This window comes from Mangifera indica, chromosome 11, assembly GCF_011075055.1.
Source record: "Mangifera indica cultivar Alphonso chromosome 11, CATAS_Mindica_2.1, whole genome shotgun sequence".
Classification (NCBI taxonomy): Eukaryota; Viridiplantae; Streptophyta; class Magnoliopsida; order Sapindales; family Anacardiaceae; genus Mangifera; species Mangifera indica.
In genome coordinates this window covers 93,098-580,023 of record NC_058147.1, presented here as the reverse complement: position 1 = coordinate 580,023, position 486,926 = coordinate 93,098, and the positions used below count along the sequence as shown (strand labels likewise).

Here is a 486,926-nt window from a genome sequence, read left to right as displayed (position 1 = left end):
TCTTGAAGTTTCATAGGATACTTGAATTGCGACAAGTCGAGCCTTGTCATTTTCGACGAAGCGCATCATGGCCTGACCCATCCTCGATTCTAATTGCCATGGACTAATTGAGCAAATCATATTAATTCTGATGTAATTATTATATTCGAATATAATTTAATTTAAGATATTTTAAGCGCCAAACGAATATTTTTCATCCAAACTATGATGGATTCTTAAAGTTTTCTTTATGAACTATAAAAATATTGTTTATGCACCTATAATTGGTTAAATTTAATAGAACCCTAACGTTTAAAATTTTTGTCTCTTTTTGGCCCTATAAACTTTAAAACTAAAAGTTTCCTCCAACCTAAGTTTTAAAAAATAGTAGTTTCACTATAGGGTTTTGTTTTGAAATCTTTGGAGACATCTTCGACTCCATTGCCGACGACCTCTCTCTCTCAAAGCATCCTCTCCTTCCAACGATCTCTTTCCTCCAATTTGGATATCTGATCGACATCGGAGAAGCCTTGGGAGACGAAGACGAAGCTGTCGTCTTCGTCTGGGAAAATGATCGTCTTCCCAAAAAAAGGTCCAAATAGGAGGAAAGAGATCGTCAGAAGGAGAGGATGCTTCGGGAGGGAGAAGTCATCGACAATGGAGCCGGAGATGTCGTCGAAGATTTCAAAATGAAACCCTAGGGTGAAACTGCCATTTTTTAAAACTTAGGCTGGGGGAAACTTTTAGTTTTTAAAGTTTAGGGGGGAAAAAATAAATTATATTTTAGTTCATTTTTAATATTATAGATAAAATAACGATTTTACCCTTATCATTGTTAATTTTAACTGCTTATGGGTGAGTAAACGATATTTCCATAGTTAATTGGGGAAACTTTCAGAATTCAGCATAGTTTGGGTGGGAAATAGTCGTTTGGCCTATTTCAAACTGAAAAATTATAATAAATACCTATTTTATCCTTTTATTAAACAAAAATATCCGTTTCTTTTATTTTTAAGTAAAAATACCTTAATTTTTTTTTAAATACCAAAATTACTCTTCACCATATCTATATAAATAATCTCATTGTCACTCTCATTATATACACTTTTTATATTACTTAAGTACTCACTCTCACTCTTATTTTTACTTAATATCAATTACTACGGATTCGTTCAGAAGGAAGAAGTTCGTATTTTTAAATTGGAATAAAAAAAATTAATTCGTGAAATAAAGTATTTATATGAATCTTAACTCAAAACTTAATTTTATTTGTTAAATCTAGTTTGTATGTCATATAAAGAGGACATTTGAATATTTGATAATAATTTATGGGTTAAATAAAATGTTAGAAAAATATGGAGGACATTTTGATATTACATAATATATAAATAATTTAAATAATATGTTAAGAATAAATAAATATATTGAAATACTCTAGAATGTTAATAACAAAAAAATCACTCGAAAATCTGAAAAAATATATCTGAATTTTAAAAACTATACGTTTGAATAATTTAGGAACAAGAAAACCAAAAAATCGATTTGAAATTTCATAATTACATTGTAAAACGTGTCTCAAAAAAGCACAAAACTAAAGAGATAGATGTCAAATTTGAAAACTACATATAAAAAAAGTCTAACCCGGTCACAAACAAGCTCAAAATCATAAAAACTGAAAATCCTAAATTTGATAAAACAAAAAAACTGCATAATACACACTGAAACAGTTTTATTTGGGCCTCCAAATTGGGTGCAACGACAAAACCGATTTTTGTTATAGAGCTCGAAACAAACTTTGCATTGATATATTACAGGCCCCGTAACGCCTTCCGAATCAAAAGTTATGACCGTTTAAGGTCTATCTCGTACCAACCTTATAGTTTTAAAAAAGTCAATTTCCACCTAACTCACGATTTTCTAGGTTTAGTGTAAAATTTCGAACAAAACCCCGTGGATCTCTCCCTCTTCTCCCTCCCCCTAAAATTTTGAAAACGCTAAATTCGCCCCTCACCCCACCGGCGTCCGTGGGAGATTAACATAGTGTCGATAGATCTAACCCATTTTTCGGCCAAAACTTGTTATTTCACCCTCTAATTTCAACACAAATTAGATTTACACATTCAATAACACAAAACCCCTAAAGAAATTTAAGCAAAACAACCAATAATTAAAACATTTTATGTATTGTTCAAAATGGAAACCCTAAACATTCAAATATCAAAATCACCCTCAAATTTTAATATTTCTAACAATAAATTGATTCAAACAAGAAGTGAGATGATGTATTATCTTTATTTGTTATTTTCGGTTATCAAAAAACACGAAAAATTGACGAAAAAGACTAAAACCTGTTGCACTCATGGGAGATCCGAATTTTTCTCTAAATTTGAATAGTAAATCCGTGGAAAATGTGGAGTTTATATATAAGGGCAGTTCACTCATTTCCTAAATTGAGGGTATTTTTGCTTAATCCTTAGAGTTTTAGGTAATTTCGCTTAACCCCCTTTAGTTTTAGGCATTTAATATAATTTCCCTTTTAAACTTTGATTTAACTTTGTTAAAATTTACACATTGGCCGAAGAATTTATACTCACTCAAAATATTTTTTTATCTCAAATTCTTGTTCTTTAATTTTAAAAATTTTATTTATTCATTCATAGAGGGTTAAAATTAATAAAAATCTAATATCTGAAATTTTATCTTATCTCCTTCCTTAAACCCTAAAAAATAATCATTTCCCCCTAAAGCCAAGTTAAAAGAAATGACATTTACCCCTTAGGGTGCGTTTGGTTAAGAGTTTTTAAGATTATCTTGGTAATCTATCTTTTATTCCCTTGTTTGTTTTGTCAGTAGTAAAAGATTACAGTAATCTTCTATTACCAATGCTGACGTGACAGGTAATATAAGTGGTAATCTGATTACCACCTTCACCTTAGGGATTTAAAGATTACTGGGGTAATCTTGAGTTTATTATAATTATATTATTATTTATTAATTTTTTGAGATAAAAATAAATTTATTTTTAATTAATATGACAAATAATATAAAAAATATTTAAAAATAATTATATTCAAAGACATTTAAGTAAAATAACTTTCTAGTAATCTTTTATTACCTTTAACCAAACACAATAATTATTTATACCTATCAAATTTTATCAAACATAGTAATCATTTATACCTAGTAATCTTCTCAGTACTCTATCTTCAAGGTAATCTTTCTATTTTAGTAATTAAACATTACCCAAACCAAACGCCCCCTTAAAGTTTAGTTTTCAAACTTTGACACCATTACATACGACCTCTCTCTTCTGATGTTTTCTCCCCTTTTGACGATCTGTCTTCTCTCACTTAGACATTTGATTAGCGTCTAATAAAGCTGAAGAGATAAAGAGCTTTGTTAGAAAGACGAAACTCTTCGTTTTCTCAAACAAAAATAAGATTTTCGTTTATGTTTGAGAAGATGATTGTCTTCTCAAAATAAGATGAGAAAAATGCTTGTCTTCGCCTTCCCAGCTTTATTCAATACTGATTGGATATCCAGATTAAATAAGAAAGATCGCTAGAGGAAAAAAAAAACATCAGGAGAGAGATATCATCGACGATGATATCAAAATTTGAAAACTAAATTTTAAGAGATAAAATATTTTAGTCTGAAAAAATTATTAGTTTTTAAAATTTAAAATAAAAAGAAAATAAAATTTTAATTTATTTATAATATTATATATAAAAGAATTATTTTATCTTCAAAAAATTAATAAAGTTTATTATTTATTGGTAGGTAACTAGGAGTTTTAAAATTAGGGAGTGCGGGCCCACGGCAAAATGGTGCTTTGGGTGGGAAAAGGCCTTTGGCCTGACACATTCTCCGTACATATGTCAAACAAATTTTCTTTAATGTTTGACCTTTTGACCTTTTTATATATCATTACTATATTAATTAAACACTTTCAATCCAATCAAATGAAACTTTCAACATAAAATATTGAACCAGATCATCTTTATTAAAAGGCAAATTAATTTGAAACGAGGATAGAACTAGGCATTTTAAGTTATTCCCACTATAGGTTCAACATGTCAATTTTAGTCTTCTATATTAATGAGATTTCTTATTCCATGTCTTTACTTTACGGCATAACAATTATTCCCAACCAATCCGGAATTTCTCCTTACCATAGAACCTAAATTAAAATAAATGACTAGATATATTATCAAAATTTTGGGATAAATATAGTTTTTTAAAATATTATAGGTATTGATAACAATTTTCAAGGTTTTTTTATATCTGAAAGTTGTTTTTTAATTTTTAATATTTTCTTGATAAATAAAAAAATAACGTTTATTTAAAAAAATTAAATATAATATAATAAATTAAAATATAAATATTATTTTACACATGATTAAGAGTATCATGATATTTTCAAAATATATACCGTAAGAATCATAAATTTTTTAAAATGCGGATATATGGCTGTGGATTTTAAAAAATTTCATGTGATTTTAAAGTTTGGGTCTATCTATAAAAACAATTTTTTTATTTTTTTATTAATTACCTATTATTTTGATGGCTTTAAAAAAGAGTTGATTCTGGATGAAAAATATTAATTATACATAAAAAATAATTTTCTAAGGCAACAATTGATCACAACATCTAACCCGCATCCGCATGGACATGGTGGGAAAATTAACAATCTGTCATGATTTGCACGTGAACAAATAGACTTGTTTGACAGACAGTAAAAAAAGTCATTTTCATTGTCCGATTATGACTTATGAGTCACAACTCGCATATCATGGAAGTATCGAACGGCTATGATTAACCAGTGAAAAGTCTATTTCCACAAAACACCGGCAAATGTGCGCACGCCAATGAAGGCCAAAACTAAGCAGTCAAAGCCTTCTGGCTACATATATGTCTATCTGATACAGTCCGGCGTTCAAAACAGACTGAAGCTCAGAGTTCAGAAAGGCAGAAATCGATCAAATGGCTCAAGTCAGCAATATTAATGTTGATCCAAGAAGCGGATTCTGCAAAGCGAACTCCATTTTCTACAGCAAACGCAAGACAATCCCTCTCCCGAAGAACCATTCACTTGACGTTACAACATTCATCTCTTCCAGGCCTCACCATGGCAACATCGCCTTCATCGACGCCAGCACAGGCCGCCAGATCACCTTCTCCGACCTCTGGAGAGCAGTTGATTCTGTCTCCACGTGTCTCGCCGACATGGGTATTCGAAAAGGTCACGTCATCCTCCTCCTCTCTCCGAACTCGATTTTCTTTCCCATCATCTGTCTCGCTGTGATGTCCCTCGGTGCCATTATCACCACCACAAACCCTCTCAACACTGGTGGAGAAATCGCCAAGCAGATCGCCGATTCAAAACCTGTAGTTGCTTTCACTATCAAAGAACTCATCCCCAAACTCGCAGGGTCCTCGCTTCCAGTCGTACTACTCGACGACCCAGAAAGCATCACTCCTGAAGCAAAGATTTTGACTACTTTACAGGAAATGATGACAAAGGAACCGAATGGGAGTCGAGTTAGAGACCGAGTCAGCCAAGATGACACGGCGACTCTCCTGTATTCGTCTGGTACAACCGGCGCTAGCAAGGGTGTGGTGTCGTCCCATCGTAATCTCATAGCAATGATAGAAACCATTGTTGGGCGCTTCAATTCAGACGGAGCACAAGAGACGTTCATATGTACTGTTCCTATGTTTCACATCTATGGTCTAGCAGTGTTTGCTATGGCCCTACTCGCATCAGGAACGACGATCGTAGTTCTCTCCAAATTCGATATGCACGAGATGCTATCAGCGATTTCAAAATACCGCGTCACGACCTTGCCTCTCGTGCCGCCAATACTGGTAGCAATGATAAACGCCGCCGATCAGTTAAAGTCAAAGTACGACTTGAGTTCGTTGCAGTCTTGTTTGTGTGGTGGGGCACCGCTGAGTAAAGAAGTGGTAGAAGGGTTCGTGCAGAAGTATCCAACTGTGAAAATTCTTCAGGGGTATGGCTTGACCGAGTCGACTGGAATAGGGTCGTCAACGGACACGTTAGAGGAGAGTAGGAGGTATGGAACGGCCGGGATGTTGTCATCAAGCATGGAGGCGAAGATTGTGAACCCGGATAGTGGTGAGGCTTTATCGGTGAACCAAACGGGTGAGCTTTGGCTTAGGGGGCCCCCTATCATGAAGGGTATAACAATGACTTACTTGTGATCCTTGCCAATTTATTCTTTTTCGCTTGTTGGTTTGTGGTGTAATGGCAATATTCTTCGTCCATAAGACATTATGCTAACGCATACGAGTCTCGCTCCTCGGCAAGTGGGTGGGAGTGTCAGGGTAGTGCCCTCGAGGCCTGTTTAACGGATAGGGTGTCACCTGTTAGATGCTATTCACATTTTTGTCTAAGTACATTGAACGTATAGAGTGGAGATCAAATCCTATATCATACAAAATTAGTTCGGTTGATGTTTAATTCATATATTTATATATTATTTATTTTATTTAATTTTATTAGATATAAGACTCTCTTTCTTTTTTATTTGAATCTTCAACACTCTTATATAAGTGTAACCATTATAGACTATTAAACTCGTTATTTAACTCAGTTGTTCAAGTACAATCATTATAGGTTATTAAATATGTTGTTTGACTCAATGTTTTTTAATTGAGTATATTGTTACTTGTATCTAAAAACACTTTCGATTATTAGGTCTGTCATTTGACTTGTGTTATGATATTATATTGAAATATATTAGATTTACAAGTATGAAAACTGAAACTCATAGTATACAAAACTAATTAACTTGTGTTAAGATTCAATCCACACACTTATATACCACTTATTTTACTTAATTTTATTAAATGCGAGATTTTTTTTATTTTTTATTTGAGCATCTTAAGTAGAGTAGTATTAGAATTTCTCTAAGAAATGATAATCATTTGATTTAATGATAAGAGTCTTAAAATAGTTTAGGGTTTAGGGATAATCTTATTATAATTAAACATATTATTCTTTTATATGAATGCGGTAATAAATTTATAGCATTCATTATGAAGAAACGTAAGGAAATATTAAATAATGTTAACTCTGTAAAACGTAACTCGATTTTGGGTGAACTAAGAGAAATTATGCGTATTCTTTCTCTCGTGTGACTATTTATTTTATCAGTTTCTAGATAATCTTTGATCCATTTTCTGCGCAATGTAAGTACTTGCCCATCATTTTTCTGGTAAATGTTGGTGTGCAATTGCTAGCATTGATATTTAATTATTTTTTTAGTTTGAACAATGTTTTGTACATAGTTTTAAGTATACAATTAGTACACATATAATTTATTATCATATGATTGAGTAATTGAGTGTATAGACGAGGATAAAATATCTCTTAAACATATGATGGCATGTCATATATATATATATATATATATATATATATATATATATATATATATATATATATATATAATTATGTATTCAATACTGTGTGCATATATTTTTATTGTATCTAATATGTCTATTTGTCCAAGTAGCAACATGATCATTGAACCGTACATTTTGCTGAATGATCATGTTTTTAGAATCATGTCAAACAATCCATTGCTGGGTGCTTATTCCAGGCTAGCTGTGCAATCCATGGCTATAGAAATGGTGTAATTCTGTCTATTTAATACATTTCTTCTGATGAATATTACTTTTTGTGCGATTGTTGCAGGTTATTTTAGTAATGAAGAAGCTACTGCATCGACACTTGATTCGGAAGGATGGTTGAGAACTGGTGATCTCTGCTACATTGATGAGGATGGCTTCATTTTTGTTGTCGATCGACTGAAGGAGCTGATTAAATATAAGGGATATCAGGTGAACAGAACACCGATTATTTTACTTTACTTCTTTCACTTTCATTTTAGTGGCTATTGACTCTGAAATCTCAATGTGGCAGGTTCCTCCTGCAGAATTAGAAGCCTTGTTACTTACTCATCCAGAGATCTCTGATGCTGCAGTTATACCGTACGTTTCTTGCATAATAAGAGCTCTTTTGTAACTGAACTTCATTCCTACGAAGCCTTTTGTGTCTATTCTGAATGAAACTGAAGAGTTTGGTTGTTGTATGTTGAATTTCAGATTTCCTGACAAGGAGGTTGGGCAATATCCCATGGCATACATTGTAAGAAAAGCTGGAAGAGATTTATCAGAGGCTGCAGTCATGGATTTTGTTGCTAGACAGGTTTGTCTGATGTGCAAGTGTTTGTAGATCAGTAGTGAAATGTCATAACAAGCAATTTTATTTGTAGGTTGCTCCATACAAGCGAGTCCGAAGAGTAGCATTTGTGGCTGCGATCCCTAAGAATCCTTCTGGCAAGATTCTCAGAAAGGATCTAATCAAGCTTGCAACCTCCAAACTATGAATAATTTATGTTTTTACCAGAAAACTTATCTTTGGAAGTACTAGTTAGTTCTATTTGTGAGTCCTGCAAGCTATTTAGACTTAACCCATAACGATCCTTTTTTAATTTTCATTGTAAAAAGAGATTTGAAATAAAACTGACTTTGCTGGATGTAGTCAATCAGGATAAATCCTGCATACTTTCTCTTTATTGTGTAATTGCCGGCTCGTTCATGTTCTTTGGGCCCTGGAAACCTATTAATCTAGCAAATCGTGGACACCCTTTTTTGGAATTTTTCCATGAGACAATGAAAAATGAAGGAGAATTTCGCAGACTAGACAAATACAATATTTAAACCAGGAACTACACTTGAATTCATTCCTGAAGCCTCAATATCTTATGAATGGAACTACATTTTGATGATGATGTTGATTATGAGCATGAAAGATTGAAAAGAAAGATGCTATTGAAGCTGCCCTGCAAGTTTTCATGGACATCGGAGGCATTTCTTCTTCTTAGCAAAGAGAGAATGTTGCCCATCAATTCTTCCTCACAAGGAACTTGGAGTGGTCTGTTAGCCATTATGCCAAATTCTTCCTCGGCCATCTCTAATAGTACTCTGAAGATGGGGTGATTCAAGTAGTATAGAGGCACGACAAACCTTTTGCCTTCCTTTGTATACACAGCAAAATGACCTTTCTTTCTCTTCCTCCATCTCTTCACAATCTCATTCAGTTTCATTCTTCGCCACTTTTTTTAGGTAGTATTTTATTTTTTGTAAGGGGATTTTGGCTAGTCAGTTTGCCATTGAAGAGCACCACTGAAAGCCGAAGAGATAAAATTGAAGATTGGCAATGTGTGGAGGGCACAGGGCGCCATGTAACTTAAATCTTGTGTGTTGGGGACCCTTCCCTTTCCTCTGCGCTGCAAATATAAATCTCTTCACATGCCAAAGGCCTCTTGTAACTTGTTCCTTAATTATAGAAGTGGGATCCTTGTCCCAGACATGTGAGCATAATCAAGTCATTTGCAATTTGCATTTGTAGTGTGTTCATGATAGTGCTCTCAAAATCCAGATTATATCTTCAATTTGTTCTAAAGGACATCTTCATAAATTAGTCAGGATTAATCGGGATGTGAAAGTTAAGAGTCAAATATTTGGTTTTATTTTTTGTATCTTATAACTCTAAAATTGATAAGAAACGTTATACATTCATAGATAAAAATATTATTAATTGATTCAGTTGATCTAATTTGATCTTGATATACAACCAACAAAATTTGAGTTCAGACCCTCATTGTTACTTAAATGCTCTCAATTTTTATTATTCAAGTTATCTCTAGTGGCAAGGATCAACAAATTTCCTTCTTATCTTCTTCATACATACATGATTCAACCTCAAACCCCTTTTTCTTAATACATTTTACTTTTATTTTATATCCAAGTTGACTCTTTAATATGGATATATGCTTCAAGATTAAAGCCTGAATCATGAATTTTAATGGGATTAATCTCTTTAACTCTTTTTCTTTTTTTATTATTGAATACAAGAAAAGACTTCTGATTTAGCATTACTATTAAAATTTAGACTTCTTTATGATTTGTCTTTTGAAGATGCTTCCATCAACTCCACTCCTTTACCATATAAAATTCGTGGCTTGTGTCATTTAGCTAGACATCTCAGATAACACCCAATTCACTATGATGTTTATGATATCATTTTCCATTATCTTGAATAAGGTTGTCCCATCTGCTCGGATTTAATACTCATTTTTATAAAATAAAATTGATTTAGTTTGAATCAAATCTAAAATAAAATATTTTTGAGTCAAATTTGAGTTTTAACTTGTCAATCTTGAATTAATTTTTTCGGATTGAACCATATTTGAGATCAGGATTCAACTTATTTTCATAAAATGAACTAGGTTTAAGTTAGCTCAAACAAATCTAAAGCAATATTATATTCGAACTGAGTTAGAAATCCAATTCATTGATCTTGAATTAATTTTTCTGAATTCAAACCTATTTCAGATTAGATCTTACTTTGGTCTGATCTACAGCAAATGAACCCTGATCTTGAACAAACTTTATAGCCCCTGAAAGTTGGAATAAAATTTTATTAAAATTACGAAGAATCTTTATTTTCATTAAAAATAACATTCTTTGTCAAAGTTCAGACTTGATTGGCGCTGGGGGAGCGTAATTATCTTTCTTTATCTTTTCAATACAATAATTTAAGTATAATTGAAAAATAAACAACAAAAAGAATAGACGAAGAGTGATAAGAGGATCAACCGCACGTTGCATAAAATTTAGTTGATGCTTTCAAATCATGAAAAAAGATTCATGAGGCTGCCTCTGGATCCACATACCAATAATTGAGAGTTGGCCAAACGACTATTTCCCATCCAAGGTATGCTGTAATCTCAAATTTTTACTATTTAATTATGAAAATACCAAACACCCATCTATAAGTAGTTAAAATTAACGGTGATAAAGGTAAAATTGTCATTTTTTCTATAATATTAAAAATAAACTAAAATAGAATTCACTTTTGCCCCCCTAAACTTTAAAAACTAAAATTTTTCCTTAGCCTAAGTTTTAAAAAATAAAAGTTTCACCCTAGGGTTTCGTTTTGAAATCTCCGGCGACATAAAAATATGTCCGTTTATACATTTTTAGGCCAACATAAAAAAGTTTCATCAAACTAAGCGAACACTAATTTTTTTACCCTTTTTACCCTTATGTTGAAAAACCAAGTAAAATATTTTTTCTGAGAATATGTGTCGGTTTATGGTGGTTACGATGGGGGTTAGGGATTTTACAGTGAAACCCTAAATATGTCAAATTATGTATATGGATGTTTTTGAATATTTTAAATTGTATAAAATGATGTAGTTTCGATGTTAATGGATGTCTAGAAGTGTAGCCGTTGAGAGACAAAAGCGCGCAAATTTGCAGTGTCGCGCAAACACTGTTCAAACCGCTTGCAAAATCGCGCAAAAATCTTGTTCACAAACAATGATATCTGCTTTTGCGCTGTTTGAACAGTATTTGCGCGATGTGAACAGTGTTTACGCTGTCTGAACAGTATTTACGAGATTTGCACGACACTGTAAATTTGCGTGCTTTTGTCTCTCAACGGCTATACTTCCAGACATCCATTAACATCGAAATTACATCATTTTATACCATTCGAAACATTTAAGAACATCCATATACATAATTCGACATATTTAAGGTTTCCCTGTAAAATCTCTACCACCATTGTAACCACCATAAACCGATGCACATTTTTAGAAAAAATATTTTTACTTGGTTTTTCAACATAAAGGTAAAAAGGGTAAAAAAATTAGTGTTTGCTTAATTTGGTGAAACTTTTTTATGTTGGCCTAAAAACGTATAAACAGATAAATTTTTGCTTATTTTAATTAATTACCCTAATTTAAGTATAATTGAAAAATAAACAACAAAAAGAATAGACGAAGAGTGATAAGAGGATCAACCGCACGTTGCATAAAATTTAGTTGATGCTTTCAAATCATGAAAAAAGATTCATGGGGCTGCCTCTGGATCCACATACCAATAATTGAGAGTTGGCCAAACGACTATTTCCCACCCAAGGTATGTTGCAATCTCAAGTTTCCACTATTTAATTATGGAAATATCAAACACCCACCTATGAGTAGTTAAAATTAATGGTGGTAAAGGTAAAATCGTCATTTTTTCTATAATATTAAAAATAAACTAAAATAAAATCCATTTTTGCCCCCCTAAACTTTAAAAACTAAAATTTTTTCCTAGCCTAAGTTTTAAAAAATAGCAGTTTCACGCTAGGGTTTCGTTTTGAAATCTCCGATGACATCTCCGGCTCCATTGCCGACGACCTCTCCCTCCCGAAGCATCCTCTCCTTCCGGTGATCTCTTTCCTCTCATTTGGACCCCCGATCGGCGTTGGAGAAGCCTTGGAAGACGAAGAACTTCGTTAAATTCTTCGTCTTCCCAATCGTCGTCGTCATCTAGGAAGACGATTGTCTTCCCAGAGGAAGACGAGACGACTCGTCGTCCTCTGGGAAGACGAGTCGTCTTCATCTAAGAAGATGATCGTCTTCCCAGACGACGAAGATGAGATCGATCGATTGATCTCGCCTTCATCGTCTAAAAAGACGATTTCTCTTTCCAATTGATCTCGTCTTTGTCATCTGGGAAGACGATTTCTCTTCCTAGACGACGTCTCTCTGCGTCGAATGGGTTGGGGTGGAGTTGAGGGGGGCCGTCAGTGGAAGAAAAACCGTCGGGAGGGGGAGATGGCCGGCAATGGCATCAGAGAAAGTGAAAGGGTTTGGAAACTAAACCCTAGGGAGGGAAAATGAGATCTTTTCAAACTTAGCTTAGGAAAAAATGTTAGTTTTTAAACTTTTAGGAGGAGAAATGAGATTAAATTTTCAGGGGTTAGGGTTTCGTTAAATTTATCCGATCATGGGTGGATATTTGATATTTTCATAGTTAAAGGGTGGAAACTTGAGATTGCAGCATACCTTGGGTGGGAAATAGTCGTTTGGCCTTGAGAGTTTAATTATTCGAACTTGGAACCCTGATCGGAGCCACCACTTGCATATGGCTAGTTTCCCTTTCCCTTCTTTTTGTGCACATTTTCCGCCCTCCCGTCATCAAACACAATGGGGTAGATCAAATTCAAGTCTAATTAGTCTCAAATTTAAATTTTAATTTGATTCGAGATTTATTTGTTAATTTATCTCTTTAATAATATTATTTATTTTATTTATAATATTTTAAAATATTATATATGAATTTAAATTTAAACTCAAATTATATACTATATTTTATCTGATTTTGAATTAGTTTTAGATTCAATTCAAATAAGATAAGGTCAAATCCATCCATGCACATAGACATAAAATACTGTTAACATCAATGTCATTCGCAGATACCAACATAGATTATGAACCTTTATAGATTATATAATTAGAATAATTGTTTCTTCTTATCCATGCTTTATGTGGCCCAATCAGGGATGAATTTGATAAAGGCCCAAAGGACTATATCCCACCCAAGGTATGCTGCATTTTCAAATTTTCCCTTATTAACTTTGATAATATCAAATACTTATCTATGAACAGTTAAAATTAATAAAATCCTAATCTCTTGAAATTTTATCTCTTTTTTCCCTCCTAAATTTTAAAAACTAAAGTTTCCCCCTAACCAAAGTTTTCAAAAATTATATTTTCCCCTTAGGATTTTCAAACTTTCAGATCCAATTTTTTTAGTGACGACCGATGATCTTTAAGCATCTACTCTCCCTCTCTGATGACCTCTCCTTCTGGTTGTGCACTTCCGATGTTGTATAATGTCATCATCGACGAAAACGATACCTAGGAGGGGAAGACGTCGCACGATTGAAAATAGGAGACGCCGGGGAGGAAGAGACGTCGCCTGGAGATCGTCGGTCTTTATTGAAAAATTCAACATGACAAATTTAGTCTTCTATATTAATGAGATTCCATATTCCATGTCTTTACTTTATGGCATAACAATTATTCCCAACCAATCTAGAATTTCTACTTACCATAGAAACTAAATTAAAATAAATGTCTAGATATATTATCAAAATTTTGGGATAAATATAATTTTTCAAAATATTATAAGTATTAATAACAAATTTTAAGGTTTTTTTTTTAATATAAAGGTGTTTTTTTTTCATTTTTAATTTCTAATATTCTTTCAATAGTTTAAAAGATAATATTTACTTAAAAAATTTAAATATAATATAATAAATTAAAGGTATGAATGTTATTTTACACATGATTAAGAGTATCATGATACTTTTAAAATATATGCTGTAACAATCATAATTTTTTAAAATACGGATATATGGCTATGGATTTTAAAAAATTTCATGCGTTTTTAAGTATTAAATTACCATATTTAAAAAGTTCTGGGTCTATTTATAAAAAAAATGATTTTTTATCTATTATTTTGGTGGTCTTAAAAAAGAGTTGATTCTGGATGAAAAATATTAATCATACATAAAAAATAATTTTTTAAAGCTACAATTGATCACAACATCTAAGGGAAAAGGACTATTTCCCACCCATTTTTTTGGTTATTTTCAAACTTATACTTACAGGAGATGAAAAACCTCTTTTCTCATTCGTAGATAAACTTCAATTAATTTTTTTTGTTAAAAGGAGAGGTAAAATAGTCATTTAACTGTTTATGTTAAAAAATTATAAAATTTATTACTTTTCACCCCCCTTAGGTTTTAGAAACTAATATTTTACTGTTATCTAAAGTTTTTAAACTTTGAAAAGTAACATTTTTACCCTCAAACCTAGAGTTTTCATATTTTTCAAAACGTAGTCGCCTCCATAACTTTCAAAAATAGCAGCTTCACCCCCATTCTTCAATTTTATCTTCTAACGTCATCTCTGGCATCGTCACCTGCCTCCTCCTTCTCCTGGTGCGACTACGATGGTGCGATGAAGAGACAGAGATATATTCGTCACTCTAAACAAAGGACGATGCTTCGTAGTCCAGATCTAAAAGGCGAAGGGTAGTTTTTTGTCATCCTTTATAGTCAGATATGAGAGATCGATGAAATACATCGGTTGTCGGTGGTGGCCGAAGAAGAAAACAAATCTTAGAGGTAAAATCTAAACTTTTCAAACTTTGAAGATGAGTTGAAATGTTAATTTTTAAAACTTAAAGAAAAAAATGATAAAATTTTAAAGTTTTAAAATTTATAATTAAAATAATAATTTTACCTATTATCTTTAACCGAAAATTTTGATGTTTGTTTGATAATAAGTGAGAAAATTTTTTTTTTTTTTCTTATGTAAGAATAGGTTTAAGAATGACTTAAAAAATAGTGGGCTATGGTACTTTTCCCCGACATCTAACACTCATCCACATGGGCATGTTAGAAAATTAACAATCTGTCATGATTTGCACGTGAACAAATGGACTTGTTTCACAGACAGTCCTTGTCTGATTATGACTTATGAGTCACAATTCGCACTGTCAGCCCATGAATGGAAGTATCGAACGGCTACGATTAATCAGTGAAAATTCTATTTCCACAAAACACGGGCAAATGTGCGCACGCCAACGAAGGCCAAAACTAAGCAGTCAAAGCCTTCTCGCCCATCTATGTCTATCTGATACAGGACGGCGTTCAAAACAAACTGAAGCTCAGAGTTCAGAAAGGCAGAAATCGATCAAATGGCTCAAGTCAGCAATATTAATGTTGATCCAAAAAGCGGATTCTGCAAATCGAACTCCATTTTCTACAGCAAACGCAAGCCAACCCCTCTCCCGAAGAACCATTCACTTGACGTTACAACATTCATCTCTTCCAGGCCTCACCATGGCAACGTCGCCTTCATCGACGCCAGCACAGGCCGCCAGATCACCTTCTCCGACCTCTGGAGAGCGGTTGATTCTGTCGCCACGTGTCTCTCCGACATGGGTATTCGAAAAGGTCACGTCATCCTCCTCCTCTCCCCTAACTCGATTTTCTTTCCCATCGTCTGTCTCGCTGTGATGTCTCTCGGTGCCATTATCACCACCACAAACCCTCTCAACACTCGTGGAGAAATCGCCAAGCAAATCACCGATTCAAAACCTGTAGTTGCTTTCACTATCAAAGAACTCATCCCCAAACTCGCCGGGTCCTCGCTTCCAGTCGTACTCCTCGAAGACCCAGAAAGCATCACTCCTGAAGCAAAGATTTTGACTACTTTACAGGAAATGATGACAAAGGAACCGACTGGAAGTCGAGTTAGAGACCGAGTCAGCCAAGATGATACAGCGACTCTCCTGTATTCGTCTGGTACAACCGGCGCTAGCAAGGGTGTGGTGTCGTCTCATCGTAATCTCATAGCAATGATAGAAACCATTGTTAGGCGCTTCACTTCAGACGGAGCACAAGAGACGTTCATATGTACTGTTCCTATGTTTCACATCTATGGTCTAGCAGCGTTTGCTATGGGCCTAATCGCATCCGGAACGACGATCGTAGTGCTCTCCAAATTCGATATGCACGAGATGCTATCAGCGATTTCAAAATACCGCGTCACGAACTTGCCTCTTGTGCCGCCAATACTGGTAGCAATGATAAACTCCGCCGATCAGTTAAAGTCAAAGTATGACTTGAGTTCGTTGCAGTCTTGTTTGTGTGGTGGGGCACCGCTGAGTAAAGAAGTGATAGAAGGGTTCGTGCAGAAGTATCCGACTGTGAAAATTCTTCAGGGGTATGGCTTGACCGAGTCAACTGGAATAGGGTCGTCAACGGACACGTTAGAGGAGAGTAGGAGGTATGGAACGGCCGGGATGTTGTCAGCAAGCATGGAGGCGAAGATTGTGAACCCGGATAGTGGTGAGGCTTTATCGGTGAACCAAACGGGTGAGCTTTGGCTTAGGGGGCCCCCTATCATGAAGGGTATAACAATGACTTACTTGTGATCCTTGCCAATTTATTGTTTTTCGCTTGTTGGTTTGTGGTGTAATAGCAATATTCTTCGTCCATAAGACATTATGCTAACGCATGCGAGTCTCGCTCATCGGCGCAAGTGGGTGGGAGTGTCAGGATAGTGCCCTCGAAGCCTGTTTAACGGATAGGGTGTCACCTGTCAGATGCTATTCACATTTTGTCTAAATATATTATGCGTATGGGGTAGAGATTAAAATCTTTACCATATAAAATCAATTAGTTGGTGTTTTAGTTTACTTCGTATATTTATATATCATTTATTTTATTTTATTTTATTAGATGTGAGATTCTTTTTTTTTTTCATTTGAGTCTTTAATACCTCTATATAAGTGCAACCATTATAGTCTATTAAACTCTTTGGCTCAGTCGTTCAAGTGCAACTATCATAGGGTATTAAATATGTTGTTCAACTAAATTTTTTTTTGTTGGTATATTGTCACTTGTATCTAGGAACACTTTAGAGTGTTAGATCTGTCATTTGACTTGTGTTCTAATACTATGTCAAAATATATTGAACTTACAATTATAAAGATTAAAAATTATATTACACAAAACCAATTCACTTGTGTTAAGATCCAATCCACACACTTATCTATCACTCATTTTACTTAATTTTATTAGATGTAAGACTTTTTTTATTTTTTATTCGAGTATCTTTGGTAGAGCAGTATTATAATTTCTCTAAGAAATAATAATCATTTGATTTAATAATAAGAGTCTTAAAACAGTTTAGGGTTTAGGGATAATCTTATTATAAATAAACATATTATTCTCTTGTATGAATGTGATAATAAATTTATAGCATTCATTATGAAGAAACGTGAGGAAATATTAAATAATGTTAACTTTGTAAAACGTAACTCGTTTTGGGTGAACTAAGAGAAATTATGCGTATTCTTTCTTTCGTGTGAGTATTTGTTTTATCAGTTTCTAAACAATCTTTGATCCATTTTTTGCGCAATGTAAGTACTTGCCCATCGTTATTCTGGTAAATGTTGGTGAGCAATTGCAAGCATTGATATTTAATTATTTTTTTAGTTTGAACAATGTTTTGTACATAGTTTTAAGTACATAATTAGTACATATATAATTTTTTATCATATAATTGAGTAATTGAGTGCATAGACGAGGACAAAATATCTCTTAAAATTTATGATGATATGTCATATATATATTTAATTGTGTATTCAAGACTGTGTGCACATATTTTTATTCTATCTAATATGTTTATTTGTCCAAGTAGCAACATGATCATTGAACCGTACATTTTGCCGAATGATCATGTTTTTAGAATCATGTCAAACAATCCATTGCTGGGTGCTTATTCCAGGCTAGCTGTGCAATCCATGGCTATAGAAATGGTATAATTCTGTCTATTTAATACATTTCTTCTGATGAATATTACTTTTTGTGCGATTGTTGCAGGTTATTTTAGTAATGAAGAAGCTACTGCATCGACACTTGATTCGGAAGGATGGTTGAGAACTGGTGATCTCTGCTACATTGATAAGGATGGCTTCATTTTTGTTGTCGATCGACTGAAGGAGCTGATTAAATATAAGGGATATCAGGTGAACAGAACACTGATTATTTTACTTCACTTCTTTCACTATCATTTTAGTGGCTATTGACTCTGAAATCTCAATGTGGCAGGTTCCTCCTGCAGAATTAGAAGCCTTGTTACTTACTCATCCAGAGATCTCTGATGCTGCAGTTATACCGTACGTTTCTTGCATTATAAGAGCTCTTTTGTAATTGAACTTCATTCCTACGAAACCGTTTGTGTCTATTCTGAATGAAACTGAAGAGTTTGGTTGTTGTATGTTGAATTTCAGATTTCCTGACAAGGAGGTTGGGCAATATCCCATGGCATACATTGTAAGAAAAGCTGGAAGCGATTTATCAGAGGCTGCAGTCATGGATTTTGTTGCTAGACAGGTTTGTCTGATGTGCAAGTGTTTGTAGATCAGTAGTGAAATGTCATAACAAGCAATTTATTTGTAGGTTGCTCCATACAAGCGAGTCCGAAGAGTAGCATTTGTGGCTGCGATCCCTAAGAATCCTTCTGGCAAGATTCTCAGAAAGGATCTAATCAAGCTTGCAACCTCCAAACTATGAATAATTTATGTTTTTACCAGAAAACTTATCCTTGGAAGTACTAGTTAGTTCTATTTGTGAGTCCTGCAAGCTATTTAGACTTAACCCATAACGATCCTTTTTAAATTTTCATTGTAAAAAGAGATTTGAAATAAAATTGACTTTGCTGGATGTAGTCAATCAGGATAAATCCTGCATACTTTCTCTTTATTGTGTAATTGCCGGCTCGTTCATGTTCTTTGGGCCCTGGAAACCTATTAGTCAAGCAAATCGTGGATACGCTTTTTTGGAATTTTGCCATGAGACAATGAAAAATGAAGGAGAATTTCGCAGACTAGACAAATACAATATTTAACCCGGGAACTACACTTGAATTCATTCCTGAAGCCTCAATATCTTATGAATGGAACTACATTTTGATGATGATGATGTTGATTATGAGCATGAAAGATTGAAAAGAAAGATGCTATTGAAGCTACCCTGCAAGTTTTCATGGACATCGGAGGCATTTCTTCTTAGCAAAGAGAGGATGTTGCCCATCAATTCTTCCTCACAAGGAACTTGGAGTGGTCTGTTAGCCATTATGCCAAATTCTTCCTCAGCCATCTCTAATAGTACTCTGAAGATGGGGTGATTCAAGTAGTATAGAGGCACGACAAACCTTTTGCCTTCCTTTGTATACACAGCAAAATGACCTTTCTTTCTCTTCCTCCATCTCTCCACAATCTCACTCAGTTTCATTCTTCGCCACTTTTTTAGGTAGTATTTTATTTTTTGTAAGGGGATTTTGGCTAGTCAGTTTGCCATTGAAGAGCACCACTGAAAGCCGAAGAGATAAAATTGAAGATTGGCAATGTGTGGAGGGCACAGGGCGCCATGTAACTTAAATCTTGTGTGTTGGGGACCCTTCCCTTTCCTCTGCGCTGCAAATATAAATCTCTTCACATGCCAAAGGCCTCTTGTAACTTGTTCCTTAATTATAGAAGTGGGATCCTTGTCCCAGACGTGAGCATAATCAAGTCATTTGCAATTTGCATTTGTAGTGTGTTCATGATAGTGCTCTCAAAATCCAGATTATATCTTCAATTTGTTCTAAAAGACATCTTCGTAGATTAGTCAGGATTAGTCGGGACGTGAAAGTTAAGAGTCAAATATTTGATTATATCTTTTATATCTTATAACTCTAAAATTGATAAGAAATGTTGTACATTCATAGACAAAGACAATATTAACTGATTCAGTTGATCTAATTTGATCTTGATATACGGCTAACAAGATTTGAGTTCATACCCTCATTGTTACTTAAATGCTCACAATTTTTATTATTCAAGTTATCTCTAGTGGCAAGGATCAACAAATTTCCTTCTTATCTTCTTCATACATGCATGATTAAACCTCAAACCCCTTTTTCTTAGTACATTTTACTTTTATTTTATATCCAAGTTGACTTTTAATATGGATATATGCTTCAAGATTAAAGCCTGAATCATGAATTTTAATGGGATTAATCTCTTTAACTCTTTTTCTTTTTTATTATTGAATACAAGAAAAGACTTCTGATTTAGCATTACTATTAAAATTTAGACTTCTTTATGATTTGTCCTTTGAAGATGCTTCCATCAACTCCACTCCTTTACCATATAAAATTCGTGGCTTGTGTCATTTAGCTAGACATCTCAGATAACCCTCAATTCACTATGATGTTTATAATATCATTTTCCATTCTCTTGAATAAGGTTGTCCCATCTGCTCGGATTTAATACTCATTTTTATAAAATAAAATAGATTTAGTTCGAACCAAATCTAAAATAAAATATTTTCGAGCCAAATTTGAATTTTAACTTATCAGTTTTGAATTAACTTTTTTGGGTTGAACCACATTTGAGATAATGATTCGACTTGTTTTCATAAAATAAATTAGATTTAAGTTAGCTCAAACAAATCTAAAATAATATTATATTCGAACTGAGTTCAAAATCCAATTCATTGATCTTGAATTAATTTTTTTTGAATTCAAACCTATTTCAAATTAGATCTTACTTTGGTCTGATCTAAAGCAAATGAACCCTGATCTTGAACAAACTTTATAGCCCCTGAAAGTTGGAATAAAATTGTATTAAAATTACGAAGAATCTTTATTTTCATTAAAAATAACATTCTTTGTCAAAGTTCAGACTTGATTGACGCTGGGGGAGCGTAATTATCTTTCTTTATCTTTTCAATACAATAATTTAAGTATAATTGAAAAATAAACAACAAAAAGAATAGCGAAGAGTGATAAAAGGATCAACTGCACGTTGCATAAAATTTAGTTGATGCTTTCAAATCATGAAAAAAGATTCATGAGGCTGCCTCTGGATCCACATACTAATAATTGAGAGTTTAATTATTCGAACCTGGAACCCCGATCGGAGCCACCACTTGCATATGGCTGGTTTCCCTTTCTCTTCTTTTTGTGCACATTTTCTGACCCTCCAGTCATCAAACACAATGGGGTAGATCTAATTCAAATATAATTAATCTAAGAGAAAAGGACTATTTTCTATCCAATTTTTAGGTCATTTTCAAACGTATACCCACGAGAGATGAAAAACTTTTTTTTCCACCGTGCAACGAAGAGGTCTCTCTTTGTCGCTCCACTCGTCGCTCGTTGCGTCATCTAGACGTGACAACGAAGGACGACGAAGCGTTGTCCTTCGTCTGTTTTTTCAGATCTAGGCGACAAAGGATCATTCTTCGTCGTCCTTTATAGTCGGAGATGAGATATCAGTGGAATGCGTCCATCGTCAGTAGTGACCGGAGAAGGAAGCAAACCCTAGAGGTGAGGTGTTGTTTTTAAAACCTGAAGGGGGAAATGGTGAAATTTTAAAATTTTAAAGTTTATAGGTAAAATGACGATTTTACTCTTGTCTCTAACTGAAAATTTGGACGGTAATTTAGTCATAGGTGGGAAAAGGATTTTTCATCTCCCATGGATATAAGTTTGAAAATAACCTAAAAATTGGGTGAAAAATAGTCCTTTCCCCTAAATCTCAAATTGAAATTTTAATTTGATTGGAGATTTATTTGTTTATTTATCTCTTTAATAATATTATTTATTTTATTCATAACATTTAAAGATATTATATATGAATTCAAATTCAAACTCAAATTATATACTATATTTTATCTGAGTTTGAATTAGCTTTAGATTCAATTCAATTCAGATTAGATCAAATCCACCCTTACACAAAGACAAAATACTGTTAACATCAATGTCATTCGCAGATACCAACATAGATTATGAACCTTTATAGATTATATAATTAGAATAATTGTTTCTTCTTATCCATGCTTTATGTGGCCCAATCAGGGATGAATTTGATATACATCCAACCTTTAACAAACATGGGATCGATTCAAGATCATGAACTGAGGCCCAACGAATTTAAAAAATAATTTAATTATAAATGTGATTTTAATAAGATCGAACTCGTGCATTCGAATTAACTAGATTTATGAATTCTCATGGCTCACATCACATCAGAGCCCCACTAATTGAAACAAGATTCTTGATTCAAACAGCAGAGCCATCTCGATACGACTAGAAAAGTTAGAGAGGTTTTCTTTTTGCTCAACGTTTAATTGCAAATGATTGAATCTAGACGATATACAGCAATATGTGGTGGTTGTTAATTAGTATTTTTCTGCAGCTCTCATACATATATATGTTTCACGTTTATGCTTTTGCTAGCCGTCAAGCAAATACTAAAGTGTTAACGGGTACCTTTAGACCAGCTTTTTTGCCTTCGAATTTTAGTAATTTATAAAATATAGTAAAAATTTATACTTAATAATTTTTAAATTTTAATAATAAAATATTCTTTAAACAAAACGTCCTCTAAATGGTTTGGATTTAATAATTTATATTCGTCTTGCACAAAGACTAAATCCTCTCCCAAATCCAATTAGAGACAAGACATGCACACCTGGATTAGAGAATTAATGAGAAAAAGCCTCACCAGTTTATTTCTCTCTATTATTCATATTCTCTTATTCATTTATCACATATCGGCTCTCTAATCAGATAAAAAACAAACAAGTCATCCAGGAGAATTTACGAGAAAAATCCTCAGGATCTTACCTCAAGTTCTTACGCGAATTTTTCTCTTGGGAACAGGCGACGATATTGACCATTGACCATAAAAAGATAAGGAAACAAAAGCCTTGGCTTTGGGAAACTAAGAAAAGAGAAAACTACAAATCAGCTTTCACAAAAAGGAAGCCATAAACAAAAGCGTGGCTCTCTTTATGCCACTACATGCATGCATGTAATGCAAAGAAACCTGAATCTGAATTTTTCTGTGGTTGTGTTTGCTTTTCCTAATCCCTCTGATTCTCTTTCACTTGGCCAATCATGTTGATCGGATTTCACGTACGCATGATGCTAGAACTGATGAATCAACATGACATAATTATATGAACAAAGGCTCTCGTATGTGTTAGCATAACACCCTTTAGACGAAATACTTGTCAATTCTAGCATTTTCATTATAGGTATTCTTTTTCTTTAGCAACTTTTAAAAGTAAAATCATCACATCAATAATGGTTCCATCACTACATTTCTATGACTCCATGCATGCAAATCTGCATCAATGCGCTTCCCTTCTATATATTAAGTCGTGATACTGAAGACAAGGATCTGAAATCTCAACCGACGATGCATAAAATTTGTTGGATTAGTTTTCCGTAATGTTTTTAGACTCGGATTGATCGTTACCCATTAAAAGAATCAATATGCAATGGTTGAAATAATGACAAAATAAATAAAATAATTATAAAATAATTTGGTCTACATCAACTCGATGGATTGACCTAAACCAATTGATCACTAAATCTTAATTAAACCAGTTCTACGACTGTAATTTGGTCTATCTATTTAAACCCTGATTTTGAGTAAAAGTTGATATGATTGTTAAATGGCCAAAAGACTTAAAGGTAGGTTCAAGTGTTCATTTAGTATTCTACATTATCTTCTTGCAATATTGGATTAAATCTTAGAATACGTAGATAATTAGTGCAGCAGTGAGAGACGCTGACGATATCAAAATGCCATACCCAACACACAGTCGCTATACGTCGGCTACCCTTAATTTTGGACCTTCTATATTATGTAGAGTAGGGTCGGGCCAATATATAATGCTGCATGCATGTTTCGCTTTATCATCGTCCCCACCGTTGCCCTTGCTAGCTTCCATCTTCACCTACTCAGCACCCACATATATATTTGTATTTCAAGACAACATTCAACAGAGCTAGCTCAGCATTCCTTGTATTGTCTTTGTGATGGATCGTGACTTGGAAGAAGTTGGCAACTTCACCAAACCAGAGTCCCAGCATGGCCAGGATGCTTGGCTTCCTATCACCGAGTCTAGGAATGGCAACGCTTACTACTCAGCGTTTCACACACTGAGTTCAGGCATCGGAGTTCAAGCTCTTGTTCTTCCTGTATCTTTTGTTACTCTTGGTTGGTAAGTTGGGTTTTTTGACTGATAATTTTATTGGGGTTTTGTATAACTTTCTGCATGCACCCAACAGAGTTCAACTTAATTGATTTCAGGAGTTGGGGAATAGCATGTCTATCTTTAATGTTCATTTGGCAGTGGTACACTTCCTGGTTACTGATTCAGATGCATGAATCGGAGTCTGGGATACGCTACAGCAGATATATACGTCTTTCAATAGCAGCTTTTGGTAATTTTCAGTGGGTTTATTCTGGTTCATCCAAACTCCGGATATATCTCATACAAAACGTCGTTTTAAGGGTTAAGCCCAAATCTTTCAGTTAGGGTGGATCCAATTCAAACTAGTTTTATTCAAATCCATGATTCAATTTCTAGTTGAAGCACCAATTTACTATTATTCAGCTGGCAACTCGATTCACCCTGCTGACAATAATATTTATTCCACCGGCAATGCTTTCATAACACTGTAAACCAGTTTGAACTAGGCATAATAGATTTGATTTGAATTCCAATTGGTTTCAAACTCAACTCAATTTGAAGCGAATCAAACCTGTGTGTGTCATAACTTATAAATAAAGTGATCGTCAGCTCCAGTAAAAGACTATAGGATTTCCCAAATGAAAATGACCACAATCGATGAAATCAGGCATTCAGAATATTTAACTGATATAGATTGACAATGTTAAAATTTACTTCAAATTTTCTTACGAACCAACTATTTTCCCTTGTATTTTTTTAACGAAGAAACTCCGAAATTTTTCAGGTGAAAAGCAGGGGAAGCTGCTGGCTCTCTTTCCGACTATGTATCTCTCAGGTGGCACATGTACGACCCTGATCATGATAGGAGGTGGGACCATGAAAACAATTTTCGAAATCATGTGTGGGGATGCATGCCACGTAACTCCTCCAACAGTTGCAGAGTGGTACTGGGTGTTTGCTTGCGCAGCCATGGTTTTGTCTCAGCTTCCCAACTTAAATTCAATGGCCAGAGTTTCCCTGATTGGGGCGATCACAGCCATCAGTTACTGTACAGTGATATGGGTTGTGTCCGTCGTCCAAGGTAAGCCGGCTGGCGTGTCCTATGAGCCAGTGGAGGCAAATTCTGAAGTGGCCAAGCTCTGCAATATTTTCAACGCTCTTGGGATAATCGCCTTTGCTTTCAGAGGCCACAACGTTATTCTCGAAATACAGGTAAAGCCACCTTATTCGTGTATCCATTTGACGCTGAAGATGATTGTTCCTCGCGATAGATGCGATCATAGCTCTAACTCGAACCAGTTTTAACTCGCATCGGATCGAATTCAACTTTAATTAATCAACTTATTTAATCTTCTATTATTGAGTTTGGTCATCAACTACCGATTTCAATCGTCTAAAATATGATTATTATTATTATTATTATTATTATTATTATTATTATTATTGCAGGGAACCATGCCTTCTAGTTCAAAGCATCCATCCCGACTGCCGATGTGGCGAGGAGTAAATTTTGCATATATAATTATTGCAGCGTGTTTGCTTCCGCTTGCGATAGGTGGCTATTGGGCTTACGGAAACCTGGTGAGTTTTTTATTTCAGCCCACAAGAACACTTTGAAACCCAACTACCTTTTTTTAATATTTTCCTGCGTTTCCTTTTTTTAGTTCGGATCAAACTATTCAAGTTTGAATGAATAAATTTATTTTCATAAACAAAATATTTTTAAATTTGAATTAAATTATTTAAATTTATTTCAGTTTAAATAATTTATCTAAATATTTCAGCTTAAATTTATTTAAATTAAATTATTTTTAAACCGAATTTACATATTAACTAATCCATACATTTTTAAGTTTAATCCGAGTTAGATCCAGTGCTATTTACCAACCATGATTTTAGTGCAAATTGATTTTTTTAACCTTTTCACACTATTGCTTTCTCTAGACCAGAGCAAAAATAATAAAACTCGAGTGAAATGGGATAATGGAGAAACTACATGACTTGAGTCCGGGGATATGAGACTTTTAATGCAAAAGTCGCAACCCAAAATGAAGGGCCTTGTGGGTTGATAAATTAGGGGTGGATTCACACTAAGTTGTAGTTGGTTCAAGTTTAACTCCAATTCACGGTTTTAAAGTCAAGCTCTCAAACAGTTGAGTTCGTTCAAATATGTCTACAGTATCATTGAAAATTTAATAACGGGACGAACAATAACATCAATAAGATAATTAAACAATACATTTAGAAAAATAAATAGTATTATCGATAAGATAAATAATATCACTGAAAAGATAAATGAGTCTAACTCTTGAATTAAAACTCTAACTAGAGTTTGATTCATTCAAGTCAAACTATTTTGGCTCGAATCCACCTTTTGGCGTTATAACTTTTAACATATTATCATTATTAGCCAGATGAAAGGTAATATTTTAAGCACTGTTTGCTGTGGTTGTTGCTGGCAGATACCTGCGAATGGAATGTTGGATGCCATATTCGAATACCACGGAAATGACACATCCAAATTGCTGAAGGGGTTAACAAGCTTATTTGTATTGATCAGCACGCTAAGCTCATATCTGATTTATGCCATGCCAACATTTGACAATATGGAATTCAAATACACTAGCAGATTCAATAGACCGTGTCCGTGGTGGCTCCGCTTGGGATTCAGAGTCTTCTTTGGAAGCTTGACGTTCTTTTTAGCAGTAGGACTGCCGTTCTTGCGCGACTTGGCAGGACTTCTCGGAGGAGTCGCATTGCCCATCACATTAGCATATCCATGTTTCATGTGGATACAGATGAAGAAGCTCCCGAAATATGGTGCAATTTGGTGGCTTAACTGGATGTTAGGAGTACTGGGAATGATTCTGAGTGTCTTCGTGGTGATAGGAGCAACATGGAATTTAGTTACAATGGGCTTAGAAATTCACTTCTTCAGGCCCCAATAAGCAGCAGAATTTCCTTGTAGAATTTATGGAACATAGTGACAATAGGTGAAAAGCACGCTTATGAAACCTGTCTCAATCCCCTCCCATAATTTCATGAGTACTCATCAAATGCAATTGTCTAAATCAAATCAATAAGCATCCTGAGCTTTTCGAAGTAGGGCTGGATCTGGATTTCATCCAAATCGAATCTAAATAAGATCTAATTCAAAATCAATTCAAATCCAAATAACTAGTTTAAAATTGAAAAGTTAAGACCCATACCAAAACTCTAGATTCTATCCAAACCAGCTCGTTTTACAAAAAGTGAACCCAATTTTTTACTTAAACTCAACTCATTCAATCTGAACCCAAATTCAAGCTCAAATTACCAAATGAATTCTCTAAGCCTCAACTCAAACCACATAGCCCAGTAGCTGCCCAACTAGAACAGCATAGATTCATAAATTTATCATTTATCAGAGCAAATATTTTCGCCATCTTGATCCTTGAAATTTTCAACCTATATTTTCTAAATTAATGTCAGTGGTTATATTAGCTTTCCAATCTGCACATAAATTTGTAAGGATTATTTTTGACAAGTTTGACGACATTTCGAGGTTTGGCTAAATAATATACCCATATTTTTTAGCTCAATAATATTTTATGTATTAATAATTGGAACTGATGTCCCGTTATATAATTAAATAATTTTAAATTAAAATTAAATAACACTTAATCATTCGAGAATACATCAACATTTTTACCCGTGTTTGTAGCCATTGTTTGTTTAACTCTTTGTAGCTTCACCGTTCCACAGCCACCTGTACTTCATTTTAGGAACTAATATATTTTCTCAGGGACTGAAATAACCACAAACACAACTTATTTTTCAAAACTCTGATCCATCTACTAGCAATTTATGCAAGTAAATCTTCTTAGGATATTGATTTCTTAAAGAAAATGTTTATACAGCAAGCAAGTAGCAAATTACCTTACCCTGAACTACCTGATCCTCATTCAATTGCAAGTTGAAACAACCCAACTTAGCATCTTGAGAGGTAACAAGACACCACTTTCATCGGTAATTGTCAAAAAAAATTCACATCAATCATATTCTTTTAATCAACTTACTCTAGTTGCAATTACAGGCTCCAATAAACCAAAGAGAGCTCAGACCAAATGCAACGGCCAACAATTCTCATGATTTACACAACAAAGTTGGATTGTTTAAAAAAGTTCTCAACTTGTGGTTTCACATTGACAATGGAAGTAGCATCCTTCGTTTCTTTTTCCTAGCCAATCTCACTTGCTTTGTAATTTTCATGCATAAAAGCAATAGCATTGTGATGCATACCAAGATAAAAGCAAGTTGCAAATGCCTAAAATATAACGATACTGCTGAAAAAACCAGGAAAGCTAGAATGATAAGTTCCCATATTACGAAGATCACAACATCAACCCTGCATCCACAAAAGGTAATCACTAATAACCACAAGCCAAAACACAAATTCAGAGTGTTAAGTGGAAAGCCGTCTATATCAAAAGAATAATAATTTTCATTAAGATCACAATGGCAATCAAGCTACTCCATTACAATCAATAACTTACTTAAACTAGCTTCAAAATTATTCTTAAGTTTACTACAATTCATCCTTGCACAGTTTTAATCTTAAAAGTGAGGTTAAAACTCATTAGATTAGTCCTGGCCACGGTTTATGAAGCGACGGTTTCGGTAACCGTCGGTTCACAGTTCAAAAAAATAAGAACCCTGAACCGAAACCGTAATAGGACGATTTGTAACCGGTTTGAAACCGACAGTTCCGGTTTATGACTCCGGTTAGAAACCGACATTGAACCGTCAATTCTAAAATCTTAAATTAAAATTGAAAATTTTAATTTTTTAATTACAATAATTGAAAATTAAAAGAAAGGCTTGGAATTGGAAAGAATTTAATAAAATTTAAGAGAATTTGGAATTAGAAATAGAAATTGGAATTAATAAAAAATAAAGAAAGAATTTAATTAAATTTGAGAGAATTTGATTGAAAGATTAAGAGAGTATTAAGAATTGAAAGAATGAGAATAAGAGTAAATAAGAGAGTTTAAAGGATTGAGTGGGAGAGTTGAGAGATTAAATAGATATATATAGGAAAAATTTAAAAAACAAAATTTAAAAAAGAGGGGGGGGGGGGAAGGGAAAACTACATTTAGAATTTTGGCAGGGGACTGCAAAAATTCTGCACTTTGCAGGGGATAAAATCTGAAATATGTGCGGGAACCGTTGGTTTTTTTTTTTTTTTAATTTAAAAAAATTCAAAAATAAATTAAATTTTCCAGTTCAGATTATGTAAACCGTTGGTTTACCTGTCGGTTCATAAATCACATGTGAACCGACAGTTTCACAGTTTAAAATTAGGTGAACCGGAACTGAACCGATAAAATCTAGTTTTGGTTTCGGTTCAATCCGGGCTGGTTTCGGTCCGGTTCATGGGCCAAACCGGATTAGATATCACAAGAATTCTAAAGACTAAAACTTTGGATGGGACTGTTGAAAGGCTTTTGTAGTTGACAGTTGACACTTGACAGAATGTATCAATCTTATCTATCATCGAAAATCACCATATCAAGTTTCTACAACTGGATGAGTTACTGACCCCAAGCCCCCCCCCCAAAAAAAAAAGAGGAAAAAAAACACCAGACCTTATAGATCGAAAAGAATAATTTTACATTTCCAAAACCCACATAGAACAGAATGGCTACAAACCTCACATCAAGAACTTATCATGGTAAATGGCACACACCTATCACTTTCAACTTATTTTTTATTTATATACCACCAACTAAATAATTTAGTAACCCAAACGCCAATGAAAGCATGGCCAATTAGATTCTGAAGAAACACATAAAGCATTCAAGCATACTAGTAAAATCTCTGTTACATCCAAAATTTTAACTCTGAACTGCACATGATTCTCCTGCTCGTTAAGTGAACATATCTATCATCTCAAGCATGATGTTAGTTATTGTTTTTATTTCAAACAGTTCATGTACAAGTGGTTGAGTATTAACAAGTACAAGCAAATTAACGAGTCATCATATGATTGATTAATTTTAAATTAGAGATAAATAAAACAATTTGACCACCCAATCACATAATGACATATTAGTCTGTTTGTATTTATTTTCAATTAGAGATAAACTGACTTTTGTTTGTATTTTGAATAAGTTATTTTAGTATTTATATACTACCAACTAAATTATTTAGTAACCCAATTGCCGATGAAAGCATGGCCAATTAGTTTATGAAGAAACACATAGAGCATTCAAGCATACTGGTAAATTTTCTGTTACATCCAAAATTTAACTCTTAACTGCACATGATTCTCCTAATTGTTTAATGAACATATCTATCATCTCCAACACGATGTTAGCTATAGATTTTTTTCAATAATAATTAATGTACAAGCAGTTAGCATTAATGGGTATAAGCAAACTAACTTGTCATCATATAATTGATTGATTTTGAATTAAAGATAAATTACACAATTAGATTGTCCAATCAATGATGAAACATCAATTTGTTTGTACCTGTTATGTACCACCATTTGTACGTGTAGTTTTACTCACTCTTTTTTAAACTCTCTGAATTTCTCATAACCCCAGGTCCCCAACCTCTTTCTCTAATAGATGAATCATAACTATATTGTATGCCTCCCAAGCTACAATTCTCTGAAAAGATATTAATAAACATATATATATATATATATATATATATATATATATATATATATATATATATTGATGAATTAAAACTAAATATAAAGCAAAACCAAGCATCAACGGTCTCACTAATCGGTTTCAAAAACAATTAAAAGTCCTTAAAAGCACCAAAAACCCAATCATTCAAGCTAAAATCAATAGAGCCGTAAATTATAACCGCTTTCTAAATTACAACAACAATATTAAAGATCTCACAAACAAACAATCAGCAAAGAAATAATACAGAAACTGTAACATTGTGGCGATAAACGAAAACTTAAGATGCAATTAAATGTTACCTGGAAGAATGTAAATTAGAAGTAGAAGAAAAAAATGAGACAGAAGCCCAATCGTGCTTAGATCGATTCTGATATTCTCGCAACTGCTCCGCCAGATTCGATCGCGTTATCATTGCTGCCTTGGCTTTTGTTTCAATCTCCAGACAGAATTGCTTTATGCCTCGTTTATGGATGGAGATTTCAGCGAGGAATTGAACGATGAAATGGCAGAAAAGCAGCAAGCGAAAAGGGCTTCGACGTTCAAATTGGTCTTGGCCTTTTACCTGGACCTTCTCTCAGAATATTTTTTCCCCTTTCTTTCTTTGATTCAGGGTTATTAGTTATGAACGTATAACTATGGATTATTATTACGGTTGATAAAAGAGTAAATTACAGTTTGCCATCTAAGGATTGGCCTAAGCACCCTAATGGTCCGAGGGTTCAAAAAATAATTTTATTATACATATTCTTTGATAAAATTCAAAATAAACTCTTTTATCGTTTTTAGTATAAACTCAAAAGTTTTAAACACGATGTTTTATCTTTTTAATATATTTAAAAATTTTTATTTTTACCCCTAAAATTTTAACCACTATTAAATCTCATTATTATTGTTATCAACGATCGAACTAAAAATCTAAAGTTATTGAAAAAGATAAGACATATGACAAATATCAAAATTAGATTTATTCACATCATGGAAGGAGATGAACATTGGTTTTCTAATTAAGTAATTTGTGGTTTTGTGGATGAACGGGAATTGACAAAATCATTGAGTAAATGAACTATAATTAGAGACATTGGTGCTTTGAATTTATTGGAAAGTCAAATCATCATTGAATATGGTTTCTGAAAGTGATAACAACGGCTAAGGTTTATTTGGCTCAAGAAAAATGGGTGTTACTGAAAAAAAAAAAAATAAGGGGGTTGTTGGTGATTTAGATATTTAAAAGTTTTAACTTTTATTTTATGTTATTTTGAGATTATATTTAAAAAGTATGTTTAATTCGATTCAAATAATAAAATTAGATCAATCTTTTTAAAAATTATAATTTAATTTAATATGATTTATAAAATAATTTGATTTGATTAATTATTATTAAATAACCCAATCAAAAGAATTTATTATTAAATATATTTTAACTATTTCATCAAACATTGACCTGATTAAAATTAATAGTTCAAGTTTGGTTGTCAAATGACATCTTAAATAAACATTATAATTTTATTTAACCAAACATAATTGATTTGATGGTATGTGACAATATTTTTAGACTCATAATAAGTATTGTCACAATCAAGGGGTGGATTGATCTTACTGACAGTTAAATTAGGACATTAATATCAGTAAATTATATAATATATGATTGAAATTAAATATTCTTTTTTTATCACTAGAATAATATATGACTGAACAAAAAATGTAACATGATGGTGGTATATAACCGAACAAAGTGTATTTGGGAGTTGCAACAACTGGGCAAAAATTCAAAATTTTATATTTAGACTTCAACACAAAGTATTGATCTATAGTAATTAATTTGGGATCGATTATTTTTAATTACTATTTAATCTTTGAATATCGATCTAAATCAAATGGATCATCAAATTTTAGTTGAATCAATTTGATTGGTTAGTCCAATTTAGAGTCGTAAAACACTAGATCCAAGCAGTCCAAATAAAATCATATCTAACTAATATCTCATAATTTTGTGCGGTCTAGTTTAGATATTATTGGTGATGTAATGAATATTATTCTAATTTTAATTTGAATTAATCGTCCTTGTTAAAAACCAAATTCCTATTAATTATAATTTCCAAACCATGGTAATACTATCCAAAGCTACAGAAAGTTACACGATTAACGCACAATGGATTCAGGCACCGAGCCGCAGCAAGAGGCGTCGGATAACCCCAACGACGACGTCGTTTCCGAAGAGTCTTCACCGGAATCCGATGCCACACTGTCACCAATTCCACCCGAAATCCATCACGAAACTGAAGATGCCTTAAACACACCGGAAACCAACAACTCTCAGTCCCCACCCAACAATACGACACTCGAGGCTCCCGTTTCGGACTCTCAAGATGATTCGTCTGATCCCACTCCCGAAGAACAACAACCCAGAAACCCTAACCCCGCTGAACCGGGCCCGCCTCCTAGAAAAAGGCGCCGTAGAAAGCGTTTCTTCACCGAACTCAACGGCAATCCATCGTTTGCCAAGAACCGCCGCCCTAGATTCTCGTGCCTGGCCAAAGAAGTTGACACTGAAGCTCTTATCGCGATATCGGTTGGATTCCCTGTTGACTCCCTGACCGAAGAAGAAATCGAAGCCAATGTAGTATCTAGAATTGGAGGAATCGAACAAGCCAACTATATTGTTGTGAGAAACCACATTCTAGCTCGCTGGAGATCAAATGTTTCTGTTTGGTTGACGCGTGAACATGCGCTTGAGTCAATTAGGTCCGAGCACAAAGCCCTAGTCGATTCTGCATATAATTTTTTACTAGAGCATGGTTACATTAATTTTGGACTGGCACCGCCTATTAAAGAAGCAAAATTGAGGTCACTCGACGGTGTGGAGAGGGCTCATGTGGTGGTTGTGGGTGCAGGACTTGCAGGTTTAGTTGCTGCTAGGCAGTTGATTTCAATGGGGTTTAGGGTTGTCGTTCTGGAAGGTAGGGCCCGGCCTGGGGGACGTGTTAAGACTTGTAAGATGAAAGGCGATAGCGTGGTCGCTGCAGTGGATTTAGGAGGTAGTGTCCTCACCGGAATAAATGGGAATCCGCTTGGAGTTCTTGCTAGGCAGTTAGGGCTGCCACTACATAAGGTGAGAGATATTTGTCCTTTGTATCTACCTAATGGTAAAGGAATTGATGCTGATATTGATTCTAGAGTAGAGGTTGCTTTTAATAAGTTGTTGGATAGAGTTTGCAAACTTAGACATGCTATGATTGAGGAATTTAAATCTGTAGATGTTCCATTAGGAAGTGCTCTTGAAGCCTTCAGAAATGTTTATAAAGTTGCCGAGGATCCACAAGAGCGAATGCTCTTGAATTGGCATTTAGCAAATTTGGAGTATGCAAATGCTTCATTGATGTCTAATTTGTCGATGGCTTTTTGGGATCAAGATGATCCATATGAGATGGGTGGTGATCATTGTTTTATTCCTGGTGGCAATGAAAGGTTTGTTAGAGCACTTGCTGAGGATCTTCCGATATTTTATAAAAGGACTGTGGAGACTATCAGATATGGAGTTGATGGGATTATGGTGTACGCAGGTGGTCAGGAGTTCCGTGGAGATATGGTTCTTTGTACAGTGCCATTAGGTGTACTCAAGCAAGGAAGGATTCAGTTTGTACCCGAGCTTCCACAAAGAAAGAAAGATGCAATACAGAGATTAGGTTATGGATTGCTGAATAAGGTTGCAATGTTGTTTCCTCATAATTTTTGGGGTGGAGAGATTGATACCTTTGGGCATTTGACAGAAGATTCAAGCATGCGAGGTGAATTTTTTTTGTTTTATAGCTATTCTTCTGTGTCTGGAGGACCACTACTTGTTGCTCTTGTTGCAGGGGATGCTGCAATTCAATTTGAGACTATGTCTCCTGTGGAATCTGTGAAAAGAGTATTGGAAATATTGAGGGGTATTTATCATCCAAAAGGGATTGTTGTTCCAGATCCAGTGCAGGCAATCTGTACCCGCTGGGGGAAGGATTGCTTCTCCCATGGGTCTTACTCTTATGTTGCAGTTGGTTCTTCAGGCGATGATTATGATATCCTTGCGGAGAGTGTAGGAGAGGGGAGAGTTTTCTTTGCTGGAGAGGCAACTAATAAACAGTATCCAGCAACAATGCATGGAGCCTTTTTAAGTGGGATGAGGGAGGCTGCTAACATACTAAGAGTGGCCAAGAGAAGGTCAATGGCTTTAACTTTTATAGAAAATAATAATGATTCTAAGGAAAGTGGTATTTTGGAAAAATTATTTGAGACCCCTGACCTAAAATTTGGGACTTTTGATGCTTTGTTTGACCCAATGTCTAATGATCCTGAATCCCATGCTTTGATAAGGGTAAAATTTCAAGGAGAAAAGTTGGACTGTGGTTATCTTTGTCTATATTGCTTGATATCACGGAAGCAGGCCGTTCACCTTAGTGAGTTAGATGGAGACAAGAACAGGATGAAAATGTTACATCACAATTTTGGAGTGAGATTGGTTGCAAGGAGAGGCTTGTGTAATGCTGGAGAGTCTCTTATCACTGGCATTAAAGCAGCTAAACTAAACCTAGATGAAGGTGTTTAAGATTATATTCTGGTCTCAGAGAAATAAGTTTATTCATTAGTTTGAGAAATAGTTGGATTTGGTTGACTTATTAGATTGTCAAAATTTTCAATTTATTTCTGTTCGACTCTGGATAGATATGTTTGGAGATAGCCTTAAGTCAATTACATGGTTTACGTCATGTCAGAAACTTTCACATTCACAGGACTAGATCCTTTTATTTTAATTTAGAACATGATTGATTTCATCATACAATTAGCATTGATTTCTAGTTAAATTCTTTCCAGAGAAGTGACATTTTCTTTATCAACTTTCTGCTGTGCTTTTGTCTTTTCATTTTATTGTATTGTTGTGGTTGACTACTGGAACTGAATTTGTTTCATTGTGCTGAACACCTCTGTAACTTATTTTTTGTTTTTTGGTAATGCCATAAATTATATAGGCCAGAACCAGAAGCAATGTCTTTTGCTTGTAATGCTTGATATATGCCCAGATTTGAGAAATTGTCAGTCATCCGAAATGTTATGAAAACTGCAAGTTTGTTTAACTAGGGAGGTTGCTGTTAATTGTTGTTGGGGATGAGATGATTTAGAAGCATTCATATTGTTTCATCAGGGGAAACTCTTTCAGTATCTTTTTATGGGCTGCAGCAGTTGGGAACAATATCGAGATCTTTTCTCTTAATACTAGCATTCCAGATTAGGGGTGGATTTTGAATTCGGCAGCTTGGCACATGTACAAGGGTTCGCCAATGATTTATCTCTCCGGTGTTATTGTTTATCTTTCTAATGATATTGTTTACGAATTCGAATAAGCTCGAGCCAATATTTATTCAAGCTCTGCTTGTCTCGGATCCAACCATATTCTAGGTTCAGATATAAACGTTAAAGATTTGTTTCTATGTTGTTGGCATTTCTCATCATTTAGGTAGATTTACAAATGTGTTCAGTTCCCTCGTATACAAATATTGATTTGTCAGGTGTGAAAGGGAAGCATAATCTGATCAGAGTGAGTTGGTCTGGGCTTTGATCGCTACCATGGGCACAATGTCGAGCTCTGTTCCATTAATATACGGTCTATCTGATGAAAAAGAGAAGGGCCTCAAAATGTAGTCACCTTTAATTGGCTTCAATGCGCCCAACCATTTTTGGTGGTGAATTGGGATTAGTATTTCAAGTGGGCTTGTATAAGGGGTGGAAGTCATCTGAGCTGGACCGGGCTCATGTTATGGTTCTGTTTGAATTAAATTAAGTTAAAAGAAAGTAAATTTTAGTTTTAGTCGAACTCTTGTCAATAATTCGGCATTATTATAGAAAGCTAATTTTTTCTCTTCTTCCTTTTTTTTTTTTTTTTCTCTAGGGATTCCTGACATTTATCTGACTACCATATTAGTTTTAGTCGGGCTCAAGATCAAACTCTTGTCAACAATTCAGCATTGCTATAGCAAAGCTAATTCTTTCTCTTTTTTTTTTTTTTTTTCCCCTGAGGATTCCTAGCATTTATCTGTCTACCAATCCAGCTCACTCGTATTTTATCTTTTCATTTGTCGGACGGGAGTTGAACTTTCCCTGGGGAAAACTCAATGTAATGAGGAGGATAATAGGTGTGGAATTGATTCAAGCCTAGTCTAAAGTTAATTTGAGTTTAGATTGAATTCATAATATTTAGTTTGAATTCATTTAAATCAGTATTTAGTATAATTAAAATGTTATCAATAAGATAAACAGTTTTGTTAAATGAATGAACAAATTATTGATAAAATAAATAATATCATCAAGTGAATGAACGAGAATTTCAATTTAAACAAATTAGTTTAAGTTTAAAATTGATTCATTTGAATTGAATGATAGATTTAAACGAAACAAACCAACTTGGATTGGACACAACCCTAAAAGATAGTGAGTACTTTTTTAAACTATTATTTTATCTCATTCTGAGTTGATGAATGATAAATTATTAAGAGGCCCTATTTATAACAAGTTTTAACTACTCTTTTTTATATTTCAATTACATGTATTATTGGATAGACATTAACAAATATTAATAAAGTGATATATTATTATACAATTAAGTAATAGTATATAATTTTAAATTACAAATAAAATAAATCATTAAATTATTAAATCTTATAATGATTGGTCGTTTGTTAGTATATATTCATTAATTTATATAATATTATTCATAAAATATAAGTATTATATGTGAGGTTTCCATTAAAAACAAAAGTATTATACAGTTAAAACTTTTTTTCAATCAAATTCGTGGATACGGTGCTAAAAAAATGACTAACGATTAGTAAATAGACAATTTTAATTATGTTTGCATAATAATTTTAATAAAAAATATTAAAAATTTGGTTTGTTATATTAAAAAATTGGAAAATTAAATTCTTTTAATTGTAAAATTTGAATGTTTAGTTTATTTAATATTACAAATAAAATTTGACAATTTCAATAAAAAAATTTGATAATATAATATGTTTGATGGAGGTGTTTAAAACCTTTTTTTCAGTTAATTTTCGATTAAAAAATTGATTCTGTTTGTTTATTGAAAAATTGTAAACGTCGGTAATCTCTGACTTGCGTATCTCAAATGTAGCATAAAATTATTAATTGCAGACAATTAGAACATGTCACGTGTGATGTCACGTGCAAACAAGCGAGTACAAGTGGCCGTCCACCAAAAGCGGCATTGGGTAAGGGAATTTAGCAGCACCAAACCGACCATCTGTCCACCCACAGACTCCTGATGCAAATGACGTCTCTTTAATATCAACCAAGCCCACGGCCCACCAATAGTCGCAAATCTCGAAGCGTCCATCTGCTGGATTACGCAACTCCCGCGTGGTCCCACTTAGGCTCCTCTCTGGGCCCCAACCCTACGCCGACCTCCCTTCTCATTTTAAAAACGGACAATTCGAGGCCCCACTAAGACAACCATTCACGCTCTCTTTACGCGTGTCGTTTATTCATTCGGTCGTATTCTTTACCGACACTATCACAGCGCGTTTCTCTCGCGCCTTTTCCACTTTCCACTTTCTTCTTTTTAGTTTGACTGTTACTCCGCACCAAACTGGCGATCTCTTGTGACACCTATTAAGAAAATAAACGTGTTCGTCATGTAAAGCGAGTACGTTATCTGTATATCTAGCAAGCGAGTGTTCTTTACCCTTTTTTGTTCTCAGTTTAAGGCTTACGTCGGTTACAGAACCGCTTTTGGCTTTATAATTTCTTAGTCGCGTCGCACTATAAAGGCCACTGAGTCTTGATGTATCTTCAAGATAGCATCTGATAGTGTTGAATACAAGTTTTTCTTCACTCATAACAAGTTTTTCTCTTTGCGTTGTGTTTTGATTGCTGATCATAAGACTATGGCCGAAGAGCACCGCAGCAAGAGCCATGAGTTTGAGCCCACTGCAGTGGAGGAGATCAAGGATCGTGGGGTGTTTGATTTCTTGGGGAAGAAAGAAGAGGAGAAGCCTGAAGAGGAGGTGATCGTTACAGAGTTTGAGAAGGTTCAGGTATCTGAATCGGAGTCAAAGGTTGAAGTGGAGGAAAAGCCATGTCTGTTAGAGAAGCTTAACCGATCTGGAAGCAGCAGTTCAAGCTCTGTAAGTATTACCGTATTGTATTTAATTTCCTTTGTTAGTTGGTTTGCAGTATGATAATTTTTGTGGGTGTGTTGTTATGCATGTAGTCAAGCGATGAGGAGGAAGGCGAAGGAGAAGAAAAGAAGAAGAAGAAGAAGAAGGAAAAGAAGGGATTGAAGGAGAAGTTGAAGGAGAAGATATCTGGAGAAAAGGAAGAGCAAAAGCACGAGGACGTTGACACGGTGGTTCCTGTTGAAGTGGTTGAGCAAGAGACACCTCATCCTGATGAAAAAAAGGGTTTTCTTGATAAAATAAAAGAGAAACTACCAGGACATCATAAGAAAACTGAGGAAGTTCAGTCTCCTCCTCCTCCTCCTCCTCCGCCTGCAGTGGAGGTTGCCACCACAGAGGCACCATCTCATGAAGGAGAGACAAAGGAAAAGAAAGGCCTTCTGGAGAAAATCAAGGAGAAGCTTCCTGGGTACCACCCCAAGACTGAAGAGGACAAGGAGAAAGAGAAAGAGAAAGATAGTGCTTGCCATTAAGAAATATGATCATTGCGTGGTTTGATTGAATTGTTATGATTTTGTTTATGTTTCTTTTATTTGTTATTTTGGTTCAGTATACCTAATAATATGAGTGCTGTATATGTAAGCTTTGAATGTGAAGAGTTTTATGTTTAATGTTGACATGTATTGGCTTTTGTTTTGGGCTTGAAGTAATGCTCGCAGCCCCACAGGGTGTTCCTTTTTTCATTATTGAATTTCTACTTGAGTATTTCGGATCACTCTGGTTGTCGAATAAAATTTTATTATAATTTTATGTATAAATAATAATAATAATATATTATTATAAAATTAAATAATTAAAAATAAAATAATATTTAATTATATAATAATATATATTTTTATTACAAAATTATGTATCAGAGAAATTATATATATATATATATATGGTATATGGTATTATTAAAATTTTGTTTTAGGGCATGTAGACAGTCCACTCTCCAAGACTATGATCAATTATTGGCTCAAGTGGTTTAGAAATTTCTTAAGCTTTCCGGAAGCACGCAGGTTTTGCATGATCATAGTTTTGAGACCCACAAGAAAGCTGGTGATGAATGTCATTAGATCATGTATATCTTCAACCCCAGTCCAATCTGTAGGGTGGGACATATATCCCTATCCGTATTACATGATACATGAAGAACGACACATTTCCATCCTAATATTTAATATCTGATACATGAAGAAGTAAGAATTTCTACCCTTTCCTTATTTTAGTGAATCTAGAGAGGACAGCAGGTCGTGTTAGATTAATTACTTACGATACAGATTTTTAACATATCAATCCATTAATTAGGCCGGATCATGAGCCAATTGGTAAAATTACCCTGCCCATCATAGTTAAATTACCCTGCCCATCATAGTTGGTCAAACAAGACCGAACTGATCCTATTGGCTCATGATCCATCCGGCCTAATTCTAAAAAGATTGGGCATGATTTGAAGTTTAGCATGCTTTGAAAACAAGTTTCATTTTACTTTTTTCCTTTTGCTTTTGACTCTTGCCACAGGTTTTGAAGCTTTATTTATTTGGATCATGATACAATATGGAGACCCAAACGTCAGACTGAAAATATTAGTGTTATTACGTACCTGGCCCTTCTCTCAGCCGCTGAAGCAGAACATAATACGCTTCCTACCAGACAAGAGACCGCCTTGTCAATCTCCGTATGCGGATCCATCTAAGAAATAAATCATCTTCAGCCAACTCAGCCTTTGGCGCATCACAAAATACTAAGGAACATTCTGTCCATAATTCTAAGAATGTCAAAGCCTGGGAGTTTATATATATATGGGCAATCAAGTTTTACAATGGACATATTATTGGATAGCAAAATGAAGCCACATTTACCTCTTGTATCTCTTCTTCTAGTTCTAGGTTTTGTTTTTGCAGAAATTACAGCAGCTGATGGGCAATACTTGATCGGAGTGGGAAGCTATGACATGACAGGTCCAGCTGCTGGGGTGAATATGATGGGCTATGCGAACCTGGAGCAAAATTCTGCAGGAATTCATTTCAGATTAAGAGCTAGGACTTTTATTGTGGCGGAAAGTTCCCAGGGAAGAAGATTTGCTTTTGTGAATCTTGACGCTGGCATGGCTTCACAACTTGTCACCATTAAAGTGCTTGAGAAACTCAAGTCAAGGTATAATAGTGCTACACCATGCCAAAATAACCTTTAAAATTGATGTTGGTGTTTTCAAATTCTAAACGGACACCAATCTAGCGAAGAGGTTCGTCCAAGTCAACCTGCAGATACTAATTATATTTATTTATAAATATATTTGACCTAATGACACAAAGACTATATCTTTGTCCTTTAATAAGCTGTTAGGTTCGACTCAAGTGTCAAATTTTTACAGTGCTAACACAGATAATTGAACCATGAACAAACAAATTTAATCGGTTTGACTATCGTTCATCCCATTTAAAAGCTCCTCATGGTTGAATTCCAATATCAGTGATCGAACTGTGAAAAAATATATTTGAATTAGTTTGATTACAGTTTATCTCAGTTCAAAGCCTTTATAGATTGTGAACGATCTTGACCGGAATAGTTTTCAAACCATCTCTAGATTGGATAGGCTCTCAATTCTAGGTCAAATTGTTCAATTCAATCGCGGTATACCATGATATTTGACAATTAGATGTCTTTTCTAAGGTATGGAAACTTGTACACCGAAGAGAACGTAGCAATTAGTGGCATCCATACACATGCCGGGCCTGGGGGTTATTTGCAGTACTTGATTTACTCAATAACTTCTCTCGGGTTCGTCCAGCAATCTTTTGACGCCATCGTCACAGCAATTGAACAGAGCATTGTAATGGCTCATAACAGCCTCAAACCTGGTTCAATTTTGATGAATACAGGTGATTATTATTCAACAAGTCTTGAATCCATTAATGTAAATAGGAAGTACGTTGACCATGCATTTGACTTTAATGTCGTTTCGCTCTGCTCTGTACTGCAGGGGAGGTAGAAAATGCTGGAATAAACAGGAGTCCAAGTGCGTATCTGCTTAACCCCGCGGAGGAAAGGGCTCGGTACTCAGCCAACGTCGATAAAGAAATGACCCTTTTGAAGTTCGTCGATGATGCCAGTGGGAAAAGCATAGGAGCCTTTAGTTGGTATGCAACGCATGGGACCTCCATGTCCAGAGACAACAAGCTCATTAGTGGAGACAACAAAGGTGCTGCAGCTAGGTTCTTTGAAGACTGGTTCACTTCCAGTTCCACCAACAAATCTTCAGCCACATCAACCAAATCTTCCACCACATCAGGTATTACATGCAATATATTTGTGATATATCTTGACTCGAATAAGAAATCCAAATGTCATGAAACACCAAGAAAAGTAAACAGCAAAAAGACACAAATAGTTAACACATGAACACAAATATCTACTTGGAAAGTTCAATATGGAAAACCATGACTATAAGATGGAGAAAATTTCACCCTATAGGAAGAAAATTACAAGACAAAGAAGTGATCTCTAATTACATTCACTTTTAACACGATTTTTATATACTTGGCATTCACTTTAACCTTAGTTGACAAATACTGGACTCTTTTCTTCATTAGTCATATATCTGCAAGCTATACCCACACACCAATCCGTAGATCGGATCTGTTGCATTTACTACGGGGTAAAACCCTCATAAATATACAGAGAAACCATTGCTCCCTATTTGAGATCAGTGGTGGTCTATGGGATAAAGTCTGTTAAGTCTAATCTCTTAATAATATCATAGATTTTTTTAAAAATTCATTTTTCGAATCCGTACTTTCTGAATTTAGATAATCTTTTACAAAATTTGGATCACCACTGCAGAGCGCCAAATTTACTAAACCCTTTCATGTTCTAATTTGTTTGAAATAGAAATTAGGACGCTGATAAAGAAAGCGCAAACAATCAAAGCCACTGGAGGAACAACATGTGGTAAAACAACCAGCCAAGGCTTCAAGGTAAGGAAGAACGATGGGTCTTTATTTGTAGGAGCATTTTGCCAATCAAATGTTGGAGACGTGACGCCAAATGTGCTAGGAGCATTTTGTACTGATAGTGGAAAGCCTTGTGACTTCAATCACTCTTCATGCCATGGCAATGACATGCTTTGCATAGGACGCGGCCCCGGGTAATAACAAAATTACAGCTCTCTTTGAACAAACTCCAGCCAAATTCAGATTTGAATTGAGCTCAAATGAAAATTTTTAACAGGTACCCAGATGAAATATTAAGCACAAAGATCATAGGAGAAAGACAATTCCAGAAGGCTTCAGATTTATTCAAGTCTGCAACAGAGCGACTGAGTGGAAAGCTTGATTATCGACATGCGTATGTAAATTTTACGAATATTGAGGTGGAATTAGATGGAAACAACAGAGTCAGAACTTGCCCTGCAGCTCTTGGCCCTGGTTTTGCTGCTGGAACTACAGATGGCCCTGGGGTTTTTGGTTTTCAACAAGGTGACACAAAGGTAAGGAAATTATGATGGACCTTCAATATCTTAACATTTCTACTCCAGTAATTAAGAAATCAAGGCAGCGAATGAGATTTCTTTTTATTGGTTGTTTTCAGATCAATGAGTTGTGGAAAAATTTAAGGGATTTCCTGCAAAAGCCAAGCCAATATCAGGAAGAATGCCAAAAGCCCAAAGCTGTTCTGCTTTCTTCAGGCGAAATGTTTAAGCCTTATGCATGGGCGGTAGGAACTGAACTCTAAATTTTCTAACAAAACATTACTAAACCCGACAAAATATCGCTTCTAAAATTGAGAGGTGGGAACCCATCATTCAAACAAAAATCAAGTGGAAAGTAGTCCTTCATTTTGCAGGAGAGGAGATTATGCAAAGGGCTGAATCCCAACCCAGCCAACTCGGCTCAGTCCAATATTCAGTTCCATATTCACTAAAATTTCCCTCTTGTTATACCATTCATCCTACTAACGACAGTATTTATTTCACCAGTAACACTATTCATCATTTTTGTGACATTATTCATTCATTTAGTAATCTTGGATGACATTACTGACTGATTCCAACAAACTCAGGTTCAAACCAGTTATTTAAGATTCGAATGGAGTTTGAATAAATCTAGTGCTACTTATGCAAGAATGTTCAGAGCTACTATTGCATATATTTGTACAAGACGAATGAATGCTTTCTAGTTTTGACATGATCAATATTCTTCTTTCATAGCTTTGACATTTTTATGATATAAATGCAGCCAGCAATTCTTCCTATCCAAATCTTGAGGTTGGGGAGATTGATCATACTTTCTGTACCCGGAGGTTCGTTCGTTCAATATATCTCTTTCACAAAGAGTTTACAAACTTCCCTTTTCCATTTTTTTCTTTATTAAATTTTTTACTGTACTGGACAAGCTTTAAACCTATGGAAATTGCAGAGTTCACAACCATGGCCGGTCGACGCCTGAGAGAGGCGGTTAAGAACACATTGATAACTAACGGAAATGGCGAATTCGATATTAACACCCACGTCGTAATAGCAGGCCTTACAAACACTTATTCGCAGTACATCACCACCTTCGAAGAGTACGCACATCAACGATATGAGGTACATCACCGGCTAACAATTCACATCTCAATTAATCTTATTTCTTTTTTCCAGCTGTGGATTCAATCTTTAATGGCTCCAGCTTGAATGTCAGCTGGATTCAATCAATTTGAAACAGGTATGACTGAATGAGCTGATATTGAGCCTAAGAAGTGATGTATTGTCAGTTAAAACTCTAATTTGAACTTAGAGCATGTTCAACTAATCAAGTTAATGAGTTTTGTAAAACTCAATTATTGTCTGAGTTGAAACTCTAACTTGAACTTAGAGTGTGTTCAACTAGTCAAGTTAGCTAATTTTGAAAAACACAATTTGAATCGTTCAAGATGATATTATTTTAATCAATACATATCAAAATAATATTGTTTTAGTTTTATTATAATATCAAGCCAAATCTAACTTGAACTCAATTTAGTATTGTAATCAAACTCAAATTAAATTCAAATTCAACTCTCCTCAAACCAAGCAAAACTTGAAACTTGAGCTTTACATTTTCAAGCTTAGCTTAATTCAATTTAACCCAAATTTCAATTTGATTCTACTCAAATCCCCCTATTTATCAAGGATGAATTCCATCAGAGCTGTATTCATTTCGAATGAATCAAGTTTGAACACCCCACATTTAAGCTTGTTGAACTCAAGATTGACACTTTGCTAATGTTGATACACTTAAACTCACTTGTCTAATAATTCTTTTTCTTTTCCAATATTATTATCCAAGTTTAATCTCGAATTGACTATCTTAAATTTGAACCAAATTTGAGATAGCCTTTGTACAAACCTGGTCCATTTGGAATCCCACTATAATTTATATCTTCACATGTAGGATTTAAGTTAAACTTTGTTATTTCATGTTGGCAATGAGATGTGTAGGCTGCTTCAACGCTCTATGGCCCCTATACATTAACAGCATACATGCAAGAATTCAATGAATTAGCAATAGCAATGGCGAAAGGAGAACCAAACACAAAGGGCCCGTCGCCACCAGATCTTTCATCCGTACAAATCAGCTACTTAATTAACCCTATTGGAGACTCCCCTCCTCTTGGCGTAAAGTTTGGCGACATAAAGCAAGACATTGTTCAACCAAAGACTGGCTCCTTTCAGAAGGGCGACAAACCAAGTGCCACATTCTGGAGCGCCGACCCCAGATACGATCTGTTAACTGAAGGCACGTACGCTGTGGTAGAGATGCTTCAAGGGAAGAGGTGGGTTCCGGTTTATGATGATGATGATTTCAGCTTGTTTTTCAAGTGGTCTTTGGACAATGTTACTTTCAATGGCTTGGCGACCATTGAATGGGAAGTGCCACCAGAGGCTAGCTCTGGGGTTTTCCGGCTAAGGCATTTCGGGTCATCTAAGAAAACGAAAGACTCTCCAAATGTATACTTCACTGGTGCGTGTAGTGCATTTACTGTGTCATAGATGAGTTTATGTGCTATTTCAAGCTTGTAATGAAAAACAGTGAGTCCGGTAGACTCATTAATTGAAGAATGAAATCTAATCCAGGACTTATATGAGTGATGATGTCGATGCATATGCATATTTAAAAGCGTAACTCATTTTATTTGTCATTCATTATATATATATATGTGTGTGTGTGTGTGTGTGTGTGTGTGTGTGTGTGTGTGTTACATGTACTAACAAAATAATACTAATTTTAACATGTTATCATGTAATTGAGTTATCTCTATTTCAAAATTGTTCAATCAGGTGATGACATATCAGCTATTAATATCCATTAATATCTGAATTGTTTGATAAATGAGGTAAACTCGTTGCTCAAGATAAGACTAGTAGTTCAAGAAACATGGAACACAACCAACCACAAGGAAACAAAAGAGAAAAACTAACCAATTATCTCATCCATATTACACATAGGAGACACTTTCCTTTGACAAGTAAATCTAAAGGCTTCATCGATGTCTTCAGACCTCATCTCATGTGAGACAAACTCATCCAGTTGTAATTCCTGAAAAGTAGTACAAATATAGACATGTACATCTCTGTCAACTCCTCAGATTTGAGATATAAAAACACAATATGGATCGTTACTAAAGTAGGCATAGAAAACAATATTGGGTTTCCAATTAATCTAGGATAAGGAATAAAGAAATTTGAAAAGGAAAGAAAGTTATAGTCGACGAAAAGTTACCTTGTTCATATAACGTTTGAGCAAAATAGGAATATCAGATTTAGCTTTGAGACCTCCGAACAAAAATGTATGGATAAGAACCAATTATTCTTGATTATGAATTTAAGGAAGGTTGCAGTAGTTAGTCCATTACTACAATGGTATGAGCACCAATTATATGATTGAAACAAGAATTTGAAAGAAAATTAGCTGAGTGCAAAAGATAGTCATTTATTACATTGTCAAGCAATTTGAAGAAAAATACCAAGTCGAGAAGATAGTAATTTATTCAAACATTGATTTTATATAAATTACTTTATGACTGATAATTGTGCATCTGTCGAAATAAGAGCAGAGGGATTCAAAGAAAATAGAGGAGAAACTCTCTTATTTGTCCATCCATATCACACATCGGAGACACTCTCCTTTCATTAGCAAATCAAAGGCTTTATTGATGTCTTCAAACCCCATCTCATGTGTCACAAACTCATCCAGTTGTAGCTCCTGAAAATAGACACATATTACCTACATTCACATACTTGAACCCCATCTTAGATTTAACATATAAAACAAATTAAAACTAGCACAATGGTCGTTGACAAAGATTCTCTAGTTTTTTCCTTTTCCTTAATGACTATTAGACCTGTCTTTGGAAGAATGGAAGTGCACTACAAGCAAGCCAGGCAGGAATATTCCCAAAAAAGATATTTTAAAATTGTTGAATTACCTTGTCAATGTAACGTTTCAGCAGAAGTGGAATATCGGATTTAGCTTTCAGTCCTCCAAATGGTGATGCCATCAGAGTTTTTCCACTATGAAGGAAATCCACAGAGTTGAGGATCAACTGTGAATCCGGCTTGTCCACTCCCAAAACAATTGTCTTTCCCCAACCCTAAAGTTTTAAACCAGAAACACAATATAAATCATAACCAATCAGAAGTCTTAGAAGGGTAAGCCTGATGGTATCTCTATGACATTAAGAATCCAACATACTTCTGTTGGATGTCTTTCTCTAAATCATCTTTGTGCATGTGTGATAGTATGTGTGAGTGAGTGAGAGAACAAAAAGACCTTTCGACAGCAAGCGTAAGCTTCATGCACCACAGATGCAAAACCAACGCATTCAAAGCAGTAATCTGCACCTCCATCTGTCATCTCATTAATTATCTGCTCAAATTGATATAGAGAAAGATCTAAGAGCCAGTGAAAGAGAGGAAAAACTGAAATATTATGCAGTAGGCTCGGAAGAGCAACACTTGAGGTATGAGACCAAATCACCAAAAGAATAAAAACTGTCATGGGAATGACTGCATTAACTCATGATTAGAAAGGACAAAGACAGTTCATGGATTGAGAGGAAGACCTGGCTTGCTGATTTTTCCCCACAACTTTTAGAATGAACGAAATCTGTGACTCCAAACTTTTTCCCTACATGGATGAGAGAAGACAGTCAACTAGAAATCGCCAAAATCATGGTTGTCAATACTGATTAGCCTATAAAATTAGTATTGTTTAGACTAGATAAGAAGTAAAACTTTTAATTGATCTCACAATAATCTGCAAACACTAGCAGCTAATTGTCATTTAACGACACAGTTCAGATTATATGTAAGCATATCCTATTCAAATAAGAAACTATTTCGTATATCATATAGGATATCCTTGTTTCATCAAAATTATAACAAAACTCTAAATATAACACCTATTAATTTCACTCACCAATTTCAAATTTTTCGGGAATCACATCCACACCAATAATTCTACTAGCACCACATAGTCTTGCTCCCTCTGCAACCTGCATATCAGAAGATAACTCCAAGCTATTGCAGTAGTGAGATAATTTTGAAGCAGAACAATATTAACACTAAATCATACCGCTAATCCGATTGCACCTAGCCCAAATATGGCAACAGTTGATCCTGCCTCCACATTTGCTGTTCTCCATGCAGCTCCAAACCCTACATAACCCAAAGTAGAGTATATGTTGGAACTGTGTGTCTCAGAATTGCTAAAATAAGTTATAATATTACAACAAGATCAATGGTTAGCACCTGTTGAAACTCCACAACTTAGGAGGCATGCCCTATTTGGAGGGATTTCACGGTCAACTTTTACTAGATTAACAATGTCTACCACAGTATACTCACTAAAACTTGAAACAAATAGAAAATGATGAATAGTTTCTCCATTGAGATCTTTAAATCTGCTTGTCTCAGATCGAACCATCCAAGGAGAAAGCTTAAAGGGAAAAGTTGAGCATAGGTTGCTTTTCTTTGATCTGCAATCTACGCACTCCCTACAATCTGGCATCAAACATGGGATCACAATATCTCCTTCAGCCACCTCATTCACACTCTCACCAACACTCTCCACCATCCTGTACAACAGACGTCAATTGGCAAAAAAAACATGTCAGCTGATCCTGATCCCTGGTACGATTAAGTTTAACAATCAAAAGTCTAACAGTAATTCACGTGTTATCAATTTGTTGAAATGCATACCAATTTGAGTAACAATCACCAGGTGATTAATAATTACTTTATCCTTAATTAAAAAAACATTCAGTTACACGGTACCCATCATTTTTCGGACTCAAATTGTTACTCATTATAACTGCAAGTAGTGTTATTCTTAAAAGATATTGTTTTTGTCAGTAAATTGCAGTGAATTTTGTAAACAACTGAAAGTTTCAAATCCCGTTGTCTCAAAGCATCTTTGTTGGCTTGTGTAATCAACTTAAAGAGAAAAAAAATCTTACCCGATAGCCTCGTGGCCGAGAATTCTTGGGAAAACGCCAGGAAAATCCTATAAGGCAAAAAAGAATATACATATAAAGAAATGTAAAAACCTAAGAAAAATCAAGAATGTTAAGAGTTTAAATGGAAGACCTTCATTTTCCACACGGTGAGATCGCTGTGACAGAGACTTGCGCAAATTATCCGAATTCGAACTTCGTGGGAACACGGGGGGTCCACCAGAATCTCTTCTATTACTAGAGGCTCCCCTGGAAGTCGAGCAATCGCAGCTGCAATTTTTAAAAAAAGAGAGAACTCAGAGAAGATAAAATTCAACACGAATTTCAAATCCATTTCATGCTTTCACTGAGACAGGTAGAAGAAACAAGATTTAACGATTGATGATAGAGAAGTACCTCTACATTGAATGGGCTTTCCTGCGGTTTTACTTGAAAACTTGACGTTGTTGTTGTTGTTGTCCATGGCGAAGAGTAAAGTGGGATGGAGATCTTGTAGCAGTGAAGGAGCGAAGAATGTTGCCGCCATGAAAATGTTTAAACTATTATAGCGTTGAAATTACCATCTTAACCTCATATCATTAATTCGAATTGATTGCCCTCTAAATTCTAATTGATTGTTCATTTGCCTGCCAACTATTTTTTAAAATGCCGTCAATATCTTAAACTTTTTTTTTCGGCTGTCGAGGTTATTGGGTTTTACCGGGTTTAAAAGTGCAGGCTTACTATTTATCAACGGACTGATCTCTTGAGATTATGACTGCCAACCAATGTTTTTAGGTTTAGGTCAAGATTGCCCGGTTAAAGCATCGGTCATTGATTTGAACGTTTAGGCTGATAGATCAGATTGATAATATGATACAATTAAATTTATATATAAATATAAAAAATTATATTCAATAATAAATGTTTTTAATAAATAATATATGTGTTCAATCACATATAAAAAAATTTATATTCAAATCAATTCATCCTTAATGGTTGGTTGGTATTAGTCAGTTGTCAGATTATTTCAATTGATCGTTCCACTTGTGGTATGGGCTTCATGGCCTTTACTTCTGAATTGCATGTGTGGTTTACATTGAATGAAAAGAGCTAATCATCCAAATTATTGATGTGATGAAGTCAGTTTAATAAGATGCATGAAGAATGGAACTTGATGAATTGGGTTATTACGGCGATATTGCTCACCAGCAATTTTACTTCTGAGATTATTCAATCAAATTGAGTTTTATCTTAAACTAACCATTTTGAATTTGACTCTGGCTCAAATTGATTTTTGTTCAAAATCGGAAGACTTTGAATGAGAGTAATGACTGTAACAGAGACAATGACTATTGATTGCCCATTTATATGAATTATTTAGGCTTTCTTCTGGCATTTATTCAAAGACAATTGAGAAGCTTACATACACGAGCACGAGAAACTGGGAAGGATATTATTGAAATAAAAGCAGTAAATTTTGGAGGCAGGGTAAAAAGTGAAGTTAAAAAAAAGCAAGCTCCCTTTATTTGTCCATCCAAATGACACACCGTAGACACTTTCCTTGAATAAGTAAATCAAAGGCTTTATTGATCTCTTCAAACTTCATCTCATGTGTCACAAATTCATCTAATTGTAATTCCTGAAAAAAAAAAAAAATTAAAATGACTTGTTAGGCTTCTCAATCAAGACAGTCAGGCAAGAAACTCAAACCAACCGTATATTACCTTGTCCATGTAACGTTTCAGCAGAATTGGAATGTCAGTTTTAGCTTTGAGTCCTCCAAACAATGATCCCTTCAGAATTTTTCCACTCTCAAGGACATCAAGAGAGCTTAAGCTCACCTGTGCTCCTGGCTTGTCCACTCCCAACACAACTGTCTTTCCCCATCCCTAAATTTTGATGAAAAAGCAAGGTAAAGATCCTCAAAGTAACCTATCTCAAGTGAGTAACCTATCTCAAGTGAGGGTGGTTTCAAACTCTAATTTGGCTCAAATCTATAATATCAAGTTTAAGCTCATTCAAATTAATTACAGTATTCTTAGAAGGTTGTTAATGAGATAAACAATGTTACCAATAAGATAAACAATATTATCAAAAAAACAATTAAATTAAGTCGTTGAACTAGAGTTCTAACTCAAATTCAACTCATTCAAACTGAATGATTCGGTTTTTAATCCACCACTATTTCTCAAGTCTTTGGAATGGCCAGTCAAACTGTATCTATATGATGTAAACAACCCAATATTCTTCTTTTGGGTGTCTTTTTCTTTACATCATCTTAATTGTGAGCAAGAGTGAAGAAGCAGACCTTTCGACAGCAAGCATACGCTTCTTGCACCAAGGATGAAGAACCAACACACTCAAAGCAGTAATCTGCACCTCCATCAGTCATCTCATTGATTACCTGTTCAAATTGAAAAAATAAAAAATCTAAATTAGAGTAATCCTAATGAAAATTAATATTTGCTTTACAAGGAAGTTTTTTTTTTTCCCATGCTGACTCCCCTCCCTCTCTTTGTCCCCAGTCACACCCAATCTAGAAAGGAATAAATCTTTGTTATTAGTTTTAAAATATAATAATACTCACTATTGATGCAAAAAATCTCACATTGAATTAGAGTTGAGAGTCTTAAATCAATATAAACTAATTATCTCATTTTCTTTTATGAGTCGTCTTTTGATGGTAAAATCAAAAGACCAACAAAGATTAAAACGTATAATACTTCATTACTTTAAGTGGCATGTTAGGCAATATCATTTGTAGGGACTGAAGCCACAAGGTCTCCTCAAACCCTTCAGATTTAGAAAATATCACAACATTTATGTGAAACTCAAGATTGACTTCATAATCCCACTTATGATAATATCTTTGGAAATCATAACATGTACCCTTGATAAAAATTTTTACCAGCCAGTTGAAGCACAAGATCTAATCAACAAAGGCAGATAAATTGTCATGCCAATAAAAGATCCAACTAAAGATCAGAAGTACAAAGAGAGATCATGGATTGAGAGGTAGACCTGGCTTACTGATTTATCCCCACAACTTTTAGCATTAACAAATTCTGTGACTCCAAACTTTTTTCCTACATCCATGAGAAAAGACAGTCAACCAGAAATCAGTAAAATCATAGTTTTCATTAGCCTGCACAATAGTAAACATTAGACTTCTTATCAATCAAAACTTGCAATTGATTCATAATATGCATGCACAAGCAACTAATTGTCAAGAACTATAATAGTTTATATAGTTAGGTGTTATTAGACCTCTCCCATCCTAAAAGCTAGTTGAAGAGATGAGGTTTTTTCTCACACTTTACACTTCATTGGTTCAACACTCCTCACAACAACTAGTCATATGAAGGAGAAATGAGTTAGTTGTTATTAGCTCTCTATCTCCCCCAGAAGCTAGCTTAAGGGGTGAGAATTTCTCTCAAACTTATACACTCTATTGGTCCAACACTCCACACAACCAGTCATTCGAATGAGCAACAAGGTTATTGGTTAAAGCTTCACATTGATCAATCATTTTAATATACTCTTAGGTGGAGTTATTGCAACCAGATTTTGATACTATTATTAAATGTTATTGGGTCTCTTCTACCCAAAAGGTAACTTAATGGTGAGACTCTCCTTCATATTTATGCACTAACACCTAACCACTCTCTCAACCAATGTGAGACAATCCAACACAGATGATATGCAAGCATTGTCAAAATCATTCATCATTCAAAATACACTCATTTCTCCAAAAATGAAGTCGGAAATCCATATGCTTACATTTCACTCACCTATTTCAAATTTCTCTGGAATCACATCGACACCTATAATTCTAGTAGCACCACAAAGTCTTGCTCCCTCTGCGACCTACGTACCGAAATATATATCAATCAGCTTTTTTTTCCAACAGGGTGTCAGGTTTGAAATTCCAGATATAAGGGATAATATAACAGAAAAATCTCTAAATCATACAGCTAATCCAATTGATCCTAGCCCAAATATGACAACAGTTGATCCAGCCTCCACGTTTGCTGTTCTCCAAGCAGCTCCAACCCCTACAAAACTCAAATTGCAGTAAATACTGGAAGTAAATGCTTTTTCCACAGAGCATAGGTATTATCATATTCAGAACAACCAGTAATACTTATAAAGATGCATATAAAAACCAAAAGTAAAATGTCTTTTCCAACTGGAATTAAACATTTTAATGTTCAAGAGAGCATTGGGGAATTTTACAAGAACTCCAATAAAGCAGCTGAGGCAGGAATGGACCAAGGCAATTCTAAATTTGATTGAACCATGGAATGCCGGAGTTGAGAAAGCGCCCTCAGACCCATAAGTGGTTTGGGCTTAATAATCCTAATAGGTTCCTCTCAAGGATAAAAATCATAGTATATAAATACATTATTTTATTGTATGAGTAATATAACAACTCAATAGTAAAATATATTCATTGTAATGAAAAAAGTAAAAATAATATAAATTTTACTAGACCTAACTGTTCTGAATGATCCAAGGTAAATAACACGTTATTTCTTTAATTTATTGGCTTCACACACTTTTTAGTTCGCTCAAGGAAGAATTGGACACAAAAAATAGACAGAAATCTCACGACAATCAAATTGATGAGAGTCAGTGGCTAGTACCTGTTGATACCCCACAACTTAGGAGGCATGCCTTACTTGGAGGGACGTCGGGGTCAATCTTTACTATATTAGCAATGTCTACCACAGTATACTCACTAAAACTTGAAACAAATAAAAAATGATGCAAAGTTTGTCCCTTGAGATCTCTGAATCTGCTTGTCTCAGATCTAGCCATCCAAGGAGAGACCTTGAAGGGGAATTTTGAACATAGGTTGCTCTTCTTTGACTTGCAATCGACACATTCACTACAATCTGCCAGAAAATATGGTATCACAATATCTCCTTCTGCTACATCTTTTACATTCTCCCCCACACTTTCCACCTTCCTGCAAAACAAACATTGATCCCTTATAAGTTCATTTTGTAACAAAAAAACTCAATAATTAACTCTTTCATGATTGATCGAACTAAAAGTGTCTGGAATCAATAAAACAAGTACATTCAAACAATAAAGAGAAAGAATACACATGATACGGGCTATGTTCTATAGAGTCAATGTTAATTCAATATCTTCTCAACCATCTTGTGAATAAGAATGTATTTACTACATCACTCATATAAGATAATAATGTGTTTATATAATGGAATTTTTATCCCTAATATAAACCATTAGATTCAAATTAAATTAGTTTGAGCTAGATTGTTAGATCAACAAATTTCCTTTAGACAATATTGAGCTTGAGCTCTAGTAAGTATGTTTTAAAGTCAAGCTCAAGTCTGAGGAGTTCGACTCATCAAAATTGTAAGGTTGAGGAAGTTTGACTCGCATTAATCAAAATAAAAGATTTTGATCAGTATATATTAAAATGATTTCACTTTAAACCCTACTAAAATAGTTCTTCATGGGTTAAGCTCATATATCTTGCCCACCAAGAGTGCCTTGTAATGGAAGTGGTTGCCAATTCTTAACAACCATTGTACAGTATGTATAATTGTGATACTAAGAATTCCTCAAAAGAAAACAAAATTGAAACAATATTTTGAAAAGCCACTGGAAATGCTAATAAATCAAAAGTCAACTCTATTCTCAACTCGAAGTTGCAACTTTATGTGACTCCTTAAATGAAAAGGCTTCCACGAAAACAGCTCTGTTCTATTGAATTCTGTCAGAAAGTAACTGGAAGATATCAATCTTACCCAATAGCCTCATGACCCAGAATTCTTGGGAAAACAGCAGGAAAATCCTTCAAGCCAAAACAATGAATAAATACAAATAAATAGTAAGAAAATTAAAAAGAAAAAAGTGAAGAGAAGGTGAAGTGTTCAACGAGATAGACCTTCATTTTCCAGAAAGTGATATCGCTGTGACAGAGACCTGTACAGATGATTCGAATCCGAACTTCATGGGAACTCGGAGGGTCCACTAGAATCTCCTCTATTACCAGAGACTCCCCTGGCACTCGAGCTATGGCAGCTGCATTTTTTTTTTTTTTCTCATAATAAGGAGAAGATGAAACCAAAATGCATGCCCATGAAAATCACTATTGTAAAATTGATATAAGGTATGAAAACTACCTCTGCATCGAATCGGCTTCCCTGCGGTTTCCCTTAACAAATTGTCGCTATCCATGCCGTGAAACGGAGCTCTCTTAGCTTCCTCTTTTGGCAACTGACAATGATGATGATTTATGGAGGGAGAGACGAGACAGGTGAGAGCTTTTTTGATTCAATACGTGAATCTGACCACCAAGCTAATACAACTATTTCAATATTTTTTCCATTGACTTCAATGCCTCGCCAGCTCCACCTATTGGTTACCAGGTCACGTCTAATCTCTTTCAACGACCTTATTGATTATAATTATTAAAGTGTAGATATGTCTTCCATGGCTGCCAACGCTGGGTGAATTTCTATGGTTATCTCTTTCATAATTGTTTACGCACTTGGGCAAGACAAGCTTTCAATTGGCTAACGTCCAACTTGGGCTACCGTAAGTTTCTGTCTTGTGTGTGTGCGTCTGGTTGAATCATCTGCCTGCCTATTTGGTGAAGTTGAATTGAAATGGTCAAGGTCAAGCTTTCGCCTTATTCAAGTATGGCTTCTGAGCAACGAGTAGATTAAATAAATATTGCATCAATATTCAATCAAAATTCTTCGGACTCAAACCCGATCACAGAATTTTCACTATCCCATTGTAAGAGGGGCAGTCAATAAATAATAATTTTTAATTAATAATTATTTAATTATATAATAATACATATTTATTTATTTATATATTTAAATTAAAAATATATAATTTTATTACAAATTGATGATACTGTGCATGCTCCTAGCTATTGTTAACTTCAAAACCCATCAATAGTAAGATTTTAGGAATCAACATATTGACTTCAATACAAAGGTTTGATTGGATTGGTAATTTAATTGGTTCACTGGCTAATGTAAATTTAAACCTCAACTCGATTTATCAGTTGTGAAATTTTATAAAACAATATGTTGACATTAGTTTGACAATTTAACGGAATTAACCGGATAGAATTTATTTGATTTAATTGCGAATCTATTTGATTTAATAATTAACAAAAATTTAAACATTATTTGAGACCTGACTGAAATGTTCGCTTGACGACCCGTTCGATCAAATGATGAGTGAGGCCTTATCATGGTTTTATTGGAGCAATGAGGTCGGCCGAGCTTATTAATACTACAAGGGTCTACCTGTTGGTGGAGGCATTGATGATTTGTTGACGCAAATTTGTCAGTTAGAGCATTAGTTATGATTGCTAATCCCGGCTAAGATGGAATCTGGACTTCACCACTCTGGTTATCTCCCCTGCCTAAATTTACTCTTGTACTGACTATACGTAATTCAGTACCTTTTCAAGTGCAATTTTAACATAAATCGGTATAGAGAGGTGTGATCCGACAAGTGCAATTCCAATCAGTTCGCTCATTTTTCAGTGTAATTTGACCATTTCCAGTCACGGTTTTTATTTTTTATTTTGTTATTTTTTGTATTATTCAAATTTTGGTAAGAAAAATGATGATCATGTCTTTTATGAATGGTAAATGACAAACTCTCACACAAATTCTGATTGTTCAAGGAAAATGGCTATGAGATAATGCCAAATTACTATTTTATTTTTGTGAAATAACCGTATTACTTTTAAGGCCAAATGACTATTTCCCACCCAAGGTTTGATGTTTTCTCAAGTTTTAACTATTTAATTATGGAAACACTAAACACCCACTCATAGTCGGTTAAATTTAACGAAACTCTAATCCCCGAAAATTTAATCTCATTTTCCCCCCTAAAAGTTTAAAAACTAACATTTTTTTTTTAAGCTAAGTTTGAAAATATCGCATTTCTCCCCCTAGGGTTTATTTCCAAACCCTTTCACTTTCTCCGGCGCCATCGCCGGCCGTCTTCCCCTCCCGACGGTTTCTCTTCCACCGATGGCCCCCCTCAACTCCACCCCAACCTATCCGACGCAGAGAGAAATCGTCTTCCCAGACGACGAAGACGAGATCGATCGATCTCATCTTCGTCGTCTGGGAAGACGATCGTCTTCCCAGATGAAGACGACTCATCTTCCCAGAGGACGACGAGTCGTCTCGTCTTCGTCTGGGAATACGATCGTCTTCTTAGACGACGACGTTCTTCGTTTTTCACGACAAAGTGCTTCGTCTTTTATGGCTTCTCCAACTTCGATTGGAAGTCCAAATGGGAGGAAAGAGATCGCCGGAATGAGAGGATGCTTTGGGAGGGAGAGGCTGTCGACAATGGAGCTAGAGATGTCGTCGGAGATTTCAAAACGAAACCCTAGGGTGAAACTGTGACTTTTTAAAACTTAGGCTGGAGAAAAATTTTAGTTTTTAAAGTTTAGGGGGGCAAAATAGATTCTATTTTAGTTTATTTTTAATATTATAGAGAAAGTGACGATTTTACTCTTACCACTGTTAAAGTTTTGTTAAATTTAACCGGTCATGGGTGGGTGTTTGGTGTTTCCATAATTAAAATATAGAAACTTGAGAAAACATCAAACCTTGGGTGGGAAATAGTCATTTGGCCTACTTTTAATTGTAGTTATTGACAATTTAGCAGCATTTGCACTAGTCAATTTGTAATATTGTCAAATCTACCCTCGATCGTTGTGGGAGTTGGCAGCTAGAATAGCATAAAAAATGTGTGATCGTATTGGATAAGTGTACACAAATTATGCTCTTCTATTGTTATTATTATAATTTGTTATCATAATTGAGTTTTGGATGAGTGTTTAAAGTTTCAATAAAACTATATATATATATATATTTTAAACATAATTTATGTACATAAATGACGTGTTATTATATAATTAAATAATTTTAAATTAAATTTAAATAAATATTCAATCACATGATAACGTATTGTTTATACACTTAAAATATATATTAAAAATATGTATATATAACATTGCTTGTAGGGGTCATTTGGTTCCAGAGGTTTAAAAATTATCTTGATAATCTATATTTTATTACTTATATTATTTTATTTGGTTTATCAGTAATAAAATATTACAGTAATCTTCTATTACCAATACTAACGTGACAGGTAATATAAATGGTAACCTGATTATCATATTCACTTTAGGTATGAAAAGATTATTAAGAGAATCTTGATTTTATTATAATTATATTATTTTTTATTAATTTTTTGAGATAAAAATAAATTTATTTTTAATTAATATAATAAATAATATAAAAATATCTAAATTTAATTGTATACAAAAGCATTTAAGTAAAATAATTTATTAGCATTCTTTTATTATATTTAATCAAACACAATAATTATTTACACTTATCAAATTTTATCAAACATAGTAATTATTTATATTCAATAATCTACTAAATAGGTTATCATTAAAATAATTTCTTTATTTTAGTAATAAAATATTACTCAAACTAAATGCCCCTTATAGTTTAGGGATCCTCTTGGAACATGATTTTGCAAAACTTTGGGTGTGAAAAGGTAATTTTATCCTTTCGATATAAAGGGGTTCATACAGAAATTATGTGGGTGTATTGGGAGAACTGATTATGTTATTTTCCTACGTTAGATGGGCCAATGGGTCCATGCCCATCTATGAATAAAACGCAACCCTCAAAACAAAATATAGTGTGAACGGCGTCGTTTTTTATGCCCTTTATATATCCATGCGAACAACTCATTGCCTGCTATTTCTAGATTCTTCGGCTCAAAAATGGTACATTTGGACAGGTCATAAGAGCTAAATTGGCCTGACCCGGCTCAGCTTGTACGACCCTTGTTTTTGAAACCAAAAAAGCACACCCTTACTTACCCTCAAAGGCATTCCTCGAAACCTAAGCCGATCCATCGACGCTTTGAAAACTTTATTAAACTTCCTCCGGTCGCTTCTTCAACTTTCGAATTTCAGGCTTCCTACACTTGTAAGGTTTGTTGATTGAATAAGTTTGCAGTCTGTTCATGCAAGACCTAAGCACAACTGTTTTGATGTTTGGAGTCTGCTTTATCATCTTGACTGGATAGTTTGGATGAATGGATATTGATTTTATCTGATTTTTATTTTATCTGATCAAATTTAATCGGCGATATTAATAAGTGTATGTTATATCTGTGAGAGTTGTCATTGTTTGTGATCTACCTTGTTCTGCATCGACAATACAGTTAAAGAATTATTATGCTGTGAGATTCGAGCAATGTTAGGAGTGTGTTGAATAAGTTAAACAAGAGGAATTAAAGCACAGTTCTATGTATTCACCTATTCCTTTGAGTAATTTTTTTGGTGAAAGAGGAACAAATGCTGAGGCTTGAGATTGGATAAGATTTTAACTTTTTTGTATTTGTCTCTGGAAATATAATTACAGAATGTAGGATGTTGGGATATAGAATATTCTTCATGATGTTTATCCTCAGGGTGAGGTGATGGCTTCAACCTTGTCTTGGCTGATGAATGCAAATGCCTTTGGCCAGAATAAGTACATCGGTTGTAAACTGTCCATTTAAAGAAAATGTGAAATGGACTTTTGTTTTGTTGCAATTTAAGATGAGAAAGAATAACCATTTGCTAATGTGGAAGTTTTATCATTGCATTTTAAAACCTTTTGTGCTGCTTTGTATCCTCTTTTCCTTATAAGGTTAGTTGTCTGTTGTCGTCTTCTATGATTCTATAATCACGTGCCATGGCTTATTCGGCTTACAGTCAGAATGAGATACTTAAATATGGTGTATAATTAAGAAAGTTAACTCTGGTTGTCACCCATATAGTAAGAAATGAAGAGTACTAATATACTTTCTGGATTTAATAGTTGTGTTGGTGCTTGTCTCATGGACTGCCACATAATTGCTACTGAATCTACGGGTTAATAGTATTTCTTTCCATGACACATTTTGTTGTGCTGAGTTACTAAAGATGATTAAGTGCGTACTGAGTGTGGGCTGCATTGATCTTTCTATTATTTAGTATGTCATCTAGTGTCAACAACTTTCTACTCACAGATGGATGAACTGGTTGGCTCACATAAATTGGGACACACAAGTAGCTCTTGAGTGCAAGTGTTTGAGCAGTTTAATATAGAGAGCTTCATGCATCTTACATAAATAAATTCTTTTACCTATAAATTATGGCTTTGGACTTGCACAGGTATTTGTGTTCGATCTTTATTGGCTGAAATATTATGGCAAATCAGCATCTTAATGAGACTCCTAGTGCAAGCAATGTTTCTGGGGAAAGTTCAGATTCGATGGTGGAGATCAATATCAAGACATTAGAATCTCAGATCTATAGTTTTCAGGTGGACAAAAATGTAAGCAAAGCCTTCCTTGTTCTTGTATTGGTTTCATGTCATATTACTATGGTTTCTAATATAATGGTCCCCTTAAGTTTTGAAATTTACTAGCACATTATGCTTATCTATATTTTTTAAAGAAAATTTGTGTTGCCTTGAGCTCTGATCCTAGTTTTGTCATTATGAATAATTTCAGATGCTAGTTTCATCATTCAAGGAGAAAATAGCTAATGATATTGGTGTCCCAGTTGGTCAGCAACGACTGATTTTCAGGGGGAAAGTATTAAAGGATGATCACCCCCTTTCTGAATATCGTATCCTATAATATGTGTGATTCTAATATTTATGCTTTAAAGAATTTTGAAGTTGACATTATATTTACCATGTTTTCTATTGTCACTATGCTTTTTTAATTTTATTTTCTTCCTTTTCTTTCTTTTGATCATTCTCAATTTTTATATAATTATATACTCATCTAAAGCCCATGTATCTGGTAATTCTGTACTGTGGACCCCTTGACTGTTCTTAGACGTGGAGAATGGGCATACATTGCATTTGGTTGTAAGGCAGCCAACTCAGTCACAGCCGTCCTCCGATACAAGCTCTGGGGAGACAAATGGAAATATTGGTAATCGAGGTATTTATTCCCTGGGTTGCTTCTGCAGTTTCCAGACCAACAATGATTATTATAAATTGAATGTCATTATTTTTTTTTTCTAAATTGGCAGGCAATGATGTGAATGCTGGTGTCCCTCGTAACCGGGTTGGGCAAATCTCACACAGTGTACTTCTTGGTACTTTCAATGTTGGGGATCAAGGTGAAGGCATTGTACCAGACTTAACTCGGGTTTGTCCTCTTTTTTCTTTATTGTGATTTATTTTGTGGGTTTTAATCTGTATTTGAAATTTTAGTTTTTTAACTGGATAGCTGCCACAAGGAGAAAAATGAAGGATTATTTGGTTGCTATTGCTACAAGCAGTTACTCATTTGTTATTTGACTTGTAGGTTATTGGGGCTGTTATGAATTCTCTTGGAGTAGGCGGCCAGTCCTCAAATAATGGAAATAATAATGGCTTACAATTCTCTGGTTTGGTGAGTCATGCTTGTTTTGTGGAAATTTCTATCATCATACTCAGTATATATTTTATCAACTCAGTTTATTAATGAGGTATAGGTACAATTTTTCTTATCTTCTTTATTGGGGGTAGCTGTTGGAGATGCATATATTCTTTTCTTCTTTTTATTTTTATGTTAAGTATTCTGGAAATGTAAAGACGTGCATAAGAAACTTCTTTATGGATTTTCAGTAATCCCATGTCTTCAGATTTATTTTTCTATGTTTTGCTCTAGTGTAAAGTCCAATAGTGACTTTGTACTTAAACCAAGAACACTTAATTTAGCTGTGTTTGTGGTTCAGCGAGTGATCTTATTTGCAAATCACTTGTGGCGTTCATTTTTGGCTACATTGACTCCTTCCGAAGTGACCCTGCTTATCATCTGTGTCGTATCTCTTTAATTCTAAATTATATCTTTCATGTTTCTGATTTTTTCCAATTCACAAGTTTTTCCAAGTAAAGAAATTTCCTTCAGAAATGAGGGACATGATCAGTGAATGAATATAACTGGGCATACAGCTTGTATGAATAGGATTGCTTGAAAGAAACACATCAATTCTTTTATATAAACATGATTTAACTGCAGCTAAATGATTGTTTTTGATATTTGCAGTCAAATGCACCAGCCTCACAAGGAAATGAAACTGATGAGATAAGGGGTAATGTTGGTAATCAAAGCCAGCCTGGATCACAATCTGGACAAGCATCTGGTCAACCAATTCTATCATCACCTCAGGTTGTTCAAATTCCTCTGACTGCAGCAGCTGTGCCAATTCCTGCACTTCATGCGGTAGGAAAATTATTTGCATGTTCTTATTTTACTCGAAATCGGCACTCATTATTTTCTAATATGCTTTATGTTATGGGTTTCAGCCAATTCCTGAATCTTTAAATACTCTCTCTGAGTTTATGAACTGCATGGAGCAGACACTATCTCAAAATGGTAATGATACAGAATTTATTATTTTTTACTTTTGGGCAGAAAATAACTGGCATTTATAACCAGCTGCACAATATGTAGGTTATCAGCCAAACATATCTTCAACAAGCAATGAAGGCATACCCAGAGTAGAACTTCCTTCCACTGGACGAGGGATGCCAACACCTGAAGCATTGAGCATTGTTTTGCGGCATGCTCAGAGGCTTCTGAGCGGTCAAACTACTGCTGCACTATCTGTAAATACTTTTTCTAGAACACTTCCATTGTCTTGTTCTTTTTCTTCCCCTCTTAGTTGTGGGTGAATTTTATCTGTTCGAATTAGTTTTGTTTGTTTCTATGCTTTTCTGTTAGTTTAGCCAATAGACTATGTTTCTTACATTCATTTGAATGAAGTTTGTTTCTGTCTCTAACATTTCACTTGTGATTGTATTTTTTACTTGTTGCATTCTGTGTTCAAATCTATTAATTTGGTGCCACCATCTTGGTAGTGTATTTCTTCATACATTAGTTGTATCAACTTTCTTTTTACTTTCTCTCATTGTAATCATTATATATATTTAACTACTTGTAGTGTAAATGGTTCGGATTAGGGGAAATTAATGCCTTGCTAATGAACTGTTGTTAGGAGATCTGTCTGGCTGTACTTAGGATCAAGATTCAATGCAATAGCATAGAGTTGAATGTGAAGTTCCTAAAATATGAATTTTTTTTTTCTTTTTTCGGGTTAACTTTACTATCTGATTAAGTGTTATTTGTAATCTGCTGCAACTTTGTAGCATATCGCAGGACGCTTGGAGCAAGAGGGAGCTTCTTTGGATCCTACTATTAGGGGGCAAATTCAGGCTGAATCTGCACAAGTAGGCTATGCAATGCTACATTTAGGTTCTCTTCTTTTAGAGCTTGGTCGCGTAATTCTGACTCTGCGTATGGGGCAATCTCCTGTATGTTATAATCCTCTCTCCACCTCTAATTCAGTTTATGAATAAAAACTCTTGACTCTTGTTTTATGCAACTTGCAGGCTGAATCTTCTGTCAATGCTGGACCTGCAGTTTATATATCTCCGTCAGGGCCTAATCCTATAATGGTTCAGGTTTGTCAATAAGTTTCTGGTATTATATACTTTGTTATTTCATATTAAGCATTTGAGGCTAATTGTTGAGGGCATATGTGGGTCTCACACCATCATGATTCTTAGTGTTTACATTTAGTAATCACGTCTTTCTTTTAGGAGGGCATTGATTTTCCATTTTTCTTAACAATGCATGTTTTAAATGTTGGAATTCTAAGTTCTCCTGTGTTGTTGTCACTCTATTTTGTCATTTTCAAGTCATTGATCTAACTTTGATGTTCTCCTAACCATGCATGGGTTTCTGTTTGAGTTGCAGCCTTTGCCTCTTCAAACCAGTTCTCTCTTTGCTGGTTCTGCTCCATCTAATACTCCGAGTGTTGGCCCTGTTGGTGTAGGAAATGCCCCAAGACACATAAATATTCATATACATGCTGGTAGGTTAAGGTTTCACTTAACTAGTCTTATTTACTTTTAATGAATCTGATAGTGTCTGTTATCAGGCACTGCATTAGCACCTGTTGTTCCAGCTGTTGGTAACAGGGGAAGTAACGGGGATGGACTGCAGGGTGAACGCAACAATAATACTGGTTCTTCTGATTCATCTGGTCCAGTTCCATTGAGGATGTTACCTGTCAGAAATGTCATTGCAGCAGCTGTCCCATCACGTCCTACTGGCATTGCAATTTCCACTGGAGCACAACCTGGTTTAGGATTTTCTGTATCTTCACAACCTGCAAACTCTCTTTTGCTATCCTCAGTTATTAATGAAGTCAATTCTCAAATTAGAAACTTGGTAGGTAACATGCAAGGAGAAAACCAGGTTTCATCGGGTAGGTAAACATGAAGTGCTTTAATTAATGTTAAAACGGTAAGTGTTGTAATGATGTATGGTTCTCAATGATGGCCTTTCTGTTTGTAGGTGAAGTGCAGTCAAATGTGCAGAACGTATCTGGTGGAAACAATGCAAGTAATGATATCAGAAATGAGCAGCCTCATAGCATGCCAGTAAATAGAGTTGGTGAACTTAGTGCTTCCCAGCCTGTGGTCATGCCTGAAAGTGAAGGCCAGAAGGTATGCTTAGTATACAATGTAGGATTCTAATGGAAGTAACTTTGAGTTTACTTCTGACTAATGCTAATAATGATAACAGTCTCAACCTGAATGCCATCAAACAAGGAATAATGAAGATGCAGGGAGTGTCTTGATCACTAAAGATGGACCAACTTGCTCAGCAGGGGGCTCTTCGAGTTCTCTAAATGAAGTGAAGTTGAAAGACACTTCAGAAAATGCTTCTGAAGTTAGTGAAAAGCAATTCCTTCCAGAGGATGCTAAAGCTGTTCCACTTGGATTGGGGCTGGGTGGTCTAGAGCACAAGGTGGTATGACATTTTGTTGCTTGTCTTTATTGGAATATACACTTTGAAAATGCACTTAGATCCTTATGCAGGATTATCCAGATCCGAGAAAATCCTTATACATTTGCAAGCAAGTACAGATATTACTCAAATATGTATTTGATATTTTCTTTTAGGCTGGATATTCTTTATTGTGCTAGATGAGTGTTTGATTTGTTTTCCCGTTCTTTAGGAGACAATTTTTTTATCTGTACACTCCCATATTATGTTGTTTATATCTGTAATTCTCTCATGTTTATAAATGTTCTCCTTCCTAATGTCTTTTCTTGGGTGTCCTCTATGAACTGGTTGTTCAAAATTCTGTATTTTTGCTGTGATCAGAGGCGAATCAGGCATTCAAAGACCCCAGTCAAGAGTGGTGATGGAGGAACGAGCAGTGCTCCTCACGATCAGAATAATTCTAGAGCTCTTGGCCAACAGCTTTTGCTATCTCTTGCACCTTCTAGCTCTGGAATGAGTAGGACAGATGCGAATGACCCATCCTCTGGTCAATTACCCCTAGTTGGTTGTGTCAAGGAGAGTAGACAATCAGAAGGGCAAGATACTGGTGGCCAACTTGACACAGCCAATGCTGTGTCTCAGGTTCTAAGTAGCCCTGAGATCAATGGTTTATTGTCTGGTTTTTCAGAGCAAACTGGGGTTGGTTCTCCGGATGTCTTGAGAAATATGTTGCAACAGCTCACTCAGAGTCCCCAAATAATGAATACTGTTAATCAAATTGCTCAGCAGATTGAAGGCCAGGATCTTGGAAACATTTTTTCAGGATTTGGAGGGCAGGCTGGTGGAATTGATTTGTCAAGGATGGTCCAACAGATGATGCCTGTTGTTTCTCAAGCTCTAGGTCATGGCTCTGCTGTACAGCCAATTTCTACTGTTCAGCATGCTGAGAGAATGACAAGTGGAGCGGACAGCTCAGATAATCAAAATTTTGAGGTTTGTATACCCTACTAAAGTATTAAATAATGGAAACTCTGCTACATAGGATTTTGTAGCATTTCCGATATTCTTGCACATATTCTATGTATGAGTTTGGCCTCAATCATTGATCTTTTGGCCCATTTTTTCTATTGTTTTTATTTTCTCTAGTACTTTTGCACTTTGTTGTTAGACCTGGTCAAAGGGTCAGTTCATGGGTTGACTGGTCAGTTCTAAAACTGTGGTTTTGCAATGAAAGCTGTTTTCCCAAATATTGTGATCCTTGTAACTTTTGAGTTGAATGTAATAAGTGTATCCTGATGAAGAATCAAGCATTTTCAATTACTAATTTTGTGTTTCATCTGCTTCTGTTTCTAGATTGGAATTCAACAAGTGGCTCAGATGATTGAACACTGTGATCCTCCTGGGGAAGTTTTCCGCGGTGTAGTTGAGAATGCTAGTCGGTTGCAGCAAAATGGAATTATACCTGGCGACCTTGTGGATGAGTTGTGCAGCGATGAAGCTCTTGCACATGTAAGTATCACACACAATGATTCACTTTCAATTACCAATAATACTTTACATACGAACGGATATAAACGGATAGGTATTAATAGGTACAATAAATTGATATGTCATTATGTAATTCAATAATTCTATTTATAAATATAGTATTATTCTTAAATTTCATCGGCGCTGTGATGTTCTGTAGCTTAGTAATTTTTTTTAATGAAAACTTGGGCCTCATGCAGGAGTATATTGAGATCCTCCGGCAAGATATACATCGACGGTTTGAGGGCGACTCTGGCAGGGACAAATACTAATTTTTTGTCTTGTTTAAAAGGATATAGTGGCTTCATTCTAAGTGTTCTGGACTGTACCTCTTCTGGTTCACTGGGAAATATGTTGAACAATCTTGTACAAAATCAGGTGTGGGGCTTGATTGACCCATATAATATAGTTCATTTGGATGTTGAGGAGAATGTAACTTTTCACATACTTGTGCAGAAATTTAGTTTTATTTATTATTAGTACATTCTACAACATTTTGAGTTTGCTTCAAGCAAAATCAAATTTGTTTTGGCAGACATAATCTCTTGTTTAATAGAATCGGATTTGAGTTTGTTGAATTTGCACAACAATTTCCTTGTCCCTTGTGGTAGCTGTGATTAAATAAACTTCAGTAAATTACTATTTTATATATATATATAAGCATTTGCGTTAGGTTAAATTCGAATTGAACTAAGTTTGGAACAATTTGAGTTTGACGAGTTTTTTTTCAATCAAACTTGAGTTTGGCTTAGATGGAGGGAAGATGAGCTCAAGCTTATTATAGCAATTTTATTTTTAACCATTTTAAATGAGTTTTGTTAGAATTCTGAGTTTGAGGACTCAAAGGTCTTCTAGGATTGAACCGATCAGCTCATTTTGAGGTTAATTGAACCGAGCTAATAATTGGTTTTGAGTCAACTAGGATTGAATACAGCCACAATATTTAATTTCTGAGTCCAATTAAAATGGGTATTTAGCACAGCTCTATAGCCTGTAGGCTCTGTTATCTCTTGGCCGCACACTCATTCATCATGGCGTTTGCCTCCGCAAGCCCCGAAAACACCTCCAAAAGATTTATTGAAAATGCAATTAAAAACAAACACAGCTTCATCCAGTTGTTTGCAATGACCGGAATATTTTTGTTGAGCGCCAAATCATTGGCTCAGAAGTACCGCCTCCGTGACCTTGAAGAGGACACTTCAGCTCTTAAGGAAGAACAAGAATCCCTAACAAATCGCATGAACAACATTAAGCGCAGTCTCCTCCACGAAGCCGCTCTTGAACCCACCGGCGGCTTCGCTTCTCGTCTCCGCCTACTCTTCGGCGAGGAAGCTTGACTCAAACGGAGCGATTTGTGAGTCATTTTGTGATTTCATGTATTTCATATTAAGGATATATTGATTTTAGAGTTACTGTTATTATTTGAGGCAATAAGAAACGAAGATGTGGACTAAAACGGATCAAATTTGTATGAACTGATTGACTACTTTGATGATTTCGTTTGTGTTTCGTGTTCCCTTTTCGCATTTCAATATTACCCAGTTCCTGGTTCTGTTTTAGGGTTAGGGTTCTTGGTGGGTGAAAATTAGTAGGAAACGCTTAAAGATTAGTTATGATTTTTATGTATGGAGAGATTTGCATTCAATCATGGGCGGATAATAAAGTATTGAGATTCTGGGAAAAAGGGTGTTTTGTTGTTCTCTGGGTACATTTTTTGATGCTATTTCTTTCCCTACCAAACATGTATTTTCTGTGTTAAATTTTGCTGTAAAACTTATCTCCAATACAGTTGGTAATTCTCTGAAATGTCTGGTGTAACCTTTCTCTAAAATATCTATTGTGAATAAAAATCCTGACTGCTATATTTCTTAGTCTGTCTTGAGCATGTAAAACTCTCTGACTGTCATCTTACGATCCAATTAATCTCCCTTGCATATTGTTATTTTCTCCCAATTTGTAACCTTCCTTAATGGTCACAATGAGCATGTCTGACTACATTTAACGCAAAATGTCCTGGTCGACCTAGACCATTTTTCTTTGTGAAAATAACTTCTCTGTTGTTTCAATGATGACTATTAGCTAAATAAGTACAAACTGAGGCGCCAATACCAACTGTCACAGGCTTGATGTTTTACCAACGACCATGTGACACTAGTTCATCAAAACTAAGACCTAGACCTAGCACTGTCAATCAGCCTTATTGAATCGGTGTTGATGAGTTTAAATTTGGACAGGAAACTTTTTGTGACCAATTTTTTCTGTCTAAGCTTTGGGTATGCCCATTCAAATTTTTAATTTTTTGTTCAGGTCTGATTTATTAATGTTTTTGGGGCTTTTGGCCTACCCAATAATTGATTTTTCTTTTTTTTGTGAAATGAAAAAAGGTAGTTATTCTTCTCATTTCCATCCAAATTGCTATTCCCTTATCGGTGGCATTTTTTCTGAACGTGAAGACCAATTATATAAAATTTCACATGCTTTATTTTCGTTTATTTGATGATGTTCCACGCAGCAATGGAGATGTCAGCTCAAACAGCCATTTATATTTGGAAATCTCATGTCTTTGTCCACTTTTGCATCTTTTTTGTCTTTGGGGTACAGTCTGTGTCTGCACTGTTTCACACTGCTATTTTTTCTCTACTCTTACTTTGCTCAACAAAGAACTCCATGTAGCCCTTGACATTCTAGCTTTGAGTAAGCAATTTCAAGGCAACGTTGTCGTAAACATATCGTATACATGATCTGATACTGCGATTCGATAAACTCGTGCCCATAATATTTAAAGAGACAGCAGAAACGATCTCCTCATCAGCCTCTGTTTAGGCCTGAATTTTCAGGCCCAATCAGATCTCGGGTCCGAACAGGCTCTGTTCAGGTTCGATCCCAAAATACTTACTGAGCAGAAATTCTGTTTATGCCCGCTTAATAATCGGATTTTGTTCAGTTTGATATTTTTTTTATTTTTAAGTGGAACAATTGAGTCTTGAGTATACTCAATTCAATTGATGGACTTGCCTAGACCTAAACTTGCAATCGAAGATAGCTGTAAGGAGATTGAGGAAAAGCACAAGTTTGGAAAACAACACCTACTCTTGACAAGTTGCTCAATTAGTCAACTGGGTTGGTTTGGCCTTCTAAGGTCTCCCTTATTCATAGTGTTTCACCTGTTCTACGGACAGTGGGGATTGAATTAACCTTACGGCTACAATTCATTTGTCTACAATGTTTTACAAAAATATTTACATATTGCATTCGACCTGTGCGGCAATTTATGATTCAGTTTATTTGTCAGTTTCAGGCTGCACTGCATTCGAAAATTCAATTTGAAGGCGCATGGAGACCAAATTATTTTAGGGCCAAAAGACTTACTCTCCCCCAAGGCTAGGGGTACATACAAACTTTTATTCGTTAACTTTTAAAAACTCAAATATTTACTCATTTATTAAAATTTTTTATTAGAGTTAAAGATAAAATCGTTATTTATCAAAAAATATTTAATAAACTAAAATTTTATCTTATTTTCACTCTCTATTTTAAGAAATAACAATTTCCTCAAAAACTTAAATTTTAAAAAGTTATAGTTTTCCCCGTAAAATCCTAAACTCAAAAACCAACTATTTTCCTATGACGAAATCCACTCCAGCTAGAAATCCTACCATCTTCTTCTTCGACCAATGCACAAAGATCGATGGCCACTTTGTTAGAAGAAGACGATTTGTCTTCAATTGACGAAGAGATACGATAATTTGTTATCTTCGTCCGACAAAGAGACGAAAACAATTTGTTTGACCAGATATCAACATCAAGAGAATCATCTTTGTCTGATATTTTGTTAAAATGAACAAAATTTGTTGAGATTCAACCGATTTCACCAGTCTTTTCGTCATTGAGAGTGACAAAGAGTGTCAGAGACAGTTCATCGATGTTAGAGAAAGCGACCAGAGTGGATTTCATTATAAAAAAATGGATTGGTTTTTGAGTTTAAGGTTTTAAAAGAAAATTAATAACTTTTTAAAATTTTAGTTTTGAGAGAAATTATTATTTTTAAAACTAAAGGGTGAAAATGAAATAAAATTTTAATTTTGAATATCGTTTTATAAATAATGATTTTATTTTTAATTTTAATAAAAATTTATAACATAAAAATAGATATTTACATATCAAAAAATTAGTTGATAAAAATTTGAATTTACACCAAATCTTGGATGGTAATAAGTCTTTTAGCCTTATTTTTCCGCGTTGCAGGTAATGTGGCTCCAAACTTACAATGATTTTGATTTAAACTTCAAATCTTCCAATATGATGGCACATGCTGTAATGACTCAACGTGGGGACGCTTCCCGGCAACCCATGACATCTCATGGATAGCACCAGCAAGTTACATTCGTTGGATTTTTGTTCACACCTTGGCTCCTTTTATTTTTTAATGATATTCAATAATAATTCATCCGAATAATAATGTTATTTTTTTTTATTAATAATCTTTATACCATATAATATATATTAATTTTAATTTAATTTTAAATCGATCATAAATTTGAATCTACTCCAATTTGAGACATTCACCTTACATTACCGTATTGGGATCAGTAGTAAAAGTCAATTCCCTTTGACCACTTGAACATTTTTTGAAATGCTGTTTTGTCCAATTTCCTCCTGTCTCAGTGCTAAATTCTAACCTTTTGTTATAATGATTGGATTTAGTTGGATTCAATCAAAATTATTTGAATTTCAATTTAAATTTAGATTGAATAAGTCAATTTATATTAAGGATTTGATTTGTTTTTATTATATATTCAAGTTTTAGCTTAGCTGATTAAATCAAATCTCCAATAAAATTATTTTTAAATGAAATTCAAAATTTTACTCATTGACTTTGAGTCATATAGCGCATTATTCGTATTGAGCCTTTTGTCCAGCCCAGCTCCAGCTGGATTCCGCTTATAACGACAAGATTTATCACTTTTGACTGGAAGGGTTAAATAAAGGATTATATGATGTGTCTTGTTCATCAAAGCTCGCAAAAGAAAGTTCCTTGGTTCAAAGTTGACTGACAAAACAAAAAAGGAGATAGCTGATGATTTCATTTGGGGCTAATCTTCTTTTAAATTAAAGGTAATAGTTTCATCAATTAGATCAAAGTACAAGCTCTTAATATAAAATAATGAAAGAATGATATTTGAACTCCCGGACATAGGCGAGTAGCAATAATATATATTAAGCTAGCATTTTATCCAAATTACTCATGTTCAGATTGGATAGATAAATTGAGTTTGATCTGATTTGAAGATCATCAACAGTTAGAAATATAACCAATATATGATCTAATTCAAAATTATCAGAGAATTTTGAAAAGGGAAATGGCTTGTATGCTCTTCTATTCTCAGGTTGTTTTTTTAAAAGGAGTAGTTTAGTTTTGAGTGGGTTTGTTTGTAGTTTAGGATGAGAGCTTGTGATTTGCCCGAATCTCTGAATAAAAAATAGTGATCTTCTCTAATTTGAAAGATGAAGAAGCATTCTATTTGGCCTCTATATATATATATATATATATATATATATATATATATATATATATATATATATATGAATGTTATAGTAGTGTCTGTAGTGAGCAATAGAGTGTACTTTATTGTGATTGCACTTTGCAAATATCAGTTTAAATTTACAATAGGCCAAATTTTCAATGTTGTCACCGACCAAAAGATAAATTGTCACTGATTTGTCCTTTGTGTAGGGCTGAATTTGACCCATAAAAAATAATTTAAGATTGATAAATTTAACTCAAACTGTAATAAAAGCTAGGTTAACTTTGGATTTTATCCATTTCTCAGACTCATTTAAATCCCATTTATTTTATAAAAATAAGTTTATTTTTTAATTTACACTCGGTTAATTTAATTGGGATTCGAATTTAAGCACATAAGCTCGGGATTGTAGCCAGTGTGCGAGATCTTATGTTGCACATTCAAGTGGCATCTTGCACCTTATGGATTAGAGCCAAAAAAGTCGCAAAACCAACGAAACCACGCATGTGATTTTCGCTACGTTGTAAAGCGTGAGGATGGCTCTGCATCTCCTTTTCCTAATTTTCCATTCACACGGAACCGAATAATCTTTTCTGTAAATATCCAAAAATATGAAGAAACCTCTGTCTTCAGAATCTGCACCTTTCAATACAACCTTTCAGAAGAAAAGGTTTAACCCAGAAACTCCATTACCAAAAGAGCTAGATCCTGCGCCTTGTTGAAATGCTCCCCAATCCAAGGAGATAGACATTTCTGAAATCAATGGTATTTATAGTGACAAATAATACAAATTTTGATAACTCCCCCTTCCATAAGGTGCTGATCTCAAAGTAAACCTAATTGGAATAATGAGTAACTCAAATTTGATTCAAACTAAAAAAAAAAGTGAGTTTGAATTAAAAATTGAATCAGTTTGAATAATAATTAAATAATAATATTTGAAAAGAAAATCGTTAAAAAAAATCTAATAAAAAATTGTTAACAAACCCTTAAATTTGAACAGAATTAAAATTTTAGTTTGAGTTTTATTAATTTAAGTTAAACACAGATTCAAACTCAAATTAACTGATTTCAAATTTTATCGTTTTTATGATAAGTCAAACGTAAACCCACTTAGTTTCAATGGAAAAACTCTAATGCCATATCCATAAAATTGATTTATACTCCCTGAGAGCTTATAACAAATTCAATATATGAACAAGTTTGTTGCAAGAATTCATGTATGAGCATGACCCACATAGCTATATGCAAGTAACAATTTACATTCTTACCAACAAACAACTTCATAGCCATTTACAGCCAAACCTAACTGAGTTGCTGCTTGTAGGCAGTGCATAACTCCCGGAGCAAGAGTTGCATTTGTACCTGTATAGCTCAATCAAATTCATTTATTGCGATAGGAGCTTCACGAATTCCTTATGCAACATGGGCAGATGCAAACTAGTCTGAATTCAACTTTATTGTATTGAAATTCATCTTATTAGTGGTTCTTTATTTTTAATTTCTAACTATATTTTTAGAATAAAGAATTATTTTTATTTTTTATAATTTTTTATTCAATGATAATATTATTTATTAATGAAGTGAATCGAATTTAATTTTTAATTAATTATTTTAAATTTAAATATTTAAAACTAATGGTTAACTTGGAGAGATTCATTAGAAAATTATTGTTTCATTCGGTGGGAGGGAGATAGTGATTTGGCCAGTGCCAGTCGAAAGCAACAAACAATGTTCTGGATTGCTCAATACTGCGATAGTGAAAGTGGGAAAGGGATTGTCAGTCGAGTAGGGGCCTACGTGTTAAAATTCGTCACATGCAGTCTCTCTCTCTCTCTCTTCTTTGTGTCACAAGAAAAATAAAAAAATAAAACTGCCTTACCTCAGCCACGAGTCACAGGCCGCAGCTGCCACAGCGACTGCAAACCCATGTCATGTGGGAGACGAAACTCACACCAAAAAAATACCCACCGACACTCATTCTCTTTCTTTTTCAAATTTTCGCTCCATTTTCCTTCTAATTTTATAATAATTTATCTTATTTAATTTAAAAAAAATAAAAAGTTTTAGTAACATTTGTGTTAACGAAGTGACAAACATATTATATAGAATATAATTTAATTAATATCTTCATTTTAAATATTAAAAAATTAATATAATCTTAATTTTATTACAAATATATTTTTATTGAGTTTTTATTATAAAAATAAATATCCTCCTATTTAATTAAAATAACAAATGACATGCAATATGTATTAGAAAAAAAATATATGTTGACAAATTGACATGAATTTGAAAAAAAATTAATTAATTAATTAATTTCATAATTTGATGTAATAAAAAAAATCTTAATATGTTACTCAACATGAAAAATATTTCATAAATTATAAAATATAAATATTTTAACATAAAATGTATTATTTTAATCAAACACAATATTAATTTATAATAAATATATTTTAAAAATATTTAATTAAAGTAATATTTTATTATATTTTTATTATCATCCACAAAAAATAATAATTATATATATATATGTATCATTTTTACCGGACATTATAAATAATCAATCTTAATTTGTAAGATACGAATCCCCATTCTAAATTATGCCCATGGCTCATCATTCACATTAGTTACATACTTATTTACCAACTTCTCCCTTCTTTCTCTTATAAAAAAGTCTCTCTCCGGTCTCTTCCTGTCATCTCTACTAAGCAGCACCGTTTTCTCAAAATGCCGCTTAACTTGGCGGTGAAAAGTTCTGTTCGAGCCTTGTTGTGTGTCACCGTTTCTCTTTTCGCTATCGTCAAGGCTGACGATCCGTACAGGTTCTTCGACTGGAATGTCACGTACGGAGACATCTATCCTCTTGGTGTTCGTCAACAGGTTCGTCCATTTAATCCGACTATTATTAACCAGGGTTTTTACAGTTTTTTTTTTTTTGTTTTTTTAATGAATTTGAGGGTCTGGATTGGCATCGTTGCTCGATCTAATGGCCGGCGGGCGGCAATGGTACACTTGTGTGTTGTAGGGTATACTCATAAACGGGCAATTCCCAGGCCCAGATGTTCACTCTGTTACAAATGACAATCTTATTATCAATGTCTTCAACAGCCTCGACGAGCCTTTTCTTATTTCCTGGTAATAACAGATTCTCTCTTTTTGCCTTGTTTCTCCCGTGATTAAAAATCGCGTTCTTTGTGTGATAGGGCTGCAATCTGAACCAATCTCGAGTTCGAACTGATCAAATTCGGCTCTCTATCTTGAGTTTGAGCTTAAGATTGTTGGTTTGGTGAGCTTAACATACCATATATTTAAAAACTACATCAATACGAACTTCAGCTGAACTGAATTCAAGCATGTTATATTTGTCTCAAGCCAAGATTTTTATATATAAATATGTGTTAAATTCGATGTGTTCAAATCTATGAAAATGAGTTTGATAATTTATTTGAATTTGAGTGTTCAAATCTAGTATTAAGTAGTGTTGCATCTAGTTCATTGGGTTCATGTGCTCAATTAAATTGGCCCCTATAAAAAGTGTTCAAAATTTTCGGATAATTAAACTAAAAAATAAGTTATCTAAAAGTTTCTTTGCATAGTAGTTCAAAAATATAACAAAATTGATTTTCAGTTTGATTATCGATTCGTCTATTTTTTAAAACGGGTTTTTACAGGAGTGGAATTCAGCAGAGGAGGAATTCTTTCGTAGATGGTGTAAATGGAACAACTTGTCCTATTCCTCCTGGGAAGAACTTCACATACATTCTTCAAGTGAAAGATCAAATTGGGAGCTTTTACTACTTCCCTTCACTTGCATTTCACAAGGCTGCTGGCGGGTTCGGAGGGATTCGGATCCTTAGCCGTCCCAGAATTCCAGTACCGTTCCCAGATCCTGCCGGCGATTATACTGTACTTATAGGAGATTGGTACAAGAAAAATCACACGGTAATGTATTACCAATAACCAATTGTTTTTCTTCTTGCTTTGTGCTCTAAGAATAAATTCATAGCCCCTTTAACGCAATATGACTATTTCCTAATCAAGGTAGATAAAGAGACATGTTTTTACTATTTAAGTTTGAAAAACTATTTTTTTTATTCATTTGTCGAGGTCAGGTCAGTCCTCAATGTTAATAATAAAAGTTATTTATATTATTTTTATTATAATAGGGTTAATATCTTTTACCTAAATAATATAAATAAATTGTATTTTAATCTTATATGTTTTACTTTTTTTTATTATCCTTTCTATTTTTGTTTTATCTTAAATAAATTTAAAGATTAATTATTGTTAACATTGATGTGATTCTCAACATTGTCTACTATGCATATCGTTATGACAATTAATTTTATGTTTATTTTTTATTATTTTTAATTTAAAATAATATAAATTAAAGATATAAAAATTGTTTAATAACACCTAGAAGGCAAAATGTTATTATGGTTTGAAGGTTTTTTTATTGTCTTTTTAATTATTTTATTAAAAAATTATCTTATTTTTTAACAAATATAATAAAGGGATGGGCAAATGAATTTTTTAAATTAAAAAAAAAAAAAGTGAAAAAACATCTTATTCAAATCTGGGTGGGAAACAGTTTTTATGATATGATATGGGCCTTAGGGTTGGTAATTTTGATGAACATCGCGTGAGTGTAGGCAAGGAAAGGCGAATTGGAGTAATTATGGGTTACAACTGTCTGTCAGGGAGAAATTGATCGGAAGCTCACTTATTGTGGGACAATTATTAAGTGATTTGGAGACGTAAAGAAGGCGCCTTCTAAAATCTTCTTGCTGCAAAATTAATTGGGTTTGAGTCTTTTTGACTTTTGCTTTCCACCATATTTATTTTTATAATGTGATTTCTTAGATTGCACGCACATTGTTCAATTATAAAAAAATAAAGTGTTTCGGAGTAAAGATTTCTGAAGTCGCTGGAGCATAATTAAGCACATGGGAAAGTCATTTGCTTTGGGGCCAGCGTCTGCTGGTTGATGGAAATTAATAAAACCGAACATCTGTTTAAACAACTTTCATGATTTTCTGACCCCTTCTGCGATCTAAGTTAAAAAAATGGATTTCTTCCTGTTTATTTGAATCACGCTTTATTGTCTCATCAAAGCCAAATTGTGCAGGACTTGAAAGGCATTCTAGACCGTGGTAAAAAGCTTCCTTTCCCTGATGGAATTCTTATAAATGGACGTGGCCCGAAGGGTTACTACTTAACTGTTGAACAAGGTAAATGTCAAATGGTTAAACCTAAACTAATCTTCTAGTATTTGTTACTGTACATAGTTAACTGTATTATTATTATTCACTACAGGGAAAACTTACAGGCTCAGAATATCAAATGTTGGCCTGCAAAATTCACTCAACTTCCGCATTCAAAACCATAAAATGAAGTTGGTAGAAGTTGAGGGAACTCACACACTGCAGACTACTTACTCCTCGCTTGATGTTCATGTGGGTCAATCATACTCAGTATTGTTTACAGCCGATCAGCCTGGACAGGACTATTATATTGTTGTTTCTAGTCGGTTCACTTCTCAAGTCCTCACCACCACTGGCGTTCTTCACTACAGTAACTCTGCTGGCCCTGTTTCAGGCCCTCCTCCAGGTGGACCAACCATCCAAATTGACTGGTCTCTCAACCAAGCCCGTTCTATAAGGTATTTCCTGCTCCAATATATCTTGCTGTGATAGCAAAATGTTGACGTTTATCAACCTATTTCTTTATTGCTTCATTTCAGGACTAATCTGACAGCAAGTGGACCAAGGCCTAACCCACAAGGCTCATACCACTATGGTCTCATAAACACTACCAAAACTATCAGGATTGCAAGCTCTGCCGGACAAGTTAATGGCAAGCAGAGATACGCAATTAATAGTGTCTCCTACGTTTCACCAGACACTCCCCTGAAGCTTGCTGACTACTTCAAAATCGACGGAGTCTTCCGTGTTGGAAGCGTTTCTGAAAATCCTACTGGTGGAGGAATTTATCTAGACACAGCTGTTATGCAAGTTGACTATAGAGCTTTTATTGAAATTGTCTTCCAAAATTATGAGGACATTATCCAGAGCTATCACCTTGATGGCTACTCTTTCTGGGTTGTTGGGTAAGCACATAAATTGTATAGATCACAGGCTTACTTTCTGATTCAATTCTTGATATCAAAACTTCGTAAATTGTTATGCAGTATGGATGGAGGGCAGTGGACATCGAATAGTAGAAACCAATACAATCTCCGAGATGCAGTTTCACGCAGCACTGTTCAGGTAACACCGATTTTCTTCTTTGCTTTGTAACATAACGATGTTAGATGAAGGAATAATGTAACTTTCAATGTGTAATAATAAAATGCAGGTGTATCCCAAGTCATGGACTGCTATTTACATAGCTATGGATAATGTAGGAATGTGGAACTTGAGGTCAGAGTTCTGGGCTCGACAGTACCTTGGACAACAATTTTACTTGCGAGTTTACACATCATCAACTTCACTCAGAGATGAATACCCAATTCCAAAGAATGCACTTCTGTGTGGAAGAGCAGCCGGTCGACACACAAGGCCTCTCTAAATTAGCATAAAATAATGGATCCAATGGTGGGTTGGCAAAACTTGACCAGCTTAAGTTGGATTAGAGTAGAGTTTTCCTTCTGATTATATACTTAATTTGTTATTTATGCTTATTTGAAGTGAGAAGCATGTATGACTAGAACTCTAAATGACCCCAGCTCGAGGTCATATTCTTTTTCCATTGTTGTTGAAGCCTGTATACCAATCTTATTAATATATGAATCCAGACTCCTCCTGTCTATCAAGTTGGCTCAGACTTTTCAATTATATCATGAAATTATAGTGCTATGAGTCTATCCATTTGCTAGTAATCTCTGATCTTAATGCATTTTCTCATCACTGATACTATGACTGTTCTGAGACGAAGTCAATGGCTGCTCTTTGCCTCGTTGATATGTGTCACAGGCTTGGTCTTTTATTTACAAGTTGCAGACTCACTCAAACCATTTTTCTAGTTGCCATGTATAAAGACTTTAGTCCTGTTTATAAAGATTTGTCCATCAAACCCAAAGTATAGCTTACATTAATCCATCAAGAACAAAATGTGGTTTACATTAATTCACCTGGAAATCTCTGAGCATGCCTCAAACATATTCTATCTTCTTAGCCTTGTATACATTATTGGAAACTACTCGATAAGAATGGGAATTGGTATATACCTTGTGGTGGGACATGACATATTTCTGTTAGAATTGAAGGGGTAGAATTATAATTTTAATAAAATTATAATTACATATCTTTAATTATATAATTTATATATCATATGATTCGATAATTTTGAATTAAAGATAAAATAACAATTAATCACTTAATGATATGACATACCGAATTATATATTAAAAAAATATGAGCACACAATATTTCTTATACAAAAAAACACGATCAATATAACAATAAATCTCATGTTACATTATACAATGCAGTGGCTTGTTATGATCAAAATAGAGAAAATGAAAAAAAAAAAAAAAATAGAAGCCTCCAAGTCATTAAGTTTTAGAACACTAATTTATTGATATAAACAATATTATGTGTATATATTTTAAATATATAAATAATATATACTTATATATGTTATCATATAATAAAATATAAAATTATATTTAATTCTAAATATTTATATATGTTTTCATATAATAAAATATAAAATTATATTTAATTCTAAATATATATATAAATATATATTAATTTTTCTATTTAATATAAATATGTATAATTTTATTATATTTTATTGTATTGATATTAATGAGATTGTACTATCTAATTTTTATTTATATTTAATTTAAAATTTATTTACTATTTTATACATATTTGATAGGCTGGTTCTGGCTGATCAAATCCTACGTTTGTTTCTCTAAAAAGGTCAATATATCAAGTGAAAATGAAAACTCAAATCAAACTTGTCAATGGGCCGAGGCACAGTAAGGGGCCTTCAGACAAGGGTTGACCTATAAATTTTTTTTAACCTAAGACTCAACCTTATATATAGGCCTAAACCTTAAATGGTGAGCCACAAGTTTTAATCGGATCGATCTATTTAAATAATTTTTAAGAAATTTTAATTAAAATTTTTAAATATAAATTATTTTTTAATTATTAAAATCAAAAATAATATCTTAAATATTTTATTTATAATTTCTTATTTGTAATGAAAGAATATCGTAGTTATACGATAAAAAATATTATAAATTTATAATATAATATAAATTAATTAATTTTTATACTATATAATTATAAATATCAATAAAATATATGTATCATACTATTTATCTATTCATTTTTAACATTCAAATTTCTAAATTCATTTGATATTGGATTTATTGCTTATAGGAGAAGCAATGAAGCGAAAACTTTCATTTCTATTTTTTTTTTAATTTTGTACATAATATCAAACCAGAACCTAATATTAAAGCTTCCAATCTGATCTAAAAAGCCTATAAGATAGATTTGGCATGTTACAATGTTACAATGTCAAACTCAGTATTTTCAGACCAGACTTCAAATTAGTGTTTTAGACCGGGTCAATTGACATTTCTAGCTCAAATCTCATGAACTACTATAAGCACTACAACGCCGTTTCATAGCGCTTATAGAGAACAAAACCTAATAACAGTCACGCTGTTCACTCTTTAACTTATATTTTTGGTGGGAAGGGATTTAAGTAGTAAAACCTAGCAGTCGATCGTCTCCATCTCCTAGCTCGGGTAACAACTTAACCCATCTCTGGCTTTTTAATGGTTTCATCATATATTTGAGTTTCAGTTCATATCTGACACCCGAGGTTTCTTTGGGTTGTTTTTAAATAAAAAAAATGAGGGAAAATAAAGGAAAATGGTGAACCCATCACTACTTATTAGAAAAATTTCCGTGCATTTATGCTTTACATCAGTATTTAAGATCCGGGTAGTTGTGTTTCATGTCTTACGATGTTTTGTTCTCGTGATTTGTTTGTTTCAGGGTTTTTTTGAGCATCTTGGTTTCAGTTTATTTTAGATGGCGGTATGTTGGTTGCTGAGAAATTTTCAGTTTACGTTTATTTACATTTGTTTATAATATTATACTTTGTGAATTTCTAATTAGCTCGAGAGGATTTTTAAAGATGAAGCCAGTGAAGAGAAAGGACAGCGTGCTAGAATGGTGAGTGAGTCTTCGGATTGTAGAGTTTAATGAATGAATATTTTCACTTGTTTAGACTTTTCTAATGGCACTGCTGCTGAGTTTAACAACTCTGATATTGCATTTTGGTTGGTGTGGGTACTGCTGTTTAGTTGCAAAGAGTCAAATCTATCTAAAATGATGATCGAATTTATGTTTTCTCCAGGCATCATTTGTTGGTGCTATGGCTATTGCTGACTTGGTGAAGACAACCTTAGGACCGAAAGGAATGGTAAGCACCTTGTTGTGCTGCAAACTAGAAGGCTTCAGTAGTTCTCTTTTCCTTTACTTCATATTATTTACCTTCTTGCTGGCAAATTATCTTTGCAGGATAAAATTCTACAATCAACAGGCAGAGGGCGTGAAGTCACTGTTACAAATGATGGGGCCACTATTCTTAAGTCTTTGCATATTGACAACCCAGCTGCTAAAGTCCTTGTTGGTATCCTAACTATAGTTTTTTTTTCTCGTATGGCAGCTTAGGTTTCTTTATTTTCTTTTAGAAAGAATTTTGTATACCGTATAGGCATATATAGCCACCATTTTTTTTTTTTTTTTTGCAATTCACTATACCTGCATAATTGTTCCTTGTGAGATCTTCTTCCCTTGTTTGGACAATAATCCTTAATTCGAGAGTCAGACATTTCGAAAGTCCAAGATGATGAAGTTGGTGATGGTACAACTTCCGTTGCCGTTTTGGCTGGGGAGCTTTTGAGGGAGGCTGAAAAGCTGGTGGCTGCTAAGATTCACCCAATGACTATTATAGCAGGTTTTCAATAAGCTTTTCTTGTAAACTGCTTATTTTTGTTGTTCTTCTGATAAATTTTATTGTACATGTTAATATAAGGTCAAATAATGGTATGTGTTAGCTGTATGTTATGTTTTCTCTTTCAAAAATTCATCCCTCATTTAATACCGGTGCATCTTGCTTTTTGTATTGTGAATAATTGGTGATTGTTTTTCCGGGTATTCTGTGTTGATGACTTTTTATTACATAGGCTTCCGAATGGCAGCTGAATGTGCTCGTAACGCTTTGTTGGAGAAGGTCATGGATAATAAAGAGGATGCAGGTGATGATTGTTTGCTTGCTCCATGCTGCATGTACATATGCATTAATGAATTGCTTATTTACTGCAAAAGTCCTTTTTTTCACACTGGTTCACCTTTTTCTTTTTCTGATTACTTGTCAGTGTCACTGTTCTAGACATTGTCTGTTGTGCATGAAATTAGATACATAGGTGTATTTTTATTTCAAAATATTATGAAAGCACTCATGAGCTGATGGTGGCTAGAAATTTTTGTGTATTGTATGCGTAATGCTTGATGTGATTGGATAATGCAGAAAAATTCAAGTCAGACTTGATGAAGATTGCAATGACTACTTTGAGTTCCAAAATTCTCTCACAGGACAAGGAACATTTTGCACAACTGGCTGTTGATGCTGTTATGAGGCTCAAGGTACTTTTAATTATGCATTAATAAGACTCAATAGAGATGTTTTGCTGGTGTGCTTTTGTTTGCTTCCACCCCTTGAATGTTCCTTTTCCCACTTTTTTAATAATGCACTTTGTATGTACTATTTTATTAGAAGAAATATTGATGTTTCATATATTTATCTTTATTATATCGGTCTGACAATGATGTTGTAAATTTCAGGGCAGTACTAACTTAGAGGCCATCCAAATTATCAAGAAGCCAGGCGGTTCACTAAAGGATTCCTTTCTAGATGAAGGGTGGGGTACATAAACTTACAATTACATTTTTGCCGCTGGTATAAGGCTTGGATCCAATTGAACAAAAACTAGAAAAGCTTTTGACGTTGTTGTTGTATGGTTAGAAATTGAATGTCATCTGTATGCTGCAAATCTCATGAAACTTGCTTTGGTCCTGTTTTATTTATTTATTTTTATTATTATAGTTTAAAGTTTGAATTGCTTTACTAAATAGAAAAATGTCAATAAGGATAGCTAGTTTAGATCATTTAAATGTGCATGTCTAGGTCTACTTTCAAGCATTGCATGAATTTCTATGTAACACCTAGTATATCTGTTATTGTTTTTAATATGGAAGTTTTTGCTCTTTCAGATTCATTCTTGACAAGAAAATAGGCATTGGACAACCAAAACGCATAGAGAATGCAAAGATATTGGTGGCAAATACTGCAATGGATACAGATAAAGTGAAGATATATGGGGCACGTGTTCGTGTTGATTCAATGGCTAGGGCAGCAGAAATAGAAGGAGCTGAGAAACAAAAGATGAGAGAAAAGGTGCAGAAGATAATAGGTCATGGAATAAACTGCTTTGTGAATAGGCAGTTGATTTACAATTTCCCAGAGGAACTATTTGCAGACGCTGGTATACTTGCAATTGAGCATGCCGATTTTGATGGTATAGAGCGTTTGGCTCTAGTAACTGGTGGTGAAATTGCATCAACTTTTGACAATCCCGAGTCTGTTAAGCTTGGGCACTGCAAGCTCATCGAGGAAATCATGATCGGTGAGGACAAGTTGATCCACTTTTCTGGTGTTGAAATGGGTCAGGCTTGTACCATAGTATTGAGAGGTGCAAGGTACATTATCTCAACATATATTTTTGTAGTTCTTCCATGTTTATGAGTTTTTTTTAAAGCTTTTTTCTTCAACAACCTATGGTATGTGTCAGCACACAGAATTTGTGTCATTAGATAAATTTGCACCTAGTTTCACTTGTTTTGTTGCTGGGTCTTTCTATTGTATCATGTGTTGCGGAACTCCTAATTGGCTTCTTTCTTCAATATATGTTTTACTTAAGTACTCATATATAAGGTGTCCTCTCCTGGTACACCGCTCTTGAAAACCTTTTTCTTGGATGGCACTCTTTATGTTGCACAAAATAATAGAAAACCTTCCTTTTCCATTGTAGCAGACCTAATAGTTTTTCTCATATGTGTTATGGCAAATGGCTGTACTTTTGAAAACATCATGTTTTTCCTGCTATTTTACTGTGAAGCTTGTAAAATTGTGTAAAAACATTCTTTTGTGCACATTCATGATTGCTTTCAATGGATTCATCAACCATTTACAAAATCTGATGGGTTGGATGGTTTGCTTGTGTCAATTTTTTGGTAATGTGCCACTTACCTAGTGGCACTTCATTTTATCTTTTTTTTTTTTTTTTTCCAATTAAATTATCTGATCTTGGTATGTCTATATTCCTTTTAATATTCTGCAATCTTAATGTGTACTATCATTTTTTTTCGTAATATTTCATGTCGGAACTGGGAACTTGAGTTGTTATTTGTTTGGCAGCCATCATGTGCTCGATGAGGCTGAGAGATCTCTGCACGATGCTTTATGTGTGCTATCACAGACAGTCAATGACAGCAGGGTTTTGCTTGGGGGTGGATGGCCTGAGATGGTTATGGCAAAGGAAGTGGATGAGCTTGCAAGGAAGACTCCTGGGAAGAAGTCTCATGCCATCGATGCTTTTTCTCGGGCACTTATTGCTATTCCAACAATCATTGCTGACAATGCTGGTCTTGATAGTGCTGAGTTGATAGCTCAGCTCCGTGCAGAGCACCAGAAGGAGGGATGCGCTGCAGGGATAGATGTCATATCTGGATCTGTAAGTCCTGAAATCAAAGTATTTTAAACTAAAGTATCTTTGGGCTGGGAATGCAATTCATTTGCACTTTTTCTATGGACAGTGCACCTGTTTTGTGTGTTAATTATGCAAATTTGATGGATAATAGCACACCTTTTGAGACATTTTCTAGCGGGACCATGACATCCAAAAATTTGAGACATTCTCTTTCCTTGTTAATCAATATCATCCAAAAATTTAAGTGTGATTTTGGGTTGACTATGACATCTAACAGAAAGTGAGTTTGGAGCTCATAATTTAGGAAAAAAGATTATTTATAAAAATATTACTAATAAAGAAGTTTATGTCTACCATGATATGGAAATATCAGCTTGGTTAGTGGGGATGCTGACTGAAACAAGAGTTATGATACAAAGTTGTTTTATTATTGCTGACTCACTTATGTCCATGTGTTTAGTTTCTACTTTGTGTTATGGATTTTGCCTACCTTTTGATACTAAAAAATATATCATAAGTTCAACTGTTCTTGTTTATTAGTCTTTAATTGAATCCTTACATTTGGTTTGTATCTGTTTACTAAAATATGACAGGTAGGAGATATGGCTGCCTTGGGGATCTCCGAAGCGTTCAAAGTCAAGCAGGCTGTACTGCTATCAGCAACTGAGGCCGCTGAGATGATTCTTAGAGTTGATGAAATCATCACTTGTGCCCCAAGGAAGAGAGAAGATAGAATGTGAAAATGACTCATTATTTAGGGGTCAAAGGACTTCAGTTGTAATGTTCACCAACTTTTGGTTTCTTGACATGTTATGACTATATTGTACTTCCAGGTTGGATTAAGTTGCAGAATTGAAAAAACCTTTTGTTTGAAAAGTGATTTGAAATTTTCTTTCTCAAGTTTAAAGTTGAGTAGATATGCAATTTCAGATTTGGAATTGGCACATTTTAAAATTCCATAGTTAAATCATTATATTGTCAACAAATGCAAATCTGTTACTTCATTACCCTCTTTCTGGTCTTGGTTGCGTCTTTATACTAGTAGGTTTTTTACTAAATTCGTTCAATAAACTATCGTTTTTGGTTTTGATTCATATTTTTAGGATTGGATTTGAGTCAAGTGAAACCCAAGCAAAACTAGTTTGAAGTTGGCTCGATTACATCATTTGAAAAGAAATTCTTATCATCAAAGAAGAATTGTGAGAAAAGGAGATCCTAATTTTAATCACTGGTTTTACTTCAAGTAATAAGATCCTTCTGGACTATAAATTTAATATTGAAATATTTGATTGAGATGGTGCGTATGAAGAATAGAAAATAAAAATGTGAGTCATGTAACATGGTTATTTAGGAAAGGTTCATGTACTGCATGAACTCACTACTCTGATTTATAGCTCAAAGAAATTTTACAGTACCTCAACTAAATTCTGTGGTTAGGGTATCTTCTGGCCAACTTTAATGTTCTGAGACTCTTTCTGTTCGGTCGGAGACAAATCATTCATGTGAAAACTAGAATTGAAAGACCATTCACACCGGGACTAAAGAGATTCATTAGGAAAATCCTCACAACTTAACCTTTAGAGCAGCTTTACTTTTAATATTATTGTGCAATTAGATTGTCTTTTAATCAAATATATGGTTAAAATACTAAAAATATGATCAATCACTATATAATAACTAACTATATAAATTATATAAAACTTTTAACCACATCGTTTATATGTAAATTCATACTAGAATACAAATAAAACATTTTTTATTTGGAGGGTAAAAAAAAAAAATTTTACCAATTAAAATCTTTTTTTAATCTCTTTGTTAACGTATCTTTTTTATCCCATCCCATAACAGGATAAATATTGCTTTAGACCAAATTGAAACCATACAATCATCCAAATTCCTTATTAAATGGATTTATCCAAATTCACCTTGTAAAAGTAATAGTATTCAAACATATCACTACACTTATATCCCAACAACGTACTATCAATTAAGTATTATATAGAAACATCCTAACAATAATTTAACATTTTATACTGTTTAATGTCAAATTATGTCTGCACATTTTTAACAAATAAATATCTTCTTATTTGTCTACTAAAAATATCTTCTTGTTATACACGAAAGATTTTTCCACCACATGAATTTGACTTTAGCCAAAATATAATGTGAATGCATTAATAGTCTTGAAAATTTTGTTTTGAAAATGACCATATGCTTGTCTGGAGGGACAACCAAGATTTATATAAATAGCCCCCCTCTTTACTTCATTTGATATACATATTTTCTCTTCATCAGAAAATCATATTTCCCTCAATTGTTTTTGCTCTCTTCTTCTCATTTCTTCTTAATTTCTTTTTAATCTATTTATTTTTTTTATATTTATGTATTATATTTATAACACTTCTTATAATTTTATTAAAATTGTTTTATTGTTTCCAATCGGTTGCACAGAAAATGATTATACATGGTAAAATTGATAAAACCAAACGCCAGTTTTTGCAGCATTATGTGATATATTGACTTTCAAGTCAGACACACACACGACTAAACGAATAAAAAAGTAGGCGCCTTAAAATAGAGATCTTCTGACTTGCTTGCAGTACCAAAAAACTCTCATCGGCAGCCCATTCCTTGAATCATTATCGCTTTTCAAACTTATCCCAATTCATTCTATCACCTTTGGGTGATTCCCAATAATTTGCAGAGGTAAATCTTTGATTCTCCTTCTTTGAATTTCTATATCGAGAATCCAAACTAGTTTCACAGTGTCTCTTCTGCAGGAATCAATCTTCAATAACTTTGATGGCGAATAGTTCAGAGTTCGATCCACAACTCTTCGTTTCTCATAAATTTCCCCAGGTTTCTTTCGCTTTTGTTTTGTTTTGTTTTTTTAATTCGTACATAATTCATCTTGGTATGATCATTTCTGGAAGCTGACTGAGGAGAAAACACAAGATTGAATATATACCCATTTAGTAGAGTTTATGATTATTAGATTATGATGACGAATTATGATTATATGAATAATTTATTCTGACACAATTTACGATCATTGTGATCGTTTGAGAAATAATCTAAACAGAATTTTTTTGTGTTAAAATAATAATTTGCCCAATATATTAATTTTTGGATTAGAAATGTAAAAAGAACTCATTAAATCCACTAATTCAAAAGAAGCATTTTTTATTATGAGTTAAATAATCTAAAAATGTGATTATAATCCACAATTATGATATTTGCATTAAGTTATGCGAAACATGTTATAATTGATTATTTAATCCAATAATCTGGATTAAATAAGCTATACTAAACAGACAATATATAAATTCTGTTTTTATGGAGTATGTCTCCCAAATGTTTGTTATTATTTGTTGCATGTACATGGATGGAATGGATTGCAGACTACTCACACTTACACTGAAAGGTACAAGTCCCCCAGAAAGCTGAATCTTTCCTTTGACATATTTATACCACTACTTGTATTCAGTATTGCAATAATTTTTCTGGTTATATAGGTGTTTGAAGCCTAGTTTGTAACTAGTCACGTAAGTGATATCTCTTTTTGTGAACAGAGATGCAGTGATCTATGCCTTGGGTGTTGGTGCCTGTGGAAAGGATGCTGTGGATGCTGATGAGCTCAAATATGTTTACCATGAGAACGGACAGCAGTTCATCCAAGTATACTTTATTATTATTTTTTTTAGCTTTCTTGGATTACGTAGTGGGTTTATTTTTGCTTTTCGTTTTCTGTTTTGAGCATTGAGTCATCAGTCCCAAATCTAAAATTAAATTTGGCCTCAGTGTATAAATTTTGTGGAAGCTAAAATGAAGTTTCCTATTTCGTCAATTCTTTGTGCTTGTGTTCAATTCTAGAAGCCTGTAAAATTTGTTGTCTGATCGAGAGTTATTGATCTACTATTGCATCTCCCACTTTTTAGGTCTTGCCAACATTTTCTGCACTGTTTTCAATTAGAATGAGCTCCACAGGTGGTCTGGATCTTCCTGGATTGGAGTAAGTGTATTTAGTTTTCATAAGTCATCTGTCTCTTCTATGTTATTTCTCATTATCAATTAATGTACCATAAGAACAAAATCATACTATTTTTGCTGGTGTGTTGATAATTGTTGACTATATGTTGCAATATACCAGATATGATCCACGTCTTCTGCTGCACGGACAACAATACATAGAAATATACAAGCCATTGCCTTCTAGTGCTTCTGTAAGCTTCTCACCAGAAGCACTTTTAGATTGTTTATCATTTTTATTCTTCTCTTTTTTGTGTGACATAAATTTTCTGAGTAATTAAATTATTGATGCAGGTACGTACTGAACCTTGTATTGCAGGATTGCATGATAAGGGTACTACGACTTAACAACTGGTGTTGTCAAGTTTATATACTTAGATAAAGGGAGTATATTGTGAATGTCAGAGTGGTCTTTTAGTAAAACTATGTGTACGGTTAGTACTGATAAGTTTGTTGTATTGCTATCTTGTTTTACTGACACATTTTCTTTTCATTTCACTTTTTAAAAATCCCAACCAGAAGTGTGCTTTTTTTTTATTAAATTAAAATACCACATCCCCTTCTTGGACATTTTGGTTTCAATGCAGTTGTCTTCTTACAAAATTAATATATAGGTAAAGCTTTAAAAAAGCTGACTTTCAAGGGATTTTAAATTTTCCTCAATTTCTTTTAATCTCTGTGTGTGTATTCGAAGAAGGGAAAGGGAAGAGGTAGATAATGATGTATTATGGGAATGATTTTGATGTTTTTCTATTTCCCGTGTTGGTTTTTTTTTTCAGGTAAAGCCGCTATTGTTGAGATTGAAACCAAATGTTTTCATTCAGAATCTGGTGAACTATTATTCATGAATCGGTAAGTTCTTTTTGAAACTGTCTGATCTAATCCTGTCCATGCTAGTTGGCTAAGGTATTTCTCTGCAGGATGACAGCCTTTTTGCGGGGTGCTGGTGGCTTCTCAAAATCTTCTCAACCTTTTTCCTACTCAAACTATCCGACCAACCAGGCTTCAGCTGTGAAAATCCCAAAAAGTCAACCTTTTGCAGTATTTGAGGATTATGCCCAACCGTCTCAGGCATGTTGTACTGAATTCATGATTTGTGGATTAGAAAGTTATAATGGTATAATATGACTTTGAGAAGGTGAAGAGGGATGCTAAAGCTCATCAGTTTTCAAAATTTTGACAGAGTTACTGTATTTTATTGTCCCTTTAAATCAAGCGTTGGACCACTTGTCTTAAGCCTTAATCTTTTAAACAGTGTTCTCTTATTTATTTATTATATAGGAAGGCTGATCACTTAGCACTGGTCTTAAATTCTTGTTCTTGACAACATATGTTTAATGTTTTGATATTATGGGAGATTCTCTGGAGGTGCATGAGTAGCTTAGACGATAGATAAATTGTAGTAAAATTACTTGAGTTTTCGGGTGTATGTGGGATGCTTTTGCATTTGGAGTTCTTTAAAAATTGAACCTTTGCTACTGTTTCTGCAGGCACTGCTATATAGACTATCTGGTGATTATAATCCTCTGCATTCAGATCCTGAAATTGCAAAAGTTGCAGGGTTAGTATTCGTAGAAAACTGATTTATCTCATTGTTGGACTGGCTAGTCATGCTAATTTTATTCTGTTTCTGTCTTTTGGGCTAAGCACCATGTAATATTTTGTTTGAGTAAAACTACATGCACTACTAATTGGTGCATGAAGTATTATTGATTTTGTTTTAATAAAAACAAGATGATTATAATCTTCATTGTTTAATTTCTATTTTCTGTTGTTCACTGGTGGCATGATTATACTGCTATGATTTGAAACTTTTCAATATCATATAAAAATAATCGAATTTGGCACATAATTTTTTCCATTATCTTGGTAATATAAAGTCTCCATTTCTTCAAAAAATTATGTTTCCTCTATCATAGAGCATTCAATTACTTCCTATGCCTAATGTTGATCTGGCTCTTTTTTATCTCATGTGATGAAGATTCTCTCAGCCGATATTGCATGGGCTGTGCGCACTCGGCTTTGCAGTTAGAGCAATCATCAAATGTATTTGTAGAGGGGATCCGAACATGGTGAAAAGTATATCAGGCCGATTCCTTTTGCATGTTTACCCTGGTGAAACTTTGATTACAGAGATGTGGCTTGAGGACTCAAGGTAGGATTTCTTTTCCTGTGATTGTTGAGACTTGAAAGCATTAACTCAGTAGATAGCTGAGATTGATTTTGTAATCTACAGGGTCATTTATCAAGTAAAGGTCAAAGAACGTAATCGAAGTGTGCTTTCTGGCTATGTGGATCTCCACCAAATAGCTTCATCAATATAATTTATATTGTCTTCATGGACTCTCGTTGTTGTTAACAGAGAAACAACCTGTTTACTTGGGCATTTCAGCAGTCCTTATTGTATAAATTTTATGACTATTTATGGAGGTTTGATAAAAGTAATTTCTTTTCAATGAACGCTTTCACTGTTACAGTTGCATTGTCAGTCAGGGCTGCATTTGATCTTAGCTAAGCTTAAACAAGTCTCAATTTGAGATCTGTTCAATATTGATGAGTTAATGTTTGAATTCAATTAAAAAAAAATTATTTTAGATTCGATCTGAATTGGTTTAAATTTAAATGTGTAGATCAATATGAATTCAATTTATTTTATGAAAATGAGTCTAATCCATGATTCATACTGGACATGTTCGATTTGAGTTTTAGTTCAAGGAGCTTGGATTGAATTGAATTGGTTCGAGTTTGATTGTCAACTTAGTTTGATCAAATTTGAAACAAACAATCGTGCCACGGGTTCAAACTTGAGCTATAGAAATGTAACGAGCTTGGCCTTAAGCTTGAGCAATGAGATGTTTGGCTCTACAAGGTTACAAACGATATTGTTACAAGCTCAACCCTAAGGTATCGAGGCCAATCAACCCTAACTCGAGTTTCACTTACAATACCAAACTCAAACTTTACTCTTTTAAAACTTTTCGAGTTTAAACTTAATTTTATTAATGTTGAATTCAAATTTAATTCAATTCATTATTTACTTACTTTGAGAATTATATAACATAATCAACACAATAATTGCACCCGAATCAAAAAAATCTATTTTGAGCGCAAATTTGGAGGCCATTTGCTGGGAAATGTAATCACACATAAAATAAAATAAGTATTTTAATTTTTTCAGTTTTAACCATAAATTTCACTGGATAGCAGGCGTGAAGGTAAGGCTACAGTGTTCTATATACACCTAATAGTTTTTTCCGCCTACGCTAGACCAAAGAGAGCGAAAGACTGCCGCCATCACTGAAGTGCGGATTAGTTTTGAAATGTCGAACGCGCAAAAAGTTACCGACGGCCAGGAGGCATCACCAGTTATCTCCATCGACGCGGAGCGCCACCTCTCTGGCGAAAATGAAGAAATTAAGCTTCTCAACGACGCCGCTCAGTCCTTACCGGCTGACGCCGTAACGGACTTGCTGTCCAATGAGGTCCGTGTGAACTAATTATCTAGATTCTCTTTTTTTCTCTGTTATATTCAATTGAGTTGGTATGTCCTTGCTCTATGTTGTAATTTGACAAGACTGAACTTTTTTTTTTTTTAAATCAAGTGTTGAAAATATTTGGTTATGTTATAGGTGTGTATGAGATGTATTTTTCGGCTATTTGGAATACTCTTGCCTGCTTATTCATCAAATTCACTACGAACAGTCTTGTGTAATATTCTTGGAGTATTAGCTGAATCAGAAAAATCTACCGTGCACGTTGAGCCAAAATTCTGCCGAATTTGTTTAGGCATCCTGCAGTTCACTCATTGCGATATCAAAGCAATGTTTGTGAAAATGGAGAATGCTAAAGATTTGGCTGTAACAATTTCTGACTTAGTAAAGAAGGAAGGTTATCAGATTGATAGCTTTTCTCTTGAGGTGTCCATACCTCCGGTTATTTTGGAGAATGAGAACAGGGTCTGGTAAGGATTGATTTCTTTGTTATTTACATGTCTTTATAAATTTTTTGTTTGTGTGCATTTGATGAATTAATATTATAAAGAGTTCTTAAATGCATTATCTTAGTTACAAGAGTTGTGCTCTTGTATGGTCTGTTATAGATTTCTTTCTGAAATATACAAATATTCGTCTGCCAACAAAATGTGAATAAATCTTTTCTTTTTGTAATTTTTTAGGTTATATATGAAGAAGAAGTATGGATCTGAACTTTGGTTCCAAGAAAGGTCATTATCTGAGCACATTTCTGTAAAGGATGCCTTAAAATTTGCTTTATCAGATCCTCTTCAAACATTTTTGGTAATTAGATATTTTCTGTCCGTTGATTTGCAGCATTTAATATCATCACCTGTTCAAAATCATTACCTCTATGTTCTAACTATGACAAGTTATTATATTATGTAAATTGTTCATGCATTCTTGTTTTCAGATAAGTTACTGATGTCTACTTTGAAAAGTTGAGGACTTGTTATACTATAGACAAAAATGTCTATTGTATACAAAAGTGTAGAAATAAAATAGATCTTCCCCATTAATCCTTCATTAAATTGAAGTCTTGCAGGATGTTAAATGCTGTCAAAGCTCTTTCCGAATCCGTTTGACGTACATTCATGCAAAAGCATCAAAAACGGTTCAGAGTTCTGTTGAGAAAAATGAGGGCTGCAAAAGAAGGAAAACAGGCAAGTCAAGTTGTTTATACAGAAACCAAAATCTGTTATTATCTTTTTGAAGGCTGTAGTTACTACATTGCTTCTTGCTGCCTTTGATCCTGTTTTATTAGCGATTATCTACCCTTGCCTTTTGAGGTCTTTGTCATTATATGATTCTAGACTTTTTGATTTGCTAGTCCAGACCCATAGATATTTTGCACTGTATTTCTAAGTCAATAATTTCTTACATATCAGAAAACAGAAAGATGCTAGTGCAAATTGTGCATAATTTGAAAAACCAGCACTTCACGTTTTTCCTTTTTATGGGAGTTACAGTAAATATTTTATGAATAATATGATGGGAGCTAGGTTGAAAAGTTGGCTGCTTAGATTTCCCCCCTCCCAATCTCATGCATGCATATGTATGATATGTCTTATTTTGCTCTCCTATATAAGTAGTTCTACAGAATCTATAGTGTGTGATGGTGGTAGTGGTTGTTAACTGACTAATAAAAGGAGTGGCAAGGTGGTTTTGCTTTAGATTCTTCCTTAATTTTAGCAGAAGTGGTTGTCCCTGTGAGACTATAAGGTGCTAAGTGAAAGAAAGTTCCTGGTCATTTTTCTTTAAGGTTTTACTTTATAAAATTTTTTACCATGTGAACCTAATACCTGTCATAGATCATTACATATTACTAATCGGTTTTGAATTGGATTTTGCTTATTACTATTATGTCTTCCCAAAAACTAAATGTTTATACATTAATTTATTATTGACACTTGGCATAAAAAGAAAAATTAACTGGTTATGGTTAACATTCAATTTAAGTTAATGATGAAGGAAATTTTAAATAAGAAAGCAGAACAATGTGATGATCCTGCCTCTTCATGTAAAGAGAGTCAATTGACTTCAGAGTTGTGATGCTGACATGCTTTCATTTGGTTGATTCAGGTACTAAGAATGGCTTTGACTATGTCAAACATGAGTCAGTGGTTGATGGTGTCGAAAGTTCTGTTTGTACTACTATTGAAGCAAATGCAGCCTCTGAAAGATCTTCTAATGGCTTGCAAGATAATGAATCTTTTAACATGTGTGATTTCCTGCCAGAAATGGTAAATCTTCACGTCTCAGCCTACAGTTTCTCTACTTGAATAAGATTTGTCTGATTGCCAATGCTTCACCAGTTGGACTTTTCTTGAAATTTGAACATTATCATTATTGTAATTAATGGTTGCTGAGCTCTTTAGTATTACTATTCTGGTATGATTTTTGGAAGGAAATTTCAAAATGCTGCTTTTTCGAGTTTATGTGCAAATAAGTACATGTGGTAGTGGGTGTTCAGATTAATGGATGAATGAAAGTTTGATTGCAACTATTGATGTTATTTTTATTGATTAAAAATTGTTGTGTTCTAGATGACTCCTGTTTATTTGGCTGTTCATTGGGTTTGATATCACGGAGTATTTAAGTTTTTGGTCCTCCTACCTCTCTAGGTCAAGGAACCTTGCTGCTTGGAGTGTCTTTGCAGCAGGACTCCTATCTTCTTTGGTGGAAGATACCTAAAGGTATTCAGTTGTTCATCTATAAGATTTGAATTGATGTTTTCCTCCTTTAGTTCAATTCAATATATCTTTGTGAATTTAGTACAAATGGGACTACTTGCCTCTCTTTTGTTAACAACATTTGAGGTCCCTATATCTGAAAGTAAAAAAGTCATGTTTACATTGGGTTGTTCTTTTCAAGATTTTTTCTTTAAAATGAAGTTAAAATAATTGGATTTACAGTGCTTGGAGGGGCCATGACCTCCTCATGCTTGTTCCTAGCACTATGCATGTAATATGAATAAGGAATACTGTTCTCACAGTTGTACATCTCACATATACAACATCACAGTATAGTATGTTTGGAACCTTATTTAACATGCAAAGAAGATTTCCAATGCCAAACTTGAAATTAAGACTATGCAAACACATTTTCTCTTTCTTTAGATCTACTTTTGTTCTTTGGTATTACAGTACTCAAGAAATGTGAGTCAAACACGCTGGATCATTGATGAGGAAAGAATGGGAGAAGCATCTATTGAGGTAAATCTACTACTGCTAATGGTCAATAACATGTTTAATAGGGTTGATAGGCTAATGTTTTTAGCACTTATTCCACAGGAGATAATAGGTGGTAGCATTCTTCCAATGTGTCAGGGTGACAATTACAAGTTTCATGCAGCTGGTAGAGAAGATATAGATGTACTGAAGTTCTACTTCACATATGGTTGTTTGAAATCAGTAAATTATGTTCTGATCATTGGACTTACCGTTCCAGGTTCGAATGTTAGGATCAGGTAGGCCTTTCCTGGTTGAGGTACAAAATGCACGCCAAGTCCCATCTGAGTTGTTAGTGAAAGAAATAGAAGAGAAGATAAATAACATGGAAAATAAATTAGTAAGTTCAATTCCAGGTTTGTGATGATTTTTCTTTCACTTCTGGTTATCTGTGAGCAGGATTCACTGGATAAGTTACTTTTTGGTGCAGGTGAAGGTAAAAAATCTTAAAGTGGTAGGCAGTCAGGGTTGGGACCTGATGCATGAAGGTGAAGCAGAAAAGCAGGTTATTTTTCCTTTGTAATTGAATGTAGTAGTTCATCTTTTCATTGTTGCTCCGAATTCTGAATTTATTGAGTAAATCTGACCTAGATTAGGTCCATTGTTTTGCAGAAGCAATATGCTGCATTAGTTTGGATATCCCACCCTCTTCAGGATGAAGACTTGCAGACTGTATCTTCTCTCAAGGAGATGGTGAGTAGTTACACAAGTTTTGTTTGCTGCTTTCCTATGATAATATAGTGTGCCTGCAGTATCTAATATGATTCCTATTTTGATATTTTATCGTGCTTTCTGAATAACAATTTTTAATTGGTGGGTGCCAACCTTTTTCTGTACAGTAAAGAGAAGTATATATAAAATTTTTGACTAAATTCAATTGTCAAAGATCCTAAGGGGGCTCTATACCGAAATTTAGGCTATTTACATGGGATTCCATAAGTAATTTTTATACATATAAAATAAAAAACATTAGGCTTCTTTGGCAAGGTTTTATTTTTTTTAATTTTTCAACTCAAACCATATTCCGGTTATTCTGCAGCAAATTTTGCAGAGGACCCCAATAAGAGTGCTACACCGTCGCAGTCCATTAGAACGCGAAAAGATTATACATTGGTTTGAGCCTCTTAAATTTTGAAGAATTGCAAATCATAGCTCCGTAACTGTTTACCAATTTAGAATACCTTATCGGAAATAATTTTAGCTTATATGTTTAATTGTAGGATGAAAATTGAGAAGATTGCTGGAAGTTCTCAGTATTTTCTTTTGCATCTTTGTACCCAGGTAATATATTTTATTTCAATTTTTTTACCATTATATCTAGTTACTAGATTTATATACGCAAAGCTAGTTGTTGAATTAATGATTATGACATTTGTTTTCAATCAATGGCGCTTGATAGAAACAATGTTGATAACCTTGTAACTGGAAAAGATATTTATATGGTTTTGTGATAACTAGTAGGAACTTTCGTTAAAGAGAAAAACAGATACAAGGCCCTCAAGTATTTTATACCTTCTGTGCTAAAAACTGATTAAAGTCTATTATCTGGTGAAATACTAATGATGATATTTTCAATGGCAGGCTGGAACATATATTAAGGAATTTGTTCATGGAGATCTTGGGCGCACCACTCCGAGGTACCGAAAAAACTAATCATCAGTCAAAAAAATGTTTGCAATGGCAACTACATGAGCATCAAATTTGTCGCTGATTGTAGAAATTTCTAATTATTTGCAACTTTTTCCTTGTCTTTCAGCATTGGATCAATTTTGGGATGCAGAGCAGAGATTCTGCAACTTGATGTTACAGAAGTGAAAATGGATTGTTTCCTGCCTGAATGAAGTGAACATGGACCCTAAAATCAGTAAGAGGTTCTTATCCTTCTCATGACGCTATAGGGATAATTTATATATCAGAAAAGGGATAATTTTAAGTTATCGTCTGCCTCTTCTGCTGTGACCTATTTTTGTCGTACTTTAGGCTAGGTTTATTTTTTGGTTGGAAGCAATAATACACTTGGATGGCTTTTGTTCAAGTTAATACCTGATATTATTTAGGACATCTTGCTAGAATAGTTGGTATATTCCATTGGCCTCATCTAACTTACATTACGATAGATTATCGGCTTCGCCGTCTTGATTCCAACTATTAGTGGCCAGTGCACCTGCAAACATGCTGGTGGCGGCGAACCTGATTGTAGTCTAAAAGTAAAAAGTAAAGCTTAATATCGAGAAATGTGACTAGTAGTAATCTAAGTTTTTAATGGGTAACAGTTGAATCTGTTAATTATCGTAAATGTAAAGAATGCCATTCTTTAAATTTTTCGATGGGTTTAGATTAGCTTTCAACTACCATCCAATCAGGTAAAACTGCGAAACTCAAACCTGAACCTCAACAATGTGGTAATGAAGGTACACGATTGGTAAAATTATACAATGAAATTAGTATTGATTCTCTAGCTTTTAGATTTAGACAGGAAAAAAACCCATACCAGACCAGGTCAAAAGTCAAAAGCCGTTCCAATAACTAAAACATTGAGCATAGGTTTAATTTTCAAATAAAATTGTCTTCAAATGCTAAATTTAATTATCGGAAGTTTAAAATTATGTCACATGTTATGACTATATTTGAATGCTCAACAATCACTAAGATATAGCCAAAAATAAATTTTGACAAAAAAAGTGGTTATTAGTTACATTTAATGATTTTACCAACAAGAAGAAATTCGTTTTTGGCTACTCAGTCCAAGAAGCATCTAACATCTTTGCCATGAAGCCATAGCGATCTGCTGCTTCATCAATCTGCAGTAGGAAGCGTCAAGGTAAATACTTGAAATAAAGGAAAAATAATATATACATGATACAGAACTCAAGTAATCATAAAAGGGATGGTTACAATTTTCTGTGTTGGACGTCCTGCTCCATGTCCAGCTTTACACTCAATGCGACCAATAATCGGGTTGGTCTGAGGGCTATTCTCCAAGCTTGTGCACAGAACATATTGCAGAGTCTGTTGGAAGCATGAGAGAGGAGTAAACATGTTGACGTCCAAATTCACAATAATGGCAACACATGGGTAATTTTTTGTAATGGCACATACACAGACAGAACTCGACTCCTATAGTGCTAACAGAAATGTGAAATGTTGAAAGGTATATCCAATGCTATAATTACCAGACTGGGCCTTGACCCAGTCAAATGCCCGGTCTGGGTTTTATATCAGACTTGTTGACCTGACGATTAGACTGGAAAAATAATACTGTATAAATAGATATTTATTTATAAAAAATCACAAATGAAACTTGTGGTGTATAGCCTATACACAGCAAATGCTGGGAATTAGACATACGCATTCACACATCATGACAAATATTAATAATGGACAAGGACACTCACCGCCAAATATTTCAATGTGTGCAAAGGCACTACGCGGTCATCATGATCAGCAGTCAAGAGCATGGTAGGCGGATACTGGCAAGGTCGATCAGGATGCAGTTCCCATGGTCTTCTGACATTATGCAATGGCGAATACCTTGAGAGCGGGAAATAAACATAGAAAAATGAGATTCCCAATCTAAATATCTATTGCCTTTCTGCCTTAAGAAGAGTCAAAAAACAATAATTTGTAGGAGGCAAACAAGCTGTGTGAGTAGTTTTAGCTCAACCTCATCTCAATTAAATATACAGACCTTGTCAAGCAAGTAAGACGTTGGCTCAAGTTTGACTAAAATTTTTAATCATTTAATATTAAAAAATTTCATTGAAACCCCATAATTTTTAAGAGTTTATTTAAGCCGAGTCATGAGGTCGTAAGTTCATTCGTGTGTTCTTATAAAGTTTTTTTCTTTTAAATCTCTATATTAGGTAGAGTGTTTTGGGAAGAGTGTTTTGGGACATTCATAAAAGATTCAAAGAGTTTAAAGGTTTCAAAAAGTGGTAGAAGATACTAGAAAATGTTGGCAGAATGTGAAAAGTTCAAGAAGCTTATTGTCTCTCTAAACCCATGTTAGAGCTTTATCTCTCTAAAATCTTGTAGTAAGAGTAGATATTTTTACAAAGAGAATACTCCTTAAGATATGCTAGAATATTTCTAAGTCAACTAATTTAAGTGACATCATATACTTGATGATCAAAGAATCAATTATAGTTAAGAAGTGAAGAGGTGGAATTTTCCTGCAAATACGAGTAGGGTCATTTGTACATAGTGAGAAAACAAGCTCTTTCAAAACAACTGTAAAGCTTTTGTATCTAACACGTTTTTATTAATGCTCTCTTTAATCACTCCTCTTGTTCAATTGTTCTCATTTTAAATTTTGAGAACACAGACTTATGCTTCAAGGGTGAAGACAAACCATCCAAAGTTGCATGGTTGCAAAAGATTCAAATCAAACCACGACGGTTGGTATCGAAGCCAAGGTAGTAGAGTTTTCTGGAAGCGTATTGTCTCTATAAGGTTCCACACCATTCTATAGCTCTCTAGATCCATTTAGAGTTTTATCTCTCTAGAAGCTTGTAGTTAGGGTAGATATTTTCTAGACAGAATACTTCTTAGGATATTTCTGGGTCAACTAATTTGAACCACATCTTGTACTTAGTGGCAAAGGAATCAAATTTAGTCACATCTTGAAGAGGTGGTATTTACCTATAAATAAGAGTCAAATCATTTATACATGGATAGTGAGGAACACAAGCTCCCTCAAAGCAAGTATGAAGCTTTTGTATCTAACCTTTTTTGTATTTCTAATAAGTCTCTTCAATCACTCTATTTCTTGTTCACTTCTTCTTATTTGGGGTTTTGAGAACTCAAAGGCTTACTAAGGTGTATTTTGCAAGCATCTAAGTCGAACAGATGCAAGCGGTTCAAATTAGGTCGTGAACTAGGTAGTTCAAATTCACATACACCAAAAAATAGTGCAGTTGTAGTTTCATTCAAAAATGTATGTTAGACACTAATCACTAGGGGCCTAATATCATGAGGATAAGAGGTAAGTTGCAATGCTTAGTTTCTGATTAAATAATTTTTAACATAAAATTCATATTAAACACATAAAATCAAGTTTTAGTATCTAGTACTCACTTGATTAGCCATTGGAATTCTTCCTCCTTTTCTGAACAACCATATTCAGAAGTCCATGCATGACCTAGTAAGCAAGTCTTCATCAATTTATGTGATGCTAAAATTTGAAAAAAAAAAAAAGCATTGCAGAAGCCAAATAATTAAACTAACCTATGGTAAATTTGTGAAACCGCAGCATGTCCATCACCCCAACAAGGGGCAGAGCACAACCAAAAAGATCAGGTCTCTGCAATTGTCAAAGTTAATTTTGCAATTTATAAATTCACTTTTATAATGACAAAAGATACAAGCATAATATACAACCAAACAACTAAAACATTTACCTGATTTATACAAGCACCAATAAGAAGCCCCCCATTGCTGCCCCCTTCAATACACAACTTTTTGGGTTGCGTGTAGCCAGCAGATATGAGGTACTCAGCAGCAGAAATGAAGTCATCAAAGCAATTCTGTTTTTTTGAAAGCTGGGCAGCTTTGTGCCATTCTTCCCCATATTCTCCACCACCACGAATGTTGGCAAGGCAGAATACAACACCAAGATGTCTTGTGAGCACAGTACGACTGATACTAAATGAGGGTGTGAGACTAATGTTAAATCCACCATATCCATATAACAAACAGGGGTGTGATCCATCTAAAGTAATATTTTTTCTGGATACAATGAACATTGGTATCTTTGTACCATCCTTGCTTGGATAGAAAACCTGAATCCAAGTTTAGCAAGAAAGTAATAGATGCTTAGACAACTATTTAAGGAAATGCTATCTTTAACAAAGGTTCATGAACAAAAGTGAAGAATGTAGCACAAAACAACATTATGCTAAAAGCACAACAACCAAATTAAAGATGAGGCAAGACAAAAAGTAAAAGATCAACAATCACTTACCTGATCAACTTGGAAGTCAGTGCGATCAAATCCATGAACGATAATTTCACGAAATATCTTCATTTTTGGAGACTCTTCAGCCAAGTCACATTGATATATGATGCTAGGTGTGAGGAAGCCACTAAAATGAATGAAAATTATATTGTCTTCACGACGAGCAGATACATCATAAACGGAGCCGATATCAATTGGTAATGGATGCAGGAAGGAACCAGTTTTCAAGTCCCTTATCTGCAGAACATGTTTCACATCACTCATGTAACTAAGAATCATTTGATTTCCATTAGCAGCACAAGCTGATGCAAGCACATCTTTCTCAGCTTCTGGGACAACATCAGACCAAGTACTTGGTTCCTTGAGATCTACTCTAACTAATTTGTATTTTGGAGCATCTTTATTTGTGAGAAAAGTAAAGACACTTTCATCATTTGCAATTGCCGTATACTCTGCATCAAATCCATCAATAAGCTTAACAAATGGAAGAAGGCCAGATTTTTTCTTGTAACCCTCAAGGCCTTCTGGCAGAGTAGAGAAGTCACAGTAATATAGCTTGTTGACTGGGTCACAACTCTCACTTATATACAGGAGAAGAAACTACCAAAAAAAGAGAGCATAAAATTAGAGTCAACTTGCAAGAATTCCATACACAACTTACAATTTTCATAAAACCTATCTATTTAGACCTATTTCAGACATGCAAACAATTAACTTTTATAGACCTTCTTATGGAAAAGAAACCACCCAGAAAATTACTCAAAATAAAGAAATAAATTTTACACAGGCAACAGGTCGTTAAAAGATGATTACCTTCCCATCTTCTGTAACACTGCCTGAAAATGTATACTTGGGGTTTTCTGAATCTCTCCAGCATAAGATATCTTCGGACTGTTCAGTACCCAAGAAATGATAGTAAAGCTCATGGTAGAGGTTAGCATCAGTCTCGGTCCCAGCATCTACTTCTCCCTCTCTACAGAATAGAATTACCATTACATAATCATATCTTCAAAATTTAAAAAAAAAAAAACATATGAAATTTGTCTGATGAATTAACAGATGAAAATAACACCCTAGCTTTTCCAATGATATAAAACTTTCCCAAAATTATCCTTCAGAACTATTATGATTATAACAACACCAATTAAAATTCTCTAAGTTGTTCCAAATTATACCCTTAAGGATGGATCGAATGACATCCCACTCATTTCCTTACTACTCATACATCATACTTAGATGATAAACACTTACTTTGGAGCTGGGTAGCGGGAGTAGAAAAACCCTTTACTATCATGAGTCCAGCTTATACCCGAAAATTTAACCTGTAACAAGAAGTAATACAATTCATAAGCCATAAATCATCGTTGCTTATCAATTTAAAAATCTAGAAAACATAATGCAACAAACTGAACTGACCCAAGACAAAGTATCAGGCTCTTCTTTTTGATCCTCAATTCTCATTACTTTGATAGTGGTCCAATCACTTCCACTCGAACTAAGCGAGTATGCCAAATATTTAGCATCCTCGCTAATCCCAATCTGGGACAATGCAATGGTTCCATCCTCACTAAGCGTATTTGGATCAAGCAAAACCTTCGGTTCTCCATCTAAACTATCCTGAACATAAAGAACATTTTGCTCTTGAAGTCCACTATTATGGAAATAAAAATACTTATTCGCTCGCTTAGCCGGTGCATCATAGCGTGGATGATCAAGTAACTTCGACATCTTCTCATGAAACTTTCCCCTTAATTCACATTTCTCAAGCACCGAGTCTGTCAATTTCACATGCTTTTGCACAAAATCTTTCACTTCTTCGGCATCTGGATCTTCAAGCCTATCCATAACAAAACAAGAAAGTAACATCAAACAAGAAGAAATGGCCAGAAAAACAATTTCGCTCAAGTTAAATTCATTCGGAAATTGAATTTTTGCAGTCAATTACCATCGATAAGGATCGGCAATCTTAACGCCATGGTAATCATCGACCACAGACTCGTCTCTACGAACGGTCGGATACTGCAAGCGTTCGCCAATGGCGGAAAGCGAGCCCATAATTGCACGACTTGACGAGAAAAATTTAAAATTAGGTCTTTGCTTGCTATGTTCGAGGGGCAAATATAGAGGGGCGTGTGTTTCGAGCATTTGCCAGCGGTCAAATCGTGGTATGAAATTACAAAAACGCCACGTGTGGCGAGAGTATGAGTACATGGTCACAACGGCGTTTCTTCAACGATTCGATTGGGGGCTGTGCTTGGGTTAAGCTTGTGGATACTGTAGCCTTTAGATGTCGTCATTTTGGGGTCATCTGTAACCACGTTATCATTGGAATTGGAATGTCTTTTCTATGCTGCACCACCGAAATTTCAAGGTTACAGTTTACGAAGATACTTCATTTAGTTGTCCCAATTGTCACGCTATTGAGTCAGCAAGTGTGGATTCCATCCTGTCAAGTCCGAAGAAAGATCACCTCAAAACTTTGTTTTAAATTCGAATTTAACTTGTCCGGATTAATTGATGATATAGTAAAAAAAAAGCTATTAAAAAGTCAGTATGGAAAATAAATATCATATGAAATAAAAAAGATAAAAAATTGTTAAATAAAATGAACTTTTAGATGACTCAATTAATTTAAATTGATTTAATTTAAGTTTGAATTAAAATTTTTTAATTTGAAATCAATTTATTTGAGACAAATTTGAATTCTCTAAAATTGAATTTAATATGAGTAAAGTCAAATAAAACTTAATTTAAAATCAATTTGAATTTAAAATAGATAATTCAAATTATATTTCAAATTAATGAATTATAATTCCATTTAACTTTAAAATAATTTAATTTTAAATTTTATCTTAATCATCAACTCATTTTATTTTATAAAAATAAATCTAATCTATAGTTAAAACTTAATTCATCCTATTCAAATTTAAGTAATTTAAATTGGATTTGACGCTCATTCTCTCCTAGTCACCAATTGGGTAAAGCTAATTGTTTTTTTCATCCACGTTTCATCGTCATTGCTTCTTCGAAAGCCCATAGGCACTGAAAGACGACAACTTGAAAGTGACACTACTTAATTTCAAAATGTTTAGTCAAAAAAGATACACATGGCAAATTCCCATTAACCCAATGTCAATTGTGTGAGAGACTAGCAAATTTGTTCTGTTTGGACGGCTGGACCCATATATATAGGTATATATATATATTGATGTTTATTAATAGTCGCCATATACCGGTCCAACTGAAAAACCGGACCGAAGCCATCACCGAGGCAAGAGCAAGTTCTAATTTGAAAACATTATCTTTTCTTCTAGTTTATTGTCTTTCAATGTTCTCTGTTGGGTGAAGAACAATTTGGATTCATCACATATTACAATTTAGTTGATTGGAGTTGTTTCGGTATAATCCTACTTAAAATTTTCTTTACAGTTAAAAAAAAAGGAACAACTCTCTTTTATACTTGTATCATCATTAATGAAGTGCTCATTGTTCCCAGAGCCCATGGGCTTGGGCCATTAAAGATTTTAATTATACACTATTTCCTATTTCCCTTCAATTTATTAACAATAAAATTTGTTGTTTATAATCAGTTGTTGCATGGTATTTTATATAATTAAAACTCAGACAGCGCTATTTCAGAAACTTCTAGTCTCACGATGTTGCATTATGTTGTATAGATGCTGGGACTCTAAACATTTCGTAGGTTGAGGCCATTAGACTGGCCTCCAAGTTCTGAACAAATCCGACCAGTTGCTCTAGTTTGGTTGCAAATCATTGGTGCTAATTGTGAAGATTTTCCTGGAGGAACCCATGATAATAATTTTAAGTGGTCATTTGAGCTAGCCAGATGCCTAGAAGATTATAACATGAGTGAACCTTATATACCCGATCTCCCACCTCATCATATAATATTAGGTGCTCAAATAAGAATTCGAACTCATCTACCAAACATCAAACTTGTTTTTGTTGGGTTTTTAAGTCTCTTCTTACACGAAAAAATTTAAATTTATTTAATAAAAAAATCTGATCATTATATTCATAAATTATGTAAAAATAAGAATTCAATATATACTTATAAATAACGTATTAAAATTGGAATAAAGAAAATAAATTAAAAAAACAAAAATGTCGGCTTGGATTTTCGTATACATTTGTGGGAGTTCTGATTTTTAAACTACTGTAGAAGATTGATCGTTGACGATGGAGATCATCTTTTGATTTTCAGATAAACAGTTATCTATATTAAAATGTAATTGATTGTGCTTTCCAGTTTTATTTAAACAACTATTAGAAAAACTCTATTTTTTTTTATCTAGATTGCTCTTAGTATTTTAAAAACATATGGTATCATATTTTAGACTATGAAAGTTTATTTTTTATGTATGTAATGTAAAATATATATTTTCAAGTATACTATTATATTCATTATTTTGTTGTTTTAATTAGAGTGCTTTATTTAAATAAAGATAATGTGATTTTACTTTTTACATTGAAAAATTTTCTATGTTAAATTATAATATTTTTTTCCACCATATTTGCTTTAATTGTTTAGTATAATAAAATCATAATTCAGTTAATTATTTTGATATCATATAAGTCAATCAAGTAAGAGAGAATTTGATTTTTCGAATTTCCAGTTTAATTGTTTTCTTCCTAAGAGTTTTCACACATTCAATCTGCTTCAAAGGATAAAACTCAACCCTAATTCCATATGCTCATCTTCCTCATAACCCTAACATGAAAAATCAAAGAGATATAGCAAATTGGAGAACATGTTCGTTTCTTAACTAGGTATCTGAACACAATATCTTAAAATTCTTGAACAATCACAACATGATAAGAATTTGAGTTTTGGCGTAATGTGTATAACTAATGTGAACATTAACTACTGTTTAATCTCGACTGTGAGCACAATTGGAATTCTATGTTAACACGATAAGAGACCAAAACTATACTGGAAAATAGTACAGGGAATTACAAGGCATTCCTTTATTCTTCTTCCAGTTGTAGATGAATCGTACACTTGACGAAGTTTAAAATGCTTTGACTATTTGACTCCGACGAAATAATAGCAACCACAACTAACCAGGGACCCCCCAGTGGGCTAGCGCTCAGCGCCTCAGCCCCGCCTTAAAGGAGCCTAACCTAACTTCATCCACCCGCTTCAAGCCTTCGTGAAACTCACGACCCAACAACCTCTCGATGCTGCCAAATGTCCAGAGATGTGAGAGTGGGACAAGGTTAGTTTGAACATATTAAATAGCGTTGTCAGTCTTCAATCATGAGGCTACGTAGATGAGTTCGGACTGTATAAAAACGTATACAGGACTAGGGCTGCCTATACAGAAGTTTGATGATTAATTTTAATAAGTACTAATAATAATTAACTAAAATGACTGACATGGTAAAAATGGTGGCAGTCATGCATGAAGCCATGAATCCAAAAATCTATTTCTCTAATTGTAATCAACACAATTTACAAAGATTTGAAGATATAGATGCAGTAAGACAAAATCTGGTTTCAGATTTCTTCAATGGAAGATATCATTTAGGCCTCATGAGTTCTGACAAAAGTTTATATGTAGTATGAATTGTAGGATAAAAATTGATCTCAAAAGAAACAGATCTTTCGGAGTAAAGCGCTAGATATGAGAAATATAATGGTTTTCCAGACGAGACTGATGAAACCCTAGATCGGAAAATTGTAAAAAAAAAAAAAAAGAGGTAATCTCAAGTACCGGGTCGGTGGAAACATAAAACTAGGGTTTCAAAGTAGCTTGCCCGAGTAATAAAAAGTCATTCACAAAGTTGTAGTTACCTCTTAACCCTGAAAAAAAAAATAGCGATCAGGTGAAAAAGATGAAGGTACTGATAAAAGTGATGATTTTGGAAGCTTTTTTTTTTCCTTTTTTTCCTCCGGAAAACAAATAGTAAAGTTGAGGTTATCAAATAGATATCCAGGATCGCCAGAAACAGTCACTGCATGATCATTCATCACAAAGAAAATAAGACAGATTATTAAGGAAGAAAAGATGAAGACAATCATGGGATATGCGTGGTCTTTACCTTGCTCTTTATCGCAGAACATGAGATAAAAGCTGGAGGGATAAATCACGAGGGCTTTACAAAGAGAAACCAACAGAGCTCAGTTGGCAGTATGCCCACCTCCAACTCGAAGAAAGAGAATAATGATTTCAATTGATGGGAGGTGGACAGAATGCCAATAACCTCTGTAAGAAGCCCTTTGTTAAACCCGCATGAAATCAACAACTGTCCTTGTGAAACACACCATAAACAAACTCACACGAACAAGATGAGAGGTAGGGAGCCACAACAAATAAGAAGACTGTAAAGACGACAGATGGGTTCTATTTAAGATGTGAAGAACAGTAAATAAGTGAGTGAGAGAAGAGAGAGTTGAGATGATGGAGGCCGATGGGGGTAATTAATTACGGAGGAAGAGTGACGGTTTGTTTCAGAGTGGAAAAGACGGACAAATAAAATCAGATAAGATAGATCATATCATTCTTATTGGGAACGGAGGCTGCATATATAGCAAATAGCATATATATTCAGAAGGAAGATCAAAGAATCATCATAGTTATTCTTCACTTCTCCCTCGTTTCTGATGCAAACCCACCATCTCCCTCAGTCTTTTCTTGCGTTCCTCGCACTAAAATCCCCTTTTCACTCCCTCGTTTCTCACAAAACACACTCACTCATGCACACCACGCTCTCTTTCTCTCTGCATATCAAGAAAAGCAAGAAAGGGGACTGATTAATTTGGCATAATTAAGTTAGAGATTATTCTTGTTTAAGTTTTGTTTTGGCTTTACCTACCACTTTCATTGTTGATGCTGTTGTGAGACAAATAGATGACTAGGGTCAAGCTATCATCAATTCATTTTTTATCTTGATCGTTCAATTGGGTGGGTGAGTCATGGTATCCGTCGGATTTTGAAACAGGAAATTAGCTGTAACAACCCACTTATAGTTGGTTCACTGACCTTCAAATTTCAGAATAATTGCTTGCCACTCTAGTCAAACTCATTTAAGCGACGATAAAATCAATGGGACGTTAACGCTTATCTTTTCTTTCAGAGGATAAGAATAGTGGTCTCCGTCTCTCTCATTCAGTCGATGTGGCTCGCATGAAAAAGCATTAACCTTTTATCCCCTCGCGTTCTTAACGTGACAAACTTTTAACACTCCCGGGTATTGAAATTAGGATTACAACTGAATTCGCTCTACTATTATTAAGTTCCAATTTGAATTTATCGAGTTTACATGGGATTCGAATTCAAGAGAGGTTGTTGAATTAAATTTGATTGAAACTCATACAAAAATACAGTTAAATCCTATGTTTTATATATATAATTTATTATATAAGATACAAAAATATTAGAGCTGAACGGAGCTTTTAACTCGAGCTAGATTCAAGCCGAGTTAAGCTCAAGCTTGCTTGAGTTTAATTCGGTTCACATATAACTAAGTTTGAGTTTATGAAAGTTAAGTTTAAACTTGATCTGAATTCAATTTGACTGGTTTTTCGTTATTAAAACGATATCGTTTTAATACATATTGGTTAAAACGATGTACTTTTGTATTAAAATTTTTAATTAAAAAATCTGACGAGTAGCTCAAACTCAAATTCGACCGAACTTGATTACGGCTGGCTTGTTTTGGATTAGTTCGAACCAAGTTTAAATGGGTTCGATTCGAATCTAACCCTATTTTTAACCTTGAGATTTAATCTTTTAAGAGTTTATTAGTGTGTATTTAAATTAAGTCCAATATTTACAAACTTAATTCAAGCTTAATCCAAATATATAATAAAATTATATATATTTATTTTTTGTATATAAATAAATACATATTTTATATATATTATTATATAATTAATTAATTTTAAATTAATATAAAATGAGATTCAATCATATGATAATATATATAAATATATATGTATTTATATATTTAAAATGAATACATATAATATTGTTTTCAGATATAATATTCGAGTCATTTAAATTCAACCTTTGTCAATAAAATCTAATCAAACTCGCTAAAACTCTAAAGACACATTTTAAGACACATAGTATTCTCTCGTATGTATGTTTTATGCTTATTTATGAATTCATCTCCGTTTTGTGTGAGCTAGCAATTATGTATCATATCATATGTTGAAATTGTAATTTTATGTATCATGTATCGAGTATCACATAGCAACGTATGATATAATTTTTTAAAAATAAAATAATTAAAAAATATAATTAACACATTTTCATTTTAAAAATTATTACAAGTAATTTAAAAAATTTAAAATTTTTTATATACTCTCTTAATATATTATTATTTTCTCTAAAAATTATATTGCTTTATATTAATAATATATATTATATTAATAATAATACATTCTATAATATAAATTATTTTTTATTTATATAATATTGTATTATAAAATATTATACCAATAATGACAACATTGATAGGTGTGGCAAAAAGATTCTAAATAATACAGCGAAAAAAAATCTGTAAAAAGTATTAGATGGTTTCTTTTTGCTTCTGCGTCTTTCTGAGCACCTGCCCTGGCTGACTGTATGGGAAGAAGTTGGCATTATCAAAATAAATGAGGGAACAAGAATACTTTAAGATAGAAGTGACGGGATACCTGAATTTTATCACGAGTACAATTTGTCTTTAAGAACTTTGGTGGCTTCTTCTAGGTGACTCCAATATGACGGTTGGACGTCAATTGAGTTCATTCGGTTTGTCTTAAGTTAGATTAGGATAAACTTAATTTGATCTAAAATTGAAAAGATTAGTTGGTTTTAAAAACTGATGTTTAGGTCATATTCGAGTTAAGAAGGTAGAGAATTGAGTTGAATTAAAAATAAAAAAAATTAATTTAATTTGGCTCATAAATTAACTGAATAGTTAAATTCAATTTAAATTTAATTTATGATTTAATTAAATTATGTTAAACAATCGTGAAAAGATAATATTTTATCTATTATTAAATAAAATAATATCATTTAATCAATAAACTATGAACTTAACTCATAAATCTAAATTATAAATATGAACTATGTATTTGAGTCACGAACTCAAATCAAATTTCAAATTTAAGAATAAAGTCAAATTTGAGCTACTATTAACTTTAATTAAACATATTTTGAGCTTATACTATAATCAAATAATTTTTATTTGAATTCAGGAGTGCTTGAACTTGATTCAGTTCGTATTCACTCATAAATATATACTATAGAATTTTGTGGATATACATGAAATTATCAATTCAATTCAAATGATTTAAACTTGAATTTGATTTTACATTACTCAAGCCAAGTTCAAATCAATTTGAACATCACATCTAATAATATAAAGTTAACTTATTTTCAACATAATTCGAGTTTTAATTCATCTATCTCAAATTGAATTTATATTTGAACTCAACCTAAATTTAATTCCGGTTGAAAGTATAATTTGATCTTCAATGGTAATTTTTTATATTAATTTTAATTAAGAAACAAATATTTGAATGATATATCCTTAAGTCTCAGCTCTCAATCATGCATGACAATTCTTCAATTTTCAGTGGCTTATTTTCCATATCTGGTGAGGATGTTGATGATGGTTACTTGAATAAGTTATGGCAAGTTGGTCAAAATTCGAATTGCAAAATAAGAATATTAAGTGGGTACCAAATTAGTTCCCATTAAAGGGTCCTACCATTATATTGATTGCAGCACTAAGTGTGGAATCCTAGGTAATCTCCACTCCTGTTGAAGAAGAATAAGAAGAAGAAGAAGCTTCAAAATTCAAAGCATAATTACCATTATGCTTTTGACCTATTAGGGCAAGCCGAAAATGGGATTAAAAGGCAAAGACACATAGGTCAATCCTTGGAAATATATATTTTACATACTGCTTGATATATCAACCTTTTTCATTAATCACTTTCCCGTTTTGATTAAGCATCAGAAGACTTTTTCTTTTTTTTTTGAATATTTATTCGAGCCAAACCAACTTTTTCGCACTAGGTAAAAGTTACTTTATTAGTATAGTCCAGATTGGACCAACTCATCAAAGAAGGAAACGAAAAAAAAAAAATTCTTCCTTTGATTTTGATAAATACCCCGTGAGTTTCGAACTGTTATTATTTTATTTAAATATTTTTTATTTTGTTATTTAGCCCGATTTGAACCATTTATATTAAATAAGATAATTTAGAATTTAACAAATTTTCACAATTAAATAAATTAAAATTTTAATTTTAATATATCTATAATAAATTTTAAGTTTAATCTTAATATATTTCTAATAAGTTTTGAATTTGTATTATTTTGTTTGAATGTCTTTGTATTTGTCATTTAAATTATTCTTTGTTTAGTTAGAATATAATTTTTTTTCTTTTTATAATAAAAAATCTTTATTTGGATTGTTACACTATTTATATCTAATTAAAAATTATTAATTAATTAAATCAAATAGATAAAAATTTTAAGTTCAACAATTAATCTCTCAATTAAGTTAGTTGAATGTTTGATTTTAATGTCTTCGACCAATTTCAAACACATACCGTCCTCGGATGTCCATACATATTACCACTTAAACAACCCAGTTAGAACATCTGAATTTGATATGGCAATTCTCATCCCAAAAAAAACGGAGAAAGAAAAATGAATTCTTCCCTTTTGTCGACTGATGCGTCGCACTCATCACTCCCACAGCCTAAGCTTTCCGCCTGAAATGCTGAGACGACTCACTTACCCTTTCTCTTCACAGTAATATTAAATTAATTATTCACCAGCTACTTCCTCAACAGTGCTGTATGTATTTATGAGACAACTCACATACCGTCCAATTATTTATTGCTTCAAAGCTACCTCCAACCAGACCCAATTAATTTTTTCACAGTTTAAAGTTTGAAAATTGAAACATCACAGAAGAATAGATTTGACCGAGTATCAGGATTGATTCAGGAAGATCCCACGATGAAAATTAACTAAGGCTTGATTTTCCTCTCTAAACACTATACGTACGTCGGTATGTCTCATTCGTCCATTGGGTTCACAACAGTTGTCATGCTGGGTAGTGTCAGAGAGGCCATGATTGAATCATTGGTACAATAAAAAGTTAAAAAATAGTAATTTGGCTGGTAAGAATAAATGTGTGTTTTGATGAGAGACTGTGTGAGATTACCTTATATAATAATTGTAAGAATAAAAGTAATAATAATATTTTAATATTAAATTTTTTTATTTACCTTATATAATAATTGTAAGGTTTAATTCAAATTAAACTTGATTTTGAGATTGAAATTTAAATCTTTATAAAATTTATGATTAAATTTTGAAATTTATTAATAAAATAATATTATTTTATTTAATTTTTTATAAACAAAATATCGTTGTAATAATTGTTTAATATTGTTTGAAACAAATTTTGAGATACCCTTAAACCAAATCAAACAATTTACAGAAATGGTGAGTTAAATTGAGCTTGATTTTTTTTTTATTTCAAATTTAGTTCGTTTTAAAAATGAACAAACTCTCTTGATATATACTGAATTTAAAATTGACCTAAACAAATTTAAATTGAATTAGATCGATTTTTAAAACCAAACTATATTGAATAGATCTATTCCTAAGTTGGACAACCATTTGGTTTAATATTGCTTTTAAAACTGTGTTCTATATATATGTGTATATTTATATGGGTGAAAACGGAGGATTTCAAAGAAATCTAAGGATCATTATGAGTTGATCCTCCTCTACTTAAACGCCATTAGAAATCCCACTATAATCTAGCCAGAAGTAACTTTTTCCGTCCTTTTTGTTAATGCCTCAATCTAAGCTAGCTCTGAAAAAAAAGTTCATGCGCTTTGTTCCCTGTCATCTGTGCATCATCTTCTAGTGTCAACTTTTATTATCCTTGAACACTTTGTTTCCTTTTTGAAAGAGCTTTTATGAGTGCAATGGTGGGGTCAATTCATTTATTTTTTTCCCAATTCTTAATTATCGAAGGGCATTATCAATTTTGAATAGGTTGACTAATAGTTGAAACTTTGAAGTTACTTCTTAGGGTGAGTTCAATCTGATGAATTTATGTTTGAGCTAAACTTAAAAGGGTGATGTATTCTGTAACAAAACCTTGAGTCTAAAAGTGTTTGGTTGTGGCAAAATTCAATTTAAAATTATCAAAATAATAATATTTTAATTAATATATATTAAAATAATTTTATTTAATTTATTTTATAATATTAAACCGAAGTGAATTTAAATTTAATTTGATATTATAACCCCACTAGAGGTGACTTGGCTCAAACAGGGTAACCCTAGAAATGCGAGGGCAAACAGGCCTGAAAGAGTAATCAGTATCACCTACTGGTAGATGGATAAGACTTTTGTACATATTGCAGAGCTCGATGCATGGAACTTCACCCTTCTTCATGATTGCTAGGCATTGGGGTTCAAGTGGATATGTTCTCTGCTCTCACGTATTGCTTATAAAGTTTATTGCGTTTCCTACTTTATATAAAAGATATGCCAATGATGCTTTTTGGTGTTGCTCAGACGGACAGAATGACTGCTATTCTCGACCTCGACTTTAGCAGGCGGCACCAAATTTCCATCGTATCTTCCTAATCCAAAGTAACATTTGAAAGAAAACCCTTTTTCTATTTATGTGTGATTTTGCATATTTATGTAAAACAAAGCATTGACTTTGTTTATGAAAAACCTTTTTACTGTTAATAATATAAGTGAATTATAGAAGAGTAGTGGCAGACGTGTGGTGACACCATGAGAAAGAGAAAGTGATATACTGTGGATAAATGGTGCAAGTTGAAACCCTAATCAACTTCTTGACAATAGTTAACAATGTCCATCTGTGTATGCTTTTTTTTTAATCAATTAAAAGTATACAACTTCAAGTCTAGATAAACCACGAGAATGACAATTAAATTTAACTAAGTTATTCTGTATACATTATTTAACCACAAAAAAGTAATAAAAATAAAATAATTTTTTAATATAGATCGATTTACCATTTAAAATTATATCTTTACCGTTATATTATTTATCTCTAATGAATGTATTCTTATAGAGGCTACTTAATTTATCTCTAATGAATGTATTCTTATAGAGGCTACTTAAGTTTTTGTCGGTTATTTTAAATTCTTGTAAAAAGAATGTTATAATTTTATCCATTGTAATTCAAATTCAAATTCAAAATTGAATTCTTATTCTCCTACATTAAAAATACTAAGAAGTTCCTTTACCGACAAGTTGACCTATTAGGCTGGTGATCATTGTTGCAATAGCTTGTGTCTGATCTTATATATTAAATTCAATTAATTGCAAATTACTGTTGTTGAGTATAATAAGAATTGCATCAATGCCGCCATGCATCTATGATCATGATCATGGCTGTAGCCAATATGCACTTTCAACTTTTTCTGCATGCGGACCACCTTTCTCATGCACCTCATCATTAAATTTCCTTTAGTAACTCACTAATTGCATAATTTAATTTTGTTAATGATGAAGTTAAACAAGCAAGCAACATGGTAATAACCAAAACTTGAAAAAACCACAAACCAAATCTAAGATTTATTGGTAATAAATAAATAAATAAATATATCATCTGAAAATGCATCGCCCCAGCTTGTTTGTAGAATCTTGTGAAGCATCTGGGTAAAATTTACCGCAGATTACAAGCAAAGATGTCCTAGAACTTCTGCTGTCTTTCAGAACTTCAAATTTTGACCACGAAAAATAGAAGCAACAGAGAGAAAAAGAACAGTATTCTTGACTGAAGAGAGAGAGAAAGATAATGGAATTGGTGTCATAGACACAGAGAGAAAGACTACTGGCAAGAAGGGACAGCAGATAAAGGTAAAGGAGAAGGAGGATGATTGAGGTTTGGAATAAGAAACGAATGATTGAAATATAGAGTATCGCCCCCAAGGGGGTATCTTCTTCAGTGTCACAGAGGGTATCCAAGTGGGTATAAATTTGAAATTCGGCCATGAATATATCGAGATATGAGATTAAATTTTTAATTTATATATAATGAATTTAGCCCTGTCAAGCAAAGGTACGGTCATTTAAACAAGAAAACGAGAGTTTTAAACCCTTTGATTATTGGATTAAAATTTTTACTTATGTAGTGTAATTGATTTCAAATATGATTGGTTTAGGTCGTCAAAATTATGGGTTTTTTTGTTAAGAAAAAACAAAGATAAAGAGCACTCAAACAAGAAAACAGGGATCGGAAACTCACTAGTAATTGGATTTTCTCTTATTTATTTAGTATGATCTGTTAAGCCACTACAAGGTTTGAGCATGGAAAAGAGAATGTAATTTGTAACTCTTACAACAAGCCAAGTGTATATATTTTAATGCAGTGTGAGTCACGTGAACGAAAGGATCTGATCTCGATCGTGCAATGTTTGTCAAGATAGAATAATAGAAAAGAGATGACAAGAAAAGAAGATGGAAGCAGCATCTCAGAAAAGTTTCAACATTAAAAAATAATAGAAGATGCTGTTGGTTGAAGGAGAAGGCGTATTCGTATTTGTTGTTTTGTTTGGAGTTTTCAAAACACAAATGATGAGACCGACGAAGATTGTTATGATGGTGATGGGAGACTCTCTTTTCCAGCTCTACTGCCATGTGACTTTCTTTCTTTTTCTCTCAATTTCAAGACCATGGATCAGAACCCTAAAAATCACTTTAAATCTTTGAAAGTTGCAAACCATAACAAAGAAAAACAATGAAAGGAAAAAACGGAATGATTTATTTATGGAATATAATCTGTTTTTTATAATTATAAAATAACTTTTTTAGATTTAGATTAGATCTTAGACTTAATCAAAGATTGATTAGTCAGTTGAATCAGACAAATTAGTAACATTAAGATGACATAGGTATAGTATGATTAAAAATTTTAAAATAGGTTTTATCATTATAACTATTGGATTGTGACAATTAAATTGTTAGTTGAGTTTGAGCTCGTGATCTCTATGACTCAACTTAGGTAAAATGCAACAACTCTCCAAAAATTTCAAATCATGCTTTAAACTTGTAAAATCTTATTAAGTTATGAGAGTTTACATGTAATTTTTTTTTTTAAATAAGTGGTTGAAAATAATTATTTGAACTAAATTTAAATCAACTACTTTTGTCTCAAACTTAAGTTTAAGTTGATATATTAATAGCTCAACAATATCGAACTCAAACTCTATAAGCATGCAATCAAATCGAACTCAATCCAAATACTATTTGATTTGACTTTTATTATCATTATTTAGCCTTTTCATCTCTAATTATACGTAAACATAATAAATATAAATGTCTTATATTTTGGGTTAAATTCAAACAAAACCGAGTTAAAATATAAGTCAGTTTGAATTCAATTCGGCTCCCTTTAAGCCAATTTGAATTTGACCTAATTTGAGGGAAATCAACCTCAAGTTCAACTATAACATGAAGCTAAACTCAGTTTAATATTATACAAGAGGTAAAATTAATTAAAACAAGCTCATTTTTTTAAACTCGAGTTCAAACTGAGCTATCAAATGAACTTAAATAAATTCAGTTTGAATTCAATCCTATTTACATCATTTGATGTGTATGTATGGATAATCCCATATTCTACTTTCTTGTTTCCTATGGGACCCTGTTTGTCTCTCACTTTCGTTTGAAATGGATTCCTTCTTGTCTAAATTTTTTTCAACATCTATTAGTAAAATTATTCAATAGGTAAAAAGCAGCTTTCCATTTTCCCTTGGATGGCAGTCAGAAAATATACCAATTACCTGGAGAGATTATAATTTTGGCAAAGCCATAATTGCTTCATAAATCTTATGTATGTCCCTCAAATTAGTTATTATCTGTCATTTGTAGGGTCATCTGAATGAATCTCGCCCTATAAGTGAGCCCTCTATCCGTTGTCCTGTCCTAACATTAAATGCCAAATTCGAGTTGGAAATTCAGTTCAACAGCTTGACTTGACTCTCCTTATGATAATACTATTCAACCTACTAGCGACTCTTGATATTATCTCTGACTTATTTAAATGAGTTAAAACTAACCATTTTGGATTTGAGCTGAGATTGAGCCAACCCGTATTTAGATCGACTTAGACTCAATTTGAATCCAACCATATTGATATCGCTGCAATTAATTGGCACCCCAAAATTAGAGGGTAAAAAAAAAAGAAAGAAAGGCAGGAAAGGCAATTTGTTCGGTGGTGACAGAATTTACTTCCAGGGCTATTCATCATAAATGTTCCATAGCAAATTGGAGAGGAAACTTTATTAATACATCATGACTACTTGTTGGGTGCAGCCAGCCCCATCCTGAATGAGGAACATCACCACCAAGAAAATATTGAGGAAAAAGGGGAAAATAAATAATTATTAACCTGGTTAGGGGCACTTATTTTTGCCATACTGCATATCTGTGACCAGAAGTTGCTAGTGTCCATTCTTTGCCAGCAGAGCACCATGAACCATTTCCAATCTTCATGTACACTTTCTCCCCAATTACTGCTGAATAAAGGTTTGGTTGGGCCTCCAGAATCATAATAGACCATCAAGAGGGGATGCCTCCATGCCAGCGGACGTCTGTGTACAGCCACGTTTAGGAGAATACCATGAGAAATTTTTATTTCAAAAGTTGGGTTGAACATAGCCCTGAAACATACCAATTTTACAATTTGGCCGTGAATGGACTCACCCCCACAATCATAAAACTGGTCATAAAACACCGTTGGGATCCCTGGTGAGTGACTACCTCCATAATATGATTTGAGGGGAACAGCTGATGGGCCTGCAAAAACGATGCAATTATATTGTATGTTGATTTTAACTTCTTATTTAAACCACAAAAGCAGATAGATAAGATAAGCTATCCACCATCACAAACACATTTCAAGCCTACTTTATAAGATGAGAGAGAGTTTACATTAAGAATTTGAGATGGTGAAGAATCAGTTCATGGTTGACCTAGAAATTCCGTCCAATCCTCATCTGTTAGTATTTACAAAAAACTTAAGGAAAAATTCAATTAATCGTTAACTAGCTAAAGCCTTCATATCAACTGTCAGGATGCCACAATCATTTAATGGCTAGTCCCAAACTAAAACCACTCATGCAAAGAGAATCAGGTTACATGTTGACTTCAGTGAGTATTTCTTGTCATTCCCCTTGCAAACTAGAAACAGGCAGGCTAGCCATGCAAATATGCAGTGTATGCAAATAAGCAACATCAGTCTACTAAAAGCACACCAATATCATTTAATCACAATAAATTTGTGGTACCTGTGTTGAGCCAGTATTATGGTTATCAAGGAATGTAACAGCCCTTAAGGCCATCCCACTAGACCTGAGGGCTTCCCTTGAGAATCACGCAGACACCAAAATTGTCCCTTAACAGCTTCCCACATGGCAATCATGAATAAGCATTTACAGATCATTAGCTCTCAATGGGAGTGTAAGTCCATCTGGCAACTAAATTTACAAAAAGTTATTCCAAGGAGACTAGTGGGAACATTGCTTGAAATGTTTGCTATGAACTTTTACATATAAATTGTCCCTTGGAAAATACCTGAAGAATTTCCTTTGTGGTGAAGTTAAATGCAGCAGCAAGCTGTCCAGTTCCATCAATCCAATGGATAATCTGTTGTGTAAGGCTATCTGCAAATGAACATTGTGAAAGGGAAACAGACATAAACTAACCAATATACATATTTATGATAAAACAGTTCCCTTGCAGATGAATTTAAGAACTTTTATGATCTCTAAATAAAAGAATGAATAAATAAACCACTAACATGGAACTTAGCATGGTAAGTCATGGTGCAAAATAAGACAAGCAGATGAAATTTACAAATCAAGAGATCAATATAAGCACCAAATCTCCCTGGAAAAGGTATTTTAAGTGAAGAACAGTGCACAGAAGACATTCCAACACTCCATTTAGTTTATGCAGATTTTTTATATGGTTGAATAATATGCTTTGCTACCAAAGAGAGTAGGCTTTTCTTAGTGGAAGATCCAATATTCTCCATCAGGAATCCAATTTACATAGAACAAAACTCTATAAATGCACTTTCCTAAATGTGCATATATATATATATATATCATCACATTTCAGTTCAGAATGCAGCTGATTCTGTCCCAAGAAGTACACTCTTCTTTTGGTGCAAGAGAAACATAAATGATGCATCCTTGATTGTAGTCCGAGCCCTGACCATTGTAGTTGCATAAATCCCAGTATTCACCAACTGAAAACATGGGCTTTGATCGTTCAATGTAATTTTTACATATATAGCTGAGTAACTAGTCACAGCATTGTGGAAACATGAATATGAAGCTGTAATAAAAAACCAAAAACAAAAGGCAATTTGCAGGTTCTGAATAACATTACCCTCGTGCAAATTCAAAATGGAAATCTTGGAAACCGATTATGTCATGCAGCCACTGCAGCTATTCTATAATGTCTGTCCATACAAAATGCTGGCTATGATCAATATTTGGTACGCCCCTCAGTGCTTCTATTGCCCTACAATATAATATGTAAAAGTCAGATGTAAATTTATGGCCAAGTCATGAAAAGTGGTAAACATAACTACCCTGAACACCAATCCTTTTCACAATAGTACATCATAAACAAAGGGACATAGGTTGGAGACAGAATAAGAAAATGATAAGAGACACAATAAAAAATGTGAAATAGTCAAATCATATGGGTGAGACCATTTAGCCAATTATTTTCCAAAAGAGGGTAAAACAAAACACAGAATTTCTGAGCCCCCGTCAGCCACCTAAGAGGTATGCATGACACTGTTTTAGGAAATAGTTGTAAACTTGTAATAACTAGGCCATCATATCAGTCAAAAGCAAGACATTTCATCCTTAAGTTAAGAGCTAAGAAGTTTAAAATAATAGGAAAAAAAATGTTTGCACTTCATTTCAAATGTATCATCCGGTGGCCAAGGCTCTTTCTGCAGCAATTCACAGTAAGTAAATTAGCCTATTTCTAACTCATGAACAATAAATAGGCAAATGATGCTTTTTGTATCACAAAGATTAAACATGAGGCATCACAGCGTTACAAAAATAAAACAAGAATGAGCATCCTTACTAAACCACCAGTGCAAGATGTAACCGCATGCTCACTCTATGCTGATGGAATACCATCATAATGATCTTACATTCCTCCATGACCTTGGGTAGTACCAATACTATGATTGATAATAACTATGTCAGCCATTGCCCTATCTTTGCTCTGCTTCATTTTTTCAGGTGCTCAGGACCATATGAAGAATTAATGCAATAAAGGTTCTGTGGTAAGTAACCTATCATGGGAAAAACAGAGAGGTAAAAACGAGAAATTAAAAAAGTCAAACAGAAACTTAAACTTCAAAGAAATTATCTCTCACTAACCTTCAGATGAGAAGGAATGAGTTCCTAGTGGTAACCATACAGTTGTAAACCCAGATACTGCAGTGTCAGGAACTTTGCTTTCTAAATTTCTCCACCAATCATATTTATAAGCCTCCCAATTTAAACCCGGTGGAGAAAATTTTCAGCCAGATCTGAATACTTGACAGTTATTTGTCAGGATTCAGCAGTTGAACTAGAGATATGGTATGCCTAGCTTTTCTTAATCATCTCCTTCTAATATAACCATAATCCACATGTTGAAACTTTAATCAGATTTTCTGTAGAGATATTATATTGGATCTGCAAAAGCATTGATGTCTCTGTATAAATTACAACCGGCCACCATTGTCCAATTTACCTGAAGAATAATTTCAAGCCAATTATGGAGTACTGCAGCTGAAATTAACTCCGAAAACATTATAAGAATTGAACCCATTTTCATATAGAGTCTCAGGTTGTCTTTTGGAGTCGACATTGCCTGGGCTTGATCTGGATCGACTCTGGCCCTAACTGGATATCATAGTGTAACACATAATAGTTATCAAAGTGGTTACTGGTTATCACTACCAATAGCATGCGGGCATATGTACATAAATCTTTACTATCTGGAAGGTAAATGTTAGCTCAAATTCTATCTTTGAAGAGTTAAATATAGTTGTAGTTCGACCTGGAGAGAAACAATTTAAAAGGAAGAGAGACAACATGAATCGGCCATTCAGCATGCTAAGTTGCTAATTTAAAAAGGAAAATACCATTCCAATCCAAGACAAGAGAAGGCCAAGGATTCATAGATATGGATTTAGTGCTAATATCTCATCCGATAATACAGGAATTAGAGAAAGAAAAGACATAGATACACAGTACCGGGCGTTGAAATGTGAACATTGGGTTTCCAGTCCTCATCAATCGTCCTTTCTTTGTGGGTTTCAACGTCACTGACGTTTTTGCTCCCACATTAGTTTTGGCATTTGTGTTTGCATTTCCGTCCATCATATCGCCATTCAGATTCCAATACTGCAAGCACTCACTTCCGAATAAACTGATGGATCAGATACGGAATTATTTTTAACGATTTCTAACTGGTTTTTTTTTTTTTTTTTAATATATGAACTTACTTCGAATTGGATCAAATCCAGTTGAACACTGAAGGAGAACATGGCATACTAGAACCATCCAGGTTTTGAAGTCTACAAGCCCATTTTCTCTGTGGGCTTTTATAGTAATCTATTTTTTTTTTTCAAATTCGGGAAAATTTCTACGTATTTAAACATGGCAGCTGAAACCAGAAGTTAGCAGGGCCGATGCGTCTTCCTCCTGAAAGTCGGTCCTTCTTAGAAGAAATAATCAAACACACTCAACAGAAGAGCCTCCGAGAAGGCCGGGCTTTGCACGCTCAAATCATCAAAGCTAATAAATCTTCATGCACATTTCTTGCAAACAGTCTTGTCAATTTTTACGCTAAGTGCGGTCAGTTAACAAAAGCCAACCTTGTATTCGAATACATACAAAACAAAGACGTTGTCTCATGGAATTGTCTCATCAACGGTTACTCTCAACAGGGTCCCGCCGGGTCCTCCTCCGTGATGAAGCTTTTCCAACAGATGAGATCAGAGAACGTCTTCCCAAATGCCCACACTTTCACAGGTGTCTTTACAGCCGTGTCGTGTGTATCCGATGTCTTTTATGGTCAGCAAGCTCACATGCTTGCGATCAAAACGTCTTGCTTTTATGACGTTTTTGTGGGGAGTTCTCTTATCAATATGTATTGCAAGGCTGGTCTTGTAGTGGAAGCTCGCAAGATGTTTGATAAGATGCCGGAAAGAAATTCCATTTCGTGGGCTACAATGGTTTCTGGGTATGCATTGCAACGAATGGCGATTGAGGCTTTGGGCCTTTTTAAATTGATGCGTAGAGAAGATGAGAGTGAGAATGAATTCGTGTTTACTAGCGTTCTCAGCGGTTTGGCTGCTCCAGACTTTGTTGATAGCGGAAAGCAAATACATTGTCTCGCATTTAAAAATGGGTTGTCTGAGATTGTTTCTGTTTCCAACGCCCTTGTTACCATGTATGCAAAATGTGGGAGCTTGGATGATTCACTGAGGACGTTTGAATTGTCAGGTGATAAGAATTCTATCACGTGGTCAGCCATGATCACCGGTTATGCCCAGAGTGGGGATTCTGATGAGGCCTTGGAGTTGTTTTCTAATATGCATTCTAATGAAATTAAGCCTAGTGAGTTTACCTTTGTTGGGATCCTTAATGCTTGTAGTGACGCTGCTGCCCTTGAAGAAGGAAAGCAAGTGCATGATTATTTGTTAAAGCTGGGATTTGAATCTCAAATATTTATTCTCACCGCTTTGGTTGATATGTATGCAAAATGTGGTAGCATTGTTGATGCTCGGAAGGGGTTTGATTATTTACAAGAACCAGATATTGTTTTATGGACTTCAATGATTGGAGGTTATGTACAAAACGGGGAAAATGAAGAGGCTCTAAGTACGTATGCTAAGATGCAGGCTCAAGGGATTTTCCCTAATGAACTAACAATGGCCAGTGTCCTCAAAGCGTGTTCCAACCTTGCTGCTTTGGACCAAGGAAAGCAAGTTCATGCCCGTACTGTCAAGTATGGAATTAGTTTAGAACTTTCAATTGGAAGTGCTCTTTCAAGCATGTATTCAAAGTGTGGGAGTTTGGAAGATGGGAACCTTGTCTTTAGGAGGATGACTGTTAGGGATATTGTGTCATGGAATGCAATGATATCTGGGCTTTCTCAAAATGGACATGGTAATGAAGCTTTAGGACTCTTTGAAGAGATGCTAGTGGAAGGTACAAAGCCAGACTATGTAACATTTGTGAACATTCTCTCTGCTTGTAGCCACATGGGCTTGGTAGAGAGAGGCTGGTTTTATTTCAACATGATGTCCAGTAATTTCGGCATTGTTCCAAGAGTAGAGCATTATGCTTGCATGGTTGATATTCTGAGCCGTGCTGGAAAACTCAATGAAGCTAAAGAGGTCATTGACTCAGCTCCCATCGATCATGGGATGTGTTTATGGCGAATTTTGTTAAGCGCTTGTCGAAACTATCGTCATTATGAGCTAGGTGCCCATGCTGGAGAGAAGCTAATGGAGTTGGGATCACAAGAATCATCTGTGTATGTGTTACTGTCAAGCATTTACACTGCATTGGGGAAGTTGGAAGATGTGGAACGGGTGAGGAGGATGATGAAACTTCGAGGTGTGACTAAGGAGCCTGGGTGTAGCTGGATTGAAATTAAGAGTCAGGTCCATGTGTTTGTTGTTGGAGATCAAATGCATCCCAAGATTGGAGATATACGGGCAGAGATTAGAAGGTTATGCAAGCAAATGAAGGATGAAGATGAAGGATACGACTCTCTACTGATTTAGTTTTGTGACATCTTGGATTTGAGATGGGTGGGAGTGTTTGAAGTAAAACATATACCTCATTTGTAGTCAGTCAAAAACAGTAAGAGCAACAAAATTTTTAACCTCTTGATACATCATTCTTCATCAAATTTGTAGGAGTAATTCTGGGTGTTCTAACAAAATAATACTTAGATACTAATACCAACGTGTCATTATCTGATTTACCAAGTTAATGACTTCTTAATTAAATAATTATTTGACATTGTGCATTAAGACAGAAGTTGTTAGTAATTATTTGAAAGTGGTCTATGGTCTAATATGCATCTTAATAGAGCTAAATGACTTATACAAGAGAGAATGATTGCCGTAATTATATATATATATATATATATATATATATAGAGAGAGAGAGAGAGAGAGAGAGAGGGAGAGAGAGAGAGAGAGAGAGAGAGAGAGAATATCATTTACATTTCTAAAATATAAACAAAGTACCTTTTTTTTTTGCCAATTTGAAAATTTATCATGATTTTATATGACCAAAATATTGATATCAAATGTGATTAATATTAAGTCACATTTAAAATGGTGTAATTTAACGTTTGAAAATATTGTTTTAGCTTAATTTATCTCACTTAATAACAACTTTATCTCTTTACTTTTAAACTTACTCATCTATTTAGTCATATTTTCAAGATTTTTATCATTATTCATTTCATTTAAGACTTTGATAGTGATTGTGTCTTCTTGTTTGAAAATTATATCAACAACTACTCATTCTCTTGTCATAATCACTTATTGTCTCATCTTTCTTTGTTGATTTTGTCTCCTCCTCTAGTGACTTTCTTCTTTTATCTCATTCTCAGCATTTCAACCTCTATTAGAGAACGTTGTTATTTTTAATAGATTCACTATCTTGAATCTTTGGCCATTGGCCAAATATGAGCATATCATCCTAAAAATTTGATGTGTTCTTATCTACTATCAATTTTAAAGCTATTTAATCATAATAATTTGGTGCATTTTTATTACTTAATGTGCAAATTCTTGATTTATTCGATATAATAGTTTTTAGGTCAACCATTGAATTTGAGATTTTATTAATTGATAATTGAGTAATATTATATATATATGGAAAATTAATTAAAATAGATAGCGAATTTGCTGTCTAAATATTTTTTGACAAGATTTCTTAACTTTTACCTTTTTAAGCAAATTGTATTTTTTATTTCAAAAATACTGTTCATCCTATTTCTTTGCATTTACAACAGTTTTCACAGATTAAACTTAGAGTATACTGATTAAGTTTAATTTTTCTGTAATGAATAAAAACAGATTAATTTTTAATATAATAATTGATACTTATATATCTTTATACATTTACAAAATGATAGACATAACTAACACAAGATGTGTAATAATTGATACTTATATATCTTTATACATTTATAAAATGATAGACATAACTAACACAGGATGTGTGGGTTGTGCAGGGTGAGAAATGGTGCACATCTCTTCGAAACGTTGTGAAAATGAGTGAAAGGGTGGGCATTTTTTCAAAATAGTGCGTTTTTTTGAGTTGATGCGAAAGTGTAAAAGGGTGCGTGAATCTCTGAAGAGGTGCATAAAAGGTGCGACAACACTGAAGGAGTGCATGAAAGGGTGCAACAACGCTGAAGGGGTACGTGAAAGGGTGCACCACTTTGAAAGCCTGCGTTATAACCTGTGAAAAATCGTAAAAGGGTGTGTCATTCTCTCCAAGGGTGCTTGCATGGTGCATCATTTTTCTCTCCAAGGGCGTGAACAATTTAAATCGGTGATACATCTGTTGTAATGAAAACACTTTTATTAAAAAATTTGAAAATTAATTCATTAAACTAGAAGAGAATTCATTTATTTTATTAATATTTAGATGTGGGTAGATAAAAGTATTTATTGCAATATTTATAAAACAATTATTTACTTGTTCAAAAGTGTCGCATCCTTCCACGGACCCGCACTCATTCACGCACCTTTTCAACATTGTCGCACCCTTTCACATACCCCTTTAGTGTTGTTGCATCTTTTCAAAAGTGTTGCACCCTTCCACATACCCCTTTAATGTTGTCGCACCCTTCAGCGTTGTCGCACCTTTTCACGCACCCTTTCAAAAGTGTCACACTCGCATCATTTCATACACCCGCACCCTTTCATGCACCCCTTCAGTATTGCCGCATCTTTTTACGCACCCTTTACACTTTCGCACTTGCTCAAAAAAATGTATCGTTTTGAGAAAACGCTCACTCTTTTACTCATTTTCGCACTGTTTTGAAGAGACGCGTATTCTTTCTCACTTGGCACAACCCACATATCTTGTGTTAGTTACGTCTATTATTTTGTAAATGTATAAAGATATATAAGTATTAATTATTATATCAAATTTTAATATGTTTTAATTCATTAAAGAAAAATTAAGCTTAATTTGTATACTTTGAGTTTAATCTGTGAAAACTATTGTAAATGAAAAAAAAAATTGGATAAAAGATGTTTTTAGAATAAAAAATAACATCTACATAAAAAGATAAAAGTTAATAAATCTTACCGAAAAAAGTTTAGACGATAAATTTGCTGTCTATTTTAATTAATTTTTCTATATATACAAATAAATTTTATTAACTTATTAATATAATTTAATATTTAATTATATAATTGAACGTGTTTAAAATAAAAAAATAAATACTCATATTATCAAATCAGTTGATACCATCTTAATTTTTATGAATAATTTAAGAAGGTTTATTTTTATTTTTATTCAATAATAATTTGATATGATCACTTCAAATCCCATTAAGTCGAAATGGTACTTTTTCAATTATTAGAAAAATAAAAAAGAAAAATTGTACTGCAGCCTGCTAATGGTTTCCAAATTAAATAATAATAATAATAATAATATCTCCCTGCACACAAACGGGATGTCGTTTTGGTCTTTTCCCTCTCCCTACTCTAGGGTTTTGTCAGGGGATGGATGGACTGTAGCGAAGTAACTAGCAACTTGATAATGGATATCTCAAACATTTTACTAATCTCTCTCTCAACTGATTGAGCATGGAAAACCAAGATATCACCTCCGCGAAATCGCCATCACTACCCCCGCCTCCGCCGCTCCATCAACAAGAACCAGACCCTAAAAGGCTGAAAATGTCCACCACGGCGACCTCTGACGATGACGAACACACCACTACCAGCACCCCCAGAAAACAACAATTCAAGCGTCGTAAAATTGCTATATTCTTCGCATACTGTGGCGTCGGCTATCAAGGCATGCAAAAAAACCCAGGTGCCAAAACCATCGAAGGGGACCTCGAAGAAGCTCTTTTCCGCTCTGGTGCTGTCCCTGAACAGGATCGTGGAAATCCCAAGAGATACGACTGGGCCCGCTCGGCCCGGACCGATAAGGGCGTCAGCGCCGTGGGTCAGGTCGTATCGGGCCGATTTTACATCGACCCACCTGGTCTCGTTGGAAGGTTAAATTCAAATCTTCCGGCTCAAATTCGAATTTTTGGGTACAAGCGTGTAACGGCATCGTACAATGCGAAAAAGTTTTGTGATCGGAGGAGGTATGTTTATCTTATTCCTGTTTTTGCTCTTGACCCTTCTGCGCATAGAGATAGAGAAAGTGTTTTAGCTAGTTTAGGATCTGGCAATGAGCTTTTTAAGTGTTTCGAATGTTCAGAGAGAGGTCGCAAGGTAGCGGGTCTTATGGGTAGGCGTACTTATCAGTTGGGCATGCCAACGAATAATGAAGTTGATAATTTAAATTCTGAAGATGATACGAAAGTTGAATCTACAGAGGGGTTAAATAGAAATACTAAATCTGAGATGGAAACTCAGAATTGTGTGGACAATGGAACAGGTGATACTGAAGGTTCTGTTCAAAATGAGAGTACTGATTTGAATGTGGGATCATGGGATGGTTCCGAGAGGCAAGTTAATGGAGAGGGGAACCGTTTTAGGGATAGTGGATTTTGTTATAGTGCGAAGGAAAAGGAGAGGTTCAATAGAATCTTGAAGCATTATGTAGGATCTCACAACTTTCATAACTTCACCACCAGAACAAAAGCCGAAGACCCTGCTGCTCATCGATACATAGTTTCCTTTAATGCAAACACCATTGTTAATGTCCAAGGAATGGATTTTGTTAAGTGTGAGGTTGTGGGGCAGAGTTTCATGCTTCATCAGATTCGGAAGATGATTGGGCTTGCTGTTGCAATAATGAGGAACTGTGCTTCAGAATCACTAATAGAAACTGCATTACAGAAGTAAGTATTCATTATTTTGTTCAATCATGTTTTGTGTTGAAATCAAGTTGCTTCCTGAAGTCTCAGTAATCTGTATCCTAAAATGTTCTAGGGATGTTAACATTAATGTACCAACTGCTCCTGAGGTTGGATTATACTTGGACGAGTGCCTTTTTGCATCATACAACCAAAAGTGGAAAGACAGTCATGAAGAGCTGTCAATGAAAGACTATCAAGAGGAGGCAGAAGATTTCAAGATGAAGCACATATACTCTCATATCGCTTCTACTGAACAAAAGGAAGGAGTTGTTGCTTTGTGGTTGCATTCTCTGAATTACCGAAATTATCCTGATTTACGTTTTGTCAAGAATGAAGACACCATTGACCAGAAAAACAATAATGAAGTGCCCAATGACCAGAAAAATAATAGTGAAGACACCATTGACAAGAGAAATAGCAATGAAGAAACCATTGTGATCGATTCTGAAGTGAAGGAGGTGGCTGAATGAATTGATTCTCCAGCAAATGCCCTTTGATATTTGACATTATTGCTCCAGTGGGTATGTTTTTGTTTTGGTTATTAACGAACTTAGTTACTTTATAAAAACTCTTGTTTACCATCTTCTTGTGAGAAAATGTTAGATTTTATTTATAATTTGATGCATAGAAGTCGCTATTTACCGATAACTTCAGACAGTGTTACAATTTTGATCCGTGATATAAACATGTTCATAATCTTAATGAAAGACCTAGTGAAAGCATGCCGCCTTCTTGTTACATTGATTTTGTTTCAAGGTGAACATTTAAGATTTTTTTCCCAATTGAAATATCAAAATTTGAAGCAAATTGGGCACTTATGAATTGGTATGAAAGGACTCTTCGATGGACTATATTGAAAAATTTAGATTTTTCAGGGTTGATAAACGAGAGACCTATAATGTATGTTATCACTGTAATCACTCTGGAAGAAGTTGAAGCCTTCGTTGTTGCCGCCGACAATCTTAAGGCCTAAGATGAAATCTTGTCAAGAAAGATAAAAAAGGGAAGACTAGGTATGGATTTAATCTAAACTACCCAGAATTTGGATTGATATTCAGAAGAGAACTTTTTAATTAAGTTCGGTTTGACCCTTTTGTCGTGTCAACGTCATCACACCGGTGAATTAGCTCATCGACAGTTTTCTTGATTGGAAGCATACTTCCATGCTAATTGGGTTGGGAATATGGAGGACAGAAGATCAACAACAGACTACTGCATATTTCTTGGCAATAACCTGATGCAATGGAGCTCAAGGAATAAGAAGACGGTATCTCCTTTTTATATTTTTATATTTTTTGACAAATTTTCTTTTACAATTTTTATGATTCTCTCTCTCTCTTTTTTTTTTTTTTGGATGACTTATTCAAGGATTTTTCCTAATCTGTTTTATGATTCTTGTTCTTTTTTAATAATTTCTTTCATTGATGATTGAATCAAACTGAGTTTTATCTGATGTAAGTTATTTTATATTCAAATCAAGATTGAATTGAACTTTGAATGGGATTGGCGATATGAATCCACCCCTATCGGGCTAGAAAACGATCCATTCAACTCTAGAAAACCCTCCGTTCGCTCGTGTCTTTAATCACGTGGTCTGAAAAACTAATGCATGTGTTCAGAAGCCCATAGGCAGTTCCGTTTCGAATCCTAACCGTCCACGTCAGCCCGTCCTGACTTCCACGTGAATCACTGCTTGACTTCAACATTCCTCTCGGATTTTCCTTCCCTCTCTTCCAATTATTGCAGTCAGAATCAGCCATAAAAATTGGGCTTGAGGCTTCTTATTGATCGCAAAAGTCGATGAAGATGGAGGTGGATTGGACCCAATTGCCACCAGAACTGGTGGAAGCCATCTCCAAAAAGCTCACAGTCTTCACCGATTTCATCTACTTCCGATCTGTCTGTCGCAATTGGCGATCTTCTATTCCAAAAACCCCTAATCACCTCCCTCCTCAGCTCCCTTGGCTCATGCTTCCTCAATCACAGCCCCACCAATCCCGTCGCGCCTTCTTCAATCTTTCTACCTACAAGCTCCACTTCCTCAACCTTCCAGAAGCCTCTCACCGCAAGCGCCACTGCGGCTCGTCTCACGGCTGGCTGATTATCCTCGACGAAACCCCAACCGTTCTTCTGCTCAATCCCCTGACACGTGTCAAAATTCATCTCCCACCTTTGGTTACTTTTCCCAACGTGGTTGGTTTTAGTTATTCTGATATCGGCAGAGAATACACACTTTCGTCTTCTCTGGGTAACCGTTACAATCTTAATTTGAGACAAATGCGGGACGTTTTCATCAAGAAAGTCGTTCTGTCTTCGAGTCCAGCCAAAGATTCTAATTTTATTGCTGTTGCTATTCTCAATCAAACGGGTGATTTGGCTTATTGTAAAAATGGAGGCCAGTGTTGGACTATAATTGAAGGCGCACAGTCTTATTCTGAAGATGTGATATATAAAAAAGGATTGTTTTATGCAGTTGGTAAGGGCGGATCAATGGCAGTCTGTGATGTTAGTGGTGAGGTATCAAGGGTGTCAGTTATTCAGATGCCAAGGCAAATTGGTGGTGATTTGCAGTATTTGGTTAGTTCAGAAGATGAATTGTTCTTAGTTACAAGATATTTAGGTCTTGAGTTTGATTTAGAGCCTTATCATCCACATTTTATCTATAGAACAATAAAGTTTGAGGTTTTTAGGGTAAATTGGAGTGGACCACAGTGGGAAATAGTGAGAAGCTTGGGTGATAAGGTGTTGTTTATAGGAGAAAATTCTTCTTTGGCTTTGTCAGCATCTGATTTTTCGGGATGCGTTGGAGATTGCATATATTACACTGATGATTACTCGGAGACCAACTATGATGACGTTTATGGAGAAAATGATTTGGGAATTTTCAAGTTACAGGATGGAAGCATTGAGCCATTACCCAGTTATCCAAGGAATTTGCATTACCAGTTACAATGGCCTCCACCACTTTGGGTTACACCCAATCCTTGCTGATTGGGCTTGAATGTAAGTTCAAATATCTATCTATGCTGATGGCTTGAATGTAGATTCAAACATGTTGATTGGTTTGTAGTATTTCCAGATGCACACACACAACTAGTTTCCCTGATATGGAAAGTTTGTTATGTTTTGATTAGTTGTGGACATACTGTAAAGGGTGTATGTTGTTGAAATTAAAACTCTGTTGATATGCTTCATGTATATATAATTGTTGTATATGCAATAATACCGTGCAGACTGTAATCTTGGTGTTAAGACACCTCTGAGCACAATATCATACATTCGTTAAAGTTCCTCTTTCATTAGGTTTCTAAGTAAACTTTGACATTTTTACCTTTCTTTGTCTGTAAAGATCGTGATCTGATATAACCTGTAGAAGAAATTGTAAGATTATCGCATATTAGCTTTTAGGTCGGTTATTTGATGCAAAACTAGATGATGGTAATGTTATTAGAGCTGGATTTCAGCCACACTGTTCGTACTCAGATTGAACAAGCCAAATTCGAGTTAATGTGAATATTTGAGATCAAACTAATTTGGACTGAACCCAAAATCAAGTTGTTTGAATCAAATTCAAATGTCAAGTTTGTCCATCTTGCGTTGACCCTTGCAGCATCCAGCTTTAGATATTATAATATCACACTTTGACAAGTTAATCAGGCAAGAATTTTTGGTATCTCAAGATGCGTGTCTCAAGATACAAATTCAGAGGGTTTAATCTCAAAGAATTGGTCCCCAATTATTGATGAATTTATATCCTTTTGGTACCTTTAAAATGTCAGAACATGTTTTCTGTCCTCTGTATATGCATGTAAAATTTTTTAATTAAAGTTCTCATGGAATGGCTTCCCATCCTTGCTTTGAGCAATGAGCATTAGCTGCAAGGTTGTCTTTTTCTTGACTATTGGTGTAAGTTCCTTTTTTTTTTTTCAGCACAGTTGCTCAATTTATACAACTTTTCAACTCTTCCTTGTTCCACGCTTCCATTTGGCAACACAACACTCTTTGTACAACGGGACAGAAATTCTAAATTCCCGGAAAACTTGTTCATTCTTTTTACCATGGAAACTGGAGTCTGCTGAAGGAGCTTCTCATCATCTTCATACACAAACTCTGGCATCTCAATCTCGTTCCTCCTTACGTGCTCCCATAGAAACTCCACCCTGTTCGTATATTTTACTTTCCCATGCAACCTGCCATCAGCAAGTTCATCTACTAACATTACTGGCGCATTTATCTTTGCCTTGGATCTTGAAGACTTCGAGCTTGTCTAAAAGATGCTCTTGGTCTTGGTCAGAGAGGGTTACTGTAGACGAAGAGAAGTTAATCTACAGTAATTGTGTCTCTTATGGTTGGATTCAAATTGAGTTTATTTGAACTCAAATGAACTCGAGTTAAAGCCTGAAAGTTCAATATTTTTGAGCACGAGCTTTGGGTATTCAACTTGTTAAGTTCACGAACTTAAAAATTTTGATATAAAACGATATTGTTTTGACTAATATACATTAAAATGACATCGTTTTAATAATGAGTTAAGCTAAAAGCTTGATTTAAGCTCGAACTTGAGCTCAACTGTTTTGAAACAAGTCAAGTTCAAGATTGGTTTCGTGTAAATCGTGTTGTACTCAAACTTAACTTGGTTCGAATCTAATTCTAGTGTCTCTATTATAACTTGAAGTTGAAATGTGTAATTTAAATGCCATATTATGTTATTTAGCGTTGATATAATTAAAAAATCGTTTTTAACTAAATTGAATCTAAATCAAATTAACTTGATTGGAATAATATTCAACAATGGTTTAAACAATATCATTTTCGTTAATATACAATTGTAATATGATCAATCTAATTAGTGAAGTTAAGTGTTATCAGAAATGCACCTCGATTTTCAATTAATGTTAGGGCTCCGTCAAGAGGATAGGATAAGGCTAGCCTGGGCTATTTTAACTTCACAAACATTTGACCTCCCATCGGAAGTCCGACTGGATTGGTTTTAATACAAAACCCAACTTGATATCAATTCAAATTTTAAGGAGTCAAATTCACTCTGAAATCAACTTCAATTTAGTTTTGATTAAAATCAATTTAAATTCAAATATTTGGAGTGATTCAAACTTAACTTATTTATAAAAATAAACCTAATCTTTAGGTTTAGGAGTAGATTATAACTAAATTGACTCACTTTCAGTCTGGTGTTTAGCTCACACAAGTTAAACTCAAACTAATATAGTTTTATTTCAAGTTTGAGTTAAATCAAATCGAATTTAATAGATCACATTAAATCCAAAGATTCACTATAAAGTCTTTAACAAATTTATTTTTTCTATATATTAGACTTATAAGTGTGAAGATTAAAACTTATATTACACAAAACCAATTAGTTTGTGTTAAGGTCCAATTTATATACTTATATACCACTCTCTTATATTATATTAATTAGATGTGCGACTCCCCGCTTAAGTATAAACACCTAAGCTGTTAAAGCTAACCTTTCGGCTTAACCGATTTTTGGCTGGGTGTATTATCATTTGTATCCAAGAACACTTAGGCTGTTAACCCGCCGTTTAACTTGTGCTCTGATACCATATCGAAAATATATATTGAACTTACAAGTGTAAAGATTAAAACTCATATTACACAAAACCAATTGATTTGTGTTAAACTCCAATTTACATATTTATATACCACTCTTTTATATTCTATTCATTAGATGTTGAATTCCTTTTCTTTTCTTTTTGCTTGAATCTCCAACATTTTCAAATAATTTTTTTCTTTTTCGATAATTTTTTCTTTGTCAATAACTTTTTTAATTCTTCATTTTTGAAAATCCTTCATTTTTTTTACTAATGCATTTTGATAGTTTTTTCATCGATCTCATTACCAGTTCGAGTTTTTGTTTTTAAATTTGATCATGTCTATGTTTAACTTTGACTCGAATATACACCTATTTCTCTCGAATTTATTTGAGCTCGGACAGATACGTTATAATCCAACCCCATCTAGAAGCATAGTCTCAAGGGCAATTGGATTGCAATAAAAAAATGAAACAAATTGTAATCAAACTATTGAGGATCTGCAAGCATGGAAGAGAAAGAAAGGTTTGATTTGCGTGCAGCAAAAGACACAATGTGCCTCAGATAAAATATAAAAGGCCATAAACTATATCACGTCTGACTCATGATGCATTTCTCTTGGAGGGCAGAACCGCGAACAAGAAGGCCAATTGGGCTCAATTAAGAATTTGCATCGGATTGCCATTGACATCCATCAATGAGAATAAACCGACGCTTTCATCGGTTTATCGACTGGACCTTCTGCATCAGCCCAAAGTGGGGTCTCCCTTTAGAACAAAATTCAGCCTGTCTTGGTTTTTAGACTGAGTTGAAGAGTTGCAGGAGAGAGCTGGACATTGGTTTCAAAGTCCCAACTCTGATCATTTTATGTTTCCTCCTAGAAATCAAGGGTTATGTCTGGGGTCATCTCTTTATGCTTATATCAACAGCCAAGATGACAATTAAGCTATGAATTTCATCCCCCTCTAGGATATGATGAGGAGGGTCACCAGTAATCTCCACAAGAACATAAACCATTGGCAAAATGGTGAAACCGCTTTGAGTCTCTGATTATGATAGTTCGCTTCTCGATCAAGGATACAAATTTGGCCATGCTGTGACAATCACCACATATTCGCAAGTTTTTTGTGATAATTAATGGCATGCTAATCTCAGTAACTAAAAGGCCAAATGCAATGGCTAACTTTTCACTGTGTTTATTGATCATATCCTCTTTCACTTCCTCCTCAACATCATGTAGGACATATTCTGTTTTTGAAGCAAAACCAGCTGCCCGAATCTTCATAATCAGTTCCTCCAACTTCTTATAGATTTTTTCTGACTGTACATGAGATTGATCACCCACCGCAAAATGATGAATGTCATTATCATGTTCGATAAAACTACAACCAGGGTTCCTGATGAGACCTCTCTTCTTCATTAGAGCCCTGACTTTTGAAGCTTCCTTCCACAAACCAGCTGCAGAATAAATATTTGACAGCATAATATAGTTTCTAGAATCTGATGGATCTAAAGCAAATAATCGATCTGCAGCTTCCTTTCCAAGTTCAATATTACCATAAACCCTGCAAGCACCAAGAAGTGCCCCCCAAACACCAGAATTTGGCTCCATTGGCATGTGTTTAATCAGATCATTAGCTTCACTTAAAAGCCCAGAGCGACCTAGAAGATCAACCATGCATGAATAGTGATCCAACCTGGGTTCTATCCCATACACTTCAGACATAACCCTAAAATAATTCTTCCCCTCATTGACAAGACCTGAATGAGCACAACCACTTAACAAATGAGTGAAGGTAACATTGTCGGGCACCATATCTTTCTTCACCATCAGCTCAAAGAGCTCAACAGCTTCTCTTCCACGACCGTGCACAGCATAGGCTGCAAGCATAGCAGTCCAAGCAACTCTATCTGGATTGATCATTTCCCCAAAAACCTCTTGCGAGGCAAACAATCTCCCTAACTTTGAATACAAACTTAACAGGGCAGTTGCAATCGTTACACTTGCAACTAAACCACATCTCAACATCAAACCATGAATTGTATCAGCTAATTTCCCTATACCTAAATCTTCACAACCTTTAAGTAATGTCACCATGGTGGCCTGATCGGGCTTAATTTCAGCCCTTCTCATTAGATTGAAAAGTCTCATCCCTTCTTTCACAAATCCATTCTGAGTATGAATACCAATCATTGAATTCCAAGACACTAAGCTTTGCCCTCGCATTGCCTCAAACAATCCACAAGCCTCACTTACATATCCACACCTTCCGTACAAGTTAATAAGCGCATTTACAACTTTTGGTTCACACAGTAAACCCAATTTCAGCGCAATCCCATGAATGAATTTACCTTCATCCAGAGCTCTCATATCAGTACAAGCTGATATTACAGATAAAAGCGTGACATCATTACACATAACCTGTTCAAATTTCATCCTATTAAATGCAATCAAGCATCTAAAAACATGCCCATTTCGTGAATAACCTGAAATCAAAGAATTCCAGGAGACCAAATCTTTATCCGGCATTTCATCAAACAGCTTCTCTGCTTCTTCTTCACAACCCAGTTTCACAAAACATGACACCAGCTGATCACCGATGAACCCTTCTCTATAATTTAAAGATTTGATTATCTGGGCATGAATTGCACGGCTAGAAAAGACCGAAGAGCAAGATTTTATAGCAGCAATAAAAGTAGATACAAGTGAATCCAATTTTGAGTAAGTGTGAATCTGGACATTGCGAATTATGAATCTGAACTTGAGCGATGAACAAGAAGTTACCTTGATCATTTCCCATAATCCAACTTCTTAGGTCAATGGAGCCGATAGTATAAAATGGAAGATAAATGATTCTTTCTAGTCCCACATTGTTCAGGTATAAGTTACTGTGCTGTGATTGACTTGTCTATAAAGAGGCAGATTAGGGTTTGAAGAGCATTTTTGCGCTTGGGGCAATGACGTAGCTAGTGAGGTTCTAACCGAGGCGCGTCAATTGCTGGTTGAAAACTATTTCCAAACCCCCTCATTGGCCTGGGTTTGGCCCTGGCCTTTGAGAATTTTTGGAAGGGGGCCCTCTGGGGTAAAGCCCTACAATTCTGAAGTCGTAAATGTGTATTGTTGTGTAAAGCCCTACGATTCTGAAGTCGTAAATGCGTATTGTTGTGTAAAGCCCTACGATTCTGAAGTCGTAAATGCGTATTGTTGTTCTGACCATTTCTTAAAATATAAATCATTCGGCCTAAAGCTTCATGAAGTATAAATTGTGAAAAATAGACTATTTTACTTAAAAAGTCTTTATTTTTTTAATAAAATTAGTGAAAATTATTATTTTGAACTAAAGGTAAATATAAAATAAGAAATAATCTTGAAAAAAGGAGAATGATGTACTAATTCAAAAATAAAATTGAATTGAAAACAAGGTAATATAAGTGAATGAATGAGATGCTTATATATTTTTTATATATAAAAGATAATATATTTATGTGCAAATGTTTTTAATATATAAATAAATATTTAATTATTTGATAATATATTTATTTGTGTATATATATATATATATATTAGTGCACATTATTCTTTTATTTTCAGAATTGTTCTTTCTATATTCAACAAAATTATGTGTATATATATATATATATATATATATATATACACACATAATTTTGTTGAATATAGAAAGAACAATTCTGAAAATAAAAGAATAATGTGCACTAAAAATGGCATAAAACCACACAAAAATTAGAAAAATAGTGATAGTGCGGGAAAGCCACCAGAGCAATCCGAAGTTGGAGAACAATGCCACCAAAGGCACGAAAACAAGAGAACAACGCTAAAATATGAATCTTAGTTTTTAAGGAAGTCTCGCATTGATACTAGCACTTTAGATAGTCAGAATTTTTGTACTTTACTATATTTTGTGTAGTTTCTTCAGTATCTTTTTGTATAGCCTAGTCTTACAAATTGGAGTTATTCCTTTGATTGTAAAGATAGGAATTCTAAATTCTATTTTTCTTCTTCTCTTGAGCCTTTCATATGATCTTAAATAAGTTTTAAAAATGAGAGTTGATCTTTTTCTTTGTTGTTATTAGTTGTGTTCTTTGGTATAAGTTATCCTGACTTTTGTTTATTTGACTTTTTTTTTTTGCTTACGATAAGGCGAATTTAGGTTATTTTTGAGTCTTCTTATTTGGATAAAGTTTTCTTTTTTTAATATACACATTTGTTTAAAAAAAAAACCACTAGAATGTGAAGATGTTTGGTCTTGATGAGATTGAGAGAAGATGAAGGTAAGGATTTTGGAATGTTGAATTTGCGTCGTGTGAATTTTTCACTTGACGTCTCTATCACTAACTTGACGGATCATCTCAATGTCACCTATGCAAGCTCCAAACAGGAGCAATCATCACCTTATCTAACTTTCTAAGATGTTATGCACACCTCTCAAATTTAGAAATTGTTGCTTCTAAAACTAGCAACTCTTTTGGCGGCTAAAAAAAATTAAAAAAAGAAAAAAATAAAAGAAAGATGAAAAATTGTGATTTCCTCAAACTTTGGGTGGTAAATAGTGATTAAGCCAACAATGTCCAAGAATAAAAAATTGTTTAACTAATTTTTCAAAGTGAAATTAGTGATTTAAAACACAGAAGCTGGCACCCAATGTAAAAGTGGAGCCGGCCAATCGCCATGCATAAGCATTGAATTTAGTTTGTTGAAGTCATTAAATCCTGAAGACCTTAACATAGTAATATAGTATCATGGGCTTCCATTAAGCAATATAATAAACTTTTTCCCTATTTATATGTATATTTATATATTTTATATTATACCCTGCCGTAAAATAATTTATAATTTTCTTATACCACCCAGTCAAGCTCAGATATGAAAGGCTGAGACATGCTTAAAAACTTTCAACAGATTTAAAGATGAACCAGAGAGACAGAACCATTTTGACCAGCTGAGATAGAATGATAGATAGATGCCTATCCTAATAACCGAACAAGACGAGGCTTACTCGAGTACCCAATAGACCAAATGACCAATCCCCCATAAGGGTTTCGAAGAGATCTTACAACAGGTGTACGACAAGATATGTTTCAGAACAAGTACACAAGTGCATGCCAACGTTTGGAGAGAGACTGAGAGGTTGCAGAGGAAGGGAAAAAGAAGAAGCAATGCAAAAACAAAGCAAGCAGCTTATATATGGCTCTGCAAATATCTCAGGCTTCGAATGACACGAGAGAGAGAGAGAGAGAGGGAAAGATAGGGCTCAGGGTCAGGGGGGTTGTGTGTAATAATGAACATAGTCTGTGAAAATTAAATTAGCATCAACAACTAAGCACTGGGGAGTTTGGCTTGGGCTTGGCCATTCAAAATGACAGAAGAAGAAAAGGCCAATTTTGTATAACCGTCACCACCTCCCAAGCTGACTTATTTCTCTTTAATTACAATCTTTATCATCTTCAAATCGTTATTATTTTATCACTCGTTTTTCTCTTCCCACTTGTTCTTTGTCTTTTACTCACTTTTTCCGGCGAAGTCGCCGGGAATACAATGTTGTCACCGGCTCAAGTCAATGCCCGGAGTGCCGTGGAAAACAAGCAATATCCTGCTCCACTCGCTACCCACGAGATTCTTGCTCAGGATTCTACAGTTTTCTGGGACAGTCTCAGGCGCTTCCATTTTCTAATGGGCACCAAGTTCATGTAAGCCTTCTCTCAACTTCAACATAATTTTTTAAACTGCTCAGGATGTAACGTTCGTGGGAGTTATAATATCATTTTAAAGCTGGGTTTTTTTAGCCAGTGTGTCTGAAATTTGAATCTTCTGACCTTTGCATGGTTGAAGGATTCCTGTGATTGGGAGGAAAGAGCTGGATTTGCATATTCTGTATGTGGAAGTTACTAAGAGGGGTGGCTATGAAAAGGTTTCGCTCGTCAATCCCTGTACTTATTCAAAATATAAACTTTCAAGCGTATTTTTACTGTATATATATGCAAATAAAATGCTGTACAACAGGTAGTTACAGAGAAGAAATGGAGGGAAGTAGGTGCCGTATTTATGTTCTCTCCTACTACAACAAGTGCTTCATTTGTATTAAGAAAGCACTACTTCAGTCTTCTTTACCACTATGAACAAGTTCACTTCTTTAAGATGCAGGGTCCTCTGAGTATTCCCTCAGGCAATTAATCAGATCTCTGTTTGCTTTTTATGATTTTAATTTGGTTTGTTTCTGGGTCTAATTTTTATCACTTTGCAGCTGCTTTTGCTGTCACCACCAGCCCTTCCAGACCTGATTTGGCTCTAGTGGAATATTCCCCCAAAACCGTTAATGATTACCCGGATTTACAGATTGATGGTAAGTTTGTGTAGTCCGCGAAAGAAGATGATAAGAGGGAGTATAAATGGCAATTTCCCACCAGAAAAATGCTTTGATTTATTTACTGTATATTAAAATTTTGACCTTAATGCCAGTTCAGTTTCAGTTATATATGTTGTGCATGTTGATTTATGTGTCTTTTATTTTCCCTTTCCATTGGGGTCCCCCTTCACTTATCTTTAGTTATAGGTATGTGGATCTTGTTTTATTGTTGATGTAATTTCTGTATGCTTGTTTTGCATAAGAGATCTACTATTGTGTTGTTGATGATTTAAACTTGTATAACACCTAAACAGCTAAGACTATGTGTACTTGATCCCAAGAGTTGGCCTGAGTGTTGAAGGGCAAAGAGTCATTTGTAAACGTCTAGAGTTTGAGTGCCCCAATGTGATGTACCACGATAAAGTTTATCCTTGATTTAATTTGTCTGGTTCATAGTTACAGGTTTAGGTGGCTGCGGGCCTCCAGGGTTTACCGCAGGGGTTTCCAGGGTAACCATACCAAAAAAAAACTGACTCACCCTAAGTCATTAATACAATGAACTCTGTCACAGTATTGTTGATAACTCTATCAAAGACTATGAGGCCTTTTTCTTTTATCTTGGCAGTTTTTAAATTCAATCTACCAAGAAAATCCCACATTCATTGCTGTAGATCAATGTCTGGACGTTTATAAATTCTTGCACTGTATTTATAGAGTGAAGTGGTGTTGTTTAACTGAATTGTATTATCATAACACAGTCTTCTGTGCAGGCCCTCCTTGTTTTTCGGCTATTGGAACAATTGATGGAAAATTTGATTGTGGATATTTGGTGTCTGTGAAATTGGGTTCAGAGACTCTTACTGGTGTACTATATCATCCGGAACAGCCAGGTCCTTCCACTTCAGTTCCCCAATCTAATAACGAAGGTGCTATAGTACCTTATCTAGGCAACAGAAAATCTCGCCAATCTGGTCGTCGGAGGAGAAGCAGAAGAAGGGGAGACCCCAGCTACCCGAAACCCAACAGAAGTGGTTATAACTTCTTCTTTGCTGAAAAACATTACAAGCTCAAATCCCTCTACCCTAATAGAGAACGGGAGTTCACAAAAATGATTGGCCAGTCCTGGAACAATCTCAGTGCGGAAGAGAGGAAGGTAACAGCAATTGATGGACAAGTTGTTTCTTTTCATTTGCATTGTTCTTTTGGTTGATTGCTTTGTTTTTTCCACACACGGGGCACTTTCTGAAGCAATCTTCATCATGATGTCATGGAACGTCTCTGGATAGTATCATCATTTGACATAAATTTAATTGTTTGCGTAGGTTTACCAGAACATCGGATTGAAAGACAAGGAAAGATACAACAGAGAATTAAAAGAGTACAAGGAAAGACTGAAGCTCAGGCAGAGTGTGGAACAGACACAGTGATCAGTAGAGGTGGCGAAGATCATAGCCAGAGAATTTGGTGTTATCTCTAGTGTTTTAGGAATCCATATGCAAATATAAACTGTTGTTAGGACTTGAGATCCCATACATACATGCATTCAGCTGAAAGCAGTTTACCAGGATGTTCTATGGACTCTTTACTTGAAATCGTAATTATATTGAAGTTAGTCTTCTACCTTGATGGCTTTGATGAAGACACCTGATTAGTCTGTTTAACAAAGTTGAAATCAGGATGTTCTTGAGCAAAGAAATGCCTAAATAAGGTTCGGAACAGTCAGTTTAAGCTCGGTAAAATTAAATGGTAAGAACGGTTGAAGGAATAGAATTGTTGAACAAAAAAGGGTTTCAATGTGGTGGTGTTGCCAACTCGTCAAGCTCAATTAAACATTAACCCTAGTCCCTTGGTGAAATAGGCCTTTGAGATTAATGAGGCCACCTAGGAGTCTAAGTGGTTATTTTCTATCTTGATCATTGGCGAAATAATAAAATCACATAGCGATCAGTCATCATACTTGGTCTCGTTTCAATGGATAACATTTCGGCTGCCATTTACGGCTAAATTTCAAGAGTCCTACTTGGGAAACAGAGAAATCAATTATAATGGAAGGTTAAGATGCGGAGCAGTCCTTTCTGCCACTCGAAATTTCTGATGGAGGTTTAAACTTTGAACTTCAATATTTTATGAAAGAGTTCATCAAATAATTTATAATCTGTCCCTGAGATAACCATGTAATTTACCGTGCCAACCAAGTCTGAAAGAATCTCTCTTTTTGGTCGGTCAAGAAGAAAGGGATTATCACATTGAACCAGACATTCTATATCTCGGGAAGTACGGTACGGACTTGTGCAAGTATGGACATAGGATTTGGATTCCACGTCACAAAGTTATGGTTTTGAATCTCTCACGTAGGAACTTCTGAGCTGGCTTTTTGGGCTCTATAATTCATCCTTTTAATCATTCAACAAGGCGGATGCACAAAATTTTCCATCTTGACTAGAACAACTCACAGAGAGCTGCCTAATTGGTTAGTTCATTTTCAGCAAGAAAGCATAATCCAATGAAATTATTGATCTATTGAAAATCCATAACATAAGAGAAGAGACCCTCCTATTGTAGCCAGAACTTAAACAAAACAAATTACAATAAATAAATATACAAAATAAAGCTCATCAACCATCCACAGCGACCAAATTCAGCCACTCTTCTGCATTTCAACCACCTTCTTCCAGGATTCTCTGCTGGAAATCTCACCCCACCATCTCCCCACGTTCTTCCTACTAGTGAAGAGCTCTCCTCTGTCAGTTGCATTCACCAAATAATGCGTATTGGGCAAGTGAGAAAGATCAGCCAAAGAGAATTCATCCCCCGCCAGGAATTGACACTCCCCCAGCCTCTTTTCATAAACATCGAGAACACTAGCCAACTTCCCTTCGCTTTGTCTGATCAAACCCTCATCTTGCTTGACCTTCATTCGAGGCGCAAATGCTAGTTGAAACACTAGTGCAGCGCTAGGAGGCTGAAAGCTTTGCCCTTCAGCTTCCAACCATTGATCTATGGATGCTTTTGCCAAAGGGTTTGCCCCGTACAATCCCTTGTTGCCCGTTTCTTTGTACTTCTCGCATATGTAACGACATATGGCTCGAGACTCTGAATCATTCAAGTGAACACAATTACACACATAGTGGGTTATTTAAAATTGAGAGGATCACAATTTTATACTTAAAATGTAGTTTATATTGATGCAAAACCTTTGATCTTTAAAGTGAAAATTTTAGTATCAATACAACCCGTCAATACATTGTCTCTATTGATGTTGTCTTGATCAATATAAGTAATACGGTATTATAGTTTTGACCTTTCCGAGAGAGAAAAAGGAAGATAATGAGTTTATATTGACTCAAACTCTTGGTTTGGATTTGTCTTTAAGACTGCAAGGAAAATGAGACAATACATTTATATTGACCTAAATCTCTCAACTCATTTTTTTCTATCAATTCAACCCATGCGCACACATAAGGTATCATTGTTGATATTGTATTGATATACATATAACATATCACCTAAGATGACAAGATAGGTTCTTGTCTATGTTGCCCTTTTGCCTTTAACTTTCTTTCATAACAAAACCGTGACAATAATCAGTTTATATTGACACAAGACATTGTTTGACGTAGCATTTTGACATCAACAACATAAATCATGAATACCAAAACGAAATTAAGGAGAACAAGGAATCTGATAAAACCGAAATAAATAAAAAAGGATGAAAGTTACCAAAGAGTGAGATGTTCTCATCTTGAAAAGCTGGTACTTGGCCAAAGGGCTGTTACATTCCAAATATGAGAAGCAAAAATACTGCATTTCAAAATAAAAAAAAAAAATCGTTTGAGGTAGTACGTACCTGAATCTTGATAAAATCGGCCTTCTTGTGTTCGCCTTTGGCCATGTTAATTGGAATGAGCTGAAACTCGACATCTTTCTCGAGGAGACAGGCCAAGACTCTAGACACGGCAGTGGAAAGTGGCGGGCCGTATACTTTTACAGGAGTCGCCATTAGATTTAGAAATTGTGATGGTTTTGTTAGAGAGTCCTGCTTCTTTCTTTTTCTATGGCTTCCAGTTGTCCTACCACATGATCCTTTATCCCTTGCTTAAAGCTGTTCGGTTACAGCCACACAGAAGTGTTAAAGTGAACCTAACTATTGGGACCAAAATAACCAGGGGCTTCAGGCTTCGGGCTTCAACCTCACCAATACTGGTTAGCCCAAGTTGATATGGGCTTTTATTATCCATCCAGTTTTGATCCGCAGACTTGGACATGCTTTAACAAAAGGGGTGGATCCACGAAGAACCAAGTTGGGTTTGAGGATGGGTTGAACTCAATTTAAATTTATAATATTCAATTTGAATTTAAATTCATTTGAAATAGTTACAATATCATCAGAGGACTATTCGTTGAGAGAACTATATTATCAATATAATAAACAATATTATTAAAGAGATAAATGAATTTATTTATAGTCAAGTTAGAATTATATTTTAAGATGGATTATTTGAGTCAATTTAATTCGGATTAGATCTATCCATACTCAAAAATCTAAATACTACTAATGCAATACTCAATTTAAATCTAACCAACTAAGTTCAATTCTTCAATCAAAGAATTGAATTCATTTTAATAAATGATTGGAGCTTGCGTCAATCTTCAAATTTATATAACATTTTGACGATTGAAATTTATTTTTCAGTTTTATTTTCTGCTGTTTGAGATCATAGATATGTAATATCTTTACTACATATATGATCACTTTCATCAAGTCTACTGTTTATTTCGAGGCCAGAGTTCAACGGTTGGCAGCCTCCATTCCGCCTGGGTAAAAGATTTAGATACCATTGGCACAAGCAGTCCAATTTGAAGGGAGCCTGTTCGATGCCAAAGTTGGCATATTGCGGACGTTCACATCGAGTGGCAACATACGATATTCAATGCCAAGATCTTTGAAGGCTCTGATCATTTCTTCAATCAGCTGTGCTCTCCTTATCGCTCTCGGGCCCGCCTGCTGAAAGTTGAGTCTGTGTTGCAGCCACATTGATATCTTCACTTTGTTCATGTCTTCAACCTCCGTCACCACCATCATTGGAGCTGGGTGCCAATGATCCCTGTTGCTTTCTACGTGTCTGCACAGAAGATAAAAAGATTTATAGCAATCCGCTAGTCTCGTTAAAATGAAAGCCAAACCACTATTTCCCACATTGAAATGGGAAGCATCTACCTTATTGCTCTTTCTTTCAGGGTGGAAATTTTCTCCAACGGAGTCGAGATGTGGACACAGAATTCAATAATCTCATACATATCTGGACTGCGATAAAAGTTACCAATTGGCTTCTTGGCTAAAACACTGTTGGGGTACTTGATCTTCTGGTTGTCGTACCTGAGAAACACAGTTGTTAATATATTCATCTCTTCCACTGTCATCTGAGCCACAAGGAAACACAAGTTAGAATCCAGAATATTTTCTGAAAGGAGATGTCAAATATGTACAGAAATTTGAAAGTTCATTTACATGGACTCCATCCACTTCACATCTATCACCGACGTCGTATGGATGCATTATGAATAAGAAAATGATTGCTTCGAAAACTGTCTTGCAGGTGTTCCCAAAGACGAACGCCACCAGGAGAACTTGGGAGCTTATGAAGACGAGGAAATGAGCGATGGGAATTCCAAGTATAACGAGCCAGATTACGAAAATTATGAGAGCTACAATTATGTTCAACATGTTATGGAGTTCGTCCACGGCTGTTTTTGTGTCGTTGAGAGACAATGCAAGTGCTTTGCGTTCTTTGAATGCATTAACCTGGAGCAGAAACAAGGGCGAAAAGTTGTTGATTCAGGAATAGAGTTGAGTAAGAATATAAAACAAAGTCATTTTCCTCAGGAGAGCAAGAGAGCTCCGCAGTATTTTTTGGGGAGGAAATAACTCTAGCTGAGCTTTCCAACTGAAATTTTAATTTGAATTCCACTCGAATCAAACTAAACATCAATTCGAACTAAGCTTGACTTTCTTTGATTCCAAGTCTAAAAAGAGAGGCGGCAAAGTCCAAAAACAAAAGGAGAAAAAGGATAAGGGGAGGTAAGGCTCCTTTAAAATCACATTTGAGAATCCTCCGAAGTTTGGAAGAATCTCGAAGAACACAAAAAAAGTATAAACTGAAACAAGATTCTTCTTCGAAATCCAGGAAATGTTGAAAAGAGGATAAGCAAGTCTTAGATTCTAATTACCAGCCAGCTGTTAAGAGACTCTTTGCTGATTCTCTCATTTTCACAGGGGGTTCCAAGGAGACTCTTTGTCTTTTTAGCTTCCTCTTCTTCCATGAAGCACATCAAGTCGTTCAAGTCTATCCATCTAAGACAGTGAGGTTAACAAACAATTAGTATCAGAAATGATCTAAATATTGCGAAGTGCATGTACATATATTTTTTACAGCTCTGATAGTTTTCTTTTGTCGGAGTTTGGAGTCCGATTATATCTAAAGATATTTTCACAAGGTTAATCAAAATCATTGCGAGGCTTAACCCCACAATTAGGGGATAAAGGGGCGAAGCCCTTTAATAAGGATCTTGTTGCCCAGTCAGCTGACACTGCCCTTTGCAAGGGTTTTGGGGAAAGGCAACCTGACCTAAATTTAAGGAGTGATTTAATTGTTTCTAAATTCTTATATAAATATGTGACTATTTATCTTAAAATTCATAATCCTAAAAATTAATAAGAAAACCTATTAGCTAAACCATGTAAAATATGTCTTGTTCTAAGTAAGTAAGTGATTTCGATGTCTAATTTCTTTCTCAAGACATAAAATATATGAAGATTCTCATGACTAAATTAAAACTGAGAGAAAATTGATAATACTAACGGGTTCCCTGGCTTAGCCACGTTCTGAAATATCTTCTTAGCTGCCTCTTTAGCCTGAAATTCATTTTTTATTTCCATTAAAGAGTCATCCTCCATATCAGAATTCAGTATCTGCTCATCCAGTGTTGACAAGGCTCCATGGCTGATGATATTTATCATCCTCTTCATGTTCCAAGCAGATATGTTCTTCTGGTTCATCTTATGCAGGTGATCAATTGGGATCTCATGATCTTGTTTTTTCGAATTTGTCTTAGAAAATCTTGGCTTTTTTCCAATCGAGCGGCATCTTTCTGGTTTCCCAATTCCAATCCTTGGAAGCAGAGTTGTGCCGAGGTCACCAGGCATACTGGCACCAGCGTTTTGAACTTGTTGAATCTCCGGAACGGCCGTTCCTTCTTGTGTGATATGTCTCTTATGCAATGGTGGACCAGAGAGCGTTTCTATCACGTACTGACTAAACAAAGCTTCCTGGATTCGTTCGAAGAAGGTATTCACATGGAACGATGAAGCCAGAACCTTAACAAGCAAGGTTTTTAAGAGCCATATCAAGGTACCCACCAAGAAACATACCAGAATTTTACTCACGTAAGGCAAGATCTTGCTTTTCGTCTCTTGCCCCACCTTGCGATCAAAGATACAGTTCCATACAAACAAAACTAGTCCCAGCCAGAGACAATTCTGCACGGCCGTTCTAAGCCCATAAACAAAATACAGAACACGTTTTCGCCAAAGAAAATTACGTTCAAGAAAGATCACAACAACTCGAATTCCCCAACCAGAGACTAAACGTCCACAGATTACAGCCAAAAGAAGAATCTCCCATTTCCATAACGGAAGATCGCACAGTTTTTGCCTTTTTATAACAGGAACCGAAAGGTTACAGATTAAGGCCCCTATAATAAAAAAAAGACTTACCCATTGAAGGATGCTCAATGCATTAAACTTCAGTTTTTTTAAGTCTTCTGGAATGTCTTCAATATCATCTTCATGTTCGTCAACTTTTCCAGACGTATCATATTCTTCCTCGGGTGGGTCTGATAATCTAGAGTTTGTCTTGTCCACCAAAAATCTCCATGTGTTTTTTCGAGATATATTTGGACTTCCCATCAACACATCTGGTACACGCGAACCTGAAGACTGTTGACTTGTTTCATTGGGTTGCAAAGGCAAGTCCTTTCTTCTCTGCCGAACAGCTTCCGTAAATACTTGTTCAAATGAAACTCTGGATTTATTGACCGGACCTGGAGGCCAGCTAATTCTTGGAGCTTCAGAGCTGGGTTTTGAAGCATTGTCAATTTCTTTTCCCGTATCGTTCTCATTCTCAATCTCGACAACTACGTCTGCTTTGTCTCCGGAATCAAGAGACTGGGCCATGTGAAAGTTTTTGTGGTGAAACAAGGGAGGTTGTTGCTCTTGTTCCAGGCCTTGTGGACGTTTTTCTTTCCAGGAACTTAACAGAGGGCGTTCCATTAAAATAATTTAGATGTTACTTAGAGAACAGCTACCCATTTATAGCTCTTTTTCACCTCAAGGTTTGCAAGGGAACCTAAAATATTTCACAAAGTTCAAAAATTAAATCATGGTGACAAATATAAGGGATATCATAAAAGCATACTGAGCAACTAGTTATCACGAAAAGTTCTTCACTTTGAAATTTTTATATTGCAACTATTAAACTTTTATAAATTCTCATTGATTTTACTCAACTTTTATTATGTCTTATTATTAACTAAGCTGATCTTTTTGGTTTTAAAATAAAATAAAACAATACAAACGATTTTATTTATTAAATTTGTTCAGACGGTTTAATAAGAAAATACTGAAAAATTAGATAATTTTATAATAAAATCTAATAGAATAAAAAACCAGTTTATTCAATTGACCAAAAAATTTCATTTAATAAAAAAATTATGATACTTTTTTAGTATTTTTTTAATATTGAACAAGTAATATATTTAATTTAATTTAATTTAATTGCATTGCTCAATTCGATTCTGTCTATCTAAGTCGAATAACACTAGTGATGACTTTGACCAGTTGGGCATCTGAAGTACTGTGGATGGATGCATTAGTGGAGAGAACTGATGCTGAAGCCAGTGTGAATCAATTGCACTAACTTTTGCTTCATGCTTTAGCAAAGTAAATGTTCCCGTTTCTATGCTAGGTGCACGTTATTTTGAAAGTTATACCCCGTGCACTAGCAAATTTCCTCGGTTCCAAAAGCAAATTTAGCCCCTTCAATTTAATTTGAATTTATTCGAATTAAACTTAAATCGAATTTGAATTAAGGGGATTGATTTATTTTTTAAATAAAACTAATTTTTAATTAAAAGAAATTTGATTTGGTTTGACTCGTGAATCAGGTGATAACTCAATTTAATTCAAGTTTGTTTCATAATTCAATTCAAATTATATCAAACAATTATCAAAATAATATTATTTTATTTTTTTTGGAAAAAAATGACATCTTTGCTCATTATTTGATATAATGTTGTCATATTGTCGATAATTCGTAAACGTAAATCATAAATTCAAACTACAAATTTTAAACTTAAGAACTAAATTAAACTCAAATTACTCTTAATTTTAACTTAATAAACTTAAACTAAACTTAAGTCATCTTATTTTTTATTCGAACAAAACTCGAATTAATATTTGAACTCAATTTAATTTATATCTATTCTTAAATGCAAATAGGATATTAATGTCTCAACATGTGATTAATATATTATATTATTTTAATATTGTAAATCTAGGCAAGTTGGGACACGAAGGATTAAATAAAGAATGATAGTGCTAATAAGCATTAAAGGCAAGCATTTTCATTTGCTCCATTAAATGGGTATAAAAACAAGAATTTGATACTGATATTTTCAATTGAATGAGAGAATTTTCAGGTTTCAGAAATCTTTCACTTCATCATTTCTCTTTATATTTGTTCTGTTAATTTTGGTTGGACAAGAAGTCTGCATATATTCCTCAATATTAGAAACTTTATTATCAAGTTTGTCATCTCCCTCCCATCAAGCTTTAATTTTCCCTTTAATCTATATTCTTCTTTTTCCTTGTAAACACTGATGTTTTAAACTCAGATCAACCGATTGAAGCAGTCTAATATAAACCTTAAACCCAAGGGTCACCTAGTTTAGTTAGTGGACTTAGTTTAGCCATTAAATGCCAATGTTTTAAAATATCCTAATTGAACGAATTAGTCAGATCAACATTTGAGATCCAATCAGATCTGAGTTAAGTTTCAAACTTAGTTTAACGAATAGACCATATTGACTTGTAGCTCAATTTAGCTAATGAACTGGTTTGACTTGCGATTTAATTCGATGAATTATATCAGATTAATCTAATCAAATTGTGATGTTTATATCTATCATACCACCAAGACACAGTTGCACTACAAACCATCATATCATAATTTTATTTAATTGAACATTGTTAAAATATTTATTTAATATGTGATTGATTCGACTAGCAATCAGACCAACATTGACGTAAATTGACCTCTTGATTGGGTTAAGGCTAGTCCAAGGTTTGAAAACAGGGGTAAATACTCAAATATCTGACATAACTAAATAAGCCCCTATTCTAGTATTATATATATATTTTATATATCTACAGAAAGAAGTCTAGAGCGGATTAACAGAATCTCCATATTTTCATGCCACTCCAATGGCTGCCTTGTGTAAACACTGTTACAAACTCTTCCTGATAACTTATTCTTCGGCTATCCCTTTTTTCTTCTGCAACCTGCTACAAGATTATGGAAGTTTCTAAAAGTGCATCATGGAAGAAAAGACTTGAGTCAATATTTTCTGTACCTCCTCGCCAAGTACTGCAAAAATTCTAAGATTTCTGAGAATTCAGGTCTCAAAGATGGGTCCTGCTGCCAGCATCTTTCAAGTAATTCCATGAACTTTGGATGAGTATGCCTAGGAATTGGAGGCCTTATACCCTAATAATGTTCACCAGTAAGAGAGTTCTATTAGTTCAAGCTTTTGTTTTAAGCTTATAACAAGCTATGCATTCTGTACTTATCAATTTACTAAACCAAATGGCGCATCCGAATCTACCTTTCAAGATTGACAATGGATAAATTTATACCAGTAAGTCAGAAGGGCAATTTTAATGGTTCATAAGCAATACCAGATTGTAAGACAGTCTTCTAGACTAAGATTTTCTTTTGAATGTGGCAATCCTAAGCAGAAGTTGGCTTATGAAGAGTACCTTCTGGACCACGCCAACTGCTGCTTGTAAGGGGGTCAAGTCCTCGTATGGAAGCTGTCAAATGGGAAAAAAATTAGTAAATATGAAACATTGGATGAAGCTAGCATTTTCCTTGTGAAATACAGTGTTACCTTTCCAGTGAGAAGCTCCCATAGCACAACGCCGAAGCTGAAAACATCAGCTTTGTGATCATATGGTCTATGCTCAATCACCTTCAAGTATCATCACCAAATAAGCACATGAAAGAAATATTTTTGGCTATTGCTAGTTCAATCCAAATATTAATAGCACATAATTTGTGGTGCTTAGCACTGAAAAATTCTGAAAAACCCACTGCCAGGATATTCAAGCAAAAATGCTAAATTTAAATATAAAAACAGTGATTTCTAGTTTCCGATACGTAATCAGATGGTCAATAACCATAAAAATTGCAGAATACCAACCTCTGGTGCCATCCAGCGATATGTCCCGGTTTCTGCAGTCATCACTCCAGACTGATCTCGAACTCTAGCAACACCAAAATCGGCAACCTTAACAACCTAGGAAAGTATTTTAAAAGTATTAAGAAAGACTGAAATTCCAAAGCTTTGGTAAATTTTAGTGTAGCCTACTAAAAATGCTGATATAGCTCTAACATAGATGAGTTTCATAAGTGCAGTCACGATGCTACGCCTCAATTATTAGCAAAATAAGATGGCATTTTTACGCAATCCCTTTAGCAAATCAGGAAGCCCTCTTTGAAGGCCACAGTGAAAATAATTGGCAGGGAGCCAAGACTCTGCACACCTCTCTTAAGCAAACCGGAAAGGTCTTCGTTCCTTCAATGAACTGCATAATGAAAGAAATTTGGTAGTGGGCCAAGAATCAGCACACTTGTCTGTCTATCAGTCACCAAAAACCTCGTGGCATGAAGTTATGGCTCAAATTCAGAACCCACCCAAGGCCATAGACCAGGAAAAAAAAAAAAAAACCACAACTACCGAATTATAACAAAGTGCAAGAATGGCCAGCTCTTGAAATTGCATTTCTCCCTTCAAAAGGAATCAATCTGTAATTTTCTTCCCTATCTTCACGCACCTTGGGTAGATGAATGTAGTACTCTTGAACTTACAACAAATATTACAAAAGAAATGGCTTAAGCAGGAGAATCTCTTACTCCATTTTCATCCATTAGAAGATTGGCAGTTTTCAGGTCCCTATGAATTATATTGTTTTGGTGCAAATAATTCATTGCCGTGGAAACATCAATTGCAATTCTGAGCAAGGATGGAAGCTCAAAACCACCCTTCTGTTTTTGCAGAAAGTCATACATGCTTCCGCCAGACATGAATTCTGAGAAGGAAATGTAAACAGAGAAAAACAAAAGAACTAAAAATAAAAATGACAAGTCATATATCCAGATTAAAAAAAGCACTTTCATGATGAGTATGGTGCTCAAATACATGTTAGTCATCTAAATATACCTGTCACAATGCACAGCCTTGGAGGTCTAGTACACGCACCAATGAACTGAACAACATTTTTGTGCCGAACTTTCCTACATATTTCAAAGCAAAAGTTTATAGAGAGAATATAAATAAATTTTCTGATAGCAGGATGCAGACAGTAGCATAATTTTTCAATGTTCAGGAAGAAAACAAATCCAAATTGATAATCCAACAAATCATAGGCTTTTGAATATCAAATTAAATCTTTCAGTTTTTAAATTTTGAATATTTCAATCTCACCCACTGCTTATCTTAAAATATGTTTTATCTATATTGGCAATTTGCACACCAAGAAAAATAATATGATAAAGTGGAAACATTGTTTTCATCCAGTAGGTCAAAACGTCCTGTCTCAATAGATTTGAATATTGACAACTAAGTTTACAAACAAAGAATTCCTAGTATTGTATAGCACACAGATTTACAATAAAAAGACTTTTACATGTCCAAGCAATAGGAGAATGCTTTCACCTGGACAACCAGTATCTAACAGAAGAGATAAAGATGCATCTAGATAACCATGAGAAGATTCAAGGACTTATAAATTAAAATGTATATATGAGCATTAGTAGATTATAAAAGCATGCTCGTGATAGTCACAGGCAAACGACATTTCTCCAGAAAAAGTATCCGATAGAGCTCTAATCATAAAGTCTACACATGCAAGCACAGAATTGTGAGCAAAGAGAAGCAACCAGTGAGTGAGACATGACAAGAGGTGGTCCAGGGAGATTCTAACAGCATATTGAGTAAGGCCACTTGGCTGTATATGGTTGGTGAGTTTGGCAAAACTGTTAGGCTGAAGAAAAGAAGAGAATCAAGGGGAATGTTGGAAAAAGTGGAGGATGAGCAGAATTTGGATATTGGATAGTATTGTGGGAGACTATTGGCTTCTCGAATTGCCAGGAGCTTTGACTATTTCTTCTATCAATTTCTTATTTCATTTCCGGTTTTGCAAGTTAAGAGATAGACTGTGCAGCTATCTTCTTTGTACTTTCTTGTTGATCAATGAGGAGTACCTTTTAAGTGCAATTTCCAGTCAGTTCTCTTATTTCTGGATTTGTTTCCAAGCAATATTTAACAGTTATTCTGCATTTGTATCAGTCTCAACATATATGTGTATGTTCATGTGTAAGTGGAATCAAAAGGAGCCAAGAAAAAGGAAAAAGATGAGACCAGTCCAAATGACAATAAAAAATTTTGATATAACAAACCTCATAATATAGACTTCTTGAGCAAATTCATTCTGCAAATTTTCATTTAGATGCTCTGCTGTTAGAACTTTAATAGCCACATCTTGGCTATAGAATGTACCTTTATACCTGCATCGATCAAAAGCATACTATTAAGCTCTTACTCACAAACAGAAAAACTCTAATAGATGAAAAAAAACTCACAAATCACTATATGATCCAGATGCAATTTTATATTCATATGTCAACAGGCTTGCATCAATTTCCCAAACATCAATTCCATCAGTAGGTAAATTCACATGGTAGATTCTGGTTTGTTCTTGCTTTCCAGCATGAGATACACCATGCAGATGCTCCTGCACAGCATTTTAAGTTGTCAAATTTACGTAACTGCTAAAAGGATGAAAGATCAAGTTAAATGCAAAATCTTATGCCTCAAAAAGTTAATGTAGATTTGAATGGAAGTATGAACTTTCTTCTACCACTTCCTCAGAAATTATCACTGAGAAATATTGGAAATCACTAGGACAGTCACAACCACCAAGATAAAAGGATAAGGTAGCAAATTAGAAACTTCAGAAATTTCTATAAAACAACCAATAGGGATCATTTGCTCTGGGCTATAGTAACAAGTAACAACTTAGAACTGAAAAACATCATTAAATTAAGTGAAAATAAAAAATTCTTTCCCACACCGCAAGCAAAAAATCCAAGGATATAATCACAATTATAGTTGGAAAAGACAAGCAGTAAGTAAAGGGACTACCCCAACCTTTGCTATCTCCTTTACCAGCACATTTCTCAGATCCTCAGCTTCCTATATATGGACAAGAGGTCAACTGAAGAAGTGAGAAAAAATTCATAATTGAGTATTACAATCTTAAAAAATACAAGAGAACTGAAAAACAAGGAATTTGAAACACTGCATGTAGAATAATGTTTCACAATGTGACATTATTATTATAACTCATAAAGAAATTAAATACCTCAAGTGACCAACCATCAACAACAAACACATCCAAGGAGTAGCCATCTATAGTGGAAAATGCATGTGCTTCTTGAATGTTCAACCCAATGTCAGACAGTAAGGACGTCAGCTGAAATTCAATAGAGAATTTTTAATAGCAAAACTGGGCACACTACTTAACAGAAGTAGAATTATTCCACATTGACTAAACCATCAAAGCCACCAGCCAAATAATTAATTTGAAGAATAAGATGCAAAAAGACATGTTTTAGGAGATGGATGGGGATGATGGCAAACCAGATAAATCAGAAGATGTCATGGTTACTAATATCTCTTTTTTTATAACAGGCACATTTGGGAGAAATTCAACAAGATGATGTCCATAGATGATAAGAAGAGCCAGCTAGAAATAACCAAATGACATTAGCTACCTGACTGAGAAGTTTTGGCTTGTCACTTGTTGAGATTGTAATTTCATGCATTAGCCTACAAAATTATGGAAGTAGTGAAATCTTATTCCACCAAAAATAATTAGAAAATTCTAGCAATTGATAAAAAATCTCAAAGTCAGGGAAGGGCATTTAAGAACAATCTACCTAGGGTTAAATTGATGGGAACTCATGGTATCATCCTTATCTTGATCATCAGATCTGTTTGCTACATTCACAAGCTCTAGATCTGGTGATGAACCAAAGGCAGGAGGTGGATGCGTGCTGAAAACAGAGAACAGAGTGGCAAAAGCTAGATAAATACCATTATTAAAATCTAAAAGGCCTCCAAATTTGACAGCTTTGACTAAAGATAAAAGAAAAAAGCATGCCTGTGGTTGTTGAAGTAGCCAGAATGTACGGTATCCAATTTTCTCTGAGAGTTTGAATGAACCGACTCACTTAAACGACTTGAAGAAGCAGAATCCACCTGCACAAGAGAAAGATTGTCAAAATTTGAGCTAAAAGTGACAAAGAGTCATCACAAATTATCTTCAAGGATAAGAATGGTAAAAACTTGGCAACTCACATGAACTCATGAAAACTAACAAATGCAGCAAAGAGTAACAAAGCTTCCACATGATTTTAAGAAAAGCAAGAAAATTTACTTAGAAGGAACACATAAACACCATATTTTTAAGAAATGGAACATACAAATACCTGCACAAGCCGGACTTCAATTGCAGGTCTAGTTGCAGGGTCATGTGCCATATCCAGTAATCTTTTGTGCATGAGAACATCTTCTGCCCTCTCCACATTCACGTCCAGTGCATACCTTGATAACCAAGGAAAATGAATTTTAATTTTCTCCCACTTTGCAGAAAAACAGAAGGGAAAAGAAAATCATGCAAAGCAAGGTTTGAGTACCTTTTGGGGAGTCGATAAAAATGAGTCCATAATTCATCTTCAAAACCAGGCTGCCTTGTCTCTTGTTCATTTGTTTCTTTTAGACTACAAAGAACCTCCTCATAAACTTCAACTTTCTGTCTCTGCTTTCTACACTGACTGGGTGAAAAATCCACAGCTCTACTACTGCAACTCTCCGCATCTCCCATCAACATAAAACCCACATGAAATCAACGGCAATAATTCTTTCAACTTCCTTAAAAAAAAGTCAAGTAATGATCAATGGCTCGTGAGCCTTTTGCATGTAAGAAAGAAGAAGAAGAATATTATGTTTCTGGGTATTTTCTCCCATCTCCCATGACTTCTTTCTCTTTCTCTAATACTCTATATCTTTCGCTCCCTCCATTCAATCCAAGTCCATCTCTGCTATCTTATAAACGTGGCCAATTTGATTTGAAGGTTAAATAATGACGTAATGCCCACCCATAAGCGCGTATCTACGTGGATTCTAACAATGCTTTCTCGCTTTGCTTGTATCACCCTCTTGGCTTATTATTTAATACAGATTTATAACATTTTTCTGTTTGGCCGCTGTAATTGAATCTGCTGATAACATCAAGCACCTCCACTGCTACCCAATAGCCTTTCTTTGTTGCTTCATTTCCCACTAGAATCTAAAGAATATTATAAGACAGCTTTCATCTGACAATTAAATTTTGGATTATTGAGATACCTTCTGAGCTCTCAATTACTTGATGATCATCCAATCATAATTTCATTCCCTTTTTCATTAAAAAAAAAAAAAATCACATCTGCTGGTCCATCATCTTTCATCGGTAGTGCAATGAGGTCAAACATTGATTGAATCAAATTCATGGGTACAATATCGCAGAAGATTATTAGTGTCATGTGAGCTCGTAAATTGAGATAAAACTTGGATAAATCTCTTAAAAAGCATAAATTATTATTTATCGTGACTTTCTAAATTTTTTATTACTAAATAATAATTTTATGTTATCATGAATCAACATATTATCTAACTCTAACCTTTCCTTCTCTATAAATTCAATATAGTGTAACGTCTTATTAAAATTTAAGCATTGACATATTGTTTTTCTTTTTATAATTGATGTAGACTCTTAGTTTTTTCAATCAAATCACGTTTAAACTATGGGTAAGGGGACTGTATGTGGGCATGATTCTACAAACCATGGGTAAAGGGATTGTACAGTGATTTGGAAACATGGGACTGTGGTGGAGTGATGTTTTCTTCTTTGTATTTTTTTGGGTACAGTGTTTTGGTCAGTATTTTACAATAATATGATGGATGTTTGGGAAGATGCTTCTTCCACTATGAAAGATGACCTATTAGGAGACGAGAAAGTAATTTGTCCCTGAGGATGTTTCAACTTACAGCACATGTCCCACTTTCCAAAGGAATCGCGCTTGGAGTTTGAGTTGGACCATGACCGTTCAGGTACAAGTAGAATGAATGATTGGCTTCATATGTTCAAACGTATTGTCACCTGCAATGCAATGATTCTTCTGAGAAAAATTCTGTCTAGGCCCGGTTTTAACTAGAGAAGTACCAGATCCAGGGCCTTGATTCAAAGCTCCTAGACACTTATGGGCTCTGGTGAATTGGACATTTTAATGAAGTGGACCCATTGCCAATCTGAATTAAACTCACGTATAAATTGATTTAAATTTAATTTAAAATCCAAATGGTTAACTCAAGTTTTAATTTTAACTAATTTGAATTAATTAAATATACCTGCAAGGGTCAGAGACTGATAGATAGTATAACCAACAAAACAAATACTACATTGATGGGATGATTTGATTAGAGACCATTTTGTTTTTTCTATTGACTCTTTCCCTTCTCTAGTGTTCCTTTCACCTTCTTCAACATTACTAAATTCAAATTCAACGTTATTAAGCATGCTCGAGATATTCACTCTTTTCTCAGGATCAAATTGAAATGCTACACAACTAAATTAAAAGCTCAATAACCAAGGGACAAAAGTGTGTGGTTAATCTGAACTTTGACGAGATTCCAGCAGAAATAAATATACATTGTAGTTGTCATTAATGCAAGGTAGATTTATAGAGCGTTATGTTCTTCAATTATGGGGTAATTCTGCAATTAAATATGGCAGTCTGCGTTGCCTCTGGCTTGCTAGTCAGACAAAGCGAAAGAACGTTTCCAATATTAATGAGAGAACTTGTATCTTATCCAGAGGGATGGAGAGATGGATTGCCATTGAATGCTCTGGCCTCTGGTCCTAGTCTCCAGAGTTTTGAATGCATACATACCTCCCTCTTTCTCTCTCTTTTTCTCTCCTTAAATGACATCGCCGTTCTCTTCACCGCTTCTTGTACCTTTCTCCCTTCTTCATCTTCTTGTTTCTTTGGATCTTTCTTTACACCAGTCCTACAACGACATGCATGGTATATTTTTATGTATATCCTTGCATGCGTCAGCTAAGGTGGTGCAAAATGGAGATAAGAAATAGTCACTATGATATTGGCCCGGTTCACTCAGATGGAACTTTCTCACTTTGTGTTCTATCCTAAGCAAAAATCTTCATAATTTCTTACTTTGATTGAGCCGTGCCAATATCTTAGTGCTTACTTCTGATTATTATACAAATCCCATCCCAAGGTGAGTAATTTCTAATTTTCTTACCAACTGGTATTGGGTTTAATGAGGTTGTCTGTAGTGATTTTTCACACTATATATCTTCTAATGTGCTCATACTGAAATAAGATATTTTGACAATGAGTTGCTCGGATTCTACCCCATAAGATGGTCGGGCTCCATCAAATAAAGTTATAGGCAGTGATTTTTCACAATTAAAGCTGAAGTGCGAATATTTTTATGTATCCATACGCATTGAGATCTAACGGCGAGTTGCTCGGATTCTATCCGAAAAGGATGGTCGGATTTTGCCGAAAGGGGTTATAGGCAGTCATTTTTCACAATATACGCTGAAGTGCAACTAGTTTTTCGCCAGCACGTATGAATATGAAAAACCGTTCACTAAAAATGATCGAAAGACAGAAGCATTGTGATACGTATATATGTACAGTACAAACAAGAAGTTCGAGTTTTTAAGAAAAATGAATCATTACTCGTAGGATTATCGTAAATTAATTAATAGCTATCACCCATTAATACGTAAGGGAAGGGTCTCCAAGCTTTGCTTATATATAAAATACCTAAAAGCCCTGTAAGCAAAAGCCTCTTGGTAATGTCAGTCCTAGGTGAGAAGTAAATTGAACGCAAATACAGTTTAAACAGACAAAAACAAGCATAAATGCAATGCAGATGTTTTTAAAATTAGACAAGTAATCGAATTGATTATTTTACTAGTTCATAGTTTGATCAATTCAATCGATTCAATTAGAAAATTGATCGATTCAACTTATTATTAAATTATAATGAATAGATTTTACTTAAAAATTTGTAAAAAATAAAATTAATCAAAAAACTCACACTTATAAAAATTAGATCATATCTTTTTTAAAGAGTAACAATTACTCATTTGATTTTAATGAAACAATTAAAATAAAAAAAAGTCTTAATCTCATAATATAAAAAAAAAACATAATTCTGTAAATTATTGTCTATAAAAGACATTTCAATAAATATAAAATATTTTTTATTTTTTATTTTATTTTTGAATTTATTTTTTCTTACAAATCTTTAAAAATTTATCCAATCTAATAAAAAAATAATCAAATTATTTAAAAACAATTAAAATTTAAAAAAAATCAAAAATCAAAACCTAGTCAAACTCAATTTTGACTGGGTTTAACCGAATCAATGACAAAACCGATTTTTGATATTAGTTAGATTGAACTTAGAGTCAGTTTTCAATTCAACTGGTTGAATTACTCAATCCGATTCGATTTTTAAATCATCGATAGAAATAGTTCTTTTCTTATGCAGGTACAACTGGTTAAGTTATTGAATAAAATAATTTGAATGTTCAATTCCTTACTTTTCAACGTTTTGAGCAACCATGCATCAAATTAAAATTTCAGAATATTGAATGAGGGAAAGCAAGGTTAGACCAATCCTTGAAAGTTGAAACATGTTATGCATGCGTGGCAGGCCATTTTGTCAAATTTTCTGAGACAGCAAGAGCCTATATTGCCTCAACAGAAGGCTTCCTACCCGTAGACGCCACCATTTTGGACGACGAAAAGCTTTGTTTCTTGAATTGAACATTCAACTCCCTTCTCTTAATTTCTATTTTCTCTACATTTTCTCATGTATAGCCCATCGTTTAGCTTGCCCTATGTTTGAATTGATTATTTAAAAAGAAGGGAAGTCGTATTTGTACAGCCTTTATGCTGAATGTGGCAATGCCAATATAAACTTCTTTTCATTTGTCAACAAAATAATCCTGGATACATAGGGCAATTAGGTAAAGACTTTTCATTTGATAGTGCGATCAAATACGGAATGGGAAAAGTTTACTATGTAAGGGTTGGCCTCAAAACCCTTTTACATTCATTGAAACCAATAAATTTGTTCCAACAATTCAAGTTTGAAAATCTTAACCATTACAATCATCATTCAATTGAATCCAAACCTTTTATGACCATCACTAATCAAAACACGAATTTAAACTCAATTCTATCAAAATTGTCTGATATGATAATTTAATTATTTTATATGTTTATGAACTTATAATTTAATCCCAATAATTAGTTTTCGTAATTCAAGTTTGGAAATCTTAAATGTTGTCTATCCAAACCCAAACCAACCATAACCATCACCACTCATCCAAACCCAAAACAACGACCACCCACCCAAACTACCGGTAGAACCATATGTAAAGAAGAAGATAAGTGAAAATATAAGAGGAAAAATAGGGTGTTGAAGGTAAATTTGATATATAAAAAAATTATTTTAAAATTTTATTATTTTGAAGTGATATAATAATTATGAAAAATGAAATAGTTAGGAGCATCATATTTACCTAAAATTCTTTAATAACTTTTTTCCCTATGCTTTATTAAACTAGGGTAATTATAATTATTGACTTGAATATAACTTTAATAACATTATTTTTCTAATCCAACAAATATAGTCCTTGGACCGAACAGAAGTTTGTTGAATCCTTCTCTAGACTTTCTTTTTTGTTACACATTCCTAACATTTTTCTTTTCTTCTCTTCCAATACAACTTTGTCAAGGTTGAAATGGGTGGTATTCATGTTCCTCTTTGCAACCTATTGGCCGACCACCTGCACGGACTAGTCATAATGATCAAACCCATGAAAGCCGGAAACTCATATTCCCATAGTACAGCTAGAGGCACGAACCCAAGCACGATAGGAATGGTTATAGAGACAAATGAATCGTATAATTCTTTGTTCTTTGGAATATAGCTCTGCTAGTCAACACAACACTGACAATAGCAGTCAAGCCGCCAGGCTCTGTGACACAAACTATAAGGTTGAGTGCTATACGGATGGTCTCAGCACTAGCCATGCCCTCATCATCCGTAGCTTTACATTCAACATTATTCTCATTTAATGTCACCACAATTGAATTGTCTTCAGCCCAAATTGAGTGACAAACAGAAAGCAAGAAGTAATCGAGCAACTTCATTGAAACCTATGCCACCCAGGCTCTTCGAGCTGCTTGAATGGCTGAACCCCGAACCCCGAGATGACAAACTTCCAGAACGAGTTCCACTTAAGTGGCTTCCAATCCACTGAAGTCTCCATCTGACATCTTTGGCCTGTGCTGAACGCATTGACACTACCCATTTTATTATCATGTTGATCTTTCATCTGTAGGCGATCCCATGTGTTTACAAGGTCAGATTGAGGATGAGAGGGATATGTTAGCATATCATCGACTGACCTCTCCATTCCTTGCTTCCGACGAATGCCCATTTCCAGTCTTTTTGATTAAGAGAAACTTTATTCTCCGCACTATTCTGGCCATGTTTCCCATCTCCATGCGAAACAGACATGCGGGTGCTCTTATCTTCCCGCATCTTATCACCAGTTCGAGAAGGCACATAACCATGACAAGATCCTTCAACAAACGAGTACCAACATCCTTGCTTTGCACCCTGCTTGTTGTTGGGGTCCAAAATGCGGAAAGAAAAGGGCTTTATCTACCGCCGTAATTCATGTCATAATTTGAAGTTGTTTTAATTCCATTATTTATGGTAAGATAGAGTCCTAAAACGAATCTAAAAATCACGCGGAAGCCAATGACAGTATCAAAGTTTGGGTAGACCATCCATGTGATAAAAGAGATAATCAATTGATTCAAAATCTTTATAAAGAGTCATAAAAAACTGATTTAATTATTGTTTATCACGATATTGGATATAGAGTTCAACATCACCATATGTATCCACTTAGACTTAGACAAACTTAACTGGTCCCATAGAGGAGACATGTTAGAATGAAAGTTATTAATTGACTCACCAATTTGTTGCTTCAAATTATAAATTTTGACTTGAACTTGATATGTGTGAGCAAAATCACTAAATGAAAATTATTGAACGAGAAAATCTTAAGATCATTGGCTCCTCGAATCAATCAAAGAGAATGTTGATGGATACTACTAAAGTATTGTTGTAATCTCATTGTTCAACTCGAGTCTAAAACTCTTCTTAGGATTTGTCATACTTCTTTTTACGTTTACACTTTTCACGTTGACATATCTTCACACCATATGACTTAAAAGTTTCACATGGATTAGGCACAATAATTGTAGCTAGAGTCGTCTAACATGATGAAAATAGGTTGAAATACATCAATTTACTCTTAAGATATGATGAAGAAGAAAAAAAAAAATTTATGAACTCAATATCTATTGAATAAGAAAAAATATTCAAACCACAGTTGGTGGCTTTGATACCATGAAAAATATAATAAAATTGTATTTCTTGTGTGTAAATTCACGTATAAAAAACTAGTATTTATATTAGTATACAACGAGGTATAAAAAGAAAAAAAATTAATTTTTTTGATTGTCCAATATTTATGATTAATTGATTTCTTAATCTATGAAATTGATTGATGATTGATTGCTTCATCTTAATTGATGATTATTTGTTTGATTGATAATTTTGATTCTTATTTGATTAATTATTGATGATTATTTGTTTGATTCTTACTTGATTTATGATATATTCAACACTAAGAATCAAATTTTACAATCACAACTAAGCGAGATTGCTCCTTCAAAGCTTGTGATGAATCTCACCATCCATTAAAGAGAACTCATTTGTGAAAGTTCATGGATTTTGTTGATGACATATCTTTACATCATATGATTTTTAAGAAAGTTCCACATGAATTGGACACAATAATTGTAGTTGATATCGTCTAAGATAATGAGAATAGGTTGAGATACATCAGTTTGTTCTTAAAATATGATAAAAAAGAAAAGAAAAAATTTATAAACTCAAAATTTATTGAATAAAAAGAAATATTCAAACTACAGTGGGTGGCTCTGATACCATGAAAAATATAATATAATTGTATTTCTTGTATAAAGAATTGTATTTTTTATGTGTAAAATTCATGTATGAAGGACTAGTATTTATATTAGTATACAATGAGGTATAAAAAGAAAAAAATTAAAAAAATTAATTTTTTGATTATCTAATCTTTATGATTGATTGAGTTTTTAATCTATGAAATTAATTGATGATTGATTGTTGACTTAATTGTTTGATCTTGATTGATGATTATTTGTTTGATTAATAATCTTGATTCTTGTTTGATTAATTATTGATGATTATTTATTTGATTCTTACTTAATTTATGATATATTCGATATCTTCAACACTAAGAATCAAATTTTACAATCACAGCAACTAGACGAGATTGCTCCTCCAAAGCTTGTGATGAGTCTCACCGTCCATTAAAGAGAACTCATCCATGAAAATCAACAAGAGTAACGAGAGTTCCGATTGTTGATGATTTACTTGGAGAGTAGTACCCCAAATAAAGCAAAAGAAGACAAAAACAAAAAGGAAGATAATAGTTTTTTGAATTTTATTTGCTGTCTTTTTATTAATTTTGCAGGAATTATAGGGCATAATGACCTGAATTTTACTTGCCTAAATGTCCTAATTGCTGATTATTATATTTCCTTATAAATCCTAATTCCATAATAATAATAAAACTTTAATAACTTTCCTAACTATGACTTGATCATTATTATTGAAATTTTTTTTTTTTTTCTGAAAGCTAGCATAGTCACTGGACGGAAAGGAGATTGACCAATCCTGGTCCATATGAAGTAGTTGCACATTTCTTAACGCCATCTCTCTAGTCGCAATATATAAGTTGGAAAGATACACCATAATATCCACAAATCTGAAACTTCTGCAAACCTTAATCTCTTATATTTTTCTTTTGTTCGTCCATGGGATCATGCCCGGACAGCCTCCAAGCCGTATTGGGTGCACCAGGAGCGAAGGGAGGGACGGCCACGGCATTAAGAAAAGATGGGTTGACTGAATTCATGCGGTCAATTATGTTACAAAACCAAGAACCCTTTTACGTATTAGATTTAGGAGTTGTCGTTTCGCTCTCTGACAAATGGACTCGGAGCCTTCCTACTGTCCATCCATTCTACGCCGTCAAGTGTAACCCCAACCCTGCCCTTCTGGGTGCCCTTGCGGCTCTCGGTTCAAACTTCGACTGCGCGAGCCGGGCAGAGGTTGAAGCCGTTTTAGCACTTGGTGTGAAACCAGACCGCATCATTTTCGCAAACCCGTGTAAACCAGAGTCTCATATCAAGTACGCAGCAAGTGTTGGCGTTAATTTAACAACGTTTGATTCGAGAGAAGAGATTGAGAAGATCCGGAAATGGCATCCGAAATGTGATCTACTGTTAAGGATTAAAGCTCCAGAGGACGCTGAAGCAAGGTGTCCACTAGGTCCCAAATACGGCGCACTTCCCAGTGAAATAGCCCCACTACTCCAAGCCGCTCAAGCTGCAAGACTCAATATCATAGGCGTTTCGTTTCATATAGGAAGCGGAGACGCACACTCTGGCGCGTATCGTGGAGCCATAGCAGCCGCTAAAACGGTTTTCGAAACAGCAACGAAGCTTGCCATGCCCAGAATGAATGTACTAAATATTGGCGGCGGTTTTACAGCTGGCCCGAAATTTGATGAAGCTGCTTCAGTAGTGAAATCCGCTCTTCAGACTTATTTCCCAAACGAACCGGGACTGACTGTCATATCGGAGCCTGGCCGATTTTTCGCGGAGTCAGCTTTCACGTTGGCCACAAACATAATAGGGAAGCGTGTACGGGATGAACTACGGGAGTATTGGATAAACGACGGGCTTTACGGGTCCTTTAATTGCATTCTATATGATCATGCAACTGTCACGTGCACGCCGCTTGCTTGCACGTCAAATCGTGCAAACCCGACGTGCAAGGGGTTGCCAACCTACAAATCCACGGTGTTTGGACCGACGTGCGATGCTCTGGATACGGTATTGACGGGTTACCAGTTACCTGAACTTGAGGTGAACGACTGGCTTGTGTTTCCGAACACGGGTGCGTATACGGCGGCGGGTGGTTCCAGTTTTAATGGGTTTAACACAGCTGCCATTTTGACTCATCTTGCTTACTCTAATCCAAGATGAGCTATTTCATGGTTAATGGCCTCTAACTAGATAAAATGTTATGTATTTTTTGCCTTTTTGTTGACCATTTATTATTGTCATGTTTATCAATGTACCAATGGATTTTGGGTTATAAAGACTTATCTTTTTATTTAATTGCCCAAATTTAGTTTGAATGTGTCAATCCACTCCACAGATGAGAATAGTTATATTAATAGCAATTTAGCCAACATTACAAACAATTTTTAGTGCACACACGCTAATTATTTTATCAAAGAAAGGAATAACAAAGTTGATTAAGCAATGTTATTTTAGTCAACCTTGCACACCCTTTACAATTGGAAATTTCAACAAGTAAAAAATTTATTTCAACCAGCATACTCAAAGGAGCCAATAGGCCCACTTCATATTAGCCTGCATTCAGTCCAACCCAGTTTCCTCAATGGGCAATGGCCGAACTAGCCTGTGTTTCATATCTGCTTTATCAGAATTTTAGAACCGTTGGATTAGAGACAGCTTGGTTGATTTTGCGATCAAGGCTGAACCCAAAAAAATATCGAAGCACTTGCAAGGACAATCACGTTTCTGCCTTTACGCTTCATCGCTATGGAAACTCTAAGCTCTTCCGCTTCAATTGTTTCCTCATCTTCTTCTCCCCTCTCTATCTTCTCCACCAAGACCACTAAAAACTCACCAACGAGGCTTCTCCGATTCCAATCTCCTTCCAAAAGTAAGATACTCTCGATCTCTTTTTTTTTTTTTCATCATTTATTTAGTTTTTCTTTCCTGATATGTACCTTTATATGGACACAGAGAACGGTAAAGACTCCGATCTCCAATCAAACTCCGATGAGACAAGCATCGTCCCTCTTTTCGGCAACCAAACACTCTCCAAGGTAAAGTTTCGGAAGATAAATTTATCGATCAGATTCTGAATTAATTCCGTTGTGGTGGCAAAATTGCAATTTCGCGTTTTGTTTTATGAAATCAGGAGGATGCGATGGGATTAGTACTGAGTGCCGCTTCAGTGAGAGGATGGACAACAGGTTCTGGTATGGAAGGTCCGTCGGTGCCAGCTGGAGCTGAGGACGGATCCAGTACGGAGAAGGTATCGACTTTCCCCTGGTCTCTTTTCACAAAATCTCCACGTAGACGCATGCGCGTTGCTTTCACTTGTAATGTTTGTGGTCAGAGAACCACTCGTGCTATCAATCCTCATGCTTATACTGATGGCACCGTCTTTGTGCAGGTAATTTACGAAATTGATGAAAATTTTTTTTATGAGCAAACACTTAAATTATTAGGGCTTGTGTCTTTTGTGAATTGATTTGATTTTGATTCATGGTTTTTGCAGTGCTGTGGTTGCAATGTGTTTCATAAGTTGGTGGATAATTTGAATCTGTTTCATGAGATGAAGTGTTATGTGAATCCAAGTTTCAATTACAGAGATCCCAAATGGGATATAGGCGGCTTCAAATTCTTTGATATGGATGATGAAGATAATAACAATGTGTTTCCTGTCTAAAGAGATGAAATAATGTCATGTATACCGTACATTTCTTCTGTTAAATCGTGAAGATGATGTTGTACATAATTGCTAATTCTATATGGGTTAGTGTAATTAAATAAGTTATTGTATTCAGTAAAAGTTGGTAAATTTATGTATTAGATCATAGAATATATTGGAAAAACATGGAACTTTATATTGATAGGGCAGTTCTATAGCAGTATATTGCATACTTTGCAGATTGGAAATGCTCCTGAAATGTGGTTCAAATTTGGTATTTCTTTACATTGGCTACTCTTTACTCAAGATTAGGGTTTTTGTTTGGGATAGATATTGGAATGGTTTTAAGAAGGGCAAAATCCGGTAGTGTTTTCTAAATACTTGGTGATAGTATTTATGAAAGACTATGACTTTTGGTGTGAGTGCTTTTCTTCTGTGGCTTTATTAATAGCATAATATGCTTTCTAATGGCTGTTGATGTACTCAGCTAGAAAGCATGATATGTTGGTTGGTTTTAATCTGAATTGTCCTACAATACTTAGTTGCAATAGTTTTATTAATTTAAATCAAAATCTTGTAGGTCTTTAGGTTGGTGGATGAAACAGAGCTGTTTTTAATCCATATAACCTGCAAACATTTTCATCTGCGAAAATTCTGAAACAAAAATGTTAATCCCATGAACCATTCCCTTAAATTCTATTACAATGAAATCTTTGTGTGTAAAAGACAAGTAGAATCTTTATGGCTATTTCTCAAATTTTCTAAATTAATTATTTTTATATATGTATTTACTTATGTTTGATCTTTCTGCTAGCGAGGAAGCTAGAATACATTGGATAAACTGTCTGCATTCTCCTTAGGTTGAATACTAATGGTTACAAACAAACAAACATGTCATCAACTTTTCAGAGAGTGGTCTAGCATTGTTTTGCATGAATGACTGTAGGAGATGTGTAGTGATGGGCCGATGGGCATGGTGCTTGGAATCCTAATTCATGTGTGCTGATAGGCAATTTATAGTTTTTGGCATTGTTTTGTGATTGATGCTGATATTTTAAGAGGTGTTTAAATGAATGATAGAATAGAGCATGGAAAGGACATAACTGGTATCAACCCAGATCAAATATAAAGTTTGTTAGTCACAAATTCTAGCCTTGAAATCTTGATAGTAATTAGATTAGACTACAAGAGATGTTAATCTTCACATTACATTAATCTAGGCTCTCCAAACCTGTGCAATCTGAAAGTGCCATCATGTTGGGTCATCGGTCTTCCTTTTCCATTCGAGAGTGGAGTTGTGTGATCAAATCTAGGGATAAATCTGACCTGTGGAGTTGTGTGAGCAAATTTGGGGGTAAATCTGATCTCAGATGCTTTAGCTCAAATCGTTGATTGGCTTAGTTCAAAACCTCCTCATTGGCATCGTCTCATTGGAGTTGTCATGCCAATGATTCGTTTTCTTCTTCTTCTACAGCTATTTTTCTTCTATAATGCTTTTTTTATATTCAAACCATTCTTATTATCTCTAATGGTTTTTCTCTTTTGACGATTTTTTCTGTTTTAATAATTTTTGTTGGTTGATACTATTTATCAATTGAGTGAATCAAACTTAATTTTGAATTAATTATTTTAGATTTAAATTAAGTTTAAATTGGCATTGTTTAGGTTTGAGTTAGCTCAAATTCATGTCTAACTGAATTCCTTGATGGTTGATGGAAAAGGTTCTATATCCACTTCATTCACCTACAAAATATTGACCGTAAACATGAGATCTGATAACCACCACTAACAAAAATTCCAGCAGAGCCACCTCTGTTGTCCCATTTGTGTTTTTGGGGGCGTCTTGGTAAAATATCTACTGCGTCAAACACCATTCGTACCACATGTTTTGTTGATTCTACGATGCCAAGATAAGAATGGTTTTACATCGATTGGATGGAAGTCTCATCTTATTCGGGCTGTCGATATTTAACAAGACTGGCCTTATCTCATTTTTTATTACCTCAATAACTGGAAAATATCTTTGCCCAAACTTAAGGCTGAATGGGTGGGGATTGGATGGACCATTGTTTGGAGTGAATACTGGATAATGGCATTAGAGGAGTAAATGAGTTGAACTATTCTCTCAAACAAAATTTCTTAATTAAGTTTGATTTATTTGAGTCTGAATTACTTCAATTTGAATTTACTTCTAATTTTTAGGATTTGATTTGCCCTGCCAGTGGTCATGTGATCCAATAAAATTTTTGGCCTGGACTGAAGATATAATCCATCTTTTCAAGAAGAGATTTAGTTTGGAAGCTTAATTGGAGTAAATTCCATGCAAAACTTATCTTCTTCCTCTCCAATTCACTGCTTCTAATGTTTCCTTTTCTCCACATTACATCTCCTCGTTCATGCCACGTCAACGACAGTATCCAAGCCAGCCAATCAGAGTCATTCTCACTGGATTACCCATGTCTCCTCCCACCCACTTCATCATCCATTTATCTACAGATATTCATCTTCGAATATGAACCACACAAAAGGAACTTGGCAATCGAGTCACCCTGATAAAAACCAACCTCACCCTCTTCCTCTTCTGATTCCCTCAGCCCACAAAGAAGATAATAATATTTACTATCAACAATGGCCACTGTCACCTCCGCAGCTGTTGTTATCCCATCTTTCACTGGCCTTAAAGCAAGTGCATCGACAGCCAAAGCGATGAGTTCCAGTGTCAAGGTTTCAGCTTCAGCCTCAACTGTTCCTAGAATGAGTAGTGTTGTGAAGGCCTCACTCAAGGACTTCGGTGTTGCCGTTGCGGCCACAGCTGCTAGCGCAATGCTTGCTGCCAGCAATGCCATGGCCGTTGAGATTTTGCTCGGTGGCGATGATGGGTCATTGGCTTTTGTCCCAGACTCCTTCTCTATTAGCTCTGGAGAAAAGATTGTGTTCAAGAACAACGCTGGGTTCCCGCACAACGTGGTGTTCAATGAGGATGAGATTCCAAGTGGTGTTGATGCTTCGAAAATCTCCATGTCTGACGAGGACCTGCTGAATGCCCCGGGAGAGACTTATGCTGTTACTTTGACTGAGAAAGGAGAATATTCTTTCTACTGTTCCCCTCACCAGGGAGCTGGCATGGTGGGAAAGGTGACTGTGAACTAAGTGTCCATCAATGAAGACTTTGTTTCTTTGTTTTCCTTCTTTTTTTCCCAGATTGATGGTAAATTGAGTGAGTCTACGAGTATCATACTATCATTGTTGGGGGACGAGAGACTTGTATGTGATGTTCAAAACCAATATATGCTTTTGTAATTTTCATCTACTTTGCAACGTAGATTGAGTATGTCTTTTAGTTTCTTTTTTTAGCATCTGGATATTTACTCCATACAAAGTTCTTCTAGTTTTCTCTCAGCCTAATTAAATCATGGATTCCAGCGAGTTAAAGTCCAACGAAGGAAGGTCAAGCTCATACGAGCTAATGCATAATGTAAGCAAAGAACTGCTGGTGAGATTAACAATGCAAATAAGATAAATGATAATACTGAAAAGAGGATCAATATTGATGAATAAATAAATAACTTTACCGATGAGATAAATAATGATATTAAAAAAATAAATAAATTAAATTCAAATTGAATTATAATTTTAATTTGAATTCAACTCATTTAAATTAAATGTAGATTCAAATTAAAACTGATTTGATTTAAGTCTATTTTTAAATTAAATTTATTGAAATAAGTGAAATGAATTTGATCAAAAAAAATTATAAAATAATATTGAATATATAATAAGTGGATTAGATATTAATGATTTCTCAAACTAATATACTATGATTGAATGATTTGATTGTCCATTATATTTTTAATTTAAAATTACTCATTCTATTATCACTGTTAGTAACAAGTTATTTCTACATAGAATATTATTGTAGTCATAAACACCAATTTGAGTACATGGGCGTGGCATTAACGTTCATTACAAGCAGGCAAGCAAGCATCACCTCTCAGAGTTCAAGTGACAAGTTCTATCATTTCCTACACTTTCATTGCTAACTTTTATTGCCTCTTCTACAAATTGAATTTCAAGTTCGCTCTCTCTTTCATGCCCTTTCCTCCACAACTTAAACCGGAGGTGGGATGAATGTACAATGACATTATGAATCACATATTTACTAGGCAGGTTAAATACATCATAAATTAGATTGTAAAAGAGAACTATACGTTATGAAAATCAGAGGCGATTTTATGTAGTTAGTGAATTAGGAAGATTTGTTTGTGATCCAACAACCTTACCACCAACATCTGGGAATGTTTCGAATCCCGGCAAAGGTTTTTCTTTGCCATTGCGCTCTACCTCCACTGGATATTTGAGAAGGTGACCCTGCAATGGCGTAAAAGCCTCTTCCGTGAAACTCCTCCAGTTATCTTCGGCAATTTTGTTCACAAATTTCACACAATCCAAACTTTCTGGTTCCTTGAAGCGACCATCGACCATCCCCAAGTGTTCTGCCCACAGTGACATTCTGTATCCATATACCTGCAGTGTGGATGCCATCAATTACTCTGGGACTCACGGTAGTCTGCTCCAGGTAGGGAAGTTTGTAAGCATGCCAAATTGCCCATATGTTAAATAATCAGCTGATCAACAGCATTTGATTGGTTCGGGCCATGATATACAGCAAGCAAAAACCTCTAAACCAGCAATGCGACTAATCATGTAAACTTGTCAAATCATGAGAAAGTACAAACCTGACCGTGCGGATGTTCCTTCTTCTTACCCCATGTGTGATGGGGTTGATACGCCCCCATGGCTATCTCGGTGTCTCTGGAACCTGCCATAGATCGCTGATTAATATTGGCAGATCCCAAAATTACATACTCATCATCAACAATCATTCCCTTGGCATGCACATAAATCATGAAGCGTTGAAATTTCTGCGAAGCTGGAACCTGAAAATAGATTATGAAGTCCTTATTTCTCAAATTTATCATAATGTAGTAGGATTATTATGTTCCAAGTCATACATACACCAGACGTTGAAGATGCAAAGAAGGAATAATAAATTGTTTCAACATTTTTAGTAAAAATAATTAAAATAAATTGTGCAGTATAATTACCGACTCTCCACAGGTGGCTGTATGCTTACTATCAGACAATTCTTTGGGAATTTCTTCTCGTTTGCCAAGACAGTAGAAGTTCAGGTAGTCTTGTGGATGTGCATCCACCATATCCATGGCCTTCAACTCTTTTGCTATGATTTCATACATCATTTGCCTTGTCTGGTTCTGCATAAGCAAAAATGCAAAGTCACACCAAAAAATATGGTTGTACACCAATGATATGTATAAAAATACACCGTCTACAAAACATAAGTTCTGTTGACCACCAAAACCAATTTTGTTACCAGCTTTTGGGCAAAGCATGTCACTGGTGTGAAAAGGCAGAAGTATATAGTAAACTGTTTCCATTAGGACTTAAATCACCACCTTTGATATGATGGTTTATTATTAGTTATCTCAAGACAATTCAATATGTTCACAATACCATTTTAGTATCTCCTTTCTTTACTTTGAGTGCTTTAACTTGCCTACTTGACTTCTTGGATTGAGTTGATTATCCGCCAATTTACCTGCCAAAAGAGAATTTCTTGGACAGCGGCAGAAGAAGGGACACCCTCGGGCCACATCGGTATGACAATATAAACTGCAAATCTCTCCTTTGCTCTGATTTTACTAGCAATTTTCAATGCCAATTCCATTGGGATTAGATTATCAGCACCTAATAATTCCAACAGAGTGATAACTTTAAGAAGAAATTTTTCATAAGAGAAAAAAAAAATTGCCAAACAAACTATAACTGAGCATGATCCCTGCTCAGAAACAAACATAAAAGTGTATAATATTATAAAAAGGACAGGCAAGTGCTGAATATTTTAGGATAGAAATGTATTCCACAGAAAAGTCAAAGACGGAACCTGCATCTTTGCAAGAAGGCCACCCATACGATGATCCAAGGAAATATTGGTTTTCGATATATATGAAGTTTTGTGCAGATCTAATTGCCTCAATATATGCTTTTTGAATGCTCTGGTCTATCACCAAATTTTTGGCACAAACAAGGTTCTGCAATAAAAGAGAGTTATCAATAAATTAGAAACTTTATATGGCACATTATATGAGAAATACAACAAGCTTACACCAGAGTAAAAGACTGCATGTATGAGTCAGTTTATGTTTCATTATTTATATCACAAGGTAAAAAAAACCGCAAGGATAAGAAACCTGAGCTTCAGCTTGAAAAACATCTTTTGGAAATCCTTTCACAGATCCAGAATCTATAGATCGAAAAACCTGTAATTTAGAAAGATCAATAAAGATTTAAATATTATCAAAAGGATCATGAAAATTACCAAAACTTTGCATCAGGAACTTCCAATTGATTAACCTGAACATGCCAATTTTCAGGATCTTCCTCCTTGGAAACCCTTAGTGTAGGATGATCCATAGGCATTGCTGTAGAAGGACTAAGTATCCATGAGATGCGCTCTAACTTTATTAGAGCATCATCATGCCAACGAGTTACCCTTTTGAACCGTCGTCCAAATTCTGACCATTTTGCAGCTTTTCTCCAACGCTGCTCAAAGTTCATGAGTACATCATATGCAGCAGGACCTTCAATTTTGCAATGTAAATCATGCCATGGTTCTCTTGGACCCTTGGTTCCAACCTACGCTTATAAAGGAAAAAAGAGTAAGAATACAATTCATCTGGTGAGGTCCAGCATAAGAATAGAATCATTAAAATCTAGTTGAAATCTCTCAGGGTTGAGGCTATTTAAGCATCAGAGCTACAGTCCTCTACAGAACTGCAAGATCTGCAGAAAGTATTCTATAGTTCTTAGTGACACTATTAGTATTTAAACTATAATAAGTCACTCCTAACTACCACTGAGAAATACCAAGAGCGTTTAAAAGGGGCCATAGGAACTAGGAGTCATACTGCCCAGAAAGTATAGGATCTGTGAATTTTGCCTTTTATCAATCTGACCTGCATTCCTGTTTTACAAATTTTCAGGAAGAAGGGATAATGTACATGAACCATATAAAAATGACAGTAGAAGCTATAGAACCATCCAAAAGTTCAGTTCAGCAGTTCAAAAATTATATCCAGGTAAATTCAGTGAACTAGTACACTTTGAAACAAAACAAAAAATTCCAAGGAATAAAAATGTGCTCACAGGAAACGTCGGATTGTGATAATCATCTTGAAATACAGTATCAAGATCCTGAAAGAGTCTATGTTCAGGTGTATCATAGCGTCCATCACAAAGGTCAAGTCCACCTAAAAATGCAGTTATCTTCCGATTATTTCCATGTGCTCGAGTATCCACAATCACACATTTTTGATGATGAGTGAAGAGGGTTCCAACAAGCTGAAGTAAAATGCGACACAAAAATTGTAAGTGATAAAGAAAAGTCATCCTGTCATAGATTTTCAATTACTAGAGAAAAATCATTCTGTCATAGATTTCCAAGTACTAGACAAGCAAATTTCTGTAAATTCACTAGACAATACTGCATAATAGGTTCTATAGATACTTAATGGGTTGTGCATGCTTGTGTATTCAAGATTACAAAAGATCCCTGACCAATGAGCACAGACTTCCCATTTACTATGCGGGATGGGGACTTGAGGAGGAACTGGAACAATAATATGATAACCACGGGCCAGAAAAGATATAAAATGACCAATGACAGAATGATGAATAAAAAGTAAAAAATTACAGGTTGAAGAGTTCTAGGAATTCATAAGCTGGTTGCAAAAAAAAGGGACTAACATCCAGCACAAAACAATCCTTGCTTGGCTTATTCAGATTATGTTTCAAAACATATGAAATGGTGCAAATAATATTCTGGTGGAGAACAAGTTAAAACATGATAATATAGTTCAAATAGCTTGCATAATGGTTACTATACCAGGGAAAACTACTCTAATTAAATGCCATAAAAAGGTTTCTACAATCAGAAACAAAAATGATCAAAAACGGTGCAAATTTAACTAGAATAAAATGGTAAAAAGCATGCCTGTTGCTTGAAAATGCTAAGCTTACTGCTGGCATAACGAGGTGACAGCACACAATGAACAGAAGAGTGCTTGAAAAACTTCCGAGTTTCTTCATCATGAGTCTGCATCACCCCACTCTGCACATAACCCACTATATGTAATAAGATTCACATAATCCAACCTCAAACAAGCACATTTCTCTTGTATTTTCTTTACTCAATTTCCTGTTTTAGCAAGAACCAGGATTGAAAATGACATGTCAATTATACACAGTAAAAATAATAAGTAAAAACAAACACGCATACCGTTTTGATGAAGAATTTATTATGCGAAGTCTTATCATCCCAAACCAACAACAAAACTCTGACTCCTTCTTCAGATTTATACTTGAGCAAATCTCCCAAACTCAAATCCCCACCATTAGGTAATGGCCTCGTGGGTTCTCTAACCAGCTTCACTTTATCAAAAATTGACCAACCCACTATGTAAACCATATGGTGCGCCTCTAAAATCGCGTGACATATATCTTCCCAGCAACCCTCTTGCTTATACACATTCCCATTATCCAATTCAATCTCCGGTAGCATCGATTTAGGCTTGTGCGCGTCCTGGTATAGCGTAATGGCCCCGCCTTGTCGCACCGGGAAATAACAGTTCTTCACTTCGAAACGGTCTGGATTTGCCGCGATTCCGTAACGGTATAATGGGTTATCTTCACATGGCGTAAATCTCATTTCCATACGAACTGCTGAGTCAGGCTTTGGTGGTTTTCCATTTAAACTTAATATTGGAAACCAATCACTTATCGTTTCTCCAGATTTGATTTTCAGAGCTGGAACGGTTGCAATGCCAATCAAGTCAGCGCCAAACACGTCGTTGTCTTTCACGTAGAACTCGATGTGAGACACTGGGTGAGCCAAGGGGATTTTAAAGTGCTCGTTCCAGACAGGGCTCTGGGAATTTGAAATCACGCGAGTGCGCGCCACCGTAGCGCCGCCCAAGCAAACGGTGACGTACGGATCACTGGTGATTATTGTACGGTGAGACTTGTGTTTTTTAACGCCACAGAACGGTTTTGGAAAACGCTGAAATACAGTGAAGCATTGGTTAAGTCGGGCTGAGAACAAATCCATATTTGGCAACTGCCGAGCTTCAATTATTTTTAAATCCAGATCACCATGAAGATAAACAACTGTATCCGAAGAATTATCCGCCATTCACTTTAAAATTTATTATAAACTGAACGGTAATTAAAAAAAATAAAGAAAAAAAACTGATTAGGAGTGGAATGTGAACAGAAACGTTGGCCGTTACCGGAGAAACCGTAGAGAAAGTTTCCCTAAAAGAAAGAACCGTTGAATATTACGGCGACTTATGTGGTTTCTCCGATGAACCAACGCCGGAAAACCGATGGCGGAAAGGTGCAAGAACGAGAACAAGAGGAGTGCTCGTGGGAAAAGAAAAATGGGCTCGGGTATTGCGATGTATAGACAAAGTTTCAGTGCACGTGGCAGGTTACCAGGTGTACCATGATTTTGATTTACTTATGAATCTGAGAGTCGGGGAAGGATTTACAATTTCCCATGGAAGGTTTGGCCTGTAAACCTTTTACACGTGCTTAATGCATAAATCATAATTTTGCACCCCAAAACTAATTTTATTTAAAGGGTAAAATGATTAGTCTACATGTATAAGAGTCGATGATTATTTAAGTTTCATAGAAACCTTGGTTAGACCCGACGGAAGATATTGGTCACCAGAGTAATAGACTCTATATCTATGTTATTGTAGATAATTTTGTTAGTGAAATTAAGTTTTTGGTAGATAAGTATGATTTATGTATTTAATGGGTGTAAAAGTGTTGTAGTCCAAACACTGGGTGGGAAATGTTACTAGGTGGACTTTGCTTGTAAAGGCAAAATACATAAATAAAGGGCAGGTTTGAAAAGGGAATAAGCTTGGTTCGATTTCATCAACTACTTACGAACGAAGATGACGAAAGTATGCAAGAAAGCTGAGCTCTAATGGAGGCAAAATGCAGAATGTTAATTTGATTGAAAGCTGTCAGTCAATGGCTTGAATGTGACGTGAAGACGTGATGGGTAGCTTTGCTTACACGAGTGGTTGGCTTTATTATTGAAAGCAAATGAAGATTAATGGTGAATGGGTCATTATCCTTTCACATTAAATACAAGACCTACAAGTTTCATCCACAAACTGAGCAAGCAAGATCGAAGGATTGCGTACCTGTGTGATGTGATTTATGGGGCATACATACATACGAGCTGGCATGATTTGAATGAAGTCTATCTACTATTGTTTAACTCGAATTTACAGAGATAATATTATCATGTTCTATTTTTGTTTAATTAATATTTTGTTTTGTTGTTAAAAAATAATTGGAAGGCATGAATGAATGATAGATAGATTGATATTAAAGAAAAAAAATTAATATGTTTGACATTGAATATGTGATCTACTAACTTCACAATTGACCATAAATAACACATTTCGATTATTCAATAATGCATGTTTTTCTTCTTAATTAGGTATTAATATATCATGTAATTAATTAATTTTGTGTAGACAGAGAAAGGATCTCTGATTCCACGTGTTTGTTTCTTATAAAAAAGAGAAAAAGAAGCGTGCATGTGAAGATATGCTTCTTTCTAACTGACATGCAGATGCAGGTGGTGGCTGGTGAAGGAAATTCAACTAAACACCTATGAACTTGTGGAATCTTGTTAATCATGTGATGCCTAACCCAAATCCTATGTCTCTACCCAATATTGATTCGGTCAAAGTGTTGCTTAAGATCTTAAGTAATTTGATCAGGTTAATTTAAGATTTTAAGAATCAGATCAAATTATTATAAATTACGTTAAAATTCAATTCTAATTAAATTAATTAGAACGATTTGACCAATTAATCTAATCAGATTTTCAGAATTCAGACAAGTATATCCCACCATGTTTCAGATTTCAACACAATTATCATAACTACAATTTTAACACATGAAATCATTACACATGTTCAATTATTTAGGTTGTTCCGGGCTTCATGTATAACATATAATGTATGCTATTGAACAATAAAATCATATTATATATAGGATATGCAGTCAACATGTAAAAAACAATATGAAACTAACAGTATTACAGATACACACAAAATAAATAAAAATATTATGATATTAATGTTTATTTTAATAAACATATTGGCTATTTAATTTCAGATATGCGAACACAACGTCTGGTTCAAAGCCATGGTTTTTATATTATATTGATATAGCAGTTGTTTAATTTATATTGTTGGCTTGCTGCGTTTGTTAGGGCTAGGGCTTTTGGGAATTTTTGTTTTAAATTCTGTTTATATGAACCGGAAATAGTTGTTGAACCATGTAAACAAGGAACCGGAAGAGAATCGCCGGTCCAACCACTGTTTAACTCAAAAAATTGATAAAAATGGTTCAATCAATGACAAAATAGATTAATATTATAATAATATTTAATCAAATAAAATTACAATATAATGATATTTGGTGTTTAAACACTTCATGACAAATTAAATAAAAATTAAAACAATATATAACAAAAAAAAAGAATTGTATTCTAACATAACATGATATCGTTTGCCCGATAGCCTGACTTGTCGGTACAACCCGGAGGGAGTCATTCCACAACTTATGGCTACAAGGCTTTGGTTGAACCAAAACCAATTCCTCTGATTGTTTGGGTTTTAAAACACTATTTCGCATCGGGTCAATCCAATCAGGCTAAATTGCATTTACACGTCAACTCAGACCAACATTTCATTAAACCATAAAATTTCATTGTTATTCTACTTTAATCACAAACATTTCATTCCCACTGTGTCTTTCACAAGACTGATTCGTTCATACAAATTTTGATCTCTATGCAATGATCCATGACTATCATTTCCATCAAATTTCATATTTAACAAGTTGTAAATACAAAAACATTGCATGCCAGACCACATCTTTTTAGCCTATATAAATAATACAAAAACACAGAATTGTCAAAATGGGGTGGAGTGCTTCCAGAATTAGACTCCAGCATTTTGAGAAATCCCTGGCTGCAGAAATCTTAGTCTGATAACTTAAATGCTACGTAAAAATCTCTACTTCTCTTTTATATGCTGGCCTCACTGTAAGATTTAGAATATAATGAGGCCCAGCAGGAAGAGCACATCCCTGCCACTAGGCCAGAGCATCAGTGTTGCAGCCGCTGACTCTCTCAAGTGGGATTCGAGGAGCTGCCCTTATCATGATACTCTGAATGAAGGCTATCATCTGCACAAAATTTTCCAGATATGCATGTAAGCATGGTTCCCAAAATCGGGAATTGCAATTGGACCGTGGTTGAATTGTTGAAAGCTCCCCAGTTCACTGTTTACCCCAATCAAACCCCAAGAACTTGGTTCTCAGCTTTAGCAGAAAGTGGAGAACCACCAGCAGACATGGAAGATAAAAACTTTTACAATATCTGATTATATTAATAGAGCGTGCGCACCATCAAGTCAAATTTTTTTTATATTAAAGTAATTCAGATTATATATTTAATGATGAATTATCAAAATTGTTTTGATTATTATTTTAAATAATTATTTAAGTAAAGGGCAATCAACAAAATTTTCAATAGAGAGTAAAAAGCTTATTACCGAAACAAATCCAGTGCACATAATACTGAAACCAGGGAAATTGAAGGGTGCTCGTTCAGAGAGGAATAGAGCTGAAAGAAAAGTATGAATGCATTAGTCTGAATTTAAATTAAGCCTTGAATTTACACAATGATGAATCTGTATTCACCTGTTAGGGGGGAGAAAGCTAAGGGAGAGATAATACCAGCCAATGAACATATGCCCGAAATGCAGCCTTGAGCCTTCCCCTGAATTAAAAAAATTACAATAAAAAGACTAGTTTAACATGGCAAACAGATTGATCAAAATCCTCCTAAATCAAACTCATGAAAATGACACTAAATAGATGATTAGTCATACAAATTGTACACAAGGGTTAACCATGTTATCTACTTGTAGGTCTACTCATAATGTGGGTTAAAGTCCTTTTCATTTGACAATAGTAGAAAGGGTGGGACTTGACATATTCAACCATTCTCATGATCTTCAAATCTGCCAAACTCAGTTTCCTATATTTATAGGATTATATTCCCATTCAATCACATATAATTATGAGAAAGTAATCACTTCCTTTAAAATCAGAATTATCCATGGAATTGGAGTATAAAAGGGACTTGACATTGACAACGCCAATTTTAACACACACATTGTTACATTGCTAAATCATAAAACATAACGGTGAATGTAGACTTTCAAGTAACAGTCTGAACCATTTTAAAATCAACTCTTGCTCATTACCGATTTCTTATTTGCTTGCACTGACTCAGTCTGTTATGAATATATTCATTTCAAGTCTAATGTTGATCAAGAAATGCTCATGCAGTGCAAAAAAAGGCTAACATAAATACCTGCTCACAGGGCCCAACTTGTTTAGATACAATGGTCCGCATCTGCACATTAAAAAAGGACTCAAAGTTCAATTCTGAATCCAAAGTTTGTGATGACAAATGCAGTGAGGAACTTACGCATGGCTGTGAGAATACAAACAAAACAGAGAATACAGCAGCTGCATAAGGAACCTGTCATATTCAAAATGTTAACAATGAATGATAATCAGTAAGATGTAGCTGAAGTTATCTAGAGTTTAATACTAAAATCGTAGGAGATGACAACCAAGGGAGGTACTGAATTATCACTTTTTTTTGTATTTGAGGGGTCCGGACTTTGTTTTTTCCTATTGAAGCAACTGAATTTTCTAATTTTCTTATTAAAGAAACTAAATTTGTATTTGTACAAACAAAAACATGTCTGACCTTTAAAGTTATTACAAATTAATAACATGAAATATTGTATACATTTTGAAATGACTACTGGGATAATACTTGCCGGACGTGGAGAATTTTAAAATTAATGTGGACAATTACAACCCACAAAATTTCTAAATTAACTTAGCTTCCCAAATTTATCTAAACAAAAAACTACAAAATCCACCCAAACCTACTCAAAATAAGCAAAACCTAATCAAAATTAATTTATTGTTTTGTATTTGAAATATAATAGAGAAGTTGTAAAAAAGACATAATGCTCAAGTCATCACATAAAATGTCTACGTTAATAAACAAAAATGACCACATCAACTTTTCTAACAGAAAAAAATGTCATGTCATTTATATTTAAAGTCATTGAAAGTCAGGTGATAATTCAGTACAGTCAATAGAATATAATAAAAATTTAATCCATTTAATAGAAAATCTAGAAACTATATCCCTATAATAGAAAAAAAAAAAAAAGATAATTAGATATCTCTAAGCGTTGTTAGCTCAAATCAAAACAATATAATTAGTAATTATCAATATTTTGTGAAAAAGAACTTAAAACAGACAGTCCAGAGAATTGAGAAACTTGTGATTGTCAGTGAAGTAGCAAAGGAAAAGTACCCAGCTGGACCACGCAACACTGTAAAGAAACATCTGCATTCAAACCGATAAATTGTCAAACAGGGAAGTTTTAAGTGTTATAAATACATTTTTCTGCAAGTGAGAAGGCGGCAAGCTACACACATGAGCACAGTTAAATAGGAGTCCGATAGAAAGCAGTCTCTCCTCTCCTAGAACAGGAGCCAATATGGGCATCAGAAGTAGCTGCAAAAATGTTTCACTTCTCAGATCCACAAATAGAAGAACAATAATCCAAAGGATCAGCAATCATGATCGGTGCTAATCAATGCAAGGAAAACCTGAGATATAGCCCCTGCAATCCCTGAAATCACCATTAAGTCAGCAAACTGATTCTTGTTGAAGTGAAACTTGGCCTTTAGGTAATACTGCACAGAAAACATTAAAATCAAATCCATCCCCATACATGTCATTATGTGCATAACACACAGCACTTGACAACTTGCTAATTAGGGGTGGATTTGCCCGAAAACACTGTTTACCCCCTTGGCAAACATAGTTCAGTCTAGTATAAACCCAACTCATTTTCATTTGTTTGGCAAAGTAAATGTACCAGCGTTGAAGCATGGAGACCAAGATCGGCAAGATTACTGAAAAATGCTACCACCGCAGCCTGTGAAAATATTGTGCTGGAAATTCGATATGTGACGTCAGTAACTAGCAAATCGAAATTATCAATATCAAAATGTAAGCATTTTCAATTGACCTGCTCTTCAACAAGAAGACCGCATCCTGAATAGAAGGGAGTCCTTGAAATAGTTGAACTTTGTTAGTTGAATCTTTCTCTTCCACTGGACAACTAATGGCTGCTTTCCCCTTTGAGAGTATCGGAGTCTTAAGACGTTCATGATCACTCCTGATTGAATCCGGGAGGAGAATCCTCATATACAATGCAGCTACAATAGCTACTGATGTAGCAACCTGATAAAGCAAATCGAATTCAACAGATTCATGCTATGAAATTAACAAAAGAAAGAAAGATCAGAGAGTGAAAAATACCTGGAAAGTTGAGGAAGTGGTGAGGAAACGAGTGGATATGTTTCCACAGACGAAAGCACAAGATCCAATCCCTGCTAATATTCCAAACACAGAAGCTCGTCGCCCTTCTGGAACATTGTCCGCCTGAAAATTAAAAAAAAAAAAAAACGTTGTGTTTCGGCAAATAAAATCCTCACGGGCCTATTGCAATTGAATATATCTGGTCTAAGCGTGAATTCCAGCCGAGCAGTATCGACCTCCATTATAGTTCGAATTTGTAAACATGGGTCGAGTTAGAGCTATTCAGTTCCATAGATTCGCAAACAGCCGGTGTATACGGATAAAATGACCAGCGTTATGACGTGTGAAGCCCAAAATGACATCCTTTTTCTAAGTAACTTGATCAAAATGAGTTAAATTAGGTCAACTTGACCTTGGATCAAAGTTACAATAGCTTATTGGAACTCATTCGAGTTAGTATATAGTATCATCAGATAATCATTAGGAGATAAACAATATCATGAAAATAGTAAACAGTATTATTGATTTGATAAATATATAAATCAATTTTACATCAAATTATTCAATTAATTATATTATTTTAAATTTATCAAGTTTGGCTTAACTCATTTCTATAATACCAAACTCAAGCATCACCAATCATATTAAACTCAAACTCAAACTCGTATCATTCAAAACTCATCAAATTCAACCGTAATTTAAACTCACATTAATTCAAGGCCAAACAACTATTTCCCACCCAAGGTATGCTGTAATGACAAGTTTCCACCCTTTAACTTGGAAACACCAAACACTCACCCATGGTCGGTTAGATTTAACAAAACCCTAATGATGATAAGGGTAAAATCGTTATTTTCTCTAGAATATTAAAAATAAACTAAAATAGAATATATTTTACCCCCCTAAACTTTAAAAACTAAAATTCCCCCCAGCCTAAGTTTTAAAAAATCACAGTTTCACCCTCCCGAAGCATTGCCGAAGGTCTCCGGCTCCATTGCTGACGGTCTCTCCCTCCCGAAGTATCCTCACCTTTCGGAGATCTCTTTCCTCCCATTTGGACTTCCAATCGGAGTCGGAGAAACTGTGGAAGACGAAAAACTTCGTCGGGGAAGACGAAGTTCTTCGTCTTCCCAGTCGTCGTCATCGTCTGGGAAGACGACGTCTTCCCAGAAGAAGACAAGACGACGAGACGACTCGTCGTCCTCTGGGAAGACGATTTCTCTTCCCAGACGGCTTCTCTCTGCATCGAATGCGTTGAGGTCGAGTTAAGAGGGGTCGTCGGTGGAAGAGAAACCGTTGGGAGGGGAAGACGGTCGGTGATGGCACCAGAGAAAGCAACAGAGAAGGGTTTGGAAATAAACCTTAGGGGGGAAAATGCAATCTTTTCAAACTTAGCTTAGGGAAAAAATGTTAGTTTTTAAACTTTTAGAGGGAAAAATGAGATTAAATTTACCACCGTTAGAGTTTTGTTAAATCTAACCAGCTATGAGTGGGTGTTTGGTGTTTCCATAGTTAAAGGGTAGAAACTTGTTATTACAGCATACCTTGGGTGGGAAATAGTCGTTTGGCCTTAATTCAAATACACTCTTATTTAGTCTCTTCTCAGGGTTATTGACCACGTTAGGAAACCTAACACCCTAAGAGCGATGCAATAGTTACCAAATATAATAAGCGAGTTGAAAAATTACCACATAAGCAAGGGAAAGGCAATGTACGCTTCCTTCACAAACCATGGCAGTGAGAGTCCTGAGAATGTAGTACGCATAGAAGAAGCCCGTCGTCCTGCTGTATGCCAATATGGCTATAAACAAAATGCCACTGTCAAATTATAAGAAACAAAGAATAATATCTGTAGAGTGAAATAGGGTTGCAGTTTGCATAAGAACCTAATGGAAAAATGGTGAGACAGAATGGAACCGTGAGCAAAGCTTTCCTTCCATATTTGTCAGAGAGATTTCCCACCAAAGGCATCATCACAAGAGTTCCCACTCCAGTAATCTACATTTACAAATGCAAAATGAAATGAATAAGAAAATGTGATTGTGTAAATTAAGGGGTGTGCAAAAAACCAAACTGAAATCGTAACTATCAGGTATTTGACTGTCGGTTTTGTTTCCTATCTGAAACTGGCTTCTCCTGAGTAAGTTTTGGTTCCAATAGGGGAGATGAACTAATTTGTTTGGATTCTAATGCCAGTTCCACCCCTACAGATATCTGACCCAGATTTTTTTTTTTTTTCATAAGCAAGTGCATCTTTTTCACGCTTCCATACAAGGTACAACATGCATGATTTACTTTGTTATGCAAGCTCTGTAAGTGATTAAATTCAATATAACAAAAAAAAATTGTTGTCATTAAACACATAGAGCCATCTACATATAATATCTATGTCAATATCAATGCCCATAAATAAAAGAATAGTGTGACACTTAATAACTAATATTTGATTCGACCTAAAGTAAATCCAAAAAATGTCAAACTCAAGATCATTTTAAATTTAAAAGAGTCACGTCATATTTAAAAATTGAAACTCAATTATGAAAACAATTGTAATTATTAACTTAAACTCAAATTGTTTAATTGAAATTCGAGTAGTTTAGATTAAATCCAACCCTACCAATAATCCTTTTAATGTATTCCCAAAGCTAACACTAGACAACCAAAGTGGGATCTGGCCTATAGTGGAAATAGTGGTGGCTTTAGTTTTATATAGAGGTTTGTGTATAGCGTACGCGGACGGCCAACAACAAAGTATAAACTTATTTTAGAATGGCGATAGAATTAACCGGAGCAAAGAGGAAAGAAGACGAATAAACGGTGTTAATAACAAAGCGTGAAAGTCTGGGCTTTGACATAAATGGGAAATATTCTTTGCTTATCTTGTAAGCTGTTGGGGTGGAGAATGCAATAGCTAGCTATGGTGAAAATTTCAAAAGCAACTTTGTATTTCACAACATAAGACGACGGAGCTGTAAATAAAAGCACCGAGTCATAATAATATTGGTTATGTGACGACCAAGAGAGGAAGTTCACTAGCCTTGGAGCTTTCCTTCGGCCTTTTGTAATTTGTCCGCATATACCAAAAAGCATGACAAGGGAAACTCAACGGAAATTTCATATGAAGAGTTGAGATATATTATTTATTGTTGCCTTCGGTGGGGGTTGTCTATTTGAACTTTGTCGTTTATGTAAGGTCCAAGATCAATTCTTTCATCTAACCAGTTATATCCTTAAAAATGTCTAATAAAAAATAAATAAATAAATTTATATTGATACAAAACCCACCCCTATTTATATTTGATATAAGATTTTTATATCACAATTTTTAATTAAAGGACTAAAAATTGAGACAAAGCCATAGATAAAATTTGTGAGTTATAGTTTGAATAATAATAAAATATTAGAGTTAATAAAGAAATAACAAACGTAAAAAGGATAATAAAAACTTTAATATTTTTTATAAATATTTTAAATAATGCTATAAAAGTAATCAAGAAGGTCACGTGACTTTGACCACCACCTCTTCTTCCACCACTATTTGAATAAAGTATTTGATATTATTTTTACAAATAATATTATTATAGATGTTATTATATCAGTCTGTACATAATAGAGTATTTAAAGTTATGAAATATTACGTTTAAAAGACAAGAAAAGTGATGTTAAATTTATATGGACTAAAAATCCTGTGTCCTTGGCATGAACATATACCTATGTTTTGCAACAAGTTTAATATTTTGTATCTTTATCTCCTCTATTTAATTATTTATCATCATTAATTGAAGATTAATTCAGACGTAATGAAGTATATATATAATAATCAAAATTTCAGCTGCGCCATACCAGTGAAGCCATAAACTAATTTAATTAAGTTCGTGAATCATGCATGAAGCTTCGTTCCAGGAGAAACGAAAAAATGATGAACAGATAAATAAAGCGGAAAACTAGAACGCAAAACAGGGCAAAAACTTTAAATGGGCGAAGAGAAAGATTTAGATACCGCTTGTTGAAATCCGGTGAGGTAAATGGCTAATGAACATTCATCTCTTCCAGGACAAAGCGCGGTCATTGTGACGTCGGTGATGGCGGGGATCACCATGAACGTGGAGAAGTGATGCAGAAAAATGGTCATGAAAAGGTGGCTCAACCCGAATGTCTTCTCCATGTTTCTCTGACTACCTACCTTAATATCACTAAAAGCAAGAAAGACTGGCTATTTAAGGAACAAGTAAAGTGTATGCTTGCCACTGTTATGCGATGTCGCTCTCGTGGTAATTGTGTTGCTAGCACTCTGTAAAAAGCGACACAGCAGGTGACGGGTAGAGAGTGATTAGCCAATTGGATTTAAATCGAATTTAACCTAAATATGGATTGACTTGAATTTGATTCAAACCTTAAATAGGTATTCAAGTTTAAGTTTAAATTGATTTGAATTAATAGGAGACATCAAAAATTGTTGACAGAATATATATTAATCAAATCGATACTAATTTGGTTAAATTTGAGCATTCTATTCCACCCCTTTGGCTAACTAGACCCCAAAATGGTCTCAAAAGAATTTGAAAGTCTTCCTCAGCTTATGCATCCGGCCAATCCAATCAATTGAAAGCTTCAAAGGTGAAAATAAAGAACAATAAAGAAAAAAAAAAGAAGTGAGAAAAATATTAAAGGATGCGTAGCTTGTAAGTTCATCAAGGATTCAGCCTCAAAGTTCAAAATCCGGGGCCCTTTGGACGCGTGCACTATGCACTACGCATTGAAACGTACAAGATTCATTTAGGCCGCAATCAAACACCTAATTAGCCGAAGCAAACTATAGTTAATTAGCAATCTCACTTTCATTGCGACTGTTTTGGCTGGGACCCACGAGCAGCAGCATTTTTATTCAGTTTTTCTTCAGGTGCTTTAGACAAACAGTATCTAGGCATTTTTTTTTATATATCCCTTTTGACAAAGAGCATTTGATACAACCGGAGTACCCAGGCATTGCGTTTTTATATATCCAAGCCAAGTTTGGAGTCGGTTTAAGTTTAAATCAAATTCATAATATTTAATTTTAATTAATATACAATATCATCTAAGAACTGATAATAGAATAACTAATATCATTAAAGCTGAATATGAAGTTTATTTTTGCTATTAAAAATGGGTGCAAACCAAATCGAATTGAATCTAAATAATTATTAACTCGAATTTAAAATGATTAATTTGAACTCAACTCACTTGAACTAACAATGAGTTTGCGGGAGAAGTTGGTTCTTGAGAAGAAGAAGGGCGTAAAAAATAGAAGAAGAAAAATCATCCAAAAAAAACATTTAAAAAAATAAAAATTATCGTAAATGATGAATATATTGACTTTTTAATAATTTGGCAGAATCAAGTTGACTTGTCTTGATCTTAAGTTGAGGTTGCTACCCCTATTTCGGCTCAATTCGTTCAAATTAAACACTGAATTGAGTCTAAGTTGATTTAACTCATACTAAGCCTTATTTCCCACTGGGTTAGAATGAATCCAACCTAATTTCATTGAGTCCATTTTTGCCATTCGGATTAGTTTGAACCCAAACCCAATTTCGAAACAAAGAGGACAATGTATCGCAAATATGGGTATTCATTGTACAGCAAATAGAGAGACTTACCTCTCAGGCCCAGCTCTGTAAACCATTAAACAGAAAATATGAATAATAGCCGGCCATATATGACCAAAGAACAATGCCATGGACCTACATCACTTATCTCCATGATGCCCAAAAAATTATTCTTAGGGGGTTGAGTCGAGCTAAGTCTAGGACCAGTCTAAGTTTGAATCGAAGTGATAATACATAGCCGATAGGATAAACACTATCACTAATAAAACAAACAATATTATCAAATAAATGAACTAAGTTTTAATCTACGTAAATTCTCATACATTTTATTAAGTAAATCTGTTAAAGTCAAAAAGAACAGTATAAGAAGAGGAAATTGTTATTTCTCAAACGTCTGGATCAATGGCTAGAGGTTTAGTCCAGCAAAGTCTGGGGTAGCTAGTTGGGCTTGTAAAACATTTAATTACCAAAGTAAATTCACCCATGTAAGCATGTAACCAACAAACATACCTAATCGGTGGAGCTCTGAAAAAATTATCTAGTGGCCCAACCTTACTCAATCCTATGAGATTGACTCTTGTTCTTATCCCTGAATGCAACAAGAGTCTGATATTTCCTGTTACAATGACAGCTATGAAATCCATGCGTTATTTGGGGTCTTCAGTGGGTCGCAAGGATGATCAAAATCTATAGGTTCTTGGTGGTCATGTCAGCCTCATTCATATTTGGAGTTTAGCTTGTGCATGGCCATGAGTAGAAGGGCCAAGTCATTTGACTCCCTTTTCTTAATAATGGTAGTTCTATGATAGTTATCTCTCTCCTCTATGAATCTTTTTTCTCTTCGTATTGAGAGATTCAATTTTAGTTGAGATTTATAGACAGTTTAAATTCAGTTTAAATTCATATATAATTCTTAGTTAGAATTAATGTATAATATTATTAAAATATTATTGATAAGATAAATAATATCGTCAAATGAATGAACAATATTACTAAAGAAAAATGAGTTGCTAAGTTGAAATTTCAACTTAAATTTGATTTAACTTAAATATACCCTTATCCTCATGTAAAGTTCAAAGAAAAAAAAAATTGTTATCTTATAGATCAATTACTATTCTAGGAATAGATTCTATCAAAGTTACCTATGTTTAGATCAATATTTAACTTAAATAAGTTGAGTTCTAGTTTAAATAAATTTTTGTTTGAACTCAATTCAACTCTAATTCTCTCGCTACATTTGTGTTGTTGCCCTAAAATACTAATTCACTAATGATTATACTTTTTTAACAATTTAAACAAACTAAATTTAATTTTAAATTAATTATTTTAGATTCAAATCAAAGTAAAATTGATTTTTGTTTGGATTCAATTTAATTCGAATCTATTCTAATTAATTTATAATTAACAGCGTTATGGGCTCAATAAGAATCACATCCCCATTTTTTTTTTTTAAAAGGTATTCACGTATGAAAAATAATGATTCTCAATTGTATAAGACATTTTTCACCTTGGAAAACATCCCAACTTTTTAAAGACTAAGTGGCCCTATAGAGATTTTTTTTTAATTGAAAAATTCATTTTTTTTTTCCATGGGGCTAAAGAATAAATGGGGAAATGGACCGGGGATTTCATTTATTTATGAAAAGAAGATGAAGATGGGATATTCCTGACCACTTTTCATGTCATAAAGGAAAATAAAGATGAAAGATGTTCACATTTCACAGATCGAAAGGCAAAACAGAGTATCTTTTGGACTGTCTTTTTAATTTTTCCAGGAAAATGAAGTACAGCAAAGCGAAAGAAGCTTTATTATTAAGGTTCCATGAGAGTGGTAAGCCAACGCAACACAACACAACTCAAACCCATCTGAAAGGCAAACTGTTTACCTGAAAACTGTTTGCTACCTAGCTGCTACTGGTTTGAACAAAGTAACTGGATAGAAGTTTGAGTTAGGCTTGAATATGAAAGGGGAAGCTTGTGTCTGAGTCAATTTAAATAATAAACAGTAATATCCAACAAGATGTCTAATTGTTTGATGAGAAAAAGAAAAAAGATATATAGAATAAGAGGAATTATCCGTCGAGAAGTAGTCATGAAGAAATCCAAATGATTAAATCATCAATGTCTTATGTACAAGTTGGGAGTTGGGATAATAAAGATAGCCACCGCCGGCTAACTTTGAACGGAGTAGTACAAAATTGTTTCATATATTGTCCATTTGCAACTACTGTTGTATGTCTGCGGGGCAGTTCGACAAGACAAACCTGTAAATTTTAGAAGCAAGTCACTGTAATAAATTAACAATGTACAATTACAACATAAGCATAGCTAAGTTGTTTAACAAAGGGAGAATCGAACAATGGATTCTTCCCACCACAGACTCAGGGCCACAGCCATAGTTTCTCAAGCTGGAGTGGATTTAACTCAATTAAATGAGATAGAAAGATGAACTCAAACTTGGCCCAAATTTAAAAACTTAAACTTTGGGTTGCTTGAATTGTGGATGAGGTTGCGTGAGAAATTGCTTAAAAGAAAAAAAATTATCAAAAAAATTGAGGAAGAAAAATTACTCAAAAAGGATAAATATGTCAATAAGTTTTCAAAAATTTGTTAGATTTAAGTTTAATTGGCTTAAACTTAAATTGGGGTTACCCAACTTAAGTTTGAATTATTTAAGTTGAATATCAAGTCTACATCAAGACATTTGACTTAACTCTTTTCTTTGAAGGAGAGAAATGTTAAGTGTTTTGTTATTATGACTCTTGTAATACCATTTTACCACTTAATTTTAGAATCTGAACATTTAATTAAGATCTAATGGTTAATGATTAAGGTCAAGTTTTAAATTGATATTAGCCATTAAAATAAATCAATCAAGGGTAGAACCAAAAAACTGTGCTAATTTGTTATTTAATGGTTAGATCAATTCAATTAAATCATTAAGTTCAAGATTTTACAATCGGTTAAACTCGAACAATTGTAAGATATGAGATACTCCTCCCCATCCCCATTCCATTTACTTTATTGTCTTAAGTTATATTTAAATCTGTTTTAACATAAAACAAAATTCATAAGTATGTTTAATTAAATATTTGTTATAATATTAGATTCAATCAGTTCATTTGTTCAATCAAATTTGACCCAAATCTACCACTTGAGCTGTTCAGAACCGGGTTCGGGCATTAACTATGTCTGTCAAGCATGTGAGAAAAAATATTGGAGCGATATTAACAGATTCTTGCAGAAAATGAATGAATGCAATTGAACATTAGATCTGTGCCTTCAGTTTAGTTCATTTTCTAACAAAATATCCCACAGAGAAAGAATCACATGTAATGAATCCTACAGACTTCGGTATGGTCTTAAAAGTTTTGTGCCAAGAGATCAGAATGTCAAAAGTGAGATACGTATCACACGTTATGGATTTCGACAAATCAGAATCCAAAAAATCTTGTGGCAAGAACAAATCATGAAATCATCTTTCAAGCATATTATCCATAAGATTTGAATTAAATTGGGCTCAAATATTCCAATTTCTATTTGAATTTTAAGTGATTAATTTAAGTTCAAACATCAATTTTTTTGGATTAGTTAGAGTAGATGATGTTAAAACTAAAAACGTCAAAATATATAATGTTATGTTGAAATTCGAGCCATACTTGTGCTGAGAAAGAGGGTTTAATTGTAAATGTACATCCTTGTGCTGGGTTCCACGTGCTCGTGGTATAAAGCAACTTGTCACGGTCAAAGCGCGTGGTTTTTTTCCAGTCTACTTAAACCCCTACACGTTCTCTCTTCCTGTTTCACTGATCACTTTAATGGACTCTCTTGCTCTCTTCTTTACTGGGGCTCTCCTAGCCGGTGGTCTCTTCTGGTTTGTTTGTATTTTAGGCCCTGCTGAACAAAAGGGCAAACGAGCTGTCGATCTATCGGGTGGTTCAATCTCGGCCGAGAAAGTCCAAGACAATTACAAGCAATACTGGTCTTTCTTCCGCCGCCCCAAAGAGATCGAGACCGCCGATAAAGTTCCAGATTTCGTGGATACTTTTTATAACTTAGTTACAGACATTTACGAATGGGGATGGGGCCAGTCCTTTCATTTCTCTCCTTCAATCCCTGGTAAGTCCCATCGTGATGCCACGCGCCTCCACGAAGAGATGGCCGTCGATCTCATCGATGTCAACCCTGGACAGCGTATTCTGGACGTCGGATGCGGCGTTGGTGGGCCAATGCGTGCCATCGCCGCCCACTCGCGGGCTAAAGTTGTGGGCATCACAATCAATGACTACCAGGTGAATCGCGCTCGTTTGCATAACAAGAAAGCGGGTTTAGATTCGCTTTGTGAGGTTGTTTGTGGGAATTTTCTTGAGATGCCGTTCTCTGACAACAGCTTCGACGGCGCGTACTCCATCGAAGCTACATGTCACGCGCCGAAGCTTGAAGATGTATATGCGGAGGTGTTTAGGGTTTTGAAGCCTGGATCTCTCTACGTCTCCTACGAGTGGGTTACAACTGACAAATACAGAGGAGACAACCCTGAACACGTTGAGATCATTCAAGGAATTGAGAGAGGAGACGCTTTGCCTGGACTTAGAAGCTACGCTGACATTGCCCGGACGGCTAAAAAAGTTGGGTTTGAAGTGGTGAAGGAGAATGATCTGGCTAAACCACCTGCTCAGCCATGGTGGACCAGACTGAAGATGGGCAGGATCGCTTACTGGAGGAATCACATTCTGGTTACGGTACTCGCCGCTTTGGGGATTGCACCAAAGGGAACCGTTGATGTTCATGAGATGCTTTTCAAGACAGCTGACTATTTAACCAAAGGTGGCGAAACCGGAATTTTCACTCCGATGCACATGATTCTCCTCAGAAAGCCTGAGGCTCCCAAATCTTGATCGTAGCCAAATGTTCTGAGGTGTGTTTTGGAGCATCTCTTAGTTGTTTTTACCTAATTTTTTTCTAGGGTTTTGTTTTTCCTGTTAATTTACTTAAAATCATCACCATGTATCCCTTTCTTTCTAAAATTGATTTAAATTCTGTTGTTGGATTTTAATCTTAAAATGATGTGACATGGTAAGGGAGAGGTCTCTTTATGACTTCTTGACTTCAATACTTTTTTTTCAAAACAGTTGGATTATGGATTTAGAGTGTTGTGTTTGAACAGTTAGAGTGGAGTTGCAGGATCTGTGATTGTTGAGGAACGGCATTAAGCTGTGAACAGGATGAAGAACCCATTAAAAAGGGAAATAAAAGCTGGTTTTATCTAAAGAATCTCCTTCTGGGATTTTCCGTCAAGCTAAAAATAAACGGTGTAGATCTATGATCTATTAGGGTGGGATTCTTGGAAGTATGTGCAGGTGAGAAAGGGGGGAAAGTTGGTTGTGAGGAGAAGAAGAGTGTAGTACTAGTATATGACACAGACGCACATGGAGCGTTTAGGCCTTTATGTGAAATGCTTAGGTGGCGACCACTGGGTACAGAGTTATATTTATGAAGTCAATAAATAAATATCCCGCCAAATCTTTTCAGCTTTTGTGATTTTTGTCATATTATGCTGTGGTTTTTAGGCCTTGAAGGGCTAGATATTGGAGGGACATGTGGACCATTTCTTACTTTGGATCTTACGAGATTGTTTCTTCCTTGTGTCCTGTTACTAAGGCTCTCAATCTCTTGCAGTTGGACAGTTTTTCAAACTTGAAATCTAAGTTTAGATTGAGTGAGCCGAGTTTGAGTGAATTTGAATAATGTTTCTGAGTTAAGTTTGAGTCTTAGTTTGTATTTTGAACTAACTCTTTTAGATTCAAAATGATTTTGAATTCGGTTTTGTTTGGGTTAGGTCTGGATAAAATCAGCATGGCTTGGACGCAATTGTGTCATTTTCTGGTTCTTAAGATTAAGCCTTGATATTTTATCAAGAATCTGTTTCAACTTTCTATTATAATATACTTTTCTAGCTGTCATCAATTGTCATTGTCAGATTGCGATTCCGTCCAAATTGTCATTATAATTGGAATATTGTTTAAGTTTTTTAATTAGATTGTATCCATCAGTAAAAGGGTTTCGCTTTAGATTTTAGATTTTTTGGATAAAAAGTATTCTGAAGTTTGTCAATATTGAATGGATCTTCTGTATCAGTGATTGCTGCACATGGCCTTGAATTTGCATATTATAGACACTGAATATTAAGGCAGGTGGGAGAAGAGGCTCTGTTGAATTTAAGACAGTGAAGAGAAATAGACGAAGGGTAATCCTTAGTTTTAAAACTGATATTTGAAACTGGCACGGTAGTTGTTCTCAACTTTCGATCAGGTTATGGCTGGGAAGTGTTAAAGAGTATAGTGGAATTATTGGTTTCAGGTGACCTGCACAACGAGTGTAATGAAATTGAGAAATATAGGATTTTGGCTCTTTTATGAATTGGGAAGGAATCACCATCTGCAATGACATTAGTTAGAAATGCAAATTATCATGTTTCGGATTTGTTATCATAAATTTGCTTTAAATCCTAAAGGAAGACAGAGCTGTAAATGCCACAGTTAGGGTTGGATTTGATCTGTTTAGGGGCGAATTCGATTTGGGTTTGAGTAGGATTGAGTCTATAGTTTATCTTTAACAAATCACTTTGAGTTGGAGCTTAAACTTTGTAGTCTGGTTCAGATTGATTCATTTGTTCATCTTTTTAATAATATTGTTCATTCCGACAACACCCTTCAGTGATACTATGCACTAACTTGAGCAAGCTTGATGCAAGTATTATGGTTTCGATCTGAGCTTGAGTCGGTCTTAGACTCATCTCAATTCATATGAAATCCACCCTTAATCCTACCTGCACTTGAATAAGGTTAAATTTGAGGTTAGTTAAAACACGGAAATATTAGCTTGAAATCAACAAGTTAAAATTTAAATTTGGTTCAAAAATAATTTTTTTTATTCGGTTTGAGTATGTTCAAACTTCAAATTTCAAATTTATTTGAACTTGGCACGTTATATAAAAACAAACCCAATCTTGTTTTCAAATTCATTTGGTTCAACTTAAACTCAAATTGGAGACTGTAGTTCAGTTATAATACAATCGTGTTAGGATATTAGCCCGTTTGCCCCTTATAATGCATGATTCGATCCCAATTTGGGCTTTTTTGTCTTACAAACAATTTTCGTCTCCAGGCCCAACACAAATCACACATATTCTCTGCAAATAATAATGGAAAAGAAAAATAAAAGAGACATAGTGGGCTACATAATAAATATTTTTTTTTTCCTGTGAAGATATTCAAATAATACCGGTAACATAATGCACAAACCAAACGAGTGGACGCCACTACTGATTATTGAGATTATGTTGATAAATACTTAGCATATCTGCATTCCGCCCTGTTTCTCTCTGAAGCCCTATCCTTTCCCAGTAGTAAAATCTCCTTCATTACACTGGCACCCGGGACTGAAAAAACTGCCAGTGATGAAAGAGTACATCCACAGCATAGAAGAATTTGATGAAGCCTTAAAAAGAGGCCAATAGCAAGCTCAATGTAGTAGAATAAGATGCTGGTCACAGTGCCAAAAGCCGTAAACTGTACCCTTTTATGGTTGATCTTGGCAAGCAATGCGGCTGTAGAGAAAACTAGAGAACTTTGTAAAAGAGACAAGATAGTCAAAGTTCCACACTTCAACTTTTATAAAAATGTAGAGAAAATTCACGAAGAAGAAGAATATTGGCCCGGATCAGCGTGTAATCATTCAGCTGTGGTACAATTGCATTGCAGGGAAGATGTTGAGAAGATAATCGAAGAGCACAAGGAGGATCACGATAAGCTGCTTGTTCTTGATGTGAGGTTGAAGCATTATGGACCGTGCGTCAAAGTAATGGTTCTAAAGTTGTACTCTTTCACATGCTAGCTTTTAGGGCGTGGATATTTGTAACTAGAGATCCCAATACAAGAAGATTTACAAACATTCCTTGAGAAAAAAAAAAAAGAAAAAAAAGAAGATTTACAAACATTCAAATTTAGTATTGAAATATTGTTCATTGTCAACACAATTTCATACCTACAGAGATCTAGCTTTTTCTTTATCAAAAGTTAAAAAAATGATGAATAATGTATACCAGCGAATCAACTCAAGATAAAAGTTGTTTTACTGCCTAAAGGCCATTCACCCTGCAACTTTTGTTTAAACAAATAACGCGGCAGCGCCTTATTTTCTCTCTCCTGTTTGAGATGGATTCAATCTTAGAGGTAGATTCGAGCTGAGGTTTCATTCCATATTCATCTCAAACAAGTTAAACTTTAGCTAAAGCAATTTTTTGCTTGTCGACCTTGACCTCGACTTGAAATTGACGTCAATGTAAGAACTCGTTTTATTGATGAACTATTTCCTTCTTTGATGACTTTGTTTTTATTTGGTGTTATTGTTCACCTTGCTAATATTATTATTCACCAATTCGAACAAATTTGATTTGGCTTAATCCACTCCTGTCTCCAGCAATATAGCCATACCCCTCCTGGCCCTCCAAGAAACTTTTAAATTGATGACATAAACCCATTTTTCTTTTGGGATACATAAATTAAAGCAAATGACTTTGTCTGACAAAGAAGCCATTTTAGTTTTTGTGCTTTAAGATTCATATTGGAATTGCTCTGCTTACCTAACAAGAAAATTATATAATTTACCTGATGCCATTTTAGTTTTTGTGCTTTAAGATTCATATTGGAATTGCTCTGCTTACCTAACAAGAAAATTATATAATTTACCTGATGAATTGACAAGTTCTATTTGATTTTGGCAGTTTTGATGTTAAAAATCTCACAGCTTGCCATGTACAAATCGATGCAACATTAATAATGGTGTGTTTGTGAGGATAATGTTAGGTGTTTCTCTAAACCCCTCTATTGTAGGTGTATTGATGTAAAAATTCTTACTTCTAAACTTAAACCGAGAGCTTTGGGTTAATATAAACCAATTGTGTCTCTCACCCATGGGCAAAACTGTGAGACCAATGAAATCCATAACGAAAAGTACCCGATGCCACTAAGTGATCTACTATGTGCCCATCAAAGCAATGTCATCAGATGGCTCCATAGATCAAGCAGTTTATTCAAAAGCTCCACAGGATGATTCAAAAGAAAAACATTTTCAGATTTGCTTGAGCATCCATTGATGAATGTGATTTGATATATCAAGCAAATTTCAGAATTGATCTTCGTATCGCATCACACATATATACATAACAAAATCTAAGATGAACAAAACAGAAGAACCCAGTAAAAAAAATTAATGAAGAATGTACATGATCAGTTTGCTCTGACCATCGTATTCAATTGAAGAGGCTTTGGAGGATCCATTGTTCTTCTTTTCCACAAATTAACTTCTTTCCTTGGCTGCAAAGCTACGTCTCCACCTACCGTTATAGGTGCAGAAAATGGAATGATATGATCTTCTTCTTCATCATCACTGTTTCCTTTTTCTTCGTCAGAATAATAATTCCGGTGATCGGATTCCAGCGGTGAAATCTGCTGAGCCATCCAATCAAAATTGGAAAAAGCATTACGACTACTGGCAAACTTTTTCATCTGACTCAAAGCGGGTGCCGAATGTGGTTGTTTCTGATCATGATCATCATCATAAACATCAGATTTTCTTGCTGGTTTCACACCGCTGAAGAGTCTCCTAAACTTTGATGCCTGTTTCTTCACCTCTCGTGGAGAAGAAGATACTGCTCCCGGCTTAATATCCTTAGGAAGCGACGCAGATTTCTTATGACTCATCTTCTTCTTCTGATGATTGGCCTTGTGCTTTATGATTTGGCCCATGCACGAAACTTTCGGCGAAGTGGGTTCCTGGTTTTCAAAGCTTTCATTCTTGGACTTCCTCCGAGCTTCATCAGGAATTATTGATATGATCGGACCAGAGAACCCTTTACCCGTATGAGCTCTGAGCTTGTTTATGTGGATATCTGGCCTCTTATCTTTACCTGGGCTGAAAGGAGGATTTTGAAAGGTAACAGCAGAGGCAGCTTTTGGTAGAAATTTTAAGATATTGGATCTGGGTTTAGTATGTTTCTCCATATCTGAAATCTCTGAATCTCCTTACTTGCTCAACTTATATATACATACACTTGTATGAAAATTGCAAGAAGACGGAAGATATGGTCAAAGAAGAAAATGGTATGCAGTCGACTGAGCTAGATAGCCCGCCCGCCCTCCCTCCTATGCTTCATTTATATTAACACAGCTTGCCTGTCTTCTTCCTCAGCGGGCAAAAATTTTGAATTATCCAATTATATCCAAAACAAATGCCTATACTTGGTCAGAATAATACGATGGTAACCATTTTGTTATTAAATTGGATTGACTTGTTGTAATCATGTTGTGCTTTGAATAGGAAATTGTACCATGGGACTAATTTGCGTCTGCTCTGGCGGCACTAAATTTGGAGAGCTGCTTAATCTAGATATGGTCCACCATGTTGAAATTTTGGTGCCAACAATAATAATATTATTCCAAACAATGAAGACATGAATCATGCGGGTTTTAAGGCTCTTCATTATTCCCACCGTATTGATGTCTAGCGAGTGATTCAATCCAAGTTATTTCATTTTTAATTAAAATTTAAATGAAAGAAATTGAGTTTAAATTAATCCAGATATTTAAGTTAAAATTAATTAAAATTAAATTATTTTTTAATTGAATTCAAATTTTTATTTGGATTTGATTTGAATCAAATCTAACCTTATTCATTACTCATAAGCAGTTGCTAAAAATTACAAAATAACCTAACTTGCTCACTTTTAAATTTAGTGTGGAATGGGAGATTCATCTTTACATTGTGTTATGCATTTCACAAGTCTTACAAAATACACATTTTTCACATTAAGATGGGTCTCGAATGGCAAATATTTAACTAAAAAATCTAGAAATTGATGATTCTATATATATATATATATAGACACACATGTTTCTTTGTCTTCACATAGACATGATTAACATTATGAAAAATATTTTTGTACTTAAAAATGATGTTTAAGAGTGAAATTTGTCCTTTTTTTTAATTTAATAATTTTGTGTAATGGTTATTTTGTTTTATGGTGTGCCCAAAATGTTTGGATAATTATGGATTATAAAACTATATATATCTATTTTAAATATTTAAATATATATATACATGTATATAATAAATATGTATCTATTTTAAATAATATATATAATTATATACTTTTAAATAGTATAATTATAATACACTTATGTGTAATAAAACTATATGAATATATTTTAAATAGTATATATAATTATGTATCTAAAATAAGTATATATAATATTTTTTAATAATAGATATGTAAGATATGTTATTAGGAGTGAGATGCAGTGGTATGAGATTGTAAGGTAGAATGTTTCCATGGCAAAGGAGGAGGATGTTGTGTGTGAATGGTGGTGTGGGTAACAAATTGTTGCAAGGCTTGTGAAAAAGAGATTATTAAGGTCTTTTTCAACTTCAATAAGTAGTTTAAATGAAAGTAAAAATGAATTCGATTTGAATCAAATTCAATTTATTAAAGTTTAATTTGAGCATTTTTATAATAGTTGTGAGCTAAGTTAGAGCCAACTTTAGAAAATGGAATTGCACTTAGAATTTGAATAGTTGAACTAAGATAATTATAAGTATAATTTCATTTATAAGTGGACTTAAGTTGAATAAAACTTAATTTAAATTTAACTATTTTATAAAGATGAGTTTAATCTATGAATTTATGCTCGAATTGGGTTTTGTCTATTCGAATTCAATTTAAACATTTTCGGTACGAACTACGATTTATTACCAAAACGAATAATCCTAATAACAGGGGCCTATGTTTATTAACCATACCTCAGCGGGTAAAAACATTTTAGGGAAACCACATGGTGTTTCACTTCAGCTGTGAAGGTAAAAACGACAGCGTTTTCTTCTAACGCCATTTTACGTTTCCAAGTTCCAAGCCTCGATTCAATGGTGAAACCCTAGCATCACTTTCATAATATTGATCTCCGTTCAGGCTGAGGTACGCTCATACGTCATAATTTTTGTGTATAATGTGTATCTATTCATGGCCAAATGAAGCCCTTGTTGTACGATTAATTTTATTGAACATATAGTTTTCTTCTCGAACATTTGATTTTAGGCTTCAATTGATTTGCATTTTGGGCACACACTGAGTTTTGAGCATTTTATAACTGCGGAAGAGAATCAGTTATGGTTCTCTCCTTTGATTTGCAGGATTTTATTATCCGTGCTCGAGTGTTGAAGTTGTACAGACAAGCTCTAAGAACGGCTCGAAGAGCCCCTGAACAAGCTAGAGGTGAATTTTACATATTTGATAGAATCATTCATTTGAGTAAGAACTATCTTAATGATGGATATGACCAGGCAACTAATTCTGCTTCTTAGTAGGGGTGGATTTGAGATGAACTAGTTTGGCTCAAATCCCTTGTTCAGTTTGTTTGTCTTTCCGGTGATACTGTTTACCTAGCCAGTGACACTGTTAATCCCATCAACAACCTTCTGACCATACTGTACACTGACTTAGAGAAGCTTTAGCTGGAATCATATCCACCCCTATTTAGAAGACTTATGAAAGATGGCCAAAGCCATATTAAGTAATGAAAAATTTTGTCAAGGTAAACTGTAAGACTATTTTGCAACACATTAGCTGGGCTAGAGTTTCAGACTTTTTGGTTTTATTAAAATTTCAATAATACTTAATATATTAATAAAATAGTTTATAGCAAGTGCTAAAAACTGACGAATTATTATCTGATTTGATGATTTTAAATTAGAAAAATAAATAATTGACTCACCTAATTACATAATGAAATGTCAGTGTTAATAACCGTATATACCAATTTTGTTAATACATGTAGTATTACTTTTAAAATTGATGCAGATTTTTTTAGTTCTTCTCTCCAATGGAACAAGTTGGTGTTATTGATTATGAAACTTGCATCCTGTTGGACATGTTCTGTAAATCCTAATGGATTTATGTCATTGCATTTGAATTCACAGCTGAATTGAAGCAGACAATGAGAGAAGAGATGGAGAAACATCGTGACTGCAACGACAAACAGAAGATTCGATACTTGATTAGTGAAGGTTTAGAGAGACTAAAAGGTCTGAATGAGATGCTTGACATGCAGGGTCACTCTTAGAAACTGCATTTGGAATGTCCATGGACATGAAACTGATGGAATATAGAGAAATGGCAGGCTGCGAAGGTTAGAGTTCTGTTTTTGCACTTTTTGCAGTTTTAGTCTCTGTATGTTTCATTGGAACTGGTATTTTCCCCTTTTTATCTTGGATTATCAATGTGCTTATTGTTGTGATCTTGATATTGTATCCATTCTGCTAAACTGTCCTGTTACCTTGGTTTGTTACAGTGGCTGTAATACATGCAATCATGCATGCATTTGATTTTGATCCCAAATATCCTTGTTACTCTTCAGTAAGTTATGCGAGGATGGGATTAAATTACTTAGGAGATCAAAGAGAACAAAATTATGATAAAGCCACTTTCAAAATTGGGGAAAGGACAAGTACCAGCATGAATTATGAACCTTTTCCTTCCTCAGTTTGAAAACCTTGTGAATTGATTTGGCTTCAGCAAACATCTGCATCTAAATATTGGACTCACATATAAACACCTTCAACTTAGCATGTGCCCAGTAAGCTCTGTTCACATCCATTACCTTCACGATGCACTGGGGCTAATAGCTTTCTTAACCATTCATGAAGAACCTTAGTAGATTATCATCCTTACAATGACTTTCAATCAGAAAATAATTCGTGATTGTATCAACAGCACTACCAGTTCTCCTCATTTACTTACTCTGGCAAAGCCTTCGAAGTCCTACCAGCCTAACAAGAACCTGTGTCAGGTTGTTCATCACAGCAGTTTCAGTAGTTGTATCTATCATTCTTGCTGGTTTTGCAAGGGAAAGCTTCAGCAATTTTATCATTTTTTTAAGTTTATGAATGTGTTTACTGTTGTATGGTGTATGCAATTTTATCCCACCTGCTAATGAACGTACCTTGTTCTATTAGGATGCCCTTAAAAACTTCTGGCATTTGACCCGAAATATCCCTGTTCCTCGTCTTTAGGTTATGGAAGGACGGGTTTAAATTATATGTCATACCACAGAGAACAAAATTAAACGGGTCCCAACTTTGAAAATTTGGAACAGGCAAATCACCAACATAATTGTTACAAGCATGATTTTGAAACTTGAATTGGATTGGTCGGTTTAAGCGAGAGCAGAGCCCAGTTCAACCGCCACGCTAATGTCAGCTTAAAATATTACAAGTAGTTGAGACTTGAATCTGATAATGAACATAGATATACGTGATCGCCAAACAAAATTTAATTTTGATTAAGTGTAATTTAAATTATATATTTAATAATTAAATTGATAAGAATATTTTTTAATATTAAGTGAAATGTCAAAATTTATGAGTTTACACATTGCACAAACAATCACAGGCATAAGGATGTCAAGACAAATACTGGCCACTAAGTAATTGTCCGGTTTATTGTCGACGGCCAAATTTGAAGCCACTAAAATTTCTGATTTGTCTTTTCTTTCGTTTAAAATTAAAACATCAGGCAAAATTCACAAAGAAATACAAAACCGATAGGTAAGGCTCGGCATGGTCTGAGCCACCCTGATTCAATTGGGTGTTCGACACAAAATAAAGATAATCTTAGCTTGAAATTGAATAAAGCTTATTTACTAAATCAAGTTACTAATAAATTCATATTCTTTGACGAATTTTCATCTCCGGCTTCTTTGGTGAATTTTACTTATTCAATCTAAATTTAAATAATTTGAATCGAATCTAATCATGTTTGACTGAGAGTAGGAAATTGTGGTTAATAGTAATTACATAGTAATGTAAATGAGATCTCCTACCAAAATTGAATTATTTAATTATCCTTATGGCAATTTAATTCCTACTAGGACTTGGATTCAAGAGTGCATTCTACCCTTCCTTATATGCCAAGGAATTTTAATTCATATAAGATATTGAATACATATTAACCCCGACTTCCTGAAAAAAATTTGCCATTACCTTCCATACATACAAGGACTCAAATTACTTCTATCAGCATATATATATTATTTGCCTATTGTCAATTCTTTGCATCACTCAGAAGTATTGAATATCGTCCATATTTAACAATGGAAGACGCTGATCATTCAAACTCTGTCTCCCTGGAGAAGTTGACGCCACTCTGTCCAAAGGGAACTCCAACTTTGCCAACATATCCTGGAAACTTAAAGATGCGACAGGTCAAGGCTAAGAAAGCCTTCAATGAAGATGGAGATAGAATTTCTTCGGAAGAAGTTGTTCTAGTTCTTGGAGAAGATGATGGAGACCGTGAAGTTCGAATGCGTCAGAAGGTACGTAGTCTCATGGGGCCGGCTTTTTTGCGCCATATATATTTTTGATAGATTCTGCCATGCATGCAGTATACGTAGGGTGGATTTGGATTTGATCCAAGTGAAAAGGCCAAGCTACTAGTCGGTTTGAGCTCGGAGTGAAGGCATAATGCCTAGTTTGAGTTCGTCCTTGAACTCATTCCAGTTGGTGTACAGTGTTACTTATGGGTTATAGATAGTGTGTATGTTATTGTTGGAGAGGTAGACTGTATCACCAACAGGAATAAATCCCAATTGTTTCAAACTTCTTATTTTTGGAATAGAACGTTTATGGAATCTCTATAAATAGGATTAAAACTTATTCCAGAATATTTACATGAAATTCCTTCTTTTTACTCTTAAGCAAGTCCTCGAAAGCTTTTAGTTAATCCATGATTTATGTTTAAGTTTTCGTTTCCTTCTTATGTGTTTCGAGAAGTATATGATCAATTCCAATTCTTTCTATGTCTACGTTTTTTTCCTATTGAGATGTATAGATCCATTGATGTATGTGTTTATATAGACCTTGTTCATGGATTAACGAAAATGTGCAAAAGCTTTATTTGCCTTTGCCATTCTTTTGAGTCACTTCCTTTTCACGTACGGCATGAGCACTTCCTTTGCTAGCATCCACTAATTCGGAACTTAATTTGAAAACCATATTTCAACCCAAACATTTTCAGGCTAAATAACCAAAAAAGGACAAGTAATTTTCCTTGTATGGATCCCATTTAAATGGGAATTTGATGAGTCGATCCGCTTACACATCTTACTTTCACTTTTATATCTATAGTTACTCCACGTATTGCTTGACGTAAAACAGATCATTGATGGACAGACAAACTGTTTTCTAACTGAGTTGCAACTTCATCTATAAGACGTAATGCTTTAGGGTTTTTCTTGTGAATAAGAATTCTGATGTAGCATTGACTCTGTGTGAACTAAAATGAATTCGAGTGTTCTTTCTTTTATCGTTGAGTGTGATTTTTTGTTTTGTTGAATTTTTTCATTATCTAGTTTGTTCAAGAATGTGATAAGCAGCGTTCAATAACAAAATAGTCATATAAAAAAAAATTATACCACTTGTTGTATCAAAAGGAATAGTAGTCGTGGAGCCTAAGAAGAATTCAAATGTTAGATTTTTAAGATGAAAATTCCGTTAACAATAAATTTCTGTACTGAATTGTAAGGATGTTTTGTTTTCGTTATTGCTTGCACTGAATTGTACCTCATAAATCTCTGTACTGTCAAACGAAATTTTGACTAACATTGGAGACTGAAAGAGAGGCCAATTTATATTTGGAAAGAAGATAAAGAATATTCTGTACTGGAAACCACCATGCATACATAGAAATCCAGCCATTGCAAAAATCATAACAATAAATTTTGTTGCAATTCATTTGATTTTCATAACAACCTACCTTGTATTATTCTTTTTTTCTGAAGATAAGAAAGGACCAATCTTTGAAGGTTCAGAAGAAGAAGAAGAAGAAGATGACGATCTCTGATGATCCACCAACCCTTATGCCATTGAAGGATTTGATTGAATTACAGCCATGGAAGACTCCATCTCCACCGTTCTCCAAAAGTCACAGCATGTACAGAAAGCAGTCCGGAGACAGGCTTTTGAGGAGAGGTACAACAGGGACTTCAAATGGAAGGGAAGTAGGAGAAGAAGACCACCTGGATTTTGAGATCCCATATGAAGGAATTTTCGAGTTTATTGACAAGTATGTTGTTAAGAAAATCAGAAAGCTTATTGACAGATTTCTTGGAGAAGTTTTAGGCCTGGCAAAATATGATGCTTTGCCTTGATTTGTCTGAGATCCTTGTCTAGTTTTTTTTGTTTTGACTCTTGAGAGAGATTAAAAATAATAATAATAATACATATCATTCTAGTCGAATTCCTTATTACGAGAAAATTGTGCAACATTATTTGGACTAACTAAGAGAGGGAACTTAGTTTCCGATGGACAAAAACTTTAACTTAGAATAAATATATAATATTATATTTTAAATTAGTTTAGAAATTAAATTAAGGTTGATTGAAAATAAACAGTATTCATATAAACACAAAACCAATCTGAATTGAATGAAATGAAATTACATTGTAGGAGAAACCAATAAGATATTCTTATTATTTTCAAGGCCCCGTCAAAAACCTTGTGCTGCCCTGCCCACAATATTTGGCAACTTAAATCAGGCACAGAGAGGATGACGAAATTGCCTGCCAACCGACTTGACTGACCGAATTTCTTGTACTCACTGCATTAGGGGTAAATTAGTCAATTCATTTCCACCAAACTTCATATTCTTTGTTTTTTCTTCAAAATTGCATATATGCTGGTTTATTGGTTCAGGGATCTCTGGTATAAATTCTCAGCTCTACCTTTACAGAGTAAAAGACTTAACTGATTTCTGGAAGTCTGTAGAATTGTAGTATTCGACGATTGGAGTCTGAGTTCGTAAATAGCTGTATTAGGGTTTTGAGGAGTTTCATTAATGGCGAAAGTGAGGCATTCTCGGTTGCAAGCCAAGAAATTGTCAACGCTGACGCTGGTTTTGTCAATGCTATTCATGCTAACAGTTGTTCTTTTGATGCTTTTGGCTATGGGGATTTTTTCTCTTCCTATAGGCGACGATGATTCTCCGCCAAATGATCTCAGCTTCTACAGGCGCCTGACCATTGAAAAGTATGCGTCGATTCTCTTTATTCACTTTTTATATTCCTTCTCCCTTGTATTTCAATGGCGGGATATTGATTGCAGACGTAATAAGACGGAGGAGATTAGAGAGCAATGGACTGAAGTCATTTCTTGGGAGCCTAGAGCTTTTGTCTATCATAATTTCTTGGTCAGTTTCGTTTTTTTCTTTTTTCTGTTAATGCTTGTTGTTCTGTTTATCAATTTTTATTTTTTTTTAAATTTTATGTTGTACTTTTGAAAGATTATTGATCTCTGTACCAATTTGATTTAACATATGACTTGTGAAAAATCTGGATTTTTACCATAAGGGGGTGGTTGGATTGTGTTAATTTCTTTTTAAGTTCATATATTGAAGTTTGGATTCCGATATAAGCCTTTATGTTTGTAGAAAAATTGACTTTCCCCATACAAATTTGTGCAGTCCAAGGCGGAATGTGACTACCTAATAAATCTTGCTAAACCTCATATGGCAAAATCAACTGTTGTTGATAGCAAAACTGGTCGGAGTAAAGATAGCAGGTTTGCTTTCGTTGCTGATTTAATAAAGCAAAAAAACGAGGGTTTACAGTATTTTTCTTCCCCCCCCCAAAAAAAAAAAAAACTCAAGTAAGGAACTTGGTATCTTGTCTGCAGGGTGCGTACAAGCTCTGGTATGTTTCTGAGGAGAGGACAGGATAGAGTTATTCAGAACATTGAAAAGCGGATTGCAGACTTCACTTTCATTCCTGCTGGTAAGAGCCTATATATTTATCTAAATTCGGCTACATAAGATTGAAGATGCTCTTGCAAATTATATTAAATTTTCTTTTGTTTTATTACTAAACAATAGTGTTTTGTTCACTTGGCTTACTCCATTTTCCATATTGCATTCTTCTGCCTTTTAGATTAATGCATAAAGTGTTTTGTTATTTTTTTCCCTAGCATTATCTTTGAGTTTATGATTTTTCTTTGATCAATGTTTCTGAACCAAATAATACCTGTAAAACTCTGTTTGGCTATCACCATTTGGTTTTTCAATTCATGAAATTCCTGTTTGTTTAAGCAAACTTTACATTCTACAGAGCATGGAGAAGGACTTCAAGTCCTCCACTATGAAGTTGGACAGAAATATGATGCTCATTATGATTACTTTCTTGATGAGTTCAACATTAAGAATGGAGGGCAACGGATAGCCACTCTTCTTATGTATTTGTAAGAGTTAATTGTCTTTGCCAACATCCCTGGATCTGTTCATATTGTACCATAATTATTTATATAGTTACATCTTGTACCAAAAGCTGATGTTTACCTTTCTATTTTTTTTCTACTGCTGTTGCAGGTCAGATGTTGAAGAAGGGGGTGAGACCGTGTTTCCTGCTGCCAAAGCAAATTTCAGCTCTGTGCCATGGTGGAATGAGTTGTCTGAATGTGGTAGACAGGGTCTCTCTATAAAACCAAAAATGGGTGATGCGTTGCTATTTTGGAGCATGAGACCTGATGCCACGTTAGATCCTTCAAGTTTGCATGGTTAGAAATTCTGCATTTTCTCTATTTTTGTGTAGCTTTCGCCACAAAAAAAAAGAAAAGTGTTTGCCTCTATTGTCTCCTTCTAGCATGAAACACTTACACTTGCAATTTATATTACATTTTTTAGCAATTGATTTTCATTCACCAACACAATGTTATGGCTGAGTTAAAATCATTTCTTGGCTGATTGTTAGGTGGTTGCCCTGTAATTAGAGGGAACAAATGGTCATCTACAAAGTGGATGCATCTCCATGAGTACAAAGTCTGAACTATTAACTATAAAGGTAATTCTCATTGCCAAAACAAGTAAAGTTTATGTAAGGTTGCTGCTTTTCAAATTATATGGTGTTCTAGGATGCTTGTGAATATGTTGTTGCAATACATTCCCGTTAAAATTGTTGGCTCAATTTTGTTTCCAAAAACATGCTGAATAACACATACATTTACGGATGTGCATGCTGCTTTTACTGAACAAGTTCTTACTATAGGCTAAAACAGTATCTTCTTGACTACAGCCCATCAAAGTGGAATTATAGGAACAAAAACTTACATTTCTAAAAAGCATGGTTAGTGGCTACTGAAATAGTGAGTGTGTTGATTTATATGGGTAGTTAGCAATACTTGCTTGGAAAATACAGAACCTATAGGCTTTGTGACACTCATTGTAATAATATGTCATTTTGAGGCTATATGGAATCGCTGTTGCTCTCATTGCTTCTGTTTGCTCACGATTACTGTGAAAAATCTGAGAATTTAACCAGTGCTTTCCATATCTTTTTCCCTCACAAACAAACTAATGTTATTATGTTTGTGACCTATATTTACGCATGAATAAGCAAACAACTGTTGTAGTTGTTGCCTTACAAATGAGATCTCTTCTATTTTGGTTACTCAATTTTCTATTCATTCCTGATTGCATTTTGCCACTGTACAATGCAAACCTGTTGCATGTTGCCAAATTACTTGGATTTTTTTTTTTTTTTACTTACATTGATAAGATTTCTTCAACTATGTCTTCCCAGCAGGACTTAAAGACATCTGTCTCTGGAGTTCTTTGCTTTTAGTTTGTGTGGTTAATGGAAGGAACATTCAGGTGTACGCCTCCACGCTTCCTTTTTCTTATTCATTACAACTGAGGTGACATTATTTCTGTATATGACGGTTTCCCTCATCTTTACTCCGGCCAATTAGGTTAAAAGAATCCCCATCCTTCATCTAGGAAAATGAAATGTGATTCAGAGGATGTGCTCTTCTACTTATAAAACTATTGGAAAATAGGAATTAGGTTGTTAGTGATCTGTTGACAGATTAGTGTGAACAAACAAATTAGCTTTTGAACCACATGATTTATTCTTGGGAATGTGCAGATACCTTCATGTTTATTGATCTTGTTACATGCTACTTTGGAGTGAGTTAATTGGAGTTCGATTTTTTTGGGATCCAAGCTCCCTGAACTCTCAACTACTAAATTTGTGAATGTGATGAACTCTAAAAAAATTGTAACAAAGTTATCAGGGCAATGCCCACCTTCTTAATAAGAAAGTCATGTTGATCAGTAAATAGAAAAAATGATATTGAAGCATTGCGCTTTCTTTTCTGACATGAAATCAAAGTCATCTTTGTTTGCGAATATGTAAATCCATGAATGGTGCTTTAAATTCTGGGACAATATGGGCACAAGCTTGCTTCCATTTAAGAGAATCAAAGCACGACTATGATCATCTGCAGCACTGGTGACAAGCTTTTGTTCAGGAGTATCTAGAAATGATCAAGCTAGAAGTGTACTTCAGACCCAAACATGCTGTGTCAGCCACTTCCGTAGGTCAATGCAGTGTCTTGGGTTCTTACACCATGTGCTTTCTTTCTAATTTCCAATTTGTAGGCTGCACATCAGGATATTGTTAGCAAAAACCAAGTTCTAAGAATCATTTTCTCCAATCATTAATCACAACATTAAATGGAAAATGAATAGCCATAGAGTTCACCATGGAACACTCTTTTAACTTTGCTATCAGTATACAAGTTTCACCAAAAGCCCATCACTGGGCAAGATTCGATTTAAAAACTCAACCCAACATGGGCTTGGGTTAATGTGTAAAATGTTAAGTTTAGGGCTTATTTTAATTGAATCACGGAAACAACGAAAATCCTTCTCAACTAGGGCTAAATTTGATCCGAACTGTTCAAGTTCAGATCAAATAAGCCAAATAAGAATCAAGCATTGGAATAGTTTTCATATAACAAGCCAAATTTGAGACAATCCAAAAATTCGAGTTTAAGCATTTCGATTTAAGACATGTAAACAATTTCTGAACATGTATAATAAATTGGATGGCCAATACCTTTTCGGTGCCAATTTCCCGCAGTTGATTCAAAACCTCAGCAAAATCAGGAGGTGGTGGGCGTGAAAAGTGTATATTGTCCAGTGTGTGTGGATGTGTGAACCTACGAATTCAAAGCAATAATCTTAAGGCAAACCACATAATTAAATGTGAAGTAAATGATAGAGATAGCATTATTATGTACCCCAGAGCAAAAGCATGGAGACAAGGCCTCTCTAATCCAGACACCAACTTCAAGAGTTCACCATGACAGCTAGGTGAAGTTCTGGGCCGAAGCAGTGACATGGCCATGTTCTTGGTCCCTCCATACACTTCATCGCCCAATAGAGGAATTCCCATGTACTTTGCATGTGCACGGATCTACTATAGAAATTGCAAATGAGGAATTGAGAGCATAAACTATAAAGTCAAAAGCTTTTAATATTTGGGATTTAAAGCAGAGTAATATAAATGACAACAGGCAAAAACTAGATGTCTTCTCAACGTTAAATAGAATGCAAAGACTTTGTGGTGCTACTTCTTTAATCAGTTCACTTAACCTGAAGTGCATAGAAGACTAAGGTGATCATTTCTAGATTCTTTTCTACCCTTTTCACCTCTACTTTTTAATAATGAGCATAAGTAGACAAAAGCTGTTTTTGACAAGCAGATGGCTCCAATGGTTATTATATTTCTTTTAAGCTTAACATTACTTCTTTGCGGTTTACACAAACTACACTAGGCAAAGTATATGTTGGTGAAAAATCTGACAAAAGTAACAACCTATTATCAATACAATTAATATTTTCGTCATTATTGGGAAAAAATTGGCTAAAAATTTATATACCATGCAGTACCTGATGAGTGCGTCCAGTTTCTAATCTCCACTCCACCAGTGCACAAGCACCACCAGCAAGAGTTTCAATTACCTTGTACCTGATAAAGGTTCATCCAACATCATCAAAAACTGTGAAATGTTTTCTTTTGTGAAGTGTAATCTCTCAGAGAATTATCCATATTCTATTGGATGACATAGAATTAGTTCCTGCTAAAATGGGTTCGAATAAAACATAACTGCCCTCAGAATAGACTTTTATTCAAGTTACAGTGTCCTCATTTCCTGTGTCATTTCCTTTACTTATTAAGCAAAAATTATTAAATCAACCACAACTGCATTTTACAAAATTTGTATTCCTGCCTCAATCTCAATTCCAATTAGTTTACATATTTTATGGTAAACTTCAAAATCAAATGGGTATCTTTACCAACCAAACTATTTGGTTAACTAGCAAAGAGAACATAATAAAGTCTGGCAATCAGTACAACTACTTAGTAATAAAATGATTACGATGGCGAAGGAGCATAATTCACCTACTAGCAGCATGACGAGCCTGTCCATGTTTGATTGGTCCAGGTATAGCAGTCATGCGAATCCGGTTGTTTGAATCACGACCAATTGGAACCTCAACGCGTCCAGAAGATGGGGAAGGCACTCCACAAGTAAGACTGATGTACACTCTCTGGATACTGTGCAGCTTGAACTGTTCCGCTAGATGGGCATGAGAATGTTCATCCTGCCATTGACATGTAATTAGTTAAGATGATCAACGAAAGTGAATACCAAGCTAACCAGAAATTCAACCATTGGTGGCAACCTTAAATAGATTACCAACTGCTAAAGCTTAGAGAAATTATCAGAAGTGGGTAAAATTCACCTTTGCAACAACAATCAACCCACTGGTGCCTTTGTCCAACCTGTGCACAATCCCAGGTCGAACAGATGATGCTGCACTTATGCTCAAAGCTAACTCTTCATCATCAGAAATATCCTCAGCATCTGATAGACCTTCCTGGTTTTCAAATGCAACAGTAGGAAGACTGCAATGATGAAGAATGCCATTGACAAGGGTGCCAGTGGCATTGCCTGGTGCTGGATGAACAACCTGGTAATGAAAAAACAAGCATTTGCAGCATCAGTAAATAGTCAAAACACCAATTATAACTCTCAAACCTAAATAGTCAATAATAGGAAATATTATTAAGCTTCTTTTTTTTTTTTGGAGAAGTTAAGAATTAAATAAAACAAAAATATAGTACAAAGATATGAAGGGCAAACCCCACGAAATGTTATAAAAGACTCAAAACTAAAGATAGAAACTAGTGCGCTGGCTCCAAAAATTTAACTAGGCAATTTCCAAATAGCACAAAATTGGGGTGTGATCTCAAACCTCTGTTCTAATTCCACAACCTTAGACTGAACTACATTGCAAATATCAGTGACAATGTCCCATCGGGAACTACGGTGCTGATGGAACACCCAGTTATTCTGCTCCTAAAAAAGAGAGTAATTTTTGCTTTACAACAATTTCAATTTCCTTTAAAAAAAATCATTTCCTGTTCAATGACAAAATAATTTCAGTACACACAAATAGTTACCATGTGAGAAGGCTTGTTAACAACTAGTACATGATCGTCTTCATAAACTATATCCAAAGGTATATCTTCAGGTACAGCCCTTAAAGGTTCCAATTCCGAAATCGTGCAATTCACCTTATCCCCATCTTTCACACTATGCGACGCCTGCCCAGTCAACAATAACGCAATTCACCTGAATATTACAATTTCAACATTGACACCTCACTTGGACTATCAAAATACAATAACAACAAACTTACCTTGTTAACAACTCGTCCGTTAACACTGACGCGGCCAGAGCGAATACTTGATTGAACGCGAGCTCTGCTGATTCCAACAATGCGAGATGAAATCCACGAGTCGAGTCTGAGTTTGCCTGCTTCTTTTAAATCGACTGTTTCTTCCAATTGGGCGCCGCCGAAGTTGGTAACAGGTTCTTGGTTTTTGTTGCTGCTGGAACTAGAACAACAGCGAGCTGTCAGGACTTTACAAACCCTAGAAGGGTTTATTATAGGAGAGGATTTAAGGGCTCTTGTAGAGGGAGCTGGGAAATAAGATAATGAGTGCAGAGAGCAGAGCATGTTGTGGTTCCGTTCTCTGATTTTTTTGTATGGTCACTGCTTGGTTTATATAATCACAATACGTCTGTGTTAATCCCAACTATTTTGTTGTGGAATTATTATCTTATATTTTAAATAATAAATAGAAAATTATGTATATACAAACTGAAAATACAAGTGTTGGCAGTCTTAGTTGTAGGATGAGTGGCATTGTCTATTTTTGATATCACTTAACCCACAAGAACATTAAATCGTTAAAACATGTTTTAACTATTAGATTGGATTGATTGAAATTAAACAATTAATCAAATCAAAAGCTAGTTCAATGAAGTCTTTTCTTTACACACAAAGAGTGATTTAACTATTAATTAATCTTTTAACCGAATTAACACCTATCTTTTAGTAGGCTCGAAGATATTTAAAATTAACTTGGCTTGAGATTTTTCTTCAACATTACAGTTCACCAGCTCAAATTGACCTTTGTTCGCACTCAACTCAGCTAGACCCCACACTTACTTTGTATGCAAAATTTCTTCTGTTATGTCTACCAGAAATTCTAGTCTCGTTCGTTGAATCCCAATTCGTGTAACCAAGACAGAACAGACATACAGAAATAAACTTATCTAGTGCGCACCTTTTCAACCTGATTAAGAGACTTGATTTTGATGCGCAATGATTGGAAGGACGATCTGCATGTATGGTAAATTTCAAAGGCAGGGTACTGAAACCCCTGTTTGGTTTAAAATTTTCAATTATGATTGCCAGAATGGTTTCCAAATTACAACTGGGCAAAGGCAAAATAATGAAACTTATACTTCTTACAAAAAGGTTCAGGAACCTCAGACCAATAAATTCCCATGGCTGTGATAAATAGAAGAACAAATAAAATGTATTGTAATACGGAACAGAGAGCCAGGGCACTGAATCATACTGCTTTGCCAAAGTCATGCAGCCCAGGCAAGAAATTGAGGTAAAACATTGACCAAGAATTCATGCTCACTGACTTTAAGTCGTAAATGGACTGAAACAGTGAAAGAAAGACACTTTTTCATCTCAGTTTGCTGTGTCGCGACTGTAATAATTATCCAGTGTCTTGGCTGGTATACGGTGGAGAAGCTCACGAGGAAAGATCCGGAGCAGTGTCCAAGCCAAATCAAGTGACTGAAAGATGTTGCGGGTGTCATAGGCCCCTTGGGTCACAAATTTCCTCTCAAATTTGTCCAAGAATTCCAAATAAAGCTGAAGATCCACAATGAAAAACTTATTCTGTTAATAAGGTACAGTGAGGTCTAAATATATAAACATTACACATACTACTAAGAAAATCATAGGCACAACAGATACAGAGAAACAGAGATAGAGAGAGACCAGATCCTCAGAAGAAAGTGCTTCTTCTCCAACCACGGCTTTCATAGCTTGGACATCTTTTCCAATAGCATAATTTGCATACAGCTAGGAATTGGGAAAAAAAAAAAAGGAAACCAAACAGGAAATAATTAAAAGGCCTTAAAGCTGGAACTAAGGAAACATACAGCTGAAAATCACTTCAGACTACTAACTATACCTGGTTGGACACATCAGCGTGATCTCGACGAGTCATACCCTCACCAATAGCACTCTGAACAATATCATTAACAAAATGGCCATCATGAACTCCCTAAAGTTCAATTAATAAAGCCGGCGCAATTGGAGAGAGGAAGAACTACCAGTTACAACAGTCTTACCTTCATGAGCCGAGAAAGTGATGGAAGCACGTTGATAGGTGGATATATCTGTTCAAAAAAAAATTCAATAAGTAGATTGTCATTTCCACATACCTTTGCTAGAGACACAGCTGGTATTCCTATTAAATGTGTCTTTTCAAAGGTTAATTACTCCATTCAGCAAAGCTCAATCCAACTAATGACATAAGAGCTGAGTATCTATAATTTTGAAAATAATTAATCTAACAATGTTGCATTCTCTGGTTATCAAATGGTAGCATTTAAGAATATGAAGATTGTGCACATGGTTAACACAAAAGAAACATTATCCACATTATAGACAGTAGCTCAACCATGACAGACTAATCTGAATAATTCATTCGCACAGGCAGATGCAACCAAAAAAAAAAAAAAAACAGTAATCATAATAACAGCAATAGAAACCCTATAGACAATATCATCACATCTACTTCTGGACAAACATTGGTTTGAGAATTGGTTTCCAACTGACCTGTCGATTGTGGAGTTGCCTATCAATGTAAATCTGCCCCTCGGTAATATAACCAGTAAGATCTGGGGTAGGATGTGTGATATCTGGTAGACAAACAGAACAATAAAAAATGATATCTACAACTATAACAAGAAGAAATAATGTGCTAAGAATATCTTGGCATGCTGTTAAGGTATGTAGACAACTATACCATCATTAGGCATTGTTAAAATAGGAATTTGAGTAATGGAGCCTTTTCGTCCTTCAATTCGTCCAGCACGTTCATAAATTGTTGCCAAATCAGTATACATATATCCAGGGTACCCACGCCTTCCCGGTACTTCTTCTCGGGCAGCAGATACCTGCAGTTACCAAAGACAGCTGTAAATCACATTGCTAAAATATCTGCAGAATGCATCAGTACCTTGATCAATTTCAAAATTCAATTTGCAAGAAAAGTCATTTTATAAAGCAAAACACATATGAAGCCCGCCAATAAGTAAGTTCAAAATTCGTTACCTCTCGAAGCGCATCAGCATAAGAACTCATATCTGTCAATATAACTAAAACATGTTTTCCACATTCATAAGCCAAATATTCTGCAGTTGTGAGGGCAATACGAGGAGTGATAATTCGTTCAATGGTGGGGTCATTTGCCTACACAAAACACAAGTCAGAAAGCAGGTTGCATCAGGGTGAGACCACATCAATACTGTTAAAAAACATAAAGCAAAGACCCTTCACCAAAATTTAGAAGAAAAGGTCATCAAAGAGAACAAACCTCACCAAATAAGTATTAAAGACATTCACTGAAATTACCAGGTTTAAGAAAAGAGTCACTCTCTCCATTGATCCATTCTCCTCAAAATCACGCTTAAAAAATTGGGCTGTCTCCATGTTTACACCCATTGCAGCAAATACAATGGCGAAGTTGTCCTCTTCCCCATCCTGTAGATTAAGTCAGAATAACAAAGGACAATCACATGCTAAATTCAGCAACTAAAGCAGAAAAAGATAATAACAGCAATATTCTGGCAATGAACATCTTCAGTTCCAGATATAAAGAGTAGAAGAAAGCATGTCAAGTATAGCTATGAATACACATTTGATCTGATATCCAAGAAATAATGCTCTTGCTACATGGATATATTAACTTACATGATATAATACCAACCTTATAAACATTTTCCAATAAGTGTCCCTTTAAAAAAATTTTTTAAGTCATTACTTAGTCACAAATTTAAACAGGGAATTCAGAAATTCTGCATGGTTACCAGTTTAGAATTCATAAAATGAAAATTCAATTCATCAGTTCCTACTTCTGTTTGCACAAAAGAAAACACGCTCAACTACCAAGCATGTTGCTAAATGTTTCTTTAAAGTAGAAGACATGAGGCAGACACTAAATACCATGATGTGATCACCAGACTTTTCCAACCGCTTTACAAGACCAGCCTGACGACAGATCTGAGCAGCTATTTCATTATGGGGAAGGCCAGCAGCAGAAAAAAGAGGAATCTTCTGTCCACGAGCAATGGAGTTCATCACATCAATAGTAGAAATCCCCGTTTGTATCATCTCCTCAGGATAGGTTCTCTCACTAGGGTTTATGGAGCTTCCTGTAAAGACAAGCAACAATTCAGTTATAACTTTATGGTCATTGCATAAGCTTGGTGGCTTTTATTCATAATTCAAAAATTTCAGTGATCTCCATCATCACCAGATATATCAAGGTAAGCCTCAGGCAAAATCGGTGGGCCATTATCAATGGGCTTTCCAGAGCCATTAAATATTCGCCCAAGCATATCCAATGACACAGGTGTTTTCAGCACCTGCATAATAAACATTTTAAACAACTCAAGGGTCTTAAAAATGATTGAATATCCAAATCTAAAAATAGAAAAAGCTTGCCTAAGAAAAGACATCAAAAGTATCAGTCATGTCTATGTTTTTATCAGTTCATGCACATATCTGAAGGCTTGAAAGTACAAATGAAATGGTTTTTAGTTTTAAATGTTCTTTAGTAGTGGTCAACAATATAGCTTAACAATTGGAGAACCAAAAGGTCCCTATAACATTAACAAAATATGTTTGGGAAGTAAAGAAAATACCTCCCCAGTAAACTGAACGGTTGTGAATTTGTTGTCAATTCCTGATGTTCCTTCAAAAACCTGAAAAAAGAAGTGAAATATACAGAGGAAAAATGTAAAATTGAGGAAAATATGAACTCCTAATCATCTTAAATTTTACAATTAACTTCTTTGACTTTGTTTAGTGAAAATTGAAAAAACAAAAACAAAAGCTCATTACACACACACACAAAAGCTTTTAGGAAGAGACTGAGACAAATTGATTCTTCATATATATCTTCATACACAATTGCACACTTCAAAGCATTAGATAACCTACATCGGATGAAAAATAAAACCAAAGGTGTTACATATAAAAAAACAGCCCCACTACTATATTGCCTATAAAAGTTATGATGATATACTGAAACACATTTTATGCCAACAACTACTTTACCAAAGAGAAGAAACTATAAAATCAGCATCACATTAGACCACAAAGATCATCTACCACTCCATGTTAAAGGAATAGTCATCCAAAGTGAAGAAACTTAATTTTTGATATGCTAACTTGTCTACTTTAAGTAGTGGTTGAATAAGTCCATATCATTTGCATAAAAAACTGTTTTAAAGTATAGCACTTATAGACACAGACACAGACACAGGCAAAGCAAAGACAGAAGAAATATTAAACCTGCACAACTGCTTTCTCCCCATCAACTTCCAAGACCTGTCCTCGTCTCATTGTTCCATCTCCCAGACGGATGTTGACAATCTCCTGATACTTTGGACCCTGAAACAATTTGGATAGTGACTTTAACTTCTAAGGAAAATTATCTTTTATAGACAAAACAGGTAAATCTACCTTGACTTTATCAAGAATGACCAGTGGCCCTGCAACACCAGAAACAGTTCTATACTCTGAAAACAGAAATCACCCAATAAACGTTAAGAACCATGTGCAAAATCATCAACTACACTATAAATGACACAAGAGAACATCATCAGAAGATTTAATAAACCAATATGAGACAACCAATCCTATCATGAGGAAGCGAAAATTCCTTGCCCTTTTAAGTTACAAGATGTGCATCTAAAATCTTGAGCCACGAAACAAGTACAGTGTACCTCAATCAAAATAACATTCACTTAAGATTAAAAAGGCGAAAACAACTCCAAGATCCTCACTGTTTCCGCCATTATCACAAATCAAAGGCCAAAATTCATGAAAATAACAATAGAAGAACAGCATAACCCTCTTCGGAAACTTAACTTTTGCTGTTTTACAGAGCACGCTAAAACAAAACCCGAAATTGCTGACATTTACACCATTTAGTTAAATATAGCACTCACCCATGCCGATCTCGAGAGTTCCCTCCTCCATGTCAACAAAGTTTGTAGCCGCTCCCATCTCCAAATCCAATCTGATATCACTTAACAATCAAAACAAGTATGTACAAATCAACAAGCACAGCACTAAACTGATGGACAGTATTTCAGAAGCTAGATTTATAAAAAAAAAACTTTTAACAAATCGACATACACTAAAAATCTTTAAGAAAATAAGTAACTGAGTGATGATCGAGACCTTAACGCAATGGCAGAGATTTCAATTCTGATTGGAACAGATGGTTTTCCTTTGCATACAGAAACCAGGTTTTTATTTTTCAAGATTTTGAGGAGTTATTAAGAACTAAAGGACAAATCATTTATGAGGTTAAGGCAGAAATAGTTGCGACCTTTCAGGGGACGTACCAGTGTATACATGGCACGTTAGTAATATAGATTTTATTTGTAATATTTATATATATAGAAAGATATAAATAAATATAAGAAAGTATATTTTATTTTTTATTTAAAATTATTTATACAAATAATAAATATTTATATTTATAATGTAATATCCCGACTATATTTATATGCACCTATAAAACATATGATTCTTCAAATTATCAAAAAATAATAATAATAAAATAAAAGAGTTTAACTCTAGACTAATTTATGTGGTTTAATTCTTTCTTTAATGTCACATATGACTCCACTCATACACTCTCACTCTTGGAATAATATTCTACATTTGATCTCGTTATAAAACTGATAATTTTATGTATTTTTTTCTCATATTATTACCCATGTTACAATGATTGCACCTTTTATCTTCGCATAATATATAAAGGGTGTATTTGATTCAATCAATTTTTTATTACTGAAGTTAGAATATTATTTTAAAGATATAAATTAATATTGTTTTGGATAAATTGTTACATATAAATAATTATTAGAGTTATTATTTAACTTAAATATACTTAAAATGTTAAGCTAAATTTATTAACATTGTAATAATATTAAAATTATTTTAATAATTTTTTAATACTAAAAAATAATAATTACAAAAAAATTAGTAACTATTTTATTACTTAATAATTATACATGTATAAAACCATGTATATTAACAAAATCAAAATAAACTGATGTATTGTTATGTAATTTGATAATTTAATTATTTATTTTATTTTTAATTTAAAATCATTCAATTATATATTATACATTAATTTGTTCATATTTATTAGACCCAATAGTTTAAATATAAATTATTATTCTTTAGTGTTTGATTATATGTTAATTATTATTGTTAAATTCTTGTTTTTAAGGTAAAGGTAGATTCAAGTGAGTCCAATACAAATTAAAGTCTAACTACAATTTGAATTTGACTTATTTGATTAATAATGTGTTTATTGAATAAATCATTTAAAAAAAAAAAGATGATAAAATAAAAGAAGTAGGAAAGGGCGAGGAAGTTTCAGATTTGGCAGCTGGTGTGATGACTCACGTGGTTCATCGACTGCTATGTGTCTGTCACACGTCCATATAAAGCAAAATCAATCACATACCTCCATCCATAAATGTACACAAATTTGCCCTGATGTATAATTATTTGTTCATCATGATCCACATGGACATTTGGCGATTTGAGTGGTTAATGAATTAGGCCCAATATACGTGCTATGCGCCATGACACTGCGGACAAGTCCAAGTCCAAGTCCAAGTCCAATCTAGTCCTTCTGGGAGAAAACGATCGTTCCATGCCCAAATCAAATGTTTGTCCTAATAACAGTGTTCCACTCAAGCTTCAGTTTTATAAGAATAAATAAATAACTTAATTTTTAACAAACAAAATCGGTATTACCAAAAATTAAACAAATTTCACGATTAAATTTAACAGGTAAATAAGAAAGTGCCGATCCTTGAATTAAAAAATATTGATTATCTCTTGCTTGCTTGCTTTAGTGTTATCATTAAAATTACAAACAGATCATTTTATTTATTAACTCATTCATACAAACTCATGTAAGTGTTCTTTAATTTTTTATTCCACTTTAAAATTATTCATTCATATATTGTAATATTATTTTATACAAAAAAATTATTAAAATTTAATTATACATACATTACTTTACTCATTTTCAATTGGGTGCGACGCATGGTAATATCCTTAGCTTAAACTACAATACATATCAAGTCAAACCACATTGCATAGGATTGATGTTCAAAGGGAAGCTAATCCCTAAACTAAAATTAACAAACCAAGTACGATAATCCAGTACACCTGGCCAACATTAGGAAGATTAAGCAACATCATATGCAGTTACCTCTCCATATGGGCGCCACGATCAACGGCTCTCACACACTTGGGGTGCACCTCATAGCCACATTCAAGACACTGGTAAGCCCAACCAGACCCCTGCTCATCACAGTCACAGCATATGAAAGGGCCTCCTCCAGAGCCTTCTGATACCAAATTGAGCTCATGGCGATGCCCAGTATGGAACTCAGTTCTTGGCAAGTTCTTTGCCTCTTCATCAATTTGTTTGTACAGAAATTCCAACTTCGCCTCAGTGAAAGGGTACGCATTTTCCTGGTACAAATTTATAAGATTTCTACCTTGCTTGTTAACAGTTTTACCATCAGGGCCTATAATCACCAAACATGGGATACCTTGTACGTCAAAGTACTTGGCAAGTTCTTTGATGGTTGAGTCTCCAAAAGGCAAAGCCAGCCATGGCATGGTAGCAAAGTAGGATTCAAATGCTATTTGGTCATGATCACTTGAAACGAAGACTATTTCAAAGTCCTCGTCATCTCCTTTTTGCACAAGCATTTGCTTGATCTTCTGGTAGATGGAAACCAGCTTGGGAGCGAACTTTGAACATGGAATGCACCACTGTGCTGAGAAGTAAAGTCCAACAGTCTTCCCTACCAAAGAAGCAACAGGTACCTGCATAACACAAATTAATATACACATGCATGAAACTTATGGCTCATAGTATAACTTTCACTTAATAATGCTACTTGGCCACATGCATATCAATCAAGTGAGACCTTGTGCATCCTGCCACTTTTAGTGTATAAGCTTAGGCTGGCCAAATTAACACCCAATTCTAGCTCCTTGATGAGCATTTTTCCTTGTTCTTTTTGTCCTTTTCTATCCCTAATCATTTCTAATCAAGAGTATGGGTGGATGCCAAGGGGCCAAGTCAAACCTGAAAAAATGTTGTTTCAAGCTCAAATTGAATCTATAATATTCAATTCGAACTGATGTACAGTATCACTAAAGGATTATTAGCGAGATGAACAATATTTCAACATAGTCATCAATACTATCAGTGAAGTGATAAACAGTGCTGCTGGAGAGATGAACAATGTTAAGTGAACAGTGTTGTCATAGAGACAAACAAACCAAAGTCACAAACTCCTGCTTGAATTTGACTTATTCCAACTGAAAGTGGATTCAAACTTGAACCAACGTGACTCAAATATATCCATAGTCAAGGAAGAAAACAGCTCATATTGATAATTAATATAAAGAGACAACAACTATGTATTACCATTGATCATTAAATTTAATATTGAGTACTTAGCTAACTAATAATAGAAACAGTCAAGGAAATAAAGAATTTTTAAATCAAATTGAATGATGAAAATGCAGTATTTAAAATGAGAATAATTAAAATGAATTTATTAGATTAAAAGTTAAGGTAGCAACCCAATATAGTAGAGTTTTTATAGGAAAGTATCCAGTAATGTCATGTAAATTGATAATGAGTACCTATTTAGGTTTCAATAATGATGTATTACCATATGATTGAATGTTACTTGATACTTAATTTTAGATCATCTGATTATATAATAACATATCATTATTAATACTTAAATTGGTATTTGTATAAGTGCATATAGTTTTATTGGGTAGTTACATACTCATATCCTATGTGCCACATGAGTTGGATGCCATTTGTAACTGGAGTGGAAATGAAGAGGACGGAAAAGCAAGCAGTGCTGTTTCTGTTTAATTGTGCAAGGTGTCGGCAAAAATAGTCAAAAAAGGAACTTCTTTAAACCAAATTTGAGTATAAAAGAGGAACTTCCTTTAGTCATTCTTATTCACAGAGGATGATGGGTTTACTTTGAAGTGGCTTCTAGCTAAGCAATAACGACATATTTCACATCTCCCTCTCAACAAAGCATAAATGAATGTAGTTGATAGTGGAACGCTCAATCCAAAAGAGGCAACACAAGATTAAACTCGGCTTGCTTGAAATCAAAGTAATAACACTAAAGAAGAAAAATTGTCAAAAAAAATTGAAACTGCACCTCAAATTTGACTCCTTTGACCTAAGTCAGCTCAAATCGTGTCCACCCAGAAGGTGCAATAATAAAACCATTAAAGAAGATCATGAATATATATGCAGTCTTACCTGTACAGAAGTGGGATGGCCCAATAGATAATCTCTCTCATGGTTTGTCAGTAAATTAAGTAAGGTCTGGTTCTCATGCTTCTCCCTTTCTTCTTTTTGCAATTCCTCCAATTTCTCCTTGGTAAACGGGAAAGCTTTTATCCCATACCTATAAATGAGTTCAACACCATCGTGCAATGTTGCATCATCCTTATCATCATCAGGTTGCAAAACAACCAAGCAAGGAATACCTTCAATGTCGAATTTTCTATTTAAGGCCTTCTTTGTCTGCAAATCAGAAAATGGAATTGCCAGCCATGGCATGCATGCATGATATGTGTTGAAGGCATCCAAATCTTCATCAGAAGACACAAACACAATCTCAAAACTCGACCCACTATTCCTTAGCTCTTCATATGCACCAATAAGGACTTGGGTGAAATTTTGACATGGTGGATACCAGTTTGCTGAGAAGTATAGGGCTGTCACCTTACCTTCAAGATCAGAAACTTTCACCTACACAAAGTAAACAAATATTTCACAGTTCGGCCAAATTTATTTTTCCCACAATTTACACCTGTTTTCTATTCTGGGATGACAAACATGGAGGCATAAACATACATATACATTGTATGAAAAATTTGCATACTATATCGGAAAGTATACGCTTCTCGAGATCACATGTGGACTCTACACGGTTCATTTGATATCAAAGTTAATATAATATCTCTCAGTTGCAATTGTGCTGCGTGGATAGTGATGACGACATTACAGAATTCATCTAGAGAAGGAGCTAGCGCATAGTCATACTGGATAGGTGTCAAGGCTTTGAGATATCTAATCTCAATTTTTGGAAGTGTGGTTCTCCAAGAGGTCAGCCAAGATATTAACGGATCTTAGATGACAACCAAGGACAGAATGGATGTGAGCAGACAGATGAAAACGGTAAGGCCAAATGTCAAGCAAGCAAGAATCAAATTACAGAAAGCTTGAGCTGAGAAAATGATATGCCACCAATTTTTATAAATGTTGTAATAGGTGGAGTTAAGTGTTATACATAAACATAGCGTTAACGTGAGGCTACCAAAGTGATACAAAGGTAATAATATACCATCGTGTCCACTCAAATTGGCTCTTCTTAAATCATATGTACAGTGTGGGAACCCATATTGATAACGATGCATATAAATTTTGCATGTTTAGCATCGTGACAGCAAGCAGTTCCGGTTAACAAGCCTCTCCACTCCACCCACCCACCTCACAAAAGGGACCCCTCCCGTAAAATAGCAACAAGAACAACCAGACTAAGAAGAACAACAACAGCAAACAGAATATGAATACTTTCTGTTCTTCAACGTTTCTTATATCAAACTTTGTTGGATTATGAACAAGATATGTATATCATCTATATCACTCTTAATCCTTCATCTTCTACACCTTCTCTAATTTGTAACTGGCTAACATGACTGTGATTCTCTACATAATTAGAAATATGAAAGCATTCAAGCAAGGTTAGCCTATGGATGATCAATAAATAAGCTCCTAGTGCAGTTAAGCTGCTTGACTGCAAACTGAGCATAGCTGGAAAAAAGAGAGAGAGGAGGAGGAAGAAGAAGAAGAAGAAGAAGAAGAGGAAGAGTTAACCTGGGTTCCATTTGGAGAGAGAAGAAAATCACGATCCTTTGTAGCCAAGAGACCTGAAAATCTAGTGGAGGTAGATAGCTTCTTAAGCTTCTTATCATCGTGGTCATGCGAGCTGCCGTTCGTGACAGGTTCAAGGGGCTGCTCCAGGCTCATTTCTCTCTTTCTCTCTCTCAACACCAGCCTCCCTTCCGTCTCTCCAGATGCTTATATTCCTCGGAACCCCATTCTGTCCACGTCATTACATCCTTCGCAAAGCTCATTATCATACATCGATATGCTCATATGCTCACACGTAGCATTCGCTACCTTGTAAGAGAAACTGCTATCCTACTCCTAACCTACATGAACTTCAATGCTGCATTAAAAAATTGACTCCATTTTACTAAGTCAATTTTACTTGGGTTGAAAGCCCGTTAACATTTTGAATCGAGTTAGGTTTTTCGGATTTGAGAAGAACTTTATACTGAAATTAAAATTATTAATTAATTAATTAATTTCAGTTAAAATTTAAAATATTAAGTTACCGAATTGAAATTTTAATTAACTATTCTTAAATCAAATTTCCATTAGAATAATCATTCTAATTTCATATTTTTAAAAATTTATTTTTAATATGTTTAAAATAATAAACAATAAATAAAACAAGATCATTTCGTATCAAAAAAATCAATATAAAAAATGGAATAGGCTTTGACATGTTAAATTAGCAAGTATTTTTTAATTTTTGGTAAATAATTAGCAAGTATTTTGGTTTTGAAAAAGCTTTAAAATAAAACTAAATTAATTAAATTTTGTATTAACTGTTTTAAGTCAAATTTGGAATGGTAGATTTAGTTTCAAACTTCATACTTTCTTTTTTTTTTTTAGTTGAATTTTTCTAGAATGATAAAAGATCAATGAAACAAAATTCTTCTTTATTGAACGAGTAATTCAAGACATCTTAAGCAAGTATCTTATGTTCAAACCTTCATTTTCTTTAATATTAAATACCAGCCGGTTTGATCTATTTTTCAAATAGGCAACCAAATTTAAAAGGATAAAAAAAAAAAAAACTGATTTGACCAAAATCTTAATAAATAACTTAACTAGTTTTTCTATTGTCTTGTTTTTTTTTTTTTCTTTTATCATTTGATTTACAATTTTTTTTAACACCATTTTAAGTAAAATAATGTCCGAAGACACGTGTATGGATGTTATTGAATTTATTGATGTGGATACTTGTATGAGTAGTATCCACACATTTCGCAAGCAAGATCCATGTTGTCGTAAAAGACTTTTTGAAAGCAAAAATAGACTGGGGACACCTGTCTTTCTCTCACCGTTTTATCTTTTTTCCAGAATTACTTTTTGGCCCCTAAAATATGAGGATTTCTCTACGAGACCCACATCTTAAGTAAGATTTGATCCAACGGTGGTGGTCAGGACAGCATTGTTTTTTATGTGGGGAGAAAACCATAATGTAGTTATGATGACAGTGACCACCAGTTTCAGTCCCCACCATGGGCATTGATGGAGGTTTCATTTCGTGGGAGGAGTGCATCGGTCACTTTTTGACACAGCCAGTCTAACAAGCGTCGGTTGGATAGATTTTAATTAGATTTGTCTATGAAAAACAATCCAATTTTCAAGTTCAAGTATAAAAGTCATATTATTTGTAAAAACATTTTTAATTCTCAATAGATTTTGAATTGAATATAATCTATTCAAGTTTGAATTTAAAATTTTTGATATAAATTGTAAATCAAATTTAAATAAACTCATTTGTGAGTTAGAAATTTGATGACCAAATTTAAATAGGGTTAATTTATGTTTAATTCAAATATTGAATGATTAACTCAAGAAATAATTTATTAAAAAATGCTAAAAAAAAAAAAGAAAAAATTAATGAAGTGAGCTTTGGCATTGACATGGAAAAATTAAAGTTGCTTACTTTAACTCACTAATATATTCCAGTTAAACTAGGAATAAACCGAGTTGGAATTAATTAGGAATAAATCCATTGTTAATTACGAGACAAACTTTTTTTCAATAAATAATTAGATACCGTATGATAAATAACACGTGTAAAAGTAAGAGGACATGTGTCAGATGCTAGATATCAAAGTTGTTGGATTTCTTTCAATAACTTGATCATTCGAATCTTTTCTTGCCCCACCATAAAGGTCCAAAAGCAACACGTGGCCTGCCCAAACGCCGTGTGGAAGGAAGCGAGAGACGAAAGGGCCATTTTCAACGACTGCAACACTTACGCATGAACGCGTGTTGAAATTGTAAATGGGTTGTTGCTTTTGATAGTACTGTTTCATAAATATTTAATTCGTATAATTTAAAGTCAAAAAGTCAAATCACAATAATTAAACCCATACCAAATCCGATTCGCCGCCAGTTCAATTCGAATTTTAAGTGCCAATTAAGAATTAATCTCGTTTTTATTTAAGATTCAACTATTTTACCATAAGCCTGAAATTATCATAGTTAAAGTGTTTTTATATTAGATAAAAATATTTTGATAAAGATGATATCATTTTTATCAAAAAAGATTTATTTTATTGATAGTTAAAATTTAATCGATAAAAAAAGATAAATTAAAAAAGAGAGCTAATATAATAAAAAATGATTACCTTCTATGATGGTTTATAAATTTAAAAAAAATAATAATAATCTTTTAAAGTTTAGATGAAAGAATTTATAAAATTTTTAAAAAATAATAAAATTTTAACTTTTAAAATATTTTATATTAAATAATAATTTTATTCTTATTTTTAATTAAAATTTTAAATACTTTTTAATCTCTATAAATGTAATTTTAAAAAGTTATTTAAATTTGAGTGGGAGTAGCCCTTTGGCCGTGGAAAATTTTTCTTACTTGGGCGTGTTTATCTAGACATTTGTAGGGTTCAGTGATGGAGATATTTCATCAGCATCAAGCATCGTTTAAAATATGTAGTACTTGCAAGAATTGCGTGTATAAATTATATGTGGGTCCATGATATTACGAAATAGATTCAACAACAAATGACAGTAACAATGTGGCCAAACTAAGCAGGTTATAAAAACCCATGTGACATGTATATATATATAGAGAGAGACATTTTCTCTCTTAAGACTTAAACGAGAACGTAATGGATGTTTACCTGTGCTGTGGAAAATTATTATAAGAAGGAAAACATTTTAATTAACGATCACAATCTATGTTGACCCGAATATGAAAGCTTTCCGTTTCACTTGAAATTGTTAATTGCTGCTTCGATTTCGTTCAGCTGAATGGTGAATGGTCCTTTTTTACTTAAATTTTAAATAATTATATGATTATTTGCTTGACCTATTTTAAATAATTGCAACTATTTTTAATTTATTTAACATAATTTATCAATTCATGCGAAACAAATATATTAATAATAGCATTGAATATTCAGAATAGGTCAACTTAATTTGACCAGTCTTACCAATGTATCTTTTGATCTTTGTCTTTATTTATCGTCAAAGGAGTCAGATAGGTTAGGGCAATACAATACAATGCAAGTTGTTTCTCTCTGGTCGACCAACTAACAGCGAGATCGTAATCTAAACCAAGTACTAATATATGTAATTTTTCCAAATATATTTACTAAATAAAAATGAATCAAATTGAGGGATATGTGCACAGTTTTGCAGTAATCTAAATCCACCCCTTGCTATACAAAAACTGACACGATATCAATTACTAACTAGTTGGAAGTTTTTAAGCTCATGATTTGGGTGATGGTGACCTAGTCTGGCGAAGCCGCTTCTCGTCGGAAAGTAGTTTGGCAAACCTGCAAGGTAAAAGCTTTCCCATCAAATCATAACTAAGAAAAACTTTGGGACAACAACATTTGAAAATATTATTAGATATTATGTATACCTTATGAGAGCCTCCTCATTGGTCTCGTTATTGTTGAGAGGTTCAAAGATACCTGATTCCAGATTCACCCTTGAAACTGGTTTCTTTAACAGTTCTTCTCCAACTTTCACAAGGTCTTCCAAGTTATTCTTAGTGGCTATATCAACAAAAGATACCACTCCTCTTAATTTATCATCCTGAGTTTGTTTCATTAAAAAATTTTGGTCAATTGATCTTTAGTTAGAGAACATAGGGAAATTAACAAGTTGAATGATAAATATGATGCATGCTGTAGCTACCTGAATCCGCAGATAGTTCTTTTCTGAGTGAAGGGCTGGGTAAACGGCAGAAATATAAAAATCTACCATAGCTGCACTTGCTTGAGTAAACACATCAACTAAAGGAGTGGAACCACCACCTGTTAACCAACCCCATAAATCCCACTTTGCTGCTTCTTTCGCACTGTATTTTCCTTCTTGTATTGGCGTGCCAGTTCCTAGAGATATAACTAGAAACCGTCCATGGTCAATTGGCTTTATTGGAAAGAAGTTTGGACTTCCCCTAGTAATTGACTTTGTTACTTCACCGATAGCAACTAATGCCTACAAGTTAGAAACGCATAGGATTAGTTGAATTTATATCAAGTGCCCGAGAAAAAGTTTAATAACTACGTTTATATGCAGAAACTTTATCATGTACCGGGTTATTTGCGGCAACTCCACCGTCAATCAGGTTGAAGCTTTTCACTTTTCCTTCCGAGTCTTTGGTTTCAAAATAGTGTGCTGGAAGATAAGTTGGTGCTGCCGAGGTTGCTATGCATATGTCTGACAATAAGGCATCTAAACTTCGGTTCTGTTTCACCTATTCCACGAAAAAGATATGTTTATTAGTGGAAAAGAGTAAATTTGAAATCTCCCATCGCTTTCCTTTATATGTATATATGTATGTATAGAGTTATAGTTTTGACTGCTAAAGCAACATTATAAACATTCATGAAGGATGGAATATTGAAGATCTCATATGGAAATTAAGATGAACCTTGTAGCTGGAAAAGATGGTCGGCTGGAGTAGCTGGATGTCAAAAGTAGGGATCACAACATTTGTCAATGTCTGGTGAAGTCTTGTATTTCCTAGTTTTTCTTTAACAATTTTATGAAGATACTTTCCATCGTATTTTGGTCCTGCGAAAGCTTTGATGACCTTCCAGACGTTCGCTAATAATGGATTACTGTTGTTTACAGAGAAACGAAAGGTCAAAAACAACACGTGGTTAACCAAGAAATCTTAGACCCAACAGAACAGAACAACAAAATTAATCAATGTTACCTAAGTTGAGGAAAGATCTTGGGACACTCATTTAAGTAGAAGTCCTTTATATCTTTGGCCGCAAAAAGGGGTCGGTTTTTTTCATCTGGAGCAGTCAGCATGGCAGTCACAAGACCACCCGTGCTTGTCCCGGCAATCACATCAAAATAATCTGCGATTCTTGCTTCCTCACCATCAAGCTTCTGCAAGCGTCATTAATTAATCAATATTAGTGCAGTAAAAGTAACCTTCAATTTAAATTACTTGATACAAAGACAATGCAACATAGTTAATTATCATAGTAGACACGCCCTTCTGAGATTAATATTATTGACATGCATGAGTGCTTGATGCAACAGTTTATGCCGTTATTAAAAGCCATAGTTTCACACTACCATACAGATAATAGTTTGCACATTGTACCTGAAGTTCAGACTCAAGGAAAGCAAGGATGACTCCGGGGATAACTCCTCTTATTCCACCCCCATCGATGCTAAGAACAGTTATTAGGTTTCCATAAGTTGGAGGTTTGACGGCTGCCTTTGCTTTTCCCATGAGAAATCAAGGTCTAAATTACGCAGAGACAAGGAGAAAGTGCTTTTAATAGACTTAGAGAAACAATGGAGGCACAAGTCCTTAAAGAGAATGAACTCTATTTTATATTATGCCCTTTTGAATAGACGTACTCCAAATTTGATATCGCTCAACTAAACTAGACAGTCAAAAACAATGCTTTGATAAATCGATGATTGAATGAATGAATGAATGAAAATTGCTTAGATTTATATCCTTTACATAGATTTATTTTACCAAAATAGATAAGGATAAGTTAAACATAAACATATAAGGAAAACTATTGAGGAAATCTTTATTATATTAATTACTTTAGGAAACTCCATGAAAATAGGAAATTAACTTTGGCCCAGATTTCTTAAAATGGTCCATCGACGACGACTGAGTTGGCTGCATATAAAGGCGTGGCCCATGTCATTCATTTGAACTTTCGGGGTCTATTCCAATCATCACTCAACAACATTTGTGGTACGTGGGATTCTCCTTCAATGCCTCGGGGAGTTATAATTAGGTTGGATTTAATTTTGATTTAATTTAAATCAGGTCTAATCAAAATTAACTTGATTTTTTTAAAAAAATTAATTGAAAATTAGTTTGAAATTGATAGACTGAGGTTTAAATTTTATTCAAAAACAATTTTTTTTAAATATAATTTAAATTAATTTAGACTAAACTCGTTTTATAAAAATAAACTTAATCTTTGACTTGAAACTGAACTCATCTATTCTGAAATAGATTTTTGAATTTGAATATTTTTTTGATGGAATTCAAGTACATTAGATAAATATAAATTCACATTCATTGCTCAATAGTTTTGATTTGAGTGGCGATACATATTATATTCAACAGCATTCACATGGAGTGTATGAGGATTGTAAAAATGTATGGGTTTCTTTCTTTGATTGACTTTTGACTTTTGACTGGCCAAGATTTAAATTCGGGTGGGATTAGGTAATGGGAATCAGATGATTAAGTAGTTATTAATATATTAATTAGTAATGGTAATCAGGTGTTAACCACTAAGTAATTGCTGATTCCAGGGTCCCAAAGACACACACTCCAAAAACCTGCCACGTTATGCCCACTCCTCGGTGCACCGCCACTTCGTTTCCATGCAATCAAGCACGCCGCATGCTTCGTGCTTCATGCTTCTACCACATCATTTATAATTATAGGCGTTTCTGCGCAAATCTAACTATCATAATAATAATTTAAGTTTGGAATTGTACTGTAAATTCAACAAACCAAGTTGTTTATTTTTTTTTTGAATAAATCAAATTCAAATTAATTTAGACATTTACTTTTAAATTTGGTTTATATTTAATTTAAAATTTTAATTTTAAATCAAATTTATATTTGTTTAGATTTAATGAGATTAAATTCAACCTTAAATCAAATAATAGACTGAAACAAACCCTAAGTATTAGTTAAATTTAAATACAAAGATGATGATATTTTAAAGTATTTGATTTAAATAATATTTTATTATTAAAATAAAAAAATTATATTAAAAATAAATTATTTAAAAAATTATTTAATATAAATTATTATTATATTTAATTAATAATAAAAATATTAATAAATTATTTTATTTAAATATCTTTAAATATAATTATTTGTAAATATTATTATATTAATTAAAAATAAATTTATTATTTTAAAAAAATTAATAAATTATAATAAAATTAAAATTAATTTTTTAATTTTTTAATATCTAATGAAGTTAATAACCCGTATTAATTATTAGTATTGATAATAAAAAGTTTATATAATTTTTTTTATTAATAAATCAAACAAAATAATAAAAAATAAATTACTAAAACAATATTTAAACCTGAACCAAACAGCCCCTTCGTCACTCTCGCACGCACTAAGCTTTCTTCTTCCCCACCAGAGAAACCCAGATAATTTCTTTCAGGTATCCATGGAAAACGAGAAGAAACAATTTATATTAAACACAGAAAATTGATAAAAATAGTAAAGGAAAACACCATTATTATATTTATTAACAAGTAACAAGTACAACTAAAACCCTAATCATTTTTGTATTTTACGAAACCCTATTGGCCTAGCAGGGATTTTCTTCTAAAGCTTTGAAGAATTCAGAGTCAAGTTTGCCTCTACAAACAGGGCATGCCGACTGTCTTGAAAGCCAAGCATCACCACACTGCAAATGAAACCCGTGATTGCAACCGGGAACGAGTCTAACCGGTTGTTCACTCTCGATTTCGTCCAAACAGACGGCACACTCTGTCCCCACAACCAGCTCTTTCCCGCTAACCTTAGGCAACTTCTCAAGCTCAGACGCCGACAAACCCACTACCGCCACAGGCTTAACCGTCGGAAACCGCGCATCAGGGTGGTGGTTAAGGCTACTAACGTACCACAAAAGGCAGATGTAGACGATGAAAATTCCACTCATGCCCAAACAGGGTAAAAACAGAGCCAACAAAACTGAAGCCAGCATGTCGTTGTGATGATTGTTGTTGGCGGCGATGGTGGCAGCAACAGAAGAAGAAGCGATTATGGGGGGTGCTGGAGAAAGAGATGGAACGGGCTGTGATGCGTAATGCACGCCATAGCGCATAATAGTGGAAAAACAACTGGGTTTTTAGGGGCTTATGAGAAGAGATGAGATGGGGTCATTTACATATGGGCTTAATGTGACATGTATTTGTAAAGGGTTGTTTAGAGAGTAGTAGAAGGTAACGGCTGAATCTGAATGAGAAAGGAAAGAAGAGACAGAGACAGTGATGAAGATGAGTATCGTGAGAGAGAAGAAAGGATCTGAATTGGTGCAAAGTGCTGACATAGCGTAAACGTTGGTTATGCTTTTATAATGACCAATTATTAAGAGTTTTAACAGATGGAGCTGTGGGCCGTCAGCTGGATTTGGATTATTAATTCTGGTTTTTAACCATTTTTAGTAGAGGATGACCAGGATGGAAATCGTAGTTGTTTCCCACTCATGTTTCAGTTGTACTCCATTGATTTCAAATTTCTGGAAAATAATTATGTCAATCCAGAGCAGAGTACATTGCAGGTGGACAACTCCTCGTTAGAACAAAATCCCAGTTGATTCTAGGCCAAAGAACTTATTCCCACTCATGGTATAGTAAAGCTTCGTTCACTCCCTTCAACTTTTAAAATTTTAAACATCCACCTATCTATTAAACTTTATCTTATTTTCTTTCTTAAATTTAAAAACTAACAATTTCATCCTTATCTAAATATTTCAAATTTTATAAAGTGATTGATCCCCTTACATTTAATTTTTTTTTTTTCTCTTTAACCACTACTCCGTCATTAACTTCTTCCTCTTCCCACCTCATTGTCAGAATTATTCGAATAATTGTTAAGAGAGGTCGTTCAATAAAGAGACGTCATCTCTTCATTCAACAAAGATATACGTTTTTTCATCGATCTCTTTATCTTGGAAGAGATAGAGAAAATTCGTCTTCGTCTCTTCTTAGACAAAGAGACGACAAAAAATCTCTTCTCTTTATCGTTTCTTTGTCACACAAGCTTATAATGCAACCAACTGAAAGATTCTGACGGTGAGGGTGGGAAGAGTAAGTCAGCTAGTGACAGAGAAATGAGAAGAGAAAAACCTGAATATTAAAGGGGGAATAGTCATTTTTTTAAATTTAAAATATTTAGATAGAAATAAAATTATTAGTTTTTAAAACTCAAAGAGGGAAATGAGATAAAATTATAATTTTTTTAATATTATTAATAAAATAATAATTTTAACCTTAATTCTAAAAAAAAAAATAAACAAATTTTAAATGATAAATAAATATTTGAATTTAAAAAAATTAAAGGGTATCACTTTGAGATTTTACTGTAACTGAGGTGGGAATAAAACTTTTGGCCGTTGATTTTATGCCACAATGAAATCTGATATATAGGCTGCCAAATTGCCAATTGTAGACCATGCTGTAAGGGAAAAGATAGAGGTGGGTCCCATCCAAACTAGTAAAGTTCGTCAAGATTTTTAGCTCGCACTTAAATTTCAGTTTGAACTCTGTTCAACTAAATCCCCCTTGCCATGCCAGTCTGGATATAAAAAAGAAAAAACCGGTTCATAGCGGTTTTTTTTTCTTCAATTAAACTGATGTGTGTGTGTGTGTGTGTGTATATATACATATATACTGGTTTATTCAAGGCCTTTTTTTTTTTTTTAAATTTGGTCTTCATGGAATCAGACTACATGAATCAGAATCGATCCATTGAAAAAACATCAATCTACACAAACTTATCCGACAGTCGGCATCATATAAAGTTAAAGATTATTACCCGTGCTTGTTAAGGGCTAATATTCTAACATGCAACTGAGAGAATGGTCCAGCAAAATCTAGCTGCCACACACTCAAGAAGCTTTAGTATTTTCTGATTCTAGTATCCCAGAAGAATATAATCTGACATTGTCAGCAAATAAGCAATTAAATCAACAGTCAGCAAAGGCAAGTGAATAAGCATATCCCACAACTGATGTTATATCTTATAAAAAATAATCAGCCTGCAATATCTAGCAATTAACAAATGGTGTGATAGATCCCTAATTGAAAATACATAAATTACAGTTGCTAACACCCTGTGTTAGCTCAAAATTATGCAAAATCTGGAGAGGGTAGGCATGAAAAAGTGTATCTTTTCTCCTCTGTGTGTATGAATGAACCTACAAATACAAAATAATAATCCTAGATTATACTGCCTACTGACAAAAGAAGCAAATGCAAAATTCAGCCTAATCTCTAATTCAAGACCAGGCTCAAGAGTTTGTCATGACAGAAAGGTGAAGTTCTGGGCTGCCAGAGAGACACATTTCATGTTTTTGTCCCTCCATAAGTGCATGTGCTTCGCATGTGCATGGATCTATGACAGAAATTGCAAGCCAGAAACTGAAAGTACAAACAAAGAGTCAAAAACTTTTGTAATGGAATAACAACATCATGATTTAAAAGACCATAACAATTATAACAGAGTGAACCAAGTACACTGTTTTTGTTTACTATTATGGTATGATTTCGACAACCTAATCCCTCCTCACAAGGCAGAACAGTTTTTTGTTAACTTAAAACACTTTGTTGTCATCTTTTTAAGGGGAGAAAAAAATTATGCCAGGCAAAGTATAGGCTGATGAACAAAGTGATACAGTGAGAACATAAAAATTTCATGTAATTGATACTACTCATCATAATCGGAAAACAAGCCAAACAATTTATATACCCTACAGTACCTGATGAGTGCTTCCAGTCTCTGTTCTCTACTCCACCAATGCAGAAGCACCACAAGCAAAGAATGTTAATTACTTTCAACCTGATAAAGGTTCAACCATCATGCATCAGAACCTGAAAAATGTTTTGACATTAATTGACTCATATGTGCACCTATCTTGCAGAGTATTTAGTACTTCATTAGATGCCCAAAATCCAGAAGATACTCACTAAAATGGATTTGAATCAAACATTTAAAACTGCTTTCAAAGTAGTTTCATTCAAAAAATATTCTAATGATTGTCACCAGTGTCAGCAGAAAACCCAGAAATGGCAAGTGTGGGCAGATGTAGCAAGCTTTGGATATCCTGTCTTCTTTCCTATAAGACCCAAATATCTGCTACCAAAGTTACATTATACAGGCTCTATGACCAATCATCCAGCTCTGCCTTGCACAAAATTTCAGTTCCTTCTTTTCAAGAGTCAATGAATGATGCTACATTCCCGGGGTGGCCATAAAGTATATTCACCAATAATCCCCACAAGAACAAACTCCGTCTCTAAAATGATGGAACCTATTAGTGTCTCTAACAAATATGTCTCTCCTTTCAAAACTGGAAATAAATTTTATTACAGCATGGCAATCAACACAGATTCTTAGGTTCTTAATCACTTGAAGAGGAGCTCCCGGTGGACTATTAAGAAGTCCAAGCACTACAGCCAACTTCTCACTGTGCCCACACAAGATCTGCTCCTTATCCTGCTCCTCCACATCCTGCAGCACAAAGTCAGTATATGGAAAGTAACCTGACTCCTTCATCTCCATATATAATTTATTTAACTTATCCATGATTTGGTCCATTTGAGGATGTGATTCATCTCCAGCAAGAAGCATGTGCACTTTGTTTTTCACCTCAATCCAACTACAGCCAGGGCTTTTCCTCAAACCTGTAGCTTTCATTATATCTCTCACCGCATCAACCTCAATCCACATGCCTTTGGATGCATATATATTGGACAGGAGTATGTAGTTCCCAGAATTTGCAGGTTCCAGTTCAAAGAGATTTTTAGCAGCAACCTCAGCTAAATTCACATTACTGTGAACTCTACAAGAACTAAGCAAAGCTCCCCAAACACATGCATCTGGCTCAAAAGGCATTCGCTCAATCATTTTATATGCCTCTTCTAGCCTTCCAGAACGCCCTAGAAGGGTCACCATGCAAGCATAATGCTCCATCCTTGCTTCAATACCATGCTTTTTGCCCATGCTATCAAAAATTTTGCAGCCTTCATCAGTTAGGCCAGCCTGACTACAGGCAGATAACACACAAATGAAGCTAATAATACTAGGCTTCTCTCCACTCTTTTGCATCAAATGAAAAATCTCTAGAGCTTCTTTAGCCTTTCCATGCATTGCATATCCACCCATTATCGCGTTCCAGCAAACCAAGTTTTTGGATGACATCATATCAAAGCAGAGTCGTGACATTTGAATCCTTCCACACTTTGCATACATATCAATTAGCGCCCCAGACACGTAAATGCCATCAGATATTCCTCTTCTGATAGAAAAACAATGAGCTGCCTTCCCAAGCATCAATGCTGCAATACTTCCGCAGGCTGATAGCAAGCAAGGTATTGTAACATTGTTCGGCTTTATCCCAGCTGCCTGCATCTCTCTAAAAAGTTCCAATGCCTGAATGCCTTTCCCATTTTGAGAGCAACCAGCAATCACAGAGGTCCAGGACACAACATTCAATTCCACACCTTGGCTCTGGAATTGCCTAAAGACCTCCAATGCATTGTCAATAAGACCGTTCCTACAGAGACCTGTAACAAAAGCATTGCAGGCACCTACATCCAAATTGTCCATTTCATGAAACACTTTTGACATATTCCACGTACACGCACACTTTCCATACATATCAATAAGAGAACTAGCAACGCACTTGTCCTCCAACAAGCCCTCCTTGATCACAAAACTATGAATCTGAATCCCAATTTTGGGGTTCTCCAAGTCGCCTACAGCTGAAAGAACACTAGAAACACTATGGTCATCAGGCCTAAATCCTTCAAAATGCATCCTTTGAAACAAAAGAGCCGCCTCTTCACAATGTCCACTCTGATTAAACCCTGCAATCATACCATTCCAGGACACCACATTGGGTTCCACTCTTACACGACCCATCTCGTTAAACAGTTTTTTCGCTTCACCCACGCACCCATATCGCGCGTAAGCCGCAATCAGAGCACTAAAAGTAACCACATCCGGCTGGGCCAATCTATCAAACACTTTGTGAGCGTTCCCAATGTTCTGACATTTTAAGTACATATGAATCAAAGAACCCTGAACAAACGAATCTAAATCAAACCCGTACACAAACACCATTGCATGAACTTGTTTTCCAGTTTCCAACGCCAACAACCCAGTGCAAGCCTTAAGAATATTAGGCAACACGTGGGTATCAGGTGCCAGGCCATGCGAAAGCATTTGAGTGAATACCCGGAGTGATTGAGCGAAATGATTTTGTTTCGTGTAGGCAAAGATAAGAGCAGAGTAAGAAAAGACTGTCGGGTCAAGGGTAGAAGAAAGGATTTGGTTTGCGTCATAGAAATCTTGGTGATTTGCATATTGAGATAGAAGCTTCGTCGCAAGATACGAGTCATTGGAGACGCCGGTTTTGAGAATGTGAGCATGGGCTTGTTGCGTCTGTGATAGAGAAGATTTGAGTGAATTGAGGGTGTGGAAGATTGAGCGTTGAATGTTTTCGAAGTGAGGAAGAGCCTGTTTCGTCAAGTTCATTATACGCTACAGCTTAATTCTTCGAGTGCATGTCAAGATTATAAACAGAGGGCTCTGATTTGTTCAAGCAATAATAACTCAAAAGGCAAGAAAATACAAAACCGTACCGCACAGTTCAATTTTTTTTTTTTTAAAGTAACATTTCAGATATGCCAAGGAAAAAGAATTATTTTCTACCCAAATTTTAACTCACTCTCAAAAATATACCCATGACAAATGAAAAATTTAAACACCCACCAATTTCTAATCAGTCTTTAAGTTTTCTGTTAAATATAAGGGTAAAACTATTATTTTACTGTTTATATTAAAGTTATATAATTTTATGGTATTTTTTCTCTTTAATTTTAAAAATCAACTTTTACTATCATACCTGAACTTTGAAAAGTGACTTTCAACCCTACCCAAATCCCTAATTTTTTTTTTTACTCTCTCTCCAGTCATTGGCAACGACGTGACTGGAGGGAGAATGCCGAGGGTCATCCAGATTTGGATGACGCTCGTCGACCTTCACTAACGACAGAGCGTCGTCTATTTTGAATGACCCTCGTCATCTTGGATGACACTTGTCGTTTAGAATAGACGACTCTCATTCATCTAGAGATTTGGATGACCGTCGTCCTCCTTGGACGATGATCATCATCCAAAGGTCGATCTTTAGACGAAAACTCCTCTATCGTCATCGGAGAAAGTAACTGGATTTTAGAGGGAAAAAGTGAATTTTTTAAATTTAATTTAGGAAAAAAATGTTAATTTTTCAAATTAAAGAGGGAAAATGAGATAAAATTTTAATTATTTTAATATTATTAATAAAATGACGAATTTGCCCCTTAACCCTAATATAAAATATATTAATTTGTTCTAACATATTAAATTTTGGATGAATATTTAGAGTTTTCATCTATCGTGAGTATATTTTTGAGATTAGACTAAAATTTAGGTGAAAAATAGTCATTTTCCCGATATACTAATTGGGCTTAGCTTATTGATTGAGGATAATATAGGGTAAACTTAAATTAGATAAATTTTAAGTTTAATTTAAATTTAAAATAATTAATTCGAAATTGAGTTTGTTTTATTCGAATTGTTAAAGTAAAAGAAAAATAATGATAAGTCAATTTTTTAATGTGGTGATGGTTTGAATCAACCTAAACATTGAATTAGATTTGAGCAATTTAGATCAAATTCACCATTTTTGTGATGAGGTAATTTTTTAATTAAATATAAAATTAAGAATTAAATCATATAATTACATAATAACATATTAAGTATAAATATTTGTCCATTTTTAGTTACATATATTAGTACGTTTAATATTACTCATAAAAATAACGAGAAAATGACTTATGAGCAATAAAACAATGTTATGTCAATGTTAAGATAATTTCTTATTTGATATCGTTAATTTAAAATCACTTAATCAATTAAATTTTTGACACATGAATTAAAAATTTTTTCAATTACACATTAACACATCATTTTTTATATTTTATTGATATTCATTATAAATATATATAATTTTATTGATGATGTTGATATATATAAATATCTCATCTTGATTTTGGTTGTAAAACATAAATGTAAAATTGTATATCTAAAATAAATAATATATTGAAAGTGAGTTAGACTCTTGGAACATAACGCTACAAATAATATTAAAACCATTTTTTTATGATCTAAACTGTTTAAAACTTTTTAAGTAAAACTATGGTAGATCATATATCAAAGTGGACAAGCGAATGTCGTGTACCAAATCTATTATCACTAAACAAGAACACATAATTCAAAATTGGATTTCATGGTTATATAAATTTATTCATAAATATTCATACAGGATAGGGATGGTAACAAGACCAGATGAAGGATAAATACCTTAATTTTTGTCTCTGTTCTTATAAAAAATAATTATTTTTGTTTTTACTTTGTCTCTTATATAAGGGTAACAAGAAATTCTCATTCGCTTCTTGCTATCAAAATTTTTCTCTTTTTTTTCGCAAAAATTTTTTCCTTAAAAAAATAATTTAATATTTATAAATGATATATTTATAATTTTTAAAATTAATTCCTTCTTTAAGGGTATAAAAGATATATAGAAGGAATATTACCGTAAGGGTATGAGATTGTGAACTCCGTTCCTAATTGTAGAAATTTGAATAAGCCAAAGAACTATGTCCCACCTAAGGATTGATATAAAGACAAAAATATATTTATGTGTTTAAAAAACTTAAGTGCTTACATAAGATTTAATCTATTTTCACCCATTTAAATATTTTTTATTAAAATAAATAAAATTATATCTTATTTCTCTCTTTATTTGAAAAACTAATAACATCTCTCAAAATTAAATTTTGAAAATTTTATTTTTTCATAAAGTTTATTTCCTAAAATTTGGTCACTTCCTTCGGTAAATGACAATCTCGTTTTTCAACATTTCTCTCTTAAAAACTCTGTCTCCCAATGACATTTTTCTTCCAAAAGATAAAATTTTCGTCTAGACAACACCTTTATTCTCAAGATGAAGCATCGTTTAAATAATGAATAAAAAGTGATAAAAAAACCTTTATATTTGAGAGAAAATTATGTTTCAAAATTAAAACTTGAGATAAAATATCAAATTTTAAAATTTAAAAAAAAAAATATAAAATTATATATATTTTAATAATATTATTAAAATAATAATTTCATTCTTATGTTAAGGGATAATTTTAATATAAATTTAAAAATAAATAAATATTTTAATTTTTTAAAAACTAACAAATATATTTTTACCCCTCTCACCAAACCAGCGGAGGAATGGTCAGAGACCATTTTAATATCTCTCCTCCTATCCGGAAGTGTGGAATCTACATCCATGTGGGTTTATAGACCCGGCTTATTTGTTTTTTCGACTATAAATAAATATATCTTTTCTACTCGAATCTCGCTAATCATTCCATTGAGAGAACGAGAAAAGAGTGCGAAAAAATATGCAGAAAGTAAATCGCCCAGCATCTCTATTATTTCAGTCTGTTTTTTTATTGTTTTTCGTTCTGAATCATTCATCTAAACGGAGCGTTCAAGCCCAGTCACTGCCGCCGGCAAAGTACGATGGTTTCGTGTACAAGAGTTACCCAGTTGACGCGGACACAATCATCGTCGAAGCGTTCTTCGATCCGGTCTGTCCTGATAGCAGGGACTCGTGGCCAACTCTCAAAGAAGCCCTGGAACACTACGGCCCTCGCGTTTCCCTCGTCGTTCATCTCTTGCCTTTGCCGTTAGTATCGCCTTTTTTCTTATTCTTTTTTAGTTATACAATCTTTCAATTTCATTATGCCTTGAGAGATTTGCATGATTTCAATAATGGGATGGTGATGAATTGTAGTAATGAAATATTGTGTGGGTGGAGAAAGTCAGAAAGGTGTAGGAGTTCAGTCAGGTTTCTATTTTAATGAACTAATACTCTTTTTAATGGAGAATTGCAGTTACCACGACAATGCTTTTGCTAGTTCTCGTGCTTTGCACATTGTAAACATGCTGAATTCTTCCTCTACTTTTCATTTGTTGGAGTGGTTCTTCGAACATCAGGTTAAGATTCTCAACATCTATGGCATATTATGCTCAAGTTGCAAACTCTATCCATAATACACCCGTACACATGGTGAGGTGTCATTATAGATGATTTAATAATTTTGAATTAGCTATAAAGTATCACCCGATTACTTGATTACACGTCAACATTAGTACTGTATTTGAACCATTATTAGTGCATATACTGTTGCGCTGTATTTCTGTTTTAAGTGTTGAAAGGTTCAATCTACTAAGAATTATAGAAATTGATATTTATGCCTATGATGTTTGTGTTAATATATATTTTAAATGTTATGCACTTAGATATCTTTTCGAGTTTACACCCAATTTCTTATTATCACAGTTGATCAATTTTTTTATAGACAATCTTCATTGTGCCATGGTTGATTCATTATTTTGAAGCTATTTTGGGTTGCTTCTCTTTAGGGTTATCCACTTAGATTTCTGCTCTGAGTTTACACCCAATTTATCATTTTCACAGTTGATCAATTTTTTTATAGTCAGTCTTCATTTAGTCATACTTGATCCTTTATATTGAAGCTATTTTGGGTTGCTGCTGATTTGAAGGATTTGTCACTAGAGGGACTCTGTTTCTGAATATGTTGATACATCTTTTTGCTATTCTATGACATATCTCTCTTCGAGTTATTCAATTTCTGTGAACCGAGGTGATATTTGTGTTGATATAGTTGCTAATTTTGACTTGTGGAGATTGCTTAACAGGAGAGATTTTACAATGCTCCGACATACAACATGTCAAGGGCTTCTGTTGTGAAGGAAATTGTCGAGTTTGCAGCTGAAGGAGTTGGAAACTCTTATTTGTCTGCACTTGAGTTGGGCTTTACCGACAGAAAAACTGATCTTTTGACAAGGGTTTCCTTCAAGGTAGAAAATCATGTTTTTTTCTGTGCAACTATGCAGTCTATCATCTTCCAGAATACTTAAAAGCTTGATAACAAAAGAATGTTGACATCACCATTCTCATATATGGTATTAATTGTTTTGCTCTCTTTTATATGTGCTATTCATGCTCTTTCTTTCATCTTGCAGTATAGCGCAACAAGAGGGGTGTCTGGGACGCCTACTTTCTTCGTTAATGGATTTGTATTGCCTAACTCTGGCTCTCCTCTAGATTATAATGGATGGAGAAACGTGATTGATCCATTGGTTAGCGCAAAGGCTAGTGAGGATGATGATTTAGTGCATTTATTCTATTAAGAGTATGCATGTCCAAGATTCCCAGATAGCTTGTGTTCACTTGGTGTTACATGACTAACGAGAACGAAAAAACCAGCCTGAGAGTCTATTCAGCTGGATGTTGTACCTGTGATAATAGCCTGATAGTAGTGCCTCCTATTATCTGCCTTTTGGTTTCTTAATAAATGCATCAAATCTGCCTTTCAAGCCATTGTGCTGATGTGATTAAAATATGTTTTAAAATTTTAAGTTTGTCATATTAAGTATGTCATATCAGTCGACTGAACCAATCAACCTGTGGATTAGCCCTTTTAACTGGGTCGAAAAACCGTGCTAGAGTGATCCAAATCTCCTAGCCTAATTATTGTTGAAAACCATCTTTGTTTCTGAAATTTTGTCCTCCAATTCTTTCAAGTGATTTTCAGCTAATATTATCAAATTTGAACGGAATATGGGTCTAATATTATATGTTGATTAAAGTGATGAAATGGAATGGAAGCAAATATTCTTAGATATCTTTATAAATTGAATGAAGGCCCAAGAATGAAAAATTCATTCTAGGGTAGATTTAAATTAAGCTTGAATAATGGTTCATATAAACTTTGCTTGAATTTATAATAATAATCAATTTGAGATTGAATACAATTTATTTGAACATTCATTAAAGAAAAAAAAATTGAATTAAAAAGAATTATCAAAGAAAAATAAAAAAAATAGTTAATGATGCAAGGTCCAATTCAAACTGAATAAAACTTTGTTGGAGTTGTTCGAAACAAATCCACCCTTACTCCAACCTTATGCCAATTTTACTTCAAATTGAAATAGTAAAAATATTTTTTGGAAAATGATAACTTTCCAAAGACAAAATCAAACAACCTTATATTATTTGAATTAGGTTAAAGGGGTCTTTCCCACCCAAGTTTTAGTTTGATCTTAAAAATACATTAGCGATAGTTGAAAATTTCAAATGTTTATTTATGGAGTAATTTCTATTAGAAGTAGAGGTAGAGGTAAAATTGTCATTTTATCGCTTAATTTTTAAACCTAAAAATTTGTATAATTTTCTCTTTTAATTTAAAAAACTAACAATTTTTCTCAGTTGGTAAACTTTGAAAATCTGCATTTCCAACCCTAGGATTTCAATTTTTCAAGTAACTTCTCCCTCTTCAGCAACCAATAGCCTCCAACTGTCTCTCTCCCTTCTTTTAATCTCATCGTCAACAAAGAAGATGATATTTTGTCTAGATAAAGACCTTGTCTTCGTTGAAAGATGATAATACTAAAGCAATGACGAGACCGGATCTTTGAGTGATGAAAATGATTTCTCATATTTGTCCATTCATCTGAAATTAATGAAGACAAGTTTGTCCAAACGAAGTATTATCTTCTTCGATGAGGATGAGATTGAAAGAAGGGACAAAGACAACTGGAGACTACCAGTTACTAAAGAAGGAGAGATTGCTTGAAAAATTAAAACCTTAGAAGGGAAATGTAACTTTTCAAAGTTTAATCATGAGAAAAATATTTAGTTTTGTAAACTAAGGAGAAAAAATGATATAATTTTTTAAGGTTTTAGAATTTAATAATAAAATGATGATTTTACTTTTATCTTTAATAAAAAATTATAATAAAAGTTAATTTATAAATAAGTATTTAGATTTTTTAACTATCACGAATATGTTTTTAAAATTAGAGTAAACTTTAGATGAAAAATAATACTTTAACCTTTGAATTATGCTCGCTTTGTGTTAGAGAGAGAGAGATGCGTCAAAACATAGACTTGTTTGCGTTGCCATTGAACGGGTCGACCCGGGTGAGAAACCGGTTGGCCCGGTAAAGGAATCGGTTAGGGTAGTTTTAGAGCCTGAGCATGGCTATATAATGCAGAGAAATCCCAGAAACCAGCTTGGGGCATAACAGAAGAAACAAAGCCGTATAAGAGGGCTCTGTTATCTTTAGCGAAGGAGGTAAATTAGAGATCTGACCCAAACCTGGTTTCTCTTTCTCTCTTCGGTTTTCTTCTTCAACTTCTCGATTTGCTTACTGTTATATCGTTTTTATAATTGCTTTAAAAGTTGCTGCTCTTTTGGTTTTTTGGGTATTTTGATAGTTTATATCTGGGTTTGAAAAGGATGGATCGGTACCAGAGAGTAGAGAAGCCAAAAGCTGAGACTCCAATTGACGAAAATGAGATTCGAATTACCAGTCAAGGGAGGATGCGCAGCTATATCACTTATGCCTTGAGTCTACTTCAAGTATTTTTCTTTTTACCCCTGATTTTTCTATATATCATAATTGAAAGTGTGTAAACCTGGACTAGATGGAAGTGAGAAGTCTCTAGAGTTGGGGAAATTTAACTATGTTTTAGAGCTGGTTGAATTTGGGTTTAAACTCCATTAATCTTCAGTTGATGATTATTGTGGAGTTCATTGGATCTCTACGGGTTGGTATTTGTATGAGTGGAGAACAGCATACCAGAAGCTTCTGCAGAGGTAAATGTTGAAGGGAATTTATCGGGGTCTATTTTGACAATGGAACAGCAGCTGTGCTATTATGCGTTATGTTAATCCCTGCTTTACTATGTGGTAAAGGGGGAATGGAGTAAAAATTAGGGTCTATTAAGGAATTCATAATATCCAATTTAAGGTGCAACGACTTTATGTCATTTGTAGTAAGTAAGATGGCCATTTAGTTGAGGTGAAGAAAAATTGTAATTTGTTTATTGTTTTCTAGTGCTTTCTTATTTCTCTTGTGCATTTGTTTATAGGAAAAAGGTTCAAATGAAGTTGTATTCAAGGCAATGGGAAGGGCTATCAATAAAACCGTGACCATAGTGGAGTTAATTAAGGTATTTTTAATCTTGTGCCCCTTTGCTTGTCAGTGGTAAGCCAGACCATTTGGTTACGTTTACTATTAGTCTGAAAAGTGGTATCTTGTAATGTAATGCAGAGAAGAATTGTTGGTCTTCATCAGAATACAGCTATTGGTTCCACAGACATAACTGATATTTGGGAGCCTCTGGAAGAAGGCCTCCTTCCGTAAGAGCAGCCTTTACTTTATTTCAACCATAATTGTTGCATGCTGCATGGATATCATATTATTCTTATCGATGATCTTAGCTTTCTTTGTCTTCTTATCATAGTTTGGAAACCACAAGGCATGTGTCAATGATTACAATAACCCTGTCAAAGAAGGAACTGAATACCTCTTCTGTTGGGTAAGAAGCTTATACTTTTATCTGGTACAAACTGCTCATCTTATCCAGTACAATTTTGTATATGAATGATATCACTGACTTTTGTAACTCATGAAGAATTGTAATCACTTATGAAACTACCACTGTCTTCAGGTATCAGCCACCACTGCTTGATGAACAGGTCAAGCCATCCACAGAATTTGATTATGATGCAGGTATTGACACAATTAATTGTATAATTGTAGTATTGCTTTCAAGTGGCCATGTCTTCATATCTTAACTTTTTTTCTGTGTGTTGTAGAGGGTTCACCTGGTGGCTGGCGTAGGGGTCGATCAGGCAGAGGAAGGTCAAGAGGAAGAGGTAGTTATTCTTTTGGTTATTGCATTCACAAACATAGAGGGAGGGAGATTCATGCATTCGCATTGTTCCAATTAATGTGTGGGATTTGATTGTCTTCTCTCCCCTTTCATACATGGGTAGCCTATCTGTATATTAAGCCTTTTGTATTAGTGAATCTGCATTGCTCTTATTGTTTCGTAGCATGATCTTTTTCCTTTGTCAATGGCGTAAGTGAGTTGATCATCACCCAAAACCTTAAATGAAACACTCTTATTTTGCAGGGAATGGTTTTGTGCCTGTTGAGTATGAAGATGGAGGTTGGGACCGCAACAATCGGGGGTATGCTAGAGGTAGGGGTCGAGGGAGAGGACGTGGTATCCGTGGCCGTGGCAGGGGAGGATACAATGGACCTTATAGTGATGGAAAGCAAGATGGAAACTACAATAATGAAGCACCTGCTCAAGGCAGTGGTATGTCCTTTCTCAACCTTTTGTGGTTTTAGGTCTTTCTCAGCATTGAAGTGGGGTCTGACTGGTTTATTTTCAATCAATTGGCTCTGTAGTGAGACACCCTTAATAAATAGTAGGAAATTAGGTAACCAATCAGCTTAATGCAATTCGTTTATCATTACAAAATTATAGAACTTGAGGCCAAGAAATTCAGTTTTATATGAATTCCCGTACAGCAGGATGATTTTAATTTTGCTTTAATTGTCATTAACTTAAAATTGTAAATTTGCCTTGATTCTTAATCCCTGTTCCTCACCATGCCATTTTTATTCTGTGTTGGTTCATGAACTTTTTTGTTTTAGAGACATGCTTTGGATGACAGAACATTAAAGAGAGCCAGCTATTTTTTTTTCTCTGTGCATTTGTGCTGGTATTTCTAATTTGTTGAAATTGTTTTTTTGCGTTTACATAGGTCTAGGTCGTGGTCGTGGGAGAGGATACCGTGGAAGAGGATACCGTGGAAGAGGCCATGGCTACAGATCAAATGGACCGATCCAGGCAGCAGCATGAGACGCGGTGATTCTCTCTTGAATGTGCTGGAAATGTCTGGAATGTTGCCTTACCTATTGTTATGTGTAATTATCTATTCTATTTTTATCCTTTGTCACCAACTGGCAGCGCTAGATGTTAATTTTAGGATATTGAGATAGTGAGTAATGTAGTGTTAGTTCGAAACTCCTTAACAGGGCAGCCTCTTTTTGTTGTAGATGATGTAGGGGAGATGTCTGTACAACTCTCAACTTTCTGAGTGGGCGGTGATTCTTTGATTTTTCCGTTTGCGTTAAATAAATGTTGGTTTGTATTTTTATCTGTTTTATCTCAGGAGAGAAGAGATCCGCAATAGTAGGGGTGTTTAAAGTGATCTGGTATCTGAACCAATCTGATATATGTACCAAAAACTGAATAAAAAATTATGTGAAAATCAATTCAGATATCGGTTTTTCAGTTTGGTTATTGGTTTTGGATTAAACTTTAAACCAGTTTGGTTTTGATTTTCTTCGAACAGAAAATTTAATTCAATTTTAAAATAAAGTCATATTGATTTGATTCATCCGCTTTGAGCACCCTCAGGGAACAGGGAGAACACTGTTTTATTACTGCATTAAAAAAAGTTCATTCTATTTGTCAAATTTCATTCAATCGAGACTAACCAGTTTTAAAGATTAGACTTGTTTTAACTGATTTTAGGGTTTGAGTTGATTTGGATAAAAAAATTGTTTTCGAGTTAAGATTGTGTCTCAGCTGTTGATTTTGAGTTTCTGCTGAAGCTTGATTTAAGATCAAATCCAGTCATGATTGGGCAATTGGGCTTCCTGCTAGGATGGTCCAAATCCAAAAGGCTACTGCAGACACAAGTCTTTGGGCTGGGCCATGGAGAGGGAATTAGGTCGTTGCAAACACATAGCACGGTGATATGTTACTAGGTTAGCTTATTCCAGTACTCTCAACTCTAACTCTATGGGATAGTCCCGGGCCCACATAGTGCGGTGCGGGCCCTAACTTCACGGACAAGCGTTTGCTCAGATCAGACGCTGGTGCTTCTGCAGTATGACTACTATTTACGTGATTGTACCGGGGTCCACTTACGTTCTACATGATCAAGTCGGTCGGTGGCTTAATTGTTTTGATTCTCTCACTGTCAGCTTAATTGATGGGTTGTCAACTTGTCAGCGTCATATGTTGCCACACTTCCGTGACAAAAACGGTAGTAAACTGTTGTACACTTGAAATATTTTATATTATATATTCGTATTGTACGTATATAATAAGTATAAAAATGCAGAGAGGACAATGGGCATGTGTGATGTGACTCTGGCCTGCGGCCAATGGGATTATTTGTGGATTTGATGTCAACTTGATATTAATTTGAGATCTGTTTAAATCAATAGTGTTAATGTTGAACTAAAATTCATTAGAATTTATGTATAAAATTATTAAATGATAAATAATATTATTAATAAAATAAATAAAATCATTAAAAAAATAAATAATATTATTTAAAAACAATAAACAAGTCAAACAAAAATTCATCATACTCAAATTTATCTAGGTGGAACCAAAGAATGAATTTGAGCCTGACATGGAATGAGAGTACATAAATATAGGTATATGGGTCGACCCATGATTTGGCATGTGGTCCATCAAGAAAGTTAAAAAGTGCTTCAGATGGACAACAGGGGAAGTGATAACATATGATTAGTTATGTTCATGCATGATGCCCTGAATCTGCATATCTCAATGGAATGGGTAATACAGTCTTTGTTCTCTAATTAGATTAAGGTCAGATCAACCGTCGGGTTGGTGATAAAATAGACAACAACACACTATTTTAATAATCAATTATGTGTGACAAACAGTAAGACTGAACCATATTGAGCTGTTTAAATTTCAATTTGAGTTTAGATGAAACAGATTGATTTTTTCTTTTTTATAAAAAGATTGAGTTCATTTTAATAAAATAAATCAAATTTAAATCGATTAATTTGAAATAACTTGAATTAATTTCTAAATAAAATTATTTTTTAATTGAATTTGGGTCTTAATTTATTGATTTCAAACAAAATTAAACTGAATTTTGTTTAAGTTTAACCCAAATTGAATTCAAATCCACCACACACTGAACCGCCAACATGATTCATTTTTAAAATAAGCCATTTTTTAATATAATAAGATGGCTTCACCATCTAAATGTGAAAGCGTGTCATGTGTAGGAGCATGAGGAAGACACAAAAGATAAGTAGTCTTGCCCATTTTTCATAGAAGAGCCATGTGAAATTTGTATCATAAAATCAAAGCAAAAAAATATTCTATACCACAAAAACTTGAAGATGCCGTTTTATCTTCGAATGACAACCAATGTTTTCGTATTCAGGTTGGGTCTTAAGCCAGATAAGCAAGTCCAAGTCTGTCCAATTGAACTAAAATATTACCAATATTCTCGTTAAAACTAGATGCAATTAAAAAATAAAATAAAATAAAATTACACAAGTCATGCTAACATCAGAATAACTTAATGTGATCCGTTTCCGTTCAGTTTAATCATTGGTCAATTTGGTTCAACTCTACTAATATGAGAATGACAATTGATCTGAATCAAACTGATCACCGAGTTTCAATCGAACAGATTAATCGATCAATTCTAGCCGGTTTTAAAACACAGTCGACAAGAATATAATTCATGAAAAGAAAGACAAAAGAAGGAACAAGTAGGCTTGTGTTATGGTTTTTTATCCATTCACAGCTCGTGTTGGGGAAATGCATGTGGGTGGCAAGGCAAGAGTGAGAGAACGTGGGAATAATTGAATGAGTTTCAGATTTCTTCAGTCTTGCACAGATATCACATGTGAGCTTGTTGTCATTAGAGAGTCGGTCATTTATTTAAACAAGCTGTTTCTTAAGTCTGCAACTGCCAATAAGCGTAAACTCATCTCCAATCCTCATCCTCCATCTTCCTCATTCTAAGAATAAGAAATGGCGAAGCCCTTGTCTTTACTTGCAGTCATCTTGATTCAGTTGACCTATTGTACTATCAATACTATCGCCTATACTGCTTCTGGTAATTGGAATAAAGGCCATGCCACTTTCTATGGAGGCAGTGATGCCTCGGGAACAATGGGTATGTATTTATGTAATTTAGTTCTTCATCTTCTGAAAGTAAAGTTTGTCATAATCGTGTTTATGAAATGATTGCTTGGTGGCTTTTGGTTTACAGGGGGAGCTTGCGGATATGGGAACTTGTATACCACTGGCTATGGAACTAGAACTGCTGCTTTAAGCACTGCGTTGTTTAATGATGGAGCTTCATGTGGGGAGTGTTTCAAGATCATTTGTGACTATAAATCAGATCCCACATGGTGTGTTAAAGGAACTTCTATCACCATTACTGCAACAAACTTTTGCCCTCCTAATTACGCTCTTCCAAGCAACAATGGAGGCTGGTGCAATCCTCCTCTCCAGCATTTCGATATGGCTCAGCCAGCTTGGGAAAAAATCGGTGTTTATAAAGGTGGAATCATTCCTGTTTTGTTCCAGAGGTAATAATTTTCATTTTACTCTTTATATCATTTTGAACGTCTATGTTCATTGTTAAGTTGTATTTAGACTTACAATTTTCAATACCACATGTTAACCGGATTACGTAATTGTACTTATTATTATTATTATTATTTATTTAGAATTTTTTTTTTTTTTTTTGAGAATTTAGCTGCTACTAATATTGAAGTATTTTGGTACCTAATTTTTAGTTCATTTTTTTGTTGGGTTAGGGTTGAGAGCCTCTTAGCCGAAATTTAAACTAATATTATACAGACATGATCTAATGACACAAACTGAGTCTTAAGTGTCTTGGTTTTTATTGCAGGGTTCCATGCAAGAAGCACGGTGGAGTAAGATTCACCATTAACGGGAGAGACTATTTTGAGCTTGTTTTGATCAGCAACGTGGGTGGGGCTGGTGCCATTCAGTCTGCATATATCAAAGGTTCAAAAACCGGGTGGATGGCCATGTCCAGGAATTGGGGAGCCAATTGGCAGTCAAATGCCTACCTCAATGGCCAATCATTGTCGTTCAAAGTCACCACAACTGACGGTGGAACTCGTATATTTACAGATATTGTGCCATCCAACTGGGCATTTGGACAGACTTTCTCCAGCAGTGTACAGTTCTCATAAATGGCTTCTGACTTGAAGGATTGTGGATTGAAATTGGCTGAGGCGTGCTTGTTATTTCATTGAAGCAGCCCGCCACGATTCTCTGGGGAATCCATGAACTCAAGGCAACTATAGCTCTACATATGGGCTTTATGATCCGTGAAAGTTGCAGTGATTTATGGATGCTCATGTTATAAATTCAAACATCGTGTGTTAAATAGTTGGCCTAGTGTACAACAATAAGAAAGCTAAAGCTTCAGCATACATATATATATTTTTTGTTTTGCAATTTACATTCTTGTAATATGATCAGTTTTTACATAATTGTTGTATCATTCGGAGGAAATAATATATCTCGAATTTCATATTTGAAACAATGCTTTCAAACCTGGATTGGCTGGGAAAAAAAATTCAATCAAACAAAATTATGATTTGGTGATATATGATGTATATTATTTATTAAATAGAATTAACCAAATTGATCCGGCGTGATTCACCTAGTATGATGTCAGTTTTTCAATTGTTGATGGTTTGACCACATTAGCCCAATACAATTTTTTCGGTTCAACTCTGAGTCAATCAAATATTCACATTGGACAAACTATGGCATATGGCAGAGATAAGAGACGCAGTTGCATGAAATTCAGGAATAAATAAAAAATTATGATCCATTTCCTTACGATTAAAATCCCTAAGTATTCCATGTCCTTGTACATGTGATTTCCTGTAGAAAACAAGCTGCCTTTTGTATCTTGATGCTCCTAGAATCACAAATTCATTATTTTGGAGTAGAGCCAATAATGGCCATGTTCAAATTGACGTAATTTATCATATCACAGATCATGTTATATTAAAACCCATTTATACAGGTGTCAGTTTATAAATTTTCAAGACTCAAGAGACAACCCACAGTATGATAGGCTGTGCCGCGATAGGCTTTTCGACTTACTGACTTACTAAATATATAATTTTTAATTTTAATTTTAGGGTTCTGTCAAGTGCTTTGTTCGCCAGCTTAGCTATGTTAAACTTGGGTCATGTTTAAAAATTGCGGGGGCTGATGGTTAGAGTAATCCTTTAGCTGATGAATAGTTACACAAATATTTGTTGCAACAGATTTGCCTGGAATAATCGGGAATTCTAACAGATTTGGTACCATATTTCTTACAAAAGAAAATCTAACTTAGCCTCAAAATTATACAATGACAAATTCTGAATCTTAACTTATTAATGAAAGACATTAACACTGATGGTGACAAATCCATCTAATGGAGGGAGTTCAGTTGAGAACACTTCAACCAGCTTGCCTTACGCAACAATGCCTTATTGGTTCAACCCAACCACCCACCATACTCTTCCACACAGCATTGTAACTTAGGTGGATTTGACTTGAATTTACGTTTTAGTTCGGAAAAATTCATCTTAAGTTGAAGTTCTATTTGGCAACTGAATTCACAATTGGTTAGTCTATCCAATTGATATTTAATGGCAAATTAAGGGGATCAAGGATGGTTAACCGACTTTTTGAAAATTTTTAGTTTAATATAAGTAAAATATCAATATAACTTATAAAATTTCATTATTCTTTTTATATTTTATTATTATTTTTTGACCTTTTATATTTTATTTTTATTCAACTTTTACTTACTAAGTTTTATTATTCACTTATTCAATGACATTGTTTGTTTTACTTGCAACTCTTGGTTTCATTGTATATAGTATGTTGGGGTGGACACAATCCAAATTTGTTCTACTCGAATTGATGTTTTGATTTAAATAAGTCGATTTTAAGTTTAAGCACTAGCTCGTTTGACGATTTTGATTAAGATTGACTTGTCTATCCATTCGATGATACGATTTATTCTAACAATGATACTATTTATCATTTTAATGATAATATTTACTTTATCAACAACATTTCAGTGATATTATGCATTAATTTGAATGAGTTTTAACTTATATTGGGTATTATGAATTTAATTTGAGACAAAACTTTAATCCACTCCTACTCATTTCTTCTTTTCCAAAAAAGAAAAAAAAAAACACTTTGCTTAATTTCCAATCAAGCCTAAAAACAAAGTCAAAGTCTAATCAACTTAAATTTTGGTTAGCATCACTTATTTATAGACTAACAGCAAATTAATGTAACATGATTACATGAACTGTCTTCTTGGTGGGGATGCTTTAAAGCTACTCCACTAAACAGTGTTCCTGATAACCAAATCTGTTGACAACCATATCCCAAATCCATTCCACTCTCGTCTGCCTGTGCAATAAGTGCCATTAGCCCTTCCTGGGGTTTCACAAAAACTATAACCTCTACAATCCTCAACTATGGCAGCCATTTTCACACTCATATTTGCCCTTGTCATGTTTCAGGTTTCTTTTCCTGCTGTAATTGCAATTAGCGTCAACTACTATGATTACGCATGCCCCAAGCTCGAGACGACGGTCACCAATGTTGTCAAGAAAGCAATGAAGAATGATAAAACAGTTCCAGCTGCACTACTTCGCATGCACTTCCATGATTGCTTTATCAGAGTAAGTGCCCTACTTGCTTTATCAATGTAAATGCATAAATTTTTATATTAAAAATGTATGATGATTAGGTAGCATCTTGTTTTTTGTTTCAAAGGGTTGCGATGGTTCAGTGTTGATAAACTCCAAGGGGAAGATAGCTGCAGAAAAAAGATGGGCCTCCGAACCTTTCATTGCATGCGTTTTATGTAATTGACAATGCAAGGGAAGCGGTGGAAGCATTGTGCCCTGGCGTGGTTTCTTGTGCTGATATGTTGGCTCTAGCAGCTCGAGATGCAGTGGCTCTGGTTAGTTACGAATCGATTACTATGTTCAGTTGTATAATAATATCTGCTAGGAAACAATCAAGCAATAAAAGTCAATCACACAAAACAATACATATTTTACATCGTTCAACTGAAAATATATATCTTCTATGATCGCACTAGTTTAATTTTTAGGGTTTTTAAAATTTAAATTTAGGACAGCTAATTACGTCACCTCGACTTCCGACCAATACTGTACAGACATCCCTTATCTATTACATTAGCTATGCGTTATTAAATTAATATATATAGCCATAAGCATGGACTTTTATTTTGTTTATGCATGTGCTAAAGTCTGGAGGTCCGACTTGGGATGTTCCAAAAGGGAGAAAAGATGGTAGAATTTCAAAAGCTACCTAAACTAGACAGTTGCCAGCTCCAACCTTTAATTTATCTCAACTTCAACAAAGCTTCTCCGAGAGAGGCCTCTCCATGGAAGATCTCGTGGCTCTTTCAGGTTAAACTCTTTAATCACTCAATCATCTCATGACTGCATATATAATCAACTCGCATTGAATGCCTTGATTACACCTAGGCTTGATTTGATCAACAAAACTCTGCTTGAATTCAGCTCAAAATTAATTTAACTTTAGATTCAATTTGATCAGGTTGGAACTCAATGTTAAAATCCATTCGAACTGACTCATTTGGTCCAAACTTGAATTCAAGTTCAAGCAGTTTGGATCGAGTTCATGCGGTTTGGATTGAATCCTATCTTAATTACACCGTTGAGTTGAATAATCACCTTATGTTAATCTATTTTTGTGCGTAGGTAGCCATACACTTGGGTTTGCTCACTGCTCATCCTTTCAGAACAGAATCTACAACTTCAATGCCACCTTATACATCGACCCGTCGATGAACCCATCTTTTGCAGCTAGCTTAAGAAGAGTATGCCCAGCACACAGCAAGGTGAAAACGGCAGGTGTCTTAGTGGATCCTTCGGGGACTGTATTTGACAACGCGTACTACAAGCTACTTCTTCAGGGAAGGAGTATTTTGTCTTCGGATCAAGCTCTACTCACAACCCAGAAGACTAGAGTTTTGGTTTCCGAGTACGCCCGTTCCAAAACAGCCTTTGAAAAGGCTTTCGTGCAGCCCATGATCAAAATGAGTAGCATCACTGGTGGACAAGGGATTAGGCTCGATTGTAGAGTAGTCAATTGAGTTGTTCTCAGTGAGCAAAAACATCCGTCAGTTTTCATTTTTATATAAAATTCTATGATGTCAAATTTAGTATTTTTATTTATAAAAGCAGGGAATATTTTATATATCAATAAAACTCTGCCTATAAATAATAAATGTACACTTTTATATAAATAATATTATATTATTATGTGATTAAATTATTTTGAATTAAAAATAAAATAATTGTCAATTATAAAATAATATATAATCATTTATGCATAATTTTGTGTTCATTATTTATATAAACAATGCTAATTTATATATATTTGGATTTGTAATTGTATGAATGTGTTTGACTGATTTAGCGGGGAAAATTAGTTGAATAAATTATTATTTTCCACAAGGTCCTTTGAGTTATTTATTTAATTTTGTCTTAATTCGAATTAAATTTAAAATTAAATTATTCTTAAGTAAATTTAATATCCAACTTTTTGATTTCGTGTCAATATCAAGTTAAGTCTTTTAAATTTAAGTTAATTTTAAATTTAGGTCATTTTGGGGCTTGATCAAATTCAACCCTAAATATTATTACATTTAGTTTAAATTCAACATGGAGATGGCCTAATTGGCCTGTGGACTATGATCCCGGTTGATGAAACCTAGATAGAGCTTTTCAGTTTAAGAGAAGAGAACAAAAAAAGTCGAGCACCTTGATGATTAAATGACGGAGGAGGACATCTTTTATGGAATATTATACAAGCCAACGACTTTGATTACTCTAGTTTAGATTTGAACGAGCGTTCACAACGTTAGCCACAGAAACAATTTCAGAGCGGAAGAAAAACTAATACAAGTACGAGGAAAAGAAGAAGATGAAGAGGCAGTTGAATAGATTTTATGAAATTGGGACATGATCAATACGTTTACGTCCATGAGAATGGAGTGAGATTTTTTTACTTTTTAAATTTTGAAAAGAATAAACTTTTTAAATTAGAAGAATCATAGGAGAAAAAAGGAAAAATTATATGAGAGACAAGATTTTGCTCGAATTCAGTTGAAATTTCTCCAATTCAAACTAAATTTGACTCATTTAAGTAGAACATCAATCTAAGTGGGAGAAGCCATGATCAAATCTACCCCTAATTTTGGGTAAAACCAGTTTAATCTGAACAACAAAGTTTTAGAAGGGCAGACTTTGCTTAAAAGTGATTATCCCTTCTCAGTTACGCAAACACAGAATAAGAAACAGAGAAACGTGAATTAATTACTTACAGGCGAAAGATACATAATGTGCTTTTAATTTTATTGTCTTATATAAATCTTCAGAGTTTTTGGCATAAATAAAAGAACTTGAAAAGGATCCTGGTTTTAATATATACAGCTTAGTCTTTGGCTAAGTAATACTCAATCCATGAAGCTCTTGAAAAGAATTTCAGCTGAAGCAAATCGCTCACATCTTCAGAAACAGTATCACCAAGTTCATCTTCTGTTATGCTGAGGCACCATAATCTCTTGCAGAACAAGCCTTCTTGACCTGTTTATGTTGAGAAAACACAAGTAAATATGTTCTTCAAGCTCGTTTAACTGCTCCAGAAATCTAGACTGATTGATTTGAAACTCTCGCACAACCTCCTTCAATATTTCAGGTTTGCCAATCCTGACGCACATGTTGGCGATGGTTTTGCAGTGTTCTACCTCGTCATCTAAGCTCTGCACCATCCGACTCATTGTATCAAAATCATTGATCAGAATATAAACGCCTTTCGCTGCAACATCGAGCTGTGCAGCAAGTCTTTCCAGCAAGCTTGACTTGAAACGTCGATGAACCAACATGACTTTTTTCTTGATCAAAACTAAACAACCAGCCACAAGTCCAGGTGTTGCTACAATGCCAACCATGCTATGGAGTAGAAAAACCAGCATCACAATTATTAATGCATTTTGAAATATTACCAGATTGTACTTAAAAAGCTTATTGCACTTTGCTCTCCTTCTAATCTTCTTCCCTTTTGATGTCAAACTAGTTAGCAGCACAATGTTTTTTCGATGATAATCTCGGAATTTCACTTGGCTGAAGATTGATAATGGGTTTCTGAGAGAGGCAAATGCAGAAAGTTGTCTGAATATAACTAAACAATCATTCACCTTTCTGGTTGGCTTGATAACCCTCTGGATTTTCAGATAATTAGCTCGAGTCTGATGGACGCTTCTGAGGAGCAATTCACAGATATTGTAGGCTTCCAGGCTAGCTTCAAAATAATCGATGAGAAGGTGATGGAAGCGCAAGGTCTTTATCATGTTCATTAAAGTTTCTTGTTGCGGTTCCAGCAGATATTCAGACAGTTTTACATATAAAGAAAGAGAAGATGATCTATCAATATCAAAGCTTCTTCTTATTCTTGCCAACTGGCCTTGAGCCTTACTGCATATTTCCATGTATGACTTCGTTCTGAAAGCTTCCGTGTACTCTTCATTGACGTTTAATTTACTGGTAAAGCTATTGCCACGTTCCTTCTGCGATTTGCCTGAAACCAATCAACAAACATGACAGATCGTTCCCAGTATTCACCCTACTGATTACAAAAAGTTGAGGAAGAAGATGAGTAGAGAAGAGACATACAGCAAGCAAACTCACCCATCTTGTTCTTAAAGAAGGATCTTATTTTGCTCCAGGTAGTTTTTCCCATTTGATATGATCAAAATGGAATCTCGATCTTTAATGTTCTTTAAGTAATTCAAGTTAGAAAGCAAATCAGATAAAGTTTGTTTGAGTTGTGTATATATATATATAGAAGAGAGAGGTTTTAGGCTTGAAGAGAAGATAATTAATCAATAAGCTAAAGGAGAAGGATAACAGACTCTTGGAAAGCTTGGCACCTGATGTGGCTGTTATAGCTTTTTGCTCACGATAGCCTCCCTCACACGGTGTGTGTTCCACGTGTAATGCATTTAGAAAAGGCTTTTGTAGAAAAAAACAGAATGTGTGTGTATATATGTACGTTACATAGTTATGATGTATAATGAAGTTTCCCATACGCTATTCATGCCTAATAATTTTTGGTAGAGTATACATTAAAGGTGACTATGCATTAAAGAACATTGATGCGGATATAGAGTTGGATTTTATTTGAATTGCTCAAGGGATTGAATCAAACTATTTAACTTTAATTCAAAGATTCGATTTGTTTATGTAAAATAACTAAGTTTGAATTAATTTAGAACAAGTTCGACAAAGTGACTAATTTCGAATTTTAATTTGTCGATCTCTAACCAATTTATTTTTCATTTATTTAAAATTAAGTTAAACTTAAATTGATCATTATTCAGACTCAGTTTGAATCAAATCAATTCTTAATTTTGAACCCAAATGATTCACTTTTGTGAACATATTGTATTGTTTTCAACAAGATATTGGAAACATGAAAATGAGTGATATTCATCTAAGATTGGATTTAAACCTAACTAGTTTCGCTTGATTTTAGTGAAGTTTGAACTAAAGCTTTAATTTGATAACTTGACTCAAATTTTTCTCTAGTAATATTATTTATTATATTAATGATTCTATTTATTTTATCGATAGTATTATTTATCATACTAATAATACTATTTATCTTATAAAAAACCCTCAAAAGACATCTCTACCATCTCGAACAAACTTGTGCTTGTTATTTTGGATTCGATTTTAGCTCAACCTCCATGTTTGGGCTTGACTTCTTTTGAATCATGTCCTATATTCATCAATTAATGAAACAAAGCAATTTTATATGTTGATTTATTGTAAGATTGAATTTAAATTGGTTCGAATACCAATATTTAGGTCAACTCAAACTCCATTTATCTTGCAAAAACGAGTTGAATTTTTAATTCAAACTTGACACATTTAATCTAAATTTAAATTCAAATTTGAACAATTCCAACCCTAAAACTTCAAATAGAACAGGAGTGTTAAATATGAAAACGTGTTTGATTCTTCAATCGGTAATTAATTATAATTCAATAACAATTAAAGGGTTTTTTTTTGTTTTTGTTTTCGTTTTATGTGGACAATAATGTGTTTGCCCAGGATCTTTGCTTTTACTCTTGGATTTCCACATAGAAATACAGCACAGATAAGGTCTTATATAAGAAATCATTCAACTAGGTCCCGAAATTTATTTCAACAAAAGCATGAGCAGTTTTGCCTTTATTGGGATGAACGAAGCTTATAGTCTTACAGATTGGAACAATCAACTTTCTGGGAAAGCATGAAACATGTTGTGGAGAGCCAGCCAAACGAGCTCAGCTTCCATGGCTTTAAGGAATATTGGATAAACTCCCGGCAATGTCGATTACAAAGCGGTATCTGACATCGTTTCTTGCAAGGCGATCAAGGGCTTCGTTAATTTGGTCTGGTTTTATGACTTCAATGTTGCATGTGATGTTGTATTTGCCACACAGATCCATCATCTCCTGTGTCTCTTTAATTCCCCCTATTATGCTACCCTTCACAGTTCTCTTGCCTGCAAAGGAATAAGCAACATTTGTTTAATTCAATAGACATTAACTCATTAACTGTGTAAATTGGATTGGTTCAATCCGGTCCAAATCTGAATAAGAGTCCGTTAGAGATCGATTTAATCTAAAAGAAGCTCAAGATCAATTCAAGGAATGAGGAGGATTAATAGTGATTTACCGAAAATCAAGGGAAAAGCAGGAAGTTCAACGGGCTTGTCGGGTGCACCCACAAACGATAATGTTCCATTCACCTTGAGCAATTCTAAGATTGGGCCAAGAGAGTGCTTCGCCGCAACTGTGTCCAGTATAAAATCCAGGGTTCTCCTGCCTGCCTGTCATCCACATTCAGTCAACAAGCCATCAGCTTAACATTATTTAAATTTCTAGGCCCCCACAGTTCTGATTTATAGGTATTTTTTAAATGCATGCTGTGTGTTTGTGTGTGATGTCTCTTGAATAAAATATCAGAGAATTTGATCAAGGACATTTTATCATTTTAATAATATTATTTATTTTATGTATAACTCTTCTGTAACACTATATTCTAGCTTAAACATTATGATTTCAATCATAAATTCATATTTATAATGACAAGAGGTAATGAGCAAATTGACCTTCATTTGTTCTTCATTGGTGCTGATGATGAAGTCATCTGCATCCAAAAGGTCTCTAGCTTCTTTTTCCTTTGATGGAGATGTGCTGATGACTGTTACATGATGACCAAATGCCTTCCCAAATTTGATTGCCACATGTCCAAGACCCCCAAGACCAACCACTCCGATCTTCTTCCCCGGTGACTCTATCAAATTGCTGTCTTTCAAAGGAGTGAACACTGTTATTCCCGCACACAAGAGTGGCGCTACAGAAGCCATTGACAAATTCTCTGGTAGGTGCACCACGTACCTTCATGTCGAATGCCACAACGAAAGAAATAAAATAAGGCTGCACCAAGGCTGGTTCAATATTTAATTGATGCAGATGAAAAGAGTTACTGGACAGACTTGCATTTGCATGGAAATTATAACTTATCTGCAATCGAATCAATACATTTGATTTTATACGATCACATGCGAAATTTTTTAGTCCAAAAATCTTGAAAGGTTGCTTGTTTTGACGCATATGGGTGCTTGCATCTAGTGGTTGAATTCCATCTAAACTCATTGACTCGGAATTTGAGATCACATTGAAAAAATCGACTGGGCTCAATTTCATAAAACAAACTAAGTTAAAGTTATTTGAACATACCAGTTCAAACAAGTTTAAATTGAATTTGAAATAAAATTATTTTCAAATTGAGTTTGAGTCTCAATTTTTGTATCACAAACTAATTCTTTTAAATTTAAACTATCTCAAACTTCACCTTGTTTAGGTTCAACACATATCAAATCAAGTTCTATGTATTGGCATCTATAGCTAATTTAAAGAAGGTAAGTTTCAAAGGTCCGGGAATCTTCAACATATCAATTTTCTTTCTAGGTCTATATGTAATTTTCAAAGGTAAGTCAAGAACAACCAGCTGATGATGGTTCTTACTAGGTCTATATTTAATATATAAGTAGTAGGCTCGCCAAAGTTCCAATAAAAACTACCTGGAGAAAGTTTAAGATGGAAGAGTTTGAGATTTAAATTCAGTTAAAAAAATAATTTGAGTTTATTTAAAATCAAATATTTGGATATACTCAAACTCAATTTATTTTGCAAAAATTAACCCAATTCTTAAGTCGAATGAGGCTTGGAAAAAATCCAACCTTAATCGGTAGTCATAATAGAAGGTTACCTGTGATCTGCGACCAATATTTCAGAGTAGCCGCCATAAGTGATACTGCCATCCCAGAAGATGCCATTATACACGAATTGGAGCTGATCACAGTAGTTCTCTTGCGAGCTTTTGCAGAACTCACACTTCAAACAAGATGCTGCCAAGCATCCAACCCCCACCTTATCTCCTACCTTGAAATTCTTTACGTTGCTTCCAACCTTCGTAACCACCCCAGTAATTTCATGCCTGCAGGAAACAACCAACTCAATCCGCCATTAATGAAGAAGATTAAATAACGAAGAAAAGGAATGGTTTTAATGTTATGGGTGGCTTGTAGATTTTACCCAGGAACAACAGGATACATGGTGATGCCCCAGTCGTTTCTCACATGATGAAGATCGGTATGGCAGATCCCACAATACATAATCTTTATGGTCACATCTTCGACGCCGTTCTCTCTGATTATTACATATAAAAAACAAAAAACTCAATTTATATGAGGATTAAAACTGAAGTTCTGATACATACATATATGTGACGTGATGTCCGTATACCTTCGCTTGAATGTGTAAGGTGTAATCTTGCCGGACGAATCATGAGCAGCCCAGCCAGCCACCGTCTGGGTATGGTTCGGAGTTGTTTGAGCCATGATAAAGAGACAGAGCTAGTTGAGAACGATAAAGCTGAAAGAGTTGGAGCCTTTTTGCAAGATAAAAGGCATGGATATGCAACGGCCTTATATTTAATACGGCGAACAACTTTTCGAGTGTGGAGTCAGAATATTTAAATGGTTTGATAATTGAAAGAAACCTGAAAAGTTTTTGCAATTACTCTCAACATTGACCAGACGACTTGGAAATCGGTTGGGTCCTCATGATTAGCCACCCTCCCTAACTGTAGTATTAATGAAATATTAACCGATCCAACAAATATTGGACTCTGATGTGTGAAAACAAGGCTGGGCCGGATTGGATGTGGATCAAACCCAAATGATACAAATTTTATCCTTCTTCGAAACTAGAAGATGTAATTGAAGATGGGTGAAGATGAAATCCAATTTAAAAATTATTTAATTTTGAAATATTAGTTAATTTAAATTTAAATATTCAAATCAATTTAAATTTTACTCATTCACAAATATGAGAATAATTTTTTATTTAAATTTGACTTATTTGATCCAAATTATAATTCAAAATTGAGTAATCCATTCAAAAAATTCATTCCACCTTGTTTATTTAATATATATATATATATAAAATTTATGGACAAGTCAACAAAGAGTCAATGGAAAGTTCAGAGGCAAAAACCCCAAAGCCCAAGATAATTAAGGTTGGACTGTAATGTAAGGAAGCTCAAATAAAGTACAAATTGAGATTAAATTTGGTTTGAATTTAAAATTGGTTTAAAATTAATGAGTTGAATTTAAAATTTAATTAAAAAATAATTATATTTTAAATTTAATTAAAAAATAATTATATTTAAATTTAATTTAAAATCGCTTTAAATTTCACTTGTTTATAAAAAAAGGAATTAAATCTTCAAATCCGATTAGGATTTGAATAACCCTAATTGAATCTAACCTAAACATTGTAATGTGATCTATTGACGCAATGGTTGACTTCCACAACATCTCTACAGTTTGATTGTTGATGGAATGGAATATTATGAACCCACACCACACAAACCTCATTTTTTTATCTTGACCATGACCCTTAAAACAATTGCGTCATGTCTTACGTTCAATTTTACTCTTCATATATTATAAATATAAAAAAGGACGATTATTTTTGTAATTTTATACGTTTCCAGGACAAAACCTGTAGTTTCCTAGTTGCTGAAAGCGAAGAGGGGAAACACAGAGACGGAGCGGAAGGAGAAACTAAGAAAGAGAGATTTTGCGTTTTCCTTGACGGCGGTTGACGGTGGGACGGTGTTTTTCTTGAGGAATTGGATCCGTTTCTTATTTTTTTACCCTAATATTTCTCTTGTTCTTTAGTAGGTTAATTAATTATTATTTATTAATTAATTAACCAATTAAAATATAGTTTTATGAATGTGTTCTGTTCTACGATTAAAGTCTTGAGATTTTGTTTATAACCTAAAAAACCCTACTTTGTATGGCTATGACGGCTGAATCTACTTCTTCCAATCATCACTCTCCACGTGCCTCTGGATTCTCCCGTGACGGCCTTTCTAACCCTCAATTACGGCGAAACAATTTGTCCTCGCCGTGGGTTCAGGTTGTTCGAGGCGAGTCGGAATCAGTTTCAGAGGCTGTTGTTCAACATTCTCCCTCATCGCCAACACCACCACCGCCACCGCCGTCGCTGACTTCTATATCTGAGTCAACCGATAAGTTGTCTTCTTCGACGGTGGCTTCAGTTTCATCTACTCCGCCGCCGGATAATTCTATGGCTACTGAGAACTTGGATGCTAATAACAGCAGCAATGCGGCTCTCCCCAAGAAGCAGGCGTGGAACACGCCACCAAACGGTGTCCTTGAGGTTGGTCTTGTCATGGGAGCTGGTTCGTGGCCCGCCTTATCTGAATCAACTAAACCGTCCCCAAAATCATCATTAGCAGACTCCTCTTCTTCAAAATCCCTTTCCGATGGATCAGTTTCTAATAATCAGGTTCTGTTTTGTTTGGTTTCCAAAAAAATACATAAATAAAACCTACTCCGAATTTTATTTTTCAAAATTTTCTTATACGTTGAACTAACCTAATTAGGGTTTTTCTAATCTGTAATCAGCTTTGGATAATTCAATTTCTTTCAAGAACTGTGCAAATAACAATGATTCGCCATAGTTTGTAACATTGATTTGGACCCTTTTTTATCGTCCCCATGAATGATATTGTGTTTATAACAGGTGCCTGTAATCTCAAATTTATCTTCGAAGATCACTAATCCTAATGCAAGCCCTAGTTCGAACACAAATCGCACAATGGCAGCTCGACAAAGGTTGAGGCGCGGTGGTGGTCCAATCAGCTCTGGTGGTGGCCCAGCACAGACTGGTTTCACTCGGTCTCCTCAGCCACCTCCACCATTGCCACAAGCATTCCCCAATGCAATGTCTCCAAATGGTGTTGGTAATCTTTTGCAGGCGCATCCAGATCCTTCTCCAGTAGAGCCTTCATATAGAGGCAATAACTGGGAAACCAGACAGGCAGGAGGATTTGTGTCTCAGTCGCATTCTGTGAATGCGCACCGCAGTTCTTCACGGAGAGGTAACTATGGACCGCGGGGAGATGGAACTTACCATAACAATTATGGGGCTAGACGGGAGCAAGACCGTGGAAATTATGCAAATGCCAGAGATGTTTATATGCAGCAACATAGAGGTCCTCCGAGGGGCTTTGTAAGGCCTCCGCCACTCAGTGCTGGCACATTTGTGGTACCTCAACCTATTAGACCTTTTGTAAACCCTTATGGGTTTCCTGGTAAGCTTACTTTTTCTGAGGAATTTGTGCTTTTGGTTTGTATGATGTAAGTGTTGAAATATAACATTTTATTCTTTCAGATTTCATATATCTCCCTACACATATGGAGCACTTTAGGCCATTCATGACTGCACCAGTGCTTATGCCTGTTGCAGAACCTCCATTGCAGGCTATGTTAGTCCATCAGATTGATTACTATTTTAGGTATTTTAATATTTTGGTTTTCTTTGCAATGCTGAGGTGGCTTTAGTAATTCAGTTCTACTCCTCTGATATGTTGAAAATACAACTGCAATTTCCCTATTTGTTGTTTGTTGTAGCGATGAGAACTTGGCAAAAGATGAATTTTTGAAGTCCAACATGGATGATCAGGGATGGGTACCCATTACTTTAATTGCGAGCTTTCCTCGAGTAAGTTATTGTAGTCAAATAAATAATTTTCTAGTTCTCTTTGATACCCATGATTATATATCTTGTTACTTAAATAATCAACCTTCTGTGACCTTATGTGTATATATCAAATTGTTCACATTGAGCGACTCAGCTTTTTAGTATCAAGACTGGACTTCATCTGTGAAGTTGATGTTGGCTAGCATGTTCATTGACGGGTTGGCTTCGCTAATACTCTCTTTGTTTTCTTTAAACTTTCTGTCAATATCAAGTTTATGTGAGGCCAAAATTCTGGTTTTTATTTGGATATTCATAACCCTTTATAAGTTTTCTATTGCTCTGAAGCTGTTGAAGGAGGCCATAATAGGATTCTGCTTATGTATTATTTTAGCTCCTGGAGTTCCTATCTACATCTTCAATTTGTCTATGTTAACTGGTTCTGGGAGCACAAGTTGTACTTCTGTGGAAAATCTTACATTACCAGACTGCCTGCTTGCTGCTGCTTTTTTTATCATAATTTTTCTTCTTCAGGGTGCTTTTATGCTGGAAGGTTTGGGAAACTGAATAGTTAGTAGTATGTTGTTGATTAAGGAAATTGTTGGGGAAATGGTTTGAGCTTTAGAGTGTTTTTGCTGTAAACTAGTATTAGGGGCATAAGGTTATTGGTTGAGATAGGAGTGGGAGATTGTGTTGTGATATTAGGCTGAAGCAGTAAGGCAACTGTAATAAAATTAAGATGGGAGGTTGTTGGACATCTAAGTTAGCCAACAAGGACCATTGACAAGGGTTATTCTGGAAATATGTATGAGCCTATATTTCCTGGTTTTAAAAACTACAAATACCCTTGAGATAGTAATTATTTAAGATATTTATGAGTTGAAGCAGGAAATCCAAACCTCACTGAACCACCCTTTCTTTAATTAGCAATTGTAGTTTAAACCTGTCAGTGCTTTCTGCTTCCATTTCCACTAGAATGCTTATTTTCATTGCATGATTTTAACAGTTTATGGCCTGCAGCCTGTAGTGTCAAGATTTGGATTCCTAGTTTGATAGTAATATATTGCTCAAACCTTTTAAAGTTCAAGACATTTCATATGAAATTAAAGTTCTCATGTGACAAAACACCTGTTCATTTTCTAAATGAGTAATTATAACTTTTTTTTTCTGCCTCTTCCTTGCTTTTGAAGTAAAATTACTGGGGAATTTCTTTAAGTATTGGTTATGTAATTGGTCTGTGTGAACATTATAAACATATCAGCAATTTGGGCCACTTTGATGCAATTTTACATTTCCGCATTTCTGATTCATCCAATTGTCAGTATTGGCTATTTCTACTTTTGCTACATAATTGGTATTCTTGATTTAATGGAGCACAATAATTTCTATTGGATGTGATTTAGCTAATGATAATAGTAAACAAATAAATGGGTCATTTCATGAATATGTGGACTTTTTGTTTATAAAACTTATCATAAATTTATTATTTTTTCCTTAATACAGAAACATCTCACCTGCAAGATATTATTTAGTGAGTATATTTCTAGATAAAATCAGTTGCTCTCTATTTTGTTTGATGTAAATGGGATGTTCTAGCTCTAAAACATATCAATTGGACCACCATAGATAGCGTTGGAATATGCTGTAATGTCTTGTTTGTCTGGCTATACTTACTGCCAGTTGTTATGCTTTTCTAATACATTTAAATTAAATTTCTTATTGCTAATTGGTTATGCTTTTCTATTACATTTCTTAATATTTTTGTCATAGTATTTTTCATTATTGGATATGTTTGAACAGATCAGGTTTTGCTGTATGGTTCTGTTTTTGCAGGTCAAGAATTTGACAAATAACATTCAGTTGATATTGGATTCCTTGAGAACTTCAATCGTTGTGGAAATAAATGTGAGTGATGTGTATTTGTTGTATATATCCATCTGAAGCATCAATGACTCTTTCAATTTGGTGTAAAGAGGCACAAAATGCCTTATTGGAACTGAATAACTTTACACCCAATGATTACCATATTTGTACTATTTTGCCTTGTATATTACTGCAGGAGGAAAAGGTGAGGAGACGTTATGACTGGATGAAGTATATTACTCCTTCCAGTCGGGTTCTCACTGAGTCAGGATTACCATCTCCAAGTGGATCTGGGTATGGAGCGTTCACAACTTCATTTCAGAAGATCACGTTGGAAGAAGAAGATAAAGTAAACCCTCACTCGGAGGATTTGCAGTTCTCTGAATCGGCTGGCCAGTCAAAACTCTGCAACGGGGATGGTCCTGAATTTACATTATCAAACCACAGCTGAATGTCAGCCCCCACCAGGTTTAAGTGCCAGTAATTTAAAGAGCAATTCCATATGATGGTGCGAGTTTTTGGAGGGGAGGAGGAACACGCTGCCTTGAAAGGTGGATGGACATATTTCTTTCTTTGTCACGATTCTCAAATTTTGGGGGAGTATATTGCTGAGACAGGTTGAGGGACTGGAAGAAATATATATAAACTATTTTTGGAATATAAAGGAAGAGAACAAAGTGAGACAAGTAGAGCTTAGGATCATTTACTGGGTTGAATTATGAGGTTATTGCGTTGTATAGTTTGACATTTTGGATGATTTTGTTATTATTAAAGGATTTCTTGTGGAATGGATAGTCATAGCATCCAAAAGAATTTCAGAGTTTTTACCTTGGACTAGGGGTGTTTTATGGAGAGCAATATTCCGTGCATTAATAATAAATACAAATACAAGTATAAACATATGTGATTCAATTATATGGTGGTATCTCAGAATTTGTGCTTATGTTTGTATGTATTTTTAGTGTATGAAGTATAATTATTTTATTAAAATATTTAGGTCCCTTTGGGAATATTATTAGTGGGACAACGGTAAGATCTCTTTTTATTAGTATAAGATAACTAGGTTGTATATAAAGAAATCACGAGATTGTCTTTTTGTTTTTAAATTATTTATATTAATTTGTATAAATAAATATTTTTATATTAAAATCGTATAAATAGTCATACTTCATACAGTAAAAATGCATACAAACATAAAAAAGAGCAATTATACCTGTTGAGTTTTTGTTTTTTTGGTATTATTATTTATTTTTATTGACATTATTATTTATGGTTAAACTCAAATGGAGATCGTTTTGGATTTGAATTAATATCAAATTATTTTTTATTCAAATTCGGCAATAATAAATAAAATATGTATAGTCCAAAAACGCTTAATTACAATTTCAAGTTTAAAGAAGCCAAATAAGACAGTAGCAGTATAACTAAAAACGTATGGAATCCTAGTTTAGAGAGTATTGGCAAATGGTACGTTTAGTGATGGTTGATGAATTAGTTTTGTCAGATGTCTTTAGCGAAGGAAGGGCACATGTATTAATACAATTAGCTGCGGAATGGGTGTAGTTGGTTGGCACTTGTGGTTCCAACAAGGGTTCAGAAGTTTAGATAGGGTGTTGCAGTTGGACAGGTTACCACTGTTTAAAACTGTTGTTAATGGAGGAGTGAAATGAATAAAGAAGTGGTAATCGATGAATTTTGCAGCAGGAGCAGAGCTGTGCCGAGTTGACAGCTGTATGCATTAACCATCAATTTGACAACACTTTCTGACTTTCAATTCAACATCATAATACTTGCATTTCTTGAAAATGTCGCACACGTTTGCATAAATCATATCGTATCAAATGCCACAAGGGATTTGTCTGTATGCCAAAAATCATATCACAGACGCACACTTCCCCTTTTTGACCTGCATTCTGGCTCCTTTCACCTTTCACATTCCAACCATTTCTTCAAAGGTTTAGAAATATGTTGCAGGAGGGTCTTTGCATTCAAAGAATGGCCTCTGGTGTTCACAAATAATTTCACTTGGAAGGACCGACCAGTATTTATTTTTATGAAGAAATGGATCATTTATACGGTCCTGGTTGTTTTTCTAAAGATTTATCTAAAAGATTTTTGGTGTGGTGAATGGGGTATATGACCAATGAGCAATAAGAGGAATTTAGCTGGTAAAACTTTAAAAAAGTAAGGATCTGTGTCAGTAAGAAATGGCAGATTTCAGTTCAGAGCGTGGCTTGGCTTGGCTGGGCTGGGGGAATCTCTTCGGCTGGAGCTTGCTGTTGCTGTCAAATTACAGACAGCCCCACATTTGTTTATCTGTGCAAGACAATTGTGTAGCTTCACTTGTATATTTGGATTCAGATTCAAAAACAATGAAATAAGCATGTTTATGTTTAATCTTAGATTCGAAGGGAATTTATTTGAGCTGATAATATTATCAGTGCCAGTCTATACTACTACTACTAGTAGTTGTAACAAGAAGAGAATAAAGGCAACATAATAAAAGAAAAACAAAGTTATTCTGAAAAGGCCAAAAAGTATAAACGGGTCTATTCAAGATAAGAAATTCTGTGTGGTCATCCTTACATAAGAATATGTGCCACCAGATCATACACCATATATAGTTTTTACAGTTGGACTTGGGTAGTATTTGTAGATTACAAAGAAATCGTCTTGACTCTGACTAGAAATAGAAAATGGGTAAACGTCTTCTTACGTAGGCTTGCTTGATTGGAATGTCCGTTTCTAAGTAAGGAACTCCACACATGTTCACGTTTTGAAATCATCCATCATTCCTTCCTTCCTTCCTACATTGGTAAAATGGTGCATGCTTTTGAATATGAATAATAAAATAAACAAAACAAAACAAAACTTTTGTCTCTTGATTTCTTTTCAATCACCCAACACAAAAGCATTGGGTGACTTGTAATTTTCCTTTATTAGATTTGATTTTTTTAATTTTCATTTATCCAAAATAAAGTTAGAGCAGAATTGAATTTTTTTTTTTTTTATATATATATTTTTTACAATAAAACTCAATCCACGTGCAATGGTTAATGTTAAGTAGTTAAATAGTCTTTAAGGGCTTGGGGCTTTGCTCTCTGCACCCTCACTCACTGGGGAGCAGAGCCCTTACCCATTAGTGGACAACGGGACCCTCAAGCCGTCAATTCACATAGAAGCTTATTTCATCAACAATTCTACTTTTTCTTCTTTTTCTCATATAATTCCCCTTTTTTTCAATTCAAAAAATCTTCTTCTTTATCAACTCATGCCAATAGAATAATAATCCGACCTTGATCTTGAACATTAGCCAGTCAACCTTTTTTTTTTTTAAAAAAAAAAAAAGGACTTAATGCAAGATTTTGAAAAGATTGCGCAAGAGAATACTCCAGCAGGGCCAAATTAATCTCTGGTAGGAAAAAGGTCATCAAAAGAAGTGTCTCTCAAATCCAATTTTGTAGATTCTCTTGCTTTTATTTAATTTTAACTCATTACTACAGCATACATACATAGTACATATCTGCATTAGACACGGCTTCCACACTAACCAGAACTAGAAGACTAAAATCTTCTCTCTTCCTTCCCTCCCCCTTTCCCATCCATGCCTGAGTTTCTTTCTCTCTTTCTTTTGCAGTGAACCATGTGGCCATCATCCAGTAGAAACAACAATAGCAGTACTTCACCTTCAAAATCAAAATCATCTTCCTCTACTTCCTCATCTCCAGCACCTTTCTCTCCATCATCTTCTTCTGCAACCAAAACGACCATGGAGGAAGTTTGGAGGGATATCAGTTTGTCTTCTCTAAATGACCACTCTAACTCAACCCTCACCAACACAAATAGCAACCACAACAACAACAACCAGCACTCAAACTATCCCAGTTTGATTCTTCAAGACTTCTTGGCCAGACCCTTCTTCAACAATGATCCACCGGCCAGAGCTAGAGGTCCCTCAGCTGAACCAACTTTTCCTTCTTTGAAGCCGCCTCTTGCCACCATGTTGAGCTTGAATTCTGGTTCTGGTTCAGATGTTCAGGGTATTGAACCCAGTGCTCCGGATCCTGGAAGGCCAAACCAACAGTTAAATGGTCATATGAATTTTGGTACTCGCTCTTTTGGTTGTTCTCACAACACTGTTTTGGATGCTATGGATTCTCCGACTGTGTTCCCTCCATATTGCAAGAAAAGGCTCTCGGAAAATGATGATTATTCTGACGATCGGCGACATAAACGCATGATCAAGAACAGAGAGTCAGCCGCTCGTTCTAGAGCTAGAAAACAGGAATCTTTCTGTCCCTTTTCACTCTCTTTGTCAATGTGTTTGTGTGTGAGTGATTAAATTTCTGAACTTGATAGCTGATTTAGTTGGCTGATATTCTCTGAGATCTCTGTGCAGGCCTACACAAATGAATTGGAACTTGAAGTTGCCCATTTGGTGGAAGAAAATGCCAAGCTGAAAAGGCAGCAAGAGAAGGTCAATGAATCAAAGTTTCCTCCTCCTTTTTGACATTTATTTTAGCACTATAAACAAATAGAGCTAAATACTTCAATTTCTTATCATATTTGCAGTTATTGGCAGCTTCTGCCCAGCTTCCAAAAAAGAACACACTCCATAGAACCTCAACTGCACCATTTTGAGAAGTAAGAATGCAGCATTTCTGTTTTAAGTTCTTTTTGCCTTTTTTAATCCCTTTGACTTAGGATATTTATCTATATATAAAATTACTTAAAATGTGTATAAAAGGTAAAGTGAGGGGCTGAGAGAGAGAGAGAGAGAGAGAGAGTTAGTATCTCTGATTTTTTTATGTGGTTTCCAATGGGGCTTCATCTTTGATATTTTTGTTAGAGATCTTCATCAAGCGGCTACAAAAGAAGGATACAGGTTAGGTTGATGATCCCAAGCTGCAAGACTAATGGCGGGAATTTTGGAACTATTTGTGTCTAAGCCTGCCTAGCTAGAATCCTTGTCTTTTTGCCTATGTTGTTTTTTCATGAGGTGCTGGTGAAGCAGCTGGTGCTGATGATATGAAAATATGATAATTTAGTGATGGAAAAAGCATTTGCTAGCCATTATGTTTGCCTCTGTAAAGTTGTGCAGTATAAAGATGGGACATGTATGGCAATGAATTTACGTCAACTTCTATCTTCTTCTTCTTCCTTTTCTTCTTCTTCCCCTTTATCTCTTTCTTTTTCATCTTATCTTATCTTATCTTCCTGATCCTGGTTCGTACTTGTCATCATTGACGGAGTAAACGGCTTTTTGTGGGTAAAATTTTAATAGAAAATTGGTTATAAATTGGTTTGCAAACCTGTTGGCAATGGGGAATTGGTGAGATATGGTCAATTTCCACAATAAGTTGAAAGATTGTAATTGAAGCTTAAATATAATGTCTCAAGAGAGGACAAAAGTTCAAATCAACTCATGTGTTGTGTAGATAGATTGGGATTGAATCAAGAATGAAATTTATGGCAATTGACTCTTGCTTGAATCGAATTGATCTAAAGCTTAAGTTTAAATTGAATTTAACCCTTCCATACATAAAATTCTGCCTCTTGGCAAGGCAACAAATCTCTCCCTGAGCGAGCGGCAATCATGGAGAAAGCTAGAGTCCAACACCCCGATCAGAAAAAAGGGTAGGACCGTTTGTGCAGGTGTATGCCTGTATTTTTCTTTCTTCTGTTTAAAAGCTACAAACAAAATTGGTAGTATTGCCTCTCAATTATGAGATCACTTTTTTCTTATTTCTTATGTTGAACCGATGTTCTGTTACATCTGGCATGTTGCGATTGCAGGGAGCATGTACTGTATATGATATATATATATATATATATATATATATATATATATATATATATATATTAATTATATATATATTAATTATGGTCGGAAATGATTTGAGTTGTTCAATAATTGAGCTTCCTTCAATCCATCATAACATTTAAGTTTAAGGTGAGGTGACTTAAATCCAATTTAAAGTTAAAATTCATTTTTAAATACTCTTTTAAAATTAAATCCATTCCAAATTGAGTACAATTCAAATTAAATCTTTTAATAAATTGTCAATGAATATGAAGGGAGAGGAAAGAAAGAAAAAAAAGCCAAATGATCGTACAAATTTTGTCCACATGCAATGCAATGCAATGCAATTTCGTTAGAACACTAGTTCCTTATATTTCGGCTTTGGCCCAATTACCAACTTAAGTGGACCCTGGGCTATAACCTACCATCAGAGCGGAGGGGTCCTGTTGGTTAGAAGGATACCCACAACCCAACCACAACAGGAACAACGCATAGTTTTTGAGCCCTCTTTTATATTATTTATTATTATGTGTATTTATTTTAAATATATATTATTATATAATTAAATAATTTTAAATTAATAATATTTAAAATAAAATATATATATATTTATATATAATATTACTTTGTTTTTATTTGACCAAAGTTCATAAAGTAATAATACAGAAAAAACTTGGTTTTTGGTGGGCTATTGATAGTCTAGCCAGTCTTTCCCGAAAAAGAAAAAAAACCTAAAATTCTGAAAAAAGTATAGTTTTTGTTTGAGATTTATAATAAATTATAATAGACAAACAAACCTCGGTCATGGGATAATTTTATTTTAGAATTGTTTTATTATGCACCATCCAATCCATCATCTCTTGACCAAAGTGATTAATAGTCAATGAAATATATTACTAAGTCGGTCAACAAATATAAAAATCCCAATTTTGGAGCCAACTTTTACATCATTTATCCTCTCTTGACCAAAAGTAGATATTGAGATTGATAGCCTAAGTTGGTCGAGAAACGTAGAATTTCCAAAATCCATAGTTTGTTTGTTAGATTTTTTTATTTGCTATAGCATACAATCATACTTATTTTTGTGCTGAATTTGATGGATTATTTTTAGAAGTCGGCAGGCATTCTTCTTCCAGAAAAACATCCACCACACCTATTCCTAATTTCAATGTCAACCGTGGTCCAATCATAATGTTAAGGGCCTTTCTGCATACATGCCTTAAAAAACAAACAGAGTCGTTTTCCTTGTTGAAACTCAGGTTCTTTTACGAAACCTGGTTGATGGCGACTGCTAATCCCAGAGATCTCTTAACATTTAATATTTCCTTTTCAATTCTCTTACTGCCACACTCAGCCAGAAATCAAGTTCTAACATTAACTCATTAATTTCAAACTAATTCTTTTTTATTAGAATCAATCTCAAATTGAGTTTTATTTAAACTTGATTCGGATCAAATTCACTTTTGTTGGGATAAAAGAGAAGAATTACTCTTGAAAAAAAGAATGGGCATGGGCACATGAAAATGGTGAGAGTTGAAGCATGTGGATTCCACTTAAAAGAGTTATTGTCTTAGGCTGACGAAGCCAAGAAATTAGTGGAGCAGTAGCAGTGGGAAGCATTAGCATTAATGAGTGAGTTAATTGGGAAAAATGGAGCTGCAGAAGATTATGAGTGATGAGGCAGTGGCCACTTAATTTGAAGATTGTAGTGTTGCTTGATTGATTCCCACCAAATCCCAACCCAAAAGCTGACTGATGAATAATAAAATAAAATAGTGAGCATGGGGTTTGAAGATAATCATTTTCACACGTAATGAAATGAATCTCAGTCCACTCTTCTGAACGTAAGCACCAATCCATAATATCATTGAAACATAATATCATTTCTATAAGCAAATTTAGCCAAGCAAGCAATCACAACTAGCATCTGCCTATATATGACACTAACAATCAAATAACATCTTCAATCCACCAAACGGGGATGTTTCTGTTCTCTTTTGTGACAACAAAGAATATTTCAATTGCATATTAATTTCATGATTGTTGAGAAATCTCAGTGACACATACACGCTCAGAAAGAAATCTACTTTTACTTTATATCTGTAAGAAACTCATACATTGATCTAATATTATTCTTCCTAGCTAGGTAGAGACTGGAGCAAGTGTTACCACCAAAATGGCAAGGGTTGTTCAATTACTAAAGATTTATAGATTTTGATAAGAGTTCTTGTAGTGGTGGCATGACTATTAGACTATATATTGAAATAACTCCACCTTCCACTTTCTTTAACGTTCATCACCACCATTACCACCTTCCCACATGTAAATGGGCATTAGATAATGCAGCATCGCACTTTCAGTGGATCTTATCGGATTTAGAGCTGTGCATTGCGTATACACAACTCACCATCTTACCGCTATTTATACCTCTAGCTTTGCTGTGAAGTTTTTCTTCATTAGAGCCATTGCAGAATCAGAGAGTTATTTAGCAATACTCAAAGCCATGAAAAGCCTCAAGAGTATTATTTTCTTTTCAGTCTTCTTCTGTTTCTTGCTTGTCTCGTTCTTTGTGGTTACCAACGCAGATCGAGCCCAAGGCAACAATAATGGGGTTTATATCGTCTACATGGGAGCAGTGGCTTCGCCAAGTGCTTCGTTAAGGAACCAACATGCTCAGTTACTGGCCTCTGTATCAAAACGGTGAGTTTACTAGTTAAAATTTTCCGCTCTTTGCCGATTTGGTTGTCGATCATATCACCATGATCAAGATACATTCATGAAACTGCTCCTTTTATGTATCAGAAAAAGTTCCCAAGTGGGTTTAGAAGATAAATAAGTTGTGTCTTTTTTATGGGATAGTTGGAACAATTATGATAAGTTGAAATTTTATTTGTTATAGGAAACAAAATGCTCTGCTACACAGTTATGGAAATGGCTTCTCTGGGTTTGCAGCTCGTTTGTCAGCAGAAGAGGCCCATGCACTCTCTAAAAAACCAGGAGTCGTGTCTGTGTTTCCTGATCCGGTATTCCAACTCCACACAACCCGTTCATGGGACTTCTTGAAGTACCAAGATGATCTCTTAATCGACTTCAACCCCACTGACTCCGACTCATCTTCTCTGGGATCCGATACTATTATCGGCATCGTTGACACAGGTGAGTAAAGCTACATATAATAAGAATTACATTCCACTGCCCAAAAAAGCTCGAATCAAGTTTAACATTATACATGAAACGTAGGAATCTGGCCAGAGTCAGAGAGTTTCAACGACAAAGATATGGATCCGATTCCAACACGCTGGAATGGAACCTGTGCCGTCGGCAACGATGACAAATCCTTCAAGTGCAATAAGTAAAGACAAAGAAAGCATTAGCTTGCATGTGATATATATCTTTGCTGTAATATTACCTATGGAATCATTTTTCTCACTGGTTTGTGACAGAAAGATAATTGGAGCAAGAGCTTACGAAATAGAAGACGGTCCAGTAACGCCATTCCGTACAAAAGGACCAAGGGACTTTTATGGGCACGGCACCCATGTGGCTGCAACTGCGGCTGGACGAGTTGTGAATGGTGCTTCTTACTATGGCCTTGCTGCAGGTTCTGCCAAAGGTGGCTCGCCTGCATCAAGGATTGCTGTATATAGGGCATGTTCACCTGAATATGGATGCACTGGATCTAATATACTTGCTGCATTTGATGATTCTATTGCGGACGGTGTGGATGTTCTGTCCTTATCACTTGGTGCCGGTTGGTGGGTTCATCTTGATTTTGCCGATGATCCTATTGCATTAGGAGCATTCCATGCAGTGCAGCACGGAATTACAGTGGTCTGCTCCGCTGGGAATGATGGGCCAAGAAGTGCATCAGTTGTCAATGTTGCGCCCTGGATTTTGACTGTTGCTGCTTCAACAATTGACAGAGTTTTTGAGTCTGATATTGTGTTGGGTGGAAACAAAGTTATTAAGGTACTGATTTTTGTACACTGGTCCAGTCTCAAAACACTTTTAACAGCTTAGGAACTTATCTAAGAAGTCTTTCTCTTATCTTTCCCATACAATGTCCATATAGATGGTATTTCATTTACTTCTTATCATTTCAATAGGATACTTGTATATATTCAATATCTTTTTGTGCTTTGTCAATTTGGGTGTGTTCTTTTTGGTATTTTGTCAATGTGGGTGGGTGTTACATTCATATATACGAAATTTAACATTCTAATTAAAATTTATCTTATTACCGGTTAAGAACACTCATAGTTTGGTTTTGCTATCAATCTAATAATGCTCCATTTTCAATAAATTACATACTTTAGACAGAGTCGGACAAATAAAATTTGATATCGGTTTTTTTAAAGGTGAAATAATAATCTTGATTTTCTTCAGGGAGAAGGCATAAATTTTTCTGATCTGCAAAAGTCTCCCGTATACCCACTGATTTATGCCAAGTCAGCTAAGAAAAATGATGCAGATGAAACTGAAGCAAGGTACGGAATGGATTTAGAAAGATTTTGCTTCTCTCTACCGTAAGCATAACATATTTTCATGCTCATAAAACTTGTGCAATCCAGAAATTGTGACGCGACAAGATTGAATGAGACTTTGGTCAAAGGGAAGATTGTTCTATGTGACAATGATAATGGTATAGTTCCAATAGAAGAAAAAATGAACCAGGTGCAGAATCTTGGAGGTGTTGGTGCAATTGTGGTTGATGACGAATCAAAAGCAGTGGCCTACACTTTTGGCGCACGTCCCACTGCTGTCATCGGTTCAAAGGACAGACAACAGATCCTTTCCTACGTTAACTCTACCAGGTGATAAATTATCAACAATTTTGAATCAATTGCTAGATCCAATGTTTTTAGACGCAACTCGGTGAAAGCTTCAGTGTTAATCGGCAGACAGAATCGGGGCAAGCCAAGTCCCAATCGGATTGGTCCAATTGGCCGGTCCAACACGTTTTTGAATCCATGGCTAGATATTTAGTCTCTGAAGATGCTTATCTGTGGTAAATTTCAAACATTCTGCAGAAATCCAGTAGCAACAATTCTACCCACTGTATCAGTTATACAGTATAAGCCGGCGCCTGCCATAGCATACTTCTCAGCTAGAGGTCCTTCATACACTACCAGGAACATTATAAAGGTAAAGCTTCTTTCTGTCTGAATTACTATACCCAACTAAATAATCCTTCCACACGGATTTATTAACCAGCTATATTCATTTCATGCAGCCTGATATTGCAGCACCAGGAGTTAACATACTTGCAGCTTGGATTGGCAATGATACAAGCATCGCTCCAGAAGGGAAAGAACCCCCTGATTTCAATGTGATCTCAGGAACCTCAATGTCATGCCCGCATGTCTCTGGAATTGCTGCTACTGTTAAATCTCAGAATCCAACATGGAGCCCCTCTGCAATTAGATCAGCTATCATGACTACAGGTGAATATCTAAGTCTGAAAACCACAAGCCTGTAAACAGACTAATCTGTAACAATCTGTTGGTTTCTGCAGCTACTCAAACGAACAATTTGAAGGCACCAATAACTACAACTTCAGGATCGATAGCAACACCTTATGATTTTGGTGCAGGAGAAATCAGTGCAACCGCACCACTACAACCAGGGCTGGTTTATGAGACCACTGAGCTTGACTACTTGAATTTTCTGTGTTACTATGGTTATAATGTATCAATAATCAAAAGCATGGCAACATCTGTTCCAGATGATTTTACCTGTCCCAAAGAGTCAAGTGTTGATCTTATATCAACTATTAACTATCCATCAATAGCAATCTCAAGTTTCAAAGGAAAAGAGGGAAGAAATGTAAGTAGGACTGTCACAAACGTTGCAGGAGATAATGAAACAATCTATGCAGTAACTGTTGAGGCACCTCAAGGACTAAATGTGAAAGTGTTCCCAGACAAACTGCAATTTACAAAGAGTGGGCAAAAGTTGAGTTACCAGGTGACTTTCTCTTCTGCCCTATCATCACTTAAGGAAGATGTCTTTGGATCAATTACATGGTCTAATGGAAACTACAAAGTTCGGAGCCCATTTGCTGTTAGCAGTCAGAACAGCAAGACCATTGTCACTCGTTAAACAAAACAATCCATTTAATAAGTTTCAATGTAAGATCTAAATTAGCAAATACAAGTGTGAATAAATTTTCAAAATAATTCCAGAAACCCAATATTTCACTTGTACCTGTCCATACACACCACATTAACAACATCTGCATACTAAGCATCAAGAGGTAGAAGAAATGTTACATAAACATGTGAAAATTATGTTAATGTAATAGCTAAACATAACGTTTGACAGGTAAAGGAGATAGAAACAGGTTGGGACTTGGGAGAATATATATACCGTATTAACACAAATAACATGATTCAAAGGACACCAAAATAGGTAAAAGAACAGACGCTGGAACAATTCGGAAGCCAAATAAAGAAAAACACATTACTCAAGAGCCCACTGATTTTCCCGACGAACCTCCTCCTCCTCTTCTTGAGTAAAGTCGTTCTTAATGTTGAATAGTCTGCGAATCTCCTCTGGTGAATTGCCCTTAATCAAGTCTGCAACTGTTTGGCAAGTCAAGTCTAGCAAGCTCCTGATGTTGAGGTAGTTTGCAGCCTAAAATACAAAACAAAATACAAACAAATGTACACATGAAAATGTTATAGGAAATAGGCACATGTAATTCGAACTGCAGCACCTAATATCCTCATAAGTTGAGATTCAAGAACAAAACGTAATGTAAAAGCACTATTGTTCAATTGTAACAACTAAAAATGCGATACATGAATATCCAGCACAGGGTCAATATGGTCATTACAATACAAAAAAACCCAGAGGAAAAATGCAGCAGAAGTTATGCAATAATTCAACATGAAGAAAAAAACAACTTGACACAGTGCAAGATGTTTACACACTTCTTCAACAGATAAAGTTATAATAGTCTATACACAGCACAAATCTGCGGATTCGCAACCTTTGCATGAACAACAAATGCTTAGAGATACACATTACAACCAATCGCTTATCCTCTTTTGAAACCACTGAGAAGGAGGAATACCCAATTACGAACTCTCCCAATCAGAGGAAAACCTAATTACTATTGTTTCCCAATCAAACCTTCGTTCTGATTTTACAAATAAAGGAATTTAAATTTAGGTTAAATCCAATCGATTTTGATTAAAAATCGAAGCAATCGGTAAACACGAATAATCAATTAAATAAATAAATAGAAGGGGAACATGAAAAAACTGACGAGGATGAGATCGAAAAGAGTGGCCTGATCGACTTTGACGAACTCGGCATCCCAGGCCTTGAGATCGTCATCGACGCTAACAGCACGTTCGTCGGCCCTGGTGGCCTCGACATGCTTCTTGCAGTACTCGATGACCTTGGACAGAATCTTGCTGGTCACATTAGGAAGAGGAATTCCATCGCCGGCGCAGCCGTCCTCTAATATATGCTTAATAGTCTGCGATTCCAAAGCCACAATTTCATCCACCTCGAAGGCCTCATCGTCGGAGCTTTTCAGAATAATTTTCTTGCTCGTTGACATTCTTCCTTACCGATCAATCAAGAAATGGATCCAAAATATCAGAAACCCTAAATGGCTAGATATATCCTGCACATAAAATAAATATTAATCTGATTTTGTCACGTAGTATGTACTTGAACAGAAATACTATTTAACCTTTATGTTTTTGGTTTATGAATGGCCAAACGACTATTTCCCACCCAAGGTATCCTGTTATCCCAAGTTTCCCCCTTTTATTTTTTATAATCCCAAACACCCACCTATAAGCAGTTAAAATTAACGGAACTCTAACCCCTTAAAATTTTATCTCTTTTTACCCCTTTAAACTATAAAAACTAAAAGTTTTCCCCAGTCTAAGTTTTAAAAAATGGTAGTTTCACCCTAAGATTTCGTTTTGAAATCTTCGACTCTATTGTCGACAGTCCCTCCCTCCTTAAGCATCTCCTTCTTCTGACGGTCTATCTCCTCCCATTTGGATGTTCGATCGATATCAAATAAACGGTGAAAAATGAAAAGCTTCGTCGAAGAAAACAAAGTTCTTATCGTCTTTGTCTGAGAAAACGATGGTCTTCCCATAAGAAGACCTCTGGGAAGATGAGTTTTCTATAACAAGGGACTTTTCATCACACCTCGGCCCTGCTTTTAGTCCCTTTATTTTTAATTTTAAATAATGGGCACTTCAATTAATGTAAAAATCATTGAATTAAACTGTCAAACATAATTCGTTTTAACTCTAATCAAATTAATCACCAATTTTCGATCAATCAATCTAATATGAGTTTTAAAGTATTAATTAACTGATGAAGTTTGTGCACATAATTAGAAAAGTTCAAAACAAATTTAAACTTTGACTTAAACTAAATTCACCACAAGTGATCAATTGGCCTGGTTCAACTGGTTTTTGAAACTTTGATAGGCAGGCGAGTGAGGTATGTGCACACATGTTGCCAAAGCTGTCTATAATTTCTTTCATACAGAACTTGAGATTACAAACTCAAACTTCTTAAAATTTTATACTTATACACACTTGCAAGGAGTAACAACTATTTTGGAAAATGTAACATCTTGAGAACCGGTTATAGGAAAGAAAGAGACTTGATATAAGAGAACACAAGCTAGCCGGTGAGTATTTTCATCACAAGAAACTCTCGCCATATCTTTGCAGAGCTTGAGAGACCAGGATCTTATATGTTCTTTCTGCAGGATGATAACTATCCCAGAATATATAAACAGACGCGTCAGGACATGTTGGCGTCAAAGAATTACAGGAAAATGCTGCTTCTAAAGTTCCTGACCCACAACACCCTCTATCCACAAATTCGAATCCTGTATAAAAAACAAGTCTGCACTTCAAGTGTGGATGCATGAGAAATGGTAAAAGCAGAGATGTAAAATCAGATGATTTACCTACCATATTTACTGGGGTTTTGTATGAGCGCAAGCAGAGGGCTGTAGATGTCAATGTAAACCAGTTTGGCATCAGGCAAGTCTCTACTAAGGGAACCAATCGCCACAGAAAATTTATTGTTGAACATCTCTGATCCTTGGTTGTATTCCTCTATACATTCATCTCTTTTTCCTTTACCAGCCACAGTTCTTGATGAGGGCAAACATCCAAGTGGCGGCGCACCGAAGGCTCCTATCCGTCGTGCTCCTAGTCCATATAACTCCTGCAGAATTTTTTAAAGAGACAATGAAGTTAAAACTTATGAATGAATATTTCATTTTCCGAACATATTTTCCTCATAAACTTCAAATCCCAGTATTCACAAATCATAGATAATTACTTGAAAAACCCAAAAAGCATCAAGAAGATTACAATTACGTTACCTTTAAGAAGTTGGAAGCCGAGCTAGCCAGAAAGTCAGTATAAGCAGAGATACTGAACTGCAATTGTCTGATATGGGAATTATAATAGATATTTGCAATGTCATTGCTGCCTACAACCACCACAAATAAACTATTTGTGAAGATTGTCTTTGTTTCGTTTTCTCCAACCAAGTTCTTCAACTTCTCTGTATATTCTTTGAACAGTTCTAATTGATCGGCTAATGGTATCGCTGTCTTTTTTGTCAGGAAAAAAAAGATTGAATCATACGGTTTGAAACAAAGAATCTTATCTTTCAAAGTCAAAATAGACTGAAGTATTTACCTCTACTGTTGCCGTTAAGGGATCATATCCTGCACCACCTGAAGCGAAGTTCACACCTGTAGGAAGATCTTCAAGTCGTAGGTTTGGATCCAAATATGCTGGCAAAAGCTCTTTTATTCCGAATTCATCCACTGTCAAAAGAAAATATGGACTGTCAGTGGTTCAGCTGGCTGGTCATCAGCCTTTTACACTCGTAATTAATTTTTGGGAACCAGACCTTTAAGGCTGAAGCATCACGAATCAGAAAAAGAAGGATACATTGCAATAAATGCATTTAAATGAAAGTCGTTGGAATTTAAATGAGATGCTGCAAGTACGTGCCAGATTTTCACATGCTCCTCAACCAAACATTGACCCTCTTTATTCCCTCTCTCTTTCTGCTCGAAAATGTTTGATTGTAATTTGTGAATAAAGTTAATTCTCACTTTTGATGAGGGATAGATTCTATATGAGCCTGAGTGGGTTCAAGACCAGATCAAATCTATAATCTCTCGGTTGAGTTAGGGTATAATACAAAAAGAATATTAGATGAATAGTATTAATAGAAAGATAAAAAGTATTATTGAATGATTAAGAATAAACAAATGAACTAATTTTAAATTGAATTGTCAATCGGAGCTTTAATTTGAAATTGGCTTATATAGGATTTACCATTTTTTATGTGGCACACTATTAAACCTAATACGACTAAAGTTCAAATTTAAATTTAGCTCGAAATAACGAAACTTAAGTTGAATCTTCAACTCCATAATTTGACTTATTTGTTATTTTGGTGATACTATTTATCCATCAATGAGATTGTTTATCTTTTTATTAACATCATTTATCCTTTCAACTTACTCTATCATATTAACAATCCTCTAATGACATTGTGTATTAATTTGAACAAATTTGAATATAATATTCTAGTTTAAATTTGAACCAACTCTTATTCTAGTTCAGTTTGCCTAGAAACCACACCATCCCAACAAAATTTACGAAGAGATTTCTACCATTGGGTAGACAGTAGACATTCCCCTCGCATAAAAGATGGCCGACAAAAACACAATAAACTACGTATCAAGGATAAGAAATGGTATAAGTGATAGAACCAGAACCTATGAAGTCAGCCGGGACCTTGCCGTTTGAAAATCTTCCGGTCGGCAATCCTCCCTTGAAGTCCCTGCCATAAGGAGGGAAATTACACTTGGCCGGCGTTTTAAAATTGTTGTTGTTGCCTGTATCAACGATTGAATCTCCGAACATGAAAACGGCTCTGATTGTTACATTGCCTGGCAGGTCAATTGCTCCTCCTGAGCTGCAAAAAGCAACTAAAACGCAAAGAGATAAAATAAAAACGGAGGAAGAAGATGGTTCCATGGACAAAGACTGAAATATTGTGAGATAATAATTGTCGGCCTTGCATGTATTTCAGAAAATATATATACACCAACAACATAGGGGAGAACAAAGTAGAGGTTCTTTAAATACTCACAGTATGCCTGTTCCTAACATACGGGAAACCATGTACGAGGGAGTGTGACGAACAAACACACTTAAACTAATATAAACAATAAAAAAATATATTAAGTATGATCTATCTTAGTGTACTTTAATCCATCCTAGGTGAATTTGATTTGAGTTTGCCTGAATATGGGTCCAACTTGAATTTAAATTGAAATTATAATGCTTAATCCAAATTTAGTTAAGTTAGTGTAACGAATAGAATCGTCGAAGTATATATAATATTATTAAATAAATAAATAAATCGATTTCAAATTAAACTATTAATTTGAAATTCCAATTTAAAATGACTTATTACAGTCTAGCTAACTCGATTTGGATTAGATCAAAATATATATGTTAGAGATGATAATTTCGATTCAAAATTAGAGTCTTCAACCACAATAAGGAGAAGATTCTCTAATAGAAATAGAGAAAGAGCTGAAAAATATCCCTCAATCTAGATGGGGATACATGCGTCCCCTTCCTGCCTTGCTTAGTCCTCACTCTGCCCTGCCCCCATCCCCATTCCCACCGAGCCCTGCCCCCATACCCATCCTTGTCCCCGGCGCCACCCTTTATATTAATATTTTTATATAAAATATTAATATATTTTTATAATTTTAAATTATTTATATTTTTGTTATATGTATTACGGTAGATAATATATGATATTTGTGATATTTAAAAGGTACACAAAAAAGATTTTTTTTGTGGGAACAAAGACAGAGATGAGATAGAGAAGAGAGGGTTAGGAGACAAGAATTTCTTTTCATCCTTATAACGGGGATAGACTAAAAATATAAATTTATATCCCCTATAAGGACAGAGACGAAGATTGAAATCCTCTTTACACCTCTCCGTTGTCATGTCTAGTATGTGTGCATGGTACAAATGCAATTAGTATAAATATAGCGCCATTGCTGTATTTAAATTTTAATGTTTGAGAGGGAAAACTAACACGTTGTACCACAATTAATATGTGGGGAAGGGCACGTTAAGGGGCTGGTTTCCAATTACAGAGGATGAGAGAAACTAGACAAGTCTTCTGATTCGGCACAAATAGGCCTACAAACGAGAGTATCTTGCGGTTTAGCTGGTTTCAAAAGTTTTACATCGATTGATTTGATCAATTAAAAATTTAGGGTTCGGTTTGTGTAAAGTTTTGGTATTTTAAAAGTTTTAAATGTATGTTTACAATTTAAAATATTATTTTTAAACTTTAAATATTAAAATAATTTATGAATAATACTATATATATTTATTCGGATATATAAATATATATACACTTATACATATTATCACATAATTAAATATTATTTTATTTATAATTCAAAATCACTTCACCACATATAATTTTATTAAATTTATAAATATGTATCTTACAAATATTTAATATTAAGAGAGTTAAAATTTAATTTTTCAAGCAAAATTTAAATCATCCATTTTTATCTTATCTACTCAATAAACTCATTCAAACTCGAATTAGACATTACTTAGACCAATGCTATTCATGAGCACCATTAACAAAAATATTATTATTGGGTGGAAACATTTATTATTGAATATTATTCCATAAATATATTTAGTATACATATATATTTTAATTAAAACACACTAATTTCACCAATGTCGAACTGATCAACTTACAAACATTTAAACCAACCCTTGATTGGATTAAGACCTGATCCAAATAAAAAAAATATTCCATAATAGTCCCCACACCTTTCTCCGATACCTGACAAACCCACCTTACCATTCCATACGCAGTCATTTGCACCACCCACCTAGTTAGGACACCATAATCAACAATAATAAATAACACACACCAATTCATTTAGGTTGTCTCCTTTCTAAGACCAGGAAAAACAAAGGGCAAGGTGATGTAGATTAATATATTTGAGGTCAAACGTGTTTGTCTTGCTGGTTTGGTCTAATGCTATTTGGTATAGCCAAAAGACTCACATCAATTAGCTTCGACAATTGACTGAAAAACTGTAAGTCTGTAATCCCATCATTTTCAAGTAGCCATTACCCCAATGTATGGGGAAAAAAACATCTTTTTTTGCATAATGAATCCATATGTTGACCATAAAAACATAGTTACATTCCTCTGTAAATTAACTCTCGGTTTTATGAACAGACAACTCAATTGAATGGAACCTGAATGAACTCAATATGCACACTGACAATGACACAGGAAGACATCCCGTCAAACAAACCATGAAGAGCCGATATAAATGCTAAGCAAAATTATTGGTAACCCAAAACCAAACAAATTAAAATAACATAAACCAGAGCTATTATCCACAGGCATATGAAAGCCCTCATCAGGATCCATGTGAGATCAATGAGCACTCACAAGGAAAGGATGCTGGCAAACCCCACACTCAATAGTCTCAGAACCCGAGCTGGGAACCTGGACCTGCAACAATAATCATAATCACCCATATGGATGATAGATTAATGTTAGTAGATGTATATTTAAGTGTTTGTGGACTTTTTGTAAATGATAGTGGGCAAGGATTTCAAACCTGTAAATGGACAGTGCAAATAGGACAAGCAACTTCCCTCATCCGTCTCCCAGATCCATCAGTCTTGAAGCCTGTGAAAACAAAGCGCACAATTAGTACTGGATACACAACATGTCAATGAATGTTATAACTTGATTCTAATCCATCAGGTAACTAGTCAATAAAACAATTAAAAAAAATCACATACAGTGTCCAACAAGACTATTTAAGCAACAAGCACAGAACCATACTCCCAAAACTCAAGTAACTTTAAGACAGTAAAAATAAAAAGCATAAATAACCTGATGAGGCCCTGCGATTTCTCTCCATTTCCTCCTGTAACAGATGATTGCCAAAAGATAAATTCACAGCAAGTCAGTGCTTGAAGTTACTTTAACTCCCAAAAAATAGGTAAGGTTGAATTCAAACCATTGATTACCTGAAGTTTCCTGGCAAGATCCTCATGACTCTGCATTGCAGGTTTATTAGCTGCTTCTTTAGCATTACTTAGCCTTTGAGTTACTTCTGCCTGATATGAATAGTGTTGTAAGTAATTAACTCACATATATCAAGTGGGTCAAACAATGATGTACAAACTAGCATATTGGATTCAACCGTGTCATTAAATATAAATTATACTACATTGCTTGAAATGAGATCATAGTCGTTCCAAACAAGTTAACAACCAAACAAAGTTATACAAGATAAAGAAAACAAAATTTGAAACAATTACCATGCATCTGTCACAAACTCGAACAGGCTGAGCATTCTCATCAGCAGTAAGAGCAATTCTACCATGTGTACACTTGTCACAGAATATATCACCACAGTTCCTGCAATGATGCTGAAGAAGGAAGTACTATAAGGTTTAAGGCAAATTCATGGAAAAAAAAACATAACCCATTGAATAATATGTACCTTTCGCACAAAAGCCCCAAAATCTGTGCCACAAGCTGTACACTTAGAAACTGCTTCATCAGGGACCTAGGAAAAACAAAACATAAAATAAGAATAGCCTAAAGCTTCAATGTAAATAAATTGAATATAGCTTTCTTCCAATAGTATAATGAATGAAATGTGACAAGATCAATATAAAGATGAAACACCTCCAAAAAATTCCTCTAAAATCTGTAATCTTACCCAGTGGTCTTTTTCTTCACTCCCAGGTTTTATTATATTCATCCAATCAGCTAACACTTTCTTTTTCTCCACAGGCTGCTCAGCTGTCTTCAAGGTGTCAGAAGGTCTGCTTCTACCACCCATCTCCTTCAGCTGCAACCCAATGAAATGACGCTTTCAAACACAATAATATTGATTTAAAAAAATGAAAAAGTAACCACAGAAAAAAATGCCACAAGATGACTAAAATCACAAGGAACCTATTCATATACACTTAGGGTCATGAGAGAAACGTTAAACCATTAACCATACACTACAATGTATGGATCTTGCCTAAAATATGCATGCAAGGGCCATGAAAGTCAGCCCCAATTTCATTGTTGCAAGCTGCAGCAACAGTCCCAATTAAAGAAAGAAGCTGCATAAGTTTTGTGTGATCAATATTAAGCAATTACAACAATCTACTAAATTTGCAATAGGTTTTCTACTGTAAAATATAGTTCTTTTTGACACATTATAGATACAAATATTATTCCTGCCATATATACTTGTTAGGCAACCTTATAAGCTTTGAATGTATACATTTATATTTCAACAGATTTGACATTTTATTCAGTTCAGCACATTTAATTATAAGGTTCATCCTTCTCAGGGTATTTTACTCTGCATGAGTTCAACATGGCAGTTGAAATGTAATAGTAATAATAAAAGTAACTAACAACAAATATATACTAAATTTCCTAAATCTTCAAATATTGGTCATGTACACTATAAGTCACTTAATTCAAATGTACTTTCTAAAGAAAAGAAAACATTTAGCAATAATATTATTTTTAAGCAGACAATTTTTAATTGGGAGTTTATAATCCCCAACCTGTACAGTTGCAGCAGTCACTGTATCCAGAAGAGTATTTGTAGTGTAACTATTTGATTGCAATCTGATCCGTCTTGGTTCAATGTCAACAGAACTCTTTGACCAAAACGCTAAGGTAGAAGAATCAGCCAACTACAAATGAAAACAATATCCATCTCAATCTTAAGCCAGTACATACCACTGAGTAAAAAAATTTAAAAGGGCGTGTCAACTCACTTCACATCTTGTGATATTCTCAAGAGGATATATTCTCAATGTCCGACTAGTATTGGGATCAAGCATACAAATTCCATCCAAGCCAATCTGCAAGAAAAATTCAGAAATCATGATGGAACTATAAATGAAACAAATCAACAATAGAAACTTTTCGGCATCCCATTGAAAATCCAATAATGTTACATACTATTTTTCTACTGTTTTCTAATTGACAATTAAAATTATTCAAATCAGAGGCCGCTGAACTCTAACCAAAGTATTCTACTTAATAGTATATAACCTTCAATTTATGTTCGATTCAAGTAACGTTTGACATAATGAAACCACAACAATAAGGAATAAAGAATTCCGATAGAACCAACTTCACAAACAGTAAAAATCAAAGCATTAGAATTAAACCAACCAACAAATGAATCTTTTCTTTTTTTTAAAATTATTATATCTTCCCGTACCAAGACAATCGATTAAAAAGAAAAAACTCACCTGGCAGAGCACATCCATGGTACTCTGGCCGCCACTTTCAGGCAGAAGTTTAACTCTAAACTTCTGGACTCCACTCTTCACATCCTGCTGCGATTCAGCTTTAGGTACTGCTCTCACGATCTTACTCGAACCTGAGCCAACAGATGACTGTGAGTCCTTACTAGAAGGCAAACTAATCGACCTCCCATAATCATCAAACAAAGTAGATGTCGTTGACTTTGGGATCGTGCCACGGGCCCCATATGGCTCCACCTTGCCACCATTATATGCGAATACGCCATCGCCATATAAATCATCTCGCCCCCTATCGTTCCGCGAAAAATTATTACTCTCCGGCCGCTGTCCATAAAGATCGGAGCCCAAATTGGAACGGCTTCCGTCGTAACCCCCGTAATTATCGTTGAAATAATCGCCACCCGAATCAAATTTCATCGAATTTGAATTCTCGTAAAGGTTCTCATACACCGGCGCCACTGATAATCCTACGTTGTTGCTGAAGGGTGCGGAGTACATCGACGAGTAAGACGAATTGGGATTCGTATTTTGCGAGGCATAACCGGGGACAGTCTGATGCTGATCAAACGGCGGGTAATATGCAGCCGGTGGTTGTGATTGTTGTTGTTGCGTAGGGGTGGTGGTCGGTGTCGGTTGGTACGGAACATGTGAATCGTAGGGTGGGAACTGAGGCGATTGCTGTGGAGGGACCGGATTGAATGAAGAAAGTGAATTGGGGTTTGGAGTTGTTACAGGGGCCGTGGGAGGTGCAGGATCGTGATTTTGAGGATACGGAGGGTAATTTTGGGAACAGGAAGAATAATCGGCGGGAGAGTAAGTAGTTGCAAATGGAGGCGCTGATGCGTAAGAGGTTGGATGAAGATCGGCCGTCGGATTGGGATTGGGATTGGGAATAGGGTTAGGGTTTTGAAGGTGAGAATATTGGTGATGGTAGGAACTGTAATCTCCTTGTTGCATATTGGTGATGAAGATGAAGACAGAAGGATGGAATTGGTTTCTTTCTTCTTGAGCCTTGTCTTCTGTTGGAGGACGCTTCCAGGAAGATGAGCCAAAGAGTATTCCAGGCGGAAGGAAGAGATTGGCGGAATATTTTGGGGACTAAATTAATTGTCCCACCCAATGTTTGGTTTAAAAACTCTTCGTCTCTTGTAACATAAATATCATTTTCACACCCAAAATCATTCTTAGTTGATGAAAGAAAAAAATTCAGGCACTTATTTATAAAATAAAATTTCCATCCTATCGCTATTATTTTATTTTTCAAAATATAATATAACTCTAAATTAATTTTTTTTTTAAAAACTCCTTATATATTAAAATTGCTTAAGAACTCTTATTTCCCATTTTTTGTTTGATCTTCTCCCCATTTTCTTTGAGTGGAGCCAACCATAACATCATTTTCACTTTCGACAATCATTTCCAATATTGATTTGACTTTCATTTTTCAACTAATTCTCCCACCGATTTTGTCAATTTCCATCAATAAAATTTTTGGTTACTTAAATAAAAAATCAATAACGATCTATCCTAAAATATAATTTGATCTATCTAATCTTTATCATATTATTCTATCATATAATATTGTCTTTTCTAAAAACCTTAATGTCATGATTTGATTTGATGTGATTATAAGATTCAACAATAACTAAGGTTTAAAAAATGTAAATAACAAATTAAATTATTATATTTAAAATGCCTAGTATAAAAGCGTGAATTTTCTTTATTTTTTTTAATTTATGCATATTGAAATCACTCCTTATTCTTATACCTTTAATTTTGTTTAAAGCATAGTTTGAAATATAGTTTAATTTGAATGAAAGTATTTTTTTATATATGGTTTTTTGAAGAGATTTTGTTCTCTTAAAGATAAAGATGAATTTAAATTAAATTAATTCAACCTTAATTTTTTACTCAACTCATAATTATCTCAAACTATGAATTGATGTGCCATCTATCAACTACTTGCTTGTCTCCAACCCAAATTCATGTCCACAATTTTAAGGGATATTAAGATAAAAGTTAATTTTTTGGTCCACTTATATAATCTTTACGGCACCTTTCTTCATCGAACATTTATACTATTTTCTTAATTAAATATTTAAACTATTATTGTTTTTATCTTATTGTGAACAATACTGTAAGTAATAAATAGTAACAAGTGCCTATTGTAAACAGTAATAATAGACAATGGATAACATTTTTATACAAAAACTATTACAAACAATACTGTAACCGATGAACAACAATATTTTACACTTAGATTATTGTAAATGGTATAATAAATGATAAACAGTAATAATAAGTGATAAACATTAGAAAACCACCTACTATAAATAGTAACCGTAAGTGATAAATAGTAATATTTTATACAAAAAGCCTATTATAAATAGTATAATAGATGACAATAATGAAATCATCTATTTTGAACAATACCATAGGCGTTAAATAATACTATGATATGAATTTAAACTTTGATCATAATAAAGGTATTTTAGTAACCATAAAACTATTATGATATAAGTATTATGTATATAAAAAGTATGATAAAATTATATAAACAGACCCAACAAATGATAATTTTTTCAATATCCCCAATTTTAATCATAAGTTTTAACACGTGACAACTAACACGAGACCACCATCGTGCTCGATTCTTTTTCTACTACTACCACCACTCCACGCAAAGCAAGAAAACACGGAAATTCGCAGTTTCGGCTCAACTTTCACATGCGATAGTCATTCAAAGCCTGGCCTAAGACGATGAAATTACAAAGGGGTCGGTCAGTTAATGGCACCAACTAATTCAATTCATTGGATTAAGTGAGGAAAAGAGATAATGGCGGTGACAGTATCATACTCTGATTCCCCTCAAAGATTCAATTTCGAGATCTGTTTTTGTCTGTCAGTTCACAGAGAAAGCTTTTATGGCTTAAGGAAGTTAAACATTTGGCCAGCTGTAAATATATATATATTTGAAACAGAAGAGCAGAATCATGACTCACTGTATAAAAAAAATGGTTTATTGTATAAATCTAATTGAGGAAAATGCATATTGCCCGGAAGGAGAAGGAGAAGATTCTCACATACTGCTGATACTAATCATCATCTCAATTCATACATTGGCAATGCAGAACCAAAAGAGAAACCTCCAATGTGGCTCTTTTTCTTTTTGTTAGAACCAAAAAACCTCCATGCTTGTGTCCTTTGCAGATTTGCATACAGGACAAGAATCAAGAAAGGCTTCACAAAGCTTACACGAACAAAGGTGTCTGCAAGGTAGAAAAAGAACGCACGAGTTCCTAGAATTGCATCTTTTACAAACAATCTTTCTGTTCTTCTCTTCTTCTTTCACTTCTTTTTCTTCCTCTTTTCTGTTATATGAACCACAACAGGACTCTGCATCATCCGCCCTATTGCTGACCAAGACCATTCTCTCTCTCATTTGTTCCAGAGTGTAGCTTAGATCCATCACCATTGCTTCGTTTGCTTTAGCCGCTCTTTGCCATGACTCGCTTTCCATCTCTGCTCTTCTCAGACAAACTTCAAGCTCCATTCTCTTATTTCTTGCTTGTGTCAAGTCTTCCTCTTTTTGCCTCATCAAATTCATTGCTTTTGATTCTATATTCTCAAGCAGGATTCCCAGTTGTTGCTTTCTTTGTTCTTGCAAAGCAGATCTTAATCTATCATTCTGGTTTCACCCAAAAAATAAAATACATTAAAAAAAAAGGCTAAAACAAATACAACATACAAGTAAAAAAAAGAACCCCATTTGGAATGCGATAGAAGCCTACCTGCATTTGAATAATACAGTCAATCTCTTGCCTTTGCAACTCAATCTGAGCATCTAAAGACTGAGAAAGTGCCATTGAAAAAATACTCCTACCTCCTCTATTGCAATCGAAAGCCAAGTTTTGACAAGTTTGCTCTAGATGAGCAAACTGAGGGTGTTGAGGTTCTTGATGATGATAAAGAGTGAACGAAAAATCAGCATTAAAAGCAGGAACAGGATTTGGCGTGCAATCCTGTAAGCCACACATGGGAAAACCCAAAATTTCAGGATACAACTGTGCTGGAACAGCCATTATAATAACCTGTGCCAGAGACTGAGAAGCACAAAGCATTCACATATTTCACAAACTATTAATAAGAAATAAAAAAAAAAAATGCAAGAAAAGATGGGATATGAAATGGGTAGGTTTAAAGCTAGAGGGATTCATTCATGTTGTTGTTATATCAGAGGAGACGCATGACCCACTTTCTCTCTCTCTGTACTCACTTGATGGAAGCTCGCGGGTGGGTGTGCGTGTGTATATGTGTGTGTGTGTATATATATATATATTGTGTTGGGAAACTGAGAATCTTCTTACAATCGAAATTACAAGAAGCTTGAAAACCAACAAAATATATATAGCATTCATGAGAGGGATGTGAGGGTGGCGGCCATTGACGACGTACACATGCAGATTTTGTGACAGAAGAATCGGGTCAGACAGAGTTGCTTCACATGCAAAGATGGAGAGAGAAATGCGTTAATAATTTATGGGAGAAAGACGTGAAATAGTCGGTCAGACGTTATACCAGGGAGGGAAGATAGGGGAATCAGAGATTGGAGAAATTGTCAGTTAAGTCATTGGGAAAGGCTGAAGAATAGCCATTTTTACTTTTTAGTCTATACTGTATTTGTTTCCGTTTACAGACCGACAACAACTTCCAATCCAAACTTTAGAAGCCCAAAATATTTTAATAAAATGATCTGGCAATACGTAATTAGCTGATTTAATTGTATAGTTTTATTTATTAGTTCAAAATAACTTAATATTTATTTGATTATATTATAATATTTATTTTATCAATAATAATATTTATATTTAAAATATTATTTCCGACAAACTCAAATTCTCACCTTAAATTATAGATTAACTCCGAGACGAATTCAAATTCGACAGTTGCCTATGGGGCCGAACTACTGTCACCTCAAATCAAAATCAAACAACTCACCACATCAGGCAGGCACGTTGATCATCAATCAGCTTTCAATTTTAAACCATACAATACAGCCAAAACAACTAGCCTGCCACAAAGCGTGCCTACATGCGAGGCAAATTACCGCCAAAGAAGCAGCGTTTTAACCGCAAAATATACAGGTATCGGCTACCACAAAGAAGAAAGAGATAACGCTTCTCACAGCACACAAAACGCCGGGTAAAACAATGCGGCCATTACTGCCATCGCAGTAACGCCTTTTCTGTACGGCGACAACTAGATAAGAAATGGACAAATCAGGCAATAAACAATCTTCGTTTTAGGAGGGTGCAAAAGTAATTTTAAATTTTGGAATGACTGACAATACAAGTTTTTTTGTAATGAGAGAGTGTTTTAAAACTAAAATTCAGGTGAGATATGTGAATCAATAGAATATAAATAGATATTCCACAAGATTTCTGACATTATAGAGACATATCCAAATCTGCCAGCCAGCCACCCACCACAATGAACAGGATTAACATTTACCAATTACATGATTAAGACCAACAAGAATATAAAATTCATCAGATCCGACTTCCGAATTTGCTTTGATTCCCAAAGTCTTTTTTACTCCGGTACACAAACACATCTTTTCATGAGGAGCATATATTATGCTATTACATCTAGATCACGGTCTGTCTCGAGAAGAATAAACAGAAAATTTGCTCCAATGCTGCCGACGCCCATCTCTCTCCCTCTCCCAACTCACTCACTCAAGATTTGACCAAAGCTTGTTTCTAAAGGCTAGTAAAAAATAAAACGCCTCACAAAGGTCAAAGCTGATAGGTGAAAACTACTAAAAATAATGTTGTAGGCCAAACCATCTGCATCACGATTGAGTGTACGACATAAAAAAACTCAAAACAATTACAGGGACACTAACAGTTCAGGGAGTAAATGCATGTGGGTTAAAATGAACGGCAAAGAGCAATAAACCAATAATATAAAGATTCAGACGCATACAACTTACTCATATTCCAATCAACAGAAAATAGTTATTCTACTCTTATTTGCTCTCTTTCAGTGGTAGTCTGTTAGTACCACACTCAATCATATTCCAACTTAGGACCAAAGAGCAAAATCATCTCTCTTACTCCCGAATTCCTGAGGAGTCACCCACACTGCTTTCCATTCGAGAGTACCATTCACCAATGTGGGTATGTTCCACCATATCTCTACCAGATTGAAGGTGTCGAATTGGCCTCAGAACACCAAAAACTGCAAGATCGGCTAAATTTGGTTCAGAGCCACCTGTTAAAGCGAAATACAGATATCATTAGTGATGTTAATGATCCTCATAATTGCGAATATTTCTGAAAAGAAATTGTCAGACTATTAATTTAACAGACCAAGATATTGCCGGCCCTTTAAGGCATCCACCCATGTTTCCACTGCTTCATACAATGCGGCACGCGGATCAGTGATATTGTGTCTCTTCTTCAGTTTCTTTGATACGAAATACATAGCAGTTGCTCCAGCATACTTTGCTACTAACCTCTCAGTAAAGCTAAAATTGCCTAAGTTATGGAGTAAAATAAAGCCAGTTAGCTAAATTATATGCATACCAAGTAGTATAAAAGCAAGAACATGGCTAAGACAAAATTCTTTTTTTCAGCTAAGTCAAGGAAGTAATAACAGAAGAATCATCTAGCAATGGGTCAAACTCTGTTTACTGTGCAAAAAGTGAGATCATCTTTTCATTCTTGGTGCCAAATTTGCCAACCAATCAATTCAAGTGTCAATTTCATATACCAGTAGTACTCCTAATGCAGATAATCATAGCAGAGAATAGCATCTCAATCAAGATAAGGAAACAACTAATATATCAGACTTAGAAGCAGTTAGACCAAAACATAGAAGCAAGGTATTGGGGAAGACACTCAATTTTAGATGACTAAAATGGTTATAAATTATTTAAGATTAAATCTGATAAATGAAACTAGAGATATTTGTCATCTGCATGAACAATTTGATGGCAAGTTCCATCATCACCTGCCCATGTTAAGCTCCACTAACCCAGTAATAAACAGACATACATGAACTCACCTATCTTGAAAACAATTACTGATTGCTTCAACATAATAAAAACAGTTATAAGGTATTAATATGACAACAAAACAAAAACCACAAAGAACAATTTGTGATCTCTGCTACTCCAATACAATCTATGATGTAAAAACCTCATTAGTTTGATCAAAGTTGGCAGTGATATTAATTTGTTGCCTTACCATGAGTGGTGATGTAGTCAAAGGACTCAAGTGCCTCAGAAGTGGTTCGATAAATGTTCGGTGATAAAACATGCACCAAGTGATTATCCACCCAGCTACATTGAAGGTAAAATTACATCATCAATTCATACGCCAAGAACATAATATATTGTAGTGATATAAGAATAATTCTAAAATACTCTTAATATTGGCAACAAACATTCAACGAACTCCTACATGGGATTACTAATAAGGAAAGCAATAAGTAACGGAAGCAACTGAAATAACTTCACAAGCTAAGAGTCGAAAAAGAAAAGCAGAGCCATACCCAAGCCACTTCTTCTCTACATCACTTTCAGGAGAAGAGCTATCGGGATGAATCCTACGGAACAAGTTACCAATTATATCTGAATATAACACAACATTCAGTAACTTCAACAACCAAACAGAACAATCATCAAAACTCCAATGAAAAGAACATAAAAAAGACCTGAAGAATCAACCATCTGTTCCCCATCAACGGTCAGTATGGGCACCTTCTTATAATCAGACCACTTGATCTCTTTTTTGTTTATGGGATTGACCTCCACCACTTTGTAAGAAATATTATAGTAATCCAAGAATGCTGAATTTCAACCAAAAAAAAAAAAAAAAAGCAATAAAAGTTACAAACAAATGATAGAATTCAATAACACTATGAAAAAATAATGATACCTTTAACTTTGTTGCAGAAAGGGCAAGCTTCATATTGGTAAAGAACAACGTCTTTCGGGAGGAAGTTGTTGTGAGAGTGTGGCGGCTCCTTGGCGTGAACGTCTTGAGCCAGAGAGGAGGTAGCGACAGAGAAGCCCGCAACGGCTCCAGCTACAGAGGGACTCGCCTTTCCGAACCGATCAGCGATCTTTTGAGCGAAACTTCGAGAGGTGGAAGATGAGAATGTGGAAAAGGGAGCGACGTGAGGCAAACTATGTTGAGTGGAGGAGGCAGCGCCCCTTGTAACAGCTCGAGCCGCTCGGCTGAGTGTAAACGCTCCCTCAACTCTCCTCATCGCGACAAAACTGAATTGCAGAATCGCTTGCCGCCGCTCACTCTAGAAGGTTGTACGATTCTGTGTATACAACGTAATACATTTTTAAGAGCTGAAAGCAAATTATTTGTACAGTCGGTGTTTGGTTACGATTTAAAACTGACCAGGGTTTAGGGTTTTGACAATTCCACGATTCAACAACTGCTACCACAAATTCTACCAAACTAAACCATAATCAGAGTGCATTTACCCCCGATCGGAATTTGAATAACGTCCATCTTGAAATTTATTCGACTTCAAACGGTTTGATTTGGCATTCAAGGTGGATGAAATAAGATTGAGTCTATGCTTAAAAAATAATTTAATTTTAATTTTAGATTTAATTTTAATTTGTTTAAATTTAAATATTTTAAATAGTCTTGAATTTGGTTGGTTTATTTAAACTAAGTTTAATCGTGAATTTAAATATAAATCATTTCATTCAACTTAGAATAATTTAAATTGAATATAACTCTAATTAAAAGTAGATTTCGTTCAAGATGACTCGTTTCAATAATTTAATTTTAATTTAATAATTTAATTTAAAATTAATTAATTTATCAATTTAAAAATATTATTTATTGTATTGATGACATGATATGCCTTTTTAACCCTAACCCTATAACCCTGCAATAACATTACACATCAATTCTCACAATACCGGATTACAAATTCAAATCAAATATTATTGATTCAATAAAAGGTTTACCCTATCTATAGCGCTCCAATTTAGACTTGGTCTACTCCTAAAACACAAATTGGGCCTGGGCCTCCACTTGCGCCGTATCCAGATATGAATCCGGCTGTATTACGCGTCATCACCGACATAGAAAATGTCGGTTTAGATCCCAACTTGCGCTCTATAAATACCCCTCCCTTCCCACCAGCCAAGCCACATTTTCTCTGAGCATTTTATTTTATTGGCGCCTCAAAATCTCGGAGTCTAGGTACTCAGTGTTGCGTCAAAATCCTAACCCTAATTCGAAAACTCTGCTTCGAAATTAGTGAAGTAAGATGTCAAGGTGCTTTCCTTACCGGGCTTCCGTGTCTGTAAGGAACGGGGCGAGTGGAGAAGCCTTTATCAAAACGATTGAGGTTGGTTGAGCAATTTTTGTTTTTGCGTTTATTGCTCAACTTTGCATCTTGTAAATACTATTATGTATTTATTTAATTTTTTTGTAAGGTTAATGTGATTGTAATTATCTTTTATGCTGTTCAACATGTCCCAGTTATGATTGGATGCTTATGTATATAATTAAGGATACCTGAATCAAATTGTTTTCGAGTTGAGGCCTATTAGTGGATTTTTGTACACTGTAATTTGATTAGCTTGTTAATTGAATAAATCGCGCTCATATTTTAGAAGATGGGGTGATTGATCAATGAACAGTTTTATTTGGCTGGTTAGGTTAAGTGTAATTCTCATTGACACTCGGAATCATGTTCTATTGAATTAGTTTATATTTGCAGGATTAGATTTGATTTGGGTGAGCCCAAATAAGGCCTGGTTTGAGATCCGTTTGAATACAATGCTCTAAGCTAGCTCAAACTTGAATATTCATATCTATTCGAACTCAGCTTGTTTTATGAAATTTAGCCCAATTATTGGCTTGATCTCAGCTCGTTCAATCTGAATTTGAATTTGAGCTTGAACATTTTGAATCAAATCCAGCATATGGTGTGCAAGTTTAATGTTTGGAAAGATTACTTACCGAATCTGGTTTAAAACTCTATGAGTCTGAGCTAAAATTTTGTTTTATAAACTTTGGGCTCTTTGGTTTTGGGAGGCCATTAAAGTATTCGACATGTTGGAACATTATAGTTGTTGGACTGTTCTTATCTGTAAGACTTTCATTGTTTTCTTGGAAGATTGGCACATTGTTATGGTAGTGTTTCATTCTACTTGTCTCCCCTAGCCCTTTGTTCTAAAATGTTATTCTGGTGCATCAAAGCTTCAAAGCCAAAAAGAGAAGCCCAAAACAGACTTGAGCAAAGAAAAGAAGAGGGAGAAAAAAGATAAAAGGGAGAGAAAAGAGAGTGAGAAGGAGAAACTTTACAGAAAAGCTGAAAGACTCAGTAAAGAAAAGTTTTCATGGGGTGGAGCTGGCCTTGTAAAAAGAAGTGAAGATGAAGAAACTGAGGGATTGGAGAAGTCTAGTCTTACTGATGAGCATAATGAGCCTGTCTGCAGGCAGGACTTTTGTTACCTGTCAGATGGCTCACAGAGCAGCAACAAGAGAAGAAGGGACTCTCCACCATCTAGTGGCATTACTGTTAAAAGTGAGTTTCTTATTTATTTGTTATGCAAGAATTCATGTATAAACCTTCTGGTTGAAACATTATGATCATCCTTACGATCATCAATAGGGAATATCCTACGGATTAAGCTACCTTCAAAAAAGCAGAGAGAAGCTGACGCATCCCACAGTGAGAAACAATCATGCACTACTTCTGGTAGAGGACCGGAGTATGATGCTGAGCGCAAGGTAATTGCTGCCCCACAAGTCAGTGCCATATCAGATTCAATTAGAAAGGAAAACATTACTCACTATGATATCCAGACAAAGCCTGACAATGAGAATAAAGAATCAGATTATTATACCGCCTTGATGAGGGACTGGATTCCACTACCATGTCAACCGGAGGATAGTGAGGACTTAGAATGGCTTTTTGGGGCAAAGCAGCAAGGAAACAGAGCTAAAAAAATGAAGGCGGATGATGATGTTTCATGTTGTCAATCTTTGTGGCCGTCTGCTCAATATTTGCAAGGGGCAGATGTATATGCATTACCTTACACGATACCATTTTGATGTTAACTGAAACACGTAGCTCGGTGATTTTGACATTGAGTTTTTGAGCTAAAATGTACAGTCGATTTTTTAATAAAAAATTGACGAAATCTAATATGCATATTTTTTATTCTTAGATATTACAATTGTTCTTTGTGCTCTGAATTGCGGTTCTGAAAATGTGGGTTATCTCTGGTGGTGAGCGCCTATTTGATTGAAATATTCTCCCATTGCAATTAAGATACAGGCAATGTTTTAATACTGGTCGTATGTCCATGTTAAGAGCCCTACTGTCTTGCAGAAGAACTCCTTACGACCGTCATATGTCCATGTTAAGTTGGTGGCTAATGTTGGCATAGTCTTGCGGTTCTTTCAAATAATCCTTCAACTTAAAACGTCGTTTTTGTTTTGTACTACTACTTAGTGATGCGGCATCGTCCGAGACTAAATCTGAGAAAGCCAAATGGGGCTTCCCACCAAATTCTATAAGAAATTCATCATCCTCGAGTGTTTCATCAAGCTGTAACTTCACCCACTCCTTTGCATCCTTCTTCCCCCTTAACAGTTCCAGAATCTGAAATCACACCCCATTAAATATCACTTGTTAGCTATATAACGTGAATGCAACTATAAGACAACAAAAGTTGGATTCAAGCTCAGCCAAACCCAAATATGTGTTGGCTCGAGTGTGTCTTAAATCCATAATGGTCAACTTGAGTTTGAACTTATTCGAATTAGTCAAAGATGTTGTTGAAAGGTTACTAATGGATAAATACGGTTACTGGTGGAATAAACATGGTCACTCAAGGGGGATTCATGTCAAAGTGAAGCGCCAACTCAAATTTGGCTCAAATGAAACCAAAGGCTGACTCGGTTTCAATCCAACTCTATCAATGATAGTTTCCTATATGAGTGGCATAAGATCACTCAAGATCCTAGTCTTTCAGATTTCATGATTCAATATTTGTTACCTCACTCACTGTCGGACGAAGCTGTGCAGATGGATTAACGCAGAGGTTTGCCACAAGTCCCAATCTTTGCATTTGAGCAATGTCAAAGTCATCATCTAACCTTGGATCCATTAATGCTTCCACATCCCCACTCTCTAATATTGGTTTTGCCTGCATTATTTACAAAGTTTTGCTTTGCATCAAAGGCCTTGGTCGGTAATGAGTTAATTTCTTTAAATGAAGCTAACAGAAATTTTCTTTCTTACCCACTTGACCAGACTCTCTTGCCCTCTGAGATTCCGGGAAGCAATTGGTCTTCTTCCAGATAACAGTTCAAGAAGAACAACACCATAGGAGTACACATCAACTTTGTCACTGATCCTTCCCTGCATGAAATATTCTGGAGCAATATATCCAAAAGTCCCCACCACATCGTCGTATATCATGTAATTTTTATCTGTTGGTCCCCATATAGCAAGCCCGAAATCGGATAACTGTAATGTATAAGCTCTATGAATCTTTAGGAAAACAACCTTTTGGTCATATCTACTGAAAGAGTTCATAAGATGTTTTAGGATTGATCGGAATATTTGATTCTTATTTTAGCTTCTGGTAGTCCTTTCACATTACTTTGGTCAATGGTTAAAATATTGTTTGTTTTGAACAGACACAGTCTATTACGGTTTTATCTTTTAGCTTTACTATGTAAAATGCATCATGTCAATTTAAAACTTAGAAGGTATTTAACCAAACTTCTCTTACTATTTCTAAGCGATGGTAGGGTAAATTTCAACAGGGATGTCAAATCCCATAAAAGAGGTGAATTATTTATATGTACTTAACATATCTTTTATATTTTGTCGATATGAGATTTGACTTGGAGTGTTATATTCACCTTTCATATGAGACTTAACATCTTCATTGAGTTCCACAATACACATTCTATATCAATAAAACACAAAAAATTTATCAAGTATGTATGAACAATTCACCCTTTTTACGGGACTCAATGTTCTCATTGATATTTACCCCACTATCTATTGAAAATGATAAGTTTAATTAAATAACTTGTGTTAAGTCATATTTTGGGTTATAAAGTTCAAAAACAAAATTATGAAAAACTGTATATCCAAAATAAATAATATATTAACAATAAGGCAGAGTATTAAACTGGAATGTTACATTCACTCTGATAAAAACAGGTAGTTTGGGGAATCACCTGTGGATTAAAATCGCTGGAGAAGAGGATGTTAGAAGATTTCACATCCCTGTGAATAACAGGACGCAAACATTCCTTGTGCAGGTAATTTAGAGCCTCAGCAATTGCAACAGCCACTTTGAACCTCACTTCCCATGCCAGTACAACTTTCTCATTATTACCTGCGTTATATATTTATTCATTACGATTGCGACAAGCTACTTATATATAGAAGCAAACCTTGCAGAGCTTTAGAAGATTACCATGAAGGCTTTCCTCCAAGCTCCTATTGGGCAAGAAGTCATAGACCAACATAAGATTGTTGTCCTGGGCGCATACACCAATTAGGGGTGTTATATTTTGGTGCTTTAATGAAGAAATGATGTCTACTTCCATGGAGAAGTCATTCCAAGCTTCCTTGTAAGATTTCAGAACTTTCACTGCCACTGACTTGCCATTTGAGAGACATCCTTTGTACACATTGCTACACCCTCCTTCTCCAATCAAGTTATCTATTAAAAAAATTAATATCATGTAAAAATTATCGGTGAGTGAGGAAAGTATCACCATGATTCATATAGAAAAACAAAATTCGCAAGTTTTAACAGAAAAAAAGGGATAATTCACACCAAAGAAAAATTGTAGAACCTAAGGAGAATCGACAAGTTGCTTCTTCAAGCTCTGCATAGCTGAACTCCTTGCAATGAGATGAGGAAACAGAATTTTTCTGGGATTGTGGACTTGCAGGTGTAGATTGATTAAGCGACGTAGTATCTGCAGATTGTTTCGAAGAATCTGAAGTCACAGGAGCTGATATGCGAAGAAGAGGCCAGCCGGGTTTCGAATGTGTTACAAGTAAAGAAACTGAACTCGAAGATGGCTCCACAATGTGTCCAGGAACAAGGCTAAGTGTCTCATCTCTTAAGCTCCTGCTGCTGCCATGAGCTGTATCATCTTTGAGATCAATTTTGATTTCATGATTTTTAAGCCAGGCTCTTCGAAGAAGAGGCCATCCCAGAATCAAATCTGGCTGCTCTTTCTGCTTAAGAGAAGTTGATGTCAATGAAAATTTCTCCTTGTTCTCCTCTCTACAGTATCTCGTTGCATATTCAGCGGCCAGAATTTCATTCAATTCTGTATTTTCAAACACAGGCCTTGTATAATTTAACCTGAAACCTGAAAAATTAACAGGTTTTTGAAACCTTTTCATGAGAAAATTGAAAGAATAAAAATTTCCCGCAGAAATGAATAAAAGCTGAGACCTTTCAGTTCCAAAACTGAACTTTTTGTTGAAATAATCCTGTCCTTGTAGATGACGAACACGGCCGAAGTTGCTGGTAATTTGTTGGCGCAACATCTGGCAATGGAGCTCCTGAAAGATTTTTCTGTAATCAATTAGAGAGGAATCTCCTCAAACTTACGTCGCTTGAAAAGTTAAGTTCTTGTATCTGAACTAGGTAACTTACCCGAGAGAGCTTTCCTGGTCTGTTCCCACAATCACTGCCATGGATGCACAATGTTTTGGAAAGCTCTTTAAAACCTTTTTGATTGAACTCCCTCGTGATATTGAACCTTCAAGAGTAAGCTGAAATTGAAATATCAGAATTTCGCATTCATTAACAGTAAACAGAATGACAGAAACCAACCTTTTTCACCATGGAAAAGTCCCTGGAAAATTCTGAAAGATCTTTTATAGCCGAATTCTCTGCCAAATCTGGATCTGAAATAAAATATTTGATTGAGACTAAATGATGTTTTGTTTTTCCAACTTCTACTAGTTCCAAGCTGGGAAATTCTGCTCCGTAACTGTCTTTCTGAATTTTATAAAGCGCTTGCTTCTTATTGCACTTGTTTACTGATATTCCCTTCTTAATCATTACTTTGCCTTGGAATCACGCCACCTGGCTTCAAATTATCTGTAAGTTACAAAGTACCTCTTCGAATTTGCGGGCTTACAGAAGACTTATGTTAGTGTCAAATAAATTGATGATGAAGAAGTGTGTAAGTTAACAAGAAGAGGTCAAATACTAAAGAAATTCAATTATAGCGACTGAATAAAAAAGATACAACCCGGGCTAAAATGAGCTCCGGATTAATAATATATGAGCAAAGGGTGTGTATCAAAGGAGTAAACAAATTGGCATATCTGAATGTGATTTAATGATTTTTTTTTTAATTTCTAATTCAAAATGCCATAAAAAATATAGCAATGATGAATTTTGGTCTTGTATGTGTTGAACGGGGTGGCAAGATGGAGGATCAGTGTATGGAGCAAGAGAAATTTGGCCGAAGCTAGATCGAGATGGTGGAGAAGCGCAATTGGTATGTTATATGGAAAAAGTTGAACTTGCAGAAGAATATGCAACCTAAGTAAATTAGTGTGAGATGAGACTAGCGAATGTCAAATCAACATTGGATGGTGTGTCTAAATTAAAAACAACGTCAAGAATGACTGACTGAAGGTGAATTGGCTCGTCAACAATTGGAGATGATGCAATTAGTGTGTGATAGAGCTAGAAGGATGAGATGGGCATAGCAACGACTAGAGATAATGTGATCATCATGCAAAATGAGGCTATCAGATGTGGGATAAACAGTTAATACGCAACCATTTGTAAGTAAAATATTATTATTAATAAATTGAATGTGCCAAAAAAAAGCAAGGAGGAAAGAAGACGCAATTGTTGCTTTCTTGATTTGTTTATACTTGCTTCAATCTAACCCATCAACAGCCGCCAACATTATCATCAATACACCTAATGTAATTCTGAAGTCTTATTTGTCTCAGAATAATCTCATGTTTATTAGGAAATTGAACTCACTACGCTAATGTAATGGGTGGTATTTCTTTTGCTTGAGTTCTTGGAGAAGGCCCCCTTTTCACCATGGAAGTGTTTGGTTGTGGTTGGGGTAGCTCCCTTCTTCAGCTCGATTGACTGGACAGACTAGTAACTTGTGAACATGATGGCTGAAAAAACAGCTCAATTATGACCAAGTACTGTATGAATGAATTCGACATTTTGATTGAGACCTACTACTTTTCTCTTAAGTATAAGCTTCGTAAACAAGCAGATGGTTTGACATTGAACCAGGACCTGATGGCAATAAACAATCGGGTCGGTTGAGTCTGATTGTTTATTCCACCTAATTAACATGATTTAAATTCATTTTATAATTTTAATTATATCATATTGAAATTATTAATCCACCTGACCAGTCCAACCAATCAACCTGTAAAACATTGCTATCAAACACAATAAACCTTCATCAACATAAATATAAATATAGCAACTAAATGTTTTCATTAGAATTACAAAATACGATCAAGCCAACAGAAGGAAAGACTAATCAGCTGTCAGTTAGTTATAGAACAAATTTTCTGGTTTATGTTAATAAATTATAATGTCCCTTTTTCAGGAAATAGTAAAACAGGTATTGGTGAGACGTCGGGATAAGAGTACGATTTCAATATCGGAAATTAATCACAGCACTGCCATAAGCACTGCTGTAATGCAGCAATGATATTTGTGTCATTACCAGTCTATCTATCATAATTTTAATCACTGCTACTAAGAATGCGTTCCACACCACACCACAGACGATCCAAGTTGTTTAGTATTTTAAAGCCACTGACTTGTTTAGTATTTCAACAAAAATTATGACAGGCCCAGTGCTACCCTACCCCGTGTAACCTTGGCCATTTGTTGAGCAGAATTTGCAATCCTCAAGGCACGCTTTAGACAAAGTAGGACCCTATATTCATTGAAACAGAAACAGTCAGGTCCTATTTCATAATCTCGTACAATCAGAGGAAGTTGTAAGTTACAACACCAAGAAAGATAATTCCAATACCATTAGAAACAGAACAATAAAGTATGACAATAATTGAAGCAAAACGAGGAAAGTTTCTTGCGGCACCACCCAACTTACAGAAAGTTACAGTTAAAAAAATATGCAGACAAAATGATGCGTGTACTCAAACCAGACCATGCAACTGTTTTGATATTAAATATCAGGTTGTGCACCTTTCTCCATCTTCAAGGCCATCTGGACCATCAACCCAAAACAGATGTGAACATGCATAAACTGCTCGACATTGATCAGGCTTCTTTAACAACCTTGCTGAATAATGACCAATTATAACTTGTTAAAATGATTTAAGGGTGTATAATATGGCACAATAATCAGATTATATCCAACTATTTACCCCTGTAGCCTTGTGCATGAGAGTATCCCGAATCTCAACGCTAAAGATATTCATCGTCTGAAAGAGATCCAATTATCAGATGTATTGCAGTGACCTGGGCTTTGGAGTCCTAAAAGCAAGGCCAAATTTCATATTAACAATACAAATTAAGACAAACAGAATGTACAGTTCATTGATAATGACGATTACAGAGACTTCCATTTTGTTTTTCTTTTTTTTTTTTTTTTTGGATAAACTACACAACAATTTAACCACGATGAGTTAATCAATAGAAATTACCACAACTTCTTCTTCATATCATAAATGCCTGAGTGAAACATTTATAGGGAACAGCCGCAAGATCGCAGTCTGTTAGGATCTTGGCATTCTGTGATGAGGTGGCCAACTGTGGAATAAAGTCATAAAACATGTGAAGAAAAATAAGTAGTATAAAAATGGGGAAAAGGAAAAGAATGAAAACAAAAAAAAAATTCCAGTGGTAGGGTAACCCTTTTGGAGAGAGCTGGCTCTTTTGAATCTAGCATCGGGAGAGGTTTCTGGCACTCTCGAATTTGCCGGAGTTTGCATTGAAGAAGCAGGTTATTATGTGATACATTTTGTTGTGATTTTGTACTACAAAATATTAAGTTCAAATGAAATTAATGGGGAATTGGTTCCGGGAGGGTGATGATGAGGGGTTGTGTAAAGGGAAGTTTGGTTAGATTGAGCTGCTTGGGTCTGGGTTGTGTTAATTAATACAATTGGATTGGGTTTAATTTGTGACATTGGGTTGGTGGGATATGGGTTTGGTTGGAGTGGATTTGATATTTTAGTTGGGTTGGTATCATATTTGGGTTTAGGGTCTAGTATGATAGTTGGGCTTGATTGGATATAGAGAATTGGGTTGAGTAGAGATGTGGGAAAGTTGGATTTGGGTTTTTGTTAAGTTGGGCCTGGATTGTGAAATGTCAGATTGTAGTCAGAAATATTAAGAGTAGGTTGGATTGAAAAGATTTTCGGGTTACCTTTTTATTGGGCTCCGGTTTGGGAATGGGTTACTGGGTTGGGTAATATTTTAATTGGATTTGCTAGGGCAGAGTATAGGCCAGAACAGGATGTAACTGTTGGAGTAATTGGATTGGGTTGGGTTGGATTGAATTTATTTGGGCTAATGCAATTAAGGTTTGGATATTAAGTATAAAACAAATTGGGTCAAGTAAACCAACCTTTGAATTACAAATTCTGCTGGACCCTAACTCAAAGGTATTCCCATTGTAAGCGCAATATTTTCTCTTTATTGTTGTGGCCTAGCCTCTTGCTCCCTCCACTTTAGTTGGCCCAACCCACGCTTTTTCTTCCCCGTTCTTCTTCAAGTAAAATTTAAATTATATTAACCAATACAACCCAAACCCAAGCAACTCAATCTAACCCAACTCTCTCTCATGTACAACCCCTCATCATCACTGTCTCGAAAGCAATTCCCCATTAATTTCATTTTGTTTTTCCTAAGCAAAATCAATCTATTGGAGCCCCACCACGGCAGTCTCTCTTCATTTTACAAATTCATTGCTTTTCTTTTCTGCCATAACAATTTCTTCCAAACTTGTCTACCAGTCTTCGACCTCCTCCCCTTTCCTATCTAACATGAAGATTCTTACTATTGTACTCAAGTTTATTATTGATTCAATTCCAATGGGTTATGCTTTTTATAATTTAATAATTTTAAATTAAAAATAAAATAATACACAGTTATATTATAAACATATCATTTATATTGCTCTATTATGTGTTTATTATATAGTAAAACACTTTTAATTTATAAAGTAAATTACTATTTTTTGAATTACTAATTTTTAATTGTTCTAGCTATACCATTGCTAGAAATGATAGGTATATATCTCATGTGAATAAATTTTATTATTATTTATAATTTAAAATCAATTAATTACATATCGTTTAATAGTTATAAACATTGTTAATACAATATATTCTAAATTTTTTGTAATATTAGATAAATATGTGAGTACTTACTAATTGAATCAATTAATTTGAATCTTTTTAGGTTTTGAAATTAAGACTCGTTCACACCAAAGAAAAATAAAAAGAAAATATATAATCTTCATAAAATAGTTTCATGTTGAGTAATGAAGTAGATAATGTGATTAAATAGTAAAACCATATGCCAAAGTTGGAATATTTATTATTTTGTGGATAACATTATCAAACAAACAACTATATGATAAAATATTAAGCCCATAGGGAGACCATGCAACAATAATATAGGAATAATACTAATATGGATAAAAATACTGAAATATCAGCATTTATACATGTATTTATACTTATAGTTAATACATATAATATTACTAGCAATATTAATACCTCACATTAATAGTATTTGTTGAAGAAAGGAGAATTTGTTTCATTTTTGGGATCTTACTCACAACTCTATCATACAAGCCACAAGTACAAACATGAAAACCAAAAGAGGTGAGCATACTTGGTCACCAAATAATACACATCACGCCTAACAAGTAAAATTTGAGAAATAAACAATCCAATGCTTCTTCAGAAATCCCTAGATTGTTGGTCAGATTATACACCACAGCTTGCAGCTTCCTATGGGTGGGGAACATGGTATGGCATGGAAAAAAATACAATGGCCAATGTTGCAATAAGGCTAGGTAGCCATGTCATTTTCTCTCCTCTGTTAGACCTATACTTTCCTTTATCACAGTATGGAGCAAGCCTTTTGAGACTTCTTCTTCTTCTTCTTCTTTTGTTTTGGAGGCTGGAGCACTACCTTTATTGCCGCATCAAAAACTGCCTTCACATTCTGCAGTTACATCATATGAATCCCATCAAAACCAGGGACAAAAGCATGATCCCTACATATACAAGTGAGAAACAATGGATGGTATATGCATACCTGTTGTGTCTTTGAGCTACATTCAATGTAGGCAGGGGCTCCAATCAGTTTCTTCAGTTCCTCTCCCTTTGGTGACAATAAAATTCAGACCAAAATTTGAAAAAGTTTACAGGAGGAAGTAAAATTTTATGGCAAAGGAAGCGTTAACCTGACGATATTGTTCTTTTACCTGAGCTGTAGTGATAGGAACTGCACCAGGATGATCAATAAAAAAGTGCTTATCATCTCGGAGATCTGCAAATGGCAAAGATCATCAAAAAGCTGAGGGCAATTTTTGATAAAAGAAAGTCGCACTCTGGAAGCACTGTAATGAAGTACTTCTACAGAAAATAGGTCAAAAAATGAAGTCCCGAGGTTATTACTAACTAAATTATCAATCACAGCCCAGTACAATGTAAAGCAGAGAATGGCCATAACAATCTGAATAAAGGCTAAAAATGAAACTACAAATTAGTCTTTTTGAAGAAAATAAGAAATTAGCAACTGCCACAAGAATGGGTCCCTATATGAACTAACGCAAATCTTGCCAACAACATATATCTTGACAACCTATTATTCTCAATTGTTGATCATGTATGCTACAGGAAAAAAAACCAGAAATTTGTGAATAAAATCTTTGATTGCAACTAGAAATCACTCAATCAAACAACACCACATGAATTTTAGCTATCTGTCTAATTTGAAAACCTAATTGATGCTCAATTTTCCTGTAGCATAAACTTTTGTTTTTTTTTTTTTTTGGGTAATTATAGCGTAAACTCTATGCTTGAAGCACAAACTCAAAAAAGTCAAAAGTAGTCGCAATCAAGAAACACTAGGCTTGTTACAATAACAAATAAAGGAAATGGCAATGAAAAAGTAGGGTGAAAGTTGAAAGCATACCAAGCTTTGTTCCAACAAGGATTATTGGAACACCAGGTGCATAGTGTCTCAATTCTGGAATCCACTGAAACAGATACCAACGAAACAATGTATCAGCAAAAATATACTTGCAGACAACTTAACATTAATCAAAGATATCATCTCAAAAGAAAATTCATAAACAACTTGAAACCACCTTTTTGGCAACATTTTCATAGCTAGCCTTGCTAATAAGAGAGAAAGCAAGAATAAAGACATCGGCGCCTCTGTAACTCAACGGTCTTAATCTGTTGTAATCCTCCTGACCTGTTAAAAAGTGCTTAATTCAATCAAACCCAAGGAAGGAAAAAGCCCAATTGTTTGTTGGATAAAATTCATTAGCTAGACATGAAAAATTACCAGCCGTATCCCATAATCCCAAGTTGACAGTGCTGCCATCAACAACTACATTTGCACTGAAATTGTCAAACACAGTTGGCACATAGTCCTGTTATAATCATCAAAAGAAAAAAAATCCTAAATCATTATACAAAAAGGGTTCAATTTAGCACCTAAGAGAGAAATTTTAGGCTGCAATTTCTAATACATAGCGCCAATTAATATATAAAAAACAAAAATACATAATAACGCCGCAGTCATGAAAGCAAAGAAGGAAAAAAAGGTTTAGCTACTGACAGTTGGAAAACTGTTGCTGGTATAAGAAATTAGCAAGCAGGTTTTGCCTACGGCGCCGTCGCCGACCGTTACGCACTTAATGAACTTGGATGCGATCATTTCCACCACCAGAACCAGATCTCTTATTTTGTATCTTACAATTCCAGACAAAAACACTGTAAAGAGTGCTCCGTTCCGTTCTCTTCTCAGATATTTTGAATAATTAACTTCACTGGCCTCATCGATATAGTAGGAGACTGAATTGGAAAGTTGAATTGATACAAAAAGCAGTCCAGCTAAGAGCCCTAACAGCAGAGACAGAGGGAAGGGGCAAAACGGACAAAATGCGTACGTGAGAGAGAAGAAAGAACGGACCAATCAGAGAAAGAGAAGGAAAGCAATTTGCTTAGCGGTTGAAATGTTAGCTGACCTAGCCAACCTTTTGCCAGCTACGTATCAAAGAAAAGACCAATAGCAGAATGACAAGTGGAAATTTAAAATTTAGTAATTAAAATTAAAATGAACGACATGGACCCCAAATCGTCGTGCCATGCGGTATCATTCCATTATGGATTTTTAAATAGGCCAAACGACTATTTCCCACCCAAGGTATGCTGTAATGACAAGTTTCCCCCCTTTAACTATGGAAATACCAAACACCCACCCATGGCCAGTTAAATTTAACAGAACCCTAACGCCTGAAAATTTTATCTCCTTTTGCCCCCCTAAAGTTTGAAAAAAAAAATTTCCCCCCAGCCTAAGGTTAAGAAAATGGCAGTTTCACCCTAGGATTTGGTTTTGAAATCTCCGGCGACCTCTCCGGCTCCGTTGCCGACGGCTTCTCCCTCCCGAAGAATCCTCTCCTTCCGGTGATCGGTTTCCTCCCATTTGGAGGCCCGATCGTCGCCGGAAAAGCGGTGGGAGACGAAGAACTTCGTCGGGGAAGACGAAGTTCTTCGTCTTCCCAGACGAAGACGAAGACGACGGCTTCGTCTTCGTCTGGGAAGACGAAGAACTTCGTCTTCCCCGACGAAGTTCTTCGTCTCCACCGCTTTTCCGGCGACGATCGGACCTCCAAATGGGAGGAAACCGATCACCGGAAGGAGAGGATTCTTCGGGAGGGAGAAGTCGTCGGCAACGGAGCCGGAGAGGTCGCCGGAGATTTCAAAACCAAACCCTAGGGTGAAACTGCCATTTTCTTAAACTTAGGCTGGGGGAAAATTTTTGTTTTCAAACTTTAGGGGGGCAAAATGAAATTATATTTTAGTTTATTTTTTAATATTATAGAGAAAATGACAATTTTACCCTTAACCCCGTTACTTTTAACTGGCCATGGGTGGGTGTTTGGTATTTCCATAGTTAAAGGGGGGAAACTTGTCATTACAGCATACCTTAGGTGGGAAATAGTCGTTTGGCCTTTTAAATACTTAATAGGGAGACTTACAATATTTTACCCGAACTTTAATGAAATCAAATATTACCCTTGAAGTTTAAAAAATTATTTTTTAACCCATTATATGAACGGACCAGAAAGGTCATCTTGAATAGCATAATTATCAGTATTCTATGATATATAATACATATCTTATGATATAAATAAAAAACGATACGTATTATAAAGTATATTGAATTAATACGATATATATATATATTCAACGTGAATGATTCAATCTAATCATGATGTCCACTTCAAATATGTGTACATCTACATAGAGGTTTGTTGAAGGCAATTGAATGTGATGGAAACAATGGTAATGGTGATGTTGTGTTTAACTTATTTTGAATTTTTCTAATAATGAGTTAATCGAATTGAGGAAGAATGATTTGATTCTATGTAAAGTATAGGCCAAAATTTGACTTTGTTAATTGTTGACAACTTTTGTAACCTATATTGATGCTATCAAAATGTTTTCAAGCTATTGTCGAAGATATATGTTGTGGTGGAGGAGGTCTTGAAGGTGTATGAAATAGTAGAGGCAATAAATGTGATAGTGGATTGAATGCTTTTAAGTGGTGATGATAATGAACTTGTTAGTATAATAGAGATAAGTGAAAATAGTGATATTATCGTAGATGAAATGATTTGTTGATAAGGAAAAAGTGAATTATTTTGTACGACTTATTTTTGTAATTTTAACAAAAAATATATTAACAATAATATCTTTATTAAATAATTATATCAGTTTTATAATTTTAGTAAGAAAGATAAACTAATAATTTATGGTAAAATTAAATGAAATTTGCTAGTTTTTCCAACTTAAGAATAGAAAACTACATTCTATCAAAGCTCGGGTGGGAAATGTTTAGTTGCCCAACAACATAGAATGATTATAGAATCTGCAAACGTGCCCAAATATGTATTGAAACAAGCCATGGGTTGCATCTGTTCTGATTTTGATCGAATACTTGGAGAGAAATCCGCTAATTACGGGATTTAACTAGCTTGGATTATAATTTGAGTAAGCACATGGGAAGAAGAAATTGGCTTAAGTCTATTATCCAGCTCCACGTGCTTTCGCTTCTTTCTTGGCCTATTATTTCCAGCTCTATCCTAAAATAATTAGATTTGAATTCAAATTGAATTTAAATAAAAATCAGATTAAGTTCAGTTTGAATCTAGAAAGATTAGTTCAAGATTGAGTTTAGTTTATTTGATTGATAAATAGTAACATCCAATGAAAAACAATAAGAGAAGTGAGTTTTAATATGATGATATCTCAAACTGAATTCAAGATTATTTTCAATTTGAACTCGAATTGTTCAAATTGAATAATGGGAGCGTAAACTGACTTGGATGGATGGCATGGCACTCACATGACGATTTAGCTTCTTTTTACGGGTACTTTGGCATTCAACCTGGCAATGGTTAAGTGAAAGAGAATTACTTTAATGGGCGTCGCCCAATGCATTTACCCAATCCAATTTTAACTTGCCTACCCAACAGGGCCTGATGTTTCCAGTCGTCGTTTTTGTGTGGTCTAGTTGGCACTTTCCCTTGTTCAACAACACAATTACAGCCAGCTTATGGCAGTTTTACATGGTTTGACAACTTCAAGTTCAAGATAGAACCTTTACAGTAATAGAAGACGAAAACTCTAGGCCTGATCTGATCTAAACTAGTCCGAGCTAGAGTTGCTGTTTTACTCTAATAAGCTGAAGTTTGAATTGAATAAAACTCAATTCAAATTTAACTAAATTGTAATTTTTTTCTTTTTATTAGTGTTACTGCACCAAAATTTGTTGTGTTGATGATTTTTCTTCTTCTTTAATAATTTTTTTGAATTCAAACATTTTTTTTTTATTTTTTAATCGTTCTTGTGAATTTAAACGATTTTTCTTATTTTAAGGTAATCCTTCTAATTTTAATTAATTTTTCTTCTTTTTCTTTAAAGTTTATTTTCTTAATTTGAATTACTCTTAGTTTTTGATGATTCTTGTGGAGTGGTGATTTCTTCTTTGATAATTTTTATTTTTTTTATTTTGTTCAACAATTCAAATGTGTCAAACTTATCTAATACTGATGATTATGAATTTAAACCAAACTTGGAGAGACTTTGTTCAGATTCGGCTTGCTGGAATCCACTCCCTTATGAACTTCGTATATGCTTTTATTTTATAATACATAGTGATTAAAAAAGCCTGGATATAACGATTATGGTTTGAATTCCTCACCTTAAACAGGCCTGGCATGGTTGAATTAAATGCTGAATAAACTTGGAAGTGCTGCAGTGCAGTATGTATGCATTACTGCAAGCCCTATAATATTGTTGTTGATAATTAATCCTGCAGTTGAATGGTAGGTGAGTAGTTTTGTAGGTGCTGCATTTAAGATCAAAGAAGAGGTGAATGTACATTGAAGATTATATAGAGCTCACCATGGCATTTCATAGCTTACTTATAATTTCTCTCTACCTATGGCTGGCAGGCAGGCAGGCAGGCAGGCACCAGGAGAGAGGATATGAGGAAGCTGCACTTTCTAAGGTGACAGCCTTAAATGTAACTGAGCAATAATACTTTCATATACTGAAACAAACAGCATGAACAATGATGATATTAATGGAGCCATGAGATGTAAAGAGATTTCCGTCATGTAACTTTCCTCTTTCCATTTTTCTGGTTGAAGATTGATTGTCCAAGTTTCAGGAATTTGTAATGTATGAACATGTGAAAAAGCTTGATCAATTACTGAGACGACTATCTTCCTTCAAGGATTGTCCATGACTAACTTTTTGATATCACTGTCTCTGCATTAAATGCATGAAAAAGATTGCAACTTACTGCTCAACTGTAACTAAGCCAATATTTTCCCAATTGATCTAAATGATTATACAACAACCTTCAGTCCTCTTAGCTGATAATTTACTGAAAACTTAACAAATCGGGTGTTGATGGTGAAAATTTTACCAAAGAGAGATACACAGAATTATAAATGTATTACAGTTTGCTCTTCGAAACCCTACGTCTATAATTGTGTAATTACATATTTATAAACACTTAGACCTTACTTCATTGAATCTAGACATTTAAATAAATCAGTTGATTGCCTCATCCCACAGAAGTAAGTGTCATGATTCATCTTTCTCATTGTTTCTAGCTAGAATGACCTGTATTGGCATTCTGAGTAAATCTGCATATAGATAGTGCATCTGATTACTGCATAGTGTTGGCTATACAATTGCTAGAAGCTTCGTTGGTGTAGTCCTCGTGCATTTAGCTAAGGGGATTTGAATGGTTGATTAGATGGCTTGAGAAGGGTGGCCCAATTATTTACTCCTGTGATGGAGGTAATCGTTTACAGGGTCCACAAAACAGCTTGAAAGTCAGCAGAAAGGCGATTTATCAATAAGAGATTGAACCAGCAAAAGCGGCTAAGAAGTTGTTAGCTTAATTGCTCTGAAAATGAAAAGCTAGGCTGCTAAAGTAAGCACGCACAATTTCAAAGGAGTGTTAAGAAGCCGAGTAGTTGGTTAGCCACCTAATTAACCTTTACATTTATTGGCGAGAATGCAGTTCCTTCCTTCAACCCACAAGCTCTAGATGAGCCACTTCCCTTTCGTGCCTCATTTATCACTAGCTCTTTCTTCTTTGCATTGATCCCGGTGTGTTTCATGGAAGGAGTTGAACCAGTCTCCAGTGACATGAATAACCAGAATTCCAATCCTGAGCAATCAGATTCCAGCAAACAACAGAGTGTTTCATTTTTTAGCCTGTTTGCTGCTGCTGATAAAATTGACTATGTTTTAATGTTCGTGGGAAGTCTAGGGGCCTGCATCCATGGCGCTGCACTCCCTGTATTCTTTGTTTTATTTGGTCGTATGATTGATTCTTTGGGTCATCTGTCTTCAAATCCTCACAGATTGGCTTGCAGGATTTCTGAGGTAAATTGCAATTTCATTGTATTCGTAACTTTTGCAGTATTGAAAAGTGATTGGCATACTTCTTCTATGGCAGCATGCTTTGAACTTGGTGTATCTTGGAATTGTTGTCTTGGCATCGGCGTGGATAGGTGTGCTTTCCGATTTCAAACTTTAACTGGGTAGATCAATTTTCTTTCCCTTCTCTAGTTGAGAGAAAAGTTTTCAGGTGTTGCATTCTGGATGCAAACTGGGGAGAGGCAGGCAGCTCGCTTGCGTCTTAAGTATCTTCAATCAGTTTTGAGAAAGGATATGAAATTTTTCGACACAGAAGCCAGAGATGCTAACGTAATTTTTCACATTTCAAGCGATGCAATCCTAGTGCAAGATGCAATAGGTGACAAGGTACACCAGCAAAGAAAAAGGCCATTTTCTTGTTAGTATGTCAGCAAGAACTTGTATAGGATCTTAATTATTGTATCCTCTTATACCTTGATGCAGACAGGCCATTCATTGCGCTACCTGTCTCAGTTCTTAGTTGGGTTTGCCGTAGGATTTGCATCAGTGTGGCAGCTTACGCTTCTCACATTGGCTGTGGTTCCATTGATAACTGTAGCAGGGGGAGCTTATACTATAACTATGTCTACCTTGTCAGAGAAAGGTGAGGCCGCTTATGCTGAAGCTGGGAAGATTGCAGAGGAGGTACATGTTTCCTTGGTTCAACATTTACTTTAGTTACTACATTTTTCTATCTCCTTCAAAATCTATACATAATAAACACTAAGTTTGATAAGTTAAAAAGAATGAGACATCAAGTTTGCTTTTTCAACCTAACCAATATAAAGACACATCGTCAGAAATAAAAATTAGAAATTTTTAGAAGTTTGGTGAGGTCTACTAATAATTAATTAGAATAATGAAATAATAAGAACGTTTTGTTCTAAGAATTTAAAGATTATCTTGATAATCAATCTTTTATTACTTACATTACTTTGTTTGATTTGTCAATAATAAAATATTACGATAATTTTTTATTATCATTACTGATGTAACAGATAATATAGGTGATAATCTGATTACCATATTTATCTTGGTTATTAATAGATTACTAAGGTAATCTTGATTTTATTATAATTATATTATCATTTATTAATTTTTTGAAATAAAAATAAATTTATTTTTAATTAATATAATAAATCATAAAAAAATATTTTAAAATAATTATATTTAAAATAATTTATTAATATTTTTTATTATCTTTAATCAAATACAATAATTATTTATATTTATTAAATTTTATCAAATATAATAATTTTCTAAATAATTTATTTTTTAAATGTGTTAATATTTACGTATTTTGATAATAAAATTTAGAATTCAGAGGAGCATCTTCACGTTAAATTGATTTTACAGTTCTATCAGGTCATTAACGACCCCTTCTACCACAGTATTTTTTTCATACGGTGAATGGCTTAGGCTTACTTCCTTTTTCATTTTTTTGCGCATGGTTCAGGTGATTTCTCAAGTTCGTACTGTATACTCATTCGTGGGAGAGGATAAAGCAATAGAAGCATATTCACGGTCACTTAAAAACGGCCTCAAACTCGGGAAAAAGAGTGGCCTTGCAAAAGGGGTTGGGGTTGGCTTAACTTATGGACTGTTATTTTGTGCTTGGGCATTGCTTCTCTGGTATGCCAGCATACTTGTCAGGCATGGACACACAAATGGAGGGAAAGCATTCACAACAATTATCAATGTCATCTTCAGTGGGTTGTAAGTCCAGTCCAAATGATATAAAAACATTTTTATTACCGGTTATATCCTCTTTTTTTTCTTTTTTTTTTTTGCCTGATAAGAAACAGGATTCTTCTTTCTGCACTGTAGCGCTCTCGGTCAGGCTACTCCTAACCTTGCTGCCATTGCTAAAGGCCAGGCTGCAGCTGCCAATATATTCAGTATGATTAAGATGGATTCCAACTGTTATGAAAGTTCAGATGATGGAATTATGCTGACAAAACTGGCAGGCCAAATTGATTTTTGTGAGGTCTCTTTTGCTTATCCTTCACGACCCAATCCGGTGTTCCAGAATTTGAGCTTTTCAATAAACGCTGGGAAAACCTACGCATTTGTTGGTCCCAGTGGATCTGGAAAAAGCACCATCATATCCATGGTTCAACGTTTATATGAACCCACTTCAGGTATCTAATCCTACTTAGCATAGAATAATGGTTTTCTTTAGCCACTTTGTTAGATGATTTTCTCTGATAATTATATAAAAAAAAAAATCCGTTTTTCACCTAGGTAAAATTTTGTTGGATGGACATGATCTTAAGAGTCTCAGGCTGAAATGGTTGAGGGAACAGATGGGGCTTGTTAGTCAAGAACCAGCATTATTTGCTACAACTATAGCTAGCAATATTATGCTTGGCAAGGAAAATGCAGACATGGGTCAGGTTATAGAAGCTGCTAGATCTGCTAATGCACATTCTTTTATCCAAGAATTACCTGATGGCTATTTTACTCAGGTACCTCATATTCTAAGACATTTTCAATCTGCTTCAACAGATAATGATAGTGATAGCGATGAGTCCTTTCCTTTTTTTTTTTTAAATTTAGGTTGGAGAGGGAGGGACTCAGCTTTCTGGAGGGCAAAAACAAAGAATTGCTATTGCAAGAGCGGTATTGAGAAACCCAAAGATATTACTGCTAGATGAGGCCACCAGTGCTCTTGATGCAGGATCAGAACTTGTTGTTCAGAAGGCACTAGAAAAAATTATGTCAAATCGCACTACAATAATTGTTGCACATCGCTTGTCCACTATCCGAGACGTGGATACAATTATGGTCTTGCAGAGTGGTCAAGTTGTTGAGAGTGGTACTCATATGGACTTGATAACCAAGCAAGGCGAGTATGCAAATCTTGTGAGCATGCAATTATCAGAAGATTTTACAAATCCAGGCTCAATATGTTGCTCAGATTCTTCCAGGCATTCTAGCTTTCGAGATCTTCCTCACAGTCAGAATCAAGATGATTTTAAGTCTGCATCAAGGAGAGAGCTGCAATCAAACTTTGTTCCCACCTCATCAATTTGGGAACTAATTAAATTAAATGCACCAGAATGGCCCTATGCAGTGCTTGGGTCAGTTGGTGCAATCCTGGCAGGCATGGAAGCTCCTCTCTTTGCCCTTGGAATCACACAAATCCTGACTGCATTTTACTCTCCTGATCACTCTCAAATCAAACGAGAAGTTGAGCGTGTGGCCCTTATTTTTGTTGGAGTGGCAATCATTACGATTCCTATTTATCTGTTACAACATTACTTTTACACATTGATGGGAGAACTTCTCACAACTCGTGTTCGCTTATCAATGTTCTCAGGTTCTTAATTTCCGCCACTTTTTAATTGTCAGTGAATGTACTTCGCCGCCCATAGACTTTGCATAATAAATTGATCAGAAAACTCTTGTATTTATAAACTGCAGCTATCCTTTCCAGTGAGGTTGGCTGGTTTGATTTGGATGAGAATAGTACAGGCTCATTGACATCAAGTCTAGCTGCAGATGCAACTTTAGTGCGAAGTGCTCTTGCTGACCGCCTATCAACAATTGTGCAAAATGTGGCTCTCACAGTGACTGCATTCGTTATTGCCTTTACATTAAGTTGGCGCATAGCAGCTGTTGTCATTGCTTCCTTGCCTCTGCTTATTGGAGCTTCCATAACCGAGGTAAGTTTTAGAAATCACTTTGACAAACAATTGGGTTTGTTTTTTAGCCATGTTAATACATGTTTCTCTTATCATCTACAGCAACTATTTCTAAAGGGCTTTGGGGGAGATTATAACAAGGCCTACTCGAGAGCAACTTCAGTGGCACGTGAAGCGATTGCCAATATACGTACTGTTGCTGCATATGGCATTGAAGAGCGGATCTCAATGCAGTTTTCCTCTGAACTCAACCTACCCAACAAACAAGCTCTTTTACGAGGCCATATATCAGGTTTTGGCTATGGAGTATCACAGTTCTTTGCATTCTGTTCCTATGCACTTGGCCTTTGGTATGCATCAGTTCTTATCAAGCAAAAAGTTTCCGACTTTGGGGATATCATGAATTCCTTCATGGTTCTTATAATCACAGCATTGGCAATAGCTGAAACTCTTGCTCTTACACCAGACATAGTAAAGGGAACTCAAGCACTTGGATCAGTTTTCCGCATTCTCTACAGAAAAACAGCCATACAACCAAATGATCCTTCATCGAAGATGGTAATTGACATCAAAGGAAATGTGGAATTCAGAAATGTGTGTTTCAGGTACCCTGTGAGGCCTGATATCACAATTTTTGAGGATCTACGTCTAAGAGTTTCGGCTGGCAAGAGTCTTGCTGTAGTAGGCCAAAGTGGGTCTGGGAAGAGTACTGTGATTGCTCTTGTCATGAGATTTTATGACCCCATATCAGGGTCAGTTCTGATAGATGGGTGTGATATCAAAACCTTAAACCTGAGATCTTTAAGAAAAAGAATAGGATTAGTTCAGCAAGAACCAGCATTGTTCTCATCAACAATTTATGAAAACATCAAGTATGGAAACCAGGAGGCATCAGAAATTGAAATAATGAAAGCAAGCAAAGCAGCCAATGCTCATGGATTCATCAGTAGAATGCCTCAAGGATATCAAACTCATGTTGGTGATAGAGGGGTGCAATTGTCAGGAGGACAAAAACAAAGAGTGGCTATTGCAAGAGCAATATTGAAAGATCCTTCTATTCTTCTTCTTGATGAAGCCACAAGTGCATTGGACACAGAATCTGAGAAGCTGGTTCAAGAGGCACTTGATAAACTCATGGAAGGGCGAACAACAATTATGGTAGCACACAGGTTGTCCACCATACGTGATGCTGATAGAATTGCAGTGCTGCAACAGGGGAAAGTTGTTGAAATTGGAAGCCATGAACAGCTTATCAGAAAAACCAATGGTATTTTCAAGCAATTAGTCAAATTACAACAGGAAAACAGCAAATAGCAAGTCGAGTAATTGTGAGAATTCAACAATAAGGCTTTTAAAGCACAATTACTATACATTTCTGTAAGCACATAAGAGTTTGTTTTTGAGTTTATTAATGCATAGTAGAGCTATAATATGGCCATGGATACTTTCCAGTTTCCACTACATATTTTTACTCTCAAGTGCTAACATTTCCAAACTTTGCAATAAACTATAAAATTTTCTGCCGTTAATTGCAGGCCAAATGACTGTAAACTATACCTTGGGTGGGAAATAGTTAGTTGCCCTTGATCGCAATTCATCCAATGTACAAGTCAACAGGCAATTTGTAACGCGAAAATGTGCTATGTGAATTCCAAGTGTATAAGCTTTTTTGATATTTTATTGTATCATACGGGTTTTTTTTCATAGGGGTAAATTAAAGTCAAACTTAAATTGGGTAGAAGTTAATTCAAATAAAAAATAATAATTTATGTTTTACACATTTGAATTATCAAATTAAAGACAAAAAAATCATTTGAATTCTGATTAACCATCAAAAGAAGAAAAAAAATTATTTAAATAAAGAAGAATTAAAAAAAAAAAAAACTATTAAGAAAATCTAAGATGAAGAAAAATTGTGTAAATCTAAAAGAATGATTAGATAAGAAAAATTGCTTAAATTTAAAATAATCACAAGAGAGGAAGAATCACTTATGAGATAAACCCAACACAAATTGAGCAACACCGATAAAATAAAAAGTTTTGAATCAATTAAATTTGAATTAAAATTTTTTTAATTCAAACTTGAGTGAATCAAATCAAAGAGCAATCCAAGCTGAGCCTGAGCCAGCTGGATGAAGCCCATTGAATGGCAATAAATTTGGAGGGCACAAAGGTAATTCTGCTGTGTCCTTTCCTTTGGTACGTTAAAATCCACAATTAAATAGTCCAGCAGAGCGCAAGGTTTATTGTCTTAGGGTTTATACCATCTGCAATTACAGAGAGCTTCATAGACATTCAAATCAACGTAGTTTTTCAAACTTAATCATAGTACATCATTTCTTTATTGGGTATTTCCTCTGAATCCCGCTTCCTCTTCCATTTTTTCTCTTGTTCGTTTTTAAGTTATGATTTCTGCGTTATTTCTGAAACTGATATTTGTCATTAACTCTGCTTTTTTTCTTGTTTGATTATTGCCATCTCTTTTGCGGGTTTTTTTTTTTTTTAAATCTTTATTGATATTTTGATTTCTTTGTTCATGTGAGAAAGGAACTATTGTTTAGTTTTTACATGGCTTAGTCGCTTGGATTATGATTGTAATGCTTGGAATCCCTTAGAAATAAATTGTCGTGTCATCATGTGATTGGATTACACAATGACTCTCAGCTTGTTCTTACATCCACTGTTTGTACATGTAGTTGTACTCTTTAACGTTTTATATTTCATCGGATTGATTTAGTTTCTTTAACTGTGTTTGTATAAATGTCTTGCAGTTCAATTCAACCTTTTGTTTGGATTGTAGCTCATGGCATGTTCTCAAGGCCGTGATTTCATGTTCTGCAACTTCTGTGGAACAATGCTAACGCTGGAACCAGCGTATGCCGCATGTCCTTTGTGCAAATTTAAGAGAAACGCCAAAGGTATACACATTGAATAATGAGCCTGCATATCAATTTGGTTTCTGGTTTTAGAATTCCGTTATGTCTTCACTCCGTAAAGCCCTTACAAGTCGTTTTGAATTCTAGTGACTTGTGGTTGGTTGTTGACCAACGGAAAACATGGGAAAACGTTCTTTTTCATTCAGTGCGGTGCAGCCTCTACTTTGATGAGCACAGAGCAATTCACAGCTACTTTGCTGTCTGCAACTATACTATGATATTTTCATTTATCATAGCTAATTCTGATTTCATTGTGACAAAAGCCAATAAGCAAGGAGCTTGTGTTGTGTGTTTATAGTGTGACAAAAACTTTATTGCGGAAAGTCATCAAGTTCCTTGGTTCAAACCATTTGACATCAAACAGGCAACTTATTTTTGTCACAAAATAGTGAATAAAAAACTGTTAAATGTGCCATAGAATTGTTTTATAAGCTAGATGCTTGGTTTCACTGTGAGAATTGTGGTCATACATTTAAAAGTATGAAAATTTGTATTAATTGATCCATATGTGATCGAGTAATCGTTTTCAAAAGTTATTTGAAATTACCTAATTTGTTCTTAGGCCAGTGTGCATTGTGTGGTAGCTGGACTAGTTTCTCTATGTAATGAAAACATCTTGAAGACGATGCAGCACTTTGAAATTATATGCTGGAACTTCTGTCTGCACTTTTGTTCCTCTCATTTTAATGCCATACTTGCAAATACAGTAGTTCTGTAGTTTGAGGTTTATTTTGTTTCCATGTAATTTCTTTTCAGTAGGCACGAAAATCTCTTCATGAATTATTTTACCCTTTTTTCTTAAATTGTTTTCTGCATTGCTAAATTCATTACCATTCTTACAGAGGTTGTTGGCAAAGAAATATGTCATACTGTCACTGCTGAGGTAAGCCTTTAACAAATTGCTGATACTTATGATAATCTGTTGATGGTTTATTGTTGTTTTGAGGGCTGCTACCATGAAAGTGAATGTGTATGTGGGATAAAACTGGAATGGTTTTCATAAGCCTGGATTTTGGATGAATCAGATGTTCATGCTATTGTAATGTGGGAATAACAGTGATTAAGCCATATCTATTGCCACAAAAAAATGCTGAATGACTAGTTAGCAACAGTTAATCAAGTTGTCAGTTGAAATGTAGAAGAGAAAGCCGTTTTCTCTTCTTTCTACCAATTTATGTCATAAACTTGTTTTATATTTTCTGTTTTAAATCAGAATTTACAGTGATTAAATTCCCTACCTAAATTCTGTTATATTTCTCATGTCAAACATTCCAAAAGAAATAAGACATGTTATGCATGACCTGTTCGGCTTGTCATTTCAAGTTGGCTTGTGGCTCCTTCATGAAAATTGGGTCTGTGGATAATGTTCTTTTCTGATCGGTTCTAGGATCTGCTTGTTGATTGTCTGTTTCTGGATATTCTGTATGCTTGCTATATGTCAATATCTATGTTTGAGATGCTCATTTAAATTGTAAAGAAATGCTTTGGAATTTATGAATTTATGGTTATAAATTTGACCTTGTATCTCAGACCTCTGCGTATTTGTCATTCCCTTTGTGAATGAATTTTTGCATGTGTGCCCTTGTCATGGTACAGGATATTAGAAGAGAGTTGGGCATATCTCTGTTCGATAAAGGGGATAGTGGAGACAACAGTGTGCAATGGTCGAAGGTAACTGCATTGTAAAACACTGATTACAAATGGGATATGATCTGCTGTAAATCTCTCTAATTATATTTTGTTTTGACAGGTCAAAAAGACTTGTGAAAAATGTCAAAATCCAGAGATGCATTATTCAACTAGACAAGTAAGTTTCTCCGAATGCATATAAACTCACGGCGTTGAACATGGGGGCTTACTTTTGAATCTATATTTACAGACAAGATCAGCCGATGAAGGACAAACTACTCATTATCTTTGCCCTCGCTGTGGTTTTCAATGTCAAGAGAGTTGATGCTCAAAGTTATGTTGGGGTTCTGCTATATCATCTTTGCAAAGAAGGGTCCTTTGTGAGCCTGGAAAAATCCTTTATATTGAAGGCCAAAACTGTGTACTTCTTTAACAGAAATTTGTAAAATCTAAAAATTCAACTGTATTGCGGACAACTCTTTGTGATCTGAAATCATGAATACAAAAGAGTAGTATTATTCCAAAATTGAAATAAAATTCAAAGCCTTACATGTGTATTTTGTTCACCCCGATTCAAAAACACAAGGGGTGATCTGTGATTAACCAACTTTCCTGATGCCAAAAGACGCGGAGGAAAAAAGTGAAAAATTACAATACTACAGACAAAGCATGCATGACCTTCTGTGTAGGTCATGCTTTTTTACATACACGAAAGACCCCTAAAACCAACCTTCCTGGAACTGATGAAACATTGTGTAAACGAAAACAAAGGTCACGGGAGACGCAACAGTCGGCGGAGATTGTCTGTTGCTCCGGTGTCAATCCCTGCAGCTTCGGCGTTACAACTGATGAGCTTGGGTCTAAGAGAAAATTTGGGCAAAGGCAAGCTACTTGGAGGTGGAGATATGGTATACCCAGAACCAGAGAACTTGTCAAACTCAAAACCATGAACAGCAATACCTGCAGATAAAATCTTTGATACATTCTTAGGAAGATCATTTGGGTCTGGTCCTAAAGGGTTGACCGATGTAAAGATCAAAGACTCTGCTGCTAGAGATTTCTCAGCAGGTTTTAAAAAATCTGTCTTTGACTCTTGTTCTGATCTTTTACTGGGTTGTTTTGATTTCTTGGGAGTCGTCTGAGATTGGTCTCTAGGCCTGGTGGACTTTTTATTAGTGGGGGGACAAGAGAGATTCCGGCGATTGTTGGCCACTGGTAGAGGAAGGAGAGGTGGTGGTGGCTTTTGATACTGATAGTTATGAAGTAAATGTGGAGCAGGATACGAGTATGAGAGAGGAGGAGGAGCTAACAACAGACCCCTCTGCATGTTTTCACTGGGCTTGGAATTGAAAGAACGGGCATTTTTCCTGGGATTTTTCATCTGCTTGTATGGAGAGAGTGATTGATGATCAGATGAAGACTGTGAAAAAATATTCTCCATATCCAGATCACGACACCTCTATGCACAAACTTTAACGATTATAGAATACAAGAAATATAAAAACAGTCCAGGCAGCTTGGCTATGATCTAAAAATAGCACGACCAATCTCCTGAAGCTTTCAGTTTCTTTCTATATAACTTGACTGTGAGGAAAATCCTGACGGATTTCTCAACAAACAACACAAACCCGTGATTGAAACAGAAAAAGAAAACGTCAGATGTATTGATAAAAGAAGATAATAATAAATCAGAACTTTGATCCAGAAAGGATCTAGGCGCCCTTGTATAAGGCGATATATATTACTATATATATAAGAACCTGCAGTGCCTAACTTACATGTGTGAAACTTCATGTCAACTCGATGCCTGCTTTTATAGAACAGAAACCTCCAACGGCTACTTTTTTCTTATATTTTATATTTCTTTTTATTACAATAATATTTTATGTAAAATGTTTGAATATTAAAGTGTACTAATAAAATGACTTCTTACGACGTTATTCTATTGTTAAATGACTTAATAATTCAATAGTGAAACTAAATACATTATGAATATTAATTTTTATAATAATAATAATAATATATTATTATATAATTAAATATTATTTTTAATTTAATTATTTAATAATATAATAATAAATCATTATTAATTGGATGGGTTTAATCTGAATTATTTTGATTCAAATATATAGTTTAAATTGAAAGAGTTATTTAAAATATAATTTTAAATCAATAATTTAGATTGAAATTAATTAATTAATTTAATGATATTATTTATTTTATTAATATTTTATTAATAATATTATATATATTTATTTAAATTAAATATTATAAATTTAATATAAACCCAAATAAAGATTTAAATTAGTTTGATTAAGTCTACCCTAAATTGTCAATACACATTAGGAATGAACAAAGACAGGTGGTATCCCGCCTTCACACCTATAATATTAATATCTATATTAAATTAAAATGACGTAGATACTCGTATTTTACCGACAACCGTTGCAGTCGGCTACCCCATAGTCCCAAGACAGGGGGCGCTGTAGGGCGGCAACCGCCAATTCGATCTGGACTGTTAGATTAAAATTTAGTTATAGCCGTTGGGTGGATTAGGATCGTCGATTCCCTCCTCGGGTTTGGTCTAGTCAGACAAAGAGGAGAAGAATCCTAGCCATACACGTATCTATCAAAGTGGGCCCAAAGTTTTATACAATAGTATAAGTCTCCAATCTCCATGAATGACCTCATGTACACGGAACGAGCGAGGCCCCCAACAAATTAATTAATTTATTAATCAGAGATTTTTAGCAAGGGAAAGGAAAGTAACAAGTGGTCCCGTGATAATAAAATGATGAGAGAGGCCGTAGTTTTTGTACAAGTGGCGAAGCATCAGCCAGATTTGACATGGCATCATTAGATTTTCTAATGAATGATTAAGTGGGTCCAAATACCATGTGATTGGTGTTCGAGTGTTGAAGAATTCACCTAAAATAAAAATTAAAAAATGGAAGGAATATTTGTAATTAGATTGTTTCAATCAAGATATTTTTTTGTATTCTTAAAATTTATTGTAAAAAAATGACGAAACTGGTGGTGTTTGTTGAAGTTTGCCAAATTATAGCAGCTCATATATATTGACAGAGAAAATTACTAGTTTCTTTCTTTCTATTCTACCTACTAAGGCAAGGCCCGATTACTATATTATTAAAAAAATTACGTGATTTTGTTAACTTACATTACACTGGTTAAACTGTTGTAAGTCAATAGTTAAAATAGTATCAACCATGTCCATGTGTGATCATACAAAACCACACATTCCTTGATGATGTGATTTGTAGATTTATTTGCCTCAACCATTTTTTAAATATTTTTTTCATTTTCAAAAATTTCTAGTAAGAAAATAACATTTATATGTAATGTATCTACGGTACGGTTAACAGTTGGAGTTATGTTTAGAATAAATATTTATAATTTAAGAATTTAATGGATAAAAAACGCGTGATTCCTTGGAAATATTAATGAATAATTAAGCTGAGCCGAGTGATGATAATTAATTTTTTATTAATTACGGGGTTCATAAGAAAGAAGAGCATGAAATATAGGGACAAAAATGCTGTTGTAGTAATTGTAAGAAAATTAGAGGATGACATGTGAAAGAAAGTTTGACCTTCTGTAGCAGAAAGTGAAACTGATTTGTTTTTGTTTTTAGGATAATAGAATAATTTTATATATATATATATATATATATAGACATGAATGTGATGAAAGAGCGTATTGTTTACTTTGTGTCTCCTCCGAGTGCAAGTGTTGTTGGCCATGCCATGCCATGCACATTAAATATCATAGGAGTGACGTGAGGCGACAGCTACCACTCCATTATGTACGCACCGACTATTCATTTTAGGGGCAAAGCCTTAAATTTTAATTTTAATTTAAAATCACATTTATAATAGTTAAATAATTCAAACTCTCACCCGTAATTTAATTTTTATTAATTTTTTCTACTATAAATAAAAGTAAAATAATCATTTTATTATTATTATTAAAAAGATATAATTTTTTTTATTTTTTCTCTATAATTTTTAGAAATTAATAATTTCATCCTTATTTAAAGTTTTTAAACTTTAAAAAATAACATTTTCATTCTCAAACCTAGGATTTTCACATTTTTTAAATGGCAGTCGCCCTCCAAACCTTTTAAAACACCAGCTTTATCTCCACTCTTCAACTTTAACTTTTAACATCTCTTCCAACATCTTCTTTGGTCTTCTCTTTCTCCTAAGCTAATAATAAAGGTGGTGTGATGAAGAGATAGAGATCTCTTCATCGCACCACCTTTATCGTTGGTTCAGAAGAAGGAAGAGGCTGGATAGGACTCCTACACCGGAGACAGCCGTCTTTGACAACTTCGACAATGATTTACAAACCTTAAGAGAAAATTTTGATTTTTTTAAACTTCAGTTAGGGAGAATTGTGAGATTTTCAAACTGAGGGAGGTCAAATGTAATAAAACTTTAGTTTTTTTTGTTAAAAGGTGATTTTACCCTTAATTCTAACTGAGATTTTTAATAAATGAATGAGATTTTAGGTTTTTCAAACCTCATGGTATGTCTTTAGGATAGCACTTAAACTTGGGTGGGAAATAGTCCTTTGGCCTTCTTTTATTAATATTTTTTATGATATTTTTCTTTCTATTTAGTTTTTTTTTTATGGTTCTTTTTATTTTCTTTTCTGATCATCTCACCATGTATTTTGCCCATTACCTTGGTTTGATTAAATTTATCAAAATAACCTTTACCCATGTTGGAAAAGTTAAATTAGAAATTCCTACTCAAAATGTAAATATATTAATAGAAATAAATTCTGACATAGAATTAAAAAGATAAATAACTATTTTACTTTTATAAAATTATCGTATAATTATTTGACTACAGTTGATGGCAATTTGATTTGATTGCACTTAAAAATGTGTTATCCAACAATTAAAATTGCTATCAATTTTGATCAGATTACATATTTTTTTGTTGTAACCTACGATTCCAACTAAAGGATTATTATTTTTTTTTTTTGATTTTTGACTAAGGGAAATAACATTTATACCTTTCGTCCATTGGTTTTTTTTAACTAAACAAGTTTAATTTTTATTTAAAAAAAAAAAAGTTAAGATTTACATGAAATTTATAGTTTAAAAATTCAAGGTGAGTACTTTGGTTTGGCCAAGCCGCGAGTCGAAAATAGTAATTTACTCTTTCCTAAAATTTCCAATTTTAATTAGTGGGCACAAATAAACAATCAAGAATCCTGTAGGGTATGTGAACAATTATTTCCCACAAATGGGCTTCAACGGACTAGCAATCCCACTGGGTTTTATGGGCTTTAATTTTCGTTAGTGTGGACTATGTTACCCAATTACAAATTGAGAGTAATAGTAAACGTAGGGCAGTTGACTTGGCTTGAATCTATTATTCAGCCCGAACAAACTGATCTCAAGATAGAGTTTCAACTCAACAGTTCAGATCAATATCAATTTATTTGTCTATATATTATTATATTCTTTTTATTAGTAACCTACTAATAATGCAATGCAGTAGTTTAAACGAGTTCGAAATTAAACAAGTACTTAACATCACGGATTTGATTTATTCGAAATGACTCCTAGGCAAATATGGTCATTGGAAACTAGACAACCTATGGCAGATGGCCAATAGTTTATAACATGTCATTTTAATAAGTCAATTTCTTGTGAAATTGTATCAAAAAGGTTTTTAAATGAAATGTTTAGAGAGATCACACGTGTGTATATCGAGTGAACCTCAAAGAAGATCATTATTGTTAGTATTTATTCTCATCTCTGTGAATGTGTGCAGGCAAATCAGTCAGAATTTACCTTTTAATTAGAATCATAACTTGAAAGAATAAAAATTTTCAAAATCGAAAGAAAGAGACACATTCAGGTTCTCCTGTTTTTTAGCTGAAACTGCGTTGATTAGAAATCAGAATAAAAGAATATTGAGTGAGTGTACTGGAGAATAAAGGTAAACTACCCTACTGCATTTCAAAATGCTTTCAGCACAGATGCATAGTAGTTGCAATTGACTACATGTTCATGCTTCCTGTTGAGTATCCTAGTTTGTTGGGAATTAATAAGTTGGACGTGGTAAAGTGTGATGTACTTCTGATGTGGGAGATGTTCAATAATACTTTTGTGGTGTTCTAATAAGTGGTGAACCAAAGTCTATGTGAAGGTGCCCCTTGTTCGAGGAGATTTTTGTCCCCTTTAGAGGCTTCAGAAGTGGGGGAAGTTTCCATCTCTATTACTCCCAGTTGGTCTGGTTGAGAGAGGTTGTTAGGTTTATTGTGAGTAGTATTAGATTGATGGCCTAATGTGTAATAGGGGAGGATTGTGTACCCAGGAAAGTTAGTTGGATGTGGGAGGATTATTGAGTATCTCACATTACTTAGTAATTAAGTTGAATGCAGTATATAAGTACGAGGGAAAATCTCACCCTTGAACCCTTTTTAGGAGAGACTTAACGCCAATTTTGTGGTGGCTCACACTTACTGGAATACAGGCAAGGACATGGAACCAAGTCTAAATTCTATATAATGATAAGATTTCCAACAGTGTGAATGGACAGAATTTTAGCTCATTTGCTCGGCTACATTCCTGCAAGCATTGATTAGGTCAATGAGTTCCTCGTGTGCCATTTCTAAGTCAGTCATTAAGCTAGAAAGTCGAAAGTGCATTACTTTCCCAGCAGCTTTATTACCAAAGCCCACATCCAATCTTTTCGGAAGAGCTTGAGTACCTCCTCTGACACCTTCATGTCTGGTGGACCATCAATATATAGCTCTTCAATGTCAGCTTTATCATGTTCTTGAAGCTTGTTGGAATGGCTAGATGTTCTTCAGTCTTAAATCTTCATTCAAACCTTCAACCGTATCTATTCCAAACCAAACCTTTAGTCGAACCTTCTTTCTGGACCTGGGTTCTGTATCATGTTCCTTGCGAACCTGCACTGGAGGCGCTCTTAAGTTTTTATCGAGTTAATTCTATCAGGACTTCAAAATAAACGGCTCGGTAGACCTATTTTGATTGTTAAAGCATTGCAGCTTATGAAGACAATTACCCACTATTCATTGTTTACAGAACTATCGGAAAACTTTATGTTACAAACTAACAAACAATTTCTTGAATAAAACCTTAAGTGTTTGTGAACTATTTAACCAATCATATCCTACCATTCTCAAATTATCAGGATGTATACCCATGCACAAAAGATTTCAAAACATCCATATAAAAAATTTATTATATAAAGTCTTCTTTGCTCATTCTATCATCAGTAACAAGGCACTGATCAGAAGCACAGCGATTATAAACTTTGAAGTGTCACACGATGCCGCATGGTTGTGGCCTGCGTGTTCAACTGAGTTTAACAGTGATGGGCAAGTTACCTGAGTCGGGTAGCAAAGATTGGGATTTCCTTCAAACGAGGTCATGTCGAACGCCAGAAACTGACCTCCAGTGGGTATGTTACCGAAGAAATTGTTATAAGATAGATCAAGAGTAGTGAGACCCGTCATAAATCGAATTTCATTTGGTATTGGACCAGTGAGCTGGTTTCTTGAGAAATTAAGAGTGCTCAAATCTTTCAGCTCAGAAATCCCTTTTGGAACCTCCCCATCGAGATTGTTTCTACTGAAATCTACTGATGTAAGAAAAATGCAATGGGAAATTGAAGAGGGAATTTCACCGCTAATATTGTTGCCACTAATGTCTACTGTCGAAATATGCTTGAGATTGAAGATCTCCCTGGGAATTTCACCATCAAATCTGTTGTTCTGGAGAGACAGGACATTCAAATTTGGAAAATTTCCGATGGCTGGAGGAATTTTCCCGGTTATACTATTGTTAGCCGCTTTCAACTGATTAAGGGAGCCACTTGACATCTTTTCTGGAAGTTCGCCTGATAAAAAGTTGTTGTCTAACTCAATCATATTCAACAATGGCAGATTAAAAATTCCAGCAGGAATTGTTCCATTGATGAAGTTATACGTTAGTCGGATTTTGGTCAGGGACTTGCACTCGCCAAGCTCTTCAGGAATTGGACCAAAGAAGAAATTGTCCATCAGAATCAACGATTTCAACTTCCCTCCTTTGCATAAATCACGAGGAATCATACTAGCGAGATGATTCGCCGTAACGTCAAGCATCACAAGCTTTCCGTTTCGGCCAAGATTCTGAGGCAGTTCCAATGAGAAGTTATTCCCCCATATCTGAAGCACCTCAAGATTCGGAAGGTCTCCCATGAACGCGGGAACTGTGTTAAAAATGGATGCAAAGTTAATTTTTATTTGTGGCTTGGGTTAGTTAAATGTGTCCTAATATTTAGTCTAATGGGTATTGTTAGTGGATTAATTTTATTCTAGTCTTTAGCTTAATGAGTGTAGTTAGTAGATTGAATTTATTTTAATATTTAATTTAATAGTATTATTAGTGGGTGTTGTTAGTGGGTGTTATTAGTGGTTGTAGTTAATAGCCACTAAGTCATAATGTGGCATTTTTTTCTCATTTGTTTACCTATATATATGTGTGTCTTGTTGATAGATTGAATAGTGAATGGAAGCCACATTTTGTTTAGTATCTTGTTCTTAGTTCATTTTTCTTGCCTACAAATTATATGATAAAATTTCTGTGATACTATCTTTATTCTGAATTCTCTTCATCAACCCATATTTCATTACTTTATTCCAACAATTGTGGTATCAGAGCCAGGTTCCGATTAGAGTGGGCGTATTGTGTGATCGAGATTATTGCTGAAGCAAGTAAAGAGCTTTGTATTCATTATGTCTAACAGTGTGAATACTCTGAATGTTTCTCAAACATTGGTGCCCATCTTCAATGGAGAAAATTATGCTTTTTGGAGCATAAAGATGAAGACGTTTTTCATTGCCCAAGAGTTGTGGGATCTTGTAGAAAATGAGGATACAGAATCTGCTATACCTGAAAGAGAGGTAGAGATGAGAGAATGGCAGAAGAAGAATGCGAAGGCGTTGCTTATATTGCAGCAAGCAGTGACAGACTCAATTTTTCCTTGTATTGCTAATGCGACAAAAGCAAATGAAGCTTGGATTATTCTGTATAAAGAATTTCATGGAGATAATAAGGTAATAGTTGTAAAACTCCAAACTCTTCGTAGAGAATTTGAGAATTTGTGTATGAAAGGTAATGAGTCGGTTCAAGATTATATCGGTAGAGTTTCTGTCATTGTGAATCAAACGAAAACTTATGGAGAACAGATTAAAGATCAAACAATAGTAGAAAAAGTCTTAAGAAGTTTACCTTCTAAATTTAATCATGTTGTTGCTGCTATTGAGGAGTCAAAAAATTTGTCTACTTATTCTCTTAATGAGCTGATGGGTTCACTCTTAGTACATGAAGAGAGGTTGAACAGGTCTGAAGAGAAGAGCATGGAGCAAGCCTTTCAGACGAAGATAGAGATTTCTAACAAGGATAAAAAATACAATGATACTAATTTTGCTGGCAGAGACAGAGCAAAAGGTAGAAGTGGCTATCGAGGTAATGGTAGAGGTCGAGGAAGATCATATTTCAGTCGCCAAGAAACTGAAAATGGTGACAAAGGCAATCAGAGGCCAAGTTATAAGGGTAAGTAGTGCTATTTTTGCAAGAAGATGGGGCACATAGAGGCGAACTGTTGGAGAAAGGCAAAACAACAAGCAAATTTTGTTGAAGAAAAAGAAAATGAAGGTAACCTGTTTTTGACTTGTATGAATCCAAAGGAGATTAACTGTGATCTTTGGTTTCTAGATAGTGGATGTAGTAACCACATGACAGGAATTAAAAGCCTTTTTCAAAATATTGATGAATCGGTGAAGTTGCAAGTTCGCCTCGGAAATGACAAGCAAGTGCAAATTGAAGGCAAAGGAACAGTAACAGTGAAAACCAAGTCAGGTATCGAAAGGTTGATTCATGATGTTTATTACATTCCTAGCTTGTCACATAATTTACTTAGTGTGGGGCAGTTGATTCAGAAGGGATATTCAATTTTGTTTCACAATGGTGTATGTGAAATCAAGAGCGAAAAATCTGATGCTTTTTTTGTTAAAATTCCTATGGCTGAAAATAAAATGTTCCCTCTTGAAATTTCATGTTTGGATGATTGCGCACTTGTTGCTAGTATTAAAAATGACTCATGGTTGTGGCATTTGAGATATGGGCATTTGTATTTTAATGGGTTGAAGCTAATGAGTCAGAAAAATATGGTTCATGGGTTACCTTCTATTTCTTTTACTGATGAAGTTTGTGAATGTTGTATTTATGGAAAATAACATAGACAATCATTTCCGATTGGGAAAGCATGGAGAGCGAAAGAACCTTTAGAGTTGGTGCATGCAGATATTTGTGGGCCAATGAACACCCCATCCTTGAACAAGAGTAGATATTTTTTGTTATTTACTGATGATTTTACTCGGATGAGTTGGGTGTTTTTTCTTGTTCAGAAATCAGAAGTATTGGTGAAGTTTCAAGAATTTAAAGCCTTCGTAGAAAAAGAATCTGGTCATCAATTAAAAATTCTTCGAACCGATAGGGGAGGAGAATTTTTATCTGATGAGTTTACATTATTCTGCAAGCAAAATGGGATAAAGAGGTAGTTAACTGTGAGAAGAACACCAAAGCAAAATGGAGTTGCTGAAAGGAAGAATCGAACGGTAGTGGAGATGGCAAGGAGTATGTTGAGTGAGAAAAAGCTTTCAAATTATTTTTGGGCTGAAGCAGTTGCTACATCAGTTTATCTTCTCAATATCTCACCAACAAAAGCAGTGCGTAATACAACTCCTTATGAAGCGTGGTGGAACCGCAAACCCAATGTAAGTGCTTTGAAGATTTTTGGGTGTATTGCTTACGTCATGCTAGCTACTAATGATTGAACAAAGATGGATAAGAAGAGTGAGAAGTGCATTTTTGTTGGGTATAGTGATGAGACAAAAGGATATAGGTTGTATAATCCTATTACTAAAAAACTAATCATTCGAAGAGATGTTATTTTTTATAAGAATAGTTTTTGGGAGTGGAATGCAGAAAAAATCCAGCATCTTTCATGCGAAGAAAATGAGTCAAAAGGGTTACAAGACAATGAGAATGAAGTGACACAAGAAGATTCTCCTACATCTAATTCTCCAAGGGTGTTATCGCAAGCTTCTCTAACTCCTCAGACATCAAGAATGACTACTAGAAGCATGTTTGGAGTTCTTCCAAGAAAGGTAAAACCTTGGGAAAATGTTTATGACTCTAATACATTTGCTCTTTTAGTGACAGAACCCATGAGTTTTGAAGAAGCATGTGGAAAAGATGATTGGGAGATAGCTATGAAGGAGGAAATGACTTCCATTGAAAAAAATAACACTTGGGAGCTAGTTGATATGCCAAAGGGAAAAGAAGCAATTGGTGTGAAATGGATCTACAAAGTGAAGTATCATGCAGATGGAAGTGTGCAAAAATATAAGGCAAGGTTGGTGGCTAAAGGATATGTGCAAAAGTATGGTAAAGATTTCTTTGAAACCTTCTCTCCTGTTGCTAGATTTGAGACTGTAAGATTGATATTAGCATTGACAGCTCATATGAAGTGGAATGTATTCCAATTTGATGTGAAATCTGTTTTTTTGAATGGTTACTTGGTTGAAGATGTTTATGTTGAGCAGCCACAAGGTTTTTTTGTTGAAGGAAAAGAAGATAAAGTGTACAAGCTCAAGAAGGCCCTTTATGGACTCAAGCAAGCACCACAAGCATGGTATGGTAGACTTGATTCTTATTTGAATGACAATGGTTTTTATCGTAGTAGCAGCGAACCCCACCCACTTTGTATGTGAATGGAAGAGGATATGATATTCTCATTGTTTGTGTTTATGTGGATGACATTATTTACTCTAGTTCTTCTGAAATTCTTATTAAGGAATTCAAGAAGAGCATGACTAATGAATTTGAAATGTCAGACTTGGGGTTATTGCATTATTTTCTTGGGTTGCAAATTTGCCAAACTGATTATGGTATTTTTGTTTCACAAGAAAAATATGCTTTAGATTTGTTAAAGAAGTTTAATATGCAGAATTGTAAGATGTTTTCTACTCCCATGAACACAAATGAGAAGTTAACAATGGATGATGGAACCTCAAGGGCCAATGAGAAGTATTTCAGAAGTTTGGTTGAAGGGTTGATGTATTTAACTGATACCCATCCAGATATCATGTTCCCAGTCAGTTTAGTCTCAAGGTTTATGCATAATTCCTCCTTACATCACCTTGCGGCAACAAAGCGAATTCTTCGCTACAAGCAATTTTGGAATTTGGTACAAACCAGTTCCTAACTTTAAACTATCTGGTTTCACTGACAATGATTGGGCAAGTTTTGTAGATGACAGAAAGAGTACAAGTGGCTTTATTTTCAATTTTGGCTTAGGAGCTGTGTCATGGAGCTTAAAGAAGCAAACAAGCACAACATTATCATCTTCAGAAGCTGAGTATATTGCTGCAACCTCAGCTGCTTGTCAAGCAATTTGGATGCGGAGGATTATGGAAGATTTACACCAAGCTCAAGCAAAGGCTACAGAGATTTTTTGTGATAACAAAGCAACAATCTTAATGACTAAGAACCCAGTGTTTCACGGAAGAACAAAGCACATCGAGCTTCATCATCATTTTATTCGAGATGTCGTGGCAAAAGGGTTGATTGTGATGAAGTACTGCTCAACAAATGATCAAGTCGCTGATGGCTTTACTAAGGGACTTGGTTACTCCAAATTTGTGAAGTTTCGATCATCACTTGGAGTTGCTGACTTTGCATCAAGGGGGGATGTTAAAAATTGATGCAAAGTTAATTTTTATTTGTGGCTTGGGTTAGTTAAATGTGTCCTAATATTTAGTCTAATGGGTATTGTTAGTAGATTAATTTTATCTTAGTCTTTAGCTTAATGGGTGTAGTTAGTGGATTGAATTTATTTTAATATTTAATTTAATAGTGTTGTTAGTGGGTGTTGTTAGTGGGTGTTATTAGTGGGTGTAGTTAATAGCCACTAAGTCATAATGTGACATTTTTTTCTCATTTGTTTACTTATATATATGTGTGTCTTGTTGATAGATTGAATAGTGAATGGAAGCCACATTTTGTTTAGTATCTTGTTCTTAGTTCATTTTTCTTGTCTACAAATTATATGATAAAATTTCTGTGATACTATCTTTATTCTGAATTCTCTTCATCAACTCATATTTCATTACTTTATTCCAACAAACTGGACCGTATAAATTGTTCTTGAACAGATGGATCAGCTCGATGTCTGTTAACGCAGAGAAGCTTTCGGGTATCTTCCCAGTGAGCAAATTGAATGAAAGATCAAGCTAGTCAAACCGGAGAGTTCCGGAGGTATATGACCAGAGAGACTGTTCAGCTGAAGAAACAATGAGTGCAGGTGCTTTAATTGACTTAGACTAGAAGGAATCTTTCCTGAGATGTTACAGGAAGCCATGTCGAGAACTCGGAGTTCACTCAACTTTCCAAAATCGGGTGGGATTTCTCCGTAGTAGTTGTTGAAGTAACCAATATACATTTCTCTCAGGTTTTTTAACCCGGACAAAAACGCTGGGACTTCACAGGTAAATGTATTACCGTTTAGTCCCAGATACTCCAAACTCTGAATCTCTGAATAACTTTCTGGAATCTGGCCAGTGAAGTAGTTGCCACTAAAACTGAGATGTTTGAGATTTCTGGGGTTTCTGAGGTTTACAATCTCGGTGGGAAGTGGACCAGTGAACTTGTTGCTGTAAGCGTCAAGAGTTTCAAGCTGTGTCATTCCAAGAACGATTTGTCCTGGAAAATTGCCTTTAAAGATGTTATTGGAGATGTTGAAGACTCTGAGAGAAGTTAGCTTGGCCATCTCCAAAGGGAGTCCCCCGACGAGATTAACGCCTGAAATTGTCAGGTTCATAAGGCCATTTAACAGGCCAATCTCCGGAGGAATCATACCAAAGAGAGGCATGAACGACACGTTCAGAGAGACCACACGTGAGTTATCATCGCATGAAACCCCAGAGAAAGAGCAATGAGCAGTGGGATTAGTTGATGGTTGCCAGTCTTCAAGTCCTGAACGTGTGGGAGCAATCATAGAAGATTTCAGGTTCAACAGAACATCAAGATCACTGTATCCATAACAGAAAAAGGGCAGCAAGAGAAAGAGAGAAAGAAGCAGGTGAAGATCATTACTGTCATTATTTGTTCTCATGTCTGTGAATGTAGTATTAGTTCAATGGATACAAATTGTGCAATGCAGTGCCCTTTTAAGGAAATTGCGGCTTCCTGGAATCAGAACTTGAAAGAATAATTTTAAAAATTAAAAGCAATCCAGAAAAACTGAAGTCTTAAGTAGGAGTCTGGTGAGAACAAATTCATATTCTCCTGTTATTTAACATGCCTGCCTTAATGGGAGAATCTTGAATAAAAGAATAAAATTGGGTGTAGTGGAGAACAAAGTTAACCTATCTATTGTACTTGGAAATACTTTGAGCACATGGCAGCAATGAAAATAGGAATGTTGATGTTGAAAATTACACCAATAACAAGTATATTGATCAAGGATATAATTTTTGCTACAGCAGTTTTTCAGATGATCCTATTCACAAAATTGACTGTTAGAAGAATACGTATGTATTATATCTAAAGTATACAGACAGACGTTTTCTGGAAATTATTGGCTCAAAGATTTTGTTATACTTTTGAAATCTTTATCATGGAATTTTAGTTGATTTATTGGGCCATTCTTCTTCTTGTTCTTGCAACATGTTTCTTTCTCCTTGATTTTAAATTGATTGTTTTAAATTCAAATTGAATTTAAGTTTACCTTTATTTGAAATTGGTTGGAATATAATCCACCCGTTTGCCTGGTGACATGTATGCACCTTCATTCAATTTGCAGTATAACTTTTTAGACATGTTGTGATATAGTAGAGGGGGCCTCCTTCGTCTCCTGGATTTATAGGAGAGCCGCTAGTCTTTATTTTGTTAAAATCTCAAAGTGTAAGTGCTCCATTATCATTCTAACCCCCCCAATTCACTTATTATTATCGTCTCTCTCTTGAATTTGATTTACATTGACTTGATTTGAATAAATTAATTTTGAATTAGAGTTTTAATTCAATAACCTATATTAAGATTAATTTATTTATTTATCTATTTAATAATAATAATAATATTTGTTTTATTAATGATATTTATTAAACATCAATTTAAACAAATTTAAAATAGTATGAAGCTTTAATTTATTAATCTTGATTAGACCCGTGGGCTTGAATGAATCCATCCATCCATCCTTACCTCTAACATTCAAGCATGTTCAATTGTGGTCCAAAATTATATTAGAGTCAACTCTTTAACCATTGTAAGATGTTCACGTATTTAATTAACTTTTTTGGTATAATTGTAATTGTTAAGATCATATTTAACAAGATTTCACTTTGATTGGTACAATTTTATTTAGCTATAGAATTTTTCATATTTATTGTCAACAACACAATTAAAAATAATATAATATAATAATTTAAAAAAGTTATGGCTTTTATTTAGGGACCCAACTCGTCTTTCTTCTTAATTCATAAATAAAACTTCAATATTCATTATTCATCATAAAATTTAATTCCTAACTAAGCACATAAATAAATAAAAATAATAATTCTTAACTTATTGTGGGAAAATTACTACTTAACCTAAATATCATGTCATAATAATGACCATTAGATTATATCTGTAGTAATCCTGTTCATTTGTTTAAAAATTTAGTAGATGACTACTTGTGATTTCGCTAAACTCTGGATGCAATGCAAATATTTTTCCTAATATAGTATAATTACTAAAAGAGAAAGAAAAACAGAAACTTTTTGGTAATTTCAACATCCAAAACGACAGCGTAGTAGTAGTAGTAGTAACTAACAGAACCTCCATCCATCCATCCATCCATCTTCATCAGTCACTCACTCCCTCTCTTTACAGTAAAATCAACGACATTTCAAAATTATAAATTAATTTTTAATTCATAAAACTCCCTCAACCACTTGGAGAGGACGGACGTTACCGACACTCTCCAAATATCTCGGCTCTTGAACATTTCCCTTCAAAGCCGTTGTTAAAATACACTGGAGGAATTTAATGCTCCTTTATTGCTTTTACCTATATAATGTCTCAAGCTTTTAATCACAACAAGTTAATAACAACCATTTTCCCTTTTATGTTTCTTCAATGTTCATGGGTTTCTGATGATAGATATTATTGCTCTAAATCTTCCTCTCTTCATTGCCTTTGATCAGGGAAGAGCTCTGTCAGATGGGTTTCTTCAGTGCTATACTGGGTTTCTTTGGTTTTGGATTTGGAACTTTCACTGGACTCTTGATTGGTTATTACCTGTTTATCTTCTACCAATCTACTGATGTCAAGGTCAGTTTCTATTTCTCTTCTTTCTTATATTTTCTCAGATTTTTTTTCCTGATTGCAAAGTTTGGCTGTTTGTGCAAACTTTAGCCTCTGCTGATTTTTTCAGAATTAACAAAAGTGCTGAATTAAGACACTCCACAATTTTCAGAAAACGGATATGAGACTAGGAGAAAGCTTAACTTTTTTTAACATATTTTTCAGTGCGATAATATTTTGCTTAGCAGCAAAATAGATAGGAAACTAGGAAGAATCTAAATACCTCTGAACCAAATTCTGAGTTGTTTACATTTGGTATGGTCGTTTACTCTTCCAGGATCCACAAATTCGACCTTTAGTTGAGCATGACTCAAATTCATTGCAAATGCTGCTGACAGAAATACCCCAGTGGGTAAAATGTCCAGATTATGATCGCGTATGTTACTATTTGCTTTTGCCAGTTCTATTTTTCCTTGCACAAATGCGTGGCATGGATTTTACAACATGCTTCTTATATTTTGTTTTCCTAAAGGTTGACTGGCTTAACGAATTTATTGAGAATATGTGGCCTTATCTTGACAAGGTATGCATTGTATAACGATTTTTGAAATTTTTGTTGTCTTCGGTTTCCTTTCGGAAAACAATGTTTTGCTTTCATATACTGTGTATAATGCTATTAGTTTTACAGGCAATTTGCAAAACCGTGAGGGAGATGGCTAAGCCTATTATTGCAGAGAAGATTCCAAATTACAAAATTGACTCTGTTGAATTTGAAACACTTACTTTGGGTTCTCTACCACCAAGTCTTCAAGGTTCAATCTGGCACTCTCTCTCACACACACACACTCTAGAAGACATGAGCACCTTTTAGATGTTGCTTTGACAAGTAGCATCGTTTAAACCTCTGTCTACCTTGTAGTGTTTGAAAACTATACTCATTCTTGGTTTATTTTCACACCAGGAATTAAAGTTTTTGTGACAGATGAAAAGGAGCTGATTATGGAACCAATAATGAAGTGGGCTGGGAATCCTAATGTCATTATTGTGGCAAAAGCATTTGGGTTGAAAGCCACTGTTCAGGTATTCTCTTGTATGACTCCTTGATGAAGAGGAGATTATTGTTTTTCTGTGTTTGTTGAATGATGTTGAATCGCTATTTTTGCAATAATTGAGAACACGAGGTATGCACATGCATTCTGTCTCTCTCATGAACCACAGGCACACACACAAGGACAATGTTTTAATAGGAGCTAGAGGAGAGTTGAGTAACCATCAGCTGCAAGTTTGCAATTTTTATATTGATTCCTTTAGAGCTTTTCAGGTGGTTGATTTACAAGTATTTGCAGCTCCACGCATCACCCTGAAGCCATTGGTTCCTACCTTTCCTTGCTTTGCAAATATATACATGTCCCTAATGGAGAAGGTATGTTATAATGTTCAAAACTATGGATGGCTAGTCCATCGTTATACAGAGAAAATGTTTTAGCTGGTTTTTAGGGCTGTCTTTAATGTGATACAGAGAAAATTATTCTTTGATAAAGGTTCTTTCACATAGTTCTAAGATCTCATTTGTTTATTTTCTGATGATTAAAAATTTTTTTTTTTTGTTACAATGTCTAATATCAGCTAAGATGTTGGCCACATCCTATTGAAGTAGTTTTTACTGTCGGCAGTTCTCAATTTTGTATCGCTTTTTCTTCCTGCTTTCCTTATGTTATTTCCAATCTGATTTTTGCAGCCACATGTCGACTTTGGGCTAAAACTCTTTGGAGCAGATGCTATGTCCATTCCTGGCCTGTACTCCTTTGTTCAGGTAGTTTATTACTCCATATGAGTTAAGTTATAATATCATTGGGAGGGCTGCAGTTAACTATCTCTTTGCTGAATTTCCTCATAAAGAATTTTTGCATTATTTTGCCGTTCTTTATCATTTATTATTTTTTGGTTATTTCATTCTTTTCATTTTTTTTTTTTTGTCTGTCTCTCTCTCTCTTTTTTTTTTTTTTTTTTTTGGTGGGGGTGGGGTTCTATAGGAGCTTATCAAAGATCAAGTTGCAAATATGTATCTCTGGCCTAAAGCCCTAGAAGTACAGATAATGGACCCTTCTAAGTAAGCTTATATATAGCTTCTGCTTTCCATTATGAATTGAAGGTGTTTACCAGGACTTGCTAATTTTTTTCAATTAATATTCAGAGCCATGCTGAAACCAGTAGGAATTCTCAATGTAAAGATTCTGAGAGCTATGAAACTTCAAAAGAAAGATCTCATTGGTTCAGCAGACCCTTATGTGAAATTGAAACTCACGGAAGAAAAGCTTCCATCAAAGAAAACGACCGTAAAACATCGAAACTTGAATCCTGAATGGAATGAAGAGTTTAATATAGTTGTTAAAGATCCAGAGTCTCAAGCCTTAGAGCTTCAAGTCTATGACTGGCAAAAGGTACTAGTCTTGGTATGCATTATTGTCAATTATCATCTGTCAGTGGTCACTTTTGGAAGAATGTACAAGGTTTTACTTTTGATCATGTGGGAGAATAGTCATACATCCCTTAGTTGTTCTTCTTCTTAGTGCAATTACTTTATTTGGTCTAGAATATCCTATTGCTGGTATATACAGTATCTGATGTGCCCCATTTATTGTACAATACATAACATTTTGGGACTTTCTTGTCTCAATCCATACATTTTCTTAGGTGGGCAACCATGATAAGATGGGAATGAATGTCATATTCCTGAAAGAACTTACCCCTGATGAGACAAAAGTTGTAACTGTTGATCTGCTAAAGAATATGGACCCAAATGATGTACGAAATGAAAAGTCTCGTGGACAACTTGCCGTAGAATTGTTGTACAAACCCTTCAAGGATGATGAAATGCCAAAGGATGAGGATCCAACTTCGGTGGAAAAAGCTCCTGAAGGAACACCTGCTGGTGGTGGTTTGCTTGTCATAATTATACATGAAGCTCAAGATGTCGAAGGGAAATACCACACAAATCCTTCTGTCCGCATATTTTTCAGAGGAGAGGAGAGAAAAACTAAGGTAACCTATGACACTTTTGTATTTAAGAAAAAGCTTTGTTTGATCACATGCTATGATCGGTAATTACACATCATATCTCCTTTCAATATTGAAAACTCCATGCTCTTACAAAACTTGTCCCCATATAGCTCTCAGTGAGTTGATCTTACCCTCCCAATCCAACTTCACTTACTGTGCCTTTTCCCAGTTGATCTCATATTTGAAGTCTTGTGGAGAATCATCAAAATTGCATTTCTAGTAAGTGTTGTAGGAGGTTGGTAGCTGGTGGAGATCTTTGCATTTCTTATGAAATGGCAGTGAGAAGAGAGCATGTCCCGTTGTAATTTTTTTTTTTTAATTGGAGGTTCTATGATTCTTGAATGTATGAAATAATGCCACAGCGTATAAAGAAAAACAGAGATCCAAGGTGGGAAGAAGAGTTTCAATTTACACTGGCGGAACCACCCACAAATGAAAAACTTCATGTAGAAGTAATCAGTACCTCCTCAAGGATGGGATTGCTTCATCCCAAGGTATTCATTGATTATGACATTCTTGTTAACTTCATGTTTCGCTCACACTTGTAATTAGACTTTACGTGGATATCTTGTCCCTATAAAAGCTTATTCCGATTTTCAATTTTGTAATAGGAAAATCTGGGTTATATCCTTATAAACCTTGCTGATGTTGTGAGCAACAAAAGAATCAATGAGAAGTACCATCTCATTGATTCGAAGAATGGGCGAATTCAAATCGAGCTGCAGTGGCGAGCTGCATCTTAAGGAGTTAGAAAGTTAATTTTCGTTAGAATCTTGAAAGGGACTCTTTTTATTGATGTGCTAAAAAATTTGACCTCGTTACTGTCTTAATATGGTTTGGTTTTGTAAATCTAGTGTTGTCAGCCATCTGTTCTTCTGCCTTTAGTTTAGTATTGGAGCACTAATGTTGAGAGATTCAAATTGAGCTAGTTTGGACTTGGCTTGTTGTTAAGCTCAAACAAACTAACTCAAACAAAAATAATTTTAGTTTGTCGAATTTGAGCTTGTCGAATTTAAGCTTAACTCATAATCAACATTAGTGTAGAATTCACTTTGTTGTTGATTTTTTCTTTTTCTTCTTTAACAATTTTTTCTCTTTTTTGATTATTTTTCTCTATATTGGCTGTTATTGTTCACTTTTTTTAAAGTTACTTTCTATTTATTTGAGCAAGTTAAATTCAAATTAATTATTTTATATTTAAATTGAGTTTAAAATACCCTTATTTAGGTTTGGTTTGCCTGAAATTCACCCGCTATTAAGTAAGTGCATGGACCCCCAAAATGAAAACTATTCAACCAAACTTGGGCTTGGATTTCTTAAAAGCATTCCAGGCCTAACCCGGGTGTGCCAACAAACTATTGCCAGAGAAACAATAGTCGGGCACAGTGAAGGCCCAGCTTGACAAGGATAGTCTTAGGTGTGACCTTTGCCCTCCGCTGCAGTCTATCAGATTTTAGAATGACGCTTGAGATGATTGCCCGTTTGAAATGTTGCTGGTTCTGTTTTTTGAAAGACGGGCAGTCTATCATCTGCTGCATCCATCATCAATCAATCGTTTCCAGTTTCCAAGCCATTGAAAAAGGTCATTGGCTTTACTGCAACCAGTACAAGTAGGCATCATTACCACAGCCTTGTAGCCTCCATTCTTCTTGATCTTGTCAGGCTTCGTTCTTCAAACTCCTATGCAATAGGCGTATTTTGTATAGAACTGGGTTGGGCAGAGACATGTCACTGGTCGGGTTGCGTCGGCTCCGGCTCGGTTTATTACACTCATGAGTTGAATTGGACCTTAGATCCATATAATAATAGGTTTTCAGATCAGATTGCTTTATAAATTTTTGAAAGGCCAAGGCTGGACTCCATTTAAATATTTTTTTAAAAAAATTTAATTAAAATTTTAAAACATAAATTATTTTTTAATTATTAAAATTAAAAAAAATATTTCAAATATTTTATTTATAATCTCTATTGTGATGAAAAAATATCGTGGTTATATGATAAAAAATATTATAAATTTATAATATAATACAAATAAATTAATTTACATACTGTATAAATTATAAACATAAATTATAAAATATATATACTATACCATTTATCTATTTATTTTTAACATCTAAATTTTTGAATTCTTTAAAAAAATTTTCTGTCATACGATTCTTTATTTTGAAATCAACTTTAACCTAATCTTGCATATATATTAATGTCTTGATTATGTTGAGCATAAATTTGATCACCTATCATTTAGAACGCATCAACTTACACTAAAAGCATATTTCGATGCTATAGTCAACGTCAAAGGTATTAGTAGATCTTCGGCTACAGCAACAAGCACAAGAAAAGTTTTACCTTGTTTTTGCATCATACGAAAATATCTAGTTTTTCAGTATTATATCTTTGAACAATTTTTTGATAATGGTCAATATTTATATAATTATAAAATTGATCATAATTTATACTTTGATTGACAAACTACTTACCTTTGCGTAAAAGAGATTGTATGCACAACTTTTTTTTACTGAACTGTCATAACTTACCTCTGGTATAGAACTTTATCTTGTCCTTCCATATTTTTATTCATAAATATTATACATATCAAGTAAAAAATTTTGAACATATTCAATAGAATTAACATTGTTATTAATTGATAAAGTTTCATTAATAACATCAAATAAATTTTGTAGTTAATTCATTTTTGCTCTAAGATTTAAAACTGTAACTATAAAATAAAGTAAAAGAATTTCACTCTAATATTTTTAAAATTTTTGTTTTATTTGCCTAGATATATTTTGGAAAGTATGATGAGACTCATAAGACTTATATTCTTTAAAATATCACTTATTTCTATCATACTATATATTATTAAGCAAGTTGTTAGATAATACACATATGCACAATGGTTCGTGGTTGTTTTCAATAGCTCTAACATGTTTATTAGAGTCATAGTTATCTCTCAATCTTGATCTGTAAAAAAAAAGACTCGTTGAATCTTTCGATTGGATATTAAAGTATTTAATTATAAGAATTTTATATCATTTGCATACTTTTAACGTGAGATATGTTGAATTTCACATAGTTTTAGTATCTACTTTTAATTTTTTTCTTCTCAACTCCATTGATTTACATAATTGATCATATGTTTGTATCTGTGACGAGGATGATGAAATATATGCAATGACATGTCTAATTACTTATATATGTTTTTTAGCCAAACTCAAGTCTTCTTAAGTTATTAAATTAATAATATAATATGTATATCTAATATGAAATAATTTTCTATTAAACGGAAGAGACAAATGATTATACATATATTTAATAACTTTATCATTTTTTTTTTTGCATTAACAAAAGCAATTGAAAAAATAGAATTATTAATTTTATATTTCTTCAAAATATTTGCTAATGCATGATGAATTGTAAAACCATCATGCGGATATTCTAAATTTCTAAATGCAATAATTTTTTTGCATAACTGTCTATCATAATTAATATAATAGGTAGTTATATAAAGATATTCTATATTTTGATTTATAACAGTCCATAAATTATAAGTTATTGAAATAACACAATTAAAATTACTTAATTCTCTAATAATTTTTAATTTCATTAATTCATAATTTCTCAAGATCTCTGACCTAAAAGTTGACTTAGAAATTCTTTTAAATATCGGTTGAACACTATTTTACATCATCCAATCTAAAATTTCATCTTTTATATAACTAAAAGGTTGATCAGAAGAAACTATATACATGACCATATAGTCCTACATCTTCATTTGATTGTATATAAAAGTTAACATTTCTCTCATATGTCCAAAACTGTTTGGACCTTTTGATGAACTGGCGCTAGAATTAAAGGACTGCAATCGGGTGAAAGCAATTTGTTTTTAAGCTCTAAACTCATGTAGGATTTTTTTACAGTAATCAATAACTTGTTGGCAAAGATGTCTCGTGTCACTTGTATTTGCACATATCAAACAAGAACTATAATGCTTATATACTGTTCGATGAATTAATTTTTCTTTTATTATTTCCTCTATTCGATCGAAGTGTTCTCACACTATTAATATTTATTTTCTTTTTCTCTCTGTTGAATAATGTAAACCTATACATGTATCATTTTTACTTGTTGGTGTTTCATCTATTTCACCTTGTGCACCATCAATAATATCATCAACATCAACATGATAATATTCAAATGAATTAAATTTATTTGACATTAAATTCATTTGTAATATTTTGTAATAATAAAATTGAAATAAAAATGAAATTATAAACACAAAAAATTATTATTTGTGAATTCAGATAGTTTTCGAAAAAGAGTTGATAAAAGGAAATGCGATTAAAAATATAATAAAAGAATTGAGATTGAAAGATTTGTAAATAAAATTGAAAATGAGGAAAAGTTAAATTGGTTTATATAGAAAAAACTAAATAAATAGAAAATTAAAAAAATTAAACATCGGCTATTGCCCTGTTGAAGGTTTTTGCCTTTGTGGCAAAAGTCTCAGTTGCTTTTGCCACAAACAAAAGCAATTTTTTTAAATAGTGACGGTCGATCGACCTAACCCATAGGCTTAATATTAAAACCTATAGTTTATACCGAAAAAACCCATAGGTCAAGCCTAATATGCTACAATATCAAATCAAATCTTTTCAGATCAAACATAAATTTCGCGTTTTGAGTCAAGCCTTCATTCGGTCTAACCCAAGGCACATTCGTTAAGCCATTTTTTTGCTGCAAAAGTTAAATGATAATGCCAAGTAAAACATTGAAACCCTAAGTTTCAGGGTTTTACCAATGGTTTTGAAGTTTAAGGGGAACTTGGAATGCAAACCAAGCGCTTATTATAGGAATTTTGAAAGAAGATTTTGTAATTCAAAAAGGCTGCAACGAAAGGTTGTGATTGGTGGAATTGGTGATCGTCTCATGATGTTATACAGTTTCTTTGCTTGATTTGTGAGACTTCTTTTCCTAGTGAACCCTGAGTAGATCAGGGAGCACCTCTGGATTGATGAATGATTTTAATTTGGTTTTTCTTACAAATTTAAGCAGTTCTTCAACAAGTAACCTGAGTGGTAAAAATATAAAGTCTTCAAATACTAGTGCCGAAGATTTACCTAATTTAACTTGGGTTTGTCATTACCCTATTGAATGTAACCCACTTTTGAATGATACAAAGATTAAGAATACATTCGTTCAATCACATTATATTAATGGCCAAAGGACTATTTCTCACCCAAGGTATACTGCAATCCCAAGTTTCTCCCATTTAACTTTGATAATCCTAAATACCCACCTATGAGCAGTTAAAATTAACGAAATCCTAACCCATTGAAATTTTATCTCTTTTTGCCCTCCAAAACTTTAAAAACTAAAAGTTTCTCTCAGCCTAAGTTTTAAAAAATGACAGTTTCACCCTAGGGTTTTGTTTTGAAATCTCTAACGTCATCTTTGGCTCAATTGTCGGTAGCCTCTCCCTCCTGAAGTATCCTCTCCCTCCGACGGTCTTCCTCCTCCCTCAGAGAAGCGATGGAAGACGAAGACGAAGTTGCCGTCTTTTCAGACAAAGACGACAACTTCGTCTTCGTCATTGCTCCTCTGACGTCGATCGAGCGTCCAAATAGGAGGAGAGAGACCGTGGGAGAGAGAGGATACTTCGGGAGGGAGAGACCACCAACAATGAAGTCTGAGATGACGTCGGAGATTTCAAAATGAAACCCTATGGTGAAACTGTCATTTTTAAAAATTTAGACTGAAGGAAACTTTTAGTTTTTAAAGTTTAGAGAGGTAAAAAAAGATTATATTTTAATTTATTTTTAATATTATAGAGAAAATAACGATTTTACCTTTATTACCATTAATTTTAACTGTTCATGGATGGATATTTAAGATTATTAAAGTTAAAAGGGAAAAACTTGGGATTACAACATATCTTGGGTGGGAAACAGTCCTTTGGCCGATATTAATTTTAGAGTGATACTCCTTTTTATTATACCACACGTTTTGTGGTTCACATGGAATTGGGAAAATGGGTTTCATTTATATGCGTATATATTTTCAAACAAGCCTTAATTAATGAGAAGATTTGGAACCATAAAGTAAAACAAAGGGAGGGGAGGGTGTGGTGTTGAAGTCCTGTGAAGCACTATAGTTGGAAATTACTGCACCCAAAGATTCCCTCAATTAATCAATGTAAGTTTTGCCATTACAGAAGAAAAGCAGCCATCTTTATTCTCCATAACATTACTTATAAAAATTCTTGTTGCTTAGAATTCCCCACTAAGGCATCGTAAAGGAGTTAAAGCCAGAATATGAATTTGTTCTCCAGCAATCCTAGTGGAAAAAAAACATTCCCTAATAAAAAATGTGAAAGCCTTCGTTGACACTGCTCAAATTGCTTTCAAATTATATCACTAGATTTTTATAAAAACGATGCCCTAAGTATCTCGGTAAAGTAGTTTACTTTCTGGCATTAAAGAAGTAGATAAATATGGTCTCAAAGTCTACTGCTGAACTTGATTGATTCCAATGAGGTTTTTAGAAATAGGTGGGTTCAATATGAGTGGATTTGAATTTAAATCAATGTTTGATTTATGTTAAAGTTTCAGTTTAATTCGAATTTTAGGATTTATTATTGTTTATTTATTTAATAATATTATTTATTTATCTAATAATATTTTTATTTTTTTAAATTACTAAATAATAATTAAAAAGAAATAAAATTCGAGTTATATACCATAAATTCGAACTTGAAAGTAAACGTAATGGATGCATAGTAGAAGCCATGTGACTTGAGGGCTAGCTTTAAGGATATTAAATTTTTTATCATTTTTTTAAAATCATATATATATATATATGTCACTTATCTCAAACTCTAAACAAAAATATCATAACAATAATTTATTTTTCTTAAATACTCCCATTGATGAAACTCAATGCCAACCCCTAACTTTTCGCCAACCTGTTCTTTATCTGGTTTTTATCTAAAACTAAATTTTCTTATTTTTTATCCATCAATATAATAACATAAAATCATAACATTAAACAATATAAACAATATGAAATCATAATAAAATTATATTTCACATGAAGTCATAAATATGAATCTACCTTTTATTATTTAATTTTCAATAGTTAAAGAAGAAAACATAAAACATAAAGGTTTGGATCAATATTGCATTGAATTTGGATTATTTTGTTGTGAAATATTTGTAAAAAATATGAATTTTTTAAAGAAATTTGATAATTTTCGTTTATTTCTCTTATGTTTATATGAATATTTTATAATGGTTAACGGTTTCTTTATCTAAATTTTTTTATTTTAAATTTTTTTTTATATTATAGGGGTTTTTCCTCTCACTAGAAGAAAGATAAAAAAAAAGAAATTTTTTTATACGAATAATAACAATGAAAATATTTTAAAAGAAAAATTATATTTTATTATGATTTTTTTGTTAAACGGATACATTTTGTAATATATATGAATATTTTGTTAAAAAAAGAAAAGAAAAGAAGAAAAGCTAAAAATATATCCCCCAGATTTATGCACGAAGAGAGTGGACATTCAGGCGAATAGATTCAGAAGTGAAAAGTGTCAGTGCCAGCAGGTAAAACGACAGACTCAGCCTTTACTCTGGGCCCAGCTCTTCCTCCCAACTGCATCCACTATTTCTCAGTCCACATTGTCATTACGATGGGATGGAACTGAGTTTGAACAGCGGCGATCTCATTTTGATTCAATCAATTAATAAAAACAACTCATAGTAACTAAATTTATCTTTTCTCATAATTTTCTATAGTAAACTCATTATCAATCAATAAACCAAACTCAATTACAAACGCTATCTACCTGAAATCCATCCCCCATAAAACGGCACCGTTTACAATATTTACTTTTACACAGAACAGTCTAATCTAAATCAATAATTTGAAAATCGAATCAAACTAATTAATTCAACCTATTAAATAAAAATTAATTCTAAATTTAATCCCATTAATATAAAAAATTGATTCTGTTATTAATTTTCATCAAATTTAATTGATCACCACCGATTGATTTAAAAAAAGACTTCAAAAAATGAGTCCAGAAGTGATCTGACATGACAACAGATGCCTGCAGCATGCCTATTAAATGAGTACGTACCCCATAACTCCGTTAAAATTAACGCCTCTATTCACACCGTCAGTCAGTCATACAAAATTCCAGGCTGAAGGGCTTCCCCCCTCCCTGTATCACTTTCAATTGTTTATTCATGGAGTTGTGATATTTTAATTGCTCCGAATACGATTCTCTCTACTTAATAAAGCTTGAAGCTTACTGTAATTGAAGAGCATGCATTGAACTAGCTCTACAGTGAGATAGATAGATTGAGAGAGAGGAGACATGAGTATTCCAACTGCAACTATTTGTCTTCACCTCCTGATTTCTCTGCTTTTATTAATGTCTATAGTCTGTTCTGGTTACAGTGATCTTGATGTTCTGCTGAAGCTGAAATCTTCCATGATTGCTCCTAAACGATCAGGACTGGAAGACTGGCAACCATCAACTAATTCCACTGCTCATTGCTCCTTCTCTGGGGTTTCATGCGATGATAGCTCACGTGTGGTCTCTCTGAACGTGTCGTTCATGCCTCTCTTTGGTACGTTTCCTCCGGAGATTGGCCTGTTAAACAGCCTTGTGAACCTGACTATTTCCGGCGTTAATCTCACCGGGGGACTCCCTTTAGAGATGGCCAACCTAACTTCTCTCAGAGTCTTTAACATCTCCAACAACATCTTTAAAGGCAATTTTCCAGGACAAATCATTCTTGGAATGTTACAGCTTGAAACTCTCGATGTTTACAACAACAATTTCACCGGTCCACTTCCCAGGGAGATTGTAAGCCTAAAATATCTCAAACATCTCACTTTTGGCGGCAACTACTTCACCGGCGAGATTCCAGAGAGTTATTCAGAGATTCAGAGCTTGGAGTATCTGGGCTTAAACGGTAATACACTTACCAGTAAAGTCCCCGGATTTTTTTCACGGTTAAAGAACCTCAGAGAATTGTATATCGGCTACTTCAATCTCTACCACGGGATAATTCCGCCTGCTTTTGGAACGTTGAGTGAACTCCGAGTTCTCGATATGGCTTCCTGTAACATTTCAGGTGAGATTCCTTCTAGTCTGAGTCAATTAAAGCACCTGCACTCATTGTTTCTTCAGATGAACCGCCTTACTGGTTATATACCTCCTGAACTCTCCAATTTGGTTAGCTTGAAATCTCTTGATCTTTCCTTCAATTCGCTCACTGGGGAGATACCGGAAAATTTCTCTGCGTTAACAGACATCAAGCTGATCCATCTGTTCAAGAACAATTTATATGGTCCAATTCCCGCGTTCATAGGAGATCTTCCAAATCTTGAGGTACTTCAGATATGGGGTAATAACTTCACTCTGGAACTGCCTCAGAATCTTGGCCGGAACGGAAAGCTCATGATACTTGACGTTACGTCGAATCATCTTACCGGGATGATTCCTCGTGATTTATGCAAAGGAGGGAAGTTAAAGTCGTTGATTCTGATGAACAATTTCTTCTTTGGTCCAATTCCTGAAGAGCTGGGCGAGTGCAAGTCTCTGACCAAAATTCGAGTAACGTATAACTTCCTCACTGGAACAATTCCTGCTGGAATTTTTAGTCTGCCATCGTTGAATATGATTGAGTTAGACAACAACTTGTTATCAGGCGAACTTCCAGAAAAGATGTCCAGTGACTCACTCAACCAGTTGAAAGTGGCTAACAATAGTATAACTGGGAAAATTCCTCCAGCAATCGGAAAATTTCCGGATTTGAATGTCCTGTCTCTCCAGAACAACAAATTTGCTGGCGAAATTCCCAAGGAGATCTTCAATCTCAAGCATATTTCGACGGTAGACCTTAGTGGCAACAACATTAGCGGTGAAATTCCCCTTTCAATTTCGAGTTGCATTTCTCTAACATCAGTTGATTTCAGTAGAAACAGACTCGATGGGGAGATACCAATAGGGATTTCTGAGCTGAAAAATCTGGGCATTCTTAATCTCTCAAGAAACCAGGTCACTGGTCCAATACCAAATGAAATTCGATTTATGACCAGTCTCACTGCTCTTGATCTATCTTATGACAATTTTCAAGGTAGCATACCCACTGGAGGTCAGTTTCTGGCCTTCAACATGACCTCGTTTGAAGGAAATCCCAACTTATGTTTCCCGCCTCAGGTAACTTGCTCAGCACTGTTAAAATCGGATAAGCATTCAGGCCACAACCATGCAGCATCATTTGGTACTTCAAAGCTTGTGATCACAGTCATTACCTTAGTCACTGCAGCGTTGTTGATTATCGTCACTATTTATAAATTAAGAAAGAAGAGACTTCAAAATTCGAGGGCTTGGAAGCTTACTGCATTCCAACATTTAAATTTCAAAGCTGAGGATGTGCTTGAGAGCTTGAAAGATGAGAACATAATCGGCAAAGGCGGTGCTGGGATTGTCTATCGTGGCTCCATGCCAGACGGTGTTGACGTGGCAATCAAGATGTTGGTAGGTCGAGGTACAGGACGGAGCGATCACGGTTTCTCAGCGGAGATTCAAACTCTTGGTCGAATCAGGCACAGAAACATCGTCAGGTTATTGGGTTATGTATCAAACAAGGATACCAACTTGTTATTATACGAATATATGCCTGTTGGAAGCTTAGGAGAGTTGTTGCATGGAGCGAAAGGAGGGCATTTGCAATGGGAAACGAGATACAGAATAGCTTTGGAGGCTGCCAAGGGACTGTGTTATCTACATCATGATTGCTCGCCCTTGATCATTCACAGGGATGTCAAGTCAAACAATATATTGCTTGATTCCGATTACGAGGCTCATGTGGCTGATTTTGGCCTCGCCAAGTTCTTGCAGGACCCAGGTGCCTCTGAGTGCATGTCTGCCGTTGCTGGTTCCTATGGTTACATTGCACCAGGTTCATAATCCTTCAATTTTTTCTCTCCATTCACCATTTTTAAATCTCAGTTGTACGTATCAATTGTCTGCCCATGCATTGCACATTTCTGCCTGTTCATCATGTGGTGTTGGATTTGTGATTATAAAGCTTGGCCTTTAGGCTATTGATCAGTTCCTATGGTAGCCCAATATTCTATCTTTTGATTTGATGTACAACTATCTTGCGAAGAACTCTCTTGGAATTGGAGATCGGGGGCTTTGGTAGGGGTGAATATATCCAAGTTGATTCCGTTTGAACGGGATGATTTTGAATTGGAACTTGAATCTGGATTTCACCTTGAATTCGTTTATCTGTTAATGGTAATTGACTAATCCTTGTATTGTGTCTGTTTGTATGTGATTGGACAACAGAGTATGCCTACACACTAAAAGTAGATGAGAAAAGCGATGTATACAGTTTCGGCGTTGTACTGCTGGAGCTAATAGCCGGAAAAAAGCCAGTGGGAGAGTTTGGAGATGGAGTGGACATAGTGAGGTGGGTCAGGAAAACCATATCAGAGCTCGCCCAACCGTCGGATGCAGCGGCGGTGATGGCAGTAGTGGACCCCAGGCTTAGTGGGTATCCACTGACAAGCGTCATTCATCTGTTCAAAATTGGTATGATGTGCGTTGAGGATGAAAGCTCGGCTCGACCCACCATGAGGGAAGTAGTTCATATGCTGGCCAACCCCCCTCAGTCTATATTCCAAATCTGATCACCCTTTAGATGAATACATAGGGCTCTGAGTAAATAAAAGGCAAAGCAAATTGTAATAATTTTGAGACAAGAATGCGACAGTAACTTGAATAGTGGGACAAGGTGGTTAGTGTGTGTGTTTCCGAATTTGGCCTCTCTGATTTAATATCTGTTTGTAAAAGTTTACATGGGAGTGGAAGTAACGCAGAAGTTGTATATTTTTTACTCCTAGCTTGTATATTCAAACTGAGCCTAACATGGATTTAAGTTCAATTAGTTCGGTTTGTTGATAATTGAGGTGTCTTCCTTAACTTGGGTTAAGCCCAAATCGCCACAATTCTTCTCCTCAAGGCCCAAACAGTGAAACAGGCTGGTCCATGAGCATGAGCATGAGGCCCTTGGTGATCTTAGCTTATTCTTCTTGTTGCTACATTAGCATGGTTGCCATCATGATTCATACTACTTCGTTATCACAACTTTTAGCTCATAGATTCTAAATTTTCAATAATAATTAGGATTTATTAGGACTGATGAGTGGAATGTTGAATTTAATGGCTCTTTCATCACCTTCTTACTCACGCTTTAATGCCTATGTTTTCTACTTGCCCTCTAATTTTATCACCGGACTTTTTCATATTTTGCCTTGCAACAGGACATTAGTCAAAATAATATTTCCAGCCAGGGTTGTATTGGAGCTGAATAGTATTGGTTCAAATTTGGTTCGATTAGATATATGTCAAACTTGAGTTCACCAAATTTTATTCGATAATAATAGAGCCAAGTCTAGCTTAACCGTGTTTCCAGTCATATTCAAATCCAAGAAACACATGCACAAACCTCCACATCCAATCCAACCCAATCTAATCCAATCTGTTGCATGTATTGACATGGTCTTTCATCTGTGATAATAAATCTCTACCTAATCAATGGGCTTTCTCATTGCCATTGGCATTACCAGAACAAAAATATGTTTACAACTTCGATAGAAAAATGCAGTGTATTAATGTTGTTATTGGTTGCTTTTGAGAGACTTCCAAATTTCATCTTTATTGCCTAATATTAGGAATGAGGTCCCCTCCGCCCCTTCCCACCTAACTACATTAAGAATTCATGAAATTAGCTAATAATTCAAATCTTATTATTGGTACATAAATTCAATGATACGTGCCACACGTGCTAACCACATATACAGTAGTCAAGTACATTGTATGAAATACAAGCCAATTGTTTCAGTGATTAATATTTTCCTAACCAACATTTGACATTAAAATATTTAATCTATCTATCGATTGTATAAATCACATTTTCTAGTTCAAAATCTAACACTGTTAACAAAAACATGTTATAACAAGCATATGTACAAAGATTGCAATTATCATAATATTCTTAATTATTTGATTTTTTTTTAAATTTATTATATTTCCCCGTCAAACTAACACACACAATCTTATTGATAATTGAAATTATATCTTTTTTATTGATTTTCACTCTTTATTCCACTCAAACAATAATGCAAAATCATACAAAATTTTGTTGGTGGTCGAGATTCTATCTATCCAATTGACCATAACTCTTTCTCTTTCAATTTTTTCTTCTTTCAGTTTAATTTTTCTCAACTCTTATATCTTCCAATCCCCACTAACACTTGCGATTGTAGATTTTTGTCATAAAATTAACCCTCTAATGATAATTAAACACTCTTTTTAACATTTGGGTTATTTAATCTTCTATTCTTGTCCAAACTTTAAACTCAAATTTGAAATAGTTGTTTCATATTTACACATTTTTCACATTATCTAATCAACAAAAAAACATTCACTAAAATATGTCTATGAAGTCAGAGTTATAAAGGAGACCTAAATGAAATATCAACTAAGTTAAGAAGCATGATTTAATAATAGGTTATGTGGGTTTTTGTTATAAAGTGGCATTCTTGATGGAAGAGGAGATTGTTTGTTAAGTTAGGGGTTGGGTTCTTTCAATCGTTATTTGAGGAAAAAAATTCAAAGAGCGGAAAAAGATGGTATTTGATGCTACAATAGATCTAGCTTTGACCTTGGTATTGGGTAACTATAAGAAAGAAAATGAGAATAAAGGAGAAACAAAAAAGGGAAAGGAAAGAATAATTTTTTTTAAAGTTAATTATATATTTACGAAATGGTAACTTAAAAAAAACACCCTAAACATAAGGGGGCTAACAAAATTGTCCGATTGTATTGGACTAAAGAAAAATGCCCCTTTTCTGAAATTACTAAAATTCCCCCATATATAAATCCAAAAAATATCAAATTCTCTCCCAAAATTTTCCCATGGCACTATGCAAAAAATTGAAATTCCCACATATGCTTCCACGACTCTCCCGTGTCATGCAACTTTGACATTTTGATTAAATTTTTGATGATTTTTGACGACAAAAATGACTAAGAAGGTGAATAAATCATCATTTATCTTGTTTAAATTATTTTTATATTTAGATTTGATAGATTAGAGTAACATTTAGGGCATTTTTAGTTTAGGGTTTTGTGATTTGAACAATTGATTTTGCGACTTAATTATTGGTTATTTTGAATGAATTAGTTTAGAGCTATTATGTTTAACCTAATGTACACTCATTTTTTATTGAAATGATACCTGAAAATTGCAATTTTGATCAAAAAATCGATTGATTTTCAAATCGGAATTCAGTTCGGGGGATTTTCACAAACATGGGGATTCTCGAGTTTGAGAAATATCCCCCGGGTTGAATTGATGACACAAGGGAGGGGGGAAAATGCGAGTTTTTAAACAATAGGTACGCCGATTGAATCGACCCATATTTTTCTAATATTTTTTCAACCCCTAAATTATTATTAATTATTCGAATGCCCTCTTTACATAACATACGAACTAGATTTAACAAATAAAATTAAGTTTTGAGTTAAAATTTATATAAATATATTTTTCTCACGAATTATTTCTTTCGATTCAAATTCAAAAATATGAATTTTTTTCTTTTCAATGAATTAGCAATAATTTTTTTCTTTTGAATGAACTAGCAATATTGAGTAAAAATGAAAGTGTGAATGATATGAAAAATGTAAGTAAGAGTTTATATAAAAATGATAAAGGGTAGTTTTAGTATTTTAAAAAATATTTAGGACTTTTTTGGTTGAAAGTTTGAAAAGTGGACATTTTTGTTTAGGAATAGGAAAAGTGATATTTTTGTTTAAAGAGGGGCAAAATAGGTATTTACTGTTTCCCTTACAAAATTAAGTACTGGTAAAAAAATTCGATTATGTATTTAGTGGGTAAAATTGTTTTACAGCTAAACCTAAGGGGGATAACGAAATCACTCCCGATTAGATTATACACGTGTAACTAACACGTGACAAAAGAGCGGGACCCACAGACAGTGACAAGAAGAACCTCTTCGATATCCTTTTCAAAATATAGACCTTGTCTACCCCCTCCTGTCAGCGAAAACTCATTATAGAAAGCCCCACAAAAAGCATACCAGAATTGACAGTTTTTGCGTGCTACTTCTGTCTTTTTTATATTCCCTATAAATATACCGTTACCGGTTGACCGGACTAACCGGTTCTCCCACTTGACTTTTGCCCGGCCCGACCCGTCTCCCTCTGTCTCTCCCGCACACCTCACGCGCGTGACTGCCCAATAGTGAACTATAACCGACGAGAAACTTGCAAAAAATTAACTTCAAATTTCTAAATTCAAAAAATTAAAAAAAAAAATTGAAAGAAGAAGAAGAGACGTTGCTCTCTCGCTCTCTGGTTCGCAATAACAGACTCAGAATTTCACTTGTTTAGAGCAAGCTTGATTTCCAGGGTTTCACCGAATTTTATTGATGAAGGTGAACTACTTTGTCACTCAGCCTTAGCCTTTCGATAATTACTGTTTTGGGGTATCATTTTGTTTCCATTTTAGGATTAGCGTTATTAATCACGTATCTATCAGTGTTAATTATGATAATTCTTTATTAAAATTTTATTAACCTCTCTATTAACTGCACACCCCACCTCACCAAATATTGTTCTAAAGTTAGGGTTTTTCTCTGCCTTGCCTTCACTTTTCATTTTTTTTTTTTTCAATATTAGGGTTCGACTTCGATCTTCTCTGTCTGTGCTTATCTCTTTTCCATTGATTTGTTTGCTTATGTTACTGTTTCAGAGAATTTCTAAACGACTGTGAATTGTTTCTCATTGTTTTTATCAATTTGATTTCTAAGTTTTATTTTTTGTAATGATTAAGTGATGTTTTGGGTTTTTTATTTCCCTTTTTGTTATTCTGTTCATTCGTAGGCTTAATTTAATTTTGCAGTTAATGTGTGTTTCAGGTTTGAAATTCAATACATTTATGTTGGAGGTCCTGAGTGGAAAACTTTCATCATTAGATCATTCACCTTTGCTAATTGCTCATTGAAGTGTCTGGTAATTTTATTGCTTTAGCCTTTTTTTATATTCTTTACTCATGTTGTTTGGGATTGTCATGGCATTTGTTCAATTGATTATTTAAATTATGATTTTGTTTGGAGGATGTTTTATCATGGTATTTAGTCTTTCTGGTTCTATTCAGTTTGTTGTGATGTTGAATTTATATGTTTGGGAATGAGCAGGCTTTTGTAGGTTTCAGCATTTATAAGTTCATTAAAGTTTAGTGATTTGGTGATATTGGTTATTGATTTGTTTTCTTCCAATTATGGGACAAATGCCTTAACTAGAACTAGTGCATCTGGTTAAATTATAAGCAAAGTTTATTTAAAATAAGGTATTAAAAAATTGTCCCAGGACATCGTACACCTATTGAATTTTAACACTTGTGTTTGAGTTCTTATTATATATGTTTTGTCATTGAGGATGAGTTTTTTTGTTTCATTAGCATGGAAAAAAGTTCTTACAGTGAATATTCATGATTGTTGCATTAACATAGTTAAATATGGAATTCAATTCTCTTTTTTTTTTTTTTTTTTGGTTGGCATTTGTATTGTATAATCCTAATTATTATGGCTTAACTGTTATGGTACATTCCTGGTCTTGAGTTTTATTACTGTTTTACATGTCCTTTTTGTTATTATTAAACTTGCTCATGATCTGTGTAGTTCTCAAGCCCTAATGAGGTTTTTGTTAAGGAATATATTAGCCAATTTATTTCTGTCTAAGTCTGTTGAGAATGTCATATTGCTTATATGGGTGTCGCATAACTAATAAATGGACTAAGTGAATTAGTTCTTGAAGTTAAATGGTTGAATGAGTTCAGGGTCATTGGCATACACATGTTGATGTCAAGCAGCATATGTGTGCTTTAGTTTTTGCTTGAGTGGGGATATTAAATAAGATGTTTTCTTGTCCTCCCTAGTTGATTTGCATGTTTTTCTTTTTCAATGTACATTTGATGGGGTGGTATAATTTTATTTTATGTATATTTTTTGACACAAAATGAAGTGTTAGGAAATGTTATGGATAGGCCTCTTTATTTAGTATGCATGGTTAGTACTGGTTGTGCTATGTCCTCATTGACTTTGGACATCTGATATTAGGTCTTCAATGTTTAAAAATGCTGGAACCAATGAGTTTTTTTTTTTTTTTCGGGTCTGACGTAGTGCAGCTGAATCAAGTTTTTCAATATAGTCATCTAGATGAATGATGTGGGGCTATAACTTGATGAGTGGTTCAGTCTCCCAGTTTGATATGTGATTTTCGCCATAGCAATAAATGTCAAGATATAAGATTTGATATTATCACATATTAGTGCTTTCATAAATGATTTTTTGCAATTTACTGGGGTTCTCTGATAGATTATTGTCTTTTCTAATTTCTACTTTTACTGACATCATCTTTTAATAGCCCATACTGTTGTCTACTGCAGTTTTAGTCATCTCATAATGGTCGGATCTTCAGTTTTATGAAAATAGCTGCATCACGGATTATTCAATTAGTAGGGTTATTTGTTATATCTAGCAATGGCTTGCACTTTTTTCCAGACTATATTTAAAAAATATTTTGTAATACACCTTAATGTAAGTCTGTATGTTCTATTTATCGTAACTCAATTTGAAGGCTGGAAAAAATACGTGCTCCCTGTTAAACAAAATTTTTGAAATATACTTATTTACGCACATGATTATATTGTCATGTTTGTTACTTATACATGTGTTACATCTTTTATGTCCATTTCATCATTTTCTGCTTGTAATCTGTCATGTATATATCTATAATTAAGAATCAATATAGGACCATGTATGATTTGCCCCCTCTCTAATCAATTCACAAACACACTTGTTTTTAATGCAAGTGATTGGTTGGGCTTCTGATTTCAGTGTTTGTTTTTAAGATTATCTATACCTGTATTGTTGTATCTACTGGAATATTATTTTAATCAGTTACTGAGTTCATAGCATTACTGTATGCTGAGGCCAATTGTGTTGTCATGTCATGCAGGGCATCTCAATAAATTTCCTGAAAGGTGATTGCAGCATTTGATGGGGAAAACCTTATTAGCATGTCATATTGACCTTTTGATTCTTTTGAAGCATGGTATGTGAGGCACAATGACACTGGAAGATTTATTTTCAAAGATCAAGATGAAGGATGGTCTCACTGCCCCTTCAAGAGTTGAGGAACTAATAAATTTAATCCAGAAGGAGAAAGATAGTGTTGTGAAGAACAATGGTGATGCAGCCAGGCAGTGGGCTGCTATCGCAAATGCTATTGCTGCTACTGAGAACAGAGATTGTCTTGATCTTTTCATTAAATTAGATGGACTATATTTTCTTGATAGGTGGCTGAACAATGCTCAAAAGTTTTGCAATGAGACTGATGAAAGTGTTATAGAAGAGTCGATTACTGCTACATTGCAAGCACTTGAAAAGTTACATATCGACAATGAGCATTCTATTTCTTCTGGGATCTGGATTACTGTCAAGAGTCTTCTTGACCACAAGAATTCTCAGGTTCAGGATAGAGCAAAAGCACTATTTGATAGCTGGAAGCTGGGTAGAGTTAGTGATGCAGTTGGCCATGACGTTGAGAGTGTTGGGCCTTGTGATAAGGAGGGGGTTGCAGTCAGTTCAATGGATGTTGAGGAAAGTAGTCAGTCAAAATTTTCCGCATTTAAGGATCCTCCTGAAGCTAGTTTTAAAGAAGAAAATAGTGGAGCAGAAATTTTGCAGTCCAACTCAGAAAATCTTCGACAGGAAAAGGCAGAAGAGATACAGATCCAAACCCCTATTAATGAGCAACATTCTCTCATAAGTTTGAAGCAAACTAACATGGAGGATAAACCTCCCAATCATGTTACCTCATCTGTCTTGTCAAAAAATTTGGTTCTTGAAAATACTTTAATCAAAGAGAAATCCATAAGAAGTGCAGTTGAAGGGATTTCATCTGTTGAGATTTGTAGTTCTCAACTTGCAAGACAATGCCATGATGAAGGGCAGTCAGATGCTCTGAAGATGAGTGAGCTCACTAATGATGAAAACCAGGTCCAAAAGATGAGCAACTTCTCAGACAAATTTTGTGTGACTGCGGCTGCCTCTACTTCTAATATGGTGGACTCTAGAACTGTTTCTTCGGGTGTGGATGTTGCAAATGCTCTTGAGATTGTTACAGAATCTGCTGTAGAAAACAATTTTGATGACAAAGAGGATGACTTAAATATAAAAGCTAATGCACTCAGTGATGTGAAAACGCTTGTACCTGAGCTTAATAGTGGGAGAGATGATATGCCTGTTGCAAATAGTTACAGTACTCAATTGTTGAAGACAACAGATGAAGATGATGAATATCATTCTGATGCAATACAGGATTCGTCTGGTAATGAGTGTATATATGGAAAGCACAAGGATTTAGAGACTTCAAGTTCAAGAATAAAAGGAATTGGTGCAATTGATGATGATAATGAGCATACTAGTGATGGAGGTTCTGATTCAAGAAATGATTGTGATTTTTCAAAACCGTCAATGGGTAAAAGGAGTCCTGAGGTGAATAATCAACGGAAATCTGATATTGAACTTGAGTATGGCATAGTTGATGCCTTAGAAGTTGCCCGGAAAGTCGCTCAAGAAGTAGAAAGAGAAGTTGTAGATTATAGAGATCGCTCATTCAGTTCTTCTGAGAAAATTTCAGATGGTGGATTTGGACGCTCAGATAGCCCAGATTCTATAAATGGAAAAGAGGATCTACTTAATCAAATCCCACCAAAGGAGGTGCCAGCTGGACAAAATTATTCTGCTGAGGCATATCCTGAGGGTGAGGGCCATGTAATTCATTCAGATGTCAGAACTGAACCAGAAAATGGCATGGCTGATATGGAGTCCTCTCAGGTGACTGAAGCAGCTCATGAACTAGAAGTTAGCCCTGAGAAAACCCTTTGTGAATTTGATCTGAATCAAGAGGTCTGTTCAGATGATATGGAACTTCTAGTGAATCCTGTGTCAACCCCTGTCTCTGTGGTTTCAGCTTCTAGACCAGTAGCAGCATCTGGGTTGCCTGCAGCCCCTCTGCAGTTTGAAGGAACTCTTGGATGGAAAGGAATTGCTGCTACTAGTGCTTTTCGTCCTGCATCCCCTAGAAGAGTCACTGACTCTGATAAAACAGCTCCCACTGTTGGGGGAATCAGCGACAGCTCAAAACAGAGGTCAGACTGCCTTGATATTGATCTGAATGTGGCTGAGTGTGGAGATGATAAACTTGCTGATTTAGTTGCAGAAAAACAGATTCCAGTCTCATCTGGTCTCCATTCTGCAGAATCTGCATTGGATGTCAGTTCAAGAAGATCAGAGAGATTCAAGCTGGATTTAAATCGTATCAGTGATGATAGTGATGCTCCAACTACTGATCTGAGGATGGATGGACGGTTCCTTTGCAACCGGAATGGCCATCGCAGTCCATCTCCCGCATCCTCATCATCATCCATGCAGCTGCCTTCCTTGAGGAACATTGACTTGAATGACAGACCATATTTACAGAATGATTTTTCAGATCAAGGATTCTATCGTGGTAAATTTCCCCAAAATATGAGTGCTTTTGGCGTGGTGTCTAAATCAGATAAGCCTGTTATATCTCTCATGGGTACCAGAGTGGAAGTCAGTAGGAAGGATTTTGTTCCTCAGGCTGCATCCTTGTCAAATGGCATGGCACTTGACACTGCCATGGATATTAATAGGGTAAGGACTGGAAGTGATTTGGCATTGGGTCCTACAGTATCATACTCACATTCCCCTGTTTTGGGATACAATGGATTTGCATCTGCAACCACATTGTCTTACTCTTCGCCCATATATGGACCTTCAAGCTCATTTCCTTATATGGTGGATTCAAAAGGAGCCTCTGTTGTGCCCCAGATTGTGGGCTCAGCAGCAGCTGTTCCGCCATCTTATCCCCAGCCACCATTCATCATGAGCCTGAGCAATGGACCTTCTGGATTAAATGGGGCAGGGCCTTCACGGACTAACTTTGATCTGAATTCTGGATTTCCAGTTGAGGGAGGAAATAGGGACTCGCTTGGTCTGAGACAGCTTTTTGTGCCTGGTCAAGGCCGATTAATGGAGGAGCATTTGAGGCTAGGCTCACAACCTTCGTCAAGTTCTGGGTTTGGTGGGAAAAGGAAGGAACCTGATAGTGGGTGGGAAGCGTACCAATACAACTATAGAAATCAGCAGCAGGCTCCATGGAAATAGGAAGTTTATATTCATCATTGCTCCTTCCTACCTTGGGAGTCAATCATAAATTGAATCGGGAAGGTAAATGAGAAGAGTAAGTTAAGCCCATTGGCTTTGAGGGAAGGGGAATTAGAACCAAATAAAACGGGGGGAAATTATGAATGTAATATAGTTGGGTGAGATTAATTGCCGAAGGAAAGAATTAGGTCTAATTAATTGTTTTATAACTTCGGTTTATTTTCTAATTTTTCATTTCTGTGTTCTATAGAAGGCCATTGCAATCATAGAAGGCATGGCACATGATGTAGCTGTAACTTCTCCCATATATATCACAGAAATTTAAAGATGGTCCCTTGTTTCTTGTTATGTCTTAAAATGTATTGGATTTCTTTAGCTTTAGATTTATATGTATCAGTTGAAGTTGCTAGGCTATGCTTTGAAATCAGTGGGATCAGATTTATGTGCCTACACATAGTTGGATCTGGGTCTGTCTAATACCAGTTCCAGGAGCGATACATTCTTCTTGTTGGCAGTTAAATTATAAGTTGGCTCAACTTGACATGTACAAACAGCGTTGTTTTAGTGCAAGTACAACAAATCAGCCTTGTTTCATAAAAGATTCTGTCAGCCCCAGCCCCTGTACCAACCAATGTTTTTAGATCCGGGTATTGAGTTCAAGGTCAGTTGGGTGATAAATAAATATTAGAATAATATATTATAGGATGGTTATTTATCCCTTATTAGATGTACTTGGTTCAAATCAGCCATGGGATTGGAATCCGGCCATTTGTCTGGCAAAATTTTACGAAAAAAGAAGATGGCCGACCCCGGACTACCCATTAAGTTCCAACCGGATCAGTTCAACATGCATCACTAAAACAGTTCAGATTCAAACTCAGCAGGACGATACACTGACAAATTCAGAATCAAATTTGCCAGATATTAGGTTGTTTTGTGAATGTGGTATAATAAAACCCAGCAGAGTAAAAGTCTTATCAGTCTGGGTTTCCAAATAAGAGCCTGAAATTACAGAGAATCATGAACATGTAGAGTCAGAAATTATAGGACAAAGAATATCACACGATAAGCAAATCAAATAGCTTAATTGAAGATAAAAAGCTTCTAAATTATAAATTAGAACAAATGACAATTTAGTAGGATGAGCCACCCTGCCCAATTAATTTGAAAAGCTTTAATAAATGGGAAACTGCTGCTAACAGTTTATTTCACTATCAAAATCATTAATCACTTCACGTAAAACTATCTCATGGCCTTTTTGACTTTTGTTTACCTTCAATCAAAATCTCATACGGTGATGATACAAAGCGTTTAAAGGAAAGAAAGAAATTCAAGCAATTTCAATTATTTATAAAAGAAGAGGTGTTAAGCTTGTCTAACAACCAAATGATAACATAGATGAAAACCAAAAGCTAACTACATATTCAAAGGGTGGATTCAAATCCGGCCAAGCCCTAACAAGGGCCAACTCGAGCTTTCAGCTTAATATAGAATGAAAGCTTAGTCCAGAGAAGAAAAATCAAAAAAAAAAAAAAGAAGAAGAAGAAAGAAAAACAGTCGCCAACAAGGTGAGTTCTAGAAACAACGTCAATGTTGAGTTGAGTTTGAGCTCAATAAGTTGATTCATTATCAACTTAAACTCGGCTCAATTCAAATTCACTCCTATCTTCAGCTGCAGCCTACAGTGAAATAATCTGAAGGATAAACAAACATCACACTATACTTTCAATTCTCCTAAATAAAGAATGCATAGATTTCAACTTCCATCCAGTACCATGCACAAAAGCATCGTCGAATTTTGATGAAGATTAAACTTGGAACTTAAGGCAAAGTAACCCTTGGGCAGAAAGAACAAAAGGGCCCTTCTTTTATCATAACAGAAGCCCTAATCTGAAGTACAAAATCCCCAAAGGCAGAAAAAAGGTGTTATGCCTACATTTTGGCTTGCCCACTATAAATGATTAGTCTATCTGTATAAAGTTCTTCATTAACCATCTATCGTTAGGAGAAATAATATGAAACTAAATTAACCAATAAGCTTGTTTCATAAGCTACAAAGAAATGCTCCAAAAAGTTTCACACAGTTAAGTGTTCATAAAACGTTCTAAACTAAAAACTAAATGTAAGAGAACAAATAAACTTCCAATAAAAAATCGCAAAAGGAAGACTTGCCCAAAACAAAATAGAACGTAGCTTATGGCATACATCCATTTACAGGTTCACAGGGAATGATAATTAAGAATATTTTCCATTTCTTCAATCATCAACTACATGATATGACAACAAATTTGAAATTTATGTTCTGTATTGATGCTAAACTGTTCAAGAAATTTCAAATATCTTCAAACCAATTTATTAATTTGGTATATCTTAGGAGGGTGGGTTGATAAGCAAGACATGCAACCATATCCTATCCATGGTGGGTGTATTGATATAACCACATAAGAAACAGCAAGAGAAAGCAGGCCTGGTATGCTTAACATGCACCTATAAGGTGAAGAAACTGCATAATCATAAAGCAGATAAACCACAAATTCCAGCAAGAAAAATTGGCCAGCAGGAGCAACCATCACCTCACCATCTGTTGAAGCTGTATTTACAAATGAAAAATATTCCCCACCTGTTCTACTTTCCCATGCATATGCATATAAAGGTAAATAAAACCAAAAAAAAAAAGTAGTGAAATCGATGATTTCAAAACATGCTATGCATTACCCATAACACTATCAGTTCTAAATGTTTCAATGCGTGAAAATTTGAAAGAAATAATGAGGTATAACAGTCAGTATGAATTAGAGGAAAAAAGCAATGAGACTTGCAAACTTAAATCAGTCTCAGACTAAACTAAGAAAATGGTATACATCTAGTAATTTCCAGTTCCAATGTTGGGGGCATACTTCTACTTCTCCAATGAATGCAATGCCTCATATGCTTTTATTTCAATCATCAGAGTATAGAATTGGGTTGCACATGACATTAAGCGTCCCATATTTAACCAATATTTATATACACGGACAGTAAACTTTAAAAGGAAAAAAAAATCACTCGGGTTAAATTCACAAGCAAATAAAAAGCCAAAAGTCCATTAACCAGAAATTAAGAAGAAAAAAAGAAAATCACATAACTAGAGAGGATACCACTTCATATCAACCCGCCCGAATTCGTGTTCTCTCTGGACGAGACTGAAGCTCCACCGACTCCAACTCTCTTATTCCTTTCCTCCTCGTACTCAGGATCATCAGTTGGCAGCTCGAATCTACAAACTGGACATGAGTTCCTGGAACCTAGCCACGGCACAATACAATTCCCGTGATACAAATGTGCACAAGGTAACTTCGTCGCCGTTTCACCAACATTGACCACGTCCTTACATATAGCGCACACAATTGCCTCCTGCTTCGACGATATCTCCACTGTCGGTAACTCCAATACAGCTGACTTTGCAGCAGGTGGGGCCCCTCTCCGTCCACCGTCACTTTCAGCCAAGTTCTGCAGCAAAGCTTCATAGTCAGCGGCGTCCACGTAGTCCTCAGGATTACCAATGTAACGGTCCGATTCTGGAACTTCTAGACGAAATTCGATTGAGTTGTCTTCTAGACCCATCAGAATATCAGTCCATTCCAGGATCCGGTTCCGTCCGGTTCTTGCTCGTGTCGCGAAGTCTCGGATCCGGAGACGGAGTTCTTCACGTCGCCTTCGTCTCAGACTTTCTTCGTCATCAATTTCTCTGTTCTCTTCGTTCTCGTTACCGAACTGATCTTCTCCACCTGCTTCATGTTCCTCGTCGTCTTCATTGTCTCCCTCCTCCTCGTTCGCATCGTCATCATCGTCCTCCTCTCGCGCTGCCTGAGCGATTAAACGGAGAACATGAAGGAACTGAGATCCAAAAGAAGGATCATCGATGTTATCAGGAGTCAGTGTAGGTGGTGAGAAGGTTGGAGCGGGGATTGATTCTACGAAGCCGTTTTTACATTCGTGGCAAATAACATCAGGAAGATTGGCTAGGGTTTCTATAGAAACGTGTTTCTCGCAGTGATAGCACCAATACTGTGTCGTGTCAGTATCGAAAGAGGCGGTCGGTGAGGCAGTCTGAGATGGAGATTCAGCCATGTCGCTTTCGTCCTGGTCCGTCGGATGAAGGTGAGGAGAGAGTGAAGAAAGTAAAGGGGTGGGTGGAGAGACTGACTGACGGTCAAAACGCAAAGGAAATTTTGTTAGGTTGTTATTAAGGCGATTATATTCCTAGGAAGCGTGAGCGTCGGATGAATTTTAATTTGTTTGGATATTTTGATAAGAAGATGTAGGTTGATCAGACGGCAGTAATTTAAGTTTGGAAAACGTCATGATCTAGGATAGGAATATACGAAAATATCATTAAACCATTTATTCGTGATTATAAGATATTTTTTATGTCATGAATTCAAGGGGTGAGACAGAATTTCCAAAAACCATGGGTGGAAAATTGTATTTAATCATACAAGAAAATATAAATAAATCTAAGGCCAAAGGAGTTATTCCCACCCTTGCCCAAGTTTTCCATTCGTAATTTTAAAAAATTTATTTATCCATAAATAGATAATTAAATTTATTAATTTTATATAAAATTATTATTTTATATTTAATATTAAAAATATATTTAAATTCAATCTCATTTTTATCTTTTAAATTCTAAAACTAACAATTTTTTTAATCCAAATTTTTAAAAATACCATTTTTCTTTAAAGTTTTTAATTTTTCAGATTTATTTTTTCGACAACGAAGAGACTTCTCTAACAATCTCCAGATCATGTTTCTTCCTCTTCGGTGTGTCTTCCTTCTAACACTGTGCTACAAAGAGTTTTTGTTATAGATGAAGACGAGTCGTTTTCATTTTCTGATTATGACAACATCGTACAATGCCAAAAAGAGGATTTATTGAAGAGAAAGAGATGTTGCTTAGAGATTATTGGAGAGGTCTCTTCATTATTGAAAAAATTGAATCTGGAAAATAATAAACGCTAAGGGAAAAATGTTATTTTTGAAACTTAAATTAAAAAAAATTATTAGTTTTTAAGGTTTAAAGGGGAAAAATAATATAACAAATAGATTCAGTTAATTTTAATCGTGGATGAGTAGGTAAATGCGAGTCTATCATTGAGATTTGATATCTAGTATGTATAAAATAGGATAATTTTAATGTACAGGAAATGTTCGTTTTGCTTTATAGGCATGCAGGGGAAGAGTAGGAAAATCTGCTTGATATTGAGTTAGTTCCTCGTGTTTCTTCAGCGTAGCTTACAAGGTTTATTCACACTTAAACTATGGTTTTTCATTACACATGTAACAAAATTAAAATACAATTTGTTATATATTTACAAGGTCAAAAGAATTGTTCCCACACTGCGCTACTCATTAAATTTTAAAAAATTCAAATATCTATTAAACCTAACAAATTATTATTTAACCTATAATATGTAAAAAATAAAATAAAATTTTATCTATCTAAAATTTTTAATTTTCCCCTAATCTAAGTTTTAAGAACTTAATTTTTTGCCTAAGGTTTTTTTTTTTCCTTTCTTCTTCGACTATCTTCTATATCTTTGACTAACTTTACCTTTTCACCCGTCTTCTTTTCTAGCACTCTTTGTCAAAAATAAGTGAAGAGATAGAATGAGATCCTCTCTTTCTCTCCTATGCTCTCTTCGTCTTTGGATCTCAAAAGATCGGTCGAATGGGCACAATAGAGGCACGAAAAGCAGGAGAGACAAAGGTGGATTCGTTGTCCTCCTTTCATCTTCTATTATTATCATTTGCGACAACTCTTCAACCTTCATTGTCTGAGACAAAGAAAAAGATGGGTGGGAAAAGAAAGTCGTTTAGAGATGGAGAAGATCGTCGAAGAAGGAAGGAAAAAAAAAAAACCTAAGGGGAAAAAGTTAAGTTTTAAAAACTGAAGTTGGAAAAAATTATTAGTTTTAAAATTTTAAGTGAGAAATTAAGATAAAATTTTATTTTTTTAATATTATAAGTTAAAAAAATCTCCAACCTTTATTGTTCGAGACAAAGAAAAAAGATGGGTGGGAAGAGAAAGTCGGTTAGAGATAGAGAAGATCATCAAAGAAGGAAGGAAAAAAAATAACCTAAAGGAAAAAAGTTAAAAATTTTAAAAATCGACGTTGAAAAAAATTATTAATTTAAAAAATTTAAGTGATAAATTAAGATAAAATTTTATTATTTTAATATTATAAGTTAAATAACAACTACACCTTTATAATTAAAAGATTTTATAATTGATTTTAATAATTAACAAATGAGTATTTGAATTTTCAAAATTTAAAGAATGAAAGTTTATCAATGGAGTAATCCACAGTGAGAATAAGTCTTTTGACCAACTTATAACTGTATTTTAAGTCCAAATTACGGGTGATTACAAATAAATTATAATGCTACTGACATCCAATGAAAAGACGATTGGATTGAGTAATAATGTGTTACAGGCGAGAGTGTTTGCAATAATATCTCAAAAATCCAAACTTGAAAGAAAAAGCATGAACAATCGGATCAATTCAATTCAAAATCACAAACAACTTATTTACTCACTGAAGAAAATCACTATAAGAAATGTACACACAACTATGGCAGACAGTTGTTGGGAAGGAAGCGCCATTGTTCATTGCGTATTATTAGGCAAATAGCAAATATAAGGCAATCAGCTCTTCACCACATCACGGCCTGAGATACAAACCCCAGATCTAATAACCAATTTCATTGCCACTACAAGTCTGATGTTGATAAATCTCCGGCCAATTTCAAACTCATATCCTCTCCTATCGAGTCGAGCCCATCTACACTTGGAGCACTACCAAGCCAATCTTCAATTGCTCGTTTGTTCGTTCATCGTTGCCCACGCCTCGAATATAGATAGCCAACAAAAGCTTCAAACTAACAATGCTTTCTGCTACATCATACTCATTTATTCCATTCCGTTTATACATACCTACTGCATATTTATTATATTATCCTTATTCCTCTCAATCAAAAACGCAAACACCTCGTGGCTTCACCAACAAACACCAACAATCCAAAAACATATTCTATAAATATATATATACATACATCTACCTTACACTTGATCTTTTTTTTTATTCGTTTTATAAAGCACCGTACGGAACTTGCTGAGGCAGCCGGAACCGGACCTGAGAAGCCGGTGACCTTACCGCCACACCGTGCCAGCAAATACCACCCTTGCACATCTCGTGGTGGCTGTGGACGTGATGATCACGCGCAATTACATAGGTGGCTTTACGTGACACGTCCCACGTCAGCGTCCCGATCAAGATGACACCCACTACTGTGGTCGATGCAATCAGCACAAAACCACTACTGAAGCTCCGTCCAGACACCAGACCGTACGCCTTGATTCCTGCTATCACCGCTATGTAGATCGTCGTCAAATTCCCAATCACGGCATCACATACTGCCATGTCTGTCACGCTCTTCTTCTCTGTTTTGTTTTGAAAAATAAGAAAATAAAATTGGGTTATTTGTATTGGGAATGTCGGGCTGGTCTGGTGGGTTTGGTTTTACTATGAAGTTGAGATTACGAAAAGTGGAGATGATTGGATTGCCCTGGTTTTATTGAGCTTATCTTCATTTTCGGCCTCTTGGGATTTTCTTTTGAAGGGAAAGTAGAGGTATTTATCTCTTATTTGTCAAGCACCCGCGGGTTTTTGACAGTCCAAAGAGGTTATGCCACGTGTACTCAGTGATGGGAACTCATTACCTCTTCCAGGGGCTGGTACACGACGTCGTTATGCACGCGTGAATAATGCTAGAAAAAAGATGACATAGTCGTCGTGATGAACGTTGCGATTTCGCCCACGCAATATTTTGTGTTGATTTGGTCTAAAGAATAATTAAGTATGAAATTGAGATGTGAACAAATTATGATTGTGAAAACATGGACCATCATCTTTTATCTTATATTATGTTGTTAGAGCATGAGGTGACAGCATCATTCTAGCAAGAGTGAATTAAATTTTTTTTCCATCAATGTTTGCCTAAAAACACTTTTTCATCCATCACGCCAAACATTCACAGCATGTGATAAGTTATTTCTTAAGCTTCCTCACAAACAATATGTGTTAGCAGCTGGCTACACACAAGAGCTTCATTAACAATATGAAAATCTTGCTGACATGTATTAATTAAAATAAATAGAATAACTGAAATAGGTTATTCATATATATAGAGAAAATGTGAGCAAAAAAGGCAAATACGATAAACTAAAAATTAGTTTTGATCAAGTTAAAGAGTTGAAATGATTTATCAATATATCAATTAAAATCTTAAGTAAAATAAAAAATAACGGATCATAATAATTTAATAATGCAAAAGCGGTAATAAATAAAAATTGATTTAATATGTGATAAAGAGAAAAGAGGTGATAAGTACGAAAGACCTAGATAGGCAACAAAATCGAAATGGGGTGGGTTTCACAATTCATAACATTTTGCCTAGTTTTCATTGAGCTCGTGCATTTGTGTGACTATCCTCGTTATCGTTATGCAACTTCCTTCCACATTCACCATGACTGACGAAACGACTCTGATCTGAAGCGGAGCAATTGGGCAAAAGGGAAGTTGTTGATCCCACTTAGTACGAAATATGCATGAATTAGTTGTATTTATTTATGGCAATTAATGACTTACAGGGACTAGACTACCCATCCAATAAGCCAAGTTACCCAAGGATTACACATTACGTGGCAGCGTTTTTAACGGAGGAAACGCGATGACGTGAACACGAGAAATCTGAACAAAAAGACAAAAATTAATTCGATACCGTGTTTAGCTTGTTTGATTAATGAAAATCAATCATGGAAATGAAGAAGAGTTAGAAAAGATAAAAAGTTTGTGCAAAAAAAACACTTACAGGTGATTTTTTGACAATTTCATTGCTCAAGCTGTAGTTACTCTTACTTAAATTTAAATGGTTTGATTAACAAATTTAATTAAGATTAATTTAGTTTGAATTTATTTTTTAATTCAAATAAGTCGATTTAAGTTAATGCTCTAACAATACAATTAAAATTAAGATAAATTTATTTATCTATTTGATAATAATAATATTTGTCTTATTTATATCATTATTTATCATTTAATAATATTATTTAATTTATTAATAATTCTTTAATGATATTACATTTTAACCCAAACAAAGCTAGCTCAAATTAGGCCTTTTGGTCCAATAAAACAGCTTTAAACTTAACCTTGATTGGCACCAAATCCACCTCTACTATGCAGACAGATAACGTCCAGTTCTAGTCATGGCTGGCATGGTACGTTATACTTTCGAGCAGAGCCGCAGAGGTGTAATTCAAGCTCACTGACTGACTAGAGAAGAATGGGTTCACAAACCTGAATAAATTTTAATCTCGGCCCAAATCAGATGAGTGTTAATTACTGTCCAACATTTTAACTACGGTTAATCTGGGAGTCGAACGCTTCCGTGGAATGATCTAGAAACTTTGTGCAGTTGAATCTACGCTTTAAATAGAAAATTAGATAAACTAAGGTCTGCCACGTTCACAAATAAATCACAGTCGTCAGATCAGCCAACTTGGCAAAGATTGGCCAATCAGTTTGGTTAAGTTGACTCCATTTCTCAGTCTTCTCGTGGGGCCGTCCTATACACTTAAATTCTCCACGTCAAGGAAACAAACTTGTCCAATTACATATCGCCACGTATCAATTAACAATTGTGAACCGTCAGATCATCCACGTTGGTGTCCAAGTCGAAGTAGTGAAGTCGCCTCAGATCTATTTAATGGAATGAATGCTGAAGAAGGGTTTTAGAGAAATAGTTTGTACTTTGTAACTGATTGAAGCTGCAAGTGAACCATGAGGAAGTGGACGATACCTTCCCTCTTGATTCTATTTTTCTTCAGTGCTCTCATTCCAGATCAAGGTAAGAGTGTTACTTTTTTCGGATCTGGAAACTTAGTTTGAGTTTAAGAACTTACTGAATTGGTTTGGCAATAAATCTATGGTTGTTTAGGCCAAAAGTTCCAGGCGAAAGCAGAAGATGAATCTGATAAACTAGCGGATCCTCCAAAAGTGGAGGAAAAGCTTGGTGCTGTACCGAATGGATTATCGACAGATTCTGATGTAGTGAAGAGGTTGGTACTATATATTTGTTTTTGTGGTGTTTCTTCTTGTAGCAATTCGTCGTATGAAACCAAATGCATGCTTTTGTTTTAGGGAAGCGGAGTCGATCTCGAAGAGGTCCCTTCGTAGTAATGCGGAGAAATTTGAATTCCAGGCTGAGGTGTCTCGCCTCATGGACATTCTTATCAATTCTCTCTACAGCAATAAAGATATTTTTCTTAGAGAGTTGATCTCCAATGCTTCTGATGTAAGTGTATATTTCTAAAATAAGTTTCTCAAATCTTCATGCATTTTCACTAAGATTTTTATGGATTTTTTCACGGAATTTCAGGCGCTGGACAAGATTAGATTCCTTTCCTTAACAGACAAAGAGGTTTTGGGTGAAGGAGACAACACTAAGCTTGAGATCCAGGTTTGTGGCGAATCAAATACAGAGATACTTAGTTACATTTATTTTATCTTATTAAATTGTACACCTTATTAAATTTGTTTGATTTGATATGGAATACACAGATTAAGTTAGACAAAGAGAAGAAAATTCTCTCAATTCGTGACAGAGGTATTGGTATGACCAAGGAGGATTTAATCAAGAACCTGGGAACCATTGCGAAATCTGGAACTTCAGGTACATTTATATGTGAGGGCTAGATTCTTTTGCTTAACAAGATGGGATTATTCTTATGGAGCACACTGTTGAGCAATATTAAGTATAATTATTGCTTTTTTGTGCAGCATTTGTGGAGAAAATGCAGTCTGGTGGAGACCTCAATCTTATTGGGCAGTTTGGTGTTGGCTTTTACTCCGTATATCTTGTTTCTGACTATGTTGAAGTTATTAGCAAGCATAATGATGACATACAGTAAGGATTTTTGCACTGGTTTTATTTGTTAAATTTGATAATCCAACTTTATGTGTTTGCCAAATGATGGTCTTGCTAATTTTTTGAATTTCAGGTATGTATGGGAATCAAAGGCTGATGGAGCATTTGCAGTTTCTGAGGATACTTGGAATGAGCCAATTGGTCGCGGAACTGAGATTAGATTACACCTTAGAGAGGAAGCTGGGGAGTACTTGGAGGAGTCCAAGTTGAAGGTGTGTATTTCATCAAATTTGACCTTTGTGCATTTAACTTTTCATTTTCTCTTTTTCTTGTTTACACTTTCATGGAATATTTTATGGAACAAAGTTTTTATCTCTCTTAGGGCTACAAACATTGACTTTTCCCTCTTATATTAATGTTTGTTTTCCAATGGATATTCATGAAACATTTTTATTTGTTTGCTTTGGTTTCTGCTCACTGCTTTGAGATTAGAACTAGCATGTTGACATAAATGACAAGAATTAAGTGTTATTGTTTTCACAATGCATTTTGCTCTTTTGTGATCAATTTGTTCTCTTTCTCTGCAGGATTTGGTCAAGAAATACTCTGAATTTATCAACTTCCCCATCTATATTTGGGCTAGCAAAGAGGTGGATGTGGAAGTTCCCTCAGATGAAGATGAGGAAGAGGAAAAAGGTACTTACTTAAATGGCTTGGTATATTTATTTATTTATCTTCTTATATGTTATACTTATGTGCTCTGTTGCTACAAACAGCTGAAACCAGCTCCTCAGAGGAAGAGGAGACTGACAAAAGTGAAGATGAAGATGAAGATTCTGATAAAAAGCCAAAGACAAAGACGGTAAAGGAAACTTCTTATGAGTGGGAGCTCCTGAATGATGTTAAGGCTATATGGCTGCGAAATCCAAAGGAAGTGACAGAGGAAGAATATACCAAATTCTATCATTCTTTAGCCAAGGTATTATATCATATTGGGTAACTGTGTGATACTTGAGAATCATATTATTTTGGGGAATTAAATTCTGAGTATACCAAAATTTAATTCTACAGGATTTTAGTGATGACAAGCCTTTAGCATGGAGCCACTTTACTGCTGAAGGTGATGTAGAGTTCAAGGCTGTTTTGTTTGTGCCTCCTAAAGCACCTCATGATCTGTATGAAAGTTATTACAACACCAACAAATCCAACTTGAAGTTGTATGTCAGACGTGTCTTTATCTCAGACGAATTTGATGAGCTCTTACCCAAATATCTTAGCTTTTTGAAGGTAAAACTAAGTCTATTGTAAGTTCCCTGGGATTGTTTCTCCAAATTTGAGATAAAAGTGGTTTAATTAATGGTTATTCAAATTGTGCAGGGACTCGTTGATTCTGATACACTGCCACTTAATGTATCACGAGAAATGCTTCAACAACACAACAGTTTGAAAACAATCAAGAAGAAGCTCATTCGCAAGGCCCTTGATATGATCCGTAAAATCGCGGATGAGGATCCTGATGAGTCTGACAAAGACAAGAAGGGTACACTCTAATTGTTTTAAAGCTATTCTTATATAACATAGGGTTATCCTTTCTTTGTTCCCTTGTGCATTATATCAAAACTGTGTGTCAGCCATTCCTGTTGCCAAGTCAGATTGCATTAAGTTAGTCTTTGTGAGCAGGCTGCACTTTCTGGCTTATATGACCATCCAAATCCAAACAAACTGCCTTTTTTTTCTGTTCTGTGATTTATGTTTTGCTGTTATATGTTATCTGTGATAATGGTTACTGAAAATGGTGCTGATGTTTGATCTTGATAATGATGCAGACGTTGAAAAATCAAGTGATGATGATGAGAAGAAGGGTCAGTATACAAAATTCTGGACTGAGTTTGGCAAATCCATCAAACTTGGCATCATTGAGGATGCAGCCAATAGGAATCGATTGGCCAAACTCCTCAGATTTGAGAGGTATTTGTTTGGATTTATGAGTTTATCATCATATATTACTGCCCGAGGCAGCATGTAAGATCTTGTTGTCAGTGAGAGATAACACACGGAGTTTGTACTTACAGCACAAAGTCAGATGGCAAATTGACTTCACTGGACCAATACATTTCAAGAATGAAAGCTGGGCAGAAGGATATCTTTTACATAACTGGGACCAACAAGGAACAATTGGAAAAATCTCCATTCCTCGAGAGGCTTAAGAAGAAGAATTATGAGGTATGGGAATGATTTGGTTGCTCCTGAAATATTGTGCATCTGTTTCTTGTTCCCCCCTTTTTGTTTCTTATTTTTATTTATATTTGACTCTAGTGGTTTGCATTGTTCCCAGGTTATTTTCTTCACAGATCCGGTTGATGAATACCTGATGCAATACCTAATGGATTACGAAGACAAAAAGTTCCAGAATGTTTCCAAAGAGGGTCTTAAACTTGGGAAAGACTCCAAGGATAAGGAACTTAAGGAGTCATTCAAGGAACTCACTAAGTGGTGGAAGGGTGCCCTTGCTAGCGAGAATGTTGATGATGTGAAGATAAGCAACCGTTTGGCTGACACACCATGTGTGGTTGTGACATCAAAGTACGGATGGAGTGCAAATATGGAGAGGATTATGCAGTCTCAGACTCTATCTGATGCTAGCAAGCAAGCGTATATGCGTGGCAAGAGGGTGCTTGAGATCAATCCAAGGCACCCGATAATCAAGGAGCTCCGGGAGAGAGTTGTGAAGAATGCTGAGGTATTTTTGATAAAACTTTTCTCATTGTCTTAATGACAATTATATTTGTACCTGGAAAAATATACCTTGCTGTGCTGGGTTTATTAATAGTTTTTAAAGTTGCAAGATTTCTTGAATTTCTGTTCTTAGCATTGTTTGGATTTTTTTTTTTTTCCAGGATGAGAGTGTGAAACAGACAGCTCAGCTCATCTACCAGACGGCACTTATGGAGAGTGGCTTCTTACTCAATGACCCGAAAGATTTTGCCTCCCGAATTTACAGCTCTGTGAAGTCTAGCCTTAACATTAGTCCTGAAGCCGGAGTTGAGGAAGAAGATGATGTTGAGGAGGTGGAGGCAGAGACACAGACAAAAGAGGATTCAACTAGTGCCATGAACCAAGACGAAGGTGCCAAGGATGATGCTAGTACGGAGCCTTCAGCTGTCAAGGATGAGTTGTAGATTCCCTATAGCATGAGCAGGTCAACATTACAGTTTCTTTAGAGAATCCAAAAGCACTGCAACATGCATGCATTTTAAAGTTTTCTAAACTTTAGATGGTAGATATTGTAACCATAAAGAGCAGGAATTTTGTTTTTGTTTTTAGAAGTCTTATTAATGATGAGCTGCATAAATTATGATGTTTGTATTTTTTCTTATGGGGATTGCATGTTTTGAGTCGTAATCGGAAGTGTTAGACGTTAGATTGAATGAGCTGTTTTGAGTGCTTTCTTCCTCGTGATTACCATGACTGCATATCCAAGCAGTGGTTCTCATTATTTAGTTATCATCACCAACCACATTACTCAAATTCACAGTTAAGCGTACTCTTTTATCGTATGTTATATATAAATCAATTAGAATAAAGACCTGTGACCTCCAAAATCTCTTCCTTTCTTTATTTATATGTTATTAATAATATATCTGAAATAATAATGGCCTAGAAGTTACTACTACTCTGTGCCTATGGGCTGCTATGAATAAAGACTAGGAGAGAAAGATAAAAGAGACAGCATAAGCTGAAGAACTAAGCGTCCTACACGAGTCTTCGGTAACATAATTCGGTAACCATGAACCATTGCCCACTGGTGGTACATTACTTGACCCGGTACCATTTGATGTTGGAGGCGAATCTGCTGATTTTTGACTGCATGATAATAAATAAATAAATAAGATCAAGAATTCTGAGAACATTTACAGATTCAATAGAAAGGAGAAGGAACAAGAAATGTATCTATTCTATTGTATTTAACTGAAAATTTTAACTCTAATTGATTAATAGGTGGAATTTTAAAATTTTTAAACTTCATAGGTATGACTTTAGAATTGCACCTAAACTTGGGTGGGAAATAGTCCTTTGGCCATCTGAATATTTATATATGATGATTGAGAAGCCTGGAGCCTCGTAATTCAGCGAGGATTTCAACGTGACGAAATAGGAATGGTTGGACATTATTTCTTATTTCATAAAAGAAGAAATTCAAGTTACAGTACAAAAGCCAAATGTTTCGATGTGAATGCCGGAAAATCCCGAGAAAACAGCCACGCATCGATCCCACTTTCAAATTTAGGAGAAAAATCTCTTTAAATAAGAAAACACGCAAATCCAATTGTCAGTCAGGTTCCAAAAATACTAGGAATCGGTGGAATTGGAACTTTGCTTGCAATGAATATGTATGTATATACATATATCGCTGATTGATATGACAAATCTATGTTTAGTTTTACTTGTACTCTACAAACTGCCATTAATAATGTAGGTAGATAATTAATTAATTAATTAATTGAGTCGCCATAATAGTGTTATTGAAGATTCTTTCTTCGCTTAAAAAGAGATGACCCATTGGATCTACATTCATTTGGTCCTAAATGTCTAAGAATCTCGTGCTTTTTAATTAAAATCAATGACCTTATATCCTATGGAATTAGATTCCTCCTATTATTTTATGATTTAGATCACGCAATTCACCTGGTTCACATTGCCATTTTTTACTTAACAGAGAAGATACATTTAAGCAGAGGAATAACAAAGAAAATTAAGGAGACTTCATAAATGACAAAATTGAGGGAAGGGGATTAAGGAAGGTCAATTCACCCCCCTAAAAGTTTGAAAAATTTTATAATTATTTTGTTTTTATCCTAATCTTGAATTGAGTCAAGTCTAGATAAAATCAAGTCATGATTCGTTTGAATTGGTATATAATATCATTATAAGATTATCATTGAAGTAAACAATTTCATTCATTGGATAAATAACATCATCGGATGGACAAACAATTTAATCTCGAGATTGAAATTGAGTTGTTCGAATTGAATCATGAATTTGATTCAAGCCAACTCAAATTGTATTAAGCCCTACCTCCTACATTTCTTTGTTATTTTTTACCATCTCTACATTTTATGATCCTTCAATATTTCATATCTGATTCCGTCTGGCTTTGCATTAGACAGGTGTATGACATAAAATGATGAGATAATAGATTAAAACTTGGGTTATGTAGATGGTGTTGAACATTTCGTCAATCTAATAATCTCCAAGATTAAGTTGATAATGAAATGTAATTATCCATGAAGAAGAAAACAGAGGGCGGTATTGGAGATATTATTAACATCATAAAAATAATAAAGATTAGCATATATAGGATTTAGGATTAGGATGGGACATCGGCCTGGAATCCTTTAAACCCCCCCAAAAAAAAAACAGAGGAACCGACTTTGCTTTAGAGCTTAGGAAAAGAGATGTTGATGCTAATGCTCTTCCACCTCATTCTGTCGTGGAAAATGTCTTCATATATCTCCAAAGATCTTTCCTAGCACTTAGGTTTGAAATTAACAAGTTGAGGCTTACAGTACATGATGGTGTTGTGCAAAAGGAAAATGTCTACTTAGGTTTGCAATGTAGGAAAGTTGGCCACTGATTTGTTTTTAAGTGGTTGACCAAGTGTTTTTTACAAGTGGAACGTCTAGGCTGCATGTTGAAAAACCATAACAACGTGCGCCTGAGAATTAAAAAGCAAAATGGGGTCAACTTATCTACAAGGACAAATCTTTACAGTACACTTAATCTTCTTCTTTACTGACCTTTGACATGTTATCTATCGTGTAAAGTACCAGTTGGACCATTGTTGTTGTTTTTATTTTCGTTTATTAATCCTCACTTTATCATCTCCTTTCACTCCCTTTACTGATGCATCTTTGATTTGATAACCTATAAAGGAAGGTCTGCTTTTCCCCTTTGTTTCCCAACTTTATATTAATCATCTATCTGCTTGTATTGTAGCCACATTTTGACTCGTATGTTAAATGTTGGCTCACTGATATCCATGCATGGCAGTTCGAAGAAGAACTGATAACTGGGCCATGTTTCAGAAATGGGAATCATGCAATAAAATTTATGGGGTCATTTCACCTAAAACTCACGATTCATGGTTTAAAATTCATATTATAAGCTCATCAATGTAGACTAATAAATAGAAAGATAGGTCACCATAGACATGCTTTTTTGGAAAGGAAGTTTAGGAAAATCTCTGAACTGGATAAACCTTACTTTGTAACGTCAACATATATATATATATATATATTTGCATGCATCCGTAAAAGGGTCAAAAAGAACAACAGTTTTGACGTGTATGCAAGCACTGCCACCAAAAAGTTTGAGTACATTTTGGCTAGCTATTGCAAATTCATCATCTTTATTTGATTTCCAAAATGCGTATTACTGGCAGTAGCAAAAGCTAGCATCACATGTAGAACATATGCATGTTTATGTGTGGAATCTCAAATATAAGATACATGTTTGATTCCATTCACTGCAAATCAATTTAAGTACACACTAATGCCTTCTGATAAGCTTATACTAAAGTGGAAGATCCTAGAAGTAAGTTGTTGAGCTAGTCTCCACAAAGGTTGGATTCTGCCAAGTGGGCTCCTCGTAAAAGATAAAGTTGATCCTTTGCATCTCAAACCTAGAGTTAGGGGACTTAGGTTCAACTCTAAAACCCTCTGCACACACTAACACTTTCTACAATGATTTTTGTAACTCTGTATTGAAGTGGATGACCCTGATAATTAGTAGTAGTAATACGATTTCAAACAACAGTAGACTACGTATGATAGTAATATAGGATTCAAAAAACAACAAATTAATTATTATAAGAAAATCCCAAATACAATTGTAAATGACTGGCTTCTCTGTAAGTTTTTTCTTTGTGGGGTGAGGGTGGGCCTCATTTGAATATTAGTGCTCGAAAGACTATTCTTTCTTATTAATATTGTTTTCTTTCGCTCTCAATATTACAGAATTTCTTAAGATTTGTTGAGGTTAGTCAAAAGAGGCTGCATTTGTGTTTCATGATTTCACGAGACTAATATATGATAAATTAATACTAAGAGGTGTTTTTGTTGATTTATTTACTTAGTCAAATGTAAACCTAATCTATTAGTCCATTTACGACTTCAAAATCTGCATGGCACCTGGTACCCGCATCATCCATGAAGCTTTCCTTTTCCTTTCAGACTGAGACGAGGAAAAATGCGATGGTATAGAAGTGGGTCAATAGACGCAATAGAAAACGAATTTTACTTGATAAACTTGGTTGTAAAAGCAAAATTTGGCAATATTGGACTTTAGAAACTTACAACAGTATATATATTTTATAAAAGAATTGTGAGACGAGACCCCTTCCACCACATAATCGTTACGCCGGGCTGGGACTCTCTCTCCAAGTTGAAATTCATTCTTAAAAAAATAATCATCCATGTTGGCTGATTTTACTTGTTGCGGCGGCTACAATACTAATTTTATATTATGTGATTGTGTGTCTCACTAATATAAGGTGGATTTGATTTGAGTCAAATAGAATATATATGAGGTTGGTTTGAGTTTACTCATTGTCTACCCTAAAATCCTAAAAATGAAATGAAAAGGAATGAGTTGGGAAGTCATAATGGTATTAATAATGTAAGTGGAAACACAAGTTGAGCTTTGGGAAGTATGGTTGGGTGCCTAACTTAAGTCTTCAGCGCCACACACACACACACACACACAACACAGCTAAACGATAGAGACGCATCCATCATGTGTGAAGCATGCATTGTCAACTCAGAGCCGTGGATAAGTAGGCAACACCGCCCACACCCCCCCATAATAATTCTGCAATATTAAAGCAGCCATGCATTCCAAAATTCGGATCATGTTAAATTCCACATGAACGTGCTTAATTTAGCTTACTGATGTTAACAACATGTTATGGACGCTTTTGCCCTCTACACAAAGTGGTCACCAATGTCAATATTTTTTTATTTATTTTAGTTTTTAATTGGGATATTTATATTGTTGTCTGTGAGATTAGAGAAAGCTCAACAATGAGTACACTTATCAACAACAAGTTTTACTAATAAATTAATATTGCTAAAGCCACACAGCAATTCCTACTTTGTTTACTGGGAATCAATTCCTATTGATTTCATTTTGCCATGGCAGCATGCTCAAACTTTTGGAGATGTACAGACACTAGTGTTCCCAGAGAAATGGGGCAAAAGAATATTCTACTCTATAACTATTTATTTCCTGGTATTTAATACACCATGACAACATTGCATATATAGGGACCACGCGGCGGCCGACGACAAAGGATCAAAGTTTGCTTCTTAACCAGTGATGGTGATACCTTGTCAGGAAACTCTTTAACATTTAGCTTATTCAAGTCTCGTGAAACTGATGCAAAATAGGATTGGACTTGAACTCCAGCTGGGTAGCTTTTGTTTGAGTTTGAATCAAATTGGTTTGAATTTAGCAAATTGTTGCCGAAAAATTGTTGACAAATTTAATTCGACAATTTTTCTTTTTCTTCAACAACTTTGCTTCCTCTCTGATAATTCTTTTTCATGATTATTTTTTATTTTTTGACTATTGAGTTGAGTTGGAGCCAATTTTTATTCAAATTTGTGTTAGTTTCATTTGAATCCACCTTAAATGCAAATAGCAACAAGACAAAGTTAGAGTATATAAAACATCACGGATTGATTTGAATTATTTAAAAAAGGCCAAAGGACTTATTCCCTCTTTTAAGTACTTGCTTTCTTAAGTTTTCAACTTTTATCTTTAAAAATTTCAAATATCCACCCATGAATAATTAAAATTAACAGTTTTAAAGATAAAATCATCATTTCATCTGTAATATTAAAAATAAACTAAAATTTAATGTCCTTTTTCCCCTTCTAAACCTTAAAAACTAAAAGTTTTTCTCTAACCCAAGTTTTAAAAAATGACATTTTTCCCCTAGAGTTTAGTTCCCGAATCTCCGATGTCAAATTTGATATCATCATTGATGACAAATATCTTTTGATGCCTCCTCTCTCTCCGATGGTCAAGCTTCGTCAGAAAGACGAAGTTGTTCATCTTTCCCAATGAAGACGAGAGACCTAATGTTCATCGAGGAAGACTAGAGATCTCGTCTTTGTTGGAAAGACGATGTTTCATTTTTCTCAATGAAACATTCTCTCCGGTTGGGTTTGGGATTGCCGGATGAAGAGAGAGATGGTGAGGAAGCGATCACTAGAGGAAGAGAAAGGAGATGCCATTGGAGATGACGTTGAAGTTTGAAAACTAAACCCTAGGGGGAATATGTTATTTTTTAAAACTTGACTTATAAGAAAAATTATTAGTTTTTTGGGTTTAGGCAGGAAAAAGAAATAAAATTTTAAGGGGTTAGAATTTCGTTAACTTTAACTGCTTATGAATAGATAAATAATATTTTCAAAATTAAAGAGTAAGAATTTGAAAAAAATTAATACTTTGAATGGAAAATAGCCTTTTTGGCCTGAAAAAAAAAAAAAGAGAGGTAAAATTGAGACAGAGAAATGTCCCATCAGTTGAGTCATAATAAGAAGGGCAAATGCAAATTGCAAAATGGAGAGAATAATACAAATTCTCAACTACCAGCTGTATAATATATATTATCCATTAATTTTCATGCATAACACAACATGTTCATGCTTGATGTGGAAATAAGACAGCTAACATTAAGACAAAAAAAATATATATAATAATAATAAATTCATTTTATTGGCATCAGTGCGGTGGTTAGATAATAATCCAATCCAATACAATACATTCTAAGAACCAACAAATGAATCCCCCATCCGGATGATAATATATAAATAATCCTATTTCTACAACTACTGACAGCCTACCCTGATTCCTGCAATGTCAACATAAAAATGTCGTCAATTTGTCGAGTCCATGGCTTCAATCAATCTAAAGGTGAGCTTTTTCCATTTCCGCATCACCTCGGACCGAATGTCTTATTTGACATGGACCTTGAACGAAAAGGTATCTGATTAATATGGGTACAGCAACTCGGTTCTCGGCCGAAGTTCTGTTTGTATACTACCGGGCCTACCCTAACCCTATTCAGTTTAATCCATTTTAGTATAGTTGTTGCCTTGCCATTGCCACACTCCATATTGCCATGCCAATGATGACTACAATGCTATGTGATCCCAACACGTGTGCACTGGTGGACGGAGATGCGCCGCTTTCATCCAGAGCACCTTGGTACACCATTGTGCTGTTGATGACAGGCGCGTTGGTCGTTGTTGTATCCTGAGAGGACTTCTGGCTGCAATGCAAACACAAAACTATCCGTTACCTCGGGGATTGTACTGGACAATAAAATATGTAAAGTGACGTTATAAAGCCATGGGAAAATGCGCTTCATTGGGCGTCGGAACTCAACGTCCACATTGAACTCATCTTTTAATTTACGACGATGCCCTTTTAACGTGAAAGTGAATTTACCTCGTGTTCGGTGTGGGACAGAAGGTAATAGTGTAGTCGGGTCCCGACGCACATGTGAAGGTGCTGGTTTTGTCGTCGTAGGCGTAGCTGTATGCGTGCGGGCACGCGTTTTTGAAGATCTCTGAGTAAGAAGTTGGCTTGCAAGTGTCGGGCGTACTATACGCCCCATTGCAACAGTATTGTGGCTGTTGAAAAGCTTCGCACGCGCTCTTACAAGCTACGCCGTCTTTTCCATCCTCACTCGTAACTTTAAGCTCTGAAGGACATGCGCCGTTCAAGTCCACCACACACCCCGTCGTTGAACAATTCTGACCACTACCTCCTTGAGGAACGACTAGCACCGGAAGGTTGTAGCCATCGACCAAGCTAACATCGTAAAAATCAAGACCACCATAGCCATCGAGCTTGAATTCAGCCAGCGTGGCAGGCGGAGTGGCGCCTTTTCCCGAACATTCGAGCTTGTCAGCGCCGCAATCACCAGTAACGCAGGAGAATTTTCCGGTGGAGTCTTCGGAGCAAAGAGTTCGACCCCACATGCGGCCACCCCATGAAGTCGGCGCCGTTATAGATTTGGACTCACCGGTTTGGAGGGCGAAACCGGTAGTGGAGAGTGCCGGTGAGTCTGCGTTGGAAAGAGTGCCCGGCCACACTGTGTAGTCGCATTTATTAATCATGTTGAAGGTCGTGGACATAACACCATTAACGAATAACAAAGAAATCAATAATGGTAGTTGAGGCGCCATTGAAGCAAGCCGTTTATGAAATTGAAAAATTAGAAGGGGAGAGGTTAATGAAGACAAGAGGGTAATTTATAGAAGCGGAAGAAGGCACTGTGCTAAAAGAATTTAAAAGGCCAAAAGACCTATTTGCACCCAAGGTTTAGTGAAATATTTGTCCTGTCCTCTTACTTTTAAAAACTCAAATATTCATTTATAACTAAATTGTTGTTAAAAATTTCAGTTAAAATTAGGAGTAAAATTATCATTTATTAAAAAAATTAAAGTTTTATCATCTTTTTCTCTGTCATATTTAAAAACTTACATTTCCTTCTAACATAAAGTTTGAAAATGACAAAAAAAACCCCAAAGGTTTGTTTCCCTTTCTCTAGCGCCCAATTTCTCCTTCTTCGACCATCGACCATCCTCCCTACCCCCTTATCTCTCCTTCGATTTCTCTTTCTTACCTCTCTAACCATCTTCAATAGAAAACAAAGACAAAATCATCTTCGATAGGAAACAAAAACAAATTTGTCTTCGTCTCTTAGAGAAAGACAAATAGTCTTTGTCTAAGACGAAAATGACAAGTCTATATCTCTAATAGAAGACGATTAAAGAGGCAAGGAAGACAGACCAAAAGGAGAGATAAGGAGGGAGAGAGGACGACTGATGGTTAGAGAAGAAGAAATTAGTGTCGGAGGAAGAGAAACAAACCCTAAAGGGGTTTTTTCACTTTTCAAACTTTGAGTTAAGGGGAAATGTAAGTTTTTAAATATAGGAGAGAAAAATATAATAAAATTTTATTTTTTTAATAAATAACGGTTTTACCTCTAATTCTAATTGAGATTTTTAGTAAAAAATTGATTATGAGTAGATGTTTAAGCTTTTAAAAATTGGAGGATAAAAATTTGAGATTTTCCTATACCTTGGGTGAGAATAAGTCTTTTGGCCAATTTAAAAATAGGCCTCGTATTTTAATTTGCATTTTTGGGCAGGAAAAAAATATTTAATTTATTGATGGTAAGGATTTGGTGTTTCATGTTTACACGAAATTAATGCATTGACCCCTAGGAGCCAGGACAAGAGAATCGGTTATCAAACAGAATTATCCTCGGATCGGATGGTATGGTATGGTATGGTATGTGATGCATAACATAATACATACTCACCTGATAATAATTGTATAATTTTTCACAGAATTGTAACATGGTTTTACGAGTACAATTTTGGTATGATAGTTCCAACAATTTCAAGTGTATATCCAAAATTTTGTTTAAGCATCATTTTCTTTATTTCTAGTAATTGCAAAATTTTATCGCTAATATTGTCCACGTGATCATACTGATTTGACTAAATTCATTTAATCATTAAATTATGATTAGACACAATTTATCTATCCAATTACCAAAATGAGTTTAAGGAAATTGGTTATGGAATCTTAATCAATTTAGTTTGATTGGTTGATCAGAGTTTGAGTTTTAAAACTCAGCTCCAAAATTCTCGAGTTCACATCAGAATTAATAATTAAAATTGGCAAACTGTTCCGTTTGGCTCAAGAAACCAACTAGTCCTCAATCTCATCTGAAATGAATAAATTCTGTAGATTATTGAATGCCAATAATACTGATCCGAAATCAAATACCCACAATGAAAATGATTTGAAATGTTCAAAATATGAAATTGAATTATTCTAACGCAAAGTTGCTTTCCAATCTTTTCATATATAGTTTTTACCAGTTAGTTTGATATATGAAAATGGCAACCTATAAAGTGAAGGTTAATTGCGGGTAGCAGCCCCTGTTATCGTCACAGAGTCTTACTTGGTTTGCCTTTGGCCAATATAAAATAGAATTAATAAACATTTCTGTATCGAAGAAGGTCAACTTCGTGCAAGTTCATGGTGTGGTTTTTGACCCAACTGTTGAATTAAAAAGTACAGGGGCTGTCAAAAGTTAGTTTTAACTTCCCAACTGTTGAGAGAGAATCCACGGTATATTGGTTGAACGGCTTCAGGATTAGTTTTAATCACAGTTTCTAACAATTAGGTCTCCCCAGGAATACATTCTTACCCACAACAACTGCCCAATACTTGTTGGTGACACTGACAGGAGAGGTCTTTCATGTATTGAAATAATGTTGGATATTTTCAATATAATATGTCCACTTGTATGAGTCATTCCAGAGAGATTTAACTTGAAAATTCTTTATCTGGCTTTGACTGCGTCTGGTGGCTAGCCACCAGCTTAGACTGGTTTGGTAGTGTTTTCTGTTTCAAAATGTTAGCTTGGCTACATTAACACGCCAACCGCAGCCTGGAATAATATTCATGTGATTGGCCGCATGGTCACACTCATCATTTGCAGTGAAGTGGACATAAATGATCGACATTCAATCTTTCTGCTTGCGTCAATCAAAATGCATATGCATGCACTGGCAACGCTATGAAAGAGAATCAGAAACCTCCCACTCGATCTATTTCCTCTGTATTAGGTCAGCCACGTAAATCTGTCTGGTTTTGGTTTTGATTTCCAGTTTCCTAACTAGAATGAGTAATCTAAATATGTTTTATATGCATCCTTGTATTTTACTATCGCCCAATCGAATAATACATTCCTCTCTTCACTTCAGCCCTAAACCCTAAACCAATATATAACTTGTTGTTTTACCAGTGTCAGTTTCAGATATTACAATTTTGTTCCAGCCAGCCAGGCATAGGCATGTATCAGAAGAAAAAAATTAGGGCTTAATTATTGAATTGACCTTTATATATTCATCTTATCCCTTTGTCTTATTTGTATAAGGTCGGCAACATCTCTATGCAATGTGGCAGCAGGCAGCAGCAGCAAGTGAGAGAGAGATAGTCCAAATGCTAAGCTTCTTACTGCTAAAGAAAGAATAGTAACAGTAAATACTAAAGTTTATAACGGGAATTTGTTGTCAATCCTGAAAGAAAAATCTTCATAAAGTTTAGGCGGCTAATATTTATATTTTATAATATGTAATTCCAGTGATTAATAAAACAATAGAAATGAATTGCACGTAATCTCTCAAACTCGAACCAATTTTGACTTAATCCACCCATGGGGTCCGACTAACCAACCATGACTTATTGAATTAGCTTAGTTTTGTCAAAAAGGGAATTTCACTTTTTGTTTCGAAAATTAAAAAGCTACTGTAACATAACAGATGGCCTCTTGTTATTATTATTCATTACCATTCAACAAGAGAACGACGTCAGATTTTTAAACTCCAGGCGGAAATATTACAGAACAGAACAGAACAGAACAGAACAGGTTGGGTTCTTTTTATGTTAAAATATTGATTATTTTTTATGAATGGAAAATGGTCTAATTTTGATTGTTTAATTGTATTTTTATTATTTTTCAGTTGATTTATTTATGCTGAAGCCTAAATCTAAATGGTTTGTCTTTCACAATAACTACTACTTCTGGAAAATAAAAGTTTTTGGTAGCAAGGACAGACAATCTAAATTATTTAAGTTCAAATTGATATTCAATCTTTTTGTCACATTGATGTCATCACATTGGAAGAAGACTCACTTATCATGTTTTCATTATGTTTTCCTTTTTCTTCTTTTATGATTCTTATTATTCTCAAATAAGTTAAACTCAATGTTTGTGGGTTCCCTTGTTCAATCAGTAGCTAGAATTCTTAACTGAAATTTATTATCATCAGCTGATAAAACGCACTTGAATGAGATGCCATCACTCAATTCGTAATTTTCCATCAACAAGCAAGTGATAACAAATTTTAAGCAACTCTGATGCTAATTTGTCAAATTTTAAAATCAGAATTGCTTCTGCTGATGCAAAAAGGTACCCAGATTAGACAACTATAAACGCCATTATTGAGACTCAAGATTGCTTATTTTAACTAAAATTTGTAGGTTTCAATCATGTCAAATCAGTTACTATCTTCACATCATCCACTGGTCAAAACCCTAGAGTTTCCATTACCCTTTAATTAAGGTTTGATTCAGTTGAGACGGAATCCCAATAAGATTTAATTCAAGAAGAATTCGACTCTTTTATAATTAGTTTGAGATTGATGAACCAAAAGTTAAAATTCGACTAAAAAACAATTGTACTTTTAATTTAATCTAATTCGACTTAAAATCAACTCATTCAATCCAAAGTTGAATTCAAACTCACATGGAAGCCAGCCCAATGCTCAACATGTATCACTGTTAAGTGTGAATCATAGAAAACCAATAAGGCTTGATTCTAGTTTCTTCTTTCTTATCTGTAAGGAAAAGGATTTCTTTTCGAATTATTGTTGCTTGTGCTTACGGAAGACTACCACTCTTGAAAGGATGAGTTTGGAAGAAAAACCAAAAAGGAGACAAGGTTGCTTCGGTTCACATTATCGTACTAACATAATGTTTTCAAAGTAAAGAGAAGAATCAAAGCTAAAGAAGAATCTGGCCCAACGAAGCCACACCTAACTTCAACACATCAGGCCTTGAATTTAGGCATTAGCAGGATTCTTATCAATTGTCTATTTCATGGCATTGATTGATCTATTGTAATACCCTCAGGTATGTGTCAGAGGTATTTATATCTTTTGACCCTGTTTTGAAATATTTCTCATTATATATATATATATATATATATATATATATATATATATATATATATATATATATATATATAGAAACACAAGAAAAAGAAAAAGGAAAAGGAAAAGAGATAAAGAGAAAAAGATAAAGATGTATATAAAGAGGAAAGAAAAAACAAAACAAAGAAACTTCAAAATTTTTCCCTCATCTTTCCATCCATCCCAACAGTCATCATTCTCCATGCTCATTGCTTTTGTTTTGTGAAGATAAAGGAAGAACTTGAGAGGATTTTGGAAGACAAAATAAGAAAAGGAAACAAAGAAGCACTTTGAAAGTTTGGTAATCAAAAGATCTCTTGTTTTTTCCCTTTTTCTATGTTTATATATATTGGATGCATGTTATATGAATATGTTAGTATGTTTTGGTGTTGCTTTAAGGTGATTTTGGTGAGAAAGAAAACAAAACAAAGTTCCTTGATATATTGCATGTTTTAGGCTTTTGGTTATTTGGATCTATGTTATAAATGATGATTTTGAAATTGAGAAATGTTGTTTTGCCATTTGGGGTGTCTATGTGTGTGATTTTGTTCATGGAAGAAAGTTGCATAATATTTACAGTTTTGCCATTGATTTCGTCCCATGTTTTGGCTACCTTATCTGATGAATCATGAGTGCTATTATAACTTGTTGGAAAGATATTTGAATCCTCTTTCCAATGATATATAGCTTGTATGAATTAGAGATCATTTGGACTGATAAATATTGTATGAACCACAAGGACTGTTTTACCAAATAAACAGAGAAGACAGTTTTTGTCACTGATTTCATCTCATGTTTTGACTGTCTTATCTAATGATTTATGAGTGTTATTATATCTTGCTGGAAAGCTTTCTGAATTCTCTTTTCAGTGATATATAGCTTGTATGAATTGGAGATCATTTAGACTGTTAAATATTGTATGACCCACAAAGACTGTTTTACCAAATAAACAGAGGACGCAATTTTTGCTACTGATTTCATCTCACGTTTTGACTGTCTTATCTAATGAATTATGAGTGCTATTATAGCTTGTTGAAAAGCTCTTTGACTCTTCTTTTCAACGATATATAGCTTGTATGAATTAGAAACTGTTTGGACTGTGAAATTGTATGAAAAAGAAGGCTGCCCTGTCAAATGAACAAGGTTGTGAACAATATTTCACAGTTTTGGAAAGGAAAAGAAAGAAAAGAAAGGAAAGGAAAGAAAGGAGAGAAAAAGAGAAGAAGAAAAGAAAGAAAAGCAAGAAAAAGAATTTAGGGCTCAAGATTCAGGGGTCGTCCCAAGAGTATGGTCTGATGAGTTATGAATAGATTTAGATGGAAGCAAAATTAGTAAGATATAAGACCCGCATGTATGCTATAAACTATGAGGGGACACTTTACACTACACCGCCCGCAGTAGGGCACGTCCGTAGTAGGACATAGACCTCTAGTAGGGTCCGCTCACAGTAGAGCATGCTCGTAGTAGAGCTCAATTCAGATTCAAAAATAGTATAGTGAGAGAAAGAAAGAGAGCTCGAGTTTAGAAAAGTGTCAAATCTCTATAGTTAGCTTCCAGAAAGTATCAAATAGACACCAAATAGGACAAAGTATGACCCAAATAGTAAAGAATGAACTAGATTACTCCTTTAATCTCTTATAAAAGTTATGATGTGAGGTTGAGTCCCGAGAGTAAGTTACAACAAGAAAGAAAACAGTTTACTTGATTTTTTTTCCTTACTGAGTGTTATTATCTCTCAATTCTTTTTCTTTCATGATTACAGGTACAGGTGATCGAGGTAGTTACGAGGCAGAGTCAGGTCAACGTAGATAGATCCAACTAGAGCAGATTATCTCTGATTTATATTACATGTATATAGTCACATGTTCTTATTGATTTTTGACTTTTTTGAAATGATGGTACAGTTGTATATAATTACTCCATGTTTTCAGAGGTTTTTAGATGAGTTTTCATATAAATATATACATCTTTTGTTCGCTTCCAGATTTTCAGTTTTCTCAGAATAATTTCTAGACACTTTCAGTAATGAATTGAGTTCAAAGTAGTTTTTAAAGTATTTTAAAAGAAAAGTAGACGCTCCGAATATTAATTCGTAACATTTCTTCTTCCGTGAATAGTACTTTTGAGGAGAGATGTTACATCCATCCTGTGTACTTGGTGCATGATGACACTGAACATTGAAGCTACGTGAATACTAAAATAAAATTTGTTTCAACTGAAAAATAATTAATGATAATTATGTCACATGCAAAAGTAATTAGGCATCATCCACTGCAATACGCTTGGCGAGGGTGCGAAGGAAACGGGTGAGAGACTTTTTAGCTCTAAAAGTCGCTGCATCAACTTCTCCTTCGTTTACTTCAACAGTCCCGCTTTCTTCACTTGTGAGTACTCTCTTCACAAGTTTGCGCAATTCCTGTCAGCAGGCAGCATAGCTTTTACTCAATATTGGAAGTAATATTGCTAGAAACACAGCTACTGATCCATCTGATTCTACTGCCCAAGTTATATTGGGTTATTCAACTTTCGGTGCAGTTTGCATCCAGAGAGAAGGTGGTTAAATGCAAGGTTTCTTGGTGTACATGGGCCATGTACATGCTTTCAAATAGGAAGGTGACACAAAAGTTCATTAATCCAAATGGTTTACTTTCAGCTGAAAAACAGTTCATTATCATTTTTATTACAGAAAGATCAAATGCTCAACACCAACCTACACTCAAATGATGAACTAGAGCTTGCAAGGAGGACTGTACTTACCTGACGATCAAAATCAACACTCTGAATTGAGTAAACTTCATTTGTAATTTGAACATCCTTATTTATGAGGCCATTGAACCATCTAATTGGCTGATTGATATGCTCATGTGATTCCTTAAAAACCACACATAAAGAGTAAGATAGCTTGCTAAAGTTAAAGAATATAAGTTGAGAAGTCTTCTGTCAACAAAAATAATATTTGGGCTGAAGAAAAGGCTCCCAGTGAATCCTAATAATTTGTTTCATTTGAATGTAAATGTGCAATCAAAGATTGATGTTCATAAACAAAAGAAATTTTATAATACCTCTTCTTCCTCCTCATTCTCACTTTCTTCAGACTTTTGGTCATCATCTCCAATGATTATTTTCTTTGAACCAGCTAAAGCATGCAGCGTATGATAGTCTCCATCACTTGTTGCCTGAATTAATGCTTCCATCAAGTCTGGTTCAACTTCCCGCAGCAGTTTACCTAACACACATTTCACCTTAAGTAAAGAGGCAGACTGGCGGAAGGATAAGGGGAAATGGCATACTGTCCATACAAGTTTAAAAAATTCACCTTTACAATGAACAAAATCATCTTATATTTTTACCTCACATAATAAGTACTAAAGAATATAAATACAATCTCTACATAAAAGAAAGAGGAAAAAATGTGAGTATTGCTTTATTCTGTTCTCCTGTAAAGGCCTTATAAGATCATTCTACCAATCTAAAGTGTAAGAGACGTGTTTGATGCAATAAAGTAAAAAATATGTAACATTATGGTCCAATCGCCCAATCCACTATTATGATATTGTCGGTTTTAGATTCACAGTCCGTCACTAATTTTCTTTTAAGCTAAGCTTTATAACCTAAAACACATTGTTACAGTTTAGAGCTATTTGACAAATTTTTTCCTATCATTCCTAACCTACTATCTATCCCGTGATTTGTGGATATTGGATTTGCCTAGGTTGTTACAAGATACATATTTTATTAGAATGGGAACAAAAGTAGTTAGCAATGATGGGCTTGTTTACCTATATAGTTATACTGCCTCCGCTTTCCTTCTTTAACATCTGGGCCAAGTCTCTGCGACCAAAGAACAAACACTTAATAGTCAGCAGCACAAATAAAAACCCATGTTTAAATCGAGCAAAAGAACGTCAAAAACTAACCAACAAAGCCAATGTAAAGAAGCACCTTAACTAGCATTAGAGCATCCAACACATCTTCGTCCAGAGAAGCCACTCTACAATCCCCAATAAAACCAAAAAAAAAAAAAATTAATTTTAATTTTTAACAAGCAAAATCATAAGGAGTCAATTTTAGTAATAAAATAAAACTGGGATTGTACTTGAGGATGCGTTTGATTTGAGAAGTGGAGAAGGCGGCAAGTTTCATGCCCCAACGGACAGCGCGCTTGGCCTCGCGCTTCTTCTGATTGCGGCTCTTCTTTAGCTCGGAATCAGAGTCGCTTGTGTTGCCACCTTCTTTGGGATCAGATGTTGTAAGAGCATCTGGTCTTATAAGTCCGCGTGAAGGTCGATGGACGTTTCGACGGGAGGAAGCTACAGAAGTAGCCGTTAAACACAGACAATACGACCAAGAGTTTTTAGCGGTTAGCGTCGGTCGTATGATTGAAGACAGTAAATGATTGGCTGGTGTGCGGGAGCAGCAATGCTGATGAAGCTGTGGCCATTGCCTTAAAGGCCGTATCAGTCGCGCCATGTAAAAGTTCTCTGCACAGCTCCGCACGGCACAGCACAGCACGGCACAGGACTGCCTCTGTAGTGCAACGCACCAACTTAAACCGGGAACCGTTTTATTTAAAATGAACCGACGCCAAAGAAATGGGTTTGGCCTTTTGGGCATTCTTAGGCCTATTGTTCGATCCAAGAGTTGAAAATTGACGCCTTGCTTAATTTGGATTGTGTATACAATGGTCATTAAATTAATATTATTTTTAATTAATATAATAAATAACATAAAAATATTTTAAAATAATTATTTATAATCAAAGTTATTTAAATAAAATAATATATGAATATTTTTTTATTATTTTTAACTAAATACAAAAACTATCTATACCTATTTAATTTTACTAAATTTTATCGTATAAAGTAATAATTTATACCTAATAATCTTTAAAATATTTTATTTTTAAAATAATTATTCAATTTTGATAATAAATTATTTTCCAAACCAAATGTCTCTTTACGGTTTAGTGATATGATAGTTCTAATAATTATAAATTTTTTTTTTTTAACTTAATAAAAATTAGATCAATGTGTAACCAAATGGAATTATGGTTTGAAGGTGCATTGCCCCAAGTCTTACCAATTATAAATTTTTTTGAGAAGTCTTCTTACCTTGATGAGATTGATTGAACCAAAATTAAACTAATAGTTGAATTGTAATTTAATATGATTCGCCTGTTTCATTTATAATTTGAAAAGTTCTATAACAAACACTTCAAAACGTCACCCGGATTAACCACCTTTTCTTCTGAAACCAGTCGGTCTGGTTTGGGTCTCAAAACCATGGTGGTGGACGATAAACAAAGTTGCCATTGTTAACAGTAATTTAAATATAACTGTCTAATACATTTATGAATCACAATTTTATTTGATTAAATATTATTCCAATGAACCATTAGTATGGACGTCTGGCTTTCACCCAGCAGACCCGAATTCGATTCCCGACTACGGAATTTATCCTCTTTCAACAAATCCTAACTTCAGAGCGGTTGAGATGCGGGGTTTTGGAGAAAAAGACTAGAGCGGCCTACCCGATGTCAGCCACACCTCGGCAAGAGTCTTTCACCGCATGGCCTAATACATATATATATTTTTTGGGTAAAAGAAGAAATAATTGAATACTCGAGGGCCCTTTCTTAGGTTCAAGGATCAGATGATGAGAACCCTGTTTATTTCAGATTAAGTTAGTCTAGATTTATATCATAACAGACCACCAACAGACGGAGAAACAGAACACAGCTGAGAGCCCTGTAAGTCTGCAACTTTATTGTCCTTATTTTCTCTTGAAACGGATTATGGTAATTAATGAAGAGCAATTATGCACTGAAACAGGGGATTACACATGCCACTCAACAATCAAAGAAAACGATTTGAAAACAAAAAGAGAAATTCAAGGAACTGTAAAATAGAGGAACTGAAATCTTCATTAAATCCAGGCTCTAAAAATGCCGCCTGCTTTAAGTTTCAGTTTCAATCATAGATATTTACATGCACAATTTAGCATTTCCCCATAGACAAGAACAAGAGTAATGCTTTTAGAATATATATATATTTCTCATCCTAACTAACTAATTCCGCCCATTGTGCAGCTATTTCCTACCAGCATTGATCAGTTTCCCAAGACCGCCGTGTATAGCAGGAAAATCTTGAATTTGACAGCGTGGCCATTGTAGTTGCCACTCCTGACATTCCAAAAGGAGAACTTACTGGTGGTCTTCTTCGCTCGAATAAGGAACGGTCGTAATCTGCTCGCTTCTCTGGATCAGAAAGAGTTTCATATGCTTCATGTACCTTCATGAACTCATAAGCTGTGACCTCCTTGTGACTGTTAGCTGCTACATCTGGGTGTAAAACTCTCGCCAACTTCCGGTAAGCAGTCTTGATTTCCTGACATGTGGCACCCATTTGAATACCCAGAACTTCATAAAGTGAAGCCGCTGGTGACGCAATGTATTGAGGCGCTGCTCTCTCTGCCGTTGTTGCACAAGCGGCTGATATTCGAAGTGGGCGGAATTTGACAGACGCAGGATGGGAATGAGCTTCATTGCCCACAAAATTTGAGCCAAAGAAAGGAGTTGTGGAGCTAAAAGATATGGAAGCCATGATGAGTTTGATTGCTAAGGTATGTACCGTGGAAGTCAATTAGCCAAAGAAAGGTATGGGATGCTGAATGTTGACTGTTGAGTTGGTAAGATATATAGAAAAGGTTGGGGCCTGGGGGAGCATTTAACCATGGTTAGTTAAATTGGGTTAGGGAATAGGTAGGCTTATCCATTTGGATTTTAAGATCTCTCGTATGCTGAGTCAGAAACCTGTCCGTGTTTCTGAGCCAGATTCACCACACGGGTTCAGTGTTGTGACTTGGATCCACGTCAAATATTGTTTGTTTGGACACTTGGTTCTTGAATCCGGACGCGTAGCTTTCGACTGTTATAAAGTAGTGTCGTCGATTTGGAATTTCGAGGCTCCAATTTTGTATTCTGTGTTGTCTTGTTTGTGTCGGGGTGCGGTGGAATTCAAGATTCTTTACTATTTCTCAATGTTTTTAAAGTTCGGTCGGTAATTAAATTAACTATTGTTCTAGTTTATAATTTAGCCGATCTAATTAAAAAATTGATCAACTTAAGTTATTATCAAATTAAAATTAAAAAAAAGCTAAAAAACTTATTCTCTTCAAAATATACTATTTTCTCAATTTTTTTTTAATTTTAAAAATTTAAATACTTATTTATAACTATTTAAAATTAACGATTTTAAAAATAAAATTATCATTTTATCCATAATATTAAAAATAAACTAAAATATAATATTTTTTTCTCTCTTAAACTTTAAAAATTAAAAATTCTCTCCTAACTCAAGTTTTAAAAAATAATAATTTCTCATAAAATTTAGTTTCCAGATCTTTGGCATTATTGTCAATAACCCTCCCTCTAGAAACTTTCTCTCTCTTAGACAGTCTCTCTCCACTAAGTTGGATACGATGCAAGACGAAGATTTTGTCTTCATCTAAGAAGACGATCCTCTTCCTAGACGTCTTCTTCCCAAACGAAGACGGGATCCTCATCTTCACCTTCTATCGTCTCCCAAGCCTCATTTGACGTCGATTGAACTTTCAATTGAGTGAAGAGAAATCGCCAGAGGGAGATAAAACTTCTGGAGGGAGAGACCATCGATAATAGAGACAAAGATGACATTGAAGATCTGAAAATTAAAATCTTGGGGAAAAACTGTTATTTTTTAAAACTTAGGGTAGGAGAAACTTTTAATTTTTTAAGTTTAGAGGAAAAAAAAAAGAGATAAAATTTTAAGAGGTTAGAGTTTTATTAATTTTAATCACCCATGAGTGGATAAATTAGATTTTCAAAGTTAAGAAGTAGACACTTGAAATTAGAAGATACTTTGGGTGAAAAGTACTCCTTTGGCCTAAAAAAAATTCAAAAATTTGGTCAAACTCACTTTTTGATCAATTCATTTAATCAAACTCAATTTTGATTGAATTTGATTGTGTCAATAATAAAATTGACCTTTCTTATTAATCAGATCAAATTTAAAACTGATTTTTGATTTAATTGATTGAATCAAATGCTTTAATCGGATTTTAAAATCATTGTTACTTCTGTTTAAATATATTGCTAGTAGGGATGACAATGGGGAGGGGCGGGGAGGGGATATCAATCCCCATCCCCGTTACAGGGATAAAAAATAATCCCCGTCCCCTCCCCGTGAAGGAAAATCCCCTTCCCATCCCCTTCCCATCCCCTCCCCGTCCCCGCGGGGAAAAATCCCCTCCCCATATCTGTAAATATAAATTTTAATTCCTTTATGTATTTCAATAAATAAAATAAATCATATTCTCCCAAAATTTTAATTTTAATTAAGTTTTGAAGTTGAAATAAAATTAATTTGGTACATTTGCATTTTACGATAATGAGATTCTAGGGTTTTTTTAATATATTAGATTAATAGTTTAGAAATTAGTAAAAACTGATAATTGATAATTAAAAAATTAGTAAAATTAAAGTTATAGTTTTAATAAATTATAATAAAAAAATTTCTAGAACTTAATATTTTAGAAATTATTATATTAATATATTAGATTTAGGGCGTAGGGCGTGGCGGGGGGACATATGTATCCCCGTCCCCGATTACGGGGATTTTTTTCGTCTCCATCCCCGCCCCTTTCTCCGTTTTTATCGGAGAATCCCCTCCTTGTTAGGGTCAGGGAGGGTTAGGACCCCTAAAATCGGGTCTAAATTACCATCCCTAATTGCTAGTGTGATACCCTAAATTACACAATTCTGCGAGCAATTGCAGTTGTTGGAACTCGATTTGTGGGAGTGATGTGACAGTATACCCTATGCGGTGCTTTTATATATATATATATATATATGTATGTATGTATGTATGTATGTATGTATGTATGTATGTATTTATATTAATATTAATCAGTTTCTGCTTATTCTGTAAAATTCCTTGAACGTAATTGGTTCAGTGATGTAAATGGTTTGAACGGCCAGCATAGCAAAAATTCTTATTCTTACCAGGGAAAAAAGATGTGTGAATGGCAAATATTCTTGCACAAAAAAATATATGAAACCTTGTAAATTTACATATTATCTTATTTTGTAAGATATAATTCACTTCATGAACAGCCACTGCTAGTGCTAGCAATGGCAAAACGCCAAGCAGACACCAGCTGCCAGAAAAATGGAGTAAAGACAAGACAACTATGCACCAAAGAAAATGAGCTACACCTTATCTATACACCCAACTAGGAGAGGTCCACAGAGGATAACGTGTGTGGTCTTTCCCGAAACTATATTTATTATTTGATTTGACCTAAATTTATTTTTTACAGGTCTGGCTTTTGTCACCCATCTGCTCTGGTCCATAGTTTGCTGCATAAATTCCGCGTCACATCATAGAAAAAGGAGATGGCTAGTAAACACTTAGGCAGTTCGTTTAGAGGTTTTAAAAATTATTTTAATAATTTATCTTATATTTTTTAATTTAATTTATCAATAATAAAAAATTATAGTAATTTTTTATCATCTATACTAATGTAATAGATAATATAGATGATAATCTAATTATCACCTTCACTTTACGTATTTAAAGATTACTAAGATAATATTGATTTTATTATAATTATATTAATATTTATTAATTTTTTGAGATAAAAATAAATTTATTTTTAATTAGTATGACAAATAATATGAAAAATATTTAAAAATAATTATATTCGATGATATTTAAGTAAAATAATTTACTAGTAATATTTTATTACCTTTAACCAAACACAATAATTATTTATACATATCAAATTTTATCAAACATAATAATAATTTATACTCAGTAATTTTTTAAGTAATTTATCTTCAAAGTAATCTTTATATTTTGATAATAAAATATTATACAAATCAAACGTTTCCTTAGATTTGTAGGCCATCCAGGGACGGAGAAATTAAAAATAGCCCAAAGGACTATTTCCCCTTCAAAATATATTGGTTTTTTAAAGTTTTTTTTTATTAATTTAAAAAATCTCATTTATCTACTCATAATAAATTAAAATTATTACCTCTAAAAAATGTATCTTATTTTTTTCTTTAAAAGTTTAAAAACCAATATTTTCTTTCTTAAACTAAGTTTTAAAAAATCACATTTCTTCCATAGGATTTAGTTTTAACACCTTATCACTTTCTCTAATGTTATCACCTGTCGTCTTTCACTCCGGATAATTCTCCTTCCTCTAAAGGCCTGTCTCAAAGCCATCCCAATCCCTTCGACATCTGAGAGATGTTATTTGAGAAGAGAAATCATCTTTGTCATTTAGAAAAACGATTTATCTTCTCAGACAACATCTTTTGGACGTAAAAAAGGTTGGAATAACATTGAAACAAACCACTAGGAGGAAGGAAAACCATCAAGAGGAAGAGATGATCAATGATGACACTAAAAAAAGTGACAGAATATTAAAATTAAACCTTAAAAAAAAATATAATTTTTTCAAACTAAGTTTAAAAGAGAAAAGTTGGTTTTTTAAATTTATAAATAAAAAATAAAAAAATATTTAAATTTATTTTTAATATTAAATATAAAATAATAAATTTATCTTTTAAATTAATATATTTAAATGATTATTAGTAGAAAAATAAAATTTTTAAAATTAATAAAAAAAACTTAGAAAGCAGAATATTTTGGGTGGAACATAGTCCTTTCGCCTAAAAAAGTGAATGGAACTGGAACTCCAGGCCTGTGGGCATGTGAGCATGTGACTGCAGGCGTAGAACAATTTTCAATGAGTGAAGAGGTGTAAAGTTTGGGTGAAGTGGGCGGTGGGTTAATGATTATATGTAGTATCCTGGAAGAAAGAGCATATATTAAAAGAATTGACAGGGCACAAGGACATGGAAAATGTCAAAGAAAAATAATAATAAAAGAGCAAGGGAATGGATGAGATACAAGTGGTAGCCGCTGTTTGGACGCCGACCATTCTGTGGGCGCAACAGCAGTTTACTGAATTTGAGTATCTATCCGTGGAAACTTCTGGAGTTTGCCTGTTACATTGTTAATATCTTGTCCTTGAACTTCATCTCTACAACTTTCTTTCCTTGGCGAGCTTCTGTTAGGGGTATAGACTGGATTCAAGGCAAGAGGAGTCTGAGTTTGAGTTTGGTTTAAGCTTATGCATAATGCAAACTCATCAATAGAATGAAATATTATTAAATAAATAAATGAATGGGTCTCGAGTCAAGGTGCTAAGCAGGAGCACTAGCTTTAAATTGACTAATTCAAATTAAATTATAGATTCTGAATAAAACCAGTTTGAATAGAAGCAGAAACCCAGTTTATCACAACCCAATTCTGGGCTATAGAATGTGGCCTCTCTGAAGGCCTAGCATTACATCATCTGCATTGTCCAGTAGATGTAGGAGCCCAAACATAAATCATAACCGGGCAGGATTTCATTCCACTTAACTTGGAGAGTAGTCTATGTAGACAGTTTGGTTGAAAAATCCTCTAGTCTGTGAAGTATCGCTTGGTTTCAGAGGTACTGTACTTGTGACTAACCTGTGCTCTATCAACGAGATAATGCTAATCCAGATTATCAACATATTTGAAACATACATTGCCCTCTTCCTCTTTCCGCATTTTTCTATAACTTTAGAGATAAAATTCCTATTCTTCTATGCATTAAGTTGTATTTGCTTACCAGAATGAAACTTAGGAACCCCTTTAAGCTGCCAAAATTAACCCTTCTCCTACTTGTTGTTTCTCTCTGGAGAGTAGTGTTGGTGGATGCTGATTCACCTATTCTTTTCCTAGACTGGACTGTATCTTATTCTCAACGTGCTTCTCTTGGTGTTGATAAACAGGTAATATTTTTCCAGTTCTTGTAAAATGTTTTGTTCTGAACCAACTTATTGATGGCACATTTCTGAAATGATCAGGTTATAGTAATCAATAATCAGTTCCCAGGACCGCTGTTGAATGCAACAACAAATGACCTTCTCAATATTAATATTCACAACAACTTAACAGAGCCATTTCTCATAACTTGGTACACACATTATATATCACTGTGAATATATAAATATTATACAATAAAGTGTATAATTTTAGAGATTTATGTTATAATGAATTGAGGAACGGACTCCAACTAAGGAAGAACTCATGGCAAGATGGGATGCAAGAGACAAATTGCCCCATACAGCCAGACCATGACTGGACCTACAGTTTTCAAATAAAGGATCAGATTGGAAGCTTTTTCTATTTCCCTTCTCTTCTTCTCCAAAAGGCTGATGGTGGATATGGTGCCATCCGTGTAAACAATCGTCAGCTTGTTTCTGTTCCATTCGATCAGCCTTACAAAGAGTATGACATTCTAACTGGATATTGGTATAATGCTGATCATCGGGTATATATATTATATATATGACAACTAATATTTCGTTTTTTGTCAGATTACTTGTTGGGCTCTTTAATGGAGAAAGATTATGTGTTGCCTTATATGTTCCAGGACATGAGAGCTTCACTTGATGATGGAAGCCCCTTGTCTAAGCCAGATGGTATCCTTATTAATGGACTTGGACCTGAACAAGCAATTTTTTACTTTGAACCAGGTTATTTCTCTCTTGCACATTCGTCTTTTCCATGTGAAAATTATTAGTAATTTGGAAATGATACGGGTGGAAAAATAAAAAATTAGTATGATATGATATGTATCAGTTTGTATCCATAACTGAATCACCCTTTTTTTTGGGAGAAAATGATTGTTCAATAGGGTGTTTTGAGATCATTTTGTACTTTTGAAATACAGGAACTACATATAGGCCAAGGATTTCAAATGTGGGTTTGAAAACATCACTCAACTTGAGAATTGAGGAGCATATATTCCTTTTGGTGGAGACTGAAGGATCTTACACACTTCAACAATATTATAGTAGCTTGGACGTTCATGTTGGCCAGTCTTACTCTGTCCTGTCGGAAATATATATTGGGTTTATAAGTGTGAAGATTGAAACCTATGTTACACAACGCCAATTGGTTTTGTGTAACATGAGTTTCAATCTTCATACTTGTAAGCCCAATATATATTTCCGATATGTCCTAGTCACTGGTAAGAACCAGAGTAACAGTGGAACCTCTTATTGCATGGTTGCTAGTTCCTGTTTTATTCCTTTCCAACTTATCGGAGTTGGTATAATTTGGTATCCAGGCTCTCAGCCATACCCCATTACCCCTCTTCCAGTCGGGCCACTGCCATTCGATTATTCATTCTCTTTAGCTCAAGCTCGTTCAATAAGGTATGCCAATCCTCTTGAATAAACGCAATTCTATTGCTAATTAAAACATAAAGTGATTTGTTGTGACAGATGGAACTTAACAGCAGGAGCTGCAGGGCCAAATCCCCAAGGTTCCTATCATTATGGCACCATCAATATCTCGCAGACACTGGTCATTGAGAATGGTATTATGAATAATGGAAAATTTCGCTACACAATTAATGGAAAATCGTTTGTTCATCCAGATACACCATTGAAGTTGTTGGATTTTTTCCACCTCAGTGTCGACTCTGTGCCTGTTACTTTTCCTCCTGCACTGGCAACTTCAATAATTGCCGTTAATTATCATGACTTCCTCCATCTGGTATTATTGAACCCCCTTCCGCATTTGCAGACATGGCATCTTGATGGCTATAACTTCTTCGTTGTTGAGTGAGTCTTCAGTCTTCCTGATTTTTTGCATATGTAGAATCTGATTGCTTGGGTGACAACAATGAGTAATTTTATTTACAGCATGGACTGGGGGATGTGGGATGAGAGTAAGATGAAACAATATAACATGATTGATGCCATTTCTCGCTCCACAGTTCAGGTTCATAGATTAATGATATATAAAAATCCTAATTCATTTTTACAACGTTGATATTATTTGGGTGATCTACAAGCAGGTTTATCCGTTTTCATGGACGGCAATACTGGTGAAGTTGGACAGTGAAGGACTGTGGAATTTGAGGTCACAGAATGCTGAGAATTGGTATCTTGGACAAGAGCTTTACATTAGAGTGAAAGGTGTTGGAAAGATGAATGGCTCATCAGCCATTTCTATAGAGGATGAAGCTCCAATTCCTGCAAATGTCATCAAATGTGGAAGGGCCACTAATCTATGATCTTCTCTTGGATTATTTATTTAATGCATATCATTCTCATTGGATTTGAGTAACTCCAATCTTAGCCATTCTTTTGCATGAATCATTTGAGTAAAGAAGACATTATTTGGATCATTCTTCTACTTCCATGACGATAATTACTTGTATTCTTACGATTGTGGAAAGGAACAACGTGTATAGTGTAGATCCTACATCGTGAAGAAACCAAAGAATGGTTTGAGATGTGACTATAAAGAGCTGGCACGAAATGTGAGAAAAATATGATCCTTTAGGCAATTTAACGGGGATATGATGAATAGTCATTGCTCGCTATTACTTTGCGAGATAGGTGTTTGCGCCTGCGCCCACGCCCACGCCCACGCCCACCACGCCACACCCACCCCCCCTCGTTTTGACAACTTGGGCACTCCCATCTTTACCAATCTGATCCCTACCTTGAAGGAATTTTAAATCCCAGTTTTAATTTTTGTAGTAGTCTTCTCAACAAGACAAACTGTTTACTGGTTGATATTTGATTATCTTGCGAAGCTGTGACTTCTGATCAATGTTTTCAAACTGTGGGGCCTGTTAGCTAGTAATTTCTGGGTTGATAAGTCAAATTGATACAAGTGTCAATGAGTTAGTCGTCAATAAAATTTGAGCCCATGGTTTCATTTGAGTCAATACTAATTCGGTTTAATTTATTCGCAATCTTAATTATTAATAAAAACCTTTAAACTAAGAAGTTTGGTGGTATGATGTATATACTCTTAGTTTCAATTGTTAGAATTTCAAGTTAGTTTTAATAATTTCAATTTTTTTTTAATTTTCTTAGTGGGATTAAATAAAAATTAAAACAATGTATTGTTTTGATGCGATTGACTCAGTCAATTGTTAAGATTGGACAAATTGATCCGGCTGCCTGCCATCACATTGTGGCCGATATGTATTATTGGATAGGTGGTTTCATTGATAATGAATTAGCATGACATATACAACATGTCCAAAACCAGTGGCAAACAAATGGACTAATAGGATACAGTTGATCATTCATCACAAATCCTACCCAATAAATTCAAGGGTAGCCAATATACTAGCCAAAGAAACCACAGCAACTCCTACAACGAGCCTCTTCTCTTTTGAAGCTCCATTGTGAAATGCAGTATTATCTGCTAAGCCTTGCTGGTTACTTTCTCCAAATGGCTGATTAAATGTAGAATATGGCAGATTAACCCCCAAGAATGGCTGGTTTATAGAAGAAAATGGCTGTGCTAGCCCAGAGATAGGTTGTGGGTAGTTAAGCTGTTGGTAAAGCGGCTGCGGCTGTTGTGTTGAAGGGGAATTTCTGTTAATAAGAGTAGGAAATGGAGGAGAAGCTATGAGGGGAATATTTCCACCGTCCTGTGAAGGGGCATTTGGCTCTTCTTGCTGTGCCGTGGCTCCTTCAATTGTTGTTCCAGATGGGGACACAGCAGAGGAACAGTGAATGATAAGAAGAAAGAGAACCAGGCATGATTTGTGAGACTTGAAGATTTCCATTGGGATGATTCTAATGAATGCACGAGTATGTGCTAGCACAAACAGTTTTATATTGATGAATGAAGTTGTTGCAACTGTTTTTTAAACTCAAGTAGGAGCAGTTGGTGTATGCAGTATGCATATTGAGTTTATGTGAATAAATGGAGTCAGTCTGATCATCAGCTCACAACTTTGACTTATCAAAATATAATGAGGTTGAAGACAGTACAGAGACCACTGCTAGATCATCCACACACTTCCTTCCCCAGTTCAATTCAATCGGTGAAGCTTTTAGCATTGGAAGATAATCTCAACTCAAGTAACATTTCATCTTAGATTTTATATTTTGCAAAGCGTAACGGTCTTTGTTCCAGCTAAACACTGAACGAACTAGAGAGTTTGTAAAATCAATAAAATAAACAAGCACACACGAACAATGAAAAAAAGAATGTGTCATTATTTATCTTGTTTCATTCAAAACTGAGCTATATCAGAGTAAATAAGAAATGTTTTAAAATAGCCATTTCATGAGTCTACTTAAATAGCTTACGCCCACTGATTAGGCAACAAAACCTGTGTTGTGTACATCAGACTATATAATTGAAGGGGTTGCCAATTTCAACAAATATCATGTAACTAAAAGCTTTGTTTATTTTGAATGATGATTGAAACTGCTAAATCATTAGCACTGCTAATGGATTTCAGAGATGAAAAAGTGTCACCCAACTAAAGTTGAAACATTTACATATAATAATTTCATTATCATTATCACCTTTATAGTATATATACCACCATCCATGGAGTATATAAACAAGAGACTATAATCTATAAGATTTATATATACAATAAAATGAACCAAAAAAAAAAAAATCAAGGCCCTCAAATGGATTTAATCGAAAAACAAAAGCTCATAGCCTGGAATTTAACCCATCCACAACATCCAAGTCTAAGCTGTGTCTCACTCCGAATTCCCTGTTGTTAGGAGAGTTCCCCATGCTTTTGCTCAATGCAAAAACTTGACTTTTCTTGTTGGCTGTAACAAATTCTTGACTTTTACTTATTCCTGGAATTATTCTTCTCCCATTGACTTTGTCTAGCAAATTTCTTTCCTCTTGAGAAATCTGAATCCACTGGATTTTAGCACCATTGTTGAGAGATCCAGTCCGCTGCATATTAGAGAGTAAAGCCGTTTCCTTGTTGATTGGGGAACTAGTCGGCTGAGGCTGAAATCCATGATCTCTATGTCTCAACATGTTGATCAAACGATGAAGCAATATCAACAATTCAAGGATGAATTTCTCCGTTTTCTGTTTGTCCGCATGATAGAGTGTCTGTAAGCGAATTGGATTGTTGTTTGTGGTTGCACTTTTGCCGAACTCATGACTGTCAAACAAGAAGAAAATAAACTAAATCTCAGTCTGCTGTTGCTGTGTATCCTGTGCACTAACATATATACAGATATGGAGGGAGAGAGAGCCTTCAACTGACCCAGTGTTTGCCCATTCACCAACCCAGCCGAAACCTTGGTGCATTCTTTTGTGATTTGCAACAAAAGGAGAAGCAATATCAATGAAATATAGTAGCAGCATATATTGTTAAAATATCAGAGACAATGGTAACAAGGAAGTGAAAACTTTGCTTCACTTCATACATGATAAACTTCAAACATATATGTCGTAGTTAGGAGGAATATCATTCAGGGAAACAAACTAATCTGACATACTTGGTTGTATTTGTGGCAACTGGAACTAGCCAATGAAGAACCTTTTCCATTTCTCCTTTCACTTGAAAAGCTGAGAGCTGCAGAAGGTACAATAGCCACCATGCAATCATGTACAGATGGTAACAGTGATAATGACATAGACATCTTTCTCATGCGCCAACAACAATAAACATCAAGCAAAAGGAAGAACTGCAGTTGACTACCATAAAAAATGGAGTTTATAGTGAACAAACCTCTTCCTTCACATCAACAATCTGCAACCGCGAACGCAGAGTTGTCTTGACACTGTTTGGCAATCCCTGATATAATGTGTCCCTTGTATTAGGAGGAAGATGGGTAGGGCGAGACGCCTGATGACATATTAAATTAATTTTTCAATCTGGAAAATTGCTTCATGGTAAGCATGTGATCACAATGACAAAAAAAAACTTACAATATTATCGATCTGATTGATTATGTTAGCATAGTGTAGTGCAAGTCCAGCTGCTCCGAGACTTTGATGGATTGTTCTGGGTTCATTAATCACCATTGTCTTACCTGCAACAAGTCAACTCCAATCATTTAAAGGCATTTGTTGAAGACAACAAAAATCACATACATACCCAATTCTCAACAGCCAAAAAGGTTAACAGCAAATTTCATATAACAGCTAGTTTGTTGCATCAGTGTCACAATATCATAGAGCTATAAGAAAGGATTTTGCAGTACAACACTTTTATGCAGAAAATTCACCACCATATAACAGTGCCCAACCATTCACTCTGTACCATGGATCTATGTTTTCCTTTAGAAATTTTTGTTGACACTTGGCACTCATTGAAATTTTGTGAAACTACCACAACCTAATAGAGTATACCTAGAAGGACAGGCTGCAGCAGAATCATAATTAAATTCAGTTTCAAAAGGAACTATAAGACAAAATGTTTATTCTACAACTAGAAAGCTGTAGACTTAAAGCCATTATTTTGTAAGCAGAAAATATGAAAATGATAGAAAGCAAGAAAAATCTAAAGAGATGAAATCCAACAGAAACTGAATTCTTTTGGTTACCAGCAGTTGTAATTTTGACTAAGGAAGTTTCTGAAAGTACGAATAAGGAGATATACTGATAAGATCATGCATTCATCTCATATGTATGTACATCATAATTAGAAATTCAAATGTTCCTTGATTTTCTTAGAGGCCTGTACCACTATTTTGAAATGCTTCCAAGATTGCTTGATGCATATAGGTGGCACTATCAACAAGCTTTTCCATGATCTGCAATTAGAATTCAATTTAGATATGGAAGACCACAAAGTGTCAAAAACTTTCTAAACCGAATAATTTGATCACAATTCATCCCAAATTAGAATTGCTAATAACATCGGGAAGTGGAGTCTACAATCAAATCATTGATGACTTAAAAGGAAAAATAAGAAAAACTAGTAAAATAAGTACTTTGTTGGGGAAAAAGGAAGAACAAGGAGCTGTTTTAATTGGTAGAAATGAATAACACTCTTCCATTCAACAGCAGGAGAAACAAATGCAGCTTAACTTCGTTAACAGTTAAAGCTCATAATCATATACCTCCTCTAATTTTCTAGACCATAGAGATTTCTTTTGCAAGCTCTTGACAAGCTTTTTCTGCTGTTTTAGCTCACTGTGTAGAATCATAAGAGTCTCTCCTACATTTCAAAGGAAAAAAATTAGCTGTTGAATAAAATGACTGCATCAAGTTAATACACCAATTGCAATAGAAAAAAAAAAGAAATAAACTATTAGTTAAGAAACTTGTTAACAGAACTAGAAGAATAAACACATCATTAGGCACCACAATCCACATGACTCAATATTAACTCACTAGAATGCAGCAGCATAACCCCACTTCACATGTTCAAAAATACACTTGTTGAATCAAATGCAAATCACAGTAAATAAAAACCTGTTTTAATTAATCTGTAGTGGAAAAAGTATAGCTTAAGTTGCTTTAACAACTAGTCTATGGTTAGAGAAAAAGGTTTTGCATGCCTAACCTCTTCGAGGAAGATTTAAGGAATCCACTTCCTGAAGCTTTTGCTGGTAATCTTGTTCAAATCTGTCCAGAGCATGCAACTCATGATACAATTCCTACATATTTAATAAAAATATAAAGGTTACAATTCTTCAAGAAGAACAAGCAAACCAAAAGCTAAAGCTTTGCAAGAACAAAGGTATACTTTTAGACACATCGTATGTAAAGCTAGATTCATCGTATCTTCATAATGAATTATTTGAAACCCCATTATAAAAAAAGCACTAATTTTCACCAGGATTATGTAGTACCAATGCAAAATTGATAAGGCATAGCACAATCATTCAAGAGATTGCAGCATCCCATAAGCATCATAACTTGATGCTGCATGCAAATACAAAACCAAAGTTCAAATTAATTAGAGGAAGAACTCACTGAAGTATTCTGTGCTAAAGTAGTTAACTCTTGCATTCTCAACTGTGCCTCTACTTTAAGCTGTTTATGGTTTATATTCTCTGAATCTAAACTGAAAAGGTGATATCACATCAAGAAAAATCAATAGTCAGCAAACAGCAGCAATCCAGCTATAGAATAATTGACCAGAAGATATCTAACTGACCTAGAAAAATACCGATCCAGGTTGTGCCATTGTGGGTCCTTGCAAAGATTTCCAAATCTGATCACTTCCTGCAAGAAAACATCCAATTCCTCCCTGAAAATGCACAAAAAAAAAGGTAATAAATACCAAAAACATCTAATTCCACGAGGCACTATCCAGTAGAAAAACTGAAACAAAGTCAAATATTATATACTCTCAAAAGGAAACAACCTCTTGTCAGCAGCAGCAATACTTAGCAACTCTTTCATATTTGTGGAAACTAGTTGTTGCACTCCTTCTGAATGCAATATCTCTTTTTTCAAGACCTGTATATTTTTTTCTGCAAGAGATTGGAACAATTTTGCACCTTTTGATATTGTATTGGCAACTTCAAATGCCAATATGGATATTTTACTTCCTCTAGAAGAAATGCCAGAGACAAACCCACTCCTAGAATTCAAAGTTGACATGCTACTTCCCAGAGTGTCTAGAACATCTATGGTCCTCTCCAGGCCGATGATGCCAGCTCTTCCCAGAAATGAGTTCTTCTGGTAAACCTACAAAGACACAATATAAACCAAAAAGTTTTGAGTTGTAAAGCCAAATACTATCTGAGCAATTAATTTCTCCTAAATAAACAACCCCCAAGTTCAAGCCCAATGTGGTTTTTATGCCTTATTCCCTACATAAATATCCATTCTAAAAGGATAATATAGAACTCCCAAAGTAAGCTTACACACAGTATGACATCCAAACGTAAGTTATTCTGCACATTTTATTTGGTTTTGAATCATGTTTAAAGCTATTGTAACACAATTGATCATTGACAAATAAAAGGGATTTCTTTATTTTCTATCAGTACCACTAGTTTGCATATAGTTCATAATTCTTCTCAATTGTCCTACATGTCCTAGATAGTTCAAATGCAAAAACATTTTATATCCTATAAATTTCCAGACTAGTAATAAATTCTAGCATTTCATGAACTGTTGTTATTTCATGAGATAGCTATAGCTGGTTACGACAAATAGTGGATACAAAAATTTCTACTTGGGGTGATATAATATTAACAAAATATTTGATAGCAATGACATAACAGCCCATAAATAAATATATATATCTTCTTTAACGTAGATGTGCATCTAACGCTTTCAAGATCAACTAAATTGACTAACTTTCTTTAAATGATGAAGTAAAAAAGCTTCAAATGATTGGGAAAAAATTCCATAGGAAAATAATTTTTTATCAAAACCAAAACTAATGCACGGATTCACAACGAATAAGAATGTAGTAGTGAAGAGCCATTGACAAAGAGGCCCTGCCCTTGTAGCATATTGGATACATTGCAAAGAAGGGAATAGACTGAATAGAGACTGTGTCATATAACGATGGATTCATATTCAACAGTACCTCGCTACAATCCTAATGTGAAAATATTGAATTATTAAGATCAAGATTTCAGTTTGCTACAGTCCAGTGTTACATCTCTTGTTTTCTTGTACAAAATTTTGCAAAGTGGCACCCATATATTCAGGTGATCACTCAATCAAATGCAAAACGAGAAAAAATGAACAACCAAAAACTATCAAGGTAGTTATTTGAAACTCATATGTCAAGCTCTTCCTTCTTTTTTTTTCCCTTTCTGTTAATATAGTAAATCTGTAAAACTAATAACAAATTATAACCACACTCAACTAACATACTACGTCTAAACATACCTTAGTAGCCATCTTAGCAGGTGTTGATGGCAGCAATTCTCTGGAAAATGGAATTGGAAGCTCGCAAAAAGTGTATCCCTGCCTCCTCTTCACTACAGCATGTGCATTGGCATTTGAATCACGATTATTCTCTATCTGCTCACTGCCCTTGGCTAACTTCTGCTTCTCAAAAAACTTAGAAACCTTCTGTATAGACTTGGTATTTATGTGTTTAGTCCCTCCTGAACAAACTCCGCCCATGTCTTTTCAAAGAATAGTTGAATTTAAACCTGACAAATTAAGTACTGAATGTCATTATTATAACTGTAATTGGGTTTCTTTTCTTATGTAAATTTAACAGTGATTATCGTTTATATTGAGCCTTGAATCCTCACAAAAATGTAAGGAAAGAAAACCTGAGAGGAAAATTTAAAGGAGAATCAAACTGGAACTTTATTCTATTTCCAATATTATAATTCTCGTCCAACATCAATATATCAAGAAGTTCAGAAAGAAAAGTACAACCACTCATATATCCAAGTAAAAAAAGCAACCTTTTTGCCATTAAAAGGAGGTGGAGGGAACATGAAGATACCTGTGAAGGGAGCAATGAAAGCATGAAAAGGGAAGAATAGAAAACTTGTCTTGAACACAGAATGAAGATGGGAATTATGTTAAGATTGAGATTGAAGGAGAAGGAAACAGAAATGGTTGACTCTTCTTATTGATTCCCTATCTCAACTATAATTCAGACTTTGTAAGAAAGGTTCGGCACGCCATGTCTGAGTCTGAATGACATCACTGTTGTTGGTCTTCGCATTCTCCTTTTACCATTTTGGCCAATGGCAACCTACTATTTAATATACACCTCACCAGGCTTTGAACAGGTACCAATCTCTGTCCTATCTTACCGACATCTTCTGCGTTATCAACGCCACCGCAATTTTCAATAACATCCAGTAATCCGATACCATATAATAAAAAAGAAAAATCTGATTAGAGAGAGATTTTATTTTTTATTTTTTTTAGGAAATTTATTTAGTTGGGCTAAACTCAATATATATATTCTTTTTCACTAAATCTTTCTCAACCCTTAGATCTTTCTTTTACTTCATTTCTCTTTATACTATAATCTTATTGTCCTACAATTTGAAGACATTGTTCCTCCATCACAAATTGAATCGATTATTATGAAGAATGTTATTATAATAGAATTTATTAGAAAAAAAATAAAAGAATGTTACAGACATCAATAGTAAATGAAATATTTATATATTATATATACTTATATTTCTATGTATTAGTACATACACTAATTATGCTTGATCATTATTTATTTTATTTTATTTTTGAATTGTGAGAATGAGAGTTGATTGTTATAATTACTTACATGGTATAAAATGTATTTTTATGTAATTTTATTAGTCTATTTGTAAATAATAAAATGTTATATTTTGTGTGTTATTTATTTTAGGTGGATAATTTGAAACAAATATTGAAACGCTAAAAAATACTTAGGAGAATTGAAACAATAAACGACTTCGAGTCAAATTAAGTTATATCATGTCAACGTGAATAAAGTTTAAATTGAATTAAAATTAGATAATTTTAGTATAATTATTATTTAAGACAACAGATTAGGGTTGATAGTCTCACCCAATATTTGAATTAAGAAGATGCACATATGATAAATATGGAATTTGACTAGCCTAAAATTTTCCATCAAAGAATTAAATAATGGGAATTGGCGTACACGTATGAACGAGGACCATCTTGGAGTTTATTTTATTCAAGAAAGCAAGCAAGCGACATGAAATGTTTTCATATGACAACTGAGAAATAGAGATAATGACTATTTGACTTTTCTTTTGGAATAAGGATGTTATTGTCATTTTCAAACAAGTTGGAAATGTCAAAGAAAAACTCTTCTGGTAAGAAACTTAGAATTGGCTGACTTGAAGTTGAACTGGTCAATATATATACATATGTCTTATACAGATTGTGATGCATGCGAAAAAAAAATTTCTTGAGCCCAAATTAGGTTTTCATATGCCCCATAAAGGAAAATTCTGTAAACATAGGCTCAATGGGCTGAGTCTGGATCGAATATTTTTGATTCAAACACACAAGTTTGAATTTATTCAAATTGATATTAGATCTATTCTTATGCATGATTACGGTTAGTTAGATTTGGTAACATTATAACTAATGATTAAGCCAAAAAACCATGGTTTCATTGTCATCAACCGATCAGACTGCTCAACTTTCTGTAATTAATAATACTATATACATGCTGATTAGTAATATAATAATGTTTAGTCCATAGTTTGGTTTGGTCATGAGAAAGCCGGCAAAAGAAATATATATATATTACTATTAATGGCCGGCAATTAAAAACAGTTGATACAAATCCAATGCTACTGTCATAAACCAACTTCATTTTTCAGAGTCTAATGTCATGTAACTTGATCAACTTCACTTAAAAGTCCTAGTAACTTTCAGGTGTTTTCAGTGAACTTATGGAAAAGGGCAGTTTAATCTTATAGCTGCTTTTGGTAACTGGGAATTTATAATCTGTAAAAGATGGCTGGAAACTATCGGTTTGCTATGGACCAAAAGGATATTGTGATGTTAGTGGTAACAAGTGTAGGAAGTTTTACACAAGATCGGTTGATTGATAAGGAGCAGAGAACACAGCATAAAGAACAGTGTGCCGAAAGATTAGCAGCTGAAGATGGAAGCTCTGATAAAGATGCAGAGGTTCGATACTCAGATCAAGCTGTACTTGCGAATTTGGATTGGGGAATTGACGCTCTCGAAGAAGCTATCAACACATCTAATATGGAAACTAAGCTTGCACGTTTGGACTATGCTGAGAAGATGCTGCAGGTTTGTGCAATGTTGGATTCCAACCAGAAGACTGCTGGTGTTCCGAATTTTTACCTTTCTGCTTGGGCTCATCTCAATCTGTCATATCTTTGGAAATTGCGAAATAACGTCCATAAGTCAGTTCTTCATGTTCTTGAGATGTTTATTGTTGATCCATTCTTCTCCAGGATTGATTTTGCTCCGGAACTCTGGAAACAATTGTTTCTTCCGCAAATGAGTTCTATTACTGGGTGGTATTCTGAGGCAAGGCACAGACTGATGATGGAAGCAATTCCTGACTCTTCTGATTTGTCATTTACGGCTGATTTGGATCAGTTCTTCAATGAATCTTTAATCTTTTCCATGAGGCCAGAGCAAATGGAGCAGTTGCAAAATCTGGAGCAGCTTTATGGAGAGTCACTAAATGAGAATACAAGGCTTTTTGCTAAATACTACAAGGATTGCATGAACTCTGATTCAACCTCTAGTAAAAAGGTGATTCCAATGTTACCAATTGCAGAACCGCCTATGACTCCTTTGCATGAGATCAGCCGCTCAATTCCTGATTATGTAAGATTTGGTCCTGTTTTGCCTAAGAGTGCTGGATTTTCGCCAATTCTCAAATCTAAAGATAATGTGAGGAAACCTAGCAGGTTAGTTTACACTTTTCTGGTAATTTTTTATTTGATCTTAGGCTAGAACATAATGTATAAGTTAATGGTGATTTGGTTGGCAGAAGAAATGTAACTTCTAGACCCTCACAGTCACAGGATCTGGAGGAGTCTGCTACATGGGATACTCAAGTAAGGCTTGGCACTGATGTTAACGCTTTGCATTGTGGAAAAAAAAAAATGTAATTTTTGAGTAACTATTCTTCTGTTCTTGATAACTTTTCCAGGAGGACATGCTTGAGGAGAATGAATATGATTCTGATTATGAGCCTAATGATGACTACATAAATTTTGAAAACCATAACTCAGTTTCTTCTAGTGGTGTTAAAATGACTGAGGATAAGGAAATTGGGGAAAAAGGACTGGAGTCGAAACCGAGGACCCAAGTGCCTTCTCCTCCAATTTTCTCTCCTATGGACTCTCCTAAAACTCCTCCAAATGTTTCATCTCCAAAAGCTGATGTGCAGAATAGAAAAGATGTGTTGCGTCTATTGTCAAGACGTGTTTCAGATTGTGCTATGGCCAACTCTTTGCCACTGTCTCCTCATATGAATAATGATTACAGCATTAGCTCAGCAGAATCAGATAGTGAAATGGTAGTTTTTTAAAGCTCTCATTTTGTTTTTGTTTTTCACGATGTTGCATTCCTATTAATAGTATCTTTGCAACTTAGAAGCAGCAAAAGAGTTCCAGAAAAAGCCATGTCCGGCCAAGGAGCATGAGTTATGACAATGTGAATGTGGAGGGATTAGATAATAGGTAGGCATTACTTGTTTCAGTTAAAATTTAATGGAGTTTCATAAGGTATTTGTGCATTGTTTGGTCCTGAGGTTTTAACCAGCCCATTTGATATCATTGGCTCTGCAGTTTCACTAATGAAAGCGATGAAGGAAGCCAAAGCTGCATTTCAATTCCCTGTTCTGATAAGCTGACTTCTCGCTCAAGACCCCCCAAAGATTTTGTTTGCCCAATCACGGGCCAGATTTTCAATGATCCTGTTACCCTTGAAACTGGTCAGACATATGAAAGAAAAGCCATTCAGGAATGGCTAAAACGAGGAAATACGACATGCCCTATAACTCGACAGCCACTCTCTTCAAGTGCACTCCCTAAAACAAACTATGTCTTGAAAAGACTTATAACATCTTGGAAAGACCAGTATCCTGATCTCGCTCAGGAATTTTCTTACTCTGAAACACCGAGACATTCATTCGGATCACCCTCCATTAAAGAAACGGCATTTGCATCCAGTCCATCGGGGACATTTGATTTTCACAGTCACAAGAGTACAACAGAAGACTATAGTAATCTTAGGAGCAAAAGATTTATGCGGGCAGCGATATCAACTTCACCAACTAGTGTAATATCTCAAGCTGCTGTTGAAACAATTATTAATGGATTAAAACCATACGTGTCTTGTCTCTGCACTTCAGAAAACTTGGAAGAATGTGAAGCTGCAGTGTTGGTGATAGCTAGATTATGGAAGGAGTCAAAGGCTGATCCTGGAGTTCATGCTTATTTATCTAAACCAACAATTGTAAACGGCTTTGTGGAAATACTATCAGCCTCTTTGAACCGGGAAGTTCTCATAACATCAATTTACATTCTCTCCGAGCTGATATTTGCGGACGAAAGTGTTGTTGAGGCTCTTACCGGTGTAGACTCTGATTTTGATTGCCTGGCTGCCTTGCTAAAAAATGGGCTAGCTGAGGCAGCCGTTCTTATATTCCAGTTAAGGCCAGCATTTGCTCAACTTTCAGCTCATGATTTTATACCCTCCCTTGTCCAGATAATCCTTAACAAAAGTGAAGAGTTCGATGATCTTCAATTTATCATGGGGCCCAAGGATTCTGCTATAGAATTGCTTGAGCAGATACTGATGGGAGGGGATGAAAACAGTAGGTCACTTAATGCTTTGACTGTCATCTCTGAAAATGGAATTCCTGCGTTAATCAAGTGTTTGGACAGGGTGGAAGGAAGGAGGTCCGTTGTTTCCATACTGCTATGTTGTATGCATGCTGATAAGAGTTGCAAAAATTTGATAGCAGACAAAATTGAATTGTCTCATGTGCTTGAATTGTTCCATGCTGGAAACGATAGTGTTAGAGGCATATGCGTAGACTTTCTGGCAGAGCTGGTTCAGTTGAATAGGTAAACAGTATGTTATCTGCTTTATCTATCAAAATTTTCCTTTCCTTTAAATATTCTTCGTATGCTTTGTTATGGTATTTTTTTCTATCCATATTTGAAGATTGAATGTTTTATTTATCTTATGTTTTTTCAGAAGGACATCCTGCAATCAGATTTTGCAAACAATTAGAGATGAAGGAGCTTTTAGTACATTGCATACATTCCTAGTCTATCTTCAGATGGCTCCAAGGGAGCAGCAACCTGCCATAGCCTCTCTTCTCCTTCAGCTTGATCTCCTGGTTCGCCTCATTGTTTTAAAATCTTCCAAAATTATTGAAAACCTTTCAATATTCTTATAAATTTCCTTCAACAGGTAGAGCCACGGAAGATGAGTATCTACAGGGAAGAAGCAATAGAATTACTAATTGAAGCACTCCACAGAAAGGATTTTCCTAACTCTCAAATGATGGCTCTAGATGCTTTACTGTCTCTTTCTGGGCGTTTCACTTCTTCCGGGAAGTCCTATACTGAGGCTTGGTTACTTAAGATTGCAGGGTTTGAACCAACTTACAACGCATTAATGAAGATGGAACGACTCAGTAAACCTGAATTTGATTTGGTGGAAACAATGGTTTGCATCTATGTGGTTTTTGGATGACTGTGGAGCTTGTTACTCTGTATTTTGTATCAATCCTGAATATTATATTCTTGTATGTAGGAAGAGGAAGAGAAAGCTGCAAAAGCTTGGGAGAAAAGGGTGACTTTTGTACTCTGCAACCATGAGAAGGGCTCTATTTTTAAGGCATTGGAGGAATGCCTGAGGAGTAATTCTCTAGATATAGCTAAAGCTTGCCTTGTGGTTGCCGTATGGCTCACACACATTCTTTCCAAACTTCCTGATACTGGCGTAAAAAATGCTGCCCGCAAGTCTTTGCTTGATGAATTTGTGAATGTGCTTCAATCGTCTAAGAACCTGGAGGAGAAGATTTTGGCAACGCTTGCTCTGAAAACTTTCATTAGTGATCAAGGTAAGTTCGTGCGGTGGAGTTTATTTTTACTATTAAAATGTTTTCCACGAGTTTGCACATGAAACTTACAAATGAAGTTTCATAAATTTAAGCTGCACTTGAGGAGCTTGGAAAGTATGCTAAATGCATCTATGGAACCCTGAGAAAGCTTAAGAAGAATTCAGTGGCAGTCGCTGATATATTGAAAGCTTTGATGAATCTGTCATCAGTGAATGCAGTAAGAGGGAGTTCCATTCACACTGTTTAGTACAAGAAATTGGCAGTAACTGATTGTCCTTAATATTTCCTCATTGTAGACAGAGTTGTGGAACTGTACTGAAGTAGTTGAGCTAGATTCATCCACAAATGGTGAAATTTTGTGCCTGCTTCATTTAAAAGGTCGTCTTCTGAGCAGCCATGCTGATGGAACTATAAAGGTATGGCCCTAACAAAATCTCCTGTTACATATAGACATCCACAGTTTTGCCAATCAAAGGATCTGAGTAACATTTTGGTTACAGATTTGGGATAGTGGGAAGAGAGTTCTAAGGTTGATTCAGAAAGTACGTGAGCACACCAAAGCTGTCACAAGCCTTTATGTTTCATCTTCAGGTGAAAAACTGTACAGTGGCTCCTTGGACAAAACAATCAGGGTAATGAAGTCTATCGCCATATCTGTCTTTTGACTTGACAACATAACTCGCTGCTCAGAAAAAGGCCTTTCATTTATGCACCAACAGGTCTGGGCAATCAAACCGGATGAAATTCATTGTGTTCAAGTACATAATGTGAAGGAAGCCGTGCTTGAGCTGGCAGCCAATGCTGAATTTGCTTGCTTTACTTCTCAAGGAACCGGTGTAAAGGCAAGTGCCTGCCATATTCTTTTAAGATATGAAATACTGAAACAACTTGGTCTATAACAGAGTTCAATTGTCACAGGTGTATAATTGGTCAGGAGTTCCGAAGCATATCAATTTCAATAAAAACGTCAAGTGCCTCGCCATGACTGGAGATAAATTATATTGTGGATGCTCCAGTTACTGTATCCAGGTTACTATTCTCTGTTGATTTGGAAATGGACTAGGGCTGGCTTTGAGGTTGATCAAACTCAAAAGTAGCTTGAGTATGAGCTTGAGTTTGACATGTGGTATTAAAAGTTTAATCTTGAAGATATCAGATTCGTAAATGCTTGATTTGAAATGCTTTTGACCAAAACATATTAATACAATGTCATTTTAATATAAACGAATTCAAACTCAAGTTCAATTCTCTTCAAACCTTACCAAATTTAAACTCAATTAAGAGAGTTTGTTGAACTTGAACTGAGAACTCAACTCTTTCAAATCAAACTGAACTTGAACTAGCCGAGACTCGGAATTTAGCCCCAATTTGGACCCATCTACGAATTGAACAATTTTTGTAACCAAATCAATATTTCAGGAAGTGGATTTGAGCAACTTGACATCAAACACATTCTATTCTGGAACAAAAAGATTGTTGGGGAAACAAAATATACAGTCCCTATATCTGCAGAAAGGTCTTCTCTTCGCTGGTGGTTCTTCAGTTGATGGAACGGCAGGAAAGGTGCGTAATGTAACTACAGTCCAATTGTTTTTGAAATTATGTAAATGGGCTAATTTATTTTTTTAATGTTCTCTGCAACAATTTTGGATACGGAAGGTATTCAGTCTCTCAACAAAGGCAGCAGTTGGACTGTTCTCAACAAGATTCGATATTCTGCGCATTGCTGTCAACAGTGACTTCATATTTACAGCTACTAAATGTGGAATAATTGAGGTTTGGCTGAAGGAAAAAGTCACGAGAATTGCCTCCATTAAACTCAGTGGTGGAGGATGCACCAGAGTCACTTCCCTAATTGCAGATAGTGGTGGAGGGATGCTTTTTTCTGGTTCTTCTGATGGAAAAATCCAGGTTTGACAACAAACCCACCTTTTAAAGCTTGAAAATTATTGAAAAACTGAAGAATTTTTTTATCATTCGATTTTAAAATCTTGCTCGTTGCAGGCTTGGGCTCTGGACTAGGTGCTTTCCTCAACTATTAAGATGAGTGCTGTTAATTTATAAGTGTTAATAAAATGTTTGGATTCCATCAAACAAATTCTCTTAGTATTTGCTCTTTAGAGAACATTTGAAATTCAATTTAGTTTGGATAAATTATGACTACAAGAAGGATCATTTAAGCAGAAATACGAAGGAAAATAGCTCCAATACCATAATGAACACAGACTCGAGACTAACTACCAAGCTCATCTCTCCAACACTCAAACTGGACACTATCTACCCAAACTGTAGTGTCGAGTTTCAACTTCTGACTTCACCACAAATTCGATTTATTTGATTCGAATATAAACTCTGATCTGTTTCAAGATAAAGTCGAATCCACCCTAATTAAAAAAATCTTAAAAAAAGGAAAATAAAAATAGAAATTTTATAATCAACTACTGGTGGTTTCCGAGCACTCAGTATGAGTAGGAGGTTTAAATTCGTCATTCGGTAATCGGACGATTTAGAACATATCATCATCATGCACGATCCACCATTATTTAAAACCAAAATTTCAGAAAAAAAAATCCAAATCGTAGAGATGAAACCATCAGAAACATTGGATCAATGCATCAACATTGACACGATGTGTCTCAGATGACCGTCGTAAGAATTTTAATCTAATTTCATCACGTGAATTCACGCCGACGTAATCTAAATTATTTCACAGAATGAACGAGGAGATGGAATATCGGCAGCTTTAGCTAAGTCGTATGGTTTATAAAGGAGTTGGTTTCTGTCCTAGGGTTTTAGTCATTATTGTATTGACGATTCTACCCTTATTTTACAACTATTGGGCTTACAGCTCAGCCCAGCCCAGCCCGGCCCAGTGGCTTTTCAGGGACTGCGTCGGAGTTTGTCCATTTTATAAAGGAGTAAACATTTGGTTCGTCGCCGGTGACATTTTCCAATCGAATTGAAGATAAGCTAAACGAAAGCATGTCTTCTGAAGGCTTCCCTTCATTTATTTCAGCTCAGCTTCAGTATCTCGTCAACCATGCCCCTCAAACCATCAAGGTGATCTCTTTCTCTCTCTCTTTAGGGTTTCGTTCTCTAAATTACGCAGGAATTGTTCATCTTCATTTGATTTTTTATTCTAGGTTGAACAAGTATGGTCTGGTTGCAAGTACTTGGGAAGTCTTGATCGGTTCACTTTGCTAATCCCTTACTGTCTCGACACAATCAAATGTTAGTATGATTTTAAAGTGAAATTGATTCCAATATTTCAAACTTTATACTGATTTTTTTTTTTTTTTTTTTTTAATAGGGGATGTTTTATACAATGCGGACTTTCCACTGGCTGCACCTGATGTTATATTTGGACCTGAAGACGAAGAGTTTCATCCATTTCAAGATGATATCACCGCAGCCAAGAATAGTTTATCTGATTGGAACAACAAAGATCCCACGCGGCTTTTGGCTCTCATTCAGGAATTGAGGTTGGGCTTTTAGGTTATGAGAACTTCATTTATGTACTTGAAGAATTTGCATGCTTAATATTATATATGTATTGTTTTGTAGGGATCAGTACATGTCCTACCAGAGGAAGCGTGTTGGAGAGGTGGATGATGATAGATTAAAATTTGAAATTAGTACTATGTTATCCAGGGAGGTAATATGTTCTCTCTAATTCATGGCATTTTATAAATTGATAGAAATTTGAATTGTCAAAACAGAAAATGAATGAAATCTATATTTCTAAATCCATATTAAATAAAATTAGTTCTGCCCTGCAGTTGATTAATAATAGTGAACAAAATTATACTTTTTTTTATTTTTTGATCTTCCAAGTTCTCATGAAACTCAGCTATAGCTTACTGCCTTTTCTAGTCTTTACCTTAATAAAACGATAGAAAATGAGATGTGAAAATTTTTTCTATTTGTATTGGGGGCCTTATCCTTGCTTGGGAGGCTGACAATAAAAACCATGTGAGTGAGATCAATGGCAAGCGTGGCTCCTAATTACCATTTTGATTACCACCTTGCAACTACTCTTTTTCATTTGAAGAGAGGGGTGAGGGACTGTGTGGTCAAGATGTCAACGATAGTTGAGTCAAAAGGAATTAGCACTAGGATGATTGTTTTGCACAGTTTTGATACAACTATTGGTGTATCTAACATGGACTACTGTCTCATGCTCTGTTGATGTTGCTTTTCCTTTGATAGATTGATGATCCATGAATGTTTTTGTCTTTATTTCAAAACTTGATACTGGTTTTAAGTTCCTTTATCTGCTTTACTCCTATCCTTGTTCTGTAGGGTATTGAAATGCATATGAGTTCAGGTGTCGAAAAGGTATTTATCAAATTAACAGGTTTGAATCTGTTTAATTTACTTATGAAACCGAGTATCATGTTGTTTCATTTATATTTGTGCTTTCCATGCCTCTGAATTTTATTTTAGCTAGAGGAAGTCAAATTTGCTGTACCTCTTTTGGACATGAATATAAACAAAATGGTGGTTGGGTGTCCATGGAGATATCAACAGAGGATATACTTACAGGTTCTATTCTCCTAATCTGTTGCTTCAAGTTTCTTTTCCTTTGTCTTTCTTATCTTTTGTGTGTGTGCATTTTCCCTGTATTAATGTTGTGTTGTGCACTTACTGATGGATGCAGGTTATATATCCTGTTAATAGAAAGTATGTTTCTGCTCCTTCAGCACCTCGTCTTAAATTAATGTCAACTGCTGAGTTAAAGTCTCTATTTTCTATTGAAGATGTCAAACTACCTCCTTGGTTGGATGGAATGTAAGTGGTGCATTCTAGTCTACCTTTGTACTGCATATCCTAATGTTGTGCTGTCTTTTAACATTTGTTCTTCATCCCCTCCTTGAAGGTGCATGGCTGAATATCTTCCTCATCTAGAAGAGTCCCTTGAGAGACAGGTCAGTATTATTTCCCAATATTCTAAAGCCTTTTAATTATTTTATTGGATCTCAACAATGAACGGCATATTAAACTTTCTTATGTATTTGAAGGTCTTGGAGGCGGTCTCATTAATTGATGTCAGGAGGCGGTTTATTGAAGCATTAGCCCCTCTGTTAGGAAGACCAGTAGAAACTGATTCGGTATGCATTTCAGACTTTTTTTTTCCTATGGCAAAAATTTTAACTGTTAATGTTACTGTTAGCTTCCTTTGGATTTTATTTCCAGGTTTTTTACAGAAAGGCTATGTTTTTTGTTGCCTCTGGAGCTTTCTCATTCCTGGTACTACCATATCTTCTCAACCTTTATGTATACATAGATGTTCCAAAGAGTGTCGAAAAGTCTTTAAGAAAAATTCTTAGTACTTTCATTTTGTGTGAATTTTTTGCTACTATGATGTTGAACTTGGTGAGAAGATGCTTTAATATAATAGTTCAGTTGCAACAGCTAATCAGTCAACTTTGATGTTTGGAATAAACTATTACCTAATTAAGCACAAGACTATCAATAGGCTTGTATTTTTTTTCTTGCATCATCTATCTATAATTATTTTATTTTATTTTTCTTTGTCTCTGATTTACATAACTTTTTTTTGGTCCTATTGCTGTAGGTGCTATTTTTCTTTTCTACACAGTTTCCAAAACAGCAGCCTGCTTTGATGCTTCAAAGTTCCTTGGTAATGATACTTAGTATTTTCTAAAATCCTAGATGTGGGTTTGAGTTTGACTGCTAATTTGCCAATGCATGTGTGCTACATGACTGAAGAAAAAAGAGTAACTCATTTGTTGCTATACCTTGATATTGACCTAGTTATGATTGCTAAACTTTGCAGTATTTCAACTCTCAAAGTATGCCGATCAAGTCTCCTCTTCTAACAGAATATCCATGGAGTCCAAGATGGGAAGCATCCCAAATGGCTGAGCGTATATTGTGAGTACTTTGTATTAATTTCTATGTATTAATCGGTTTTGCAAGCATTTCTAATGTTTATTATTAATCCTGTCAGTGAATTTTTGGGGGACGAATCTCTTAACTTCAAAAAATACTGCAGCGAAGGTCATCTTTAACAGTAAAGAAGTCCCATGAAAAATTACTGTTCTGCATTATTTCAAGTTGTGTAAATCCTTTAACCTGAACTTTTGTCGTCTTCTATAACATTCTGGATCATGATGGGTTCCTTTTGTCAATATATTTTATCGTAGAATGGCCTTCCATATATGTATGTGTTCACGAAGAAATAGGAAATTAATTCGATTGATTTACAGACTCACTGGCTGTTGATCATTAGGCGTGTCAGATTGTATATCATTGGGTTGTGTCACTTTGAATTGAAATCGGAGTGAAATCTCTCAATGATGATATGAATTATAGTCGGATTCACTTAAGAAGATTCAAATTTATTTGAATTATGTAACTGGGTTGTGCTATGTTAAAACATAGTTCATTTGAAATGAAATGTCACAATTTGTTATAAAAGGACATATATTGATACGAAACTATGCAGTGACACAAAATGAAATATATCTATTATATATTATATTAGATACAACATAATTAAGTATCATATTTAGAAGGTAATTATAAAAAAAAAAAACACACAATCGAATTTATAAGCATAAAAATAAAATAAACTAGATTTGAACTGGATTATTGTGGGTTGATTTTGATTCAATTTGAACATAAATAGATTTAGTTTTGAGTTAACCCTAATACAAATTAAATTATATTTCATGTCAACAATCTAACCCTAATTATATACCGGTGGGCGGTGCCAAAATTTGTTACAGCGTGGTACGCCGTAAATAGAGAGTTGCGGGTGAGGCGTGTATGGAAAACAGGTCGGAAAAGTTATGCGGGATGGGAAGCATGTTGTATGGCAAACAAAATATAGGTGGCACGGTAAACAGAGCGGTAACTGTAAATGGAAAAGAATAGCACAACGAATCCCGAAATTAAATGCAAATGCATAGACACATCTCTACCAAACAATCCACCGCCTTATCACTCTGCACGCACTTGGCTGGCTGGCTCTCACTCACCCTTCCTTCACCTTCAAAACAGTCGCCTTATCTCTACAAAACCCACGCCACAACCTTCCTTCACCTTCAAAAATATCCTCTCCGCCCTTTGATATTGCTTGCTTGGCTCTCACCCATTTCATTTTAATCCAAATATGAGAGAAATCTTGCACATTCAAGGAGGCCAATGCGGCAACCAAATCGGATCTAAGTTTTGGGAGGTTATTTGTGACGAGCATGGAGTCGACCCCACCGGCAGATACAAAGGAGATGGTTCGTCTGATCTTCAACTGGAGCGAATTAATGTTTACTACAATGAAGCCTCTGGTGGAAGGTATGTGCCCAGGGCGGTTCTGATGGATCTTGAACCTGGTACTATGGACAGTATCAGATCCGGACCCTATGGACAGATCTTCCGTCCCGATAACTTTGTTTTCGGACAGTCTGGTGCCGGCAATAATTGGGCCAAAGGTCACTACACTGAGGGAGCTGAATTGATCGATGCTGTTCTCGATGTTGTTCGCAAGGAGGCTGAGAATTGTGACTGCTTGCAAGGTATTTTTTAGGTTTTTTTTTTCTTCCTTGCAATTGAATTTGAAACATTGCCGTTTCTTCTTTTTATTTTTTAATCATGTTTGTGAATCTGCAAGGATAGAGATCTGTGTTAATATTTAATTCATAACTAATTTGAAGTTCTCTAAGCACTACTTGTAAATCAGTTCCTATGGTGTTTTATATTGCAATTCATTCCACTTCTTTGTTCTTCACAGCTTGTGTGTGGTTCTAATAAATCATTCATTAGCATTTACGTTTAGATAAGACCATTCATTCACCCATCTACAAGTATTTTGGCTGTTAAATTAGATCTCATGTAGGTCCATAGAATCAACATTATCTTGTTAGATCAACCATGAAAGGACTGTTGATACAAATATCATGGATCTGAAATATCAGCTGTGGATCTCATAGTAAAGGGGTGGTTGCATTCAATTGGTTATTTATAATGAGTAGGCCTTTTTTGTCAAGTGTGTGGAGACACTTTAGGAGTGAGGACATAGTCCTATTGAAACTTTTCTGGGCCATAATTGAGTAAGCAGGTCTATTGATATCTATTTTTGTCTATATTATGATTGTAATTTCCCAACAAAATGATATTTCTCAGGACACCACCGACAAATATCAAGTTGACACCTAACAAAATTACTTTAAAAAAAAAATTGGATCCATTTATGTACCCATGTGGTTCCTGCCAGCATTGGATATGTAGATGCTGTCTTTACACCATGATAAGCTGGCAAGATCATGATATCTGAATAGAGACAATAATAACCATTAAACTATTATGAAGATAAGAATTGTGTATTTTTTCTTAGACATGTTGTGATAATAAGTAAAGAAGTGAATGATAGTATTAAATATGTGATAGAAGCATCAGATCTTGATGTTTTATATCACTTATAAATTGATTATGGTATGAAATGCGTACACATATAACCAAGAGAAATTCCTGGTACTTACATCTAGATCTACATCTGATGCATATGAGTTATAGGTAAAATAGTGTTAGCATCGCTTGTCATAATGTTACACAATGATATTGTGATAATTATGATAATGATAATGTTGGGACTGATTTAATTTCAATGAATTACATGTAGAAAATTCCAAATGGTGGGATGAGTTATCTTCATTCATGTTTCAAAATGTACACTAGTTGATAATGCTGGATTTTTATATCATATTCTGAGTGCTTAAATTTCAGTGAAAATTGATTTTGTTTGACTCTACATTTTGTTGAAACTTTTTTTTTTTTTTGTGTAAAGATAAAAGCGAAAAGTGAATGAATGATACACTTCTTACCTAGCTAGTAATGGGTGGCAATACTTATAGTTGATTTTCAACTGGCTGGCAAGTCATTTGCTGCTATTGCTTCTGGTCCAGGTTTTCAGGTGTGTCACTCGCTTGGAGGAGGTACAGGTTCTGGCATGGGAACACTCCTGATATCAAAGATTAGAGAGGAATATCCAGATAGGATGATGATGACATTCTCTGTTTTCCCTTCACCTAAGGTCTCTGACACAGTTGTGGAGCCCTACAATGCAACCCTCTCAGTGCACCAATTGGTAGAGAATGCTGATGAATGCATGGTCCTTGACAATGAAGCACTTTATGATATTTGCTTCCGGACTCTAAAGCTTAGCACTCCAAGCTGTGAGTGGTTAAATATTTTTATTATTATTTGTTAAAATATAAAATCAGAAAGATTCTAATGCTTGTTATGCCTCTGAATTTACAGTTGGAGACTTGAATCACTTAATCTCTGCAACCATGAGTGGTGTAACTTGCTGCCTGAGGTTTCCTGGTCAGCTGAACTCTGATCTCCGGAAGCTGGCTGTAAATCTGATCCCATTCCCACGTCTTCATTTCTTCATGGTAGGTTTTGCACCACTCACTTCACGTGGATCACAGCAGTACATCTCCCTAACTGTCCCGGAGCTTACACAGCAAATGTGGGATGCTAAGAACATGATGTGTGCTGCTGATCCCCGCCATGGTCGGTACCTGACAGCCTCAGCCATGTTTAGGGGTAAGATGAGCACAAAAGAGGTGGATGAGCAGATGATTAATGTGCAGAACAAGAATTCATCTTACTTCGTGGAATGGATTCCTAACAACGTGAAGTCCAGTGTGTGTGATATTCCACCTAGGGGTCTGAAGATGGCATCAACTTTTGTGGGTAACTCCACATCCATCCAGGAGATGTTCAGGAGGGTTAGTGAGCAATTTACTGCTATGTTCCGCCGTAAGGCCTTCTTGCACTGGTATACTGGGGAAGGGATGGATGAGATGGAGTTTACAGAGGCAGAGAGCAATATGAATGACTTGGTTGCAGAGTATCAGCAATACCAGGATGCTACTGCTGATGATGAGGAGTATGAGGAGGGCGTTGAGGAACAGGATGAGATGTAAGAAGTGAAACAAGGCCTATCTACTACTGTTTTGATTTTGAGCTGTGTTTGGTAAGATGAATTTGAGATATTGGTTGTTGATCTATTAAGGACTTGAAATTAAAAAAAAAAAAAAAAGGGCATTTGTATTTATTATTTGAATGTATGTTGTTGATGTTGAATTAGTTTTTGTGAATGTCTATTGATAAGTCCTTTGTGTTTGACATATTGACAGCAACTACGAGGATGAATAGTTGTGTTTCCTCACCCTTTGCGTATATTTTATTTTAACAAAGGAAAGAGGGACAGTGTTATTATACTAATGATAGAATAGTGTTTTACCAGAGGAACAGGAGAAGTCGATAAGAAGACTTATTATTTATGTAGAAACCCTGACCAGCTTTAACTACAATAAGGTACTCTAAACTCAACCACAGTTAATCCCATATACTTATCTTTTTGTTTCCCACGCGCTTTACATTGCAAAAAGTATATTTAGTTATAAGTTAATATTATTATAATTATTTATAATTTTAGATTAGGAATAAATTCAAGTTCAGCCTAACTCAAAACCTTGAATTTAAACTTGGTTTAATTAGTTGTTGAAGACTAAAATAAAAAAAAATTTATCAAAGAATTTAAAAAAAAAAAAAAAAATTTGTTGAAGGAAGAAAACTTACCAAAGAAAAAACTTATAATAAAACGATATTGATAGACCCAAAGGTTCGAGTCAAACCAAAGGTTCAATTCAAACTTGATTCCTTAAACAAAACATGAACTGACTCCCGTCCCGAACGGATTCTTCCTAAATCCATCCTAACACTTGCGTTGCCATTAAAATCTTTCCTTCCATTCTAAAGTAAATTCCAAAGTTGACTTGGAACGCCCCATATATTTTATTATTTTATTGTTTCCTGAAATGAATTATCACAGTTTGGGTAGAGTTTTAGTTTTAGTTTTAGTTTTAGGAAGGAATGTGACACATCTTCCCCAACTTCAATATAAAAAAAATTTAGAATTTTGAAAATATTCCAACTAGATCTTACAATCTTGCCTAAATTTATAGTTTTTTCTTAAAATTTGTCTTACAAATTATTAATACCTTAGTCTAATTAAAAGGTATCTTTTTACTCTAATATGATCTAAATTCTTAATTGAAATATATGAAATCCAATATTACAACTGTTGTTATTGATATTCGACCAATAATTTTGATCTTATACCCACTTTGTTGTTTGGATACATTCACTTTTACTACTTGAACTATAAATTAGGGAGCTAAATCTACAACTTTTGACCAACTATAATAATATAATAATATAAAGCTCATCTACAAAATGGGTTAACGTGATCTAACATTAAGATTCTTAGACCTGCATATCTGAATCCTTCTATGTCTTGCTTGTGCAGCCAACGCCTTCATATCACTCTTATCAACACCACTCATATTTACTGCTTCAATCCCACCACCACAACACTCCTCCGGTAAGAGGTTTAGATCGAAGAGACAAACTCCACTACCCACCACCCTTTCCTCACATGCCTTGGTATCATGTACCAAGAAAGAACTTTGCTGAATATCCAATATGGCTGCATGATTTCGATTCGATTGGCTTTCTGACTCTTCATTTGGAAGACCAACAATTAGCTGCAGAGAAGGAAGATGGGTTAATTTTTTTTTCAAAGACAAGAAGGACCCACCGGGGGATTTGTCGGAGAAGATTATGTACCATATGTTTCTTGGCCTTGAGACTTAAATTCAGAAGTTTTTGTTCATGGTAATGGCGTTGTACATTCTTTATTTCCTGTAGAAAAAGAGAGAGAGTTCAAGTTCAACAATTGAGATTAGAAGATACGGATTTCAAATAAAATTCACTAAAAAATTACCTCTTTCAAAATTTCTTTGCGTCGCGTTAACTCTTTAATCTTCCCCAGCCAGTCCTCTTTCTTCTGCAGTAAACAGAGTATTGCCATGAAAAAGAAGAAAATCAGAACAGAGTGAAAAAAAAAAAGGCCGGCAAAACAGACAAAGCAAACAGGCTACGAAATAATGAACAGGGAAATCAGTAAAAAGAGTAAAATAAAAACACACCCTTTTAAGAGAAACCTTTCTTTTAGAGTGCTTAGACTTGTCATCAGATTCACTGGGAGAGAACAACAAAGGAGTAGCGGGACTCAGAGCCTTAGGCTTCTTCTCAATCTCAGAGATAGAACCCACAGCCACAGGAGGCAAAGAAGGGGTCTGAGCTTTAGAAGATCTTCTTCTCTTTCTTCCCCAAGAAGTAAAAGAAAACCGATGCAAAGACTCGGATTTCGAAAGTAGTTGCGGAACTTGCAGCAAAATTTCTGCAACTTTAAACTCAGTTTCATCCATGAGCTTGGAAAAATCTAGATGTTGATGAGAAGAAGTACTAGTAGAAACAGGTTTCGTCATCTATGTGTGAAGTGAAAACTGAAGATAAAGAAGGCCGAGTTTTAGATATACAATGGAGCAGAAGAATGAAATCCGTGGCCAGGTTGTGGCTTATGACACGTGTCGAGTAAAGGGAGAAGGAGATCGGACTAGGGTTTATGGTCTTTAGCCTTTCTATTCCTTTCTTTTCGTTACGTTGGCGAGAGTGAGTGTGAGAGAGAGAGTGAGAGTGATGAGTGCGCGCGTGAGATTGTATTTATACAATTATTTTACTAAACACTTATCAATTAAGACGCCAAGAACCGTACCTTTCGCCGTTTAAGGAGCGTACTGTTCACTCGCTTTCTTATCTGTCTTATATTTTTATTATGAATATGAAACCCATAATACCCGATGACCAGTTGGGTCTGGTCTGGGCTGGGCAAAGTTTTCATGTGTTTAATGTCAAATCACAGTTTTACAACTAATTCAATCCATCAACATTTTATTTGTTTTCAAAAGACACTTTTGAATTGCAGTTGCATCCATCAAACCCTCTCAAATCTCAGCAATTATTTATTTATTTATTTATTTATTTTGTTGAGACTTGAAGACAAGCAATCCACCATTTGACTAGAGATGCTAATTTTCATTATATCTATTTAATTGAGAAAATGAAAACATTTGCAATTATTCATGTTCACCAGGTGACATTAGATAGATGAAACACAACAATCAATGGTTAACGAATTACTAGGCTTTTTAACCGTGAAATCTTCCTCAGACCTTTCTCTTCTTAGATTGACTCACTGCAACTTTGGAGTCGGTTGTCTTCTTTTTACTTGATGAGACTGTAGAAGATGATGATACTGGTGGCCTTTTCTTTTCTGAAGAAACTGATTTTGTGGGAGAACTTAACTTTTACTGCTGATTCCTCTTCCGTTTCTTCTCAAAAACTTCCTTTGCCTTATCAAATGGGAGCAAACCGGACTCCATCATCCTGAAATGATGTTGGGACATGTATATTTCTATCAATCAACAAATTTTAATCCACCTAACAAACATAATCACTAGTCACTATTTGCAGGATAAAAATTTCAATCCAGTGACTGAAAAAATTGGATATTGTGGTTTCCACCATCTACCCAATTGAGTAACTTGAAGAATTTCAATTGTCCTTCATAGGAACATAATACAGTTCTACATATCCAGATAAAACAAAAAAGGGACAAAAAATCAAAATGAATGTTTTAGAGGATGATCAGAAAGTTATGAAAATTAAATATTAACTATTCATGAAAAGTTAAATTTAAGAGCAAGTAAAAGACAAATTTCCAAAACTGACATAAATCCATTCCAAGGTTATATGACTAGCATAGAGAAATTTCTGAACTGGACGCTCTAAAACTTTTGTCTAATTATTATATATAATGATATGTATTGACTAGCATTCTTACATGTTGAAAATTTGAGAGAATTCTGCATAAAAACGAAAGTGTATAAATTAATTAAGACAAATTAAAAGGACACCAAGGATCACAATATGGATCCCACTTACAAATATTATTCGATGGGTAGTTATTGGCAAACATACTATAATCCAACAATTGCAACATAAACAACTGCTCATCCTAGAAAGGAAGCTCTTAGATTGCAAGAAAGGAAAGTTGGATAGTGGTTAGAAGAGAAGCTACTGAATCTAAATTGAGGAAGAAACTAAGTTCCTCAGACCCAACTTTATCTAAAATATAGGACAAAAATTAGGGCATCTTAACCAATACCGATTACTTCCAATGTCAAAACTTTAGGTCACTTAAGGTCATCTTGCATGTCAATTTTTAAAAATATTTGTTATACATGAGATTTCTTTTTCAGTCTATTCGCAAACATCAATTCCTACTTGCAAGGTGAACAATTATTACCCTGAAACTGAAAAACATTAGCTCACCAAGAGAAGTGCTCCTCCTCTTATTTCCCATTTCAGTACAGGTATGTGTGCCATTAATCTATTTACTAATCTCCTTGAAATTCTTGTGTTATTTAGTTTACCGATGGTTAGGCTCTCTTTACCACTACTATCTTTGTTTTGTGCCACGTATCTATATTCACATGCCCCTCCTATGATTCAATATAATGGCACTCGGTACCATTCTGCCATCCTTTTCACAGATACAATGCAAATATAGGATTATGAACACTTATATACTCCTTTTTGTTCTATTTTTTCCTATTTATTTACTTTTCTAAACACCAAACAGAAGGTACTCTACAAATAAACTTATCAAAAAAGATAGCATTAGGTTCTCAACAAACAACATGAAGAGCAAAGAATCTCACCAGAATTGTGCCATTTCACTCTTAGGAACCTGCTTATACAGTGTCTCATAGAAAATTCTGGGAGGGTCTCTCTGCAATTTGAAAATTCAACAGCCAATAACTCAGAAAATCTTTTAAAAGTTTAAGAAGACAAAATAAGCACCATATTCTAAAAACACAACAACTGGATTACCCCCTCGGGACGGTCTCGCTTCTGACCAGGCAGATCATAAACCTTCTTCTCTCTCTTTTTCCCATTCTGTTGCACTTCTTCTTTCTTCTCCTCACCCTTCTTCTTCTTCTTCTTCTTCTTCAGCTCCTTCTCCCCATTTAATTGATACATAAAAGTGAACAAACAACACCCATTAATAATTTAGGTAACCGATCAAGATCAATGTCAAAACTATCAACTAATAAACAAAGCATTCAACTAAATGAACATAGTTAAAAAAATTAACACACAATCGCTCTACCGAGAGAATTTCATCATTTAGCCAACTTGAGCAAGTTTAGCTTTCTCAATTTAAAATTTTTTTTTTCCAATTTTAGCAGATAGCAAATTGACAGGTCTATAAAAACTTGGCATTTCACAAAAGCCAAAACATAATCAAAATAACAAAACATAAAAAATTAAATAAAAAATAAGCCTTATTATCAGCCTTAGCTGCATTGGTAATGGTTGTGGAGCTGATTTTAAAGACGGGTTTGTCGTCTTCAAGAATGTCATTGTGTTCCTTCTTGACTCTGAACTCCTTCGCGTCAGAAGCAACTCTCTTAATGGGTTTATTAAAATCGTCATCTGCATTTTCTACTTCATTTTTCACTACCTTGGGTTTAGCATTGGCATTTGTGGGTTTCTTCTTGCGAGATTCCAGGATGGAAGTCAAGCTCTTTTCGTCTCCGTCCTCCTCTTTCTTCACAGGCTTAGCATCTTCAGATGACATCTTCTTCAGTCACTTCGTCTGTTTGGAAGCTGTTCTTCCGGTTTTGACTTGCTTTCCAACTTGGAAAATGGCCACAAAAGCGCTCCTTTTTGGGGTCTCGAACGTTTGGGGTCCGGAGGCAATGACAACCCTGATGGGCGGTAACGGGATACCTGGACTCAAATATAGATTACGAAGCCGCTTTGAAACGACGTCGGTTTGTTTTTACTCTGGTTTGATTTTATTTTGCAATCAAAAACCAAAATCAAATAAAAGGTGAACAGCAATGATGCAGTGAAAAATGATGTCTTTTACCTTCAGAGAACTAGTAAGTTATAAATCGTTCGATAACAAGGGTGCAATCGAACCTAGATAGTTAAAATTTGAATTGAATCAAATAAATTGAATTTGATTTAAAGTTATAATTTGATAGTTAATCCGATTGACTTTCAATAAAACTATATATTTAAGGATGATATCAATAATAGTCTATCTTTTTGATAATATTATTGAGTTTAAAGATATATTAAAAGTGTCATTCAGAAATAAACAAAAATATTATTTATCTTTCTAATAATATTATCTGATAATTCATTTTGTTTGAATGATACTACATATTAACTTGTATGTGTTGGAGATTTACATTATTAAGATGAGTTAAATTTGAACTAACCTTTTATCACCCTTAATGCAATTCTCCCTTGCAAGAATGCCATGTCTAGTCCTACTTTCTGTATGTATTAGGCATTTAACAGGGATCGATGGTTACAAAATATCAATTCCTTTAGAAGTTAGTTCGGTTGGGATAGAATCAATATAGCATCATTTATGAATTATGCTAAAACATGCTTGAAGCTAATTAGCATCTGTATTACCATTTACGAATGAACAACAATCAGAGAGATGAGTTGGTTTTTTCACAGAAAGAAGAGGACCTGTTTGGAAGCAAGGGTGGGCAGACCAAACTCTGTGTCCTCCGTTTCTGCACCTCCTTTACTTTTAATTGTCATCTTCGGAATTATTTTTCTTCTTTTTTGGCTTTCATCTTACATCAACTACAAGTTACAGGTGCAGCTCACTATGATCAACTTAAAGGGTTTCTCTTGTTTTTGCCTGTGTTGCTGAATTTTTGCAGCGCAATCAGTTTTTTATGCCAAGAAGAAACCCGTTCCTGGCTGATGTTGAAGGTATTTTTTGTACTGTATTAACGTTCTATGTATTAGTAAGTTTGTCTTGAGTCTGGTTTGAACCATTTATTTTTGTGATCTTAGTTACAAATTCGCTATTATCAGAAGCCCTCAAAATATATCAGTAAATGTTATAACATCAAATATAGCAAACACAGCACATGTGTTCCAATCAGCAGGGCTCAAAACTTAATAATGAATTGAGGTCAATGATTGTCTTGGCAACAAACTAACACAATGCCATACATTTCTTCTAAACAGTATTGCCTACAGAATTACATACGGTTTGTGTTTTCCAAAGAGACGACCTCTAACAGCTGAAAACTTAAACAAACTCATCCAACGTTAGTCTTCTTTCTTAACGAAGAACAGATTAAGAAAGCTAAAGTACAGAGATTAGCTGCCATCTATGACCGTTAAAATAATTTACATCAAAATCCACAGAAACTAGATATACAACAACGGCCACCTCGTGTAGCATCTATAGATCTCAAGGCAGAGATATCATTTTGGAGGGTCATCTTATAACACAAGGAGATGCCTTCAATTTGGGGACTTTAAATTTAGATGTGAACAACTTTGGAGTTTCTGAAATTGTACAAACATCACCCACTTTTCTCTTTGAACTTTTTCTGCCCTGCCAACAACAAAAGATTGAAGTTTTGGTAAGCATCTAGTTCTGTGAAAAGCAAAAGAGCGGTTTGTCATTTGTTCTACAAGCACTACAAATCGAAGATGTAAGATTATTTGTTTGCATTCTTGGTTTTGAGAAAACTGTTGCTGGCTAAGAAAAAAAGCATCAAGTATATCAGTTTATGGCATAAACCTCACATCATTGCACAAAACTAAAAAGCTAATTTTAAACACCCAAGCGTCCATCATCTCCAGTTAGATTATGAGGTGTCATGAATATTTAAAAAAAATAAAGACATTTCTCCAAAAAAAAAAAAAACCACTATTTGAAAGGGTTTAGTTGGCTGTTGTACTTAATACTAAAAATAATAATGTCTCTCTTAAATAGAAAACCTATGGTAATCAGGATACTGAAAGTGCAAATACTACCTGTTCCTGCTTGGAGAGTGAAGAGGAAATGAGGCCAAAAAAATCATGAAATTATAAACTCAAATACCTTCTCAGAGTGTGAGAGATCAGGGACTTGTGCAGCCGACAGCTCTTTCTTCAGAACAACATTACTTTTGTTCCTGACACTATCCTTACATCCTGGATTTCCACTTCCTGTTGTGAGATGTTTTAACAGAGGTGTCACACTCTTGCCTCCCATGTTGGAAGGTTTAGCTGCTGTCACACAAGGATTTAAGACAGGTGTAATTGAAGCACTTCTAGACTTTCTTAATAGCTCCAATTCCCATGAGAGTCTGGAGATTTCATCACTGCATTTATTTGTGCCAGCCTCCTTCTCAGCAACTTCAGTTTTTAACTTTGCAATAAATTCATCCTTCTCTTTGTTGGATGACTGAAGCTCCTCTATAGTAGCAAGAAGCTTCGCAATCTTCTCATTTGCTTTATCAACTTCTGCACGCTTGCTATTTAATTTAGTAGTGAGATCTTTTTCCAAAAGCTTATACTGGTGCCATACAAAGTCTTTTTCTGCCAAGAGTGCAGATACTTCAGCTGTCTTTTCAGAAGCAAGTTTATCAAATTCAAGCTTTATTCTTCTTGCTTCCCCATCAAAAGTGTTTGTACCACTATCCTGCACACAATTGAAAGATCAGAACAGCATTCTAAAAGGATCCATAAAAATTTCAAACAGAAAGGGATACATAAAAAATTATACTTTTGGGTTTTGTATGAGCAAGTCAAACCAGGCCCTGAAATCAACCAAACTGTCATCTGCGTGCTCTGCAACTCGGAAAAAAAAGATAACAATAATAAGCAGTTAAACCATATCAAACAATAACTTCAAACCTACAAATTTAACTCAACATACAAACGGACAGAATTGCATCATCGCATCATTGCTATTAACCCGTATAGAAGAAAGGGCAAAAACCATGTCATCATTAATATAGAAGTAAATTTACAAGTAACTCCAAATCAACTCAAAGTTAAATATTAAAATAAGCACTTCGCCCGACATGTTTTTGTGCCTCCTCTCTGCTTAGTTCTATAGAGTTCTTTATCCCTCAATTCACACTGTGAGTCGTTCCCTTTTTCTTGGGATAAACAAATTCTTTAACCCAAATTAATATAGCTAATTAATAATGCCGCATTCGGTTTCTACCCTTAAATCCAAAGTTTTCTCCTTTTTACAGAAATAAAACCAATAACGTATAAAAACCCAAAAAGAGGGTACAGATACAACAAGATATACTGACCTAGTTTAAGTTCCAAGAGAGAAGTCTCTCTATTCTTCAATCCCAGCATCATATCAGATTTGGCGGCCTCAAGCAAGCGTGTCATCTCCTGTGCCATAATAGTACTCTGCATCTACAAAACCCCAACAAACGAAGAATCCGTCAATAAAACCCTACAAACCAATAAAATCAATTTTAAATTAGCAAAATTTGGGGCTTACTTGACCAATATGATCTTCGTAGAGACTAATATCAGACACCCACTTTTCGTGTTGCATCTTTATGCGATCTTCGAGGATCTTCCTCTCGGTAACGAGACTCTGGAGCTGTTCCTGTTGGGAATTTAACATTTTAACCAGACCGTTGAAGATTTTGTCCCATTTCTGACGTTCTGAAGAGGCGTGAGAATTCCCTGTTGTAACCATTCGTAACAATTTTGCATTAGATCCAAAGATTTATGAATCAGAAAAAGAAGAAGAAAATAGGGTTTTGCAGCGATGGAGCAGAGCGAGAGCGGAAAGAGATGCGAAAATAAGACCGTTGTGATTCGAAAATAGAATTCTAACGGTCCTTTATCAGCGTATTTTAAAACGGACTGTCCATGGGTCATTTCTAATGTGCGCTGATAGAGTATTTTAAAATACATTTTAGGGTGCATATAATTAAAGAAAAGGCTACCAGACTTAGCCCCACTTAAGGGATAATAAAATCTCAAACTTTTACATTCTAATTTTTAAAAATTTATTAAAAATTTCAGTTACGATTAGTGGTAAAATCATTATTTATTAAAAAAATTTTAAAAATTAAAGTTTTATCATTTTTTTTTTCTAAGTTTAAAAATTTTATAATTTTTCTCCAATCAAAAGTCTAAAAACTGACAAATATCCTTTAGAGTTTGTTTCTTTTCTCTCTGCTGTTAATTAACCATCTCCAATCGTCGGTCGTCCTCCCTCTTATCTTATTTCTTCCTTTGGTAACTCTCCTTTCCTTCTTTGATCATCTTCGACGGAGACGAAAACAAAATCATCTTCATCTGAGATAAAGACGATTTCATCTTCATCTCGATCGAAGACGATCAGAGACTACGAATCGACATCTAAGAGAAGAGGAATAAACCCTAGAGGGGTATTTGTAAGTTTTTAAATTTTGAATTTGGAGGAAATTATAAGATTTCTAAACTGAGAGAGGAAAATGTAATAAAATTTTAAATTTTTAATAAATAATGATTTTACCTTAATCCTAGCTGAGATTTTTAATAAAAATTTACTCATAAATAAATGTTTGAGTTTTTGAAAGTTAGAGAGTGAGTTTAAAATTTCACTTTAGCTTAAAAAAAATTAAATTGTTTTATTGAGAAAATGAATTGGAATTTCAATATAAGTGAAGAATTACCTTAATTATGAATCAAATATTGAATATTATCATCAAAATTGTTGTTATTCATTTTTATTTTATAATATAAAAATCTAAACTCAATTAACCACGCATATATCCCAATAATCGTATTTAGATTTTAGAATTGAATTTGATTTGAATAAAGTCTAGCTCAAGATTGATTTGAATATAAAAGAGTTTGTTCAAGATTGATAAATTGAAATTTAAAATTGACTAAAAAATAATTTAATTTTGAATTCAATTTAAGCAGATTTAAATTTGAATGTTTGATTTTTACTTTTTATGAAAACAAATTCAATCCTTAATTTGAACTAAGCACGTTAATCTAAATTTGAATTGGAGTTTAAATAGTTTGGATCAAAGTGAGCATATTATTATTGATTGTCAAATATATACTTATACAAGAACAAAAACTTCCATTATTTTCATCATAGATAAATCAAGATAGGTCTTAATGATAATACTATATACACTTATAGTAATTACCAATTTAAGTACCATGTGATTAGGTGTGTCACCTGTGCCAACAATGCCAGAGGCCAAACTTCAATCATAGCTTTGTATGTGGGACAATGCCAGGGTCTAATATGTGAGGATGATGATGTTAGGTGCTTTGGTTCGACCCAAAAAATCCTACATCAAATAACCCAAATGCTTTACAGAAAAATAGCCTACTATGTGCACAAATTGAAGCAACATCAGGTTCTTAGCTTTCAACAAGTTAATGATAAACTTATAAGCAAACATTGTACGTAGGTATATGGTTGAGATGAGTAAAGGTAGGAATGTAGTTGAGATGAGTATCAAAGTAATAAGTAATAGACAAGAAACACCGAGACTTTGAATGCGTGCAAATTTTGGTGAGAGTACAATTGGAAGAGTGGCTCCTGTTGATTCAGGATTTTGGTGGATAATATTACTTCGTGCATACACCAATTCTACAAGAAACTCTTCCTTGGCTGAAATGCTTGAGTGCCAAAGCGGTATGCGCCTTATTTTGAGTTTGTGTCTCTCAGAAGCCTTTGACACATTCTCCACACTTCTCTGTGCTAATGGATGTTGTATGATTGACCATGAATGGTTGGTGTTTAATTATATTTTCTCTTTTCATTTCCACTTTTCTTCTTTGGTATTGAGAAGTGTATTTTGGGCCTGGCAGCAAAATGATGTGATTTAAGATTAAACTCAAAACGCACCGTTTTCACATGGAAAGAGAAACAAAACACGTGAACGAGATCTAAAGTTCCTGTTGCTTTCACTTCTGAAGAGTTGACCTTTGATTTCATTAAGTTGAAGCGGAGATCGAGCAATCCAACAATGCAGGTGAGTTTTTGTTAGCCAGTTATAGTTTCTATTTTTCAGTTTGCCAAGTTAGTTAAATTTTTGTTGTAGCTTTGTCTATACCGGTCGACGATGTCCACAATTATTTCTTTAGGGTGATAAATTCAATCAATTAACACAAACTTTGACCTCATTAATTGACCTAAAGCTCGGTCCTTAGCTTGTCTGTGATATGACATAATTTGATCAACTGAACATGTGTGGGTAGGATTCATATAGTTGATTTGAAACACTTCATCGACTTTGGACTCGTTTGTATGTATATACCACTCATAATTTTTAGCTTTGCACTTAATTTTCCATCGCGCCTTGTCAGACTTCCTGACCATGAATTGAAATCTTTTAAGTAAGGCAAATTGCTTCACAATATTTTTCAATTGTACTTTATTATAGAAAATATCACCAACCTTTACACCATTCTCCTCTCGAATCGATCTGATACCACCTAATGATGTTGATGGTTGTGGAGGAAAATCAGAAAGCCACTTAAATAGATTAGTGGGGACATTGTGAAAAAATGCCCTAGAATAATTTTCACCACCTGAAATAGGATCTTCAAGTTGCAAACTATCCATATCTTCAATATATACTCAGACTCTACCTCTTTAGAAGGAATATCAGACATATCATTTTCACCAAAATCACCCTAATCGAGAACCCTATTTTTTTCTCTATGAGCCCATGAGTTTGCAATGTACAATGGGTCATTACTGAAATCAATCAAGTTTTTCAAATTATATTCTTTTTTCAACCCACTAATTTCTTCTTCATCCTCATCTTCATCTTCTTCTTCATGTCCTTCAATTGAGGTACATGTAACAAAAATATAAATACATTCCTGTAAGTACTAAGACATATCACTAAGATCTTGGACATCTTCATCATTTTGGATTTGTACGGGACAGTCGAGCTCAATCTTTTTTGGCTTCATTAATGGTTGAGGGTACATTTCAGTTGGATCATTTTGGATCTGTCCATTTCAGTTGTTGCTTTGTCTATAAAAGGAACCGTACTTGTGATTCTTTGTATAATGAAAAAGATTGAAGCATTTTCAGTAAAGATTTTGTTTTTCTTTCAATTTTTGTTATCAAAGTTGAATTTTTCATTTGGTATTTGTCGTATAATTGCATTTTGGCTTGTTTCAGGGTATTTATGGATATCCAATTGAGTTCTTCAAGGGTTTAAGATGTGCTTTAGCTTTACTCAAGCAGATGTTGAAGGCAAGGAATTCATGGAGCGTGTAGTGGAAAGGCTTCATGCCTTGAGCTTTCACACGAGAAATTATTTTTAGTTGGATCTGAAACAGTTGGATGATATATATCGGTATAAAGCAGAGGAATATTCTCATACAGCAGTTAACAAATTCAATGTAATACCATATTCATTTCCAGATTGGGTGTAGGGATTGAGAGTCCTGCAAGAATGGATTTTCGTTGGTTTTGCTTGGGAAATTGCGTGGCTACTTTGTCAGCTCTAGCTACCCGAGAACAAGCTTCAGCCATAATGGATCTCATTGAATCACGTTGGGAGGAGCTTATGGGAGAAATGCCATTGAAGATTTGTTATCCAGCCATAGAAAGTAATGACTGGCAAATTGTGATTGGCTGTGATCCAAAGAGTACAAGGTGGAGTTACCACAGTGGAGGATCTTGGCCAGGTAAGCTTCTTATGATCTTTGTTTGTTTGTAGTGCTTCTGTGGTTCCTGACAGCAGCGTGTATAAAAAACTGGACGTCCCCAAATTGCAAGACGTGCCATCGATCCTGCTGAAAACAAATTGTGTAAAGATATGGGGACGAAAACTCCGATCCATGCAATTTCGATGTGGGTTCGACGGCAGCCCATGAAGATCAAAGCGTTTTTAGCGTTGTTGGCCACCATAGTTACGTTGGTGTTTCTGAGATTGTTGGTTGACGGTGACAGCCTCTTTGTTTTTGCCGAGGCTGTGCATGCCATTGGAATCTCCGTTCTCTTCTGCAAGCTTCTGAAAGAAAGCACTTGCACGGGTACAAAACCTTGTCTTTTTTATTTATTTTCTATTAAATATGCAATGGTTCATACAAATCTGGTCATTTGTTATGATTTCTCTTGACTGATATTAGCATTATTGTTTAGCAGAAGCTTCATTTCAAGGAAAAGTTTTTCTCTGAGATCAATGAAGGACTTGGGATTTGTGATGGTTTTCTCATTGTTAAATATAATTTGTTCTTAGCCTTCATTTACATTACTTCTTTGCAGGGCTTTCACTCAAATGGCAGGAGCTGACGGCTCTGTTTTTGCTGCAAGACTGTATTGCTGTTTTGTCATGGAATATGATATATCCACGGTGCTTGATGTTGATACAGCTACATTAGGGACAACCCTCTGGGTTATTTATTTGATGCGCTTTAAACTGAGGTGCAAATTCTTATGTGGTAAATCGTCATTTAGTTACACTTCTTATTGTCTATTGTGTAGCTTGGTTAATTCTGATATTGCTGTGTCACTTGTTTCTTTGATTTTGGTGTCTCTAGGTCCTCTAAATTTGTGCTTCAAGTATATTTTACTTACAAAAAAAGAATGAATTAAGTTGGAATTTGGCTAGAGAATCCATTCTTGAGATTTTGATTTTGTATTGAAAATTCAACTCGAGATCAGCAGGGGCATCGTCCTCAATGCTATAGTTTTCCACTGTATTTATTTCAGCTCTTAAAGTAATGAAAAAAAAAGCTATGAAGATATTTCTATAGCTTTAAGTCTTTTGATTCTTGGGGATCAAAGTAATAATTCTTTACATGCTTCTCACTATTTCTAAACCTTGCTAATACCCTGAGCCATGGGGAATTTGATCTGAAGCATTTTATCTGTCCAAATCTTTAATGGTATATATATATATTTTTTCCTGAGTATAGGTGATACCTGTGATATTCTATCACTTTTCATTCATCCATCAAACACAGCATCATCTGATCAACAGAATCCTTTGGGGTTTCTGTGTCTATCTTGAGGCTGTCAGTCCTACCTCGGCTACGAGTCATGCAAAATACGAAGGTATGAGTGAATTCAAAGGCTTTCCCACTTTGGATTTTTTTGATAGGGAATAAATAGAACATGCATCATATTAATTGGATATCCAAAGCAGCGAACACGGTCTCCAGAAACAAAACAGCATGCCTATGACTTTCTTACCGTTGTTTACCTGAAAATATATCGGCTTCCAGCTTTTATGTTGTTACTGTTCATGTGTCTGCTTTCCAGAAAGTTGAGCCATTCACAACGCAATATGTATTTGCGTTTGGAGTAGCAAGGTTCCTCACTTGTGTACACTGGATTCTCCAGGTCTGACACTTCAAATATGTACATAATTTCGCTGTTTGTATAATGGAATACATATACATATAGATTAGTTTGCATGTTGTTTAGTTTAGTTAGGTAATTGACAGCTTTAGGTTAGGGATTATGGCCGTCCATGGTTCTCCTCTCTGAAATTATCCAGACTTTCATTCTGGCAGATTTTTGTTACTACTGTGTGAAGAGGTAAGTAGTGAGAATTGACGGTACATGCATGACATCAATGCTGTACTCTGCTGACCTGACCAATCTGAAAGATTATTGTTTATGTGATTGCAGTCTTTTGGGTGGACAACTTGTTCTGTGACTTCCATCAGGAGTGGTGTGACAGTGAGTTAATTGAATTGAATCATCAGACTGCCGTTAGGCATGGTGAATAAAAAGAAGGCAACCATTGAAGGCACGGTGGGTAGGACTATGACAATGAAATTCCAGATTCTAATTGAAAACAGGAAAAAAGTATATGCGGCGGACAAAAGAAAAGGAAACATAAAACAATGATATAAAATAAACATTCTGTTGTTTAATACAAGGCCAAACGACTATTGCCCACCCAAGGTTTGATGTTTTCTCAAGTTTTTATCTTTTAACTATAAAAACATCAAATACCCATCCATGATCGGTTAGATTTAACAAAATCCTAACGGTGGTAAAGGTAAAATCGTCATTTTCTCTATAATATTAAAAATAAACTAAAATAGAATCTAATTTTGTCTCCCTAAACTTTAAAAACTAAAATTTTCCTCTAGCTTAAGTTTTAAAAAATCGCAGTTTCACTATAGGGTTTCGTTTTGAAATCTCCGGCAACATCTCCAGCTCTATTGCCGATGACCTCTCCCTCCCGAAGCATCATTTCCTTCCGACGATCTCTTTCCTTCTATTTGGACGTCCGATCGGAGTCGGAGAAGCCGTAGAAGACGAAGTTCTTCGTCTAGGAAGAAGAGTTGTCGTCGTCTGGGAAGACGATCATCTTCCCAGACGAAGACGAGATGAGTTTTCGTCCTCTGGGAAGACGAGTTGTCTTCATTTGGGAAGACGATTTCTCTTCCCAGATGACTTCTCTTTGCGTTGGATGCGTTAGGGTGGAGTTGGATCTCGTCTTCGTCGTCTGGGAAGACGATTTCTCTTCCCAGACGATTTCTTTCTGTGTCGGATGCGTTGGGGTGGAGTTGAGGGGGGCCGTCGGTGGAAGAGAAACCGTCGGGAGGGGAAGACGATCGGCGATGGCACCGGAGAAAATGAAAGGGTTTGGAAATAAACCCTATGGGGGGAAATGCGATCTTTTCAAACTTAGCTTAGTGAAAAAATGTTAGTTTTTAAACTTTTAGGGGGGAAAATGAGATTAAATTTTTAGAGGTTAGAGTTTTGTTAAATCTAACCGGTCATGGGTGAGTGTTTGGTGTTTCCATAATTAAAAAATGAAAACTTGAGAAAACATCAAACCTTAGGTAGGAAATAGTCATTTGGCCTTAATACAATCGTAATACTACCATTAAATCTATAAGATAGATGATAGTACGTAAGTTAAAGTGATAGAGATGATAATTGTCCCCTGAAATTTGTGTGGATGGGGATTTCTTGATATATGTAGGAACAACACAAGAATAAAATCTTTGGTAGAGGCAGGGACAATCTCTGGTTGTTGAGTCCATACATCTGATCAAGGAAATTCAGCTTGTAGGGCAGAGGAGGTTGGAAATTAAAGGGATCAATATTTCATTGTAGTAGGAGGGGGGATGAGGAGAGGATTCTCGAAGGGCAAATTAAACATGGAATGGAAAGGTGGGTATTGGGAATAGAAAATTTGGGAAATGATTATGAATTATGGTACTGGTATCAAGACAAAAAGTTGGAGTAGGGGGACCTACTTGTACAAATACCGATGATATACACCACACTAGTATTGTGTGTGTTTGCAGATCGACAGACTTTATTGTTGTTCTGACATGGGAATTTGAATTACGTTACGTCCCTTGTTCAACTTCACAATTATTACTGTTTTAATTAGTTCAAATATCCGGTCAAAGTATTTGGCGAACAGGGTTTTGAAATAGATGGAATTGGATGAGCAGACAGAGTACAGCTGTGGTGCAACTTTGTATAGCTGTCTGTCTGTCAATGGATTAGTTTTGGTAATCCACTCGGGGAGATTCCTAATTATTATAGTTGGTAAGCCTCCATTATTACTTAATGTCATTTTCTATAGGCCTAATCCTGTCCCACTCTCTTTTTATACGCTTTCGATCGATCTTCCCAAAACAATCACTTCCATTCCATCAAACTCCAGGCTTTCTAATTCTAATTCTAATTCTAATTGATATATCGAAATTGTCTTTGTTTGAAGTTGAAGTCGTTGAAGGCAGTCAAAGTAAAAGAATCCATAAATTAAAATACTACTAGGAGTTTGAATGGATTCATGTATTGGCTGGTGGGGATTTTATATAGGCATAGTATATATGAGGTAGCTAGCAAGCAGGAAGAATAGAATAGAATAGAATAGAATAGAATAGAACTGGGGGCGTCCGTGAGAGTGAAAGCTGTGTGGCAATATCTTTAAAATTACTGCTGTAAACCTTCTGTTAAGTGTTAGTTTTTAAAATAAATTTAGATTTTGAGGATGGAAAAGGGTTTTTTAAGCAAATAAATTAATAAGCATGTAAAAATGTAATTTACTCTGTTGACTTGGGTAATTCAAACGCGTTTTTTCAACTTACGTATCTTCCTAGCCATATTGTTGCGGTGACTTTACAAGGTTATCGAATGGATTAATATATATATTAATTTCTTCTGTACAATTAATTATCATTATAATTTTATAATGATAATTAATTAACATTCTATTCAATCAGTCAAAAGGAGTCCAATCCAACTAAGCACTTAGCCAGCTCCAAAGTCCATATGATTCCAAACCACATGAGGTGTGATACTTGCGTACAATTAATTAATTCTATATCGAGGTCAGGATGTCACTGCCGAGCACGCGCCTACCCCTCTTCATTGCTCTTTCTCCTTTACTCTTCCTATAAAAACCAACATCCTTCGTCTCCTTCCATGTACCACAAAACAATTACTCTTAAACCCTTTCCATACATTATAATGGCAACTTCTAAGCCTTTGCTTGCTTCACTTGTCATCTCTCTTCTTCTTCTTCTTCTTCTTCTTCATCTTGTGGGAGCTGATAACATGGTAAAGTTTCGCTTTGATGTTTTAAATTTCATATGTAACCCTACTTAATCACCCCTTAACCCAAATTGTATCATTACTTTGCAGCTGAACACAGATGCAGCACTTGGTTCTCCCACTTCGCAAATCGGTAATTAATTAATGCTGTTGTTTCATTCGATATTATTTGTGTATGAATTATGATATGATTCTTGTAAATTAACTTGTGATTTTTCAGACTGTGGAGGAGCATGCAATGCCAGGTGCCGTTTAGCATCCAGGCAACGACTGTGCAAAAGAGCTTGTGGAACTTGTTGTGCACGTTGCAACTGTGTTCCTCCAGGAACCGCTGGTAACTACGAGGTCTGCCCCTGCTACGCCAGCTTAACCACCCACGGTGGCCGACGCAAGTGCCCTTGAAACAACCTACCTTTGATCATGTTTCTCTCATCCATGCCACTGCTTGTGGAATGAAGTGTGTGTATGTACGCGTGCGTGCGTGCGTGTGTGTATATGTATACATATACATATATATATATATATATATATATATATATATATATATATATATATATCACTATCAATAAATAAATAAATTACGGTTGTAAAAATCTATATGTTACCAACTTACTATTGTTGAGTAAAGTTTAATAATAAAAGGTTTGTCTGGTTTTTCTTATATTAATTTCAGACATAAAACATGTGAATTTAAGGACATTGAAACTGAACGAACAGAAGGGAGTCATCGTGAAGATGACAAAGGCTGGTGGTTTGGTTGCTACTCTACTTATACATGTGACACGTAATCGCTTACTTATAAAATTTACAATTTAATATACAAAAAAAAATTAAATCAATGCCTTCAACGGGAATGACGGAACAAAATTTAGGCCAAGGGACTATTTCCCACCTAAGGTATACTGAATCTCAAGTTTTTATCATTTATCTTTGATAATATTAAACACCCACTCATGAGCAGTTAAAATTAATGGAATCTAAATCCCTTAAAATTTTATCTTTTTTTGTTCTCTTAAACTTTAAAAACTAAAAGTTTTCTCTAACCTAAGTTTTAAAAAATGGTAGTTTCATCATAAGGTTTCGTTTTGAAATCTCCAGTGACATCTCCGGCTTCATTGCTGACGACCTCTCCCCCCCGAAACATCCTCTCTTTTCGATGATTTCTTTCCTTCTATTTGGATATCTGATAGGCGTTAGAGAAGCCTTGGGAGACGAAAAATTTCATCGGAGAAGACGAAGCCTATCATTTTTGTCTGGGAAGATAATTGTGAAAATTTTAGTTTTTAAAATTTATGGGGATAAAAATAGATTATATTTTAGTTTATTTTTAATATTATAGAAAAAATGACGATTTTATTTTTACCACAGTTAATTTTAACTGCTCATGAGTGAGTGTTTGGTATTATCAAAAATAAATAGTGGGAACTTGAGATTGTCGCATACCTTGGGTGGGAAATAGTCCTTTTGGCCCAAAATTTAATCCAATGTTAGGGCCGCGCTCTATTTTGGGCCAAAAACATTTACCAAGTAATCAAACCAGAAAGCAAATTGAATCCATTATTTGATTTGAATTAAAATTGAAACCTCAACACAATAATTTAAATTGAATTCGTTTAGTTTGTTTCTCTAATAATATTATTGATTTTTTAAATGATACTATTTACCTTGAACTAGGCACCCAATTAAACGGGTTGTGCTATGCTATTTTTCAGGTGACTTTTCTTTAGATTCATTAGCTCATTTACGCCTGGGAAATATGGTTGTGGTCTTTGATTTGAATTACTAGCCTATGAATCAACCTCGTGCTGCTTATTATAAGCCCTCCCATTGGACAATGGGCTTTACAAGTTTTAATAATGAATGAAACTATCTATATAAACAATGATAATCAATATAAGAATAAATGATAATATATTGTTATGTGATTAAGTGATTTTAAATTAAAAATAAAATAAGATTTAATTATATGATAATACGTTATTGTTTATACTCAAATTTGTATCTATTATTTATGCAATTAGTACTACATTCTAGTAATTTTTGTTTTGGATCAACTCAGTCTTGAATCAGTTGGTAGTATATTTACCAGGTGTTCATTTATTTAGTAACTGAGACTAATGCAATAAATATGCTTTGCTTCATTCAAAATGGAAAATGTTGATGTGTATACTAAATTGTCATATTTTGATAAATTGTTATGACAAACAAAGAAAAATGATTGACGTAATTGAGGTTAGATTGAATCACTTGAGTTAGAGTTAAAATTTGACTCATTTTTATAAACAAATTAAGTTCAAAATAATTTGGATCATATCTAAACTTAAATTAATTTTTATTTGTATTTGAATTTTTTAACTCATTAATCTTGAATTGCTTTTACGCAAAAATTAGGTCAATCTCAAACAAAGCCTTATTTAGACTAGGACTAAACCAAATCCATCCTTGGATGTAATTATATATGGAATGGAGTGAAATATAGAACACACTCATGTGTCATACATGACTTTGTCACACCAATGCCCCAGGGAATCGAAGCATCCCATCCCATCCAAAAACCAAGTTGGAATTCATACAAAGGTACAAAATATTTTTCTTGAGAAGATTAGGAGATTCGAATAGTTTCTTCTTGTACAAACACTTTGGGTAAAACATGGCAATCATATATGAGATGTAAAATTATGGTTGTCATTAAAGAAACCTTTTTCCACCTCTTTGATGAGAAAAATCACACTTCTTTTATCAAAATTAAATTATTATATTATTCTTAACTATTTTATTTTTTAAAATTATTATATTACCTCAAATAAATATGATTATCTCTATTGCATCCCACAACTATGCAATAACTCTGTTACGTCTCTCTTCAATATTGCATCTCACCACCACCTAATCTTGCATGGTTTAATCCTAGCTTCCACCATAGTAATTTTTGGCTTCATCGACTTCTCATATGACATAGTTTCACCATGCTTTAATGAACATCCTTCTCTATAGTAATCTTCTTTAGACAATGTCACTTCTAAATAATTTAAATATTTAACTAATTGAGATGGTGATAATGATAAATTTTCGATTTAAGTGAAAGTTAGACTTTCAAATATTGAATTTCAAGTTTTCAAATTTATAAAATAATTAAATTATTATATTTAAAATGTTAAAATGATATGTGAGAAAACTAATCTTTTTCATTTTGTATGGTACAATTATTATTTTATCTTTATAGTGTTAATGTTTTTTTTTTTTTTTTTTTCTAATGAAGTTTAATTTTTAGTAGAAGCGTTTGATTAGTGCTATTAAGGATGGAAATGTGTTCAACCTTGGGTGTAAAAATTTAATTTATTCTATTGACTGTGGATGTTCTTACCTGGTAATTGAATTTCAACTCTTTGATTATTAATGTGTTTCTGAACTAGCTACTACGTATTGTTGCAAGATTATCGATTAATATGTACTTAATTCCCCTTGCCCACAATTATCATTGTAATTTAATAATAATTAATTTGTTTGGGTGGTGACCCAGCTAACAGCGTGTTGATTCCAGTCATTCAGTCAAAAGGAGTCCAACTAAGCAATAGGTCAGCTCCAAAGTCCACATGATTCCAAACCAGATGAGATGAATCCAATTATATTGAGGTCAGGATGTTTCTGGCCAGCATGCGCCTACCCCTATTCATGGCTCCTTTTCCTTACTCTTCCTATAAATACCAGCATCCTTCTTCTCCTTCCATGTACCACAAACACACTTAAAACCCTTTCCATACGTTCAAGTTTCAACCTAGTTATTTTTATATTATAATGGCAACTGCTAAGCCTTTGCTTGCTTCACTTGTCATCTCTCTTCTTCTTCTTCTTCATCTTGTGGAAGCTGATAACATGGTAAACTTTCGTTTTGGTGTTATTAATTTCATATTTAACCCTACTCAATCGCCAGTTGAACCAAATTATGACATGACTTTGCAGGTGATAACAGATGCAGCACTTGGCTCTCCCTCTCCGCAAATCGGTAATTAATTAATACTGTTTCATTCGTTACATGTGATTATTTGTGTATGAATCATGATATGATTCATGTAAATTAACTTGAGATTTTTCAGACTGTGGTGGAGCATGCAGCGCCAGGTGCCGTTTATCCTCCAGGCCACGACGGTGCAAGAGAGCTTGCGGAACCTGTTGTGCACGTTGCTACTGTGTTCCTCCAGGAACTGCTGGTAACTACGAAGTCTGCCCCTGCTACGCCAGTTTAACCACCCACGGCGGCTGACGCAAGTGCCCTTGAAACAGCCCACCTTTTCTAATTTTTCCCTCCTGCATGCCACTGCTGGTTGCATGAAGTAGATATCTATCATTATCAATAAAAAAATGAAGCCGTTGTTAATCACGGTTGTAAAGATCTATGTTGCTGTTGTTGAGTAAAAAATAACAATGAAGGTTTGTAAGCTTTTTCTTGTATTACTTTCAGAGAAGAAACATTTGAATCACAAGGACATTGAGATTTGAGACTGAAAAAACAAACCGGCAGTCATCCTGAAGATGATAAAGGCTGATGGCTCTGTGCCAGGCTGGCGGTTTGGTTGCCACTCTACTTGTCAATTTGACTATTAACGTCGCTTTCTTATTAAATCGACAATTTGATATACAAACATCAGTTTAAATCAAGGGAAATTATAAAGAATAGGCAAAAGTAAGGGGGTTTAAGTAAAATTGCCCAAAAAATTTAGATTAAAGCAAAAATGCCCAACTTTTGTGAAATGTCGAAACTGCCTATATATAAACCCAGCAAATTTCCCCTGTTCCCACTGTGAAATCACTGTTCAAAAACAGGGAAAAATTTGAAATTTTCCCCTGTCCCATTGTCATCGCACTGTTGGTCGGATTTCCGACGATTTTCATGGTTTTTGGTAACCGAAAATGGCACAGAACGTTAGAATATCTTTTGTCATCTTGTTTGAATAAAGTTATTGTTCATATTATTAAGATTTGAGTGAGATTTTGTAGTTTAGGATTTAGGGTTTCGATTTTGAATAATGCTTGAAATGTTTTGATTCTTGGTTGTTTTCGTTGAATTGGTTGAGGGGTTTTGTATTATAACCTATGTAGATTTGATTTGTGTTGAAATTGGAGATCGAAACGACGAATTTTTGGCCAAAAATTCGTTCCGAAGGGATCGATAGTCGACAGTGGAAACAGTGTTTCCCACTATCAACGGTGGGTTAGGGGGCTTAATAATGTTTTCAAAATATTGGGGAGTTGTATGAGAGTTCTTAGTCCACTGTGGGCTTTTTTAAAATTTTTCACGTGACAGTGGGATGTTGCTGTGTATACGGTGGGTTGGGGGGAAATTAACTTTTTTTAAAACTATAGGGTTTATATGAGACAGACTTTGAACGACCATAACTTTTGATCCGGGAGGAGTTATGGGGCCTGTAATATATCAACGTGAAGCTCGTTTCGAGCTCTATAACGACAACTAGCTTCGCTGGTTGCACCAAATCTGAAGGCCAAAATAAAACTGTTTCAATATGTATTATGCAATTTTTTTATTTTATCAAATTTAAGATTTTCGGTTTTTATGATTTTAAGTTTGTTTGTAACCAGGCTAGACTTTTTTGATATGTAATTTTCAAATTTGATATTTGTAATTTTAATGTGCTTTTTAGACACGTTTCACGATGTAATTATGAAATTTTTGATCGATTTTTCAGTTTTCTTGTTCATAAGCTATTTGAACATGTAGTTTTCAAAATTCAGATATGTTTTTTTAGATTTTCGAGTAATTTTTTTATTATTGACATTTTAGGGTATTTCAATATATCTATTTATTCATAATATGTTATTTTTAATATAGTTTTCACGAATTGATTTTTTTGATTCGAATTCAAAAATATGAATTTCTTCTTTCCGAACGAACCCGTAGTAATTGATATTAAATAAAAATGAGAGTGAAAGTAAGTATTTAAGTGATATAAGAAATATGAATTTCTTCTTTCCAAATGAACCCGTAGTAATTGATATTAAATAAAAATGAGAGTGAAAGTAAGTATTTAAGTGATATAAGAAATATATGTAATGAGAGTGAGAGTGAAAGTGAAAGTGAGAGAGTTTATATAAATGAGATGAGGGGAGGGGTAATTTTGATAATTTAGAAAAAGCTATGGGCATTTTTGTTAGGAATAGTAGATTTGGGTATTTTTGCTTAATTGGGGGGGAGGGGGGTATTTTGGCCATTTTTTATAATTTCCCTTAAATCAATGCCCTCAAGAGGACAATTACATGAGCAATCAGGTATTAGGGCTAGGCGAAACCTCAACTTGGGCCTAAAACATTCTTGAAATTAACAGATTTAGGTGACACTGAGGGGTGGACTCGAATGAATTTGTGCTCAAATTGGGTATTATCAGTTCTCACTTGAGCTCAGTTTGGATGGAATCCGCCCAATGACGGTGAGCGCCTCATGCATAGGATAGAAGATTCATAAGCCCATCTCCATCTGGGAAAATATGATTATGGTCTTTGGATTACGAGCCCATCTATCAACCTCAACCTACTTATAAGCCCTCTCATTGGATAATGGGCTTTACAGGTTCCAATAATTTGCGTTTTGGACCAACAATTGTTTACCACCAGACTAATGTAACAAATATGCTTTGCTTCATTCAAAATGGAAAACTTTGACGTTTGTTTATACTTTTTATTTTCATATTTCTAAATATATATTTAAGATGTTGTGATAGAAATGCAGGGGATGGATTTGATGACGTGAAGTAAATATTAGATTCTGAGATATGATATGATTTGAATTGTTTGAGTTTAGATTGAACAAATTGAGTTGTTCGAATCAATAATAAAACTTGATTTTATAAAACGGATTTATATAAATAAATTTGTGTTCAAATTGAGTAGATGGATGGAATCCCATTGTTTTTAATTTTGAACGCATTTCAAATCAATTTTAAATTTGTTTGGATTCGGTCTTAATCGAATTTAGCCCAACATTTAAATAAATATGGGAATGGAATATGGAACACATTCACGCTTCATACATGACTTTGTCACGCATGCCAACCTCCAGAGAATGGAAATATCCCTTCCCTTTCGAAAACCAGGTTGAAATTCACACAAAGCTACAGAATATTTTTTATCAGAATTCAAGAGGAGGTTAGAACAGCCTCTTCTCATACGGACAATTTTGTGAGACGTGGCAACCATCCATGGCCGTCCACTCACTCTGATTCTGATTGACGTCAAAAAGCCTGAAAGTCTGAAACCACTGGCTGTGCTGTGCCATACAACGAAAGCAGGCAAAAACAAATGGTAGCCGTTTGATGGTAAGAGACTGTTTGCGATTGCATGCATGGATTGGGGAAGAGTGCCAAGCCAAGGTGGCAGGCAAGATGTCAAAAAGAGAAGCAAGTAGGTGGGAAGAAGTATCAGTGAAACGTGGATGACACGTGAGATTTGAACCGTGTAATGTAGCGATAGAGAGATCCAACGGCTGTGAATGGATGGATGGAGCAATGACGCGAAAAAGAATGGGCGTCTTTTAGATGCATTTAAGAAGCTTCGGATTTTCCGTATTCTGGGAGTCTCTGACTGTGAGCTTTGAGAGAGACAGAGAAATTACTGAATCTCGCATGATACATTTCAAGGTTCTTTCTTGCTTCTCTGTTTATTGCTTACCTTTTTTTTTTATCCTTAATTTCATGGTAAATCAATGACTGTAATTTAGAAGGAAGACTTGCAATGAGTTTCAGAGAAGATTTTCCACGGCTTGTGTGTTCAATTTATCTCTGGCCTTTGATTTTTCTCTGTACATCTGCTTTATAATATTTCACGAAGAACCTGATTCTCTGAAAACGAGGAAGGAATTACTTTTTCTCCTTTTATTAGCTTTATGTCTTCTCTCTGTGGCTTTTGGTAGCTAGAACTACTCAATGCTCACACACAAAGAGAAGGAAGCGGAGAGATATCTGGCAACTATATTGATTTTCTTTCTCTTTCTTTGAAAACCCAAACGCCACTTTTTCACTTTATCTCTCCTGTAAAAAACTCAACTAACAACAAACAAAACATAACTTCTTTCATTTTTCTCTCTCTTCTCATTTCCCTTCTTTTACGGTTTTAGTTTCATAACTCGCAATTACAAACTGATTTTTTTTTTTGTTTTTTAAGAGAAAAGATCTGGATTCGGGTTTAGTGGCGTTTTGTTGGTTGTTTAGATCGATTCAGAGCCGTAGAAGCTATTTTGAAAAGGAAAAGAAAAAAGGAAAATGATCACAGAAATGGACAGTAGTCGAGACATGAGACGCGGAGTCAGTCGGTTCTCACGACAACAGATGAAGCAATCTGGACAGAGGCTCTGCTCTGCCACTGCTGGTGAATTTATTTACTCTACTCTCCTTTTCATTTGTATGCATATATGCAAACAAACAAACAAACAAAACCCCATTTCGTATACTTGTCGTTTTCATTTGTATAATCTTTTTATGTGTTGGTGGTGTTGAGAAGAGTTTCGCAGATAATGCGCATATCTTGTTTTATCTCCTTTTTATTGCTTTTTTTATGTTTTTTTTTCCTCTGTTTTCTGATTTGAAGGTTTGGATGGTGTTGGTGACGACGACGACTTTGTTTCTTTGGAGAAATCGAAGAAACAAAGACTCATTAAAAAATTAAGTGTTGTTGATAAAGCCAGTTCAACTTACCAAGACTCTGAAACTGGCTGTAAAATGTCTTCTGATAGAGATAGAAACAATGAATTTCCTTCCCAGTCGCATTCTTTAATAAGTAATGGTACTGCCAAGAGTTTTACGTTCCCTAAGAAGGTATGTGTCTCTCATGAATTGACAACGATGATGTTATCTCTTATATTTTAATTTATACTTTTTCTTTTCAATGGGTTCAGCAGTTTTTTGATGACTACAATGGCGTTGATCATGCATCTGTTCCCCGTAAGCTGCGGTCAGGTATACTTGTTTGTGAATCAAAAGTCGTTTTATTTTCTTTTATCTGTCCTTATTTTTCTTCTATTGTAATTGAAGTCTTGGCTTCATAATTTTTTTAAAAATAATTTTTCTATTTACTTGTGATTTAAGTATTTGAGTTTTCGGCTTTAAAATCAAGTTATATTTGGTTGGTCTTCCACGAAGTTTCCCTTTTTGGCTTTTATAACTAATTTTTTGTTACAACTTAAGCAAAACTGGAGCTTTTTGCTTTGTCTTTCTTTTCATGGGCACCAGATTCTGTTTTCTCCAATTATATTTTTTATATGGTGCTGCGACTTTGATGTTGGCTGATTGTTTTGAAATAATTATATGGTTTTTGAGATTTTTTTATTCTTTCACTTCAGAAGCTTACTTTTCCAGGGAAGATACTTTAGCTTTCTATGAATCATAAAAGACATTAAGGGTGAAAAATAAAGAGAATAATCAAATATATGTATTTTTTCATTTTTTACATTGTTAATGCTTGGGAATTTTTGTTTCACATTTACAGCTATGAAGAAGCGACATCGCAAATCTATCTCTCGATCTTTGCCAGATTCAAAGAAGCTGAACCATACAATGGGTGGAGTTGTATCACCCAAAAAGAATGGCTTGAAGAAGTCCAAACTGAACATGGTTAGTCAATTATCTCCGGCTGGTCATTTGATTTTATAATCTTTTTGGATTGAGGAATTTGATCTGTATAGGTGGAATTTACCTTTTTAGAAACAAGGTGGCTTGGACTGGACCACAAAGCAGGCTTTGGGGTCAATCACTAAAGACGAGGAAGAAGTTGTGGAGACCTTATATGCTTTGGCAGAAATGTTCTCTGACAATGACACCACTGATAAGAATAAATTGGAGAATTCCCCTTCGGAAGCAAAACATCCAGCTTTGCCAGAATGTAGGGAGAGCCCTACAACTGCATTTGAAGGTGGATTTTTTGTAGCCGTCTATTGATTCTTGCAAATTGCACTGAGTTGGCTTTGTTTATCTTTTGACCTTCTTCCGCTCTGTTAAGTTATTGTTTTATTGGATTCTGCAGTTTCAACAGAGGACTTGAGCTCAACCTGCCCCATGAGAACTTCTGAGGCTGCTCCTTCTGCTAATCTAGAAACGTTGCTTAAAGAAACTGCTAAAATCAATTCTTTGGACAAACCCACTATTGAAGAAAAATCTGTTTCACATGACAATGAAATTTTCCCTATGAAATCAGATACCTGTGTTCCTCAAGTGAATCTATGTAGTATGATGCCTTCGTTGGCTAAGACTTCTTATAATGATGATAAGCCATCATGTGATTGTGAAAAGTTGCATGTTCTGACTGAAATAAGTTGTGATTCAGGGTTTGTTATTTCTTATCAAATTTATTTGTCCTTTCTTGTTGTTCCTTTTATGTTGACCTCTTATCACCTTAATCTTTTCGTTTTCATCCTGAAGTAGATCAAAGCAGTCTGTTCAAAGGGATGCATCACAGCTCACAATGGGGGTAAGTAGAGCCTTTCAAGTGTAGATTAATATTTCTTTCCATGATGAAGCTGCTACTATCATGTGTCTTTGGTCTATGTGTTAGGCTGCGGTCAGTGGAAGTCAATTTGAACAACAAGATATGGTCATGGATTCCAGAAAAAAGAGTATGTTTCTTGATTGCTTAGGAGATTGAATTTCTGGCCAAATTTATACCTAGATTGTGAATTCTGAAACACAGTTTTCTTTTATGTTATTGCAACTATATACCACAAATAACATCGTTTTGGTTCTTTGTTCAAAGGCCTAGCATTGTGGCCTGGATTGTCACCGATAGTGGTTCCTTGTTCTGGCTGTCCTGGTTCTTCTTTGCAGTAATTTCCTTGATTCTTATGCTTTCAGTGCTTGCTTAATATCATTTCCCCTTAATCTCACCTATGAAGCCATTGCAGGTCCTCTACTGCAAATGATCCAGCTTGGCTAGATGCAGCCATATGTGTCTCCAACCCATGTTCATTTGGCATTGGACCTTTATATGGAAAGGTGAAATGTTATAACTTTTCAACATCAGCTATTTTGTTGGGAAAAAGCAACTGATTGTCGTCTGGTAGATACCAATCTATACAGGTTTCTAAAGGGACCACTCGTAGGTTGCTGAAGAGGTGCGCAGCTCATGTCTACATCACTCATCTTATTCAGGATCTAAAAATACCTGAGAAGAAACAAATATTGTCTTTACAGCCTAATCAAGTGAAATTGCAACATGAAAATCAAAAGCCAGGGTTATTTAAGGCTATTAATGACTTTGAAAGGGTGGATAAAGGTGCAAATGGAGTTCTATTGACCAACAATGCAACTTGTAATACTACTGAAAGAGATGCAAATGATGCTACAAGTGGTATTCTTCAGCAGAAGAGGCTTTATCAAGATCAGCCTCAGAATACTGAAGCATCTCGAGCAAACACTTTGCAGAAGCAGGTAGGCGTGATATTGCCGATTGATTATGGCTTCCTCCTTTTCAGTATACTGATCACTTATTTGGTTTCTGTAGAGTTTCAATTTCTTGTCTTTGTCAGCTGGAAGCGTTGGAGTAGAAGCTAATAACAGCTTTAACGGAGCTGGAAACAATGGATTAGAGCCATCATCACAGTTTCAAGTTTCTTATCTTCATTCGCAAGCGCAGCACAAATTCATACCTCTTTCTATGTCACAAACTCGCTATACCTCATCTGTTTACCCAGACCACATTTCTGCATCTACATCCACACAGCAGGTTTTCTTCTTTCTTTATTAGCTTGTTTGCATGATTTACACAGTAGCAGAAGATGATTATTGTGTACTTGCTCAATATGTAAGTATTGAGAGACATGTTGTAATATATTTGCAGTTACCTCCGTATCTCAGCAGCCCTTATCCTGGCCTACACCATACAAGTTCTTCCACACTCTTGACAAAGCAACGGCATCAACAACAGGTTTGGGTGGCAGAGCTAGCTGCCCAATACAGACCTGGGGTAACTTGTACAGCAATGAACCAATTTCCAAGCTGGCTAAATGGGAGAGAGGATCCTAACTTGATTCCATGCCTCCAGTCGGTTTCATCATTAGAAGTGGTTGGTCCCAAGTATGGTTCAATTCCTCAACAACAACATCAGCCACAGTTGGTGGCCATTGCTTCGTCTTTACCACCACTTCCAAGGGTGAAAAGGCTTGACCGCCATCTCCCATCAGTTTATGAAGAAATGGAAGGAGGGTTTCACACAAGTGGTGCATTACCTTTGCAATTACTCTGCAATGAACGCCTATAGATCCGGGTGAAAGGTAGTAACTGTTATTTATTCTTTTCCTTCCTACATGGGAACTTTGACTCAAGAGTATTGTTGATTAGTTTATACGCGCCATCAAGTGAATTGTTAGGTAAAGCATCCAAAGAGTGGGCAAAAGAGCTTGAGACCCATTAATAGTCATAGCTGGTGCTCAATTATGATAAAATTGTGATTATAATCAGCTTATAAGAAGGATGTAGGAAGATTATTTGTGTATATGTTTATGCTTCCCGCGAAAGGAATATCCGCATGTACATTCAAAAGTCTCTGTTAAACTTTTTATGCATATTCACACACTTACAGAAAACACGATGTACATTAGTAAGAAAACAATAAACGTAACATTAATTCATATTCTGGTCTCTTGGTTGGCAGAGTTGAGCAAAAATTCGGCACTCTATGTTAAGGGTGAATTCAAACTGAATTAACTTGGATTCCCTGTCTCACTGGTTATTCCTTCTTCCCAGCTACTTTTGCAATGTTATTGTTTACTTCGGCTAGCAGGTTCCGACTACCCTTGCTCAGGTTCAGTTCGCCATATTTATTTAAAGCTAAATCACAAGCATCAGTCTTAAATTCCTCCCCTAAGATATGTTGGTACCACTGCATGATCTGAAACTAGCTCAGTTGTTGATCCACTACAACTGCTTTAAAGAATATGTATTCAGCGTTCGATTCTGATAAAACAGGACTGCAGGAGGAGGGTAGGGTTTTCACTTTCTAATAAACAAGAGAAAGATTGTCTAAGCAAAGATGGGTAAACAAATTATATGTAAGCACCATCAACTTGGGAAAAAAATAAAAAATACAAATCAAAGTGCCAATCCACACAATATTTACTAAGAATTAATTCTTCACTCTAGCTTCTCCAGTTCCCCCATTCTCTCAATGATTGCCTGCATATTACAGAAAAAAAGATCAGTATTGGTGCAAATTAGGGCGTCATACAAATTATTATCCCAACAACCAGTGTAAATGAGGAAATAAAAACTGCTTGTCACGGAAATTAAAGAGAAACCATGATACACGGAAAACAATGAACAACACAAATCATGACAAGTGGTGCCGTTAAATGTAACCAGTCAAGCCTCTGGGCATCTAACAGAGACCAATGATTGAATCCTATCATCCATCACCTAGGATGGTGAACTTTTAGAAAAGGGGAGAGGCTGCTCAAACTGTTTCAATATATCACCAGTTCATGGCAAGGGGCTAAAAAGGACTACAAAGCACCAATGCTAGGGGCTCCAAAATAACTAGAATAGTTGACAAGTTCAGGATACAGACAAACCAAAAACACCAATAAGTAATTAAAGATCCAAAAGATGCATACCCTCTTGCTTGTTTCTTGAAGTTCTCCAGCTAGAATAAATTCGTCGAGTACCAGATACACCTTTGGTAGAAAAAAGGACAGTAAATCATAGTTACCATAACAAATAATAAAGTGATCAGTACTAATGCCACACAAGAAAATAGATATAAACTCATATCTGACAGCAAAATATACCAACAAAAAATATAACATTAGCAGTTTGCTTAAATGATCAGATCAGGTATCTGCACAATTATTCCAACAGGACAAAACATAAAATGAATGTTTGACCAAGGACATTTATAACATTCTGAACCAAGGTTTAATATTCTTTAAGAAAGGACAGTCTAAAATGAACATAGCATACAGTAGAACCACATTTAATAGCCAAAGGTAAAGATTTCAAAGTAGAACATGAACATGCGGCACAGAAGAGTTGGCATATACAGATTTATTAATGTCACAGCAACATGGCATAATATGCCTCTTGTAAGTTCTGGTGAAATTTTAAACCATCAACTGAATTCCCGCCACTAAAAGTAAACTCAAACAGATAATCAATAGCCACCACAGGTTTAGTTTTTGAGTTCTCATCAACTCTTCACCTGAAGTGGGCACTAGTGAATAATTAATTGACACCGTGACCCAATGAAGAGGAAGAAACAGCAAACACATAGAAAAAACCTTTATTGAAACAAGAAATTTTCCCAGTAGATGAGGAAAGCAAGGGTACAGGTTTAATAAAAAGTTATCAAAATGATCACATACCTTGTGAAAATTAAATACCAAATCTAGCTCACACACATTGCTGAAGAAATGATCCAATATCTCCACAAATAAATGGATGCACTCTAAATATGCCAATTCATTATCTGTTATGTCAACACAAAGTGAGAAGAACAATCCAGCATATCGCCTGTAGATTACCTTGTGTGTACGAAACTGCAAATGTAAACATAAAACACACACCATGTTCACACACATCATTAGGCAGTCAGAAATTGTAATCAACACATTTATGTGGAAGATAGAAAAATATATTTATCAATATGGTGTATCTAGAAAAGAATTAATACAAAAAATGATTAAATTTACACTAATAAGGGTCTCCCAGTGCACAGGGAAAAAACATAAGCTTTAATAGGAATTATACTTAAAAAAGTGAGGGCATGTATTTGTTTCAAATCAAGCATACTCAACTTGCCACCCAAATTGAGCCAGAACTAACTAGCAAGGATCATGCAGACTTCAAAACTCATCGATGAACCTTGGTAATCCAAAATGTAATCTCTAAATAGCAGTAGCTACGGTAGCTTTGAAACTCAACAAAGAATTCAAAAGTTTTTAATTATAACTAGCAGAAATCAATCTCAATCTTTGTTTACTACTTCATATACCAAAGAAAGAATCAACATTTAAAAAGTTCCAATACAAACGCAAAATTCTGTTATCATCAAATCCGTAGGAAATTCAGTCGTGCAACAAAAATTTTATAATCAATAAAATATGTCACCCTCATTTACGTAAAACAAATGAAGAATTGCTAAAGAAGTGTGAATTAGAATTTGATTTCCAATGTTTCTCAGTTACCAAACAGAGCACTATAAAAATCACCAACAATTGTAGATAAGAATCAGAATCACCAACCTCGACGAAATTCGTAAACTTGGGATCTCTGTTCACCACTAACCGATGAACCTACATAAAAATCTAAATTCAAAATCTTAAAAGAGAACAAAAAAAATTAACAAAATAAAGAATACATACATACATATATATATATACAGGAGAAAAAATCTTTGTTACCTCGTATTCAACCTTGTGCTTCTCGGAATCCTCCAAAGGAACGTAATATTTTGCAAGCCGAGTCTTGCCTTGCCTGTTTTGTAACAATATGAACCGGATCTGCCATATCAACCAAACATACAAAAATCAAAGTTTTGTTTGAAATCTGAAAATGAGACCACTCCTAATTTACACACGACAATCAAATATACCATTATCGAAGGATTGAAATAAGAATTAAAGAAACGATAACTACGAATTATGCGCAGAGAGGAGAAATTTTTTCTTCGTTTCCAGCAGCCAAGTTGAAAAAACTCGTATGAGATCAGTGGTGAACTCTAGCGTGTTAAAAAAATGTTTTTTAAATTTTATGCTGTCCTTTATATATACTATTGCGACAACCAAAAGGTTCAAGCCAATGATTTTGACACGTGTCATTCTTGCGCACCCTCGGGCAGCTCTGTTCTTGTCATCTTCCTCTGTGTGTGTGTTTATATATATTAACCCATATTTCAAGGGGCCAAAAAAAATTGCCCACATTTTTTTGATTTAAACAAAATTATCCAAATTATTAACGAGTTAAACAAAATTCTAATAAATGTCTAAAATAATACCAAAATTATCTTGTTTCATTATATTAATGCATTCACAGATATAATCTCACTCGTTATTTAATATGGTGATTTTGATATAAAAAAATAAATTTATTGTTGTGATTTTTATTTAAAAAAAAATCATAATATCAAAGTATTTATTTATACAATAAATATAAACATTATTACAAGTCAATGAAAAAATTCATATTAACTTGTTGGATACAAAAATAACAAAGTATCTTTAAGTCGAATATTTTGAAAAGTGGTCAAAATATTTTAATTTAGAATTTAAATGTTTATATTTATTATTAAAACATACCAAAAATTTATAAATTACAAGTTAATAAACCCATTAAATTGAATGAAAAATATCTAAAATAATAAAAATGAGATCGATTTTCAAGATAATTACATTATTTACAAAAATAGACCTTAAATTTAAAAATTACATTTCTAAAAATTCTTAAATAAAAAACTTTTAATTTTAATAAAAAACATCAATTTGCCCCCACCACCACCTTTGAAACACTAAAGTTTGCCTCTCACCTTGTGTGGCGAACTAATTAGAAAATTCACACTTTGCCCCCACACACATTCGTGGTCTAAAGTTTTAAAAATAGCAAAAACCTCCCCATCTCCAACCTATCTTACCACATGCATTGATGTGATGAGCCGCGAATTCGTGTGGTAAGATTTTACCTCCCAAACTTTGTTTTTCAAATTTCATTTTACCAAAAATCAACTTTACACTTATTATAACTCCTAATAAAATTCATCCAAAACGGTAAGGATTTAAGTTATTTATCAAATATTTAAATTCAAAACCCTAAGCCTAAAAATACCCAAAAAAAAAAACAATTCAATGGACTTAATTTTTACACTAAAATGTATAAAACATGACAAAAATTAATTTATTAACCTTTTGAGCCATTTTGGTTGCTGAAAAACTCACAAAAATTACCCATGGAAGTTGGTCGGTAGATGAAAGTGCGAATATATGCGGTTGGGTTTATGTAATTCATGTGTTGCCTTTTTCCTTTTCCAAGTTTCAATGCATTTAACTAAAAGGGCATTATTATCATGACATGGTAATTTTTTATTACATAAAACCTCTTCATCTTCAGGCTTCATCAACTTTCATTTGACATCGACAACGACAACAAAGGGAGATACATAGAAGACCAATCAATATCGGAACTGATTGACTGCTATCACTATTGTTGGAGTTTGCAACAAACCCTATGAATTTGGAGTAGAAAAAATTATTTTTTAAAGTTGAGATTGAGGGGTGAAATACAAGTTTTCAAAACTTGAGGTGAAAATAAGATAAAATTATATATATTTTTAATATTATTAATAAAATGAATATTTAATCTTAGTTCTAATAGAAAAATTTTAATCATAATTAGTCCATGAATAAATGTTTAAGTTTTTGAAAGCCCGTAGATGTGTATTTATCTTTGCATTAAAATTTGGATAGAAAATAATCCTTTGGCCTTGATAAAATTGGGTAAATATACTTTGGGCACTTGACTTTTGGGTATTTTGATTAATTTCCCGTGTCTTAGGAAAAAACCAGCAGCATCTTCTCTACAGTGCATGTACCTAACCTTAAACAACAACTGAATTCAATCCAATTTGTAAAGAACTTGTATTTGAGTTAAAAATTGGGTTTGTTTTCGTAAACAGAAATTGAGTCAAATCCAGCCTTAAGAGGTGAAACTGAAAAAACCTAAAATAACTGGACCGAGCAGTGAAAAAAGTTATAGCATAAACAAGGTATTGTCACTTGCCATGTAACAATTATTTGTTGTACTTGTACAAACAAACATGAGTAAATTACAAAGAATTTCTGAATTGACAATATGGCTGGAGTCTAAGTCTCTTATTCTCAAGCAAGGAACAATTTACAAAATTCAACATTACTAATACTACATAAGCTAAGCCTTGATAATAAATGTTGACATTTTACTTGTGCGGTCTAGTAGTTGTGATCATATTTGGAGTTTGCTGAAGCCAAAAGAGCTGCCCCTATACCAGAGCCATCTTTTGTGTGTTCTATCACTACATTCTTTGATATTTCTGACCCCAGAAGCTCAGTCACTGCCTCTTGTAGGTACTTTCTGTACTGAGGGTACTTCTCATACAACCCACCATCCATAGCCACTACTGTCCTCTTCCCGAAGATTAGCCCTCTTGAATCATCCTCCATTTTCTGTAGAATGCCTACAATTCCTGCTCCAGCTAATCGCCCGCCTCGTTTCACAATTGTGTCGCATACTTCTACCACTATCTTCCTTGCATATAAATTGGATTCTACCTGTCTCCACAACAACAAACACCGGCAAATAACTTAACATATTAAAAAGAACTAACTGTCTATCAAAGTTATTACTACCAGTACCTTCTCAGTTTAAACATTACCCATGGAGGCTGCTACTTTCAGCAATGTAGGAGAAGGTCGCAAAAGAGAGAACAGGTTTCTTATGATTTTCAGAATTTAAAGAAATATAACAATATTATTTCCAGGTTTCAAGGCTTTTGCTAATGGCGAACATTCTTATATCTCTAGTTCAGTTTCAAATGTGGCATGCGCTGAGAAATTTACCCCCACTACTTCATATAAGATTGATCCAACCACCCGAAACTCTTCAGAGTTGTCCTGTTGCATGGCACATAGATGTGGGGTCCTATAAAGTACAATTGAGAACATAGATTAGTTGAAAGAGAATTGTAATTCAATTCAGCATCATTGCTAAATCAATCTTTTGCCTGTGGAGATTTTGAAACCTTTCACAAAGATTATAGTTGGAAATGTCAGCTGCATAACAAGAGAGGTAATCCACAAGGTTGCTTTTGAAGCCAAAACATGAGCAACCACTTCTTTTCTTTTTGTAAGTTGGCCACTTCATGTCTTCAATGTATAGCTTTCAAAACATGAAAAAGCTACTATCTTAATGGAATTTTATGTATGGAAGAAAAAATTATCGATACATCTCTGATCCAATGATCCTTAATTGGCGTTAGAGTTTTATGCGACGTTTAGTCTTTCAAAATCGATTCAGGTAATCTATCCAGAGTATTGCAACCCTGTTTATCATGAGGAACTTGACCCACAAAGTGTAGCAAGTTGCTCATAGCAGGATTTATGTGGCAAAAGCCTAATTAGCAGACGAGTTATCAAACTGAAACTTGTCTGATTCTAAACATGAGTTTTAGTACTTTTCAGCATGATCCCCAGCTATGCAACAGCAAATGGGAGTAATAGTACCTGAGTGAAAAAGGCATTGATAGTTTTTCTGGAACGGAGTTTCCAAATAAAGCAGCTGCTTCAGCCAGATTCAGCAGCACTTGCCGAACAATCTCACCAAGATACATTCCTGAAATTGTCTTCTCAAATATCTACCCCAAATATAACCCGAAGTTAAATAAATTATACACCTAGCTTGCAGATCAGTTACCAGAAAGATGCAAATTAACGATGAAAAGAGGAACAAAAGTTACCTGCTCACCAGGATTTATACTAGCAGCATCCATTTGTCTATCAAACTCAGTTAAAGGAAGACCTTTTGAGAATGCTCCCCACTCAGTATTAATTATCTAAAATCACGGAAATCTCATCAGGTTAAAACTTAAATGAAGCTGAGGCTGTATAACAAATTTGAAAGAGATAAAGTGTTCGCAGATAAGAGCCACTCTAACACACCGTTCGTCCAGAAGAAGGCTTATAGCCCTGTAACTTAGGAATTGCATCTATCTGTTCTACATAGCAAGCATTGGTTCCAGTACCCAAAATGACAGCAACCATGACATCATCATCCCAGTATCTAGCTCCAGCTAATGTTCCCACAGTATCATTAACCTAATTTGCATTAACAAGTTCTGAACCAGTGACTCTTTAGTTTAGAAACTGAATACAGGAATGCTAGTATGAACACATCATACCAGGGCAGAAACTCGCATATCTAATCCTTGCTTTTCCATTGCCTCATTTAAACAAGCAACCACATCTTTTCCTGCCTGTAAAGAGTTCAGAATTCTCCATCATGCTAGTATCAGGTAAAGTTAATATCAGAAATAAAAGATGTAAGACAAGAAAGTTATATCTAATTAGGACTTTAGAGCACTTTTCGCAACCACACACGATGAATACAGTAGATTATGTGTCTCATATTTTCCAACCACCGTTTCCACGAGCAGGTCACCTCCATACTTCTACAACTAATCAATACGGAATCTTATGATTTAAGGCTTTAAAAATTACAGGCAAAATTTAAAGTGTAAATAAGTGAATCATCCTTGAATCAGAAATAAAATGTTTCGTAGCTATATAATTTCATTTTGCAGAAACACAAACCGTTCCAGATACAGCAAAGCCCTTGGTCCACTTTATTAGTATGCCTGAATCAATGGATGTCTGCTTCACTGGGAAAGAAAATGTAAATCCAATCTCCCTTTGCCTTCCGTGGGGCAAGTGAAACTTTCCACCTTCTTTTTGTGCAAATTTTGCCAGCCCAGATGCAATAAAATCAAAAAGTTCCTACAGTTTCAGGGGTAAAAAATAATTCAATAAAATAAATAAACAGACTTTAACAAGTTATATCAAAGGGTACCGAACACACCTCAGAGGTACCAAACATTAGCTCTTGAGGAATGGAAACTTGTTCGAATTCAGTGGCTTCAACACGCTCAACTTTCCCACCTAATTGCACCCTCAACACCCTGAAGTTTGTGCCTCCAAGATCCAACGCATAGAACAATCCTCTCTCATTCCTTTTAAATCATATATATTTCCTTTAGTGCAAACACAAGATGATAAAACATAAAGTGCAAAGTTTTTGACGTACCCAGTGGGCAAGTTGTCAACATAACTGAGTATCATCTTGAGATCGCTGCCACCATCAACGGCAAGTCCAGCTCGCATATCAGCTGCCATAGCGTCTGCCACGTGGCGAAGAAGGGGCAAAGGAGTTGCACACTCCTTCCGTAACTTTGTCAAGATCGGAGCTACAGACATAGCATTTGATCTCACGGCCATCCGGTACCGAGGGACGTCTCTCGGTGACGGTGAGAGTCGGAACGATCCAACAGCGGGTGGTATAGCTGTTGCAGTAATGGACATTTTGGGTAGATGGTAAGAGGAGAGAAAGTAAAGCAAATTGTGTGGTTCAGACGGTGACTGTGTGTTACTTTATTTGGTGATGAAAATGTTTGAACAGTTAAGCTTCGAAGTTTTCATTATATTATTAAGTAAAAATAAAGACTTTCAGGTTCAACTAACGGGTTCCTCGGCCAGCTAACATTAACAATTAACAACCTAACGGTTCATCACCCTTGGGTTTGGTTGGGTAACTCAAATAAAACCCAGTTTGAGAGTAATGAATTGAAGTTAAACTCGTCTTTGAATTCAATTGAATTTGCTTTCAAACTCGATTTATTTATAAAAATAAGTTTAATCTTTGTTTCCGACAGACACCCGGCTCATTCCATAAGAACTCAAAGAAATTCATGTTATATTGTGATAAGGAACAAAGCAGACAGGTTGGGATTAGACGGACAGAACGATGTTGACGCCTACATCTCTGCTTTGTTGTTATTTCCAATTGCAAGCTTAGAATATGCATATGTTTGTTGAATTTTTTATATTGAAAGCTTGGCCAAAGCCAATAGGTTGACTCATTTTACCAGCAAATTTAGATGATGGTTCATCAAGGAAGCAAACTACGCAGATTGAGTTTATATTTTATTACATGAGCTCTCTCAAGTGACACTGGCAGACAAACTTTATGAACGAAAATTACCCAAAAAAAATAAACGTGGTGAAGGTAGGAATTTATTGGCTTCCTTTTTTCTTGGAAAAAATGCCTCCAATCAAAGGGATCAAGGGCTTCTTCTTCTTCTTTTTCAGAGAAGGATGTCTCTCCAGTAGTTGTACACTTTGTGGAACAGTAACTTGAGCTAGGGAAGGTGGATTTGCGAATGTCACGTATCTCTTCTTTTGAAGTTCTGTCTGATGATCCTCAGCAGATGTTTGAGTCTTGACATTAAATTTTGTTGAATCTTCAACAATCTTAACTTCTTCAATCTCGAACTCCATAATTTGTTTTTCGGTTTCACGATCCTTCATGTGTCGTAACTCTCTCTTAGTTCGTTCAAGCTCTTGTTTAAGAGAGGAGAGGTAATTGGCCATCATTGTGCTTTCCTCTTTAGCCTTAAGGAGGTTTTGCTTTGTCTCCTCTAGCTCAGCTGTAATACTTCCAAGCCTACTCTGCCCATGTTCATTTTCACTTGCTTCGCCGCGCAGCTACGTGTACATATAAAAAAATAGTTAATGTAACTCATGTATGACATATAATGGCATGGCATCTTCCAAGCCACACTTCGATTCTCTGCTTAAAGCTTAAGTTAGAATTATATAATATTATGCATATGTTTATCTTTTTACAAAAGTACATATTTGTCTTCATCAGCTTTATTCCTTCACATGATAAAGAAAAGAATAGAACTGTAAAAACAGTTCTCACTTACAGTTTGATCTCCATAAGAAACCTAGCTTGTCCACCGCCACAAGCAAGCATGCAGAATGTAGAATATGATATATACATATATTTATTTATTAGTGGAAGAATGCGTAAACATCAATACGAACAACATACATATATGCATATAAAATTAACCACATATTTTCAATATGAGATTTTTGACCCGCATCATCCCAAAAACAGGGTCATTAGGTATTGTCCATTTTGGATTTTGTTTCTTCCCTGACACGCTCTAGAATTCAGAGGAGGACCACACATATACATATATATTGAAAATCGATTATGAGACTAACATATACAAGAGAAAAGCATGAAGAAATTAATGATCGACGATGAATACAGATAGGTAAGGTTACCTCCTTGAGCTTATTAGCGTAGAGTTCACCAGCTAGAACTTTCTCCCCGAACAACGTAACAGCTTCTTTAACAGAGCGAAATGGTGGCCTGGTATCAATCTCTGCTCTCTTGATCACCACTTCACTATCCATGTCCAAGTGATAGCCAGGGGGAGACAGACAAAGATGTGGATTGAGGGATAGGTAGCTAGAAACAAGAAGAATGTGCTTTTTATTTGAAATTAAGAGTCATGAAAAAGACAGATTGAGAGAGGGTGGGTGGTTACAAGTCAAGGATCAGAAGCAGAAGAATAACAAATATCTTATAGGAACTTCGTTACTTCGCGTCCACTTCACTAGAATTCTGTTTATATATAATTTCAAAGTGAAGCTGATGGTCATGGGTTGGTGGATGGTCTTTCTTAATTGGGTGGCGGCAAAAGAGAGGGACTCTTCACCGATGCCCAAGTGATCATGGGGCCCCGTATTAAAACTAAACCACGCTTAATCCATTTTGTTCAACATTAATCTTAACTTGGGTTTGATTTGAGCTCGACCCGGATTAAATTCAGCCCAACTAATCAAACCACTGGATTTATAGATAATACTTTATTTGTTGATAAGGTTGTTTAATTAGATAACGTGGATTCAACGTATCTTTTTACATCATGATTTTTAGTATACGGTCAAACAGTCAAAGTGAAATGAAATCTCATTGGCACTACATTATTCTACTCTATGGTCTTGATAGAACCGATGTCACTTCTTTTAACACTATGTAGAGTTGTTTTGGTTGGTTCCAAGTTAAGTCAAGCAGTGGCAACCAGACACAATTTGACCATCAATAACAATTTCATGGCCCATGTCATTTTGCTATATCGATCAGACATGCAAAAAACCTAGATTCAATGAAGGAGACAACTGAAATTTTATCATATCAAGGTTATTTTATCAGTGTACACATAGCACAAATAGTGGAAGTCCAACAGGAACAGCTTTAAACGTTTGTGTATAACTTCAAAGAAATACATAAATACTTGAAATTTAAAGAATCGATGATCACAGTAACGCATTCATTATTTAAATGAATCAAACCCACATATCAGATTTTCGGCCATCCAAAACACCCTCCTGTGAAGACTTGTTGAAGAACTCGATGCAATCAGCGATGGCCTCGGAATAATGGGAGTGAGTGGAGTAATGAGAGCTGCATGAAGTCTTTGGTGGATCATATTTATCCCAAGTTTTTTGTCTTGAGGATGAGTTTGATGAGGAAGGAGAAGGGAAAGAGAATATAAGTCTCATAAGAATCTTACGAAAGCGGGAAAAAAGCTTCATCGCAGAGAAGTTTAGTTTGGTGCAAGAGAGAAGGAGGGTGTCGTCGTTACTTGTTACTTGTATAACAAAGCTCTGTCTTTGAGTTTGAGAATGAGGTGCGTACATTTCTATTAATCTCTTGGCTTGGTCGTTTGCCCTGCCAGATGCCCTAAGCTAGGCCTCCGGGAAGTGTACTGCTATCATGTATGTCGTTTGGGGTATTTAATTAGGATTTTGAAAGGCTGTGCTTATTCTATTTGGGAAGACTCAAACAGCATATTCACTTGCAAACACCATGTGCCGAAATCATTTGTATGGCCTTCACTTGTCCTCTTCACACTGATTTCTTTATTCATTATCTTCATCTAAGCCAATTTAAGAACAATTAACTTGAATTGGATGGACCCTGTTGTGACTTTGATAAGTTGAAGCAATAATTATTGAATGCGTGATGCAAATTTAATGTGTTGATTGTTGAATCAACAAGGAAACATCGATGATTTGCTTTAACTTTGTTGTTGACAGTAATAAATCTTAAATAATAGAATTCAGGGCTTCATGAGTTAACATATCAATTTATTTAAGTTAGTAAATAGTAACAATCGAAAAAGAGGAGAGTTATTGAATAAAAAAAAATCAATAAAAGAAAATAAATTAAAGTTGACGAGCTCATCTATAATTAAAATTTGCTTTTTTCAAATCAAACCGGTTTATCTCAAATCTACCCCTAACGAATGAGTTTTCTTCAATAATATTAAACCCTCTAACCAATAACCACTTGAGATATAAGTAAGCCCTATCTCATGAATATGAATCAAACAATCTTCATTGAATGATATTGTCCGAAGTCTCGTAATCATTTGCATATATTCTTGATAGATATATGATATTATATAAGTTTATGCCATGCCCATTTCATCTTTTTATCAATGAATGGTGGTCACATGTGACAGATTATTTGTCAAATTTTTTTTATCATTATCGACAAAGAGACATGCTTCAAATTTACTGTTTATCTTACCTATATATCTTTATTGAATAATCAGTTACATGTACGGTGTATGATCATTTATTGATTAGAATTTGGCCTATATATGCTAATAAAAAATACCTGAAGCCCATATATACGCTGCTTAGAATTTCCATTTCTTGGCTTGGCTGTGTACATGTACGCACAACTGAGTAAAGAGAGAAAAAATGGCGTTAGAAAATAGAAATACGAAAGATGGGAAATGCAAAAAATGAGGAGACGGTGAGAAGATATGATTAAGTCAGAGTTTGGGGCTATAGACGATGATTATGGAAAACATGAACTATAATTATATCTTCTGCTTGGTCTGGTGTAAGGATGGATTCGTTTGAACTGGATCAAGCTTAAATCGAATTAAATTTAAATTTAAGTTCAAATTCATTTAAACTATCATATAGTATCGTCAAAGAATTATCAATAAGGTGAATATTATCATTAGAAAAGTGAATAATATCGTCAATGAAATAAATTTAATGAATAAAAAAAATGAATCAATCTTCAGATAAAACTATCTAATTGTAATTATAACTTGAAATTGATTCACTCAAATACCGTAGATTTAATTTAAACTAGTTCTGATGAAATACATCTCTAATTCGGTCGGACAAAGGGAAAGAATAACAGAGTTGTGATTACAGGACTGAACTATACGTAGCCCCTCATCAAACACTGGGAAGAGACCAATCTTTTGACAATTGTTGGGCTATTTGGCTTACCACCTTCACCTTCACCTGATCGTGAAAGTCTCTTTCGCGTTTCTGTTAGATTGCTTGCAAATGTGGGGAAAAGGGGAGGAATTTTCGAGCTGGCTAGCTTAGGAGAAAAAAAAAAAAAAAAGAAGCTTGCCCCAGGGAATCTATGTGGCTTTACTTGAGACTTAAAAGAGAAAAAGAAATACCTATGTCCAGCATTTTACCCCTTCATGAAGGCAAGTATAATTGTTAACTCTACGACTTGTATTTAATTTTCATTTTAGGGAAGTCGGTCGAGAATGGAGTTTAAAAAGAGTATCTATATATATATATATATATGAAACAACAAATGCTCAAGAACTGTATCAAAGAAGCTTTTAGGCAGCCTTGACAAGCGACCAACTAAACGAACAACATACAGGCATACAGTCTATAGGCAAGAAGTTAAGCATGGCATCTATTATCGGATCGGTCTAGAATGGAAGTTGAAGCTGTTCATCCAGAGGGCTTGTACGTTTGGTTTTTATTTATGGTTCATCAATTAACAACAAACATGGAGTAGTGCAAGATGAGATGCATTTAACTTGTGATTTTGATGTGGTGTAGAATCGAGGTTGAAAGCATAAATAATTTATTAATAGCTCATGCATTAATATTGCGCAAAATTTGTGGTGAGTAACGTGTAAAGTACCTCGATTTTGAGCGATGGCCTACCATCATCAACCTGTACAACGCTAGGGAACCTCAGTTAAATAGCAAATATTTGTATGATTAGTTGGGTTGTCTCGGTAGGAAGTTTCTCTCATAATCATATATATATATATATATATTTCACAAATTAATTCAGTATCAGAGATCTCTTTAATTTGACAGAATCCTTCTCCCTTATAAATTAATCTGTACCGTAGCAGTTGGAGTAGAATACTGATATAATATTCATTTTCCAACAATCCAAACAGTTGAAACAAGAAGAAACGATGAATGAACATATGGTATCTGCTAATGCATGCTCTGTATTGTATATAACGCCAACTTGTGTGTATGTAAAGTATCATCACAATCCAACAACTCTCTACCTCCATTGCTATCCTCATTCAATTATTCCAAGAAAGTCTCACGTGGACGGTCTCTTAATAATTCTTGGTCAACTGAGAAATAATGCTCATTTTGATTATGAAGAAGACATGTTAACAATAACAAACTAAAAATTGCAACATTTACTTATATTACGGTCAATGTGATTGTGATTTGGAATAAACGATTAAATATGTATTTCAATAATGTGTATTAGAAGAACTACCCACTAAAATAAAGAGTTTAGGTGTGTGATTTAGATGGTGAAAGGTTAAGCTGTACATTGAAGAAGCCAGGTCAATGCTTTCTGCTTACTGCAGTCAGTGTGCGTGTTCATCAAAATGGTTTTTTAATTGTGGACAGTAATTGTAGTACAACAGTTTCAAGCTAGTTTCACATTCACAGAGCTTTGTAAATCACAACGAAACAAGGAAGGATGGCCCTTGGATTAAACACAATCAACTCCTCCAGATTGGAGTAGATCCCAGCGTACCCGGCTAAAGAATCGTATGAGCCGACAGACAAGCTATCCTCCTCCGGCGGCGCATCATCCGTCACGCATTTTATCCTCCCAGCAATCACACGACACACCAGCATAGCTCTCCGATCATCCGTACAGTTTTTCAAGGAATCATGGGCCCTACCACTGCTGGCCGTGGTGCGGACACCCACACCCTTGCTTTGGAAGCCGTGCCTTATTATTGTGCAGACGGAGCAGCCAGGGACTGAGCTACATAAACTGGATGAGCCGCGCGAGCCGAGGTTGCACGAAAGAGTAGTGCAGTGAAATCGTAGGAGCTCGTTTCCGTCGGCTGCGCACCTGGGATTTTTTCTGGCGCTGTTGAGTGCACGTGTTTTGACTGCATCACGGCAGTCGTCGAACCGTTGGATTGTTCGTTGTGTGTTGTGTACCTTCAGTATCCGTTCGATTCTGTATATCGCGTTGTCTTTTTTCAGCCAGCTTGATTTGAAGATTATCTCTACGATGTTTCGACTAGAATCCTCAGGCCCCAACTCCAAAACTGTGATCACCATAGTTAGCATTCAAATTGGATTTGACATGAATATATATGTAATTGAGAAAGTTAAAATTTATATGAATTGAAAGTCACCTGCATGGCGAACTGCCTGGTGATGTTCCAAGCTTTCAAGTTTTGGGAAGACCTCTCCGCACTGAGAGCAGGCGCATATTGTGGTTCTTGGAGGCGGGAACCTATAAATTAAATGTTTACAGTGATTTAATACTCCATGTAAACTTAATTATAAAATTTAAACAACTATTGAATGAAACAGAGTAACCGTAATACCTGGTAGGATCGATGATGGTGTGACACTCATAACACCCAGAAAGCTTTATGAATTGCATGCCTCTAGAAGATGAGGTGTAGGTTCCAGCGTTGGCTCTTACTGAACCTGAACCATTTACAACTTTTCGACTCAGTAACCCAGTTTCTTGACCTACAGTGCTACTTTCAGGGGAGGTATCAGCTCTGTGTACAACCATTGTGTTCCCATGGACAACATCTTTGAAACTGCAAATGGAACTGCAAGAAGAGCCAAGCTTTGAGTAGCCATTAGCTTTTTTTGCGGGGTCATGTACTCTTAAGCCATCGATCTGTTTGCAGGTGAGTAGGTTCTTGATTTGGTCCCAAGAAGACTGTTGCTTCTGCTTGATGTTTTGCTGCTTCTTCTTCTTCTTGTGTTGTGAAGGTTGTTTTTTGAGGTCTGTGACTGTTGTCCCTGGTAAGAAAGTGAGGAGAGCCATAAGAAAAAGGAGAGAAAGGCAGAAGTAGCAGGGGGGGTTTTGAGAACGTTTTTCTCTGGAAGAGGAGGATATGAACTACGGAGGGAGATTGGCATTAAGGAGGGAAGTGGGGCAGGTAAGGTGGGCCTCGCTTTGTTTATTATGCCATTTATTTTACTACTAGTCACTGAGTCTTTAATGGATTAAAACCTGCGTTTGTCTTGCAAGAGCTGTTGAAACTTTGCACATTAAATGCTGCTTGAGGTTGACCTTTTAAAGTTGTCTGGATCAATGGTTATTGACGTTGGAGGCTCTTCTTTAATGTTGAAATTTGAATATATGCTAATTATATATATATATATATACAGGGAGAGAGAGAGAGAGAGAGAGAGCAAAAACACAAGATTTAATATATTCCAAATGAATCAACACAAGATTCAAAAGAACCAGAGCAAAAACACGCACACCAACTTACTGTAAAGTGACCCGAATGATTTTTATTAATAATCTTTCATATGATTTACACAGTATTTATACAAGAAATAGTTGCCAACCTAGCTATAATTAACTAACCACATCACAATCATTAGATCATAATAAACCTGTAACTAATCATAAGTAAATTTCAGAACATCGTTAGATTATCGCCAGATAAGATGAACTTGAAGAGGGAAGAGTAGAAGAAAAGAGAAGTGTTTTTTAGTCAAAGAAAGTACATGAGACATTTTGAACAACCGTCAACTGAAGCTTCTCAAGGAAACTTAAGGCTTGGTTTAATTTGTTGCATTTTGGTCTAAAAAATTTAAACCAAACGTGTAGTATTAGACTGGACCTTTTGAGGTTCAACATATTAAGTTGTTGTCTCTACATGATCTGCTTCTTATAAAATAGACTTGGGCTTTGTTGCAAAGATTGAAACATTGGATTCACATCCTCCCTTAAGTCGAAGTAGTTGGAAGCAGCAGAAGGCTTGCTAAAAAAAACTGTAACTGAACTACAACATTTCTACGAAACTCTTGCAATTCAGATATCTCCTCCTTGAAGCCAAAAATAGCAAGACTAAGTTTACAATCAAAATTCAGTAATACTAGAACTCCTGTAATTCAGATATCCTCCTTGAAACCAAAAATAGCAAGACTAAGCCTACAACCAAAATTCAACAATACTAAGCCTACAATTTAATATATCTCCTCCCTGCAATTCAACAATGGATGAATACTATCCCTGCTAGCTCTCTTCTCCTGATATGAGTAATACATCTTCAGAACTAACACTTATCAAAGTCTGAGGCTGGGCTTTTGTACTTTCTTCACATTCCTTAGAGAACTTTACACATTCTTGTATGTTTAGATTGCCTTTGAGTGTCTCAAATCTGGAGATGGCTAAAGGCTTTGTTAGAATGTCAAAAACCTGATGTTCAGTAGGCACATACTGCACTCTCAAACTCTTGGCTGCTTCCTGCTCCCTCACAAAATGCGCTACAATTTCTATGTGTTTTGTCTTGCTGTGGAGCAATGCCTTGAACCCAGAGCACTTGCACTCATATTATCACACTAAATAATAGGCATAGAAAAATACGATATATTTATTTTAGTTAACAAACTCTTAACTCAGGCTATCTCAGTTGTAGTTTGATTAATTGCTTTGTATTGTGCCTCGGTGGAAGACAATGCCACCACCTTCTGTTTTTTGGATGCCCACTAGACTAAGTTTCCTCCAAAAAATACACTATACCCATCGGTGGACTTCCTGTCCTCTGGTCTTTTAGCCTAGTTAGCATTTGAAAATACTTTTATGTTAAAAATTGATGCTGGTTTTATGAGCAATCCCTGAAACCTTGTCCCTTTAATATATCGTAATACTATTTTGCGGGCTTGCCATTGAAGAACAGTAGACTCTTTTAAAAATTGACTTAATTTATTTATCACATATACAAGATCAGGCCTTGTAAGAGTGAGATACTGTAGAGTACCTATTGTGCTCCTATACTATGTTGGGTTCCCATATAGTTCACTATCACCCATAAAAAGTTTTACCCTTGTTGTCGTAGGACTTTGACATGCTTTAGCATCTTGCTTCTTTGTATGTTTAGGTTGGCACAGATGCACACCATTGTTGTTTCTGTGGACCTCTATGCATAGAAAGAAATTGAGTGCACCCAAGTTCTTAAGAGAAAATTGAGAATTTAGATCTGTTATCAAGTTTTGTATATAAGCAACATCTGAACTAGTAATCAAAATGTCATCCACATATATTAACATAAACACCTTGACTGGATTACTACTTAAAATGAACAAATTGGAGTTAGAAACTGTATTTACAAAACCTCTCTATAGAAGTGTTTTTTAGTTTATCATACTAGGCTTTGGGAGCCTGCTTTAACCCATAAAATGTCTTTTTAAGCCTGCAAACAAAATGTAGCCTAGCTGGATCTACAAACCCTTGGGGTTGACTCATGTAAACCTTTTCTTAAAGATTACCATTCAAGAAGGCATTATTAATGTCAATCTGAAGCACATACCACTCATGAGAAACTGTTAGAGTTAATATAATCATAATGGTGATTAAATGTATCAAAGTAATCAACTCCTAAGGTCTGTTGGAAGTCTTTTGCCACTAACCTAGCTTTTAATTTATGTACCTATTTGTATTAAGTTTTATCTAAAAAACCCATTTGTGTTCTATAAGACGTTGGTCTGGAACAGGAGCAACTAGCTTCCAGGTTTGGTTTTTTTGTAAAGCCGCATATTTAGTTTTCATAGCCTAATACCGTTTTAGACTCGCTTAGGTTGCAATTGTATTGTCAGGTTCTTTAATAATAGACTCAAGACATATAAGAAAATTTTCTTAGTGGAGGAAAATATCTTGTTTTAGCTCTGGTTAACACAGGATGACCATATTGGATTAATAGTATTATAGGTACTACATTTGGACCATGTGGAAACACAACCTCTAGTGGGACATAATTGAAAGTGTCTTAGGATTGTAAGGTTGGTTGTTGTTTAAAGAAAAATAGATTGTTCAAGGTGAATCAATGGTTTGTTAGATAAGGTATTTACACAGGCTTTTTGATATAAAGAAGTATTTTAGGTTGTGTTTGGTGTGAAAACAATTTGTGATTGTATAATAATAGTAGAGTTCAATGTTGTATTAGATGTGTTGGTAGAATACAACCTCCTAGGTGTGATGTCTCCAGGAGCACTAAGTACAAGACTTTGTTTAATAGATGAAGAACTAATACTACAAGGTAAAAAGACACCATGAAGTGAAATTTGAGGTAATGACACAAACGATGGATGTGACAACCTAGAAAAAAAATAGGATCATTATGAAAAAGATAGTTTGTTTCATTAAATCTGATAGAAACAAATATATAAACTCTCTCACAATTGCTAAAACACTTATACTCTTTGTGTTTGAGGCTATACCCTAAGAAGACATATTTTTTTAGTGTGAAAGTCAAAATTTTGATGATTATATGGTCTCAAGAAATTATAAGGAGTAGTGTTTGATAGAATAGCAGAGAACATACAATTAATTAGAAAAACGTAAGCCTAAAAGGCTTCCCACAAGAAATTCAAAGGCATGTTGGCTTAAGACAATAACACAAGGCCTAATTCTATAATGTGCCTAAGTTTATGCTCAACTCTCCTATGTTAATGATATGTATGAGGACAAGACACTCTATAATCTATACCTAACTCATAGAAATAGGAAACTAAGGCTCTATACTTACCACCCTAATCTATTTGAACTTTTTTCAACTTATTTTCAAATTGAGTTTCTACAAATTTATGAAAAAACTTAAAAATAGTAGCTACTTTAGATTTTGATTTAAGAGGAGACAACCATGTTTATTGAGTACAATCATTAATAAAGTGTATGTAGTATCTAAACCTCTGTCTAGACAAAATAGGGGTTGGACCTATGTATCACTATGCATTAGCTCTAATGGCTAGGTAGCTCTAGAATGAGAGATGGAGAAATGCCTTTGATGATGTTTACCAAAATGACAATCTTTACAATAATTGAAATTTTGAAAATCAGCATATAGATGTAAAGAATTAAAAATTTGTTTCATGGTTTTTTTTTACACAGATGACTAAGCCTCTTATGTCAAACATAAATATTAATTTTATTCATAATAAGACTACTATTTTTACAGCCATTAGCCTCAACATTTTTTGTGGTTTTATTCATTAAATAGTAAGAAAAAAATTTTCTTGTAGAGTAGCAAACTAAAGGGCTGTCTGAAGGCAACTGGAGTTGGTATAATTCATTCCTAAGTGTTCCTTGCAGCAACACTATCTTGCAGTCCTTGTCCTTGATAAAACAACAATCATGCATAAATTATATAGTCACATTATTATCTCTAGTAAATTTGAAAATGTAAAGAGATTTTTGGTAATTTTGGGAACACATAAAATATTTTTAAGGTACAAATGTCTACTAGAGAAAGAGGTCGGAAGAGAAATAAAGCCTGTGTGGGAGATTTTGAGATACTCTCTACTACCCATTTAGAGTTGTTGTGCCTCCACATAGTCCTCTTTGATAGCAAGTTGGTTTACTTTAGCAATCATATGATCTGATGCTCTAGAATCTATATACCAACTCAAATAATCTATAGTATTATGACAAGCTATGTGCGACTATGTAGTATTCCCAACACTAAGATAAGACATAGGGCCATAGGTTGTACCAAGATTAATAGCAATTGTTTGGGCCAACTGAGCAATAGACAACACCTGATGTGAAAGTGGTTGGGTATAAGACATAACAATATTGGGATAATGGTAACTAGATGAAGTTCCTTATGAGGATTAATTTTGAGGGTGAAAGGGTGTTGGAACATCACATTAAGATAGTGTAGAAGTGTAGGTAAAGATTTGAGGTGAGTAAGTTTGAATGGTTGAGTTTGGTATCTAAATGGCTATGCAAGCTGTACTGGTTGAGTTGTGATTGTTGGAATCCTGGTTTTGATTTTGACCTAAGAAAGTGATATCAAACTTGTGATAACATGGCAAGGCCATCTGTCTAGTTTTGTCACACAACTGACAAACAACCTTAGGCTTATTAGAAAAGTTCCCTCTACCTCTACCTTGGGTATTGTAGTTTGACTCACTCTACTCATATTTCTATAGACTAAGTTTTATAATTGCTAGACTCAATTTCTCAATAGATGAACACATATTGGTGATAATAATTACTATCATGGGTTCAAATTCAGGGCTAATACCATCAATCACATAAGTAATCAACTTTTCTTTAGTGATTTGTTGACCACAAGCTACCAATGTATCAAACATCTGTTTTAACCTTATTATGTATTCTTGCACACTTATACTGCTTTTTTTAAAATTTTGCATAATATTTTTTAGGTTCACAGTTCTGATTTTAGACTCAGACATAGAATAATATTTTAAGATATGCCACACATCACAACTAGTAAAACAATTTGCCATATTATTGAACATCTCTTTAGACATAGAAGCCAATAACTAGCTCATTAAAAATTCATCAAATCTTTTCCACACATGATACTTAGGATTAACTTGTTTCACATCAGTCAGACTATTTTCAGATTTCATATCTATAAAAAGAGCAGGATAGGAAACTAAACCTATAAAGTGTTCTTTGAGACCATAAGCACTTATTGTGTATAGTGCTTGAGCTCTCTAGTACTAGTAATTATGTTAAGTTAACTTTGGACTTATGGCTTTCAAACTTGATACAAGAAACGTGTGGAGATTAAGATGACTTGTCTTTAAAGACTCCACTCTAATTGACTTATGTTCCGGCGTCCAAGTATTGCCTAAGCTAAAAAGACTAGAATCATGAGTCATGGCAACGTTAGTCATTGACTCTAATACCATGAAATGCTTCGAAAAATAACTAGTGTACTTCGAATGAATCAACATAAGATTCAAAAGAACTAGAGCAATAAAGCAAAAAAACGCATACCAAATTACAGAAAAATACCTCAAATGATCTTCATTAATTTTTTATACGATTTATATAAGAAATAACTGCCAATCTGGCTACAATTAATTAACCACATCACAACCGTTGAATCATAACTAACTATAACTAATCATAAGTAAACTTCAGAGCATTGTTCGATTATCTTCAGACAAGATAAACTTGAAGAAAAAAGAGTAGAAAAGAAGAGAATTGTTTTTTAGTCATAAAAAGTACATCAGACATTTTGAACAATAGTCAACTGAAGCTTCTCGAGGAAGCTTAAGACTCGACATAATTCGTTGCATTTTGGTTTAAGAAATTTAAACCAAACATGTTGTATTCAATTGGACTTTCTAGGCTTCAACATATTAAGTTGATGTCTCTACATGATTTGCTTCTTATAAAACAGACTTGGGCTTTGCTGTAGAGATTGAAACACTAGATTCACATTTTGGCTATAGGTAAATTAGGGATGAAATTTAGCGAGCCAAACCTAAGGAAAAGCTAGTTTAAGTATGATTCAAATTCATACTCCAGTTAATCAACAATAATATTGAAAAAGGAAAAGAATTACTCAAGAGAAAGTTTAACAAAAAAGGCTAACAATATGAGTTTTGATGCATACGATTGATTTCAAATAGAGCTGAAACTTAACAAGTTTACTTTGATTTTGATTCATTTAACTCCATCATTAAACTGAACTCGAATTAGCTCGAATGGATTTCA

The 486,926-nt window shown here is 34.8% G+C and overlaps 85 protein-coding genes, 7 long non-coding RNA genes, 1 other non-coding gene and 2 pseudogenes across 126 annotated transcripts; 48 read left to right on the top strand and 47 right to left on the bottom strand.

The window, feature by feature from the left end:
* The first annotated feature begins 4,836 nt into the window (after window positions 1-4,836).
* LOC123229607 (probable CoA ligase CCL5) lies at window positions 4,837-8,593 on the top strand. Of its 2 annotated transcripts, none has more exons than XM_044655533.1 (5): window positions 4,837-6,145; window positions 7,703-7,848; window positions 7,931-7,998; window positions 8,113-8,215; window positions 8,283-8,593. In XM_044655533.1, the coding sequence occupies exons 1-5, from the start codon at window positions 4,963-4,965 to the stop codon at window positions 8,394-8,396; spliced, it is 1,614 nt and encodes a 537-aa protein (XP_044511468.1). In that variant the 5' UTR covers window positions 4,837-4,962; the 3' UTR covers window positions 8,397-8,593. The 2 variants fall into 2 exon arrangements, with proteins under 2 accessions (XP_044511468.1, XP_044511467.1); XM_044655532.1 differs by having other exon boundaries at window positions 4,848-6,181.
* A 125-nt stretch (window positions 8,594-8,718) lies between these two features.
* LOC123229608 (auxin-responsive protein SAUR36) lies at window positions 8,719-9,303 on the bottom strand. Its single transcript, XM_044655534.1, has one exon. It carries the CDS (start codon window positions 9,114-9,116, stop codon window positions 8,808-8,810), a length of 309 nt encoding a protein of 102 aa, XP_044511469.1. The 5' UTR covers window positions 9,117-9,303; the 3' UTR covers window positions 8,719-8,807.
* Window positions 9,304-15,487: 6,184 nt separating this feature from the next.
* LOC123229738 (probable CoA ligase CCL5) lies at window positions 15,488-19,195 on the top strand. Of its 2 annotated transcripts, none has more exons than XM_044655665.1 (5): window positions 15,488-16,801; window positions 18,314-18,459; window positions 18,542-18,609; window positions 18,724-18,826; window positions 18,893-19,195. In XM_044655665.1, the coding sequence occupies exons 1-5, from the start codon at window positions 15,619-15,621 to the stop codon at window positions 19,004-19,006; spliced, it is 1,614 nt and encodes a 537-aa protein (XP_044511600.1). In that variant the 5' UTR covers window positions 15,488-15,618; the 3' UTR covers window positions 19,007-19,195. The 2 variants fall into 2 exon arrangements, with proteins under 2 accessions (XP_044511600.1, XP_044511599.1); XM_044655664.1 differs by having other exon boundaries at window positions 15,489-16,837.
* A 5,037-nt stretch (window positions 19,196-24,232) lies between these two features.
* On the top strand, window positions 24,233-27,574 carry LOC123229997 (lysine histidine transporter-like 8). The gene is made up of 5 exons (XM_044656082.1): window positions 24,233-24,496; window positions 24,586-24,719; window positions 25,254-25,681; window positions 25,919-26,050; window positions 26,932-27,574. Exons 1-5 carry the CDS (start codon window positions 24,312-24,314, stop codon window positions 27,415-27,417), a joined length of 1,365 nt encoding a protein of 454 aa, XP_044512017.1. The 5' UTR covers window positions 24,233-24,311; the 3' UTR covers window positions 27,418-27,574.
* Window positions 27,575-28,312: 738 nt separating this feature from the next.
* Window positions 28,313-31,879, bottom strand: LOC123229998. 2 transcript variants are annotated; one of them, XR_006504999.1, is made up of 3 exons: window positions 31,455-31,879; window positions 30,985-31,125; window positions 28,721-28,856 (listed from the first exon to the last, which is right to left on the bottom strand). XR_006504999.1 is itself a non-coding variant. In XM_044656083.1 (2 exons), the coding sequence occupies exons 1-2, from the start codon at window positions 31,565-31,567 to the stop codon at window positions 28,649-28,651; spliced, it is 321 nt and encodes a 106-aa protein (XP_044512018.1). In that variant the 5' UTR covers window positions 31,568-31,837; the 3' UTR covers window positions 28,313-28,648. The 2 variants fall into 2 exon arrangements, 1 of the variants encoding a protein (XP_044512018.1); XM_044656083.1 differs by lacking the exon at window positions 30,985-31,125 and having other exon boundaries at window positions 28,313-28,856; window positions 31,455-31,837.
* Window positions 31,880-33,236: 1,357 nt separating this feature from the next.
* LOC123229848 (lysine-specific histone demethylase 1 homolog 1) lies at window positions 33,237-36,191 on the top strand. Its single transcript, XM_044655836.1, has one exon. The coding sequence runs from the start codon at window positions 33,305-33,307 to the stop codon at window positions 35,735-35,737; it is 2,433 nt and encodes an 810-aa protein (XP_044511771.1). The 5' UTR covers window positions 33,237-33,304; the 3' UTR covers window positions 35,738-36,191.
* Window positions 36,192-38,296: 2,105 nt separating this feature from the next.
* Window positions 38,297-39,004, bottom strand: LOC123229358. The gene is made up of 2 exons (XR_006504861.1): window positions 38,885-39,004; window positions 38,297-38,808 (listed from the first exon to the last, which is right to left on the bottom strand). It is a non-coding gene; the product is annotated as an uncharacterized LOC123229358 (long non-coding RNA).
* On the top strand, window positions 38,901-40,092 carry LOC123229357 (phosphoprotein ECPP44-like). Its single transcript, XM_044655126.1, has 2 exons — window positions 38,901-39,326; window positions 39,413-40,092. The coding sequence occupies exons 1-2, from the start codon at window positions 39,087-39,089 to the stop codon at window positions 39,848-39,850; spliced, it is 678 nt and encodes a 225-aa protein (XP_044511061.1). The 5' UTR covers window positions 38,901-39,086; the 3' UTR covers window positions 39,851-40,092.
* Window positions 40,093-40,256: 164 nt separating this feature from the next.
* Window positions 40,257-46,466, top strand: LOC123229356 (neutral ceramidase 2-like). The gene is made up of 9 exons (XM_044655125.1): window positions 40,257-41,516; window positions 42,033-42,241; window positions 42,343-42,651; window positions 43,251-43,506; window positions 43,590-43,848; window positions 43,950-44,075; window positions 44,597-44,660; window positions 44,777-44,946; window positions 45,820-46,466. Exons 1-9 carry the CDS (start codon window positions 41,134-41,136, stop codon window positions 46,369-46,371), a joined length of 2,328 nt encoding a protein of 775 aa, XP_044511060.1. The 5' UTR covers window positions 40,257-41,133; the 3' UTR covers window positions 46,372-46,466.
* An 825-nt stretch (window positions 46,467-47,291) lies between these two features.
* Window positions 47,292-50,387, bottom strand: LOC123230222 (alcohol dehydrogenase-like 7). Its single transcript, XM_044656390.1, has 10 exons — window positions 50,232-50,387; window positions 49,969-50,105; window positions 49,839-49,885; window positions 49,132-49,457; window positions 48,956-49,038; window positions 48,800-48,875; window positions 48,444-48,508; window positions 48,152-48,247; window positions 47,808-47,972; window positions 47,292-47,584 (listed from the first exon to the last, which is right to left on the bottom strand). Exons 1-10 carry the CDS (start codon window positions 50,359-50,361, stop codon window positions 47,468-47,470), a joined length of 1,242 nt encoding a protein of 413 aa, XP_044512325.1. The 5' UTR covers window positions 50,362-50,387; the 3' UTR covers window positions 47,292-47,467.
* Window positions 50,388-51,169: 782 nt separating this feature from the next.
* On the bottom strand, window positions 51,170-56,419 carry LOC123230223 (alcohol dehydrogenase-like 7). The gene is made up of 10 exons (XM_044656391.1): window positions 55,979-56,419; window positions 55,741-55,877; window positions 55,601-55,647; window positions 54,464-54,789; window positions 53,790-53,872; window positions 53,609-53,684; window positions 52,839-52,903; window positions 52,126-52,221; window positions 51,542-51,706; window positions 51,170-51,456 (listed from the first exon to the last, which is right to left on the bottom strand). The coding sequence occupies exons 1-10, from the start codon at window positions 56,031-56,033 to the stop codon at window positions 51,340-51,342; spliced, it is 1,167 nt and encodes a 388-aa protein (XP_044512326.1). The 5' UTR covers window positions 56,034-56,419; the 3' UTR covers window positions 51,170-51,339.
* Window positions 56,420-59,632: 3,213 nt separating this feature from the next.
* Window positions 59,633-67,807, top strand: LOC123229556 (ubiquitin-like domain-containing protein CIP73). Of its 3 annotated transcripts, none has more exons than XM_044655451.1 (18): window positions 59,633-59,851; window positions 61,066-61,228; window positions 61,407-61,524; window positions 61,740-61,847; window positions 61,939-62,057; window positions 62,217-62,303; window positions 62,940-63,116; window positions 63,200-63,269; window positions 63,348-63,502; window positions 64,043-64,207; window positions 64,286-64,357; window positions 64,653-64,770; window positions 64,837-65,166; window positions 65,256-65,407; window positions 65,487-65,714; window positions 66,072-66,683; window positions 67,044-67,199; window positions 67,418-67,807. In XM_044655451.1, exons 2-18 carry the CDS (start codon window positions 61,100-61,102, stop codon window positions 67,487-67,489), a joined length of 2,868 nt encoding a protein of 955 aa, XP_044511386.1. In that variant the 5' UTR covers window positions 59,633-59,851; window positions 61,066-61,099; the 3' UTR covers window positions 67,490-67,807. The 3 variants fall into 3 exon arrangements, with proteins under 3 accessions (XP_044511386.1, XP_044511385.1, XP_044511387.1); XM_044655450.1 differs by having other exon boundaries at window positions 59,633-59,856; XM_044655452.1 differs by having other exon boundaries at window positions 59,635-59,856; window positions 65,487-65,711.
* Window positions 67,808-68,162: 355 nt separating this feature from the next.
* LOC123228978 lies at window positions 68,163-68,712 on the top strand. Its single transcript, XM_044654514.1, has one exon. It carries the CDS (start codon window positions 68,249-68,251, stop codon window positions 68,552-68,554), a length of 306 nt encoding a protein of 101 aa, XP_044510449.1. The 5' UTR covers window positions 68,163-68,248; the 3' UTR covers window positions 68,555-68,712.
* A 6,623-nt stretch (window positions 68,713-75,335) lies between these two features.
* On the top strand, window positions 75,336-79,562 carry LOC123228550 (L-ascorbate oxidase homolog). The gene is made up of 8 exons (XM_044653954.1): window positions 75,336-75,628; window positions 75,774-75,883; window positions 76,420-76,690; window positions 77,877-77,979; window positions 78,065-78,410; window positions 78,492-78,857; window positions 78,939-79,017; window positions 79,106-79,562. Exons 1-8 carry the CDS (start codon window positions 75,476-75,478, stop codon window positions 79,316-79,318), a joined length of 1,641 nt encoding a protein of 546 aa, XP_044509889.1. The 5' UTR covers window positions 75,336-75,475; the 3' UTR covers window positions 79,319-79,562.
* A 1,740-nt stretch (window positions 79,563-81,302) lies between these two features.
* Window positions 81,303-86,450, top strand: LOC123229982 (T-complex protein 1 subunit beta). Its single transcript, XM_044656054.1, has 12 exons — window positions 81,303-81,518; window positions 81,772-81,813; window positions 81,895-81,951; window positions 82,136-82,201; window positions 82,300-82,411; window positions 82,610-82,738; window positions 82,968-83,039; window positions 83,312-83,427; window positions 83,626-83,702; window positions 84,055-84,540; window positions 85,259-85,574; window positions 86,144-86,450. Exons 2-12 carry the CDS (start codon window positions 81,808-81,810, stop codon window positions 86,288-86,290), a joined length of 1,584 nt encoding a protein of 527 aa, XP_044511989.1. The 5' UTR covers window positions 81,303-81,518; window positions 81,772-81,807; the 3' UTR covers window positions 86,291-86,450.
* Window positions 86,451-87,922: 1,472 nt separating this feature from the next.
* Window positions 87,923-92,035, top strand: LOC123228653 (enoyl-CoA hydratase 2, peroxisomal). 2 transcript variants are annotated; one of them, XM_044654110.1, is made up of 12 exons: window positions 87,923-88,256; window positions 88,317-88,409; window positions 88,952-88,974; window positions 89,123-89,228; window positions 89,489-89,562; window positions 89,701-89,773; window positions 89,874-89,913; window positions 90,359-90,431; window positions 90,500-90,650; window positions 91,070-91,140; window positions 91,561-91,734; window positions 91,816-92,035. In XM_044654110.1, exons 2-12 carry the CDS (start codon window positions 88,353-88,355, stop codon window positions 91,901-91,903), a joined length of 930 nt encoding a protein of 309 aa, XP_044510045.1. In that variant the 5' UTR covers window positions 87,923-88,256; window positions 88,317-88,352; the 3' UTR covers window positions 91,904-92,035. The 2 variants fall into 2 exon arrangements, with proteins under 2 accessions (XP_044510045.1, XP_044510044.1); XM_044654109.1 differs by having other exon boundaries at window positions 87,925-88,256; window positions 88,331-88,409.
* Window positions 92,036-92,757: 722 nt separating this feature from the next.
* On the top strand, window positions 92,758-98,382 carry LOC123229369 (tRNA pseudouridine synthase Pus10). Of its 2 annotated transcripts, XM_044655138.1 has the most exons (15): window positions 92,759-93,061; window positions 93,209-93,540; window positions 93,754-93,874; window positions 94,137-94,254; window positions 95,174-95,334; window positions 95,716-95,787; window positions 96,238-96,306; window positions 96,385-96,465; window positions 96,542-96,661; window positions 96,752-96,826; window positions 96,934-97,014; window positions 97,361-97,434; window positions 97,542-97,602; window positions 97,903-97,958; window positions 98,078-98,382. In XM_044655138.1, exons 1-15 carry the CDS (start codon window positions 92,900-92,902, stop codon window positions 98,160-98,162), a joined length of 1,668 nt encoding a protein of 555 aa, XP_044511073.1. In that variant the 5' UTR covers window positions 92,759-92,899; the 3' UTR covers window positions 98,163-98,382. The 2 variants fall into 2 exon arrangements, 1 of the variants encoding a protein (XP_044511073.1); XR_006504864.1 differs by lacking the exon at window positions 97,361-97,434 and having other exon boundaries at window positions 92,758-93,061; window positions 98,078-98,163.
* Window positions 98,383-98,884: 502 nt separating this feature from the next.
* LOC123229368 (prolyl endopeptidase-like) lies at window positions 98,885-104,580 on the bottom strand. Its single transcript, XM_044655137.1, has 11 exons — window positions 104,223-104,580; window positions 103,694-104,114; window positions 103,529-103,599; window positions 103,091-103,250; window positions 102,284-102,877; window positions 101,721-102,101; window positions 101,548-101,623; window positions 101,398-101,461; window positions 99,717-99,852; window positions 99,217-99,330; window positions 98,885-99,122 (listed from the first exon to the last, which is right to left on the bottom strand). The coding sequence occupies exons 1-11, from the start codon at window positions 104,486-104,488 to the stop codon at window positions 99,057-99,059; spliced, it is 2,349 nt and encodes a 782-aa protein (XP_044511072.1). The 5' UTR covers window positions 104,489-104,580; the 3' UTR covers window positions 98,885-99,056.
* A 2,460-nt stretch (window positions 104,581-107,040) lies between these two features.
* Window positions 107,041-109,210, bottom strand: LOC123229219. The gene is made up of 2 exons (XR_006504824.1): window positions 108,344-109,210; window positions 107,041-108,256 (listed from the first exon to the last, which is right to left on the bottom strand). It is a non-coding gene; the product is annotated as an uncharacterized LOC123229219 (long non-coding RNA).
* A 9,313-nt stretch (window positions 109,211-118,523) lies between these two features.
* LOC123228583 lies at window positions 118,524-120,707 on the bottom strand. Its single transcript, XR_006504733.1, has 4 exons — window positions 119,893-120,707; window positions 119,607-119,795; window positions 118,991-119,115; window positions 118,524-118,910 (listed from the first exon to the last, which is right to left on the bottom strand). It is a non-coding gene; the product is annotated as an uncharacterized LOC123228583 (long non-coding RNA).
* Window positions 120,708-122,618: 1,911 nt separating this feature from the next.
* LOC123228582 (pentatricopeptide repeat-containing protein At2g33680-like) lies at window positions 122,619-125,318 on the top strand. The gene has a single exon (XM_044653991.1). It carries the CDS (start codon window positions 123,035-123,037, stop codon window positions 125,138-125,140), a length of 2,106 nt encoding a protein of 701 aa, XP_044509926.1. The 5' UTR covers window positions 122,619-123,034; the 3' UTR covers window positions 125,141-125,318.
* Window positions 125,319-128,061: 2,743 nt separating this feature from the next.
* LOC123229462 (tRNA pseudouridine synthase A) lies at window positions 128,062-130,080 on the top strand. Its single transcript, XM_044655277.1, has 2 exons — window positions 128,062-129,414; window positions 129,506-130,080. The coding sequence occupies exons 1-2, from the start codon at window positions 128,201-128,203 to the stop codon at window positions 129,900-129,902; spliced, it is 1,611 nt and encodes a 536-aa protein (XP_044511212.1). The 5' UTR covers window positions 128,062-128,200; the 3' UTR covers window positions 129,903-130,080.
* A 756-nt stretch (window positions 130,081-130,836) lies between these two features.
* On the top strand, window positions 130,837-132,731 carry LOC123229463 (F-box protein SKIP23-like). Its single transcript, XM_044655278.1, has one exon. It carries the CDS (start codon window positions 131,233-131,235, stop codon window positions 132,421-132,423), a length of 1,191 nt encoding a protein of 396 aa, XP_044511213.1. The 5' UTR covers window positions 130,837-131,232; the 3' UTR covers window positions 132,424-132,731.
* Window positions 132,732-135,513: 2,782 nt separating this feature from the next.
* LOC123228934 (pentatricopeptide repeat-containing protein At5g40410, mitochondrial) lies at window positions 135,514-138,183 on the bottom strand. The gene has a single exon (XM_044654445.1). The coding sequence runs from the start codon at window positions 137,794-137,796 to the stop codon at window positions 135,988-135,990; it is 1,809 nt and encodes a 602-aa protein (XP_044510380.1). The 5' UTR covers window positions 137,797-138,183; the 3' UTR covers window positions 135,514-135,987.
* On the top strand, window positions 137,943-138,082 carry LOC123230245 (annotated as a pseudogene).
* A 1,709-nt stretch (window positions 138,184-139,892) lies between the features above and the next one.
* On the top strand, window positions 139,893-142,989 carry LOC123229073 (high mobility group B protein 9). Its single transcript, XM_044654649.1, has 6 exons — window positions 139,893-140,708; window positions 140,851-140,929; window positions 141,022-141,184; window positions 141,263-141,361; window positions 142,135-142,517; window positions 142,687-142,989. Exons 1-6 carry the CDS (start codon window positions 140,557-140,559, stop codon window positions 142,789-142,791), a joined length of 981 nt encoding a protein of 326 aa, XP_044510584.1. The 5' UTR covers window positions 139,893-140,556; the 3' UTR covers window positions 142,792-142,989.
* Window positions 142,990-143,860: 871 nt separating this feature from the next.
* Window positions 143,861-145,477, bottom strand: LOC123228903 (glutathione S-transferase PARB-like). The gene is made up of 3 exons (XM_044654394.1): window positions 145,212-145,477; window positions 145,085-145,133; window positions 143,861-144,457 (listed from the first exon to the last, which is right to left on the bottom strand). The coding sequence occupies exons 1-3, from the start codon at window positions 145,362-145,364 to the stop codon at window positions 144,003-144,005; spliced, it is 657 nt and encodes a 218-aa protein (XP_044510329.1). The 5' UTR covers window positions 145,365-145,477; the 3' UTR covers window positions 143,861-144,002.
* A 518-nt stretch (window positions 145,478-145,995) lies between these two features.
* On the bottom strand, window positions 145,996-149,786 carry LOC123229957 (mechanosensitive ion channel protein 8-like). The gene is made up of 5 exons (XM_044656013.1): window positions 148,225-149,786; window positions 147,593-147,716; window positions 146,874-147,167; window positions 146,583-146,785; window positions 145,996-146,487 (listed from the first exon to the last, which is right to left on the bottom strand). Exons 1-5 carry the CDS (start codon window positions 149,691-149,693, stop codon window positions 146,193-146,195), a joined length of 2,385 nt encoding a protein of 794 aa, XP_044511948.1. The 5' UTR covers window positions 149,694-149,786; the 3' UTR covers window positions 145,996-146,192.
* A 1,838-nt stretch (window positions 149,787-151,624) lies between these two features.
* LOC123229958 (serine/threonine-protein kinase STY46-like) lies at window positions 151,625-158,097 on the bottom strand. 4 transcript variants are annotated; one of them, XM_044656014.1, is made up of 16 exons: window positions 157,462-158,096; window positions 157,255-157,369; window positions 156,927-157,024; window positions 156,703-156,819; window positions 156,538-156,592; window positions 156,126-156,236; window positions 155,906-155,956; window positions 155,344-155,495; window positions 155,161-155,268; window positions 153,923-153,996; window positions 153,616-153,791; window positions 152,903-152,998; window positions 152,591-152,671; window positions 152,460-152,513; window positions 152,054-152,187; window positions 151,625-151,985 (listed from the first exon to the last, which is right to left on the bottom strand). In XM_044656014.1, the coding sequence occupies exons 1-16, from the start codon at window positions 157,653-157,655 to the stop codon at window positions 151,949-151,951; spliced, it is 1,653 nt and encodes a 550-aa protein (XP_044511949.1). In that variant the 5' UTR covers window positions 157,656-158,096; the 3' UTR covers window positions 151,625-151,948. The 4 variants fall into 4 exon arrangements, with proteins under 4 accessions (XP_044511949.1, XP_044511951.1, XP_044511950.1 ...); XM_044656016.1 differs by having other exon boundaries at window positions 155,912-155,956; window positions 157,462-158,095; XM_044656015.1 differs by having other exon boundaries at window positions 151,625-151,982; window positions 157,462-158,094.
* Window positions 158,098-165,787: 7,690 nt separating this feature from the next.
* Window positions 165,788-167,229, top strand: LOC123229373 (ornithine decarboxylase-like). The gene has a single exon (XM_044655147.1). It carries the CDS (start codon window positions 165,859-165,861, stop codon window positions 167,092-167,094), a length of 1,236 nt encoding a protein of 411 aa, XP_044511082.1. The 5' UTR covers window positions 165,788-165,858; the 3' UTR covers window positions 167,095-167,229.
* A 362-nt stretch (window positions 167,230-167,591) lies between these two features.
* Window positions 167,592-168,865, top strand: LOC123229374. Its single transcript, XM_044655148.1, has 4 exons — window positions 167,592-167,803; window positions 167,887-167,969; window positions 168,065-168,322; window positions 168,428-168,865. The coding sequence occupies exons 1-4, from the start codon at window positions 167,680-167,682 to the stop codon at window positions 168,596-168,598; spliced, it is 636 nt and encodes a 211-aa protein (XP_044511083.1). The 5' UTR covers window positions 167,592-167,679; the 3' UTR covers window positions 168,599-168,865.
* Window positions 168,866-171,098: 2,233 nt separating this feature from the next.
* On the top strand, window positions 171,099-171,890 carry LOC123229375 (plastocyanin). Its single transcript, XM_044655149.1, has one exon. The coding sequence runs from the start codon at window positions 171,209-171,211 to the stop codon at window positions 171,728-171,730; it is 522 nt and encodes a 173-aa protein (XP_044511084.1). The 5' UTR covers window positions 171,099-171,208; the 3' UTR covers window positions 171,731-171,890.
* Window positions 171,891-172,577: 687 nt separating this feature from the next.
* On the bottom strand, window positions 172,578-178,170 carry LOC123228963 (phospholipase D delta-like). Its single transcript, XM_044654493.1, has 10 exons — window positions 176,937-178,170; window positions 176,652-176,768; window positions 175,805-175,999; window positions 175,013-175,294; window positions 174,850-174,918; window positions 174,543-174,690; window positions 174,198-174,346; window positions 173,686-173,853; window positions 173,317-173,517; window positions 172,578-173,104 (listed from the first exon to the last, which is right to left on the bottom strand). Exons 1-10 carry the CDS (start codon window positions 177,846-177,848, stop codon window positions 172,811-172,813), a joined length of 2,535 nt encoding a protein of 844 aa, XP_044510428.1. The 5' UTR covers window positions 177,849-178,170; the 3' UTR covers window positions 172,578-172,810.
* Window positions 178,171-180,445: 2,275 nt separating this feature from the next.
* On the bottom strand, window positions 180,446-188,399 carry LOC123230185 (tetracycline resistance protein, class H). Of its 2 annotated transcripts, XM_044656343.1 has the most exons (14): window positions 188,185-188,394; window positions 186,071-186,182; window positions 185,873-185,985; window positions 184,185-184,307; window positions 183,892-184,106; window positions 183,739-183,814; window positions 183,467-183,553; window positions 183,291-183,371; window positions 183,168-183,200; window positions 182,256-182,309; window positions 182,139-182,180; window positions 181,460-181,538; window positions 181,312-181,382; window positions 180,446-180,943 (listed from the first exon to the last, which is right to left on the bottom strand). In XM_044656343.1, the coding sequence occupies exons 1-14, from the start codon at window positions 188,347-188,349 to the stop codon at window positions 180,851-180,853; spliced, it is 1,344 nt and encodes a 447-aa protein (XP_044512278.1). In that variant the 5' UTR covers window positions 188,350-188,394; the 3' UTR covers window positions 180,446-180,850. The 2 variants fall into 2 exon arrangements, with proteins under 2 accessions (XP_044512278.1, XP_044512277.1); XM_044656342.1 differs by lacking the exon at window positions 183,168-183,200 and having other exon boundaries at window positions 183,255-183,371; window positions 188,185-188,399.
* Window positions 188,400-193,535: 5,136 nt separating this feature from the next.
* LOC123229864 (24-methylenesterol C-methyltransferase 2) lies at window positions 193,536-194,885 on the top strand. Its single transcript, XM_044655858.1, has one exon. It carries the CDS (start codon window positions 193,591-193,593, stop codon window positions 194,668-194,670), a length of 1,080 nt encoding a protein of 359 aa, XP_044511793.1. The 5' UTR covers window positions 193,536-193,590; the 3' UTR covers window positions 194,671-194,885.
* Window positions 194,886-198,886: 4,001 nt separating this feature from the next.
* Window positions 198,887-199,980, bottom strand: LOC123230048 (uncharacterized protein At1g76070). Its single transcript, XM_044656150.1, has one exon. It carries the CDS (start codon window positions 199,834-199,836, stop codon window positions 199,063-199,065), a length of 774 nt encoding a protein of 257 aa, XP_044512085.1. The 5' UTR covers window positions 199,837-199,980; the 3' UTR covers window positions 198,887-199,062.
* Window positions 199,981-201,639: 1,659 nt separating this feature from the next.
* On the top strand, window positions 201,640-203,222 carry LOC123229071. Of its 2 annotated transcripts, none has more exons than XM_044654645.1 (3): window positions 201,640-201,803; window positions 201,985-202,100; window positions 202,805-203,222. In XM_044654645.1, the coding sequence occupies exons 2-3, from the start codon at window positions 201,995-201,997 to the stop codon at window positions 202,945-202,947; spliced, it is 249 nt and encodes an 82-aa protein (XP_044510580.1). In that variant the 5' UTR covers window positions 201,640-201,803; window positions 201,985-201,994; the 3' UTR covers window positions 202,948-203,222. The 2 variants fall into 2 exon arrangements, with proteins under 2 accessions (XP_044510580.1, XP_044510581.1); XM_044654646.1 differs by having other exon boundaries at window positions 201,644-201,803; window positions 201,993-202,100.
* A 4,338-nt stretch (window positions 203,223-207,560) lies between these two features.
* Window positions 207,561-210,865, top strand: LOC123229754 (probable prolyl 4-hydroxylase 3). 2 transcript variants are annotated; one of them, XM_044655686.1, is made up of 8 exons: window positions 207,561-207,908; window positions 207,984-208,068; window positions 208,342-208,439; window positions 208,554-208,651; window positions 208,982-209,111; window positions 209,239-209,426; window positions 209,621-209,710; window positions 210,452-210,865. In XM_044655686.1, exons 1-7 carry the CDS (start codon window positions 207,718-207,720, stop codon window positions 209,692-209,694), a joined length of 864 nt encoding a protein of 287 aa, XP_044511621.1. In that variant the 5' UTR covers window positions 207,561-207,717; the 3' UTR covers window positions 209,695-209,710; window positions 210,452-210,865. The 2 variants fall into 2 exon arrangements, with proteins under 2 accessions (XP_044511621.1, XP_044511622.1); XM_044655687.1 differs by having other exon boundaries at window positions 210,449-210,865.
* Window positions 210,866-210,923: 58 nt separating this feature from the next.
* Window positions 210,924-214,813, bottom strand: LOC123229753 (RNA pseudouridine synthase 2, chloroplastic). Of its 2 annotated transcripts, XM_044655685.1 has the most exons (8): window positions 214,423-214,808; window positions 214,184-214,327; window positions 213,463-213,690; window positions 213,119-213,321; window positions 212,605-212,683; window positions 211,953-212,128; window positions 211,769-211,871; window positions 210,924-211,309 (listed from the first exon to the last, which is right to left on the bottom strand). In XM_044655685.1, the coding sequence occupies exons 1-8, from the start codon at window positions 214,741-214,743 to the stop codon at window positions 211,271-211,273; spliced, it is 1,293 nt and encodes a 430-aa protein (XP_044511620.1). In that variant the 5' UTR covers window positions 214,744-214,808; the 3' UTR covers window positions 210,924-211,270. The 2 variants fall into 2 exon arrangements, 1 of the variants encoding a protein (XP_044511620.1); XR_006504932.1 differs by lacking the exon at window positions 210,924-211,309 and having other exon boundaries at window positions 211,953-212,131; window positions 212,595-212,683; window positions 214,423-214,813.
* A 642-nt stretch (window positions 214,814-215,455) lies between these two features.
* Window positions 215,456-220,741, bottom strand: LOC123230126 (V-type proton ATPase subunit B 2). Of its 3 annotated transcripts, none has more exons than XM_044656254.1 (15): window positions 220,573-220,741; window positions 220,338-220,408; window positions 219,850-219,905; window positions 219,679-219,777; window positions 219,027-219,086; window positions 218,636-218,747; window positions 218,326-218,534; window positions 217,735-217,863; window positions 217,435-217,572; window positions 217,127-217,277; window positions 216,937-217,019; window positions 216,447-216,494; window positions 216,287-216,340; window positions 216,091-216,174; window positions 215,456-215,961 (listed from the first exon to the last, which is right to left on the bottom strand). In XM_044656254.1, the coding sequence occupies exons 2-15, from the start codon at window positions 220,393-220,395 to the stop codon at window positions 215,776-215,778; spliced, it is 1,467 nt and encodes a 488-aa protein (XP_044512189.1). In that variant the 5' UTR covers window positions 220,396-220,408; window positions 220,573-220,741; the 3' UTR covers window positions 215,456-215,775. The 3 variants fall into 3 exon arrangements, with proteins under 3 accessions (XP_044512189.1, XP_044512190.1, XP_044512188.1); XM_044656255.1 differs by having other exon boundaries at window positions 220,338-220,417; window positions 220,528-220,738; XM_044656253.1 differs by having other exon boundaries at window positions 220,338-220,417; window positions 220,573-220,738.
* A 1,667-nt stretch (window positions 220,742-222,408) lies between these two features.
* On the bottom strand, window positions 222,409-226,570 carry LOC123229829 (probable nucleoredoxin 2). Its single transcript, XM_044655805.1, has 3 exons — window positions 226,364-226,570; window positions 224,741-225,235; window positions 222,409-223,260 (listed from the first exon to the last, which is right to left on the bottom strand). Exons 1-3 carry the CDS (start codon window positions 226,514-226,516, stop codon window positions 222,631-222,633), a joined length of 1,278 nt encoding a protein of 425 aa, XP_044511740.1. The 5' UTR covers window positions 226,517-226,570; the 3' UTR covers window positions 222,409-222,630.
* Window positions 226,571-229,931: 3,361 nt separating this feature from the next.
* LOC123230130 (patatin-like protein 2) lies at window positions 229,932-232,085 on the bottom strand. The gene is made up of 7 exons (XM_044656258.1): window positions 231,954-232,085; window positions 231,552-231,733; window positions 231,264-231,453; window positions 230,925-231,086; window positions 230,525-230,827; window positions 230,247-230,422; window positions 229,932-230,157 (listed from the first exon to the last, which is right to left on the bottom strand). The coding sequence occupies exons 1-7, from the start codon at window positions 232,083-232,085 to the stop codon at window positions 230,091-230,093; spliced, it is 1,212 nt and encodes a 403-aa protein (XP_044512193.1). The 3' UTR covers window positions 229,932-230,090.
* Window positions 232,086-234,081: 1,996 nt separating this feature from the next.
* LOC123229035 (E3 ubiquitin-protein ligase ATL23) lies at window positions 234,082-234,926 on the bottom strand. Its single transcript, XM_044654593.1, has one exon. It carries the CDS (start codon window positions 234,688-234,690, stop codon window positions 234,172-234,174), a length of 519 nt encoding a protein of 172 aa, XP_044510528.1. The 5' UTR covers window positions 234,691-234,926; the 3' UTR covers window positions 234,082-234,171.
* A 1,648-nt stretch (window positions 234,927-236,574) lies between these two features.
* LOC123228645 (pentatricopeptide repeat-containing protein At1g20230) lies at window positions 236,575-240,186 on the bottom strand. Of its 3 annotated transcripts, XM_044654100.1 has the most exons (3): window positions 237,554-240,186; window positions 237,346-237,457; window positions 236,575-237,007 (listed from the first exon to the last, which is right to left on the bottom strand). In XM_044654100.1, the coding sequence occupies exon 1, from the start codon at window positions 240,123-240,125 to the stop codon at window positions 237,849-237,851; it is 2,277 nt and encodes a 758-aa protein (XP_044510035.1). In that variant the 5' UTR covers window positions 240,126-240,186; the 3' UTR covers window positions 236,575-237,007; window positions 237,346-237,457; window positions 237,554-237,848. The 3 variants fall into 3 exon arrangements, with proteins under 3 accessions (XP_044510035.1, XP_044510034.1, XP_044510036.1); XM_044654099.1 differs by having other exon boundaries at window positions 237,346-240,186; XM_044654101.1 differs by having other exon boundaries at window positions 236,575-236,784; window positions 237,346-240,186.
* Window positions 240,187-242,972: 2,786 nt separating this feature from the next.
* LOC123228607 lies at window positions 242,973-245,097 on the top strand. The gene is made up of 4 exons (XM_044654036.1): window positions 242,973-243,375; window positions 243,584-243,686; window positions 244,413-244,574; window positions 244,740-245,097. The coding sequence occupies exons 1-4, from the start codon at window positions 243,089-243,091 to the stop codon at window positions 244,905-244,907; spliced, it is 720 nt and encodes a 239-aa protein (XP_044509971.1). The 5' UTR covers window positions 242,973-243,088; the 3' UTR covers window positions 244,908-245,097.
* Window positions 245,098-246,711: 1,614 nt separating this feature from the next.
* Window positions 246,712-249,739, top strand: LOC123228536. 3 transcript variants are annotated; one of them, XM_044653939.1, is made up of 9 exons: window positions 246,712-246,853; window positions 247,018-247,141; window positions 247,654-247,734; window positions 247,836-247,924; window positions 248,029-248,103; window positions 248,236-248,297; window positions 248,384-248,443; window positions 248,704-248,894; window positions 249,340-249,739. In XM_044653939.1, exons 2-9 carry the CDS (start codon window positions 247,019-247,021, stop codon window positions 249,439-249,441), a joined length of 783 nt encoding a protein of 260 aa, XP_044509874.1. In that variant the 5' UTR covers window positions 246,712-246,853; window position 247,018; the 3' UTR covers window positions 249,442-249,739. The 3 variants fall into 3 exon arrangements, with proteins under 3 accessions (XP_044509874.1, XP_044509875.1, XP_044509873.1); XM_044653940.1 differs by having other exon boundaries at window positions 246,713-246,853; window positions 246,997-247,141; window positions 248,704-248,892; window positions 249,344-249,739; XM_044653938.1 differs by having other exon boundaries at window positions 246,713-246,853; window positions 246,997-247,141.
* A 2,592-nt stretch (window positions 249,740-252,331) lies between these two features.
* Window positions 252,332-253,869, top strand: LOC123229181 (expansin-A11). Its single transcript, XM_044654819.1, has 3 exons — window positions 252,332-252,547; window positions 252,644-252,965; window positions 253,292-253,869. The coding sequence occupies exons 1-3, from the start codon at window positions 252,403-252,405 to the stop codon at window positions 253,599-253,601; spliced, it is 777 nt and encodes a 258-aa protein (XP_044510754.1). The 5' UTR covers window positions 252,332-252,402; the 3' UTR covers window positions 253,602-253,869.
* A 2,045-nt stretch (window positions 253,870-255,914) lies between these two features.
* On the top strand, window positions 255,915-257,590 carry LOC123229598 (peroxidase 64-like). The gene is made up of 3 exons (XM_044655522.1): window positions 255,915-256,121; window positions 256,265-256,405; window positions 257,237-257,590. The coding sequence occupies exons 1-3, from the start codon at window positions 255,915-255,917 to the stop codon at window positions 257,588-257,590; spliced, it is 702 nt and encodes a 233-aa protein (XP_044511457.1).
* Window positions 257,591-258,790: 1,200 nt separating this feature from the next.
* Window positions 258,791-260,344, bottom strand: LOC123229229 (UPF0496 protein At1g20180). Of its 2 annotated transcripts, none has more exons than XM_044654888.1 (2): window positions 260,172-260,344; window positions 258,791-260,076 (listed from the first exon to the last, which is right to left on the bottom strand). In XM_044654888.1, the coding sequence occupies exons 1-2, from the start codon at window positions 260,236-260,238 to the stop codon at window positions 259,031-259,033; spliced, it is 1,113 nt and encodes a 370-aa protein (XP_044510823.1). In that variant the 5' UTR covers window positions 260,239-260,344; the 3' UTR covers window positions 258,791-259,030. The 2 variants fall into 2 exon arrangements, with proteins under 2 accessions (XP_044510823.1, XP_044510824.1); XM_044654889.1 differs by having other exon boundaries at window positions 260,187-260,344.
* A 1,261-nt stretch (window positions 260,345-261,605) lies between these two features.
* LOC123229168 (probable cinnamyl alcohol dehydrogenase 6) lies at window positions 261,606-264,563 on the bottom strand. The gene is made up of 6 exons (XM_044654805.1): window positions 264,359-264,563; window positions 264,149-264,262; window positions 263,823-264,050; window positions 262,660-262,948; window positions 262,224-262,377; window positions 261,606-262,050 (listed from the first exon to the last, which is right to left on the bottom strand). Exons 1-6 carry the CDS (start codon window positions 264,451-264,453, stop codon window positions 261,845-261,847), a joined length of 1,086 nt encoding a protein of 361 aa, XP_044510740.1. The 5' UTR covers window positions 264,454-264,563; the 3' UTR covers window positions 261,606-261,844.
* A 1,038-nt stretch (window positions 264,564-265,601) lies between these two features.
* Window positions 265,602-270,307, top strand: LOC123229526 (la-related protein 1C-like). Of its 2 annotated transcripts, XM_044655391.1 has the most exons (6): window positions 265,603-266,437; window positions 266,675-267,245; window positions 267,326-267,449; window positions 267,565-267,655; window positions 269,465-269,536; window positions 269,691-270,307. In XM_044655391.1, exons 1-6 carry the CDS (start codon window positions 265,922-265,924, stop codon window positions 269,943-269,945), a joined length of 1,629 nt encoding a protein of 542 aa, XP_044511326.1. In that variant the 5' UTR covers window positions 265,603-265,921; the 3' UTR covers window positions 269,946-270,307. The 2 variants fall into 2 exon arrangements, with proteins under 2 accessions (XP_044511327.1, XP_044511326.1); XM_044655392.1 differs by lacking the exons at window positions 269,465-269,536; window positions 269,691-270,307 and adding an exon at window positions 267,789-267,836 and having other exon boundaries at window positions 265,602-266,437.
* Window positions 270,308-272,916: 2,609 nt separating this feature from the next.
* On the top strand, window positions 272,917-274,634 carry LOC123229179 (protein FD). The gene is made up of 4 exons (XM_044654816.1): window positions 272,917-273,779; window positions 273,894-273,971; window positions 274,067-274,138; window positions 274,344-274,634. The coding sequence occupies exons 1-3, from the start codon at window positions 273,138-273,140 to the stop codon at window positions 274,133-274,135; spliced, it is 789 nt and encodes a 262-aa protein (XP_044510751.1). The 5' UTR covers window positions 272,917-273,137; the 3' UTR covers window positions 274,136-274,138; window positions 274,344-274,634.
* Window positions 274,635-277,772: 3,138 nt separating this feature from the next.
* Window positions 277,773-281,680, top strand: LOC123229902 (CO(2)-response secreted protease-like). The gene is made up of 9 exons (XM_044655932.1): window positions 277,773-277,997; window positions 278,197-278,453; window positions 278,538-278,649; window positions 278,741-279,266; window positions 279,684-279,784; window positions 279,869-280,111; window positions 280,328-280,442; window positions 280,531-280,741; window positions 280,813-281,680. Exons 1-9 carry the CDS (start codon window positions 277,801-277,803, stop codon window positions 281,397-281,399), a joined length of 2,349 nt encoding a protein of 782 aa, XP_044511867.1. The 5' UTR covers window positions 277,773-277,800; the 3' UTR covers window positions 281,400-281,680.
* Window positions 281,541-282,971, bottom strand: LOC123229903 (SKP1-like protein 1A). The gene is made up of 2 exons (XM_044655933.1): window positions 282,571-282,971; window positions 281,541-281,933 (listed from the first exon to the last, which is right to left on the bottom strand). The coding sequence occupies exons 1-2, from the start codon at window positions 282,868-282,870 to the stop codon at window positions 281,760-281,762; spliced, it is 474 nt and encodes a 157-aa protein (XP_044511868.1). The 5' UTR covers window positions 282,871-282,971; the 3' UTR covers window positions 281,541-281,759.
* Window positions 282,972-283,793: 822 nt separating this feature from the next.
* Window positions 283,794-286,468, bottom strand: LOC123230009 (GDSL esterase/lipase EXL3-like). 2 transcript variants are annotated; one of them, XM_044656098.1, is made up of 5 exons: window positions 286,099-286,460; window positions 285,002-285,132; window positions 284,680-284,913; window positions 284,261-284,519; window positions 283,794-284,175 (listed from the first exon to the last, which is right to left on the bottom strand). In XM_044656098.1, the coding sequence occupies exons 1-5, from the start codon at window positions 286,358-286,360 to the stop codon at window positions 283,985-283,987; spliced, it is 1,077 nt and encodes a 358-aa protein (XP_044512033.1). In that variant the 5' UTR covers window positions 286,361-286,460; the 3' UTR covers window positions 283,794-283,984. The 2 variants fall into 2 exon arrangements, with proteins under 2 accessions (XP_044512033.1, XP_044512034.1); XM_044656099.1 differs by having other exon boundaries at window positions 284,038-284,175; window positions 284,257-284,519; window positions 286,099-286,468.
* Window positions 286,469-288,568: 2,100 nt separating this feature from the next.
* On the bottom strand, window positions 288,569-292,861 carry LOC123229828 (protein FREE1-like). Its single transcript, XM_044655804.1, has 10 exons — window positions 291,689-292,861; window positions 291,206-291,292; window positions 290,990-291,121; window positions 290,137-290,268; window positions 289,915-289,980; window positions 289,730-289,840; window positions 289,436-289,525; window positions 289,299-289,332; window positions 289,018-289,088; window positions 288,569-288,908 (listed from the first exon to the last, which is right to left on the bottom strand). Exons 1-10 carry the CDS (start codon window positions 292,658-292,660, stop codon window positions 288,831-288,833), a joined length of 1,773 nt encoding a protein of 590 aa, XP_044511739.1. The 5' UTR covers window positions 292,661-292,861; the 3' UTR covers window positions 288,569-288,830.
* Window positions 292,862-294,709: 1,848 nt separating this feature from the next.
* Window positions 294,710-296,233, bottom strand: LOC123230119 (probable BOI-related E3 ubiquitin-protein ligase 2). The gene is made up of 2 exons (XM_044656242.1): window positions 295,495-296,233; window positions 294,710-295,391 (listed from the first exon to the last, which is right to left on the bottom strand). Exons 1-2 carry the CDS (start codon window positions 295,822-295,824, stop codon window positions 294,876-294,878), a joined length of 846 nt encoding a protein of 281 aa, XP_044512177.1. The 5' UTR covers window positions 295,825-296,233; the 3' UTR covers window positions 294,710-294,875.
* A 1,030-nt stretch (window positions 296,234-297,263) lies between these two features.
* LOC123230114 (prostaglandin E synthase 2-like) lies at window positions 297,264-300,282 on the bottom strand. 2 transcript variants are annotated; one of them, XM_044656237.1, is made up of 7 exons: window positions 300,127-300,282; window positions 299,650-300,043; window positions 299,426-299,560; window positions 299,264-299,342; window positions 298,957-299,051; window positions 298,078-298,245; window positions 297,264-297,979 (listed from the first exon to the last, which is right to left on the bottom strand). In XM_044656237.1, the coding sequence occupies exons 2-7, from the start codon at window positions 299,981-299,983 to the stop codon at window positions 297,819-297,821; spliced, it is 972 nt and encodes a 323-aa protein (XP_044512172.1). In that variant the 5' UTR covers window positions 299,984-300,043; window positions 300,127-300,282; the 3' UTR covers window positions 297,264-297,818. The 2 variants fall into 2 exon arrangements, with proteins under 2 accessions (XP_044512172.1, XP_044512170.1); XM_044656235.1 differs by having other exon boundaries at window positions 299,650-300,279.
* Window positions 300,283-300,873: 591 nt separating this feature from the next.
* LOC123229405 (DNA ligase 1-like) lies at window positions 300,874-302,928 on the top strand. 2 transcript variants are annotated; one of them, XM_044655190.1, is made up of 3 exons: window positions 300,874-301,096; window positions 301,918-302,281; window positions 302,369-302,928. In XM_044655190.1, exons 1-3 carry the CDS (start codon window positions 301,016-301,018, stop codon window positions 302,809-302,811), a joined length of 888 nt encoding a protein of 295 aa, XP_044511125.1. In that variant the 5' UTR covers window positions 300,874-301,015; the 3' UTR covers window positions 302,812-302,928. The 2 variants fall into 2 exon arrangements, with proteins under 2 accessions (XP_044511125.1, XP_044511126.1); XM_044655191.1 differs by having other exon boundaries at window positions 300,875-301,096; window positions 301,954-302,281.
* On the bottom strand, window positions 302,892-307,456 carry LOC123229403 (proline-rich receptor-like protein kinase PERK15). Its single transcript, XM_044655189.1, has 9 exons — window positions 306,585-307,456; window positions 306,405-306,523; window positions 306,201-306,310; window positions 305,587-306,114; window positions 305,202-305,450; window positions 304,960-305,120; window positions 304,007-304,234; window positions 303,762-303,911; window positions 302,892-303,364 (listed from the first exon to the last, which is right to left on the bottom strand). The coding sequence occupies exons 1-9, from the start codon at window positions 306,813-306,815 to the stop codon at window positions 303,110-303,112; spliced, it is 2,031 nt and encodes a 676-aa protein (XP_044511124.1). The 5' UTR covers window positions 306,816-307,456; the 3' UTR covers window positions 302,892-303,109.
* An 812-nt stretch (window positions 307,457-308,268) lies between these two features.
* On the bottom strand, window positions 308,269-309,813 carry LOC123229409. Its single transcript, XR_006504871.1, has 4 exons — window positions 309,425-309,813; window positions 309,146-309,254; window positions 308,964-309,060; window positions 308,269-308,691 (listed from the first exon to the last, which is right to left on the bottom strand). It is a non-coding gene; the product is annotated as an uncharacterized LOC123229409 (long non-coding RNA).
* A 1,674-nt stretch (window positions 309,814-311,487) lies between these two features.
* Window positions 311,488-313,968, bottom strand: LOC123229407 (rac-like GTP-binding protein RAC1). The gene is made up of 7 exons (XM_044655193.1): window positions 313,590-313,968; window positions 313,314-313,401; window positions 313,111-313,220; window positions 312,936-312,999; window positions 312,223-312,287; window positions 312,054-312,119; window positions 311,488-311,960 (listed from the first exon to the last, which is right to left on the bottom strand). The coding sequence occupies exons 1-7, from the start codon at window positions 313,686-313,688 to the stop codon at window positions 311,856-311,858; spliced, it is 597 nt and encodes a 198-aa protein (XP_044511128.1). The 5' UTR covers window positions 313,689-313,968; the 3' UTR covers window positions 311,488-311,855.
* Window positions 313,969-318,563: 4,595 nt separating this feature from the next.
* LOC123229402 (ABC transporter B family member 13-like) lies at window positions 318,564-324,087 on the top strand. Its single transcript, XM_044655188.1, has 10 exons — window positions 318,564-318,946; window positions 319,020-319,074; window positions 319,152-319,327; window positions 319,424-319,624; window positions 320,436-320,695; window positions 320,807-321,120; window positions 321,224-321,447; window positions 321,539-322,301; window positions 322,406-322,647; window positions 322,729-324,087. The coding sequence occupies exons 1-10, from the start codon at window positions 318,677-318,679 to the stop codon at window positions 323,938-323,940; spliced, it is 3,717 nt and encodes a 1,238-aa protein (XP_044511123.1). The 5' UTR covers window positions 318,564-318,676; the 3' UTR covers window positions 323,941-324,087.
* A 732-nt stretch (window positions 324,088-324,819) lies between these two features.
* On the top strand, window positions 324,820-327,717 carry LOC123229408 (DNA-directed RNA polymerase I subunit RPA12-like). The gene is made up of 6 exons (XM_044655196.1): window positions 324,820-324,974; window positions 325,398-325,544; window positions 326,405-326,445; window positions 327,159-327,233; window positions 327,313-327,369; window positions 327,442-327,717. Exons 2-6 carry the CDS (start codon window positions 325,430-325,432, stop codon window positions 327,514-327,516), a joined length of 363 nt encoding a protein of 120 aa, XP_044511131.1. The 5' UTR covers window positions 324,820-324,974; window positions 325,398-325,429; the 3' UTR covers window positions 327,517-327,717.
* Window positions 327,688-328,969, bottom strand: LOC123229406. Its single transcript, XM_044655192.1, has one exon. The coding sequence runs from the start codon at window positions 328,630-328,632 to the stop codon at window positions 327,964-327,966; it is 669 nt and encodes a 222-aa protein (XP_044511127.1). The 5' UTR covers window positions 328,633-328,969; the 3' UTR covers window positions 327,688-327,963.
* Window positions 328,970-343,236: 14,267 nt separating this feature from the next.
* On the top strand, window positions 343,237-347,721 carry LOC123229401 (synaptotagmin-2-like). 2 transcript variants are annotated; one of them, XR_006504870.1, is made up of 13 exons: window positions 343,237-343,395; window positions 343,500-343,626; window positions 343,937-344,035; window positions 344,132-344,182; window positions 344,288-344,411; window positions 344,561-344,679; window positions 344,921-345,022; window positions 345,338-345,412; window positions 345,633-345,709; window positions 345,794-346,040; window positions 346,294-346,641; window positions 346,829-347,153; window positions 347,271-347,284. XR_006504870.1 is itself a non-coding variant. In XM_044655187.1 (13 exons), the coding sequence occupies exons 1-13, from the start codon at window positions 343,370-343,372 to the stop codon at window positions 347,400-347,402; spliced, it is 1,659 nt and encodes a 552-aa protein (XP_044511122.1). In that variant the 5' UTR covers window positions 343,238-343,369; the 3' UTR covers window positions 347,403-347,721. The 2 variants fall into 2 exon arrangements, 1 of the variants encoding a protein (XP_044511122.1); XM_044655187.1 differs by having other exon boundaries at window positions 343,238-343,395; window positions 347,022-347,153; window positions 347,271-347,721.
* Window positions 347,722-354,937: 7,216 nt separating this feature from the next.
* Window positions 354,938-358,637, top strand: LOC123230197 (receptor protein kinase CLAVATA1). The gene is made up of 2 exons (XM_044656357.1): window positions 354,938-357,644; window positions 358,037-358,637. The coding sequence occupies exons 1-2, from the start codon at window positions 355,046-355,048 to the stop codon at window positions 358,378-358,380; spliced, it is 2,943 nt and encodes a 980-aa protein (XP_044512292.1). The 5' UTR covers window positions 354,938-355,045; the 3' UTR covers window positions 358,381-358,637.
* A 3,419-nt stretch (window positions 358,638-362,056) lies between these two features.
* LOC123230195 lies at window positions 362,057-368,362 on the top strand. 4 transcript variants are annotated; one of them, XM_044656351.1, is made up of 3 exons: window positions 362,057-362,211; window positions 362,695-362,788; window positions 364,796-368,362. In XM_044656351.1, the coding sequence occupies exon 3, from the start codon at window positions 364,906-364,908 to the stop codon at window positions 368,032-368,034; it is 3,129 nt and encodes a 1,042-aa protein (XP_044512286.1). In that variant the 5' UTR covers window positions 362,057-362,211; window positions 362,695-362,788; window positions 364,796-364,905; the 3' UTR covers window positions 368,035-368,362. The 4 variants fall into 4 exon arrangements, with proteins under 4 accessions (XP_044512286.1, XP_044512289.1, XP_044512287.1 ...); XM_044656352.1 differs by lacking the exon at window positions 362,057-362,211 and adding an exon at window positions 362,359-362,398; XM_044656353.1 differs by lacking the exon at window positions 362,057-362,211 and adding an exon at window positions 362,383-362,456.
* Window positions 368,363-370,945: 2,583 nt separating this feature from the next.
* LOC123230196 (E3 ubiquitin-protein ligase CIP8-like) lies at window positions 370,946-372,256 on the bottom strand. Its single transcript, XM_044656355.1, has one exon. The coding sequence runs from the start codon at window positions 372,142-372,144 to the stop codon at window positions 371,176-371,178; it is 969 nt and encodes a 322-aa protein (XP_044512290.1). The 5' UTR covers window positions 372,145-372,256; the 3' UTR covers window positions 370,946-371,175.
* A 2,212-nt stretch (window positions 372,257-374,468) lies between these two features.
* LOC123229596 lies at window positions 374,469-375,596 on the bottom strand (the record flags this gene model as incomplete). The annotated part of the gene is made up of 1 exon (XM_044655518.1): window positions 374,469-375,596. A coding segment is annotated over one exon (432 nt), but the record flags the coding sequence as incomplete, so codon positions are not given.
* Window positions 375,597-377,825: 2,229 nt separating this feature from the next.
* LOC123230189 (endoplasmin homolog) lies at window positions 377,826-382,430 on the top strand. Its single transcript, XM_044656346.1, has 15 exons — window positions 377,826-377,982; window positions 378,073-378,193; window positions 378,276-378,429; window positions 378,514-378,594; window positions 378,696-378,807; window positions 378,915-379,041; window positions 379,136-379,274; window positions 379,590-379,698; window positions 379,779-379,981; window positions 380,074-380,289; window positions 380,380-380,542; window positions 380,829-380,970; window positions 381,075-381,225; window positions 381,338-381,742; window positions 381,900-382,430. Exons 1-15 carry the CDS (start codon window positions 377,916-377,918, stop codon window positions 382,179-382,181), a joined length of 2,472 nt encoding a protein of 823 aa, XP_044512281.1. The 5' UTR covers window positions 377,826-377,915; the 3' UTR covers window positions 382,182-382,430.
* Window positions 382,431-388,755: 6,325 nt separating this feature from the next.
* LOC123230191 (thaumatin-like protein 1b) lies at window positions 388,756-390,316 on the bottom strand. Its single transcript, XM_044656350.1, has 2 exons — window positions 389,521-390,316; window positions 388,756-389,341 (listed from the first exon to the last, which is right to left on the bottom strand). The coding sequence occupies exons 1-2, from the start codon at window positions 390,261-390,263 to the stop codon at window positions 389,149-389,151; spliced, it is 936 nt and encodes a 311-aa protein (XP_044512285.1). The 5' UTR covers window positions 390,264-390,316; the 3' UTR covers window positions 388,756-389,148.
* Window positions 390,317-392,035: 1,719 nt separating this feature from the next.
* LOC123230193 lies at window positions 392,036-393,279 on the top strand. The gene is made up of 2 exons (XR_006505026.1): window positions 392,036-392,726; window positions 393,038-393,279. It is a non-coding gene; the product is annotated as an uncharacterized LOC123230193 (long non-coding RNA).
* Window positions 393,280-394,903: 1,624 nt separating this feature from the next.
* On the top strand, window positions 394,904-396,909 carry LOC123230192. Its single transcript, XR_006505025.1, has 2 exons — window positions 394,904-395,154; window positions 396,616-396,909. It is a non-coding gene; the product is annotated as an uncharacterized LOC123230192 (long non-coding RNA).
* Window positions 396,910-397,037: 128 nt separating this feature from the next.
* LOC123230190 (UPF0307 protein RSc0944) lies at window positions 397,038-399,386 on the bottom strand. 2 transcript variants are annotated; one of them, XM_044656347.1, is made up of 6 exons: window positions 398,950-399,385; window positions 398,796-398,844; window positions 398,633-398,684; window positions 397,916-398,079; window positions 397,611-397,724; window positions 397,038-397,269 (listed from the first exon to the last, which is right to left on the bottom strand). In XM_044656347.1, exons 1-6 carry the CDS (start codon window positions 399,321-399,323, stop codon window positions 397,111-397,113), a joined length of 912 nt encoding a protein of 303 aa, XP_044512282.1. In that variant the 5' UTR covers window positions 399,324-399,385; the 3' UTR covers window positions 397,038-397,110. The 2 variants fall into 2 exon arrangements, with proteins under 2 accessions (XP_044512282.1, XP_044512283.1); XM_044656348.1 differs by lacking the exon at window positions 397,038-397,269 and adding an exon at window positions 397,367-397,506 and having other exon boundaries at window positions 398,950-399,386.
* LOC123230194 lies at window positions 397,315-397,931 on the top strand. Its single transcript, XR_006505027.1, has 2 exons — window positions 397,315-397,406; window positions 397,540-397,931. It is a non-coding gene; the product is annotated as an uncharacterized LOC123230194 (long non-coding RNA).
* Window positions 399,387-400,758: 1,372 nt separating the features above from the next.
* On the bottom strand, window positions 400,759-401,537 carry LOC123229184 (chaperone protein dnaJ 11, chloroplastic-like). Its single transcript, XM_044654825.1, has one exon. The coding sequence runs from the start codon at window positions 401,453-401,455 to the stop codon at window positions 400,949-400,951; it is 507 nt and encodes a 168-aa protein (XP_044510760.1). The 5' UTR covers window positions 401,456-401,537; the 3' UTR covers window positions 400,759-400,948.
* Window positions 401,538-405,801: 4,264 nt separating this feature from the next.
* Window positions 405,802-409,595, top strand: LOC123229594 (L-ascorbate oxidase homolog). The gene is made up of 10 exons (XM_044655517.1): window positions 405,802-405,911; window positions 406,569-406,728; window positions 406,804-406,913; window positions 407,000-407,270; window positions 407,373-407,475; window positions 407,673-407,830; window positions 407,939-408,159; window positions 408,229-408,570; window positions 408,652-408,730; window positions 408,807-409,595. Exons 1-10 carry the CDS (start codon window positions 405,802-405,804, stop codon window positions 409,023-409,025), a joined length of 1,773 nt encoding a protein of 590 aa, XP_044511452.1. The 3' UTR covers window positions 409,026-409,595.
* Window positions 409,596-411,249: 1,654 nt separating this feature from the next.
* Window positions 411,250-417,564, bottom strand: LOC123230080 (protein PSK SIMULATOR 2). The gene is made up of 13 exons (XM_044656190.1): window positions 417,129-417,564; window positions 416,555-416,823; window positions 415,068-415,393; window positions 414,858-414,950; window positions 414,674-414,764; window positions 414,261-414,354; window positions 413,815-413,912; window positions 413,436-413,505; window positions 412,679-412,782; window positions 412,479-412,595; window positions 412,246-412,322; window positions 412,011-412,055; window positions 411,250-411,905 (listed from the first exon to the last, which is right to left on the bottom strand). Exons 2-13 carry the CDS (start codon window positions 416,792-416,794, stop codon window positions 411,431-411,433), a joined length of 1,830 nt encoding a protein of 609 aa, XP_044512125.1. The 5' UTR covers window positions 416,795-416,823; window positions 417,129-417,564; the 3' UTR covers window positions 411,250-411,430.
* Window positions 417,565-419,048: 1,484 nt separating this feature from the next.
* Window positions 419,049-425,656, top strand: LOC123229592 (putative E3 ubiquitin-protein ligase LIN-1). Its single transcript, XM_044655513.1, is given in 16 exon segments — window positions 419,049-420,054; window positions 420,138-420,204; window positions 420,300-420,692; window positions 420,752-420,831; window positions 420,940-422,223; window positions 422,357-422,501; window positions 422,576-422,833; window positions 422,921-423,230; window positions 423,323-423,447; window positions 423,527-423,646; window positions 423,731-423,862; window positions 423,950-424,072; window positions 424,149-424,259; window positions 424,650-424,793; window positions 424,890-425,141; window positions 425,235-425,656. Coding segments are annotated over 16 exon segments (4,500 nt in total). The 5' UTR covers window positions 419,049-419,116; the 3' UTR covers window positions 425,253-425,656.
* A 162-nt stretch (window positions 425,657-425,818) lies between these two features.
* Window positions 425,819-425,913, bottom strand: LOC123230237. Its single transcript, XR_006505049.1, has one exon. It is a non-coding gene; the product is annotated as a small nucleolar RNA Z161/Z228 (small nucleolar RNA).
* Window positions 425,914-426,112: 199 nt separating this feature from the next.
* On the top strand, window positions 426,113-429,414 carry LOC123228651 (BRISC and BRCA1-A complex member 2-like). Of its 2 annotated transcripts, XM_044654107.1 has the most exons (13): window positions 426,130-426,290; window positions 426,374-426,461; window positions 426,541-426,712; window positions 426,795-426,885; window positions 427,533-427,568; window positions 427,677-427,775; window positions 427,891-428,021; window positions 428,110-428,158; window positions 428,252-428,341; window positions 428,427-428,480; window positions 428,809-428,874; window positions 429,031-429,128; window positions 429,205-429,414. In XM_044654107.1, exons 1-13 carry the CDS (start codon window positions 426,213-426,215, stop codon window positions 429,263-429,265), a joined length of 1,113 nt encoding a protein of 370 aa, XP_044510042.1. In that variant the 5' UTR covers window positions 426,130-426,212; the 3' UTR covers window positions 429,266-429,414. The 2 variants fall into 2 exon arrangements, with proteins under 2 accessions (XP_044510041.1, XP_044510042.1); XM_044654106.1 differs by having other exon boundaries at window positions 426,113-426,290; window positions 428,252-428,480.
* Window positions 429,415-430,081: 667 nt separating this feature from the next.
* LOC123228650 (tubulin beta chain-like) lies at window positions 430,082-433,483 on the top strand. Its single transcript, XM_044654105.1, has 3 exons — window positions 430,082-430,771; window positions 432,158-432,427; window positions 432,513-433,483. The coding sequence occupies exons 1-3, from the start codon at window positions 430,372-430,374 to the stop codon at window positions 433,184-433,186; spliced, it is 1,344 nt and encodes a 447-aa protein (XP_044510040.1). The 5' UTR covers window positions 430,082-430,371; the 3' UTR covers window positions 433,187-433,483.
* An 819-nt stretch (window positions 433,484-434,302) lies between these two features.
* LOC123230010 lies at window positions 434,303-435,792 on the bottom strand. The gene is made up of 4 exons (XM_044656101.1): window positions 435,257-435,792; window positions 435,052-435,114; window positions 434,895-434,969; window positions 434,303-434,812 (listed from the first exon to the last, which is right to left on the bottom strand). Exons 1-4 carry the CDS (start codon window positions 435,596-435,598, stop codon window positions 434,507-434,509), a joined length of 786 nt encoding a protein of 261 aa, XP_044512036.1. The 5' UTR covers window positions 435,599-435,792; the 3' UTR covers window positions 434,303-434,506.
* A 398-nt stretch (window positions 435,793-436,190) lies between these two features.
* Window positions 436,191-438,992, bottom strand: LOC123229949 (protein PXR1-like). Its single transcript, XM_044656005.1, has 4 exons — window positions 438,700-438,992; window positions 438,066-438,191; window positions 437,894-437,964; window positions 436,191-436,556 (listed from the first exon to the last, which is right to left on the bottom strand). The coding sequence occupies exons 1-4, from the start codon at window positions 438,814-438,816 to the stop codon at window positions 436,478-436,480; spliced, it is 393 nt and encodes a 130-aa protein (XP_044511940.1). The 5' UTR covers window positions 438,817-438,992; the 3' UTR covers window positions 436,191-436,477.
* Window positions 438,993-440,128: 1,136 nt separating this feature from the next.
* LOC123229948 lies at window positions 440,129-442,859 on the bottom strand. Its single transcript, XM_044656004.1, has 5 exons — window positions 442,519-442,859; window positions 442,319-442,430; window positions 441,778-441,842; window positions 441,112-441,693; window positions 440,129-440,619 (listed from the first exon to the last, which is right to left on the bottom strand). Exons 1-5 carry the CDS (start codon window positions 442,720-442,722, stop codon window positions 440,500-440,502), a joined length of 1,083 nt encoding a protein of 360 aa, XP_044511939.1. The 5' UTR covers window positions 442,723-442,859; the 3' UTR covers window positions 440,129-440,499.
* Window positions 442,860-444,536: 1,677 nt separating this feature from the next.
* On the top strand, window positions 444,537-447,620 carry LOC123229591 (annotated as a pseudogene).
* Window positions 447,621-451,368: 3,748 nt separating this feature from the next.
* Window positions 451,369-452,073, top strand: LOC123229962 (snakin-2-like). Its single transcript, XM_044656022.1, has 3 exons — window positions 451,369-451,548; window positions 451,633-451,675; window positions 451,763-452,073. Exons 1-3 carry the CDS (start codon window positions 451,414-451,416, stop codon window positions 451,942-451,944), a joined length of 360 nt encoding a protein of 119 aa, XP_044511957.1. The 5' UTR covers window positions 451,369-451,413; the 3' UTR covers window positions 451,945-452,073.
* A 3,203-nt stretch (window positions 452,074-455,276) lies between these two features.
* LOC123230116 (snakin-2-like) lies at window positions 455,277-456,026 on the top strand. Its single transcript, XM_044656239.1, has 3 exons — window positions 455,277-455,418; window positions 455,503-455,545; window positions 455,637-456,026. The coding sequence occupies exons 1-3, from the start codon at window positions 455,338-455,340 to the stop codon at window positions 455,801-455,803; spliced, it is 291 nt and encodes a 96-aa protein (XP_044512174.1). The 5' UTR covers window positions 455,277-455,337; the 3' UTR covers window positions 455,804-456,026.
* Window positions 456,027-458,639: 2,613 nt separating this feature from the next.
* LOC123229502 lies at window positions 458,640-464,164 on the top strand. Of its 3 annotated transcripts, none has more exons than XM_044655359.1 (14): window positions 458,640-459,188; window positions 459,712-459,915; window positions 460,135-460,361; window positions 460,445-460,502; window positions 461,032-461,156; window positions 461,247-461,454; window positions 461,566-461,866; window positions 461,961-462,009; window positions 462,094-462,154; window positions 462,292-462,361; window positions 462,440-462,530; window positions 462,615-462,965; window positions 463,039-463,260; window positions 463,375-464,164. In XM_044655359.1, exons 2-14 carry the CDS (start codon window positions 459,810-459,812, stop codon window positions 463,792-463,794), a joined length of 2,289 nt encoding a protein of 762 aa, XP_044511294.1. In that variant the 5' UTR covers window positions 458,640-459,188; window positions 459,712-459,809; the 3' UTR covers window positions 463,795-464,164. The 3 variants fall into 3 exon arrangements, with proteins under 3 accessions (XP_044511294.1, XP_044511292.1, XP_044511291.1); XM_044655357.1 differs by having other exon boundaries at window positions 460,442-460,502; window positions 461,964-462,009; XM_044655356.1 differs by having other exon boundaries at window positions 460,442-460,502.
* Window positions 464,165-464,420: 256 nt separating this feature from the next.
* Window positions 464,421-467,264, bottom strand: LOC123229503 (AP-2 complex subunit sigma-like). Its single transcript, XM_044655360.1, has 6 exons — window positions 467,122-467,264; window positions 466,931-467,029; window positions 466,772-466,822; window positions 465,893-466,066; window positions 465,146-465,205; window positions 464,421-464,708 (listed from the first exon to the last, which is right to left on the bottom strand). The coding sequence occupies exons 1-6, from the start codon at window positions 467,122-467,124 to the stop codon at window positions 464,667-464,669; spliced, it is 429 nt and encodes a 142-aa protein (XP_044511295.1). The 5' UTR covers window positions 467,125-467,264; the 3' UTR covers window positions 464,421-464,666.
* A 1,995-nt stretch (window positions 467,265-469,259) lies between these two features.
* Window positions 469,260-472,968, bottom strand: LOC123230159 (hexokinase-2, chloroplastic-like). The gene is made up of 9 exons (XM_044656294.1): window positions 472,353-472,968; window positions 472,128-472,278; window positions 471,863-472,045; window positions 471,451-471,525; window positions 471,212-471,367; window positions 471,010-471,105; window positions 470,777-470,907; window positions 470,114-470,195; window positions 469,260-469,825 (listed from the first exon to the last, which is right to left on the bottom strand). The coding sequence occupies exons 1-9, from the start codon at window positions 472,625-472,627 to the stop codon at window positions 469,487-469,489; spliced, it is 1,488 nt and encodes a 495-aa protein (XP_044512229.1). The 5' UTR covers window positions 472,628-472,968; the 3' UTR covers window positions 469,260-469,486.
* A 259-nt stretch (window positions 472,969-473,227) lies between these two features.
* On the bottom strand, window positions 473,228-474,747 carry LOC123230160 (WEB family protein At1g75720). The gene is made up of 2 exons (XM_044656296.1): window positions 474,404-474,747; window positions 473,228-473,809 (listed from the first exon to the last, which is right to left on the bottom strand). Exons 1-2 carry the CDS (start codon window positions 474,533-474,535, stop codon window positions 473,339-473,341), a joined length of 603 nt encoding a protein of 200 aa, XP_044512231.1. The 5' UTR covers window positions 474,536-474,747; the 3' UTR covers window positions 473,228-473,338.
* Window positions 474,748-475,471: 724 nt separating this feature from the next.
* On the bottom strand, window positions 475,472-475,748 carry LOC123229590. The gene has a single exon (XM_044655512.1). It carries the CDS (start codon window positions 475,718-475,720, stop codon window positions 475,472-475,474), a length of 249 nt encoding a protein of 82 aa, XP_044511447.1. The 5' UTR covers window positions 475,721-475,748.
* A 3,037-nt stretch (window positions 475,749-478,785) lies between these two features.
* LOC123230099 lies at window positions 478,786-480,311 on the bottom strand. The gene is made up of 3 exons (XM_044656219.1): window positions 479,803-480,311; window positions 479,608-479,708; window positions 478,786-479,517 (listed from the first exon to the last, which is right to left on the bottom strand). The coding sequence occupies exons 1-3, from the start codon at window positions 480,258-480,260 to the stop codon at window positions 478,895-478,897; spliced, it is 1,182 nt and encodes a 393-aa protein (XP_044512154.1). The 5' UTR covers window positions 480,261-480,311; the 3' UTR covers window positions 478,786-478,894.
* Between the last annotated feature and the right edge of the window lie 6,615 nt (window positions 480,312-486,926).

Bases quoted from the DNA above. Each gene is read 5' to 3' on its own strand.
- LOC123229556 (XM_044655451.1), top strand. From the start codon at position 61,100: ATGGCAAATCAGCATCTTAATGAGACTCCTAGTGCAAGCAATGTTTCT. The intron at 64,771-64,836 runs GTAGGTTAAGGT...GTCTGTTATCAG, and splicing joins AAATATTCATATACATGCTG to GCACTGCATTAGCACCTGTT. The intron at 65,167-65,255 runs GTAGGTAAACAT...TTCTGTTTGTAG, and splicing joins AGAAAACCAGGTTTCATCGG to GTGAAGTGCAGTCAAATGTG.
- LOC123230196 (XM_044656355.1), bottom strand. From the start codon at position 372,144: ATGGCTGAATCTCCATCTCAGACTGCCTCACCGACCGCCTCTTTCGAT.
- LOC123230130 (XM_044656258.1), bottom strand. From the start codon at position 232,085: ATGGGAAAAGCAAAGGCAGCCGTCAAACCTCCAACTTATGGAAACCTA. The intron at 231,734-231,953 runs GTACAATGTGCA...TGACGCTTGCAG, and splicing joins TCCTTGAGTCTGAACTTCAG to AAGCTTGATGGTGAGGAAGC. The intron at 230,423-230,524 runs GTAGCTACAGCA...AAACAAACTCAG, and splicing joins AGAACTATCTGCGGATTCAG to GATGATAAATTAAGAGGAGT.
- LOC123229903 (XM_044655933.1), bottom strand. From the start codon at position 282,870: ATGTCAACGAGCAAGAAAATTATTCTGAAAAGCTCCGACGATGAGGCC. The intron at 281,934-282,570 runs GTCAGTTTTTTC...TTTGTATTTTAG, and splicing joins CTCTTTTCGATCTCATCCTC to GCTGCAAACTACCTCAACAT.
- LOC123230099 (XM_044656219.1), bottom strand. From the start codon at position 480,260: ATGGCTCTCCTCACTTTCTTACCAGGGACAACAGTCACAGACCTCAAA. The intron at 479,709-479,802 runs GTATTACGGTTA...TTTAATTTATAG, and splicing joins ACCATCATCGATCCTACCAG to GTTCCCGCCTCCAAGAACCA. The intron at 479,518-479,607 runs GTGACTTTCAAT...TGGTGATCACAG, and splicing joins CCAGGCAGTTCGCCATGCAG to TTTTGGAGTTGGGGCCTGAG.
- LOC123230116 (XM_044656239.1), top strand. From the start codon at position 455,338: ATGGCAACTGCTAAGCCTTTGCTTGCTTCACTTGTCATCTCTCTTCTT. The intron at 455,419-455,502 runs GTAAACTTTCGT...ATGACTTTGCAG, and splicing joins TTGTGGAAGCTGATAACATG to GTGATAACAGATGCAGCACT. The intron at 455,546-455,636 runs GTAATTAATTAA...GAGATTTTTCAG, and splicing joins CTCTCCCTCTCCGCAAATCG to ACTGTGGTGGAGCATGCAGC.
- LOC123229828 (XM_044655804.1), bottom strand. From the start codon at position 292,660: ATGCAACAAGGAGATTACAGTTCCTACCATCACCAATATTCTCACCTT. The intron at 289,333-289,435 runs GTAATCAATGGT...CATCTGTTACAG, and splicing joins ATCTTGCCAGGAAACTTCAG to GAGGAAATGGAGAGAAATCG. The intron at 289,089-289,298 runs GTTATTTATGCT...TTGTTTTCACAG, and splicing joins AAATCGCAGGGCCTCATCAG to GCTTCAAGACTGATGGATCT.
- LOC123229073 (XM_044654649.1), top strand. From the start codon at position 140,557: ATGTTGTCACCGGCTCAAGTCAATGCCCGGAGTGCCGTGGAAAACAAG. The intron at 140,930-141,021 runs GTTTCGCTCGTC...GCTGTACAACAG, and splicing joins AGAGGGGTGGCTATGAAAAG to GTAGTTACAGAGAAGAAATG. The intron at 141,185-141,262 runs GCAATTAATCAG...ATCACTTTGCAG, and splicing joins TCCTCTGAGTATTCCCTCAG to CTGCTTTTGCTGTCACCACC.
- LOC123229948 (XM_044656004.1), bottom strand. From the start codon at position 442,722: ATGGTTACAACAGGGAATTCTCACGCCTCTTCAGAACGTCAGAAATGG. The intron at 441,843-442,318 runs GTCAGTATATCT...TCCGAGTTGCAG, and splicing joins TCTCTTGGAACTTAAACTAG to AGCACGCAGATGACAGTTTG. The intron at 440,620-441,111 runs GTATTTGAGTTT...TGTTGTTGGCAG, and splicing joins ATCTCTCACACTCTGAGAAG to GGCAGAAAAAGTTCAAAGAG.
- LOC123230080 (XM_044656190.1), bottom strand. From the start codon at position 416,794: ATGGGCGGAGTTTGTTCAGGAGGGACTAAACACATAAATACCAAGTCT. The intron at 412,323-412,478 runs GTTTGTTCACTA...TACCTTCTGCAG, and splicing joins TTGTTGATGTGAAGGAAGAG to CTCTCAGCTTTTCAAGTGAA. The intron at 411,906-412,010 runs GTCAGTTGAAGG...CTTGTTTGACAG, and splicing joins GGTGAATGGGCAAACACTGG to TCATGAGTTCGGCAAAAGTG.
- LOC123229526 (XM_044655391.1), top strand. From the start codon at position 265,922: ATGGCTATGACGGCTGAATCTACTTCTTCCAATCATCACTCTCCACGT. The intron at 267,450-267,564 runs GTATTTTAATAT...TGTTTGTTGTAG, and splicing joins CAGATTGATTACTATTTTAG to CGATGAGAACTTGGCAAAAG. The intron at 267,656-269,464 runs GTAAGTTATTGT...CTGTTTTTGCAG, and splicing joins TAATTGCGAGCTTTCCTCGA to GTCAAGAATTTGACAAATAA.
- LOC123229369 (XM_044655138.1), top strand. From the start codon at position 92,900: ATGTCGAACGCGCAAAAAGTTACCGACGGCCAGGAGGCATCACCAGTT. The intron at 94,255-95,173 runs GCAAGTCAAGTT...TGGTTGATTCAG, and splicing joins CTGCAAAAGAAGGAAAACAG to GTACTAAGAATGGCTTTGAC. The intron at 96,662-96,751 runs GTAAGTTCAATT...TTTTTGGTGCAG, and splicing joins ATAACATGGAAAATAAATTA to GTGAAGGTAAAAAATCTTAA.
- LOC123228903 (XM_044654394.1), bottom strand. From the start codon at position 145,364: ATGGCGACTCCTGTAAAAGTATACGGCCCGCCACTTTCCACTGCCGTG. The intron at 145,134-145,211 runs GTACGTACTACC...GGAATGTAACAG, and splicing joins CCGATTTTATCAAGATTCAG to CCCTTTGGCCAAGTACCAGC. The intron at 144,458-145,084 runs GTAACTTTCATC...TGAATGATTCAG, and splicing joins TGAGAACATCTCACTCTTTG to AGTCTCGAGCCATATGTCGT.
- LOC123229462 (XM_044655277.1), top strand. From the start codon at position 128,201: ATGGAAAACCAAGATATCACCTCCGCGAAATCGCCATCACTACCCCCG. The intron at 129,415-129,505 runs GTAAGTATTCAT...AAAATGTTCTAG, and splicing joins ATAGAAACTGCATTACAGAA to GGATGTTAACATTAATGTAC.
- LOC123229408 (XM_044655196.1), top strand. From the start codon at position 325,430: ATGGCATGTTCTCAAGGCCGTGATTTCATGTTCTGCAACTTCTGTGGA. The intron at 326,446-327,158 runs GTAAGCCTTTAA...GTCATGGTACAG, and splicing joins GTCATACTGTCACTGCTGAG to GATATTAGAAGAGAGTTGGG. The intron at 327,370-327,441 runs GTAAGTTTCTCC...CTATATTTACAG, and splicing joins TGCATTATTCAACTAGACAA to ACAAGATCAGCCGATGAAGG.
- LOC123229229 (XM_044654888.1), bottom strand. From the start codon at position 260,238: ATGGGAAAAACTACCTGGAGCAAAATAAGATCCTTCTTTAAGAACAAG. The intron at 260,077-260,171 runs GTATGTCTCTTC...GATTGGTTTCAG, and splicing joins GATGGGTGAGTTTGCTTGCT to GCAAATCGCAGAAGGAACGT.
- LOC123229179 (XM_044654816.1), top strand. From the start codon at position 273,138: ATGTGGCCATCATCCAGTAGAAACAACAATAGCAGTACTTCACCTTCA. The intron at 273,780-273,893 runs GAATCTTTCTGT...ATCTCTGTGCAG, and splicing joins GTTCTAGAGCTAGAAAACAG to GCCTACACAAATGAATTGGA. The intron at 273,972-274,066 runs GTCAATGAATCA...TCATATTTGCAG, and splicing joins TGAAAAGGCAGCAAGAGAAG to TTATTGGCAGCTTCTGCCCA.
- LOC123230195 (XM_044656351.1), top strand. From the start codon at position 364,906: ATGACACTGGAAGATTTATTTTCAAAGATCAAGATGAAGGATGGTCTC.
- LOC123229754 (XM_044655686.1), top strand. From the start codon at position 207,718: ATGGCGAAAGTGAGGCATTCTCGGTTGCAAGCCAAGAAATTGTCAACG. The intron at 208,069-208,341 runs GTCAGTTTCGTT...AAATTTGTGCAG, and splicing joins TTGTCTATCATAATTTCTTG to TCCAAGGCGGAATGTGACTA. The intron at 208,440-208,553 runs GTTTGCTTTCGT...TCTTGTCTGCAG, and splicing joins GGTCGGAGTAAAGATAGCAG to GGTGCGTACAAGCTCTGGTA.
- LOC123229957 (XM_044656013.1), bottom strand. From the start codon at position 149,693: ATGGAACGCCCTCTGTTAAGTTCCTGGAAAGAAAAACGTCCACAAGGC. The intron at 147,168-147,592 runs GTAATTAGAATC...TTTCTGCTCCAG, and splicing joins AGTCTCTTAACAGCTGGCTG to GTTAATGCATTCAAAGAACG. The intron at 146,786-146,873 runs GTAAATGAACTT...CTTGTGGCTCAG, and splicing joins GTGAAGTGGATGGAGTCCAT to ATGACAGTGGAAGAGATGAA.
- LOC123229374 (XM_044655148.1), top strand. From the start codon at position 167,680: ATGGAAACTCTAAGCTCTTCCGCTTCAATTGTTTCCTCATCTTCTTCT. The intron at 167,970-168,064 runs GTAAAGTTTCGG...TTATGAAATCAG, and splicing joins GCAACCAAACACTCTCCAAG to GAGGATGCGATGGGATTAGT. The intron at 168,323-168,427 runs GTAATTTACGAA...TGGTTTTTGCAG, and splicing joins ATGGCACCGTCTTTGTGCAG to TGCTGTGGTTGCAATGTGTT.
- LOC123230009 (XM_044656098.1), bottom strand. From the start codon at position 286,360: ATGGAACCATCTTCTTCCTCCGTTTTTATTTTATCTCTTTGCGTTTTA. The intron at 285,133-286,098 runs GTTCTGGTTCTA...TTCTTTTGACAG, and splicing joins GGTCCCGGCTGACTTCATAG to TGGATGAATTCGGAATAAAA. The intron at 284,520-284,679 runs GTAACGTAATTG...AAAATTCTGCAG, and splicing joins CGGCTTCCAACTTCTTAAAG to GAGTTATATGGACTAGGAGC.
- LOC123230160 (XM_044656296.1), bottom strand. From the start codon at position 474,535: ATGGATAGTGAAGTGGTGATCAAGAGAGCAGAGATTGATACCAGGCCA. The intron at 473,810-474,403 runs GTAACCTTACCT...ATGTACACGTAG, and splicing joins ACGCTAATAAGCTCAAGGAG to CTGCGCGGCGAAGCAAGTGA.
- LOC123229594 (XM_044655517.1), top strand. From the start codon at position 405,802: ATGGATGAGATACAAGTGGTAGCCGCTGTTTGGACGCCGACCATTCTG. The intron at 406,729-406,803 runs GTAATATTTTTC...TGAAATGATCAG, and splicing joins CTCTTGGTGTTGATAAACAG to GTTATAGTAATCAATAATCA. The intron at 408,731-408,806 runs GTTCATAGATTA...ATCTACAAGCAG, and splicing joins TTTCTCGCTCCACAGTTCAG to GTTTATCCGTTTTCATGGAC.
- LOC123229375 (XM_044655149.1), top strand. From the start codon at position 171,209: ATGGCCACTGTCACCTCCGCAGCTGTTGTTATCCCATCTTTCACTGGC.
- LOC123229607 (XM_044655532.1), top strand. From the start codon at position 4,963: ATGGCTCAAGTCAGCAATATTAATGTTGATCCAAGAAGCGGATTCTGC. The intron at 6,182-7,702 runs GTATAACAATGA...CGATTGTTGCAG, and splicing joins GGGGCCCCCTATCATGAAGG to GTTATTTTAGTAATGAAGAA. The intron at 8,216-8,282 runs GTTTGTCTGATG...TTTTATTTGTAG, and splicing joins TGGATTTTGTTGCTAGACAG to GTTGCTCCATACAAGCGAGT.
- LOC123229738 (XM_044655664.1), top strand. From the start codon at position 15,619: ATGGCTCAAGTCAGCAATATTAATGTTGATCCAAAAAGCGGATTCTGC. The intron at 16,838-18,313 runs GTATAACAATGA...CGATTGTTGCAG, and splicing joins GGGGCCCCCTATCATGAAGG to GTTATTTTAGTAATGAAGAA. The intron at 18,460-18,541 runs GTGAACAGAACA...TCAATGTGGCAG, and splicing joins TTAAATATAAGGGATATCAG to GTTCCTCCTGCAGAATTAGA.
- LOC123228582 (XM_044653991.1), top strand. From the start codon at position 123,035: ATGCGTCTTCCTCCTGAAAGTCGGTCCTTCTTAGAAGAAATAATCAAA.
- LOC123229184 (XM_044654825.1), bottom strand. From the start codon at position 401,455: ATGGCTTCCATATCTTTTAGCTCCACAACTCCTTTCTTTGGCTCAAAT.
- LOC123230119 (XM_044656242.1), bottom strand. From the start codon at position 295,824: ATGCTTTGTGCTTCTCAGTCTCTGGCACAGGTTATTATAATGGCTGTT. The intron at 295,392-295,494 runs GTAGGCTTCTAT...GGGTGAAACCAG, and splicing joins ACTGTATTATTCAAATGCAG to AATGATAGATTAAGATCTGC.
- LOC123229949 (XM_044656005.1), bottom strand. From the start codon at position 438,816: ATGTCATCTGAAGATGCTAAGCCTGTGAAGAAAGAGGAGGACGGAGAC. The intron at 438,192-438,699 runs GTAGTGAAAAAT...AATGGGGAGAAG, and splicing joins ATGCCAATGCTAAACCCAAG to GAGCTGAAGAAGAAGAAGAA. The intron at 437,965-438,065 runs GTAATCCAGTTG...TTCAAATTGCAG, and splicing joins AGCGAGACCGTCCCGAGGGG to AGAGACCCTCCCAGAATTTT.
- LOC123228963 (XM_044654493.1), bottom strand. From the start codon at position 177,848: ATGGCGGATAATTCTTCGGATACAGTTGTTTATCTTCATGGTGATCTG. The intron at 175,295-175,804 runs GTGAGCACATTT...TTATAAGCGTAG, and splicing joins ATCACAATCCGACGTTTCCT to GTTGGAACCAAGGGTCCAAG. The intron at 173,105-173,316 runs GTTTGTACTTTC...TCCACACTGCAG, and splicing joins AGGAACATCCGCACGGTCAG to GTATATGGATACAGAATGTC.
- LOC123229401 (XM_044655187.1), top strand. From the start codon at position 343,370: ATGTCTCAAGCTTTTAATCACAACAA. The intron at 343,396-343,499 runs GTTAATAACAAC...GCCTTTGATCAG, and splicing joins CAAGCTTTTAATCACAACAA to GGAAGAGCTCTGTCAGATGG. The intron at 344,412-344,560 runs GTTCAATCTGGC...TTTTCACACCAG, and splicing joins TCTACCACCAAGTCTTCAAG to GAATTAAAGTTTTTGTGACA.
- LOC123229753 (XM_044655685.1), bottom strand. From the start codon at position 214,743: ATGCTCTGCTCTCTGCACTCATTATCTTATTTCCCAGCTCCCTCTACA. The intron at 212,129-212,604 runs GTACTGCATGGT...TTTCTATAGTAG, and splicing joins AAACTGGACGCACTCATCAG to ATCCGTGCACATGCAAAGTA. The intron at 211,872-211,952 runs GTACATAATAAT...TTGAATTCGTAG, and splicing joins CTCCATGCTTTTGCTCTGGG to GTTCACACATCCACACACAC.
- LOC123229848 (XM_044655836.1), top strand. From the start codon at position 33,305: ATGGATTCAGGCACCGAGCCGCAGCAAGAGGCGTCGGATAACCCCAAC.
- LOC123229829 (XM_044655805.1), bottom strand. From the start codon at position 226,516: ATGAGCCTGGAGCAGCCCCTTGAACCTGTCACGAACGGCAGCTCGCAT. The intron at 225,236-226,363 runs GTTAACTCTTCC...TACTTTGTGTAG, and splicing joins TCTCTCCAAATGGAACCCAG to GTGAAAGTTTCTGATCTTGA. The intron at 223,261-224,740 runs GTAAGACTGCAT...TGTGTTATGCAG, and splicing joins GCCATCCCACTTCTGTACAG to GTACCTGTTGCTTCTTTGGT.
- LOC123230189 (XM_044656346.1), top strand. From the start codon at position 377,916: ATGAGGAAGTGGACGATACCTTCCCTCTTGATTCTATTTTTCTTCAGT. The intron at 378,808-378,914 runs GTACATTTATAT...TTTTTTGTGCAG, and splicing joins TGCGAAATCTGGAACTTCAG to CATTTGTGGAGAAAATGCAG. The intron at 379,042-379,135 runs GTAAGGATTTTT...TTTGAATTTCAG, and splicing joins AAGCATAATGATGACATACA to GTATGTATGGGAATCAAAGG.
- LOC123230048 (XM_044656150.1), bottom strand. From the start codon at position 199,836: ATGGAGAAACATACTAAACCCAGATCCAATATCTTAAAATTTCTACCA.
- LOC123228651 (XM_044654106.1), top strand. From the start codon at position 426,213: ATGTCTTCTGAAGGCTTCCCTTCATTTATTTCAGCTCAGCTTCAGTAT. The intron at 426,291-426,373 runs GTGATCTCTTTC...TTTTTATTCTAG, and splicing joins ATGCCCCTCAAACCATCAAG to GTTGAACAAGTATGGTCTGG. The intron at 428,022-428,109 runs GTAAGTGGTGCA...CCCTCCTTGAAG, and splicing joins CCTCCTTGGTTGGATGGAAT to GTGCATGGCTGAATATCTTC.
- LOC123229503 (XM_044655360.1), bottom strand. The intron at 466,823-466,930 runs GTAACAAAGATT...ATTTTTATGTAG, and splicing joins AGCACAAGGTTGAATACGAG to GTTCATCGGTTAGTGGTGAA. The intron at 466,067-466,771 runs GTTGGTGATTCT...TTACATTTGCAG, and splicing joins AGTTTACGAATTTCGTCGAG to TTTCGTACACACAAGGTAAT.
- LOC123229598 (XM_044655522.1), top strand. From the start codon at position 255,915: ATGGCAGCCATTTTCACACTCATATTTGCCCTTGTCATGTTTCAGGTT. The intron at 256,122-256,264 runs GTAAGTGCCCTA...AGATAGCTGCAG, and splicing joins TCCATGATTGCTTTATCAGA to AAAAAAGATGGGCCTCCGAA. The intron at 256,406-257,236 runs GTTAGTTACGAA...TCATCCTTTCAG, and splicing joins CTCGAGATGCAGTGGCTCTG to AACAGAATCTACAACTTCAA.
- LOC123229902 (XM_044655932.1), top strand. From the start codon at position 277,801: ATGAAAAGCCTCAAGAGTATTATTTTCTTTTCAGTCTTCTTCTGTTTC. The intron at 278,650-278,740 runs GTAAAGACAAAG...GGTTTGTGACAG, and splicing joins AAATCCTTCAAGTGCAATAA to AAAGATAATTGGAGCAAGAG. The intron at 279,785-279,868 runs GTACGGAATGGA...TGTGCAATCCAG, and splicing joins GCAGATGAAACTGAAGCAAG to AAATTGTGACGCGACAAGAT.
- LOC123229608 (XM_044655534.1), bottom strand. From the start codon at position 9,116: ATGAAACTGAATGAGATTGTGAAGAGATGGAGGAAGAGAAAGAAAGGT.
- LOC123229181 (XM_044654819.1), top strand. From the start codon at position 252,403: ATGGCGAAGCCCTTGTCTTTACTTGCAGTCATCTTGATTCAGTTGACC. The intron at 252,548-252,643 runs GTATGTATTTAT...TTTGGTTTACAG, and splicing joins TGATGCCTCGGGAACAATGG to GGGGAGCTTGCGGATATGGG. The intron at 252,966-253,291 runs GTAATAATTTTC...TTTTTATTGCAG, and splicing joins ATTCCTGTTTTGTTCCAGAG to GGTTCCATGCAAGAAGCACG.
- LOC123229502 (XM_044655356.1), top strand. From the start codon at position 459,810: ATGATCACAGAAATGGACAGTAGTCGAGACATGAGACGCGGAGTCAGT. The intron at 462,362-462,439 runs GTAATTTCCTTG...AAGCCATTGCAG, and splicing joins TGTCCTGGTTCTTCTTTGCA to GTCCTCTACTGCAAATGATC. The intron at 463,261-463,374 runs GTTTTCTTCTTT...ATATATTTGCAG, and splicing joins CATCTACATCCACACAGCAG to TTACCTCCGTATCTCAGCAG.
- LOC123229407 (XM_044655193.1), bottom strand. From the start codon at position 313,688: ATGATCGCATCCAAGTTCATTAAGTGCGTAACGGTCGGCGACGGCGCC. The intron at 313,402-313,589 runs GTCAGTAGCTAA...TGATTATAACAG, and splicing joins CCAGCAACAGTTTTCCAACT to GACTATGTGCCAACTGTGTT. The intron at 312,120-312,222 runs GTAAAAGAACAA...TTGTCACCAAAG, and splicing joins TTCCTATCACTACAGCTCAG to GGAGAGGAACTGAAGAAACT.
- LOC123229368 (XM_044655137.1), bottom strand. From the start codon at position 104,488: ATGTACTCATACTCTCGCCACACGTGGCGTTTTTGTAATTTCATACCA. The intron at 104,115-104,222 runs GTAATTGACTGC...TGTTATGGATAG, and splicing joins ATTGCCGATCCTTATCGATG to GCTTGAAGATCCAGATGCCG. The intron at 102,102-102,283 runs GTAAGTGATTGT...ACTTGGATTCAG, and splicing joins CTGACTTCCAAGTTGATCAG to GTTTTCTATCCAAGCAAGGA.
- LOC123228934 (XM_044654445.1), bottom strand. From the start codon at position 137,796: ATGATCAAGGTAACTTCTTGTTCATCGCTCAAGTTCAGATTCATAATT.
- LOC123229463 (XM_044655278.1), top strand. From the start codon at position 131,233: ATGAAGATGGAGGTGGATTGGACCCAATTGCCACCAGAACTGGTGGAA.
- LOC123228653 (XM_044654110.1), top strand. From the start codon at position 88,353: ATGGCGAATAGTTCAGAGTTCGATCCACAACTCTTCGTTTCTCATAAA. The intron at 88,975-89,122 runs GTACAAGTCCCC...TTTTGTGAACAG, and splicing joins ACTCACACTTACACTGAAAG to AGATGCAGTGATCTATGCCT. The intron at 91,735-91,815 runs GTAGGATTTCTT...TGTAATCTACAG, and splicing joins ATGTGGCTTGAGGACTCAAG to GGTCATTTATCAAGTAAAGG.
- LOC123229356 (XM_044655125.1), top strand. From the start codon at position 41,134: ATGTCAAAGCCTGGGAGTTTATATATATATGGGCAATCAAGTTTTACA. The intron at 42,652-43,250 runs GTATTACATGCA...TGTTTGAAATAG, and splicing joins CAAATCTTCCACCACATCAG to AAATTAGGACGCTGATAAAG. The intron at 44,076-44,596 runs GTAGGAACTGAA...ATATAAATGCAG, and splicing joins TTAAGCCTTATGCATGGGCG to CCAGCAATTCTTCCTATCCA.
- LOC123229998 (XM_044656083.1), bottom strand. From the start codon at position 31,567: ATGATAACGCGATCGAATCTGGCGGAGCAGTTGCGAGAATATCAGAAT. The intron at 28,857-31,454 runs GTAACATTTAAT...TTGTGGATGCAG, and splicing joins TCTAATTTACATTCTTCCAG to GGTTGATGTTGTGATCTTCG.
- LOC123229405 (XM_044655190.1), top strand. From the start codon at position 301,016: ATGTCAAGGTGCTTTCCTTACCGGGCTTCCGTGTCTGTAAGGAACGGG. The intron at 301,097-301,917 runs GTTGGTTGAGCA...TGTCTCCCCTAG, and splicing joins CCTTTATCAAAACGATTGAG to CCCTTTGTTCTAAAATGTTA. The intron at 302,282-302,368 runs GTGAGTTTCTTA...GATCATCAATAG, and splicing joins TAGTGGCATTACTGTTAAAA to GGAATATCCTACGGATTAAG.
- LOC123228645 (XM_044654099.1), bottom strand. From the start codon at position 240,125: ATGAACTTGACGAAACAGGCTCTTCCTCACTTCGAAAACATTCAACGC.
- LOC123229864 (XM_044655858.1), top strand. From the start codon at position 193,591: ATGGACTCTCTTGCTCTCTTCTTTACTGGGGCTCTCCTAGCCGGTGGT.
- LOC123230222 (XM_044656390.1), bottom strand. From the start codon at position 50,361: ATGGCGGCAACATTCTTCGCTCCTTCACTGCTACAAGATCTCCATCCC. The intron at 48,876-48,955 runs GTATGATTTAGT...TCTGATATGCAG, and splicing joins TAGGTGCAATCGGATTAGCG to GTTGCAGAGGGAGCAAGACT. The intron at 48,509-48,799 runs GTGAGTGAAATT...TCATCCATGTAG, and splicing joins TCCCGAAAAATTTGAAATTG to GGAAAAAGTTTGGAGTCACA.
- LOC123230159 (XM_044656294.1), bottom strand. From the start codon at position 472,627: ATGTCCATTACTGCAACAGCTATACCACCCGCTGTTGGATCGTTCCGA. The intron at 472,046-472,127 runs GTGTGTTCGGTA...CTGAAACTGTAG, and splicing joins TAATGTTTGGTACCTCTGAG to GAACTTTTTGATTTTATTGC. The intron at 471,526-471,862 runs GTTTGTGTTTCT...AACTCTTTACAG, and splicing joins GCTTTGCTGTATCTGGAACG to GCAGGAAAAGATGTGGTTGC.
- LOC123230126 (XM_044656254.1), bottom strand. From the start codon at position 220,395: ATGGGAGCGGCTACAAACTTTGTTGACATGGAGGAGGGAACTCTCGAG. The intron at 219,906-220,337 runs GTGAGTGCTATA...TTCTGTTTTCAG, and splicing joins AACTCTCGAGATCGGCATGG to AGTATAGAACTGTTTCTGGT. The intron at 216,495-216,936 runs GTCAGTTGGAAA...TTTTTTGAACAG, and splicing joins GGCAACTCCACAATCGACAG to ATATATCCACCTATCAACGT.
- LOC123229958 (XM_044656014.1), bottom strand. From the start codon at position 157,655: ATGTTGATGGGAGATGCGGAGAGTTGCAGTAGTAGAGCTGTGGATTTT. The intron at 156,593-156,702 runs GTAGATTGTTCT...ATAATTTTGTAG, and splicing joins TCCCATCAATTTAACCCTAG to GCTAATGCATGAAATTACAA. The intron at 153,792-153,922 runs GTATATTTAGAT...TTTCCTTCTCAG, and splicing joins AAGGCTGTGCATTGTGACAG to AATTCATGTCTGGCGGAAGC.
- LOC123228650 (XM_044654105.1), top strand. From the start codon at position 430,372: ATGAGAGAAATCTTGCACATTCAAGGAGGCCAATGCGGCAACCAAATC. The intron at 430,772-432,157 runs GTATTTTTTAGG...CTTCTGGTCCAG, and splicing joins GAATTGTGACTGCTTGCAAG to GTTTTCAGGTGTGTCACTCG. The intron at 432,428-432,512 runs GTGAGTGGTTAA...CTGAATTTACAG, and splicing joins AAAGCTTAGCACTCCAAGCT to TTGGAGACTTGAATCACTTA.
- LOC123229962 (XM_044656022.1), top strand. From the start codon at position 451,414: ATGTACCACAAAACAATTACTCTTAAACCCTTTCCATACATTATAATG. The intron at 451,549-451,632 runs GTAAAGTTTCGC...ATTACTTTGCAG, and splicing joins TTGTGGGAGCTGATAACATG to CTGAACACAGATGCAGCACT. The intron at 451,676-451,762 runs GTAATTAATTAA...GTGATTTTTCAG, and splicing joins TTCTCCCACTTCGCAAATCG to ACTGTGGAGGAGCATGCAAT.
- LOC123229168 (XM_044654805.1), bottom strand. From the start codon at position 264,453: ATGGCTCAAACAACTCCGAACCATACCCAGACGGTGGCTGGCTGGGCT. The intron at 264,263-264,358 runs GTATACGGACAT...TGTAATAATCAG, and splicing joins CCTTACACATTCAAGCGAAG to AGAGAACGGCGTCGAAGATG. The intron at 262,051-262,223 runs GTAAATCACTAT...ATTCCTTTGCAG, and splicing joins TGCTTTTCCCTTGATTTTCG to GCAAGAGAACTGTGAAGGGT.
- LOC123230010 (XM_044656101.1), bottom strand. From the start codon at position 435,598: ATGACGAAACCTGTTTCTACTAGTACTTCTTCTCATCAACATCTAGAT. The intron at 434,970-435,051 runs GTAATTTTTTAG...CTTTTTCTACAG, and splicing joins GCAAAGAAATTTTGAAAGAG to GAAATAAAGAATGTACAACG. The intron at 434,813-434,894 runs GTACATAATCTT...CCTTCTCTGCAG, and splicing joins TCAAGGCCAAGAAACATATG to CTAATTGTTGGTCTTCCAAA.
- LOC123229590 (XM_044655512.1), bottom strand. From the start codon at position 475,720: ATGAAGCTTTTTTCCCGCTTTCGTAAGATTCTTATGAGACTTATATTC.
- LOC123228978 (XM_044654514.1), top strand. From the start codon at position 68,249: ATGGCGTTTGCCTCCGCAAGCCCCGAAAACACCTCCAAAAGATTTATT.
- LOC123230191 (XM_044656350.1), bottom strand. From the start codon at position 390,263: ATGGCGCCTCAACTACCATTATTGATTTCTTTGTTATTCGTTAATGGT. The intron at 389,342-389,520 runs GTAAATTCACTT...TTTGCATTGCAG, and splicing joins TGTCCCACACCGAACACGAG to CCAGAAGTCCTCTCAGGATA.
- LOC123230185 (XM_044656342.1), bottom strand. From the start codon at position 188,349: ATGGAGAAGACATTCGGGTTGAGCCACCTTTTCATGACCATTTTTCTG. The intron at 183,554-183,738 runs GTACATTTACTT...TTTTCTGTGCAG, and splicing joins GTCTCCATGCTTCAACGCTG to TATTACCTAAAGGCCAAGTT. The intron at 181,539-182,138 runs GTATTTATGTTA...TTTTTAATTCAG, and splicing joins AAGTTGGGCCCTGTGAGCAG to GGGAAGGCTCAAGGCTGCAT.
- LOC123229035 (XM_044654593.1), bottom strand. From the start codon at position 234,690: ATGCGCTATGGCGTGCATTACGCATCACAGCCCGTTCCATCTCTTTCT.
- LOC123229071 (XM_044654645.1), top strand. From the start codon at position 201,995: ATGGTTCTCTCCTTTGATTTGCAGGATTTTATTATCCGTGCTCGAGTG. The intron at 202,101-202,804 runs GTGAATTTTACA...TTGAATTCACAG, and splicing joins AGCCCCTGAACAAGCTAGAG to CTGAATTGAAGCAGACAATG.
- LOC123229406 (XM_044655192.1), bottom strand. From the start codon at position 328,632: ATGGAGAATATTTTTTCACAGTCTTCATCTGATCATCAATCACTCTCT.
- LOC123228550 (XM_044653954.1), top strand. From the start codon at position 75,476: ATGCCGCTTAACTTGGCGGTGAAAAGTTCTGTTCGAGCCTTGTTGTGT. The intron at 76,691-77,876 runs GTAATGTATTAC...CAAATTGTGCAG, and splicing joins GGTACAAGAAAAATCACACG to GACTTGAAAGGCATTCTAGA. The intron at 77,980-78,064 runs GTAAATGTCAAA...TATTCACTACAG, and splicing joins CTACTTAACTGTTGAACAAG to GGAAAACTTACAGGCTCAGA.
- LOC123229997 (XM_044656082.1), top strand. From the start codon at position 24,312: ATGGATCGTGACTTGGAAGAAGTTGGCAACTTCACCAAACCAGAGTCC. The intron at 24,497-24,585 runs GTAAGTTGGGTT...AATTGATTTCAG, and splicing joins TCTTTTGTTACTCTTGGTTG to GAGTTGGGGAATAGCATGTC. The intron at 26,051-26,931 runs GTGAGTTTTTTA...TGTTGCTGGCAG, and splicing joins ATTGGGCTTACGGAAACCTG to ATACCTGCGAATGGAATGTT.
- LOC123229982 (XM_044656054.1), top strand. The intron at 82,202-82,299 runs GTAAGCACCTTG...TTATCTTTGCAG, and splicing joins CCTTAGGACCGAAAGGAATG to GATAAAATTCTACAATCAAC. The intron at 84,541-85,258 runs GTACATTATCTC...TTTGTTTGGCAG, and splicing joins ATAGTATTGAGAGGTGCAAG to CCATCATGTGCTCGATGAGG.
- LOC123230114 (XM_044656237.1), bottom strand. From the start codon at position 299,983: ATGAGGAGAGTTGAGGGAGCGTTTACACTCAGCCGAGCGGCTCGAGCT. The intron at 298,246-298,956 runs GTAAGGCAACAA...TCCATAACTTAG, and splicing joins TGACTACATCACCACTCATG to GCAATTTTAGCTTTACTGAG. The intron at 297,980-298,077 runs GTCTGTTAAATT...TCGCTTTAACAG, and splicing joins AAAGGGCCGGCAATATCTTG to GTGGCTCTGAACCAAATTTA.
- LOC123229402 (XM_044655188.1), top strand. From the start codon at position 318,677: ATGGAAGGAGTTGAACCAGTCTCCAGTGACATGAATAACCAGAATTCC. The intron at 318,947-319,019 runs GTAAATTGCAAT...CTTCTATGGCAG, and splicing joins TGGCTTGCAGGATTTCTGAG to CATGCTTTGAACTTGGTGTA. The intron at 321,448-321,538 runs GTACCTCATATT...TTTTAAATTTAG, and splicing joins CTGATGGCTATTTTACTCAG to GTTGGAGAGGGAGGGACTCA.
- LOC123229403 (XM_044655189.1), bottom strand. From the start codon at position 306,815: ATGATTAAGAAGGGAATATCAGTAAACAAGTGCAATAAGAAGCAAGCG. The intron at 306,311-306,404 runs GTAAGTTACCTA...AAAATCTTTCAG, and splicing joins GACCAGGAAAGCTCTCTCGG to GAGCTCCATTGCCAGATGTT. The intron at 303,365-303,761 runs GTAACAAATATT...GTGTGATTTCAG, and splicing joins TTCGTCCGACAGTGAGTGAG to ATTCTGGAACTGTTAAGGGG.
- LOC123229373 (XM_044655147.1), top strand. From the start codon at position 165,859: ATGGGATCATGCCCGGACAGCCTCCAAGCCGTATTGGGTGCACCAGGA.
- LOC123229357 (XM_044655126.1), top strand. From the start codon at position 39,087: ATGGCCGAAGAGCACCGCAGCAAGAGCCATGAGTTTGAGCCCACTGCA. The intron at 39,327-39,412 runs GTAAGTATTACC...TTATGCATGTAG, and splicing joins GAAGCAGCAGTTCAAGCTCT to TCAAGCGATGAGGAGGAAGG.
- LOC123230223 (XM_044656391.1), bottom strand. From the start codon at position 56,033: ATGGATAGCGACAATTTGTTAAGGGAAACCGCAGGGAAGCCGATTCGA. The intron at 55,648-55,740 runs GTCTATCTCGTT...TTTGGCTTGAAG, and splicing joins TCACTTTCTGGAAAATGAAG to GATTTTCCTGCTGTTTTCCC. The intron at 53,685-53,789 runs GTATGATTTAGA...TTCGGTACGTAG, and splicing joins TAGGATCAATTGGATTAGCT to GTCGCAGAGGGAGCAAGACT.
- LOC123228536 (XM_044653939.1), top strand. From the start codon at position 247,019: ATGGATCGGTACCAGAGAGTAGAGAAGCCAAAAGCTGAGACTCCAATT. The intron at 247,735-247,835 runs GTATTTTTAATC...AATGTAATGCAG, and splicing joins CCATAGTGGAGTTAATTAAG to AGAAGAATTGTTGGTCTTCA. The intron at 248,298-248,383 runs GTATTGACACAA...TGTGTGTTGTAG, and splicing joins AGAATTTGATTATGATGCAG to AGGGTTCACCTGGTGGCTGG.
- LOC123228607 (XM_044654036.1), top strand. From the start codon at position 243,089: ATGCAGAAAGTAAATCGCCCAGCATCTCTATTATTTCAGTCTGTTTTT. The intron at 243,376-243,583 runs GTTAGTATCGCC...GGAGAATTGCAG, and splicing joins GTTCATCTCTTGCCTTTGCC to TTACCACGACAATGCTTTTG. The intron at 244,575-244,739 runs GTAGAAAATCAT...TTCATCTTGCAG, and splicing joins TGACAAGGGTTTCCTTCAAG to TATAGCGCAACAAGAGGGGT.
- LOC123230197 (XM_044656357.1), top strand. From the start codon at position 355,046: ATGAGTATTCCAACTGCAACTATTTGTCTTCACCTCCTGATTTCTCTG. The intron at 357,645-358,036 runs GTTCATAATCCT...ATTGGACAACAG, and splicing joins CTATGGTTACATTGCACCAG to AGTATGCCTACACACTAAAA.
- LOC123230190 (XM_044656347.1), bottom strand. From the start codon at position 399,323: ATGGCGCGACTGATACGGCCTTTAAGGCAATGGCCACAGCTTCATCAG. The intron at 398,845-398,949 runs GTACAATCCCAG...TGGGGATTGTAG, and splicing joins CAAATCAAACGCATCCTCAA to AGTGGCTTCTCTGGACGAAG. The intron at 397,725-397,915 runs GTATTATAAAAT...GTGGTTTTTAAG, and splicing joins AGAATGAGGAGGAAGAAGAG to GAATCACATGAGCATATCAA.